The following is a 576716-nucleotide window of genomic DNA, read 5'->3' as shown; positions in this document are numbered from 1 at the left end:
GTTGTTGGTTGCTCTGGCTGGGACTGGGACTTTAGTACTGTGTTTAGATCTGACACCTGATGTGAGCACATTAGAAACACAGATTAAGTGTTTTCCAGCACTCAAACCTTCCAGTCAGCAACAAGGTGTTTCTACTGTTCAAACAGCATGTGGAGACAAGGGCAGGAGGTCAGTTATATGAACATGAAGGGCAGAATCACAGCAAAAAAACAAGGCTGAAAAAATAAGTGTCATATCCTTACTGTACGTTCTGCAATCTTGATCATTTCCCCCTCAAGATCTCATCTTCCACACATTCAGAAACTTCTTCAAACCACTTCATTTATATTCAGAAAAAGTGAAGTCGTTTCAAAAATCTCCCGGATTTCTTCAGATGTTTGATGAAATGGAACATTTTAACAGTTTGAGACTCCAGATCAGATTAACATTTAAGACTCTACGCTAAATTAAAAGACTAAGATGCATATTTTTTTTGGCTCTCTGAGCCCTTGAACACACCAGCACTTGTATCCGGGGCCGTGTGCGGTAGATGCGGGGGCCTTGAAGGTCAGTCCCACATGAAGCGCTTTGTTCTGCGCTCTTCATTACCCTTGTTCGTGGCAGTCGCTGTTCGCGGTCCTGAAATGCAGGGACGTGGACTCAGTGAGCCACGGCTGACTGATGCGTCATTTATGACTCACGGCAAAGTCCCTTCATTCAGTAGCTACCCCATCGAAACCACCGTGCAAGGCGAAATCAAGTGAGCAGCTATATAGACAATATATTGTTCAATGTGGGGATCTGGATCAGGATCTTTAGTCCTGGGGGGACTTCAGAGATATGGCCTCATTGGAACCTGTAAGAATCGGTTCTGGTCACACTCAGGGTTTCTTTACCAAACAGCCAATTATCCCTCAAATGACTGATGGGTGATTTAGGCTGCAGTTGCCCCCCAGCTCGTACACAAACAACTGCTACACTCCTGCAACCTCTCCAGGTCCAGTAGAGTCCACGGTGATGGAGGCTCTGTGTGGAGCCTGTGAGGACTGCTGGGCACGATCCCCCCCGTCTGCACAGTGGAGGAGCTGTGACGCGTTTAGATCACCAATGCAAATGAGACTGACGAGCCCTCCTCCCCATCACCCCCCCCCCCCCCCCCCCCGGTCTCACCAACACACACACACTCACACACTGCCTGTGCTTTATATCGCCGTGCCAGCCTTTCAGAGCAACGGAGAGCAGCACTGGCTGGCTGAGAAAGAGAGAGAGAGAGAGAGAGAGAAAAGGGGGGAGAGAGAGCTTATATAACACCAGCTCTGGGAAATGCCGGAGAGCCGGGGGAGCGTTTACTGGACAATAAGCCGGGAAAACAGCGATCACATCGGTCATAAACTGTTGTGTGATCGCACGACAGAAGGTGGCCGTGCGTCCCGCTCCACCGCTGAAGGTAAGCCTCCCGCTCACACATCCTCTACTGTAAATGGTGGGGGCACAGCGAGGGGCTTTTTAAAATGGAAGACCTCGGCTTCTTAAATAGGTGATGCGTGTTTACTCTCGCTGTTCATTCATTCATCTCTCAGCCTCCCATCCATCCCACTAAACCAAATCAGACCGCTGTGGGTATTTTAGGATAAGACGTGTGTGGTGAGTTTTTGGGGGCGTTAAAAAATTGGAGTTGAACAGAACTTGGGCACTCGGACTTGATCAGAGACTGTTCATTGTGCAAACTGTTGCTTCAATCCTCGAGAGCACTACCGCACCCCTACTTCTTTTTTGGGGGGGGGGTGTATAGACTACAGTGTGTGGGGTCCGCTCCACAATATATAATCCGAGAGGCCTGAGATGAAAAGTGGAGCTGAAGGGCATGACGGTGTGTGACGGCCACCGTGACAACGAGGCATTAATGGATATCATCGGATGCAGAGGAGAGTGTGTGTGGCATCTGTTGAGAGGCTCCCGGCTCCTGGTACATGCCAACTTCTACTGGGCTGCAAGTACAATCAGCTGAGTCTGAGAGGGGAGACCAACATGACAGGAGCGGTCAAAAACACAAACACGAGCGGGTCAGGGCTGCACTTCACTGCCCCTCTCTCCACTCATCATGTGAATACCAGGCTGCTTCAACGTCTCATCTTTGCGTGTTTTACTCACCACTCATCCATCTCCACAGATGAGGCCAGAGATGGTCTGCACACTGCTATGATAATCCCCGTTTCATAATGCGCTCTCCAGACAGTTTTTTCATCACATGATGTCATTTCACTGTGATAACAGACTTAAATCGTGAAGCTGGGAGATATTGCCAGTGTTAAATTGAATATAATCTGACAGTGCAGGAATTAAATGAAATCTCTGCACTCAAAGAGAATCCATTTTAAAAGTCCTTTTAGTAAAGGTTAATGTTATCCTCTAATTTAAAAAAAAAAATACTGATTACTGTGACAGGAGAGCAGGATCCCAGCTCACAGATGAAACGGGAATTAGAGGAATTGCTGAAAACAACTTCAGGCAGGGTTTTGAATTAAAGCACAAGTGAAAGCAACCAAGCAGCAGACACCAAGGGATGCATTGCAAGATGCTGCAAGACAGAAACACAAGTCCATATGTCAACATGAGCTGTGTGTCTAATCCGCCAGACATATACTTCCCCTTCCCTTTGGTAGCGCTCACGTACAGAGAGATACAGTTGTGCTTTAAATCCATCTGCTTGTGTTTTTTCTGCCTCAGCTTTTCCCCAAGGATCATCCTGGAGTCAGTGACCACAGCCTTGGATATTACATCCCTCTCTGTCCCAACACACTCATTGTTCCCCTGCTGCTACTGGAACATTGTGGCAATGAAGGAGCAAGACACAATGTCTCCACCGTTGCCAGATGCTGCCGGACTTTCCAAGATTATGAAGTTGTAAGTAGGTTACAGATCCATCTTCTTCTTCCTAATCCATGAAATGACCTTCCAGTGAGGTGAGAGACAGTAAACACTGTGGGAATGGTGGCGCCTCTCTACAAGCTGCACTGCCTCTTGAGGCGGGCTCAGATGCTGCTGCTGTGCCTGGGCATCGCCTACCTGATGGCAGGCAGCATCCTGCTCCTGCAGCGCTCCAGCGTCAGAGTCGCCCAGCCAAACCTCGCCAGCCTGCCGCCCATGCTGTCCCTCACAGCGCCTCCCACCGCCCTCAGGACTGCAGGCCTGGGCATGAGGGCACGCTCCAGATGGGCCGCCATTCAGTCCGTGTCCGGAGGGGGAGCCAAGGCAGGGCGACACTGGCCCACTTCCCGGAGCCTTGGGGTCCAGCACTTGCATCGCCGCTGGTTTCACAGTCTGCTGCCAGAGAGCCCGGAGCAGAGAGTCTCTCTCCACAGGAGCAGCAGACACAAAGGTAAATAACTGTGCAGACCAGCTATAGCTGTCTCTGTGAATACATTCGATGAATAAATCTCAACAGTCGATCTGAGGAGTTGGATTTGGCTGCACATTGAGTCGACACTGTTCTATGTTTAGTCCAGGTCTCTACTCTTCATCACTGCAGCTTTCCTTGTAGCAAACTAGCCGGCAGGCAAACATAACAGTAACACTGGTTGCTTTGCTAACACGTAACCACTGGGCCCTGCTTGTCCTAATTACATTAATTAGTGCGCAAGTTAGGTGTGAACAGCATGGAAGTGATAGTTAACTGGATACCACAGTATTCTCAACAAGCTGGTCTGTATTATGTGAATATAAAATAAATACTGCTCAACACAATTCATTCTCTAGAGACTGTAAAGATCTGATTTAACTCATCTGATCAGCTACTTTTTTGTCTCCTTTTCCAAAACTCACGAACCCCCGATAATGACTGCCACATGATGTGTTACCTGACAGGCTGCTTTACATCCTAATTATTCTGTAACGTTCATCTTCTCATCCTTGCACGTTTTACTCCCCAGTTCTCCAGGCTTGTGGTTGTGTGGCCGCCTCACAAAAGCCAATGTTGTTTTGCCAGTAATTAGCTGCCCTTGTGCTGTGTATCTGCAGCCAAGGTTGTGCACCTGTGTTGCCATGAAAGTGAAGCAGATATTGGGAAACCAGCGGAAGAGCTCTCAGCTGTCTCTTACGATCACGCTATCTGAGATAGAGCAGTGGAAGAGGGAATGTGAGGCTGGAATATCCGGATGAAGATGTGTTGACTGGTTATCCTGGTAAATAATATATGAAGGAGCAAATATACAAGTTTATATTCTATTCTGTGATTTACTTTTTCAGCACAGATGGCCTTGGGGCGAAGTAATACACACTGCACGGGCCCTCTGTAGCGCACACTCACATCAGGTTTCATTCTACATTCATGAACAGATAATCATGACCTGAGAACATTTAGAGGAACTTCATTATACATTTATATGACATTTTACGTGTGGGTGCTTCAGATCTTGTAGATGAGGGGTAGTGCTCACCGATCCCCTCAAAATCAGAGAGGGTAAAGGCAGGCAAACACAAAGTAGCTTCTAGAAAATAAATTAGTAATTATGAAGATAAAAATCATATAATTCCCTACTTGTGCTCTCTGTTAAGGAGCCTTCAGCATGACTTCAGCACTTTCAGATACCCCTGGAGATTTACTCTATTGTTTAATGGTGCCTGTCAGTGCCTTTGCCATTTTGTTGAAATGATAAATACAATGGAATTACTTCCAATGGAACATTTGTTCCTCCAGCCCATTCTTGAAAAGCATCCTACAAGAGCTCTTAATCCTTTTTTTAAACTGACACTACATAACCACTCAGTCACTAAGCAGGGTAATGCAGATGAAAAACGGCATTGGGGGGGGATCAGTTTCAGTAACAGCCATCTGGCAAAGGTTCCTTTTAAAAAGTGTATTACCCAGGACACAGAATTTAATTACCCAGGTCTGTTGTGTCACATGTCCTGGAGCTGAAGTATCACAGAAAAAGTACAGGCCCACTTTTTGTGATATGATTGACAAACCTCTGCAGTGAGCATGTGCATTAGCACGTCTCAGTTATGCTGGAGTAATTCCATTAATTGGTTAGTTGAGAGAAAATTGTCAACTATTCTGATAATAAATTCAGTAGGCTTTTTTAGAAATGCACTGGCTCTCTTGCTGTGAGTCAGATGATAAGATCGACACCACTCCCACATCTGTCCAGTAAACATGAAGCTTCATCCAGCTGTCAGTTAGCTTAGCTTAGCATAAAGACTGAAAACGGGGAGGCTGCTAGCCTGGCCCTTACTGAAGTTCAAAACTCCACCTCTAAAGATCACCAATTAAAATGTTACAACCCATTTATTCAATATATAAGTCTGAGCCTTGTCATTGTTGTGAGGTTATCAGGCAACCAGTGGAGACTTCAGGAAGTCACTGCTCCCAGCCAAGAAATAGTCCTTAAACTTTCCTTAACACCACTACATTTTTATGCTTTGGTTTTTTTATACAGATCAAACAAACAAGATATAGCATGTTAACTTAGCTAATGCTAATGACGCTGTATTCAACACAGCCAGGCTAGCTGTTTGTCCTCTCTGAGAAACTCTGAAGCATTTTCCCCTTTTGACTAAATAACCAAAAACAAACAGAACAGAACTTAATAAATTGAATTAAAAAAAATAATCACTAATGTCACGTTTCACTTCTGCCTTTCTAAAATGTTTAACAAAGCACTTTCTTAGTAAAAACAAAGGCAGGGGAATGGAGAGGACAGCTACTGGTGAAATGTTTCTACTCAAAGTGAGTCAAGTACAAATGATGAAGTGCTAAATCAGGACTATCATGATGTGCAGCCACTAAACAGCTCTCATCAATCACAGCCACGGACTCTGGACTGGAGTCCAACGGAGACCAGATGTTTGCAGCAGATACTGACATGAAGTTTGAATTTAAAAAAAATGTAAAATCCCGCATTTTACAGCGTAAAAATAAACTTGTCAGTGCTCTCTGGTGGATAAACTATGTCATGGCTGAAGAGTTTATTCATTAAAATTTACTTATTTTTGGTATTTCTACAATTACTCATTATTTCTTGGCTGGTACATGTCAGTACCTACAGTTTTTGTCCTATGCCAGTGTATCTGTCAACTCTGCACAAGCAAACGATAGAAAAATAAAGAATATAAGAAAAGGATGAAAAAATACAGTGAGTCTACTCCCTTCTCTGTGCTTGTTATATAATTTCTTTAGGTCTATAACTTTTCTATTAAATCTTTATTTTTCTCAGTTTTATTTTCTTTACTGACTAATCTCACACACAGCTCACAGCAGTAATAACATTTCACAGCCAAGCGCAAAAGTTTGCACATGCATTCCCAGTCTCAGATATTCATAGACTCAGGAGCCTGCCCACCTATTCAAACATTTTAGAACAAAAGTGGGAGACGCATAATACTTTGTGTCTGCTGCTGGAAACTTTTTACCTTGCAGGGATGAGTCACAAATTCCTTGATATGTAAAGTGTATATCAGATGTATGTGCAAAGGGATCAGGAGCGATAAGTATTACAGGGGCTGCACAGTAGGAGCTATGCTGTGTGTGTGTGTTGATCATTCATGACATTTGGTTGTGATGATGCGGTTTGTGTTGATTCCCCTGTGAAGTCGTCAGGAAGCTGGGTTTATTGGTTGCACATCTTCTGATGGGTTTTTCAGTATCCGACATCCTGTTGAGATGATCCTGTTTGACCCCACCTTTGGTCAGCCAACCATATGTTAAGACCCTCTCTGCTGTGGTTTTGATGACTCTCCTCCCGTGTGTGAGGACATTATAGACCCAGCAGAGAGACTGTGAACCTTCTTCAGCCCGCTCTAATGAACACACACAGTGCACATCTTCCCCGTGGCAGTGGCACACACTCGGCCATTCTGTCATTAGCCTCCTCCGTCCAATCCTGTGGGGAAGAATCAGCTCCGGCGCAGCCATCTGTCTTGGTGTTTAAGAAAGCGCCACAGTGTCAGACCTAAGTGCGGCCATTTCTGTCATGTCTGGGAATTCAAGCTGCTTCCTTCCATTAACCCTCAGCTGCTGCTGCCTGGGGCTTCTCCTTCACTTTGATTAAAGCAATGACCTGCCCTGCTCGGTGAAGGGGGTAGGGGGCGGGGGGCCTTTAGGTGATGCCTCTTGAGATGCTTCCTGCCACAGGGCTTTGGCAGCACCAACCTCCTCGAGCCTTCAAGCAGCAGCTGCTGGTCTTCTCCAGCATTTGTCTCCTGAGGTCAGGCGACTGGTGACTCAGCCTCTGCCCAGCACAACAGGCTGGACGGGCTTCAGAGGACATAGCAGACTCACTGAATCACGAATTCGATATGGTGATGCTTGGCCTGCCAGATATTTCACGGTCCATTGCTTGCTTCCATCTTGTCTGTGAACCTTGCTGCCACATCTCTCCAGTCCTAGTAGCATGTGTCATATCTCTCCTCTAACACTTTTCAATCCTCTACTTGACCGGTTAGCATCAGTCTATTTTCATGTTTTAAGTAAACATATTAAAAAAAAAAGCTGTATCCTTGCTGTCCTTGAAACCTTAAAAACATCTATGAATACAAATTCATACCCGGGTTTGTGGAATAAACCTAAAAGCCAACACTGGGGAATTATCTCAGACTTTAACCTGTTCACAGCAGAATGAGTAAAAACATCCAGTGTATAACCCAAAAATACGCCAGTCTCAGACCCAAGGGGCAAGATGTAAATGAAGTCAGCCCACAAAAGAAATGCATATGCGCCCTCCACACAGAGACTGGTATTTCTACAGAAGACTTTCATGTGTCAGCTGAGTTTGATGCAGCACTGTGGCAAAGACAAGGATAACATCAAAGGCTGAATTTGGGTGACATTTTATATGGAGCCTTAATCTTGTCAGCACATCATAATATTCTGCTGTAGCCTATTATACGTTACATTCTTCTCCCTGCAGAGGTGATTTTTATTCTACTGCAAGCACGTCGGTTCAGAGCAATGTAGGAGTAAGAAGAATCTATATCAGATGATAAATTAGGCCTAGTCATGTTTATATTATGGCTCACAATACATGCATGTATAATTAGTGCGAGTGAGTGATGATACGAAGGCTACTTTGGCACGGAGGAAGTCTGGTTTATCAAGTTAAAGGTGGAGTGTGTCAACATTCATACACAGCTGATTAAGGTTGTGTGCATTACTCTCCAGCACGTGCATGCAAAGGGGATTCAGAATAGTAATTTTAATTAGAGTGATTTATTCTAACTTTTTAGAATCAAAAATATGAAATATGAAAAATTATTCAAACTTTCTTTTGTGAAAATATGAACAGAATCAAAGTTAGAGACCTGAAACCTGAAAAACACTTTATATTTGGTGTAATTCATGTAACTAGGGCTGCAACCAATGATTATTTTAGTCATTAAAATGTCATTTGGTCAATAAAATCTTACCTTAAAATCACTTTACGTCATCCAAGTAACAATCCAAAAAAACAGGAATATTTGTTTCCAAACATATATGAGAAGAAGCAGCCCCTCCCATTTCAGACGCTGGGAAGAAAGATGGTTTAGTGTTTTTGCTTATTCATTCAACTTATTAAATGACTTCTGACTGATCATTTCAGCACAAAATACACACACACAACCACATCTGTTTTGTGAGGGTACTTGCTAAATGCCTCTAAGGGGGATTTTTCGGACTGAAGGGTTTCTTTGTTTGTGTGTTTTTTTTTTTTTTCTGGACACATGCAGGAACCTACATCGGCTGCTTTCTGCACAATGCCACTGAGCGAGCACTGGGAGGAACCATGCTTTATGACCTGCGCAAAATGACCAGTTCTCTGTGTCAGGACACCTGCTCGGAAAGGTAATGTGTTCACGGCATGCCCCTGTGAAGGGACCACAGAAGGCCTGCTGTTTGAGTAAATGCTTTGGATCTCAGTCTCCTCCATGAATGCCTCCTGTGTGTGGAGAGCCAGGTGGCTGGATGACAGTAAAAGATGAGGGGGGTGGGGGGTGGAGGGAGAGGGGAGAGTGAAGAGCAGGCCAGGGCAGAAGGCTTGATCTGTTGCAGAAGAAGGAAGGAGGGAGGTGTGTATGTGTTAGAAAGCCTAATGAGCTGACTACAGCAGTTGGTGAATAAGTCAGTGGTTAGATATCAGCTTTCAAGTGGCCGCGGTGTGAAAATCTCGGGGTCAGTGTGAGCTGAGTTAGCAGTGCTGAAGTGACTCTCCAAACCTGTAAGACAATGTGGACAGACAGGTGGATTTTTCAAAGCAAAATTCAAAAGACTGACATGCCTGAATTATTCCCTTTAATATCTTAGCAGCAAGGAAGCAAGGGTAGCCCTGCTGAAGCAGAACAGCAGAGGACAGATGGATGCAGTCAGACTGAGAGATGGTGCTCACATCTCAAGCCCACAGAGCACTCTCCCCCCTAGCCCGCCCTCCAACCTCCCACCCCCAACTCCCCCATCCACATGGAAAGCAGTCCTGCTCGTTACCTGAGCGAGCCAATTACTGCAATGAGAAAAAGTAAAAAGTCAAAGCAATTTATGAGGAAGCTTCAAAGGACATATATGAAAAGGTCAACTTTGATGAGGTCTCTCTCTTTCCCAAGGAGACAGGATAAAGAAAGAGGAAGAGGGATGAGTCACAACAGCCTTGATATGTAAAGTACAGATCAGAGGTGACCGCAGTTCAGCCAGAAAAAGGCATTACACAGTCAGATGAGTGCAGAGGGAAGAGCACTGACAAACATCACAGGGGATGGGCCATACTGTGGATTTAATGCAGGGAAGTTTGGGTTAAATGATAAGTTTGAAATGTTAACTAATGTCCTGGGGGACGTCTTAGCCAGAGGGCAATAGCTCGAGGTTATGGATTGCCCTCTGCTGGAGCAATGACAGTGAGTCTATCTGTGTGTGTGTGTGTGTGTGTGTGATTAGTGGGTACCAGTTTGCAGGTCTGGAGTATGGAGCCGAATGCCACTGCGGCAACCGGATCAGTAGCCCACGGGCTCCTGAGGAGGACTGCAGTCTGGTGTGTCGGGGTGAGAGAGGGTCTCTGTGTGGCGGTGTTGGCCGACTCTCCATTTACAAGGTGGAGGAGCAGCTGCCAGGGCACAGAAAATGTAAGTCAGCTTCCCTCGGGGAAGGAACACGACCGTTTGCTATTTATTCTCTGCACAAGCTGCACTGTGGGCGACTTCACAGACGAGTGGAGAAACAACCAAACTTTTTAAACTTCAAAAAAAAAAAAACAACAGGAAAGATTGCAGACTGTCACACCTGCATGTATAACAATCAAAACCAGACTAGAACCAAAATTGAATTAATCCTCCTAACAAATATCCCCTGTGTATTTCTCATCCCTCTGAGCTGTGCTGCTCCCAAAAACAAACAAAATATCAGAAACCACATCACTGAGTCACACTGTTGCACTGAGTGATATTTTCTTTCATTACAAAGACCCTGGGCATTGCAGCTTATTTTGACACAATCCACACATACACTGACCTGAGGCCAGAAATACTCACCAGGACAGAGGTTAACATTTTTAAACATGTCTTTACTGCATTTATCCCTGTTTTATGATTTATTGTAAACTTTGTGTGCTAGTTGTGATCTAGTTGTTTCCCCCTGTGGTGATATTCCCAAATATGGCAGATTTGCAGTTACCTACCAAACAATGAATAGAAGCTAAGTATGCTATTTTGTTAAAAGCATTTTATTCTGTTGAGGGACAGCTACAGTAACTTGCCAAAAAGCTAGAAGCCAAACAGTTTTCACCACACAGTCTAGTTTGACTTCTTTTGGTCGTCTCAGTGAGTTGAGGCTGCGACGTGTCAGCATTTCTTCGACCTGCACGCACCAACAAATCACTGCTGACAGTCGTCACAGCTCCTGCAGGAAGGCAGGTTGCATAACTATGACAAATGATGAGTGTGCTGTCGTCAGCAGTCTTACAGCAGCTGTGGAGTAATTTAACAGGGTTTTGCAAATGTAATATGAAAATGTAATTAGTGTAAATGTGGCCTAATTTTAAAACATGATGAAAGGTGAAAAATGTGCAGTGAAGATATGGAAACCTGTCCTGTGACACCTTTGGCCTGTCCTCAAAGCACCCCACGCTGTCCACTGTGGGAACGACTGGAGCACTAACTGTGTATCAATCTGAGACTGAAAATAGTCCCAAACAAATGCACTATTTCCTCCTGTTTGAGTCACCTTCACTAAAACCACAGCGCTCCCCTTTAATGGGAAATGACAGAGCCTTTTTTTTTTAAAGGATTTTTTCTTCAGTAGAAATTAATGGACCTTCCACAGACCTGAATAACCTGCACGTAAAATCATTTGGGCAAAGAGGACGAGTCGAGTTGTCTAACTGTTTACTGCAGTCCCGCTTCAAGATTCAGGCTGATTAAACAGGTGTAGTTTTGCATAAAATCACACTGAATGTAGCCTTGAACCTGATGACTAATGACATTTGTTGAAAAATGTTCCGTGAAGAATATTCTCTGAGGCGGCAACTGTGGAGTGTATCCACTGTGTGTGTCAGAGGACAGGCAACGTCTGCCTCTTTATTCTGCACAGAGAAAACAGACTATGACACAGATGCACCGTGATTTAAGAGAACCTTTCCTTTCATTTCAACCACGTTATTAACTCGTTTTATTTTAGTGTTTTAATTGTTTAATTTTAGTGTTAAGGTCTTTTATTTTAGTTCACATAAATTTGTTAAGTAAATGATAAATATTATTATTATTGAAGGATGATTATTATGATTTCAAAACAGCTACATGCTAATTCAACAACACTGATTATCCATGTGCACTTCTCTGTAAAACAGTTTTCTGCTCTTTAGATATATGCATCTCCTTCTTGTTGCTGGCAAGGTCACATCTATTATATAAGGACTTTATATCATATACAGTATTAATATTCATGATTGGATGGTTCAGTGTCTCGGGAGGCTTCAGTGTCTCTGGAGGTTTGCAGCTGAATTGTAAATGTATTATATACCAGAATCCAGTCAAGTATAGGAATATAATAAGGGCTGAAATACTTAAAAGGGTGGGTAATTTAAATTTAACACTGAGCATCTTTTCTTTTATAAATCTAACCATTTATTTCTTGGTAAACCCTTTATTTTCTCTCATTAGTGGATAAATAAAAATACTTCCTCATGCTGGTCCATGCAAGTGAATCCTACCAAATCAATTTGTGTTGTCCTGCGACTGTGTGCAACTCTTTCCTCATGTATTTTTCTCTTTCCAGTCAGAAACGTTCACTACCGCGGCTGCTTCAGGTTGCCGAAGAGCACAATCAGCACCTTCCCTGTCTACTCCTTTCAGCCCAACCTAACAACACAGTCCTGCATCGAGACCTGCACTGATAAGGTTTGAATTAGTCCTGTGAAATTACAGACGTGATGATCAGTTTCTTGCATACAGCTCTCTGTAGTGTAGCAGTGGTTCTCCACTCTCAGGAGAGGAGGCTCTCGAGCTCAGAGAGCTGTCTCCACTCCCAGGAGATCACATGTGGGAGCACAGAGCTCCTTGAATTTTGCTGAATATTTAAGGTTTAATGTGCCTCTAATGATAAGTAGTCTGGATCCTGCTCTGAGATCTTACTGGATGCAGCTGTGCCTCCTCTGAAAACAGAAATGGCTGGTGGAAACATTGCACTTCATCAGGTGGTGACTGCAATGCGATTAATTCTCACTGTGTAGTGTGAGTGCATGTATGTCCGTTTGTGTGTGTGTGTGTGTGTGTACTTGTACTTGCTAGATAGTAAGGACCAAAAAAAGTATTTTACTAACAGAGTGAGGACATTTTGGGAAAGTGAGGACATTTTGGTCGGTCCTCACTTTTTGAGACACCTTCAAATCACATTTTGAGGGTTAAGACTTGGTTTTAGAGTTATGGTTAGAATTAGGTTTAGGTTAAGGTTAGGGTCAGGGTTAGGGTTAGGCACTCAGTTGTGATGGTTAAGGTTAGGGTAAGGGGCTAGGGAATGCATTATGTCAATGAGTGTCCTCACAAAGATAGAAATACAAGTGTGTGTGTGTGTGTGTGATTATGCATACGTTTTCTAAAATTTCCGCTGCAGCGTCTGTCCTTGTGCTTTGACTTTGACCTTTCTGACCTTCTGTAGCCAGAAAAAATAAACAGAAACAGTGCGAGGAGTCGGGATGTGATGCAGATTTTCCCACTGAACTGATCTGACACGTCAGCATTGAATAGAACATAAAGAAAAATAAATATGGTGAGTCATAGAAAAACACGGAGATCATTTGTGTTTTTGGTTTGTAGGAGCTGCCGCTGGCTGTGTACAAGACGCTGCACTGTTTCTGTACATGGACGTCGTCTCTCTTCAGCCTCAACCAGCAGTCTGACCAGCAGCAGTGTGTGGGGGACCCCGCTCTGAACCGCACCAGCAACTCCACACCCACAGCACCCACCGAGCATGACCACTACCAGGTGTATCATACACCTGTGCTTGGTGAGACATTTGTCAGACAGATGCAACCCTGTGTCAGTCATCTGCATGTGACGGGGTTATGTTTAAAATTCCAACCACGTGACGCCTCGTTCTGATCACTTTTACAGAGGCAGAATGGACGATGTACTGTAATAATTAGTAGGCCGTGTCTGTGTTTTAATCCATTCTGATCTGTCAGTCATTTTACAGTCTCTCTTTGCTCCTGTAAAATAACCAAGTCTAAACCTTTCATTTCCTGGACACTGTCTGTGAAAAGTGATGTTTTCTTGATGCAGTTCTTAGCTCTTGCAGCTCTGCTGCAATTTGTGTCACACATGACTTGTCCTGTCTTACATGTGTCCTGATAACAGGTCCATCCTGGGTTCTATGAATCCAGACTCTCTGACTATTCTGATCTTGTGCAGTTCACCGACAATAAAAGCTCTGTCCCTCCAGACTCCAGGTGCAAAGAGAGGATGTTTCTGCCTCAGAGATCCAGCTCCCTCGTGGCTCTGTCTAGTTTCCCTGGTGCAGGCAACACCTGGGTACGGCACCTGATTGAGCTCATGACGGGCTACTACACTGGCAGCTTCTATTTTGATGGCACACTATACAACAGAGGTGGGGAGGGCACGGCGCCACTCTTCAAATGAGCGTCTGAGTGAGTGCTCTGTGAAATATTGCAGCTGACCATTATTCATTCATTTATTCATTGGTACCAGGTTTCAAAGGAGAGAAGGACTACTGGAAGAGTGGCCGCAGCATCTGCGTGAAGACCCACGAGAGCGGTCAGAAAGAGATTGAGATGTTCGACTCTGCCATCCTGCTGGTTCGAAACCCTTACCGCTCCCTCATGGCCGAATTCAACCGCAAGTGTGCTGGACATTTAGGACACGCCACAGATACACAGTGGAAGAGTAAAGGTAAGACAATCCAGTCCACACAGACATGACGGTCGAGTATTTTCTGGCTCTCCTGAAGGATACTGTACTTACTGCTGTAGATGTTACAGCAACAGTGGACCTGAGGGCACTGTGTGAGTGTGAGTGTGAGTGCAGAGAGAGGCTGTTCAAACCTCATATATACAGTGAAGACTGCACTCTTGGGTATATAAGAGTCATTTAAACATGAAAGTCAGCATCTGTAACAAAGGTTACAGGTAACAGCATGTAAAAAAACAAAACAAAAACAAACTCACTTATTGTTCCTCTGCTGGTCCAGTATCACCGGAGTCTTGGTTTTATTTGTCTGCATATTGACATTTCTGCCTCCAGAACAATACAGTGAAGGTGAAGGATTGCCGATGCTTACAGTAAGAAATGTATAAATATATACATTTTTTTAAAAACAGGAAGTAGAAACAGTGTCACATTTACACTGGATACAGTCACTGTAAACAGCTTTCTACCAAAGAAATAGTTCCTATGAAAACCTCTGGGGTGCAGACTGCGTGTTGACAGTGTGTTTTGTAGATTATCCAAAGTATTGTTTAGAAATGTGTCTTTATTATTCTTCTGTTTATTTGGTTGCAGTTTGAGTTAACTGACCCTTTTCCGTGGATCCCTTCAGACCTGGCATCATTTCTGTACCTTAATTAGTTTTCTGTGCTGCGAAGCTCAACAAATGTAAAACACTTTTATTTTGTTCCAAAATGAACCTCGTAAACACTGAGCTGCTGTGAAGGAAATTCTGAATGTGAACTTATTTATCTCCCATAAATGCCATATACATGTATCAGAAGGAATACTGACTCCGTGTTCAACAATTAACGGTTCAACACTTACATCATCCCCGGATGAAACTGTTGTCTGTCTGAATAACTCTCGGCTGTGCTCTCTGTCACCTGCAGAATGGCCTGAGTTTGTCTCCAGCTACGCCCCCTGGTGGGCGTCCCACGCTCTGAGCTGGCTGAAGTTCGGACGCCGCCTGCTGGTGGTGCATTACGAGGAGCTGCAGAGAGCTCTCCTCCCTCAGCTCCGTCTCATCACTGCCTTCCTCAATGTCACAATGACTGAGGAGAGGCTGCTTTGTGCCCAGAGCAACCAGGATGGGCATTTCAAACGCTCGGTGGCCCAGCAGCCTTCCTTTGACCCGTTCACCCCCGACATGAAGCAGATGATTGACTCCTTCATTCACACTGTCGATCAAGCGCTGCAGAGCAGGAACTTTAGCAGACTTCCACAGGAATACCTCCCCAGATGATGATCTGAAAAGGTCACAAATGCCTGGTCCGGCAGGGGTTTGTGAGAGGGAAGTTCTTCATCGAGTGCTCTGTGGGGAACAGACACACACTGGCTGATGCAAGTGGACCACCTGACTCTTTAATAAGCCAGACGCGCTGTGAATGGCTTAGAGTCATGGAAACACAGTGGAGGTCACTGGAGAAAACATGACAGTTCTTGTGAAATCCAATGGTGAACCGTGATGAAAGCCTCGGGGTCGGGGACTGCCTCTCTGAGAGCAGCAAACATGACGAATGCTCAGAGGATTTGACATGATTTGTTGGCCTGCAGCGTTGGGATTATCCAGCAAACTGCACAAACATGAGCGTGTAAATCCAGGATGGACTCATTTTGGTTAAAGAGGGTTTTTCTGCGATTCACTTCAGTGCATATATTGTGTTTCTAGCATACACCAATGTCAATAAAAATGTCATACTAACACAGATGAAGCATTACCCAGATTATATGGTGTTTCTGTGGGAATCCACTGGTTGCTACATGTCACGATCATGATGGATAAAAGCCTTACAGCTGCTTGATGTGGGTGGACAAGCTCCTCTGACTGTACATGAACAAAGACGTGTTGATGACAGTGAAACTGCTTTAAACCGTAAATGAAACCCAGCTGTTCCATGCATCAGCATTTTATTTTATTAAACGCCTTCAGTTTGAACGGAGTGAAGTCAGTTTGTTTACACTCGCACCACTCGAGATCATTTTCACTTTAATGGACCGAGGTGAGGCGCACGGTACTGTCTCAACAGGTTTGTGTGTTTAGCTGTCAGCTGTTTGTCTCAACACCTCCAGTTTGAAAGGATGATGTTCAGATGGTGTGTGTAACTAGTGTTCAGCCTGTAGCCACAAACAAGATAAAAGAGAATAAATAGTGTCTGTGCAAACCTGAACTGGCCCCAGTTCAGATTCTTCCACCACTTTAATTATCCCTCACACTGACAGGAAGAACAGTGCCACCTGTTGGTCAAAGCGCTCACACTGCTGTAAAACAAGCTTTAACATTTTACACTGAGACTCTGCTTTCATTAATTTTACTTTATAGAAAAAAATGTGACAAAATGATCCATAAAGCTGTGACCAGACTTTAGTGCTGATATTTGAATGATGTTTAATCTGCAACAACAAAGAGAACAGAGACGCTGCAATAAGAGATGTGTCACTGTACAAAGAGACACAATGTCAAGGACACAAAACAATGCAATTCAGTGCTGTAGTCTGCAACAACTGTCTGCATTTTTTTAAGCTGTTGTTCAGACCGTTTTATTGCATCAGATTTTATTAAACAAAATATCAAGACTGCTTGAATATAATAAATTCCAGAAGAACATCATAAACTCTGGTCTCAAAATTTACCACATAGTTAAATCAACGTCTCAGAGTGTCAACGAACAGTGAACATTAAAGTTTCACAGAGGCAGGATTGATTGCAGGACTGTTCAGGTTCTCACAGTCGCAGAGACACAACAAACCACTGATCCCACCTACAAGCCACAAGGTGGTCCTGAGGTACAGGTGTCAGAACTGAACGCCAGAAGCCGCCTTAAGTCCTGCATTGATGAGCCAGTTCTCTCCCCTGCTGCATTCTCATAACACACATCTTTCGTCTGCATGCAGGTCTGTGCTGGACCCCGTCTTTGCACCTGTCTGAAACCACTGAGACAGAGCACTGACTCCTGACTCCCACTGTAGTCCAGAAACCTTTCCTCGTGGAGATGATTTTGCAAAAGCAAAAAGCCAAGCATCCAGACAACAATCCGGCTGGAAGAGAGCGTTTGGACACAGTGCTGCCAGCTCCTCTGGCTGACAGGGTAACGTTGCTGGGATCATATCACGAGCAGTTTCATGAAGAGGGCAACATCATCCTGAAGTGTTTCTGCTCCTCAAGTACTGTGCTCACACAGCAACACCACAGAGCACAGACTCAGACACCACCATGGAGTCAACCCACGTCCTCCTCACAGCAAAAACTGAGTTTGTACATTAGCTGATTAACACATGGTCATCCCTGACATGACAGGACCTCAAACAAAGCTACATACAAGGGATTTAATTAGCTTTAATTAGCTACTTGGTCTGCAGCAGTAACACTGAGGAACTGTGATCATACATCAAATACAGTTCAATGTACAATATGTAATAAGGATTACACTGAACTACTTCATTACAGGAAACACACTGACTAGATTCACTATAATGTGGTGTGGTTGAGTATCTGATGGAAATCTGACTCTGGTGACTCCTGGTGGTCGTATCGCTCCCTCCTCCTCACGGATCCAATATGACAGAAATTAAAAGGCCGAAAGGAACTGAGCTTTTCTGTTTTTTCTACAAATATAAGATGAAGCAAATCAGAATAATCTGACAGATTTAAAGTGGTGAGATATTTGTTAAAAGACTGCAACAGCTGAATAGTGGCTACATCAGAAATAACATAATTAGAGAAATCAGAAATGTGACATGTGTAGAGACTATCGGGACATTTAAGCAGCTATTATCAATATATTTATGATGACTATGCAACAAGTTAAAGGGGGTGCTCATAGAGTTGCATCCACAAAAACTGATCACCTGACACTGCCGTTCCCCTCAGCTCTGCAGAGTGTGTGTCACTGTCACTGGTTCCAGCAGCAGCTGTCAGCCTGTGTGCGCTACCTGCCCATCACCTGAGGACGGACAGAGTTAGCAGCTAGATGGTGAGCTTAATGGATCATGTAACAGATAAAGTCATTATTGGACAGAAACATGACTGCAAATGAACGAGAGCACTGCTCTGTTTCTGCTGCGTGTGTAAACAGACAACTGCTTGCTAACAAGTTCACCACATTAACACCACATTAACAAGATGAGATGTCAGAGTTGTGTTTAAAGCAGGTGTAAGTATTTGAGTTACTGCAGAGGAGAAGGAGAAAGTTAACACAAACTGTCTCTGGAGCATATCTCTCACAACTGACTTAAATGTCTTTCACAGAGAAACAACAAACAGTGAGGTATGATCATTAAACACAGGATGTAAGTCTGCCAGTGAACGCTGCTAAAGTGGTTCACTGCAGGCTGGTTGACAGGCACGTAGACTCGTCGTGGTGATTGTTTTTAACAGTTGTGTCATTCCCAGAGGACTGAATGAGTTTGAGAGTAAGCTTAATTAGTGAAGCAGTGCCATAAGGCCTCACAGTCAGGTGTCGCTCTTAAATACTGAATAGACTGACAGCTAGTCCGGTTATATTGAGACACCCGTCACCATCTGCTTCAGCAGTACGTGATGTCAGGAGTGATGTCTTTACTTTTTAAATGCAGCCTTTAACATTTCAGTGTGATATGTCTATGTTGTGTTTTTACTTGAGAGGATGTGAGTATTCCTCCCATCACCGCCTCCGTTCATTAATCCCACTAATGCATGATTTGGCACTGCATTCTTGCCAGGTGTCTGGTCTCTTAGTTGTTTTTATTTTATTTATTTTTTTATTTTTATTTTTTTAGAAAATCACTTATTGAGATATGACCATCACTAGATTTTCACCATGCAAACCTGAAATCCCAGACCTAAAATAATTTGTCTTATAATATAAATTACTATTTGAAATTATTTTTTAAAAATGTATCCAGCCTGTTGAATGTAGTGGTTTATGGTTTATGGTTTTATCTATGGCTAATGTTAAGTTATTGTAAGTACAAAATCTGTAGTTTTATATATAGAATGTGTTAAAAGTCTGAATGGCCTGATCAACATTATAAACCATATTATCATGAAAAACTGTTCGTCTAGTGCTTTTATTGTATTTACGGTGCCACACTCCTCTACCTGTGGGTGGTGGGGGCTGTGGTCATGGCTGGTATTTGTGTTACTAAAACTTCATATTGACCTGAGTCCTTAAAAAGCACACACACTTCAGACAGACACGTTTTCCTCATTTGCAGCCTCTCTGCTCTCAGTGTGTCATTAAACACTGAGCACGCTGCGAGAGAAGCTTCATAGTCAGTCAATTCCCTGATGGAAACACACTGCACATAATAGGTTACACTCATTTAAGACTTGTCATGGCATCAACATGTTTCCATTTCAGTCTCTGTTTGATGAGGAAAGAACTGGGGTTAAATACGGACAAGTGTTTCATTTCAACCAGGCTAAATTATTTCATTACATATTTTATTTTACTGTTAGAAGAGTTTATTTTATTTCAAACAGTTGGTTTTGTGTTTTTTTTGTTTCTTTTTTGTTTTGTTTTTAAAACAAACAGATGCCAGAAATGAAAACTGTCATAGTTCATTAGTTTGATGAAATCCATTCACTTCAGCCCGGTCTGCTCTGCTCTGACTGCAGGTTTGTATTAATGCACCAAAATGAGAATCTGAGCGATGAGTAGATTTCACACGGCTCCTCTGCAGTGAGCCACGAGTCCTCTGCTCTCAGAAAATCACACTCAGTGCATGCTGGGAGAAAACAGATAACAGCTGCTGATGCCTTGAATGAGAACTAGAGTCCGACTGGACTAACGTTAGTCAGTCTCACTCTTCCTCACTTGATAGAGGTTCATATTTCTTTCTGTTTTTACAGTCATATAATAACAGATTACAAAGCCCTTAATGGAAATAACTGTCGTTCAGATTCTATTATTGTTTGTCATTTGGTTGATTTGAAACAGTTTGTAATCATGGAAAATGACTGAGGGGAAAAGTCTGGCAGCTGCCACTGACTATTAATTCCCATAGCAGTTAACATCAGAGGATGCCTGCAATGACTAAATAAGTCTGAGGAATGTGTGTAATAATTAACATTATGAAAATAAAATATAGATTTTGGCTTTGTTTGCAGACCAGACGGTGATTTGAGAACCAGAGTGTGGCTGGGAACAGATTTAACCCTCATCAGGGTTTAGTCTCTATGAACCACAGTGACATGGTACCTTATCAGCAGGATGGTGTTTTTTATATATATAAATATATATATATATATATATATATATATATATATATATATATACATATATATATACACACATACACACATATACACACACATACACACATATACATTTTTTTTTTTTTTTTACATGTATTACATTATATGAGTATGCAGTTTGTGAGGACCACAACAAAAATAGGAAAATATTGAGATTGAGAAAATCTGCACACAACAATGATAAAAACTTTCTCCCAGCAGCCATAAAAAACAAGAAAATGCACTTTCAAAACAAAAATCATATCAGAACCAACTTCTCTCAGCTACTGCTTCTGTGGTAACACTTTCAGCACATTCTTAAAACAGCCACAATCAATGTTTTTAATATTAACAGGGAATCACACTCAATCTTTTGTTTTTCCAGGCTGCAACCTTTACTATAGCGTCACTTTCACTTGCAGCTGGCAGATGTTTCAGTGAAAAAACTCCCCGACTGTGTGCGACCTGTTCCCAGCTCCCAACAGCAGACAGACATAGTTAGCGTCTGGCTGGTGAACATAAATGTAGGTGTTAGTAACTGACAGCTTCATATGTCTGTGACAACACGTCCTGTTCTGCTTTCGGTGTCCGAGTCTGAAATGTCCTGTCTTTGTGACTGGATTTTAGGTAATTCAGTGGCATAAACATGATGCATGTTGCAATTGTGCAAAAGTGTTAACTCGTCACGAGCTGTGTCAGCCATGCATTGCTTGCAGTAGGCTTGTGTCTTGCAGCATTATTAGGAAGAGTTAGCACTTCTGATTTCAGTGGTTTGACTCCAGATATTAATTCACATATTTTTGTGAAGGATTCAGCCTCGCCAGCGTTTTGATCCCCCCCACACAAAGGAAAGATTAGTCATTTTGTCAGAAGTGAAGGTGACATTTTTCCATCAAACTGACGGCACTTAAAAAGTCTGTAATCAATGCAGGTCTCCAGGTCAACACAGGGCTTTGATATGACTGAGTCTGTGCCTCCTCAGTTGACTCCAGGATTAAGCAGCACTGACTGCTCCAACAGAGACTACACAGCTGCAGTGAATCCCTCTTCACAGTATAAATCCTCTGAGCTCTGCCTCACTGTGCACATGCTGCTGCGAGTTGAGTCGACAGCAGAAGACCAGACGTATGAAAGTGGAAAAGGTGCTGCTTCCTGATCTGTGCTGTTTGTATAAAGTCACTGTTAAATTTTAAGGACGACCTGCAGTATATTCGCTGTGTATTACTCTGTCTATATTGTTAGAATTAAGAATTAGTGTCATGCATAAACATTTCTATGTGTATTTTTGCACATGTTTTGCAAATGTTCACTGAAGTTGATAAAAGACAAAGTCTGTTCTGGTTGCTTATACAACATGAGAAAGTTCCCATCAATCATCAAATGTTCACTTGCTGCTGTGATTCTTCTACATCTGATCTATACATATACATATCTATACAAATGGGCAGCAGCATGCTAACATGCTCACATTGACAATGCTAACGAGATATTAGCTGAGGCTGATGTGAAAGTCATTGGTTGGATTCATCCCCCTCAAAACTAAAAATGTCACCCTGATGATGGCACTAGTGAGGAGTGTCCGGAGATGACAGAGGTCAGAAGGTGATCCATCTAATATCTGTCAGTCTGGACCAAACTCTTCTGTATGTCCCTCTTTGGCATTTCATATTTTATGAGAAATATTCCAAACAGCCTATTTCAATACTGTCAACATGGCTACAGCAGGAAATACAGACATGTCTTCATGCTTCGCTATATTGGAGTGCTTGAGTGAGGGTGTGGAGGGGGAGAATCACACTTAGACTCCACTAAAATTTACTTTTAGCTTCTTCAGAGTTCAGGCTCATTCTCATGTTAGTTTCTCATACAGAACATACTGGCAATGTTAGATCAACAGTTTGGTTTAGACATATAATGTCAACACAATACACTGATTCCTCTGATCTGCTTCTCTAAGCTGCTTAAAGATTATTCAATATTATCAGTGTTTGGTGGGAACAAAAACCCGCAGCGTGACATGGAGCTAACTCTGAAGGAGGCTGTGCAGGTTGTACCTGTGGTCTGGTGAAGGCAGCACACTGCAGCCATCTCCTCTGGTTCTCACTGATCACTCTCTCTCTTCTTCTCATCAGTGGGAGCCTCAGTTGTTATTTTCCATCTGCTCCTGCTCTGTGGACACATGTAGTTCACACATACCTTGATGAAAATGAAAACACTGCTCTTCAAACAGACATAAAACAGGACTGACGTGTGTATGTTACAGTGTCTGTCTTGGCCGGCTGTTTCTCAGATATATGAGCCTCGTTGTAAAATGCATGATAACCCACAGCGGAGTCGGGCTTTGGGGCAAACAGAGCCAGAGGCTACTGAGAGATGATGTTGCTTTGTTTGTTGCCACTCTGCCCCAGCTCTCCAGCCTTTCTTTTTATTGTTTCTTTTACGCCGTGAAGATAAATCAGCAGGTGCTACAGGACGGATAAGCCACAAAAAAGAAAGAAAGAAAAAAAAAGCCTCAGTCATAAATCCTTCAGATGCTGACTAGATCCTAGCTGTTTCAGCTTCAAGTATCATCTCCCAGCTGAGCTGGTAATATAATACTTTACAATAACATGTCTGGATGGGCACTGAGCGAGAATCCTCTACCTGTGAGCTGAATATCAGTGCTGTCGTGGTCAGTTTGATTTCTCATTTCACTCGATAATAAAAAATTTTTAAAAAGAGAGAGAGAGACACAAGCCCTCCTATTCAAAGGCCAAATCCCTTGGCCTTTTCCTGTCAATTCCCTTCAGTCCTAAACATCTACCAGCATCAGTAAAAGGTTTGGAGGTCAGTGTGGACAAAATGTACCTGCCTACACATTTAGCATGAATGGAAAAATGTTACATAAAAACAGAAATGAACAGAATTTCGCTATGACTGAAAGGTGTAATTTCTCATTAATGTAAAAAGTAACTTCACCTCGTAAATCGTCTGACTTTTTAAAGGTTGTTAGAAGTGACCTCTCTCCTGGAGCAGTTACTGAAAGGTCCTGAACAAAGTGCTGCTCCACAGATGTTGTTGGTAAGAGCTGGCATGTTACCCATGAAAGTAAGAATAATTACTCACTTTAATAATAATGACAGTGATGTATTGCTCAAATTCATCAAACCTGGCACATACTCCCGTTGCTGCGTAATGAACTGCGAAGAGATAGATGTCCTATGTTGTTTGTTTTCTGTTTTTTTTTTAATCAAAAATGAATAAAATAAATAAAAATGAAGTAGTAAAGTAGAAAACACAAACTGTCAGCACTGTGTATGATGCTGAGTGTCATCACTGCGGGACAGCACTGTAGGTCAACAAGACCAGCAGCTCTGTGAGGCTCCACTTAACTACAGCTATGCTTTCAGCTAAATGCTAAATTAGCATCACAATATACTCACGGTGACAATGCTAACAGGCTAATATTAGGCAGGTACAATGTTTACCTTGTAACCCGGACTATTTGGTCGGCACGGTTCTCTCGGCTCTGTGGGCTCAGCCGTCTTCTATAATCACCACCAACATGGCAGGAAAGTTGACAACTTTATTTTACAAGTGCATCTCACAGACTGTCACATTCACACCTGTCCCCCTGCAAACAATGGCAGGTAGGAACCACAGGTGATATAATAGTAATTAAAAACTCAAATAATATTGCACCACCTAATAAACAACATAAATTAATATGATTAAAATAACCCACATGTGTTCAATAACTAAGGTTACACTAGTTTAGCTGAACTATGCTGCAAAGTAGCTGAAGTTAATGGGAGTGTCGTTGTCACTGATCTTGATAGTGACTTTAAACTACGGAAAAATGCAAACCATTGATCTAGAAAATACATTTTTACAAAAAATCTATCTAATCTTACATTAGTTTTATGAGTATTTAGTCATAAACCAAAACTTTGATCTGATGGCACCAGAGAAAAGGGATCAAATCGTTGCAGTTCAACCTGAGGAGAGCATGAATGTGTCTGCCAGTTACCATTTCATGCCAATCTATCCAAAAGTTGTTGAGACATTTCCCTAAAAAGGTCCCATATTGTACATAAGTAGATGTCCATGACTAATTTGATTATGCAGCAGGTCTAGTTTCTATATTAATACTGTGAAAGTATCAAAGCCTCAGTCCACAGAGAAATGCACACAGCCTGTGTTCAGAAACTGAGCCTTAAAACCAGTCGTCAGGACTTCTGTAACTTTGTGATGTCACAACAAAGCAGTCACCACCCTCAGCTATAACCCAAGCCCCACCCACCATGGCGCACCATCCAACCTTGCAGGGTTTGGGCTACTGTCAAAAAGTCAAAATAATCTCCTTTTCTAACCACTTTTCCTTGACCCTGGTTTAAAATGTGAGGAGGTCGAGGAAAGATGTTCAGGAGACTTAAAAGACAACAACCATGCTGTGGAATGAATCCGATGGCACTTTCACAAGGATTTGTTTTTAAACCAACTTTATTGATAACACATGGAGGACCAAGACAAAACAAAAAGGATTGAAATGTTGAGATAAAATAACATGAAAGGAATATACAAGTAGAAAGAGTTGAGCCATTAAAATAATAATTCAATATAATAAGCAACTGAATAGGGGCCAGAATTAATCATATTCAGACATAAGTATCTGTATAGTTTTTATGTTTTTATGTATTTGTTAAGAAGAAAAATGTATTCTTTAGTGCAGTGAGTGGGGTTTTGAAACAACATTCATGTATAGATTATTATGATTACGATAAAGATGCTTTTTCTTCATGAAGACTCCTAAAATGATTGGAGAATAATTTTATTTTTATTATGGATTTGGAGTTTGGTCAGATCAGACAAGGATTTCCATTAGCTATGGATCATGTCACAAGCATAAGACAGGTGCGTTATTGTTTCTACATTTAAATGGGTCTGCCATCGTTTTAAATGTTGCTGCAGCTGGGATGGCATTTTCTCCTTTCCTTTCATAAAGGGAGGTCTAGTGTTTCCTGCTAAAGGAGATAAGATAGGAAGCATTGAAGCTCCTTTCCTTATCATTTAGAGTATTCAACCTGCTCTTATCATGGCTGCCACTGAGATACTTCCAGGTCATTCCACTCAGTTTGGAACCTTTCTTGGAAGAAAAAAATCTAGGAGATATATTTTTTATTGGATTACTGAGAAAAGTCAGCCAATCAGAAGAGAAGCTCAGATCCTCTCTTCTGATTGGCTGACTGACCTGTCGTTACTTGAGCTGCAGAGAGAAGCCTGAGAGAGGAGATGTAAAACTTCTTATGGACATCAATGCTTCACATAAAAACAACAGAAAGGGTAACATATGGGACCTTTAAAGCACTTTGATCAACCTCATGGTGGCACTAGAGGGCATCACCACAGTCAGTGGGACGCTGGTTACCATGAATTACTGGACAAACCTTTGAGTCAATCCAATCAGTTGATGTTAAAACTTTAACAAAGAGAAAATGCCAGGGGATCATCAGAGCCTTTCTTTAATTAATCCACCTATGATATAAATAAATTTGGTTGCAATCAATCCAATAGTCTCTCAGATATTTCAGATGATTCTCTGGAGCCACGTTGTGAGTGGCTGAAAAACTGTCAGGAAAAGTCAGTTTTTCTACCCACAGTACGTACTGAAGTTGTGTGTTTGATCCAGCTTAGAACAGCTCTTTGTCTTACTCCTGTGAGTAAATACTCAGTAATCAGTGAAGTGATAGTTCACACATTATTCTCTCTTTCTACAATGGGGCTGTGTTGATTGCGTGCTGATTCCCAGTGAATCCTGGTGCCGACTGCTCTTGGAAGAGATGAACCACCAAGTTAATGGGATACGTCTTCATGAGAGTATACACTCGCCATCGGGCTGAACATGGGCTCTTCGGGGGGTATTTGCATAAAGCAGCGTACTAAACGCAGCTGCAGTGACAAAAAAACAAAAACGCTGCAGTCTGTGAAGACACAGGAAGGTGCAGTACTGTCACCTGCTGAGTAAGAGCTTATTCTTCTTCTGAACATACTGCCACATTTACTACAGTGACGTGTTGCATATTTTCTGGAAGCCAGTGACAAAACTTCAGCAGGAGCTTCACAATAACATAAGGAGCTGTTTGCTGTGTGATAATGTGGCTTGATTCGTTTGAGAGAAAACACAGACAATCTGTCAGCGCTGCGGTGTGAGCTGATATTATGGAAGGAGGAGCAGGGCCGACACTATTCACAGAAAAACACTCTCACCTCGAGTGGTTTGTAGCCACACAGATAGTACTGGTTATATTTGTGCGGTTTCTGAGACATCTGCCATTTCTGCCTGCACCACAAAACACTGCAGCACAACATCAGACAATTTACATTTAAAACCCCCACAGGTGTTTTCACTTACGCTGTGCCTGGTTAGAGCTCCTGCTCCACCAGCTGCAACAGTAAAACCCAGCTTACATACTGATGCATCAGTATTAACAATCAAATAAAGTCATTTATAATGATACATTAGTCCCTGGAGGCTTTGTTCCTGGATCTGAATACTTGTTGTACCACTGTTGTCAGGACTGTGTGGGTGTGCAGAGACTGGGCTTGATTGACACATTTACTCTCTGTTAGTTTTGTAGCATCTGTTAAGAGTGTGTGTAGCTGCATTATATTCATAACTTTTAGTTTTTCACTCACCTGCCTTTTGTTTTGTCGTTCTGTGTTATTTGTTTGTACGTCTCATTGCCTGACAAAATGTTTCAAACTTGATGAACCCTGTGAAGCTCCTGGTAACTTTGTTTAGGAAGATGTTTCATAATTAACCATGTGGTCACATTGTTACTTCATTCATGTTATTTTTTGGTGATTGCAGGAACAGAGGATCGAACTGGGAGGAATGAAAACACCTGTGTGAGGGCGATGCTTACAAAAACCATTCAACAGCAACATCAGTCCTTGATCAGCTTTGAAAAAGCCTCAGTAAGTAAAACACTGAATGACGGCTGAATTCCATTTAGCGGCTTCAGTTTCAGGCTCACTGTCATGACTTACTGAGCCTTAATGTTAGTAGTGACACCTGCATTTTATCTGCCATGACAAGTTAAACTATCTGCAGTGTTAATCACAGCTGCTTTCTACATAATAAATAGTCCCAATGAAGACTAGTGAAAGGGTAAAGGAAATTCTTAAAACCTCATTTTGGTCATTTATAGAGATAATTATTTTGGCCTCTTGAAAAAAAAAATCAGCTGCATCAGCTTTCTTTTAAATGTTAGATTAAATTGTATTTTCTGTGTTAATGGCACAGTTCAACCTACACAGGAAATATTCTTTGGCTTCTTTCTGAGAGTTAGATGATACCACTGTCACATTTGAGCACTAAGTGTCTGTGTATTCACATATAAGTAGTTCTGTGTAGTTCTGTGGAATAACTGCAGGATGGGTCTGTTTTATAAGCAGGGAAGCAGAGAAGTAAAGGCCTGTAATGGTGGTTTATCAGTCATGATGTGGCATTTAACTGTTAATTTCTACCACAAGAGGGCACCAGAGCACTCTCTGGTTATCAGACAACATGCAGGTCCCTCATCCAATCAGCAGGCAGTGTGGTCTGCTGGAGCACCAGACCTGAGGAGGATGGACCAGGGAGATAAAACATCACTGACTCATTGTTACAGATATTTCTTATCAGATACAGCTGAGGAACATCTGGACAGGACACTGAATGTGGTCAACTGTCTTATTCAAAATCTATTGTAGAGGTTTAATAACTGCACAGTGACTGTCAGTCACTTTCCCAACCTAAAATATTTCCATCCCCACTCTGGGACTATCTCCTCACAGACGATAAACTGGCTCCTTAACACACTGACAACACAGCAGCTCTGTCCTCTCTGCTCTAGCAGTCTGTCCTCTCCAGTCATTTACATCACTGAGACGGAGCCGCAGTGAAGACGCCTGTATCCTCTGCACTGATGGATGTGTGTCTGACAGGCCTGAGCAGCGGCGGCGGCAGCGGTGCTGTATGTTTGCTGTCTCGTGTGCAGGCACCAGTGAGCCTGTGAGGGACGGAGACATCTGTATATTCAGGTTTTCTCCTCCTGCAATGCGCTGCTCACTGTGCATGGCAGAACACGAGGAGGTACACGCTCGCCTGGCTGCGTGGTGAGCCATGGCTGCCATCATTGGTGTGTAAGACTGTCTATAAATATATATATATATATATATATATAGCCAACTGTATGTGTGTATGTGTGTGTGTTCAGTGCAGAGGCCTATAGGCAGTTTAATGTATTTTTTTTGTAACATTGAGCAAATTTCATTATTTCATGTTGATGTTCAGAAAAATGATGCATTTTAAGATTTCATTCAAGGTGAATGGTCTAGGAAGGGACAAATGTATATGTAAAACCCACCAAGAAAACAACTACTGGACATAAGCACTTCAATAAAAGCTAGCAGAGTCATAGGTAAGACTAAATTCATAGATGTACATCAATTAAATGCCTCCATGCCTGTGTCTGCCCTGTGTCAGACTATGCTGCTAAAGCTCACGAAGGAGCTCGTTCACACAATAAAGAGTACTGAGATACTTTTATGGGAATAAATAAATATACTGCAACAATAGCTGTGTGATGGGAACCCTGTGAGTACCCTGGGCTGTTTGTGTATGAGTGGGACAGACTGGTATGAGTGGCCAACAGTGTAATCTGTAAGAAAGTCCCCATCTGGTGCTGCAGGATATGCTCACTTCATTTCATTAATTATGGTGTGAGGATGTACACTTTGAAAGAAAGTTTACACAGGTTTGAGTTAAGATTTAGAGGAAAATGGCTGCTGAGATCTGGAAGAAGCCAAATCACAGGAGATATAGTTTAATGACAAGGTCTCTGTTTGCTCAGCTGTGTTGTGGTATCTCAGCATCTGGAAACAGTATGTTATGTTAGTACTGATGAAAAAGATAAAAGCGTGTGAGGTAACTGACCCAAAAAATAACCTATTTTATTTTATGTTGCCATTTATCTCACAATATAAGAATGAGGTTACTAAAGTTGGTTTGTTTTTTTCAAATTGGTAAGAATCAAGACAAAGGGTCGATTTATGGTGCTAACATTACCACGCTAACATGCTCACAATGATAAAGCTAAGATGCTGATGCTAAGCATAATGACTACCCCATGATCATTATCTGCTTTAGCATATTAGCATGTAAACATTAGCTAATTAGCACTAATAACAAGGTACAGCTGAGGCTGATGGGAATGTCATTCGCTCTATAAACCAAATGTTGGAGAAATTGAAATGACAGGACATGAGTGTGTGTTCTACATGCCATGACAATCCCTTCAATAGTTGTTGAGACATTTAGCTCAAAACAACACCTGTCAAACCTCATGGAGGCGCCAGGGGAAAAGTCAGGGGATCACCAGCTTCATTATGATTCATCCTCTGGGTACCATGAGTGAATTCACAGCCTGGACAAAGTGACGGATCAACAAGCACAGAGCCATGCTGCTAGCTTGTGTGGCTACATGAGCTGAGGCTTTTGTATTTTCTAAGAGATGTTTTACCTTAGTTAACATGGTGCTAGTGTGTGTCCCATTTTGGTTTGAAATGAAAATTCAACAATGACAACTGTAATTCATTTTAAGATGAGTAGACTAGAACAAATGATATGAGAAAGATATGCATATAATTTGGTTTTGCATGTGAATATAAAACAAAGTGCTGATAAGTTTACTGCTGAAACCACACACACACTTGCATGGATTTGTGGGCTGTAAACAAACACACACACACTTTCAGCCATAGTGGCAGCTGAGTTTATGTGTTTTCAAGCCTCATTTGCAACATTTGAGAGGCTTTTCTTTTTTTTTGGTTTTGTTTTTGCAGTGTGAGATTCCCGGAGGCCACTTACCAGAGACGCAGTCAGCAGATTCTGATAACATGTACAAGCATGATGTTTATTTTACTCATCAGAAATCAAAGTCGTCTTTGTGCCGAGCAGGGGTTGGATTCCCAGGCTTCAGAGAGGTCTCTTTGAGCTCAGCGCAGCGTTTCCAAGCTGTGGCTGAATCACAGGCGCAGGGATTTCATCAAGGAGCAGTAGTATTTCAGTCCTGACATGTTGGTATTTGGTTTTGGACTGCACTTCACTTATTAGCTGCTGTTTGCAATTGATATTTTTGAATTTTCTGAAAAAGGCAAAAACACACGCACTGAACCACATTGATAATTGTTGTGATTATTTGTCTCTTTGACGTGTTGGCATGAAGACACCAACTCATCCTCAATTATTCCTGTGTGATAAAGCTCACAAACAAAATGGTCACGCTGCGTTCATGTCACGTGGGAATAATTGAAGAAATTACTTCTCAGTTAAAGGCAAACAAGTGGAAGTGTTCATTTTTGATGCACTTTGAAGCCATAATGACACAGTGATTGCTGCTGTCTGTAGATTTCAGTTTCTCCACATAAGCTCTTTCACATGTGCACTTGGTTATGGGGCTCATGTTTTACAGCAAGCCAAACATAGAAGCGTAAACCACAAATGACAAACCCAGTGAGTTGTATGCTCGTGTGATATTTTTACATGTCAGCAAAAAAAAAAAAAAAACGGCTGAGGTCATGCAGTTCGTTTGGTTTATTTAAAGGTGAATGTATCATCTTGTGCTTTTCTGTTTGGTGCCACCAGGAATCAAGAAGAGACTGAAACTCATTTCTCACGACTCGAAAGCTGCTGAATGGTGATTTCAGCAACTGCAGGAGGCTTTGATTTACCGTTTAACCCTTATGTCATGAATGTATCATTGCTGAGAAGGATTTTCACTGCAGGGGAGACTGGGGATGGTTGCAACACTTTTTGATTTTGCTCAGTTATTCAGAGACTATTTGGACAAGACCAACCAAACTTTTATATATTAAACTTACATCTGTTTGCTAACTGCCCATACGATTTAAAGATGATTACATATTACATATCCTTCACAATATTTATTTTAAGGAAGAAGAAACTGACCCCAACCCTGGGGACATGGATTAGGGATGGTTGCAACATATTAAAAATACATTAAATTTCACTAATTAACTTTAAAGATTTTTGTCTCAATAAGCATATTATTCAGAAAATCTGTGTTATTTTACATTATTATTATAGTATTATTTATTTCTGTAATAATATTTATCAAAGAACAATCATTAAGTTTTGTTTTGCATAGAACATGGGCCCTCCTTGAGTCAAAAAGTATTATTATTAAATTCTGAGGCATAATTTATTTATTTTATTTATTATGATAAACAGAACAGGCAAATATATTCTTAGTTCATGAGAGGTTAACAAAATAACTTAAAATTAAATTAATTAAGTTAAAATTAACAATTATTGTTGCACCTGTTTTGCTTTGGGACCAAAATAGCTGCATATTTTATTTACTGTTAAAATGTTGAAACATACTGTTGTGTGGTGTGTTTTGATTTGGCTGCTTAGCTTTGGGACAGTTACAACAATTTGTCTAAACCGCCCCCACCCCGTCAGCCATGACAGAACATCATGTGCCAGCCAGACACGCCGACCTTGACACATGCTAACCGTGCCACTTAGAAGTCAGCAAAACAATGATTCAAACTAAATGTTGGGACAGTTTCACATAAATACAGCTCATTAAAAAAATTTCTTTCATACCTCCAAAACAACTTTTTTTCAAACAGCAGCTGATGCTGAATATGTCTTGTGACTTCCAGGTTGGAGGAGGGTCTAACTGAGAATGTGCAGAATGAATGTCATCACTCCAATGTGTTTCTGATTAAAGAAATAAGACTTGTTGCAACTGTCCTGTCTCCCCTACTGTTTTTAACCAATGAACCTCAGAACATTAGATATTTTGTTCAACAAACACTTTTATTTTACATTTATATATTAACAATTAATGACCTGTCTATAAGGCATTATGATATAATAAGATATAAGGACACTCTTGTCTACTGTAACTAGTGCATAAACAGTTAATGAATGATAGATAACATACTATAAATATGGTTTATGGTCAGTTCCACTCCACCCCTCACTTTAGTACTTTGCCACAAAATTAAAAGCCTTTTCAGTATTTTCTCCAATAAACTGAAAATCCCACTGGAGCCAGATCTTAAGGAGATTACACTGGGAACATCAGAGGCTGTTACTAAACTGTCTGCTTCACAGCAACACACCTACGGGAAAATAGCAGCTAAAAAAACGTCTGGAAAAAATCTGGAAAAAGCTGGAGGTGCTTCAGTGAAGCGAGAGAGAGAATTAGGTTTAATCTTAAAGGATAAACTGAGACGTTTCTTAAAAATATTGTAACCATTTATTTTTCTTAAACAACAAATAAATTGAACACAGACTCAATAAATACAAGTTGCCCTGGGTGTGCAGGTGAACGGGTGGTTGGTTGGTTTTTCCCTTTTCGTCTTCCTTTCCCTTTCGTTTTTTACATTTTATGTCATGTTTGTGAAACAGTGTAAAAATGGAATCTGATCTGTATTCATGTCAAACTCTTTTGCACAGATGCTTCCAATGAAAATATTGGAAAGACCGACTGAATAATGATTTCACACTATTGCAATATAAACATTATGGACACGTGCACAAATCATCCACAGGCAAGTTTGAAACAGTTTATAAATGGGTTCAAAACTCATGAGGACATGATGAGCTTGAACGTTCAGTTCTGGCAAAGAAAAGGAACACTTACTAGATTTCCCCTGGAGCTTTCAGCTGCATCTGGTGGCCTTCATCAGCAGATGGAGTTTGTCAGATGTTATACATTATAGTGAGTTATATTCTGCTTATAAATTCTAAATGGTGGGGCTAAAATAAAGTGCTACCATTGAGGTCACCACTTCTATGATGACATGATAACATGTAGGAGTGAAGTCAGTGACTGAAACAGACTCTGTTGCGTCACACTTCATCCGTACACATTCATTATTAAAGGCAGTGTGTGTTCATGTTGTCCAGTGGATTGTTGTTTTTGCTTTAATGTTAACATTAGTATGCAGAAGAGTGTAGTTCTTCTGTGCAGTGTACAGTGGGTTTGATCCCACCGGTGTGTTATACTGATTTGTTAACAATGCTCAAAGATCTGAAGCAGGCCTTGTCCACACAGCTTTGATCATAGATTCATGGGTTTTAAAGCCCTGACAGCAGTTGTTCTCACATCAGCCCTAATCTGGGACAAAATGAAAGCCTCCACTCTAACGACAGCCTGAACGAAGAGTGTTCACATGGTCTGTTACCATCCTGATGTCCTCTGTCATTATATTCTTTTATATTAAAGCAGGTGAACATTATTCATGACAATAGACAATCTTTATCGTCCAATGTGCTTTATTCAGAGGATGCTAACTCTGTCTGCTAGGAGGACATGAGCCACACAACTTCATCACTATCTGCTTTTATAGTCCACAAAATGTGGAGAAGCAAACACAAATTGACTTCTGTGTTCGTAATAGCTCTATTGCCATTTTCTGAGAGGAAAATCAATTCATCCTTTGATTCATTATGTTGCCTGAGTCTTTGGTGGACTATTTCCAACAATCATGTTCCTCACAAAGAGCAAATGTTTGAATTTCTGAATTTGGGAGCAGGATTCCAGTGCAGTTATCTGACAGAGTCAAGTGTCAGCTCCAGTTTTTAAACAGAGGAATTTCATTTCCTGATTCTTTAAGGTCAATGAGAAATCTCAAACAGATGACACTGATATAAAAAAGCTTCATTCATCATAAATATGTCCAGGCAGATCTCAAACCTGTGAAGGGTGTCAATGTTTTTCTGTATGCATTTATGTTACAATTAGTCCATTAACTGATTAATTGATACGCCAAAAATTGATGGGCAATTATTTTGATAATTGATCAACAAAATACTGTTTTTTTTGTTTGTTGTGTTCACAATATAATAAAATGAATCTTTGGCCTATAGACTGTTGGTCAGACAAAACCATATATTTTGATGACAGGACAACCATGTAAAGCTTATTATTATTATCATTATTATGTTTTTACTGTTTTCTGACTGAGAAAATAATCAGCAGATTCATTGAGAATAAAAAAAAATAATTGTTAGTTGCAGTCAGTCAATCTCTGCAATCTGTTAAAAATGTAAGGATGTTCCTAATACATATATATTTGATTATATATTATATAACCTCTACTTGGAAATTGTTATTCACACATATATCCATAATGATTTATTTAGGATATTTCTCCACTATCATATATTGTGTTAGGCTGTAATAAACAACCTGAAATTTGTACATTTTTTGATTTCATGTCTGTGAGAACTGCACAGCTTAAGTTTTTCCATTCTTTATTTTAGTCAAACTACAAAACCTACAGAACTTAGTTGTAATAACCTGGTTTATAGCACTCTAAAAGTCTGTAAGAACTTTGTTACAGCTACACAACAGACGTTGATGAGTACTAATTTGATCCAGGATAAATCCAAAATTTATCTGAGGCCTGCAACTAGAGGTGATAAATAAAAACACTTGAGGAGATGGGAAATCAGAAGCGTCTGTGTATATAACAAAAGCTGTAGAATGTCTGACAACAGCTTTATAACACAATTAGTCACGGCTAACCAGACAGCATGTAATCCACTTACTGCAGCTATTGAAGGAAGGACTTTTTTTTTTTTTAAAGATGGTTTACGAATGAAATCACTGCAATGTCATCAAGACCAAATATGACCTTCTAATTAGATCAGATTTAAGAAATGATCTCATTTTGCAGAGTTCCTCAATGTGTCCACTTTCCCTCTGCAGTCTGCGAGGTGTCATGAATGTTTTATCAAGTGCAGTTCATGCAGAGTGTTGCTGCTCAGAGTTACGGCTGGTGGATGACGGGAGCTGATATGACTCGCAGCCAGTGGTGGCCCGGGCTGAGCTCCGTGCTTTGTTCCCAGATCGCAGGGTTAATGGTTTTCCGTACTGGGTGGTGAGGGAGGAGCAGCGCAGCTTTTTCAAGCGTTCTGTGTCGGAAAATTAGGATGCAGCCTCTGTTGTCAGAGCCGGGGAGCTGTCTGCCACTTTCCCAGCAGCCCCTGGGCCGGTGACAGGGAGATGGATGATATCTGCAGCCTGGCCGCGCTGCTCCCCCATAGCACACAAGCACACACACACACATACACACACACATACACACAGTGCCTCTAGTTCTCACACATACACAAATGCAGCAAACAAAACACACCTACACACAGTCTCTCTTTCCTCCCTTTCCCTCTCCTTGTATTTTCTTTTTTCCTCCAAAACACACACACACACACACACACACACACACACACACTCGCTTACAGAGAGTATGAGTATTTGTCTAATACACCTCTCTCTTTGTTGCCTTTGGCAACAAAACCAATATCCTACATATCAAGGGGAATGAAAACCTCACAAGTGAAAACAATGAAAATGTTTTGAGGGGAAACTGCAGGATTCCTTCATTGTTTGCTTACATGGAATAAAACATTATACTTTGAAATAACCAAACACACAGAGCATATTCAACACAGACATTTATTGGAACCATTATTTACATTATGAAAAGTAGAAACTGGAACAATGTAAATTTTTATATTTTCTATTAACACACAGAATGCAGGGAAAAATGAAATCAGTGCATTCTGGAGAAAAACACAGAACATTTTATTAACAGATAAAACTGCACCAGCCAAGTTATTAATGACGGCACTAACTCAACTGGCACGTCTCAGCTCACAGGGGTAGCTATCGTAATTAAAGAAACACATACGTGCACTGTCCTTAACTGTACGGCTTTGGGACAGAGGCTGGACTTGAACCTGAACATGTGTGTGTGTGTGTATTGCAGCAGTGTAAAGTGTGTAAGTATGTGTATGTGCTTCTCTTGTCCTCCCCCATACCCGTCTCCATATCTCTCCCCTCCTCTCCTCCCTCTCATTGTCCTTACCTGCTATCCTGCTCTCCGCCATGCTGCTGATGTTCCTGCAGTCGGGACTGAATCCAGCGGCCATGTCACCTGAGCAACAGCCACTGCATACTAATGAGGAGCTGCGGGGAGGGAGCGGGGGGTGGGGGTGGGGGGTAGCCTCACTCTGCTCTGCACTGGCAGGAAACGCCTCCTCCACTTCACTTCAACCCCCCCCTGCCCCCCGCCTTTCTCCTTCCTCTTCCTCCCCATCACTCTGAAAAAGGATGGTAGAAAAACAAGGAGAGGAGGAGAGGGGACAAATAAGACGAGAGTGGTGTTGGAGCGGTGCAGAGGAGAGGAAGGGAGGGGAAAAATGGAGAGATGAGAGATAGAGGGAGGGCGAAGGGAAAAGGAGAACGAGGGCTGGTAGGGAGCAGGGTGTTAAGGGAAACATCCATCACTGTTTTAAGTGACTGCAGTGGGATGGAGCTGAGTAAAAGGTCATCTGGTCTCTTTCTGTGCACAGTGGGCACCTGGGCAGAGCTGAGCTGCTTCCAAATGACTCCAGGCTAATTATCTTGCACAGGCCGTCTGTTACGGCAGTCTGACACTTTTACTGACTCACTCGTCTAGTGCAAGTGCACAAGCAAAACAAGGTGGTCATACACCCAAACAATATCCCCCCTCTCTTGTCTGCTCACAAAATGGAACACACTGAAAATGAGTTTGGCACTGTATTGCAAATACAGGTTGAATTGTCTTACCTCTGAGCGCGGGGAACGACGGACAACGGCCAGGGCTCCTAGACAAAAAGAGATAATGACAGCAATTTAGCTTAAATGTGGAAAAATAAAAAACAGAGAAAGGTTGAGAATTTTCACTGACCCCCAGGAATACGTAAAGCAAAATGCAGCAGAATTTATGAGACATCAACTCTTCTGTGGCAAAATATCAGAGGTGAAATCACTGAAATTGCTTGTGATTATCCCAGTGTCCACCTGCGCAGGAGTGTGTGCGTAGGCTCACATGTGTGTGTCACATGTGGGAAGCTGAACTCAACTCATTTGAATCTTTAGTTTACAGCATAATTGTCTGTGGCACTAATGCAGCGTCGGCGTATAAAGGCAGAGTCACACAGGGGCTCAAAGTGTGAACTGTGATTGGACATCGCTGCTGAAGTTGTAATAGTGTAACTGTCTGGTGGCCAATGGGTTAAAAGCTTTTGCTTGTGGCGACAATGTTCGGCCAGTTATAGGTCACAATCAAGTCCCAGCCACTGGATAGCCAACCTGCAAGACAGAGCATAATTATCCCAGCCAGTTACAGTTCAATAACTCCATCAAGCTGCTCGCCAGATACCAGGTTTCCCTGGCAACGCCTCCGAAGTGAATCACAGATCAGAAAGAGAAGGGGAGATAACACGGGACCGGGGAGGGAGCGGGGCCAGGAAGACCGAGGGGGGATACACCCTCAAATACTGTGGACCATTAGACAGTACACACACACACACACACACACACACACACACACACACACACACACACACACACACACACACACACACACACAACAAACCAGGTCTGGAGCATTCCAGTTGGCTGTGCTGAGACCTCTGGCCTGCCAGGCCGTCAATCTGCTCCCCTTGAGCTTTGTTGTTTGGTTTTCAATCATCTGCCTCACTTTCCAGACTCCTGCTCTGTGCCCACCGGCCCACCGTGAAAATCCTCCAGTCTCAGCGCAGCTCTGCTGTCCTTTCAATTGACACCCCCACCTCCCACAGCACTTACTGTAATCTGAAAAAGTTAATGGAGTTTATCTCTCATCCCTGTCGCCCTGAGAATAATGGAGAAACTTTTGTGCTTTCGATGCACAGGGATAATTACATTACAAGTGGCAACACGATTTATACCCTTGATTGAATTAAAAACAAAATTGATTTGGCTTTAGTGCAGAATTTAAGGTGGTGGTGGTGGGGCTTGTATAAAATGTGTGTCTGCGCACATGTGTGTGTGTTGTGGTCGGCACACTTTTACTTGAGCGTGTGTGTGTTCAGGTGACTGTCTGGCCTCCTGCCGCAGTGTCTGGAAACTCAGACGCCCCCCGCCCCCCTCCATTGCAAGCTGCTCCACTATCAGCCTTACCTGACGCCCCCCACCACCACCACCCCCCCCACACACAAACACACACACCCTGCTGCGATAAGAGATCCACTGAACACTGAGCTGCTTCAGCAGACAACACAACCTGACAATCAATGCAAAAAAAAAAGAAAAAACACGAGCTCTCTAATTCACTAAATCTATCTGATTTCCGTGTCAGCTCCAGCCCAAATCCAAATGTGGAGGATAAATGTTAATCTGTTCTTATTACTTTTATCGGGGAGCGATGTGGCGGCGCAGTGTGTTACATGACCACCTCTGAACAATGGAGAGTAATCTCTCGCACACACTCGGGTCCATCAGCTGGAGCCTTTGGTTTATCTACACCTATTCAAGGTCTGAATCAATCTCTGCCGCAGGAACTCGAGGACCAGCTGAGGCTAGAAATATACAGCAGACTGAGTGCTGTCTATTTAGCAGAAGCGCTACACCGTGCATGTGTGTGGCATTTTGCTGAAGCACTGCGTTACGTACTTGTGTGCAATATGAAGCAAATTTCTGCTTTTCGATGAATTCAGTCTTTAAGCAGATCACTGTCTAAATTGTCGCTGATAATTCTTAGTTTCATAAAACAGTGTGATTGACTGTGTGATGTGTAAACACAGCACATAAATGCTTTCACTGAGAAACAAAAAAGCTAATATGGCACCCAGCTGTTAACTATCTTGACCTTGACTTACTCTGATTGCATTTCTATGTCAGAATTGAAAAATAAAATGAAGTGCTCTTACTTTATATGAACTCATTCTTATGTTCTTATTCATATTTCATACACTTCACTAACTCATGGCCAACTGACATTAAGAAAATGAAGCAGCTTTCTCATTCTGCATTTCCTCAGAAATTTTTAATTATCAGCTCAGCAGGAAAGCCACAACATGTTTCATAAACATTATATTCAAAGGTCAGAGACGCAGAAGTCAATTAATCTGCCTTTTTTTCCCCAAGTAAAAAGCAGCTTTTACAGAAAAGAAAAAATAAACTTCTGCAGAACTTCCCTGAAGGAGTGTTTCTCTTTCTGTCAGTGTTATGTTTAGATGGCACAAAGGAGATCAATTTAGCAGTTGCTCATTGAGAAGTAGTTTGACTTTGAACAAAGTTTGTATTCCCCATTCGGTGGAGTTACAAACTAGCCGGGAGCTGATTTTTACGGGGTGATATTTATTGGATCCTTGGCGGATTGCTGAGAGCATGCTGCTTTGTTACTGTTGGGGGAGCGGTGAGGATTTCATCAGTGGGCTTGGGTGCTGCCAGACTTTGCTGCGTGTCAGACAGACCCTAATAAAACTGTCTGGCTGTTTTGTGGGCACCAGCTCTGCTCTGGCTGTGCTGCGTCTGACTGTTCAGCACTTGTCGCACTGTGCCTGGCTGTTTGGTATTCATGGGGCATGGCACTCCTTCAGCTGTTGCTGGGGGCTCTGTGGCATAGGCACAGACTGATTAGTTGGCATCGGCATTGTTCACTATGAAACCAAATGGGGAGACGAGAAGAAAAAAAAAAAACATAATTAGGGAGAGAGGGAGACTGGAGACTGGGAGAAAGATGGAGAGGAGGGTATTAGAGAGAAAATCAATTGTTTTGAACTGCATTCCTAATATGGGTAATTTAGCAGAAATTAGGTTTTCAGAAAAGCATGCTGCCTTAGGTGAAACTGAAAGTTTAAAAACCAGGTCAAGCTGTAATGGTGAATGAATTCATACCTTTCAATAGCATAAAAGAAAAGAACAATTCTTTTAGAGGGCCTAATTTATTATAATTGCACCTCTATTGTCGTGGTTTTAACAGACCAGTCCAATGTTTTCATTTTCTATTCAATGTTGAGTCTCGTCTTTTCACCACGCCGTCCTGCTGAATCACAATGTCTGCCTGACTTGTCCTACGCCTCCACTTTAAATATTGATTTAGACCATTAACCAATTTGGTTGTGACATCTCATGACAATGGCAGATTTTGACAGAAATGATCAAATTAAGGCAGAAACTAAATTCCTGTGGAACTGATTAAGTATTTGAAAAGTGTGTTGATTGATTTTTCTTCAACATGCTTTAAAATCTTTGCTCTGCTCTGACCTGAACACTGTCAGCAACTTTTTAACCACTGTCATTCACTGACAGGTTTGATGCATTTTTAATCATAGACATTATGCATGTGGAATTATTTGAACCATTCCAGTTAGTATGAAAAATGTACATGTTTAGAAATCAAACAATTGCTCTGTAATTGTGATAATAAATTAAAATTTGCCTTTTGTACCTGGGGTATGGATTTATTTATAAATTAGCAAGTAAAACCTATGAAACTTGCTTTTTTTATCTGATGTTATATTCTGTTGTAATCAATATTATGAGGGTAAAATATTTGAACTCTTTCTGATAGTTGATAGAAATTTAAGAAGCTGTATAACTGAAATTACAGATCATTTATGTGTGTAAAAAATAAATAAAGAGTAAATAAATGAGTTAGCTGTTGGAAAGCGCTTAAGTTAGCGAACTGCTAGAAACAAAACTATAACTGGGGTGTTAATAAAATCAGAAAGCAGCAGCGGCAGATGTGGCATTAGTCTCAGACTGCTGCCGTGGCGTCTAAATGAAGCTGGGGTGATCACATCAGAGCAACTGTCTTGGTAATGGTGGATCAAACATATTGGCTGGGTCTCTGCGATGCTGTGCTGTGATGGTGACAGGGGTTAATCAACACGAGTCTGGGGTGTGGTGGTTGGTGTTCTGTCATTTCTAATCAGATCATGTGTTACTTGAATGGTATTCGAACAAAGAAGAGACATTATAATGTTGCAGCGTCAACGAGTATTTCGGTTTTATGCCAGTGACACTGCTGCGATCACGAAACCGCTCGATTCATTTTTAAAAACAAAAAATCCTGGCTCCCGAACACGCACAACAGCTCAGTTCACATTTTATAAATGATGTGATGGAGCAGCTGACTGAACAAAACATTTGCTCTTTATTGTACTCAACTTCCCTCTCATGTCTTCCTCTGTCTACGTCGTCACTACCATGTATGTGCACATATTGAACAGTAAATCAGTTGCTGCTTCTCTCCGACTGCACCCTGGGAACGTTCGGCAGAAAGTCGATTGTGCCCTCCGCCCGCGTCCCAAGAGCCTAACCCGTGATTTTTTATCAAGAGAGCTCACAAGTTAGGGTCTCAGGGAGCAGGTGAAGTACGATAGAGTCTACTGAGGAGCCGCAGTCAGCTGCAGGGCACTGAGTGGCACTGACACCTTCCCTCTCTCTCCCTCACACACACTCACACACACACACACACACACACACACACACACACACACACACACACACTCTACCCCTCAATCACTGCCACTTGAAAGTACCCAATTTCTGCCCAAAGGCACCCACAGCCACAGAGTGTCTATCTTTTGTGAGGCACGGCAGCAATAATAAAAAAAATAAAAATAAAAAAGCTGTGTGGTCTGAACAGAGAAAACGGTTCCCATGTCCCTCCTTTCCTCCACTGCAGTAACTTACTTTGTTCAGAAGGCTCAGCTTGATTCCTGTGCACACAAAGACATGCAAAGCTCGAAACATTTTCAGCACTAAATACCACAAGACACTAAACAACAACAGCAGCATCGAAAGAGAACAGAGGTAACAAAGGAAGACAAAGAGGTAAATTAGTCGGACATAGCGGTGAATTCGTTGGAGGCGGCCAGACTTAAATGATCTTCATCGCAGCACCCAGACAGAAGCAGAGGCTCAGACAAACAGACAAGCCTGCACTGCCTGCTCTGTGCTAACTAGCCTTTGTGCTGGAAAAGGAAAAGCCCCCCAGCCAAGCAGCCAGGCTCGCCTCTTTGTCCTAAAGAGCGTCGGCTGATCATCAGTCTACATTTCTCTCATCCGGGATGGCAGGACCCGGATCCGTCTGTGAGACCATCCGTCCGTTTGCACCGACTGATGGAGGCAGAGAGCCACCTCGCATCCTCAGCCTCTGGCTCTCCAGCACAGGAGCAAGCACTGACAGTATTCGGCCAGATATTAATAAATTAATACAAAACCACAGAGCTTTGTGGCTCTGCTCTGTGATGAGAGCGCAGGTAAAATTCCACGTGAAAAGAAGCTTTTTACAAAGCAGAGCAGGCTGGTCTCCAGCACAGGTACAGGTTTGCAAGACGCCTCCAAAACTCCTGACCCCCACCAACTTTCCACCACTGACTGCAATACCCTCGACGCCAGATCCTACCACCCACCTGCCGAACTCTGCCGCCATGGCGGCATGCTTGGCACGCAATAAGTTGTCAGTGTCAAAGGCAACAAGCTTCAGTCAGACATGAAACGGCCTCTGTTGAACTAAAGCTGCAGGCACAGCTGGAGCCATAAAATGCTGAACGGCAGTAAAGATTAACCAAGTAATATTGAAAACATTCCCATGTCATTTTTGCCTGTCATGTACCCAAACACACCACTGACTGCCCCCACCCCCTCCACCCCATCCTCCCATCCCAACACCCACCTCACAACTCCTCCCCCTCAGACTAAAAAAAAAAAAAAAAAAAAAAAAAAAAATGGATAGATGTCTCTGACTGTCTCCTTCCCTCTGGGGAACGCCAGGCAAAGTGGAGGCTTCCGGAAATGAATGCTCCGCGCCACCCGACGCATTGCCTCACACGCTCACTCTTCTGTCTGCCACCGACTGCGCCTTTTGTTATCCGCCTCTGAGCTGAGGATGAGGAAGAACAGAGGGAAAAAAGGGCAGCAGCAGAAGAAGGGGAAAAAAGGGGGTGAAAGAAAGAGAATGGAGGGGGGTACGAAGCCGAGGTGTCCGAGGGAAGCTGCAGCCAGACGCAGGTCAGTGAGGTGGGACGCCCCCCCCCCCCGGCATCACCCCCCCCCCCCCACCCCACCCCCATTACCCCACCCTCCTTCCCCCACCACGCCTCAGCACAGACCATCACTCCATCCCAGCGCTTGCGTTGTCAGCTCCATCTCAGCATCTTAACCCCCCACCACCACCACCAGTAGCCCTCCTCCTCCCCCTCGCTCCAGACACTGGGACATCAGCCTTGTCGTGACACTGTCATCTACACCCTCTACTTTTATTTTTCCACCTCTCCCTCTTTCCTCGATCGTCACAGGTCCAACACGTAGGCTGCCATTGCCAAAAAACAAAACAAAAAAACAACAACATTTGCTTCCTCCAGCTGCCACCGCCACCGCAAGGCGCTATCTTGCACACAACAACCCCCCCTCCCCCGTTTGACCCTTCCACCCCCTTAGCCCTGACTCTCCAGCATCTACTGCCCTCTACCTACACACCGCCAACCCCTACCCATCCCCTCCCATCACACCAGGTCTGTACCTGTCTGCTTGTCTCGCTTGTCTGTTACTCCCTGTCTGCAGCTGCTTGCCCAAAGTGAGATACTGCAGCAGGAGTCTGCAGCGACAGCCTTCGCTCTTTCTCTCCCTCCCTCTCTCTCTCTCACACCCTCCATCCAGCCTTTGCTGGTGAACACGTTCCTCCCTGTGCTGATCAATTTCTTCTTTTTTCCAGTGGCGCACGGACACAGACACACACAAAAACACACGCACACACACACACACACACACACACACACACACACACACACACACACACACACACTGCAGTGAACTGGTTGGCCGTGGAGGAAGATGCACTGTAGCAATCCCACTGTCTTGTAACATGGACTGTAACATGGATGCAGCTTGCACTCCTTCGTGCAAACACAAACACAAAGAGCACTAATCGACAGATTCCGTCGCTGATACAAAATTGAGCGCAAACAGTCATCTTACGCAGACGACACACAAACAGGGACCCCCAACACAGACAGAGCTAGCAGCTCATGCACAGGCGACAGCAAACAAACTAACAAGACCCCCACCCCCACTTAAAAAAAAAAAAAAGACAGTGATACCCAACACGGCTTGAACTGAGAGACAAGATACAGGACACAGAGTGACACTACAGCGGCTTGGCTGAGCTGACACACACTCAAACTGTCACACAAACAGCGATGTGGTCAGCGCAAGCAAGAACACAAACTGTCACTGTCACAATATTGAAAGCGGCAGCGTGAGGCACACGACTGCCTGAGACAGCGGGGAAAGCAATGTCTAACAGCGTGTCCAAGAATTCCTCCTTCACTGGAAACTGCTCTGATCATTCCTTTTTTTAAATGATGGTTTCACGTTTGCAGACGCGCACATGCACAAAGTATCTTTCTCTAAACTACGCACATGTAAACTGATCCATTCCCCATGTGTCTCCGTGTCAGCTTAGCACCACAGAAACACACACAGTGGCCTTCACGTATACAACATGACACCAAGCTGCGGCCTGCCAGCTCAATATTTATCATATATACTTCTACACAAATATACAGCTTTTAAATATGGTATGCATTTGAACTCTGCAATCACATTTAAAGTCAAACTATTGAAAATTGTGTCTGAAGAGGGTCAGTGAAATATGCTCATTTTGAAGTTCATGTACATTTCAGAGGGACTTTTCCTTTCCTTGTAAATCAATCGTGTCTTAGACAAACACAGTATGGTGAAAATCAGTACAGTCAGTTTTAATGTGTAACAACTGCGTCACTATCAGATACAGCAACAATTATTTCCACTTTATTATTATTTCCAGATATTGTGAAGGCTGCAGATGTTATTATTTTGTAGTACGGGATATTTTATATGATGAATGCTATGAAATTGTGGGTCAAGATGTTAGGAAAAAAAAATATGAAGGAGCCATTTTTCTCATTCTCCTTCTGTCTGAATAAGATCTGCCCTTGACAGCTTGCTCTAATCTCAGAGCTTAATCACCTTCAACACCCTGGATAGATTAGGGTTATGACCCTGTGTGACAGAGGGGGCAGGGGAAAAAAGGTCTGCAAATGTTATCATTGATTGATTATACCCTTTAATTCAAATGGAAAACAGCAGCTTTTTAACTCCGCTGCAATAAGGAAAAGGCTGAATAGGAAAATGTCACTTCATCAAAGATGGCAAATGTGCTGCTGCTTTTCTGTCCGAGGGAAACATGCAGGAGCGGGGCGAGCCAAGATCCTGAGAGGTGTAGAAGTAAATCCTGCAGCCAATGTCAAAACCGTGGCCAGGTTGAAGTCTATGGGGGATGGTTGGTCTTCTCAGATTGGCTTAGTGATGGCGGTGGTGACGCAGAGACGGGGGGTTGGGAAAGTGCTGTATGTTAAAGCCAGCGGGGCCAGCAGGCGGCCATATAGGTGATCAATCAGCTCCATTACAGCCATGTCACTGCAGAGTCTGGAGCTGTCGCCGCATCCCGCCCATCACCCCTCCTCGTACACACACGCACACACACAAACGTTGCTTGCTTCGTTTCTTGTCTAGACTGGAAATAGAAACCACTGGCGAGGTGAAATTGGTCCACAAGAGCAAGCTGCATGCCAGATATACAGTCGGCTCGCTCTTATGCACCAATGACATGTTTTCAGACAAGTGGTGGGAATCGGGGCACATAGGTATCGTATTATGGTGGGATAAGCCACTGATCAGAGAAAACAGAACCAAGTTGTTGTGACAGAGTTGAAGCAGATTCTAATTCACTCTCTTTGAATTGTGCCAAGAAAAAACGCTTTTCAAAGCACCCAAAAATAGGACCGGCTCCATTGTGATTGTTAAGTAGCACGCAGACTGAGCTAAGAGACATTGTGCAGCAGACACTTGTAATGACACCGTTCGTTTTTCTACAATGAGCTCAAAATATCTCCACGCCGCCTGGAGATGCATATCTGTGCCACAGATGCCAGGCGAGCATCAGACAGGTATCCAAACAATGGACTTATCTCAGTCAATGCAAGCAGCACAGAATGGGAACATGGAGCAGCAGAGGTAGGAGGGGTGAAGGAGGAGAGCAGAGGAGGAGGAGGAGGTATGTGGGGGGGGGGCAGGACGCAGGGAATATGTGATGCACAGCGCCTCGCCAGCTAGCGAGCCAGCCAGCCAGCCAGCCAGCCAGCCAGCGGGACATTAATGACGATCATGTCTTGTCACACTAGCTGCCGGGCCAGTCAGCAGATCCTGCCCTTGTCCCTGCCCTTCTCCAATCAATGGCATTGATCTGTCCCAGGGGTCAAGGGGCAAGAGCGTATCAATAGGAGGAGAGTGGCTGATGCAGCAGGCGGAGAGGGGCTGACTCCAGACAGATCAATGACACCCCCCGTCTGCCATTGGTGTGTTATGATTATTCATTTGCCATTAACCCGACCACATTAAGGGAATATGTTTCCTGGGGAAGAAATAGTGCTCGAGGCGGCTCGCTTTTATAGGGAAGTGAGATTTTATGAGTTGGGGAGCTAAAGTACTGGTCTGGCCAGAACTGACAGTGTTCTGGTCTCAGACAATTTGTTACTAAGGTCTCCACCCGTCGCTGACGTCAAGAACAAGAAGCCAATCGCTGCTCTCAGAGTGGTTACAGATGCAGTTGGCTGATTTCACCAGTATTTGTGCCTGGGCGTCACTCCCTGTGATAGATTAGGGTGGCTCTTGAAAACTTGGGTAGAGAAAGTATCAGAGTGAATTATCCCTGTGCACTGGGTCAGATCTTGTGGATATACTGTTTCCTAGATCTCTAAACAAAAATGTGTAATCTGCAACGTGATCACAATGTATATACTGGATCCACTGACAATGGGGGCTTTGTACTTTTGCTTTTCACACTCAGTCAGATTTTTCTGCAGCTGGAAATATAAAGCAGCATTTTCTGTCTCAGTTCAGCTGCACACATGATAGGAAACAATCAGCTTTTTTGGCTCTGGTGGTACAAGACAGCAGTCAATAAATTTCAAGGCTGACTAATGCAAACTGAACTGGCCAAGGATGAAGAAAATAGATTTGAAATGATTGATTCAAGGCTTGGTATTATTAAGATTTTTTTTTTTTTTAAGAAAACAAGAAAGAATTGAAATGAGGCAGATATGATATGAGCTTTGTGCAACAGATACTGTCACTGCTTGCCTAAAATACACACAGTTTACGTATATAACTGACAGTTTTCGTTGTTTCTCACAGAGAGAATTTGGTGTAAAGGTGACACTGAATCTCTGTCTGGCTACATGGCATTGCCAGCACTTTCTGCTCCACATAATTTGGACTGCAGCATACCAAATTCAATAAAGTGAATCCTTATTTTATTAATTCTTAAAGTCAGCTGAAGAACCTTGAGGCTCCTGGCCAACTGACTTCTCAAAGAGGCTGTTATAGCAGTGGGGACCCCCCCCCCCAAAAAAAAGGAAAAATCAGTGGCCTGAACCGCCCCTATCTAATCCCATAATTTATTTGTTCAACCATCCCATAAATGAAGGCCCAGCTGGAACCAATGACTTTTAGCTGCGCTGCTGGGGCAGCTGGACAGGGGAGTGCTGAGGCAGCAGGATTCTCAGCAGCGACGTTTCCCTCAACACATCTGGAGGAACGATCAGGGGTTCAGAGGTGAGGAAAGATGAGAAAATCTCAGCTCTTAAAATAAACTCTAGCAAGGCGCATCTTGACTCTCCATGCTCTGTTTAATTTGTGAAAGCTGAGGAAGAGGAAAGACCTCTTTTTAGCTAAACTGTAAAATAAAGCGTATACTTCTGGTTAAATAAAGCAGCTGGATTTCATCCTGCTGAAAGTGATTCTTCACTTCAAGCCGACGGCCATGACATCTCCTCTGTGTCGCTCTGTGCACTGTCCCCTTTTCAGCAGTTGTTCTGTGAGAGGGTCAGAGCAGCAGTGGTGTGAACCCTGGTGATGGTCGAAGGAGGAAGAAGGAGATGTGATCTTACTGTCACTGCTGTTGCAAAGCAGGAGATAAAAGGAGTCCTTGGGTTTCTGGGGATTTACCAGGATCACATTCCTTCACAGAAACCTGTTTGATGACAGTGACTCTGTTGCCAGTGCAAAGCTGAGCAGGATCTCTGGCCTTCAATGGAGTCTTAGCATCACTCCAGATTTAATTACTGATGATTTAGAAGTAGCTGTTTCCAATTAATCCCATTCAATATCTGCATGGACAGGAACCATTTAAGGGCTTTTCCATGTCTGTCTACACGTTCAAGACTACTCTATTAAGCCGATCCTTTTGTAAAGATCTGGTGCTGTGGTTTAACTTTCTAAATACTTCTGTAAAATGAATTATAGATTGACTAATATAAACCTAATGTATACACAATCCTGAAGCCAAAGGGAATCTAAAGAACAAATAGAGCCTTTCAAAGTATAACAACACATCTGGTTTTGCATTAGTCCAGTTCAGTGGAAACTCTGAGCATCAAACACAGCAAAAAAGATGCATTCTAAACCACTTGAAACCAAAGAGCTAATTGGATAAATGACAAAGGTTGGAGAGAGGTGGTCCACTCAGCCCAGGCCCTAACACAGCAGAGGAAGTGTCATTCATCAAACCGATAAAAAAACACTGTCACCATGATAAAGAACTACAGCAGAAATTACAACAACGCTCCCTACTCAAGCTGCATTTCAAATCAAGTCGTCTTGGTGAGTAAGAAGCTGTGGTAAATCTCGAGCTGATCTGCCAGGTCATTTTTCTCGTGTGTGGTGCTTTGGAGTCATTTTATAAGCCGTGGCTTAGTGCCAGACAGAGATGAAGTCAGATGCATTGAGCCTAGTGGACAAGTCTACAGTAAGCAGAGACTTCAGTCCCGCCGAGGCAAGCTTCAACCTGAAACTAGACCTCATATCACAAATGCTCATTGTACGAAACTGCGGACAATATATCATGAGGCTCAGAAACAACGTATAAATATCCAGCTTTTCCCATGCTGGGAAACCTGGAGTATTACTGAGGACCACTGAGGCAGCTTGAAGCAAACAGCTTTAAGTCATCGTCGATGTGATAATCAAACCTCCACATGAGATGAGAAATGTACCTAACAAGAGTCAGCTGCTGAAAAATATTCAAATGTAAAGTGCAAATGGCGGTGCTGTAAAACCACGGGGCATGACAGTCATCAGGAAGAATCTGTTAAACAGAACAAGTAAGATTTATTATGATTACAATATTTTATACTTTGTGTTTATGTCGAACCATCTGTGCATCATAACGTTTGGCACACAGCTCAATGCGACTGACTCGCAAGACGCCATGGGCCCCATGCTGACTAAACAGGCTGAGGTGTAATAACAGGCCGCAAAGATGGAGCAACTGTTTAGACAGCGAAGCCATCACTGTGTGAAATAGGTTCCACCACACAATTACACCTTAGTGAGACAATGGCAATCCCAAATAAGACAATAAATAAGGCAGTTACAACATTTTAATTATCAAAATGCCACAGTGTTGTTTCAACAACTTTAACAAATCACTGGGCCCATTTGAACTGCACTTATTCCAAAGATCTGTCATTAACAGGACTGCATGTATCAGAACTTAGGCACTGACAACAGTGGACTGCTCATTTGTTTGCTCTGTGTGTTTTGTAGTTTAAGCGACACCATAATGCAATCGATGCAGCACGGTTACTGCGACTAACCACAACGCATTATGTCTAAAAATACAGCGTACGTCGAGCTAATGCTAATTAGAGGTTTGGCGCTGCAGCAGGCTGGCTGACCATGGCTAAAGGTCAGCTATGAAATGAAGTAAGAATTACATTAATATGAAGATCATTAACGCTGTGTGGAGCCAATATGAAATGGGAAAACTTACACACTGTATGCTGCACTATGAGCAAAACAATTTCCTGGACAAACTGATGTCATACGTGTACTCCAAGGAAAGCTAGAAGGTTGTACAGTTAACTCCCAGGGTGTAATTCTAAACCATACAACCTACTACCTCAACCCGGATGCACACATTTTCAACTAGGGTTTATTCTTCTCTATTTATCTTCCTCTAGCCCACACTACTCTTTGTCCTCCTTGTCTAACACAAAGCTTCATCATCATCATCATATTTCAGGTTTAAGCTAACAGAAGGTTTTTGTAACTAACAGAGAGGTTGTGAATTGCTGAGCCATCAGAGTACTGTCAGAACACTGCCATAGGATTATTATTTCTGTTTTTAAAACAAAAAGGAAAAAATTTAAAAAACGATGTTCACACCACAGTGACAAAGACCCACAGAGGCGAGCTTGTGCTGTCAGATTTGCCACAAGATCGGATCTACGGGTTTGTGCCAAATGGTTATGGCCAAAGTACCAAAATAACTGAATAAAGGGCTAAAAATGTTGCATAAAATCTGAGCCACAAAGAGCTACACAGGTGTGTGTAACGTGTATCAGATGATGTCATTTAAAGAGAGAAGCCAATCAAAAAACACAAGACTTGACCTCAACACTTCCCCTGTGTTCCTAACGTCAGCTGACAGTGCAGCGTTCATACAGAGACACAGCAGCAAGAGCCTCTGTTGAGATTCACCCCAAAAAATAAAAGTTCATCTCACAGATGGGGAGAGCATCGTGATGACTTACCCTTCGTGGATGTGTCTTGCTCATGGGGGTTTTGCTGCCTGGGGTCACTTTTTAGCTCGTCCCTCTAAAAACAGGAAAAAGGAGAGTTGTTCTTAAACACCACACAATGGTTAAGGGCTGATTTTTAAGGCCTGTTACTGGATGAATAGCTACAGTGCTTCATAAAATACTAGCAACACTATCACTATACTGCAGAGGAAACCAGTGATGGTAATAAAAGAAAAAGAGGAGCATTACTCTGCGAAACATGCCAGTAACTGTTCTGACAACATCAGCTCCACACGGGGAAAAATATTTAAACACAAATTACTGTACATTCTTAAGTTGCTGTGCCTCGGTCTGAGAGCACCACATGCCTCAGCAGTTCTTAAATATGAAATTAAGTCCATAATAATAACAATCAAAAGTCTGTGGACTGCTGCCCCAACGAGCCCGCAGAATTGCCATAGCAGTCCTCTCCCTGGCCAGCAGCAATGTGGCTGTGGTGAGAGGTTAGCTCAACTTAGCCAAGACCGCAGATAGCAGAGAGCAGAGTCTGAGAGGGATGCCAGTGTAATCAAGCATGCCACGGTCAGCTACCATTAACTGTGCTGGTGCCAGAGAGCCACAAAGAGCGGAATATTCCTGTGGCTGCAGTGCGACAAAGTCTGAATTGAGAGGAGAGTGAAAATGCCACTTACCCAGGTCTCTACAATCCTGTCTGATTCATCATCTCTATTTCTCTCTCACCACACTTCTTACCTGGGTGTGAGCAATGAGCTGCAAGCATTTTTTTTTGTTTTGCTTTTTGTAATGAGAGGACGAATGATTAAAAACACCGAGGGGCACTTCTAAACTGAGCTCACCGACAAAACGGGTTCAATTCAGCGATGCGCTGTCCGCCATTTTCTATGAAACAAACAAGAACAGGGGAAGAAAAAACTGGATAAAAAACGATTTGCTTTATTCAAAGTTTCCCCTCTCTTCTCCCTCTGTGTGTGTCTCTCTCTCTCTCTCTCTCTCTCTCTCTCTCTCTGTCTCGCCTTGCACCATAACAAAATCTTGGTTGGATAGATCACATGATTTCCTACCAGTAAGCCACAGCATTCCCAGTAAGTATTCTGCTGACATCGTGACATCTGCTGACATCTTTTGTCGAAATCAAAATGTTAGCCTGGCTTGCCCCCTCCCAAAATCTGACACCTTCTAGGGGAGGGGTGGTGGGGGCAGTGCAAAGGGTGGTGTTAGGAGTCATGGCAACCTCTACCTGGCAGGCTGCCCAGCACCCCGAGGTGGGGAGAAGTAGGGGCTAATGTGGTGTTGAGCAGGAATGCTTAGTGCTTTCCAAAGTCAACTCTATGGGCGGGGTGGTTGCTTAAGATTTCAGCTCAGATGCCAGAATTTTTTTGACAGAGTAAATACAAAAGACTGGATACATGACAAGCCAATGACAAACTCACACTGTACCCCCTGAAATAAAGTTTATAAGCTTCTTTTTTAAAGTGCGATTCATCCAAACCATGTGAACCCATTCAGTTAACACAAACAACAGACCAGATGTATTGTCAAGTAATGTGGCTGAAGAGTCCTGGAAAATGGCGTACTGAGGAAATGGGGAAATGAGGAAAAGGACCTTCATGTGATAGACTGCTTTTAAATTGAATCCCTGTTTCTTCAGTGACTGAATTAATACAACAGGGAGACTATTATGGTTTGGTAGACAGCTCTGACTTCCATATTAGAATTTGAATATGAATTTCTCATGCATTTACAGCACACAAACTTGTCTTCCCATGCTGCAAACCTCTGCAGTTTAGCCAGAACAGTAGCCAAACACAGTCAGGTGGTGTGTTACAGTAACACAAGAACCCGTGACTCATCAAAGAGCAGAGGATCCACCAGAGACGAGATTAAAGTTCTATCCCGAGAGCGTCTCACACACCGGCACTCTCACTCAATTTAACACCAAACTGTGGAGCATCTGCTGAACTCGCTCAGCTCTTTTGCTCAGTTTGTGACCGGAGCAGGAAGCTATGGTGAAGGCTGTTTTGTGTTACATTACATTTGTGTCTATGCGGCATGTGTAGAAATGCTTTTTGATAGCTGACAGTTAAATCATAATTTTTTTGTTTCCACAGTTTTTAATGTGCTATAATAATAACATAAAGTTATATATATTCATTACTTCCATCACATACATAATAAATTATAACTGTGTATGTGAATGCACAACAAGCACCAGGGACACAAAGGATGCTGCATTGCCAGGGAGCAGAACCTCATTTGACATAAAACATATTTTGGAAAAATACACTGTAAGTAAGTAAGCGAGTAACATGCAGCGATATTCATGTGTATATGTGAACAGCTCCATTCCATTTGTTGCTATGTAGTGTTTATCATGTGATTTCAGTGATGTCACAAAAAGTCAGTTTAGACTTAGTAGCTACTGCTCGAAGTGCCAAAAACAGATGTGTGTGTATATATTGGCAATATGATTCACTTCAGAAGAGCTGAGAGAGTGAATTATACTGGTCAGAGAAGACCATAAAATATAACCATTCAAATGCAACCATAGAATATTTATCCAGAATCAATTGTGGCCAGTCTGGCCTGTGGCAAACACTGCTGACCACAGACTGGTGTGGTGGCCAGGACAGGCAGAGTAAGATCTCTTTTTCATGGTGGTGCAAACAGCATCACATCTTGGCAGTTAAATTGTTTGGACATATATGCAAATCATCAAAATACCAAACGATGATTTAATGGTTTGGAATTCAGTGTCACTCATTTGATAATCTGCTTATCCCACAGGCGAATGGAACCAAGACAGAAATGCACAGCATTTACACAATAATACTAACTAATGTAAATAAACACATTGTCCAATCAGTAGACAGATTTAGATCGCCATCAAAGATACATGCGTAATGTGATTATACCTCCAGTAAAGCACCCTACACTGAGCTCAGGATTAATGGCTGATTCTTACTATTATCTATCAGCAACAGCTGCTCGTAGCAAAACTTTCACCTTCGGCTGATTAAATCCCTGCAGTCGTCTGAAGGCAGCGGGACAGACGTGTGTGTTACACCTGCAACTCTAACTCGATACGTGCTACCATCACACTGGAGAATCCATTGTGGTTGCACTGATTAAATCATGTGCATTCATTATTGCTGCAACACAGCCACACAGACTGTCTGTGCTTTCCTTCACATCTACTTGGTTGGTTATGACTTGTATTTCTATTTACAGTGACATCCCGGGTAGAAACTACCACCCTGCTCCTCACTAACAGTAAAATACTTTTCACTTGGAGAAATTGCTCTGTAATCTCCACTGATGAGCAATTTCTATCATTCTCCGTGTCTGGCACATCTGCTTATTAAATATGAGATGAGTGCTGTTACTAGGTGAGAAGATTAACCACCACATCCACTTCATATGCCCTGTCATGCAACCCTTTTGCACATAGCACACTATATATAAGACAAGGGCTGCACAACTCATCGAAATATAATCAAAATCACAGTATGACCAAGTGCAAAATCCAAATTGAAGGAGCTGTAATTTCTTTGATAAAGGTAAAATGTGTCATAACATCACTGTGCATTGTTAGAACCATAAGTGTTATGATGCTACAGAGACGCCCTGGCCTACAAATCATATTCTCCAGACATAAGAGAACATGCTTGTTTGCTACAGGGGTCACATGATCATCATTTAAAATTTTTTTTTCAGTTTAAATGAAATACAAAATCGATCAGTCCAACTGAAACCATGACTCATATCACAATCTAAATTTCTGTAACAATAACTGCAATATGATGATTTTTTGCATAATGTTCAGCCCTATATAAGACAATAAAGTACAATTACATGCATCCTCATTCTCAACACACAAGCACACAGTCATCGACTCTGTGCTAGTCATTATGACTGCATAGATAAAATAAAGCCACCTCTAAACAAAATGGCCATGAATCCCACTGTGCTCCTCATCTGCTCCAGCCCACATTAAACAGACTCAGCTAAAACACTTCCAAAACATTCCCCCACTGAGAGGGTCATTTCATATCCTGAGAGGCAGGAGGCCAGGGTCAAAGTTCAAATTGGAGGGTGGGGGTGGTGGGGTAGAGGACTTCCCTTGGGTATGGGATGTGCCATTGTGAGCCAGACAGGGGTGGAAAAATCAGACAGACTTCTCAACCTGGTAATGCACAGGACACGATAAATATTTATAATCAATGGGGGAGGGTAGGATAGAGGTGGAAACAATAACAATGTGCACCGGACACACTCCTTTACAAAAAAATTAAAATAAGTGCTGCATTAATCAGGAGTTGTTCATTTGACAATTGGCACTTTTAAAAGTCTCACGTGTTTTTGTTATCTTTACCGAAACTCTGCGCACTGGCAGCCAAAAGTCTGAAGATCATTTGTGCTATTTTATTCTCCACAGGCACACCAGAGACAGGGTGTTATTTTTGGCTCAGAGCTCTTATCTCCATTAATTTAATGTTGCCTCAAGCCGTGACAGAAAAACAGTCAACAGGTTAATCCAGACATAATTTTATACAGTTCAGTCTAATGAGAGACATACCCAACCAGCCATTCCGTAGTGGTTGAGTATGTGACTTGACTTGCCAAGGATAGAATAACACAATAAAAAACCCTAAATGCTGAAATTTGACAGTCTGCACAGAATATTTTGGATAAGTCTGTTTCCTGAGTTATTGTGCAAACTGGAAAGAAAGTGCAGAGTACGACTGGCAATGACAGAGAGAGCTGAGGCTGCACACAGGATTTATTCTGCTTCCCCTGCAGAGAGGCCTGGTCTTACTGTGCCCTGGTCTGGCCCCTCTTTCTTAGTGTTCGGCCTCTTGCAAAAAAGGATTCACTAGGAAATAATATCACTTCAGTATAAGAACAAATTTAATTTCTTGAGTGCAAAAACTAAAAACAATAGAGCCATGAGCACATACAGACATTACATGAAATAAACTCTGATGACATCCTGTTGACATTCATTTTGGAAATTCTACTTCTGAGCCATGTGATGCACAGAGAGCAGGGCCAGAGGCATAAAATCTTGTATGTGTAAATGGTAGAATAACATACAGCTCAATTGGGTGCAAAAGCCAACATGAAAACTCAGTCATGAGAGAGCATTTCTGTTGAGCATTTGACAAAATTACAGCTATGCTTCTCAGTATTCTGGCTTTAGAAGAGAGCTGTAGATGCTCACAAATATTGACTAAAGTGTTTAAGATGACAGACATAATGTTTTGTGACTGCTAACCCAGGGTGTAATGTTGCTTTAAAAGCTAACAGAGCTTTGCCGTGCAGCCAACCGGGGCGATGACTTTGCCTGATCCACCTGTCTGTTGATCCTGCTGCCTAGCACCAGACTAAACACTGAGATTTTCAACAAGACTTATTGGCTGCAGCTGACTAGCTGGCAGCCAATCGGCTCGCAGAGAGGGATGGACGGAGGGCAAGAATCAGATTGTGAGAGTGGAAGGGAGAGAAAGAGGCTGTGCAGAGACAACCTAAACTCATACAGACCACGAACATGAAAGGACACCGAGGCAAAACCTGCACAAATTAGACACGACGAGTTCGACTATCGATGATTTTTTTTTTCCAACAGAAAAATCGAATCATTTTCTATCAGTGAACACAAAGAGACAAAAACACCGTATCTTAATTCAAAGTCACTTGGCGATAGAGATATAAGTGTTTTTTGCTGGGATATCAAGTGTTGATGCATAACAATAACAAAGTAAAAGGGCATCTGTTCCTGAATGGCACTGAATTGATTACCTGGCTTCAGACAAGGCTGCTATCAGACCGTGCTTTTACCGTTGCTGAGAGGGATCAATACCTAATGAATTCCAAACGGCGGAGTTTCAGAAACATAAATGTATCCTACACATGAGTGCATAAAGTAACCTCTGTGGATCGATGAATATGACATTACACACAGACAGAGGAATGCATCTTCTTAATTGACCTGAGCATTTTCAAATTAATTCAAACGACAATTAAAATGGATTGGACTCTGTGGCACCTTTCGTCCTGGAATCTCGGGAAGCATTTTATTGTGTGTTTGGCTCACCTCCTGACCTGGCCTTGTGTTTTAATTACCACTGTCTCCTATCAGGCCGCCCAGACAATACCATGAAAACAATGGAGAAATGAAAGGCTTGTTTCAGCATTTACATAGTGATAGAATTAACACCAAACAAAAGATAAGGTTAGCACTGTCATCAAATCAAAATGTAATTAAAGTGCATGGCTGCTTTACAGAAATGTGAACCAAAGATTCTACACAAACCAGGGATGAATCTTTGCTGACATTAAAAACCTTTTGTGTGTTCGAGAAACAAATGTTGATGTATTGTCATGGCTGAAAATAAAAAGTCAGTTTTAAAAATATGGATGCCAGAACCCTGCCTTTAGGAAGCGCCTGCATGATAACATTCTTTGAAGTATTTAACTGCTTTAAGGTGCTTTAATATTATAATTTGCCATGTTAGCACCTAACCAGCTAAAATAAGATTCTAAAAACACAGAGCAGCTTTGAAAATATCCCTGTGATATTTTAGCTAAATTCTCTGATCATTATATGCTCATTAGAAGTCATGTGAGTAGGTAGATGCACGGTTTTGGTTTTAACATTTGCTGATGCTTGTGGAGAGAACTGACAAATGCTCTTGACATTAAAAAGCAAAACAATATTTAATCTGGAAGCTGTTACGGAGCGGTGCATTACTGTTATTAGGTCATTTTAAATATACAACACAGTAATGAATCAGGAGAGGAGGAAACAGCACAGTGGTGCAGGTGAGCTAAAGCTCAAGGTGCTCATGAATTCAACTCCATTACAAAACACTCAACACTGAGAGACACACAAAAGGTTATGTCATTATTCTGCATAAAATTCTGATTTATTATTATTTAAAGAATAAACAGATCTACTCTTTATCCTCCAGTCTTAGTTCAACCCACATTCAACTCTGTGCTCTAGTGATACCCAACATGAGTAATGAAGCCTAAATAACAGCCAGTCTCTGCCTCTGTCGAAGATCTTAACGGCAGGTGTGTAAATTTCAGAGAAACTTAAGAAACATTATATGGCACAAATAATTTTCCGCAGGCTATCTCCGGAGGAGCGTAGCATAATTGACAACATTAAGGATGACTTCTCATTCAGGAGGCAGAGAAGGCAGTTATCATAATGATACCTTTTCTCAGCGTGTCCTTACCAAATGCTTTCCCAAAGATAATGCCGCTGCGCAACCTCTCATTATCAAAGCAATCGCCTGACAATGGGAAGAAGAACACTTGAAATTACATGAATTAGTGTAGGGCTATGGAAAAATGACTGCCGATTCAAGGCTTTAATTAGGCTCTTGCCAAACAATCAGACACAATTAGGAGGTACCAGTCAATAAGCTAAAACTCATAAGCAAGTGGAGATGAATTAATATTTGATGATTTTTAAATGGCTGTTGGAGCTCAGATGCCTTTTGCTCACAGTTGGGTGCTAGATAGTGGAAAGTCTCTGCATCTCATATTGTGGCTAATAGAGCAGGTGACTTGCAGGACAGCAGGTGAATCAGCACTGCCTTCAAATGAAAACGACCATTAGCTTGTAATTGACTTCCTGAGCACCGTCTGAGTGGGTCCAGAAACATGAACTGAATCCTTAAGACGTCCACGGTGCGGCGAACAGACATCAGCGAGGTCAAACAACAACTTTTAACAAAACTTTTGAGTTATCCCGAAACCTGGTGAGCTGTCAGACGTAATGAAAACCCTGCCATCCATTCATGTTGATGTCAGGAATAATTCTAAAATGAGACACCATTACAATTTGGATAGTTTTTATAATTATTATGCATTTTTCCTACTTTAAATTCACAGCTGTGCACAGAAGAGGAAACAAATTCTGGCCTTTTTAAACTCAGAAATCAGACATACTGCTCCAAATTGTGTTTTATTGTCTTTTTACATCCAGAAAAGATGATGATCATGAAGAACCACAGAAATGTTTTAGCAAAGGTTTGGCTCTTTGAGCACTGGTTTAAGTGTAAAATAAACCTGCTAAATATGAAGCTACAACCCTGTAGCACTGTTTCTACCTCTGCATCCATTGTGATGAAAAAGAGGGCATGTGCATTTATGGTGATGATTTATGGTACAACTGAATGATATGCAATGATTATTTTGGCTGATATTATGATATGAGTCAAGGTATCAGTTGGACTGGTCATTTTTACATTTCTTTTTCAGTAGAAAAATATAAAAACGACAGTGATGTTTTTTTTTGTTTTTTTTTTGCGGCTGATACCAAACAAACATGTTTCTCTCTCATTCTGGAGAATATGATTTGTAGGCCGGGGGCATCTCTGCTTCATTCTTGGTTTGTTATGACACATTTTACCTTTATAAAAAAAATGATTGCACTTGGCCATGTTGCCATTCTGACAATATTTTGATTAACTGTTTGGCCCTACTCTATGGTAATGGATCATTTAGATTAATCACTTTGTTGTGTTGTTGAAAAATATTATCAGATTAGTTTTGTTAATTCTTGATATGTAAAAACTTCTATCTAGAAAGAACCTTTTACTTCAAAACACAACAGTGATGGGGATCGAAGTAGAAGATTTTTTCACTGAGCTTTGTCTGTCCATGCTGATGTTAAAGCAGCATTCAGTTATACTTTTACACTATACTCAAAAAGCAAAAGCTCTCACTACATCTTCAGAGTAGTGCAATTTAAATCGTGTTACTGACCTAAACATTCTCAGTCTCTCATAAAGAAATATATATAATATATAATAAAAAATAATGGTCAAACATGGCAGACTTTTGAATACCTAAAGTCAAGTAACATAAAAATATTTTATTAGCTTGGATACAGCTTTGAACCTAAATCACTGTATGAAAATAAAAATATTTTTACTGACATAAAAAAAGGAGTTCTAACTCTGACGAAAGAAAATAAAACTACTTCGATTTATCTCTTTAAAACAATGTAACTGCTCATTCAGAGAATATGACTATGACATTACATAAAACAAAATGGCAAGCAAGATTGTGACCGGCCAAGTACAACACAGATAAGACGCCAGTGGAACGGACAACTGTGCAACACTGTGTTATGGACTGGATTTATTCTGCTAGATCTCCAGCATACACCCAGATCCATATGACACGTTGACCTTCAGTTTACTGTACGATACTTTTAAATGTACATGATAGAGCAGGACGTGCAGCATGAAATCACATGCAGCTGGTCATGACTATAAAGTCAGGCTTCTGTCCAAAGTTCATGTCCGTCCATTCGAAATTAAACCATTTGTCTTAGATTATCATTTCTCCAGCCAGCTTGTTCAAAAGCGTGAAATATCCTCACATGGCCTGGAGGGTGTGTGTACGTGTGTGTGTGTATGAGGTCTTGGAGGGAATTCTACAGAGATGCGCTCCACTTTAAAACATGTGGCTCCTCTCACCCCAAAGTCATATAGCCTTACAGAGCACGTCAGTCAGCCGTGATTGCAGGCAGAGTGAGCAGGATGGGACAGAGCAGGGATTATAAGGCAGCCTGGTGTTTCCACTGGGGTCTCCCCTGCTGGGCTACATGGTCCCAGCTCCCTTTGTCTGCTGTTAACCCGTTAAATCCCACGGAAGAGCCCATTCAGAAATGTGTCACACACCCCGGGGGTGCATTTTGTGTGGAATAATCATCTTAAAGAGGTTACACAGCATTGCCAATGATTCCACCCCCCCCCACACACACACACACATTTATTTGTTTCCTGGGGTGTTTGCAGTTTCAATTATTGTCAACTCTTGTCTTAAGTTCTTGCAAACACCTTGAAACAACTTTCCTTGAGAGGATGTCCCAGTGTAGTCGATCAACACCGGCTCACTCCAGTTAAACGACTCTTTCAGCCGTTCCTCACACATGTGGTTAAGAAGAATATTGACTTTTGCATTTCATTTGAGGATATTATTCCTCTTATTACCCTCTGGAAACACACTGGTGTGTAGTGTTTCAGTGTTACAGACCAGGCACTTCAGCTCTCTCATGTGCTGTTGTGTTGTTGAGCGTACGTTGAAGCTGACTCCGTCCCTACTGTGTGTGTTTTTTTTGTGCTATAGGCAGAGATAGAGAGTGCACACGCGGGAAATGTTGTGGGTTCACCGAGAGAAAAGTGTAATTACACTGCAGTAATGCCCTCCATGATTAATGATGTGGGCCTCTGAAACCAAACCATCGGGCCAATAGCAAATTACCACTATAAAAATAAACCATGATGTGAACAGGTCAGTGAGGCCAGAGCACAAAATGTCTCTTAGTGTGTATTTATATACAGTGTATGAGCAAATGGGGAACGAGCTCTAGTAACCCAATTAGTGTTGGTCCACTGTCAGAGACCAGCTCCATCTACATCGGTGCTACACAGTTCTGCAGTCATACAGAAAGTGTGTTTTTGTGAAGGGATAAAGTCAACTCAGACACACAATTAAAAGACAAGAAAGAGACAAAGTTGGAACATCGTGTGTCTATGAATGAAGTGCTTAGCTAGTCTGAGTAATTTTTTTAGAGCTGAAAGAGAAAGAAAAAGACGGGAAAAAAAGACATTTGTACCAGTGTCACTGCTCTGGTGGAGAATGTGGGGTAAATAAATACCAAGTGTACGACTGTATGAGCTAATCCTCGAATCATTCCCAGAAATAAGGCAGTGTTGGCTAAATCTGAAGAGCACAACACACCTACGACTAAACTGCTCCACACAAAATTTCTGAATGGTCTCTTAAGCACTGCAGAGTCAAGTTCACATTTCTTGTCAAACACTGACTACACTGCTCCACACCTCATTTGATTAGTTCTCCACACTCTTCCACACAACAACACACACACACACACACACACACACACACACACACACACACACACACACACACACACACACACACACACACACACACACACACACACACACACACACACACACACACACACACACACACACACACACACACACACACACACACACCCTTCTCGGATGGAGAGCACTTGACTTGCACCCAAATTGAACTCTTATGCTCTCTACTTGGATGAAAGATAATGCCTTTTTGTAGTCAAACTGCAATGGAGTATTTCATTGAGAGCATGGCACTCAAAGTGGCAGCAATCAGGGATTCTTGTGGTTATGAATCAACATTTCGGGGACGCCTGAGCTGGGGTCATAAACATGACAATTATGTGATTTTTTTTTTTTTGTCCGTGCACAAAGATATTTGGCAAATTTATATTGTGTATTTTCTGCCAGAGTTATACCAGAAAGAATAATTGAAAAAAAAGGGCAAAGATAATTTGTTTTTATTTCCTTAATGTGCAACAGATCAAAAAAGTGAGTGACAATAAAACATAGAAGCACACATACCATCCTCATCCTGGAGTGCTGAATAAAGAGCTACCTGTCTGGACTTCATGCTACACTGATCATCATTCCAGTCAGTTATGACAGTGATTTTTGTTTTTGTTTCTGATAATTCATTTGTACGGTTTGAAATGTGAGTTTCACACTTGTCAGCCCCTCTTTAAGTGGCATCTTCATAACTTCCCACATCCAGAAATGAGCAAAACATTTCAGTGCAACTAATCCATCTAACTTTATAGCAGATTCTGATAATTAATGAGCCATTAAATGCACGGCCTGTGGTTTCTTATGAGTATGAATTTGAAGTGTGCATGTATCTTAGCATCAATCAGATGAAAGCCTGACAAACAGCCCCATTCTTTTTTAATAACAATAAATCAAAGCGTGCACATGGCCATCTCTCTGAGACAGAGATAATCAAAAGCAGAGAGTGAGATGGCCAAACATCATGTCTAATGTCCCAACAAACTGAGGATCAACTGTTTCCAATTAGGATTACAAAGACATGCAGAAAATAGCATGAACCCATCCACCCCGTCTCCCTCTGCACACACACACACAGAAAAAATAATATTTCACATGTTTGCTGTTCAGAAAAAAATATCAAACTCAAATAGTAAATCTTTTTTATGGGTCTCGCTTTGTCCCATTTTTCTCTCTTAAACAAGATATGAGAAAATGCTTGCACTTGCACGAAGCCTTGTGCACCGCGGTCCACGTTAGTTTTCATTTCTCACTTCTTTCATTGCCGTTTAATCCAGTCACATCAGCTCCCTGAGCAGGTGAAGTCAGCCAAAGACTTTCCCACGGTCTGAGAGCAAATCCAACGCCCCGAGCCCTTCCTGAGGGCCGGCCATCTGTCCGTTCTGTTTGGAGTGTGTTAGGGGGTAAAGCGTCAGCTGCATGACCAAATTCAACGTTCCAACACACCCCTCCTTCGTGAAGAAAAGCCCAAAGCATCCATTCATCTCAGCACACACACAGCTTGTGCCCAAACACAAACAAATCAACAAACAAACAGACAGATGTGACTCCTCACATTCGACAGATTTTCAATTCAAAACCCTCACACACACAACCTCTGTTATTGTAACAATTATGCACATTTTGCTGATCTGTCAACACCTGCCTATAAATACTGACATTTTTATCAGGTTGCACTTTTCTGCTTAATAAAAGTAATAAATACTAAAGAATAAAATTCCTGTAAAAAAGTGTTCAGTGCACAGTTTCCATTCCTTCCTTCCTCTTTTTATGCTTAAAACATGAAAGTTGCTGGTTGGGGAGAACCCTCATTAAGATGATATCTCTGCCTCTCAACAAAGGAGTTCACCACATAAACCTTGACCTTTGCTCCCTCCGAGAATAAATCATCTGAGCCACTGACTTCCACACAACAATACAATTTCACACAAGAGAATCCCAAAATGTAGAGACCAAGCAAATTTCAGAACATCATTGCGGCTCGTTGAAAAAAAAAAAATCATCTTACTTTGAATTAGGATTTGCCGAGATCATGTGACGCATTTCTTTCTTTCTCAAGCACATGCTGCCACCCCCATCCCAAAGCGTTCCCCCTACTCTTTTTTCCCTCCTCAAACTGACGTGCTATCATTTTATTTCCCCTCTCAAAGAGCAACTCTGCCGCTGGTGGATATGGTCCTCGCCCTGGCCTGACGCATTTTTAAAATGCGTGACATTGCCTCTGTGGGAGCATGAGAACGGAGCTTCCTCAATAGTAGGGTCCCCATACCCGGCCCGTAACCATGGAAGCAGATGCCTGCCCTCCCGGCCCTCCTTACCTCCTGTCGATCGCGGGCTGTGAGCTGCTTCGGCAGTGAAAAGAGGCTATGCCTGCCTTTCTCCTCGCTCTGACCGAACTTGCCCCACTCCTCAAAAGGAGCCATTGAACAGGTCACTGGTCTAGACTTGTTTGCACGGTCCAGGGAGCAGCCTTGATGTAACCCTTGCTCTCCTCTCTCTCTCTTTCTCTCTCTGCCTGCCACACCAGCCGCCCAGCGACTGCAGACTGTGGAGGGGTGGCGGGGGGGACATTGGAGACGTGGATTTGAAAAGGAGCCCGTCCGATTTTGCCATTGTGCCTTTTCATTCATCGATCGAATGAATATCGAACCTTCTGTCCCTGTGTGTGTGAAACGGATAGCTTAGCAAGCATTTTTCCCCCCTTCTCTTCTCAGGTCAGTGTTGTGGGCCCAGAGCTGTGATTCCTTTTCTCACTATTTTTATAAATGTCAGTTCTGTTAAAAACTATTTTTTTCCTCTTTAATAATTCCTGCTAAGTTGAATTTTAATGTGGTTTGATATCTTGATAAGTGATGAATGTAGAAATTAGATAGATATCGTGACTCTTCACTGAAATAATCTAATGGGTTTGACTTTATTGCACTTTTTTTTTGTTTTATCTATTGATTAAACTAATTTCTACATGTGTGCAAAAAAAAATATGATCATGTAAGAGCGGAATAAAATCAACAACAAAATCTTTGAGAGTGATAATGAACGAAGAAATGAGCAATTTGCATTAGGTGCAATCAGAGGTGTGAAGCAATTAAGCAATTGAAGCAATTATATTTAGATTTTAATGAATTTGCTACACTCCTAAAATAAATCTAAACCCTCATTAAATACTGAAATCATTTTGGGGATATAAAAAAAGGCAAATTAGAAAAAAAACCTTAAAGTGAAACTTCACTTCTAGAAGCTGCTGCTTGTGCTTCATGATTCAACATATTATCATTTTATAAATAGAGAGTTAAGATTAATACAGAAATTATTGGGTTATCTGATCCAAACTAATATTTTTTTTTTCAGTTTGGACAATATGTCAGATAATCATTTTAAATGAAAACACACTTCATTTTTTAAGTCATAGCAATCAACAATTACTGAGATATAATCATTACATCAGGGCAGCTAGAATTATATACACACTTTGTATTAACATAAATGTGTGTGTTTACATTGACCTCTTGCAGTAAATGGTTATGGGTCAGTATAGGTGCATTTGACAGGGTGATAGTAACAGAGAGGGGGTGTTGGGGGGCGGGGGGCTTCAGCGACAGTTTTAGTAAAAGGTGAAAGGATCAATGTCAACATATCAATATTGTTCAATCAGAGACGAGGACACAGATACGCTGACTATTTGTGTTCAATATGATTCATAGAGCAAAAATGATTTTATGACTTGTTTTTGTCAAAGCATCATTTTAAAATTGGTTTAAAAATAAAACAGGAAAATTCATCCCTGATATATTTTTCATCATTTATCTTATACATTACATTTTGTAAATGTGCAGAGTCTAATTTATAAATACTCACAAATCAGTGACTGACTTCTATGTTATCTTGATAACATTTTTAATATTTTGACAATGTTTTGACAAATAACTTTGAGTAAATCTGATGCAGTCTAATACATAATTATATTTCAAATGTGTTTAGTTGTGATATAAACAAAGCATACAATAAAAATAAATTGTTATGATTGTAAACATGTTAATACAATAAAATTTAGAAAACAAAGTCTGCAAGGAAGAGCAGTTATAGCCTCCATGCTCCATGTGACATGTTGCTATGCAGGGGCCAATCAAAGGGGGTAGGAGGGGAACAAAACAGGGCAGAAAATGAGCAAACTCAAAGGCAGAGGAAGGAAAGCAAAGGAACCAGTGAAGTAAGAAGGCAAAGGCATTGTGTTCGCACAACAATCAAGGCTGCTCCCACAGTGAGTACCAGGCCTGCCTCCGAACATATTGCCACCACCACAACCCACATCCATACAGCTCAAAACCAAAGGGCTCCGGCAGGAGGTCTGCTAACGGTTTTTCGAAAATGTGGCTTTACGTGAAAATAAACAATGTAATTCAACAGAAGGAAACACAATGTCACCAACAACCAGTAAAAACAATTGAGTGTTTGTATTAATGTGGGTTCATGAGATTAAAACATCTTCACAAAAATAATAATTCTGACAAATGTTTATCTAAATAATATTAATGGCTGCTGAATATTTCTGTCGGTATCACTGTGTAATACACAGTGTTATAAAACCAGAAAATTCATGAAATTTCAATTTCAATTTCACATGCCAATTTAAAACCAAAAAGATAAAAACATTAATAAAAAATGAGTGATCACTTAAAAGAGTAAAAAAAAACAACAACTATTCAATAAGGAGATTATTTCACATGAATATACTTTAAATGCAATCTCCGCTACTTAAAAAGGGAAATACTTAAAAATAAAGATAGAGATAAAATAAAAATGCAGAACATTATTCATCCTATTGGTAATGAAAAAAAATACACACCTGTGATATGATGAAAACAGTAGCATGTTGAAAATAGAGCTGGCTTATTTGAGCAGGAACAATGGTGGAGATGGGGGGTCTGGGGTGGGTGGGGGGGGGGTCTCAACTGAACCAACATACAACACACTGACAGGGACAGGGCTGGCCAAATCTGCCACAAAGACACGCTCAACCTTCCCGTCTCATATTACACACCAGCACGAGCCAATATTTTACAGAGATACAATATACAAAATAAAATTATATAACATCATGTTTGTGCTCAGCAGGAAATCTTCAAGCTCAAATCATTTTTAAACTCCTTAAACTAATTTCAAATTGTGCTTATTTGTTGAATGTGAAATACCACATGGTAAAATAAATACAGATATAAAATGTATAAATAAAACTTTTGATGAATTGCTGTAGAGAAGTGGAACAGAAAGGCAGACCTGGTATTGTTCATATTAACACAACCACATTTTGGTTGTAACTAGATGACAAGGAAAAGCAAAAATCTAAAAAAAAAAATAACAAAGAACAGTGTTGGATTTCATTGCACCACTCACTGTCTCTGCACCTCTCACACACACACACACACACACACACACACACACACACACACACACACCTCGAACAACAGCTCTGGCAGATGTTCCCTGGGACATACAAGTAAACCAGCGTCCCATCATCACCGTCACCCTGCCTGGAAACAGTGGCAGCCAAATGCCAAGTGCAGCTCCACAAACGTCTGCTCTCCCCGCCGCAACAGACACGACCCAGTGTCAGCCGCGCACACGCATCATTACAAGGCAGCGAAGCTCACCAAATACAAGGGAGAGTTTGCAAGGGATGAGAAGTTCCAGCAGCTCCCACTCTCTGATTTCTGATTTCCCCCCTTGTCTCTGAACTGATCCTGTCCCAGTTTCCTGAATGCATATTGAGCAGCCAGCAAACCGTGTGACTACAGCTTACATGTGACACATCTGAGCAGCTACCATTCATTTTAATGGTAGAGGAGACAAAGACAACACTGAAGTCACACTAAAGTCAGGGGTTACATCTCTGGAAATATTCAATGTCACTTCAGTTAAAAAAATAAACAAATAACACACACAGACTCTATCTATCTATCTATCTATCTATCTATCTAAATTCTTTTGGGGTTGTCAGGGTGACAGACTTCACCAGTTCAAAGGTGTGAAATCCTTGGAGATATTACACTTTTAAATAAATAATTTATCTACAAAATAAATTATTAAACAAAATAAGGCAATGTGAGAAGAAAATAAAAATTTCACTCCAGTCTTCACAAATTTCTCTAACTTAGTTGTCGCAAAGGAGAAACCTCTGGACACAATGACAGGCTAGAATACAATTTTTTAATAAAAGGCAAATATCTTCCCAGGATATCACCAACACACCAGCCTAACCCTGCTACTGACCTCCTTGACACACACACACACACACACACACACACACACACACACACAAACTCTGAGCTGAACTAACTAGACACCATTACTCATGATCTGTTGTCCTTTCTCAGGGCCACAAAGGCATGTGTCTCCATCCCTCAGGTCAAGCCCATAGGTTGCTGCACAAAGCACAGAGAGCATCATAATCTCCTGAACCCCCCGGAGTCGGCCCTGCTCAAAGTCCACAAAGCTAAGCAGATCCCAAACATCTTCACTATATTATCTACCTCATACTGTTCGACTACATTTGGCTTCTGTGTAAAAAAAACCAAAAAAACTCACATTTTAATTATGATTACTTATTAAAATGTTGCTCTGGAATATGAAAGAATAATTAAATGGGTCAGTTTTGATAATGATTGTGGACATGAGTGATCATCTTGAGAAGACTCTCTCCATGTGAAAACTTGCAGTCATTTGTGAGATGAAATACGACATCGAACGCCTCTGTAGATCACAAACAGTGTGAAGAGCTATGATCACTGTGTATGAAAGGCGGCTCCTGGATTTGTCACAGTAAAGCTGGGTTTCAGGCGTGCACCATCACTGTCACCAAAGTCAAACTTTAAGCTTTCGAAGGTGCTTTAAAAGGTGAATTGGAACAAAGGGCCTCTCACCATAACTGCTACTCAAAGCACTGTTTAATTAGGTGTAGGGCAACAAATCCTCCCTATTCAGTGGCTGGACACTTGTGGTGTTGGAGGGGAGTGTATCGTTGGTGAAAGACTCCCGTCATAACACTAGAGGAGTGTCCCCTCCCTCACAAAGACACACACTGATTCACTAATGCCTGTGTGTTAACAAGCCCATCGTCTGCTTCTCTAACTCATTGTCTCTTGAATGGGTGCTAATGGAGAGACAAAACAGCACACACACACTGAGGCCCTCCTGCAACACACTGCTCTTTTTATAGACTGAGGCTGGACACTTGTGTTTGTAAGTCGACCGACGACACACCTTGCTTCAGCTTGTTACATATGAAACTGCAACTGAATGTGACCATGAACAATGAAAATGTAAAAAAAAAAACAAAACAAAAAAAAAACATATATCACATAAATGTTCAAATAAAATGAGAATAATATCAAAAATAATTCTAGGAAGGCAAATTTGCCAGAAAAACAGTGCTGAGTTCAATAATTAATGTTATAAAATATATTCAATTGTAAATAAAAATGTGAAATACTATTAAAAGAAATGTTACTGTTGTACAAAGTGAGTCCCGCAAACCTTTTTTTAAATACTATAAATACTCTCATTTTTATGCAGCAAATGGTATTTAATTAAATTCAATATAAAAAAATCATTTATGCATTTTTCATTTTCATTATTTATTATGTATTTATTTTTCATCATTTTTTGTATTTTCAAAATGTAAAATAAAAAATGTTTGTATCACTGAGATAAGCACAATTACAGTGATAATTGTGAAATGCTTGGAAACAAACAAAAAGGGCAGATTTTTTACTAAATTAATTAAAACTCTACAGGCACACTTTTTGGTAACTGTCTAGTTGTATAAAAGAAAGTAACTCAGACCCGGGCTGAATATGGGTGGTGGGCTCTAATCCTGAAGGACAAAACCAGAATATCCACCGAGACAAATCTTGTTTGATGGATCCCTGCTGCTAGATCCAACCGCAGCAGTCCGGTCTGGGAAGCCCATTGTATCAGAGGCGCTCGAGAAGGAAACACACTAAAATGTATTAGAAAGGAAGCTACAATATTAATTCACAGACAGCATAGCAAAAGCAAATTATCTTAATCCAGCTGAGGCCTGTGCAGTCTCTCAGTGGGAATGCATCATTTTATTCTTGTTGTTCGCACACAAAACCACAAAAAAGCTTAAATCTTAGTAAATCATTTTTTTATTTTGTGTTTTTCTCATAATATTAAACATTATTTATTTTACACTAAAATATAGATTTCTATTTATATTGCAGTCACTCTAATAAAATATTTAAATTCTTTCAAGAGTGTAAATTTTTCTCTTTTTAACCCAAATGCAAATAAACAAATAAAAGTCAAATTTAATTGTTAAATGTAATGAAATAATGAAACTCTACCATTAAGTGCTCTTTAAAATTTTAAGTACTTAATTATTTGGGGATTACATAATGTCTTGGCGAGTTCAACAATGCATTAAAAAAAACAAAACAACATGCATTAAACCTAAAAGTCAGAATTCATCCTTCCTGGTTATGGAGCACCATCACTGGGCTATTGGAGGGCAAAAGAGGGAAGTGAGGGTTAACAAAAATACAGAAAAGATTTGAGAGAAAAAAAAGGAGAGCATGTTGCAATCCTGGCGGCTCCCTGGGATTTAGCATGGCTGTCTGTGTATGTGTAAAGCTGGAGAAGGCGACAGAGAGTGAGACGGCGCTCAGTGTTCCCAGGTGCTCAAGTGTATATAATTGTGTGAGTACAATTATGAGCATCTGCTTTTTTCATCTTCAGTGTAAGCACATGTATGTGAGGACAGAGACGTGCGTGCTGCAGCTGAAAATGTTCTCGATTCTCAGCTCCGTGGTCTGAGGGCAGAGGCTGGGCAGTGCCTTTAAGCCAGCTCCGGGTCAGTCCAAACACTGGCAGCTATTCATGACCAGATCAAGTTGATGTGAGATTCTGTCCCTCCTCTGCCCCCCATTTCCATATGAATGTGGAATATGCTAAAGGAAAAAAAACAAGCAAGATCCTTGTCCCAGGCAGCCACCGCAGGGTGAGAAAACACACATTTGCAAGGAGGACTCGACATCCTCCCCCATGGCAAATAACAGGAATATTGGCATCATGAGCACATTTAGATAGAATAATAACGGAGAAAGAAAAAACACAGCTTGCACAGACACATGTGCACGCACGCACACACACACACACACACACACACACACACACACACATGTATCTTCTCTCCACACACATTCAAACCCAGCCAAGGACAATGTTGCTATTGGCCTAGCAGCTTATGAATCAAAACACAATTACATACATGTATGTAGAGATGCTTTATCATAAGTGGACACAGACACACACACACACACACACACACACACACACACACACACACACACACACACACACTCCCATATACACAAGAACAGCTCTGTGCAGGCAACATCCCAGCCACTCTGCATAAAGGTTTTAGCCAGACAAAGGGTTCGTCCTGAAAGACAAACAGCAGGAAGCATGGAGACGGCAATGACCATGATGCACAGACATACGCTTTAAGCAACCTTCAGACGCACGCAGCCATGTTGGAGATGACGTGAGAGGAAAAATGAACAAATAGCACAGATCTGCATACCCTGGATGTATCCTCTCTGCTACCTGGGAGGCCTAGGCTGATGCCGGCCGCATCAACACCACGATGCCATCACATGCTTATACATGTGTTTCAGACAGACACAATGTCACACGCTCCTATTGTTCCACTCCACTCCAGAGACAAACCCCAGTCCCGTCTGACTGTTTAAAGGTGGACTCAAACACAGAGCAATGAGGCCATCTATTACCAGGAAGGATGAGGGGAGGGGAGACAGGGACCCCTACATGGGGGAAAAGCTCAGTCAGCTAGGTTTGTAACTGCCGGTGAGCACCAGGAGCCCAAAGCCTGCCGCCGCTTTCTGAGGACCAGGGGGTCTACAGCAACACAGAGATGAATGAACAGCAAAACAACTTTTCAGAGATAGGGCCTGAAATAAAAAATATTTTCACTTTCATTTAGCTGTACAGTCAGAGATGTGGTGGAACATTAGCTTTAGTATTATCAGAATTGATTTCACCCCTTTTAAAATAAAGTACATGTGGAGAAACACGAATCAAACTAATATACATCATGTTAAAGATGATAACTGAGCAGATATTACACAGATTAAACATAATCATTTGTGTTTTTGTTGGTTCTTTGCCTTCTGGTTATTATATTAGCAAAGTCTTAATAAAACCAATATAATAAAAACCCGACAGTATTACATTTTAAAAACATTTCAAAGCATATGTGGATTTTTTTGTATCCAATGTGGATGCAATCATGCACCAGTTAAAGGAGTAACTGCTATGTTATAAAACAAAAAGACAAAACTGCAGAGGGACCCACACTTATGTGAAAAGCAGTTTCCTCTGAGGGAAATGTGTTTCAGCCCATATTTATTACCAGTAATGTGCATGTAAAATGACTATTATGTAGGCTCTGTAAAACAAATAGCCCAAATCAGTTTCACTAATGTCACTGCTGGCTGCAGTGCAGTAATCATAAACAAAGGACCACAAACAAACTCTAACCCCAACTCTTTGACACAGGGGAAGGCAAACAGCTGCGATTTTGCAACAACACACACACAGTAATTTAATTATAACCATCCCATGTGCAAGTTAACTGCATTAATGTAAATTCAGTCAGTGACAGTCAGTCAGTCCAAAGTCTCTGGCAGAACGATGATTCTCACTCCAGCTTTCCGTCACTGCTCATTTTCTTTTCCTTTTCCCTGATTTCATCCTCTTTTGGGGACTAACGCTTGGCCCAAGTACACAACTGCTGGGGTCTCTGGTGTAGTGAATGTGTCACAGCTAATCACCAGGGTAAAGCAAGATGTGTATGCACATGTTTTTATTTAGAGAGACCCAATCAGAGCCTCGTTGCCCCTTGAAAGACACAGGTGATATTTGGCAGGTCCAGTCAGTGTGAGACCTCCTTCGGTTTACAACCTGATGATATATAACAAAGTTTGACTATGCTGCTACATTGGAGTTGACTCATTGTTTTGTACTGTGATATCTACAGTGAAAAACTTTGGTTGTATGATCCAGTGACCCTAACATAGTTTTAAAATAGTCATTCTTTCTGTGATATTATAGCAGTGATTTATTTTCTGCGTGCAGACATCAGCCTGGTCTGGTTACCATCAGCCCAGCACCAGCCACCTGTGCACAGGCCCTCCTGTGATAATCACAAAGGAGGATCTCCACCAGATTGAATGTCTTTATCTACAAAGAGTGCTCACTCCTGTCCAGATCAAAAAGTTGGTACAAGATTTCAAATTGTCATGTCAAAACAAAATCAAGGAGAAAACCAGAAACTCTCACAAAACCAAACAAACAAAAAAAAAAAGATTATGGGTTTCTGTGGCAGCAGGGTTCAATAAAGGAGACTCGATTTTATCCTAGTTTTTGGACATTGTCCCACTGGGCTGTTCTGGTCCTGGCTGAGTAATAGTGAGCGACCCTCTCCAGCAGCATGCCGACCTCTGCCAGCTACACAAACAGTGAGAGAGAACATGACATCACCCCTCTATCATCCACGAGATACACTCGAGGCTCACAGTTCAGCAGGTTCAAATGCTTGATGCAGATGGAGGCTAATGTTAACTCACTGAAGCAAGAGATCCTTCGTATTATACCCACCTTTTTAAGACTTTCCCTGAAGCGCTGGCCTGCTTAACAGACGCTGGAAGTCATTACAAGGGGATTGTGTTACGGTTTGGTCTGAAGCAGACTTTTTCTGTCCCTACACGTCTCTCTCTCTCTGGTGACAGAGAGACAACAGCCTGACCATGCTGGATGCTGGCATAGAGGGAATACAGTCTGTAGGACAGCCCACTAGTAGTAGACCAAAGGTTAGTCAATGAGAAGAGTCTTAGTCAGCCACGTTTTGATTGGTCAGTTGGTCATAGGAAAAAAAAAAATCTAACTCCACAGGAAGTGGCAACACTCAGTCATTTACACAGCCGGCCTCTGCAGTTATTAGATAGAAATGTAGTAACAAATGGGACATGGAGATGTGGTACGATGAACAGCAGCAAAAACTTCATTCGCATCACTTTCACTTTCCACACGTCACAAGTAGGACTCTTTCTCAACTCTTAGGGGACACACTACTTCAATTACTAAAACATAGAACGGCATGTCAGGCAGGAAATCCTCAGTATGGAATTATTTCGAGAGGCTGAAGGATGACCCCAATTAAGATGAAATGCAAACTGTCCAGTCAAGCATTCACCCATTCGTCGACCTCAAAGATGACTTATTGAAACATATAAGTAGCCTAACATTAGCTGCTTAGCATGGCTGTCTGCACTAACGTTGCTGGGTTTTTCTGACACGTTCATTTTTTGCCAGTGTCATTAACAGATGGCTTGCTTTGTGCATGTGTTCTTTAAATTCATATTTTATTTTTAATTTTGATTCTCAGCCTTGGACACAGACCATTTTCTGATGCCTTTGAAAAACATATATTTAAATAATTACATTAATGTCACACACGTGCGACGGCTGGTCGACTAGGAAAATCTTTGGTCGGGGGCCCTAACAGCCTCTGCAGGCATGTGGAGGATGTTCCCTCCTGACTGTGCCCACTGTAATAACTACGGCCGCCCTCGACAGGAGTAAACAGAGACACAAATCTCTCTTCCCTCTGGGTGTCCCAGGCAGGAGACATCAATTCCCGCCTGCAATCACCACGTCTACATTCAAAGAGATTTCATTACACCCTCGCGACATCACACCCTTCAACAGCTAACATGCGGAAATGATTTTGGATTTTGTCTCTGTTTAATAAACAGACCCCAACAAACACTCTGGATTTGACAGTTGGCAAAGGGCAAATAAGTGTATGGCTTTGTTAATGGGTCAGTCTGAAAATGGGGTATCATTATCATGACATAAAACTGTCATGACCCTGTGCTGCATTTTTCAATTTACCTTTAACACGAAAAACAACAGTTTCCGGCAGGAAAAATACAACCTTGTCTAGTTGAAGAAGAGTGAAGGCCGGTGGAGGAAGGAGAAAGGAAAAGAGAAAAAAAAAAATAGAAGTCCACCATGTGGCCCACAATCTATTCATTGCTCCCGTTTAATTTCTTTTGGGTGCATAATCCTTTCAGTTTCAATAGCAAATTTAACAGTCCCTAAGGTCTCAGCACCAGACTGGTCAATACAAAACCAGACAACTAATTACTGAGCGCACCACGCTCTGCTCTACCCCCTCCTCCCTTCTTCCTCCCTTTTTCTCTCCCTCGTCCCCCTCTCTCTCTCTCTCTCTCTCTCTCTCCAGCAGCTGTGGGGTTCATGTACATAAGAGCAGCAGTCAGGCAGTATTAGGTTTCCACTTCCCAGATCTCCCTTAAAAGCCTGTCCCATAATGGCCCTTCAGTCACACAAACACGCATAGGATTTCATACAAAAAAAGCACACACAGTTGGACAACCACATGTGAATATACAGACATTCACTTGAGCCGTTTTGAAGATTCCTAAAATAGAGTTTGTTTGCCCACCTACATTTGCTTTCTAGTTTCTCTCTTTATTGGTTTCTCAAGTGATCATCCCTTTTTTGATGCAGCATGGATAATTGTTTTGATTGTGCTGTTTAAAATAAATTGCATGTTTACTAAGAGACAACAACATAAATGTTTATAATGTCTCGCAGTTAGGCAGCAGCTTTAAGAGGGTGTAATTACCATGTAATTGACGCCTTGTTTTCAAGTAATAAATTTGAGAACAACTTGACAGGCTGTTTAGCTAATAAAAGATGCTAAAAGCTAACCTGCATCTGAGCTGTGAAGTGGTTTGCAGAGCTAAAACAAGCAGTCAGTTAACAGATTATTCGATCGACAGAAAATTAATCTGCAAATGCTTTGATAAATAATTGATCATTTTAAAGTCATTTTAAAACAAACATACAAGAAATTCTGTTTCCTGCTTATGTGATGGTAAAGCTGCTTCTCTGTTTTATTTCACTGCAAACTGAACATGTCTAGATTTTTGACTTTCATCGATCAAGAAAAAAAAGGCATATTGAAGAAATCAAATAGGAAACTGTGATGATATTTTACACTATTTTCTGGCATTTTTTGCTCCAAATGATTTGTCACTGTGCTGAGAAAATAACTGGCAGATTAATTGATGATAAAAAAACAATGTTAGCTGCAGCCCTGGTTGTTAGAACTCTTCTGTTTTGTTGCCTGATGCCTGATAGTTAAAACCTAATATTGTTTGATGAAAACACAATTACATTTATATTACAATTACAATTAATTTCTCCCAAGGGAACCAAAATGTAAGTTGGTTTTTCATTTGAAATGATTGCAGGATATTACTGTGCAGGAGAAAGACGATAATGCCTTCCTCCAAAACTAAGCCTTCACTGTGATCCTGAACACAGAGAGACCATGATTGTGTTTTAGCTAATGTGAAAACAGAAGTGGATGCATATGGTGCAGGAACCCTCAGCTGACCCTTTGACATATGGCGCTTGCGGTGTTTTTAATGTAGATGAGAAAGAAGTTATCCTCTGCTTCCCATGAGTAAATTCCCTGGCTGTGACAATGATAACATGGTCATGATAGCATGCTCAGTGCTAACCCAGCCCCATGTTGTGTCGTGTTGTGACTGCTGTCCTATACTTTACAGCCTTCCTCTGTAAACAGACGCACTCTCAAGGCTTTGATCATGACCCAATGCACACCGGCAACTCAGCACAGCCCCTAATTTGCTGATGGGTTTAAAAAGTCCCTCAGTTAAGAACACTTCCCTCAGATAATGGGAAAAGTTGCCCCCCCGTGACCTGAGTAGAGTGTCCTTTGTCTCACTCCTAATGTTTGCCTTAGCCCATTGTGTCTGCATTATCCAGCACCTCCACCCCTCCTTGCAGCACAGCTTTGAAGCGACAGCCCCACTGCACCACACTGGACTGCCCTCAAAGAGGAAACACTAAATGTATGGAAGCCATTTCCCAGTGTGCCCCTGCGATCTGTATGGACTCCCCTCCCCCATGCCCCCCAACCCACCCCACCAGTACATCTGTGTGACCACCGAGACGCTGGGATGGTTAAAGAAGCCAAGCTGTTTAAAATGGTATAGGGAGTCATGTGGCTACAAACACTGGGTCTGACACACATGCGAGCATACAGCTGATTGCACAAAGACACCCTGCACCCTCTTTGCCTGCAAACAAGGAGGATGAGCTCCCGTCAGCTCAAAGACAAGCAGACAAATTGCCAATGATCTCTTGACCTGCGAAACTGGCGACTTTCCAAAACAGACTGCTCTAAAACTGATGAAACACAAAACAAGATAATAACTTCTATGCAGTAAAATGGAAATTGGATGCATTAAAGTACAAACACAGATCAGCACTTTTTGAAATAAGGTTTAAATGGCCACAATTCAGAAGCAATTTTGGCCTCAGTACCTTCAACTAATGACAGGGAAATTTTTTATAGCAGATATAAAGTTGACAGGAGGTGGGTGGGGTACGGGATTAAAAAAAAAAACCCACTTGGGTACTTCCTTTCTTTCTGTCTTTTTGTTCATTCTTTCTTTTTTTCCTTTCTTTCTCTCTGCTTTGTATCAGTAAGGACAGCTGAATATGAAATGGATCACTGGTAAAGGGACACACAGTCTCCATCACAGACATGACATCACCCCCTTTATAACCAACCCATCAGGGGCCATTTGTGCTAGAATTCAATGCTGCATGTGTGAGTGTTTGAGTGTGAGTGTGTGGGTACATGCATGCAGGCTGTAACTTGTCTATGCAATATCTTTTTCGCTTTGAGTTGAAAGACCAACATGTTATTCTAGTTTTCTTATTCATATGATGACAATAGGTTAAACCAAAAATACAGCAATGACTATCACCTCATTACAGAAACAATGAACACTGAACATCTGCGTTATTTTCCACCAGCGAGGCCCAAGTCTTGGCTCAAGCCATTAATAATTCAAGAATGAAAGATTCTGACTTACGATGCATATCATCTGTCATCATTATCTCAGTGTTGAATGACACCTTGCATCCATCTGGCCTTGATACTATTCATCGAAATAAGTCATGCTAATGGTCCATGAAGTCAAGACTTTCTTTCACCATATGAATAAAACTGAAGCTGTTTCCATTTCCTCCACCTGGTCCCATGGTTCAAAGCTCTACACCACACACTTACGATGTTACTCCACGTTTCACCACGTTTCTGCCTCACGATAATCACTGCCCACAGGATGATGAATGAAAAATTAAGTCTCTTCAGATGATCACTTAAAGACAAACTGCAGCAGCTCAGCGGCAGTGCCACAATGACCATGTCGAAATGGTAAAGGGCCACAAGTGATTTATTCAGAGGTTGTATGTATTTGCAGCTATGGAGAATCTCTCAGTACACAAAGAGGCCTCCAAACCGGTGGAGTGAGCCACAGCAGCGCTCAGAGGCTTGTAAAAGTGTTAATATGTCAGTGGGAAAGAATTTGAGTTTCTTATCAGCATGGCACACAAAACCTAAGTGGGAGTGCATCTCAGAGTTCAGGAGCATGTCGGAAAACTGAGTTCTGACCGGCCACAAGGCGAACAAAGATATTCTCAAAATCAGTATTTCAGGAAAAACAATACAACTGTTTCAGTCTTCATTAGCCACAGAGAACATATGTGGTTGGTCCATGTACTTGACACAGCTCCTGAGGAGGACAACCATCTCAAGGAACATGATGAAGTGAACTGAACTTCCATGGAGCTACTGTCAACGACCAAAACCAGACAACATTATTCAAGCTTTGAGCAGGACAAACCTAGGCTGAAATGGTACATGTTGTTAATAAACTGTGACACTAACGGTTGCATGCACGGCATGACAGCTTCTCCGCCCTCATGACAAACAAAGTTGGTCATCCATTTTAGGGCTGAACCACCCAAACTGGAGCTGGGCCTCCAGCTTGAGGTTACCTGCACACTCAGTTTAGGGCTGAATATTGCCAGGATAATGAGGGAGCCATCATCTGAGGTTGATCAACAACCTGAAGAGGTCTTAGTAAGAAAGCAATGATTGTGCCACTCATATCTGTCTAAGCACTGAAGAGAGACAAGAGTGCTGAGACGAGATGAAGTCAGTCAGGCTGCTGTTTTCTTGGCCTCCAGGGTTATGAACTACTTAGGCTGTAAGAACAGCTGCATTGTTGGAGCAGTTATTCTGATAACAACCCACATCATATTTCTTCCAGGAAAAGCACAGATACACAGTCATTCAGTCTGCCCACATTAGTCAGCAAAACTCAACTAAAGGCATATTCCTTTGTCCAGTCCAGTGGAACCTGTGTTTGTCATTGGCTGACAACAAGAAAGGAGCTGAGGTGTATCTTTATGGATACCTCACATTTTCTCCACTTTTGCAGAAGAAACAGCCTCTGAGACGAACCTGAGAGCTGAAGGTCTGAGGTTTGTTCCTTCAAAATATAAAACTGGGGCTCCACTTATGTGAGCGAACAGCAGAGGAGAGGCTAACAGGGCTGTTACTCATTCAGTTTACATACACTCTGGTAATTTGATCAAAACCCAAGTAAGGCAATACTCAGATTATTGTGACTGTCATACAAACATCGTAACAAAGTTATCTTACTTACATCAAGCTCGTAATCGAAGTAAGCTCAACTCAATTTACAGAGATGGATTATACTTGATCTTTCAAATGATTTGGCGTGTATACACCATATAGCCTGCTGTTTTTGCTGTGTTGATTTTCCATAAAAATCTGAGTGAACCAGGCCTGGACCTGCTGTATGCTAATGTTGAAGGGGCCTGGCCAGTCTACCTCACACAGTTCTTTTTACACATTTGCATTTGCACGTTCTTCTATTCACTTACAGTTTATTTATTCAGCTTCTGCTTCTGGTTGTGAGATGTGTTTGAATAAAAAGCCACCAGTCGAGCAGATGTGGAAAAATGAAGAAAATTGTATTTCTGTAATTAGTGGTCATCTGAACGATGAAAAATAAATGCTAAGCGGTAAATCATGCAATTCCTCTCTGGGCTGAGTGGCAGAAAGAGAAACCACCTCCTGTTTCCTGCGGCAGTCCGGTCCTGCTAGCTTTCTGTTTTCATCCTGACTGGCACCTCTGTCAGTCACATGGCAGCATCAGGCTAACAACTAATAAATCACTGCTACTAAGTGAGCCTTTCCTTTCACTGCTTGGAAATAACAAGCGGGCTAATTTATAACCAGAGGAGGCATGAGGGAGAGGCTAAAATTGGCCGTGGAGGTCAGGCAGGTTATCCGGCGACATGTCTTCACCTGGCATAAAGAACAACAAACAACTTGGATCCTCTATAGACAAACACCAGATGAGCACTATTAATAAAAACATGAAATACCTCCCAGATTTAAATAATCCAGAGTCCTCGATGAGAGGATGAACTGTTCCATACCAGCTGACTTAATAGTGGCCCACAAAACACTGCAGCCCTTTGTTTAGGAACCTGTGCTACGATGAATTCTGAATGTTTTTAACTCACTTAAAATGTGTTTGTATTTATTCAGGCTCACAATTTACTTCATTTAACATTTAACAATAATGCTCTACAGTGTGATATATAGAAATGTAAAAAATCACAGCATCTTAAATATAAAAATAGTCAACACAACAGCAAATTGTGGTGTTCAAAATGACTGTACACACAAAAAAATCTTTAGATTATTCCTATTTGTTTAAATTCTGAGACTATGGGAGAAAAGATTTGAAAGAGCTGTTGAAGCTTGTTCCCACGAGGAAGTAATCCACAAATTCATCCTGTACGTCCCAGTGCTGAGAAGGCAATTTATCTTTCTATGAGCAGTCATACTGAACTGTGGACGGTGAAACAGACGCCACCTTTACCAAAGACACAACTTTTTGACAGTAACTTTACAAGTCCTCATTAAGGTGTGCAGTTGTGCTGCTTCATTAGAGTGTGACCCACATGCCTTAAATAGAGAACTAGATTCTGCAGCAGACACAGTTTGTGTGTATTTATAAAGAAGTAGTAGTAGTGACTGAAATTCAGCAAAGCTTCCCCACATACAATCAGTAGAACAGACATTATGCTGCACTGAGGGCAGACCAAAAATACATTTCATCCCTTTAAAATCTTGCTTTAAAACCACCTTTCACCGGAGAAATAAGTCCATTAAAGCCGGTCGAGACACTTCATTCCCATGTCACTGAGATGTGTAATGAACGGAGGGAGCGAGGGAGGCACAGAATGAGTCAGTCAGAGAGACGGGTTCTGATTTCCTCAAAGAGACGAGGGAGTGAGGTCAAAACCCCAAACTGCCAATGAACCATCAAGGTGAGACGCATAAATCACAGCTCTGAAGTTCAAGAGCTTCCTAAAGGAGTTCACTCACTCACTTAACTCAGCTCGCTTCCCACACCTACACACACAAGTTGGTTCTGGGTGCAAATATGTTTAAGTGAAAAATCTATTCAGAGTTGGTACCACTAACTTGTAAAGAATTTTTGTGCCTCTGAAAAGTGTGGTTTATAGAAAAGATATAGTAATGTATATAAATTAAAGAGTTTGATGTCGAGCTTGTTCAGTGATTAGAGTGGTTGGTAACTTGAACACATTTATTTTGTCTAAATTTATCTCCAATACACACAGATAGAATATACAATAATCTGCCTTTATAGACACAATAAATATAAAAAAAATAGGTAAAAATATTATTATTATAATTATAATTAGTTATTATCTGATGGATACCATAGCTATACCAACAGAAACAAAAAAAAAAAGTATACTCATCAATATGCAGCTCAAGTGCTCAAGAAGTAACAACATTTATCACATAATGAAGTTATTTAGTGAGCCTGCAGCAATGCATGAGTTTGCACTGGCAGCAACATCTACCATGAACTGTTTAAAAAAAAATCTACGGGGATGAGCCAAGGGCCAATAACCTGCATCAAGCACTTTCAACAACACAGTTTGAATTCATGGGGAAAAGCATACTGGGCCGATGAAATCTGGATCAAGGTTTAGTTTACTAAACTGCAATGTGAACTTGGAGTCTTAAACATCTGTCAGATTTCTTTATGAAACCTAGGTTATCAACACATTTCTCATCTTGTTACTCTGCTTCTGTGTTATTTCTCTAAAAGACGGTACAGTTTAAAATAAATAATGAGACTGTTACAGCAGTCAAACAGTTTAGTCAGATGGTGAGGGAGATGCTTAGTAAAACTTCGATGTTCAGTGTCTCAAAACTGCAATCCACCCACACTTTAAAAAATCCAGGCTCATAAAAAAGAGAAACCACTGATCAGTTTTATCAGCTAAACAAAATAGGACAGCTGAAACATGCAGCCGTTTCTAGGATTTCAAACAGGCACAAGTTTCACAGTGACAATGTCATACTAAAAAGTTTTCAGAGACATTGTGCTGCCTGGGCCAAGTGCCATTCTCTTTGACCCCTCCAAATTCCCTTCCCCCAGTCGGCCTCCACTCCACCTCCCTTCTCGCTCTACCTTGACCCTCAAAACTTACAAATTCAAAAGCACAAAAGCCTGCTTATCCCTACAGCTGGTAAATTAATTTTAACACTGAACCATGAACTTGAACCTTTTGAAGAGGAGCAGAAGAAGAAACAGAACCATGTGTCCAACAATAAAAAACTCAAAATAGGTAACAGTTGGGAACATATGAATCAAAAGCAAAGAAGAATCAAACACACTGAAAATTCAGGCATATGGTGATTCTTAGGGAGCACACAACTTCCAAAAAGTGCTGAGAGAGAAAGAGAGAAGCACTTACCACACAGATCCCGACATCCGAGCCCAAGAATGAAAGATTCCTCTCTTGTCTATCTCCGATCCACTTCCATTTTTCTGAGCTCCCATATGGCACCCCCACCCCTCCGAGAGGCAGAAGCAAAGAGTGCGACAGAGGGAGAGTCAAACACACAGGGAGGGAGAGAGAGAGAGAGGGAGAGGGGGGCATTAGTCCTGGTGTGGAGATGGAGGGGACTGTTGCAGCTGTGCACCCCCGTCAGTATCTCCTCAAATCCAGTCCTCCCCTCAATGTGTGTCTGCAGCACCGCGGAAAAAGGCAACGGAAACAAAGTGATCCTCTTACACACAGCCCAGAGAAAGAGAGAGAGAGACGAACAGGGAGAGGGCGAGGGAGGGAGAGAGTGAGAGAGAGAGAGAGACAGAGAGACAGAGAGAGAGAAAGAAACATGCACAGGGACCAGCAGGGAAAGAAAACAAGCAAGAGGGCCGAGGCAGCTGGAGAAAAGCAGGTTCAAGTTTTCAGCGTTTCCTTTACTTTGTTGAAGAACTCTGCCGGCCGAATGGGAGGGAACAAGTGGGAGCTTCAAGGAAGGCAAGGAAATAGTGCATAATACCTTCCAGCTTCTTCCTACCCCCACTTCTCCCTCCCTCCCACCCTCTCTCTCTTTCTTTTCTCTCACTCTCTCTCACTCTCTCTCTCTCTGGTAATAAGCCTGGCTAAAACAACCCCCTCCTTTGGGCGCTGGAATGCAAGGCAAGAGTTTCAAGAGGCCCAGTTAGACAACCCTCAGAGTCACTGCACCTTGACCCCCCAGGTCAGACACTGTGTGTGTGTGTGTGTGTGTGTGTGCATGAGAGGCGGGGAGCTTTAGTTGTGTCTGTGTATACTAAAATTTGTGGGGCCAGCTTTACCTCATGAGATCATATAACCATACCCGGACAGCCACTTGACAGAGTTAATACTGTCGGACACTTACACCGCTGTAGTAAGTCACAATCAATCTAATCCTGATTGCTCATACATGCACACACTGGCTGCCTTCGCTCCATGAGATGATTAAACTGATCTGGTTGTAGACTGACCCTTATTCATCACTTTGAAGATTTATTTATGTTTTATGTTATGTTAGTGTTGCTCAGTGTAAATGTGGCACAACGCTGGAGACTGCAGTGTTTGTAACATTACAGGAAGATGCCCAATCATACTCCTTTACAACAACTCTGTGCCACCTTGTTGAGGCATATAGTTCATTTTCTTTACATCACTTTCATGGTTTTTTATTCTCTGCAGGAAATGAGGTCCACAATAAAAACACTATAAAAAAATACAATTATATTGTAATAGAGCAACAGAAGGAAGACATCACTGAAGACAGAGTTGATAAACACTTCCAATACTATTAAAACAATTGCACTGAGGTCCAATTTAGCATTTCAGATAGCTGACATTACCAAGATTACCAAGCAAACCTTTATCCCTGTTTTTTTTTCAGATTTCAGATTAGTGGCAGTTACACCAATGCAACTGGACTTGGTTTTTGTTTGGACACTCTGCTGAAACAAGTGTTTAAAGCCCTCCAATCAGGCAGGTGTGCGTCATTCGAATGAGAGAAGCTGGTACTATGTGCCAGTCAGGGCTCAGTATTGTAACTGCTCTGCATGTAAAAACCTATTCTTCAAATTCATTCAAGTGTCTCGGCTAATACGGGTCCCTCCTGCCCTCTCTTTCTGTCTGTCTGTCTCCCTCTCTTTCTCCCTCCCGCTCTCTAAAACAAACACACACACACACGTGCACACACAGACAGACACACACATACACACAAACACACTCCCTTTCAGTACATACCTTTCAGAAAAGTGAAACCTTTACCTCCAATTATACTGTACAATCTTCAACTGACTTAACATGTGTCACTTTCTTTTCCAAGGTTCTTTCTTTTCTAAGTTTGAAATTCCCCTATGTTGTTAACATTTAGGTATTTTAAATGAATCAAATACTTACATATCTACATTTAATACCTGAGCATACTGTAATAAAAAATAAAAACCCCCCTTCACATACACTTCAACACCTCTGTGATATGATATGATGAGTAAAAGTAAACCAGTAGATCTGATCACTTACCAGTTGGAAAGTCATGTTTCTGCCTCAGTCAGTCTCCAGCCAGCAGGAAGACCCTGTTAAAGGAGTTATATACATTATGCATCCACCTCCAGGACCCAGCTGTGCTTATAGCATGATGCCAGATATAATGAGGTGATAGACCCCACATTAACGAAGATTCCTTGGACAAATGAATGTTAAATGTGTTTTTTTTGCCCAAGAATACATCAAATCAAATTTTGTATTTTGTGATTGGATACAGTTGTTGAAGATTTATTTTAAAGATTGCAAAACTATACATTACGAATGTATTTGTAAATATAGGCATTAATGAATACTTAAAGATAAAAGAAATATTTATAAAATGTAACTAGCCACTCAGGGAAGAATGCTGCTTCCCTGGTGATTATTAATAACTGTTTAGTTATTTTACTAAAATTTAGAAATTTAATTTTAAGGAGTTTACGTTTCATTTTTATTATCTCATATCAAGCTTGCCCCCTCCTATTACCACTCCTAAGTCTACAAATATAAGTAGTTATCTGATGGTGTTTATTACAGAGAATAAACACAATGAAAGATTTCAAATACATATATGTCATAAATATTCTGTATGTGTGTGTGTGTGTGTGTAGAAATGTATGCTTTTTTATTTGAATTTCCATTCAGATCAAATCTCTGATGTTTAACAGTAGTTCATACATTATTGACCAATAAAGATTAACTGGCATATTTTTGGACTACATGTCCAGTTTGGTTATTCTCCCTGACCACCTTTAAAAAGACCCCACAGTGGTCAGTGAAGTGTAGGGTGGAATTCCTCAGATCTCCATCTTAGGCCTCCTTCTGTCCTGACTTTAGCTGCTTCCTCTAAGTTATTTTGTTCATAGAAAGCATGAGTTTTTCCAGTATTGTTCTGCCGACAGTCACTTCTATTCACCTATAAACCAAACTGACAGCCATGAACCCTGGACACTGAATGAATGGTCTGATTCTCATACCTATATTACACAAGAACAAAGCTCTCCATTCTTTTCTGGTAAAAGGCTTTGGAATGCACCATGTTTGTTACAGATGGAAACTTCTTTGGGTTGTTACAGTGCAAATAACAATACCTCTTACTGGAAAACTAATGTGGAAAAAAACCTTAAAATCGTATTGTTAATGAAACCTACCAGCTCACTGTCTGGTTTATTAATGAAGTCATTCACAACACCCTCTGTAGCTCTTTAGCTGCTGAATTTCATTTCACAGCTTGGCTCACAAACAACCCTCTGTCCTGCTGCAGCCACTGTCCACAACAGAACAGTTCAAGCTATATTTCTTGTCACCACATCACCATCACAAATAAACCCTGCCATATTAATATACAATATCAGGCCTACTTCACTGTAACTGCATTGCTTGGAAGAAGCTCAGTTCCAACCTTTCCTCCTGTCAGCTGCAGGTCTTCTTTACAGCCAAAAGTTAACATGTCCTAGCAGGAAAGCAGAGATTACTAATAACATTGACTAAGGCTAAAATCCATTTAGCTGCTCCTCAGGTCTTTAGCTTTTTCCTAACCCCATGATACCTTGTATGAAATATGAGCATGACTTCTGCTCATTCATTTGACTAAACTAGCATCTGGGGAAACTGGCAGTATGCTGCAGATGTCTTTGCTTTTTGGAAAATAAATTATGTGGGAACACAACCTGTTACATGTTAGCGGTGGTCACTATTACACATTGTTGACTTTTCAATTGGAAGATGTCACAGTGAATTTTCATCTTGGTCACAATTCTTAATCTAAAGGATCCATATCAAGACGGATGTTTATCTTATATGTATATATGTTATACTATTGGTCTATTCTTGTAAACTACCGAATGTGGTCTCAAAGTCCTGTATTTGTCAGCCCATAGATCATACATCCACCCTCTACTGAGGAGTGTCCCAGTAAGTCATGACAGTGTGACAGCCAGGATGCACAATAACAGTACCATGAAATTAAAGCAGCTAAATGGAATTCAGACATCATTAATTTTGTTATTTACACCTGAGCTTTTCCTCCTGTGACAAGTCAAAATCCTCTGTGGCAAAATGGGCATATTTGCTTACTGGCATGGCTTACTACATAAAACAGGAACAGGATTCATTTCATTAGTTACACCTGTGCTTGTTTATTTATATTTATTATGCTTTAAATTGTAAAATGAGTCTAATTTAAAATGTATTCTTATTTGTCCAGTGGCTACTAGGATAGAATGAGTAGGCTGAGTTTAGCTCAGCCTAAGGGTAACAGATTAGACACTGGGAACCATTAAAATTCAGTATTTCCACACACTGATATAATGATTAAAAAACAAAAATAGTCTACAATATCATAACTGTAGCAAGTGTTTCTCATCAAACTCTGTACAAATAAGTCTTTGTCACAGTACCTACAGTATACAGCATCAGAGATAATCTAAACTTGATGCCAGTGAAAGACAGTGACGTTTTTACAGAAGCATCAGACTTTAATGTGACCATGATTCAGTTCCTTCATACTTCAACCAAAGATTACTTTTAATTTTGTGTCCTCATACGATTCACACTGTTTCTTATGGAATGCCGCTCCTCAGAATGTGTTTACCTTTCTGCCGCTCCTTGTGAACTTCATTTAGATCAAGACATTTGTGAGTCAGCTTAAAATAAATCCACTTCAGCTCTGTAATTTGAAAACAGGTGAGTATGACTTTAAAAGGCCTGGTCAGTGAGGGCTGAGCTTGAGGTGCAGTCGATGTGCAGAGAGGATTTCAGTTTTGCTCTGTTGCTGCTGGCTGGTGTGTTGTTGCTCTCCTTCCTATTCTTATTCTTCTTTTAACACCACAGGCCGCCTAGATGCATCCCAAGCCTGCTGCTGCCCTCCACAGGTAATAAACAGACATACCTCTTCAGTTACTCTTCAATGAGGCCAAATTGTAAAAAGTCAAAGCATTTCCGAAGCACTCTATTTTCTCTGCAAGCCTGGGAACAGCAGCTAGCAGCTTCAGTCCTATTTACGTGCTTCTAAGATTTGTGTTTTGATAAGAATTAAAGTTTGGGGCATCAATGGACATAAAGTATGTGATTTTAAATACAAAACAAGCTCCCTTTATGCTTGATGTGTCACTGTTTCACGTGACTTTATGGGGATTCAGCACATTAGAAGATAAATTATGTACTTATTTTAAGGAGAAATGAAGACTGTTTTTTTTAAAAATCATTTTCTTTTTATGTGAAACTTATTTCTCGTATTAAAATGAACAGGAGAGCTCTGACAGGATCTGTTTATTTGATTCTGTTTGATTTCACAGCAGATTACAGAACTGAAAACCTTTGACAGCTCCGCTCCTCTTTATGGGGAAATTCTGTTTCAATATTACACACAAAGAAGCAAGGCTAGACTCATAAACAGTCAGAGGAGAGAGTAGAAAGTGACAAAAAATGAGGACCATGGGGTCTAGATCCCCTCAGAGACTGTCCCTTGCTTTCTCCTCCTCTTTTTCTCACAAACACACACGTACTGTATGCACACTGTTATATCAATGTCCTGAAGTTCTGCGATTCCACCAGAAATTCAAAACATGCTTGTTAATGTCATTAGGGACTACACTGCACTTACCAGCACTACTCTCCCTCTCTGCCTCATCTAGAGAAATAGAGAACACAGAGAGAGAAGAAAAAAGGGAGATTAAAAAAAAATGTCTGTAGCTCCTGAGTTTATTTCATTTAATAGCGATGCCAACGGTTACCTTGCTTACTGACATGTCAGTTTCATATTTCACATCTTATGATATGTCACAGTATCATGTCAAGAGTTTTAATACAGCACTTCTGAACATATTAAATTTGACTGAGGGAAACACAAACAGCCACAGTCAGATTCAGTAGGCATTCCCAGCAAATTGAGGTTAGGTCAACCACTCTAATTTAATAACTGGGGGTCACTCCCAATAAATAGGGTATGACAGTGACTACTGTAAACAAAGGTTTTATTCTCATCATCCTTTGTCAAAAAGTGTAAAGGTGTATTTACATAATTTAAATATTGCCAAATGCCACATTTCTGTGACCCAAGAAGGATAGTCAATATGACATGGAAATGACAGAGAATACCCGAGGCACAACACAAACACACACATCTCTCTGGAGAAACCTCTAAGTGTGTTTAGACTTCTGTTAATGGTAAAAACCACAGGGGAACCAAACTTAGAAACAATCTACACAAACCAACAGTTAAAACAAGCAGTCAGTGTTTGCTTAACTCCAGAATAAGAGCACTGACTAAAGAAAACGCTTAAAGGAAAACAAACAAATTAGAGATTATTTTCCAGGGTAACTTGGGGCTAGAAAGATGCGGGTTATTCCAAAACAGAACATTTAGATGACAAACCTCATCTGCAAGAGAGAGGGAGCCCCTGTATTTCTCCTGTCTGATTGGCCTTAGACATAAATACTTCTTTCAGTGAGGAGAAATCCACTGAAAGACTCGATATAAAGCAGTGAGTGCCAGAAATATAAAACCTGCCGTCAAACCTGGTGTCGCTCGCGTCTCTGTGGTCAAACCAGCCGCCTGTAAATTTGGCGTGCGCCTGTTTCAGGACCTTTATGGTAAATGAATTCACGGCCGAGGGCGACATGCAGAGTTAGCGACTTCAGTCTGTAAGTGCTAGAGCCTTGAGATTTTACTCTGGAGTTTCTCTGCATTGACACAGTAAAAATACTTGATTTTTGGTGATGTGTTTAATAGTCAGAGCTGTCCTGGGTTATGTTTTCTTGTCAGAAAGTATGGGGTAATGTGTCTTTTGAGCACCTCAAGTTTCAGAGAGGAAGCCATTTAAAAGTACTTTTAGCTTTAAAAATTGATACACTAAAATGCTTGATTTTTTTTTTTATCTGTATGTAGTCACTTACCCTGAACTCAAACGACTTTTTCCAACGACTCAAAGAATAAAGAAACTTCTCACACATTTTAGTGGGGTATTTTATTTTAATAAGGGACACAGGTGACATGTTTTAAACCTGAGTATAATCCAATTGATCTCATTTCATAGCTGTTTGATATGTACAATATGTGAAACACCTTATATTGAAAACCGGATGTAGTCACCTGTGTATCCTCGCTCTAACTTCGCCGTCGCCATTTGATGAATTGTATTGCCCGGGGTCACACAGACTTCAGAGCCTCTCTTCAGGTTTGATAGCTTCTGTGCGACTCTGTGAAAACGAGAAACAGGTCAGAATAAAGCCGGTGTCCGCGCGCGTCGGCCCGCTCCGAGCTGTGGCAGTGTAATGACCGTAAAGGCCGGAGCACGGGCGCACCCTGAAGTGCGCGTCCTGCCAGAGCCGAGTAACGACCGGTTCATGTGCTGAGGCGGCTGGACCCGCTCACCCAGGACCCCACACTTTGATGCGTTGGCTTAGACAGTTGCTCTGTACAAAATATGTTTCAACCCTGCAGCGACAAAAATGTGGACAACTTAAAAGTAATTAGTTTGCACCTGATGCAAATTATACCGTCACTGACACTTTTTTTTTTAAAACACGGTTTTATACAAAGTCCATTTTAGTGTGATGTGATTTTAGCCAAATGAAAGTGGGAGAAAACAGTGAGTGTCTGTTAATTATCCTGGATAACGCGCCGGCTAATGATAACTAGCTAGCTGAATAGCTAAAATAACTATGCTAACGTTAGTTAATTAGAACCAAATGAGGCGAAATAATAACAGATGTATTTTGATATACGTGAATTCTAGTTAAAGTCACTATAAATAAAACTAATCCATGACACATCCACTACTGACAGACCTGTCTTAGTAGAAGGCTGAAAGAAAATGAAGGAGAAAGCGGCTAAAATCTTCTTCGTGCTTTTTCCATGTTGTAATCGATTGAAGTGCCAAGCGACACGAGGCCGTCCAGGTGCCACGAGCTGTAACTGCAGGTGAACGCAATGGATTATGGGAGAGTTTGAGGGGAAACTGCTCAAGTCACATCTGTCCTGTGACCCTTGTAGTTACTCTTCTGTTAACATAAACAAAACCATGTGATTCCCACCAAATACTCTGACCTGCTGCATGTAACTACACTTACAAGGTTAAAGCAACGTTTGCTTTTTTTATCCCACGGCTTTAGTGAGTGTTCTGCTATTTTTCATTTTTCTTCTATTTTTCGTGGCTCCATCTCTCATCCCATTATCTCAGGGCACAGACTTCAGTATGGGAATGTTTAGGATTAGGTTTTAACAGCCGCAGCAGTTTTCATAATGATACAGAGCTCCATGCAGGCAGGTATGATTACACTGGGCACTGTTAGCGTGGGGTGTTTCCAACTTTTGATTGTTTGCATGAAATGTGGTATGCATGCATTAAATTGGCTTTTGGCGTGCTGAAGCTGTCAAGTCCCAGCTTCAGTTTTGAGTAGGAGATTTGTGTCATGTCATCACTGACTATAGGTGGTTGGAAATGTATAAATAAAATAAGTGAAATTTCCACAGTGGTTTTAATTATAAAATTGATGCCTGTCGCCTTTATTCTTATATATTTTCTATTAACACAAGTATTGAGGGAACTAACTACAACAGGGTTTAAAGGCAGAGAGCCCTATTGTGTTTTAACTTGATGAAATATTTAGATGTTGCTATGTATTTTTACAATATGCATTAAGAAAAAAGCAATCCAACAAAAATGCACTAATTCAATGATACAGCTTAAATGTATTACATACTCTATGGAAGATGGAACAACATGCAACAACGACCACCTACAGATTCAAACTAGGGACAATTCAGGAATGTGGTATGTTTCCAAGAGTGCTGCTTCTACAGCACACTCCTCCAGATTATAGTCCTGCTCTCATTTCAGACTTGTTTTAATGAATTGCGTGCTACTGATGCATTTTAACTATTAAAATTGTATTTTTATTTAAGTACAACATTTTGGGTAACTGTAATCATTAAAAGCTGGGTCATTTAGGTAGTTCCCAAACATTGTCTGTCATGGAAATCAGTCTGTTTAAAAACTACTGTAATTAATACATCTTGGCTTGGCGGCTTTCACAACCAGCATCAGTCATAGAGACAACTTCTTCATAGCTGCTGCCAACATCAGGTTTACTGTCACATACATTAGTCAAACTGTTGATATAAAGAAAGGTTCTCTGAGGACAACCTCATAAATACCTTTAACACCACTTATTCCCTCCTCCTGCCAAACAGCCAGAGGGTTCTAAATAAAACTAGATATGCCAAGTGAGCTGGCAGGAGGAACAATGCTCTTAGTGAGCTCCTCAGTGATCTGGGCCACGAGGTGGGGGAGGGAGGGCAAATGAAAGAAGAAAACTGTGGACTGAAAGGGCTTAAGGTAATGATTTATGGCCCTGGGTTTCAGTAAATGTTTCTTCATATATTAAATGCACCAGTCCTCCTCTTCATTGACAGGAAGCCAAGACACTCTTTTTGCTGATTGTGTCTTTGCCTAAATGGGAAACTAAATGCTGAGCGTCTGAGGTGCTCACTGCTCCTGCTTCGGTGCCTTCACTCCGTGTTACTGACTTCATTTCTTATTGGCTGCTTCTGAAAGAAAAGTGTTCAGTGGTACTTAAGAGTTGCCTCATCAAGACCATAATTAAGAGCTTATTGCTAAGGATTAACCAGAGGCAGTAATGCACTTCACTGCAAACACAAAAAGTGAAGAATTACCATCATTATAAAAACATGTAAAAGCTATTTAAAGTAGCTTCAAAGATGCTTTTCCTCAATATCACTGATAATTATTTCATACTGCTTTTATAAATATATAATCTCTAGCCAACCTTCATGTCTCACTATTGGTTTTAGCAGCATATCACAAGTGACTCTGCCACTCTCATCAAACACCTCATCTGCACAGCTATTTTTAAACAGACCTCTTGTGGCTGGTGGACAAAGTGTTCAGTGCTTTGTCAGAGTCAGGGCTGTCTTTCTCTTTTAGGCTCGTATTAGATCATGTCCGTGTATTTAGATGTAATTCAACTGTGAAATAATGTACATAAATGATTCATCGAAAACATCACTATATGGGCGTCACTGATCAAGTGAAGAGCCACAGCAGGGCAGGTTCTTGTTCTACTACAATCTCATATTCTCCTGAGACCGTCTTGTGATGTCAGTGCTTCATCCTGTTGCAGTCTTATCAGGGCAAACACATGTTGGTTCCTTTCCACATGTGCTGATTGAATGCAGATCATGAACACAGTGCCACACTGTGTGTTTGGAGAGGAGACTAGTGGCACTTTATACTTTTTCAGCCAATGCTGTGAGAGTCCCTGGGCCTATGATTAGAGAGATCAGCCAGAGAACAAGGCGTGTTGAGAGGGATGATCAACTATGAAGTGACTTCACTGCCTTTTTTCAACTTGTCTTCAAACTAGCCAAGAGAGGGAGTGCTGAAAACAGAGCTCTCTGACAATACTGAGCTGACAAGCCGTATGAAAGTCATCAAGGCAAGAAAATGAGTTTAAACAAAACAAGAGCAAGCTGATGGAACGCATGCCCAGTTTCCAATTTGACATTAACTCAGAAAGATTTGAGGAAAAGAGCGCACAGACTCACAGCCTGCTGCATACAACAAGATGCTTATTTCCACGGCAACCAAGCCAACAGCAACAACACGGCCAATCACATGAGAAACGATTTATACTCAACATCACTCATTACCAAAAGACGTTGATTAGCGGTGCCCTCACTGCCAGGCCGGAGAAGCAGATCTCAGCAGTTTGGTGGCTGCTGCTGGGCGCCCACTAATGAGGCAGTCAGACAGCCACTTCACCTTTTGTTTGTCCACTGATGGAAGTCTTGTTTGACTCAGCTGCGTCTCCATGGAAGTGCCACCTTGAGAGCCCGCCCCCCCCCCCCTCACCTCAGGACCCCTCTCCCACCAAGTTTCTCATCACATCCTGGTGTGAGGCAGTGGCTGCTGTGAAACACCAGCCCCTGGCACAGAGCCCAGATGGCATTTTTCTTCCTGCACAACTTTTATCTGACCATAAAACACAGCCCAACAAGGGAGGACTCTCAGAAAGCACCATTAAGTGTTAAGTGAACGGGCACCAATTTGAAATCCCTTTTTTACTATCAGCTATTCTCAAACCTGACTATAAAGAGGTGCTTGTTAATTGATATTCAGTTCAAGGGGGATTAACGACCAACACGAACAAAGATGTTAAATATGTGTTCAGAATGGCTATGTGAAGAATGCCCTCCGCTGCTCTCTATTCATGCAACGGCTGCCAATTGCCAGCAGAGTGAACTTGAAACGCTTTGTGCTGAGAGGCTTTTGCCTGAATCAGCCGCTGCAGCTGCGGAGGGCTGTGCTCCCACCACAAATTTATTTTTTTATTTTTTCACATTTCTAAAGTACGAATTCTTTCACAAACACAAAATGCTGACTCAACTGAAAAGTGAATCAATTAACCTTGGAGGGGAAGAGAGGATTGTGTAACATTTACTGGCTGCAAAGTTGAAACTGTGTGCTGCCATCTATCGGCTTCGAATGTTCCACTGACTGTCACTGCACAGCTCACTGCAGTAGGGGACACACAGCGGGGGGACGGGGGGTGTTGTAGACGATGATTCCTGTATAATGTGGGAAACAAAGCGGTTAGTTACAGCTGTGTGGACATTTAACAACAACACTGCACAATCAGCAGACTAAACTAAAATATAATGTCAAAGGCAAGTGTCAAACTAACACTGAAACTCAGATGGGAAGATATTCCATATCTTCGCCCTGAAAAGCTCTTTGGTTGCTTTGCCTGTATATTTAGGATCATTCTCCTGTTCAATGATGAAATATTGTCCTATGAATTTTGACGCATTTGTCTGAATCTGAGCACAGACTGCTGCTGTGTACCTCTGCGTTGCTTCTGTCAGCAGTGAAATCATCAGTAAATGCCAGTTCCATTGGCAGCCATACATGCCCCAGCCGTGACAGAGCCAGTATCGTGTTTGGCAGATGAGGTGGTGGCTTTGGGTCTTGAGCTGTTCCTTTATTTCTCCACACTTTCCTCTTTCCATTATTTTCATGGGCGTTTTTTTTGGTTTGTTTGTTTCATCAGTCCATAGAACTCTAGTGGGGGTTTTTTTGTGTGTGTGTGTGTGTTTTTGTGACCTGCAGTCTGGGCTTTCTGTTTTTGAGTCTTACCAGGGGGTTTGAGTCTTGTGATGAATCCTCGGAGGTTTTGCTCATGACTTCTTCTCTTGATCATGGGCGAGGAAACATGTCCGCCTACATCCTGGAGAACAGGTGGATGGAAACAGTTATTTTGTCACAGTCCAGGTAATCACACAGTCTACAAAGCGAGAACCACAGCATGTCAAAATCACAGCCGCTGCAGTAGCTATCAGTGTAGAGAACAAGCTAGTTAGGGCTGACTTACCAAACATAACATATTCTTAGCCACCAAGTCTGTCAAACAATGGAAGACTATTATTAACCATAATTTGCCTCAACCTAATATTAATGATAGGATCATAAAACTAATGCTGCCACAGTTTTTACACTTCTGTAGGCCGACTGCTTCACTCAGTGGACCTATTATTCTAGAGGAGTTTTCAACTAGAGCGTCAAGGTGCTGCTCAACAAGCATCAACTAGTCTTTCTGCCCACAGTGTCTTTTAAGCAGGGTGTGGATGGCATCCATAATGATTGGCCTGCTCTCATACACCAAGACAAACACCCTCACACCAGTCCCCACTGGTCCAGTGCTGGAGCTGGTTGCTGAGGACAGAAGGAGCAGAGGCAATGGACACGTGGTTTCTACAGTAACAAAAGACAAAGTACATTAAGTAATCTACACCGGATGAGGGAAAAAAACAAGTCACTTGCTCATATGGGAGAAGAACCACCTTCCACCTAAGGAGACGTGTCACTACAGCACAACTCTGACGCCGCTCTGCTCCAAAGCTTCAGTAAAATTCTGGTTTCCTGGATTAGAAAAAAATGAATCGTCACGTAAAAATAACCTGATTGAACACCAGCATTCCCATACTGTCATATCTATGAGAAATGGATGATTAAACGCATTTATTAAACTATTTATAATTGATTTATTATGACTTGGCTAGTTACATTGACAGGTCTTTGAGACATGGGTGCAATGAGGGAGCTATAAATCTTCGATCCTCTGTCTTCAATACTGAACCACAGCGGTTCCAACAGCCTGAAAAGTGAAAGCAGCTTTCAACATTTCAGTTCTCAGACCTTCAGGTAATTTCATTCATCCATTTCGCCTGATGAGGGTCTTCATAAAATGAGTTAGGGTGATGGACAGTGTGAAAGACTCTTTGGTTTTCTTTTCAAGTCAGGAGTGTTCGATCCTAAACACCTCTCAGTGAGACTTAAGGAGCAAAAACTCAAAATTATGATCATGTTTCAGGCAAAATTAACTTGGAAAAAGAGTAAATAGATTAATCGTATACATGGATGTAGTATATTCATTCACAGTTTATCTTGAAGTTTGTGTTTATGCATAATGTCTAAATATTCTACTGTTAAGCTCTCAGTAGGAAACAACTGTTGTTAGTGGCAACGAGTTACTCAGAGGATACATTCCTGCTGATTTGGTGATGAACCAGCAGCTCCTGGTGACAAAATGTAACGCCATGAAATAAAGACACAAAAAACACAAGTTCAACACAAATCAATCCATACAGAGCTGAAGTGAAACTGAAATTTCTTGGTTCTGTCCCAGACGTAAGAAAACATCACTCAAACACACACTGACGTGTAATAAAGCTTTGGAGAGAGAGAGAGTGAGAGAGAGAGAGAGAGAATTGAACTATAGATGTTAGTATGACGTATGCGGTGTTTGTCTTAACCATTAGGACACCAGATACTTCCAAGTATGGGTGTTCTGATGCCAGAACTTACTAGTACCATTGAAAATCCACAATTTAATAGGAAAAGGATCTTGTGAGGAGAAGGTGAGCAATTTCTTGTCATGGAGGCACCAGCTGCCGTACAGTATGAGCCTATTTTTCCTTCAATATAGAAAGTAAACTCCAAAAACAAGCTTCATGTTTTCAAAGAGATAGATGAAGGAGATGCTGAATGAAGCTAGAGCAGAAGAAGGCGAGACAGTGGTCAGCTAGTGGAACAAAGATTAGTCTTAATGTGACGTCATACCGCTCTCTCTTGTCTATCCCTGTTGTTTGTTGCTGCTGTTTTTCACAGGAGCTGTTGAGTTGAAACAACTCTCCCACCAAGGAATGAGAGCCATGGTCATACGATGCTTAAGCAGACCAAACACATCTACTAAACCACGCATCTTGAATGGTCCTGCCGTGGCCTACATACATACAGACTGCGCCCAACAGTCTTAGCTGTCCAGGTCTGCTGTGGGATTTTATGACAATCATACATTATTATTGCAATACACAAAGTGAATTTTACTTTACTATATCAGCGCTTTGTAGGCATTCATTCCCCCATGTAGAGGCAAATTCTACACTAAAACAACCTTCTGTCAAAGGGAACCCTGGTGCATTTGTGCAGTTGCTGGATGGTGGAAATTATCAGAGCGTGACCCATCAAAGGCCCTGACTATCAGCCTGGGGGATTTAAAAAAAATGGAGCTTTCTTGTGTTGAGCAAACCACAACCACCAGTGCAGATGACCCACTACCTAAAGAAAAGAGAGCATCATACAAAGCTACCTGTCTTATGGCTTCAGCTGGAACGGGGATGTAATCAGCCCTCGGCCCAAGTGTGTCATCTGTCGGGAGAAGGAGGCTAATGCTAACATGCTGCCAAGCAAGCAGAAGAGGCATTCACAAACCAAACATCCCTTCCATGTTGAGAAAAACCTGGCCTAGCAAGACCATTTGTCATTTGATTGCATTTAAGTGTCTCATGTGGCCGTGGAGGCAAGATATATGCTAACTGAGCTTATTGCAAAGTGTAAGAAACCTCACACAACAGCAGAGACACTCATCCTCCCCACTTCCAAAAAAATTGCAGGTGTCATGTTAAGTCCAGATGCTGCAAACGTGCCATCGTCTGACACACAGATGAATTGACAACATGTCGGGGGACAAAGAGCAACATCTGATGGGGAAACTGCAGGTGAGCAGCAAAATTCTCTACAAACAGACAAGTCCACAAATAAAAGTGGGGCTTCCCAACTTCTGGCAAATGTCAGATATGTTGAGTAATTTCTCCTCGGAAAAAAGAAATGGAAAGCCATACAATAGGAGAAGAAATGTTCACGGTAAATGAAAACAATAAAAAAGAGAGAAGTCCGACCTGGGATATGTGTATCAGTCTCTGCACAGATGGTGCAGCATGCATGACGGGGAAAATGAGAGGATTTATTGCCAAGACAAAAGCATGAAACCCACATATTGTGACAAACCACTGTATTTTGCATTGAGATGCATTAGTTGCCAGAAGCATGTCTCCAGAGTTGGCAGAGGCGCTGGGTCAGCCTGTGCAGATGGTGAATGCATTAAATCAAGGCCCCTTCAAGTCTCACCCTTCCTGGTCAGACCGGAGATGATCACAAAGCCTCATCCTCCACACAGGGGTACGTTGGCTGTAACGGGGTAAAGTCCTGCTCTGTCTTTATGAGCTTCGAGGGGAGCTTTTGCTCTCCCACACAAGGACAAGCTTGCATGATGTAGTTAGGTGAGGTGGTGCGCCAAGCTGGCTTATTTGGCCATCTCGACGAGTTAAACGCCAAACTTCAGGGCAGGAATGAAAACATTCTGTCATCCACAGAAAAGATTTGGGGGTTTATGGGTGAGCTGACCCTGTGGTACGAGGCCTTGGAGCATGGACAGGGCTCCATGGACATGTTCCCACTGGCATCAGCCGCTGGAATCACCCACGCCACAGGCAGCCAGAGAGTGTGCTGTATTTACCGAACACCTTTCGACATGAAAAGAAAGGCTTGAACTAAATTTGCCTCATGTGGTTGACATTGAAGACTGCAACTGGATCCAAAAAGAAAAGCTTAATCTGAGTGAGAGAGAGAGAGAGGAATGCGCAGAGCTCCACATGGACCGCACAATGAAACTCAGTACCACCACATTAGTTTTGGTTGGCTTCTTCACCTAACCATGTCCACGCTATTGAGCAACTTCTTCTTTCCCCCACTACCTGCATGAGTTGGCATTCTCAGCTTTCCACGAAGACCAACAGGAGGTCAGACCTCTCTGTTGAACAGGACCTGTGAGTGGCCCTCTCTTCAGTACCACCAAGGATTAAAGAATTGCAAACACTGACAGAAACGTGTTTCACTAGCTTGTAAGCAGAAAAAATATATTAAAAATATTTACAATGGCAAACGTTTTGATGTTGAGTATAAGTTATATTCACAGTTTCCTACATCATGTTTTCTTTTCAACCCAATGTCGCTATATGAAAGTGAACTAGTTAGTGTTAACCTGTGTGAACTGAACCTTGAGCTCTTGTGACGTCTGAACTTCTCTGGAAACAGAAGCAGACTGGCAGAGACAAACCTTAGATTGTAGCTTTTCTGTTGACAATGTTATTTATTTTGAGATTTGAAGGATTTTGTTAGCGCTCATGGTCTCAATATGTCTGCTGGACAAAGTGATATTAAAGTGTTTTAGTATTTAGTCTCACTGAGTCAGACTGCTCAGACTTTTATTGATGTCTGTGACAATGCATCCTGCAAACAACCTACATCAGTGGTTTGTCAAAATCCAAGATCAGAGTATTTGTGAGAGTCAAAGGCTGTATGAACCTGTACATTTCACTCACTCACTGCATTAAAATAAAATATTTAACGTGAAAGGTGTTAAAAATACAAACTCACCTATCGGTAGGCATCTTGGCGACTACTGTTGCGAGTAAAATCGGTGTCAGGCAGTCACTAAAAACAAGATCTTACTTAACAACAGGATAAAGTTCCACTGCAGTCTAAAATCAAAGATGGCGCTGGATATCTTCTTCTCTCCACCTAACTGGGGCGCACAGCAGCAGTGCTGCGACTGGCGGCCGGAGACTGCATTGCAGCCACAACTGCTTAAAACAGGAAATGTCTTATAGAGCTAAAACTGGGACAAGGAGCCCCCACCCCCTCAACAACTGCAGGTCATGACTTGGGTCTGTGGATGCTGTTGGAAAACCAGTTCAAACCACTAATTAAGCCTGTCTATCAGTATCATGGACTGTATAGACTCCTCTATAATCATCACAGAACTTGGCTTCATGCCCCACTTCAAGTCAATGGAAATAAGGAGCTAAATTAGAGGATACCGCTGCCAGTAATGATAGAGAATACGCCATAAACATTTGCAACCCAACAAGGTTTGCTTAGGCAGGTCTATCAAAACGCCAACGCAAAGGTGGTTACACACACACACACACACACACACAGAAACACACAACAATGCAGATGATCATTTCTGCCCTGTAAAGTGAGGGTCGAACAAGGACAACATACAGTCTCACGTACCTCAGAACTCCAAGTCATATTACTTCATAGGCTGAGAGGCTGATTATTGATCTTGAGCTGGACCTGAGCAGTCAGAGCAGTGGGACAGTGTATCAGGTGTCACCGAGTCTGGATGCTCAGACAGTGATGTGTCTGTCTGGAGAGGACTTACAGAGTCCGTCTGCAAGCCTGAGCGAGTTAACCAATTAAGTCCGGCCTTTGAAAACCACCTCATTTCTGAGAGAGCCCTACAGAGGGATTAAAGGGCAATAATGTTAATAGAGAGACTTGGATTAAAGAAAACAACACTGGCATTTTTTTGTTACGGCATTACCACACTGAGTGGACAAGACACCAACCACCTGCTGTCTCGATAATAAAAAGATGAGCTGGAGTGAAAGCTTCCTTACTTGCTTTTGTTTGATGAACGTGCCTCAGTCTGATTGCCCGAAAGGACTGTGGGATCTGTTCACAGGGTCAGTGGGGAGGTATGTAAATGTGGATTAGGGCTACTCTCCAAATATTAATATATATAATAACTGTTGGAGGAAAATGTACCTCAGCTCTCAGCGATTTTCTTACTAAAGGAAACCAAAGAGATGAGTCAGCAGAGCAGTGAGATCTGCTTCGCTGCTCTTACAGTATTTCAGTCTAGCATTTCTCTCTGCTGCTGAGTGTGGGTGTAGAGAGTAGACTTTGGGATAGCAGGAAGAATCAGCTGCCTGTCTTTTATGTGACTGAGACACTTTGAGATTCCTGCTGCTAAGATGCAGTGGTGAAAAGTAACATTTACTGAAGTACTTAAGTACAGTTCTGAGGTACTATGTGCTACTTTTTGCTTATTCTCCACTAACTACGACTCAGAGGGAGATATTGTATGTTTTACTCCTGCCATAGTTCTTTTACTTCTCAGAATAATTTTACATTAAGCTCATAAAACACTGTTGATGATTAAACCAGTGGTTTCCACTGTTTTTGGCTCACGGCCTCTCACAAAAGAGCAGTGTGGAGTTGGGTCCGTTAACAGTTCCTCCAGATAGAAATTTCCTCTTAAACTTCTCACATGCTTTCATTTAAACACCTGAATAACTCAATTATCAATGCCTGAAGAGGTACAATTATCCAACATTTCAGAGCAAAAATATTAAAAGCCCTAAATTTGGCAACAGACGTGCATCAAAACTCCCTTTAATCATCTCACTACCATCAGATTTATCTGGTGGCCCTTTGGCCCCAACTCAACTTAATGACCCATCTGTATATAAAGTATTTAAAACTAGCTCCACCCTGAACAGATGCAACAGTATTTATGCTACTTACACATTGATGCATGAGTATGAACAGTCTCAAGATGTCACCAGCCACTTTGTCAGGTACACCTGTTCAACTGCTCATTCACGCAAATATCTAATCAGCCAATCAAATGACAGCAACTCAATGCATTTAGGCATGTAGACATGGTCAAGACGACCTGCTGAAGTTCAAACTGAGCATCAGAATGGGGAAGAAAGGTGATTTAAGTGACTTTGAACGCGGCATGGTTGTTGGTCTGGTCTGGGTTGATCAGAGTATTTCAGAAACTGCTGATCTAACTGGGGTTTTCCCACACAGCTATCTCTAGGGTTTACAGAGAAGGGTCTGAAAAAGAGAAAGTATCCAGTGAGCAGCAGCTCTCGCGGCGAAAATGCCTTGTTGATGTCAGAGGTCAGAGGAGAACGGCCAGACTGCTTCAAGCTGATAGGAAGACAACAGAAACTCAAATAACCTCTCGTTACAACCAAGGTATGCAGAAGAGCATCTCTGAACGCACAACACGTCAAACCTTGATGCAGATGAGCTGCAGCAGCAGAAGACCACACCTGTCAGCTAAGAACAGGAAACTGAGGCTACAGTTCACACAGACTCACCAAAATTGGACAACAGAAGAGAACGTTGCCTGGTCTGACGAGTCTTGATTTTTGCTGCAACATTCGGATGGTAGGGTCAGAATTTGGCACTACCACCATGAAAGCATGGATCCGTCCTGCCTTGTATCAATGGTATAGGCTGCTGCTGGTGGTGTAATGGTGTGGGGGATATTTTCTTGGCACACTTTGGGCCCCTTAGTACCAACTGAGCATTGTTAAAACACCACGGCCTACCTGAGTATTGTTGCTGACCATGTCCATCCCTTTATGACCACAGTGTACCCATCTTCTGATGCTGCTTCCAGCAGGATAATGCGCCATGTCACAAAGCTCAGATCATCTCAAACTGGTTTCTTGAACATGGCCAGTGAGTTCACTGTACTCAAATGGCCTTAACAGTCACCAGATCTCAATACAATAGAAGACTTTTGGGATGTGGTGGAACGGGAGATTGGCATCATGGATGCTACATGATGCGATCATCTCAATATGGACCAAAATCTCTGAGGAAGAAGAAGAATTAAAGCAGTTCTAAAGGCAAAAGGGGTCCAACCCCTTACAAGCAAGGCGTACCTAATAAAGTGGCTGGTGAGGGTATAGAATAAGTCACTGGGACCAAGCTTTAAAATTACATGGATACTTAAGTACATTTTGCTGACAGATTTTTCTTACTTGTAATGGAGTATTTTTTACATTGCTGTGCTGGTACTTTTACTTAAGTAACTTCCACCTCTCTCAAGATGCAAACAGTTTAACATAAAAAAGCTTGAGCTCATATACAGGAACAAATCGAACATGCCAGGGATGACAGCACAAGTGTTTCCAAAACTGTTTCCACTACCTGATATTTCATGCTGAACCGTGTGTGTGGCCTGTGAATACTGCGTGACACAGCCTGTGGCTGAAAATGTGTCTCACTGATAAACTAGAGTTACTGATGCGTGGTTTTATGTCTCTGCCAACCAGTCAGGCTGCAGGAAATATGCTCACAATTACAACATTAAATAATGGCCAGAGAAGTGTCACAGTGAAGTTGACCTTTGATCATTTTGATATAAAATGTCATCACATCACAAACTGTCATAATTAGCATCAAGATGCAGTTTACGTCCATGTCTGTCTAGACTCATAATATATCTCGTGAAGACTTAAGTCTAAGTGTAAAATTGAGTATTTTGTCATAATCAGGGCATGAATTTATGAGTTGTGGCCAAAAATGTGTTTTGTGAAGTCACAATGACCTTTGACCACCAAAATGTAATCTGTTCATCCCCGAGTCCAAGCATGGCTGGGATACCACGTTCATGAGAATAGGACAAATGGACAATCTGAAAACATGATTCCTGCAGCCACATCTGTCACTGTCACAGGCATAAAAAGACAAGATCACATTCTTCTGAGGTAAAGCTAAGAGTAAAATTCAAAACACAGCACTGTCATTTATTATATATTCAATTTTGAAAGATGATTTCATCTTATGGTCTGCACAATGCGGGTGGCAATGTTTTGACTTGTCAAAGTGTCTCCCGTTTGTTTTATAGGGGTTGTTTGTAGTGATCCATGTTCCCGGAAATTAGTATTAGAGCAGGAAATTAGCTTAAAGTTTATTGATAAGAAAAAGCTATTTCAAAGCAGCTAGAACTGAATCTTGTTTTTTAGTTTTATTATTTTGTCCACATGCTGCGTGTGTTTGAGTTTGTATTGTTAATGAAAGTCTGATTCTAATTATCTGCCTAATACCATCCGGATGATCACAGCAGGATGTCAGAGGTCTGAGATCAGCAGTACGCAATGTCAGTGTGGCTTTAAGCACCTCTACTTACACTGCTAACTGCCAGCTGCTCTGTCCGTCTCCTTAATGTCTCAAAAGAAACTTTAAACAGTGAAGTGCAATGTAAATGAGAATGTCAGTGTAAGTCATTATTGTGCAAGTGAAGTAAAAATCAACATCAGGCAAAGCATTGGTTAATTTGGCCTAAAAGGGCCATAAATAAAATTTTATTCTCTCGATTTATTAACAAGCCACAGGAAGTCCATGGCCGTCTACCACAGCACTTAAAACATCTCATTCTGGCGCAGTCCACAAAGACATGTGACCCATTTGAGATACTCTGAGCCGCTGATAAATCTGAAGGCTCTCTTCCTTACTTCCTTACTTCCTTAGAAAAATAAAACAAAACATGGTAATACTGTACCAAACTGGAGGCAGAGCAGCAGGGTGATCCTTTTCACGCAGAGAAGGGTGCTTTAGAAAGGGCTATGAGCGTGGTTGGAGAAGCTTGAATCAAACAGCAACAACAACAATAATAAACTATGAAAAACCCTCAAACTCTGTTTTTTTGCAAAACTGAAGCAGGATGTGCTTGGCTTTCAACCACTGCAGGATTGCCACTGTTTTTTCCATCATCTTCTCCTCTCACATTTCTTTATTCCCTCCCAACAGTCTGTCCTCTCTTCCTCCTTTCCTCCATTGCATTTTGCTTAAAATAAAAGTGAAATAATATTTATAATGATAAAACCTATAGCAGCAAAAGAGTAACAGAGGAATAACAGCTAGAAGCGAGTGACCCCTGGATTTATAAGGAAGGCATGGGTTAAGAGAGGTCCATGGATTTCTGCCCCGGGTCGGGCCTGTGAAAAGGGAGGTGTCTGGTTCCCTCTGAGCTCATCTCCCCTCGGTGGGCACCCTGCTGATGGCGGCCATGATGCGGCTGAAGCGTTCACACAGCTCCAGTGTGGAGTAGGAGGGCAGCTTGGGAGGGTCATGGAAGTTTTTGATCTCCGTCGAGCAGTCCAGTAACTTGGGGAGGAAGTCGGTTAGCTTTTCCTGGAGGTTGGCTGCCAGCAGGAGGAGGTCAGACAGACAGAGAGACAGTAAATGACTAACTATGAACCTCGCAACACAATGTAGTAAAAATCTGATTCCTAAACTCAGAAAGCACAGGGTAAATATTTTCACTGTGATATCACAAGTAGTTTGAAAGCATGTTCCACAACAGAGACAGATTGTAAAACTCTAGTGAATTGGGATCTGGGTGATAACACTCTGCTTTTCCTGAACAAAGGCCAGGACTCAGAGAACACACTCTCTCTGGACTGATACTGAAGTGCACTGATAAAAGCTGGATCCTCTTCAGTCCAATTTCTCTACCAAGAAATTTATCTCAACATGTCTTAGTGCCATTTGACAGACAACCGCATTCAATGAATTGTTTTGTTTTCAAAATATCAGTATGTGCCCTTCTCAATTATCCAGGGCCCCAGGTGATGTATCCAAAATGTCTTGTTTTGTTTTGAAGAAGCTCTGCAATCACCTCATTTTTAAAACTTAGATTAAACAGCTAACCTTCAAAATTTCAGGTTTCCCAGCACAAGTGGAAATGCTGCACAGCCTGGAAGCGTTTCAAATGTGTGAACTGAGCAGTGGCCTGATTTTCATGATCTTTGGCAGGGGTACTGAGGAATGTACTAGTAACCTAAGACTTCAACTCTCCAGAAATATCTAACAGGCCAAGTCTGTTCCTGCTCCCTCAGGGACTCACATTCCATCTCTTGGCCCAGGTAAGAGCACCAGCGGTTCCTCATGTCCTCCACTGCCAGAAGGTCCCTCTCCGTGTCGTGGATCAGCAACAGGGGGATGCAGGGCACCACCAGCTCATTCATGATGCCAAGGCCCGTGGTCACCTCCGGTTCTTCTCCTGACTCAAACATGGCGGCTGCTTGCTCGTTTAATTTCTATGGGAAGGAAGGCACTGGTGAGTCTTTCATATGTCAAAGTTTAACACACAGTCACTTCCCACAATTTGAGGGCTAAACAGGAAGTATAATGTTGCCATGGAGTCAGTCAGTCAGGCGTGGGCTCCAGCATGAGCCTTGTTTTTAGCCTGTATTTGTTCACATTTTGATAAGATGGCACCAGCAGACATGTGCTGAATGAGTGCTTAGCAGTTCTGAGTGTGAATTTTGAAGGAAAATACCCCACTCGGCCTCTGAGGCTTTTAAAGCACCTTAATTGGCTCCATGAGTTGTGTGTCATAGCAACTGCTGCTGCACCAACTGCTGACTGTGTTAATAAGCGGGCTAAATTAACGGGGCCAACAAGAATAACTAAGTTACTGTTGTGTCCAGGACACTGGCGTGCACCTGTCCCTATCACCTCATGCAGCATCGCTGCCTCACATCCCGCCCCCATAAACTCGGAGGAGGCATGCCTCACAGTTTGAAAGTCATTTTGAAGTCATGTTCCTTCGCGACTTTTAGACAGAAGAATATTTTTTCGAAAGAGCTTTGGCCAAGAAAACACTTTGCTTTTCTTATGTAATTGTTTTTACTCTTTCCTGTTAAATGTTACTGTGTCATTTATTTCACTGTTCTTGTTTTGTTCTTTCTGGTCAAGTTTTCCATTTGTCCTGATAAGACAAATACGTGACAGCTTAAGCACTAACAGTAATCTAATAGGCATCATTAATAAGACACAGTATCCTACAGCCACTGGAACTTAAGTGGGTCCTGACGTCCTCGCATGCATGTGGATACAAGCTTTTCTTCCTGCTCTTGGACAGAACCACCTTGCTGTCACAGACAAACTCCCTGACCTCCTCTCTCTGAGGAAACGACCCGTTTTTTGAAAGCCAGTTTGGAAATGGGAACTGCGAGGCTGGATTTGCAAAACATCCAAGTACATTAACTGTGTCAATGTTAGCAGTGTTTTCAATTAAAACAAGAGCTGAAGGTAAACAGCTGAGCGGACGGAGCCAGAGGTTCTGGCCAGAGATCTAAGATGACCGATCAGGCTGCGCAGAGCTGAGGTTTGAGGTTAGCTGAGGACATGCTTGTGTCTCATGGTAATGTGTTTACACTCGCGGGCCCTCCTGCTTCCTATTCCCACTCCAGTGATTACATTATGAGCACAATGCTGGTGTAAGGTTACTGAGTGCAGCAGCGAGAGGGCTGCTGAAGATCAGTGCGAGGCTGATCAGACCAAAATACCCTCAGCCCTCACCAATAATACCAGAGCACAGCCTGGAGTTTGGTGGGAGTGAAATGAAAAGGGGCTCACATCACAACGCTGAAAAGATTTTCATCTGTCAGTATCAGATGAAAAATCTTCAGTGGAATCTTTTGTGGGCTGCAACCAAGCCAAAGCAATATCTCAGAAAAAGCAATTTGATTATAGTAGCACAGCTCAGTATTGAGGGGGAAACGTCTGGCTGTGTTAGTTTTGCTGAGTCACTTTAGCAGAGGAAGTTTGATACAGAGGAAAGGGAGTGACAAAGAAGAGACAGGGATCACAGGGAAGGTTTCTGGACACAAAGGCTTCCGTTCCAAAACAGACCCTCTTTGTAACCACTTTGTATTATTGAAGAAATATGACATATAGGAAGAAACATATCCACTCATTTAAACGGCTATTTGACACGTTGTTTGAAATAAATCACTGTGTTGTGCATGAATGAGCTCACCAGCAAACACTCTCGACGGTAATGACCGAGGAGCTCCTCATCGTGTCCTCTATACAGCCCTTTGGACAGAAGCTCCTTGTTGTACTGATACGAGTAAATCAGATACATCAGAGCCTCCACGTAACTGGAAAGAATGCAATGAACAGATGTTACATTCAGATAAAATAGCCTGCAATGACTATCCGAGCTGCACTGAAAACTTACAGAGTAAACCATTTAAGCAGAAGAAATAAACTTGATGAACCCACTGTACAACTACTGAGGTTGGAGGTGCACAGACAGTTAACTGCTGCCCTCTGCAGGAGACAAATCAGCACTTACTGGCTGTTACAGATGGCCAGTGAACTGAAAACACAGGTGGCGTGCAACAATGAACTTGCAGAGGTTAAACCTCTAAGATGATGGTTGGACACTGTGGTAAGGTGTCACCATACCTTGTCTTCTGAAAGAGCTCCAAGCCAGTCATCATGAAGACGGTTGTCTCACGGAAATTCCTGTAGTCCTGATGCCACATCTGATAAAGGCACACAGAAGTTACCAAAGGCGAGCTCCCCGAAACCAGCATTTCAAAGTATCAACTATGTCACAGCAAAAGCTTTAAAGACAATGTGTAATACTACCTTGAAGGCAGTCTACTATTTTAGATAAATAAAGCCCAGAAGAGACCACTGCTGACCTCATATTCATCCATGTTGACCTCCTCAGGCTTAATTAGGTCCAGTTTGGCACGTGCCACATTCATAATGCTCTTACATCTGTGGGGGGAGGTGGGGAGACAGGAAGAAGAACCGGCATTAGCGATGAAATGGTGAGTCATTGTGAGGTACTCCAGGAGATGAAACGGTCCACCCTGCCCCTAGGCCTTAACATGGCCTAATGAATCACTCTTTAGTGCTGAGAGGAGAAGTGAAACACTCCTCCGGAGGCTCCTATTGAGGCCACATGCACACATAAATCTAATTATCTTGCTGAAAATAGAGGAGAAGGGAGAAATCAATTTTTCACTCATGAATATGGATTGAGGCCAACAAGCGTAGTTGAAAAGTTTTAAGAGGTAGTAAGGAGTATTACACAGCCTAATGACATGAGCATCACTATCTTACTAGTGAGGGAACCTTATTTGGCAGGAGTATTAAAGAGATCATTACTGGACATGTGTCTCTTAACATCTGTGTTTCAGAAAGGGTCTGCAGCTTGAAAGCAATTGTCCAGATGACACACACACAGTCTGCGCTGGCAGTGAACCAGGAGGGCTGCTGGAGATGCTGTTATGTCAGAGTCAAGGTCTCTGCTACCCTCTGCTGGTCATTTTGAGAAGTTGATTTTATATAAATTATCAAACGTAACGTAATTATCTGGTAAGTGATGACGATTAAGACAACCAGAGGGAGAGTTCAGAATGGTACATGAGTTTTAAAAAACACCAGGTTTGTGGCAGAGTGTAACATCTAAACTACCTCTCATCAAAGGCCAGGTTCCTGTCTGCAAACTGTGTGAGCAAGGTCCTCTCCATGATCTTCTTGGGTGCCTGGTTTTGGATGAAGTAGACGATGATGTGCTGAAGTCGGTAGTCATTCTCTGGTGTCGTGTCCTCTTGGGCAAATCTCAGAAGACGAGCATACTCCAGCTTTATGGCCTGAGCAGAGACAAAGTTGTAACAAGTCGTGGTTAAAGCACTGACTGAAGCTGAAGTGGTATGGACATGTGGATGCTACTTATTCAGCTGCTCTTGAGTCAAGATCTTAAGATTAACCTGCAGTGAATTTCCCTTCTAGACACTGATTATTGTTTAACTTTTGGACAGAGCTTTGAGCTACTTTGTAAAGGTACAATACATTTGCCATTTTAGATTCATATCTCTGCAAAACATCTGTATATTTCAGGAGCTCAGACATTCTAAATAAAATCTATTTCAATAGACTCCTTGATAAGAGTTTCTTGATAAGAAATTAGCAGGGCTAAAAACCATCTGAAGGATTCTCTAAATACTGGGCTAAACTACTGCTAACAATAACTTTTTGTAAAAAGTCAGTTTCAATGGGTATTCAGAGTGTGGGCCCATGTGTGTCCACATAAGTATCAAATATGTCAATTGTTGTAGGTTAACACACATTCACTTCTCTCTGCACTGGAAACCTGATACATATACAACTGAGCAAGATTATTATGAAGATAATTGTTTCTCAATACATTCAATACATGGCTACTATTAGATGTTTATCTGAATCTTGACTTTTTTATAATATAATTTATTCTTTCATTGTCCCTACAGAGAGGTGATGTATAGAACTGCTTGTTTTCTCTGTATTTACTTTCTGCATTACTTGACGTCTGATATTTAAGAGGCAACTGCCTGTTTGTTTGCACAGTTGAGCAAAAGTGCAGCACAGGAACAAATAGATAACCTTCCAGTCATAACTCCTGACTCAAGATCTGAACAACAATATGATTAGAAAGGTTTGCGCATTGCTGCTAAATACTGTAACACTGCTGTGCTGTTAAGTGTTTTGTGTCTACTGCACTGTAAGAAAGTACAAAAGAGACATAAAAGGGAAGGTGGATGGAGGGGGAGATGGAATGAGGAACAGTAAAGGAGAGATAGTGTGTACCTTAAAAAAGGCTGCCTCAGGCCCATTCTTTTCATATACGCTGCTGGATTTGCCAATGGCCATTATTATACCCTGCATGTTGGGGGTCATCATCGCCTGCCCAGGAAGCAGGAACCACGTTAAACAAAACAATAGGTCCTTGGGACGAACCAAGCAAGGTCAACCTCTATGTTACGTGCTCCGAGGCACTATAATAAAGCATACCACAGTCAGGGCATGCCGGACATCACTCAGCAACCCATGCATTGGTTAGAGTGACACAATTGTGAGAGACAAAGCCAGTCGGTTCAATGGCATGATGCACAATCCTCACAAGGGTAATGTGAGAGAACCAAGGCAGCCATATGACAGCTGTGGGTGACAGATAGCCAAAAGTGCAGGGAAGTGAGGGAACAGGCTGGAGTACTCACTAACAACAACTGTCCACGCAGAACATACTGATCTACTACTTCTGATATGAAGCCAATCCAAAAGAAAAATAAAACTACGATTCCATGGTAACAGCATGAAATCTGTGTATACTCTAATAAAGATCCCCTGTAGGTGCATTTGATTTTGAATACAGGTCAAGGTTTGGTGTCAAATGGAAGTCATACAACAGCTTATTCATTTCACATCATGACACGATGGTCTTGGCTTTTTTTCAGTTAACAGTGACTCATGTAGGATTTCAGCAAAAGGTCGACCTGCCTTTGTGCCAAGATGCAGACTGGCTCAAGAGGAGACTTTTCACACAAGGGTAATACAGAAAGGCCAAGAAAGAGGTCGGTCTTATTGCACAGCGTTTTCAGCCTCAAGCCAGTCCAATCAGTCAGTATAAAGTGTCTGATTTTCTCAGGTGTGAAAAATCTTATGTAGAGCCACATGAATGGGCAATGATGCTCTCACTCCATGTATCAAATAAGCTCAGACTCGTCAGCACAGAAAGGGAGAGAAGATTTATCTGGACGAGAGCTACCTCATCATCATACCCCCCCTCTTCTGACTCAATGACAAAGGTCCCAACATTAGGAATGGCCACCTCCACCGTGCGCTGGCCAGGAGAGTCATCCTCCATGACCAGGTCAGGAGGAGGGGTGGAGGGGACACTCTCCTGGACCTCAGGCTGAGGGGAAGTGGGAGGGGGGACAGACTGCAGAGAGAATGGGACAGATGAAACAGGAAGGAGAGACATCTGATGGAAAGGAAGGGAACATTAAATATTGAGGGAAGAAAAGTGAAATATTAACTAAGTGGACTGAAATATTATTATTATAAGTAATACTCTGATTTAACATCTGAACACTACAAGATTTAATGTGGTTTTCCTAAAAGACTGACCCACTCTGCTGACATTGCCTTTTCAATACATCAGATGACTTAATCCTTGTTCAGACTCACTGGGAACAATTCTGGAAATGGTGGTGGAAACTTGAATAAGCATGACATATGGATTTAAGGATAGATTCTCTTTTATTCAAGTTTGTCTTAAAACAACATTCAAATCAGTGTTTCCCACACACAGACTTTATCTAGGTGGGCCACACAGGTGCCATGGCCTCCAAAGTATATTTGGCAACTAATTTTAGCATTTTTATCTTTATTTTATTACCCATCTGAGAGAACAATGCCATCTGCGATCAAATAAATAGTTGACAATCTCCCCTTGCTCTACCCCTCCTGTACTTGTTTGTTCGCCTGCCTAAGTCTAATCTGCTTGTGAAAATGAACCGAAAATATTTTCACACTTCTCATAATAACATAAACGATCTGACTTAGTGTTTCGCACCATTGCTTCATTGTAGAGCTGAGCTCAGAGCACTGATTCGCTCAGCCCCTCCATGTCCCACTCTTTCACTCTCTCTCACACAAACACATTGACAATAGCCTGTTTGTCACAGTCCGACTTGCTATTGAGAACACTCGGAGAAATCCCTTTGCATCAGTGGGCTGGTGACTGGGTGAACTTTAGCAAACAGTTTACACACATGCTGGAGTTACAGAGAACCACTATAGTTAATTTAGCATCATGTGTCTGACCAGCTGGTGAATCCAAGTCCAATACTCTCTTCCTTTTAGCTCTGGTTCGGTCTCCACCAACTCCTCAGAAAGTGAGTTCACTGGCTATCTCTGAATTTGTCTGTCTGCTGTTTAGTCTGGGGCTTTTAGACACTGCTGTGACTCTTCAGTGACAGTGAAGCCAAACAGGGAAGTTACTGGTCAGAACAATGGGCTGAAAGACTATGAAGCTCAATAGCACTGAGGAGAACTGCAGAGTCTTCTGTGATCACTATGATCACATCATTACGACACCTTTCACTTACGGTCATATAAATATTGATTTTAGAAGCCCTCGAGCACTCTTGTATTGACACTTATATTCAACAAATAAAACTGGATCCTGAACAAATAATTCCTCCTTCAGGTGTTCTCTAAGGTGATTTAGTCAAGAGGGAAAACATGAAAGTGGATGAAATAAAATCAAATAAATAAAAACACAGATGAATGCACGGTTTCAGTGTATTAATCCATCATCATCCATCCATTGTGTACATGATGGATTATGGGTGACAATGACATGGTGCGAGAGTGGCTGTGTGACTGTGTGTCTTTGTATATTTTACATACAGCATCTAACAATGCTTCAGGGTTTCTCTCCTCATGTTCGGCGGCAGCCCTCGAGATGGCTCTCTCTGTGTCCTCCTGCAGGTGCTTGGAGTCATTCGTGGGCGACGGCTGCTCCATGTACTCTGGGTCCTGCTGGGGTACTGCAGGAGGGCAACAGCACCATCAGAGGGATGCAGATCTGCACCGTCCTTTACATTTCAATCGTTTCACAAAATCATTTTCAAATGAGTTTCTGCATTTGTCATCCACACAACAGCCATAACGACAGTATGAAAGGTTACATTCATCCACATTAGTGTGAGTGTGATCGACCATGGCATTAACCAGTATTCAGGATAACATGTGGAAACTTGTATTTTGAACTAGTGTTTTGATTAAAATGTAGTTTAGGTAATAACAGTTTGTCCACATTTAAGTTGAAGTTAAATTGAGTTCCATCACGTTTGGTTGAGGTGCAACCTACTTTCATTTAGCAAATCATCATACTGTGTATCCACCATAACTCAATAGAAACACATTTGAGTGTGTGGGCTGAATGGTGAGTCAAACCTTCACTGTGGTATACGGTACATATTGTATACAACACAGCGAGTTAAGAGTTGTAAGGCTGCATGCCAATATTTCAAGGTCATTTGCTCATCTTTTAATAACTCTCTAGGGAACAAGAGTTTTTTGTACTTATCTTAAAACCAAGTATTGATTCTCAATTAAGTATTCTACTGTGAACTCAGAGGGTCATGATCCTGACCTGCGTTGTCTGGAGGGCTGGAATCGATACTCATGGGCTGAGGAGAAGAGGAAGAAGTGGAGGTGCTGGATGCTGCTGAGGCCGCGGCGGCTGCTGTGGCCAGCGCCAGCTTCTCCTGCTGGGCCTTGCAGGCCTGCAGGGTGTCCCACTCATCAATCTCCTTGTCAAACAGCTCATTGTCCTCCTTCACATACTGCTTCAGGTCTGGAGGCAGTTTGTCCATGCCGCTGAGTATCTGTCCCGTTTCCTTATCAAACTCCTCTGCAAAGACAACAGAGAGGAACAATGAATATATTTGCTCTTAAAAACATGAAAGCGCATTCATAAACATGTCTTTGTAGTGTCACTTTCAACCGTTAAAAGAAAATATTGTTTCCTCTTAGTGATATAATATTTAAAACACTAGAAATTTAAAATGCTTCATGCTAAATTGTGTCATAATTAGTGTAGGAATTTTTGGGTTATGGCTAAAGATGTGTTTTATGAGATCACAGTGATCTTCACTTCTGACCACCAAATTCTAATCAGGTCATCCTCCAGTCCAAGTGAACGTTCATGTCAGATGTAATGAGATTCCCTCCAAACATTCCTGATATATCTCGTTCACAAGAAGGGCATGGACATGAGGAGGCAGTGACCTTGAGCATTGACCACCAAAATGTAATTAGTTTGTCTTTTGAGTGCAAGTGAATGTTTCTACCAAATGTGAAGAAGTTTTCCTAGAAGCTCAGAGGTAAGGCCATGTAGTGACCTCCATTTTTGAAGGTATGAAAATATAGTGAGGGAATGATACAGAGGTAACAGAACAAACAGTAGAAAAGCTAATACTTAATTCATAGCTACTTAATTCAAATCAGAGAATAAAAAGTTAATTAAGAAATATTTTTAACCAACTCTAAGCCACATTGCTGAGTTTTCACTGTCTTTATTTACAGGTCTTTATGGAATGCCATATATTGTTATTTTCAGAACAAATTGAGCCATCTGTGATTATATAAGCTCTGCCGTACATGTTCTAGGACAGTTTTAATTTAAAAAAAAAGTTTTGCGCTCAATACTTTCAAAAAAACCAAATGACAGTGCAAAACAAAGAACAATTATAGAAATGGATTTTGTCAGTCCTATATGTATTCCTTCTCTCTACAATCATGATCTAAGTTTTGGAACTACAATCCCTACAATGCAGAGACACAAGCAGGAAGTAGAAATGTTACCATGAAGCTGTAGGACACACCATGAGCACCACTTTTGTGGCCTATGCATTTACATTTGGGCAAATTTAGACCATGAAAAGTTTGATGAATTAGCTCTTAACAGTTCGTGTTTGCCTTTTTACCTTGGTTATAAAGATTAAACCACTGAATTACTTTTAACACCGAGTACATATTTCAAATCTGATGATTATCAGACAAGCTCTGTAGTTACAAAGAATGTCTTCTTTCTAGCATTTCTGAGAGGATTTATGGTTAAATATCTGAGATGGACATTGGAAAGTTTAAGTCACGCTGAATCTAATATGGGCATCATGTGGGTTCAGATTTGACTGAGGAATGACTCTGAAAAGAAGGACTGTGATTTTTGTCGCACTGTGTAAATCAGGCGCTAAGGTTTAATATGATGATTGTAAACATGATGTTTCCCATGACTGAAAGATTTATCTTATGGCCTCTTATCGAAGCCAAGTCCAAGAAGGGTGTTTGAGAAAAGTGGACAAACTGACAAACAAAGACAAAATGTCAATACTTTATTGGCATTAGTACATATGTGAGTGTTGTATTGTTTTCCCAATAACAAAGTGGCAATGCTCACACCTACAGATATGTAACACTACTACTGACTTGTCTTAAGTCCACACGTACCTTCTATGAGAAAGGGCTTCTTGTCGTTGATATACATGAGACAGTAGGCACTGGCGTTGCGGTAGCCTCCGAATGAGTCTCTGACCAGCTCCTCCCACGACGACTTGGTGACTGCGATATCATTGTACTTCATCCAGCAGCGCTGATGTGGGTCGTAGATGTAAGCCCAGTAGTGGCCTGCGTTGGCCTGGCCTTCGTGGACCAGCACTGCATGGAGCCGATATGGCACCTGAACAACATAAAGAAGATTTAAAATGCTGATTAACGAATGGATGTTACCGTATTTTCCGGACTATAAGGCGCACTTAAAAGCCTTTAATTTTCTCAAAAAACGACAGTGCGCCTTATAATCCGGAGCGCCTTTTATATGGATTAATTCTGGTTGTGCTTACTGACCTCGAAGCGATTTTGTGTGGTACACGGCGCTCACGGCGCTGTCAAAATGTTTTAGTACGACTTTGGTAAACTACAAAGCCGCACCGCTTGCAGCATTACGGCTATCGTAGTCAGGAGCGTCGCGGAGTAATACCATAATATTACAGTGTGTGTATAAGGACCTATTAGGAGTTATTGTGAATACGCTTACGTTTGATTTAGCGGTATCAGACTGTGTTTTTTTTACGTGTTACAACTGAACAATGTTGAGAGTTATTGTGAACGCGTTTAATAAAGTTTGACTTATCTGACTGTTTTGTTTCGCTTAATGCGCCTTATAGTCCGGTGCACTTTATATATGAAAAAAGTTCGAAAATAGACCATTCATTGACAGTGCGCCTTATAATCCAGTGCGCCCTATAGTGCGGAAAACACAGTAATCAGATGATGTGGCTTTTGTACTGTAAATAAGACTGATTTCAGAAAAGTGCTGCTCACCTGCATCATAGATTTGTCAGAGTACATTAGCTCAATGGTTCTGTGGATTCTGGTTATACTGCCCTGCAGATCTGATGGAAAGAACATATATACAATCTGTTAGTAAGTGCCTGTCTAATGTTTATTTTGGCAGTATCACACAGAAAGTGATGGAGAAGTAAATCATGCTGACGAATCCACAACACCTACCACGGGTGTCATTTTCCACTTCACTCCTCCAACGATGCAAGCAGCCCTCGAGCACCCTCAGCTCTTCTTCAGTGATGTGTCGTGGGGCAGGGTGCATGGGAAGGTCGGGAGGAAGCCGGGACTGGGTAAAGGGTTTATGAATGGGTACTCTCTGCTGCTGGGCCACAGTGGGAGCTGTAGTGGGACCTGAGGCAGGGCCTGAGCTCTCTAGTGGAGGCAAGGAGTCCTGCTCGGCTGTGCTGCAGAGTGAGTGACAAAGTAAAATAAAATAAAATAAAATGAAAACAAAAGACATAAAGGTCTGGTCCAGTGTTACAATAAGGACAGTCTAAATCCTCATAATGGTTGAGGTCAAAGCAGAAACAACCTCAAGAAGTTTTGACAAGGTGAACTGAGGGCAGTGTGGCTGCAGCGTGAGCTCTGACCAAGAGCTCACAGCACCTCAGCACTGTTAGAAAGGCATGTAGCTGTGTGGTTTATAGGCATTAGACAGAATAGTTCTGCTCTTTAGGTTAAGGTATGGTAAAAATTTGAATGAAGTCAAACAGTTGTAATACATTTTTTTCAATTAATAACAAACATGTACTGCAAAGGGGCTTCACTGGTTGTTCCACAATAATTATTAAGAAATTAATCACAAACCTTTTCATGGACATGTGGCTTTCATCAACTTAAAACAAGCTATTCATGACAGGTTTGTGGATTTAAGAGTGTTTACTGAATCCGACTTGCAGTTTCCCTTTGGGATTAATAAAGTATTCTGTCACTCTATTAGAACATTGGTATGAGCCAGCAAAAAAGTAAAGGAGGAGAAAATGTTCTTGCAGGAGGCCCTATTTTACCTGTTTCTCAGTCCCTGCTCTTGAAACTAATGATGGGAAAAGAAAAATCAGTGAAATTAAACTTCATGCTGTCTGTTATGAAACTTACCTTGGTGGGGGCAGCTGTTGTCCTGTTGTGCCACCAGGGGGCGCTGACGAGTCAATGTCCTCCACTGGAGAGGTGCACACTGGCTTACTGGAGGCAAATTCCATGGCATACTGGAGGACATCTGCCAGAGGAAACCTCTTGGGGCCTGAGCCATAACTCAGATACCTGAGAGGGAGAAGAGATGGAGGTGAGCAGAGGGGGAGAGAAATAAGAGAGGGGGACAAAACGAGAGAGAAAGAAAGCACATTCAGAATGAGAATTACTCATCATGGTGGTTGTTGACTGTAACTGAATATACTAGTAATCGTGGACAAGTAATACCTCTCCAGTCGCTGCTGGAGCAGCGTCAGATGCTCCTTCAGCCTCCTGATCTCCTCCCTCTTGATCCTTGTTATTTCCCTGTTCCTGTCCATGTATCTATCAACACAAAGATCAGAGCAGAGGCTTCAGTCTTAAAGAGACTCTGGATTAACTGTCATTTACAGCAACGACAAATTGATTCTATTATAACAACCAGTGTTAATATTTCTATCACCTGTCCATGTAGAGCATAGAGGGGAACTCAAGCTTGTTGTGGATCTTCTCAGGACGTCCTAGTGCTTGGTTGAACTCAAATCTTGACAGTTCAAAGGTCAACACAGGAGGGAGTTCTGTGAACCAGTGCTGGAAGAAAATTGGATCTTGAGATTAATTCTCTTATTCTGTTAGAAAAAAGAGTTTGGTGAAAATATTTTGCCTTTATAGTGGCGTTACTTAAACATTTAACTGTCACAAATTGTCATCACAAATTTTGATTTGCAAGATCCCTTTTTGAGAAGATTTTGGCAACCGATTTGTGCACAGTCAGACCAAAATCCCCCTGGTGAAATCTACTTGTGTGGTGTGGCCAAAGGATGTGGGCAGGATTGTAAATGTAACCCTCTGGAGCTAGCAGCCCAAAAGGTTGTTAGTTAAACATGTGTTTTATTAAACATTTTACTGGCACTGTCCTTACACTCACTGCAACCAAACAAGTCTCTCCCTCCTCTGCTGCTTGTATTATTTTGCTGTTCAGTTACAAGGCAAGAATATAAACAATTCTTGAAGGAGAGGTCAGCCCTGCGCCTCTCAAACTGGCTGGATACAGGAGAGCCTTGAGATTTCACAGGTAAAAGTTCAATTAGACTGAACTCTAAGCAAAGGAGACCGGTCAATTTGAATGGGATGTGAATTTAGTTTTTGACTGCACCATTAGATTTGAACTGCTTGTCTGATTGGTATGGACATGATAATTCCCTTAACCACTTTCCTGGGGGACACCCTTTATGTCTATATGATGGGAATGGAGCATCACTCCTGCTCCCTCCCTCCCTCTCATGGCTGGTGCTTTTCCAGAGGGCTGGGTGCCATACCCATCTGTGTGCTTGCCTGGTAATTATCTACTCCCAGCTGCTGTGGGACACCGTAGGCAAGGCTACAGAGAACCAGAGGTCAAACCCAGAATAGCACAGGTGTCACATAAGGGCAAGGAGGTGAACCCTTTGGAGAGGATCCACCACATAATCCCATATTATTTAACCTGATTGTCTTCTTTTTAGTGTTAATGATAGGTGGTGAATAACAACAGTGGCTTTCTGACTTGGTGTTGGGCAAGAATAAAATTAATCTGACTTGCCACAGTGCTGTTAGCAATTAAAGCTCCTACATGAGAAAACCCTTATTAATGACCCTGGTGGCCATTAAGCGAACCGCAGTCAGCATCCTATTGGTCACGTTCGTGCTCACACTCCATAGTGCTGGAGTCCATATTGTGCTGGGAGCAGGTCATTTGTTTATGTGAATTTGGCCTGAGTTCCTTACACAGAAATGAGTCCACAAGCTGTTATCGGCAACTGAGGAAGTCAGGTAAAGGTCTCATTTGTTAAAATATGGTACTATCCGTTCATACATTGACAAAAAAAATGCAATCAATACATGCAATTTGCTTCACATTCTTGCATATAGTACCTTTAATAGCTTAAAATATTAGTAACTAATAGTTAACAAATGTTTCATGTTAAAGTCTTGTAATTTTGTAACGATGCAATTACATCAATTGAATGTTAATAGAAGAAAGACTGCACATGCACTTGTGGTGAGACAGATATTTGCATGAAGTCTTATGATTGATGCCAGTAATGTTTGCAGGCGTAGACTCAAAACTCTCCATCACAGCCTCCAGAAATGTTATAAACAACAATATTTAACTCTTCATCATGCTTATATGGCCATTAGTTATTGCTAGGGCACCTCCTGTTTTTCATCTTTATTTATTTTTTATAACCTCTCAAAATGTCCATTAACATTTTCTCATCAGTTCAATGGACACAACTATTGTTACTGACCTCTTGTCCAGACCTGGCGGAGTTCTCTGCCGAGTGAAGAGACTCGATCTCACCCTCGATCATCGCAGCCTCCAGACACTCATGGAGATCCTTGAAGCCGTTCACCTGCAGGGGGTACTGCCCAAACATCTCTGTGTTTTCAAATTTTTTACCTGTTGAATTACAAACATACAACAGAGATGAACAGATGAGCATTGATAATCACAATTGCTGAGCTAACTAAAAGACCATTTGAGAACAAGTATGTGCGGTAACTGCAATCAATTATTTAAAACTGTGTTTTCATCATGTGAGAGAAAGGTGGTGGTCTCAGACTTTTGGACCCCACTGGGGTGAAAGGTTTGTCAGTTATGACAGAAGAGATGGAAAAGGCAAAGAGGCTGAAGAAAAAGGCAATAACAGGAGGCACTTCACACTCATTTACATCCAAGGTGATTTTCACTTGCTCAGCAGTCACACAATCACAACTACTTAAATGGCTGTACAGAGTTCCCTGCACCAACTACTGATGAGAAAGGACCCCCCCCCCCCGACAAAAAGAAAAAAAGAAACAGAGGAGGAGAAGAGTTGCTAGCGGACATGCAGATGAGGCATTAAGGTCATTTTATGAGCAGCAGAGTCCACTGGCTCAGCTTTTGGTGGCTCTGGGCCAGTATTGTCATGCATAATAAGCCCAATGTCAATCAGCCGTCAAGGTCTTCTACGATCAATGCAACTGCTCTCCTCTTTTACATGGACCACATCTCATTAAGACAAGGTCACCTTTCATTACTGGGGGCAAGAACTTGCTTGCTTTCTGGCTGCTGTAATCAGACCATCCTAACGTTTAATCTCTCTGTGATTCTCTGGCTACCCCTCACTTTTCCTCTTGATTGGTTTTAATTTAACACTGCTTCTCACCTTCCAGGACACCCACAGCAAGGAAACGACCATAGAAAAGCTCCACCATGGGGTTCTTTGGCTTCTCGCCCTCCCTGAAAACAAAAAAAAAGTGGTGTTTTTTTTTTATTTTTAATTTTTATTTACATGAGACATCTCTGTTTCAGTCCAGTGTAACAAATGTCCATTCTTTCCACAGTGACCTCCGTATAGACAGCACTGTGAGCTGTGGTTACCTGTCTTCTTCAGCCTTCATCTGGAAGGCATCCTCCAGCCAGTCCAGCAGCTTGTGGGTGAACTCGCTCACATCCTGCTGTTGAGCAAAGCACAGACAAACATACAACATGACCAATTACAGGATAGCCCTTGGGACATGGAGGTTTCAGAGTCAAACTGCAGGATTTAACTGCACCTACAAGCAAGAAAGCCCAATCAGTCAAATCAATGCCATGTCTATCATCTGCTGATATTCACTAAGCTCTGGATATGAGATGACTGCTCTTAGTGGAGGAGTTCACAGACTGCTGAACTTCAAAGGGAACCTGAATGCCTCAAGGCCACTCTCACATAGACATCAATGCCATGTGGTAATTCAGGTCAATGCCGATCCAACCTGACTAACACTCAGAGGAATGACATGACTGATGAACACAGAGGCCAGAAGAGTGGCCTCAGTTAACCTCTGCACAGACACTGGCTAAGTGCAAATGCTTATGTAAGGGGAAGAACAGAACAGTTTTGTACATTTGACATGTGTGTGTCACATTATAGGATATGTGCACAGAAAAGCTAATTCCAGGTCAATATGATTTTTTCCAAAGTTCAGTGGGGATGATGTGGGTTTGAGGATTAATAATTCTAGATAAGACAGGTCAAGTGTCTGGGATTCAGTAGAGCTGAGTCAGCAGAATGACAATGAAATTGAACAGTCAGGCCTGAGGCTGAGCGGTCAAAGGGCATCAAATATTTCTGATTTGTGTGAACAGCAGGAGGAGCTTATTTTCTAGCAGTATTACATTGTACAGTATATGTAATCAGTATATAATCCATAAGTCTCTGCAAATACAATAATAAATAAGACATGACTATACAAAACCTAACTGACAGACAAAGTGATAAGAAATCACTACAACTATGTAACTGGTAAATAAAACACCTACATATATTTGGAACAACAAATTGAGTGTGGCAGAAAGAGGCTTACCTGCTGTGACTCACTGGACTTGAAGGCATCTTTGAGGATTTCCACAGCTCGTGAGGGATCCACATACTTCCTCTTGGACCCCACCATGAGGGAGAACAGGTTCCTTAGCTCCTGCATGAAGGGCAGGTTCCTGTGCTCCTGGTCAGAGCAACACGATCGACAAACCTCTGTTAAATGAGTGCTCCTCATCTCAGAAGGCGACAGCAGGTACGTTCAGATGTTTTATTGAAAACCATGTCAGTAGTAGTGTTTTTGTAAAGGTCTTAGACAGAAAGTTTGTGAAGCTTTTCAAATGCACTGATACACATTTAGAACTATAACATTTTCTCTACTATGATTATTGTTGGAAGTAATGCTTCATTAGTAAACAAAGACTTGCTGGAAAGTGTCCGCCCGTAAGTCACCATCATCTGTGTGTATAAGTGTACAGCACTTAGTTCCTGACAGGAATGGTAATGTGGATGCAAATGGGAAGCTCCCATGAAGATGAACAATCTAGCAACATGTAAAAGAGGTCGTCTTTTATATTTTAAATGTTTAGTATCCCCACTTTTTCAGTGAGATTTGTGTTGTTTAATAATCACTGAACTAGAGGCTGTTTTAGGAGCTATTATACCAGCACTGATACCTTCCCGCAATACACCTGTCTCAACTGCACACCTAATATGATATCACCTAAATGCAACACCAGTAACACCACCTGCCTGACCAACAGCCCACCAGTTTGCTTTGACATCACATGACCATGAAGAAAGCTGTTCAGTGGTTATCAGTGATTTATGTGGAAACATCCCATTGCTGCCGTGGAAAGTGTAAAAGTATAGAGGATTGTTTTTTTTTTCATAACTTTCCCTTTTTAAATGGACTTGTAAATTTCAAGTTTTTCTATAGTCTTCATCTCTAGGTTGCACAGTGTCATCATAGTGACATTATGACAGTGAGATGCAGAGCTAACATGACTTAGCAGTGCATAATAACAACACTAGTGATCCAGGGATGTTGATGTGAAGATTACGATCTAAGCTCTAGCAGTCTCGTACTGCTAAATTAAAAGGTCAGTGATGAGGACAGAGGGAACTTAGATGAAGAGATGACTGCCCCAAACCACACTTCCACATCAGAGGCTTAGCCCAGATTAGCGGCAGGCTGCTAACCCTATGGTGAGCACCCTGTAGGGAAAATATGGACAGACAAAAACATGCTGACCACTATTCTGCATCTCAAATCTGGAAAACCCCAGGCTTAATCAAAACAGGCTCTGTTTGCATGTTCATTTCTATCTTAATGGAGAAATAGGAAGGCTTCAAACATTTCACACCAGTTGGCACTTTGTGTAGCTTAGAAGCAGTGAATTAAGTGAACTATCAGGGACACAACACTAAGCTCATGTGACCTTAGGGCAAGATCGCACAGCTGATGAATGGTGGCTCCCAGCTCTAAGAGGGTCATACCCTCAGAGCTAAAGCACAGCTAGCTGTGATAGGCTACAAAGGGGTAGCTATGATATAAACAGTGAGAGGTTGCCTACACAGGTGACTGAACTAAAAGGGATTAAAAGACACCACACTGACTGTGTTATTGCTTGTTCATTTTCCTCTGCTGGGAACCTGTGAGGACAGGTGGGGGTCTCACCTTCTGGTTGCGAGGCAGGTCATGGACTCTGGCTGGAGGAGAGTAGTTGAGCACCAGCCTCTGGAACTCCAGCAGGTTGAACAGAGACTTGAGGTTGAAGATGGATAAAGACATGTTAGTAACACCCAATGATAAGACATACACCTTGTCATGTCACAGAACAACCATGAAAACAATTGCAGTGTAAATTTTAGTGTCTCAGTGCAGACTGGCCTTGCTCAGACTACATTGCAGTTGCAATAAATGTCACAAGAATTGGTACACTTGGTACACTTGGTACACTTAACAAGCATGTCTAGGTGCAAGATACGGCTTCTCACTCACTCTGTGTCTGTTTTCTAACTTTTCCTTATTAAAAACATGTCTTTATGAAACATTTATTGTTATTACATTAAGACGCCCCTTCTTGCTAGATTATACAACGATAAAATATACACCTGACCTCTTTTCTCATTACTTATAATTATATGTAGACAGTGCTTGTTGCATCATGTGATGAAAGTACTGAAAACAACCTAAGGTGATGTGGGGAAGTAATAACTGCTAGCTCTCTCACAAGCGAGAATCCATCTTGCCAGGCTCCAACGCCAAGCCGTTTGCTTATGGCCTAACCACAGTGGTTTGGACCAATCAGAGTCCTATAAGGGAGGAATTACTGAAGGCTATGGAGAAGCGACTTTGTATTCACAGAGAAGAATCATCCCCCAACATACTAACTATCTTTCAAAGCTCTAGAGACTGCAGTTTGTTGTTATGTTGTCTTTCCTCTTCGGTGCTCTATTATATTATATGATAGACAAATGGTTCATCCAATCACCTGCCAAGTATTTTTTGACAGCGCCTGCCCTTTTCCAAACAGTTTTTTCCCAGATGGTTCTGTGTAACAAACCATCTGGCGTGTCAGGTTAGCAAAGTAAGGAAATGAGCAAAGACTCTGTCGTGCTTTATAGAATGTTTTTCACATAACAAGCAAAATCACATTTAATTGCAAACTCAGTGTGGTGTGACAAAAATGCACAAAATGTTCAACTATTAACAGCAATGACAACAATAACAAAAGTCACTTCGTTCTCTGCTTTCCCCTTAAGGTCATGACATTTAATTTCTGTTCTAGTCAAAACGGAACAGAAAACCTGTGAAGATTTGTATATCTTATTAGGAAAAGAGAAAGTTGTTTACTCCTGTTCTTGTAAGTGCAGCAGGTTCAAGCAGTGCCTTCTTCTCAAGGTTGGGGGTTACATTACACACAGGAGCCAGGCACCATGTGATGGTGTATCCAGTGTTCATCTGGCATATTTCAGCTCAGGTCACATTCTGCCACTGACTTCACCAGTCTTTACTGCAGCATTTCCAGTACTTTCCAGTATATAAACATCTAGATGACTCTATATCCACTATTACTCAGGATAACTGCAGCAGATTAAAGCACTGATTTCTGCATAATAACAATAACATGCAGCCAACTAGTAAACCATTAAGGATTGCAAACGTCTCCAGAGCCTTCATATGTTTCCCATCACAATAGAAAGTAGATGTGAGAGCAAATTACTAAAAGAAATGCCAAGAGCCAAAGTGACAAACAAAATGGATTTTAGGGCAAAAACAACTCTATAGAAAATGTCTAAAGAAAAGGGTTTCATTTAAATTTGAGGTACTGTCTTTCCCTTGGTTTGGGACTGCCAATAAGTGTGTGTGTGTGTATGTGTGTGCCCACCTGTATAACAGCACTGAACCAGCAGGTATTGCCAACATTTTTCAAGCCCACAGGGCAGTTATCTATCCTCTTCCTGTCATGCGGGTTGGGTGAATCACTCCACACTTCTGTGTGGGTTCGCTTCAGACTCGCCTTGTTCTCTGCTATACTGGCCTCCAAAACTCTAAGATGACAGAAGAAGGCGGAATATAAACAAATTCAATAAGGGCAACTAACACATTTTTTTTTACATTGTTTCAGGATTACCTACTTTATGCACAACTGAACTTAAGTATTCGTTATTTTCATTTCACAGTAGAGGTGCAGATTGGTTTTCCTAAAACCCTGGTCACTTGTTGATTGCACCACTGCAGTTTACTGGAACTATTCCCTAAAAAGTTGAATGCTATACTTTCATCTCCTCCTTCATCTTGTGCCTACAAACAAAGCTGTGTCACAGTGTTCCCCACCCGACTGTTGAAACGCCCTGTGTTCAAAGACCTTTCTCCAAAGTGTCTCTGTATAAATGTCGACATAGTCAGCCATTGGAGGGGTTTATTTCAACAGTGAACATGAGTTCAGTCAGACTAGGGCTTAATTAAACTGCCAGAATGAGCCTCCTTAATGCTTCAGTCAGGTCATTATGTACTTGATATCCAAATGTTCATGAGGATTTTTTTACTCCCATACTCCCATAATTTATCACACTTATTACAACATAGGTGACCATTAGCAATGCCTTGGGAGGTGGATGAAAGGAAAAAAGGGGACTGAAGAGGTGACTTGTCCAAATACTCATTCCACCATTACTCCTCTGAAAGGTGCCATTGTTCAGGTAATATCAAACCTCTTTCACCCTACTTCAAAGCTGCTTTCTTTCTAGACTTTTAGGCTGTTTAACACAGGTTACTTTACTGTGTGACAGAAATGATTTGCTGTTAGGTAAGACAATTATGTGGCTATTATTTGATTTGACCTTGTTACAATAGGGCTTTTTTTTTTACTACAGATCATCAATTCAGCATTGCACAACACAAGTGCATGTAGGAGATATTTTCATCCCACCCTGGGCAAAGACGAAGATAATGTAGGCGGTTAGTTTGGATATTCATCCAAGGTTACAGGGTTTGGAAAAACGTTGAGTCCAGAGTTTCTTGGTACATTTCCTTCTAGTCAGAAATGCTATTGAGCCCACCTGCTGATGGCCTGCTCCTCATCAGTGATGCCCGTCTCTCTAAATGCCCGACTGGACTCCTCCAGGCTGAGGGCAATAGCCCTCTGCAGGTCATCTTTATCGTCCCCAGTCAGGTCAATGACATCTGCAAGAAAATGCACGCACACACACAGACTCTTAGAAAGCCGAATGAAGTATTATAAACATTTTCTTCATATTTTAAGATTTACTGTTTCATATGTATGATGGTTTGTGCAGTTATGTTTCATATATATATTATTAATATATATTATTATATTCGTACAATACACCAGAATGACAAAGGCAAGATGGTTGTAGAACTGCTTTTATGTGCATTAAAGTTTAAATACAGACTTTTAGTACAGATTGAGACACTCTGTTATGAAAGTTTAAACTCAACTAAATGTACTTTACTTGTATACTTTAACTTGTATGTTTCTTATAATCAGTGTGAAGTCTCTAGAACTTCTGTGCCAAATGTTTAAGCAAGCTGCTCACTTGTGTCTGCCTGGCTGCCCACGCTGATATATCTGTCGCTGGCCACCTGAGATGTCTGGTAGTAGGTTGTCTCATCTTGCTGTGGAACCTTAGCATTCTTCTCCGTGAGAAAAGCTACAGCCTCGGCCAAGTCTCCATTGCTCACCTGCAGCAACAATGTGTTTATTCAGGCAAATGTTAGTTAGGTATGAAAACACAGGAAAATTAACACCAACGCTCAAATACAATTTCAACTGCATTTTGTTTCAGGTTCAAGTGTATACAGTGTACAAGTGCCAGCTCTGATGTTAGAGTTTGCACTGCAAGTGTTTCATAATGTACCTGCAGAGCCTGCTGAAGCAGCTGAACGTCTGTGGTGCCCGTGATCTCCCTCAACTGGTTTAGTAGTGTCTGCTGATGCTGTTGAAGGCAGAAGAAGAGAGAAGAATAAAAGCTGTTTAGAGCAGAGCAAGAGGGAAGAGAAGGAGTACATAGTTTACAACAGGTTCCGTTTAGTAAATACAGAAAAACAAGCAAAACTTTAAGGCTGAAAAAAGCTAATCTTTAATAAATGTACTTATTATAAACTTACAGTAATTTTACAAAAGGCACAGCAAGGTCACTATCTCTAGCTAAGTCTACAGGAGAAGGCTAAATATTTTATTATAATGGATCTTTTAATTTAGGAACTTTTTATGATTATTTTGTATAAAAACTGGTGAGAATTTGCAGAGCGATGTGCTGCATCACAGGCTCTGATCATAGTTACTCTTAGTGCAGTTAACCAATATATGGAAGTTCAGCTGCTCCAAATAGCTTTACACATGAAACCAATGTAATGGCGACTGGAGCAGCAACAATCAGTTAATTAATCAGTTAACTGAACTGTTTTGGCAAATCGATTAATTGTTGTAGTCATTTTTTCCAAAAAAAAAAAAAAGTTGCGGATTTTCTGTTTACTACAAAATAATCAGCAGATTGATTTGATGATGAAAATAATCATTGGTTGCAGCCCTGGTGGGGATGCACTGATAATGTTGCACCAACTTCACGCATAGTCAATTTAAATATTCTTGATTGATTAAAATTCTCAATAGTGGTTAACTGGGCATTGATTAACCATTAATATCCTTAGTCATGGCAGAGTCACGTTCAGTAGAACCAACATTTTACTGCATCTGGCTCAAAACCAGCCGAAGGTCACAGCTCAGATGGAAAAAATACAGAAACTTGCTACTTTACCCTCCAAATAGACTCCGGTCAGTATCAAGAATCAGTTTCAAGTGCATTAAAAGTGATGGTTCATCACAAAATAACCCTAATGTCAAGACACAATGTTGGAAATTATACAGAATCTGACCGGAACCTCCCTGTCAAACCCCGTCCCTATTAATGAGCTCACTTAAGTGTTATGACCTAATGATGCCAAACCCAGCTGGTCTGCATGGCTTCAACCACACACACTTAACCTGCATTGCACAGCTTGAATAAATGCACTATAAATAAAGGGGGAGTGCACTTAGTGTCAGCATCCAAGGCAGAAGTCTTAAGTCTTGAGTGAGAGGAGCACAGACTGTACAGCAGCTTTCACAGGTGCAGCAGGCAACAGAGTGTCACATCACATGAGTTTTAATTGGTTTAGGACTCATAAGTGTAAGTTCATTTCATACACCATAGACTAATTGCACAACACAAACACATGACAATGCTTTACACCGCCTACGTCACAGACAGTTTTGTGTGCTTCAGCAACAAAAGGCTATGAAAACCACTCATGCCTTGGAGCATGTCATGTCATAAAGCAGCACCATCACCAAACAAATAACACCAACTTTCATGCAACATGAGTGTTGCACTCTGCTCTTGTGCAGTGTGCACACAAATGTGAAATGATAAAAGTGAACAAATCTGAAGTGCATCTTGTGAATCATCAGACTTAGCAATTCACAAGAAAAACTCAAGTCTCAAAGAAAACAGACTTAGATATGGAAAAGAGCTAATAGGCACAAGTGTGAACTTGGCCTGATAAGACATTGCCACATACATCGGATTTTGTTTACACTGATGCATAAGGAACGTGGTTTTCCAGGATCACAAGAGTTGTTGTCTTCGTTGTTTAACAAGTCAATGTCAATTTATTTTTAGGTTATGATTCCTTCAATGTTTATTGTTCAGGTATTTACTGGGAGTCAAATTATCCACAGAGGTCTCCACCTCTCTAAAATAAACAGACCAGGTGATGACAACTGGTAAAAACTCTAAACAAACTATTTCAGGTTAAAAATGAGCACTTCTCCGGGCAAACACAGGGCGTCATGAGGGGCTGTGACAGGGGCTGTTTGCTCAGCTTATTTCTCTGATAAATAAAGATCCAAATGTCCAATGACTAAAACCCTTCAGCAACTTTAAGGTTATTATATAAGATTATAAAAAAGATATGTTGGCATGACTTGAAACATAAAGAAAGTAGTTGTCTGGAAATATCTTAATGTCTGGCCATCTGACCAACAGCCCGCGCTTATGGAAAACTCTGAATGAATCTCCTTCATTAGCTCCAGCCACATTCTGCAGGGGTCCAGCACATCACTTTCTGTCAGAGTTGCAAAATAACAGTATAGTGATTTGGTAATTACACCCTTTATTCAACCACTAAAATGCCAGCTGGCTGTCCAAGCAGAGAAAGTAAGCAGTCACAGCTGGTGCACATAGTTATGATGCCAATACAATTTTGATGTAAGAACAGTAGTCACAACCCAGTGCATAGTTTCAACATATGAGCTGACTAAAAGTAAACTGAATTTCATTTAAGGCAGGCAACAATCTAACTTTTTTCTAACAGATAAAGTGTTAATCACATAAGAGGTTTGTGTCTGACACACTCAGATCAACATATTCTGCACAACTGACAGGGTTAAATAAACTCAAATTATAAAGAGCCATTAGTCATCCAGAACCTTGCGTCCTGCAAGTATTTGCAGATTGTTATGTGCCTTAGAAATAGGAGCGTCTAATTTTAATGTGAGTACAATTTAATGGAAAGTGTCACAATATCAAACATATTGATCACTACATTAGCAATTCATTGGTCACACACTGGGCAGATTACAAATTATTTCCCAAGAATTAGCTGAAGATTCTTGAATCACTACCAAACTGACCGTAACCCTGACCCATGATGTGAATAATAAAAAAAAAAAAACAGACTGAATCATCATCACTATAATATTACCATCACAAAAACCTAATTGGAAAAACTTGCATTTTACAACTGAGCACTGTCTGCTCAAAGACAAAGACATCAGCGCAGCATGACCTCTGCTGTAGTATCCTGATGTGAGACACTCAATTCTTCCAGCCCTGGGGTTGCTGCTGTGTGCGTGCTTTGAGGCTTGACTCCAATCCTACCATCAGTGACATGATTATCTTCTCTTCGAAAGCAAAAGTGCTCTCTTTAACCCCAGAGGGAAAACGTTTTCATAAAGTCAGTGGAGAGAATGAAAAGAAGGTTCACGCCTTTCTTAAAGTAACAGCACACTAATTTGTCCGCAGTTACACAGCTCAGCAGTGATCACATATGTAACAAGTTAGGTCACAACAAGAGACTGATGAATATAACACTTTTCTTTACCATGCTTATAGAGAGAGTACTACTATGACATGTCACTGTATTCAATAGAAAGCATTTCTGTAGAAACCTGGCAATCACGGCCTATTTAAATGAAACACAATGTCTAAACTAAAACCAGAAGAGGTGTTACTATAGGGCCTCATTTACACTTTTCTTTCATTTCTTCAAACATTTATGAACAATATTTACAACAGCACGTTACCTCTGAAGAAAACAAGCATTTTCCAAAGGCTCCAATTAGAGCAAATATAGTTATGACAGTTGCTGATGCTTGCAGTGTGGAGATCCAGTGCTACAAATGCAATTAAAAGCATTATAACTCACACAGTTGCCATATTTCAACCACTTTTGGTGGATTTTGGTCAGAGGCAAAGACTGGTGGATATAGGTTTGTTGGCATGAAAGATGGTTCGGTCAGTGAAATGTGAGGGAAGTTACACCTGTGACAGATCTGGGCCAAGTTAACCACAAGAGCAGTCACTCAGACTCACTCAGACTCAGACTCAGACTCTCTCTCTCTCTCTCTCTCTCTCTCTCTCTCTCTCTCACACTCACTCACTCACTCACACACACACACACACACTCACACTTTACTTCTCATCTCCATGTGACATGTCTGGCATGGCTGTTTGTCACACTGGTCATCAGCCAGTAAGTGACAGCTTGTGAACTACACCACAGAATTCTCTGCATGGCACAGGGAACAACTTTGAGACTGTACAGCAGGCCACAGACGGGGGCATTCCCAGTGACTCCGCTCTCAGGTTCTCACGGCTGTTTTGAATGTGCATGTGAAGGGGTTGCAAACAAAAACAAATTGCTCTGCCTGGATTAGGAGTCCATCAATATGACCTCATCGCACTATCAACAGGTCATTACATGAAAACCTGCACCACACCCTGCACTCACGAGGCACTTTAATGATGGACCGCAACTGCAAGGATTGACTATATGCTATGACCAAATCCCACAACACACTCCTATTATCAAAACAAATCAGACCTGAGCAGCTTTGCATGCTGACACTTAATATCAGTATCAACTCTAATAAAACTCATTTATAAATGTTAAGTCAAGTATGAAACAAAATTGCAGTCAACCATTCTTAGCCCATCTTCACTGTCAGTGTTGTTAGCTGTGGTTTGATTTCAGCTCTGGAAAGGTCAGACTGCATAATAGGGTTTGTGTTACACTGCTACTTTTAAGCTTGAGTCATCAATGGAAGGCTAGGAATTTATTATAGCCTTCGCTCCAGACTTTTAACTGCCCTCAGCCCCTCAGATTTTCACTTCACACTGCTAGCTTCTGTTTTATAGGTAAATGAGGTCTGTCAGATTTGGTTTAACAGAGTACCTATACCGCAGAAACTTAATTGAATACAGTGTAGTAAAACATGCCTGTATAAGTCTTACACAAAAAAAAAGTATTATTCTTTTCATTAGGACTAAGAGAGCAAACATATTACCCACGTTTTAGTAACATCAGTCAAGTGGTTACATAACTAACCAGAGCTGTGCAATGCTAGGCATGGTGGTCACAGAGTAAATCTCATAACCAGCAGCTGAAGCAACGGGATGGACCCTTAATGCACTTTCGTAAATTGAGACTTATGATCAAATTTATCCTAACAATCTGCCTTCTCGGTTATGAACCATTACACGCTTGGATTACTAAAAGGCTACTCAAGCCCCGCCAAGAGTCAAGGCTGGGCTATGTTTCTGCCTTCGCCGCTGGCCATACTTTGTAAACAAAGATATCAGATATGTGATGAGTAACCTAGGGAACATCTGAACACACAAACACGGATATCTACCCCGTCAAGCTAAACATTGTCGTTAGCGGTAACCTACATCATGAAATATCTTCAGTAAAGTGCCCCGGTAAACAAAGATTTACTTAGTCAATACTACGAAGTTGATGACACAAACGTTAAATCTGTCACTGTCACTTGGCCTTGTTTATTTCAGTTGACGACACAGTTCGTCCAGTATGCTAAAGCTACCGAGCGAGGTATCGTTATTGTCCATACCGATGGTATGAATTGGCAGCTATCGTTAACGTCACACAACTTGAACGAGCAACGCTCTGATTTAACTTAACTCGATGTGGTGCCGTTAGCTAACACTGGCTAACAGCTAGCAAAATATTGGATAACGCTTTGAGCTAGGATAACGTCAGGCCTAGCTTAAACATATTTCCTTGTGATTTACTAGCGGTTCCTTAACGTAGCCAACGCGTGTCCTGTAACCCTAACACAACAATAATTAATGGATAACCCGACGAGCCATGAGGCTGGTTAGTCGGCTCTGCCCATACTTTGAGCCTTAAAACTATGTACCTATACAGTTAGGCTAAAGTTAGCTAGCCACCAAGTTAGCTTCTGTGAGCTTACCTTCTGAGAATGCTGCTGGAGGACATTCTGCTCCACGGTCATGGCCGGTTCAGATATAAATTTAATTAAATTCAAACCAGAGTAGCAAAACGCACTGGATAATTTCCACAAAAGCGAATTAAAACACGATGCTATGATGTCCCCTCCTCAGTCAGCGTCATTGCGGGCGCCATGGCAGAGTGACTACCGCAGGTTGTCAGCAGGCATGAAAACATTGCTCTTCCCCGCCTGAGAACTGGGATCGATTACTCACGCCTGTCTAAACTGCAATTACGTCACAGTTTTATTTATTTATTATTATTTTTTGGAAACCACTGATAAACAAATAACAACACAGTTTGGGCCAGATGTGTGTTCTGTTATTACTGACCACATCCTACCTCGGTTTGCTTTATGTCGTGAACGTGTGTCTTCATCGGAGCACCACCTTACCTGGGAATGTTCTTCCTTAACATTAACTTAGCGTTAATATTAATATTAATATTCATTTTAGCCCCTTTTCAACATTTTTCAAAATGGAAACCACTGAATATATACAAACAATTTAATTTAGGTCAATGCTTTAGTGATATTGCAAAAATATGCCCCGTGTGGTGCCATCAATAAGCGTGTGGAGATATTTGTTCATTATTTTATATTTCACTCTGTTATCCCTTGGTGGTTCTGTTCTGAACGTGTACATGGTGTTATATATGTTGCAGCATCCATTTGTGCTGTATCAGTTTTCTTCATAGGAATGGAATGAAACAATAAGCATATTGCACTACCAACTACAGATGACACTCAGCTGGTTTTGATCACCCACCCAATCCTGTCACATAAAACCAGTCCTAACCAGTAATATCTTCATTTTACATATTGTTTTCATTAAATGCACCATAAATTGCTGTTGAAATTGTTCTGTTAGAAAGATAAAAGCACGCAAGATAAATATCCTTTACATTCTGCAGACAGAGTTGTGAAAATTGTATTTCCTTTCATTGCATCATTTGCTAAGTTTTTAGGCTCTGCAGGTGTTAGCTATTGTTTGTTCTTCTTATGCACCAAATTCTCAAGGTGCACTTGATATTTTGTTTGTGGTATTTCAGTTTCCTGTGAACTGACGTTCAGGGAAAAGGACTTCTGCAACAGGTCCTTACAAACTGGTTATGATGCACTATGTTCCCAACACAGACAAAACAAAGTAATCAGTAAGTCAACATTTTCATCAAGTTTAACCTCTAAAGTCTAAAGTCTGACTGATCCATCCAATGAAATATGACAATATATTATATTAAATAAAAACAAGTAGGCTCACTGCCTGATTTCTGAGATGTTGATAAGTCAATAACTCATCATGTTATTAGAAATATGAACAGAAAAATCAAAGAGATTTGACCCACTGAGTTATCATGATAAACAACTGTTGTATGATATTTTTTTTTACACAAAATCCCTTTAATGAATGAGTAGTTGAACATTTCAGTTCTTAAATATTGATCTTACAAAAGATTCATTTTACCCTCCTGTCATTCTCTTTCATTCTCCTACAACCCTATAGTATTTGCCCCTCAGTATAACTACACTGAAATATTCTGTTGTTACGTACTGCTCTTCATCCCCAGCCCCACCTTTTTGTTTTTGAGAGCTATCCTCTGGCCTCCAGGAGGTGCTGTAACAGCAGCACAAACTTGTAGAACCTGCATGCAATTGTTATTGAACAGACTCACAATTTCAATACACTTGGTTTCATATGGAAATGTGGACTTTGTAGGCAGATTCAGATGTAGATCACCTCCATGGCTACCACAAAACCACAGATGATCATGTTGGTGGAAAGTCACTAAGTACATTCCCTCAAGCACGGTACTTAAGTATTTGAGTATTTCCATTTTCTGCTACTTAATACTTGTACTCCTCTACATTTCAGGGGGAATATTTTACTACCTTTATCTAACTGCTTGAGTTACCATAACATTAAGACTAATATCTTCATTTTACCAAGACATTTGTGTCTGTTATTCAGTCCTAAAAGTCTTATCCTTTTAAAACAAGTAAAAAAAAAAAAAAACATGCCAATGTGGTAAGATCATTTCAAACAGTTTAAATAGTAATAAAATAGCTCTATGAATTATCTAGAATAAGACGATATTACTGTCACCTTCAGTAATCAGCCGTCCCTTTTTCTGTCCTCTTTCAAGATTCTCCCAGTAATTTCTGAGAGGATATTTAAACTAGCTGATTTGTGTACATTCCTGTGATGAAAGCACAGGAGTCTCATTGGTTGAACAACACAGGTTTTGTAATTTGTGGAAAAAGACACTAAATTCAGTTGTCTAATTTCTGGCCTAATTATTCAGACAGATAAAATAACACCGACATCCAGACACTGGGCACTGAAATCTGTCAGCTGTTATTAATTCAGTGCAAGATGAGAGAGAACAGTCCTCTTCCACAGAACTGGGTCATCCTTTAGATGTTCAGGAATAGCATTGTTGTAATAGTTATGACTGAAGTAGTCAGCATGCTTTGTTAACATGAACTGTGTCATCTAAGTAGTACATATAAATATTAATGGGAATAGTCCGAACTTTATGGAGTTATGTGGAAGGATTAAGCAACAACAAGAGGAATGCAAGAAGGAGGATTTCTTCAGTTTGCATTTTGCGATTTTATTACAAAAAGGATTGCACATTGAAAAAATCATGTCTATTTAGACTCTATTTTACATGCACAAATATATGTATACTCCATATCAATATATGCTGTTGTCATGGCCGCAGTGCTTCATTCAGCATAAACATTAGCTATTCCTTGTGTGTCATTCAGCTTTTGTCCAGCAGAGGGCAACATCCTCCTTTGGAGCTCCAGCTTGTGTAATGACAGATCAACACAGTCACAGCAGGGACGTGGAAAAGGAAATGAATCATGAAAATGATTCCATTTGGTAAATCAAGTCGTATTATAAGTCACAAAGTCTCCGTCCAATTTCCAGCAATTTCTCTGTGCGGCATAATAAAAACTGACTGAAAACCAGAGTGTGTGAAGGTTACCTTTAACACCAGAAAGCCTCCTAAAACAGCCCTGTTGTCTGCGCAGACACATCACACAGTTTGACCTCGGGGCAGGAGGTAGAGCTATCAGTCAGAGAATCTGGGAAGCTGTCAGGAAACTAATCAGAAAATAAGTTGATGAATCAATTGGCAAAGTCAAACAGTAGCCGCTGCAGTCTGAATAGATCCTTGGCTGACAAGCTGATATATATAAAGAGCTCAGACTTGTTTGTTGAAGATCAAAACGGATCCTGAAAGCGAGCCTGAGGGCTGTATGATAATAGCTTCACTCTTCTCACCAGGATATTTAAAATCCCCCTGCTCGCTGTCTGATTCAGTAATCCACCACAAATAACATGGACTGTATATCACAGCAGCACATTAATATAGATCTAGAAAATCAATGATAATAAAAATCACAAAATAAAGCATATTTAAAATGTGCATTTCATGCAAAGTGAGTAAAAATAACTGATACATTTAATTTCCAAACTTTTCAGGTCCTGTATGTCTCTTGAAATTGGGGCCCTTTAAGGAGACATACTGTGATTCAAATCTAATGTCAAATTTCAAATTTGTAGCAGCTCTTTGACTTCTTGATGCTCTAGTGAATATCTACTTGTCCTGCCATGTCTTTAGCCTTTGGCCTGCACAAATATTATACCAACATTAATCACTATATTTATCTTTCATTAATGGGGATTTAAGTGCTTTAGCTATAAGTTCTAGTTTGATTATGACTTTATTTCACCCAGTGCGTGCTTTGCATTAGCGTCCACATCCTCGGGATCCTGAAAGAGAGTAAGCAGGTGTAGAAAATGAATGGATGAAAATATTTTGAGAAGCAGTCCTTTTCCCAGGAGTCTCATTTTTTAGCAAATGTCACCAAGCGTGGCATCTAGTCTGACGCTAAAATAAGACCCTTTGCAAACAGACCAGATTGAATTGGCAGACACTCTGTATACACATTATATTGCGACAGTGTTTTGGAAACAAAATGTTGAATTTCGTCCATAGCGGTCTCCTCTGTGCTGCCCTCTTGAGTCTGTTTGTGCACTTGCCAGGTTTTACTCACAGTCCATGTTTTACTGTGGGGGGTTTAAAGACAGGCCAGGCCTTAAGGCTGCAGATGGACGCTGTGGACTTATTTTTTTTATTAACTTAGGGCTTGAAGCAATTACATGTCTGTGGTTTTGGCTGAAAAAAAAAATCATCATCCAACTTCATTCACTCACTCCAGAACAGACCATGGTACTGGTCACTGTACTGTATGAAACTGAGTTGTGATAATTTCATGAGTATAGTTTATCACATAATGGCTTTAAGTCTAAATGAGTTGGCACAGTCGCTCTGAAATTTGATAGAAGTGTGACAGACTAAAACTTCACTATTTTTAAAGGCACAAAGTGTACAGCTTCTTAAATGGCAAATCTTGATTCTGGTTTCCAATTACACATAATTTGACACACTTTCTAATAAAATGTGAGTTAGCACACCAGAAAAGAAATGTAGCCACACGTGGATCCTAGCCATTGCATCTATAGAGATAGTGGCCAGTCAATCAGTATATCAATCAAATTCAATCTCTCTAGGATCAACACTCCCAACTTATAATTTCCCAGCAGGATATTTATCTGTCATAAAACATGAAACCATGAACAGTGATGTGTCGTCTGAAGGCATCTTTTCCTCGTACTAAACCATGGGACCATATATGAAGTCTTGGTCTTCATATAAACAAGATAAGCCTCAGTGTGTTTTTGCGGTCAGGGGAAATTACAGTGTCACACAGAGATTTTAGTTGCTGATCCTCGTATTTAATATCACACACAGACACAAACATCAATCATAGATGTTAATATGTGATACAGAAAATATGAACCTAACTTACCTGAGCGGCACAGCGAGGATTATGTATTTTGTTGGAAACAGTCATGGCAGCAATAATACATAGTTCACTTCCTTATAAACAACACTGATTGTGTCCTTTGCCTTCGCTGTTTTTTCCCCAGAGTGCAATATGAGCATTGATTTTATGACAGTGTAAAGAATGAAGTAGTTAAATGCTGTCGTGGCTGGATGTTGGGCATCCTGACAAGATCTTTGTTTGTGAGGATTTCAGCCATTTTCTAGCTTTTAATTCTTATAGACATTGAACACTTCCCCCAGTCAGCCCCCATCAACAACAAGCTGCATTACATATTTATTATGATTGTTTTAAAGCTAAGTTTTAATGGCCAAAACCAGAAAAGTATTTTACCTTATCTTGAAGAGAAAATGAGAAAAATGCTCCACGGTGGCAGAGACTGCATGTGGAAGATACTTTATCTGTTCATTTGTTACATGTACACGCCTGTTCTCAGTGCTAATGAGGCTGAAAGCATGTCTAATATACGATACATAGCCACTCAAAATGTAGCTCCTGTGAAGGGGTTTAAAAATCACAAATAAAATTATTTCAGGCATAAAATATTGAATATAATAATGCCATGCTGGCAGCTGTGTGAGGCTGTATTTAGGCTCAGTGGTGCTTTAAGCTCAATATGCTAACAAAAGCATGGCAACATGTCCTCAATATCGCAATGCTAACATGCAGATATTTAGCAGGTATAATGTTTAGCATGTTAATGATCTTATCTTATCCTATCTTATCTTACTGTAGTTAAGTGTGTTAACATGCTAACTCTTGCTTATTAGCACTAAACAAGCGACAGCTGAGGCTGATGGGGTTGCTGGTAGTTGTTCAGGTATTTGGTTTCCAACTAACAAAATTTTGACCTGGTAGTGGTGCTAAATCAAAGTCAGGGACTCACTAGAGGAAACATCCTCTGATAAACATGAATGTCTGCACACAAATGTTTGTTATTCAATCCAGAACTTATTGTATTTCACTGGATAATTTAAATCTTCACCCTGCTGGTGTTGCTAAGAAAGACTGGTTCATCCTGTGAGGACCATGAATGTCTGCACAAACTTTCCTGGTAATCCATCCCATAGTTGTTGTTGAACAACAGCAAAGAAACATATTTATGCCCCTTCTTCATTTCCTACAATTTAACTAAATATACAGACTAAATACTGTGAAATTTGACTTTGCTTTTGAAATGTAAGGAAATGCTTTCTAAACACCAGATGCAGCTGTATTATTTTTTTAGCTGTATGACTGAACTCTGAGTTGAACATCAGCGCACAAACTCAAGAGTTAAATCTGGCATGCTTCATTTTAAATGGCCCTTAACCCCCACAGCACAAAGTTCACGTTGAAACTGGTCTCAGCCAGACTGGTTGACACTGAACTGCCCTTTTTCATTCAACAGGGGATTTTGACAGATGTTTACTTGAAAAGTTCACAACCCTGCAGATCAACCACAGTGTTATCGTTTGTGATGAAACGTACAGGAAATTAGTGGTAAATACATTTCCTTTTCACATGAAAGTGTTAGAAATTGGTGAGATGACTGTTAATTGTTTGCTCTCAAGGTTCAAACTGAGAAGAAGTTTAGGGGTTAAGAGTGAAATGAATCACCTCTGAAAATATAGACCGCAGAGGAGGATTTGCTGCTATCCATGTGAATCAAAACCACCAGAAATGCTCTGCAGAGGTAGAAGACACTGGCAGACAGGAGAGTGACATTGCTAGTTCTCCCCAGCCAGTTTGTAAAACATTTACTCTTGTGCTTATCGGACATGGCAACTACCATCCATGTTCTTTCAATGTCAGCCAAGATCCCTCAAGCTGACAGGCTGCTCTGTGGACTACAGGGACTCTCACTCATCATGAATATTACATTGGGACTGTTTGCATGCTTGCACATGGCCATCAGTAAGGACACTTTACAAAATAGCTATTATTGACTTTAGCAACTATATAAATACATAATACATTGCCATTGTTTCTGTGTACATTAGGCTTATTAGTTATTTATGACTAATTACTGCTTTGTGCATGTAGATAGGAGGTCATGGGAAGCAGAAGTTTAAGAGGCTGTCAGACATGAGAGAAAAGAAAGGACTAAGCCACTCTGCCACTTGTCATATTTACATGAAGTGTTAGAAGAATGGCCTGAGTGTAACACTGGGGAGGGGAGGGGAGGAGAGGGTGGAGGAGGAAGGTGCTGGGGTGGTGTGTTATGTGGTTTGTGTGTGTATGTGTGTAGAGAGGGGCTGGGAGGGCAGTTGCCACAGCTGCAGGCCAACAGTTGATCCTGTCCCGGGAAACAGGATCAGCCAGGTCAGGGCAAGAAAGAGGCCAAAAGGTCATGACCCCGGAGGTTAAGGAACAGACTTCACAAAGAGGTACATCTTCAAAAGCTAAGGCCCCACTGGGGGAACCAGTATAAGGTTGGGAAAATAAACCTCTTTGACATCCTTTCTCAGTGCAGGAGTTTCCCCAGGTGTTTGCTTTAACCTCTTTTTTTCTTGTTGTTGTCTAACTTGAGGCGCTGCTCTCATGTGTTTTACACTCACCCAGGCACAGCAGTAACACTGGCTTCAGGCAAAGTACAGAAGGATTTTTACTGGTGTCTGTTAGGAAGAGTCTGGCGTTTTAGCATTTTATATTTATTCATTCTTTATTATTCCCCAAAAGGGGTCATGTGACCCATAAAAATGCTAATTACATTATCTCTCTCTCTATTTCTCTGTGTATTTACATAACATATGAGGTCAAACCGTGGGCTCAGAGTTCAAACAATGTATGAGGAGCCGGTGATCGAACATCTGTGAGCATATTTATCACACCAATCACCAGGACAGCTAGTCACAAGTGTTAGCTCGGTATGGCCTCCATGTGAATAAACAAAGCACCTAACAAGTAGGTAACTCATTAACACTAAAATCGAAGCACAAGTGAAGTTGGTGTTTTAAAAACAGTTTGTTTGTTCCCATGTAAATAAACCCTTGACTGAGCACATTAAGTGCAGTCATTAAAGTTGTTTGTCAGAGAATAAGCATCTGTAATGCCAGGAAATAGTTTTTGGAGGTCTCATAACTATGAAATGCCTGTTGTGGGACTTCCGAGTCCTTGGCCTGTGGTTGAGTCACTGGTGGCCTGGTGTGCCGTGTTCACATCCTTTTGGCCTCATGCTGAGGTCAGGAAATTAAAGGGAGAAGCCACAGACAAACAACCGATTGTCAAGTTTTACACCTTGACCTCAGCTTAAACTTGTAGCTCCCTCCTTTATGTTTGCCGCTGCTTCAGCAATCACAGGAAATCAAGAGGTTACTGGTGGTTCAGCCTTGATAAGAATCTTGAAATGGAGAAGTTCACAGAGGGGAAAGGTTACGTGGAGTTTAAAGAGAGTGCACTCAGTCATGGGGAGGATTAAATAAAAGGGAAGTCAGGGCTGAGGAACTGCGCTGTGCTTTCAGAAGTGCACTGCAGACAAAAAGCCGTCTGTTCACTCACTGAACTTCATATTCAAACCAAGTGCAAGGGAGGTTTAGCTTGAACTCGTCTTCACCTTCAGGAAGTCTCACGCTACAGGCTGTTTTCCTCAAGTCAAGAAAATGATCACAAAATGGACAAGTTTCAGGACCCAAAACACAAATTAAGGTTTTGCTTTGACGGTACAATGAGATCTATTTCTGGCTCTAAACAGAAGATGTGTTCCATTTTGTGAGGCACATCCTTGGGTATTCAGCGTACATCTGGTGACCTCTCTGTGTCCTCCCTCCTCTCAGTGTCTTTCCTGCCTTTGTTAAGACTCAGCACTGTAGTGACCAGCAGCCAACTACAGAAGCAGAAGATCTGGGGCAAATACAGGACATCCTCTCACTCTACTTTAGTCTTTGATTCACAAAAATGAATTTGACTTTGATGTTCATCTTTAGTTATACAATACTTTAATGTAACGCCCAAGTATGATTGTGGGATGCGTATGATAACTTTCCCTCTCGGCTGCTTAATGTTAATATGTTCTGTAATACTTACCACTCATATGGAATAAAACTAGGCTGCGCATGACTCTTGAACAAGACAGTATGTTTAAACACATGTATTAATATAATTTAAAGAAATACAAATGTGTTAGACTAGAGCCTCCCCCAGATCAACACCTTATAGTGTAAAATATTCTGAATGGTAGACTAGAAAAAGAGGAACACATTCATACTAGGTCATGCATTTTAGTACTTTATTTCTGAGATATCAGTGCAAATGAACACCAAAAATGAAAACATAAAAAATGAAATAATGTTTCAGGTCTTCACATGAAAAAATGAAACATCTTTTTTTTTTTTTTTAATATTTGCTGCTACAAATGTATTTCTTAGATGCACAATGCAGATCTATGATTGTACGTCAATCCCCCACTATAGCCCCGAGCTCTTTCACAGAGCTTTGTTAACCAGTAACAGAAAAGAAAAAAAAAAAAATCACAAAAATATTCAATGCACGTTTATTTTTCACACATTTTTATCAACTTGCTCAACAGTCTGTGGTTATTTAGAGACTGTTCATATTCTAAACGAACTTCTCTCTGTGATAAAAAAGACCTATTTTAAGACTTGACATTTTCCCCCATCACCAGTAGGGATACACAGGTAGTTCCCATGCGTCTGCATGCAACAGGCAGCAGTGAGGAGAGTCAGACATTATTACACAACACAGGGCAGGATAGATTATCATTTACCACATAGAGACACATGCAAAGAACAAACCAACCAAAAAAAAAAAAAAAAAAAAAAAAAAAAAAAAAGAAGAAAAAAAAGATGGGCATAGCATCCTCTGCCTTTGTATGTACACTTGTACGCATATAATTCATATTTACATATCAGGGCATTAAAAACTAGGGTAATATCTTTTCTTAAACATTACAAAATAGTCATCTTTCATACTGAAAGTACTATTTACACAAATATATTTAACCGTTGTGAAAATGTATTAATAATCGAAGAGACGTACTTCATCATAGGTATATGTATTAAAAAGATCACAAGACTAAATGGATAAAGCAGTGTGTGAAAATAACTGAAAAGAATACAGTACAATCAAAATAAGGAGCTAGATACCAGATATCCCTCAAGACACCAACATGTCTTGGTGATTATTGGGGGGCAGGTACACATATCCAGCTGCTTTGAAAACAAAGATGTACCTGTGGTCTTCTCTTTATTATCATGCAATTCTTTTGACTTTTTATGAGTTAAGAGACTGCCACAAAAATAAAAAGATGTCCATAAACCACAACAGTTAAGAAATGATGAAAAAATTAAATCACAAACTGTTAAATTCTCAACAGATAACAATACTGACATTTTTTTTTAATTACATGCCATTAAATTATTCTGGAAAGGACACAGAGAACTCAGCTTCGATAGTGCAAACTCTGGGTGCTCCTTTATATGAAATGAAAAGAAAAAGCCATGTGCTTCACACTCAAACGTTTTGTCTGCATGAAAAAAAAAGTGGTGTGGGTTTACCCAGGATGGTAAGATAAGTCTCTCAGACACTGCAGCCTTTAACTGTTGCTCTAGAAACCTGTTTACACACAGTTGCTCAACTGTAAGCACCACAAATGCTCTGTTGACCCATCTGCTCAAAACTGCACAATCTGCAAACACATTACCCTGAATTTGCACCGTCGAATGTTGGCCTTAAAAGTTCAGTTCAAATAAAAGCAAAACGAAATGAGTTGTGACCATTCAAACCCCTGTTGATATATTCCCGCTCCATTGGTAATTACACCATGGAAAAAACAAGACAAAGCGTTCACATGGTAGGATCTTTACTGAAGCTATTGCAGTGTGAATATTGTTGTCGACCACCTCCTCTGAATGACCATATCATGTACGTCGTTGTAATAGACTGCTGTGCCTGCTCTAAAACAACGTTATTTGGAATCTTATCTAAAATTGATGGGACTCTGTCTGAAAATGTTCTGATGCAGAAAAATAAATAAATGCCCTCTGAACTGAGCACTAACATTTTTGGAGTCATTAATAATAAATGTTGCTTGAAATGTTCTCTCTGAATGTTTTAAAGCAGGCAACAAAGAGGACATGGAATAGTGATATGTGTGCAATTAAGATATAAATAATAAGTGTAAAGCAAGACCAAATTGTACAAATAATAAGAGTAAAACAAGACCGAATTGTAAAGGGGGGCTTTATAGCTGACAAAATGCAGTGCATGATAATCACTGATGGGAAAGACTACATTTGAGAGTTGTGTAGTATTTTTTGTACCAATCGGACATTTTGCCAAGATAGACCTGTTTTGTACCATTCCATGACCTCACTATTTAAAAATAGAGAAAGCAATGCAAATGTGCATTTGAATTTGAACTTGCTCTATTCCACTAATAAAAAAAATGGACAATCATTTTTGCATTCTTTGTTTTTGTCTCATCAAACCAATTTGGCAAGTCATTAAAAAAAGAAAAAAAATAGAGTCAATGAATTTGATTTCCGCTTGTTGTTTCTCTGTAGTTGATACAACTTCTACTCAGATGATTGGCTCAGCCCCTGGCTCTCGTGGCTGTGCTTGTCATTGTGGGTTGGTGATTGTGGGGTGGAGCGCAGACTGTGTTCATAGGCATGCATGTCACTGATTGGCTCTTCTTTCACTCTGACCACAGACTGGGTCCCCTCGGCCTGGTCCCTCACCTCCTTCCTCATTTGAATGCTGCCCTTCTGCAACATGTAATACAGGATAGGGTTGGAGCGTGAGAGCCGGGGAGAGTCCGGGTTTGAGTCACAACCCTCGTCCTCCTCATTCTCCTGACTACTCCATCGCACAGGGCTCTCAGGCTCCTGTTTGACTAGAGTAGGGGGGTCCCGTTTTTGAGTGACAGGCCATGGAGCTGGGTGGCGGCTCCATGGGGAGCGGATAGGGCTGTCACCTGCAGGGGGGGTGGGCAGTGGTCTGAGATTACTCTGTAGCCCTGAGTTGAGGGAACTGTGAGGGTGCCAGCCGGGCAGGTGGAGGAAGCTGTGATTATGGGCAGGCTGACTGAGAATGCTGCCGTTGGCTTTGCCATTGGCCTGTAGGACGGAAGGACTGGGCGCCCCCCGGGGCTGCTGGGAAAGCTCCTTCAGGCAGTTGTCAGAGAGCAGCAGCTGTTTGAGCACATTGAAGCCCCGGCTCTCTCTGGTGAGGGTTTCACTTGGTGGGCTCCTGGATGGAGCCTCCTCTTCCTTCAGACTCCTCTGCTGGTCAGGCTCTTCCTGAACAACAGAAGAGGCAAAAATGTTTGTGTCACCAGTGTCCACTGCTCTTGCAGAGCTGGTATTATTAAAACTGTCAGTCCGATCAGAGCAGAGGCGTCTCTTCTTAGGACTGGGGCTTGGATACTCCCTCTGTTCCTCTTTAACCTGTCTGGGCTGTGACTCAGTCTGCATAGCAGCACTGGTATAGTAGGTAGCAGTCTGTTGTTTAAGCAGCTGGCTCAGGAGGCCATATTTTGCTATGACCTCTGCAGGCCGTGGTTCTGTTTTTAAGTCCTGCTGTGTATCTGAGAGGGGGCTACTCTTCTCATAGCCACTTGGCCTCTTTCTGCCACACAAGTCCTCAGACATGGCAGAGGATGGCCCCACGCCCTCCATGATCTCCGTTTTGACCTTTACATCCAAAGGCGGCCCATTGGAGGTGTCACAGATGATGGAGGCACTGGGGCTCCTCTCATAGCACGCCCCTGCCACCTCCACACTCCTCCTCCCACTGGGCCTGTCCTTGCGACTGACTGTAGCAGCAGCAGCTGAGCCTGTTCCTAGAAGGAGCTGCAGCACGGTGCGCCTCTCTAGAAGGTTCTCAATCTGTGATGAAGGAGGAGAAGCTTCCTTCCGACTGAAAGGTGTGCCACTGCCTGAGGGTCTGTCAGAGAGTGGAGTGGTGGTGGTCCTGTGAATTGGAGCATTGAGCCTTTCCAACAGGGCAATGGGCCTGCTGGCCTCAAGCTCCTGGCCCGGCCCTTTGCTGGAGGGGATGGGTGGGGAGGAAGAAGCTGTGCCACACTGTGCCAAATTCTGCAACAGTTTACTGGCACTGAAGGCAGGCTCTGAAGCCTTCTCAGCAGGGAAGGTTTTAGATTTACACAAGTCCAATGGGCTGGACTGGACGTGGGGGGATGGGTAGGAGTACGGGGACAGGGCACCACTAGGGTCATGGTTAAGTGAGTAGAGGGGCTGGGCTGGGGCTACAGGCCTGTCTGTGGGGCTTTTTGTCCTGGTCTCCTCCCAGGGCACCAGCCCCTTTGGTTGGCTTCGAGACATAGTGGCCATAGTTATATCAAGTGGCAAATCCTGGTTACCTACACTCTTATTAACCATCTCATTGTTTCTACGATCAAGAAGAAGCTGCATAAGTGTGACCTTAGGGTGGGATTTTAGGTCTGGGCTCATTTCAGACTCCTTGCTCTTGGACAACTTTGATCCTGATGGCTCTGGCTTCCACTTATTTATTAAAGATTCAGTTAGTTTGTCAAGGGAGGAGGTAGAGATAGAGGAAGAGGAAGATGAAGAAATAGCACTGGAAACAGTAGAGACAACAGTAGAGGATGGTGAAAAGGTTGTGGTGGAGGGTTGAGCTGAGGCGTGAGGAGAGAATGCAACTGGGGTGGAGGAAAACACTGTGGTGGAAGAAGAGAGGGTAGAGGTGGAAGAGGAGAGGGAGGAGAAGGAGGAAGAGGGGGTGGTTGCTTTGGGCCCTGTTTCTTGTGTGTTGGCCCGGTTTCTCATGGAGAGGTCAATAGGAGAGCAACTCGAGTAGGAACTCTCTGCATCACTGCTGTCCTTGGTCAGGCTCCTCTCCTGGGTGGAGCACTCACTGTCCGATGTGACTGAGGAGGAGCCGCTTGGTGGCAGAATGCCACAGCTGTCCTCCAGGTGTCCATTCTTGGTCAGCTGCTTCTGGTTGTTGTGGTTGTTGAGTAGCAGGAGCAGCAAGCTGCTGCATGTCTGGGGGGGACGGGTTGGACGGGAGTCAAAGCCTCGCTTCTCCCTCGGTGGTTGGCTGTGAGAGTGGCTTGGAGCATGAGGGGGAGTGGCTGGGGAGCTTTGGCTGTGGCCACGCAGCAAAGAGGGGCTCTGTGGACTCGACAGGGCTGTTCGAGAGAGTGTTGTTGTTATCGTGTTTGTTGTCGTCATTCCATTTTGGGTTGTTAAGGAGCTTAAGGTGTCTGGGGCTCCAGGCAGAGTCCCTCCCACACTAGGTGGCCTTTTGTCCTGGGTATGTTGCTGGTTTGCCATGGCAGCTAGTCTCTCACTGGCAGATCTTCCGGAGAGCTGGGCTTTGAGTGCATGCTCTCTGGAGTACTGCTGGAGATGGGCTTCACTGGACAACAGCAGTGCCAGTTGACTGCAGGCCACACTGGGCTTGGGTGAAGGTGCTGGACTAGAACGGATTTTCACCATGTTGGCCACCGCTTTCAGACGCTCTGCACAGGACACTGACTCAGCAGCTGCTGGAGCAGAGGGGGGCGTGGCACTATGTGCTGACCGAGGTGATTCTGGGGGTCTGTCCTGATTGTGTCCCCGTCGGCTATAAGGTGTGTTGCTGTGATTTTGAAGTTTGCTCTTCCTCATAAGGCCCTTCAAGCGGCTTGAGGCTGTCCCATACACAGGAAGTGGGTCTTTGTCTGCAGGTGGTGCCTTGGCAGGAGAGGAGCACTCACTGGGGGGCTTATTAGAGTGCTGAGACATTGCCACACTCTGAAGCCGTGAGCTGAATGACTGAAGCAGTGAAGCCAACAGGGTGCTCTCCCCAGCATGGGGAGATCCCTCTAGTGCTCCATTTTGCAGGCCTCCCCCCTGACCATTCAGTTCCATTGGGGGTGAACTCATCCGCTGGTTCCCTGGATCATTCCAGGCTCCAGAGCGGAGTAGGCGGGCCTTCTTCAGGTGCTGTGAAGAACCTAGTGTGGGCCCATTGGTTCCAGCCTTGGGAGCTGTGGGGCCATGGTTGGGCAGTTGGTAGGGCCCGCCCACCTTGTCACCCTGCTCCTGGTTACTATGGGCGGCCTCAGACCTCCCGCTTGCCGTGGCCCCAGGCCCGGCCACCACTGGATGCATCAGTAAACCTTCCAGATAAGTTAGAACAGCTGAATCCTTGTGTGTCTCAGGGCCAGGCTCCTCCCCATGAGTCATGTTCAATACTAGGATCCCCTCGTATGGTTCAGCACGGCTACTGGGAAACAAATGTCCACTAGGTCATCTGGTTGACAGTGGCATGTACTTCCTAAATAACAAAAAGAGGGCAGGGAATTGCAGAGAGTGAGTCTGCTGGAGGCTGAAGGATGCACTGGCCGGATGTGATCCCTCTGTATCGTGGGCACAGTCAGCAGTGTGATAAAAAAGCAGCCATATTTGGAGGCAATCTGGGGCAGGTGGGCCTCCCAGGCATTGTTGTATGCCTTTAAACACCGTAGGATCCCAGAAGGCCCAGCTCCAGGCTTATGTGAGTAGCAAGCGAGGAGTCAGCGGGATTTCACCACAAAGATGTTGACACATTCCGTGGCTGTGGATGTTTGGGATGTCTGTCCTAAGGCCTGGCTGCGGCTCTGTCAGTGGCGCCTTTCAGCTTTGCAGATCTCACATGGGGGACCTAGGGAAGAGAATGAGAGCGAGAACAGAGGGAAGGGACGGTTGGGTGGAGGAAAAGAGGAGAAAAAGGAGAAACTGTGTGAGAAGCAGGGATTTGCAAGGCACTATATCACATTCATTTCACCACCTTGTCTGCCATCTCTGTTACTTAGCAACATTTCAGATTGACTGCACACGGCTCCCTCTCCTCTCTGCACTCTCTCTTCACAGCCACCGCACAGACGACAAATGTAGATTAGGCCTGATTGGATCCAAATTGAAAATTCAAGACCACTACCTTGAAAACATTCAGGTCTTGAGCTGTAAGCCCCTCACAGCGATGTCTTTCAAAAGTGAAGGGCCTTGTGAGAGCTGTGAATAATTTCTTATGCAGCTTGTCATTTCAGTGGATTATCCCCCCTACCGCCTTCTGCTCCTTATGCACTTGAGCAGCATCTCACACCAAGCAAACCTCCAGTCTACACAGAGCAGGAGCCGCCTGCCCACTCACCCACAGGCGCAAATTTGTGCATGAAGATGCATACTCTTACACATACACAGAGTTAGTGAAAACCATTGTTGTAGCTACTCAGTGCGAATTTTCAACACACCTGGCCAGCTATGCAAGCGTGGATCTTTTGAGGCTGAATTGTTTTCAAATCAGAAGTGAAGAGCAAAAACATGAACTGATATGATGGGATGTGAACTGTGTTTATGAGTACAGTGCAAAGGCAGTGGAGAATCACAGCAAGGATATAGCTAACAGACAAGCTGTACTTGACAGCCGTGTGTGTATTTTGTGTGTGTGTGTGTGTGTGTGTATTGAGGGGTAGGGCTGGTTTAAGGATCAGGTGCACCTGTCACACCACACCACTGTCAGGAGGGCAGCGCCAGTGACACCAGGGTGAGCATTGTGCCAGTTGCCATGACAGTGTCAGCAGTGCTGCCCTGGGAGACCTCTGCTCTGAACCCTGTCAGCGTGGTTTCCGTGGATACAGGACACCTCCGACAGTCCTGGCCACATCCCATAAAGGTTAATTAATACAGAGTTTCCACCTCGCCTCAGCTGCTGTCCGTGTCCTTTCCCGATGCTGTCCTCACCTTTGGTGTCCGCTGAGTGGACCAACATAGAGGTCACACAACAGGACAGCAGCCCTTGATTATGACGAAAGGCCACAGCAACCCACGCAGCCACCGGTCTAAATACTTCACAGAGAGCAATAGCAAGGGCCAAAAACAACAAGGCAGCGGGCTCCTAATCAGGCTGAAATCCACCCCCGTGGCCAAGGTCCACAGGTTGTCATGACAGTAAGGGCAACAAAGTGGCACTTTTAATGCCACCTTGAAAATGAGCTGGGATTAGAAAATGGATTTAAGTTCATCAGTGCGCCATTAAGTCTGAGGGGCAGTTGGAAAACAATCAGGTTGTTCCACAGTTTGATGAGACTCCTCAGACTGTGTTGTATTGTATAGAATAGAAAAACCTAACTGAGATGGGCCCATCAGCATCAATTACAGTTCAAGGCCATCTTTAAGCCGCTGACCTAAATCTGACAACAACAAAAGCCAACCTGGTCACACTGGGCCATCTGACGTCTGCTGTCATGCTAATCTTAGATGCTCAGGATTAGGGCTATTTTCCCGTCAGTGAGCTTATCGCAATTATAATAGAATGCCCCTGTAACACCACATTAGTAACACCACAGTAAACATGTTTACCTTCAGCATAACTTGGCAAACTAACTAAAATGCCATGGTTTGGTTAGTGAGAGAAAAGATGTAAATGGAGAAGAAACACTGACACGGTTTCAACATAGGAAATTCTGTTAATCTCTCTGCTGCCAGCAGCGAACCTTTGGAATTACAGATGACCTTGTCTATGTTTTTGCCCATAGAAGCTTCGATACAGAGCAGACACGGCAGCACAGGGACACTATGACACTGCGCTATATTAGTTTATATACAACACAGCTACTGCATTCACTGTCTCACATAGAGTGTGAATTACTCTGTTAAAAAAAAAAAAAAAAAGTGGGGACCTTCAGGCTCTTGAGAGACGTGTAATGACAGAAGCAGTGTCAAAAAGTCCTGCTACAGCAAGGGCAAGAAAAAATATGTTCTGCTCCGTGACAGAGCTCCGTTAACAAATAAATGACCTTAATATAGGGAGAGCTGTCCTCTGCACTGAGCCCCTAAAGCACACAGCCCTCCTCCTTTCCCCTCTCAGAGTGCGTGATGTGTGCATTACTATTACATTATCTCCCCTGGTGTATACATTGAAAATGACCTTATACATCTGTTAACATGTCATCTCATTGGTGGTGGCACCCAAAAAGCCTGACCTCTACCCGCCTCAACCCCCTCCCCCACCGTGGGACACCACAGCACCAATGAGCTGCTCTTCGGTTTCTGTGGTGATTATCCATTATCCTTGACAATGTCAGCCAATGACAGAGCAGGCACCACTCTAAAGTGATTTTTGCCCCTATAGTCAGCCACGTACATGTGAGAGGGAGGGCAAGTGATGTGGAGGGGTGAGAGCTTCATCATCCTCTGGCCGGTGGACTCTTCATCTATTTCTCTCGGTTTTGTGCCTCTTGTGCTTAAAAAGACACAACGGGAGCAGGAAAGGTCATTACAACCTCAGCTGATTCCTAAGATACACAAGTTTACCAGAAGGTTGACATGAAAATGTGACAATTAGATCTTAAAATGAGACCTTCACCCCCCCCCCCCCCAAACACCACACGGCGACACTGCTGGTAATACAGCCTTTTTTTTTATCTTAAAAAAAAGTGAGTTCTCAAATGACCTTCATTGTCAGGAATGGTAATCCATTTAAGCCATTTAAAATGTATGAGACCAAACAAAAGAATTAAAAAGGGGAAGAGCCAAAGGAGCGGCAGTTAAAGTCAAGGTCATTCATACCGCTAAGGCTTTTCCACTTGATGCAACAGCTGGTGTCCATGCAAAGCTCTGGGCGTTAATAAAAAGTGACAATGCTGCCCGAGTGGTGTGTATTACTAATGTCTGACACCAGCCTGGCAGATGTGTTCTCCCTGCATTTAAGGGGAGTCAAGGTTAAAGGAATTTAAAAGGAGAGGCGATGCCTAAACACTATTATATCATGTAATCTGCAGCCCAGCCCTGCTGCACATACTCAACGGGGTAGCTCACTTACACATGCCGTGTGACCGCTATTTGTAAATTCAATATGCCCTGACATGATTAAATAAGACAAAACATAAGCTACCTGACCAAATGCAGTTGTTCCAGGCCTTCCACCAGTGAACGAGTGCACCGGAGGAAAGTTGAATTAAAAGCTCTTGTTCACCTTGAGAGGGGTAAACAAGAGAATAACGTGCTACCAAACAGCAGGAGAGCCGGAGCAAGAAAATGTTTTTGCAGATAAGTCAATCAGGACAGAATAACACTGAAATGCAATACACAGGCACATGCACACCCACACAATGAGAACTAGGGCACTCTGACCCACTTCTTAGGATGCATTGACCAAACAAGTCATGCATAGCACACACACACGCCCCCATGTGCGCACACAGAAACCCATGGATGCACCACACATAAAGGAAACGTGATATGTGATGAATGCTGAAAAGTCAGAGCTCTTGTGTTAAGTAGCACAGGCGAGCCATTGAATGAGAGGAACAGTGTGCGATGACTGAAATGCTAGCATTTCAGACTCCAACAAAAAGGGGGCTGGAGTGCTTAAGTTCTTGGCCTGCATCTGGCCTTGGACGAGGAGTGCGGGGGCGGATTTTAACTTCATCTGTACTCATCAGTACAAAGAGTTCTTGGGGTTGAGAGAGAGCATAGAGGAATTCATGCACACTGATGAGTCATCTAAGCCCAGCTGACTGGAAGAGGACCCAGCCAAACTAGCCAGTGTGATGATATCACTGCACTGTATCACAGTCTCTCCCCTTCACCTTTCATGCCCAGGCTCGCATGGATGTGCTTACAAAAATGTTTGTGTCCATAGTAAATATTTGTGTGCCATTTGGAAGACCCACCCAAGGGCCATTTCCTGAGTGGCTGAGAATTAGTGCATCAATTAAACACACACACACATTCCTTCTTAATGAGCCGTGGCTGCCATCAATCTATACCTGATTCATTTCTATTGGGCTCCGAGGTAATCTTCTGCTTACATCGTCTGTCCAAAATGGTCCTCATTTCCCTCCCGAAAACAACACACATTTTCCATTTGTAAACACTGCTGCTGGAAATAGGAACAGCTGATTGCCCCATGGCCAGCACGCCAAAAGGCAGAGCTCGGCTCTTGAAACAGACTGCAGTGGTGATGTCTGAGGGAAATGGGCCACTTTGCAATTGAGATCAAATGTCCCACTGTCAGGCTGCCCTGAAAGCTGGATAAAACCAGCTAAAAAACCTTGTCCTTTAATGAATCATTCCCATAATATCCTTGGCACCAGCCCTAAGAAGGCCATTGCCATGAGTCAGCAAGATGTCTGCCTTTATTGGGTTAAAAGAGTATTGCTTTTTTTTTTCTTTTTACTTTGAGTAATTTGGGATGGTTTGGAGTAAGATGGTGTGTGACAGAGGTCTAAGTGACAGAACAAGGAAGGACATATCTCTGTTATCATTTTGCCTTTCATAATGCTTCCAATGACCTACTTTCTAGTTTTTAAATCATTCTAATGCTTGCTCTGAGAGAGGTTGGAGAATGATATTACAGGGTACAATGGGTTGTGAAGGGACATTCCATTAGAAACATCAGAATCAGAATTTGGATTTGCTTTCTCCTTTTTACCTAAGTAGGAATTACAGTCTTAGTCAAAGTCAAAGTTCAAAGTTACAAAATTAAAGGAATCTCTAAAATCAATTAGATACATTTAACCCAATAAAGTATAAAACAATTATGTGCAACCTTTTCTGAGAAAATCTCTCAGGCAGCACCAATCCAGCTGGCAGGGCAGAGCTGAGTACATGCCAATGAACAGGAGACTTCAATAAGATTAGTCCTACACCTGGCTCTGGTGTCTGACCCAGTGCTCACAGAGCAATCGCTGGTGCAACCGACAAAAACAGCTTCGCTCTAAATATTCCTGACAGTCTCCGACTCTGAATTAGCATCCAGGTTAATAATCAAAACCCCCTTTAAATCCAAGTAGTCAGGTGACGGTGGCACAAACACATCCATACATCTGTAAGATTAATTGATAATCTAGTTTAGTATCCAACTACACTTAGATATATTAGGGGATATGCTGCTGCAAGAAGCTGCAGATGGCACAAACATCAAGACAGACAGACGTGCACTGACACTGTGAACTGTAACTGTGGGAGGATTGAGCACATACCCCATTAAGAGCAGCACTAGAAAGACATGAGTAACTGCTGCAAACAAAACTTCCACATAATCTTAAAGGCTTGACGTCCCGGTAACCCAAAGGACCTTGTACCACCTCGCACCCTGTTGTTACACAACCTGGAGAAGACCAAAGTGTAAGCTTCAGACAGGCAAAGCCAGCTATTTAAGTTAGTGCTACAAGCCTCTTATGATTCCTTTTCAAGCAAGACACAGACAAAACAAATTTTAACCATGGAGCAGGTACAACCCTGGTCATTTACACTGGAGATTATAATGGCTATGGCTGCTTTTCAAACCAGCTGTCCTCAATAACTTTAAAATAAGACTAATTTAGTGCTGATTATACATTGTTATTAGCTGATCAAATATGCTGGTATAGACCATAGACTGTATAGAAAAATGGAGACAAGGACTTGGTATGGAGACAGGGACTTTATAATCCATATCTGTATTATTTGAGTGAGACACTTATTTATTACCACTTGTTAACAGAAGTTTATATACACAGCCATGGCCATGGCAACAAGGGTGAAAGTGGCGGCCCATGTTACACTAAAGTTAAGACGCTACTTTGGACCTCAGTGCAAAACATGAACCAACCCTTGACTGAAGCAGTGCGTGTAGTAAACCACTCATCATACAGATTGTAACGTGCAGAGGAAGGAGAAAGGAGAGGACCTGTGAAGTTATTGCAAACAGACTCTGGAAACACGTCTATCTGCTCGGATTTACCAGAAATATAAAGCTTTACATCCACCATAAACAGTTTAAGACACATTCCCTCTCTTTTGAAACATTTTACTGCACATCAGTGAGAGTCCCAGTTGACTCTAGTGCTGACTACTGCAGAGTTCCAATGTAACCAGAAGTCCCAGAACACTGTGATATAGTATAACAGAATTAGACATTTTAAAAACCTGAATTTCAAAGTGGCATCACAAAAATGTCCCTGGTTAATTCCTGATCTACAAGATAATGGGATAACTGATCCCAGAGACGACTGGTGGTGGTAAGGGGAACCTCAGAGTGTATTATCTTTATCATATTGTTGAGTTATACATTAAATATGTAGGCCTAAGTAATAAGAATGTATCAATGTATGCAAATACACATAATGAGATAATAAACAGTTTTCTACAGGAAGTAAATGTGAGACTCTTCATGTGCTAAAAGTCCTTTTCTTGCTGGTGACCACCATCACCATGATCCCCAACTGAACCACAGAACATCCACATCCTGCAGACACCAAGGCCAAGCACACTTTATTCAGCTTGACCTCCAGTTTATAATTCAGCCTTCCCTTTACCAGTAAGTCTGACACACAGTTATCACACAGCACTACTTGCTAACTGCAGCAGGGTCACTTGATAACTACAGCAGAAAAGAAGTGAGGTCCTGTCTGAGCTGCCCTGGTTAATGCCCTGACCTAATTTGGCAGTGTTTGAAAAAAAAATTGTTAATGAGCCAAGTAAACTACTTCAAAGGATACTATAAATGGACTTTGGCGATGGTGCATGTGACAGTGGTCAGGTGTGTGGTTCAGGGGGAAATATTTATCTCGATATCTCTCCGTGCATCGAGTCAGGTGCGTGTTAGCAGGTCTCACCGATGCATTTGGATCAGTGGTGATAACTGTTGAAATAACAACCCTACTTCTGCATTTAGAGTGGATCCTCTATAAAACTGGTGGATTAGATAAGACTGTGCTTAATCAGCTGTCAGTGGTCACATTCTGTCAGTGAGCGGAGGGCTCGTGATTTGGGCCAGGCCGGTGACAAGCAGTGAATATTAAAAAAATGCTTGCAGTAGCCACTGACTATTGACAACACAGTGCATGGAGCTGACAAGCTGAACTGATCAGTGTAATTGGCTTTGAATTAAAATTTCACAGTGGATGAGAAAGGATTGGTCTGTACTGAAAAAAATTTAAATGGGGTAAAACTGTTTCTTTCTTTACGTATTTGCTTCAGTCACTGGTGACAAAGCAGTCTAAACTACTGCTGGTTTTCAACAGAGGTTAATTGCAACTAATTACCTTGGCAGCCCAGGTGTAATCAGTCCATGACTGAGTAGCTAGAATGAAAAGCAAGCAATGAAGACCAGAAGTGAAGCCATCAGTTTAAACAGAATGATGTTTTTTTGTTGTTGTTGCTTTGGAATTGATTGGGTTGATGGAGTTGCCTTTACTGTAAGAGAAACAAGCTAATTGTCAGCGTAGATGCAGACAAGCACAGGGCCAAGGCTTGCAGGAAATGAGTCTGTCTCCTCTCAGTCAGCCATTGACTATTAAGTCAGGGAGAGAGAGGCAGACAAGGCCAGCACCCAACTGCAACTAGCCTATTATTTCTCTGTAATGAAGGACGGAGAAAAATCCAGTGTAGTAAAATGTAGTAAAAAGTGCTCAACAGAAATCCACACTAAGCCAAATACTAACACACCTATTGTGCTGTGGTTGGGAGGTGAACGCAGACACACATCATGCTCCCGTACCTTGTCATCCTTAGCTGTGGAGGCTGATACAGGTAAAGTGCAGTAATCAATTTGCTCTACTGGCAGGAGTGCTCCCTTTGAATACTAATCAGGCTTCCGCCCTCCCCTCTTCCTTTGCTCCCGCCATCCATCCACCACTGCCCCCACTCTGCTTTTCTCCTTCCTCGTTCACCTTTCTCATGACTTGACACCCCCCCCAGTGCCCCAGACCTGACCAAATGCTAAAGGAGGGCGGGCTGTCTTCTGCACAGATAACTGCTGCCACTAATCAAGCCTACGTGCACCGGGGCGTGGGATTAAAAGAGCTTGCACAGCTTGACTCAGGCACTGAATGGTGTTAGCACACACACATACACACACATACACACACATGCATGCACGAGGTCAAAATAAAAACCTATAGGGAAGCCAACAGTGTCTCGTCCTAGAAACACACACATATACACAAGACTCAGACGAGCATACAACACAACAAGGTCAACTTAAAAGCTGATATGTTAGGTGAACATTCTCGGGCTATAAAAGAACACACACAAGAAGATTAGATCTAAATTTACTCCGCCAGTCAAAACGGGACTCGGTGGTGAGCCACCCATCTCTATCTCTCAGAACACATGTCACGCAGGGAACCGCAGTGTTGTGTGCATCTAAAGCGAAAAAAAAAGAGGAACAAACTCGACTGAGAATTGACAGGGCCTTAATTCCCATTCGTTTTTCATTTGGAGAGATGGCTTACAAGGGAGGGGCGGGGGGGTCTCTACACCATATCAAACACATGCCGGAGTTGCCTGGAGGCTGTAACAAAGTGTCCTCAATGTTACACTGCGCACACACACACATACACAAACAGGCAGTAGGAGTGTGTGTGTGACAGAAGGGGAGAGAGAGACAACACCACCCTATGCATCAGCAGGGATATTTCATTATGTACATAACGAGTGCCATTAATCGCTCTTAACAAGAGGACACAACCTCACCTTGGCAGTCTCACACGCACAGCAGGAAGGTGGGGGGGGGGGGTAGGGGGCGGGGGCATGGAAATATCTATAGTGCGCACAGAAATTAAAATTCACCACACTCAAGGATCCGCCGCCTCCTTTTGACCGTCCACATCGTGGCCTGGGGGTGTGTGGCGGCGAGCCAGCAGCCATATAGAAGCTGCTTGTCTGATAGACACATAAAAACACTCACCAAAAAAAGAGGAGAAGAAGAGGAAGGGAAGTGTGGAAATAAATATATAAATAAAAGTGGGGGGAAAATGCCGCAGTGGCGGTTGCCAGCGGGGGCTCGTGCCCTTGACATACTGACACGGGTGGAGGAGGGAGGGGGGCACTGTCATGTGACACTCTTGTCATTTGCCTGATCACCCGCCTGTCCACCCGCCTGTCTGCCCAGCCACCTGGCAAACATCCCCCCCCCCCACCCCCCAAACAACCCACACACACATCGCAATATCTTGCCCACCTTCATGCGACCTCATCCTCCGCTGACCTGACGCTGCCCCCCCCCACCTATGCCCACCGCCGCCTACACCCTCCCCAACCCGCCCCTCTGCAGTCCTGCACCCTATCCGCCCCACCCCTAGCACTCTGTCTCCCCTCCCTCCCCTCTCCCTCCCCTCTCCCTCCCCCGCGGCTGTGCAGCAAGGTCAGGCGGGTCACCGTGTCCTCATCTGTAATCCGCTGCCATTCGTCAGCAGCCCCGGCCCAGGCTGGAGGAGAGAGAGGAGAGGCAGGCGCTCCGACGAGGGGAGAATGCCCAATTAGGCAGCTGTCACACACACACACACACACACACACACACACACACACACACACACACACACACACACACACACACACACACACACACACACACAGCTCAGCACAGCAGAGCAGGAGAGAGCAAGAGAGAAAGGGAGGGAGGCTGCAGAATCAGCCTACTGTCCACAGACAGGGGGTGGTGGGGGGGTGGGGGTGGGTGGTGGGGGGGTGGGGGGGTGTACATGAATCCTTTCAGCTGTGAGTGTCTGCGTTGTATTGTTTTGGTGTGTGTGTGTGTGTGTGTATGTGTGTGGAGCAGTTGGGGGTCAACTACAGTTTAGACATGTATGACTACTATCTGAGGCATGTCAACAGGAGGGGCAGCAGGGTGTGCAGACTTTTGAGGATACGGTAGTTCAATGAAATTTTATGACAAGGCGACTCTTCTTATCTCATGATGGAACGAGTGCCGAGGATTCTGTCGAGTACCTGTCTTATCTGTAACCACTAGATTGATGAGATGATCAGGGAGAAATGGCTGGGCACTACTGGGGACAGAAAAACCCCATGGGGTGAAGCCCCGTCTCATGGCCAGTTGGCCATTTAAACAAATCCAAAGTCTCCAGCCAGAGTGGACTGTGGACTGGAGGGGCAGCACCACGCTGAAATTCTTTACTGTCCCAGACTTGCAGCAGATATGAAATGGGTGACAAATATCCCATAATTGGACCATTCATCACTAGCGAACACATCTGTTTTGAGTAATGGGAAAACTAATCAGCAAAAATGATACAGGGACGACTCCAGCCCAGGCACCAGGAAGATTTATGCTGGAGCGATTCAGGACTTGAGTCTGTACCTATTGATTGTTTAGTCTAAATGCTTTTTCGTTTAATCAAAAGAAAGAGTCAAAATGGTACCATGCCAGCTGGGTGATGGAACAGGTGTGATCCAACATCCCAGGGGCCAGGGGGCCGGGGCCCGGGTGGGGGTGGGTATTTTAGCCGCTCAGAGGAGACTCTTTCCACAGCCTTCTCCCTCAGTTCTGCCTTAAATGTCAAAGTTCATCAGGGTTCAGTGGAGCTTCAAATCCAGCTTTGAGTGGTTAGTGTTCAAAAGGATTGCATCACAAGTGCGAGGGACACTTATCCGGTAAATCCTGTCTGAGTAGAAAGTACAGTTCATAGGGACTTAGGCTGGATGTCATACAGGCTGGATACACATGTTCCTCTACCCTCGGGAAGGCTTTTCACTGGGCCACAGGTGTCTGGGGTAAAACCCACCCTCCCGTTAGACAGTCAGTTTACGCAGGTATGAAACAGAGGGGAGGACCATGCAGGTAGAGGAAGAATGTTCTGTCACATTGGAGCATGCAAAGGGGATAAACACTGAAATCCCCCGTGCAACACTCCACAGAAAGGACTTTCTCTGCTGCACTTTAAATGTCAATTTATTATTCATCACTCTGAGTTACTTTTTCCAACACTCCCATTTTCTATCTGTAAGCCTAAACATTAAGCATCAACCATAAACCTGTTTACTAGCAGTGCTGGGCAGTAACACATTCCTTAATGACATGTTAGTCATTTTTTTCAGCAGCAAACAGCATAAGGGATTCAACTTTAAAACTTTGTAATTGCACAGCAGTTTCCAACCCCAGTAACACGGCGTTACTCTGACATTTGTGTTTGTCTGGTGGGAGTTAGATGGTGGATGTGTATTCTCTCCGAGTTCAGTCAGAATGGACCAGTCTGTCTGGGATGTGCTCGCTTGGTTGCAGGGGCTTCAGGTGGATTGACAGAATTAATCTATTACACAAGAGGAGAAATGTGAGTTCAGGTGGTTCTGAAGTTGATTTATTTGCATGTTGTGTGTCCTTTGCTCTAAATCCCTATTTATGATGAATGTTAAATGTCTAAATGTGTTTAAAACATACAATGACACGGGACATGTGACATGTGGGTGTGGAGGAGTTGTTTGTTATTCTCTGATGCCGTTAGGCTGAGTAATTTATTAGTTTTCAAGTAACTTGTCCAAAACTGTTTATTAGTATTAACATATATGTAATAAATAGTGTAAAGACATGGTGCAAATTGGTTATTTCTATTTGTTTTAAGAGCCTATTTTTTAATTAATAAAAAGACCACACACTGACTGTCACGTTGATGTGAGAGAATGTAAATGACGTTCACTCTAGAAATAAATATGACTTTGGTTTAAAAACAAAACAATAATCTACTGTAATCCAGTCTTGCTCCCAAGCTTTAACAATGAATACAATGAATACTGTGACACTGTACGAGATACTATCAAGTTCATTAAGGTCACTGTAAAATCCCCATCAAGTCCCACAGACACACAAGTCTCTATGGGAATACTCCTGTAATATATGTCAGGCTGTGTCACTGCGCGACTCCACCCATCTCCCTGATTGTTATTATAATGACTCAGTGTTTTGTCGGCCAGTTCTTGCTCCGTTCTTCCAGCACTGAAAGTACCTAAAGTGCTCCCAAAGTCTAAAGATTGTAATCTGTGATGTCATATTGATGCATAGCCTGAAGCAGCTCCATTAGCAGCCTGGGAGACAGACCTAGTGGACTCATACAATGTCTGCCTGTACTTTTACATCTACAAGGAAGTTTAGATGATAGTAGGGCTATTAGTTCTGTTCCAGAAAACATCGCCTTATCTCCATCCTAAAATCATCCTCCATTACATTCACCCTGTACTTCTTTTACAATTCACTGTATATTGGTCTAAAATCATAGATGAGGAACTGACCTGAACTAGTGCAGGGGAATAACACTCTATCACGTCAAAATTCATCTGTATACAATTATTAATTCATAATTTCATACTCTATTGTAAGAAATTTTTCCCTGTCACAGGGAGGTTGAAGGTCAGAGGTCGGCTACATGGCAGACTGGAGCTGGTACTGATCCAGTTCAGTGTAGCACAGTCTGCTGCCAAACACAAGCACTCAAGCTAAAGGGTGGTGTCTTAACTCGTCACACCTCCCTGCTACCCTGAGTGCAACCCTGACATGTATGGCTGTGAGCAGACAATGTTCTCAGTGTAATGTGGCACCGCAAGCCGATACCTGATTGACCAGTGAACACATGACGACAATGTAAACAAAAAGAGGAAAAGCGAGCCAGCCCATGGATACTAAATACAACACGCTATTATCTGTACTGTCAGTTTACCTGGATGATGCTCAGTGATGGGCTCAGGTTTGCTCTTATGATGTCAAACGCACTGCACACTTAACATATCAGCTATTTCATAACAATTTTCCAGTTGACTCTGTCAACAGATGAGAAACAACCTAACTCTGGCACAAGAACAGCGATGGTAATTAATGTGCACTTTCCCTGATAAATAAACCATTAAATTAATGAATAAAATACAGAGGTTATCACAACCAACTCACCTGTTGTATAATCAATAAGAAAACCTATGCTTTTAAAACTCATGCTTTCAGCTTAAAAGATTAAATATACACAACAGAGCAGATATTTAGACTTTAGACAGTATAGACTACGTTATACTCTCCAAACTAGCAAACTTAATCATTATTCATTATTAATGTGTCATCAATCCATTATAGTATAAACACAACCAGACTACACAAATCTCCGTGTAGATATTTTCACTTGCCACAGTAGGAGAATCACAGGTGGAGCTGATAACAGTAACAATGGCTCTGTTCTGTTAAAGCTGTGAGAGTGTGACCGCGAGCCAGCATGAACAACACCAGGACCCCTCACCACGAGCACACTGTGTGTCTGACTTGTGGGAAACACAGGTGTTATATTGAGCACTTCAGGAACCCAGTGGGTGTGTAGGATAACAAAGACCGTTACAATGGTGAGTAAATGTGCCCAAACTGTTCATATTTACACGGCAGCCATTTAGCTGCTGCTGCTGCTGCTGATCAGTGTGGCTGACAAGAGTTACAGACATCAAATGTCTGAGGCCACAACCTTCCATGTGAAACCACCTGCAGACGCACTAGAGTTGCTCCTTGCAGAGATGGGATAGGTCAGAAAAGGTGGAATTCATTTAAGCTAAAACTCACTTCAGCCCAAACCCTCAGCTGGAGAACATTTGCCATTGGTTCCCTGTCCCTTTAAATAACTTTAAGACCTTTTTTTTCTCTTCTCTACCTCCCTCCCCTGAGGTTTATCACTGTGACTCTTCTCTCTTCCATCTTTCTCTCTCTCTCTCCTTCACACACACACAAATGCTGCCTGTATGTGTGGCTGGCAACTACAAAGCAGTTAGCCAAGCATCTCTTGGCTCTGTGCAGAGAGAATAAGACACTCTCATTACTGCCCTTAAAAAGCTCTTGCCCTTACAAAATCCACTGTAGACCCAGACACCGGTGCACAAAGTCACAGGAAAGATTTAGGGAGTTGAAGGCTACTTTTTTTCTTCTTCCTTACAGCTCAGTTCTGTGTTTGTGTGCATGTCTGTGGTTGATGGCTTTCTGCCCCCCCCCCTCCCTGTTCCCCTTTCCTGTTCCTCTTTAATGTCACAGGGCTGGCTCATATGACCTTGAGCAGCAGCGTTGGCACGGCAAGAGCGAGAGCTGCCTCGCCTGCGGGCGCCCTTGAACTGGATCTGCAAGACAAAAAAGAAAAAAAAAAAAAAAAACCTTGCAGCCTGATAGACATCTCAGCCCTCCTCCTGCCCCCCCAACTATCCCCCCCCTTTCTCCTCAGCTCTTTTATTCAATCTACGCCACTCCTTATCTGTTCCCTCTGGTGGGAAGAGATTTATCAGGATGCTGTATCTTTAACCTCTCTATCAGACTGAGATAGAAACAGAATTTCAAAATGTCTGACCGGCCTGCGTGGATTTATTTTTAAACTGCCACCTCCTCCTCCCTCATGCACAAACCCTGTGCCATTTCAGGACTGGGAGGTCGGTGGGTTGGGGGAGAGAGGTGGGTGGGGGGGGCGCAGTTGCTTTACAGAGTACACCTGTGTGATGAGACAGCCGTCCACTCCAGAGGTGTTGTTTACGTACAAGGAAATTCCAGACTGTTTTTACTCCCTGCTCTGCTCTGAGCCGCTGGCACACAGTGACCTGTAGCTTCAAAACAAATATCCCTGCCTCTGTTCCAAGGATGAGCGTCAGCCTACCGCCCAATCAAGATCCTCTGACTTAGAGAGGGGGTGGCGCCTCAGAGCCAGTGTTTTGACAGGTTGATGGTGACCTACTGGGTCCCAGAGAAGACCTCTGATTTTCCAAAGTAAACACTGTGGACCATAGTCCAAAGTCTGGCTCTGCACTGTCAAACTGTGCTCCTGCAAGAGCGCCGAGCATAGTCTACTGTAAAAGCACAAAGGAGGGTTTTATCAGCATGCAAATATTGCGGCACCCTCCTCGCGTCTGCAACTTGGGCCACCAAGGTTCAAGTACTACAGTAAATATTTGCATTGCCCTGTTGGGAGCGATGTGTTCAATGGTAGGTGTTTGAAAATTCATAAAAGGCCTTTTCTTTTGAACGTAACATAAATACGCCGCACAACAGTGTGTGTGCAGAGGACTGTGGTGGAGGCTTGGACACTGGGAGACTGTCCTCGCCCTCCTGCTGGTTCTCTTCATGCCTGACCTTTCAAAACTGTAATGTTATCACATGTCATACGCAGGCCTGCTGGAAACCATCTGCTAAAGGCGCTGTGGTGGCTCCCTGTCACCACAAAAAAATATATAAATAAAAATAAAAAACACTGGCTGGAGTGGCCAGGTACTGGTTCTGACTGGTTTCCTGCTCAGCATGCCTCACCTTCACACACACACACACACACACACACACACACACACACACACACACACACACACACACACACACTGTGACACGTATACGCCCCTTCAGAGGCTGTTGTTGAGCGACATGAGCCATGAGCAGCCTCCTCAATTAGTGTTAAGGGGCTTTCACACCGAGACATGAAGTTCTGGGGCTAAGAATAACATGAGACAGGTCTGCTGCCCGACAGTGGCAGGGCTCGGGAGCTGTGGCAATAAGGAGAGCCTCGGTGTGTGTGTTTGTGTGTGCTAACCAGCCTTGCTGCTAATCCGATCCCCCGCCATGTTTAGCCCCACCTCGGGATATTATGTTATGTTTGTTAGCGTGACACCTTGGCTAATAAGGCTGTTTTTACACAGAGCGAAACCAATATGATTAACATTAGCCAAGACTGATATAGGAAAAGGGAAAAGACAAACTCTAATGAGCCTTGTTTTTATTTGCTATAAAATCCCTGCCATCAAAAATTAAAAGAAAAAAAAAAATGTAGTTTTCATATCAGGAAGATGGATGTGTTAAAATATTAAAAAGACCCACTATAGACCCCCCAACCCCCACATTAGAGCCAAAAAGCAGACTCGGTTGTAGAGGCACCACAGTGTCCTGGGAGATTCATTACAGGCAGATTTGTTCCACATAGTGAAATATGAGTGAGCTCTACTGCCTGAAAATTGCATTGCTCCATAAGCAGACCCCCAATGCAAGAATAAGCTCTGATTTTCAGTCTTTAAGGTCTTAGCTCAGTGCAGCAGCCGCAGCAATTATTTGTGAGGGGACGATCAAACCCGGTGTTTATCCCGTTTTGTCTTGCAGGAAGACACAAAGAATACAAAACAACGAGCGACGGCACAGGCCCACGTGAAATCAATACCAAAAAATATACGGTGAGTGTGGACGAGGGTCTGGTCCTAACACAGCATCAATCATCGCTCTGCCCCGACATCCCTTGGATTCCTTTGAAAAGTTTGCCAGAATGAGATAAATAATAACATCTCATGTAAGCAAATGATCTATTCTCATGTCTGGCTCTGGCACAGATGATATGCAAATAGGTCATTTCATCTGAATACGCATCTGTATTGATCATTTCTAAACCACAGCTGAACTTGGTACAGTAAATAACCTGACCTGAATAAAGTCGAGCAAATCTGGCAGAAAGCGGGCTATATTTAGAAAACAGCACCCGTGTGTGTGTCAGAGAAAGGGAAATGTGAAAAGATCCTTTACTTAAAAGCATGTGTGGCTCAGACTTTGAGCTTGTCAGGTCTGACTGCAGTAATCAAACGCTATTACTGGAGTCTGAGAGGGGAAGAGGGGGAACTTATAGGAGGTGGCAGTGCTTCAGAGACTCCTGCACTACTGTAAGGCTTATATGTGCGTATGTTTTTTGAAGTGTGGGGCTGGGGAGTGAGGAGAGACCTCAGTGCTCAGCTTGGGGCGTATAATCTATGGTTCATTTGCAGCTTTTCTCCCCAGTATGACAAGCCGTTTACAAGACGTAGCCTCTGCTGCTGACCCAGTTCTGAGTGGCTGCGTCTCGCGACAAGGCCCTGCCTCCCCATCAGGCCCTGCTCCTCGTCTAACTGACGATAACACCGCCACCCTCTGCCTCCGTGAACTGTGGGAAAAAAAATAGGTCGCCCTGACCCACTTTTCTTCTTTTTTTTTTTCTCCCCTCCCTAAGATCGTGCGAGGAGTTCTGCAGAGTATGATCGAGGGAGACAGTAAAAGGGAAAGAGAAAGAGAGGGAAACAAAGGAAGAAGGGAAGTTAAAAAAGACAGAGCCAGAGACTTCTCTGTGATGAGGCCCCGCGCTCTGGCGATGTGTTCCTGTGGCCTTTGGAATAGAAGCGACCCTTATCAGCTGGCCTGCTGTATGTAAAAAAAAAACCAAACAAAAAAACAAAAAAAACCTCCCACGCCTTGATACAACAACTGCTCCTGAGGTTAAACACCATCTACAGGCCTCACCAGTCCACCCCACCTCCCAATTTCTATATCACCTCTTCTGGGCGGCCATTACCTCATGTCTTACTCAGAATGCTAAATGGGACCCTCTGCCTTATTTAAACACAGACGTACACACTGCTTTTTGCAGTCATTTAACACCCGTGGAGGTATGACATGTCATCCAGCCAGAAAAATGATGAGCCTTTCCTGGCTGGGGGGTGGGGGGGTATTACAGGGTGAGCTGAGCCGGGAGCTGCCCTAATGCCTGGTAGCATGACACTGGCCCCTTTGAGTGCCTCTGTGTGGGTTCGGACTACTCATGATATATCTCCGATCACGCACGGCGCTCTCATGCAAACCCTTCCCTCATTAAGCTGCGCTCACTCATGCATTGCTTTTGTAATCCCTCCGCACATTAACCACGGCTCTCCTCTCCTCGGCAGGCATGTTCCTCCGACAACAGCTGAGAGTTTCATTCATTTAGGAAAGCGACGGTTTATTCTGCGACGCCTCTTTGTATCAGTGTTGTAGTCCTGTTTGAACTCACTGAGAAATACCTCATCAACGCACACCTTTGACTGCTAATTTAAATATTAATGTGCAGGCCAAAAATCACCACTCATCACTCACTGGTGCCTCGGTGTCACTTAGCAACCTTTGTTTAGCTTCTGTTGGAGAGCTATTTTTGTAGGATTGAGAGTGACATTTAATTATTACCTTTTAAAAACCTTTTACCTTTAAAGAGACTTACTGAACTGAACAATTCTACTTCAGCTTTAGTGTGCAACTTTTTTATAGCACTAGTAAGTCACTCGCTCACTGTGCATTACAATGATTTTACACATCCTAGCCTTTCTAAAACCCCAGCAGGACCTGTGTAGGTACATTTTTACTCTTTGGTTACGCACACCTCTTACAAATAGACTGTCAAACACCTCCCTGAATGTACGCATGCCCTCTGTTAGCACCCCAGTGCCACACAGTTTGTACTGGAGCATTAGTCCCACCAGATGCTGGCTACTACATGTGTTTGTGTGCGATGCTCATTTGCATCAGCCACAGTTTGACACTTCTACTTTAAAAACCAGAGGAGGGTTTTACCTGCCGCTAAACTCTCACCAGCACGGTGCTAAGCCCCTGCGTGCTAATGGTGACCTAGTGCACACAGACATGTTGGTGCCTCAGAGACGAGTCATGAAGCCTGCTGCTCCACTTTCCTCCGCTGCCAGACAATCTGCAAAAAAATACGGCAGAGCTACGCTGTATCGTACTTTTTAGGTGTGAAGTGCAGCAAATATGACCAGAAACAGAGAGAAAATGGCTGTTGGGAAAAAGTAGAACAGGATGTCAGGTCTCTTTATTCGGCCGATGGCTGGTGGAGGTTCTAGTTCCAGTTACGGGGGTGGATGTAGGTCAAGCCCTGCCTCCTCATAAGCACCAAGGTCAACGCTGAATGGAAGGGAAGGTGGCTTAGAGAGAAAGAGGCCCCGGATAAAACACGTTCGTCTGGCTCTTGTGCCAGCACCAGCCCCAGACGTGTAAACACAGTTACACAAGCACACAGCTCGTCTGTACTATCCCTAGCTGTGTGTGTGTGTCTGTGTGTGTGTGTGTGTCTGTGTGTGTGGGCGTGTGTTTAAAAAAAAAATAAAAAAGATCTTACATGTACATGTTACAGGCTACAAGCTTAGCTGTAGCTCCTGTTAGCTTTTATAACCCAAACAAGGCTTAGCTTAAAGAGTTAGCAACAGTTGTGTTGTGCTACACACAGGTGCACCTCTGATCCACTGTGGGCTGAAATGATACAACTTACACACTCATGTCTTGTGTGTGTGAGCCTCAGGTGTATCACCTGGCAGGTGAACACCTCTATTCAAGATCTGTCCAACAAGACGACTGCACATAATCCAAAAAGCAAAATAGTCTAAAATTAATAAAGTCTAATAGACAAAAAAGTCCTACATTAAAACTTCAATATTTGTCAAATTCAACTAATTTATACAAAAGTAAAGATTACAAAAGTGTGAAAATTACAATGAGCTCAACTTGCTCTTTGTGTGCAACAGATACAAGGAAACATATGCTCATCCGGCTTGTTCTTCTCCCTCTCTAAAGCCTAACTTATCCATCCAGACAAATTGTGGCCTGTGGCAACTAATGCTTCAGTCTTATGTAATTCCTCACTCCCTCCAGCAGCACATGATAAGTTCATTTTATTAAAGCTGAAGAATTGGTCTGTGTTCTAATAACGCCGCAGCGAGATGAGAGGCACAGTATTTGAGAATTGGTGACACTCGGCTCCGTGCAGAATATTTCTGTGAAAACAAAGCTGGAGATTAAGTTGCTTCTTCATATAGTTGCCTGAATTCCTGTGTGCAGCCTCGAAGTCTTTCCTGTCAGATACAGTATTATATTCATACCAGTGGGTAGAATGGCTCAACAGCATCATCAGATCAAGTTTCTTCTTCTTATCTCTATTATAATTTACAGTAGATGACATTTGGGGTCATTTGTCATCATTTGACAAAGTACTTTTTTTCTTCTGCTGAAGTTAATTTAATTTAACTTAACTTGATCCAATTTAGTATTTTGATTTAGATAAAAATTTAACATTCACCAGCTTGTCCCTGCTCTCATGGGCTGATCAGATTAGAGGTATAGGATGCCACTAGAAAAATAAATAAATAATAATTTTAAAAAAATTAAGTTGTTAAACAGGAGCAAAGTTGAAATTATACTTCAGAAATGAAGGTAACATTAAAAATAAAGTTGCTAATAATACAAAGCCAGTCTGGAATTTAAGGAAGAGATAAAAACCACCCTCATTTTGTGTCACCACACACACTGTATGGAAATGTACCATAGAAGAGCCCGAGGGAAACAGTGCCTCCCTCTGATTGTCAACTTGTCCAAATCTGCTGAAAGCAAAGCTCAATATTCGGAAACAGTGAGAAGTGATCGACTCGTGTGGAGCAACACTGATGTTTGGCTACTAATGCAGTTTTAACAAAGTGAGCTGGGATCCTAAATTTGCCATGCCATATGGTAAACATGTCCAGGGGGCAGAAATGTTAACGTACTAACACAGAAAGACTCTGAAGCAGGGAGCCAGTGTGGGTTTTAAACAGCGAGGCAGCTGTAGGGAGTGAGTGAAGGCAACTGCAATAACACAAATCCTAGCAGCCAGCTCACCCTGGACATGAATCACTCTGGACATGAGAGGACCTTTCCATGACATATGCTGGTATCAGTGATTGAGAATTGAGAAGATGACTAAACCTGCTCAGTTTGTCACCGCAGTCACACAGGGCTGGAAACGTGTGGCCACCCGTTCCCAAAATTCAGATGGGGGCAGGGATCACTGGAGCTGCGCTGCTGTCTGACGTGACCTCAACCCCTTTTTGACCTTGGAGCGACTACCCAATTGAATGACGGCCCCTGCAGCTGCACGCAGGCCTGTGGCAAGTGTCTCCGCCCCCTCATCCTCGTAGACATACAAGGTCGGGAGAGAGGATAGGGGGTGAGGCTGGGTGAAGGGTGTCACATGATTGGATCTCCTTCTGGAGAGTTACTTAAAAAGCCTCCTCAGCAATCAGGTCAAGGTCGTGCTCTCGCCTTAATGCCAAAGGAAAAGAGAGAAGTCTGTGAATGTGTGTGTGCGGGAGGAAGAGTGCACAAAGACAAATGAGAGGGAGGAGGAGTGACTGAGTTCTCCTCTACATGTTGGCTCCTCGATAACTTGAAAACACAAGCTATGATTCTATTAGCTGTATTAATCTTCCTGCTTAGTGGACACTTTTATTCAAAGTCACTTCCACGATTATCACTCTTGCACATCTCTTCCCATTTCTTCAGCTGGATATTTACTGGAGAAATCCAGGTTAATTGCCTTTGCTCAAGGGCAGAGGCTGAGCAGAGTATGAGCCAGCAATCTTCTGGTCACCAGTCCATTCTCCCTAAGTAATAGGTCATACAGCTGCCTCAAGTCATCAGCCCAGTGCTCTCCATCTTCTCTCAAATGGCCTCTCTACTACTGGGAGCCTTCTAACACAGTTATGAGAAAGCTGCTCTTCTGAACCACAGTCTTTCAGTCTGTTTAGTCTGCTCTAGTGAGGATGGACTGAATAACGCCACCTCACTAATGGATTTACAAGTGGGCTGGAGGTTCACAAAAGGACGGCATGTTTCAGAAATTCAAGAGACCACTTTGGGTGAAAGAGGGGGACTGGGTTTATGCCAAATGTCCTCGGTCCTTCCTTTGTGGCGTAGGAGTGCATTCATTTCTTTAATTTAGAGATGTGCCACTTATTTAACCATGTTCTGTTGCAGGATATTTATTGAAAGAGCAATGACTCATTTATGCATTCATTGACAAATTTAAAATGGAGCGATGAGAATTTGAAATGTCAGAGCCATTACAAGGCTGGTATTTATGCATCTCAGAAGACACACTGATGAAATATTATTCTGGACAAACAACAAACTGTCTACCTTGGAATAAGATGCAAAACATGAGCTATTTCAGTGTGGGATTCAGTAACATTCCCTCTATTGGAAACCCGGGTAATGTGCTGCAGATCTATCTGAACTCACACAGCTCCGACTCTCCACGGCCACCCGCACAGGTCCCTTGTTGCCCAGCAACAATTCAGCTCATCACTAGAAGCCAAAAAGTTACACAATTACAGTTCAAGCCAAAAGAGGATTTGGGGTGTGCAGCACGTAGCATCATTCAGCAAGTTATATCCAACTTCTTTAAGATGTGGGTCTGAATGGATGAGGAAGTGGGAAACCCCGACTCGTGCATTTTCCACACTTCCTGCTAAGCCAAGCAATGTGAAAGCATGTGAGTGTTCACGGGGTTACACTGACAAAAAAACCAAATATTGACAGCAGCACGGTGTACTCTGAACTATGAGGTGTTGTTGAGCTGGTGGCACACAAGAGCAGCTCTCAGGTACAAAGTTTAATGACGCCTGAATTTCCCTGAACTTCAGCCTTTTTGCACTGGAAATAAATCTCAGGGACACAACCTCGAAGCATATACTGCATATGCATCCCCCGCTCCCTCCCTGCCTCCCTCCCTCCCAGCCTCCCTCTCTCCCCCTGTCGTCCTGTGCAATATATCCATCATTCATTCATAAATTCTGAAAACTCCTCTTTAGTTAATTGACTGACAAAATTTAATTTCAAACGAAAGCTTTTAAAAGAGAAAGATATAATTAAGTTGCAGGGATCTCTCTGCCCCCTCCTTGTCCAGGGGGGCCGAGGGGACATGTGCTGTGAGCTGTGCAGCTCTGCACCGCACTGCTCCGTGTCAGGGAAGTCATACACCCATGTTTAAAGCAGAACGTTACGTAAAGCCTCCCCCTCTGCACAGGCTTACTGCACCAGACGCTGTGTCCTTGCCTGGGCTGCTCAAGGTTCCCAAAAGGACAGGCTGCTAAGAAGTTGGGAAGGACGGGGCCCTGTGATAGCCTGCAAAGGGAAGGGGTGGGGTGGGGGGGGGTGGGGGCGCTTGGACTTTGAATTCAGCGCCAGACAGGCTCATGCATCAATCCCTCAACTTACAAAGACAAGCCACTAACCTTGACGAGGCCAGGGACTCTTCAGGAATGAGTGGCATTTTCACTTAGCCCCAGCTTCTCCCCTGCACTCCTGCCACATAACCTGGTTAAAATAAGACACAGTTGAATAACAGCTGACCTCAGTCTGTGGACTTTGTGATCCATTGTTCTAGCCTTCAACCCATAGGCTTCTTAGACCACACTAGGGACGTATGTAATAATACATTGGGAGACAACACAAATAGCATTTAATGCAGTAGCTGCAGCAGCCTTGTCTGATGCCTGTCGGAGGCTGGTTTGTCTGAGGAAAGATCATGTGAATCCATGCTTGCTATGATCCCTGGGATCACAACAACTGTATTACCACAGACTCTATTACAAATATCCTCTGACTGTTGCAGCTAAACAATCCCAACAAAAGCAACCAACATGCAGAGAAGTATCTGCTGTCTTTATCCTATGTATTCCTTTGTAAGAAAACAAGGCAGACGCTCTCTATCACACAGGTTGCGTATGCCTCCTATCTATGAGTGTCTGTCCTCTCATTCCCCTTGCAGCCTGCCCACTCTGTCAGGCATGTGACATTGGCCCGCTTGTGGCAAAGCAGAGACCTTCCCCTCGTCTGACTGCAGCATCCTGGCAGCACGCTCACCACAATGGGTAGAGAAACCTTCCTACTGCACCTCTACAGCCCGGGGCAGCAGCTCTGCTACAGGAGCAAGGGAGGGAGGGAGGGAAGGAGGGAGTCAGTTCCACTCCACTCCTCTGCTGTGACCACACCAGCCTGGCCAGGAAGAGTCGGCTCCTCTCACATCACCCAGGAGGTCTGCTGCTCCACGCTACATCTCCTCAGCCTTTCCTGAATATACCAGGGGAGAGGGACAGTAGAGATTCAGAGTGAAAGCTTGATGGCACTACCCCCGCACTGCTCATTGATCGTCACAGTTAGGCTTCCACAGCTGTTGTTTTTGAAACAAGCCGATGCTTCACATGGGCAATGTGTAATTTATTTGACCCGCAACATCTCTCTCTTTCAGGCTCCTTCCCATTCCGTGAGCAGTTTTCAGCAAAGTCTAAATAATTCACAGCAATTGCAATCAGCAGCGATCAATCGGTGGTGATAATTGAGGGGCCTGTCATTGCGCCAAGGCCAAGGTGAAGCGTGAAGGCAGAGGGGTGGAGAGTTGGAGGTGAGGGTGAAGAAGGAGGAGGAGGTGGGGGAGGAGGAGGGAGGGGGGGCAGTCATTCAACAGATGAGCTCTGGCTAGTATAGCTCTCAGGGGTTGCAGCGGAGGCGTCCATCTTTCTTCCTCGCATTTCGTCATTCCAGCCCGCATCCAGGAGCGATGGCTGTAAAGACGCATTTAGCAGTTCCTGCCTTGTCATCAAAATGAGTCCCATTGACTTTGGTTGCCTTCTGTTCATGACAGAAGCACCAACAGGAGCCGGAGTGATTGCCTCTGAATGAGATAGTGCTGCTATAACGGAGAGCCCTCACTAAAACCCTTTCTCCTCAGCAGCACAGTGAGAATAATCTTAAACTGTCCACACAATCTTATTCCAGAAAGCAAAAATCAACCTCAGTGGTTGTGTGTTGTGTTTCCTGATGTGGTCTCATTCAGTGGGTATTCTAGTGGCAGACTCTTCTGAGAAAATGCACTAATAATTCATTCTGATTAGTACATAGTACACGTTTCCACATGCCTCTTTATGTATTTGCCTGACTAATTTATGATCTGCTTGGACGAGCGGAGCTTCAGTGTTGATTTTAAAGTCTGTATTGGATATTTTGTTGGCTTCAGTGGTCATCAGCCGCTACATCAATCTGTGTATGTTTACACTGACATCACTCAAGCCTTGACATTTCAGCTTTGTCGTTGTCATTTTTAAATTCACTCTTTATGCAATCTGGTCCTGTTGCAGTATGAAGAGGTGATACTGTAGTCTGTGTGATACGTTTGTGTGTCCGTGAAATCATTCACAGATTAGAGGTGTGGAGGAAGAGGCACAGAGTCAAGACACTTAGAGTGCTAATATCATCTTAGAAGGTCCCATATTTCACACTTTTCTGGTATTTTATTTGAAGTATTGATATCCACAAGAAGATATGTTTTTGGTTTTAAGTACCAAAAACCATCTCGGTGTATTTTTACATCTCCTCTTTTGGGCTTCTCCTTGGAGTTTTAGCAACAACAGGTCAGTGAGTCAATCAGAAGAGGGGCTCAGACTCTCTCTTTTGATTGGATGACCGTTTTCTGATTGATCAAATAAAAATATAGCAGATTTCAGGTAACCACTTGGAGAAATTAAATCCTGCATGATTGGACGCTGGATCCAGGTGGGCCGTGCTGGGAGTATAGCTGAGGGTGGTGATTGTTTTGTTGTGACATCACAAAGTTACAGAAGTCCTGACAGCTCATTTTAAGGCTCAGTTTCTGAATACAGGCTGTGTGCATTTCTCTGTGGACTGAGGCTTTGATACTTTCATAGTATTAATATAGACCCAAGACCAGTTTATAATCAGAAAAGACATGGAGGTCTCACTTTATACAATATGGGACCTTTAATAGACAGACACTAAAGAGAGATTATTTCAAACACTTAAATCAAATATAACACTGACTTGTATTGTGCTTTTGTCTCATCAATTTGTGATAAACATTTCCGACCCTGAAATTTATGGCACAATTGTTGTGGTGTTAATCTCTGCAGTATTGTATTCAGCATTGTTATTATCACAAAGTGTCTACTGAATAAACAATAAAGAGAACAATAAAATGATTTGGCTTAATGCATGCTCCACACTGATATTACAGAGCCCAAACAATTAGAGGAATGAGCTTGTGGCCAGAAGGTCTCTGGTTTGATTCCTCAGTGAGCTGACATAGTCCAGGCCTGTAAGTGGATGAGAAATGCACTCTTCCTCAACATCTACTGTCAAAGTGCCCTTGAACAATGTTCGGTGGCCAACAACACAAGTGCTGGGCAGCTCCCAGGTCTATTATAAATCAAAAACTCTGCAGTAAATGCATGACACTTGTTCGTGTAGATTGCACATTAGTTTGTTTATTCCCGGAGTATCTCAGCGATCAAAAAGCAGGATGCCACCCTCAGTTTCGTCTGCCCTGTGTCTCTTGCTGTTATGACTGACAGATTTACAAACAGCAGGCTTAGAGCTGGCACAGTGGTAGTAGTTAGAGAGGCTGTTAGTGGAGATAAGTGCCTGGGCATGTGCGCCTGTATCTGTGGCATCATCCTGTACAAAAACTTACTATTGCATCAAATTATTTAAAGGAGGAAGGAAAGTCACTCACTAGCAACAAGCTGCGTGATTCTGAAATGACTTAATGTAAATGTAAACCTCAACTTTAAATACACATCTGAAAAAAGAGACATGCAGAGCACAAGAGCACACCTGCACAAACACAATCTCACACACTCACACACACACACACACACACATGTTAAAACATGCCACTTTTACACAGCAGCAGTGGTGTTTTGATGGCTGATAAGATTTGGTGTCATGAAAGGCAGCCAGTGGATAAGAGCGAAGAGTGCAGAGTCCAGTCTTGTGACTGTTCAGCAGCCTCAACATAATTTGCATTTGGCCATTTGAATGTCCTCTGGTTCTGTTGCAGACTACTGCACATCACTCAACAGCAGCTCCCTGGACAATAGCAGATGGCCCAGTCACATCGAGCTGCATCCCATACAGACAACTCTTTGAGGTATGGCGCGTCTGGTCAGACCACGCAAACAAAAGTACTTTTTCAGTGCAACTTTAACGTTTGGCTATAAATGTAGAGGTTTTAGTTATCTATGGCAACAGAGGACAAGCTGAACTACCCTGAACATCTTGTGTAAGTTCAGGTCAAATAATTAAGCAGCTTAAATGCTCAACAAAAAAAGGCTAAAAGGCAGACCCCCAGACACAGACAGTATTTAGACGGCTTTAAAAAAAGTTGAACTTTTCTTCACATTACTTTTTTTGTGAGTCTAAGTTACAGTGGTTTTCTGCAAGGTAGTACATTAACAGAGCAAACCTTTTTTTTTTAATCCACATATCACGACACCCAAACAGACTGCTGCTGGGAAGCTTTGCAAATTGCCCTTTTAGAACCTGAACTGAAGATGTACTCTGCCCTCTCTCCTGTAACTTGCAGCAAACTTCAGCCCCTGACCTTTTGCCTCCACTCTGATCCAAAGTCCAGTGAAGCAATAGGACATTTCAGGAAATGGAGCACCTACGCAAAGGCCATTGACAAAGCTTCCCTGGCAGTGAATAAAAAAACATCTCTGAGTCTTTGATCTCTATCAAAACATATCTGACATGATGACACAGTGATGTGACAGGCTGTAACTGACCAACTTTAACCGGCTGCATTTTGGTATGCACACTGAACAAACATCCTTCTACAAACTTGAAGGGACCAGTCGGTGCTGTAAGACAAGTTGGGGGTTTTTTTAGGATGTGGTGTAGGCAAAAACAAAATGCCCATTAATGGGGATAATTACTTAAGCCATGAATCCGGACCATGGCAGGAAGAGGCCAAATGTTACCCTGATACTGGTTATGTTATAGGCTTGTTGCAGCAACAATGTTTTGTAACATTTCTCAACATCTCTGCCTACACTGTATTTACTGTACATGCTCAGGGTTTGGTGCCACTGTCACTGCCTCCCCCTGAGTGGTTATGCAATGTAAAACACAGAAGAAGACACTACAGGGAATATACAAGCATATGCGAGGCAGATTTAAGACTCCTTCAGACATTAATCCAATTTAAAATCAATGTCAACCCAAAACTAGAATTAAAGTGTTGTGGTTCTCTGCCTCCTCCAACCAGTCAAGTTGCAGTTTACAACTGGCAAGTGAATTGTTGAGATACGGCCAAAAATGTGTTTTGTAAGCGCACAGTCACCTTGACCTTTGGCCTTTGACTGCCAAATTCTAATCAGTTCATCCTTGAGTCCAACTGAACATTTGTGCCAGATGTGGGCCTGATGAAATTCCCTCAGGCGCTCCTGATATATCACGTTCACACAAATGGGATGCATGTGACATCATAGTGACCTAGACCTTTGACCTTTAACCACCAAAATCTAATCAGTTCATTCTGGAGTCCAAGTCAAAGCTTGTGCCAAATTTGAAGAAATCCCCTCCAGGCCTTCCTGAGATATTGCGTTCATGAGAATGAGAGAGACGTGAGGTCACAGCGACCTAGACCTTTGACCTTTGACCACCAGAATCGAATTAGTTCATATCTGAGTCTGAGTGAACGTTTGTGCCAAATTGTAAGAAATCCCCTCAAGGCCTTCCCGAGATATTGCGTTCACGAGAACTGGACGGGCGGACACCCATGAAAACCTCACAGTGAAGTATGTGTCTGGGCAGCCATGGAGATTTCTCATTAAGTGGCCTAATGCATCCAGGACACAGCTATATTTTAACACCTCTGAAACCCTATTTATGACTCACGCTCAACACACACCTAACAGCACTCAGGTCCTCTTCAAGGCCTTGAGGTTCACTTACAACCCTTCCAGGTCTTTTAAAGGAGCAGGACTTGCCAATAGTCATAGTGCAACTGTGAAGTGTTTCCCATTGGTGGTGCAACCACTACTTCAGAATAAGAGGCTGCTAGTGTTATGGCTCAATGTGATGAAGTACATTAACTGTGCTAACGTTACATTACAACTCCTATGACTTGGACAGCCCTATAGTGTGTAGTGTTATCAAATCAGACTGTGGGCTGTCAGTACCCAGTCAGTGGGCTGAGGAGGCATATAAGACACTTTGGACGGTTCCATTTGATTCAGCTGCGGTCGCCCCGTGAGGATAAATGAACATTGGCAAATTAGCCACATTTCCACAGAAAATACCTCTGTTCCAGGCCAATGTGCTGGTTCCGAAGGAAGCCAGGGGACACAGACACAGGCTGTTATTACTAAACCATTTTGTGGGCTAAACGAGAAGCCACCAGCCCCGCACACACACGCAGGTTTATTCTCCACTTCTTCTTTATGCAGCGTTTTCAGCGCTAAATCCATATGCGCCTCTGCTCGCCTTACGACACACAAACTGCCTTCCCTCTCCTCGGAAAAATACACCATATTATGCAGTACAATCATCGACACCGCGTCCCGGATATAACACCCACCGTGTATTTTCTTACCCCCCGATAGTAAGAATAATTCTCCACATATGACAGTGCGTTTATCTATAGCACACAGATCTCCTACCTGCGTTGTCCACCCCACAGTCAGCCGGAGAGGCGCATCGTTATTATTCGACAGGAGGAGGCAAATCCAATGAAAACGGTCGCATCTGCCTTGACACTCTGGGCAGGAAACAGAAAAAAAAAAAAATTGGAGGCAGGCTTTAAAAATCAAAATGTTAGTCCAAAAAAAATTGCCTCGGATTTTTATTTATTTTTTTGGTGCTACGACTGCGAGCGAGCCGAGGCGTGGAGCGTCCAGCCTGTGTGAATTGTTTATTCTCGGAGTCTCCTCGCTGTGGAGAAGTGAGCGGAGACAGCCACACTCCTCCTCCTCTGCTGCCGCTGACACCACCCTTAAAGGAACAAGCCTCACTCTGCTGCTGCCCACACACTCCCACTGCTCCCAGTGCAAAACAACAGCAAATGCATGGGCTGCAGTCATAATAGTAATAATAATAATAATAATAAGTTTGGTTTTATTTTTAACAACAACATTTTGTTGTTATTACCTATTATTACATTTTAGTTGTAATTTCATTGTTTTATATAGTTAATGGAACTATTTGTAAGTTTTTCTATTTCTATAGCTTCAGCCATTGTTATGTTTATACTACAAGAGGTTATAATAAGTCCTCTGAGCAGCTACTCCAGGATGGCCTGGACGCTTCAGTGACTCGGTATCAGAAAGTGACGAGACAGTCCAACCGGGCCTGGGCTAGCTGGTTAGCATGTTAACTTCAGTACAAATAAAAAGATGTGATAGGAACAGAAGCAAAAAGGGTTGCTTTTTACCTCTGGGGACAGCTCTTGATGAGTAAAAGACAACACAACCTTTCTTCTAGACTATTGAGTAAACACTTGTTAATACTAATCTTGCCTATGTAGCAAAAGCAAAATTTATAAATAGTTCCTTTAATGTAAGCAGAGCTTGTTATAGTGGTAACAGAAGCTATCAGCAGGGACAGTCCCACAGTCTTCAAACAGCACTTGCCAGTAATGACAAAACTACCAGTAACAGTAAGATATTAATAGGTATACAGTAGTATCAGTGACTGTATCACCAGCTGCTGTATTTCAGCACTTAGGTAAAACACAACTCATAACTTATTACTCTTTACTCATACAGTTTGTGAGGAGCACCATTCAGCTTGTGAAAGCAGTTGTGTAATGTCTGGTGTGAAGTCTAAAAAAAAAAAAATCCTGATGATGTCATCAGGGTTATCTCAGTTTGAGTTTGAGTGATTAAAAACTTTTAACAGGAAGCTTTGAAAGTGGAGTTTGAAAGACATTTACATTTTCCCGTTTCCCAGGTGGGCAAAGTCTGATGGAAATACTGTTAGGTTGCATCATGGGAAATGTAAGACCCAGTGTTTTTGTAGTTTCATCCATAGAAAGCAGTAAAAAGCTGATTATCCTGGCCTCAGAAACATGTATTATGACCTAATGTGTGACCCTAACAAGTCAACTAGCTTTGTGCAAGTGCAGTTATAAATCACTGGAGCTCCCCTTTAAGGCTGTACATTTTTAAGGTCTGCTTAAATATAATATTTATTGTACCCTGAATATTAATGTCATAAACATGAATGTAATGGAGGTTAATCCTAAATTCTCTGGAATAAAGATTCTTCCTTGTTGTTTGACCAACACAGAACTTAATGGTGACAAATAGAAATTACATTGTTTATTATACCACAGTACATCACCTCCACATGTTGTGTTTTATAATGAACAGTGAAATACCAACTGATGGGAGCACTGAATTCAAAAATCCTAATGGAAACTACACAATAATTCTTTAACCTGTCTCCCTTATAACAAAAGCGGGTTAATCGAATGGCCTTTCAGTTAAATGCAGAATTAAGTAAGAAGTGCCCCCACCAACCTTTTAGTCAGCATCTCTAAACAAATCATTAGGCCTCTCCTTGGATGAGGTCCAAAATATGAGAGTTAAAAGAATATATCTGCCACAGTAGTGGAGATTTACTACCTGCCTCAGCACACAGAGACCAAGTGGGGAAAATGAACAACATAAATGACATCGAGGTGCCCTTGAACAAGGCAGCGAGGCAGCTCCCAGGTGTGAATGTGTGTCGCTAAAGTGTGAAGCAGGGTGTCATTCACAAATAGCAGATGTACTGATGGAAACTTCTTAAACGACTTAAACTATCACCTCATGCTTTTTGAAGAAGTAGTTTTCACGGCCGGCCATTAGAGGTGTAACTCCGAACTCTTCTGATTGTGCTCCAAATTATTTCTAATGCCTTTTTTTTTCTTTTTTCTTTTCTTCTCTGACATCTTGTGCTAATCTGTGCTATCAGGTCCAGTGGCCTGCAGCCTGTCATCTCAACATGGCCTTGAACAAAATGTCTCTAAGGACCTGGGGAACATCAGCGTTCTCATGAATAAGAACACAACAACATAACCTACTTCTACCCATCCCTGTCTGTGTTTCCCTTTTCAAATGCAGAATGGGGCGTAGTATGTGTGTGTGTGTGTGTGTGTGTGTGTGTGTGTGTGTGTGTGGAGGGGTGGGGGGGGTGGGGGGGGCTCCTCCCTCTGCTCTGCTATCACATCCCACTGTGTTATTGGCCACTTGTATTCAACCAGTTGGATACCGTGCCTCCTAACCTGCTGTAACCCCACCGTGGTGTTTAAACAGCAATTCAGTTCATTGCCAGTAGTATAAACAGAGGTGGCACTCAAAATGTCATTCAGGTAAATTGGATAGTTTTCTTTTACAAGGCTGTTGTTCGCAATAGGTGTTACCTGCAATTTGCATTTTGAGTACAACAGCAGTTAAAAGTCTGATCAAAGTCCTCGCCAAAGTGCTATTCATAAAAAGTTGATGTTGCTGTGTTTATAGTTGTTGTCTGATTGCGCCACAAGTGCTGCTGGGGACATTATTTTTGTGTTCAGCCTCTACGTCAGATGAGCTGACTGGCCCAGTAATTTGGATGGTATCTCACCTTGTAACCTCTGAACTGGAGTGACCTTTCATCTTTGAACTCTGACCTTGAATGCCACATAAATGGAGATACAATATCCCTCCTTTCATTCCTTCCCCCAGCCAGAACACGATGAACTTTGCCCTTGAAGCTTTTCACTGAAATGTGGTTCGGGAAACTCTGTCCTTTGACCTGAAGGAACAGATTGTGGCTGACAAAACCCCCCCCCAAAAAAACTCTGAGGCCTTTTTGAAAACATTTTGTCATGATTTTATTTATGTATGTGATTTAACACATTCTAAGGAAAAGAAGGTTGGACGCAGATGTTAACGGACTGGTAGATCCAGCTGTGGCCCGGCACAAAAGAAGAGAAGAAAATGGAAAAGTGTGGCGCGTTATAAACGGGAAGGTTAACAAGTGTTAAAACATCATCAGTAAATGGACTTTGATGTTTTACAAGAGTGACTTTTCACAATCGTGTTAACACAGTATCGTATTAAGTGTGTAAAACAGTGCTGGACTGAGATTTTGTAACACAATTTTAGCAAAACAATCAAATCCAGTGAAAGTGCAGGGGAAATGAGAAGCTCATCATTTAGCAACACACAAAGGGTGACAAGTGAAAAATATAATTCAAGACTTTACAAAACAAACAAATTATGTAGAATATTGTTTCTCTAATCAAATTACTGTAGATTTTATCTAATTAAAATAGATTAAAGCAGTGTTTTGTGAAGCCACACTGAAAAAACTAAGAGCAGAAATATTTGCAGCAGACAAACACAAACGGTTTTCCATCAGCATAATACTGTAATAAAGCCAGTTCATCTGTGATTCACCTTTCGCGTCAGTGTGAGTTCACTGAGTGGTTACTGGGGCAGATAATCATTCAAATCTTTGGATGGGATATGCAGATTTGATTTGTTCCTCCATCCAGGAATAAAGTAATCTGACCCCCAGCCCTCTTTAAATCACTTCAGTACTGTACTCCACTGAATATTTCAAGGTAAAGAGAAAAAAAATAGATGGAAAACATATGAATGCATGGGCAAAGGTCAGCTCTGCAGTAGTGTTCTCTGGGCCCAGCAGTGCAAACACAGGAGAGTTTAGATTCAGACGCCTGATTGTCTCAGAGGGAGGGAGCCAGAGTGTCAGGAGACATTAACCCTTCACCTTTGACCCCCTGCTCCCCAGTGTCAGCCACATTGTCTCCCAAGGTTCGCAGTGAAGGAAGGCCCTCTTGGGGAGGAGGCAGGTGCGAGCTGCAGTGGGAGGGCCCGCTGGAAGTCACACCATACTGTAACCTTTGAACTGGAATGAGTGTGGGGTGGTTGTGACATTCCCCACGTATACAGCTGCAGGGAAGGTTCTACTAAAAACCATATGACACAGCAAAAACCTGCCCCACAGAGAGACAGATGAGGTGTGTTTGGATTCTTCCTCTGTTTTGCTTGAATAAAACCCTGCAGAGGCCACATGTTTAATTCAAAAGCAAATAAATAAATAAGCAGGTAAATCTACCGTAACAGCTCATAATACAGACTGCGATTTACATTGTAATTTCATTGTATGACTCAGGCACTAATAAAATACTGACCAGTTCCAGCTGATACTTAAATATCAACAGAGTTCTTGTTCCCCATGGTCATGTTTTCTTTCACTGCAGCTACATTTAAACATCAGTTGGAAGTGTTCCATACTTTATTGGTACCTGCTTCATACACTGTAAATTGTAAAGCGTTACCAAATCTACGTTTGCTTGTTAAAATAATTTTGACAAGGTCAATGCATGAACTTGCTGAACAATGAACAGCGTCATGAAAGTGACATCCTCACCACAGCCACAACGCCGGCCTTATGATGAGCGGATCACTCATTAACCAGAGAAACTGTCTTTATTGGTGCAACAAACTATGGATGGAGAAGAAAATCCATGACCTCTGTTCAAAATAAACAGACAAGAGTGATTATGACTGGATTATGGCAGACATGCTAAACAGCCATCTCAGCCGTCTCAGTAAATATTCCACTTTTGTCCTTGAAGTGTGTTGGGGAGATGAAACTGTGTCTGATAGACAAGATAGATAATTCCAGTACGACGCAGCACTGCGCTACGAGGGGAGATACATGAAAGTCACAGCTGCCACTGTCAGGAAAGGTGTGCCAAAGTCCTGAATACGATGACCCCACCTCTCCCTTCTCACATTATTTTCTCATCAGACATCAGACTCACAATAAACACATTCTGAGGGATTTGAATTTGCACTATTGGGAAAAGTGCTCCAGGTAAGCAACCTTATATCTGACTGAGGTCATCATGGGACGTTGACAAATGTCTTCAGGGGTATTGATGCTCAGACAGTTGATACTACAGTCACTGTCCAGGTATGTCAGTGTTATTTAGTGCAGCAGCTCCAGTGTTGAGTTTCTCTGGAGAGCCAGTGAGCTGACTGAAAGGATCCGCACACAACACAGAGCCCTCCGAAGGGATATCATGATGGTGGCCGCACAATAGGGGCGGTGTCTGCTTTCCCATTCAACAGTTTCTTCAGTCTGCTACCAGCACAGAGAAAAATAGGCTTCATAAACACCTATGGTTTCAAAAAAAAAGAAAAAGAGGAAAAAAAATCTCCAAGGCCATCCTGCCCGGAGCTGTTTTCTTAAGGTGTGACTGTGAACCTGCAGAAATTTTATTCAATAGTCTACATGACCTGAACTCACATGGGGAATGTAAAGTTTAGAGATGAGACAGCAAGTTTGCTCCAAAGAGGACATCCTCACTTATTAAAATCACTGCTCATTTCATCATTTTGCTTTTACGCGGCAAAGCAAATGTTCTGCCAGGGAATCAATTGTAAGGCTGCTGACAGCAGTGGGAATGTTTACATCTCCCTACGCCTGTCCTCATATCGGATGCTTAACCCATACTCGCTTGCTGTGAAATAGAAAAATCAAGAGGAATTTTGGAGTTGTTTTTGGATAACTGTCAAAGTATGGGAAAACAGGTCACTGCGTAAGTGTGGCTGCCTCTGTGTGAGAGCACAGCGTTCGTGTGTGTGTGTGTGTGCGTGTGTGTGTGTGAGAGACAAAGAGAGAGACAGTTCACGCGTGTGAATAGGAGAGCGCAGAGGCAAGACTAGGCCGGCTCCTGTGTGGGTGAGTTGCCTCACGTCCCCCTGTACATGCACTGGCCCTGCATCTTGTTGACCTAGTTGGTGCTCTTTGACTAATCCCTGACGGTTCTGCGGGTGGTCTGGGAGGAGCTCTCCTCCAGTTTCCTCTGCATTTGAATATCAGATGGCAAAGGCGGGGCCTTGTGGAGGAGAAAAAAAAAGCATCTCTGGACTGCCAAGGGATTTGACTGGAGCGCCTGCCAACACAACACGCAATGTTTTTTCAGTGCTCCCTGCACCTCCCCTTTCTCTCTCTCTCCCTCTCTCTTTCTCTCTCTCTCTCTTTCTCATGTGCTATCATGGGTCTGCTTCTCTCATCCACTTGTCAGATATTTTTGCCTTATTGACCCACTAGTTCAAAGTGACACTGATACTTTCATTGTGTGCAAGGGAGTGTGTGTATGTGTATGTGTGTGTGTGTGTGTGTGTATACTTGTACTTGCTACATATTAAGTATCAAAAAAAGTATTTTACTAACAGAGTGAGGACATTTTGGGAAAGTGGGGACATTTTGGTCGGTCCTCACTTTTTGAGACACCTTCAAATCACATTTTGAGGGTTAAGACTTGGTTTTAGAGTTATGGTTAGAATTAGGTTTAGGTTAAGGTCAGGGTCAGGGTAAGGGTCAGGCACTCAGTTGTGATGGTTAAGGTTAGGGTAAGGGGCTAGGGAATGCATTATGTCAATGAGTGTCTTCACAAAGATAGAAGTACAAGTATGTGTGTGTGTCTGTGTGTGTGTGTGTGAGTGTGTGTGTGTGTGTGCGCGTGTGTGTGTTTTCTTGTATCAGTTGTAGTCCTGATCATGTAGCCATCCCCACTATTCAGCTATCTATGTCTGTCAGCTTACACATGTAACAGCAGTTTTCCCACTGACACACAGCTGACATGATGTCTCCTTGTATGAGGCTTTATTACTTATGTTTGGATGATCCAGTTACTCTTTCACCTTGTGGTTTATGGCTCATCTGACACACTCAAGAATAATCAGTCACATGTCACATATGCTGTGAATACTTCATATAGCACCAGTTTTGTGAGTGAAAGTGTAAAAACAAACCTCAGTTTCAAGGCAGTGCCAAGTTTCTCCTGTTGTTTTTCTGACATGCTTGTGGACATATGATGTGCATAATTGTTTAATATGTGTGCGTGACGAACATAGCAGCAGCAGCAGCAGCAGAGTAACGACTAATCCGCAGTCAAAGCTGCTGTGTTGATGTTGGTTTTACACTGGTCGAGCTGCTTTGTTTGACTGAGGCTTTACTGGGAGGACACAGCAGGGGCTGAGCTAGAGAGTCAAATATCAGGGACAGAGGCACCTTACTGTCCCTGCTGCACTCTCACACACCCACACACACATGATGGTGAGCGGGGACAGTGAAAACACAGCTCAGTGTCCCTGGGCCCTCGTCCTTCCTCCACCCATCCACTCCACCACCAGCCATTCCCACAGGGCCGTTAACATCCTATTGACCCTGCTCACTCATTATCAGATCAGCATGGAACACACTGGGGTGGTTTAACCCACCCTGTATACACATACACATACACACACTCTCACACTCCACACACACACGCACACACACACACTGGCTGCAGATTACTCTGCTTTCAGAGCAGTATTTTGGCCCGCTGCTACATAGCAACCCAACCCTCAAACCCACAGTAGGCCACTGAGCTAGTTCGAGCCATCACTCCTCAGTGTTATTGCGTTTCAACAGAGTACTCCACCAGGAGCTCAGCGCCCAGCGCTACGTCTCCTCCACAGATGCTGGCGGGTCCCGGGGGAGGGCCACAGCTTCCCAGCATCGCTGATTGTCACTAAATGCGTTGACATAAATGTAGTGTGGCTACTAATGAGCTGCCAACCAACAACCACTGTCAGCTCATTAAGTCCTGTCAATATAAGACAGGGGCTGATTTTAGCTCATTACACTATGTCTAACAATAGATCAAAGCATAACGCTCGCACTATTTTATTCATTCAAAGGCAGAATTGTCAGCCAGGAAAATATCTCGCAGACATTAGGATGCAGCGTGGACATGTGTAGTCTGTGACGGCCCCTCTCCCACCGATTGAAATTCATGACAGGTGCAAGGTAGTGTGATACCCATGTAGGCACAAAGCCTGCACATCTAATGTTTATTGATAGCAAAGCCTACATAGGCTGTTATTATTTCAAGGCAGTATGGGAAGGCTTAGTTTCAGTGTCTGCATGTGTGTGCGTGTGTGCCGCCTGTGTGTACGTGTACACGGCCTCAGTGTTTGTTTGTGTCACACAAAAAACAGATTAGTGAAAACACTGAGGTAAAATAAGCAGCCTGACCTTGCTCTGAAACTGAAAGGCAATCCTCTGAATGATCCGCGGGTCAGTAGCTTTGTCCTTCAGACAGTTAAAGTCTATCCTTCTCATCCCCTCCCTCCCTCCCTCCCTCCCTCCCTCGCCCCCTCCCTCCCCCCCGCCTGTCTCACTGTTTCCTCCTCTGTCCCTCTCCCTCTCTGCCTTTCTTCTACAGTAGTTGTGTTCACATTAAATCCCCAAATTTCCTGCACCTTAGGTAAAACTTATTCTCCTTTATTCTCTGTCGCTGAAAAACTGTCTGTCTTAATGTGGTGCATACACACACACACACACACACACACACACACACACACACACACACACACACACACACACACACAAATTGTATTCAGAACTCTTGATATGCATGTCATCTTTTCATGTCTGGTCTTTGAACACGGCTGTTTGTGTTATTTCAAGATGTGATTGTTCCTCATGACAAGCAGTGATGGCACTGATGTGTCTGATCTGCCGCTACGCCTCAAAGGCAGACGAGCAAAGACGCACAGGCGGCAGCAGACTCTACCAGCCATATTAAAGACTTCCCCCGCAAAATCTTTGAGCTGTGAAATGTTTGACGCTCTAACAGTGTAGCCCTAACGCGGGTTGCCAGGTGAGCGCTGGTATCCCCCCCCCCCCCCCCCCCCCCACCACCACCACCACCACCCCACCAACCCCTCCAACCCCTCCAACCCCACCAACCCCAACACTTCCAACCCATCCCTTCACGTATAGGATGCCTCAAGAGTTGCTGCATTCACTGGAAACTGCAAGTGTGTCAGCAAGTTCCAGATGTCAGTTATGCAATGTATAATTACAGCAAGGAGTGTGGCTTGTTGTGTTACTTAGAAAGTGTGTGTGTGTGTGTGTTTCTGTGTGTGCCTGCTCATTGGTATTTATGATTAAAATAAAAGGCTTGTATTTATGTTAAGTACTGACTGAATGCTGTTGGTTTCGAGCGTATCTTTGGTTTTCAAACAACTGTTGAAACATTTTTAGTGTGTTTGAATATGTTTGGATGTGTGTGTTTGTTCACTGTTAAACCTTCATATGTCACTGGACTAAGGCAACAACCACATAAACAGATTCTTCACTTAATTCTTAAGTGGCTCATAAAAGTGATTCAAGAGAATTTGTTGCATTCACCAATTTCCTCGTACTTCCACGAGTGAAAATCCACGAGTGATCCAGATCTGTCGTGCGAGGCATGAAAAGATAAACTGAACCTCTTCACCTTTGGGAAAAATGCCCACACTTTACATTCTGTTCACCATATCATCACTGTTATTATGGCTTACCAATTTTCTGAGATATTTTTTTATTCTAGTATTTTTATTGGCATATTTCGTCACAGCAGTAGCTGCCTCAGGGTCTTCACACAGGTCTGTGTCTAGTATCATCCTCTGTTATAACACAGACAGTGTAACATCAACTACTGTTGGCTCTAATATTCTGTACTCTAATATCTAGTGATGGTCATCCCCCTGACTGTCTCAGATATTAGCCATGGGCAGCTCTGCTTTGCAAAAACCTCTTTAAACATACTTGGCAATAAAACTGATTCTGATTCTGATTCTGATTCTGATTCTGATTAACCTCATGTAACCTAAACCTCTTTGTTTCTGTCTCATCATCAACAGATGTATCATTAACATTTAGTAATTATTTTGGGTCCTCTGCTACGACTGCTGATGTTTTTGTTTGCTGACCCTTTCTTACAAATGAAGTGGAACAGGCAGCGTAATATAGCAATGTTAGGGGTGGTGATTATGCTAATGAGCAAACCTCAAACATGTGAACCTATCTACTGCTCATTTACACTATTGTATGTTGTACATGTATGTTTTTAATGGTGTGCTGTGTTATGTGGATTGTATATATTTTTACTGTTCTTGGGAGAAGCCAAAGACAAATTTCCACTGAGGTGGACAATAAAGTCACTCAATCAATCCTTCAAACAATCAATCATCAATGCACCTCCTCACAATCAGGTGGTATTTGTCAGTCTGAATGGAGCAATTCATGACAAGTTTGTGCAGTTAAGAGAGTCTGGTGAATCACAGTTGGAGCGCTCATATCCCATACAGAAATGTGATATATGACATATGTGCCCCTATATCAAAAGGGATGTTGCCATATATGTCAATTAGATTATTATCGCATTTATACATCCACTGGATAAATGAAGATATACCCATAGTTGAAGCTGCTTATGTACATATATCAAAATATATATATATATGATGAATTTTAATGTAGTATAACATGTTGTGACCATATATGTTAATGATACATTTATTTATATATGCAAGTTTATTACATTAATATATGTCTCATGAATTTTCATTGGTGTCAGACATTTGGAAGCCACTGTATTTAATATCAACATATATTGACAGAAATTGTGATGGATATATATTTATGTTACATATGTCTACAATATAAGCATACATACTTAAACATACATATTTGTATGGGGAAGACATATATATTCATATATAAAATTGTTCTCCAACAAGTTTCATATGTACTTTTTACATATGTGCTTTTATTTTATATGTATGTGTCATATATGGAAATCCAATATATATACATATATTACATTTGCATGTGGGATGAACAAACCATCCATCCATCCATTTTCTTCTGCTTATCCAAGATCAAACAAACTGCACATGAAAAAGTCAATGAATTTCAGGACAAGAATACAAAAATGTTTTGGCATGAGGTGCATGTCTCAGCCCACAGATTCTTTCACTTTATGAGCAAAAAGAACATTTTAAAGATTATATTCAGTAACCAACAAGGCGTTCCCGTCATTGAGTTTGTTGTCCTGTAATTTGACACCCCTGAGTAGCACTGCCACCCTCAGTTCTTTAATCTATTATTGTAGGTGTTGTGAAACTAACAGAAAGATTTCAAACCAATAAACAACTGCATGAGTGTTTTTTTTTTTTTTTTTTTTTTTTGCTGAAAAACTAGATTGGAGCCAAAGCCACAGGATATACAGTACAAGCAGATTTACCACAGCATGTGGGGTTAACCGGGGTGAGTGAATCATTGAGAGGTTAATCTCCACATCATGAAGGAACATTAGCATATCTAACTTCAGCTTATCTGTGTCGTGTGATAAAACTTGTTGCAGATGGACAGATGGATGGACATCACTGCCACCCAGCATTTTATGTAAGATAATCTGTGGATGTGCCAGTGGTACAGTATATGCTGATGACCGTCTCCTGTGTATGTATGAACAATGGCTCATAATTGCCCTTTATATATTTATTGGTTAAGGACAGTGCACATTAATTAACATTAGTGTGATGTAAATGTAGCAGATCTTTTTTTAAACCAGGATGTCCACTGATATTCAGAAAGTATTCAAGATACAGATTCAATCTTTTTGGCTTGGAACATGAAGATAACAGTAAAACAAAAAGATTGAAACAGAATATGCTTCTGTCATTGGGTCATAACTTCAGTTTATTGCAAAGCTGCATTTAATACCACATTATGCCATATTGCTGTCATTCACTAACTGGGTTTTTGCATATTTTTTCGACAGCTTTTAGATTGACGGTGCAATAAGGATGAATCCTCCTGAGTCTGATGGTCCTCTGACTTTCTCTTTACTGTCCTCAGCAGGTCAATAAGTCATCTCTTAACATCCACTAGATGGGTTGACACAAAACAGACATTCTTGGTTCCCACACAGTGAATTTGATTGAGTCATGTGGGAAAACAGATTATAGTTTAGTACCCTGACCTTTTCCTCTAGGGCTAATATGAGGTTGTGGTTTTTAGTAAAATGTCTTGACAACTATTGGATGGAAAAACACAGAGTTTGGTTCATTTTTCCATCAGGATGAAATACAGTAACTTCAGTGATCCCCAGACCTTTGATCTAGTGCCTCTATGATGTCAATTTTAATTTGCCCTCTTTGCTTTATGACCAAATACCTGCATTAGTATTAAGAAATTCCCATCAGCCTCATCAGCTGTACTTTGTCTGTTTATAGTGCTAATTAACACTTGCATGCAAACATGCTAAACTATGATGGTTAACACAGTAAATAGTATTGCTAAACATCAGCATGTTAGCATTGTCAGCATGTTACCATGCTAACATTAGCATCAAACTCAAAGCACCACTGTGCCTAAGTACGTGTCACAGAGCTGTTAGCATGACTGTAGCCTGTTGAGCTGTATCTATGGTCAATATGGTCAATAAAGGTCTTAGAGAGAGCCTCACCACAGGTACCTATGGTGTAGGCTTGTTGATTTACACATTTCACCTGTTGACATCACCTCTGTAAAAGCTAGACACGCGTTGTACATGCCCAGGCTTCTCCGCATTAACTGTTTACATCTTTTCATTTACTGTGTGGGTCAGAGCAACAGAGAGTGAGGCTGATATAGAACTGCAGTTACAAGAAGTTACAGCCGGTAACTTATACTGTTATGTCTCTGTCTCATTACTGAACAGGAGACTACTGCTGTGTTGATGTTCATTCATTCATATAGACCCTTACTAAAAACACGCCCATGATCCTGCTCAACGCCCACTGCTGCAGTTGTTATTATCATCATTACTGCTCTCATTATTATACTCTCTCTCTCTCTCTCTCTCTAACCCAACAGGCCGAGGCAGATGACCTGAGTCTGGTTCTATTCGATGTTTCTGCCTCTTAAAAGGAACTTTTCTTTTGCTACTGTCTCCAAGTGCTGCTCATGGTGGGAACTGTTGGGTCTCTGTAATCAGCATTGTAAAGAGTGTGGTTTAGATCTGCTCTATATGAATGATTATGATTTGGCACTGTATAAAAGATGACTGGGTTTTTGACAACTTTAACTTCTTTAACTTTAATCTCAATCAGAGTTGCTGCTGTCCCCATGTGGTATCTCTGTTGACACCATAGCCCTAATGTGTGGTTACATTTCTGAGGAGGCGCTCATCAGCTATGGTGTAACCTTGGAACCTATGTACTATAAGTACAGCGTAGTCCCTTAACAAGAAGTATAAATCCAACTATAATCTTTAAGAGTTAAGGTTGACCAGTTACTGCTTGTTCAGATTTAATTTAATTTGTTTTCCAGTGCGCTTTCCCTTGTACACTGGTATACTCAGAGGACACAAAAATATTCTAAAGCAAGTCCATTTGCGCTTATTAAGAATATGAATATAACACTAAATAAGACTTAATGATTTGTAGAGATTTGTTCTTTGCTATAAAAACACCAGATATTGTATTTACAGAGCCTGTGTGGCCCGTTAAAGCATATTTCCAGTAATTGGGAACTGACACCGATGACTGTATCACAGATTAAATTAGCGACACCTTCCCTCTTGTCCCAGCCTGGCAATGATGCAGAGACAGACGTTTCTTTTTCTAACCGTGACCTTTAGTTCTGACGGCTCTGCCTCCAGCCCACAAGAATAGACTATCACAAACAGAAGACATCCATCATTTTGAAATGCATATAACAAAAACTGACACAATACAGAGCAGGCATGTGCTACTGCATGAAATGATACTCAATAGAGGTACAAAGCAGTTTTCCTTATAGATTATTTCAGCATAGTTAAAGTGATGGGTTGATCAACTACAGGTTGTCATTGTGGTTATGAATAGAGCTGTGTGTGCTGTTATGTTAAAAAAGGCTATTGTGTTATTAGAGAACACTGACCCCCGCCCACTGCCACTGAATGACGGATCGATTGAAGAGTGACAGCAGTGAGGAAATAGAGCAAGATTCAGGATTTACATCGTCCTCTGACACACTCATATAAACGCCCCCCAATGATAAAGAGACTACACACTGGCAAGGACAGCAGTCCTCGTTTAGCTGCTTACAAGTTAAAAGATTTGCTATCTCTCCTTTCTGTTTCACTTCTTTCTCTCTGTCTCTCTCTGTTTTAGCAGATTTCATTGCAAAGCATATAACCTTTGTGAATTATTTAGTTTATTGACCTCTGCAGGGATTTAATATGAAGGTCGTTTCCTGCTGGCAGAGCGAGCGCCGGCAGGGTCCTCAGGTGACACGGCCAAGGTCGCCCGTCTCCCTTCAGTTAATAATATATTTGTCACACGCAGTGTGTTAGCCCCCGACACAGTGCTACTGCCTTCCACTTGATTAGTGCAACCAATAAGGACTGCCAAAGATAATAAAGTAGACATTGGCTTAAGGAGATGTGTCAAATGTCCACAGCATCTCTCTCTATCTCCCCCCACACAGATACTCTAAGCACACACACACACACACAAATTCACACCCTGTCTTTCCCTCCTCCTCCTTCTCCTCCTCTCTGTTCTTGTTTTATTGTTTCCTAGATGAAGGTTAAAGGGAGATGCTGAACAGACAGAACAGCCTCAGGGCCGCGGAGGGCCTGGCTGCCTGGCTGCGGCAGGCACTGCTGTGGGTACCAGCAGCAGCCAACCTCTGCACCCCCCTCCGTCCCTCCACAAGTTCATGCAGCGCACTGGTGTGTCAGAGGGGCAAGAGGGTGAGTCAGCCAGAGCCGTGGGGGCAAGTGGGTTATAGCAGAAGATGTACATGGGGGGCAGTAGAGAGCTGCTGGTCTCTGACCGCGCCTGTCACTGATAATAATCACAGAGAGCTATGGAGCCCTATTAGCACTGGTGTTTGGCTAAGACAAAATGGCGCCCAATAGGTGAAACTGAGGTGAATTACAGCGTGGGGAAGGAAAGCGTCAGAGCAGGAGTGGCACTCTGGCATGGTGCTGTAATGAAGTTGGTGGAGTCTGTGAAGATATAGAGCAGAGGTTTAATTTTTAAGCAGTGAACAAGACTTAAGTGCAACGTTATTGATTTGATTGTATGAGTGCTGGTGATAATGGAGAACGCAGGTGGCCCCGCGATGACAAGGCAGAGCTGCAGTCTGTCTCCTGTTTGTCCTTTTTCCTGGAATAGTTTGCAGTGGGAGGTCACTGCAAGGTGAGTCTGACAAACATGTAGGGCTGACACCTGTGAGACACTGGAGATAACAGCTGACAGTGTCATTGATCAGATTCTGCAGATACTGCACATATGGTGTACATACAGTACATACAGTAACATAAAGAGGTTGGAAAAAATAACAAAATCATTGCACAATATAATGCAACGACCCCAAAAACTACAGCCTTGCAAATAACTATAAAGTCACTGAACAATACAGCAACAGTAAATGTATTATGAATACATGCTTTAATAGGTAATTAATTGCATCATATCTTTTTGTGTCTATACCTTGCACGTGTTTTAAAGTTGAATTGATAATTGACTTGAATTCATGGAAACATAGTGCTGCAGCTACTGTGCATAATTTTCAATTTTTCAAAAGAGGATAAAACTGGTTTTAGACAAACGGTGTACACTTCAGGCCCATTGGTCAATTACACTTAACAGTGTTTGATCGGGAGATGCATTGTTAATTCCCATGGTGGACTACCAAGTAGAGCACAACATCCTCCTTAAATACAGCCCGTGGTCATAACCCTAAGTTATCTATGAGCGTTGATACAAGATGGTCTTCCCTCTTTATTACAGAAGTCTACATAGTGCTAGTTATGTTGTATTAGTGATTTAAGACATTTGTCCCTTTACAACATTAAACATTTTGGAGGACACACTTTGCTAATAAGTCTGTATTTCTCTCAGAAACTGGATGCAAGTTAGCTTAGCTTAGCTTGCTAACGTTAGCTCTGATTCCAATTGTTACTTCTGGGTCATGTCATCTCAACGCCACATGCTGCATTAAAAGAGAGGGTGTCGGCTTGCGATAGTTGTCTCTGTTTCATGTGGTTATGGCAAATAATCAGACAGAAAGCTTGTATTAATTAACCTCAACCCTCCGCATGTTACTCTGTGATTAGAGCTGATGCACTTGTGGTTCAATGCTTTTGACTTCAAAAGTCACAAAGCATTGCATAATTTTTTGCCACGCATCATTTTTTTGTGTGCCTTGGAAACCCTTCCTTTGTCGTCTGTGCTACTGCCAACATGTTTCTGAATTTGCTTGTGTTTTGTCTGCTTGTATGTGTTTTCTTAAGTTGCAGTGTGTTGAACTCTCAGGGCCACCGTATGTCTGTTGGAACTGTAGTGATATTAAATATTCTATTTTTAGGGCCCAAACAGATACTTGATCAATCAAACCAAATTACAGCACTAGCTTCATCAGTAGAAACCAAAAACCATTATCTGTAGGAAAACACTAATGTAGCGGCAGAACATATTATTCCTTATTTTTGGTCATTACAGTTTTTGTTTTTTTGTGTGTTTTTTTTTTTTACCACATTGGTACACAAATCAAACTAAACACCAAGAATAGGTGCTGGTTTCTTCAAAATGAAACACTAACACTGACAAAATTAATGATATTCCTCAGGTAAACGCCGAAAAACAAACAGCCACCACTTCCTCTGCTTTATTGGAGCTTCCTGAAAATCAAAAGACAAAAACAAAGCCCTTTGAAATCAGCACATGTGAGAGTGTGTCAGTATAGAAGTCGATGAAGCTGATATGAACCCGAATTAAACAGTGGAAAGCAAGTCAAGACGGGAGGTGAAATCTGCCAGAGCATTAGCATGATGTATGATTCGACTGGTGGAAGGACACAGTACATTTTCTCTGAATGAATAGATTTGTTGAGTCTATTAATGACCTTCTATTCTAGACCTTCTTCTCTAACTGCCTGGTGCCATCCATAACTCGGCTGATTCCTATCTTATAAATCATTGTTCCAATCCCCATCTTTGCTCTATCATGACAATTAGGCTCAATGCTGGGATTCGTGTTTGCTAAATCCAGATTAACTCATCCCACCTCTGTATCTATAGAACATATGAGGAGGATTAATGGATACAATTGCTCCATTATATTTGAGACTGTCTGGTGTCAAAAGGAATTAACATTAGAGACCTTAATCGCTGCAGTTAGTCCTAATGCTAGAAGGTGACGCTGTTTTCCACCCTGACAGTATAAAAAGATAACGTCCCATTGCAAGTATCAGTCCAGCTGTGTCCTGCAGCTGCTAAACACTTCACTAACAGACTGATATACTAGAGAAAATGGTCAGTTTGAGGATGTTGCATGACCGTGTGTATCAGAATCAGAATCAGAATCAGTTTTATTGCCAAGTATGTTTTCACATACAAGGAATTTTTTCTGGTGATTGGTGCAATTGATCAGCAACAGTGGGGCTCTCTAGCCTTGTTGATGAGGCTAATAGCAGATGGGAAGAAGCTATTTTTGTGGCGAGAGGTTTTGGTCCTGAAGGACCGCAGATGATGTGCAAAGGTATATACACCCACCTTTGGGGATTTCTCCTTCACGGCTCCCCCAGGCATATGACTGATGAGGTCACCAGTTCAGCCACTTATTGGCCTATTCATTAGGGTGAACTGGGGCAGAAGTCTCGGTAAAGGTCTCTACTTCCGAAGTAACTCTGCAGCTCAGACCTCATTTGCAACCAGACAAGCCTATTGTAACAGCAAATAAAACAATATTGATTTTGCAAGTGGCAACGGGTCTGTGCATCTTATTGATCAGGATCAAGCACTTATCACTCTCCAGACCCAGAGTGTGCCAATGTTAAGCGCAGGTCTCAGGTCTTAATTACGACGGTGGCCTTTACATGGTTCCTCTCCTAATGATGCTCCAATAACACCGCCATGTTTGACCTTCCCCATCAGCTGGGTGGACAGAGGTACTGCTCTTCTTACACAGGATAAAATTTTACTGTTCAATAATTATAGACGGTGAACCGACTGTTGTTTGACGGTAAGTACAGTTTGACTTACTGTACTGTATGTGCTGCATATCCTTTATGTGTCTCTTGGTATCCCACCTACCTATGCTGCTGAGCTGCTGAGGCCGATCACTCTGAGTATAGATTAATAGATATCCATAGGCAGGCGAGGTGTCATGATGACCCTGCACATAAAGTGACTGCTCTGTTAATGAAAGGTTACAGTTCATATGTCACATGTTTAACCCCAGCTGCAGCTGCATGCTGTGCTGAAGTGCTGCTGGGCAAGGCACTCAAGGGTGGAGAGTAACAAAGTACAATTTTGAGTACAAGCACAATTTGATGCTATTAAATCCTTCTATTGTTACTGTCCTACAATCATCAGACAGCTATAGCCACTAGTTAATTTGCGCATAAAGATTTTACATACAAAACCCATATTAAGCTAAAGCATCAATGTAAATTACACTACCAAACAGTTTATAAAATAGATAAAATCAGATCCGCTCTGACTAGCTACCATATTAAAATGCTAATTGTTTATGCATCAGTATTGACATATAAATAATATATTTATCTATATTGCTAATAAGAATTTTGTACTTTACTTAAGTAAAATGTAGGACTGAATGAATGTAGGACCTTTTAATTTTACTTAGTAGAAGTTATGACTTTTCAATTCACCATTGTTTAACACTTAGCTACTTGCTTGTTCATGGTTAAAGACTAATTCTGATTTTTTACAACATGAGTCTTATAATTGTTGTTCTTATCAGTAATGATGACATTTAGTCCCCATGTTAATTGCTAAGCTGTGGGAACACAAGCGTCAGTTGTCAGATGACAAGAGGTCAGATGGAGCAAGAAACACAATCAGTTGTATCAGAGAACTGAGAATTACGGACTATTCTAGTTCAACTTTGACCTACTATACTCAATAATTATAATAATAATAATAATAGTTAATAGTTAGGGGGATACTCACAATAGTGGTTTTATAATCTGACAGCTTGTTTACAACATGTCTGATCACCTGAGCACCTTTCTTGCCCCTTTGGGCTTCATTGTAAAAATGTAGCCTTGTTTTGATAAGGCTACAAATTTGATACAACAACAACTTACAACCGACACCTCCTTTGATTTGGACGACTGATTTTTTACTGAAGACAGAAATCAATTTCAAACATTTACATCTGTTTAAAAAAGGCTAAATACAGCTGGGTGCTGTAGTCTTTAGCCAACATTACTCAAACAGGAGTAAACAGTGCATTCGTTGAGGATTATTTCCAGCTGTGGATTAATACACATTTTGTGCATGAGTGTTACTGCAGTGGGCTGTCAGGCTTTGGCTACACTGTACTTTGTTGGTAAGATCAATGGACAGTAACAATAATATAGAATACTAGCAGTTATCATTTCAAACATTAAGATAACATGAAGAAAATGGTGTTTGATAGTGTCAGACAGGCCCTGGGGACCGACTGCAGACACTCTCTCTGACTATGTTTTGCCTCCATTAAGAGCTTCAAAGTCACTGCTGTACCAACTTATCGGTGAGTATTCATGCATTTCTAAAACAAATCAAGTTGTTTGCATGCTGTGGCTATCAACTGATGGTGTTAGAGGCTCTTATGAGGTGGCGTTGGGAAGCTCTGTGACTCATCTCACTTAAGTTCAGCTCCACCTCTGAGTCCGCAGTGGCTGGAGCCTTGGCTGATGATTGCCCCCAGACTGAGCTAAAAGTAATAAAGAAAAAAATAAAATGCAATTATCCTATAATAGACACTTAGCCATTACACATACAAACTCATGGTAGCTTATGGTAATGACATGCACCTTTAGCATCTGCCTTGGAGGTAAAGAAGTATGGTTTAGATTCGTGGAGATGTCATGCTGTCTGAAGGATGCACTGCTGTATGAAAATAAAATAAACCATTCAAAAACTCATGAATATATTTACTCAGCCCTGCCAGGTCAACAAACCTTGATAGGACCATGAAAGAAACAAACATATTGCATGCAAAGCCAAACATAATGTGCAGTGAGCAGAATATACTCCTAATCAGGCTATTTATTAGACACGGTTAAGATGTTCCTAACGGCGTATTCAATGTGACAGCGACAGATTTTCACAAGCGGAGCTCCATTTTTTTTTTTTTTTCAGAATATCTCAACATGTTTTGATAGGAAAAGATTTGGCCTCTATCTGTAAGGATTTATAAAACAGTACACCCTGAATGTACCGGGGATCTCAGTCATAGATTAGTGGGCTAAGAGGGAGCACTGCCACTCAAGGTTCTGCTGTCAATCGTTGAATCTCGGTACTAGGTCAATCAATGGCTCCTCTCCCCTCTCTCCCTCTCTCTCCCTCTCTCTCTCTTTTCAGTGATCTTCTCAGATCAGTGGAGGAGGGAGAAAAATCAATGGAGTAAAGTAATCACTTGGCGGAAGATACAGTGAAGGCCCAAGGCCCACCCAGCTACCTGAGTTCCATTTCACGCATCAGCAGCTGCAACACAAACACACACAGCTCGCCTGTGCTCCCATCTTAAACAACATGAGCAGCCCGGCGCTCCGTTCCCCTTGTGACCTATTCCTCCCCAGAGGAAACTCCCAGATTGCACTGCAGCACACCGCTACTATCTACCCAAGAGCTGGCTATTGATCTGCAGTCCTACACAATCAGGCTCTGACAACGCTGGCCATACCACATTTCCAAAATGCCAAGTGGCAAAAATATGCCTCCCTGCCTCTGACATCATCGGCTAATGTGCACAGCAACGGTGTCATGTCGGGCTCCTGTTCAATAAAGCAATAGTTTTACAGCTTCATGTCTACAAAATGGTGCAGTGAGCCATTTAATAGATGAAACAATATGGCTCCATTTGAATTGAGTCATTCGCCATCAAGCTGAGCATGTTGATGATGCTGCGAAGATAAAGTTTTATCCCTTCTATTGAGAAATTCTTCCCCTCACTCATACGAATGATTCAACCTCTGACCCCCACACTCTCTGGCTAACATTTGGAGCAGCCCTCCCTCCTCTCAGCACCATGCTATTACCTTTGGCCGGCTTGAGAGGAGAGTGGGTGGAGGGTCACAGTGGGTGGCAGGGAGAAGGAGCCACGGGTGGGTATTTGTTTAACAATTCTAAAATGCAAATGACAGCATACTCTGAAGAGCTGCTGTACTAACAAAGGACCTAAGGGAGAGGTCAGCGGGGTTTCAGAGGGGTCAGGCTAAGGAGCGATGGCCGCTGCATTAAATCGTAACCAGACAGATTTCAGCATGTCCCCAGGTCTCAGCACCCATGTTGTTTATGTATGGGGTCAATATGGGCCAATTATTTCTGGTGGGGTTATTCATTTTAAGCTGCTATTGTTCAGCCTTAGTAGCTTTATTAGTTTGCATAGGAGCAGAGTGGACGGCGCTGCAGCAGTGAACTATGAAGAATATGAGGTTATGTTTTGTGTTTTTTTTATTACACTTATCAGAAATGGTCAAATATTGCTTTGAGGAAGAGAATAAATGTGAACTAGTTATTTCAAGAAGAGGGATGAAAAGGGCATTTATAATAATCAGATGCACGTACAAATACTGTTTTTAAATTAAATGTTAAAAAACAATCCAAGAAAAAGGACTACTTGTTCTATTGTTGTCACTTTACTGATCGTGATCATACATCCATTCATCCATTAGCCATACCTCCTACCCTTATACTGGGGTGGAGAAGGTCATCAGTGTATCACGGGGCTGACATATAGAGACAAACAACCAGTCACGCTCACATTCACACCACTTTAGAATTGCCAATTAACCTAATGAGTACGTCTGTGGACTGTGGGAGGAAGCTGGAGTACCTGGAGGGAACCCACACAGACACAGAGAGAACATGTCAACTTTACACAGAAAGGCCCCAGGCCGAACCCAGAACCTCCTCGCTGCAGGGCAGAGTGCTAACCACTGCCGACCATGCTCATACAGATGCACATTCATTTAAAGGGTAAAGCTGGTGATAATCTATATCATCAGACTACGTGGTCCTCAATACCACAGACCGCAGCTCTGGCTCCTGCAGTCTACATTTTGAAGTGTCCTTGGGCAAGGTACTGAACCCTATCAGTGTGGGAATCTGCGTGTATGAAAGAAAAGTGCTGTACGTGTAGGGGAAAGTGCTGTGTGAATGTGGCCTCCATTGTAAAGTGCTTTGAATGGTCGATGAGACTAGAAAAGCACAATGTAAGTGCACTTCATTTATTATCAACACAGCCCATTAAAAAACACCAAAACCAACAATAAATTGATCCCATTAACAAGTATTATGTACCCAGAGGCTGATGGGTCTTATTCCTCTGTGTCACGGAGCTCTATTGTTTCCAAAAGCCATTAAAAACTCATCAATGAGACACACTCTTATACTGAGTAACATGTTCCTTCATTACACCGAACATGGGCATTGTAGTATTTTATAAGTTGATCCCACACACACAGTCTTGTTCCTCGCACAAAGATGCACTGTTTCCTCCTCTTCAGGTGACGTCGGGGTCTCACAGGTTTCTCTTTGTTAGATGTTGCCCTCTTGCTCCCAGAGATGTTTCAGTCGCTGTTATCTGCCTGTTGTTCCATCCCGCTGAGGTTTTATTGTTTGTTGAAGTGTTACTCTGAACGTATGGTCAAGCTGAACTGCTGCCTAATTGTTAACATTTTTTAAGTCCCCGTGGCCACAGACAGCTCCGTCCTTCTCACTCATTTTAAGTGAGGACTTTGTTTTGCTTTGATGGTACGCAGGCTCCATTAAACCTGATATATATCAGAGCAAGACGCCATATCCCTCACTCTCCCCCCACTTTGGCACCCAAATGGAAAATAATTCCCCCTCCATGAAGTTAGTTTTGAGAATTCCTCAGTCTGTTATGTCTCTAATAAGCTCTTACTGTATGAGTGTTAAGAGCAGGTGTACATTTATTATCTGCTGTTGGCTCAGAGAGACTTTGCTAAACATTTTGTCAAAACATACTTCAGCCATGTCAGGCTGTGTTTTGTGAGCAGGGTGGCCCTGTGCTGCTGGGACATGATCACTGTCAAGGCCGAGTCCCTGTGACGTTGACTGACCAGAGATTACTCAGCGGCAAACTTTAGGCTTCTCCTTTAGCTTATAGGCAGAGCGTGTTCCTGAGTGGCGCAGGGTCACCCTGATCTCTGATGACTCTCCTCCTCCTCCTGCTCTCTCCCTCGTTCTCCTTGTCTGTTTTTTTCTGATGTTATCTTTTCACTCTCCTCCCACTCACTGCTGTACCCTGAAGCTGTCTCGGGGATGAACGCCTCATTGTTTTTGTCCTTGCACTGCTTTCCAGAAGTGCGTTACTGGATGTGGATGTCGAGCAGCTTCGCACTATGTTTGACCTTTTTGTTTCCAAAGGAGGGCAGGTCATGTCTAGGCCAATTACACTTCATGAAATGATACATTTCACTTTCAAAAACATACAAACAGTTTAATGCATGAGGTTTATTACAAGAGACTTTCTGTTCCCAATTCATAAACGGTTTCTCTTCCTTTTTCTCTTTGGGAAATGAAGACATTACTGTGTTTACAGCTCTGACAGCTGAACTTGTTGCTCTCTCAGGGAGTGTTTTTCAGGAAAAAGCAAGTTTTAGCATAAACTTGTGTAGTTATCTGGGGCTTTAAAAATGCTACTTTATGGAAATGCACTGAAAGTATGACTCACAGGGCACCATATTGCTTTTGACAACTGCTAAGTTACTAATCAGTTGCCTTCCAGTTGTTACATGTTCTCTGAAGCTGTCTAGCTGAGGTGCCATCCATCTGTTTACCCAGGTTGTGTCTGTTTATTTTTTATTCCGATCATGCATGGTACCGGGTTTCACACAAATCAAGTGCACCTTCAGATGTCGTTTCTCCACAGGGGGCTGAGTGATCGAGGAGGAGACGCAGTGCCTCCTCATGAGAGCTCTAAAATTGATGTGCCCTTTTGGCTCTAGTGAGGGTGACCTTAAAAAATCAGAAACACTCAGCGAGCGGCACAGCCACTGTCTCACCACTGATCAATCTCAATCCTGCGCTCGGTTCTCTTCCATGCTATTCAGACTCCGGAGCAGTCAAATACCAAGTGCTCATGTGCTTAAATTCTTGTTAGCTGTGTGCGGGCAAGTTGAGAGAATGCCACACAGCCGTGAAGTCAGATAGTGTGCGCTTTGTTGAATGTTGAGTGAATGTCTTGTGCATAACTGCATTATGTCAGATAGTGAGACAGCCTTGATGGAAAAAGAAAGCTATTAGGGAGGATGTATGAAGTAGCATATGGTCCCAGAATTTAAATGTGGCAGGCTGACTACGACTGACAGGCTACCAGCACCTGTCATGTCTGTCTCAGAGTCTGTGAATAAGAATTTTTTCAGGAGAAAAATCAGTTTTAATCCAAACTAAAGGAGGCAGTCGAACCTTTTAATAGCGACAGGCCCCCAGAATAATTATTGCTCTTTGGCTGGCTTTGAATTTCGTTATTTGATAATTACTGTTGTCCCTAGAGATTTCTCATTAGGGTGTTGACCTTGGAGAGGTGCACACACCATTGACATCTTAACTAAAGAGTGGAACATGCTTGCACAATGCACATGCAGGGACACTCGGATCGCATTGTCCACTGAGAGCCAACTGGAGCGGAAAAGGCAGTGGAGGTTCAGGAAGCGTGGATAAAAAACTGAATGTGATGAAGTGCTGCAAGGGCAAGACGTCTTCAACGACCCCCCCCCCCCCCCCCCCCCCACTTACTTGCTACTCCTTCGCCTTCCTACCATCCACACCACACACACACACACACACACACACACACACACACACACACACACACAAAGAATTTCAAATGGCAGGACACACATATACACTCCCTATAGCCCATTACCTCAACCTGCCTCTCCACCTCCCCCTGACCCTGTCATCCCGTCCTCCCCCCTCCAACTCATTACTCCCTCACCACCTATCTGCCGCCGCTCTCCAGCCCTCCACCTGTTCTCTCCCCTCGTCTCATTCTCGCTTGCTCCCTGCAGGTCGGCTCGCTTGTTGATGTCAAGGTAGGCAGCGTGGTGAGTAATTCTCCCAGTGATACCGGGCTCCTGACCTTTCATTGCACCTTAAGGAAAGAGGGATTTTTCTCCGTCCTCACCGGCGTCACTCCTCATCGGCTTTGACGGCTCTTGGTGCATTCTGGGACGGGGGGAGGAGGGGTGGGCTTGTGCTGTCATGGCGCAGAGTGTCAGGCCTGACCCCCCAGGTGGCCTACAGGCTGACAGCAGACAGACCTGCTATTTGTTGCCTGAAACACCTCTGAGGAAGATGTCAGGCGGCATCACAGCAGCACATCGCCAGTCCCCGAGGCCTCTCCGTGCACTCGGCCTTCACTTTTATGAACAAGCTCCATCCAGACACTGTACAAGCAACAAACATCACATCCATTGCATGCATGCAATCGAAAACCTTTTCCTCCCTTAACTTCAGCATCTTCACCGTAAAGATGAAGTGTCTTTGAAACGCTGAACAGTGAAACCACCCTCCACTCCGCACAATCCTATGTTTCATCTGAGCTCCCCCGACAGTCAGCGCTGTGGTTCAGAGCAGGGGAGGTGTCCCCTTGCTTCTGTGGCTCTGCCATGAGAGAAAGGTGTTTGATTTCCTCCCCGCCTGCAGCACAACCACTTTATACAACATAAAGCCGGCAAACACATTTGATCACACTCCATCACATTGAATGATGGGATGAGAAGAGGAACCCCAAGCCGAACCACGGAGGGTCTGCGGTACAGTTCACACAGGGGTTAGGAGATGTGAGAGATCTGAAGTGTAAGTCACAGTAATAAAAAAAAAAAAGAACCACACCTTAATTTGAGATCCTGTCTACCCCCCCCCCAGCCCACCCCCTCCTTCTTCTCCGGGCCCTCAAAGCCTCTTTTCTGCAGCTTTTCCTAATTTACACCGAGCCAGAAGAAAGGCTAATTGCTCACCAGAAAACAGGTTTATTATGCTATCCTATTAAAAGCACATGGTGACAATGTCCTTCCTGTGCTGCTGTGCGATCAGAGAGGCAGCACTAATGCTCTCGGCTTTACACACTTCAATGCACACATAGGGGTGGGAATCGCAAAATTACAAGTGGGATCACACCGGTGGTATAACAAGCGACAGTTCCTCTCTGTCTCTTTTTTATTTTTTTGAGGAGGGTGTTGGTTATTGTACAAGCCTTTTGCTTATAATTTCTTTATGGTCCCACATTGACAAACCCTTTGTCAGCGACGAGGGCTTTGTAGATATTTATGTGCCTTGGGAAGAGAATTTTTTTATTATTATTATTCCAAACAATTGAGCTCACACGGGGACAGAAATGGGTCACAAATGGATTATCTATTTTGTGTTTGTTTGTTTTTTGACACCACTTTCATTGCATTCTATATTTAGATGTTGTAAGGAAGAATTTCATTATTGTGTCTTTGATAAAGTGGTGGCTGAGTTGTGCAGCTGCTGTGTGAAAAAAAAAAAAAAAGCACCACTTTAAGTCACGAAATGAAAACACAGAAACTCTTCTGATCTGCAGCTGACTTTTACAGTGAAAGGTAAACTCCCTCAATTCATGTCACTCTGCTGAGGGAGAGATACTGACTGAAGAAAACACAACTATCTGTGCTGATGATTTAGGAAACAGTCAATGTTTACTGCCATTCTGTGGTAAAGAGCGCCGAGGTAATCTCCTCATGAAGCAGCTTCAATGATGAAGATGCATTTCTACAATGGATGTTTAGGAAGCTGTGAACATGTGGACCCATGGGCCACACACACACACACACACACACACACACACATACTTGTGCTTCTGTCTTTGTGAGGACATTCATTGACATAATGCATTCCCTAGCCCCTTACCCTAACCTTAACCATCACAACTGAGTGCCTAACCCTAACCCTGACTCTAACCTTAACCTAAACCTAATTCTAACCATAACTCTAAAACCAAGTCTTAACCTTCAAAAAGTGAGGACAGGCCAAAATGTCCTCACTTTCCCAAAATGTCCTCACTCTGTTAGTAAAATACTTTTTTTGGTCCTTACTATGTAGCAAGTACAAGTACACACACACACACATACACACACACACACACACACACACACACACACACACACATACACACACTAACTTTAATGTCACATTTTGTTCCAGTCTACATCACGTACGGAATACATGAATACAGATTTTGTAGCTTTTGTCATTTAGCACCATAGAAACTGACCAGCTGTAAATATATTCTTAAAACACTTCCTCATCTAAACCTTGACTGAACACAGATGCTGTCAGTTAGCCAATCAGAAGCCTCTAAAGCCATGACATCATTTGCTGGGATTTTCCAGGCAGTTTCAAGACACGTCAAATTTAAACTTCTGTAATTGTGATATAGTAAATTAAAAGTGAAACAATCTGTAAACAGTTGTTGGAAAAATCACTTTAGTCATGCACAAAACAGATGCCCTGACCGACTCACCAAAACTACAGTTTCCTCACATGAAATCTGAGTAGTGGTTTAAAAATGAGTTTTAATGACTTCAACCTAAGTGTATGTAAAGGTCTGACTTCAGCTGTATGTTCTTCATGACTGTACATGATGGGTTGAATTAAAATGGGTATTTATTACATAAAATACTCCCCTGTATCGTGGAAGATCAGTTAAACCTTCAATAACAATAATATTTTTGGCGACTTAGAGGCAGGAGAAACAATCTCCTCCTGCCCCTTTGGCCTTCTCTGATTGGTCAGAAGTGTAAGGCTCTCTGCACTGCTGCCAAGCTTTTCAATGAATCTTGTCACAGAAGCCTTTGTCTCCACAATAAGATTAAGATGTTGTGGAGCATATTTCAACTCAATAATGTTAAAAAAAGAGTTAGCTACACTGTGGCTTTAATTTGCTCATTGGTGAGTGACAGAAATGCTGCTGTATGATGTTCATTGATAACATGTTTGTTTTCCACCAAACGATCCAGTCCTGCAGTACAATATCCACTTGTATTGTATTAAATTTTTTTTTATGGTTGAGTTTAGACTCACAGCTTAGTCAAGGTCAGTGAGTGCTCAGGGTCTGGTTTGTTTCAGTCCAGAGTGACTTGAAACACAGTGTGCTTATTTACATTTAGTCAAATCCAGGATCTTTCCCTAAATGTTCATAAATGTAGCGCAGTCATTAAAAAAAAAACTTTGCCTCCAAACATAATCCAGCCAGAGACCATGTTTGCCACCACGGCATTACTGGCAAAATAATTTGATAAATTTAAACCCAACTATACATTTTATTCAAACCCAAGCAGCAATACTCTTTTTAGTTCTGCTTTTGGTCTCCACAAACTCCTGAGGGAAGTGTCTGGCTCTTTAGCTGTTAAATGCTCCACTATGTTCACTAACTGTCTGTCTGCTGTGTGACACTGGGCAGTTGGTGCACAGTGGGTTTTAGGAGGGTTAGGAGGGTTTTCGCTGAAAACAGCTGCCTGCTGTGGTTGAAAACAACGTTATAGGGCAGTGACAGTTCACAAAAACAGTAACGTTGCCAGTAAACAAAAAAACAACAAGCTTAAAGTTGTGAGGCTGTGCAGAGCTGAGGAAAACAGACAAGTGTGTCTGATGCAATTGTTCTCTTTGCTTTGCATGGAAATCAACATTTAATTTGAAAGAGACACTTACAAATAGTTAGAAAGAAACACAATAATTTATTACTTTGACAGGTTAAATCCATTTTACCAGAAGACTGCAAATGAATAAACCAATTCACCAATAAATCATGTGGTCATTCATAATTCATATGTTACGAGGAATACAATATGAATTGAATTAAAGATTTTACAAATAAAAAACCAGTCCAACCTTTAATTGAATTTAATTGAGGAGGAATATATTAAAAAACAATCCACCACATGGACAAGTAGTATCTGCACACAGCGACGCCTGAACACGCCTGGTGGTGTGTACACGTGTGTGTCCTTGAAACAGATAGACTGAAATGGAAAAGTAAATGTGTAAAATCAACAGTTTGACTAAAATGAAACTGATTAAAAAAATTCCAAAAAACCCAGCTGCTTTATTTTCTCTTTAGAAATAATACTTTCATGTGCATTGGTGAATCTATTTTTTATTCTTAATGCTACCTAATTTATTTTGACGTCATCTGCTCACTCTTGCCTTTATTCATCTCCACATCCATTTTAAAGACCCTTCCAATAAAAGTCAAGTTTTCAACCTTGTTAACATGCGTAAATGGTGTTTTTATATAATACAAAACATATCATGAGCTAGATTATCAGTCGACACCATGACTGAGTGTTTCCATCTTGAACTGCAGTGAACCAATGACAGTCTCATAAAAACAGATCCAGACAGTCAGGGATTCATATGTCATATAACTAAAGAAGCAATCCTGTTAACTTGCGGGGGCGGGGCAAAATACACTTGAAACCTTGTCAGTGCAGAGAGTCAGAATTTGCATTAACACAACCACTAACACTGTGTCAGCCACTGCCAGTTACAAGGTAACGAACAACATAAACATATAAAAGATGCTAACTGTGCTAACCATCCTGATATGTCACGACAGACTCTTCATCTGAGTCTGGGTCTGACTGAGGCTCAAACATGTAGCCGAATGTCTGATGTTTCCTCTAACACTAACCATCTTCATACTCACTGCTATTTCAGCGGGAACCCTAATGCAAGCAGCGGTGGTGGGTGGGGCCCGATCCAGATTCCTCGGTGAGGAAGTAAGTGTGAATGTGCTTCCAACTCTAACAAATGTTAAACAAAATATTAATCATAGCAGAATATTTCTACATAGTTTAAAACATGTGAGGAACTTTACTGGATGTGATCTGTTTATTGATGAGGTAAATAATTCATGTGTAAAGTGTGTAAGTGTGTAAATCCCTTGCTGTTCAGAGGCTGTGTAGTTTTCTAAATGAGTGACCTCTTTATGTTCAAAATTCTGTTTGCTACACTTTTATTTCCACAATGTTAACAGTTGGCTTCTTCCTTTATGACATGTTGGTCAACTCCCACTGCTGCCCTCACCTTACTCACTAATGAATGTTGAGGACAACAGCAGCAGTGCGTACAAGCATTACGCTACTTTGTCATCCTGCAGCCATAACTCCTTTTATGGCTCTCCCAGAGAGACAGTGTTGGTAATTAGCCCGACTGTCACCACACCAGTGGGAATGAAAGGGCCCCTTGTGACCTAAGATTCATGCGAGATCAAAGGTCACTTCAGGGCCAGCAGTGAGACCGGTGAACACACATCAAGTGTGCATGTAAACTCACATAATGCAGCTCTCACAGGTCAGCTGAGCCTCATTATACTTTTTAGTGTATCTTTGAGTTTAACGTCCGACAGTGACACAATAGATTATGTAAAAGAGGAATAAACAGAGAGGCGGAGACGAGGTCTGGCTGCCCTCTCCTCTTCCCTAGATTACTGTAAGGTTGAAGGATGAACGTGGCCCCGGGGACACGAGCCAGTAGATGGCAATGGGCTTACTCAGAGTGACATTTAAGATAGAAATGACATCAAGTGTGGCACTGCTGTGCCCCGTGGCAAACCACCACATGGAGACAATGTCAGCATGATCTGACTTCGCCCCAAAATGCTGTGGATCTCCCCCTCCCCTCTGACATCGCACGCACACCCACACACATGCACACATATCCCTTACACATGTCAACTGCATCTCATGTCAAGTGACAGTTAACACGATCTGCCACCTTCCAGATGTGGATGTGCTGTTCTCACCTTGGGGCAGATTTAGCTGCAGATTTATATGAAACACACAATAAATGTTCTTCTATTTTGAGGCTGTTTTGGGGGGATATTCTTTTTTTTTTTTTAGCATAGGGAGCATAAAGGCTAAATCCTCATTGCTACATTTAAAATCATGTCTATCTGACTGAGGTATTCAGCTATGTCTGAGCTAAATGTGCTTAGGATGAGCCGAGGTGTCTTACCGTACCAGCAGTGTTCAAGAAAATAGATTTCATATCACATGAGAGCTAAACAGGGGGAAAAAATAAGAATTACAGCTGTTGGGGCGAGTAGCGGCATTGCCCAGTAAGCTCTCAGTATCAGTAAGCCACAAAATCCAATTATCTTATTCATACATGGCACAATGACCTTTGACTTAACATTCAAATGGTCAATTTCAGCAGAACTCACAGAGCCACAGGAGGCATGAGAAATTGTTTTTCCTTTTGCTGAAAGCTTATCTTGAACTGGGGCTATATTTTATAAGAGATCTGTTTTGTCTCCTACATAAGTCATCAGAACTACAACTCCCAAGGTGAATGGAGATCAGATAGGGAGGTCTGGCATCAAGGACAGGGAAGCCATTTAAAGGTGACATTTCAGTCAACGCAGCAGATGCTGCCAATCTATCTTTCCTCGGCTCTATCTCCTGCCCTCGTTTACATCCCTATCTCTCTCTCTCTCTCTCTGCCTCTCCCTGCCTCTCTATCTTTCTCTTTTGGCTTTCTTTTGCTTTCCTTCTCTTTTTCATTTTGCTCCCACCACCACCCCTCACCTCTCCCTCCCTCCCTCCACCATCCCCCGCTCTGTGACGTGCTGACGAGGCAGCAGGGAGGAAGCGGTGTAATAAAAGGAAGCGCTAATGAAAGGTTGAGCGGGGTCAACGTGCTCACATACCTTTGGCAGACAAGGGGACGAGAGGTCATTTATTCCAAGGGGACAAACTGTTTCACTTTTTGACTGGGGGGTGTCAAAAGTTCAAAAGGTTGCAATAAAGGGCATCAGGTCATAGCCTCTGGGCTGAGATTGTATGCGTCCTGGGGTCAGAGGTCAGCGCAGGAATGCTGGGTAAATGGGAGGTTGGGAGAAGGGTCAAAGGTGTAGTCTCCATCCCCCGTTTGGATGAACATGTCTGAATGAGTGAGAATTGCACTTTTGCCTGAGAGTGGAGGTCAAACTTTACCTACAGCAGCAGCAGCAGCAGGTTCAGGCTGAAGGTGTGACTGTGATTTGATGTTGTAATTACACAGAGTGGAAGGAATATAATGGATCATATTATATTCAGACTGCCACGGGAAGAATTGCAGCATTTAATTAAACTTTTCAGGAATAACTGTTGCTGCACTGGATAAAATTTATGCAAGTAATATCAGATCCCATGACAGCCATTCCTCCAAGACTCAAAATGTAGTGTGTTGTCTACTGTAACTTATCACGAGACTGAAGGATGTTTAATAATCTATTAAACACATGTAGAGATTTCAACATTATGGAGGATGCATATAAAAATGTCCATACATTTCTCAGACACCCTCTTATGTTTATATTAATAATGAGAAGTATTATTATTAACAGCACAGGACCCAGCTGTAATAACAGATGAAATGAGCTCTGAGCCACTTTGAAATCAGCAGGTGTGACACTGCCACCTACAGGAGCCATGCGAAACAGCCAGAGTTATGTCAGCATTGCTGTTCACACAGGACCTGTGAGGACCACAGCTCCAGGAGAGGATGTAGTTTAATGTAAGGCTGAAGATCAAAGCAGAAAGACTGGCGTTTCCTCACATTATGGAGACGCTGTGTTAAAGGTGAGTGTGTGTGGAACAAAGGGACTGACGTTAGTTTAAAGTGCAGGTTTAATCAGAGGACGCTGTAAACCGACCGCCGCCTGGTGATTGTTCTCTGTGTATTAAAGGTCACAGGCTTGGATGCTGTGTCAACATGTAAAGTTAAAAACAGTAACAACAGCTCGTGATATTGTGATGTTTCACTGTGAAGCTCATCCCATTTACAGAATGGGCTTAAATCTCAGCTGGGAGCCAAAGACAACAGAGACTAGTTTCCTCATTGCTGACTATTAGTGTGGAACAGTGAAGGATTAAACTGAGGCCTGCTGAGCCTGTGAATTTATAATTCTGTATTCCTGACAGGTCCCAGTAGAGGGCAGCACACCGGCTCTGAATACCAACAGTCCAGCTCTACAGTGTCATGTGGAGAAGGACATCCCAGACGTCCCACCCAGAAAAAGCAATGGGCAAATATTTTTATTCTGTCTTTTTGGCAACAACAGTTGAACTGTCCATTTGAAGTCAAAGTGGACGTCCATCTATAGACATACCTACATCTATCTCTATGTAAGTTTTAAAAAAATATTTTTATGGGCAAGAGCTCAAGAGATAAAAATATTTTACATGAACATGAAACATAAATAATGAAAGAATTAGTGGTCCTATAAAATGCAGCCCTGTCTTTGTACAGATAAATGACACTTGGTGCAACAGCTCCATAGTGTTGTTATTTGGGTGATGGAGTCTCTCTTTGTTTCCTATGACCCACTGCTGACTTGTACTCACTCAGTCTTATTGTGTTCATTTCCTATTCACTTTAATCTGGACTCAACGTTTGGGCAGAGATGTCGTCAGCCCTAGTGATCAGATTGGTGAGGTAAATTTGGCTTCAGTTTTATATTTAGTATATGTAAAACTAAATTATATAAACTCTCTATATATTTTTATATATTTAGTTTAATAGTTTTTAATGTTTAGTTTTATTAGTTTCTTTATTTTCATTCAAACTCCTAAATAATAAGTTAGACATACACTATTAATGCACATCTCAAGCATCAGACTTTTGTCTTGGTATTTCTTTACATCTTACTGTTCAGTCAATCCTCTAAAACTAAATCAACAAAATAAGATCACCTCTGAAAACCACACTGAACTCACCCTAAGCCAAGACTGACTCTCATGCAATTAACTTTTGGGAAAGAATCCGCCTGTAAAGATCTGGTTCTGCAAATCACAGTGCACCCTGGGAATATTTTGCAGCTTGACATACTTCTGATGGCTCGTCATGTTGAGTTATGTACTTATTTTCCAACCAGATATCACAACTCAAAATATGGTAATGCACCAAAAGTCTGAACTGGTTTCATCATTCCAGACTGTGTTGTCACGCAGCACCCCTGACCGTGGCAGATGTGCTGTAGCAGGGGTCAGAATCCAGCAGCAGACATTACATATTAAATATGCAGCCATAACAGTTTAATATGCTACAGCACTAATAGCTATTTAGAGGATTATGAAGGCAGCTGAGCTACAATGAGCGTGGTTAGACGAAGAGCCAAAACCATGTCCGAGGCGCCCTTCAGCAAGACACCTAATCCCCAACTGTGCAGGGGCCAAGAGATCAGGGTGCGGTTCAACTGGGCAGCTTCCAGTGGTGAATGTGTGTAACTGGGTGAGTATGAACCAACACGTTCCAGAAAATGTCTGTCGCCAAGTGCTTGCTCATGGTGGTAATTGTTGGGTCTGTAATAAATATATTAAATAACTTATACAGAGTCTGGTCTGGACCTGCTCTATTTGAAAAGTGCCTTGGGATAAGTTGTGATTTGCTGCTGTATAAATAAAAATGGACTTGATCTGACTTGAAAATTAGCTTTCATGCTCAGTGAACCAACCAAAAGCTTGAACCAGTGTTCATCATTTGCTTTATTATTTGCAATAATCAACTTTGACACAAGTTTGAGTGTTATTTGACTGTAATCTCAGTATACAAAATTATTATTATAACGTACAATTTAGTACACTACAGATTTTAAATGTATTCTACTATAAGTGTATTGGTCATGCAGCTCTAATAGGATTCACTTCTCCTGAGATTCACCAATTTTACATGTGAAGTTCAGTCATGTGGTGAAAACTGTGAAAACTGTTGAATGAAGTCTTGGTCTCTGAGAGAAGAGCTCTAGAGTCTGAACTGTTAAAAATAACAGATGCTGTTGAGTTGAATTATGGGAATAGTAGTATCTGACTGTCTTTAATTGTGACCCAAACAGGGACTAAAAGTCTGGGTAACCCTGTTTCTGCTGCTTCAATTCCTTTTTTTTTTAAACTGTCCCCTGTGAGTCCCCAGACTTTATATCACCAGAGTCTCTATGTAAATCTTTGCTGCAGTAATGACCAAGATGCTACACAGGATATTTTGGCTGGATAAACAGTAAGACTTGATTTTTCTCTCTGACAGAGTAAAATACAAGTAAAGCATCTTTGTTTCTTATTACCAGAGAAAAATCGTCCTCATTTTCTGACCTAATTCTGCGGCAGCGCCCTGATCACAACAAGATGACAGGTCGTCTTTATCTCTGGATGAGAGACTAAAGGCAGCAGGGCAGGAGAAGGTGTACACAACTGTACTAGGAGGAATGGGGGGAGGGGGTTTTCAAGAGGAGATTATCATTGAGCTTGACATCAGTAATAATTGTAATGATGTTATGATGAGGGAACGAGAGCTGGAACCTAAAGATTTAAACTCATGTTTATCCCCAGAGGAGATAAAAAGAAGTGGCTGAAATAAGAGGTTTGTGTTTAGAGATTTATGGGATTTGTCAGAGTGAAACATGGATATGTCCTCAAGTATGTCTAATTTGAGAACAGGTAAACGTCTCTGCAGGAACACCCACTGTTTGAAACGGGCTCAATCACTGTAATACTCCATCCAATATATCCACGATACTGCTTATCCTGGAGCCACCGGGCAAGGGTAGGTACACCCAGAACAGATCACAGGGCTCATACAGAGACCAACAACCATTCATGCTCACATTCACACCTACAGGCAATTTACCTGCAGGTCTTTGGACAGTGAGAGGGAGCACCAGGAGGAAACCCACGCAGACACAAACATCTATCTCTCTGTAGTACTCCTAGATGAAAATGGTGCAGTCATGCTTTTGGTACAGTTTATTAACTCTGTCATTATAGAAATTATTTAATAGCTTTAAACTGATTTCCCTACACATGTTTAGAAACAATGGCAGACTCAGGATTGAAGTTTTTCCCTGCACTGATCACAAACCAAACCTCAGCTTCAACATGTGTCCAGACATGAAACACATTAGATAACATGTGACAAAACCTAATGGGATCTGTGTATTCTGCATGAATAATAACAAAGAAATATTAATTAATAAATTAGCCTTTGTCTCGGTAAACACAGTCTCTGGACGTTGAACCTCACTCAGTGATTACTTCTTCTCTATCAGGTCATTATCATAATCATCAGGCCGAACAAAGGCAGCCTGTTTTGTTTATTGTCTTGTTGTTACGGGTGGCCCGGCCCTCTCTGAGGCCAGTGTTGGACAGTGATGGCTCACTGCATCTATTGGATTATGTGAGAGAGGGATTTGAAACTAGGATTAGGCCATTGGGCTGTGGAGAGCATTGGGGCTGCATGAGCCTTTACATCACAGGGGTGTGTTACGGTGCGTGTGTATGTGTTTGAGTGTGGGGCTGGCGTGTGATCCCAGAGGCTTGTATCCACTTGGCTCCATTGTCTTTGGTACGGACCTTCAAACATGAACCTGTTCTGCTTCACTCTGGTAAGAGACACCATCTTCTGAACTGTTGTGGGTTCATCTGTCAGGAGCACTTGTTTAGTCCCTGCAGCCTCAGAGGCAGAGGAGACTCGGTGTGCCACTGTGGGAGACACTGGTGATCTTATTGTTGTTGACAAGGATCTGAAATGGGCTCTCTGGGGAACGAGACAAAACTGCAAACAACTTTCCTTCTTTCTAAGACTCGTGAGGTTCCTTAGCTGCAGACCTCTTTTGCTGTGCTGGTGTTTGCTGGATTGTGCTGGTCATGTATCACTGTAAATATAGTATCTATCTGGCATAGATGGTAGAATAATAATAATCCTGTTAACATTACACATTTTACAACAATCTACAATACAGTGTTAAAATTTGCAACAATCTTAACACTGTATAATGTTATGAGTCACATCTCCTGCATAGACACAGTTTCTTGAACATGTCTGAATGGGGATGAATGAGCATCTAATGTGATAATTGATTATAATGAGAAAAGAAAACATGAGCTCAATGATAAGTGATGATGATGAATGCAAACTTTGTCATGTAACTAGTGGCTAGAATTTATTCCAGTGACAATGGTTTTTAGTTATTTATTTCTACAGTTACACCATGTCTTGCATACATTGAACTGGATGATTAGTAACAATTTATAGCTGAAGATGTTAATAGCATGCTGGCTCTTGTACTTGGTGCCAGATTTGAGGCTTTACTCTCAGGTAAAAGCCTAAATTTAGCAACAGACCACAGGACAAAGCAAACAAAGCTTTATTTACATTTAATCCCAGGTGGAGGCACAATGTGCTGCACAAAGTGTGAGCCACAGAAACTATGTGCATGGTGTAAAGATAAAACATTAGATATAAATAAACACAAATGAAAACAACACATAAATGATATGTGTGAATTAAAAACCATTAAGAAATTTAAATAATTAAGACCAAACAACTGAGCAGTAAAAATTAACAGGGCATGCAAATTAATCCAGTTAAAATGTGACTAAAATAAGATTAAATAAAATAATAATTAGACCAATAAAATAAAAAAAAGACAGTACAAGATGTCATCAGCCTCATGAACTCAAAACCACAATAACAAGATTTTCTGCTCACCTGAACAGACCAAATTTATGTCAGTGGTTACACAACTGCTTCTTTTACTTCACATTGAAAAATTATGAAGATGTGTGTTATTTAATGTATTGTTGGGTTAAGGCTAAAAAAATTAACAAAATGTTTAGATGCTGTAAATTCAAAACATGAAAACTCAAAAGAAATATCAAAGATTACATCTTACACACACACAGATCGTGTGTCAGGACTGGGCAGCTTACAGCATCTGTGTCACAGTCTTAAGTAGAGATGAGTGGGGTCCTGTTCTGTACACAGACACACACTGGCTGCTGTGATGTGATGTGTGCGGGACCAATTCACAGCAGTTTGTAACATAAACATGAGTTAAAGCCTGTGCACAGGACTGTAACCTGGATTTTAGAAATACTGAGGCCATGAGTCCAGATTGACCCCATCCCCTCAACCGAAGGACTTTTTGCATGTCGTTTATAGTATTTCTCACACAGAACAGTGTCTTTTCAGACATATTGACTAAATCACTATGTTCATGACAGACTGCTGACTGGCCCGATCCAAAAACTGAGAAAATTAAGCACAAAGAAATATACAGCAAAGATGCCACGAAGATGGTGGGTATTAAACATACATGTCTGAGTGCCACACTGGACATGCTGAGTAATTACACCAGTGTAGATGCCAAAACTGTAGGTTAGAAGACATGCTCACCTGATTTTCATTGATTTTATGTTGTGAAGTCCAACTGATGATGGATTCTAGACAATTCCTCTTTGATGAACCTCATTGTCACTATTCAAACTGTCGTTTTTCCAGGAGGGCTCCACAGAAAGTATATATGAACCAGCCTACAGCCAAACACTCAAGGAAGCCCTGCCCAAGTACCAGTGCAGCCCTGGCCTCCTGAGGTGTAAGCCTGAGTGGGGCGGCTCAGATCCATCCATCAGCTCTGTAAGTTTACTGTCCCTCAGACCACACCTGGTGGTCGGGCAGAGTGGGTAACGACCAAACATTCAAACCAGTTTGAAAATGGATTGGCGACTGGTCTCTTCGCAACCAAAGGTTGACCTCTGGAAACCAGAAAGAGGTGTAGCAGTGTTGTTGATGAGGCATATTCACTGTTATCCCCTTTGTGCAACAGTGTAATTACCAGGACTGAAAGTTTACAGTCATGTTAGCAGCTCTGGGAGACTGTGCTTAGGCACAGAGGTAATCAGCATGCTCTATGCTATGCAATGCTAACATGCTAATGCTAACATTACATCACATCTGTAACCAGAGGTATGTTGGCTAAAGGCCACTGTATCCTATCTGCTTTTTCTTTCTCTTCTTTTTTTACTCCATACTGCCTAATGTTGCTGACAGTTATCTCTGACTTTGTTTCCCTCAGGTCCAACCTCAGAATATAATGAAATTAAAAACGAACAGTAAAGGGTGAGTGAGTTTTCTTGGCTCATTTGGCTCAGTAATATCTTCTTTAACTGAGCACACACTGCATCGCTTAATGATGATTTCAATTGATTTTCTGTAGTTGTGTTTTTCTTTGCTTTTCCTTCACTCATTAGAATCAGCTTGGTTTGCATTAGGAAATTGAAGTATTTGCCACTTCCATTTATCATTTTAGGTCACGTGTAGCAACATCATCCTTGGAAAATGAAACACTAGGTTGGTACAAAATGTTTTTTTTTGCTTTTCTTACAGATAGTTAGGACTTAATGCAAAAGTAGCATCAGGGTCATTCTTCTCATCTTGATGTTATGTTACATTTTAAACCTTTCTGCACACAGCTACAGTGTGGCAGCTTCTCACCAGCTTCCTCTTCCCTCCCTCCTTGTCTGTTTCAGAAATAGACATTAATCATTCCTGCTGGATGTCATCTAGTGACAAGAAGGACTCATCCCATCAAAACAAAGTCCAGAACAGAGGTAAAGAAATATCAGAGTTAGATATTCCTGTGAACAAACAGTTGATGTGGAGTTCTCAGAGTGAGGGTATGGTGGTTTCGGCAGGTGGAAAATAACTAAGGAAGTTGGTGTTATTTACCTGATGTTGCAATATTGATTTGTATGTTTGACAATATGTGCATTAAAAAGGGATAATGCATTATCTGACATGTGTGGACTGATCCTGCAGAGACTCCCTGTCAGAGCAGCGCACTGACGAGAGATGACAGAGCGAAGGAGCTGAGCTCTGACAGGACACACACACATCTGTGTGCTCAGGTAAAACCACATTACTGGCACCTGACAGCAGGATTCACAGACATTATGATGACCATAGCACAGTAACAGTGTCCATGTTCAAAGTAAACCTGACCCTGTTCTCTAAATACATCACATTTTGATATGGGCGCACAGAGCAACATGGTGGATAATGCTGACATTTTTCCCACCTCAAATGAAGCTCAGGATCCTGTCATTCACACGTGGACACAATCACTTTAGTGGCACAATAATAATTATTTGCAAAGCTGTGCAGATGGCAGAGGTTAGTCTTTTGTAATCCTGTGCCCACATGACTGTGTGTGTGTGCACGTAGATACCTGGCCTACCTGGACGTTTGTGCACATGTTAGTGCACGTGTAGGAAGTGACAGTGGTTGTTTATCTTTGCTTGTTCTCTACAGTCTGTTATTATAACAGAAAAAACAAAAGCACTGAATTGATTATATCACAGTAAAGTATTGGTTGGGTGCTAACAATAATACCACACTAGGAGCTTTTACAGTTGAAAATACATTTTATCAGCTGGTGTTCAAATCTGGCTGATGCTTCAAATGAACTTCTTCTGTGGTTTGTCGGGAGGTTACAGGGGTAAAAAGTGAATGTGAAGTAAACGTAAGAGAGGTCAGTTGTATGTCAGCCAAATCAGATCCACTGTTCACTTTAATCTTTTATCCTTAATCTTTAATCTCCTTCATAAGGCCCTTTATATCTGCCCTGGGTTCTCTGGGACACCTGGATTTTGTACAGTTTGATGCTTTTCATGCCAGCAGCTGATAGTTGAGATGGGAACATCAAGGGCAGAAGGGAACAAGTGATAGGGTATGAAAAATGGCTTTTTAAGTGGGGTCATGTGGGGTCATGCTTTAACTTTAATGTAGACAGTGTATTCAGATCCTTTACCACACTGAGATAACACTGCTTTACAAAAACAAGCCCTGCGTTCAAAATCTTCCTGAAGAAAAGTACAGAAATGCTATCAGCTAAATGAACAATGGAAAAAATTTTTAAAAAAGTAAAGTAGACCTTCTGCAGAAAATGTGACTGATGTATTACTATGTGACATTATGTTAATAATGATAAATCATTGTACAAGTAGAATGTTACTGGTCGAGATGGAGCTAGTTTAACTACTCTTTATACAGTTGAGTCTCATGGTTCCTAATCTAGGGGTCAGGGAACCTCCTGTGGGTCACAAGTTAAATCTGAGTGGTCATAAGATGACTATCAGGATGGAAAAGAAGAAAAAACAACAGTGAATGAATTTATTTTTGGACTTTTGTCTCATAGACATATAAACACTGTCAAAACCCCTGGTTTAACCTGGCACAGCAGACTGTACTTCATATGGTTATCATATTGGAGTTAAGTAAAATCTTAATCTGAAAAGTAACAATAGCTGTCAAATAAATGTAGTGTTTTAAAAAGTACAATATTAGCCTCTGAAATGAAGTGGAGACAGAAGCAGTGGCAGAAAGTAACTCAGCACATTTACTATTTATTGTACATAAAGTAGTAAATAGTAAATAGCTTCTACATGACCAGTTCTATCATTAAGATGCTGCTAGAGACAACAGTCTGATGATGTCATTTATAATAACATCAGTCACAGGTAGTATTTTACTGTACTTTCACTTTTGATACAAAGCTTATAATACTTCTGCAGTAGGGTTTTACTGAACTTTTACTGGTTGTACTGGCACTTTCATTCAAAGGAAAGATCTGAATACTGCGTCCACCACAGTAGTATAAAGTGGAAATCTGATCGGTCAAAAGCCACATAGTGTATCTGCTGTCAGACTGAGATGTAAAGGAAAGTTCAGCTCCAGCATCTTTGAATAATTTGCAGTGGGAAATAAATTAAAGAAGTTGGTATCCCAGTCTGAACTGAAGTCTGTCATAGGCTCAATGGTAAATGATTTTTACTAATTGTCTCTGTTTTTATCTCATTTTAACTTCTTGAAACTGACATTTGTTTTATAATTTTCTAAGGTTTCTAAGGTTAATTGAACTTTCATCCATTGTCACCTGGTTTTTAGTCCTGTTTTATTTGTGTGCTTGACATTGTGTTGTCCTGTCTGAAGCACGTAATGCTGCCTTCCTGGGCAGGTCTCCCCTTGAAGCTTGCTAAACTCAATGTGATTGGCCTGGTTAAATAAAGTTAAGTACAAATATATAACGATAAGTTTGGAGGTAGGGGATTGGCACATTTAAAATAAACTATAATAATATAGCAACAACAACACACACTAAAGGTTGTGGGTGATGGAAGATCACTCACAAACAAAAGTCACCACAGTGAGGTGTAAAATGAGTCTTTGTGGTGCAGTATTTGATGTGGTTGACGCTGGATGTGTGCAGACTGCTTGTTGCCTCATTGCAGGGCAGTGAAACTGCAGCTGGAACAGCACCATCAGCACACACCAAGAGAAGACTCAAGAAGTTACAGAGTCTGGTGCAGGCGAAGAAGGGACAGCAGAGCGGAGCTGGGAGAGGGAGGAACACATCTGAGAGTAATGGTGAGTTATTGTGGGTGTTGTTCTTCAAACTGTTGGAGAAGCTGCATTATAGCACGATTATGAAAAATAATTTCTCCTCATCTTCAGATCATTCGGCAGAGGTGTTGACTAACAACAATCCAGTGCTGACCTGCATCGGCCTGGGGAGGAGAACAGAGAAGTCACCTACAACCACTCCATCACCACAGCGACAGCAGACCAAAGACCATGGGGATCCTCTGTGGAGCCCGTTTCAGTGTCCACAGCCCTGGACTCCCTTCTACCACACCTGCCACGAACCTCGACGTGAGCTGTGGGTCTGCGGGGGCACACTGTCGCTGCCTCGGACCACAGAGTGGGATCGCTTTGAGAGTTTGATCCAGGAACTGGACAACAAACAGCCGAATCTGTCTCCCCCACAGATGATCCGCTCCATCACAGATCTGCACCTCTCACAGAGCACAGTAAGATACACCGCATACAACTTCTTACTAATACCAATTTATATTTGGGTGCTCGTATGAATACTGAAAGCAGTTTTGCTTTGCTTGCTTAAAAAATTGTGAATGTTTTGAGTGGCTTTTTGGCTTATTAAGTGAGAAATTATTGCTCCACCAGCCTTTCACTGCTTCTGCCAACCATTTTTGGTGTAAAACTTTACTAAAAATTTCCATTTCAGCTGTAGGAGTGGAGGTTAAAATGTGACACATCCTTATATTTATCAAGCATTTGTTTTGGTGCCAAAGTACAGTAGAAACCAGCATTAAGGCCACAGTCTCTGATGTCTAACCCTTTGTGTTGATGCTGTCTGTATGCAGCCTGCTCCCAGACCTGCACAGTGTCATTGTGCTTTGCAGAGCCTGACTTTCTAATTGCACCTCAGAGCTCTTAAGGGAACATTTAGACTAACTGAACAGTAACTGAAATCTGAAATATCTCTGCTTTTTTTTTTTCTTAAATTGCTTTTATGGTTTTCTGAACCAAAGGTTTTATAGCTTCATTTCATTTTCAGCCTCAGTTAGCTGCCTCACAAACTGCTGTTTAATAATATCATGACCATAATCGTATGGAAACAAAACAAATGTGAGGATATTATATCATTATATACTGTGTTGGAAGTGTTTAGACCACCCTGCTAAAACCCTCACAGTTTACATATGAAAACTGGTTGATAACATTACACATAAGTAACCAGGAAACAGTTCATTCCTTTGTCATTTAGAGCATTTACAGTGTTTTCTGTGGCTCTGGAGGAGCTTTCCCATACAGAACTGTAATATATGACATATATGTTCCTATATCAAGAGTGATGTTGCCATATATGTCTATACGGGGCTATATTAGTATCACATATGAAGATATATGTTTATTACATAAGATTTGTATAAAAACATATATTTTAAAAAAATTGTCTATGGTATAACATGTTGCAACCAAATATGTTAAGGATATATATTCGATTTATATATAGGTTTATGAAAACAACTACAATTGCTCATTAATTTTAAACATGTCTATCTTCCCATTCTGGGAACATGTATATTAACATGTACTGAAAGGCTTTGGGATGGATATATATTTGTATAACGTATGTCTACAATGTAATACATACATAAACATACATATTTGTATAGGCTGGACATATATGTCAATATATGAAATTGTTCCAATTTCTAATAAGTTTCATATATAATTTTTACATATATGTTTTAATTTTGTATGTACATATATTTCCTATAAATTCAGTGTATGTACATGTATTACATTTGCATATGGGCTATTATTTCTGAGGAAATAACTTCAGAGACATCACTGAGTATCACAGCTTGGACTTGAAGGCTACAAATGTATCTACCTGTACCTAAGTTGCATTATGGGAAGTATAGTATCCAGAGGGATATACAGTGGCCCTCAGAGCTTAATGCACTGCAACTTCAGACAGAAATTCAGAAAACATCATCAATTTAACAAAACACATGCGTTGCTAATACTCACAAAACAACGAAGTACACAAACGCTGCTTTGTTCTTGACAGTTATGTCCCATCCCAGCATTATGGAAATAAACTGCTGGAGTGTTCCTTTAATAAACAGCTAACATTATGTGAAAAATTAATGATTTATGTTAAACTCCATACATGAGTTTCCAGGGTGAGTGCAAAGAAGAGCTGATTTCAGACAGATTTTAGGCTACTATACATCCCTGTGGACTGCTGCAGTATTCACCTGTTCATCATCTACCTGTTGACAAATCTCAACCAGTGATCCTTCAGCTCAGCACGCAGCCAGACTGACTCTTCTCCTACCTCTGCCACATGTAGTGGTGAATTCATGAACAAAATAGATTTCATATTTCTACAAACGACTGGGTCTTTGACCTGCCATACTGTTTCATTTCAAAAACATCTGCCTCAGAATTAGCATCAGCGTGGCTGTCACTATAAGTAGGAAACAATGCACTACAAACAGTAAATTTATCCATGGTTGTAATCTGTTTCTAGTACAAAGGATAACTGTAATAGTTGCTTATCCAACCACTCGGTGTATGACAGTGTGGCCTCACTTCAGTAACGGTCAATGTTGGGAAACGATCCAAGAGTCAGTAACAGATGTTCTGAGAGCAGCGCTGAATGACCGCTAAACTGGAGCTAATGGCCGACCAGTGAGGACGGACTCACTCATTTCTCCCTGTCTCTCCTTTAATGACATAAGACTACAGATTAGCAGGTCGTAAAAATTCAGCAGGATGGAATAAACTGTAAAAAATATATTGGCAAAAATAACATCAGTGCTGATTGGTGCAGCAATTTACGCAATATTTTGACTCAGGATATGAAAAAAAACACCACATCTAGCTGTATTGCTTCCAGGAGGATAACCTAATTTCAGAACACAAACCATAAACAGGGATAAACACAGACTGTTTGTGTTGTGGGGTCACACACACACACACACACACACACACACACACACACACACACACACACACACACACACACACTCACACAGATAGTATACCCATCTGTCACTAGAAAACACTCAGTTTAATCTCTCTTTTACCCAAACAGTTGACCAGATTTGGCAGATTTGATGCCTTCAGACAGCACTCGCCTTTAATGAACCCACAGGATAATGGAAGCTGTTTGGTAAGAGAACCAAGCTCCTCAGTCTGCCAGCCTGTCCATCGAGGAATTCAGCTTCCTCAAACACTCTCCACACCAAATCCAACATTTAGACAGAACATTTACGCTGTGTTTATTTGGCAGCTGTGGGGGAGCCCTCTGTTTACTGTGTGTTTTGTTTTTAAAGCAAAAGCAGGAGCAGAGTGCGGATCCAAGCAAGTCAAGGCTGCAGGGGAAGCAAATGGAGGCTTCATCACGGAGTGACAGGAAGCACATCAAGGCCTCGCCGGAGATAGCTCTGACAGCCATCATCGTATGTCATGCACCCTCCGAAGCTTATGTTAATACAACCAGTTTGAAGTTCATGGCACCCTGCATTTGCTGTGGTTCACACCTAATGAAATAACATCTGTTGGCAACCAGACACAGCTGTCAGCCCCACACCTGCTCTGCCGAGCTGCAAACTATCAATCAAACTATCATTTACCATTTCACAGAACGGGCTTAACGCTGTTGAATTAGCTCTGAGAGTACAGCAGGGACGGACAGGCCCAGCCCACAATGTCTGGTTAATCTGGTTTAAGAATCCCTTCGGCTAAGTTAAGTTCAACCAACAATGTGACGATGGCACATAAAAGGCGTCATCACTGTATCTATCATATAGATATAGATATTTTCAAAAGTCTTATCACAATTCATTATTACAACATGGCTTTTATGTATTTTAGCTTCAAACATGTCGTTCCATCATCCAGCTGCTTTATCAAATCAGCTCGACCAGGTTCACATTACTGACATTTGCAGTGACTTAATTAGCATTAATTAGCATTTTATAATAATGATACAGAGCATTTGTTTAACTAATGCGTAACTAATGCATGACTCATAATGAATTCGTGCAGGATGTATTTTTAATTCCTCTTGCTCATTCATGAGAAATATAAACATGTCACCTGCATTTTTCTAAAAACAGCCTAAACGGGGCATCTGGTGGCCTGATGGGGCAAACCACATAACTGCAACGCCCACGGCTGGATTCCAGCCCAGGGACCTTTGTGGCATGCCACACCCCTCTCTCTGTGACCTTGTTCCTCTTTCTCTCTCTTTCTCTCTCTCTCTCTCTAGAGTGTCAACTGTCACACAGAAGCACAATGCCAAGAAAATAACAAAAAAAAAATTCAAACTGCCTTAACACGCAAGAGGAACTGGTTACAATCACAGCCTGATACAGAATGTGGATATGTGGATCAGTATGAGTCATTGAGGTGTCATGTTATGACAACAGTTTAAACATCTAATAACTGATGAGATTCAGGATCTGAATTTGGTAACACTTTGTAATAATGGTACAAAATAAATACTTAACAAATACACAACTAATGCATAATTCATGATGATTTAATGCATGAATGAATGCAGGATGTATCGCGATCTGCTCACCATTAAAAAAATCTCCAAACCACTATACTGTAAATTTTAGTTAACACTCAACAGATAATCTGTTAATGACTGTTAACTCAAAATTACGCCACACATGAAATTATATGCAACCAAATTGTCCAGTTATGTAGAAAATGACATTTCAGATGCATTTGATCTATATCCATTTATATATATAAACTATGTACTCTGAATCCCATCATATAAGGTGATAAAACTGTTGCCATAATATGACACCTTCCTGGGACTGGTCCACTGTGTTACATATATGTAGGATCACTATGGCATTAAGGTTATTTTTAGAAAAATACTGGTGACATACAGAATTGAACTGTGTGCAGTGTCACAGTAAAACAGAATCATCCAAACCCGTTCAATTATTTGCTTTGGTGAAGAGGGACAATTTTAATTTTTCAACTTTGAGCTCTTATAATAAAGCCTCATTATTTTCAGGCATCCCTCGCTTTTGAAGAGTCTGACTATTTCACAACTCAGTCAAATCATATCACATTTTATACAAGCTGCATGCCAATACAGTTTGTTGCATGCCATCCAAACTCATACATTCATACACAGACTCTGCACTTCAGTAGACAGATGCAAAATGTAGTCCATGGTGTGAAAATCCCTGTACAGGAACAGGAAGTTCAAAGCTGAACACAGGTAGTTGGGGATTATGCTCCACCTCCTACACCTCCCTGGTCTCAGCTATAAAAAGCGAGGGAACTCTTGCAGGATTAAGTGTTTTTCTTGCCAGAGGAGCTGCGTGTCCCGGCATCAGCTGGGATACTGAGCTGTTCCGTCACATGAGGAATCAAACACAGCAGCTTAGGGCTCTGACTCAGCTCTCTGGCTGGTTAGCTTTCTCTTTTGTTTGCCTGTAGCGGGAGATAATGAATGACAGAGAACAAAAAGCATATGAGAGAATAAAAATGTGACTTGGTGTTTTCACTGTGCAGAATGGAGACACACACAGAAATGGAGCAGTGAGGAGGGAGACTGGTGCTGGACAGCGACTTAGTAAAGCACACAGGCAGTCCACTAACTCTCTGGAAAGTCTCTACAGTGGCCAAAGCTCCTCAAGTAAGCACCTTCAGGCACAGAACCAAGTGTAGTCCTCACAACACAACCTGATGAATTATGCACCCTTGTTTGTACACTGCTCCACCTACACCCCTGCTACTCCACCTTAGATGCACTAATTTGTGGAGCCATGCTAACCTTTGACAAACCGAATTCTCCGCTCAGACTATCTTGTTACTGACATGTAGACAATTAAAAAGCAGTAGAATTCAACGTAGTAGTAATTAGCTCACCCCTTATTGAACCCTATTCTTTGTGTGCTGTTCCACAGGTGGAGTCACCAGTGGGTCAGACTGCTCCAGTAACAGAGGCAGTCTAAGGCTGGAGGACGATCTATTGTGCGGCCGACACTTCTGTGGCAGAGCTAGAGTCCATACAGACTATGTGCCAAGTCCGTATGACACAGAATCATTTAAACTCAAGGTAAACACGTCTGGAAAGTGATTTGAAATGAAATAAACTACCTGTATTACTGTATTACTGGCTGTATCACACTGGTTCTGGACTGCTATAAGTTTTAGGATCACAGTCGTTGGCCAGTATCCCCAGGATTTTTTTTTTGTCACCCCGGTGATGTTGCTCTAAGGATGGCAGTGTTGGATCATTTGGTTTGGTTGATCCATCACTTTGCTGCCGAATGAAATATCTGAACAACTATTGGATGGATTGCCATGAAATTTTGCACAGACTTTCATGGCCCTGACAGATTAAATCCTAATGTGATCTCCTAGCTTCTCCTCTCGTGCCACCGTTGACCTTTGTGGTTTGAAGTGAAAAGACAGTGGTGATCCCCTGACCTTTTGGTTTTGAGGAAAAAGTCTCAACAATTACTTGATATGTTGTTATGAAACGTAAATTATAAAAACTTTGGCGATGCTTTAACTTTCCATGTAGCACCATCCTCAGGTTAAAATGTCAATAATCTATACAATATGACATTCCCATCAGCCCCAGCTTCACTTTGCCTTTGGTGACAATTAGTACAATTTGTGTTATGTTAGCAGGCTAATACGCTGAATTAAGTTGGTGACCATTTATCCCTGCAAAACATCTGCATTTTAACATTGTTGTGAGCAAATTAGCATACAGACGTTAGCATTTAGCTCAAACCACTGATGAGTGTATAATTAAGTGCAGCCTTCCAGGGCTGCTAGCTAAGTCTTGTTAATGACCACTTTTCCTCAATGTCTGTCTTAATATATTTTGCCTCAGTATCTGCTAATTGAAATCTAAAAGCTGCAAATCATTTTATTTTTACTGTATTTTGTATGTTAGTTCTGCTACACAGTATCTTTGTATGCTGTTTTTGTAAATGGTCCCCAATAAATAAATGTAATTAAAATGAAACTAAACTTTCATTTAGGTGGGAGATGTGATTGACATAATTGCGAAGCCACCAATGGGAATATGGACGGGCATGCTGAATGGCAGAATTGGAAATTTCAAGTTCATTTATGTGGATGTGCTCACGGAGGAGAGTCCAGAAACACACAAAGAAACACAAATCCACAAAGTGAGACACAAATCAGCTGTCCAGGAAGTGTTGAAACGCCTCAGTTTGGAGGTATTTTGTTTTTATTTGTGTTTTGCACTGATCTGATGTAGCAACAATTATCTTCCATACAGGAGGAGGTTCCTTCAGCTTCTGAACGATGTTGTTTCCACTTGGTTTTTCAGGAGTATTCCTCGTCTCTGCAGCTGAATGGTTACCAAACAGTGGATGACTTGATGAGGCTGAGGGAGCATCACCTGATGGAGCTGAATGTGACTGATCCAGAGCACAGGCATCGCCTGCTCGCCGCGCTCCACTCCCTGCAGCAACTGCACTGTGAGTAATGGAAAACACAGAAAAGGTCATCCAAGGACAGTGTCATCATGCACATTTTGTGGCATGATAAAACTGAAGAAAGATATGCTGAGACATTTGGATTCAGAAAGGAAAAGGGACGAGTGACATTACAGCTCAAGTAAAGAAGAGTGGGAGGGTATCCAGGCCACTTAAGAGGTGAGCTAAATAGGTTAAGGATAACAGGATAACCCCAAAGAGTGTTTCTGAGAATAGAGCGGGACACACAAGGACAGTAGCTGCAGACAGATAGGCTGTTTAGCCTTAATGCACAGGAACAATAGCTGTAAAGGATTACTTACTGCTCATCTATTTAACTCTCTGACAGTACATCCAACCAGCCTGTCTTCTCTGATTTACAGCTGATAGTCAGCTGGAGGATGAGGCCAATCAGGAGGCCGAGACCCCTGGGAAGAACAAGAAGGCAGATATGAACAACTGGTCGCGAGACTCCGGCTGCCCTGACAACAGCACAGAGGACACAGACCTTCACTTTCTCTCTGAGCAGCCTCCACCAGCTGAGATGACAGCTTCATAAGAATAATCCTTTCTCTTTAAGGCCTGTTTTATTCCTTGTTGTGCCGCTTGTGAATCAAAAGCTGTTTTTTTATTTCTTGCAACAGCAGTATTTCTACTGATGTGCAATAAAATGCCCACTGCTAATTCTCCAACTCCACTGGATGTGTGTCTGTGAGTTGTAAAATATTTGTTCATTTGTTTCCAGAAAATGAACAGTTTATGTTTTAGCATAATAACATATTTAATGTGTTTTATAAGAGTCAGCAGAGAGAATCGCCCCATCAAATGTATAAATGTTCTTCTGTATGCAGGACGGTTGAGTATGTGTACTTTGAAAGTAATGTATGATCCAGTGAAAATTGTACTTTTCACAATTGTACAAATATCTGAAATTAACTAGTATTCAGTAAGTCAATGTGCCAATTCATTTCTTAATTCATTGATTATTTGTTTGGTCAATAACATGTGAGAAATTAGTAAAAACATTTCCCAGAGTCCAGGATGATACCTTCACTGATAATGATGATTTATCAAAACAACAGTTATTAAACTTGTTGCAGATTAATTTGCATTGATCAGCTGATCAACTGACAAATCATTGCATCTCTCGAGACATCATTTGGATACCACTCCTGAGATGATGGAGTGTTTTTATTGATGGATACTGTTTCTGTGTTCATATAGTCTGCAATGTTTTAAATGCTCCTTAAGGTAACATATTTATTGCAAATTATTTGGGCAGCTAACATGAATGTAATGACATTAACAAAGAGTTGTGCATCCAAACTTCCTGTTGCAGCCAGCGCTTCTCTAATACAACACAGACAGCTACATGTGAATTTCCCTTCTCTACAGGAAGAAACTAATTGTGATGAGAGTGATTCTCAGTTCAGATACACCTCAAGGTGCAAACTCCTTGTTGTTTTTTTAATGAGCAAATAAAGTATATACTGCTTGGAAATGTCTTAACAAGCATTGTAATGTTTACTTGTACAATGATCAACACCTTCAGCATGCAAGCGTGCAAAAACACAAAAAGTGAGCTCCAGCTGAGGCTGGTGGGAACGTCATTAGTTTTGCAGGCAGTTGGTCATAAACCGAAGTATTGTAGAAATGATCATTTTGACCTGATGATGGCGCTACAAGAAAAGTCAGAGATCACAGCAGGATTCATCCTGTGGAGACCACGACCGTCTGAACTAAATATCAAACCATCAGTTTCTGCTCAAATGGCTTCTTGCTAGTGTCATGGAACCACATGAATATATTTAACATACAACTCTTTAGGTAGCACAGTTTTCTGACCTGCTGTTGGTGAATTCAAGATTTTTTGTCATTTTTTTTTGTGAAAACAAAAATCCGCAACAAAGAGGAAACATCACTTTTATTGAACAGTCTGCAGCTAAATGTGTAGATGTAATCTGACATTTTTACCACTATTATTAAACTGAAAGACAAAAAATATTCTACAATAATTCACTCAGTCATTTAACAAAAAGGCAGCCATGTGAAAGTTGACTATAAAGAAAATCAATCATGGCATGACAGAAAAGGCAGAAAAAAAATAGACCACTCCATGAAACTGCAGGAAAAGCTCTGCCCTAATCCGTCACACTTCAAAGAGGACGTCAGTCGTAATAGTGATAAGAGCAAACATGATACTTGCTGTTCATTTGTCCAAACCTCTCAGAGAGAAAAAATAAAAACATGTAAAACAACTCATATTTACATCAGTGTATAATACAGAACACTACACAGCTCATTTCCTCTGTTATAAAACAACAGTGAAGTAAATGACATGGAAAAATGCAACGGTACAACTTTAACAGCTCAAATAAAACTTTTGAGAAGGTCACTGAAGCTGAAACACTGAAACAGAACGAACAGAGATTCTTCTTCATGGTCAGATGGATTTTTGGCCCAATAACCACACAGATCACTAAATGAAGCTCCTCCTGTCAAACGAGTGCATATTCTACTGACAAACAAAATGTGTTTCATCCATTTTCTCTTCCAAGAAAACTACGTTTCTACAATAAAATGTGTGTTGAAGCTGTTCTAAAATTATTACAGAGAAAAACAAAGTCCAGTGCCACCTGGCTAGTGACTCTGACTCTACTTGGTTTTGAGTTATTTGCCCATTCGTCAGCCTCCAAGTGATGATTTTAAATTTTGAGTTGAAAGTGACAAAGTGACTTCTTACAACAACCTTAAAAGTAAACTATTTTGGAGGATTGTGGCTTAGACTGGCAGACAATACAGAATTATGGAAAAAAATACACACATAGTATATTCAGAATAATATAGCAGAAACACTCATTGTCTGTACTTCAGACAAGACGCTGTCACCACTTCCTGGGTAAGTTGCCTAATAGATCAGTTTGTGTGCGTCTTTTTCTTCTCATAAGAAAATTATCTTTAATCATTTTCAGAGCTCTGAAGTGAAACTAACATCCAGGATCTTCCATCTGTGGCGTTTTGTTCAGCGGCTGAGGCCTCCGTGAGAGTATCTGGCGTAACCGTTCTCAGGATACAGAGAAAGCTCCTCTGTGCTGCTGAGCCCGTTGTTCAGTTCTGGAAAAGATGACAGAGAAAGTATGAATGAGGCTGTAACTCTCTTCGCTGAGCAGAAGTCACATATTTTGACATGAGTGATTCAGCTGGGTTACACTAACAGCTGGTTTTCACTGTATGTAGCACAACATTACATCTGCCTTGACAGACCGCAGGACAAAGCTCATCTTTTTAACTTAAACTGTTCATGTGGATATTTACCAGGTCTAGTGCAAATTACAGGTGTGCAACATCTGCGTCATTATCATTTTTTGGTTTAGCGGAGTTTGTACCAAGACAACAGATGTAAATGAACCCAGTACAGGTCTCATGATGGTCTGTTACAACATGTGTTGTGAGTATGTGTGGACAGTGGAGACAATGGAGCTGAAAACAAAGTGTTTTTGCTGCTGAGTTTGAATATTGTTGAAGAACAGGGAAAATATATTCATCCTCCAAGAGGAAGTCTGAGGAAATATTAGTTAAACAGCCTGATGTTACAGATCAGTAAACTGAATGAGTTTTGAAAAATCAATGTGGGAGACTTGGGGTAAATTAATAAATCATTATTATTACATGAATAAATTATTGTTATTATATAAAGAGAGAATGATATAACAGGCCTAACTAAGTATCACTGGACTGGAGCTGTTGAGGAGGTGCACACATTCAAGCAGAGGAGGAGGTGAAAAGTAACAGGCTGTTGCACTGTTGGCTGTTTGTCTCCTGTTGTGGTGCTGAGAGGAGAGATACTGTGAAGTAACATTATAAAGCATCTATACATTTTTAACTTTTCACTGCTTCCATTATGGCTCTAAAAAGGAAAAGAAAAGTCTTAAAGCTCATGATGCATGGACCAGTGTGAAATTGACCTGTGTGAAATCTCCTTCAGTAAATAAGGATAACATTGTTTCACTGGTTAGCACCTATAGATGCAGCTCTGTGTTGAATCTGAATTGTTTTTATATTAGCACCACCTTGTGTTGGTTTCAAAAAACTGCACTCAGGCCTTCTCCCACTGCTCTGGTCTGCTTGAAAAACCTTGTTTTCCAGTTGTGACATTGTATTTCCCATTAAAAACTTGCTATGTGCTATAATAATAGCTAAATGTTTGTGTTGTTTTTCATGTGTAAATGTTGTCAGAGCCTAACCTGAGAATATGAGCTTCTCCTTCATGATGTTGACATCCCGACTGGACCGTCGTGCCACAGCGCTCAGCATGATCTGCTCTGGGTTGTAGTTCTGCATCCCGCTCATCCTCCACCTGTTACAGCATTACAAGCACATGATTCCACATGACCCAGTGATTCCAGCTGTGTCATTACACCCTTGAATGCAGTGGTAGTGATACACTTAATATTATATACATCTAATGGATGCACAGTGAAAAACAAGAAGTAAACAAGAGCAGTGACAGAGAGGAGGGAATTGGCCTTTGGGTGTTGGGCAGGAAAAGCACAAGGAGGACAGACAAGGAGGCAGAAACAAAGGCCAGGCAGTGGCAGCAGTTACCTGATCATATGATAGCTGACAGATGCCAGGGGGCAGTGGAGGAAGGTTGCATGCAGATCAGGCAGAGCAGAGTAAGAATGTCAGAGGAGAAAGAGAGGACAGGGAGACAGTGAGAGGTTACAGCACAGAGAGCAAACATGGAAACATCCAGAAGACAAAAGACAGGTAGGAAGAGACAAAAACACAGACAAAGAAAAGAAAGAGAAGAGCAGAATGAACAGTCAGTGTAGAAGCAGCAGACAGTATAAGGCCAAAGCTCAGCTCAGGTCCAATCAGACTCAGAGGCTGGTGTCTGCAACTTCAGCTTTTTTACATTTGAAATTTTGTTAATACTGAATATGTGTATATTTATGTCTAAGCACAGTGCCAGCCAACATTTAGATAACAACATTTAGATGATATTTGATTGAACATATGACCTGTATTATTGATTTTTTTACTGAGCTAAAGAAAACACATATGTAGTATTTCTACAGGACAATAACACAAACTGTGTTCACTAAAGAACATCAGTAACGATGTTCAGTCATGACAAAAAAGAAAAAAATCTCACTGCATGGTGAAATAAAGAGCTCCTAACCAAAGAAACTGTTCCGATGACAACAGCTACCAGTGTATTCTCCAGAAATACACAAGTAGTTGAATGAAAACACTAACTTTTAAATGCTGTGAGCACCATGAGAGACAGGGCATACACCTGCATATCAGGTGCATATCTGAAAATCTGAACAAATAAAAGCAAAACTATCTGCATGCAGTTTGGGCAAAAGGCCCCATTAAGGAAGTCACCCTGTTTGTGAATAATAATAATAATAATAATAATAATAATATGCATTTTCCTTTGTTTTATTCTGATCCATTTAAAGGCCTGAGGAGGTGAAGTTATTGTGTAATTTACAATAAAAAAAACAAAGCATTAAGATGCTCACTTGCAATAACCAGAGCAAATAAATAATAATAATAACAAATATGGTGACTATCAAACATTTCTGTATTGTTTTTTCTGGTGCATTAACTGTTCTGCAGTTGTGTCCTCAGTGTGATCACAGTCCAAACTCAACTTACTTCTGAAAACAGAAAATCCCTATGACTAAGACGAGGGAGACCAGATCTGAAGAGATCCAGATGAAGCTGTAAGCGTTCTGGCTCTGCAAGACAGGGAGAAACAGAAAAGTAGTTTCCAGTCAGCACCACTGGAGGTCACCAACAACATGCATGTATCCTGACGCTAACACAAGGCACTGACTAAGGCAAAAGCCTGCTGGACAGCTGCTTTTGAGCTCAGATCTGTGCCCTTGTCTCAACCTGTCTCGGACTGTTTCCCAGGGTCCCGTTGTTGTCTAACGCCACGCTGAGCTCCCTCACATCTCTCTGCGTCCTTGCCCTTGGGTCTTGCTGGGCCCTCGTCAGTCTCTGTCCTCTCTCCTGCTGTCCTCTTGTCTCGCTGTGTGACCTTGTATATCTTTGTGTGTGTGTGTGTGTGTGTGTACTTGTACTTGCTACATAGTAAGGACCAAAAAAAGTATTTTACTAACAGAGTGAGGACATTTTGGGAAAGTGGGGACATTTTGGCCGGTCCTCACTTTTTGAGACACCTTCAAATCACATTTTGAGGGTTAAGACTTGGTTTTAGAGTTATGGTTAGAATTAGGTTTAGGTTAAGGTCAGGGTCAGGGTAAGGGTCAGGCACTCAGTTGTGATGGTTAAGGTTAGGGTAAGGGGCTAGGGAATGCATTATGTCAATGAGTGTCCTCACAAAGATAGAAGTACAAGTATGTGTGTGTGTCTGTGTGAGTTTGTGTGTGTGTGTGTGTGTGTGTTTATGATGAGAGAGAGAGAGAGAGGAGAGCTGTTTACCATGAGCCAGATGGGGTAAGGCACCTTTCGGAGGACTTGAGGGGCATCAGAGGACACAGAAGGCACCCCGCTACACCACAGAATGGAGTAGAGCCAGGGCTCATTCACTGGGTAGACGGTCACACTCACATTATTGGCCAGATACTCCCTGGGGGAAGGAAAAATATGTGTCAGCACTGAAAATACAGGTCCTGTCCCTTCCACTCCTTGGATCATTTTACTGTTGTCACAACGCTCTGCTCCTTTGTGATCATTTACAGGAAAATACTGCCACTTTAAATCCTCTCAGAAATACATGCACTGTGAAACCACTGTTTCCCATACACACAATATCAGCCTTGACAACCACATCATTTATTTCTCACAAAGTACTTTGCAATTAAAATATTTGCAGTGGAGCAACCAAAACCACCACAAACAGAATCTAAATCTGTAAACCAATAATATTCAATGTTAAGATATTAGATATTTTTCATATCTTTGTTTTCTCTGTGCTCCTCTCACCAGTTTGAAGTGGGCAAGGTTCCAGTGGTAGTTGATCAATGATCAGACCACAGTCCTACAGTCCTGACAATGTAACTCTTAAGAAATATTAACTTGAGATCCATCCATCCACCCGTTAGCTATACCGCTTATAAGTATATGGTGGCCACAGGGCTGACATACAGAGGCACAACCAGGCACACTGACATTCACACCTACAGGCAATGTAGAATCACCAGTTAACCTAATGTGAATGTCTCTGTGGGAGGAAGCTGGAGTACATGGGGGGAACCCACGCATGCACAGGGGGAACATGCAAACTCCACACAGAAAGGCGCCAGGTCCTGGGTTCAAACCCAGAACCCTGCTGTGAGGCAAGAAGGTTTTTTTTTCTTCTAAATATAAATAGTGACTTTTGCTCAGCCAGTGCTGAATATTCAATGGTATAACTGGAGAACTAAGATAAAAGTTTTAGGTGCTTAAACTGATTTCACTCCTGTAACATTGTCAAACTCACAATGAAAAATTCTGTGAAAGGATCTGAACTGATGCAGCAGAACCAGAGATATCCTTTGTTTTATTACACACATTCTTCATCTTTAATCAAAACCTGGCATCTACATTACCCACAATGCAACTCAATTGCCAATAGCTTGGATGGAGATTTCGGTGTGTTATAACAGTAGCAGCTATTGTAGCCTGGAGCCTGCCACCGCAAGCACAGATGAGGAGCTTTAGAGGTCTGGTAAGTCTTCCTAACTCCACACCCCTTTATTTTGTTTTTTACATTTTCAAACTTGTAGCCTTCAAACCCACTCAACACTGACTCAAATGACATCACTTGAGGACATTGATCAGACTTCACACAGCTCCCTTTGGAGGAGATTTGGCTTGACATTGTTGCCATGTTTGTTTACTGCCTCACCTTTTCCACCAACTCAATGGTTTAAAGCCAAAAAAACACATTATTTGGAGCAGGGAAGACATTTGATATCAGTCTGTAAATAATAATGGGTTGTAGTAAAGTTGTACTTAAATTTGCTAAAAAGTAAATATATAATTTTCATGAGAGAGAAGTCAAAATTAAATTACATCAGAGTGGTCCTTTTTCAGATCATGCTTGAAACGACAAACAAAGCTCTCTGTCGTCTCCTTCCTCATTTTTCACTCCTTCCTTGTTGCCTAGCAACAAACGCTTACTGTATGTCTTTATGGCTGGCCTTGCCGTAGTGGAGGGTCAGGCTTGTAATTCCCCTCTGCCTTATCTCCTCCATTGACAACTTCTCATGTGTGGTCTGCTGAAGCCCTCGCACCTTCCCCCTGTCGGTGTCGGGGGTCCACGTCACCTGGCAGAAACACACATCACATGGGAAGACCCTGATCAGACAGAATGCAGCATGTGCTTCGGATTCAGAGCATGTAACAATGATATGGTGAGAAGGTGCTCCTTGCAGGATTTTTATTGGGACTTTCAATCCTTGCAGTAATTTGCAACAGTTTTGGGCCACAATTCAGTCTAGTTTATCCAACACAGTGGCTCACTGTGTAACTTCAGTATTCTATAGGACAATACCAGTAGGAAGTCTGCTCAGTGACAGTTGTTGACTCGTGATTTACTGGGTTGGATAACTACAAGCAGCACCTTCAAGTGATCAAAGAATAATTATGGAGGAACCTACAGTCCTCACCCGCTTCTGGGAAATGCCTGCTTTCTGCACAGCCCACAGCGTATCCATGAACCAGCTGCGGTGGCGCGGGTGCTCTGGTGGAGGTTTGCGGATGTTAAGCAGTGCGGAGCTGTTGGACCTGGCTGCCAGACGCAGCATCTCCACCAGGCTGCAGACCGTCTGGTTGCCTATCCTGCTCCGCTCCCTCGCTGTCAGGGTGTTTACTGTCCAGTAGGGGTCGCTCTGGATGCAGAGGAGAGCAACAGAGAGCCAGACACTGAGCTGTAATGGCTTTACATACACTAGGCTCTGTGGAATCATTACTGCAAACATCAGAAACTTTTTGGACATTTTGTTTTAAATATGTACAGCTAATTTGTGCATTGCTTTCTCATTCATCTTTTCATGTTTTTATGTGTTTACAAAGACAGCACATGGCCTACCTGTTCCTCATACTGTGAATGACTTTTACATATTGGATTTTTATGTTGTGCTTTTTATGTCTCTGCTGTCAAACCCGGTTTCTTGCCAGGAGTGGGTGGTGTTGATTGTTTCTTGAGAAGAGTATCAGCCGTGGTTGTGTTTACAAGACAAGAGGCTATAATACGCCCTCTGAGCTATGCTAAGTTTTCAGGGCACATTGGAGGCTACAGTGCATGGCTACTGGAAAGCGACAAGGGCTAGTTGGTTAGCATGCTCTAAGCTGTTGGTGAGTAAAGGAATGAAGTTTGATGCTGAACTCACAACGTTTCTTCTAGACTGGTAAGTAAACAGCTGTTAATGCTAACGTTAGCTATGTAACGAGAGCAAAACTTTCAGGTAGTTCATTTAAAGACATTGAGCTTTAAAATAACAAACTTTCTTTCTGCAATTATGTTACATAACTGCAAAATATTGTCAGTTTTATTCATTAGAAAATCATATTCATTTATATAGTACCTATTTCTATTTATTATGTGTTACTGGAAAAACTTTCAGTTTCACTACATTTCATAGTTACTATTTCTCTAAATATTCTTTACATTGTATTTTAAATGTACAGTTTCACCACCACATCAGAGTATGCTGAATGATGTGGCGCCACTCAAGGGAAAAATCCATTTTATAGCTCAGATGGATTTTCCATGAACAAAATGGGGGTGAGGTGAAGTGGATTTCAGTACCTCCAAAAACCAGTGGCCTGCGTTTAGAGATCGAATCTCTGTCCAGTTGAAGAAAGAGGCGTCATCAAACTGTCTTGCTGGAAAGACCTTACTGACGTCTGTGGTTCGCCTCAGCGTGTGGTCTCGCATGAGGAAAGGAACCCCATCCACACTGGGAGAGACAATCACATATTTTGTTGCATCTGTCTCATTAGATTTAATCGTTTCCACTAAACAACCTCAGGGACCTATATGTGGAACTTCAGAGCAGAATTCATTAAATATGAATAAGTCAGGATTAAAATGTTATTAATGTGTGATTAATAACCTGATCGTGACGTCGGCCTCCAGGGAGCTGGCTCCATGCTGCAGGGCTCTGTTAAAGGACACCATGGTGTTTTCTGGAGCCAGCTGCAGCAGAGAGGAGACAGACAGGTGAACTGTCAGTCACAGCGCGTAGGAAACACACGTCAATAGAGAGTGATGGGATTATAAACAACACATAAATGATTTACTGACATCACTTTTGTGAGAAATGAGTAAGAGCAAAAGCAAAAAAGATCATCATCATGCACGTCTACACATGACTTTATTAGTTTAAATTCTTTAAAGTAAAATTGTTTATTTGTTTCATAATTTCTTCAGTGAGGATTGAATTTAGTTCTCAGCGTTTTCCAAACCATGGCCCACTGGAAAATCTCAAAAATGTTGGTAGTCAACATCCAACCCCATAACAAGACGGAGGCCAAAAAATATGTTCTCACAGCACTTTTCATTTAAAAGCTAATGAGAGAACATTCAGGACTGAACTGGACTGAACTCAATTTTTCTTTTTTGTTTGACCAAGTGATAATTATCACAATTACCAATGGACAGCACACAGCCAAAAAACAGTATACCTTTATATAACAATATAAAAATGTATTTCAACATAGAAATGTATCATATATCACGAGGCAATTCTTGCAGATGCAGCAAATACATCAACAGGCAAAAAAAAAAGAAAAACAAAATGTATCTCCATATTTGTGATAGTACATGGTCCTGTTGCTCTTTTAGCTTCATTCAATAATCTGTGACTAAAAATACGCAACATATTCATTTATCCAATACCTTTTGGTCTGTGATTTATTCAGAGCCTGAGGCGAGCAAAGAGGTGGAAGCTATGTGATTGTGAGACTGTGTGTGTGTGTGTGTGTGTGTGTGTGCGTGTGTGTGCGTCTTCAGATGGCAGGAAAAACAGCTCCGAACATTTGTTCAGTATTTGCTTGGCCAGCTGTGAAATGACAGTTCAGTGTGTTGTTGACAGTCACTGTCACTGAGCTTGACAACAACGCACTCATGTACTGATGCTGTACACAATCCTGCTGTTAGAAATACACATTCATAATTCATTCATTCATAAAGGAAAAACTCACAATAAAACATTTTTTTTCACTTTTATCAGGAAATGAACACCTGACAGGTCTCGGCCGTGTCATGCTCAGCCCACAGAGCTGCACGTCATCCATTGGAACAGTTAACTGGATCAGACAGTGAGGTCTGGCAAAGCACCAACTCACCATAGGAGCTCCCCGCCGCCCAATGATGTCTGGTCGGGGTTTGAGGCTGTGGCGGTCCATGATGCAGGGGCAGGTGAACGTGAGTGGTGCTACGTAGACAGCCAGGAGGATGACGACGTAGATCAGCAACACCATCATCTGGAAAGCTAAGAGTCAGACAGTGCTCTCAGAGTCACTTTATTCATCTTCTGCTCATGTCATCTACTCATTATGACAAACAAGTGGTAGCTTTGAAAAATTCTGACAATTACTGGAAAGCACTGAAAAACCATGTTAGCTTCCATACACACAGTGTGTATCTGAAATATCGGTCACATGATAGCACCTTGTCCTGGAAACAGTGTTAATATCTTTCACAAAATTGTGCGTATTCGTCAATGACCTTTTTTGAAGAGAAGATGTCGATGAGACAGAAATGATAACAATTACTGTGACTAAATCTGAATATTATATTGTTGAAGAGCAAAGAGGTGACTCAAAGGAGTCTAAAAATAAAAACTTTAATGAAAGCTCTCTATAGTTTCAAAAAATAAGAGACAAAATGACAGAGACTGTTTTTTCAAACAATGACCTAATCCAAATGTCCTTCTACCATTGGATGGTTGTGCTGCACATTTCTCTTCCTGTATGGCCAAATCTTTTTCCTGTTGACATGCACACCAGCAGCACACCAGTGAATGCACCGCCAACAGTACCAGCCTGGACCAAGATACTGTTCGCACCTAAACGCTAAGACTGCAGCAGCTCGGGAAAAAGACAGTGACAGGAATAGAACATGCTAACATGGGCTTAGCTGCGTTGACATGTGGACATTCGGCCCTGCTTCAGATATAATACCATCAGAGAAGCCACAAACCTGAAAAGTCAGCAGCCCAGCCAGCTATGTTGGCTAAGCTTTTGCTTAAGAAAAGCTTGTTTATTTATAAGTGACAGTGCTAACCATGCTAAAGCATGCACAACATTTGATAACATCTACTGGTTTTTTAGATGTACAGCATGTTATGTAGAGTTTTGGGTGTGAATGAATCTTAGTCAGCCAATCAGAAGAGAGGCTCAGAACAAAGCAGCCTGTTCTTGTTAGAGCTTCAGAGAGAGGAGATGTAAAACTATACTGAGATGGTTTTTATAGGTATAGACTATATGGATAGTTTTATAGGCTACTTTAAACCACAAATATATGTTCCTATGGGTCTTTATCAGTTCTTATTTATAAACCAAAGACATGGAAAGCAGTCACTGGGGATCTTTACTTGAAATACAAGTCACCACTTACTGGATCTCTCTCTGCGGACCACATATCCAGCTACCAACCAGCTGATAGCTGTGACCGTTGCCAGGGCTCCAATGTGCAGGAATGGAGCTGTGGACTGGTAACACAAGTATGGAGGAGTGGTGTTAATGGTTCTACCCATTAGAGAGAGAACTACAGAGTGTAACTCTTAGACAATGAGATAATAAATATTTGTCAGCTATAAATAAACAGAGTTCATTTGAAGTGTGTCATAAAAACTAACATATGAATTATTTAAGGAGTTAGACAGTGGTTTGACATTTCAGGAAATGAGCTGATTTGCTTTCTTCTAAGAGTTAGATAAGAAGACTAATGCCACTCTCACATCTGTCTGTTTAACAGCCAGCAGCTGGTTAGCTTAGCTTAGCATAAAGACTGAAAACAGGGGGAAACAGCTAGCCAGGCTCTGTCTGAAAGTAACAAAGTCCACCCCCCAACACTTTTTTAAAAAAGCTGTGGTTTTACAGTTGGTTATGTGTGAGACTTTTTCTTGCCTAGAGGCAATGACTGTTCCTATTTATGCTAAGCTAAGCTAACTAGTGGACCCTTTGCCAAGAAAGGGAATGAACATATTTCCCCAAATATCCATTTATTCTTTTAAGTCTGTCAAAACATAAACAATATTGGGCAGGTATTAACAATGGTGACAAAGACTGAAATTCTCATGAAACTACACTCATTTAAATTATTACATGAAGCTTGAACAAACACACCCCATCACCCCACTTTAAATCCCTCATTTAGAATTATTGCCCCATTATGGAAACTTCCACAATGTTTGGTCTGTCCAGTTGTAATTTATTGCCCCTATCTTTAACTGTCACTATTATATTCTGTATGTTACTTTAGTCAAAAAGTGGAAACTTAAATAAGTAAAAAAAATGCATGTTTTCTCAACAAAAAGAAAACATGCAGAGAGCTTATGTCCAACCTGCAGTGATACCAGCAGGATGTCCCACTCGTCTCCCCATATGTCATCAACAGAGACGACACCGGAGACAGTGGTGAGCAGTGTAGCCAACACTCCAATCTGTGGAGAGGAGACAAACAATGATGAAGTCACGTCTTAGTTCAAAAGTGTGTCTGTGGAGCAAATTAATGGCAACAATTTCAGATGTGAATCACAGCACCTTGTGAACCCAGTAGAGGTTCAGCTGCTGTCCCAGGGATATGTGGAAGAGAGCTAAAATCTGAAAAACAGGCAGGATTCAGTGAGTTACAGCTGCACTGATCAATGAGTCAGCTAACACTTAGGGGTCAGAAAACACAGACGAATAAAGCACGTAACACGCATGGTAATATAATGGCAACTGAAATTGACAGTACCAGCACATTTAGAAATAAAAATATACATATGACAGGTAGAGTGTATTTAATTTTTTTTACCATTTTCATTTTGTATATTTTGTGTATTTTTCAGAAACTTGAGCTTTAGATACAAATATTTTACATAACAGAATAATTGGGTTTACTGTCTGGGGACAGTTTTCATCCAGGACCCTCAACTAAAGGTGTAAAATGATTGTTATGAGACCTCAGCCAATCTTAAATATTGATGCACAAACCTGCAGCATGTGGACCATAGAGAAACAAATCCAACTGGTCCTCCACTTCCTTATTACAGAATCAACATAAGGACCACTATTCAATGTGAAACATGTAAATTAGTTTTTTTAGCAGCAACTGTCCTGAAAATTTTTTTCCCAACATATTAAAATATTCAACGTATCTTCCCAAAAGTATGTTCCCAATATGTGTGAAAGCAGTGAAAGCAGTGAAGCCTCTGCTGCTCTGCCTCTTTACTTTGGATGGCACAGAACCTCTGTCTGTATCCTGTTTCCAGTTAGATGAAACTAAAAACATTGCATATTTGACCATACATACTTCAAAATGGATAGTATGAAAGGAAAAGCAGAAGACTGTTACCAGTAAGAACGTGATGTAGCTGAATCCCACGGTGGTGGATGCGAGGATGGGGATCGTCTCATCCCTCCATTCTCCAGAGCGGTTGTACACTGACCTGCAGTGTGAAGAGATAAAGGCTGACTGATCTGTGCTGATCCCATCCTCATCAAACAAGCTGGTCGTAAAGAAGCTTTAAGCACAAAGAGAAAACTGACTCACCAGTTGAACTCGTTGAAATCATTTTGAGCCACCAACCAGAAGTAGGCCCAAAAGAGAAGCAGAAGGAAAGAACTGCACAAGATGACGAACCATGTACACTCCCACTGTGAAATAAAGCACAAACAACAGTTTGCCCTTTTCAGATTTTACACTCTTTCAGGTTTCACTTTATTCCTCAATTCCTCACCAGGAATGGAAGAACAAGCTCTGAGAACAAGTTTACTGCTACGATCAATATTTTTATGTCAACAATGGATCAAGTTCTTATGTGTAATATGGAAAGTGTTGAAATCACACATAATTACCACCTGACTCTCAAGCTTTCCTCAGCTCAATGGAGCTTCACAGCAGCTTTCATCTTATTGGTTTGGTTTTATGTTTTGGTTGACTCTAACCACTCCCGTATTGTTGTTTCCAGATGCAGCTGTTCTCTCTAAGCTCTTAGATCCTTCTGTAAACTAGATGCTCGAGGTTAGTGTCTAGCTGGTGAACATAGTGGAACATTTAGTAGCAGATACACTGAGCTAAAGCCCCAAGAATCCAGAGGTATCCTTTTTAGTTTCCTGTAAGAATCCATCCCAAGCATATCTGGAGATTTTTTGATATGACATCTTACAATGTGGTGATCGGAGCGTCTCCAGTCTAGTCCAGGTTCTGGGGTATTTTCATCAGTGATATTTACTCTTGGTATTTTTCATACTAGACCTAAAAGTAAAGTAGGCAAGAAACATGACTCAGAATGAATGATAATGATTCTCCGTGTCTACTGAATGTGTAAATATTCATCTGTTTGTGAACAGGTTCACCATCTCTACTTTGTATAAGGTGACAGGGAATGAATGCTGTGTAGTTTGTGTACAAAAACATCTGTTAGTGCTATATTTTTTTTCTTAACAAATATTAATTATTAATTAATAAGATTTTAATTAATCCTATTCAAAATGCATACTCAGTAATGTAAGGACCATTGGAAACTTCAGTAGTTTTAACCAATTCAAGCCAAATATTTGACTATATTTTGGTGCTATGTGGTCATTACTATGGTGTCTTGGCACTACACTTCCCAGAGATCACTTTTCAGACAAATCCTTCCTTGGATTTTCTCCCGGTTTGAGTTTCTGTAAGTGGAGCTTCTTGTTGTCAGTTCGGTCACGGTGACCATTGCTCCTCAGGCTACTACCCACTTCCTCTTTTATTTTCTCATAACAATCTGCTGTTGGTGACTTCCTTGTATTAGACAGACCCGGTCAAGAGCAAGTGTTTAGAACACAAAAGGTGTATTAATCCTTAGAGGAACATGGGTTTAGTAAGTATTATTTTATGTCAGCAGGTGAAGATGTTTCCATGTCCGTACTGAAATGTGTTTTCCCATTACCAGGTGTTTACTGTACAGGCTTCTGGCTTCACATGTGGGGCAAAGGTATAGAGGAGAGTTTGTGCAGCACTCAAGAACTCTTCCCTTCAGTAGTTAACAGGATTAGCAGCTAATACCATGTGAGGGGAGATGTAGAGTATGATAGGCCAGCCAACAGACCCTGGTGAGGACGGATCAGCGGTGCACCCAGCGTGCATGGACTCACCATTTCCAGCAGCTTATATAAGAGGCTGGGAGACAATTAGATGTGTGTGCAGGTGAAGAGCAAATGGCTGCACTGATGAAGCTGTGGAGTCGACACAGAGAAGACTCTCCCTATTAGTCAGCAGAGGAGAAACACATCTGGGAATATCTTCTAACCTGATGCAGCCAGTAGCAATATGACAGTGTAGGTTGGGATATGACAAGTGCCAGGGGGTGTTTTTAATTGTCTTAGCAGCTACCTGGAGGTCAAGTGACTGTATATGGCTATGAGGCACTGAGCCAGAGTCACGTTGTCAATTTAACTCATGCAACCAAACAACAGTTTCCTTTTTTTATGGTCCCCATAGATACTGATAGAGATGTTGGCCTTTATAAACACGTCCATGTTTCTCTGACTAAATCAGACCACTTCCACTTGAAAATATGATTCCTCCCTGGTTAATATTCATTTTTGGAAGGTTCTGGTATCAACTCCAGCTCTGGGGGCTTGTATTGGAGGAAAAACAACTGAAAGACACAATGTGATGCTGTGAGTATGTGAAAGAAGCTATAAAATAAATTCTAGCACATTTCTGAAAATGTCATCAGATTATTAAATTCCCTGATCTACCCCAATTTTCCCAGAGAAATCAACTAAACACCATTCTTTTATCTCTTGTCTGTCTTTATGCCTCCTCAGGGTCCTGTTGGTTGGTAGATTAGGATTCCAGTTTCAGGTGGAGGGTCACTGGTGGGGTCAGAGGAAGGTTGTGACTACAGTAATCCCTGACTGAGAAAATCTCCTTGGTAAAGAAAAAGGTGAAGAAGAGAAGCTTGTTCCCTCTGGTAAGACAGTGAGATCATTACTCGACTGCTCCAGTGGGAGCATCCACCTGAAGATATAGACAGAAAATTTTGACAAAATAACCAGCCAGTGAATATATGTGTGTGTTTAATCCAGGCAGTTGACTGACTGATGTAAAAATTCCTGTGTGGCATAAAAACAGGAGATATTAAAGTAATAATTTCTTGAGCTTCAGTATACCTGAACTACATATAACACCAGAAAAAACATTTAAGGGTTTGTCACACTGTATTTCATCCATTCATCCAGAGTGTGGTAGTTACCTCCAGGCAACTCTCACACCTCATTTTCAGTGGAGCTGTGTGATATCTGACACTTTCTCCTGAGTGCTGCAAGGTCCCTCCATCTCTCCAATTAGAACTGCTGGTAACCAGCTTCTGACAGTGCTCATAAATCCTGATCTATGTGCTGACTTCACCATATGATGAACCTCTCCCTCCTTCTTCCCTCTGCTGATAAATAGTGTATAGATCAGACAAGGTCAGTGTCAGCTGAACATGGACACTGATAAAGCAGACACATGGCTATACTCAGGACTGGAGAGGGAAATTACACAAATTAGAAATAAGGCAGTATATAGGTATGCAAATATATTCTGTGGCTATATTACATTACTGTTTTTTTAATAGAAGCTGACGTTTGCAATGGTAGCACAAAGTGAAACTTAATATTATAACCCAAACACTGATAAATTGGTGGTTCACTAGATCAAGGCAATTACCTGAATCCTCTGCAGAGTCATGCTGTGTATCACATGTTGCATCATCATTATGTTTAATAGATAAATAGTTTCTGTTTGCTGGGACTTAAAGAAACCAATTTTGAAAAACAGTTTCAAAAGTAAAATATATGTAGATAAAACCTTTTTAAAAGCTGCATTAAAGGATTGTTTGAGAACTTTGGGGCCGTGCAACAAGCTGTAAACACACTGACATTTTATCACCTTTTATATAGATGTTAGCAAACATGTGGCTTATACATTTAGCAGGCATAGAGCAACATTAGCATTCATTTGGAGCCTGGTCACTTGGTTAATGGTTATGTATATGAAATATTCAATCTTGCTCAGAAAAATATCTGTCTCTTTAGCTGTTAGATGCTCCACTGTGTTCACCAGCCAGTCGCTAACTTTGTCTGCTGTGTGTGAAGCTGTGGGTTGTAGAGCCACAACACTTCACTGAAAGACACAGTGACGCTCTGCAGAGCCGAGTGTGGGTTTATCACTACGGCTGACTCATCACATTAAAGGTTTGCATCTCATCCATTGCTGACACTAAAATATTGATTACTTTAAATGGCCATGCACACAAACTGTATACACCCTCCCTTCTCTTGGAGTAACATCATGTTGCTGTGGGCCATGAGGCCACAGTGCACAGTTGTCCCGACACACACATACACACACACACACACAGGCAGAGGTTCATTACTGATGATTTCTAAAAGAACATAGAAGCATTGAGGCTGAAATCCACTGCAGAGTAAAACACTGACTGTGTGTAATAATAAAATCAGCCACACATCCCTGTGCTGCAGCGTAAATAGACATCATTTCTGAGCATGAATGCTGGCCTCTCTTATGTCTCTGTCTCTGTTTCATACACTGAGTGTGTGACCACATGAGGCTTTGTAAAAAGAGAGGGAGGGAGGGCAGAGATGTGGCTGCGTGCTTGTGCTTTTTCCTCTTGGTCAGCACATCATCAGTGGCTGATTCACACATTCAGTAAATGAACTAATTTATGACCGAGCCACTGGCTCTTTGTGATAAGACATCCAGCAGCAGCAGCAGCAGTGTCTGCCCAGTGGACATCCAACACAGCTGGGTGTCTGACCCTGCTTTACACATTCAAACACTGCACTGATTCTGTTACTGTAGGGATTTGTTTTCTCTAGTTACCAGGGCCTGGTCAAGAAGTGCCTTAGGAATTTAAGAAAGAAAATAGGATGACATTAACTTCTAATGGATTTGTTCTACAAACAATCTTTCTGATTTAAAAAGATTCCTAAAAGAATGTGTAAAGTAAACCTTAAATGAATGAAGCTAGAAATCCATTAACTAGCTCACTAACACCTTAGAAAGCTAAAACAAATGTTAAGGTAAGATTTCATTAGTTTCTTGTTAGGTATCAAAATTAGTTTTGATTTTGGTGTTTAACCCAAACAGTGTTCTTTAACTCCATCTTTCCAAACTCATATGATGGTGCCAAACTATATTTGAATTGAGAGGAATCTATTTTCAAAAAGTTTTTAAAGGGTTCATTTTCCGAAGTGTCTCAGTGGAGAGACGTACAATACAAGGCATCTACAATATTTCCATTTTGTGTGTTAACAGTTGCCTATAGGGTCCACAACATGTACCATGTAGACAGCAACATCTCTGGTTTGAAGACTATATACTGTTCATTAAGTCCAAAAATGCCCAAATATATCTAAGAAAAAAAAAAAAGAAGAAGAAAGAAAAAAATAATACAGTGAAGAGATGAGGCTTTTCTCCTTAAAAATAAATGGTCCCTGAAGAACAGTGGGAAACACGAGGTATAGAAGGAGCCTGTGATGCCACAATCAAAATGACAGCATGTATGTCGGGTTCTCTGTTGCGTAGTTTTGTGTTGCCTTTGACCATGACCTATTTTCTTTCTTTTTTTAAATTTTTTTTTTTATTTTTTGGGCCTTCAGAACCACAAAATGGAAAACAGTTCATTTATTCCTGAGGTATGGTCAGGTTTCAGTGCAGCCTCAGCAGGACTCTGTAGTCTCGGTGTCGGTCTCTGTTTTGTTCTGCTGTACAGTGACCCAGTGGACACACACACTCTACTCACACTTTCTTAAGTGAAAACTTATCTGAGGATCTCTGTACAGAAGCTAGAGTTAACATGGAAATACAAAATAAAAGCCTTTATTGTTTCACCTAAAGTGATTAGATAAACATACAGTAAATGTTTACACACGTCTCTCTTAGCACATCAATCCTGCCACTTGTTCTTATCCTTAAAAACGATATTGTGGTAAGACTCAGCTTTCATTTTATTCATGCAGTGGTTTAAATGTTTGCTGAGTGAGTTGTAGGTCGGGTTACTATAACAACCATAACCAGATTAGCATATATTAAATACAGTTATACTGTACTTACTAGTGCAGAAGTGTGATAAGCAGTAGGAAGATGATGCTCAGGTTGTTTTTTTTTTCTTAATGTAAGAAGCCTTTGTCTACCCTCTGTTATTCTGTGTCATGACTGAGCTACTTTAGTGTTATAATAAAGGCTTGTTTCAGTCTATTGAAACAAGAAAAATTAAGCATGTCTGATATAACACTGACTGATATACATGTATTAAAGGGAAAACGATCAAATACAGGGCTAGGTATCAAACCTCTGATGGAAACGTGTCCACAGCACCAGGTATAGTAAACAGCTCCAAGCTGGTATTGCTGGCATCTTATCATATTATTCTCAGATACTTGAAGATTTAAGACTATTTTGGCTCCTTTTGTTTCTTATAAAAAGGGGAGAAAAAATGTGTTGACATGGTGCTAAAAGTTTGTACTGTGTTGGCTCTATTACTTAAAGATTCCAAACAATAACCAGCTTTAATCAAAGGTTGGTGATTTGATCCGTCTGCAGCAGCTTACCACCTTATCATGACAACAGTGCAGTTATACAACAAGGTTGTACAAGGCTGTAAGTGATATTAGGGTTTTTCCTGATTGTTATTATGAAATTCATTCTCAATGATCAGAGGTATTGTCTTACCCTGGAGCTGTCGTCTTGGGAACGCTGGTAGCGTTTCCAGCGGCAACCATAGATCCCAGTGACGAAGGACACAAAGACCTGCTTCTCATAGACCTGTAAGGGTTGGTGTTTCACCATGCTCCTTCAGCCTCAACGCACCACCAGTCCGTTAACATCCCACACAGGACTGTGAATCCTGCAGGAGAACAAAGTGTTACTGCAAAGGACAAGCTTTCAGAAAATAAGCTCAGTCACTGTACGTACAATTACATACAGGTATATTTTCACAAAACAGAGTGAATATGTTCATAGCCCTGGGCCTTGTTTAGAGTAACAACACCTGTAGGAGGATGTCAACACACTATTGAATAGTGAGTCATGTCTGGGACAGACATAATAATACACTGTGTGCTTTACAGTCACTAGGTCAGCCTTTACTCATCTAACAATTTATGACTGTGGAAAAGTGGCAAATAGACAACAGTGGGTAGTTAGTGCCTATCTATGGATATGACTTAATCCTTTAACAAGGAGAACATCAATAAAAAAAAGTGTCAGATGGAGACAGCATGTTGCCCTCAAACTCACTTCTGCCTCAGAGAAAAGCTTGTTGCCTTGGTGGCAGGTAAAAATGTCTTGGCACAGAAGGCGTTGTTTTTCATGGCTCTCTGGAAGAGCTGCTGCTGAGCCTCGTCTCCTTTTGAGGCTCCTTTACTGCACAGTTTTGGTTCATGTAACCTACAGTAACATATGTGTTATTTATGTAATGTCTAAAAATGGAGCTGGCCTAGTGAGTCCAGTATAATAACCCTACAAGCATCCTACCCTGAAGAAGGCAGGTGAACAATAACAACACATGGGATGGCAGCTATAGGGCTGCTGTGACTTGTAGAGAGAAACACATCAAGACTGGTGTGCGGAGATACAAGCTGCCGTCATTACTGCTCAGTATGTCAAAATATAACAATGCTTTTTCAGTGAATATTTTCACACTCTTGTCTGTCACCTTGTTAGTCATTGTCAACTGTTTGTACAGTGGCTGTGTGGAGGTGTGTGCATGTGTGTGTGTATGTTAGCACACTGTGTGTGCAGAAGCCTGTTGTCTTCTGTTTTTTGCTGTGCGATCAAATTTAGTATTGAGGATTTTCATTGGTATTGGTACCAACCAAAACATTTCTGGTATCGTGACATCCCTACACTGAAATATGTCTCATATATTCAAGGACATGCGGGGATAGATTCTCATGACCCTGGTGATGTCCTGACTTTTAATCTAGAACCATTATCAAATGTACAATATGTAATTTTCTGCCAGTTTGGTGATGTCATTAAGTAGAATGGGATCATAGGAGTTGTTGTCTTCACCACCACTGCTGTCAGCTTCTCCCAGTTAGGATTCCTTCAGTGTCAAATGTATAAGAGGTCTCCTGCTCTCCAGAACAAACAGGCCCAGTGATTAAAACTCAATAAAGCAGTTAGGTAAGGCTGTTCAGTGGAGACAGGACATCTCAGAGGTGCTGGGAGCCGAGCTGCTGTTAACATTTGCTCAGCTTGTATCTCTGATAACTTAAGATCCAGACGTCTGATGACTAAAATCCTTCATCAAATTCATAGTTAAAAACAACCGATAACGTACAACTAAGTACATCATAAACATGTAACTTAAAACTGAATAAAAAGTCAGTTTGCTGGCAGAAAACCTCAATGCTGATATATGCACAAAGGGGATATGATGCCCATGACAAATGACACCAAATGACCATTACCTTGATTAAAATGACAGATTTCTCCAGGTTTGGAAACATTATACCATAAAGCAGGCACCTCTTCTGTTATCTGAACCAAAAGTGGACCTGGACAGAGAGCATGAGGCCACTCACACTGCTGGCTGATGTTAAGACAAACAGTCGCACTGTCTTCACACATGTCACCAGAGTGATTGTGTCGATGACTGAAAGGCTTCAGAGAGAGTGGCTCTGTGGGGCAGCTGCAAGTGTCACTGGTCACACTCACGTGACCCCCTGCAGGCAGCGTTTTACCCACATGACAAGAGAAGATGGATGAAGCGTACACTTTGATGCTGCAGTTACAGGGACAATAACACTGTGTCAGAAAAACAAGGCCTCCTCATTCATTTCAATGAGACCACTGTGTTGGTACAGCAGGGGTGGAGCTGCAGAGGGGTTGGTGGGGTAATTTAAAAAGCCCACCCTGATCCTCACACCACTCATTAAAACGGAGCCATTTGGTGCTGTTGACTCCACAGTAACCCCCACCGTGATCCATTCAAAGGCATGAGGTTTTCTAGATACAAAAACACTCAGCCCCCAAACTAAAAACAAAACCCAGCAGAAATAAAATGTGCACCCTTTTCTTGTTTATCTTTTTTGGATAAAAGGCAGCAATGAAAAGCCATTTCCCCGACAGATAAAGGTAGATAAAGGCATGTTTCCTAGTCAACAGTCCATAACAAAACAAACCATGAATCTCCTTTGTCCTTATCTCTGAGCAGAGAGATTACAACATGGCAATGGGACCAGACAACATCTGTGTCTGGCTCTATCTGTGTGCTGCTCACTCTCTGTTTCCATGGTACTTCAAGATTTTCGGAAATTCAAAAGGTGAAACACTGAAACAAACCTTAGCTTTAATCAGTGAAATCTTTGACATGCTGGTGCTGCCATAGGATTACAGGATCCTGGAAATCTGCACCAAATGTCATGGAAATCCACCCTACAGTTGTCATGGTTACAATAATAACATGGTTAACTTTGATGAACGGTCATGGATAACAGAGGCAACATAAACTGCTACTTTCACATGGGAATCCACCCCAACCTCCTCCTGACATGGACCTTGTCGCTCTATAATCTGCATCACCGCACTTCTCCCTATGCTCCTCTTATAATTACTACGACCACTAGATGTCGCCTCACAACAAAACCTAACGATGGTATCATGATAACCTGCTGCACAAACGACCTGTGGGCTGGTTTTTTACAGGACAGTCTTGGTAGAGGAGAGGTCAGAGGATCACTGCAGTGACCCTGAATGTCTGTACAAAATTTACTAACTAGTATATGGTAATCCATCCAATAGTCACTGAGATATTTCTGGACCAAATTGGTGGACTGACCACCTGAACTGCCAGACCACAGATAAGTGCAGTCTCTGCCTTTTCTTTCATAATCAAAAGGAAGTGTATTTCATTAAGGATACCAGGTTAAATTCCCCGGTGGGTATTGAAGACTTATTTAAAACCTGTAAATAGAATCCAACAGCTAGCTAGTTTTTTGGAAACTGTCTTTTGTTGTTGTACCACCACTGAAACTGAGGGAAAACAATTTGTGATGACGACATGTGCCCTGACCATTATTAATATAATATCTCCAGTTGTTGAGTGTTGACACGTTTGGCAGCAAAGATCGCTTTGTGATCAAACTGGGCTACAGCTGGATGTCAATGTAACAAAACCCCAAGTCAGTGTTGTTGGGTTTTAAGAGTCACATGTGTTATAATACTTGTATCATGCATTGTATTATGCTCTGTGTGTCCTATTCAGGTTTTCTCAGGGGATAAGCGTGAGTGCTTGTTTAGGATTCAGTGCTAACCTTAATCTATACAACAGTCTTCAAAAGGAGGAAACTGTTGTGCATACACCTTGCAGATCTTCATCCTTTCACTGTTGACTGTCGGTTATTATATGGGAACTCCCAGGCCTGAGCCAGCATTCCCCTGTATTCAGAGGAGTTGGCGGATTCCCAGCATTCATATCCTGACCCCATCCTCAAACAAGGGCCAACTGGAGCTGAAATCACAGGGGCCTTATTCCAGCCATGTTGGCCTATTGTCTCTACAGCTTTCTACCATGGTGCCGTCGTCGCAGAGCCGAGGCTGTCATGAGGTAAAATAGAGCCCGTCAAGGCTGAGACACTTCACTCCTTCTTCTGCTTGGTGATTCAAAGCCTCTTGAAAATAACTCCATATAAATGATGTCCGGTATGTTTTCATACAAATGATGTAAATAGGAAAAGTGTGTCCTCCCATATCTTCTTTTGTTGTCCAGTAAACATAAACTGGACGAGAGGAAATGAAAGTGATTCAGCCGGAGGTCGTTTACTAATGTGGATAAAATGGAAATGTTGTCTCAAGAGGCACAGGTAAGTTTTTCTGTCTGACACCAGGGATAATGCTCTGGTCGTCAGATGTTTTTAATGAAGCGAGGCTGTGCATGGAACTAAGGCAATGCTTGTTGCAAGTCAAAAATACTTAAGAGATCCAAGGAAGCATCCCCGTCTCTTGTTACTGGAAAGTGATCAGCAAAGTTTTTTATATTCTTGACACTTGATACTTGGCACAAAAAATGAATCTGCCATTGTAAATTACTATTGCTTTGAAGGAGGGTCTTCAACACAAACTGTATTTACAGTATAACCACTGTCAGCAAATGCACACACACACACACACACACACACACACACACACACACACAGTTCAGAGAGCACTGGGCACAAAAGCTTTTGACCTCAGTAAATGTCATTTTTGATGAACCTGCATTTACCTGGTGTAAATCCACTTCAGCAGTCTTATACTGAAACCTGAAAATGAGTGGAGAAACAGGATGACAAAGCCCCCATCCACTAGGCACGAGGGGTCATTGGATGATTCGGGTATGGTTATGAAAATGATTTGAATAATATGCTACAGCCTTCACAGTCTCCACATCTCAACCCAACAGACAGAGCTCTCCACCACCATCACCAAAACACCACATGAGGAAAAATCTTTTGGAAGACAGATTCATCTGCCAGTAGAGTTCAGAGACTTGTAAAATCAAAGCCAAGGACCACTGAGGTTGTGGTGGACCATTCCTTTCTGAGAGACTTTATATTGGTTTTTCCCTTCATTTGCAATTCATTTCATTGTTGAATGTTTATTTTGCCACAGTACATGTGGTGTAATGAGTCAGCAGTGTTGGCTGATTTGCTGCTGTACCTACAATAGCAGGAACTGTACTCAGCTCTAATGTCCGTATTAATTTTTAATGTAAAGTCTATTGTTTCTTTCAGCTTCTGTTATGTACTGTATACAGTATAGTCACTCTACAGAACACTCCTGAGAACTGCAGGTTTTTAATCTGTTTTCTGCTGTATTTACAATATTTGGCAGGCCCTTTGCAACGTTGTAAAAAAGAAAGTGCTCCAATTATTACTTATATTCACCCAGGTTCACCTGTGCTCAGCCTACATGTATAACAAAGTCTCTCTTTCAGCTGGCTTCAGGCCAGTTTCCTCTCACGAACCTGACATTTACCTGAGAGGATTTTACTACTCAACTCCTTGACAGCTTCCAGAAGTAACCTGGTTAGTGTCACCGTGCTCCTGAGGCTGCAGGCACCTCGCTGTGCCAAAGTGGTCAGTGGAGTTAGAATTATGTGCTCATCGAATAATAGTACAATAATCCACTAAGTCTCATCCAACCAACTGCCACAGAGCCTCTGCCATATCTGTCTATTATTAGCCTTTTATCTCGGTCACTGTCGCCTCTTTTCAGGCTTCCATTGTTCACTCCTTCATGAAATTTATATATGCATGCATTAATAATATCCTTAATCTTTCAGTGGATTTAGCCAAAAATAGAGTTTCCATTCGTGCCATGTGCTCATTATCCACAGAGGGAGGAGGTATGAGAGAACGGACCAGAAACAAAGCTGCTGTCTGCTGCTGTGTTTATGCTCAGCTTCTGTTATCAACCTGTGTGCATCAGGTGGTCAGAGGAGGTGGGTCTCTGCTGGTGAGACAGTGAGACCTGTTGTCCGGTCCTGCACATCATCAGCCAAGCAACACCTGTCAGTTGTGAGGCAGTCTCTGATTCACTACAGATGATTTAAGTCTGACTGATAATGTAAGAGACGCTGCAGATGAAAGAAAGCTGGTAGATATGTCGTCTACTAATCAGATCTGGGAGGACAAAAGGACAAACCAATACAATTAAAGCTTGATTCATTTTACTTGCAAAGATGATGATGTCACCACTCAGTTGTCGAATATGTTTACCTTTGTTTTGATCAAAGGACCCACAAGAAGTCTATAAATCAGCTTTAAATACAAGCACTACATATAAACATTCAGTGAAGAAACTATATGGAAACAACTGAATTATATGTGGAACACAAGGACAACATTTAGCCAAAGAGCATCTATCTACCGCCCAGTTCAATTTACCATGTCAGAAAAATGGTCCCCATTACCCAAATGTTGAATGCATGATGGGAAATGGAGTCATATCAAAATAATTCAGTTCAGTGTGTGTGTGTGTGTGTGTGTGTGTGTGTGTGTGTGTGTGTTAATGTAAATATTTCTTATTTTTGTGTACTTTCAAACACTGACATTGGTTTTCTGTGTCTGCATCAAAGTTATCTACAGTAAAACTACAGTGTTGTGTTAGTGAAGCTGCTCAGTAAACAAGCAGCTTCTCTTATTTCACAACATGCATAAGAACACACGCACTAATGGAGAACTCATCTACTGTCCTTTCAGCCATAATGTATATTCACTTATGGAGAGTATAGTAACATCTATATAATATAATGCTGCTGCTGCTGATACTCTGCTGCTGAAATGATCAATAATAGAATTGATATGACTGAACAAGTCGTCAGGAGTGCATGGATGCGTTCTTAGAAAAACACAGACAGTTTAGATCAATGAAAAATTCCACCAAACTGATCGCTAAAGTGCCGAGTGACAGTTACATGGATTAGGTTGTATGAAGATAATCCGATAAAGTGCGCACAAACACTTACCTCACCTCCACGACAGTCTTTCTATCCCTCAGTGTAGAAACCGTCTGAAGCTCTTGGTTAATCGCTTATTTCCATGGATGTTGCCATAATGTCGTTTCTTCACTGCTGGACTTTACGGATTCATATGACAAGTCTGTGAAGTTACTTTTAGCGACAGTAGGAGAGAAACCGATGGCGCACATCAGCCGACTGCGCACCTGAAGAGAAAACTCAGTTTAAACGCAGCGTGTATGGAAACAATAACTGTTTGTATAATGAGAGGAAAGTGTCTCCCTGGATAAAACGCACCATCAGTGTCCACACAGAAGAGTTAAAAACTGTAATCCGCCCGGCACGGTGTGGGCGGAGCTGGGACACACACTGCAAGAAGTGTCCCGTCCGAGCTGCTTGTAAACGTCACACAGCGCTGACCGCTGTGTTCAAAACAGGGAATTCTTACAGTGCGCCCGGTGACTGTGCTTCAGGTAAATGAACCTGGGCAGCACCACTGCACAGTGTTACTACAGGGGAACATGGAGGGAATAATGTTGGTTGTTGATATGATGATGTGTGATGATGATGTGCCATGTCAGACATGTTATTTCACACTAAACAGTTTTGGTATCACCTTCTAAAGGGTTAGTAATTTGTTACTTTATTAATGGATAATAAATAATTTACTGAGGCTGTACAGGCTGAAAATATCCCTTTGACTGATGACCACTTAACTTCTGGAATAAAATCCATTATTAACGACTTATTATGTTTTTGCTTTATTATGTTAATATTATGAAAACTGTAGCTGCACCTTTAATAGGTCACTAACATAAATAACTGCATTGTTTCCAAACAGATGCTGTTAGTTGTTAGGGCTTTAACCTGGCAATACAAAATGCATTCTTATCAATACTTATAACTGACCTGTAAAAATTAAGTAAGTTATTGTTAATCATTATTAAAAACCTTTAGTTACAGCTCATACACTCATTATAAAGGCTACATTAAAGTGCTTTAATTTGAAAATCACAACTAAACTGCTGTTGTGTTCAAGCTGAAGTTGCAAAATAAGACTTCTTTTCAACTTCAACTTGTTTCAGGAACTGTCACGAAACAAGGCACTGGGCTGTTTTCTGCTTGTATAAAAATAGTGCAGATATGTGAAATGATCTGACCCCCCGATGATATTTATTTTATTTTTTTCAGACGTTTTTAAGAGCCACTTCTGGGTAATATGTATGACTAATGTTTGCAGTGTGAGGAAACATCCTTGCAAACATATGGGGGCATCAAAATCCAGTCTCACACCTCTCAGTAGATATGAATCTTATGGCAAAAATTTGAAATGATGGATATTAAAATTTCAGTGAGGTAAGAGGTGAAACAGAGGAGAGAGATGTCGAGAGGAAGAGAGACGACAGACACAAGGAGAAGTTATCTGGAGACTGGTTGCACTTCCTGTTCACTGTCTCCAGACTTGTTTGTTTCATTAAAAAAAAAAACAAAAGAAAAACTGTGTTGATGGAAATGTCATGGTGCTCAGTGAGCAGTGAGGTGTTTTGAGCAGGCTAAGTCAAATATGTTGCAGGTCTTCAGTGTGGGTGGAAATGTCAGGAAGGACAGATCAAAGGGGGATAAAAAGAGAAATAGTTTAATTAAACTTCTCAGTGGGGGGCTGAAGTCGCCAAGGACGGTGGGTTGGCATCGGCCCCATCTCCAGGAAATGTTGGTGTTTCCTGGAATTTGCCAAGCAGATGTACAGGGGAGGCGGCAAGGAGGGTTGTTTCCATGGAGCAGACATGAGCTCGAAGGCTCAACATGCAGATGAAGGTGCAGAGATAGAGGAGGCATCACAGATTATATTATCCATGTTATTTTCATGGATCCCTACTATTTTACTGTGGGAGCTCCAAGAATATTTACTTCTTACATTGACCGTAAATCCAGCTCCCTGAAAAGATTAATTTCATTTGTTCAACTATTTTTTTCAGCCTTTCTGTCTCCTCATACAAAATAAAAATTTACATTTACCGCTCTGACATAACATTTCTGACATTATTTTGAAAAAGTTTCGTGAGCTTAAGCAGTCAGACAATGTTGTCAGCAAATAGAGGAGCATGAAATCTTCTCTTCCAGCAGAGAAGACTCACCGTACTGTGCTCTACTCTACTATTGTCTTCATTTTAGAGCCACTAAACTATTCCAGCAATTAACCTCACTGTTGTATTGATTATGTAACACTCAGTTCACTGCTCAAAATCCAGCACTGCCAACACCTGGCAAAGAGGTAGGCTGTAGCAGATGAGTAACGTTTTCTAAGAGATCTATTCCAGGCCCAGTGGTCAGAGATTAACCCTTGGCTTGGGATAATTACGTCAGATCCCTTTAATCCCAAACAATTTAGCAGTGGCAGAGACGGTCTTGCAGCCACAAGTTCTCTCACAGTTGGACCTGTGATGGTGGTCGCTGATGAAAAGTTCAGAAATATTTCAGAGAGAAACAAGGAGAGAGGAGCACTTTAGTAAAACCTAATTTGTAGGAGCCTAGTTCCAAATCTAAAATACTAGTTTCATTTCATTTTGCTATAGTGATTCAGTTCATCACAGTGTAATTGAATTGGTTTCGTTTCATTGTTTCAGCCACATATGATGATTATGATCATAGCATTTGTTGCACTGTTGTAACAGTGGCACTAGTACTGACCGTAATGAAGGTTGTTACTTCGCCTCCTGTATTTCTAACTGGCTCTTTGTCGGCCTCTAGTGATCATGGGAATTACCTCCACTGCTCAAATGAAGGTTAGTATTTGTGCCACCAGAGGGCACAAATGCTAACTGTACCCACAGCACTGCTGCCTGGCATGGAGATAATGTTAGATTAATCTCTGAGGTTTTGAGAGAATTGCACAGAAAGGGCCTGATGGATATGAGGGCTTAGATGCCACCAAAAATGAATACAGTGAACAATTACAGTGAATACACAAATGAATCAAAAACACTGATAAACACTGTGGGGGTTAAACTGGACCTTAAGTGCAGTTAATCTAGAGATATACCAAAAACAGGTATTTGTAGTGAAATAAAGAATACACTGTCATTACACAGCATCTGTATTAAATGTAAAAGTGTTTCACCACTCTACAATCATCTACACACAGCAAGCTATGGTTCAAACCATACAAGAAAACATGCATTTACAATGGCTTCTCTGCTTACCCCATCTATCATAGATAAAGCATCACAAGAAAACTAAAAATAAAATACAGTGCCCCGTATGAACCAGCACTCTGTGGTCTGAGAACATAATCCTCATGATTTCATCAGGGATTGTGGGAAAACCTTCATTACAAACTGGGGCATGGTTTGAAAGACATGGGGATTTTCCAGGCTGTGGAGGTCCAGTGAAAGATGATATTGGTTGCATTATGGGAAATGTAGGATCTAGAGTTTTGGGAGATTGGATTTTTTCTTTTAAGTGTCTCTTACAAGCCTCCTAACTTTGTTGAAGTGCAGTACTAAATACATGTAGTTCTCCTTTAAAGAAAGCTCGAAGCACAATTTAACAGTAGCATAACATCTGATTTCATGGGCCTGACACACTTAGCTTCAATAGTAACAGCTGGGGAACAAACTTGGGAACTGAAGCAAAAGCAAACTTCATTTCATTGAAAATAAAGTAACAAAGCTGAAGATGCATGTCCCTCTGACCTGTTGCACCTTGTAATGTCTGCATCAGGGGTGTTATTAAAATACAACTGGACCAGCACAGAAATGGGTGTAATGATAGCCGAGTGCATAGCTATAAATATTCCAACACTGAATTAAAATAACTGGTGACACATTTGTAATTGACATGTCATAGTGCACAGAGGATTTGACTTTTTTAAATAAACATAAACAAATAAAGCTGGAGACAGCTGACAGGAAGTGCTACAGATCTCAGATGTTGGGCATTTTTAAATGATGTCTTTTTTAGCTGTGTATTTACATCAGTGTTATCAGTACTTTGGCAAATATACAGTGTAGAAACCAGTATGTCTGCTTTTACATTACTTCACTGCTGCACTGATCAGGGATCTGTGAACAGGGGATTAGCAAACAATTTTGTTCTAACAACATTAACACTTTCAGTTGAATGAATCAGATTTTTGACTGCATAGATATGAAGTCTGTTTTGCATCAGCAAGTTAAAAAGTCAAAAAGTAAAAAGAGACGACAGCATGCTACACCACTGCTGCCTTAACGACAGACTCATAATTCTGTTGTGTGTACAATATGTTTTTTCCATCAACAGCTGCAGAGAAACAGGAGAACAGGAGCAATGGTACACCGGACATACATCCGCTCCTTCTCTAACTTCCTGCTGCCTCACAGAGCCACTCTCAAGCAGGGGCAGGACCCACATGACACCAGGACGAAGAGAGAGAAGCATTCATGGGAAAAAATGAAAAAAAGAGCATTCAGTTCCCATACTCCAACGCTCCCACGCACACATCCCATTCATACATACAAACCTGAATTATTATTGTATTACTGTTGTATTATTGTCACCATATACACTTCAGAGCTGAAGTCAAGCTCAGACAGACAAAGATTAGATTAGATAAGATTATAAAGCCACTGATACAGTTACCAGGGGGAATCAGGCAGAAGCTCCATCTGATCTTGTCTCTCAAATGTCTCTACACTGTTTATCGAACTGGTCACAAAAGTCACACAACATCACTGTATAAATGACCCAAGACTCACAATATCACACAGCATGCTGCTGCCATGTTCACCACATTTGTGTCAGTACAGTGTTGAATCCAGTCAACCCACAGCCCTGAGAAATCAGTCCTGTTTGTTCTGTAACACTGAGCTATCAGACATGTTGAGTCTATGTCTTGCTCACGTTGTTAGATGGAATGGGTTTCATGTTGTCTCCTGCAGCTTACTGTGCGTCCCACTTGTGATAGGGCTGTGCAGCTAACAGTGTGGCCTGAATTCCCTACTTTTTTTTTCTTTTGGCTTGAATTTCAGTTATTTGACTTGTTATAAACTGGGTTATAAACTGAGGGCTGAAATTTGAAAAATGAGGCTGTGAAACAGTGGACATCTGATAAAAGACACTTTTGAGTTGCATTATGTGGGATCAAAAATATCTCAGTCTTTGCTGCTTTGATACTGATCTTTAATTAATATCTGTCTACCCAAAAGGAAAAAGGAAAACCCTCTGCTTTCTATTGGGTTAGAGTTAGTGTAAGTCTGATTTTAATATGATCTCTGAATAATTTCAGAGTAATAAGTACATTTTCAGGTGAATATATACTTTGCTTCTCTTTGGCTGATTATTAGAGCATAAAGGCACCAAAACCCCATCCTGCTGTAAACAGTGACATTTTTTGTTTTTGATGTTTGAACTAAACACAAGAAAAACAGGATATGTGGAACTACTGTTGAAACAACAAATAAAAAGCCGCCCTGCACACACATGTCACATTACTGAACTCTTTGAATACTGAGTGGTAAGTGAGGCTGCAGCGAAAACCTCAACCTGTATACTGCTAAAAGTAAAAAAAACTAATACAGCAAAGGTTCCTGAGGAGCACATCTTTAAAATGTTATATCTTGGGTTAACTTTAACTTTAAACTGAAGCTAAACTTAAGCTGAACCCCCCTCTTCAGTGTCTTGGAGGAGCAGGAGTTTAATTACTGAGGGAGGGGGGGTGCAATCACTCACTAGACAACAATAAAGATCATTAATTAACACTGTCAGCCCCCAAATACCAGAAAGTCCAGGAGAAAGACGATGCATTTTTTGTCAAGTTGCTTTGCAGCGCAGATCAGTGCAGCACTGAAGCAATATAAAAGCAAAGACACTGGTTTCTACATTAAGAGGTAATATTGATACATTTAATGTCCATACAAACAAAGCCCATCTAAAAAAGACGTCATTTAAAACAGTATTTCCACCTTTACTTATATGTATCACAAATAAGTTCATTTCATTGGCGTAGCTGAGAAAATCGTGATGAAACTGTCTTGGAAACTGAAGGGAAATCTATGAGTAAGTAAAGAGGGTTAACTTTATTATGGGTCACTGGGTTTTGAGTGTGTGAGGCTCCAACTGAGCTCTAATTTCAGGCTTTAGGACCTGGAGGGGGAGGATTCCCCTGCCACTAAATACCATGGGCGGGACCGGCCTGGAAATAAGATTCCAGGGCAGAGATTTTCATGCTCTGAAAATCAGGCATGACAATTCCTGCAGCTGTGTCCTTAACTTCTGTCCTCGACCGTCAGCTACATTAACTTCATACAGAGCACATCAGTGCTGCGGGATCTATTTGTGAGCAGCTTGAGGACAACCTGCTGAATTACTGAAAGAACCTAATAAGGTAAGACAAAAGTGGTGGGAGTCGGGGGGAGGGAGTGTATCCTGAGCAGTGTTCAAATGGGGGAAATGTCCAGGCATGTGAAAAGAGGCCACAAAGTCAGATCTGTGATATGCAGTTAAAGCTTCCATTGTAGACTGGAGCAGTGTGAGTCACCAAAGTTGTTGGAGAGATTTGAAAAGTGAGAAAAAAAGTAGAGGAAAATGTCAAAGCATGCTGCACAAAATTAGAAATGCATGAGACTTCAAACATTCAATTAAACTTCAGTTCATTTTAGCTGAAAAGACTTTATTTGTGCCCCAAGAGGTCATTTAAAGCATGTGAGCTTGCACACAACAGCACACAGATAATTCATCTACACACACACACACACACACACACACACACACACACACACACACACACTCAAAAATCACACGAAACTTTAGGGAGTTGGCTGCAACGTTTGACCTGATTTCATCCGTGACAAAGGATGTCTCTCATCTCCTCTGTCTACATACCACAGTGCCAGCTCTCCAAAATCAATTAACATTATTAATAATTTATACGAACACAAACTGTCTTATACATTAAGACTAAACAAAAGAATTTCTTATCACTCATTCAAACATAACTCTCATGTCCCATGAGATGAACTAGTCGTATCACTTATAGAAGGAAAGGTTCTGAGGAACATGGATGAAAGTACTGAAAAACATTTCAACACTTCATTGCGTTCTTTCTACAACACACTAAAGAGCACTATTAAAGATCCTCTAAAGAAAAATGTAGACACATATAAAATCCAGCTGCATGTCCAATGAAGTCAGATATCGCTCCATCTCTCTTCTGGCTTTGTGGCTTAGTGAGCCTGTACAAACATGTCTAGGAAGCTGCTGGAAAGAGATTTTTGATGTATATAATGTTAAGTAGACTGTTTCCTTTGTGCATTTATGTTAAGAGGCCGTTGCTCAGCCAGACAGATCATTTATCAGTAACCTAGCAGTTTTTTATTGTACAAAACATCCTAACTATAACAGTAACTGACCATATGCACATTAGCCTGTCTTCTCAAAGCACAATACGTCTTTATATACGTGGCCTGTGGGTGTCTGCGTGTCAGCATGTGGTCGCTTCTTCCACACCACAAGGAACCACTCAGCATCAACCAGACTCTATTAGAGAATTAATGAAATCTCAGATCTTGTGTTGTCAAGACAAGAATAACTCAGACCTACTTGGCTAATGCATTGGCTTGGATACATCTTGTGGCTGCCTACGTGGCTGTTATGTAAGTCTTGCCTTGAGGTTTACTGGGAGAAATGTACTTTGAATGGCTAACCCAGCTCCCCCTGCTATTATACTTAAAAACTGCAGATACTGAAAAAACCACAAAATGGGTATAAATATATTTCAGTAAGACAACTGAAACAGAACAAATATCAACCAAAAGAATATGTCACCTCTCTCCTTAGCTCAGTAACAGTACATCAATGGCAGCAGGTCACATTTGTCTTCATGTCTTCTCCTGTGTTTTCTCTGATTAGCATCATGTGGGTGACAGACCTGGTAGCCCTGGTCCTCCTGGCCTCTTCAGCCTCAGCTGCCACCTCTGCATCAGCAGACAAGGTCCTCAGCAACCATGCTACCCTCCTGGCTGACAACAGTGCCAACCTGGCTTTCACGCTCTACCAAAACATGGCAAAGGAGCAGAACATAGAGAACATCCTCATTTCCCCTGTCGTAGTGGCCTCGTCTCTGGGTCTGGTAGCTCTTGGGGGAAAGGCCTCCACAGCCTCTCAGGTGAAAACCATTCTGAATGCTGCTAAAGTTAAAGATGAGCAGCTGCACTCTGGTCTGGCGGAGCTCCTGACTGAGGTGAGCGACCCGAAGACCCGAAACGTCACCTGGAAGATTAGCAACCGTCTGTATGGACCCAACTCTGTCAAATTCGTGGATGATTTTGTCAAGAGCAGCAAAAAACACTACAACTGTGACCAGTCCAAGTTAAACTTCAAAGATAAGAAGAGCGCTGTGAACTCCATCAATGAGTGGGCAGCCAAGTCTACTGATGGCAAACTGCCTGAGGTCACCAAGGACGTGGCAAAGACTGATGGGGCGATGATCGTCAATGCCATGTTCTTCAAACGTGAGTCTGCATGAAATCCGTATATTTCCTGTATATTGTTGCTTATAATGATCTTAAAGTTAATTTAATCTTTTTTTCTCACAGCTCACTGGGATGAGCAGTTCCATCATCAGATGGTGGACAACCGTGGATTCCTGGTGTCCCGCGGCTACACAGTCTCAGTACAGATGATGCACCGTACAGGTAGGTGGAGACAATCCTGTCAATATGTTCAGAAAGACGTTAACACTTAAAGGAGTAGTTCAACATTTGGGGAAATACGCTTATTCACTTTCTGCCCGAGTTAGATGCAGCTGATTACCTTAGTTTAACGCCTAGACTGGGATCAGGGGAAAACAGCTTTCCAAAGGTAACACAATCAGCATCTTTGAAGTTCCCCAATTAACGGCCTGTGTCCAAAACCATTTCCTGAAACTATATAGTGAGCTGTACTTACGCTTTGCTAATGTTTTTCTTTTTAGTGTTCAAATGGTATAGAGAGCCAAAGGAGAACTGGAACTTCAAGGTCCTGTTCCAGAAAACAACATTAACAAATCCAGGGAATCCTAAAATGACCTCACTTGACATTATTTTGTGGGGTTCACTTCACATGTCTGAATGAGGATTGTGATTGTTTTTTTTAATCATATAATATTACACCTTAGCCCACTGTGGGTCACAAAAAAATCACAGCTCCACAAAATACTGAGGTACCCTCAAATATTCCCACAGTAGAATGACGTGTCAGTGACTTGTACACTGTTTCCTGAGGCGTGTGATCAGCAGTGACACAAAATGACAATTTAATGCTCAGAGGAGAAACCACTCCCTCTGGTCTCTGTGATCAGCTGTAATACATTTCATTTGTTTCCTCAGGTCTCTATGGCTTCTATGATGACAGCACCAATAAGCTGACCATCTTGAGCATGCCCCTGGCTCATAAGAAGTCCAGTGTGGTGTTCATCATGCCCTACCACGTGGAACCTCTGGAGAGACTGGAGAAGATGCTGACCAAGAAGCAGCTGGATACATGGATGAGCAAGCTGCAGCAGACAGCAGTGGCTGTGTCTCTGCCCAAAGTCAGCATGGAAGTCAGTCACGACCTGCAGGTAAAACATGCAAGAAATCAAGAGCCCGTTAGTGGATAGAAATGACTACACCTCAGTCTTTCCTTCTCACAACCTATTTTTCTGCCTCTCTGTAGAAACACCTCGGGGAGCTGGGCCTGACGGAGGCTGTGGACAGATCCAAAGCTGACTTCTCCAAAATTTCGGGGAAGAAGGACCTCTACCTGTCCAGTGTGTTCCACGCCTCTGCCATGGAGTGGGACACTGCTGGAAATGACATTGATACCAGCATCTTTGGCACAGACAAGCTGAAAAGCCCTAAACTGTTCTATGCTGATCACCCTTTCATCTTCCTCGTGAAGGACCAGAAGACGAACTCCATCCTGTTTATTGGCAGGATGGTCAGGCCGAAGGGAGAAAAGATGAGAGATGAATTGTGACCATGTGTTGACTAGAGTTTCTTAGATAGATGTCTGACTGTGTGTGTGAGTGTAGATTTTCTCCGGCAATATGCTGAGAGAAGTTTGATATTGCAAGTGCATTCCTACGACCCATGCTGGCAGCATTCCCCAACACATAGCAAAAGCACCGTCATTTTTATCTTGGAGAATATTTCTCATCACTACATGGCTTTTTTGTTATGAATTGTAGATCGCATCATGGACTGAAGACTTACATTAAGTATTATTTCCCGGATTAATGCCTAACATGTAAATGCAATTTGAAACTTAATCAACACAAAAACTCTGTTTGATCAGGTCTTAACAATTGTTGTAAAAGATGTACAACAATCTTACTTTTGAAGAGATTTTATGGTGCTTACTATTTAATTTAACAAAATATTTTTTACTTTTTCGAGCATTGCTACTTTCAATTTTAAACTTCATTGGTCTTCACTAATATTTTGCCCATTCTTTGCACTGCTTTCACGACAAATATGTTTTACTTTGCTGTTCTGCACTGCAGTGCTGCACATATCTACACTGGCAAACAATCCAAATGATGGCAGATTTACAACAGTGTCTGTACAACAATGTGTACGCACATGGTTTTTAGGCTGTAACAAATTTCCTGTTTTTGCAATAAAAATGTGAAACACGTGTCATCTTAATTTTAGACATTTGGTGCTGGAATTTCCCTTGCATTTCTAAGGACACTGACTTCCCCACCCCGTTTGCCTCTGTCTGAATGTCTGTTCACAATAGAAGTTTAGCCCTCGGCAGCTCTTTTGAAGTGAGGCCTCCAGTGGGATATTCAAGCTGAATAACATGAGAGAATACCAGTGAGGATGATGTGGGACCTCCTGGGCAGCTCTGCTTTTGCAAGGAGTTTGCAATGGTATAAACTATATGGTAAAGATAGCCACTTAATAACAAACTCTAAATATTTAAACCTCATCAAAATATTTGGGCACATCCAGATGTTTGCTGCAGCTGCTCTAATGAGCACAGCACTTGTTAAACGCCACGTCATCAACCTTCACCTGAGTGCTTGCATTAAGTTCATGACACTTGTACAAAAACTGTGAGTATTTAATAGAAAAAGGTTTAATAACAGAACAGAGTAACAAAAGAGGAAAAGAGAGGAAAAAATTAAATAGCAGATTGGTGCATCAGTAAACATGAGTGTATTTTGTGTTGTCATTGTAACATCCACCAAGCAGGCTATGTTTTCACCCATGTCTGTTTATCTGTCAGCAGGATTAAACAAAGAGCACTGAACTGGGTGGGGGAAGGGTCATGGGCCATGGAAGAACTCATTTTGGGGCAGATCCAGATCTGCTGCATGTTGTTTGACACCGGTCTTGGTGGAGGTCTGCACCCTCTGAGTGTCCTTCTAGTTTTTTCTTTTTTTTTTTTTTTTTTTTTGAGTGTATCACACCACCTAGAGGACATCTGGACTTATGGCAGAAAAAATAAGTGGTTTTGCTGTAGTAAAGAACAATGGAATTTTTTACCAGGTGCATTTGTTGGGAATGTCTTAATTACTAATAATTCAGGATAATTGTAATGTAAGTAATTAATAGCATTCAAGTGGGAGCTTTGGATAAGATATATTTAGTTGTTAACCACTTCCCACTGTAAGTGGGAAGTTCCTGTGTGTAATACAGTAGGAGTTTTCCTTGAAATTATGCTGTTAATATCACAGCATCACCATCTTAAACTATTTCAGTGCATTTACTAAAACTGCATTTCAATTTACTTGAACAAAGACTAGAAGTCTAGTTATGTGGTGTGATGTTTAATGAAATAATCAGTTCATCAATCATCTGCCATGGAGTCAGATGCAGGATCATGAAATGCAGGATCGCTTCAGAGATAACACACACAGTTCAATCTGAAAGTCTTCTGACCCCTTCACTGTTTAAACATTTTGTTACGTTGCAGCATCAGCAATTTAAAATCATTTAAATTCATTTTCCCTCATCGATATACTCAATAGCCCATAATGAAAAAGTGAAAATTTTTGCAAATTATTAAAAAGGAAAAACTGAAATATCACATTGACATTGGTATCCAGACCCTTTGCCATGACACTGTAAATTTAGCTCAGGGGCCTCCTATTCCTCTGGATCATCTTTGAGATGCTTCTGCACCTTGACACACACACACACACACACACCTGTCTATATAAGGTTTGACAGCTGACAAATACTCAATACTTTCTGAATGCACTGTGAAGCCATCTGGCATTTTAAAATTCTGAATTAACTGTATCTCCTGATCTTTTCTTCCCCCTAGACTGTGTTTAACTGTATTGTTTATCCGGGTTGTCCTTTGATGTCATTAGGGTTAGAGTTAGTTGTGGTTGGTTATTGTGTTCCTCTTTTGTCTGAGCTGCATGACAATTTTCTGTCAAATTATTGCTGATGTGCAAAACAAATGACTGAACTGAAAACATTTTATTTATTGGTTGCTAAGACTTGTTTTACACTCTAATGTAAACAGGAAGAGAGCTGTTGAGGTTTTCTAGGAAGGGGGAGGGGGGAATAACATTGTAATATGATTCACATCAGATAAATCCTAATCCTGATAGAGATAATACTTTGTGCAGTGTGCATGTGCCCAGGTGTGTCTTCAACTCCAGTCATGTTATCAGTGCCTTACTGGCTTTAACAAAGACATTAATATATTTTAATACTGTACGTACATACACAAATGTTACTATGGGTATTTCATATATGTTATAAACGTATATCTTCATATATCTAGAGGATATACATATGTGATAATAATATCACCTTATAAGTTACATTTATGGCAACGTCACTCTTGACATATATATCAGATTTCCGTCTGGAGGACAGTCATGATAATAACACCTGCTCCTCACTGTAGAAATGACAGAGGTCTGTGATGAGGAGGCGTCACATACACACATGAACAGTAACTTGATAGTATTAAAACCATACAGGGATATAACTAACGAGGGTATGTTCTATATTATACCCTGGACATGATTAAAACCAGGATGAACGTAACAGGGGCGTGTGCATGTGAAGGCACTGACTGACAGACAGGCTAATGTTGATGCCGTGCCACAGACTGAAGCTGAATGACTTGAAATTTGAAATAATAAAGTATTCTGACATTATTATAAGTGGCATAAAATATTAGCCCTAATGAAAATATCCCAAAAAGTAATGGCGCGATTTAACTCTGGTTGTTACATAATTGTGTTTTGCAATTTGTGCTCCACAATCGCAGGTCAGTGGCTGTGTCCCTGGCCCGTGGTACCTGCCTCTCCCGGGCGTCAGGAGGAGGGCTCTGGGGCTGCTCCCGCCGTGATGACTGCAGATCCGTTAGCGGCCGCAAACCTCCTCCTCTTCCATCATGGCTCCCTCGACGGACAGGCAGGGATACTGGGGGCGGCCGACCTCAACGCTGGACTGGTGTGAAGAAAATTATGTCGTCTCTTTTTACATCGCGGAGTTTTGTAAGTGATGTAAAATGGCACCATTTAGGCTTAAGAAATGTTGAATTCGGGGGTTGGTTTGAGGGAGGGCGGCCATGCTGTGTACGTGCAGCCGCCCCTAAACAACGTAAACATGAAGTGTGAGCAGCGGCTGTAATCATGATGTAGTGGCTGTATGTTGTCGAGCCTGAGGCTAATTCCCGGTCACTTATTTTCAGCAAAACGTTGCTTCGCACAGTGTTGAGCTGTCTATCGTTAGAGCCGCGACAAGGAAAAAGAAAGGCTTCCGTTACTAAGTCAACCTGTTTTGCATATAGCTTTCCCGTAGGTTAGTTTTCCGCACGGTGCAGTGTTAGCTAACGTTGTCATAGACATATAATTTTACATCCCTCCACACTGTCACTAATTTGTCTTTCAAATCGCCCCCGGCACCTGGTCTCCAGTGTTTACCCTTGAACAAGGTGCCCTGGTGTCTCAAAGCCTCCACTGGAAACTTGATAAAACATTTCCTTCATACTTAGGGCGCCTCACGGTTTTCTCTAACGACAAATAAACTGGTTCTTCAGGAACCATTATCTTAGATTTTAACTCAGTTGGAGTCACAAGATGCTGCCATGTCAGCAGGACTTAGAGAAATGGCATGTGTGTGTTTCGCTCTCATGTAGTGACAGAAGCTGTTCGCAAAGCCCCACTGGACAGAAATTCCCACTGACAGTTATACTTTAAAGCTAATCGTTATTGTAATGTAACTCATTATTATTAAGCTCTTAGAACTGAACCAGACTAATTTAAGATCATTGTACTCCAGTCCTTTTTACAGAACATTCATTAATTGGTAATACAGTACAACCCTGTATTATCATCTAGTGTGTGGAAATTATTGACCTCATAAATTCATTGCAGATTGACTGTTTAATCTATTGGGAGTGTCACTGCATCTACCCTCCATTTGCTGTTATCATGTCGTCTATGGTTCTCTTTGTACTAGTGATGCAACAGTTTGTCAAAGGTGAACTTGAGTCCAGTGGGCCAGAGTTTAGTTAGATTACTGCTTTTTTATCTTATTTGTATTATGTTCATGCTAAGAGGCCTTTGCAGTGTCCTACACTTCATTGTCTTGTCCTAAAATGTGGAAGTTCCTTCTCTAAGCCTCTAGTGGTGGAGTCCATATTGTAGGGCTGCTGTATTCCTTCATTTCACTGAAATGTGAATAAACTTTGGCGTCGGTGTGATTACAGCGTATCTAGGATAGTGACAGTTGAAGCTTTTGTTAGACACACGCTGGTCTAGCTAGACTGTTGTTTCCAGCCACAGAAGAATTGTTTGGTGTTTAAACGGTGATTCAGGTTACAATGGTGGGAATGTGGCATTGTCCACGTGAAAAAGGGCCAGCGCCATGACTTTAATCCTTACTTGATGTGTGCTATCTCCCTTTTTAAAACATCAGCACACGGTGACGGTGTAGGCAGACACAAAGTGTGTGTCACACTGGGGACAGGCGTCTCATCGACATTGTTTGCAGTTGTTATTGAAATGTGAAAGCAAAACATTCACATGCTGTCTACGCATTTTCAAAAAGCCACTCCAAGGACTTTGGCTTTTATCAGACATCTGCAGAGAAAGGGAAAGTGTGGTGTTATTTACAGTAATGCCAGTTAGCAGTATTAGTTTTCAAACTACTTAACATCCTGGTAAGGCTGATTGTTTTCCACGCCTGACCACACCCAGAATGAGCACAAATTGGATCAGTATTTTATCAGGTTCCCTGTGGGCCTGATGATGTACCAACAATGAGAACATACAGTAGCAATGGCCTGGGGGTAGAAGGTTTACAAACACTGACACCAGTTCAACCTTTGGCTGCTTTGGCAAATGAGGCTTAAATGCTTCAAGGCGAACTTCAAGATAGTTGTTGAAGCTTTATTCATCTCCACCCCTCAGGGACCTTTTTTTAGCTGTGAAACCAGTGATCCTGACAACATGACAACAGTACAAACAGTGCGACAACATGTGGCAAACCAACCAACAGTCCAGAACCCGCAGATATTCAGTTTACTAGAATACAAGACCAAAAAAAAAAAAACAAAACAGCTAATTTACACATCTGGGTATCTGGAACTGAAGCATTTTTGGTTGAAAAATGACTTATTCATTAGTCTTTTTAAAGGATTTGCTGATTCATTTTCTGTCAGCAGTGTAAATGTTTAATACACTAATCACTGCAGCCCAAATCCTACTTTATTACCAGTATCGCATAGTTCAAATGGCAGATGCGCATTAATTCAAGTAGTGCAGTGCTGTGATTTCAGTTTAAGTAACACCATAGCAGATGTGTGTTCGTGAACTCCGAGTGCAGTGATCAGGTTTCTGTAAAAAGATACCATTCATGTAGTTGTTATACATGTAACCCAGGCTGTCTCACTGAACTCGCACTGCCATCATGTCACCCAATCACAGGAACATTCGAGCTCCTCAGATCCCACACAGCTCATGTCGTCTGGCTCTAATTCATCTCTGGTGTCTTTTGAAATAGGGAATACCGTCAGCAACCTGATTATGATTCTTCCGCCCATTTGTGGGGCCATGCAGACGTTTCGTGACGGCCTTGAGTTTCGCTACATCTGCTCCTTCCTCGGACTAGCAGGTTAGTCTGTTGAAACTGCAAATGACCTGGATCTGCATTTGTGACAATACTAAAGTAAACACTGCTCTTGTTTACATACTATAATTCCTGTCAACAGCCTTTGCAGTTGTATTGTGTTTACTTCTGGTGCCATCACATAATAATGCATACCTTCACTTTCACTTTTAATGTTTTATGGGGTTGTTGTTGTGTCTCTCAGCTGTTGGCATTGGTTCCTGGTGCTTCCACATGACACTGCTATATGAGATGCAGGTGAGCTACAGTGAAATCTGAATATGTGAACACTGGGAATTCTGTATTTTTCTTGCTGAAACAGCATGACTCAGACTCCTTGGAAATATGAGCTGAGACATCTGCTGCCTAATGTAATGCTGAATTATGTCAAAAAAACATCCTATAGTGACGTATCTCTATTCTCATTTGCAGCTTCTGGATGAGTTGCCAATGATTTACAGTACATGCGTCTTTGTCTACTGTCTGTAAGTGGCTCAATCTTTTGTATTCATTGGTGCTGAAACACTCTCAAGCCTCATAGTTGCTGAGAACAGATTTAGTGTGATTGTGCCTGTAAACTGAACCAGGGAATCCCCTACTGATCACTTGATCCATTGAGTAGATTGTATGTAATGGAACTATTGATTCTGAATTGGACTTGTGTATCTTTTTCCACTTTATCTTAACCTGATGTTTGCTCTGTGTTCTTTATGTTTTTCCAAACTGAACATGTAACATAAACACGTTTGTTTCTTTTCTCAGATACGAGTGCTTCAAACAAGAGAAGAGCATAAGCTTATTTCCTATTGCAATTTTATTAATCTTCAGCATCTCAGTCACTGTGGTGAGTATTCATTTTCGCTACAATGTGACCATTTACTTTGATTCATATTGTAAATGAAAAATACCATCCATCATATCCTCTTGAGTATTTGCTGTATGTATATTTTGTAGGTATACTTGCAGTGGAAGGAGCCAGTGTTTCACCAGGTAAGGTAGTGCTCTGTGTTGTGTCACCTTGCTCAAATTGCTCATTGTTTGCTATTAGGGCTCAGTGTGCCTGAAGTCATTTTTACCTTATGTAAACATTTGGCTTTCCAACATATTATGCAACACTTAAGTTTGGTGCACGCTGGTTGTTAAATGTCCAGTAAAGTAGCAGTTCATGTCAAAGCAGGTATGCAAAGTGCAGCATTTAGTAACATTTTGTCTGAATCAGTTAAGTATTTGTTAAGATGTAGTATTAAAAAAAACAACTTTTTTAAGTGAAAAAACAAACTATGATCTGGGACCAGATGAAAGAACTTATTTATGTGTTTAAAAGCTTAAATGATGCGAAACAGAGCACAGTGGTGTGTAATACTCAGGCAGGACTTTACAATTCTGAAAAGTTATCACAGCGTCAACTGTGTTATCTTTCGTCGCAAAGAGCAGCAGCAGAAATACAGCCTTCACGTTAAAAAGTAATGCACCAGGAATGTATGCCTGCATGTATGTGATTGGCTAGCACAGGGTTAATTATGTCATGTTGCGTTGTTTAGCACCTGAACTATGAGATGAAGACAGAGTTAATATTTCCTGCCAAGAAATAATCTGATAAAACCTTGAAAGAGAAGTAAAAAAAAAAAAAAAAAGCTTCTGTTTGTCCGTACCTGCTCAGGGTCTCACATTGTGTGTGTTGCTTTACAACAGTAAGAACAATGTTACGAAGCTGCCTTTGTTTACCCTTTGGACTTTCTTTACTAATCACACTGCTCAATTCATAACAAGATACTGTTCCTGCTGCTGAGCGAAACAAGTGAAAGGCGTTGTTGACTCATTAAAAATCACAGTGAGCGGTGGTGAAGTTTGATTCTCACTGATACTGTTCCTGTTGGAGTACAGTGAGCCAACAAGTACACAGAGTTTGATTCCACTGGCGACTTTCTGTATGAGTAGTTTATGGCCTTGTGTGGATATGAGTTGTGTGCACTTCAACCAAAGAGTGGATGTTCCTTTATATATTGTTTCCTAATTTCCCCAAATCAAAGAAATAATGAAGTGAAAATGAAATGGCAGTTCAGTCTGATGAACAGGCAATCTGTAAGACAAGAAAAAACAGAGCTGAAGAAGAGTCAGAAATATGAAATCATAATTTTATGTGACAGAATGATTATTTTTTTTTTGTCTTATCTGGTGACTGGTCAGATCCATCTTAGGACCCTTTGGTGCCCTCAGTCGTCAGGTTGGAAAACAGTAGCAGGTTGAATTTATAGATTTAATTTAGATAAGAGTTAATCAGTTTGCAGATGAGTCAGCCCACTGACAGAAGAAAACTGTCGACAGTTCTGACTGTAGATTTAGTTAAACTCATTTATCCTGTAAAAAGGCTGAAAATCTACAGCTCTAATAAAGAGCTCTCACTCTAGTAGTTGTCTCTAAGCAAAAGTTACATTCAAGGAAACAACATTTTCAGTTGGAGGAAAATTTTAGAGACAACTTTGCTTCTGTTGGAGAAGCTGAAGGCTGCCTGGCTCACTGTGACCTCTGGTGACTTGATGGAAATTTGTGAATATTAGTGAAATGTTTTATCTGTATTGTTCCACAAGTTCTTGTTGTGCTTCAAAGCCAAATCATTGCCTCTTCTTTTAGGTCATGTATGGTGCTTTAGTAGCTTGCCTTGTGATGCGATCCATCTTCATTGTTACATGGTAGGTTTTCCAAAAGGACCATTAAAATTTAAGTCATTACTGTAACAAAGGAACTGTTGTTCATTAACATTCAATGAAGCAACCACTTGCTAAATGATTCTCTTTATTGTTTGTTTCATTTTCAGGGTGTACCCATGGCTCAGACCTCTGTGTTACACCTCCTTAGGTATCTTCATGTTAGGGTTCCTGCTGTGGAACATTGACAACATCTTCTGTGACTCGTTAAGGTGAGGATCTGTGGAGGCAAAATAATTAACGTCATGCATTTCTCTCATTGCAAGGACAAGTCAGACAAACAAATAATGTCAATGTCTGGAAATGTAGCAGCTCATTTAATGTGGAATGAGAAACTTAAAGTTGATGCGTGTTCGGCAGTCATTTATTTAATTTGTCGGGTCAATGCTTTCTTTGTATGTCAGAGCCAGTAGACAAACTCTGCCCCCTGGTGTTGGAGTAGTGACACAGTTCCATGCCTGGTGGCACATCTTCACAGGCCTGGGGTCGTACCTGCACATACTTCTCAGGTAAGCTTCTGTTTCAGTAGCAGGAGATCAGAGCTGCAGGGAGTTGTGGTGACATATGTTCATGCACATTGAAGACAAATGTTTGTTTCTTTTAGCCTGCAGATCAGGTCAACCTACCTCAAGTACAGACCAAAAGTAAAGGTATGTCCAGCTATTAGCATTTGAATATGTTGTGGCTGTTATTTATTGTGTTTGATTATTTTATTCAACCATTCATTTATTTAATTGTCCTGTTCTGTCCTGGCTTTGTTCAGTTTCTGTGTGGGGTCTGGCCCACATTGCACATTGAACCACAGAAGACAAGCTGAAGTGAAGGGATTGAGACCAGCTGAAGGATGGTGACTGCCATATCCAAACACCATCGGCACAGGGACCCACTGCTGGGACATCAGCCCACAGGCAGGTGGCAGGTGGACCCCAAGACACCACTGCAGGGAGCCTTTGGCTCTGCACTGTGGGGATTTACTAAGTACAGAATAGCACTGATTCCAGTTTTAAGAAATTGGAGATATTTCTCATCAATCATAATTTATTAGAATAGCTTTTTGTAACTTTATTGAAGTGTATCAATTTTATTTTCTCCTCCAATTTCAATGCAAATATGGTGTATAGTCCACTGCAGTGCTAACTGTTGAAGGGATTATGGATGTAAACTGATGATTAGGGTTTGGGAAAAGGGAAAACAGTGTCATTAATTCAGAATTCACATTAGCATATTTATCCTTGTATGTTCAATTCTGTGAAGGTTTGAATATCCTAAGCCTAAAGATATTTAATAGATCCCAAAATTCAAGTATAACTAAGACTATTGCTTATGTGTAGTTTTACAAGTAGCTGCGGGAGCTGTACTTACAACTCAGTGCTGTCATGTCCCTTTTCAAGGAGTATTATGTTGTTTTTATGGGATAGTAACTACCAGCTAGAAAGTGAAAGTAGTCCTGTGTTATTGTAGCTCAGCTGTCTTGACTAGAAGATCCTAATTCATTTGTTTGGTCACAGGCTTCATTTTTTTTTTCAAAATATGGCAAGACTGGAATTATTAATTTCTTTTTGTTGTTGCTGTTGTTGCCAAAGTCGCGCTGGGATTGAAAACAGGCACGTAATGTGTTGAGAAATGTTTTACCTCACTCTAAGCAAACAACAAATCCAGCACCTGCATATAGTTTTGTTACAAAACATCATTACACTGACTTACAGTTGTGTAAAGAATCGGGTTAAACTTTTCCCAGCTCCATAGAGCAAGTTGGACCACTTTTTACACCTGGGGTTGCTGTGGACATGTATAGTGCTGTCACAGTCATTAAAGTGACAGTCCACACAGAGTTGTGATCTGTGAAGGACTAAGACTTTAAAGCCAACTTTCAAGCCCCACGGGGTTTTGTATCGGGTTTTGTGTTGGGTTTGTATCAGAATCACAATGAGCCTCCTTTAAGGTGTGTTAGGTTTAGAGACCACTTTGTTGGGATTTGACCAGCTTTTTGAGGGTGTGATCAGGTATAAATAATGCAAACATGCAGAAGCATCACTGAAATGCACCAGGTCAGTGTGACTGAAGTATTTCTCAAGCCATTATCACTGGTTGGATTAATGCAGCTGCTGTGACGGCAGTAAGAGTTGAAACCAAGCTAACTAAGCCAGCTGACAAAGATCACCTGTTCAAGAAATAACATTTCCTAAATGTCATTGTTAATATTCAGTGAAAGGATCAAGTGAATGAATGGAACATATCTGAATAATTGCATCTTCATAAGCTGCAGGGAATGAGGTACGAGACACTACCAGGACTGGACTGCCTTTTGTCTACTGCTTCCTTAACATCTATCACACTTGATTTATGTCAATCATTTTGAACTAAGGTACTTAAGACTTCAAAATATCCCCACACACTACTGCATTGTATTTATTACTCTATTATTTATTAGTCCTCTTTCTTTTATTTATTCACATCACAGCAAGATGAAGAGTCAAATGGCACATGCACAATTCTTATTGTGAAGTTAATGATACAACCACTAGGTGGCAGGAATTTCCAGCTTATTTCAGACATTGCCAAGCGTGCCATCGTGCATTGACAAACTACCTACCTACTGTAAAACGCTTAGAGGATCCTTGCCTCAGTTTTCATGTACTGGATCTGTGGTATTAAATGAAGGGCTTTTTATTTACAATATTTATTTTGCTACTGTGAAATTGTGGATATTTGATGGAGTAACTGGTAAACTGGAAGATGCACAACACTATTGTCGTATGGAGATATCTGTATTTGCGTGGCCTCCTAAACTGCTTTGTGCTGTATTATCTCCTGAGACAACACACTCATTTTCATTATACACACATGCTGTGGCATTAACTCTGATATGCTTGGGTATGACAACTGTTTAAACCCAGTGTTACAAACGTTCATAAGCACATCAGTATAAAGTATGAAAGATATGTATTTACATTGTTCAAATGTCTGTGTGGAACCTTCGATGTATGTTGTCGCTGCTCATCAGTAGAGGTGAGCAGTTGTCAAAGAGGGTGCCTTATTGTCCTTATCCTTGCAGTGTAATCCCAAGTTGCCTTGATGTTCGTGATAAACCATTCAAGTTGTCCCATGAGTTTTTGCATTGAGCCCTTCCCCCGATTATTAGCAGTTAAGGCATCAGGAGGACGAACAATAACAGCTTCTAATGCAAAGTCTGTGCCTGATTCTTTGGCCTTCCATTCATTTCATGTGTCCAACAACGTAGTTACAGGTTGTTCTAATGATGCTAACTGTAGCTCAAAGTGATAATTATTCCCTGTTGAGGCCAGAAGAGCAAATGTTTTGTTGAACTTTGGTCATGTGCCAGTCTTTAACGATGCCCTGCATTGTCAAATAAAAGAAAATGTTTCAGTCAGATTTTCTGTTCCCTCTGTGTTTCACTTTGTGTTTATAACAAAAGTTCTTTCTGCTCAGAGCAGCAACTTGCAACAGATGAATGTAATTAGAGTTTGACACAGAAAACTGCAGTGTCAACGACTGCTGAAATAGTAAATAACGCATGACTCATGAAGTGTTTATCTGCAGTTTTGTATATCTCATAATAGACGATGTTATGTTGTTAGGGGTTTGATTTGACTCACACATCTTGAAGGTGTGGCAATCAGTTACTGGCAGTGGCACAAACACAGCTCACTGTAGACACTGGCATGGATCCATTACGCTCCTGATTCTTCATGGATAGTCTTCCTGAGCAAACGTCACCGGCATTATTGTGCAACTCACTCACCAAACGCAGTGCAGAGGTTGAGGAAACGGCAGCACTTAGACGAAGTGTTGTTTTAATCCTTCTGCTGTAACGTCTTTTCCAAATCTTGCTCTCTTATTAGTTTTTCAGCTGTTTTTTTCTGTCTGAATGAAGGGGCTAAATTGTAAGTGCCAACATATTTACACTTTTTACTAAATAAGGCTTGTGGTGCACCTGTGGTAAGTGCTTAATCGGTGACACACAGCCACAGTTTGCTCTTTGTGAGTCCACATCCTGTCTATTGGTTTCCAGTTATGAGCAGGGAACAGGCATGTGACAGGGTAGGGCCTGTTTTGACCATAATTTAAACCTGTTGCTGTGAGGTGGTTAGGATTTTGATATTTAGTGCCAAACCTGTTTAGCAAAAATGCTTTTTCATGAGATAGATTAAAAGCATATCCTCATCTTGCTTTCAGAAGCTCTCAAACTACACATTTTTCTTACATTTATTCAACAAATGCGGTGTTTAAAAGTCCAAGCTGCATGGATACATGTGTATAAGTGCCTTCTTAACAGTGCTAACATGTTACAGCACATGGAAAAGCACATTTAAAACAAACTGCTATAAAGCAGGTGAACATTTAAAATGCAAATGACAAGAGACAAAGCTATCTCTGTGTGTTACAGACACTCTTCTGAGGAAATACTGTACATTGTGTGCGAACTTGTTCACTGTAGAAGTCTGATCAGATAAAACAGGACAGGGCTGTGTTAACATAAGGTAGACTGTTGACTTTAAACACGTAGTTTAAAGTACATAAGCATGTACACAAAAGCAAGGATCAATTCCATATTTCATTCAGCCAACAATGTTGACATATGAAATAATACAACTCTGACACAACATAAAAATATGAATCTTACCAACAGGACATTTGGGAATCGAAATCAAAAGATAAAATGTCCTCATTTTATCTTCCTAGAGATGTTTTTACTTACTTGGTAAGATTGGAAATTGTCCAGGGGACAAGTTTCAAGCTGCACCAAAACAAAAAGTTTATCATTATTTTGTTGAACACTGGCACATCGAGCTCAGGCTGTCAGTGGCTCGCTGGTGTGTGTGAAGAGGAGCAGATACATCTTGTCTGTGCTAGTTTTTCAAGTAAACGCATTTCGACTGGACCAGACTCAGTAGCTTTTAAAGTCGTGCATTTCCAATAATAAGCTACTGCAAACTGGTGTTTCTTTGCAAATGATACTGTCCAATTCTTGAAGTTCTTTACATAATTTGAAAAATTAGAATTCAAATCTGCTCCAAATCTCATGTGAATGAGATGAACATCAAGATTTTTAAATGCACCTCAAATTATGGACAATGAATTTAATTCTTTGATGGGCACAGTTCTCGGAAGAGTCAGTGATGTTCAATAATTGGGTGTTTAAATATAAACCGGGCATCGCTTGTTCTGCAACAAAGAAGTTAAAATGGCCATCGCCTTGAGTGATGATCTGCCTGAAGGGGCTTCTTTCCCGCCTGTGTGAGACCTCATTTGTCTTGCTCTCTGTTTCCTTCCACTTTAACCTATAATAAAAGCAACATGTGTACTGTCACTGTGACCAAAGAGATTCTGAAAGATGTGTTACTTAATGCATGGCATGTTTGATATTTATGCATAAACATGTTCATATATCGTGTTAGCCTGACTTCAGTATCCAGCTCAACCGACACTAAGGTTAGTGTCTCTGCCATTTAGTTGAAAATAGTCTCTTCAACACTGGAGACAAAGTCTCTGGGCTGTTATCTCAACTGGAGGAAAATTAACGAAGTGTTGTGTATGCCCAACAGTTCAATACATCTGCTTAGTAATGTGCAAACAACACGTTAACAATACGTTGTTAATTTCTTTTTATCACATGAAAAATCAACTTGTTATCAACACCTTAAAGTTTTGTTTAGTGTTGTTTGCTCCTCTTATTTGAAGTGTTTGGTATTCCATATGCTCTGATTCAGGTTCTGTATCAGGTCTGTTACTGACCTAGCCTTGCAGTGTCTACAACGGGAAACAACGCATGTTATGTAAATGTGCTGACAGAACTAGAAACACTGTAAGCTAGCATTGACATCAAGTTATTTTCAGTGTGTTCAACAAGTCAGGAACAGAAGTTAACTTCAGCTGCTGTCTGACTGATAATCCCTCACAGTGTAACTTGTAGTTTGAGAAGTAAAAGAGGACTTTTACCTGCCTCGTGAAAAAGTTCAAGCACAGCCAGGTGTGGCTGACAATAAGGATGAATCAACACCAGGTGTCGTGTTGAATCAGCTCCTTAACACCCAGTGAATGAACACCTAAATATTACTCCAAAAATCAACACAAGCTGTGTATAGTATAAATCAGAAAATACGCTTCAGAAACTCTTTCACACTTTTTTTTTGTCTAAATCTAGTTTATTTCACTCCAGAAATTTGGTGTGTATTTTTGCCTGCAACTGTTCTTAACAGTCAGGGTCTTTTGACATCCTTCAGTGTAAGTTTTGACAGCGTACATAGGCCACAACAGATTCCTCTCTGGGTATCATACATAAACACTGTTATGTAAGAGAAGTCGACGCAGAGTGTTACACAAGTGCTGTTATGTTCTTGTCAGGTATGAAAACACAAACACATCCTTTCACTGTCAAGTCATTTTCAATAGGATTTTGATATTTGGTATGCAATAAAAACACAACTGTCATTCATTGGTCCTGATAATGTCATTTTGCTTCAGACACATCAATCAGGCTTTGCATAAATAGCATAACCCACACTGACACACACACACACACACACACACACTGACACACACACACTGTTGTTGAGAGTGTGCAGCAGAGGGACGTATCCTGGACTGTCATTACCCAAAACACAGAGCTCTGGCTTCAACCTGCCAGAGTTTTTGCAAAAAACACACATTCATCTCGCCACTGGCACACAACACAATAGTGTATTTAGAAAAGGAAGAAAACGCCACTGACATGTTTTGACGCATCTGCAAAAATCCCCGTCCTTCCTCAGCTGGCTGGCACATTAAACGTCTGTTTTCAGAACAGCTAGGATTTCAGTATAGCCGTTTCTCAGTGTAGTTTTAAATAATTTAGTATTTCCTCCTTATGTTGACAAAGGGAGGAAATTATAAATGATTAACGTGTTCACATCTTTGCAAAAGGATTTTCATTTGAAGATCAGGTAGAGCAGTATCCAGTGTAATATGAGCCATGATGTACGCACGCTGAAAAAAACCCATCACACACTATCTGGAAGAGAGAACTATAAATCATCACCCAGGCATTGCAAAACAGCAGCACTTCATTCGTATAAAGTTACAGGTTGTGATGGAAACAGTTTTAGCCTTCAGTGCCAGCAAAATGACTGAGTCAGTTTCAAGATGAGTGTAATATTGTCTTAATGAGCGTCATTAGCAGGGTTTTCCCAGTGTGCCCACTTCCTTTGACTCAGGATGTGTCTACTTGAAGAAGTGATTAGATTGTATTCAGTCATAGTGGTTTTGGTCCTGGTTCAGGTGTGTGTCCCAGCTGTAAAACTGAAAGATTTTTTCTGAGATGACTCATGCTGGGTATACCCAAATTGCCGAAGAGGCTGATGAGCTGAAATGTTTACCATGTTCACCATCTTGGTTTATCATGTTAGCATGCTAACATTTGGTAAATGGCACACACACAGTGTACAGCAGAAGCTGATGGGAATACCATTAGTTTTGACCATGCACCATCACGTTCTGTCATCATGATGAACACCTCTAATAGTGTCACAGTAAGCAGCCTTTCATATCACTACAGCATGTAACCTACCTCTTTTTGGATCCAAGTCATCAGTTACACTTTAAATACTTAAACAGTTCAAACCGCACACATGCTGTTGTTGATTTATTGCCTTTAGCCTCAGGTATCATCATTATTACATTTGAGAATTTCCTCATTTGGCAGGATCACTAACTGCAAAAAAAAAAAAAAGAAAGGATGCAACACAATGAATCAGCTATTTCTACACCTTGCAGTGAATTTCAGTAAAGGTAAAGACTATAATTAATCTGCACCTGTGGGCTATAGCCCAGAGTCTGTATGTTTTATAATTTAATATTTATGTAATGTTTCATAAGGGTTCAAATATGCAAATCCAGTGTATCATGGATCCATCTATACCAATATGCTGCTGTACTACATGATACAGAACAAATATTATTATTATCTATTCATTCTATTCAATGGCCTGCTCTGTCTATCATGGAAATCAAACATTGTTCAGAAGGTTCATCCTAACACTGCTGCAGAAGCTCCCACTAATGTTTTGCATTTGCAGGTTGCTTTGCTTTCACCTCCTGTGCAATTCATCCCAAACCTCTTTTCTTCTAATGCTTTGGGTCATTATCTTGCAGTAGGAACAACAGATGGGAAAGACCTGAGAAATGAGTGGAGAAACAGGTTGATGTTGTCCCCATCCATAGAGCACGAGGGGTTGCTGAATGGTTTGATGAGTGTGAAGATGGTGTGAATCATTTGCTATGGCCTTCACAGTCACCAAATCTCAACGCAGTTAAACACCTACGGGAGATTTTGGGCCAACATTTTAGACAACGCTCCTCCACCACCATCATCAAAAAAACATCTGAGGAAAAATGTTTTGTGGTGCTCATCTCTCCATAGTTTGTCCCAACATAGTGTTTGTAAGTAATCTAAAATCTGTAGGAAATGTTTGCATTGACTTTCAAGGCTTCATTTACTTCCTTGCTGCAAGTTGTTAACCCATTTCATTATTTTTCAGTTTTAGGTTACTTTAGGTTTTTTCTTTTTTCAGGTTAATCACTGGACTCTGCTGCTGAAATTACAATAAAAACTAGAAAAAAATGTGTGTGTTAAGTCTCACTATAAGCTCATGTATAGAAATTCAGAATATATCCTTTGTATTACCCTTGTTGTTATTTCAATTCTCCCTTTGTGTATACTGTATATCGCCATGGTTCACTTGCAGGGTAGGGCAGCTCTGCGGTTCTGCTGAACCCAGGAGGAGATAGGGCCAATAGGTAGGGAATGCTTAAATCTGATCAAAAATGTTACTTAGAATTTTGGGCAGGTCAAGACTGATTTCCTACTCTGAGAAGCTTTATAAACAAGGGGCCGATGTCATGTGGAAGCTACATTAAAAAAAGACCCGTTTATGAGCTGAGCCCCCATTGCTATTCTTGTTGGGGCAGGAGCAGCCACACATAATTAACAGGTGGTCCTCACTGCAGCTTTGCATACAGCCCTGTGTATCAGCAGCTGCACAGCTCAAAGACAGACTGACTGGCTGGGACTCCAGCCTGAAAACATGAAGATGCTCTGGCTAATTTGTCTGACTCTCCTGCTGCTGGGCCAGACTCTTGTGATGGGCTTGCCTCTCCAAACCCAAGACCTGCATATACAAACCCATGCTGGTCCATCTGAAGCAGACCAGGACTTTGCAGAGGTATTTATCAATTTATACATGGCATATGATGTAAAAAAGTGTGAAAGACAACCTGCTAGATTTACAGGTCTCTGTGCTGGGATAGTATTGTTTTATTTATGGGAGATTCACTCTGGACAGTTTTATAGCCCTAATACCTTGGCCTGAGTGGAGCTCCGCTCAAGTATAGTAGTGATTTGTTAGGCTTCCCTAAAAGCTTCTTTAATGACCTTGTTGTTGACCAACTGATTGGAGTTTCCAGAAAAGTACTGTATGTGGCTCCAGGAATCCTTTTCCACAGGTCCACAAATTTATGACAACAGGAAATTGCTTGCAGAATTGTTTATGTGGGGATATATATGAGAATATTGAAGGATAATTCCATGTAAACTTTCCATGTAAACTACTATATTTATGGTCTGTTGCACAGACAAACTGATTTCTCTGATTTGCTTTTATTGGCATTTTTTCCCCATGATGGTGATTGATGAAAGTCATGGCATTGGTATTAATTTTTCCACCATTACATTACAAAAGTTATGTTTAAGTTAAATGACCTGGATTTAGTGAGAGCTGCTTATACTGTAACACACCGTATTTTTCAGTGCACAGATTCAAATTAGTTACCTGCTTGACATTTCTGCCCTGAAGTAAAATGTGGTACATTCATGATGATTTATGAGCTCTCATTGTGGATGTCTGCCACTATCAGTCTGACTAGATTCACTTCTGATCCACAATCCCAGGTCAAACATTCTGGTCACTGAGTCTGAGTCCTTTATAAGCCTCTGTATTGAAACTCAATACATTATGAATACTGACTGAATATGTCTGTAGCATCAAGTACCAAAAACTGTGCTGAAGTTTTGAAAGTTGGTATTAAATCTTGGTATCTTGGTCCTTTTTATGTATTGTTTGATCAAAAAGTTCCTAATTTGAATAGAAAACTTCTCCAACTTAAGAGTGAATTTTATTAATGTAAAGCCTTTTTAAAATATAATCCTTATTATATACTTTTGTTAAATGGAAAAGGTAAAATGTGTTTATATTTCAAACATATATTAAATATACTATATCAAATATATCATATAGACTGATAGCTCTTTAATTTATTTTTTGTAAGCCCAAAAGTAGTCAAAACATATTTCATACATTTTGTGCTCACATACCGGAACCAGCCTTAAATGGACTATTAATGATAATACTCATGAAAATATAATCAGAAAACGTATCTGTAAACTTTGTTTGCTCTCTAATTGCTGACATTGCTGTGCTGTGTTTTATTGTATTTCTTTCACTTTGGTTCATGTACAAATTCAGTGTCAAACAATCAGTGCGCACATTACAGAGGTTTTGGAGTAAAGATAGCAAAGAACATCTGGCCGTGAAGATTATTGTACAAATGTTTGCAGAGCTGCAGGCTACGGAGTCTTTAGACCTTGTGTGACTGTTGACACCAACAATTACATAGTTATCTCCTGCAGCGTACTGTTATTAAAGGTTTGAGAAAATGTTTGGAATGTTTACTGTAAAGACTGTAGTCATTTCATGAATGGCTGCACATGACTTTTTTCTCCAGATCTCAACATACACTTGTTACCTTTACTGTAGTAATGCACCATTTTGCACACTGACTGAATTATCATCTTCAGGAATATCTACATCACTTCTATGGCTACCAGCCCAGGTCAGGGAGACAGAAGAGGACTGCAGACACAGCTGAAGACGCTGACTGGAAGACTGGACTCTGTGATAAACTGCAAGGCATGCAGCGCTTCTTTGGTTTACCTCCAAGTGGCGAGTTGACCAAAGAGACGCTGGCTGTTATGAAGAGGCCTCGGTGTGGTCTCTCTGATGTGGAACAATTTGGAAACACATTTCGCTGGAAGAAGACCACCCTCAGCTACAGGTTAGACATGATCAGAAATCAGTGCAATTAAATGACGCTGGTGTGATTTTCTGATGAACAGCAAACACATCCCATCACCACTGTGAGCCTGTACTCAGGCACAGCTGTGCTTTGAGGCAAATGCTAACATTAGCATAGTAACATTCTACAATAACATTCTGATATGTAGCTGTTATGCTAACCATTTTAGTTTAGTGTGTTAGCCCGCTAAAATGTGCTAATTAAGACGTTATAAAAAGTATGGCTGAGGCTGAGGGAAATGTCATTATTTTTTCAGGTATTTGGTGCAGACATTTGTGTCCCCCTCAGGTAGAAGGCTCAGTTTGTCCAAAATTTGGTTTATGACCAAAATTCATGGCAAATGTCAACATGATCATGTTGACCAAAATCTTAAAGATTCATTCCCTGGAACCATGAATCCAATCTATCAAGTAGACTTTGACCTTCTGGTGGCACAGTATGAAAAGAAAATCACCATAGTCATTCGAATTCATCCTCAGGGTAGCTGAAATCTTTGTACAAACTTTCATGGCAATCCATCTAATGAATAATATAAAAAAAATAAACTGATGATATATTTTAGTTTGCACTAAAGGGGTTGACCTCTCCACCATAGTTGGACTGGCCATTGCGACCACTGGGATAAAATCAGGTGTCAAGTGCGCTGCCACATCAGTCAGCCGGTGTACCATCAAAATCCACATCCACAAAGTTTGAACTGGTCCCTTCAGTCTCTGTCCTGGCCTGCCTGGCCATGCCTGGGTGCAGTGCATAAGTCCAGGTCTGAATTTCTTTCCCAGTCTGACCATGTGGTCTCTACTGCTGGAAAGTGTTACTAATGTTATTGTGGCCTCATAGCACTACTTTTTCAATTTTTGTTCTTGTGACCTTCACCTCTTTGGCTTTTCCTCTGCTACCTCTCCACCTTGAAAATTCAATTATGTTGTGGAGTACATTCCACTGTCACACCGCCACCAGTAGAAATTTCTTCCTTCTTTTCTACATGTAATTAGTACAGTTTTATATTTGTTCCTCAGAATCGCTGGCTCCAACTTCCCCAACTCAGCCTCGAAGGTTCACAAAGTCATCAGGGCAGCATGGAAACTCTGGTCCAGTGTTGCGGCGATGAAATTTCGCAAGCGGAGGAGGAAAGAAGCTGACATTGTCATCTCCTTCCACAATGGCGGTGAGATCTCCTCAGTCAAAGAACATTGCACAGAAATCCTGACACATGGCCTAAAGGATTTATTGAATGTAATGGTTAACTGCACTGTTTGTTGCAGATCATAAGGATGGCGCACCTTTTGATGGCAAAGGAGGAATCTTGGCTCATGCCTTTATGCCTGGGTCTGGTATTGGTGGCGACGTGCACTTTGATGCTGATGAAGACTGGAGCTTTAATACGACTGGTACTAAAATTTTAATCTCTTCCACTTACTAAAGGATTTTGTTGAGCTGAATGAATAATTCAACATTTTCAGAAATTCTGAGGTCACAGTAACGTAACTATTGCTCAGCACATGGTAAAATCTCTTCAGGTCTTCAGGTTGTACTCAAGCATGTAGGATCTATGGTAGGTGTAAGTAAAAGGAAGCAGGGATAGTGTTGTCATGTTTAATCTGCTGGAAATAGCTTGGCTGACTCTATCTAACAACAAAAATATGCCTTCTAGCACCTTGAAAGCTCACTAATAAACATGCTTTACGTACATATCTTTTTTTATTCAACTCATACAAATACTGATGTGTAAAAATGACCAGTAGCGATTTTACAAGGGGTTTTATGGGTGACATGGTTCTCTGTATCTTGTCAGGTGGCTGTGGCCTCATATTTGATGGACCAACTTAATGGCCTCTGTCTTCTCATCTGGCAAGACGTTTTGCAACTTAACTTAACTTGATGTTCCAAACCATGAGTCTGAGCCATGAGTAGTCTGTGGTCATTACTACATTATTTAAAGGAACACTCAGTACTCAAGTGTCAGACCACATCTATCTTTGAAGTCATTTCAAAGATAGATGTGGCCTTCATTTTGGTCCACACACCTCTAATACCTGCACAATCATGACACGAGTCAAACACTGGCCATAGTACTCAAAACTTTATATGTAAGCACAGATTCTTCCAGCACATTTATTTTTACGTCCATGTCAGCTTAACCTCCCATGTCTTGTGTTCCTGCTCAAGGTTTCAACCTGTTTGCTGTGGCAGCCCATGAATTCGGCCATGCACTTGGCCTGCCCCACTCATCTGACCCAGGAGCCATCATGTACCCAGTATATAACTTTGCCCCCACTTATGAGCTGCAGCTCTCCTTCCGCGATGTCAAAGACATCCAACACTTGTATGGTGAGTTGAGCTGGATTCAAGAGATGGAGCATTATTTCACTGCTCAGAATCAGAAAGGTTGCTGATACTTTTCCAAAGCAGACAAATAGGCATAACAGCACTGTGGAACTTACTGCATAAGCTGCTTGCTTCAAAATAACCTCAGCCTTGATCTCCAACAAAAGTTTATTCACTTTTTTATTTTAATGAATGCACAAATGTATATTGGATAGTGTTTGCATGTATTATATCGAAACCTAAGTTTAGCAAGATGACACTGATCATACTTACGTAATAGCACAGTAATTTGTTGAGGATAACAATAATGTGTGTTTAATACTGCTGAAATAGTTCACTGTTATTGAAGTTATTGAGATTTATTTTGAAACCTAAATTCTCACAGGCAACATGAGCATGTCAGATTTGAACTTATTTTTGTTTTGTTTTGTTTTTTTGTTTTTTTGCATTTCAAATGATGCCAGGTGGAAAGTTTTTGAATGTCCCATTACATACAGGCCAATAAAACAGCTGATGAAAGCTGCTTATTAAGAAGAATGAAATCTGTTGATATCACTGGTTTCTTTCAAAGTTTTGCAATAATTCATGTTTGATGGAGAGTATAACACAAACAACACACACATGTCCAGTAATTATCACGTTTTTATACGTTCATTAAAATATCTTCATAAACACATAAAGGAATTTTTGCAAATGACAGTGCACTTTGTTAGGCAGCTTTTATTTGAATTTACTTGAAAAGAAAATGCTTCAGGGACATTTCAAAGGACAAGGTCTGGCTGTTTCTCTCCAAGGGCACCTTTCCTTCTTGAATTGCCTGCAGGTATCAGTCCCAGTTTTTCTTCACTACTCTCAAAAAAGCCTCCACCAAGAACACCTGACAAATGTGATCCAGAACTGTCGTTTGATGCTGTAACAGAATTACAACAAGAGGTCCTGTTTTTCAAAGACAGGTACGTAAACTGTCCCGGTATGCCTACACAATGAAGGGGTACAGACAGACTTGATTCTTATCTGGTGTCTCTTTGGCCCAGTCATAATGGAACAAACAATAATTGAAATTGAGATTTGAGATAACTTTCTGCCTTTTCAGGTTTATGTGGCGTAGACATCCTCAGTTTGATGAAACTCAAATCACTCTGATTAGCAGTCTGTGGCCAGAGACTGTGCCCCCCTTCCTGGATGCTGTCTATGAGAATGTGGAGAGGAATGTTATTGTGTTTTTCAAAGGTAAAATGAAGTAATGTCCCAAAAGACAACCATGAGTTGTCCATTATTTGCACTTAAATTGAATTTCTAATGAAAAAGCAGATATACCTGAATGTGGAGTGGATATGAAATAAATAAATGTGTGACAGTAATGTTTTTGTTTCAGGTGAGCAGTACTGGATGCTGAGGCAGCTAAAAGTCGAAGAAGGTTTTCCTAGAAACATCTCAGACTTGGGCTTCCCCTCCAGAATAAAATCTGTAGATGCTGCTCTTCATTTCAGAGCTGCCCGCTACACTGTGTTCTTCACTGGCCATGAGTGTTGGAAGTATGTAAGATCCTACTGTTTTCTACAGCTGTTTTCTCCTTGCTTCCAGTTGTTATTTTAAGCTAAGCTAACCACCAATGGGTGTAGGTTTCATTTGAATACTGGATGGGTGGTTGGGTGTGGGGTGTGGGGGGGTGTGTGTGGGGTGTGGGGGGGGGGGGGGGGGGGGGGGGGGGGTTTGCAAAACAAAACACAAAATTAAGGCACCAAGTGACATTTATAACCCATTCGCGGGTTCTTTAGAATAAATTACATTTTCCCTTCAGGACATATTTAAGATTAAAGAGATGTCTGAAGAACGTTAAGGCAGACTGTAGACAGGGCTTCTTTTGGAGAAGATTGTATCATATACATAGAAAATTTGATATGTATCTTTGGCATTCAGTGATTTAGATAGGTGCTGGCACAGATAGGTAAGTGGAGCCAAACAACCAACTACACCCTATTTTGAAGTCTTTCTCCTGAATCTCACTGCACCCTGTCTGGACATCTTCACTTTGCTGTACTTCTTCCTGGCTGAAGAAGTACTAGAATTACTCCTTTGAACTGACAGTAAACATATCTAATGTGGAGATATTGTTTCCACCATATCATTGTAATTGATGTCTATTTTTTGCTTTAACTGGGAAAACACTGCTTGGCTTGCTTGCCCTTAATGGCACACTATATTAATGGATACATAGTTCTGTATTGGAGTGTTACTACTGCTTATATAGATAGGAAATAATAAAATACCAAGAACAGAACCCTGTGGTACCCCCAATAACTGTTACTTGGTAGGATGGTCTGACCGATGATCAAAAATGACATAATCAAGACAGTGCCTTTTGTTAGGTCAAGTGGAATGAACCACTGGATTTAGCAGCATTGCTTTCTGGCTGTGTGGCAGCTATACGCTAGGTGAATTTTCTGAGGTATAAACCTTTAAACTTTTAAATGACTGTACATTCCCATGTTTATTGACATATTTGTATACATAACATTTAATATTTAAGTATTAGTTAATAGTCAAAAATAAACAGTTTATCATCAGATGAAGATATTCTCATAAAGTCCATGTAGTGTTGCATTAACTATAACCATATTGCCACAGTTATTTAATGCTCTTGAAAGATTCTCATATTGCCATGCATTAGCTCTATAACCATGTTGGTGTGTATAAAGTAAGAGACCAGACCAGGCAAGACTACTTCCTTATTAGGTTTTCATATAATGACAACTTGTAACTTCCCTTTTGAGTTAAACAGGATCATTTGCTGTCACTGAGTTGGCTGTGTCTCATCCAATGTTGGTTTAAAGTTATTGAATGATGATACCTCTGCTGATGTCATAAGACACAGAAGAAACAGTGGTTTACAGTGCTTTCAAAAAACAGCCACCTGTCTGGGGAGTATTGTAACCTACCGTCAGAAAAACAAAGAGACAAAGTTGTCCCCTGTTTTCTTTGTGTGCTGTACCTACAGGTACAATGAGCAGCAGAAGATGATGGAGGGACCACCGACACTCATAGAGCAGCTGTGGCCGGGGATTCCAGCTCCCATAGATGCAGCAGTCTTCTTTGAGGGTAGTTACATCACCTTCCCTTTCTGCCTTCAGTTTCATAAATTAAATGTGATGAAATAAATAAATATATATATATATATATATATATATATATATGTGTGTGTGTGTGTGTGTGTATTTCTGGTTGATACTGGGTGGTTTATGCAACTTTGCTTTTTGACACAAAAAAGTAGAGGAATATCGAAATTAAATATTTGATTCATATATCACAGTAATGGATCTTGATTCCCACAGGATTTGTGCACTTCTTCAAAGGAAATATCCACTACAAATATGACTCCAACTCCAAGCACGTGGTCTCCACCAGTCCTGCTAATGACCTGCTGGAATGCAAGAAGGATGACAATGAAATACTGACAGAGAGGAGATAATTGAAGGAAGGCAGTTTATGTAGCTTGGTTATAATGGTGCTATGTGTGTGCATAAAGTACATAAAGTGTTACAAAACCATATATTCACAAAAACCACAATGTAACTAATACTGATGAATAATGTGGAAGTGTCTTACCTCAGTGTGTTATACAATGTTGGAATAATGGCATTTGTACCTTGTATCAAAGTACAGTTTTTGTGTCATGTTTGATTTAAAATATGAATCTAAAATATAAATGTTGAAATATATGTGCTTTGCTCAAATATTGCTGCTAGATGTTTTATTTAATGATGCCAACAATTCTTCTAAGGAAACTCTTTTGTATCATTAAAAAAGTATTTTTTATTTTTTTTTTACTACAACACACTTTTAAGAATGGCACAAAGTAAGAAGAAAAAGTTGTTCATGGAGGTTCATGCAATTTTGCTTTTTGACACAAAAAGTAGAGAAATATTGAGATTAAATATGGTGAGTTTCTGTCCAGTTAAGTAAAAGCATTACTTTGAACAATGATGTTCTAAAAAATACTACACATAGCAAAAAGAGGTAAAAGACTCCCTCGCTCCCATCGATGGCTCACGTCCTCAAGTCTCTGCTCCCATGCTTCGTGACATAAAGTGTTACAAAACTACTTATTCACAATAACCACAATCTACCTAATACTGGTGAGTAATGTAAGGAAGTGGTAGAAAGTGTTACCTCAGTGTGTAACACTGAATGTGTAATAAAGGCATGTGTACCTTGTATCAAAGTAGTTTTTTGTGTAGTGTTTGATTTAAAACATAAACTGAAAATAGAAATGTTTCTAAATACGTGCACTTTGTTCAAATATTGCTGCTCGATGTTTTCTTAATAACACAAACACTTCTTCTAAAGATGCAAAATGCAACATAAACACTACACTTCTATCTTTGCATTATATCTATGACACTGTGATGTCTTGGTCACCAATTTGGAGGAAAAAATTGTTTAGGTTTATATTTCACATCATTCAGAAAATGTTATCTTGCTTTCTTATTACAACACATTCATTCTTTCTGAGTGTCTGCTCAGTGTTTGCCGAGTGTCTGCATTCATGGGTGTTGCTTAATTTACCTGAGACAATACATAACATAACAACACCATTACTGTTCCTCTCAGTGTCCGATATTAGGCAACAGTTACCAAAATGAGCTTTCCGTTAACATTAATGCATCAAAGGAGATGGAATATTACAGACACATAACCACCTGCAGTTGACTCACAAACAGGTGATAGAGTTAACTGATCTAATTTTTTCACAAAAACCACAGTGTAACTAATACTGATGAATAATGTGGAAGTGTCTTACCTCAGTGTGTTATACAATGTTGGAATAATGGCATTTGTATCTTGTATCAAAGTACAATTTTTGTTTTGTGTTTGATTTAAAATATGAATCTAAAATATAAATGTTGAAATATATGTGCTTTGCTCAAATATTGCTGCTGGATGTTTTATTTAATGATGCCAACAATTCTTCTAAGGAAACTCTTTTGTATCATTAAAAACGTAATTTTTTTTTACTACAACACACTTTTAAGAATGACACAAAGGAAGAGGAAAAAGTTGTTGGAACCACAGTTGTCAATCCTTTTACATCATGTTCCAGGATATAAGTGCCTAATATTTAATGTAGCAAACAAACAACATTTTCAGCTGTTACTGCTGCCAGTATTTCGGGTTATTATGTTTTTATCTAATATTTATTTCTAATAACTACTTAACCTGTTTAACTGAATGAGTTCATATTAAGTTGTCAGAAATGAACAAATCTGTTGCAAAAACCGACATTTTTTAAAGGTTAATAAAAACAACATTACATGGTCCATTTACTAGTGGTTCTGGAGTTGTGGAATGTATCATACAATCTTGCTCAACAGATGTAATGTGGGTCTTTTTAAAGGATTTCTTTACATTGCATGGTAGAGCACATTTCTGACATATTTTAGCATGAAGAACTGCAGTCTCTTGAATGGAAATATCTATCTATACATATCTATCACTGTTTTCTGTATTTTGATGCACATCTGGATGTGCAAATGCAAATTTCAGAATTCAAAATGTGTATTTTATGTCGTTAAATATGGATTTCTTTATTTATTTATGTCTTTGTTAAGCATTTTACTTTCATTGATAAGTGGCAATTGAGCCGAGCATCACCAGTTAAGTCACAGACAAGTGTCTTGTCATCATGATTACAGTATTTCTTTTGGGTAACTTTTTCGTTGGAATCAAAGCTTTACTTCCTCTATTATCCGTGATAACATTTCCTGAGTCACTGAATCAGGATTCAAGTTGCTCAACATGGCCAGTCCACAGCTTATATAGCAGCTGCCTCAGCACAGACGAGTTACATTCAACAAGGAAACATGACGACTTTCAACCTGAGCATTCTACTAAGCCTGGCAGTCGCAGTTTACTGCATGCCAGTATCAAAGGTTACTGAACAAGATGAGAAATTTGCAGAGGTATGTATGCTTGCTTTGCTTTTTAATGCATGTTCATGTGTATTTTACATCAAAGTTGTGCATGTGGAAATTTTAAAGTTCTCTGAATTCTTAATATTATGCTGTTAAGGACACATCATTGCGTTAGCTGCTTAATCTGTTTGTTAACCAACAAATCCTTTCTTCCAAGTACAAATGATGCATATATAAGTGTCTAACTCTTGTTTTCTCTTGCAGAGCTACCTGAAGAAATTCTTCAACCTAACAGAGGAGAGTGGACCAACTGTCAGACGTGGGTTCAGCCCGGTGGTCAAGAATCTGAGGGAGATGCAGAGATACTATGGTCTCCAGATCACTGGGACGCTGGATGCTGACACCATAGCTATGATGAAGAAGCCGCGCTGTGGCGTTCCAGACGTCAGTGTTGCCCATTTCTCCACATTTGGAAACAACCTCAAGTGGCAGACCAACAGCCTTACCTACAGGTGAATGATCTGAAGAATGTGTTAGAGAGACTAACTGCAGGCAATTCATGCGATTATCTAAGTATGCTCTGTTTTTCTGTGCAACAGGATCGAGAACTACACACCTGATATGTCCGTGGCAGAGGTGGATGACTCCATACAGAAAGCTCTGCAGGTCTGGGCCAAAGTCACTCCCCTGAGGTTCACAAGGATCTACAGTGGCACCGCTGACATCATGATCTCCTTTGGCAGCAGATGTGAGTACAAAATTAAACAGATGTTTCCCAGTTGTGAACTCTCACTCAGTCCATTTTGATGTCCCATGAAGCATCGTAGCTTTAACTGTGTTTTCTGAGTCTTTAGTCACATTGGACAGCTGATCAATCCAAGCAGGAGAACGCATTTGAAAAACCCAGTGCTCATTTGCTTTTTACCTTGATTCAGCTAATTCTTTGTATCTCTGATATAAAAAGCCTGACATGAATCTGCCTTTTCTCAACAGATCATGGAGATTATTACCCCTTTGATGGTCCTGATGGCACTCTTGCTCATGCATTTGCTCCATCTCCTGGTATAGGAGGAGATGCTCATTTTGATGAGGATGAGACCTTCACCTTCCGCTCAAACGCAGGTAAGTTTGTTATATATACATTATATATACAGAGCATAGTGTCTTGTTGTATTTACTTACTACTCTCTCAGTGTATGTGACTTGATTTGATTTATTTGCCTGAGAGGAGATGTGACTTACATGTGAATCTGTCTTTTCTGCTGTAGGCTACGTCCTCTTCCTGGTCGCTGCTCATGAGTTTGGCCACTCCCTGGGCTTGTCTCACTCTAATGATCCTGGTGCTCTCATGTACCCTGTGTACTCTTACCAAAACCCTGACACCTTTGTTCTGCCCCGGGATGATGTCAACGGCATCCAGTCTCTCTATGGTTAGTATTAACTGGCTGGATCATCATTGTCTGTTTGCACAAACAGCACTTGGTCAAAATATCTGATGGAGACTTCAGTGAGTCCACATGACTTCGATGCCATGTGACATTGGTTTTATTTAACCTACAGGTCCAAACCCTTCAGTGGATCCTCTTGAGCCTGTACCCACAGCCCCCACCACCCCTGATGCCTGTGATTCAACTATGGTCTTGGATGCTGTCGCCAGCCTCAGAGGAGAGATGCTCTTCTTCAAGGACAGGTATTGCAAACAATGAATGCTCAAATATGAAAATGCCAAATTCTACTAAGATAAGTTTTTTTTTACACAAGATCTGGCCTCTGGACTGATTTATGATCTGTTGTGTCTGTTTTCAGCTTCTTCTGGCGTAGCTACCCTCAGAGCAGAACACCTCAGCAAACTCTCATCACAAACTTCTGGCCCGATGCCCCTGTCGACATCGATGCTGCTTATGAGAGCCGACAGCTAGACAGTGTCTTACTATTTAAAGGCATGTGTTCTCTTCACCCAAAACTAATGTCACACTAGGTTCAGGTCTGGATTATTTCCTGTTCGTATATTCACTAAAAAGTTTTTTCTTTTAACTTCTGCAGATCGTAGAGTGTGGGCTTTCAGTGGCTATGATCTCGTATCTGGCTATCCTAAGTCAATTTCCAGCTTTGGTCTGCCTGAGACCGTGAACAAGGTCGATGCTGCTCTCTATGACATGGACACTGGCAAGACTCTGTTCTTTGTAGGCAGCAATTACTACAGGTGTGTTCAAATCACATGAACTGCAATTCATTTTGGTTACTGATTTAGGTATGATGTTGATGAAGATCTTCAGGTGGTGAATGGTCTAATTATTATCTAATTACTCTCTGTGCTTCTTCAGTTATGATGAGGCCAAGAAGGCCATGGACCAGGGATTCCCCAAACAGGTGGATGAGACTTTCTCTGGACTGACCAGCAAGGTGACAGCAGCTTTCCAGTACGGAAGTGAGTAGCATTCAAATTTGTTCAGTTTTCCATGTCAAGACTTACATGAGGAAATATTTTGTGTTCTTCTGAATCCTTCCAGCCTTAACCCAACACAGGAACTAACATCTAACATCTGTGTTCTGCAGCTTATACTTACATCTACAGTGGACCCTACATGTTTGAGTACAGCCTGAGGAGTGGGAGGTTGTTCCGTGTGCTGAGGAACAGCTACTTCTTGCAGTGCTCCAGAGTCTAGACTAAGTCATTGACTAGGCTGTTTATGTAGCTCCTCTGAATGACAATGAAGGCACTTAAGTTGCATAATATATAATTTCACAGTTAACAATATATAATTGTATTGCTACACACATAAAGGTTTGGATTTATGCCTTTCCTGAGTACGGCACCTTCTATACATAATGTCAGCTACTTTAAGTTAATTTCATTGAAATAATTTCCATTATTGAAGTATTGTTGCTGCTTTAATTTTGTACTTAATGAAGTTGAACTGTGGAACATAACTTAATTTTAACATATGAATGTATGTATGCAAATTGTTTACAAAAATGTGACACACACCAGATAGATAGATAGATTGATAGGATACTTTATTTACTTTATTAATCCCTTCAGATTGTCCTTGTTTTCTGTTAATATTTAAGTCTGTGTCATGATTAACCTCCAGATAAATGGACACATGAATTGGCAAATAAAAGTTGGTTAAATGAATTTTAATGATGTTTTGTCATTATTTTGTACTGAGTACTGTGGATAAAAGAGACAGTCTAGTCTTTGCCAGGATATTGCTTTATGGTTGACATTTGTTTTTACCTCATATAAGAACAAAGTTACACCTGGTCAGTCAAATATTTTGGCTATTCAAAATTTAATGGGCTTGTTTTTCATCAATAGAAATATGAAAATGTACAGTCATATATGGAATCTGTTATACATAACAAAACCAACAAAGGAAGGAGGAATAAAGAACATATAAACACATACAGGTGGTAATACTATACAGATGTCAAGAACCACTGCACCTTAATACCTAATTTATGTTTACATTTATCCATAGTATTTACCATGTTCACCATCTCAGTTTAGCATGTTAGTATGTTATAAGTTGTTAATCAGAATATAACACAAAGTACAGTTGAGGCAGATGATAATGTCATTTTTTTGTAGTTATTTGGTCATGAAGTGAAGTACTGAACAAATTACATTTGCTGACCTGAGGATGTCTCTTGGTGAAATGTCAGCTGAAACACAGTGGATCACGTCACAAAACATTTCACAAAACAAAATAACAATTCAGAAATCAAAACAACATTTCAGAAAACATGTTTTGTTCTGTTTTCTGACATGTTGTAAAAATACTGTTTTGTTTTCTGAATTGTTGTTTCATTTTCTGAAATGTTATTTTGTTTTGTGAAATATTGTTTTGTTTTCTGAACTGTTGTTTCGTTTTGTGAAATGTTATTTTGTTTTCCTGAATTGTTACTTTGTTTTGAGAAATGTTGTTTCGTTTTGTGAAATGTTATTTTGTTTTCCTGAATTGTTACTTTGTTTTGAGAAATGTTGTTTTGTTTTGTGAAATGTTGTGTTTTGACCTTCAGGACCACCGTAGGTCAGGGAGTCTGATCTGATTAAGTCTATGACTTCATATCCCACTTTTTCCACAAGATCAGATGGTATATAAACTTTCAACTCCAAACATGTATTTAAGTCGAGGTGCGGTTTCACAATATAGTCTACAACTACTTTGCCCCTGATGGAAATCAAAGTAAAATGTTCAGATTCTGGATTCAACCTCCTGTTAAGCACACAACATCTGGAATCTTGCAGAAATTCAATAAAGCTCTGCCTGTGTTTGTTCACGCCCATGTTCAAAACCACTCTGGAAAAAATGTCATCTGCTTCAATGTAATCTTTGAAATCAGTAATACGACTAAGCTTGTGTTCCTGACTCCAGGTGCTAAAAGGAAGCATCATCAAAGGTTTGATTCAACTACAGACCTAGGCCACAAGTCTATAACTTGCTGACTGAGTAAACAAACTCTTTGCATTCATCAAATACATTACAAAATGTATGTCCAATAATCCATAATTAACAGCACTGAGATTTTAACTTTCTTTGAAGATTTATATTGCAAAGTAAGAATGACGTCTTGAGATTTGCCAAGCCCTTACACAGTTGTGGTTTGTGAAGTGCATCAGTGTGAACCAGTGGTTGGTAGCTTACTTTTTGGATAGCAATTTTAAGAAGCTATTTGATTCCTAGATTCTCAGTCACTCACACAGGTGCTAAACCCGCTGAGTCACCCCATTAACATCCAAATAGGATAAGTTGCAGCAGAGTAGTCAACATAACTGTTACAGTCTGAAGTGTTAGCTTGTAAGCCACAGGCTGGAGCTCTACCTATGCATCTGCCTCAGCAGCATAAGAGCTTCCCTTAAGTTATTAAACCACTTGGTGTCAGCTTTGCTAAAAGAGCAACATTAGCGGGCAATAACCCCATGTAACCTGAGTTATAGCCTCCCAGGAGACAGACCACCCAGACCTGCAGGGTGCCTTCACTGGCCACATTAACCTTTCTTCAAATGGCCTAAATAACCTTGCATATTTGTAAAAAGAGCTTAGTTAGTTGTACCATCCTTCACTGTTCACCCCATAAGTATTTATATCCTCTATTTATTGACACTTATAGGTGAACTCCTATTTGAAACTGTATCCACACTGGCCCCTGGTAACAGGGTGGTAAATGAATCGTATTAATAATTGTACAATGTATGTGCACAACAGTGCACATACATTGCTACATTCACAGCTATACCGCCATTTTCTTCTTCTTACCTACTCTCTGCTCTGGTTGGCAGCCTCACAGCTTTCTCTCTCTCCCTCTGTATCTCTCTCTCTTTCTTGACTGCTACACACACAATCTGCATACTGAGCTATTCCTGAAAGGAGCTGTGCTACTTGTGCAACAACATTGTAGCGTTTTGGGGATAGGTGAAGTTTCCCAGCATTCTCTGGGGAGATGTCTTTGCGGAAATGGGTTGTACAGATGTGTTCTGAATGTTTATTGTTACTGTTTTTGACAGATACTATGCATTGTTTCTGATAGTTTTAAGCCCCTTTGTGAAGAAGGCATATTGCACCATGAGTGAAGTGAGCAGGGCAGTCGTTGATTTCCCTGATGGAGTGGTAATTGCTGTCCTTGTGCTTTTTCTTCTACTAAGCAGTACCCCAAGTGGTCATTGAGTGTAAATAGTGTGGGTGGTTGTTACAAACCAGATATTGTTTGCCAGCCTAATTTCTTCCCACAGCACTTTCCTTGCTGCAATATGCTCCCTCAAACTGCTCAAGCTTACTGCAGATCTTGCCCAGAGATGATAAAGAAAAATAGAAATGATAGATACAGCTGGTTGTCAAGCTAGTGTCCAGAGACAACTGCCTACTGTGAATGAATGCACACAAAAAAAATCAGATCCTTTATGGAACAGAGCACTTTTCTAATGTAGGGAGAGATTTGACTTCCACTTCAGTATTGTTCTAAGTGGTGTCTATTTTTAACTTTAACTGGGAAAACACTGCTTTCCTTATTTGCACACAACTATAGGTCTGTGTTGGAGTAGTACACCTGCTTCTATAGATAGGAAATAATGAAGGACCCAGAACAGAGTCCTGTGGAACCCCCACAGGACTTTACTACATGGTATGATGATCTGAGACCATCAGACAAATATGACAGAATCAAGACAGCGCCTTATGTTGAGTCAAGTGGAATGGACCACTGGATACAGCTGCATTGTTTTGTGGCTCTGTCACAGCTTTATACTAGGTGTATTTTCCGAAGCATAAAATAAACTTTTAAATTAATATACTATGACATAAATTTAATACTTAATCATTAGCTCATAGTTAGTTGGTTAGTGCAGCAAAGTATTTTTTTGTTTGTTGTTTTCAGTAATCAAAACCAATGAAGTATAGATACAAAGTGTCTGATTAAATGAGTGCCAAAGGACAGAGGATAACAGTTCAGATTGTCTTTTCCATCTGATTGTTTTATGCTTAAACCAGCAAAAACATTGAATATTTCAGAACTGGTGATGGACCTGAGAAGAAAAAGCTGCTTGGCTGCATAGCAAAGGACAGAGGAGGAAAGACAGAGGAGGGGTGTAAACTGGTGTGGTGATATACTTTACATTTAGTATCCTTATGAAAATGCATTTACTTTTAAACTATCACAAATATGTCCAATTGTGATAAAATGGTAATTAAAAGCTTCAGCTATATCAAGTTTCATGTTCAAAGAGGACTGGTAGTACCATACTGATTCAGCACGCCTAACTGCATAAAGTACCAGGTTTCCACCTTACCAGTTCATCTCAATACTAGCAGATCTACTGTGTAAACCACACTTTATCTCTGCATGGATGGTTTTTAATTAGTCTGGGAGTCTTCAGTGGAACATACTATAGCTATCAGCATTCTATGGGTGAATCTTGTAGATAAACAGACTGACTAACAACACTTTTCCAGGAGCGCACCTGTAAAATTAAGTCAAAAATAAACAGTTTATCATCAGATGAAGATATTCTCATAAAGTCCATGTAGTGTTGCATTAACTATAACCATATTGCCACAGTTATTTAATGCTCTTGAAAGATTCTCATATTGCCATGCATTAGCTCTATAACCATGTTGGTGTGTATAAAGTAAGAGACCAGACCAGGCAAGACTACTTCCTTATTAGGTTTTCATATAATGACAACTTGTAACTTCCCTTTTGAGTTAAACAGGATCATTTGCTGTCACTGAGTTGGCTGTGTCTCATCCAATGTTGGTTTAAAGTTATTGAATGATGATACCTCTGCTGATGTCATAAGACACAGAAGAAACAGTGGTTTACAGTGCTTTCAAAAAACAGCCACCTGTCTGGGGAGTATTGTAACCTACCGTCAGAAAAACAAAGAGACAAAGTTGTCCCCTGTTTTCTTTGTGTGCTGTACCTACAGGTACAATGAGCAGCAGAAGATGATGGAGGGACCACCGACACTCATAGAGCAGCTGTGGCCGGGGATTCCAGCTCCCATAGATGCAGCAGTCTTCTTTGAGGGTAGTTACATCACCTTCCCTTTCTGCCTTCAGTTTCATAAATTAAATGTGATGAAATAAATATACAGTGTATTTCTGGTTGATACTGGGTGGTTTATGCAACTTTGCTTTTTGACACAAAAAAGTAGAGGAATATCAAGATTAAGTATAGTGAGTTTCTGTCCAGTTAAGTAAAAGCATTACTTTGAACAATGATGTTCTAAAAAATATAACACATAGCATCAGATTTCAAATTACAGGGGGCACTGGCCAGCTCTGACACCCCTGATAAAGACTTGGACCCCCCCCCCCCCCCAAAAAAAAGAGGTAAAAGATTTACCAGACTCCCTCACTCCCATCGATGGCTCACGTCCTCAAGTCTCTGCTCCCATGCTTCGTGACATAAAGTGTTACAAAACTACATATTCACAATAACCACAATCTACCTAATACTGGTGAGTAATGTAAGGAAGTGGTAGAAAGTGTTACCTCAGTGTGTAACACTGAATGTGTAATAAAGGCATGTGTACCTTGTATCAAAGTAGTTTTTTGTGTAGTGTTTGATTTAAAACATAAACTGAAAATAGAAATGTTTCTAAATACGTGCACTTTGTTCAAATATTGCTGCTCGATGTTTTCTTAATAACACAAACACTTCTTCTAAAGATGCAAAATGCAACATAAACACTACACTTCTATCTTTGCATTATATCTATGACACTGTGATGTCTTGGTCACCAATTTGGAGGAAAAAATTGTTTAGGTTTATATTTCACATCATTCAGAAAATGTTATCTTGCTTTCTTATTACAACACATTCATTCTTTCTGAGTGTCTGCTCAGTGTTTGCCGAGTGTCTGCATTCATGGGTGTTGCTTAATTTACCTGAGACAATACATAACATAACAACACCATTACTGTTCCTCTCAGTGTCCGATATTAGGCAACAGTTACCAAAATGAGCTTTCCGTTAACATTAATGCATCAAAGGAGATGGAATATTACAGACACATAACCACCTGCAGTTGACTCACAAACAGGTGATAGAGTTAACTGATCTAATTTTTTCACAAAAACCACAGTGTAACTAATACTGATGAATAATGTGGAAGTGTCTTACCTCAGTGTGTTATACAATGTTGGAATAATGGCATTTGTATCTTGTATCAAAGTACAATTTTTGTTTTGTGTTTGATTTAAAATATGAATCTAAAATATAAATGTTGAAATATATGTGCTTTGCTCAAATATTGCTGCTGGATGTTTTATTTAATGATGCCAACAATTCTTCTAAGGAAACTCTTTTGTATCATTAAAAACGTAATTTTTTTTTACTACAACACACTTTTAAGAATGACACAAAGGAAGAGGAAAAAGTTGTTGGAACCACAGTTGTCAATCCTTTTACATCATGTTCCAGGATATAAGTGCCTAATATTTAATGTAGCAAACAAACAACATTTTCAGCTGTTACTGCTGCCAGTATTTCGGGTTATTATGTTTTTATCTAATATTTATTTCTAATAACTACTTAACCTGTTTAACTGAATGAGTTCATATTAAGTTGTCAGAAATGAACAAATCTGTTGCAAAAACCGACATTTTTTAAAGGTTAATAAAAACAACATTACATGGTCCATTTACTAGTGGTTCTGGAGTTGTGGAATGTATCATACAATCTTGCTCAACAGATGTAATGTGGGTCTTTTTAAAGGATTTCTTTACATTGCATGGTAGAGCACATTTCTGACATATTTTAGCATGAAGAACTGCAGTCTCTTGAATGGAAATATCTATCTATACATATCTATCACTGTTTTCTGTATTTTGATGCACATCTGGATGTGCAAATGCAAATTTCAGAATTCAAAATGTGTATTTTATGTCGTTAAATATGGATTTCTTTATTTATTTATGTCTTTGTTAAGCATTTTACTTTCATTGATAAGTGGCAATTGAGCCGAGCATCACCAGTTAAGTCACAGACAAGTGTCTTGTCATCATGATTACAGTATTTCTTTTGGGTAACTTTTTCGTTGGAATCAAAGCTTTACTTCCTCTATTATCCGTGATAACATTTCCTGAGTCACTGAATCAGGATTCAAGTTGCTCAACATGGCCAGTCCACAGCTTATATAGCAGCTGCCTCAGCACAGACGAGTTACATTCAACAAGGAAACATGACGACTTTCAACCTGAGCATTCTACTAAGCCTGGCAGTCGCAGTTTACTGCATGCCAGTATCAAAGGTTACTGAACAAGATGAGAAATTTGCAGAGGTATGTATGCTTGCTTTGCTTTTTAATGCATGTTCATGTGTATTTTACATCAAAGTTGTGCATGTGGAAATTTTAAAGTTCTCTGAATTCTTAATATTATGCTGTTAAGGACACATCATTGCGTTAGCTGCTTAATCTGTTTGTTAACCAACAAATCCTTTCTTCCAAGTACAAATGATGCATATATAAGTGTCTAACTCTTGTTTTCTCTTGCAGAGCTACCTGAAGAAATTCTTCAACCTAACAGAGGAGAGTGGACCAACTGTCAGACGTGGGTTCAGCCCGGTGGTCAAGAATCTGAGGGAGATGCAGAGATACTATGGTCTCCAGATCACTGGGACGCTGGATGCTGACACCATAGCTATGATGAAGAAGCCGCGCTGTGGCGTTCCAGACGTCAGTGTTGCCCATTTCTCCACATTTGGAAACAACCTCAAGTGGCAGACCAACAGCCTTACCTACAGGTGAATGATCTGAAGAATGTGTTAGAGAGACTAACTGCAGGCAATTCATGCGATTATCTAAGTATGCTCTGTTTTTCTGTGCAACAGGATCGAGAACTACACACCTGATATGTCCGTGGCAGAGGTGGATGACTCCATACAGAAAGCTCTGCAGGTCTGGGCCAAAGTCACTCCCCTGAGGTTCACAAGGATCTACAGTGGCACCGCTGACATCATGATCTCCTTTGGCAGCAGATGTGAGTACAAAATTAAACAGATGTTTCCCAGTTGTGAACTCTCACTCAGTCCATTTTGATGTCCCATGAAGCATCGTAGCTTTAACTGTGTTTTCTGAGTCTTTAGTCACATTGGACAGCTGATCAATCCAAGCAGGAGAACGCATTTGAAAAACCCAGTGCTCATTTGCTTTTTACCTTGATTCAGCTAATTCTTTGTATCTCTGATATAAAAAGCCTGACATGAATCTGCCTTTTCTCAACAGATCATGGAGATTATTACCCCTTTGATGGTCCTGATGGCACTCTTGCTCATGCATTTGCTCCATCTCCTGGTATAGGAGGAGATGCTCATTTTGATGAGGATGAGACCTTCACCTTCCGCTCAAACGCAGGTAAGTTTGTTATATATACATTATATATACAGAGCATAGTGTCTTGTTGTATTTACTTACTACTCTCTCAGTGTATGTGACTTGATTTGATTTATTTGCCTGAGAGGAGATGTGACTTACATGTGAATCTGTCTTTTCTGCTGTAGGCTACGTCCTCTTCCTGGTCGCTGCTCATGAGTTTGGCCACTCCCTGGGCTTGTCTCACTCTAATGATCCTGGTGCTCTCATGTACCCTGTGTACTCTTACCAAAACCCTGACACCTTTGTTCTGCCCCGGGATGATGTCAACGGCATCCAGTCTCTCTATGGTTAGTATTAACTGGCTGGATCATCATTGTCTGTTTGCACAAACAGCACTTGGTCAAAATATCTGATGGAGACTTCAGTGAGTCCACATGACTTCGATGCCATGTGACATTGGTTTTATTTAACCTACAGGTCCAAACCCTTCAGTGGATCCTCTTGAGCCTGTACCCACAGCCCCCACCACCCCTGATGCCTGTGATTCAACTATGGTCTTGGATGCTGTCGCCAGCCTCAGAGGAGAGATGCTCTTCTTCAAGGACAGGTATTGCAAACAATGAATGCTCAAATATGAAAATGCCAAATTCTACTAAGATAAGTTTTTTTTTACACAAGATCTGGCCTCTGGACTGATTTATGATCTGTTGTGTCTGTTTTCAGCTTCTTCTGGCGTAGCTACCCTCAGAGCAGAACACCTCAGCAAACTCTCATCACAAACTTCTGGCCCGATGCCCCTGTCGACATCGATGCTGCTTATGAGAGCCGACAGCTAGACAGTGTCTTACTATTTAAAGGCATGTGTTCTCTTCACCCAAAACTAATGTCACACTAGGTTCAGGTCTGGATTATTTCCTGTTCGTATATTCACTAAAAAGTTTTTTCTTTTAACTTCTGCAGATCGTAGAGTGTGGGCTTTCAGTGGCTATGATCTCGTATCTGGCTATCCTAAGTCAATTTCCAGCTTTGGTCTGCCTGAGACCGTGAACAAGGTCGATGCTGCTCTCTATGACATGGACACTGGCAAGACTCTGTTCTTTGTAGGCAGCAATTACTACAGGTGTGTTCAAATCACATGAACTGCAATTCATTTTGGTTACTGATTTAGGTATGATGTTGATGAAGATCTTCAGGTGGTGAATGGTCTAATTATTATCTAATTACTCTCTGTGCTTCTTCAGTTATGATGAGGCCAAGAAGGCCATGGACCAGGGATTCCCCAAACAGGTGGATGAGACTTTCTCTGGACTGACCAGCAAGGTGACAGCAGCTTTCCAGTACGGAAGTGAGTAGCATTCAAATTTGTTCAGTTTTCCATGTCAAGACTTACATGAGGAAATATTTTGTGTTCTTCTGAATCCTTCCAGCCTTAACCCAACACAGGAACTAACATCTAACATCTGTGTTCTGCAGCTTATACTTACATCTACAGTGGACCCTACATGTTTGAGTACAGCCTGAGGAGTGGGAGGTTGTTCCGTGTGCTGAGGAACAGCTACTTCTTGCAGTGCTCCAGAGTCTAGACTAAGTCATTGACTAGGCTGTTTATGTAGCTCCTCTGAATGACAATGAAGGCACTTAAGTTGCATAATATATAATTTCACAGTTAACAATATATAATTGTATTGCTACACACATAAAGGTTTGGATTTATGCCTTTCCTGAGTACGGCACCTTCTATACATAATGTCAGCTACTTTAAGTTAATTTCATTGAAATAATTTCCATTATTGAAGTATTGTTGCTGCTTTAATTTTGTACTTAATGAAGTTGAACTGTGGAACATAACTTAATTTTAACATATGAATGTATGTATGCAAATTGTTTACAAAAATGTGACACACACCAGATAGATAGATAGATTGATAGGATACTTTATTTACTTTATTAATCCCTTCAGATTGTCCTTGTTTTCTGTTAATATTTAAGTCTGTGTCATGATTAACCTCCAGATAAATGGACACATGAATTGGCAAATAAAAGTTGGTTAAATGAATTTTAATGATGTTTTGTCATTATTTTGTACTGAGTACTGTGGATAAAAGAGACAGTCTAGTCTTTGCCAGGATATTGCTTTATGGTTGACATTTGTTTTTACCTCATATAAGAACAAAGTTACACCTGGTCAGTCAAATATTTTGGCTATTCAAAATTTAATGGGCTTGTTTTTCATCAATAGAAATATGAAAATGTACAGTCATATATGGAATCTGTTATACATAACAAAACCAACAAAGGAAGGAGGAATAAAGAACATATAAACACATACAGGTGGTAATACTATACAGATGTCAAGAACCACTGCACCTTAATACCTAATTTATGTTTACATTTATCCATAGTATTTACCATGTTCACCATCTCAGTTTAGCATGTTAGTATGTTATAAGTTGTTAATCAGAATATAACACAAAGTACAGTTGAGGCAGATGATAATGTCATTTTTTTGTAGTTATTTGGTCATGAAGTGAAGTACTGAACAAATTACATTTGCTGACCTGAGGATGTCTCTTGGTGAAATGTCAGCTGAAACACAGTGGATCACGTCACAAAACATTTCACAAAACAAAATAACAATTCAGAAATCAAAACAACATTTCAGAAAACATGTTTTGTTCTGTTTTCTGACATGTTGTAAAAATACTGTTTTGTTTTCTGAATTGTTGTTTCATTTTCTGAAATGTTATTTTGTTTTGTGAAATATTGTTTTGTTTTCTGAACTGTTGTTTCGTTTTGTGAAATGTTATTTTGTTTTCCTGAATTGTTACTTTGTTTTGAGAAATGTTGTTTCGTTTTGTGAAATGTTATTTTGTTTTCCTGAATTGTTACTTTGTTTTGAGAAATGTTGTTTCGTTTTGTGAAATGTTATTTTGTTTTCCTGAATTGTTACTTTGTTTTGAGAAATGTTGTTTTGTTTTGTGAAATGTTGTGTTTTGACCTTCAGGACCACCGTAGGTCAGGGAGTCTGATCTGATTAAGTCTATGACTTCATATCCCACTTTTTCCACAAGATCAGATGGTATATAAACTTTCAACTCCAAACATGTATTTAAGTCGAGGTGCGGTTTCACAATATAGTCTACAACTACTTTGCCCCTGATGGAAATCAAAGTAAAATGTTCAGATTCTGGATTCAACCTCCTGTTAAGCACACAACATCTGGAATCTTGCAGAAATTCAATAAAGCTCTGCCTGTGTTTGTTCACGCCCATGTTCAAAACCACTCTGGAAAAAATGTCATCTGCTTCAATGTAATCTTTGAAATCAGTAATACGACTAAGCTTGTGTTCCTGACTCCAGGTGCTAAAAGGAAGCATCATCAAAGGTTTGATTCAACTACAGACCTAGGCCACAAGTCTATAACTTGCTGACTGAGTAAACAAACTCTTTGCATTCATCAAATACATTACAAAATGTATGTCCAATAATCCATAATTAACAGCACTGAGATTTTAACTTTCTTTGAAGATTTATATTGCAAAGTAAGAATGACGTCTTGAGATTTGCCAAGCCCTTACACAGTTGTGGTTTGTGAAGTGCATCAGTGTGAACCAGTGGTTGGTAGCTTACTTTTTGGATAGCAATTTTAAGAAGCTATTTGATTCCTAGATTCTCAGTCACTCACACAGGTGCTAAACCCGCTGAGTCACCCCATTAACATCCAAATAGGATAAGTTGCAGCAGAGTAGTCAACATAACTGTTACAGTCTGAAGTGTTAGCTTGTAAGCCACAGGCTGGAGCTCTACCTATGCATCTGCCTCAGCAGCATAAGAGCTTCCCTTAAGTTATTAAACCACTTGGTGTCAGCTTTGCTAAAAGAGCAACATTAGCGGGCAATAACCCCATGTAACCTGAGTTATAGCCTCCCAGGAGACAGACCACCCAGACCTGCAGGGTGCCTTCACTGGCCACATTAACCTTTCTTCAAATGGCCTAAATAACCTTGCATATTTGTAAAAAGAGCTTAGTTAGTTGTACCATCCTTCACTGTTCACCCCATAAGTATTTATATCCTCTATTTATTGACACTTATAGGTGAACTCCTATTTGAAACTGTATCCACACTGGCCCCTGGTAACAGGGTGGTAAATGAATCGTATTAATAATTGTACAATGTATGTGCACAACAGTGCACATACATTGCTACATTCACAGCTATACCGCCATTTTCTTCTTCTTACCTACTCTCTGCTCTGGTTGGCAGCCTCACAGCTTTCTCTCTCTCCCTCTGTATCTCTCTCTCTTTCTTGACTGCTACACACACAATCTGCATACTGAGCTATTCCTGAAAGGAGCTGTGCTACTTGTGCAACAACATTGTAGCGTTTTGGGGATAGGTGAAGTTTCCCAGCATTCTCTGGGGAGATGTCTTTGCGGAAATGGGTTGTACAGATGTGTTCTGAATGTTTATTGTTACTGTTTTTGACAGATACTATGCATTGTTTCTGATAGTTTTAAGCCCCTTTGTGAAGAAGGCATATTGCACCATGAGTGAAGTGAGCAGGGCAGTCGTTGATTTCCCTGATGGAGTGGTAATTGCTGTCCTTGTGCTTTTTCTTCTACTAAGCAGTACCCCAAGTGGTCATTGAGTGTAAATAGTGTGGGTGGTTGTTACAAACCAGATATTGTTTGCCAGCCTAATTTCTTCCCACAGCACTTTCCTTGCTGCAATATGCTCCCTCAAACTGCTCAAGCTTACTGCAGATCTTGCCCAGAGATGATAAAGAAAAATAGAAATGATAGATACAGCTGGTTGTCAAGCTAGTGTCCAGAGACAACTGCCTACTGTGAATGAATGCACACAAAAAAAATCAGATCCTTTATGGAACAGAGCACTTTTCTAATGTAGGGAGAGATTTGACTTCCACTTCAGTATTGTTCTAAGTGGTGTCTATTTTTAACTTTAACTGGGAAAACACTGCTTTCCTTATTTGCACACAACTATAGGTCTGTGTTGGAGTAGTACACCTGCTTCTATAGATAGGAAATAATGAAGGACCCAGAACAGAGTCCTGTGGAACCCCCACAGGACTTTACTACATGGTATGATGATCTGAGACCATCAGACAAATATGACAGAATCAAGACAGCGCCTTATGTTGAGTCAAGTGGAATGGACCACTGGATACAGCTGCATTGTTTTGTGGCTCTGTCACAGCTTTATACTAGGTGTATTTTCCGAAGCATAAAATAAACTTTTAAATTAATATACTATGACATAAATTTAATACTTAATCATTAGCTCATAGTTAGTTGGTTAGTGCAGCAAAGTATTTTTTTGTTTGTTGTTTTCAGTAATCAAAACCAATGAAGTATAGATACAAAGTGTCTGATTAAATGAGTGCCAAAGGACAGAGGATAACAGTTCAGATTGTCTTTTCCATCTGATTGTTTTATGCTTAAACCAGCAAAAACATTGAATATTTCAGAACTGGTGATGGACCTGAGAAGAAAAAGCTGCTTGGCTGCATAGCAAAGGACAGAGGAGGAAAGACAGAGGAGGGGTGTAAACTGGTGTGGTGATATACTTTACATTTAGTATCCTTATGAAAATGCATTTACTTTTAAACTATCACAAATATGTCCAATTGTGATAAAATGGTAATTAAAAGCTTCAGCTATATCAAGTTTCATGTTCAAAGAGGACTGGTAGTACCATACTGATTCAGCACGCCTAACTGCATAAAGTACCAGGTTTCCACCTTACCAGTTCATCTCAATACTAGCAGATCTACTGTGTAAACCACACTTTATCTCTGCATGGATGGTTTTTAATTAGTCTGGGAGTCTTCAGTGGAACATACTATAGCTATCAGCATTCTATGGGTGAATCTTGTAGATAAACAGACTGACTAACAACACTTTTCCAGGAGCGCACCTGTAAAATTAAGTCAAAAATAAACAGTTTATCATCAGATGAAGATATTCTCATAAAGTCCATGTAGTGTTGCATTAACTATAACCATATTGCCACAGTTATTTAATGCTCTTGAAAGATTCTCATATTGCCATGCATTAGCTCTATAACCATGTTGGTGTGTATAAAGTAAGAGACCAGACCAGGCAAGACTACTTCCTTATTAGGTTTTCATATAATGACAACTTGTAACTTCCCTTTTGAGTTAAACAGGATCATTTGCTGTCACTGAGTTGGCTGTGTCTCATCCAATGTTGGTTTAAAGTTATTGAATGATGATACCTCTGCTGATGTCATAAGACACAGAAGAAACAGTGGTTTACAGTGCTTTCAAAAAACAGCCACCTGTCTGGGGAGTATTGTAACCTACCGTCAGAAAAACAAAGAGACAAAGTTGTCCCCTGTTTTCTTTGTGTGCTGTACCTACAGGTACAATGAGCAGCAGAAGATGATGGAGGGACCACCGACACTCATAGAGCAGCTGTGGCCGGGGATTCCAGCTCCCATAGATGCAGCAGTCTTCTTTGAGGGTAGTTACATCACCTTCCCTTTCTGCCTTCAGTTTCATAAATTAAATGTGATGAAATAAATATACAGTGTATTTCTGGTTGATACTGGGTGGTTTATGCAACTTTGCTTTTTGACACAAAAAAGTAGAGGAATATCAAGATTAAGTATAGTGAGTTTCTGTCCAGTTAAGTAAAAGCATTACTTTGAACAATGATGTTCTAAAAAATATAACACATAGCATCAGATTTCAAATTACAGGGGGCACTGGCCAGCTCTGACACCCCTGATAAAGACTTGGACCCCCCCCCCCCCCCCCCCCCCCCAAAAAAAAAGAGGTAAAAGATTTGCCAGACTCCCTCACTCCCATCGATGGCTCACGTCCTCAAGTCTCTGCTCCCATGCTTCGTGACATAAAGTGTTACAAAACTACATATTCACAATAACCACAATCTACCTAATACTGGTGAGTAATGTAAGGAAGTGGTAGAAAGTGTTACCTCAGTGTGTAACACTGAATGTGTAATAAAGGCATGTGTACCTTGTATCAAAGTAGTTTTTTGTGTAGTGTTTGATTTAAAACATAAACTGAAAATAGAAATGTTTCTAAATACGTGCACTTTGTTCAAATATTGCTGCTCGATGTTTTCTTAATAACACAAACACTTCTTCTAAAGATGCAAAATGCAACATAAACACTACACTTCTATCTTTGCATTATATCTATGACACTGTGATGTCTTGGCCACCAATTTGGAGGAAAAAATTGTTTAGGTTTATATTTCACATCATTCAGAAAATGTTATCTTGCTTTCTTATTACAACACATTCATTCTTTCTGAGTGTCTGCTCAGTGTTTGCTGAGTGTCTGCATTCATGGGTGTTGCTTAATTTACCTGAGACAATACATAACATAACAACACCATTACTGTTCCTCTCAGTGTCCGATATTAGGCAACAGTTACCAAAATGAGCTTTCCGTTAACATTAATGCATCAAAGGAGATGGAATATTACAGACACATAACCACCTGCAGTTGACTCACAAACAGGTGATAGAGTTAACTGATCTAATTTTTTCACTATATATATATATCATTGGAAGTTGTAGCAGCAAAGACAACAAAGCTGAAATTATTTATATTATACAGATGTCAAGAACCACTGCACCTTAATACCTAATTTATGTTTACATTTATCCATAGTATTTACCATGTTCACCATCTCAGTTTAGCATGTTAGAATAAGTTGTTGATTAGGACTTAACACAAAGTATAGTTGAGGCAGATGATAATGTCAGTTGACAAATGATAATATTTTGTTTGCAGTTATTTAGTCATGAAGTATCGTACTGAACAAATTACATTTACTGACCTGATAATGTCACAAGTAGAAATGACAGATGAAATGTCAAAAAGGTAATTACAATTCATCCTGAAGGGAACATGACTCTCTGCAGTCCATCCAAATGGTGACCAAACCAAGGACCTCAACCCCATTTGTGTTTGTTTCCACCTGATGAATGTCCAAGGCCAGTATTCACTCTCCTTTCAGCTGTTTTTGGTCTAGACCTAATTTCCATTCTATATCGCATTATAGCAAAAATGCTAATTTGCATCCATTGTCCCTAGGCAGATAACAGAAAACAGAAAACATTACAAGTCACAATATACAAATACAAATATCAAGATGTGTCTTAAAGGTGGAATATGCAGGACACTCCCTTATTGCAAATGGTAAGCCCTTCCAATATTTACTTCCCTGATAGCACAGTTTGTCCACATGTGGTGTGCCTATGAGGCACTTGAGAGTCACCTCTAGTGGTTGCCCTAATGCCAATGCAACTTCAGGGAAATATCTGGCTTTTTAGCTGCTAAATGCTCCACTATGTTCCCCAGTGAGTCTCTGACTGTGGCTCTGTTGTTTGGTGATGAGCAGAGGGAACCCATTTCGTAATCAGTTCAGGTTTCAAGATGGTTACTGTATCTAACCAAATTCACACATTCAGTATTTATAAGACAGAATAACAGATATAATCAAATGTATGGATGACAGTGAGATGTTAGATTTAATATCAGGTTTTTTTTAGAATAAAACTCATAAAATCTAGGATTACAAAGATGTCTAAAGAATGTTAAGGTAGACTGCAGACAGGACATCTTTTGGGAGGCCCAAATGTATACAAGACTGTATCATCTGCATAGAAATAGTGATTATAAAACAGTGGCGTTTGGTGACATCTTCACTTTTCTGCACTTCTTCCTATCTGAGGTGTTGGTATTATCAAATGAGAAATATAGAGGAGAAATATTTTTTTTTTTTTTTTTTTTTATCAAATCAGAGTCTGACAGCCCTGATTAAGATTTGAACCTCCTCCCAGGAGAGGTAAAAGAATTACAAAAATTTTGAAATATGATATCAGACACCCCTAAAGTAGACCATACATTTCTTAACCTTGGGATTATAGTTGAATGTCTTGTCTGCCTGCCTCACTCCCGTGGCTCACGTCCTCAAGTCTCTGCTCCCATGCTTCGTGACATAAAGTGTTACAAAACTACATATTCACAATAACCACAATCTACCTAATACTGGTGAGTAATGTAAGGAAGTGGTAGAAAGTGTTACCTCAGTGTGTTAAACAGTGGTGTAATAATGTAATGTGTACCTTGTATCAAAATACAGTTTTTTGTGTAGTATTTGATTTAAAACATATGTTGAAAGTATAAATGTTTCTAAATACATGTGCTTTGTTTAAATATTGCACTCCACTACACTTCTATCTTTGCATCATTATGACACCGTGATGTCTTAGTCACCTATTTTGAGGAAAATTGTTAAGGTTTATATTTTTCATCATTCAAAAAATGTTTTCTTGCTTTTTTATTACAACACATTCATTCTGTCTGAGTGTCTGCATTCATGGGTGTTGTGTGATTTATCTGAGACGATACATAACATACAGTAACAACATCATTACTGTTCCTCTCAGTGTCCGATATTAGGCAACAATTACCAAAATGTTGCTTTACATGAATATTAATGTATAAAAGGAGATGGAATATTACATAATGACACATAACCACCTGCAGTTGACTCACAAACAGGTGACTGAACTGGTTTAGTTTTTTTCATCAAATCATTGGAAGTTATAGCAGACAAGATGACAAAGATGAAATTATTCACATTATCCCCCAAGTGACTCACATTAATAAACATAATTACTGAGGCTGCTTGACTTTGGAGATGTGGTTTGTGAATAAAACTGTGCAGCTTGATGACTAATCACTGGCATTGATAAGACACTCCCTTACATGGCAGAACTTTTATTCTGAAATGTAGCATAACAGGGCTTTTGTTAGTGATGACAGGACACATCATGTCTGTGTTTGTTCGCAAAGCATATCACTGTCTTAGCAGAGACTACAACAACATGAAGGCTGGAGAAGAGAGTTTGTCAGTCAAAGGTCACGCTGTTGAAGGCAGACTGACTTCGACAAAGGAATATCATTCATAAAAGCAAAAAAAAAAAACAATAAAATAAATAAAGTGCCAAATTGATCAACAAAAGCAAATACTATTGTAAAGAAGATACTGAGAAAAAAGGTTGTTTGAGAATGACACAAAGGAAGAAGAAAAGGTTAATGGAGCCACAGTCATCAATTGTTTTACATCATGTTCCAGGATATAAGTGCCTAATATTTAATGTAGCAAACAAACAACATTTTCAGCTGTTACTGCTGCCAGTATTTCAGGTTATTATGTGTTTATCTATTATTTCTTTCTAATAACTACTTAACTTGTTTAACTGAATGAGTTCATATTAAGTCGTCAGAAAATGAACAAATCTGTTGCAAAAACCAACATTTTTTAAAGGTTAATAAAAACAACATTACATGGTCCATTTACTAGTGGTTCTGGAGTTGTGGAATGTATCATACAATCTTGCTCAACAGATGTAATGTGGGTCTTTTTAAACATTGCATGGTAGAGCACATTTCTGACATATTTTAGCATGAAGAACTGCAGTCTCTTGAATGGAAATATCTATCTATACATATCTATCACTGTTTTCTGTATTTTGATGCACATCTGGATATGCAAATGCAAATTTTAGATGACCAAATGTTTATTTTATGTGTTTAAAAGTGGATTTATGTAGGTTTTCTTCTGTAAAATATTTTGTAATCATTGATAAGTGGCTATTTTCCCACATCCATTACAAATGGGGCAATCTAAAGCATCATCTGTTACAAGTCACAGACAAGTGTCTTGTCATCATGATTACAGTGTCTGTTTTGGGAAACTTTTTTGTTGGATGAGCAATCAAAGCTTTACTTCCTCTATTGTCCTTAAAAGGAATATTTCCTGAGTCACTGACTCAAGAGCCAAGTTGCTCAACATGGCCAGTCCACAGCTTATATAGCAGCTGCCTCAGCACAGACGAGTTACATTCAACAAGGAAACATGACGACTTTCAACCTGAGCATTCTACTAAGCCTGGCAGTCGCAGTTTACTGCATGCCAGTATCAAAGGTTACTGAACAAGATGAGAAATTTGCAGAGGTATGTATGCTTGCTTTGCTTTTTAATGCATGTTCATGTGTATTTTACATCAAAGTTGTGCATGTGGAAATTTTAAAGTTCTCTGAATTCTTAATATTATGCTGTTAAGGACACATCATTGCGTTAGCTGCTTAATCTGTTTGTTAACCAACAAATCCTTTCTTCCAAGTACAAATGATGCATATATAAGTGTCTAACTCTTGTTTTCTCTTGCAGAGCTACCTGAAGAAATTCTTCAACCTAACAGAGGAGAGTGGACCAACTGTCAGACGTGGGTTCAGCCCGGTGGTCAAGAATCTGAGGGAGATGCAGAGATACTATGGTCTCCAGATCACTGGGACGCTGGATGCTGACACCATAGCTATGATGAAGAAGCCGCGCTGTGGCGTTCCAGACGTCAGCGTTGCCCATTTCTCCACATTTGGAAACAACCTCAAGTGGCAGACCAACAGCCTTACCTACAGGTGAATGATCTGAAGAATGTGTTAGAGAGACTAACTGCAGGCAATTCATGCGATTATCTAAGTATGCTCTGTTTTTCTGTGCAACAGGATCGAGAACTACACACCTGATATGTCCGTGGCAGAGGTGGATGACTCCATACAGAAAGCTCTGCAGGTCTGGGCCAAAGTCACTCCCCTGAGGTTCACAAGGATCTACAGTGGCACCGCTGACATCATGATCTCCTTTGGCAGCAGATGTGAGTACAAAATTAAACAGATGTTTCCCAGTTGTGAACTCTCACTCAGTCCATTTTGATGTCCCATGAAGCATCGTAGCTTTAACTGTGTTTTCTGAGTCTTTAGTCACATTGGACAGCTGATCAATCCAAGCAGGAGAACGCATTTGAAAAACCCAGTGCTCATTTGCTTTTTACCTTGATTCAGCTAATTCTTTGTATCTCTGATATAAAAAGCCTGACATGAATCTGCCTTTTCTCAACAGATCATGGAGATGCTTACCCCTTTGATGGTCCTGATGGCACTCTTGCTCATGCATTTGCTCCATCTCCTGGTATAGGAGGAGATGCTCATTTTGATGAGGATGAGACCTTCACCTTCCGCTCAAACGCAGGTAAGTTTGTTATATATACATTATATATACAGAGCATAGTGTCTTGTTGTATTTACTTACTACTCTCTCAGTGTATGTGACTTGATTTGATTTATTTGCCTGAGAGGAGATGTGACTTACATGTGAATCTGTCTTTTCTGCTGTAGGCTACGTCCTCTTCCTGGTCGCTGCTCATGAGTTTGGCCACTCCCTGGGCTTGTCTCACTCTAATGATCCTGGTGCTCTCATGTACCCTGTGTACTCTTACCAAAACCCTGACACCTTTGTTCTGCCCCGGGATGATGTCAACGGCATCCAGTCTCTCTATGGTTAGTATTAACTGGCTGGATCATCATTGTCTGTTTGCACAAACAGCACTTGGTCAAAATATCTGATGGAGACTTCAGTGAGTCCACATGACTTCGATGCCATGTGACATTGGTTTTATTTAACCTACAGGTCCAAACCCTTCAGTGGATCCTCTTGAGCCTGTACCCACAGCCCCCACCACCCCTGATGCCTGTGATTCAACTATGGTCTTGGATGCTGTCGCCAGCCTCAGAGGAGAGATGCTCTTCTTCAAGGACAGGTATTGCAAACAATGAATGCTCAAATATGAAAATGCCAAATTCTACTAAGATAAGTTTTTTTTTACACAAGATCTGGCCTCTGGACTGATTTATGATCTGTTGTGTCTGTTTTCAGCTTCTTCTGGCGTAGCTACCCTCAGAGCAGAACACCTCAGCAAACTCTCATCACAAACTTCTGGCCCGATGCCCCTGTCGACATCGATGCTGCTTATGAGAGCCGACAGCTAGACAGTGTCTTACTATTTAAAGGCATGTGTTCTCTTCACCCAAAGCTAATGTCACACTAGGTTCAGGTCTGGATTATTTCCTGTTTGTATATTCACTAAAAAGTTTTTTCTTTTAACTTCTGCAGATCGTAGAGTGTGGGCTTTCAGTGGCTATGATCTCGTATCTGGCTATCCTAAGTCAATTTCCAGCTTTGGTCTGCCTGAGACCGTGAACAAGGTCGATGCTGCTCTCTATGACATGGACACTGGCAAGACTCTGTTCTTTGTAGGCAGCAATTACTACAGGTGTGTTCAAATCACATGAACTGCAATTCATTTTGGTTACTGATTTAGGTATGATGTTGATGAAGATCTTCAGGTGGTGAATGGTCTAATTATTATCTAATTACTCTCTGTGCTTCTTCAGTTATGATGAGGCCAAGAAGGCCATGGACCAGGGATTCCCCAAACGGGTGGATGAGACTTTCTCTGGACTGACCAGCAAGGTGACAGCAGCTTTCCAGTACAGAAGTGAGTAGCATTCAAGTTTGTTCACAGTTTTCCATGTCAAGACTTACATGAGGAAATATTTTGTGTTCTTCTGAATCCTTCCAGCCTTAACCCAACACAGGAACTAACATCTAACATCTGTGTTCTGCAGCTTATACTTACATCTACAGTGGACCCTACATGTTTGAGTACAGCCTGAGGAGTGGGAGGTTGTTCCGTGTGCTGAGGAACAGCTACTTCTTGCAGTGCTCCAGAGTCTAGACTAAGTCATTGTCTAGGCTGTTTATGTAGCTCCTATGAAGGCAACAAAGTTGAAGTGTCCTTACTATGTACTTTTGTATTTTCTAATATATTGTTACACACTTACGGGTATATACTGGATTGATGCCTTTCCAGGGTACAGCACCTTATATGTTTTTTTAAACTTTTTGAGAATAATGTTTTCAGGCTGCCATTGCTAATTTAAATGAACTTAAGTCTATATTATTTTATTTTATTTACATAATAAGTATTGATATTATTATTTTTGTTGCTGCTTTAACTTTGTGTTTAATGAAGTTGAACTGTGGAACTTTTAACTGATGAATGTATGTGTGCACATTGTTTTCAAAAATGTGAAACAGTCAAAATATTGGTACATGAATTAACAAATAAAAGTTGTTTGAGTGCATTTTAATCATGTTTTGTCATTAATTTGTATAAGTCTATGGATAAAAAGACAATGTTCTCTTTTCCAGAATATTGCTTTATTACTTACTTATTAGTGATTACTTTGTTTTTAGCTTATATAAGAACAAAGCTACAACTGGTCAGTCAAATATGTTGGTTATATAAAATTGAATAGACAAATTTTTCATCAATAGAAATCTGAAAATGTATAGTCATATATGGAATCTGTTATGCATAACTAAAACGATGAAGGAAGGAAGAAAAAAAAGAACATATAATTACATACAACTCATAATACTATATAGGTGTCAAGAGCTATTACACCAATACCAACACATTGGACTGAGTCTTTAGCCAGCATATTATTTACCATGTCCACTATGTCAGTTGAGCATGTTAGCCTGCTATAAGATTTTTATTAGAACTATAAGACAACAGCTTGGGCTGATGATTGTGTCAGTTTTTTTTTTTTGTTTGTTTTGTTTTTTTTTAAGGTATTAAGTCATGAACCAAAGTATTGAACAAATTTCATTTTCTGACCTGAAGATGGCGCTAGGTGAAAAGTCAGAGGCTCATCAAAGTTATTATAATTCCTCCTGAGGAAAACATGAAGATCTGAACTTCATGGCAAAGCATCCAAATACTGAACAAATATTTTACTTACCTTATATTTTAACCAAAAATTTCTACTTCATAGTAGGACTACAGGTCAGGGGATTGCTAAAATCAGAAGGTTTTATCCTCTGGGAACAATGATGTGTGTGTAAAATTTCACGGCAATCCATCCAGTAGTTATAAACACAAACACACACACACACACATAGCTAGATACACTCACCAGCCACTTTGTCAGGTGCACCTGTTCAACTGCTCATTCACGCAAATATCTAATCAGCCAATCAAATGACAGCAACTCAATGCATTTAGGCATGTAGACATGGTCAAGACGACCTGCTGAAGTTCAAACTGAGCATCAGAATGGGGAAGAAAGGTGATTTAAGTGACTTTGAACGCGGCATGGTTGTTGGTCTGGTCTGGGTTGATCAGAGTATTTCAGAAACTGCTGATCTAACTGGGGTTTTCCCACACAGCTATCTCTAGGGTTTACAGAGAAGGGTCTGAAAAAGAGAAAGTATCCAGTGAGCAGCAGCTCGCGGCGAAAATGCCTTGTTGATGTCAGAGGTCAGAGGAGAACGGCCAGACTGCTTCAAGCTGATAGGAAGACAACAGAAACTCAAATAACCTCTCGTTACAACCAAGGTATGCAGAAGAGCATCTCTGAACGCACAACACGTCAAACCTTGATGCAGATGAGCTGCAGCAGCAGAAGACCACACCTGTCAGCTAAGAACAGGAAACTGAGGCTACAGTTCACACAGACTCACCAAAATTGGACAACAGAAGAGAACGTTGCCTGGTCTGACGAGTCTTGATTTTTGCTGCAACATTCGGATGGTAGGGTCAGAATTTGGCACTACCACCATGAAAGCATGGATCCGTCCTGCCTTGTATCAATGGTATAGGCTGCTGCTGGTGGTGTAATGGTGTGGGGGATATTTTCTTGGCACACTTTGGGCCCCTTAGTACCAACTGAGCATTGTTAAAACACCACGGCCTACCTGAGTATTGTTGCTGACCATGTCCATCCCTTTATGACCACAGTGTACCCATCTTCTGATGCTGCTTCCAGCAGGATAATGCGCCATGTCACAAAGCTCAGATCATCTCAAACTGGTTTCTTGAACATGGCCAGTGAGTGTGTGTGTGTGTGTGTGTGTGTGTGTGTGTGTGTGCGTGTGTGCGTGTGTATATATATATATATATACATATATATATACAACTCACTTATCTCCTGACTTATTGTCAACTTCTTTTTGTTGGAATTCTTTTCTCAGGAAAACACACTGTTATGTCCAGATGCTATGCAACTGGCTTCTGTTGTCAAGTCCACACCTGTGTGACAAGCAGCTTGGTGATGTGATCTTTAACTGAAAACCTCAGGTGAAGAAAAATGCTCAAGATTGACAAATGCTTTACATCTTAAGTGAAACTGTAAAGTAAAACAATGAAAATCAAAACACAAACATTAATGTCAAACATAACATTAATCCATTTTTAACCACTTGGGGGCAGAACAACATCATTATCACATCATATTCATGTTGTAAAGTATAATGGTTTTTTCCATGTATTTATTCATACACAACAGAATGGAGCACATTACCATTCATTTGGAGTGTTGTCTGTGTTCACCTGATGAATGTTCAAGGCCAATATTTACTCTCCTTTTAGATGATTTTGGTCTAGACCAACTCTTATCTGGCTCATTAGTGGCTAAATGCTCCTCTATTTTCACCAGCGAGTCTCTCACTGTGTCAGTCTGCTGATTGCTGATGAGCAGGTAGTAGACAGTACTATCAGAGCTTTTTTTGAAAACAGCCGCCTACTCTGGCTGAATCTATAACGGTAACGTTGTGGCCTGGACGCCAAAACAATAAGCTGAAAGATGCTAAAATGCTCTTTAATGCTAAAGGGAGCTGCAGGGTCAGGTGATAACTGTCTGTAGGCTTGTCCTGACTTAGTCCTTTGATCTCTTGTTCATATAATTCAAATCAAATATTGATTAGAGCAGCTTTAAAAAACTTAAAGCTACCTTTATAATTAAAAACAGATCCAAGAGGAAGGAATTCTTAGAGTTGTGGGGGGATTTCCAACATTGTTAGCTCAGTATCGTGTGGGAGAAGCTCCTCCTGCCACCTTCTGTGTGTGTGTGTGTGTGTGTGTTTTTGCATGTGTTTTGTTTGTGTATGTGTGTGTCTGTGTGTTATTGAAGCAGCATAAACCCATAAACCACAACATTGTGATGAATAAGCAGGTGACTGATTGACTGGTGAATAATGCAGGGGGTGTAAAAGTATTAACATCAGCATTTCATACAGTGTGTAATACAATGTTGTAATAATCACCTCAAATAATGTCTTCTAGAATATATATTTATTATTGCCATTGAGCCACAATACAAATGATGTGTGTGTGTGTGTGTGTGTGTGTGTGTGTGTGTGTATTAAATTGGAGCTTTTTGTATTTTCTGTCATTTTGATGTTACAATCATGTGACAAATGAATCTTTCTTAAATGTTGGTAGAAGTTTTTTATTTGTTAATACGTTTATTCATTCATTTAGTTGACAATGTTTGAAAGATTTTCCCCCTGTTTAAAGAAAAAGTAGACTTATTTTAATCTGCAGCACCAACCTCCTGCTCAGCTGGTCGCAGATTTAAATGCTAAGAGTTATATTTTCCTGTAATATAACAAGATATTTGAAATCGACTGTCTGTGTTTAGTGTTGGTCAATCAACCTGAGACATAAGTTGCATAATGAAGACAGTACTCCTCATTCCATCGTCCATTGTTAGGAAACGGCAGGAAACAGCAGCCACAGTGTAGTTTTACACTCACAATAACATATAAATGTGACTTAAATAGATACATAAATACATAAATAGATTATTATACATAAGGATGTAAGGATGGAAAATAACTGCCCATAGCTGTCTCAAAGAAACAAACATACACAACTTCTCTATGCCATGGAAAGCAATCAGATGTTGCAGCAGAAATATATTGAAGCCTAGTTATTACACAATGAGTCAAGTGGTACGGCATGATGTGTAATCATGGCATCTACTAATACTCCATAACCTGTCAGAAGGAGTTTGTTATGGCTGTGACCTCTGGTGTAAGGCAAGAAGTAACAGGGCCTTTGTTCATGACATGATCCAGCTTGTCTGCATTTCCTCACAAAGCACATTGCTGTCAGTAGCCTGAGGGCTAGAGAGCACCACCTTCCGTAAAGTAAAGACCTTTAAATCATCTTTAAGAATCAGGGTAGAACATCAGCTCATAATATAACTTTAAGCAACAGATTAAAAAGAAAAATCAGCACACACGTTCAACATAAAAGAAAAAATATTCAGGGTATCTTTGCCAACTCTAATGGCTCAGAGACAAAACTGTATGTAGCAGTATGAAGCAAAAGTATCAGCATTCTCACCTACACCACACTAACAACATCTGTATAACAGTTACATTTGTCACATCATAAGATTATATTATTTATTATTATTATTATGATTATTATATTATCTAAACTTTTATATCGCTTATTTCATTTGTCCAGTTAGTACCTAAAATATCAATTTGATGTTTCAGTGAGGAAATGACATGTCATATGTCATGCCATCATCATCATCTTGTTTTGGGAAGTTTTTTGTTGGCTGAGTTATCAAAGCAAATCTTCTGCCCCTGTCATCCATAAATGGACAACTTCTTGAGTCATTGACTCAAAACATGTCTAGGCCAATACGCCCACTCACTCCTCAACAGATCCGCACCTCAGCCTATATATATATAACAGCTAAGTCCTGTGCAGACACACAAGTGGCATTCAACAAGGAAGCATGAGGTCTTTAAATCTGTGCATTCTACTAAGCCTGGCAGGTACAGTGTACTGTGGGCCACTATCAGAAGTCACTGTGGAAGATGAAAGCTTTGCAGAGGTTCGTGTGTTTACTTTGCCTTGTCTTCATGTATTCTTAGGATTTCACATTTAAAATGTGTTCAAGCTGTGCATTTTGGGAACTGTCATTGTTCAAAAGGCCATCAGGGACCACTAGTTATTAAAGTCTCACCTTTTTTCAGAGCTACCTGAAGAAATTCTTCAACCTAACAGAGGAGAGGGGCCCAGCAAGCAGACGGTTTTTCAACCCGGTGAGCGAGAAGCTGAGGGAGATGCAGACATTCTATGGTCTCCAGATCACTGGGACGCTGGATGCTGAAACCATGGCTATGATGAAGAAGCCGCGCTGTGGCGTTCCAGACACCAACATTGCCCGTTTCTCCACATTTGGAAACAACCTCAAGTGGCAGAAAAACACCCTTACCTACAGGTGAATGATCTGAACACAGATTGTGTGAGCAAGAGCAGTCCTTCTAAAGTCTATCTAATAACATTGTTGACCACTTTTCAGGATCGAGAACTACACACCTGATATGTCCGTGGCAGAGGTGGATGACTCCATACAGAAAGCTCTGCAGGTCTGGGCCAAAGTCACTCCCCTGAGGTTCACAAGGATCTACAGTGGCACCGCTGACATCATGATCTCCTTTGGCAGCAGATGTGAGTACAAAGGATAATTTCAGTGTGAAAAGTATTCAGATCCTTTACTTATGTAAAGTAGAAACATAGTCTGAAAATACTCCATTACAAAAAAGCTACAAGTCCTACACTCTTTGTGTTACTGAAGCTAGAGGAGTATTATCAACAAAATATACTTCAATTATCAAAAGTAAAAGTACTCATAATGTAGAATGTCTCCTTTCAGATTGTTTTATTATTGTAGCATATTATAATCATAATATTAACTAATATTACTCATTAATACATGTGAGCATAATCTTAATGTTGTAGTTCTTTCACATAGAGCCAATTTTTGGTACTTTACACCCTCTTGGGTATGATAAGATAGCACGGCATCATCTTTCATCACTTATCATACGAGCTACATTGTATGTAAACTCTCAATCTGAACAGTAGGTAGTAACTGAACCTGCCACATAAATGAAATGTAGCACAAAAAAAACAAAAAAACATCATATTTCCCTCAGAAATGTTGTGGAGTAGAAGTATTAAGTCAAATAAAAGGAAAGTACCTGAAAAGAACAGTACATTTCACCACTGATAACTTTTGTTTTTTTCTTTTTTTGGAATTATTTGCTTCTCACCCAAGTGAAACTCTTAACTTCTTTATTGGTAACAAATGTTATGTTATTTATTGAACTTTGTTAGAAAAAAGTTACATATATTAGTGTAGTGTGAAATATCAATTTTCCAGTGTATTTTCGATTTTTACTTTAATAGGAGTCAATATCCTAGAGCCCTTGTAGATGCCACTGCTACAGGACATACCATCTTGTATATCTGAGTGACATGTATCTGTTGATGACTGGCAATGGATCATACAGTATAGTTACATGTTGTATATCACTCAACACAACAAAAAGACAACAATCATTCTGTGGTGGCATGCCTGTGCTTGCTTAGGAAGGTGTTGAGTTTTCCTTGGCTCAGAGTTGTGGATTAAAATTCAAAGCGTTTCACCTTCACATAAGATTATAATATATTCTGTAAAGTATAATATTATTGTGTTGTGAAGTACATGAGAGTGTAGATGATGCATTTGTGACATACTTTATAATTTGCTAGATTTTACAGAAATAAAATAACACAGAAGTACAACAATAATTTTTTTTTCGTGTTTCCAAACCTGACATGAATCTGCCTTTTCTCAACAGATCATGGAGATTATTACCCCTTTGATGGCCCTGATGGCACTCTTGCTCATGCCTTCGCTCCATCTCCTGGTATTGGCGGAGATGCTCATTTTGATGATGATGAGACCTTCACCTTCCGCTCAAGAGCAGGTAAATTTGTTATTTATGCTCTGTGTAGTGAGATATTTTACAGAATTACTATACTCTCAGGATGTATTTTTACATTACATGTTCAAAAAAGGCTGTAAATCTGTCTTTTCTGCTGTAGGCTACGTCCTCTTCCTGGTCGCTGCTCATGAGTTTGGCCACTCCCTGGGCTTGTCTCACTCTAATGATCCTGGTGCTCTCATGTACCCTGTGTACTCTTACCAAAACCCTGACACCTTTGTTCTGCCCCGGGATGATGTCAACGGCATCCAGTCTCTCTATGGTTAGTATTAACTGGCTCATCATTGTTTGTTTGCACAAACAGCACTTGGTCAAAATCTCTCGCACAATCTTGGGTGATGCTACTCAACTGTTTGGGCTAAATATATGGTGACTCATTTTATTTGACTTCCAGGTTCAAATCCAGAGAAGGATCCCTCTATATCTGAACCTCAGCCCCCCACCACCCCTGATGCCTGTGATTCAACCATGGTATTGGATGCTGTCACCACCCTGCGAGGAGAGATGCTCTTCTTCAAGGACAGGTATCAGATAAACTGTACAGTACAGATGCTAAAACATCTGAATCCAAACTCTGTTAGGATTGTTTCTCACCATAAGTACCTGGATTATGTTCTCAGCTTCTTCTGGCGTAGCTACTCTCAGAGCAGAACACCTCAGCAGAGTCTCATCACAAACTTCTGGCCCAATGCCCCTGTCAATATCGATGCTGCTTATGAGAGTCGACAGTCAGACAGAATTTTTCTCTTTAAAGGTATGTGTGCTCTTTATCTCCCTGAAGCACAAATCTGACACTATTTCAAAGTTTGCCTAAGTTGTGGGTTTTTTTAAATTTTCTCATCCCTACAGATCGTAAAGTGTGGGCCTTCACTGCCTATAATCTAGTACAGGGCTATCCTAAAAGAATTACCAGCTTTGGTCTGCCAAGGAGTGTGAGGAAAATCGATGCTGCCCTCTATGACGCACAATCTGGCAAAACTCTGTTCTTTGTGGGCAACTATTACTTCAGGTGTGTTTGGTGTATATATTAATTTCTGACTTCAGAATGATCAATTATTTACCATTTACCCTTATTGAATATATCTAATTACTGTGTGCATTTCTCCAGTTACGATGAGGCCAGAAGGACTATGGACCGGGGATTCCCCAAACGTCTTGATCAGATCTTCTCTGGACTGAACAAAAGGGTGACTGCTGCTTTCCAGTACAAAGGTGAGTACTGAAATGACAATATGTTCCCAGTTCTTCAGAGAAATTAATTGGTCCTCATTTAGTCTTTTCTGCTTTTAAAAGAAAAGCTCAACAGTTTGAGGAATACCCTTACTAGAGTTAGATGAGAAGATCAATACGACTCTCATGTCTGTACATGAAACATCAAGCAACTTGATCTGCCTTAATCTCTCCCAGCACCTCCAAAACTCACTAGGAAAGATGTTATATCTTGTTTATTTAGTCTGTACAAAAATAAAAGTGTAAAAAAGACAAGTTGTGATGGACTGTTTTGACTGCTTGCAATGATTTCCTGGGGTCTCCATCAAACAAGACGCAAGGAAATCACCTCAGCCAAGAAACAGTCCAACACATAACCTCCAGAAGAGATCTTCTCATCTAACTCCGGACAGACAGCGAATACCTAAAACTATTCCTTTAACAATTACAGTTTCTGACACTGAGCCTCTGTTCTGCAGGTTTTACCTACATCTACAGTGGACCCTACATGTTGGAGTATGACCTGAGGACTGGGAGGCTGTACCGTGTGTTGAGGAACAGCTACTTCTTACGCTGCACAAACTTCTAGACCAGTTTAGCAACTAAACTGCTTATAGCCACTCATGAAATGTGTTAAAACATATATATTTTAAATATACCTACCACTATAAATATTATATTGTCAATATTTAATTCTATCAAATTCATTTAGAGCTGTAAACATATGGTATTCAAATGGTATATAAATAAAGTTTATTATAAAGATTATTTTTATACTTGTCTACATTTTTGTTTAACTCATAACTCATGGTTGTTTCTTTTCATGATAATGAAAACAATGCTGACCAGGATGAAGGTTAGTGGTAAATTCCGTCCCTACCCCACAGACCTAAAACATGGTTTCAATAGCTGCAACTGTAAATTCAGGAAATGAAGAACTGAGTCTTTGAGATGAGTGAATTTAAATTGAAAGAACAATTTGTCTGTTGCTTCAGCTTAATATCTCATATTGACTGAACTCGTTTTCTCAGGTTCATTTAACTTAACTAAGCTTTACATTTTGGAAATTAAGATGACTTTGAATTATTCAGGCTAAGCTCAATTGACTCACCTTTTCAAAGCAGCATATTTTTAAATTGAACAATTAAAAATTATTTACAGTGAGAGACGTGAGATATCTGCTAAAATAATACCCTGAGAGGCCTCCTCTGTCAGGAGCTCCTCTGATGAGCTGTGAAACATCTTGAAGATGCAAATCCACTTACCTGACAGTACTGCTACTGTCTGTAATCTAATGCTATTATAGAAAACCTGGGAAGTATTGGAGGTTAGTATAAAGCACTTATTAATTACTTACACAGACACTGATTTATACAATAAATGAGTTAATTACTCCATCAATAAATAAAGTAGAATAATAACAATTTATCAATGATACCATATATTTGCTGACTGTGACATTTATCTAATGCACTGGAGGCAAAGAATCATAAAGGTTCTTTCAGGCCCTCAGGTCCTCCATAACTTGTTATAATTTTGTGTATGCAGGTGTGTCAAAAAATTATTTAGCATACAGCTGTTTTTTCATTGAGCAGTTTTGGGTTGATATTCAGTGATAAATAATACAGATAAGGTTTATCAGCTATCAGTGAAGTGTATATTTTCAGAATTGGGATCTAAAAAACATGTGGCGACACCTTGCCATAACTGTTATGTACAGTTCCCTGGATAAAACACAGAATTTCCTCCAAATCCAGAAACGCTGCAAATGTCAACACAAGTACAAGCACAGAAAAGTAAGCTCCAAATCAAAAAACTGTCAGTGTTTCCACCTGTTTCCTGTAGCACATTTTCCTGAATGTTTGTGTTTCACTCTTGTGGGTCACTGCAGTACATGAAGGAAATCCTTTATGCTTTAAAGAAAATAAATACACAGTATCTATAAGCATCCAGCATATAATAGTTCAGCATCTTGCAATTTTAAATATTTGTGTGGACAAAGAATTGCTGTTGTAAAGATTTCATTTTGTGTCTGTAAAAATGTTTCAGAGTGATTCCAGTGAATTTTGATGCCAAAGTAACAAAAGAGGAAGAGAAACCAGTGACTTGGATGACACAGTAGCACTGTTTGTCAGCCAGTCAGCCCTGGGTAGTGACTCTTGGAAACCTTAACTTTGTCCTCTCTTAGCTCCCTCTCTTGGCTTCTTTGTTTATTACACCCACTGATACCAATCACCCCAAAATGAGCATTCTGTTGGTGACTTGTGTTCATATGAATAAATGACTTTTAATCCCACTCTGCCTTCTCACTGTACAAAATAGAAATTATTTTTTTTATTCAGTTCAATTCAATTCAGTGGTTCTTTACTGTCATGGCAGTTTGAGAAAAACACTATTGCCAAAGCATCAAAATACAATTTCCAACTATTTATACACTTCCTACAACTGTGTGTGTCTAGGTCACACAATCAGGTCTTTTTAATTTTGAGACAACATTTCGTTCATTTGGGATCACATAACTGAATTGGTTAAAGCAAATTAATGTAAAGTTAAAGTTTCATTGAATGATTCACAGTTCAGGAGGAACAGCATCATTACACTTACACACATTATCACTGATACATTCTCAGAATTTGCAGACACACAGTGCAGCAGGATGCACTGACAGCTTGCTTTTGGCATCTGCGCCAGATTTCTTTGAAGTCATCACAAAGTGTTTGCAGGTCTTTCATAATTTCACAAAAGATAGTAAATAAGCTCAACATCTTAGATTGTCATCTCTGATGAGCATCCATGACAGAAAGGCGCTTCCAAACAGGCTCAGGGTCAAACAAGCTTTGCAGAGAATGTCAATCACAATGACAATCAAAGCTGATAATCACACAGTGGTGGTTGTTGGTGTCTAGACTTTGCCCCAACCCCCCCCAGCAAAACTGGGAAAAAAAAAAGAAAAAGAGAGATGGTGCCAGCACATTTGGTTTTGCAAGTTGAGAGAGCAAAAAGTAACAGCAGAAATCAATACAGTTACTTCACCAACACCTTTACAAAACTCGGGAAAACACAGAAACACTGCATTCCTGTTGATGGTTCGTACAGTACAATTTCAGATCAGCATCATGTTCGTACAGGTGCGAGCTTCTTCAGCTTGACTTTATCTTAAATCTCCTACCCTCCGACTCCCCCCTTCACCGCTGCAGTTATCTAACTCCTGCTCTTCTAATGGGCCTGTTCAGACACTTACAGGAATGTTTTGTTGCCTAGTCATGTGTCTTTGTCGGCTCTTGCATCCAAAACACTGAAATTGAGTGTTTCAGGATATAACCAACTATTGTATTCCAACTCAGCGGCTGAGTGGAGTCTGAGAGGGACAATAGATAAAGTACCTGGAGTTATTGCTTCTCTACCGTAGAAGAAGGAATAATGGAAGGTGCACTGGCTGTTAAAACAGTGTTGGTGGTGGTGACTGTAGCACTGTGTGGAGCTGTGCCCACCACTTCACCCAGCCAAGAAGAGCTCTCTAAAGCCCAGGTAAACATGAGGCGTTCTCAACGTTGAAGTATTGCAGTGTTTGTTGGTGTTAAACCTGGTGACATCGGGGAGGGAAGAGCATTCAGGGTTTTTTAAAAATCTCTTTTAACTCTGAATATATCATTTAAAAAAATTAAAATATTTTTTTTCAATTTTGTAACATTAAAAGGAAAATATTGTCCAAAATATTAATTAAATATTTATTTCCTACTAAAGCCTCTACAGGCTTTTAAAGTCAGCTTTACAGTATTAAAACTGGTTTGAACAATTCAAAGTTGGGGTTCAAAGATGATAACATATGTACCATAGTTTTCTCTGGAGAGGAAAAATATCTCAGTCAGTATCACTTGAGAACTGTCACCTGTGTGCCTCTAAATATGAGAAACAAAGTCTGCACATGAGCCAATCTGTGTCACACATTATATCAGCCACTTTGGCTCAGCTGTGTTATTGCAGAAACTTTTTAATGATTAATGTACATTTGTTTGTGGAGGCTTAATGGAAACATTTTACATGGTGAACAATTTGAACCATCAAACAAGCATTACAGGCAACATGGCATTTTCAATATGGTGCTTTTTTCTTTAAGCACATGCTCAAGGTATAGTTTCAAATATGCTGGAAATATGTTAGTGTGAATGAGTATACTGTACATCTGTAATGCCAACTAATGGTCTCAAGTAGAAAGTACCAGCACTTCAAGGAGTAAGTTTGAAAAACGATATTATTATTAAAGGGAAAGTAAACTTGACTTAAGTTACAATACTATCCTCAGGATTTCAGGGTGGATCTGTTCACACCCATGGTCACTGGCAGTAAAAGCGAATGTGGTTTTATACTGAAGGATCCAGAATCCTGAGGACAGATAACTCAGTTATTGGCCTTTTACCATCATGCATCTGATTTCATGCTGAGCGCAGCACAAGAAGTTTAGCACACAACAGCAGGGCACAGGAAGGAGAGTTGGTTATCACGCTGAGGAGTTGGAACTGCAGTCTCTACAAGCATAAACCTGTAACAATCCCTGCATCATTTATATGGTTCTGCTGAGAATGACAGTGCTGTTTTGTGACAGCATTTTAAATGAATGGTCAGTGTTAGCACTAACCCTGGAGACAAAATAATAATAGGTAGTTTGAATACTTTGAAGCGGCAGTGGGAGGTAGGAAATGCTGGGCTGGTGTTAGTACTGATACTGTACTGAGGATGAACAGTAAACACGAGATGATATACATGCAGCCTCTGAATCCAGTCTAGGAACAGCAGACTCCACCACTAACTGTGAAAAGGACTATAGAGAGAGATCATAACTGAATGTATATGCATTGAATGGCTATTGCAGAAAAAAAAATTAAGACCAAAATTGCATCAAATATGTTTGGTTGATTTGCATGAACTCCAACTTAACTGACAGGAAAGGGGGTAGAGAGAGAGGGGAATGACATGCAGGAAAGAGTTGACATGCAGGAAAGAGTTGCCTGCATCTTGCGCTCAACATGGTACGCGCCCTAACCACTCGACTACCGGGCCGTCCCATATGAGATTTTTTTATGTCTGTTTTCTTCATCCAGGACTATCTATCTCAGTTTTACTCTGGTGTGGGCACTAGTTCTCCTGGGAGTGTCTTGCGCAGCTCTCTATACTCCTTTGAAGACAGACTCAGAAAAATGCAGGAGTTTTTTGGCCTGGAGGTGACAGGGCAGTTGGACTCCAACATCCTGGAAGTGATGGCTCGACCCCGCTGTGGTTTCACAGACGTGACCAGATATGGCCACTTTGACGGTCAGCCAAAGTGGGACAAGCCTGTGGTTACATACAGGTACTACACAAGGGCAACAAGTCTGTGCATGCACTTCATCCAGGGATAAATTACAATCAAGCCCCTGTTAAAAGACTCTTAAAGCATTTTCACTCTGACTCTACTGTAGGATAACTCACTACACACCAGACTTGAGTCAAAGACAAGTGGATGCCACCATAGCCAAGGCTCTAAAAGTCTACAGTGACGTCATTCCTCTGGATTTCATGCAGATTGACAGCGGCACCGCTAACATTATGATCACGTTCCAGAGTCAGGGTAAGGCAGCACCTTCAGCACCTTCAAAAAAATGTTAGAGCTGGTGATAACTTTAATCCTCTTCTCTCAAAACCAGACCATGGAGATTTTGCTCCATTTGATGGACAGGGTGGGGTCTTGGCCCATGCGTTCTCCCCTGGAGAAGGCAATGGAGGCGATGCCCACTTTGATGAAGATGAAAGCTGGACTCTGACCTCAGCAGGTGCCGTTAAGGAAACATTGTTATTGCGATGATATGATTGCACAGCTGATTGTGAACCTACACTAACTTGATCAGTATATGTGCAGGAACCAACCTGTTCTTGGTGGCAGCCCATGAGTTCGGCCATGCACTGGGACTGGCCCACTCTCAGGTCCAGACAGCTCTGATGTATCCCACCTACCAATATGTGAACACAGAGGGGTACAAGCTGCCGGATGACGACAGACAGGGAGTACAGGCTATCTACGGTGAGAGCCAAAATAATTCACAGACTGGTTTTTGCAGCTTATCGGGTTATTATTATACAGAAACTGCACTGTTCATGAAAGCACTGACAAACTCTCCTCAAGGGTTTTGTCATTATTTATTTTTTTATTTTTTTACTACTTAAAGGAGTCAGAGCAACATTAGCTGAACCAACTGAACCTGACCCAAAACCACAATCTAGGCCTAAACCAGATCCTAGACCGAGACCAAACAGGTGCAGCAGGCACCTGACTTTTGATGCTGCAACCACTGTTCGAAGAAATCTTTACTTCTTTAAAGATGAGTGAGACATTTATTTACTAGTCTTTGATTTAATCGTTTAGGTTTCATGTTATCTCCAAAGATGAACTATTATTTTCAAAGTTAAATCATATACTATTTGAGTTAAATGCTTAAGGTAGGATTTATTTTTTTCTCTGTCAGCTTATCAAGGATTTTTTGTTCCCTTGTCAGATATTTCTGGACAAGTGGCCGCTCCTGGGACGGCATCACTATGAGAAGAATTCAATCTTTCTGGTCTGGAATCAACAAAGTTGATGCTGCTTATGAGTATAAGAAAAGCAATACTGTCATTCTCTTCGAAGGTACAAAATAAGATTTTTTGATAGATAAAAAAGCACAACTTTAGAACAGACAATAGAAATTCTCTACCTTTTCATGTCATAGAGGACCATTACTGGAAGATCAGAGGAAACACTCTCCTACCTGGTTATCCGAAGCCTCTCAGTGAGTTTGGCTTCCCACCATCTGTCACCAAGGTAGATGCTGCTGTCCACGTGTCATTTACAGGCAAAACCCTCCTCTTTGTGAACAACAAATACTGGGGGTGAGTAATGAGAATAGCCATAAACATAGGCTGGATGTATATATAGACAGATATTGATGAACACTCCTCCTCACATTACTTATAGCTACAATGAAAGGAGGGGCAGAATGGATCCTGGGTACCCAAAGTTCATACACAGAGAGTTTCCTGGGATTGGCTCCCGAGTGGATGCTGCTTTTGAGAGTAAAGGTGGGTAACAGTGAAAGGATGGTCCCTCTGCTGTATCATAATGTCCCTGTTTGGCCTGATATCAATAATACATCCCCTTTTCAGGTTACCTGTACTTCTCCTATGGATTCACACAGAGAGAGTATGACTACACACGAAGAAGAACCATTCGCACTCTGTTAAACTATAAATGGATGGATTGCAACTAAAGAATAACCCAGTTACACACAAATACGCACGCAAAAACACACACACACACACACACACACACACACACACACACACACACATGCACAGCTATAAGCATTCAACAAAGTCATCCGGACTAGCTTATTGTAGCTTTTAACTAGATATCGCCAAGATAAATAAATAGCTTGAAGAAGAAATACAATATAAAATTGTATAATAATGCTGTGGGCAACAACTGCTTATCATGTAGCTAATGGTTTCTCTTTGACATGCAACATGATTTAATCAAGCATTAAAAGGGAAAAAATAACAAAAAGAAATGTGTGATAATGTGCCTTTGTCATGACTGAGTATGTAATGTAGAAATGTAGTAGTGTGTGTGTGTGTGTGTGTGTGTGTGTGTACTTGTACTTGCTACATAGTAAGGACCAAAAAAAGTATTTTACTAACAGAGTGAGGACATTTTGGGAAAGTGAGGACATTTTGGACTTTTAGAGACACCTTCAAATCACATTTTGAGGGTTAAGACTTGGTTTTAGAGTTATGGTTAGAATTAGGTTTAGGTTAAGGTTAGGGTCAGGGTTAGGGTTAGGCACTCAGTTGTGATGGTTAAGGTTAGGGTAAGGGGCTAGGGAATGCATTATGTCAATGAGTGTCCTCACAAAGATAGAAATACAAGTATGTGTGTGTGTGTGTGTGTGTGTGTATCAAACCAGGATTGTGTGTGTGTGCGCGTGTGTGTGCGTGTGAGAGAGTGTGCGTGTGTGAGAGTGTGTGAGAGTGTGTGTGTGTGTGTGTGTGTGTGTGTGGATTTAACTCAGGGTGTTGATTAGGAGACCATTCATCTCTACAGCAGGACCTGCATGACCTCAAGCTGTTGCAAAAGAAAAAACAATCACATATAGTCACAAAAAGGCAAGACAAGGTTAGTTTATTTATATAGCACCATTCAGACACAAGGCAGTTCAAAATGCTTTACAGAGACATGGAAATACATAAAAATAGACATTTAAAAGACCGGCAAGAAAGGCTTCTATGGTAAAACTACAACGACCATAATGCCCAGCCGACCGTGACGTCAGGGCTACACACCTCTCCTGTGATTGGCTGATGTATTTATCCCTCCGCTGCGTGTCTGAAGGTGAAGTGGGTCTAAGTGTGATTCACAGTCCTCGTCTCTCAGTCCAAAATGTCATCCAGTGGACTTTTAACCATGCATGCTCAAATCTGTAAGCGCCTGGTAAGTGTGGGTGTGTAAAAATCTCCTTTTCTGTTATATTGCATGGGTTAGCTAGTTGTAGCAGCAGTCTTCCTGCGTGTAAACACAAGGCCTTGGTCAAGTTGAAGCAGCTCAGCTAAGCTTTTTGTGTCTGCCTGTCCTTGACTGTAGCAATTATCAAAGAGCCTGAAAACACCTGGTAACTGCGGCAGGTGGCTCAGTGGTTTGGTGAAGCTAAATCATGTCACTGGCCCCGTTTTTGTACACGATGTAACAGCATCGTCCTTCTCTCAACAGGATAAAGAGAAGCTAACAATTACAACAACAACAACAACAACAACAACAGTATAGTTAGCTAACTGAGAATATGAAACGCTATGGTACAAAAGTCTTGTCACCTAGCTAAAATAGCTAACATTCCCTGCCTCTGCCTGCTCTTATTCTTAGCATGGCTAACATATTTCTTATTAGCTTTAGCTAACGTGGTCAAAAAGTGATTCATTTGACCCCAAAATGATATTAAATTTGAACAACAATTCTGTAAATACTGTAGTAGATGTTAGCAGTCCATCATGTATGAAAGATGACTTAATCAGGTCGTTATCATGCTGTTGCAGGCTCACAAGTACCTGTCCAGAACCTACACATCTCGCCCCTCGCTCAATGTAAGTACACTGACAGGAATTTCAAACTGCCATCACAGTGACATGTTTGGACTGAACATGTTAATGCTGACTTGTTATGGATGTTTCCAGGAAGTCGTCATTGTCAGTGCAGTCCGCACTCCAATGGGCTCCTTCAAAGGAAGCCTGGCAGCAGTACCAGCCACCAAACTGGGCTCCATAGCCATTAAAGGAGCCATAGACAAAGCAGGTAGGTTCAGATGGTTAACATGAAATTGGAGAGAAGTATTTTCCTCATTCATTTGTTAGTGCCCTCGCACATTTTTAACCAGACTTCCTTGTATACTGGGCTCATTCTGAAACTGGCCATGATAATAATGTTTAGAAGGGCAAGATATAGCGTAAGCTGATCATCATCATGATCATCAACAAATGTGTGCAAGCATGGCTAAGCTAAAAATCAGATGAACAATATAAAAATTATAAATAAGTGTTGTCATGTTCTCAGTTTCACATGAGTGGGTGGATTGTTGCATCAGTTGATGGTGGTTGTGTATATTTAGTGAGTTGACTCATTGCTTCTTGTGTTTAGGAATCACTCCTGAAGAGGTGAAGGAGGTCTACATGGGCAATGTGCTTCAGGCAGGAGAAGGACAGGCCCCCACAAGACAAGCCTTGCTTGGTGCAGGTGTGGTCACACTATTATATATTTTTGATAACTAACCACATTCATATTACTGGCATTGCACCAAAAACACTGACATCCAGGAACCAGCTACACATGTGCACAAAACAAGGACTGCCATCTCTCTAACTCCACTAAAAGGCTGACTGTAAGCAGCTCATTGATCCTGTTTATGTATACATTTCTAATCAGATCCTTCAGGTATGTCCAAGGCTTCAAAACTTTATCTCCAGCAGATCGGTGAGGGCTTTTCTAGGATTTGTTAAATATTCCCAGCTTCTCAAGTTGAACACTGGTGTCATTATTGATATTAATAGTCACAGGAAGGTTGGAAGACTGTTAGGAACATGATTGACAGTTCTGTTTTTAGCACACTTATCACTGTCTAACGGTATAGCACCAGTGTCACATATATAGCTGTGTCCAACTGATGCACACAAAAGCGTGACTGAGGGTTGGTTGAGAAACTTTTATTTCATTTATTTATTTTTTCTGATGTTAGTATGTCTCTGATTGTCTCTCCAGGCTTGACCCTCGGCACTCCAGCAACAACCATCAACAAAGTCTGTGCCTCTGGGATGAAGTCCATCATGATGGCAGCCCAGAGTCTAATGTGTGGACACCAGGTAACATTGGCATTAAATACATTGGAACTCTGCAGCTTGATAAAAGCTGCTTACAGTCAATGCAAAGTGCATAGTGTATACAGTCGTAACCATTGTTTCGGGGGGACGACAAAAAGACCAAGAAAATATAGACTGCGGATTCCTCTCACACATAGCATCTGCCATGAAATTGGTCTTTAGTCATGTATTTTAAAAACATAAATCTTATTCCATATAAGATAATGAAGGGCTTTATCGTGACCAAAAACAAGCTTTGTTTACCATAAACTCTAACAATATGATAGGTCACCACAGACTTTGGCTCGCTGGGTTACACCACTGTGGGAATTAGTGACGTTGTAAGAGACACAACTGTATGAACAGGAGACTGTGGTTGTCAGATGCACAAAAATACACTCATATGATTATGTGAGTTTAGATGAAGAGTCGTGTGTGGGCATGTGCAGTCGCAGGACACACACACACACACAGGTGTATGTACACGTGTGTCACATGTGAGTATGCACATATGTTTGCATAGCAGAGTTGTACTAATCACACGTGGGACTGTACGTAAATAGTCACAGGAGCGTATGTGCACGCGTCCTGTCTGGTGTGCGTTTTCTTTTTCCCAGACTTTGTCATTGTGTCTCACAGTGTGATCCAGGGCCACCATTTCTGAATGACAGATTTGACCATGTTTCTCTCACAACTGTCAGTTTAGGTCTCAGACAGCCCAGCATCATGCAGAATAAAGGGGCCTTTAAACTGTGACTTTGACTGTGCAATTTCAGGATGTGATGGTGGCAGGAGGTATGGAGAGCATGTCCAACGTACCTTATGTGATGGCCAGAGAGACACCAGCCTACGGAGGCGTGAGGATGGAAGACCTCATTGTTAAGGATGGACTCACTGATGTCTACAACAAATTCCACATGGTAACCATAAACTTTATGTTAAATGTTGCCCTGCTGGAAATATTTAGAGCTTAATTTGTTTTACAGCATCAATTCAAGTTTCAGAATTACTTTTAAAATATATTAAATATTTACCTATAGGAAATCCAGATTTAAATTCCATCTACCCATTAAGTAAAAATAATTGTGTATATCATGACATGTCCCACTCGTTTGTCATAAGACATAAGATGAATTTATAATTTAATTAGATTCATATTTCACCTGTTTGCCATTTCTTTTGTCTTGCTTTTTGTAATAGGGAAACTGTGCAGAGAACACAGCCAAGAACTGCAGCATCACCAGAGAGGAACAGGACGCCTTCGCCATCGGCTCTTACAGCCGCAGCAAAGCAGCATATGAGTCTGGGGTGCTGGCCAAGGAGATTGTACCTGTCAGCATTCCTCAGAGAGGTACAGCAAGTTCGCAAATATGTTTCTCGGGGGGGCATGCGTCTGACATTATTCATTTCCACAGCAACGCACGAGATATGATAAAACTTTATCATCCATTAGATTTGCATAAAATGGAAAGTTGTCTTCAGCAATCTGTGTAGAGACATTTATAACTGCATAACATATGTAAATTAAACAAAATTCATAGATAAATTAAACAGCATTGCTCATGGGTTGTTTTTTTTGTGGGCCTTTCTGACCCACCTGGGTCAGCTTGGTGCTGTACCTAACTGAGAGATTCCCATACCAGGACACGATGGTAAAGGAGACAACACTCACTCTGTTGATGTGATGTTGTAGGCAAACCTGACGTGGTCGTGTGTGAGGATGAGGAGTGGAGGAGGGTCGACTTCAGCAAAGTCCCTAAACTGAAGGCAGTGTTCCAGAAGGAGAATGGTAAATATGCAGTTGTGATTACACTTTCTTTCTTTCTGTCTTTCGTTCGTTCATTCATTCATTCATTCATTCATTAAGCCACTTGTGGGTGATTGGTTTACTTCTACTTGCTCTTTAGGCACGGTAACAGCAGCCAACGCCAGCACGCTGAACGATGGAGCTGCTGCTCTCGTTTTAATGACAGCAGATGCTGCAAAGAGACTCAATGTCACTCCACTAGCAAGGATTATCTGTAAGCTTTACACACACACACACACATATGGTAGGTCTTCAGGAAAACACTAGACTGTTTGGTTGTATTTATTCTACAGGTTAATAGAAGTAGTTTAAAGCAATATTCTGTTTGTTGGATTGTTAGATATGTTTATGCAATTGAAAAATGAAGCATACGTCTGCACCTTGAGTAATTCTTAAGGAAGAATGCAGTGTTTATGCTTATATTTAGGAAATTTAGGATTTAGGATTATCAGAATACCTGCCTGTATTTGTCAGAAAAACTGGTACATAAAGAATGTTAATTTTTTTTCCCCATGTAGCTTTTGCTGATGCCGCAGTTGCACCTATTGACTTCCCAATTGCCCCTGCATATGCTGTACCAAAGGTGAGTACGAGGCTGTACGCAGTGTTTTATTTATTTATTTTCTTTTGTTTGTCTGTTTTTTGAGCTGCAGTCATAAATTCAATTTTTTTTTAATTTTTTAAATTTGGTCAAACTTTGCGCGTATGGAGCTAGTGGCAGGGCAGTGAACCTGGAAGTGCCCTATGCTGCTAAAACAGTGATGTAGTATATTACAATTTTAGAATGTTGAAATCCAAAAGATGAGACTTATTTTACCAAAATGATAAAAGATGTGCTGTGTCTGCCCTACACAACTTTCTTCATTGATGCAGTTTTATAAGAACATCCTAACTTGTGAATGTGTGTCAGGTGCTGGAGGCAGCGGGGTTGAAGAAGGATGATATCTCCATGTGGGAGATCAATGAGGCCTTCAGCGTGGTCGTCCTGGCCAACATCAAGATGTTGGACATTGACCCAGCAAAAGTCAACGTCAACGGGGGGGCTGTGTCCCTGGGACATCCCATTGGGTAAGCAACTCGACTGGTCGTTTCTTTTGAATCAGGGATGTGACCTAGAGTGAAGAGGAAACAACAAAGATAAATCTGTTAAATGATTCCCAGGAATATTTGAGTTATGAACAAGGTGTGTCCTGTTTTCTAAAATTATCTCTCCTCCTCTATTTTTTTTCTCTGCTTCTTCCTTGATGTGGACATTGACTTCTGATATTTTTTAAGTGTGCTCCAGTAAAGTAGGAGACAAAAGGATCACGTGTAACTTATGAAGCAGTTCAAAATTAAATTATAAAAATATACAGAAAAAGTGTCATTTTCAGGAAGTATATTTACAATTTAGGCCCATATTCAAACTTGGCCCATAAATCATGGACATAGAATGACTTTCAAGACACTGTCAAATATTAAACTGTCACTTGTTTTAACCTTTGAACTAAGTACTTTTATTGGTATTGTAAAACATCTGTTTGCATTTATTTGCAGATACATGTTTGTTGTTGTATAATCAGGTCATGATCATCACAACCCCTGTCTGCTACTTCTACTGAAGAAGTAGCCCTAATTATACTATACTTTGCTCTTACACATAGTAAACGGACCTCTCCTATCTTCAACACTGGACTAGCACCCACTTGATATCTATGAAAATCAACACCATGAAAGCACAATAGGAAAACTTTGTTGATTATTAGTGATGCTTTATTTTGTCTTTGTCAGGATGTCTGGGGCGAGAATTGTGGGTCACATGGTGCACAACTTGAAGTCAGGTCAGTACGGGCTGGCAGGCATCTGCAACGGAGGTGGTGGAGCTTCATCTATTCTGATTCAGAAGTTGTAGGAATTGTCATGTCTCCTGTCATACACTCCTTAATACACCCGTTGAAGTGTGTGTTGACTGCCTTTTGGTTCCAGAAGTCTGTAAGCTCCCATTTACTATGAAGAATGCATCTGTTACAACTTCTACGCCTGTTGCCTTAATCAAAGAGCAAAGTAGGACTCCTCTCACATGACATCATGACTCCAGGTTGAAAGCACTCCTCTGTTTGACTAAACATCTTGTGCAAAAAATGGATTAATATTTAACTCTGTATTGAAATGGTTGAATAAATACTGTAGTTTTTATGAAACCACTGTTGTGTTATTGATCTTTATCGACTGAGCATGAGGTTGGTGTTTGCTAAAGGTCTGACAGCCGATGAATCACGTTTCACAGCTGGTACATTGCTTTGGTCTTAAAATTTGTCTAAAATTTTGATTACAGTAATGTAGAGTTGCCACTTGATGTCGCCATTTTCCTTGTAAAGTGTTTGCCATGTTGCGGTGGACTCTGTAACATGTCACACACACACACACACACACACACACACACACACACACACACACACACACACACACACACACACACACACACACACACACACATATATATATATATATATATATATATATATATATATATATATATATATATATATATATATATATATATATATATATAATTAATTTTTTTATTTATTTATTTTTTTTAACTTTATTAACAGCTAGTTAAAGGATCAGCTCACCCAAAACCTTTATTTTCCATTTACCCCTCTTGGCATCCAGCCATGCAGATACTGGACACTGAAGTTACACTGAGGGAATTTCAGCTGTAGTGTTTAAAGCAAAAAAAAAAGTGTCTTATCAGGAAGAATGGGGTTTCTGAGGTGAACTTATCAAAATCTGGGCACCTAGTCCAACTGTTCAAAATATGCTTGGACAAGCAATGCCAGGGCTAAGGAAAGGTGATGAAGATAAATCTCAGTTACCAGTTTTTAGCTACACATACCTTTACTTAATATCTGATAAATAATCTAACAGACCTGCATGAAAGTTTTAAGGGCCAGTTTTTGTTTGCTCCCATGTCTGAGAGGTGTTGACTGGTCATTTTGAAGGTGGTTTGTGGTGCTGTTGAATTGTAATGCATTACAGTGATGGGTGTTTCTACAATTTTGTCCACCCCGCTTTTATCAATACAGTTACACTAAATAAGAGAAACAAGACAAGTCACTTTTATTAATATAGTGCCAAATCACAACAACAATCACCCATGTACTTTAAATGCAAGATGTTTAAAAGTAAGGTTGGACTGTTAAGTCAGTATAACATTAGGTTCCTCAAAGTCTTTTACTGGATGACTCTTGTCTTTCATTTTTTCCTTTCCCAGCCAGTTAACCCAGTGAAATGCTAAGTTGAATATTAACGGGGTCTGAAACTCGTTTGGCCATCAGTATTTGTTCGCCCACTTGCCCATTTGTTACTGATTAAACACAGTCAGGAGTCAGGTGATGCTTGTCTTCAGGAAGATGGAAAATAAAATGGGTAATGTAAGAACTAAATCTATTACACCTTTTCATTCGATATAATCTTTGTTTTTCCTCTAAGCCTCTGTCTGAATGTTGGCTCTGAGTCAAACAAGCAGTTAACAACCTGTTGACTCCTCTCGCTCATCCTTAGTCACATCGTTTACATTGGTGTCACAACTCCGGTTACTGGAAGTCATTATGCTGAACTTGTTGAATTAGCCATTATTAAGAAAGTCCCACTCACTTAATATATAAATATACATACATATATATATATATATATATATATATATATATATATATAATGTTTTAGGCAAACATTTTAGCAACAGCAGACTGTTACAGCAGAAACTAGTGCATGTTGTTCTTGAATGTCTGCAGTTTGAAGAGGAGGGCTGTGAGGTTTCATGCAGTAAAATGAGAGTTGAAAACACTGCACATGTGTAGATATTTGCTGCTCAGGAATGTAGCAGCAAATACTCTATTAAATGAATATGACAGAGCTGATGGCTGATATGGCTGAATGTCACTGCTGCACAAAGTTACACCCTAAACCTACAGAATACGATGCACGGGACTATAATGCATGTAAATCACAATATACGTAAACGTATACGAAATCTGAACTGAGTTTCTAAATTAGAAATTAGATGAAATAACAAATCAATGCCTGGCCACTGATGGATGAACACCTCATTGTTTTCACTTCATTCACCTTATCCTAAAACCTGGCTGTGAACGCATGATAATGAGTGTCAGGGCTGACCTCCACCAATACCTGCTCTCTTTCTTTTTGAAGTGTTAAATAAATAAAGTGGCATACAACAGGCTGGCTTGTGCACACAGACGGAAAAGGTGTGGTCGTGGCTGTTGATTACATGGAAGAATGGAGAGAGCATGAGACAGAGAGGGAAACAGGGAGTGGAGGAGCAGAGAGAATCAGAGCGCTGAAGGATTTTGTGGGAATTTTAAGGTGGGTAGAAATCTAATCAATAATGTGGATGCATGTCTACTTTACTTTTACATGTACTTTACTTTTTAATTTAAGAGTAGTACTTCATTCATCTTTAACTTAAAACACTGTTTAAACTGTTCCAGGTGTGACAGTCTCCCACGTCAGGCAGTATGACCAGTTTCAGTGTGAGTAACAATCAGGTACGTTCAGTTTCACTGTTAAAGGCAACCTTCCTAAATGTCTTCAAACATATTGCTGTCACGTTTTTCTCTCTCTTTTTTTTTTGTATCAGTTTCACACCACATGAAATTAATGATTTTTCTGAATAACATCACATCACATATTTACCTCCTTCTCTGTCAATGTTACACCAAGTTTCTCTTTACCTGTAGGCAAATGGTCCCACCTACGACAACATAGGGTTCCGGCATGATGAAGGAAGATCCCCGTCATACAGCCCACAGCAGGGGATATACCCCTCCTTCCCACAACAGGCCCCTAGCTACGTTCCAATGACTCCCAGGACCATCAACACACACCACACTGTAACACCTGGAAAACCACATAATACAGCACAAAAGAAAGGTATGGTAATTTTGACTTTCTGTCAGTTACAAGTGAAATATACACTCACATGCATCCACTGCAGCTTCACAGAATTATTAACTCATTTTTATTTTCACTTTAAACTGACAGTTTAGTTTTACTTAAAGCAAGAATGTGGACGCTTCTTCAGAGGAAAAACATGATTCCTTTTATAAATGAGAGCAGTAAAACACACAGTCTTAATATAGTCTTACTTGCTCTGATATGACTAAGCAGCTTATGGTGCTAAATTAGTTAACTGTTGTGCCACTGTTATACTGTACCTCTATGTTACCAGTGTATCATTTCCAGTGCTATTAACCCATAATTATCACCTGTGGTCACCGTAGCCATTGTTACATAGTCTCACTAATAGATTTACTTAACAAAGACTTATATTTCAGTATAAAAGGAAAGTAAACTGATTTACAGTTGGAAAGCAAACTGTCTGCCCTCTGCTTCCTTCCTCATTATGGCCATGTAAATACTTCATCACTGCACTGGTGAAATAATACATAGAATCTCATATGGGGCTGTATGAACATGGTGAGGACAGGGGAGGCTGCTGGCCCTCATGCTACTTTTAGAAAATCAAGGTCCTCCCCAGCTTCATTCAAAATTTCAATGCACCCCTCCCTCATATGTCAGAATAATATAATGCTGTCGAATTGGTCCAACTCACAGGTTCAAAGCAAAAAATTATGGAAAATTCTTGGACAACATAGCAGTAATTTAAAACAACACAAAATTAGCATCACGGTGTGTATCATGTGTCTCTGGATCCTAACTCTGTCAAAATGCTAAACTCTCCTCTCACTTGTTATAGAAGGTAGTGATTCCACTAGGTTAGACCTCGTGTCTGCAGTGCAATATCTTCTCAGCCTGTTATTTGCTTGTCTAATTCTATGCAAATCTTATAGGACGTGCAGTCACTGGCATGTAAAACTCAGCCATTTTGATGGCCTTTTATCTTTCCTTGCAGGAATAAAGAAATGTCACTGGAAATACATCCTGTCAGCAGCTCTGTGTGTGCTTCTTGTCCTGGCAGTGGTTGGCCTCTTGCTCTGGTACTTCTGTAAGTTCAGCTGAAGATCTTAGCAGCTGCCTGAAATGGTGTTTGTCATCACAGGGATTTTGTGTGAGGCTCCTGTGTGCTCTATACTGTATGTGCCTGTGTGTGTTTTTGCAGTATACTACCAGTGTTTACTGGGGAAGTTGTGCAAAAGTGGTGGGAAGTGTCTGAGCTCCTCACAGTGGTGTGATGGTGTCACAGACTGTTCGGGTCGAGAGGATGAATCTCAGTGCTGTAAGATGTTCAAAATCAACACCCTAATTTCTTACACACACACACACACACACACACACACACACACACACACACACACACACACACACACACGTACCGTAACTGTGAATGAACCGCACTGTCCTCTCTGCTTCACAGTTCGCCTTCACGGGACCAGCTTCATGCTGGAGAGTTACTCGTCGGGCAGCCAAAGGTGGATGCCTGTGTGCCCTGAGAACTGGGACAACAACTTTGGCAGAGCTGTGTGTGAGCAGATAGGCTACAGGAGGTGCTGACTGTCTTCTCCACCACTGTTCACACTGTCCCACCTCTGTTCTTACTGCTGCATACAAATTTGACCTTTTTTCCACACAATGGATTCTTGTCAGAAAGGAAAAGCTTCTGAAACAATACATAGACTGTCCCATAGTGCTGAAGTTCACACTGAAAAGACAGCAGCTATGTTAAGTAATGTAAGAAGGCACAAATGGTCAGATTACTTCATTAAAATTGTAGAATTAAATAGAATTTCCTTAAACAAACAAAAATAGAAAAGAGATATTGTTCATATTGTGCAGATTTACCTACAGATTCTTTCTTCTTTCTTCACAACTGTAATCAGGGGGAACCTCCCTGATTACATTATGTTTGTCTTACCTCACTGATCACATGACTTCATCCTTGTGTCTGCCCCACAGCCAGGATTATGTGACCTACAGCCAAACCAGTTCAGGTTCTTTGGCCTCCAAAGGATACCTGAAGCTGAAGCCTGGGAGTGACCATGAGTCTCAAATACAGTCACAGCTCGCTTACAGGTATAGTTTGATAACCAGTACCACAATGATGAAATTAATTTCCACAGTGAGTGAGTCTTATTTCTCTCTATGTGATGTGGAAATCCTTCTGATTTCCTTCCTTAAATATCAGTTTTTGTCCTTTTCTTTGCAGCCAAAGTTGTTCAGCCAGAGCTGTCACACTTCAATGCATTGGTAAGCTACTGTTTTAACTCAGACATAAATGCAACGCTGAAATATGTACAAAATCATGTGATATGTGCAAAGGTGCTTGCACAGCTACATTTAGCTAGACAGTGGGACTTCCTGTGGATTAGGGGACCAATTATCCAAGAGAACCGAACTTTAACTTTACCTGAATTCAAGTTTTCCTTCTTTGTCCCTCTGTCCCAGAACTCCATGTCTTTCTGATTATAAAGCAGGTCTGGGTTCTATATTAATACTATGAAAGTATCAAAGCCTCAGTCCACAGAGAAATGCACACAGCCTGTATTCAGGAACTGGGCCTTAAAACCAGCCGTTAGGACTTCTATAACTTTGTGATGTCACAACAAAGCAGTCCCAAGCTCCGCCCAACTGGACCTGAGTGTTTGCCTGAAATCTGCTACAATTTTATTCAATCATTCAGAAAACAGTCAGCCAATCACAGACTTCTCGTTACCAGAGCTCCAGAGAGAAGCCTGACTGATGAGACGTAAAACTACATTGAGATGGGTTTTGGTTCTTAAAACTACAACTATATCTTCTTGTGGATATCAACACTTCAAAAGAAAATGCCGGAAACATGTAAAATATGGGACCTTTAAACTCTTTTCCTCCATCTTCAGAATGTGGACAGAGTTCAGCAGCCCCAAGTACTCGTATCGTAGGTGGTACGGAGGCTGTAAATGGAGCGTGGCCGTGGCAGGTCAGTCTCCAGATTTCTGGTCAACACATTTGTGGAGGCTCGATTATCAGCCCTTACTGGATCCTATCTGCTGCACACTGCTTCCAAGAGTGAGCATCTATTCTTTATACCAATAACCATCCTTCACGCCATTTGATTTTTTAAAATCTAATTTTGACAGACATTCAGGAGGAGAATCTATTGCCTAGTGCACATCTTTCTGTTTTCCATTGCAGGTACTCCCGTCCTGATATATGGAAAGTATACTCTGGTGACGTGAGCTTGCTCAAAATGAGGTTTGGCACTGGCAAAGCTGTTCACAAAATCATTAATCATGCCGAATATGACTCAGAAACTAATGACAATGACATTGCTCTACTAAAGCTCTCCACACCTCTGACATTTTCAAGTAAGTGCTTATGAGTAAAATTCATTTTTCATTACATGGAATGATGATGTGACCTGTAAGTTGATTTCAGTATTGATAATGACAACACTACTCATTGTTGTTGGTCCCTCAGGAACAGTGAAGCCAGTGTGTCTCCCCAACTTTGGCGTAAACCTCTCTGCTCAACGTCAAGCCTGGATCACAGGATGGGGAGCCTTGCGCTCATCTGGTGAGTTCAGCACTAAGGGAATATGTCCAACTCCCCATGTGTAGTGAAACGGAGAATGTGAACCATGTTGACTGAGAGCCCGGCAAACAAAAGTCGCTTTTCTCTTCTTCCTGTAAATTATTTGTTCAAGTCTTCCAGAGGTCGCCTGCTTTTTAAGGCTTAAAGCACATCTAAGGGGACAGTACTTTTTAATGCTTGGCTGAGCTAACTGTGGGTGTACTATTATTAATTTTTCTCAGGACCAGCGCCTGACAAACTTAATCAGGCCCAGGTGACCATTTACAGCAGAGAGACCTGTAACAGCCCTGCAGTGTTAGGCGGACAGGTCACTCAGACCATGATCTGTGCAGGCAAACTGGAGGGAGGAGTCGACACATGTCAGGTTAGTCTCTGTCACACACACACACACTCACACACACACACACGCACAAACACAAACACAGTGTGACCTGGCTTGAGACATACATTGCTCTTGTATGCTGCAGGGTGACAGTGGAGGGCCCCTGGTAGTCAAGGAGGGAGGTGTATGGTGGCTGGCAGGGGACACTAGCTGGGGGATTGGATGTGCTTGGAAGAACAGACCAGGAGTTTACGGCAATGTGACCTACTTCATTGACTGGATATATAGACAAATGCAGGTACAGTATATTAATGCTGTAGAGATGTATCCCCCTTATTTTATCACAGATATTTTAGGTCTTCTGTTGTCAGATGCTTGAAAGTGTGTTTTTAAAAGCAGAGCAACGTAACGCTGGAGTCCTCATGCTGGTTGAAGTTCAATGTTTTCTTATCTTTTGGCTCCGCTTTGGTAAATCAGGGTAATGGTTTAGGAAAGAATAAGTCGGGGCATGTGACATTATCTGAATCTAATAGGCATCAGTGACATGTAGTTTAGGTTTCATTATTCCAGCTTCATTAGAAGTGAAATGATATCCTTACACGGGGCATCTTGTTCTAACATTGTTTTTTATCCTAACAGAATGAGTGATGGAAACATCGACCAACATGAAGACAAACCTCTTTCATTAATCAGTTACTTTATCACATACTTTGCACTTTGAATCTGAAGCTCTGATGGAACTGATGAAGAAAGATTTATTTAAACAAACAAAACAACTATTGTCCAAATAAAACTGATGTATCGTTTCATTATTTCTCTACACTCGTTATTACCACAGATTGAACGGTTGTATTTGAACAAAATCAAGCTATTTTGTTGTAATAAAACAATTTTTTGCACAAAGAGCTGAGTGTCACTTTGACATTGTGTTACAAATGTTGTGTAGTAGTTTGCCTGCTTCTGTCAAGTGTCAGGCTAATGGAAAACACCCTGGCTGTCAGTGCAGGCGGTTCATTTGAATCCTACTGAAGCACTCATGACGCACTCTACTCAACACTACTGCAACACACACCCAAAGCTCCCTTTACAAGGTCAGATCAGAGCGTAGACATATTATACACTCACCAAGCACTGTATGAGGAAAGCCTGTGCACCTGCTGTGTTTTAATGCAGTTGAGCAGCAGTACAATACTTACAAACATGCAGCTGCACGTCAGGAGCTTCGGTCAATCTTCACATCAAACATCAGAGTGAGGACAAATGTGATTTTGACAGTGGCTAATTGTTGGGACCACACTTTAAAGACCTTTACGGTGGATTTTCAGCAGTAAAATACCGCATTTAATAATAATTGTAAAATGCTGTTAAATATTCATCCCTCATATGTAAATGAACAGCTACCAGTAACAGTACACATAAAAGTATTTTTCAAGCTTCGAAAATAATAATCATCCCTTTGTCACTGCAGTCACTCCGTCATGGCCGTCCTGGTTATTGGAGACATGTGTTTCTGTTTCGACGATACCTTTTTTTAAATGAATCTTCCCTACAAGTCGTTTTTGAGTGGAAAGATGCGTGTGGCGGTTTCTGGGCTTGACTTCAGGGAGCACGGCTCCAGTGCAGCCCACACGGACCTCAACCAAGAAGGTAGCACTAGCTTATCCTGTCAAACTGTCGCTGTCCTGTTTTATCTGCGTGGTTACTGAACTGTTGACATGTCAGGTAATGTGTCATTAGCTCTGTTTCATTAGGTCAGGTTGTTAAAATTGGCAAACAAAGCTCTGCAGCCCGAGCATCGTTAGCTAGCTCACAGTAAACGGGGCGTTGTTTTTAGCCGTGTCATGAAACAGCTCCGTAAATGAGGTGCAGTGTCCTGAGATACTGAGCTGGAGCCAGCCAACAGCCAGGGAAGTTAACTTCATTAAAGTTACTCCCCCACTGCAGGGCGAGTCGGGATTTTCACACACAACAGTCTGTAGAGTTTTTTTTATAGAGAATTGGAGCCAGACACAAAAACCATCCAGAGAGCAGCAGCTCAGTGGATGGAAACACCTTCTGATGAGAGAGGTCAGAGGAGAAAGCCTGACAGAGAGGCTGCAGTCACTCAGATAACCACTCTTTACACCTGCAGTGACAGAAAAGCATCAGATTAAATAACACATTGAACCTTGAGCCACAACAGCAGAGACCACGTCCAGTTCAGGTTTGAGGCTTTACAGGGGTTTGAATGTGCTTTTACTCTAAGTAGAATGTAGTGTTCCTCACACTGTGTATGCTTCTGTGCATGTGTGGATATGTGTTCATATTCAGGTGCTGGTCATATAATTAGAATATCATGAAAAAGTTGATTTATTTCAGTAATTCCATTCAAAAAGTGAAACTTGGATAATGAATACATTCATTCCACACAGACGGATATATTTCAAGTGTTTATTTCTTTTAATTTTGATGATTATAACTGACAACTAATGAAAATCCCAAATTCAGTATCTCAGAAAATTAGAATATTGTGAAAAGGTTCAATATTGAAGACACCTGGTGCCACACTCTAATCAGCTAATTCACTCAAGACACCTGCAAAGGCCTTTAAATGGTCTCTCAGTCTAGTTCTGTAGCTACACAATCATGGAGAAGACTGCTGACTGCTGACCATCGACACCTTGCACAAGGAGGGCAAGACACAAAAGGTCACTGCTAAAGAGGCTGGCTGTTCACAGGGCTCTGTGTCCAAGCACATTAATAGAGAGGCGAAGGGAAGGAAAAGATGTGGTAGAAAAAAGTGTACAAGCAATAGGGAAAACCGCACCCTGGAGAGGATTGTGAAACAAAACCCATTTAAAAATGTGGGGGAGATTCACAAAGAGTGGACTGCAGCTGGAGTCAGCGCTTCAAGAACCACGCACAGACGAATGCAAGACATGGGTTTCAGCTGTCGCATTCCTTGTGTCAAGCCACTCTTGAACAAGAGACAGCGTCAGAAGTGTCTCGCCTGGGCTAAAGACAAAAAGGACTGGACTGCTGCTGAGTGGTCCAAAGTTATGTTCTCTGATGAAGGTTTGCATTTCCTTTGGAAATCAAGGTCCCAGATTCTGGAGGAAGAGAGGAGAGGCACAGAATCCATGTTGCTTGAGGTCCAGTGTAAAGTTTCCACAGTCAGTGATGGTTGGGGTGCCATGTCATCTGCTGGTGTTGGTACACTGAGGTCCAAGGTCAACGCAGCCGTCTACCAAGAAGTTTTAGAGCACTTCATGCTTCCTGCTGCTGACCAACTTTATGGAGATGCAGATTTCATTTTCCAACCGGACTTGGCACCTGCACACAGTGCCAAAGCTACCAGTACCTGGTTTAAGGACCATGGTATCCCTGTTCTTAATTGGCCAGCAAACTCGCCTGACCTTAACCCCATAGAAAATCTATGGGGTATTGTGAAGAGGAAGATGAAGATACGCCAGACCCAACAATGCAGAAGAGCTGAAGGCCACTATCAGAGCAACCTGGGCTCTCATAACACCTGAGCAGTGCCACAGACTGATCGACTCCATGCCACGCCGCATTGCTGCAGTAATTCAGGCAAAAGGAGCCCCAACCAAGTATTGAGTGCTGTACATGCTCATACTTTTCATGTTCATACTTTTCAGTTGGCCAACATTTCTAAAAATCCTTTTTTTTGTATTGGTCTTAGGTAATATTCTAATATTCTGAGATACTGAATTTGGGATTTTCATTAGTTGTCAGTTATAATCATCAAAATTAAAAGAAATAACCATTTGAAATATATCAGTCTGTGTGTAATGAAGGAATATAATATACAAGTTTCACTTTTTGAATGGAATTACTGAAATAAATCAACTTTTTCGTGACATTCTAATTATATGACCAGCACCTGTAATGTCACATGTGGTTTTCTCAGCTGGGTACAGTGGAGAGAGCATAGAGAGCAGCTATAGGGACTTTAACTGCAAACTACAGCTTTTTTTTTTTCTTCTTGTGGCATGAATAGGCTAAAGACTGGTGCGGTTTGATTGATGACTTCTGCCCAGTCGGATGCGCTAACAAGTGGGTGTATGGATTAAAAACTGTGAGTGCATTTCACCAGACCTTTCTGGATGATTTGCATGTGTTATGAAAATTTTGCGTCAGCTTACAGGCTCCACAGTTCGAGACATTTTTCTATAGACAGGTGTTTTCATGTTGACACCTTCCAGCCTATTACGAGCCACTGCATCCTTTTGAGGGAATTTTATTCTTTATTTCAAATTCCTTTTTGGCTGTGTTTTAATGTATCTGATCATTGCTACACTGCCTCCTGAATGAGCAATGTGCTATTTTTGCACTGTGAAACTCTCTGATACTGTTTTAAAGGTTCTGTACAAATAAAAGTTTTGTTGTAATTATTGCTTTTCATTGTTCAATCACAATCATTACCAATTACTTAATAACTCTTAAGAAATATACACGTATAACTACTACTGTATAATATTACAGTGAAAAAGCACACAGAATGGGACAATAAGGAGGGAAGACCGAGAAAAGGCCCTCTCTCTGCTCTGCTCTGCTCGGTCTAACATTGCCACCCTGTGGCAGCCACCACCTCAAACATCACCTCAACACAACAGCTGTGAACAGACACCCTACAAATTTGATTCTATTAACCTCGTTGGTGGTTTGAGAAAAGGTGTGATGTGTTCTGACAGACAACATTTTGGGTGATTGAAGCCCTCACCTCACCATGCCTGGAGGACCAGCTGAAATGGGGAACATTAACGAATAAAAAAGATCTGTTCTAGTTTGTTTTACAAATGTATTAATTAATTAATGTACGTCACAGTGAAATTAAAACAGGATTTCCACAATTAACAGGTGAACTGGCAACAGTATTGTGTCTGCTGTGTGAGAAACAGGTTCGCTTCTTTGCTTTTTCTGCTTTGTAAGTATGACTTTTTTCAAGCTATCAAATCATCAAGGAAAGTCCCACAGCTGCTGGAAACGACTTCATTATCTGAACTTAAAATTTAAAGTGTTGTACTGAGTAAGTATCTCTCTCTACATTATCCTCAAATGAGTGTTGGATGACTTGTATTTATTTGTCTGAATGTTTTTAAGGCTTTGCACAACCACACAGGTGTTTAAATCTGGCAACCTCTGCTCAGGGCAAAGTTGGGTTTGGCGATGGAGGAAATGATGTGATGTCACCTATGTCAACATACTGTAGCAGACCCTTTTCGCAGCAGACATTTTGACTCGTCACAGTTGTACAGTTGCAGAAGCACAGATGCAGCTGACAGCATTAGTTATGGCTCTCTTCCATGTAGGTGCTTCAAGGCCCAGGTATTGTCCATGCTGACTCACTACTTTGGCTTACTGGGACACCGAAATAGAACAGGCCTCTGTTGTCCTGAGAAGATGATTAATCAAGCAAGTGAGAAGACCTTTGTGATTGGACCATGGATCTTAGGTGTGTATGAAATTGACACAGAAAATGCAATGAAAACTATCATACTAAAATGTGATTCTCACATTTTGCAGGACAATTGCACCAAAAAGATTTTGGTGAGCTGGCCAGCCAGGACAAAGAGTCCAGCAGTTGTCCATCCAGAGGAGATCAGCATGACTGACAGAAGCGACTCTTGGAGCAGTTACATGATGGAATAAGGACTGAGCAAGGTACCTGTATTTTATGTATAATTGTAGTAGGTAATGTTTTTTGTCTTGTCCTGACACAAGCAAGATCAGGCCTAAGTAGTTAATAAACAAAGGATGAAGACATTTTATGTCAAGCACTAGTTAACCAACATCAGCAACAAAGTGCTTTAAACCAATAAAAAATGTTTTTTCAGAAGCTGAAACACACTCATGAACACTGAGTCAAGGCTGGCAGGGAATGAGTAATGATCCTATTGATATAATGTTATTAATAATGATATTATCTGCTCAGTTTAGCCTGATCTACCCTTTGTGTGTGATTGCCTTAAGGTTCCTCTGCAGACATGTCTTAAACTATGTAAAAATAAATATTTTGTCTAACACAGTTTTCCCACATAAAAAGCGAAAAAAAGGAAAACTCAAGTTGAAAGCACATCTACACTTCCTTCCTCATTGAGAAATTCTGGATCAGGCCTTGTGCCCTGCCCCATAACTGCAGTGGCTGACGCAGTGTCAGTGGTTGTGCTAATGCAGTTTTTCTCTCTGTACTGGCAAGGTTTCCGTGACAGAAGAAAGAGCAGTGTGTACTGAGTGGGTTTCAGGTTTATTTTGGCTGCCCCCTGTACCTGCACGTTGTTGGTATTGGTCCTGAGGTTATATGACCTATGTAACCCTGGCTGTCTGCATCTGTATGAGGGAGACTGTCATTGGTTCTCTGCAGTTTACAAGGTGGAAATACACAGTCATGTCATTGACATTTTGTTCATGACATGTCTTATATTGTTAAACAAAAACATATGGGCATGTTAACAACTGATTTTCATTGAAGGGGTCTTCATCAGGAATAGAGGTAGATATTATGAATCAGTTTGCTTATTCAAATTGTGTTATTTGGTTTAGTTTAAAAATTCATGATTATAGACTTTGTAATTTGTTCACTTTTAGTTATGAGGGCAGCATGGCTCGAGGGAGGGCGTCATTCTGTCTGTCTGTTGGTCAGTCACCACAGTGGTCCAAACTGAAATAACTTTCAACTTTTAATTAACTCTGACTATTGGATGGCAGTTCATCCAAGACCATCCAAGGTTTCCATGAGGAAACCTACTAACTTTTGCATCTATTGGGCCATATTTTCTTTCTTGCTCTCAGAAGTCTTAGAGTGTCTCATTTTTCAGCAATGATGACTTCCCAGTCTCTAACTTATGTGTATGTGTGGTGCAATACTCACATACTTAATGTTGTGCTAGCTGACACTACTCAGACTGTAAGAATGTCTGAGTGACATAGCTGTGTTCATTAAGGAGGGTCAGAGGGTAAATCTGTGGGAGAAACAAACATTGAGACAAAGGCAGAGATGCCTCTCTCCAATTGGAGAGACACGGTGGTAAAGCGAAAGACGGCCTCTTCATCGATGCAGTCACTGGCAACCATGGAACAGCAGGCAAAAGAAAAGCCAACCAAACTTGCTATAGCACAAGACTTTATTGAGGGCCTCCTGAGATATGTGATGTGTTAACAGTACAGATATTCCTGAGAATAATTTACCAAACCACTCCAGTGTCCAAGCACCTCCAGATAGAAGGGATGGACATTCTCTCTGTCCATCAGATGGCGATTGCCACACAAGAGAGCCTCAAAAGCATCACCAGGGACAGAAGGAACAAACAGTGGAGGAACAGACATCTAAGTGGAGGCTGCATTGCCTCAGAAAAAAAGCAAAGAAGGAAAAAAGCAGGACTGGAGAGATGGCTCAAGATGAGGCATTAAGCGATGCTGAGAGAGCTTAAGAGGTTAATGTACACAGAGCAATTCTGGACACAGCTATTGAAACCATCCACAGAAGATTAATGACACATGGCATTCTGATTGCTGATTTGGCGTGGCTGGACCCCAGGAACTTTCATCAGACGAGGACCACTTTTCCTCCAGATAATGCTCTGCAAAACCTCAGTAAATGTCATGTCCATGTGCTCTTAGCCATTGCAGTAAACTTAGTGCAAAGGTAATTGTTCTGTTTAAGGCGACTGCAAAAAGCAACAGTTTTATTGTTAACATGTATGCCCCAAATCAAGGAACAGAAAGAGAAGGTTCCTTCACCCTGCTAAAGTATGAGCAAATAAGGATTAAATCATCAATGGTGGGGATTTCAACTGCACTGTAGACTTAACTGTGAGGAACCTTACCCACAGTTAGAGCCTGAACAGTATCATCACACAACTGGATCTGTTACACAAATGGAAGGTCAAACACCTCCAATCCAGACAAAACACAGAGCACAGGGTGAGTGCAGGAAGACAAGTATAGGGGGAAGACGCAAACTCCACGGAGAAAGGCTCCAGACCTGAACTCACAACCTTCTTGCTGTGAGGCGACAGTGCTAACCACTGCACTGCCATGCTGCCCAAAGGCAACATGGACAATGTTAATATTTTTGTCTCCAGTTAGGGGGATGTTCAGTGATTGAAAGATAATGTCCCTGTATTAAAAAGCCTCATCTGCACAGGTGAACTGGGTTAAGAGGTGAGCTTATTTCTGGGCACTGAGGCTTTTCAAACAAAGAATTGCCTGTGAGTTAAGGAGAAAGCGTGCACTCAGTTGTTTAAATGGAAATGGTTGTACAGTTTTTCATGTAGAGGAAGGATTGTGATTACCAATAACTGGGTCACCTTGACTCTTTGTCACCAAGAGGCCTGATAGAGAACATCCAGACTTTAGAGTTTGGACTGCACAAAGACTGCTGTAGAACTCCGGCCCAAGCTGGTACGACACACCTCGACTCCTGCCGAGGAAAGCTGGGTGATTGGTTGTTGTTGGCATGTGGTTCTCTGAGGTACATTTGTATAGTTACAACCTTATAAAGACTGAAACACTGCAGTCTGCCAGTCTTCAAGTCAATATCAGAGAGGGTGCACCAACCTGAGTCATCTGATGAGGGTGGTGGCAACACCTTCAGAGAGAACAGTAACATCACATCTAAGGCTGATTAACAGAGTGGAGAAGGATGTCTCCTACCACGATCCCTGAGAGCATTTGCTGAAAACTGTTCTCTGTGTGACCAGTGGAGTGAAAGGTGTTAGTGCAGTGTCACTCCAGCTGTGGGGGAGTGGCAGGAAGAAGAAGGTGAGCTGCTGTGTTCCATGACCCCACCTGTACAAGTTTCAAGCTGTAGGGGAAAAAAGCAGTCTTAACATTCAGAACCTGCGCTCTTTGGTAGGGATGAAGATTTTGCGGTCAACTGAGTTTTTTTGGGTCTCTGGGAGGGGTTTTCTTTTGGTGTGTTTATTATTGGCCCAAAATACGGTGCTAAAAAAGAGAATTGAAGGCACATTGATGAACTTTTTATCTGGCTCTGCCAAGTTGGCCGTCTGACTGACACGCATGAACAGGGCTCAGTGTACTGGCAGAGTGGAGCTGATTGTAAATTTCTGATCAGAGAAACATTTTTGTGTTTGGTTAACAGGGTTTGTTCTAATGGTTTCATAATGCGATTTTCTCTCCTCTCTTTTCCTTGTTTCCTCTCCTCTTCTCTCCTCCTCTTTGATCTCCCTCCATCAGCTTGGCTGTGTAATGGAGGTTGGCTCACTAATTGGCAGATGCTCAATCCCAGAGCCTGCATCTGCTACCTGTTTGTACCAATTAACAGACCCATGATACTGCACTGAAACCTCTTCAATGGGTTAACAGATGCCACAATTAGCCACTCATTTGAATAGCTGAATGCTTAGCGTGAGGACCCTTGTTGCATCATCTCCCACTGTGGGGACCGCCTTTCATCTATTTGCCTTTTTTCTTGATGCCTCTCAAATGAGGCATGGGAAGACCAGGGAACCCCGGAGTGTTGAGCAAACAGTCTTTTCACTAGATCCCTAAATCAGCTCTCAGACTCGCTGTTGCAGCTGAGGGGAGGCTGAAGAGTTGTGTGGCAAAGTGCACTGCATACATGAGAGATGAGGGGGCATGCTGGCATGTGCTCATATTTAGGTTGTTTCTGTCGTGATGTGGCTCTGTATGTTGTTTGAGCCTAGCTAACTGTTTGCCACCGTGCCAGCGACAGACAGGGCTGGACCCATTACGTTTGTGCACAGACATTCACCTTGTTTCAAGGATGAATTGATGAGATCTTGGCGGGCAAAAGTCAAAGGTCACGGTCAGTGTGACCTCTAACAATATGTTTTTGACCGTACCTCATGAATTCATACACTACTAATGATATATTTCATTGTGATAGTGACATCATTTCATATCCAAATGGTCAAAGGTCAACTTCACTGTGACATCATAATGTTATGTATAAAAAACACTTCTGGTCATTATTCAATGCTGTAACTCATATGGGGAAGATTTGACCATATTTCCTGCCACTTGGTTGGTTGGCAGAGGCATACAACCACAGGGAGGTAATTCTAGTTGGTTCTGGTTATACGGTGGATAAGGGAAAAAAAAGAAACTCATAACCAACAGTCCTTGATGGTTTAAGATATACTGCAGAAGGCCAGTGACAAAATCACTGGTGAAAAGCTAAAGAAGGTCTCATGCCTGCCATACTTGTAGCACCTGTTTAGAACCATAGGTCTCCCTTATAGATCCTTAAACCTGGAAACAATGAAACTAAAACATGTGAAGGCCAAATCAAGAACATTAAAGCAGTTCTCACTGTAGGCACTGACTTTATTTTTTTGTATGTGAGGAACTTAGAGATCAGTCATGGTCAAGAATGTGGACAAAACTTGTCTGGCACATAAAAACAGTAGTATGTACAGAACAAAATATAATCACGGCTGTAACAGTGCCGTATGGCTATCGATATACATTTGATATGTCTTTGATATATTGTATTGTATTGTATTGATTTTTGATGTATACTGAAATGGTCTCGTATATGCTTTTATAATTTTTAAATTGCTTAATAGTATTAGAAGCATTATTGGGGCATTATATAGCTTCACTAAGTGAGTAAAATTAATGCAAAGTCTTTGGTGTCTGATGTGGACAAAAAACATTGCACTGATCTAAAAATCATTTGGTATAAAATGATATGAATTAAACATTTTTAGTAAATATGGTCCGATAACAAACATTTTGCTTAAAAAAATAAAAATAAAAATAAATCTGATTTTGGAATTAAGCTATTTTTTGAAATTGTCCCACTTCTCATGGCTCAGTCTGTATCATTAAAAAATATCTTATTTTAAAGTCAAATTGACTGGAAATATAAATGTTTTGTCTTTTGTCGCGTTCTCATTTAAAGGCATGAACTAGGTGTTGTTGTGAAAAGCAGCGAATCATTGAAACAGAGGAAAGGAAACAGTGTTGACACAAAGTATGAACCATGGTGAGTGATGTACAACAACACAATGACAGCGCTGTTACTAGGGGCTAAGTGCTAATCTTGGGTGGGGAAAAACTGAATTCTCAGAGGATATTTAAGGAAAAAAGAGGCTTACTGGTGTGATTCTGCCCCAGTTCTCAGCAACACTTTGTCAGTGTGTGAATATGAGATGTGTATGTGTGTGTAATTTTCTGCGTGTGTGTCAGGGTGATAGAGAGTGCGTGTGTTTGTGCATGTCTAAGCCTCAGAGTGTGCATGTGCACACACAAGCTGCTGTGAGTGTGAGCATGTTACTGTAATCCTGCCTGTGTGTGCGTGGATCAAAACCATGTGTCACTTTGCACAAAGAGTATGATCAATGCAACATTCTTCTGCAGCCAATGAGAAGAGAGCCCTTGTTACTGGGCAGCTATGTGTTTACCCCCCCAACACACACACACATTCTTTCGTGAGGTCGATGTCATACGTCAAGCCTCATAGACTCTCAGATCAGCATGAGTCTTTACGACACACCAGGGTCCTGCGGTTGTGATGAACATCAGCACTCTCACTGGTTTTGTAGGTCAACCAGTGCTGTGCTACGGGTGCAGGCCAGCTCACAACATGCACTTTTGTGCTCTGCTTTTATACACAGAGCAAAGGTCATATAGGAAATTGTATTTACAAAAATCCATATTGTCTTCAATACTCATTGCCAGTGAGGAAAAAGTATTGAAATCGTTTGCTTCAGTAAAAGTAAATACTAACAGCAGCATTGACTCATATACTACACAGATTCATAGATGTATAAGCAGAATTTTAATGTCATGGCTGAATGAACCAAAACTATATATACTGCTGGGTAATTTGATAAGTAACAGTGTTATTTTATAAGATAATCATAGAGTTTGTTGAGCTGAAACAATTACTTGATCAGTTTCCTATTGATCAAGTAATCTTTTTTCAAATTCAAAATTATTTACCAATTATTTGGACAATGGTTTTATCATTAAAATAATTTGTCAGTATGTTCGTTCTTTGGACTGTTGGGTAGACAGAAAATGCTATTTTTTTGAGGATGAAAATTTAAGAATCACTGAAAAATTGGAGAAATATGAAAACTGCCAGTCTTGAAAAACCTAGCGTGTATTACTTGTCATTGTACAACACAAACTCACCTTGTCATAAATCGTCCAAATCCCCCCCCCAAAATTCCCCAAAATATTACTCAGGATATGAGCCCAGCCTCCCCAATAGTAGCTACATCCCTGGCTCTGGAAACTGGTGATGGCCATTTTCTGACACTTTATAGTCTCCACAATTAACTGATTCATGGAATAAATGAAAATGATTATTAACTTTACAGGCTTAAGGCTTTGTATTGTATAAAGGCATTAAATGGAAGTACTCCCCTAATCTACACGTTCTTCAAAACTGTATTAAAGCACAGAACCTTAATTCCTCCTGCATGTTCCAGTCTTTATAGCTGCTAACATACCATCCCAAATAGTCAAATAAAATAATTAACCAGCAGTGACAAACTATAGAAGCTAAACATACCCTGACACTTACTGTTTGCATCATTCCTTGGATCAGCAGTCCTATATTCTTCTATAAACTGATTTAAAACAGCACAAAATATACCAAAGATTGTTTTTATTTAGTGATTTAGTGTATTTCATAAGAAAAGCCCAACACATTTTAGAGAATACTTTCACAGTATTCTTGACAGTCAACAGGAACTCCTACAACAATAGTGCAGTCAGATAGAGTAATTTATTAACTAGTGCCTCAGACCATAGAGTTGAATTAATACCTCCAACACAGTCTCAACAATAATTTTACATGAACAGCATTGCAAAGGTAACATTGATTACTGGGCTGTTCTATTGTACTGTATTACACTGTGCAGTGTTCTGGTTATTTTGTCCACACCTGTACTCTCCCTGTGTATTTTAATATTGAAATACACACATTCATATTTTCAGTTTGACTGTAATTATAGCACCATGCTGTATAACCTTGGAAAGTTTATGTCAGCTTAAGATGATGAGTAAACACCATGTCCTGCCAAATGAACGTAAATCGTCTAAACCACAGCTTGTTGCAGTATGAAGGCATATCATCTTCACTTATCAGTGGAAAGCAAGTTGTCGTTCTTAGGATAAGCTTTCCAAAGATTATCCACTGTAAAGAATAGAAAAAAAAAGTTACTAACAACAGAAATACAGCTTGATCTCCTCAATCTTGACATTGCAGGATTTACTTTGGACTCCAGCAGCAACACCACTCCTGACCACATGGTGGCATCAGTCCTCAGTGACTCAGCCCATGAATACAGCACCACTGATGAGCTGACTGTAGAGAAATCCTCTTTACTGGAAGGGTTCAACTTTAATCTTGACAATCTCTTTTCACTGTTGATGTAAAAAACATAGGGAAATAAACAATAAGGCTAAAACATCAGTCTAAAACCTTCAGTGAAGCAAACAGTAGGAATAACAAAGGGATTTAGAGCACAAGTGAGCCAGCTAGTTACTTGTAGCCTGAACTTCTTCACTAACAACATGGCCATCTTATTGAATGGGGATGAAGGTGTATGTTTTTCATACAGAAAGGATCAACTTTGTGGTCCTTCACCACAGTCGTGACTTTGGCCTATGAAACACTAAAAGAGCCTTTGGAGATATGGATTCCTGGTTGAGGTATTTTAACTGAGACGGTCTGTGCAAGGCTAAATGTTTGCTTCCCCGGTGTCTCTTTTGGTCGGTCAGTGTAGGATTTCTGTTGACAATTTTGTATTTAGGTCAGTGTGGCCCCCTCAGGGTCTGACAAACCACTTTCTCTCAGAGTCCCCATGATTGACACTTTTTCTTATAGCAAATGAAGTCCTGCTCCTCCGGTTTTAAATTCTTGATGAGTAACATGTTATAAAATACAACACTAAATGCTGCTGTTGGCACACTCTCATTTAGATATCCCTGAATACCATTTAGTTATCCCCTGGATAGCACTGATAATATTACTAAATACACTAATGACAATGATATTTTATTTATCTAACTGTGTGTGTGTGTGTGTGTGTGTGTGTGTGTGTGTGTGTGTGTGTGTGTGTGTTGTATCTATCTGTTTATTCTGAGAATGTTAATCCCATCACTTTGTCATATACTACAAACAGACATATGTCCCCTCTGGGTCTTGAAGCTCTTGTTTTGCATAGACTGCAGCACCACGTGACACAGCCAGCAGATATGGCTACCTGTTGTCCTCTGCTGCCTCTGATCCTCACCATTTCTAAACAACATGGTAATAATCAGCAGCCTGGCAAAAAGCTGAATTACCAGGACATCCTCTAAGAACATAATGCCTGTCTTAGACACTGGGCATCTGTTGGCATTTCCTCGTGATATGCTGGATACAGGGAAGAGGGGTGAGGTGATGAGGAGGAGGAGGGAGGAAGGGAGACGGAAGGGAGGGAGGGAGCTTCAGGCTGGGATTAAGGGGGAGCTGTGAAGAAGGGGAGGAGAGAAGGAGAAGAGATGACCTGACCACATGCTCCATCCGTAAAGCGCTTTTCTTCTGTGCTGGCTCTCTGCCCTGGACAGCCAGTCCAGGTCAGGCCCAGAGCCCCCACTGGGCGCTGCCCCATGCTGCTGCAGTCAACAGTCATTGTGCTCTGTCTGTCTGCTCAGTCAGACTCTCCAGGCTGATGCTTCATTTTGGAGGTCTGCAGCTTGAGTCTTGACTCAGCGCTAAAACATCATCTGGACTCTCAAAGACACAGAACTACTTTACTAACTACTGCCCCCAGTAACAACAATAATATCAACTTTAAACCGTAGCAATTTCACGACTCAGCTCTAATTCAGTTTCTTTCTCTTCTTGGAACATGTTTATATATTTTCCTCATGACGTTGACTTTTCTGTTGAGGTTTTGTCTGCTTGGCCTTCTCTAGTAGCTCAGAAAAACATGCTTACTATTGGCTTATCAGGTTTATACATCATGACTTTTAATCATTTTGTGATGTTTTGGAAGAGATGACATGTTTCAGAAGTTCACTACAGAAAATGGCACATTACAATGGTTCATTTCAGCTGTAAAACAGTTAAATTCAGTGTATTGTCGTATGCTCTCTAACTTTGATTGATGTTTTTTACACAGCTTTGCCCGTTATAATAATTTGTTGATAAGAGGTTTAACAGGGAGTCAGTTAGCATAGCTGAATACCGTACATATTTTGTCTTTCTGACAAACAAAATGAATGATTTCACCAATATTGCTAATATTTTTATACATAGAACTACGGCCTCAGCTAATGAAAATCAAAAACATTTATTTAGAAAAAATGATTCATCAATTATGAAGAGTTCATTTTTTCTTGATCGACTAATGGATTAATTAACTAGGTGCTGCAGCTCTGCATACATCATTGTGATCTTTGGGCCCTACCCACAGATCCAAAGAGCAGAGTAACTAAAGCCAATGTCAACAAAACACAAGTGTGGAAAATGTCACGTCTAAATTAATAACTTAAAGGAGATGGATAACTACATCAAAACTACTGCTACTGATATGAATCAAGCTGTAACTTACTGCAGTAACATCTGGTAATGTCCACATTATTTCTCCCTGGATTGGGCTTTAGAATAATGATTTGAACAAAAACATTACCAAAAACATTGCACCGTGCAACTCAAGTGCCACAAAACTATGTTTGTTTTCTGCCTGTTTGTTGAACTGAACAGATTCAGTTTTATTCCCTCTTTGTGAACCTTGTGCACACTATGAAGTTTTCACCAATTTAGAGTAAAAAAGAGACTACAGGAGAAACATAGAAGAGAGAATCATCACTCCTTTTTACATCCTACACTTTTTGTCTTTTTACATTTATACAGTTAACAAATGCCACTTTCACTGACTAAATATATCTTTAATTGCTCCTTTACAATGGTTTTCTACACCTGATATGACCACATTTCCATTTGTATTCTTCTACTATACTTCTAGTATTTGACAAAGCTTATTGGATTAAAACCTCATGGTTGTTGTGAGATTGCAACATATAACTTGACTATAATCAGGCTAAAAAGCTGGGCGAGCCATCGCCTTGGGATTAATTAGTTAGTAAACTGTCTATTCCTTCCACTGTCTGTTGAAATTAGCACAGACTGCAGTGTTTGATTTTCACCCCCCCCCCCCAACCTTTGCCACTCTCCTCAACTCCAGTGAAACCGCGCAGAGAGTACAATGTTTTGCACAAGGTGACTTCCAGCTCCTGACAGGCTTTCTGTCGAGTAAACGCTGAAGATGCCCCAGGGCAAAGTGCCAGCACCGAGGCCAGATGGGAGCCCCACTCTCTACCTGCAACCCGCTCCACCCTGTGCCAGTCCCCCGACACCCCTTCCTGCCATCTGTGCCGACCTGCCCCGAGCTGTCAACAGTTCAAGAGCTGGTGGTTGCGTTCCTGCCTGTGCGTGGCGGCCGACAACACAGCTGTGCAGATGTTGTCAGGGCGAAAAGATGGTGACGGCAGCGACAGCAAGGCTAACATCTGTGCTCCCTGTGGAAACAACACAGCAGCGCTTTGCAAGAAAGCCAGTCTCTGTGATACTGTGTCAATGAGCTGACAGACTCAGGGCTTAATGTCCTCAGTGGGATCATCAGTGCTGCTCCTGGCTTGTAAAGGCCTTGGAAAACCCCACACTGTCGTACACGGTGCCACCACTGCATGATACCTTGTCAGTTCCATAAATATGTTGTGTTGGGGATTAAACCCAGATTATGACACTGTAAACTAGACAGATTTACATCAACTAAGTAGATCACAGTGATGTGATACTGAAAGCACCCAGATTATAGGTTACACAACACATAATCCAAATATCATACTTCTTGAATCTGCATCCCTCGCATGTTTTTACCTTCAGGGGCATGATAGAAATATTTCAGTGAGTGTGAACCTGCGCTCACACTGGCATCCTCTGCAGTTTCCCTGTGTGGATTGTGACTGCTGATTTTCCTGTCACTGGATGCTCTCCCCCACTTCACCCTCTTCATGCTTCTTGATGTAGTCTGTGGCATGTGTCAGGTGTAGCCCTTCATTACCTCCCTGCTGCTCTCTTTCTCTCTCTCTCTCTCACACACAAACACACAAGAACAATGCATTCGGGATGTGTTCATCTGAGCTGTGTGTGGATCTGCATGTGTGTGTTTGAGAGAGAGGGGAGGGGGGTGGGGGGCACAGCGGAGAAGGGAAAATGAATAAAAGGACTTCATACATTTTTATGACCGCACCGATAAGGTCAGTCATGTGCTGTGGTTACTAAGCAACGCTGCCACCCCATGTTGGACAGTTACGGACCAGAAGAGTCAAACTCAAAGATGTTTACTATTGCTCTGTGAATGACAGTCAACCAGCCTCTCTTGCTTCCCAGATGTGTGGTCAGTGCGATTTCACTGTCACAATAAGATGAACATAAACCGTGCAGACAAACACAGACTCATCCCTGTGCTGTGCTGCACCAAATTATGGAAGAGCTTCAGAAGAATCATTGAGTTTATATCTGTATAATTAATTGTAAATGAGAAGTTGATCAACCTGAATAAGTATTATAACATACATACATACATGGTACAACATTAGGTTAGACTGGGAAAATATGCACCTTTTAATTAAAAGCAGTTATAGTTAGTGAAATGTATGGAAATAACATTTCCAAACATATTTAGTTTAATAATTCCATCAGTGTCAATATTTCTGAGCTTTTACCAAATATAATGGATCTTTTTTTAATGCCCACTATTAATATTCACATCTTTTTTCTTATAAAGCAAGTTGTTGCTGGTGAAGAAATACAACTATATAATCTACAGTTTTTCTTGGAAAGATGTCCCTGGATGTACAGTACAGGTGAGAATATCACTTTAAGCAAGCTGAAGTCAAATCTTCTGAAAATGTATTGAGATTTTTAACCTTTAAAATGCACTGAATTAGAAATGTACCATTAACTAAATTGCTTGTACTGGGCCAAAGCTAAAAAAGGATCTAAATCATCAAAAACCTAAGGTTGTTATATAATTACACTTGTGGTAGTTCTGAGCCATAAGGTGGACCAAACTATCTCAGTGATGTCTATAGTGCCAAACTGTGTGGAAAGACACTTGACATTGCCCTGGATGTACAATATAACATTTCTCAATAATCATGTCTCAATAATTAACTTAGTTAGAAATTGTGCAACTGAAGTCCAAAAACCACAAAATTACCTTTGGATGACCCTGCTGTCCACTCAGCCAGGACTGGACAGGAGTGCATTGAGCCATGAGATGCAAAGTAGTCAATGAGTGGAATCAATGTATAGATCTGCTAAGGTGGGCCATCAAGGAACTCTGCCCTGTCCACTCAATTGGTCACTACCTTATGAGGCGAGGTGATTATGGAAACCAATAAGGGAAAACCAGTGTTTTTCAGCCTTGTTAACTAGGCTTCTACCAGACAGTAAATTCATTTTCACTTCCTCAAAAGAGCTATTGTGCATATAGTACAATAACCCTAAACCCTGACCTAGCGGGAGAAGTTTGTTATAAGTCATTGTATCTGTAGCGCAGTGGAGTCATTTTTGAATGCCTCTCTAGAGCTGATTGGTACTGCATTAATCAGTAAACCTGCAGCACATTTCTACCCTCTGTTTTCCACCTGTCATGTCTCATATGTGTTCACTTGAATGGATGGATGTTAAAGTGAATGTTAATTCTCTATTATTTGTACAGATGTGCTTGGTTCTTAGAAGATGAATCCTGGTGAGTTTTCTGATCCTCTCACTTTTCATCTACCATCAGGTCAAATTTATAAATTGTTCACTACTTTGGTTTATGACCAAATCCCTGCAGAACTAATGACATTCCCATCAGCCCCAGCTGTACTTTTTGTGTAGCGCTAATTAGCAAACATTAATATGCTAAAACACAAAACAAAAGCTGGCGAACATGGATAACATTATCATGTTATCATTGTCACTGTGAGCATGTTAGCATTTAGCTTAAAGGAGATGTGCCAAATTACCGCCTCGCAGAGCAATAGCGGTAGACTCTTTGTTTTGTTTCAAATCAGTTGATATACTTAGCAATCTTTTTACATACCCCCTGGCTGCTGCAGAGAATCCCTCCTGGGATACAAGTGGGAAACACTTGTAAAATAGCAATAGATTTTTTGTTTGGTGTTGAACTCTGGAATGAAAGAGCAAGAGCTTCTCTGTGGAGTTACTGTTTTTCATCAATTTAGCTGTGACAAATCCATCATACATAAAAGATGCAGAAATAACAAGATGTCCATCAACATTAACCTCAGTAGAAGATAACACCACCAAAGATGTTTAGGTAAACACTGCAGATGTGATAGCAGAGTCCTGACAGTACAGTTACTATACCGTTTATGAAGAGCTTCTGAGAATTTAAGGGTGGATTTGTCCTTTAAATTCTCTGTCGCTCCAGCTTTGAAGGCAGAGTATCATTTCTTGCGTCACCTGCAGTGGAAAGCTTATGGCACAGCTTATTTTCAAGCAGACACAGCACTTTCCAACCTCTAATGGCAGGGAATTACTTTCAAAGGGAACATGATTTCTCCATTTCTTTATTCTGCAGACATGTTGACTCATTAAACTTGAATTGTGACTTTGTCTCACGTTCCGTTCAGAATTTATGGTCGGAGAGAAGGATTCAAAGATGATCTAATAAAACGAGGGTCTCAGGATGTATGTTAGCCCACTGTTCTTCTATTTCTACCTCATAACGTGGTTTGAATTATTCAGCAGCCCAACCCAGGCAGCAAAGCCCTCCTAATCATTATGAGTCGCAGATTGGCATGAACCTGCCATCATTGGTCATCTTTAAGACATTATTAAATATCTATTTTATTGGGTTGTTTGAATATAATCAAAATACTTGAGAGTATTTTGTTAATAAGAGCCATAAAATGTTCCCTTGAGGAAACCAACCCTTTGTCGTTAGGGATAATGGATATCATTATTCCTCACTGCACACTTGCTTCTAGTCAAACTCATTTATATACATTATATTGTAAATGAGCGGCTTTAAACATCAACCACATAGAGAAGTGAAAGTAAACAGGACAACACTGATATACAAATAGCTTAACTGAATGTACTTTTGAAAATCTATCATACAAAGCTTAAATAAAACTGCTTCCCAACTGTTTCTGCCCTCGACTCATCACAGCTGTAGTTACTAGTGGATATTAGATGTATTTTTGATCGAGCTTGGATACTCATAACCTGACAGGTGTATGTCACAATATACTGTACCTTTTTTGGCAATAAATGCAGCTGCATTGTAGTGGCTCATTGTGTATAAAATGCTCTTGAGCAATGTAGGGTGGGATTTGTGACATCCACTGATAATAGTCTTTTGTCGCAGTGTTCAATGAGCTGGAGACAACACGTTTTTTTTTAGATACACTTGTGGTGTGGCTCTGTAAATGACAGTGTTAGACGATCAGTCATTCTGTCCACCACTTTGGTCCACACTGAAATATCTCAATCTATAGTTGTTATGCATTTCAACAACAAGGATGTTTTCCAGATCAGATTTTTTGTCCTTAAATTTCTTGACTGCGCAGGAAAGGGGGATTTGCCTCATTGTGTAGATTGACTTCTGTTACTTGTGATCACTTTGCACCTGCATTTTAGCAAATGTCTGATCTGTTTTGTAACATAACTTACACAGTTAATGCCTGCCATAGCTGGAGGGAAATGATGGCATTGCAGATACGTTAGAGAGCGCAGCGTAAACAGCGACCTCGCCACTCCGCGGAGAGCGCACGCTTTTAATGTTACACAGGATGTACTAAACCAACAGCTGATCAAGTAATCAGTGCATGTCACCACCCCCAACCAAAATTTGTGAGGTGCAGAACCACCAACTCTCAGAAAAAGAAAACAATTGGTTATTGGTCAGAAAATAGTAATACTTGTCTATGAGGTATCATCAAACCTAGAGATGCCACTGGAGTGAAATTCTACCCCCACCTAAAAAAAATCCTGTTTGGGCGGTTATAACAAATAAAGTGTAGGGAAGTGGAACAAGTCAAATAGAGATGGCAAGACATCAAAAGGCAAACACAAGAAAGTGTTGTTTTCAACAGGTCACAAGTTAGCAAAACCAGTGGAGCTCCACAATAAAGACAATTAACACCTTTGAAACAAAATGTGAAGCAAACACTGGTTAATGAGTAGGTGGAAAGCGTGTAGGGCGTAGACATGACTGAGCCCTCTCTACAATTAAGAGAAGTCATTGTGAAATTGCTTCTGGGCTTCGTAAGCTTCATTATGCCTCAGCGTCAGCAACAGCCAGAGCCAGTTTTCAGGTTGTCCATCCGTCCATCTGTCCCATTCTTATAAACACAATATCCCAGTAAAGCCTTGATAGAACTTTTGGCACAAACATTCATTAGGACTGAAGGATGACTTAGATTTTGGTGGTCAAAGGTCCAGGTCACTGGGACCTCACAAAACACATTTCTGGCCGTAACTCACGCATTTACATACCAATTATGACACAATTTAATTTAAGGCAGTAATTCTAGTTTTTCAGTTGACTTTGAAAGATGTGCAACACCTAAGCACATCACAAAGGGCTGTGGGGCATGACAGTCAGCAGCAACAACTTGTGAGTGACACGAGTGCTCACTAAGTTATGTCTCCAGTAGCAGGAAACAAACAATTGCCTGAAGACCATCATTGCAGGCATCACTCCAGGGGTGTCCAAGAAGACCAGGGATCTCCAAGGGACATCTGAGACCATGTGACCTCATCATCTCTGTCAATATGCGTCCTTAGAAAAAGAAAAGTTAATTCTGACCAAAACCAGTCAGATGGGCATACAAGAAGGTTACAGTCATTCAACTTAGTTTCAATACAGCATTCACTGAGGCTGAGATACACCAACGGTGGCTATGGAGGCTAATTGCTGTATCTTAAGTAAAGCATCCAATGACCTCTTGTTGCAGTAGTCTGTCTTCAGTAATTCCGGGTCCTTGGTGGGGTAGGGCATTGATCGTATTTTCTGGTGGGCCTCTGTCTTCTGGAACTTCTAGGGGCATCTCATAGCGACTGGCTATGTCCTGTCTAATGCAGCAACCACTTTTCTGGTGTGTTCACAAGCACTCCACCTGTACAGTCCAGGCAGCGCATTCAACTTTTTAATCAGCCCTCCAGTCAGGATGTGTGTAGTGGTCTTACTGAGTTGCAGTCATTGGGTTGTTGACTGGAGTCATCACAGCTGTTTGGCATATCCACCATCACCTTAAGTATACACATATAACTTTTGGAAAAAGTGTGTTTCCTCTTTCTGTAAATGTGCTCATGGATTGAGGGGGAGATGGTTGGTACATGGGTACAACAGTAGCTCCTATAATGTTTGGAAAGTTTGCAGTGACAAAGAAATCTTTGACCTGTGACTTGTGTGCTGTAGGAGTGCATTAAGCACCACGGTTAGGACACTGCTAAATGCAGACTGAGGCTGTAACTGTTTGAAATGATTTAGATGCCAAGAATGGTGATGTGGCAAGGAGGACAACTGCTGTATTGCAGGTTTGTTATCATATATAATTTCTTCAAGTAACTGTAGTATTGCATGACTGCTCAATCTCTAACCCTTAACAACTTTTTGTTCACTCAATTGAAAGAGCAAAGCTTGTGAAGAAAGTCCTCTCAGTGCACCTCTTGGCCTGTGTCTTTGTCTTGCTTGGATGACTGCTGTCATTCTTTATGGAAATTTCCCCAGTGAAACCACACCCGTTTTTTAGAGGCAGATAAATTTTACCACAGCAAATGTGCGCTTGCCTTGGCAGTTTTCGTACATACGACGGACTATGTGATCAGTCTCTCTGTTTTTTGTCTGAAACTCCCACTTTTCCTTCAACCCTTCCACTAATGGATATACATGAGTAGTAAATTTGCAACATGTCATTCTAGGCTCCTGTGGCAGGCACAATATGATCTATCCTTTTGTTGTACATACTGTGGCATGTTTTTAGGAAGGCACTGCAACAGAATTGTATGTATTGCATTGTATTTTTTTGTGCTATTTAGTTGGCTGTTGATGTTTTGATTGTCTGTCTTGATTATATTTTTCTAGACGATGTACAGCACTTTGGTCACCTGTTTGTTTTTAAACGTGCTTTATATATCAATTTGATTTGATTTCAGAATTAGGCCTAAAACTGGTCCTAACATTGGTGCATCTACCTTTTAGCCTGTTGCATCATTTCCAATCTAAAAATGAAGCAGAAGCACCAGAAAACAAAACAAGGGTTTTTCATGCTCGACTGGATTATAAAATACGACCTGTATCCTTTATAAACACATAATGTGTCAATACATTGAAATTAACTTCATACTATATGTATATTGTAATATAAAACTGTGTGTATACCATATGAAACTGCGTTTACAGAAGTTTAACAAAACAACCAATTTTTCATTTTTCTGCAGCAGTTTAAAATGTTTTGTGACAGATTTACAACAAAGTACATCCCATTATCAATGTTAAAAAAATAAAAAGGCCTAGAAATGTCTGTGAAGATTTGATATTTAAATAATAGAAGGGTTTAAAGAGGATAATACCTCTGATTTCCATCATAACCTCACAACATATCATGGAGTTAAAGCTGGGATTAGAGAAAAAAGAGATTGATCTCTTTATGACCATACAGTCAGATTTTAATCCATTCTCTGTACCCAGCAGTCCACTGGGACGACACCATATGGCTGAATGATTGGACATAAACAGATAAAGAAAAAGAAAAAAAGGCAATGGGACCATTGAAGAAATGGGCCGGTGCCAAGTTAGTCTATTTTGTCAACAACACAAATATAATCATAGGCTATATATGAAATCTAAGCCTTGATGTCAATACCCTTGAATTACATTCTTTGACTAAAAATGATGGTAAAATGTGTCAATCCAAGAGTATGGCTCACACATTACTAATGGAAATATCAGGAGGTTTTGATATGTAGGCCAGTTTATCTGATGAGTTGTCACATATTTGCAGGCAGACTAAATAGGTAGCTGCTTGCAACTGGATGGTTTCCAGTAATCATCCATTGGAAAAGGGTAGCAAAGTGCCAGTCTGCAGACCAGCGCTGTACAGAGGCAGGTAGAGGAAGAAGAGATGTGCACATTACAATGAACACAGCACTAGAAAGGGATGAACAGAACCCCCCTGCCTCCACCTTCCCTCACTGCTGGGAGCAAAGGAGACTGACGTGGAAGGGGATTAGGCAAATTCAACACAAATAAACACATACTTTGTACACAATGTGTGAGGAATAGCACGTTCTTGGTTCGGTTGGCTGGAGTGATAATGATCTGTTGTATTTTGGGGATGCCTGGCTGGAAGCGCAGACAGGCAGTGACAGGTCCTGTATTCCTGGTGCAGAGCATGTTCATGTGTCGGTCTGATGTGGATGCTAAGTCTAAGAGACACTGTATCTGGGAGGAGAGCTAAAGCCTGGCTCGCCTGCTATTTGAACATAAATGGGCCACGCTAAATTCAAACAGTCACATGGCAGCGGATGTCACTGCAGTTACTATTGTGCCAGTGCCTGTAAAATCATGTCAAGCTCAACCTATAATGCAAATGTGGCTTTCTTATAACACTATGCCTGAAAAACATAACATGGATGTTTGCTCGCTAAAAGATAAAAGGAAGCATTTACCATGTGCATGTTCCCTTCATCTGTTCAGATTGCCAAAATAATCATTAAAAAAGTTCACATTTTCAGGTATACTTGTATACAAATTGTTACAATGTAAAATCTTAATATGGAGGTCAGGCCTTTAATCGTTTTAGATCAATTATTACACCACCAAACTATCTTATTCCCTCAACAGTGGGATGTTTAGTTTTCATATATTAATCCTAAACCTCCTCTTTGGTTTGATTGGAGGTGAACACATGCAGGGGGCTGTGGATGTCTGACATGGCGGCTGTTTGATGCCCCCTGGTGCATTGGGAGAGGGGGAGTGGGAGGGGGGTCGCTGCTTATATTTGTCAAGGTCAATTAATGAATGCAGGGGAAAGGCTGGCAGGATCCCCAAAACGCCCCCAGGGCTCATAAATTATCCAGAAAACACATTAAAAGACAGGATTTGATCTCCTTCAATTAAGATAATTTACTATTTTTCTCCACCAAATGCCTACATAGCATCCAGTCAGGTGTAGCCTACATCACTCCCTCTCCCTGCGTCCCTCCCTCCCTCCCTCCCTCCCTCAGCATCCATCCTCCAGCCTGCTACACCACAGCAGTGCCAGAAAACCACAAGGATGTCCTGCATGGGCTAAGTCTCTCTTGCTTATGTTAATGCACAGTTCTCCCTCTCAGAGTGGGACACCTTGATCCGTCTTCTCAGTGATAAAACAAAAGAAAGAGGGTTTTTTTTAAAAAAAAAAAAAAAAAAAACGCTCCCTCAGAGGCTCAGCTGTGCGCCCCCCCCCATCTCCCCACCCCTGCACCTTTAAGGCAATGGAGAGGGAGAAAAGCCGCTGCGGAGAAGGAGGCGAGGGTTTATTCCACAGCGCTCTGAGGCACGGCAGGTTATAAGCGCAGGGACCAGTGTGCGCAGTTTGTGTGTGCGGCTGCGGGGGGAAGATGCGTGTGCTTGTTGCTCGCCGGACGGAGAGAGGCGGCGAAGAGAGAATGAGTTTTCAGCGCAGCTAACAATCAACTCCATGCGCTTTTTAATCCTCGAAAAAAAAATCCAACTTTTACGCATTTTGTCCTTGTACCTGAGATGACATGTTTGGCTCTTTAACGTGCTTAGACTTCTAATTTATTTATTTATTATTTATTGGTTCTTTTCTTTAATCGGATTTTGGAGCCTTTTTGTTTTTTATTTTGTTGTTTTAATTGTTGAACCGTGGAGTTGGGTGTGCGCATTGGCAGTTTGTCCTATGCGTCTCCAGCCTCTGACTCAGCAGCAGCAGCAGCAGCAGCAGCGGCACAGCTCACCTGGACCGGAGCGCACCGAGCCGAGCTCCCTCATGTTCCACGCAGAGCAGCGCTCCGACACGGGGGGACGGCTGCACTGAGGCCCGGCGCGGTGCGGTGCGGTGCGGTCAGTCCGACAAAGGGGAGACGCACAGTTGTGGATCATATACTATCCTCCCGCTGTACCAGGAGACAATCAGCAGCAGCAGAAGAAGCTCAAACCTCCTCTTCATCTTCCTCCAAACGTGAAGGATTGAGAGAGAGAAAGAGAGAGAGAGGAAGAGAAAGAGAGAGAGAGGGAGAGAAAGAGAGAGATTTGCAAGCTCCCTTTTCTTTCATTGCAATTGACTTGTTGGAAAAAATAAAAGGCAGAAATAACAAGAAGAAAGAGTGCGGGGAGAAAAGAAGAAAAAGCATAAGCTTGGATATTGAACGGAGCGGGGCATGTGGATATTGGCTCTTATCTTTTCCCAGTGCATCTTGAATGGTAGGTGATGCATTTGTGCACGTTAAACTTGAAGTTTATGTTAATTAACCCAGAGGACTGAGTGTACAAATACTATCTGAAATAGTCTGCAAGCATTTCCACGCTGAAGCTATTGATTCTTTTTTTCCTGGAGAATTGAGCGGAGGATCAGGCTGTTGCTATGTCCTGACACAGGCAGTGCATGGGCTTTTTGGGGTTTGATAGAGCCACATGAACATTTATAGGCATCAAGTGTAAGAAGGTTTAACCACTCATGCATTTTCAAGATTTAGGATGTAGCTTTTCTGAAGTATATTCATATATATATATATATATATATATATATATATATATATATATATATATATATATATATATATATATATATAGAGAGAGAGAGAGAGAGAGAGAGAGAGAGAGAGAGGAGAAATGTAGGTTGAGTGATAGGTGCAGCCTGTACTGCACTAGGAACAAGGCATTTTATCTATTTTTTTTTTAGTTTAGTTTTTGTAAAATTAATTTTTAAAGATTTCAAGGCCTAAAATAAAAATCTCACAATTATTTCCCCTCATTCTCAGTTGGTCCCATCAATGCTTATTTATTCTCTCTCATCAAACTGCACTGGGCCTCAGTCTAGGTGCATTCTCCTACATCATTTCTATATAATTTGATGTGCATATTAACAGTTTTCAGTCACATTTTCATGTTTGTGGCTTATGAGAAAAATTATCTGTAATTTTTCAGTAAATAATTTAATTGTAACACATTTGCATGTGTACCTGCTGTGTTTGTTTAAATATCCAACCTGCATATCAATTGCTTTCAACAGAACAGAACAATTATTTACATAATGAAACTGAAATTTTTTTTTAATTGACATGAAGTTAATTTTTCATTCAGAAATCTTCTTAAGCAAGAACTATACTGATGAAAAATGTACCATATTTACTTGCATGCCATAATATAAGTATTTTAAAAAAAGATTAAGTATTAAATTAAACAACATTCATACATGATTGTATATTTGTATGCATTCTGTTAGATCTGTTGAGGGTCCTCTGAAAAAAGGATTAAATAGGTTGGCTGTGCTTTTTTCTGGCATTGCACCCGCCATATTAGAAGCACAGACATGGAGTCATTTTGGATTGGAAAAAAAATGAGACAAGCCCTATCACCCTTGCCCAAGTGCACATCTTGCAAAATGCGTTTTGTGCACAGTGAATTCCTTAGAAGACAGGTTTGATAAGTGACAGCTGTGTTTAGTTTATTTTTTAAAATCTTTTTTCTTTTTGTGTTTTTTTTTTTTTTTTTTTGGGACTGAGGTTGACTGATTTTTACAGCGAATACAACAAGGGTGTGTGTAAGGAGGGGGGGTATGAGGAGGACAAGGGGCTGAGGGTAGGGGGTGGGATGTGCGCATGTTGGGGGGCAGAAATCAGCTCGAGAGAAAATCGGGGTATTTAGAAGATCTTTTGAAAGGTACGCGGAGGGAAAGGGGTTTAAAAAAAATCTAAAGTGGACACAATGTGAACTGAGAGTAGAGGGTGATGCGTCAAGCGAAGATGACAGGAAAACCATTTTGTGGCCATGCTGAAGGGTTCAATGAAGGCAGTGGTTATTTATAGGATGGAATGGAGTAAAAGCAGTGACGGCGGTGCAGCAAACACTCCTTTCTGTAATTGAGGCAAGACAATTTCAGGAGACAGAGAGGACACTGATGTCCATTTCAGAGCTCCCTCAGTGCTGTGCTGAAATGTCTGTTTGCTGAGCACGATCTATCGCTTTGCTTGTGAATGGCTTTTTCAGTCTCTTTGGTCCAGGCAACAGCGCTGCAAAATGGCTGCTGCTAGAGACATCTACATGGAAACTTTGAATGGCAGCAACGGCACTTGTAATTGTGATGAATACTACGTTTGTGCTTGCTGCAGATGCAGAGCCATTGGTTTGGACAGACTCGGTTCATTTGACACTGACCTTTTCCATTGATTCAAAGATATTTAAATGTTGGTTTTGTGTACCCAGAGTGCATTATGACAATCCTCTCTTTGTGTTTTGCTTGTGTCTGTACCATGCTAAATTGACTGTGGGCAGAATAAAAGGGCCGTGCTGTTGATCTTAGACCGAATTCTTTCTGCTGCCTATTTGCTCTCCCTGGACAGACCAGCAAAGATTAGTCGTAATGAAAAGCCTCCATCAGAGTCGCACATTTTGCACCTCTTCTGGAAAGAGAGATGTAGCTTCCTGAAATAAAGGCTTTTAGGGCTCTGGTCCAGTACAGGCTGCTGAGGTTGTCTCTATGGAGACCTGGGTAATGAGTGTTGTTGCAGTGTGGGCTTTGGGCTTGAGCAACACTGCGCTCTGTTCAGGTGACCCTAGCAATGCTTCCTGATGGATTTCAGCCTGCCACCTTTTTCCTGATAATACTGTAGATGAGAGTAACATTTTATTTCAACACCTGATTTAAATTTTGTTTATTCAAATGCTTTAACAGATTGTTTTCTGTTCATGTTGTCCTTTATGTCTTTATGCAGATATTGGTATTTGCATTTCCTTAAAAATATTACAACCTCTACCCACCTATTTGCACTGCAGCTCCGGTTTTAGTCAGTAGTGGTCATATATGAATAGTACCTACTGTTCCAACTCCATTTTGCTCTGAATTGCCGTTTGCCAATTTGAGGACACATTTTCAAGCTCATCTACAGTAGATATAAACAATCCACCGCTGCAGAGAGTAAAATATGCTGAAGAGTTCACTTCAGTGATGCTTGAGCTTTTAAAGTGCTCTTGCAAAAGTATCTATTAAAACCTAAATGGAACAGGAACAACATATTCTAGTTATGAAGAGATAAAATTGGGCAAATGGCATAATGTTGTTTTTGCTCAACTATGCCGGGGGGGGGGGGGTCTGACACATGCTCAATTGGACACTAATAAGCTGTGTAAATATACAGCAAAGCTCCTCAATTGGTTCTTAGCATCACTGCGCACGTGTATTTTTAGCTTTCAGCTTAGGATGGCGAGGGGCTGCTGGAGAAATGGTACCTCCGCTTATTAAAACACTAGCATTTTCAGTATGGCTTAATCCAAACATCAAACATGATTAATGATTAAGCGGAATTTAGTTTCCCTCAACGTGTCTTCTTCCCGGGTCAGATCATCATAACAGACTGAACACAGGAAACTGTCTCAGAGCTGCTTCATGCTGAACAACGATTCAGGAGGATTAAACATACAAAACACCCCAGCATCTGAGCACCTGTCATCAGCAGTTAGACTGCTCATTTTGAGTAGGGATAACGTGTGCTTGATATTAACCCCAAGGGGTTTGCAGTGAAACTGTCAAATATATGGACACAATTCAGTTGTGTGCATAGATATTATTTTACCACTTACAGTCAGATCAACAGATTTATTTTAATATCTCGGTTTAGTTTACTGACTCATTGAGATGGTCAATTTCAAGACATGGGTTACATGATCCTGTGCCTTTGAAATGACAAGTAATTTATGATTTTTATCAGTGTAATGAGAAAAGTTTTTCATGAATGTATCTCCCAAGTTGTTGCTCTGAAAGTATCTGTAAAACCTTCAGATGCTGAACATAATCCAGGCAGCAGTTATGTTTCCCTCAAAATGCATTTAGCCAAACAGATCAGCGGTACACAGTATAATGGTCACTTCTAGGAGACAGGGTTAGGCTTACACTGTCTCGAGAGCCTATTTTGTCTCAAATTTCCATAGAGATTTCATCAAGATACAGCAGTACATTTCTGTCCACAAACTAGTGTCCTTTTCATCTTTCATGGTGCTAAAAGTGAAACATTGGTCTCGTCATCAAAAGGAGCTTTTGGATTTCATGATTGTAAACCAAGTTTGTGCCACCACACCGTGTTGACCAATAATCCCCAGTCAAAACAGCGTTGCTTAGAGGTCACATTAGGGCCAGTGGGAAACTAGGCCTGTGCAGACTAGTGTCTTTTGGTATACATCTGTCACTTCACATCGAGCCACGACGGGTTGACAGAGTCACAGCAACACACATCAGCCAACAACAATTGGAGTTCAGCTCTTCAGTCGCACAGTAATATCAACACAATGTAGGCCAGTGGGAATGTGTTTACTCTGTGATTACTGTCTGTATTATCTTCACCGTGATGTGTTGTAATGCTGAACAGAGCTACTGGTTATAATGGTGTATTCATCACAATATGATTTTTGAGGTAGAATATTCATCCAGTCATTGAACCTACATTTTTATTATTATGTCTTATGTTAATTATGCCTTTGACATAATCAAGTGTAGTAAAACCAGGCTTTTCCCCTTTTAAGACAGGAAATGCAAAATAAAACTTGAAATGTTCTATTTTTTTTAATTTCACATGACTATATACTCATGCCACTAAATATTAGTAACACCATCTCAATTTAGGTCATTGCTTTAGTTCTTCGCTGACCTTGCACTGATTTTTGGCCATTTAAAGGCCCACAATTCAGGTTCGGGAAGATTTTTTTCATTATTTAGTTTTAATTATGCATAAAGCTTAATATCAGGAGGCTTTAGTGACATGCTGTTTTCGTGGACTCACTAATCACTCCAGGATTTGTCGGGTCAAGATTTTTGTGTCGCTCCACTGTGTGTGCTCGTGCCCGAGCTTGGCTGTTCAGACAAGAGTAGACTCAAGCATATGTTAATGGATGCACATTGAACTGTTAAAGGTTTCATTTAACCCAGACCAGAATGCTTAAGGAGATGATAGTGTGTAGTGAGGCAGAAAAAGAGGAGGAAGAGAGGGGGAAGAGGAGAGTCTGACACAGAGTCAGATTGTGTTATGTGGTACCTAAAGCTCAAAGAGTCATATCAAATCAGCCTGGTTTTCCATGCAGAAACAAGGCTACTTTCCCTTATATCAGACTGTTATACTGTTGGACACTGATGGAGACACAACAATCTTTATTATATATCCAACAGGAAATAGACAAAGCTTTTACTTTATCATTTTGTCCATTATGGTTTGTAGTTTTCTGTATCAAGTGTCAGACTCCACTTTTACTGGTATAAGTAATAGAAGGTTTAGCCCTTTGTACTTGTACAGCATGGTTAAATAATGTTAAAGCTGTGCTTTTTCTGGTGATAATCAGTGATGCAACTGACATGAGAACAGTGTGATGATTTATTAAATGTCAGCAAAATCTGAAGTAGAATTAATAAGGTCAAAGCAACTGGGGTAGAAACACACAGCAGTTATTAGAAAGACTGATATTACAACATATGGCAAGAGGTTCCCAAGCTTGTGAGTGTTTTATAGATGAAAATTGATACAGATGCTCATCAACATCTGGCATTTATATACATCTGCCACAATCATAGCTTATCAGTTGTTACAGTATTTGGATCTAAAACTAGAACGCATTGGTTTATTTCACATTTTCTGTTTGTGTGAGACAGTGAAGTTTGGTAGATGATAAAACTTATTACTACAATACTTTTGGGATTTTTGTGACATGTATTTCCAGTATGGCTTTCTATGAATGTATAATAGTGTAATAAGCCTGATATTTGAGTGTTGGTGGACCATTGTTTTTGGCATCTGTTGACTGGACCAGTGACTTAACAAGATGACAATTAATTGTGTTGTTTGTGTCTACAGGCTTTCATTATAAAATAGGGCAGTAGGTTAATGCTGTGGCCACGCAGGTACAGGAAGACATAAGCCAAGTGGAGCTCAGGCTATTTTTTAAATGAAGGACCTGATCAGTGCTCTTTGCTCGTTGTCCAGGGTTTCCTACGTTAACCTGAAGGATTTTATAGAAAGTTAAAAGTTATGAGATAACAGTCGATGTCTAAAATGAGAGATAAAGATGTATCAGAAGACTGTTTTTGATTTAGAGAAAGTAACTTGTTGTTCTTCATTTCAGTGACAGTTGGGGCTGGTTGGCAGGTGCAGCTCAGCTGAGTTGACCCACTGCAAGAGGAACCTGTTGCACTCATGGTCTCTGAGATCATAAACGCAGTCGAAATAAAGACAGACATGGGAATAGCTTTATTGTTTTCACACAAGTTAGAACAGAGGTTTGCTCAGCTGCCAATATCAGGTATAAAGATATGAAAAAATGTAGGAAGAATGATGAGACTTTCTGTAATGCCACCCACACATTACACATTATATTCATACACAAACAGTTTGCAACAACAATTTATGTTTACTGGCAGATGCATGGTGATGTTCATAAAGTGTGGTGAAATGGGCAAACAGTCCTTCCTCCAGAGATCAGGGTTTGTGTTCATTATTACACTGGGAGCATTGACATTGAAATATTTAACCAAATTTTTTCCCAAATCTTACCAAGTGATTTGAATGTTGGTGTGTTTGCAGATGTTGCAAAATACGTCCCTAGTACCCATTTTGCACATTTTCAGTGTGTATAATTAGGCTCATTTGTTGATGAGGAGGCATGAAGTTGTTTTTTGAAAGTAAAATACTGTTGCATTATGTACCTTATGTTACTCCTGGGAGAAGAGGTTACTGAGGAGATGGAGCTGTTGTCAAACATCCCCCCACAGTCTGGTGGGGTTTCTTCATGTTCTTGTTGGAGGTAGACATCTGTCTGCATGCACAGAGACACTGGCTTCATTTATGCCAAATTTAAAGCTATTTATGTACAGTACATCACTGAGAAGAAGAGACTGAGTAAAGTTTACATCACAGAGACGCCCTCCTCTTTCTTTATTCTTTATCCTCAGTCAAGTACATTCAAATCAACTGCACACTGTACAATGTACAGTAATAAGGAGCTGGAGAAATATCTATGTGAGCTGTGCTATTTCACTACACACACACACACACACACACACACACACATATAAATGTATATAAAGTAAAAGCTGTCTTGAACTGCTATGATTGGTAAACAGCATTTAGTATCTGAAATTCTTCAGAGATTGAAAATTCAAGAAGTATACAAAAAGCGTTAGGGGCTCAAACAGCAGACAGTTCATTTCAGTGATATTACATCTTGTAAATGACTTGTAAATTATGCACTGTATTCCCCACTCATAACAGATTAACATTACTTAAGTTATAGGCTGTACAGTGTTATTTGTTACATGCCAGATGTGACTGTCCTGTCAGAATGCTGTCCACCTCCAATGAAAAAGTTTTTAACCTTGTTAACAAGGTTAACAAGGTTAACATGTCCATATGGTGTTTTTTTTATACGACACAAGACATATTGTGAGCAAAATAAGCAGCCAACAGAGTATTTCCACCTTGTCACTGCAGTGACAGTCTCAACAAACACAGATTCAGACAGCCAGGGTTTCATAACGTCAAAAACCTAAGGAACCAATCCTGTCAACATGGCTGTGGACGGGGGGCAAAAAAAATCTGACACCCTATCAGTACAGAGAGCGAGAGTTTGCATTAGCACAAACACTAACACTGTGTCAACCACTGCCAGTTACAAGCTAACAAACGACATAAACAAATAAAAGATGCTAACCAAACTAACTGTTCTGATACATCAACACTCAAACATGAGTCTGAGTCTCTCTGATGTTTCCTCCTCTAACCATCTTGATACTTACTGCTCTTTCACCTGGAGGCCTAGTGCAAGCAGCGGTGGTGGGTGGGGCACAAGGCCTGATCCAGTTTTATCAATGAGGAAGTAAACAAGGATGTGCTTCCAGCCCCTTTTTCAGAGTTTAACAAATGCTAAACAAAATATTAATCATGGCATCATATTTAAAATGTGCCTGGAGAGGAAGTCTGCAGCTGCTTTGTTATCCATGTCAGCTGTCAACAAAGCTGGAGACTGGTAAACGATTTATAATATTATTGTATCAACAAAAACTTGAATTCTGTGGATAGTAAACAAGGACAAAGGGCCTCAGGTGAGGCCCTGACAGTGCAGTTAATGAATGCACAGAGCATTTTGAACAGGAGACTCTCAGGTGGTCACGTCCCTGTGCTACAGTCTACAACACAGATAGAGCATATTTCAAACACAGGTTGAAATGTCTTTAATGTGATGCTCTACAGGAGCAGGGTGTGGCTTCACCAGGTTGAATAGAAATAATGGGAATTAAAAGAAAATAAATCAATAAAAAATAAGAAAAAATAGCATTAACATTAAATGAAAAAACAAACAACATAATAATATTGAAACCTGCTATTTTTTCAGAAATTAAATGATGTTGCCATTTTTGTTGAACTGTAGTGAGGAAAAACTGAATAGTAAGTCGCACAAGACGTTATCAAGAAAAAATCAAATCAGGACCTCACTGGCAATTTCTTCCCCTGTGGCTGCCGACTGGACGTATTCATTAGGCATAACCAAACCGCGCTGATTAGCATTCAAAATCCAGCTCTGTTCCTGTAGCTCGAAATGTGTAACATTTTCAAACATTCTGGCAAATGTTCCATTAAAGTGTTGCTAGCCCCCAGCTCCATTCTGCTCCACTCTCCACTCTATCAGGCCTTTCCCAGAAGTGATTATGCTAATTGCTGTTTGATCAGATGATTAAATTATAATTTGATTAATCCCAGGCAGTAAACGCTCTGAATACATTGATGTGTATTTTGCTGCCTGGCTGTGTTTGCAGAGCCCCCTTGTCACCAGGCAGGCGATCTGAAATACACAATCCAGGCATCGGACAGGGAGAGATGTATGTAAGGCTGCATTAGGAGGTGGTTATGAACATAAATGAAACACTGCTTGTGATGTACTGTAGTCTGGTAATCACAGAAAACATGATGATTAATAAAGGATGACTCTTGTCTGTGTGCAGATTGAGTGCAGCTCGAATACAGATAGCTGCCATTTTCTCAGTCATTGCCTGTGTCTGTTACTCTCAATTGGCTGTGTATCCATCAGGGTGATTTATAATTTGCTGTATAGACAGTCTCCTGTAGGACTGGATGAGTAGGTCCTGTGTTGTGGGCCCACTGTGGGATTCCTCACTGCTCTGGTATCACATGGTGTACTTTTAGCATGACGTTCTGTGTTTTCAGTCTTAATATGTTTCCTGATTAAAAGTAAACTGAAGAGCTGAACTAATGTTGGATGCACAAAAACTTGAAGATGTGCAGACACACACTGATCTGCATAGACTGGTTCGCTGTATGTGTTTGTATCTCAGCAGTAAGAGAGGACTCTCTCCTGCAGTGGGGTTACTGAAGATGAAATACTCTCGCCTTTGAGGCAAGTGGAGGGTTGTTGAGGGGAGGGGAGGCAGGGATGGAGGGAGAGAGCGTTTGGGAGGGGTGTGGGGGGGTGGGGGGGTGGGGGGGGATATTTTTCTGAGGCTGAGGATGGCTGTGAGCGGAAAGGCAACGATGTCTAGTCATCTGACCCACAATCCCATTTAACCCCAGGACTTTGATTTGCCCTCCATTGTCAACTGCCAGCTCATTTCGCCTCTTTGTTTCTCTGCTGCAAATGGCTTTCGTTTTAACCACCTCCAGAAAATACAAAAACAACATGGCATTGAAGAAAAAGCCCTTCCTGTTGTAGGTTATTAAAGCATCTTTCTTTATTGTAATAAGTGATTCAGACAGTACTACTGTATATTCTGCTTATCTATTTTAATGCCAGTAAACCATTGGGATTTCTTTGTAATTACTTGCTAATAGACTACAGATTAAACACTACGATGACGTTGTAAGAAAATATATTTTACAGTCTTCTTTATAAGGCTATGAAATAAATGCAACTATTAAGGGCAACACCTGCACTCAGGCATACAGAAATGTACTATCCAAAATTTGTACCTCACTGTTTAGATTAGCATGAACATTGCATGCTTCAGGTTTTGGTGCTGAATGCAGAATACTGCAAAAGTACAAATGATGAAGATGTTTTCTGCTTGAGAATAATATTTTGCATCTTGCATTTCTGCACCACTGAAAGGATTTAGTCTATCTTTTTTCTCTTTTTGTAGTGATTAAGAGTGTTTTCTTAAAAAAAACATTTTCATCCAAATGAGCCTTTTATATACCAGTGCAGCATTTCACTGTGGATTACTGGATCATAACCTTGAATGAGGCCCAAGGAAGCATTTTTGTTATATAAGCAGAGCCTCCATATCCCACACACCTGTTTTAGTGGAGATGTGTTTGCATATTTGGCAGGCCTAACGGTGCAGACGCACAACTCGGACATGTTGTCTCTTTTCCTTGATGCAAAGAAAATGATCCAAAATCTTCTGTCTGACAAATGGTCACGTGGCAGGAATGGACGCGTCACCCATGTGTTAAATGGAAAACAAGTCAAACCAAACAGCAGCAGACAGGCTGAATGCATCAGTGCTGCCTGAACTTCAGTAAACACTTCCCAGTCATATTTTTGGCCTGTGGTTTACTCACCACCCATGTTGCATTTCAGCTCTCAGTCATTCCTGTCAACATGTTTAGTCACCACTTGCCCTTGGTCATATGTCAAAATAAATCAAATTTAATCATGAAAAAAAATAAATAAATAAGTTAAGTGCATTACAGAGTTTCCTCTTTCTTTCTTCTCTATGCCACAGAAGAAATTAAGTAAAACTCCATTATATATTCAGCTAGATATGATATGTAAATGTTGGCTATAGGCTCCCGTGCTGCGCTGTATAGTAGTACAGTGCTGTATGAAGATGATCTTCAAGCTGTTAGCCTTCCTCCTTCAGCTAATCTCCCCGTTCATCCTTCCCTGCTGGGTTTAATGTGCTCCCTCTCAGCTCACCTGAGATCCACCTCCTCTCTCTCTCTGTCTGTCAGCTCAGTCACAGTTGCACTTGACAGTACAGCAAGCAGAGGTGGGTGGAAATAGAAATATTGCCACTCTTCCCCTCTCTAAAAGCATGCACAGTGTATATTGTGCTGCAATATATTACATGCAAATTTGAGTCAAGTACTCTGGAAATGTTCAGACATGAAAGTCAATAACTAACGGCTCTAACTAAAAATGATCTCACTACAAATGTATTCCAGCACTTTGTTGAATGAAGACAAAAACTAAAATGTTACATCACCAACTTTCAGCACCACCAGGGAAGACTACGTTAACATTGTTGTCATGTGAGAGACAGTTAATCCATCAATAGCTGTGAGCGACTAATGCCAATAGAAAAATGTCCAGCACATAACACACATAAAACACAACTTGTCTCATTTTCACTTTTTATTTTTGTATGGATTACACAAAGATTTAACATGTTTATAAATGAGCTTTAGAGGTGCTGGTAGGTGGATTTTGTTATCTCTGAACAGAACCGGGCTAGCTGTTTCCCCCTGTTTCCAATATTTACGCTAAGCTAAGCTAAGATAAATTGCTGCTGGCTCTAGCTTCATATTTTCATATTTATTGTACAGATAGAAGAGTGGTATCATTCTCCTCATCTGATTTGCGGCAAGAAAATAATTGAGCCTAGGTCTTTCCCACAATGTTTGTTCCTTTAAGATGCAGACTTGTAGAAACAATCATCGTTACTTGTGGAGACAAACTTTCAAAGCTGGAAATGTCAATCACATGATGGCACTAGAGGAAACTCTGGGACAAGTAATTTTTACTGACTGGGAACCATGAATGTCTGTATGAAATTTGTGCCAATCCTTCCAGCAGATGTTGAGATAGTTCACGGGATAAGTGAAAACTTGTTGACTGTGCTAGTCGGGAGTCGGGAGAGCACCAAAGTCAGTTTGAACTCTCTGGGGACCATGGACAACTGCACAGATTCATGGCGATGCTGTTGAGATATATCAGTCTGAGCCAACGTGGCTAAAAACCTGCTCCAGGAAACCACAGTGATTATTTACAATTAATTGAGAGTAATTTAATAATATTTTGATTCCACGGACTAAAAATCTCACCCAGTGTAACGTGTCACTCATACATGGCTGCTGTATGTAATAGGTTTTAATTTGGCTCTGTATAAAGCAGTATGTGAGCTACTGTCTGTGCCTCTAGAGCTCTGAAGTAACCAGCATCTACATCAAGCTCTAATTCACACTTTGATATTCATGTGAAATAATATTAGAAGCTGCTACGTCGGGTTCATGCTGTCATTTCAGTGCTGTGTCACTTAGGAAGGGTAATGGAGCATTATGAATGTCTCATATGGTTGTTTTTACCTCTTTCTCTTCTTTCTCTTGATGTGCTTTTGCATCTTAGCTTCAGTGCCAGCAGCTAGAGCTTGTTTACTTACTCACAGGGGTTTCTCCTCCTTTAGCCATCACTCTCTTTTTTTCTCTCTCTCTCTCTCTCTTCCTCTCTCTCCCGCTGCCTCAGTTGATTTAGAGTATTTGTCCATTTCCACCTTGGTGATGTAACTGATTAAGGTTTTCAAAGTACCCAGTAGGTGGGAACTCCCTCCTCTCCTGTTGGTGCTCATGTAAATGAGCGTTCATATGCATCAGCTAACCCACTCCACAGTGACTCACCTCTTGCCCTCCAGAGAGTTGACATCAGAGGAGGGTATCATTGGTTTTACATAGCGGCTGTATGGCACTGAGCACACCGCTCAACATTATTCATGAGGGCAAATTGGTAGCCGATGATTTGGGAGAGTGAGAGGACCCTGTCCTCCGATCTGTGCATCTCGGCTCAGTGCAGCACTTCCCTTTACCGCTTATTGTGTAAGCCCCTAGGGCAGGAGAGGATGGGGGGGAGGTTGTGGGGGTTGGGGTGGCAGTGGGGGGGGGGGGTGTTGGATGCTTACTCACTGTCATCATGAGGCCATCCCCCTTTTCCACTCCCCCAGCCCCCACTCTCCCCTCCCTAGGCGGTCTCTGCAGAGCTCTGCCTTAATTACCTGCATCGCCTGCCATGAGCTGTCAGTGTGGCTCAGTGCTTGTTTGCCCCAGTGGAGCTGCCCTAATGTCTTGGTGCCCCGGTGCCCACTGTAGCACCACAGAGATCTCTGACCTGGTGAGGGCCACACTGTGGCTGAGAGCCAATCGGTCTCTGATGTTTAAATACATTAGTGGCCCTGGGCAGGGCAGACATGTTGTTGCTAATAGCTAATTCAGTGTGATAAAATCATAAAAGAAAGGGTGGATATTAGGCTACTGTTGCAGAGAGCCAAGCAGTCAATGAAATAAAATAAAGCATCAATGACTTTTTTGTCATTTGAACAAGAAAACATGAACAAGACCCCCCCCCCCCCCCTTCACCCAAGCACATTCAGCCACGGTTGATTAATGGTGTTTGGTTGAGGTAAACACAGGCAGAGGAAAAAGCCCCTGACACATCAGTGGGCTAATGCACAGGCTAATGCACAGGCCTGCTTATGTTGTGTGTTAGTGGGACCTGTATTGATCAGACATTTACTTAAATAAATTGCTTGGGTGATTTGGAGGCAACCCCTGATGGGCATTGTCAGAGCAGAGGTTGATGGATCTGACTGAAGACACATTACAGGGAAGATAAAACTCTTGTTTACTCTTTTCTAAGAGAAATGTCATTGAGGATCTTTTCAACTGGTGTGTTTTTATATTTGCTGACTTCCTTCAAAACCAGTGTCTTAATGTCCAGTTTCAACATATTGGAAACATAATATTCTGAACTAGCAACATCACCGGCTGCATTGACTCCCCTCTGTCTCTGTCCTGCCTGTCAGCCGAGCCTCTATGTTTGTGGGCTACCAGACATTAACACTCATCCCCCACATCCCTGTGACACGCCCGCGTGCACTCTCCTTGACCGAAGTGTGTCTGGTGCCCTTGAGCTCCAATCACAGAGGCAGAGGCTCCACAATAGGAGGATTGCATCAGGAGTCACCTGCAATCCACGATTAGAGGCTTCAGCAGGGCCTGCCACCCCCCCCCCCCCCCCCCCCCCAAACACACACACACACACACACACACACACACACTTCCTGCCCCTCCTCTGAGCTTTTCAAAGACAGAAAACACAGAAAAGATCGAGCGTCCATCTATTATAGATGAGTGAGATTCATAATTGAACAATATCACTTTTTCCTCTTTGTGGTTTTGGCTCATGGAAAACTGATGTCGATTAAGACAGGCTCTGGCTCAGGCTGGCATATGGTGACTGTTAGTGAGAGCATTTGTGTGTGTGGGCATGACAGACAGGAGAGTGGGTGGGTCTTCCTTCAGCATAATATTGTGTTTGTGATGTCAAAGGAAACTGAGAGAGAAAGACTTTAAGCATTTGTACAACTGAGAAATTGCTTATAAAAATAAAAATGCACCACATTTTATTATCGAGACTTCCTTTTCCTGGCTCTGTGTGCACAACCTAATCAGAGTTTTCAGGTCTTTTCAATAAGCAGTTTTAAAATCTAAAGAAGATTATTCATTTTAAAGTAAAATTCAGAAAACCAGACCCATCAGCCAAGACAGAAGTCTTCTGAGATGTGGACCAAAGTGTTGCAGACTGAAGCCCTAATCGGCCAACCAGGCTGACTGACTATCGATAGGGTCCACATAAATCTTTTAGCTTATCTTTCAAGATTCAGTCTGCTTTTGTTTTGATCTCACTCCCGTGTTCCCAGTTTTATCAATAGATCCTCAAAAGTGCACCCTGTCCCTCTGCAAACCAGTGTGCTGCACGTCTTTGAGATGATTTGTATGTGTTACATCTTACTATTTCATGACAGCTGTTAATGAGATTATTATTTACCGGTGCTGTACACAAAAACTTGACAGCCAACACCCACCCACATACTGTCTCCTTTGCTTGCAAGCAAGCGTTATGATAGATTGGGCCAGTTTGTCTTGGGCTATTATTTTACAACTGAATATTCTAATAAAGTCCCCTAAAATACAAAATATGTTCATGTCATTTCTGTTTTATTAGATAACTGTCACAGGGAAGTAACAGTAAGGGCTGTCTAATATCAACCTGATGCATCGTTGGTTCAAGCAGGGTAAAGTGATGAAGGAGGATTTTTTAAATCAATACCCTGACCTAACAGTCCCTCTACACTGTGGCCAGGACACAGCAGAGGGTGGAATGCAGTTTTCTATATGTTTCTTACAGCACTTTGATTTTAGGCTTCAATGCTTTCAGTTTTTTGAAGGTCCAGTGGATGATAAATACAGATTAGGAGAGTTAGTGGACAGCTGGGTTCAGGGCGATACACAAGGCTTCCTCTTTGGCTCTTTCCCTGCACATTTACTGTGTGGTTTTTTGTTTTTTTTTTTGCACCTGTATCCCAGTGTAAAGGTGCAGCAAGTCTGAATGTGAGAGACAGGGTCAGAGAAGCGTGAAGGAGAGATGAAGGCTAGAGAGGAATACAAACAGACAAAGCAGAGCGTAGAAATGAAGAGAGAGTGAGGAGAAAGAGAAAAGAATACATTTGAAGAAGGTTGTAAACACAATTGAGAGGGAGCGTACCTTTGACCTCTGTCATGGCGTCTTTCTATCCTTCTCCCTTTACTTTACATTCTCGTTATGTCTCTCTCTGTTAATAGCGGCCTGTGTGTCACTGTCTGAGTGCTTTCCAGCTCTCCTGCCTCCCCACTCAACCCCCGCCCTCACTGTTTTCCCTGGCTCTACACTGAAAAATAAATGCACTCCCACTGTATCTATCTGAACTACTGGGATCTGCTAGGGTTTTGTGTCCATCAGGCTTTCTCAGCTTAAGAAATCAGCCAGCCAGAAATAGGTGGTGGTGATGGTGGAGGTGGTGGAGGTGTCAATTTTTTATGAGTTGGCGCAAAGCGGATTGAGACAAAAGCATTTATAAAGCAGCCTCTTGTCTTTGCACAGTCGCCTTTCAGATGCACTCAGACCACAGGCTGCATGATGCTGTTTGTTCTCATTTAGACCGTGTCAGCCGCTGCAGCAGCCATCACACTGCCTGCTCCGTCCCCATGTGGCACCTTCTTATACAAAATGATTGCTCCCAATTTTTTATGAAACACTTGGTTCTGTACTAGGGTATGAAACAAATATAAACACATTATTTTGGTATGAACTGATAATCTCTGCACAATTTGCCACAAATGTTACACAATTTCTTCTCAGAGTCATATCTCAGTCCATCATACACAGAGGATAAATCAGTTTATAAATTATATGAAAAAAAGTTTTCCTTATAATTTCATATCCTGGCTCATAATCATCCGATCTGACTTTTTCTCAGTTCTCAAAGTGATCCCGGTGATTGTTCTCTGTACAGTGTGAACAGGAACTTTGACCCTTTTAGACAAAATCTGAACAAAAAGCACAAAGGTGTAGATAGTTTGCACATTCAGCAGGTTCATCCTAGATAATGTCTCATCACTTTTCACCAGATTAGCTGTGCAGTGCAGGATAAAGTTGGACTGATGTTGCACAGCTGTTAATTTTACCTCATGATGTGATATTGAAGTCTGAGACCTTGGGAAACCCAGACAGAAACCGACCTAAGTTAGGGATCGTCTCAAAACTGCCAAAATCACCAAGACCTGTTTATGAAACAACACTGACAAAGATGTTTTAAAATGAACATTTTCATCACTGCAATGTGAGATTAATGTGAAATACCCGAACACTAACCGGTGCACAGGCATGTATGTCAAACCCCATATTTAAGTTTGCATCTAAACTGTGTGAAATGTGTATTTGCATTATGTGCATATTGTAAATGTTAAATTATGCAGCCTGTGACAGAGGTGATATCATTTAATAATTCTCCTTTTCTCAGATGATAATAATATGGATAATTGAGTGCACTGTAAACAACCTGAAATTACAAGGAATCTAACACTAACAGAAATGTGTGTGCGACTCTCTGGTATGTGGGAGTTCATCATTCAGATGATGAGAGCCAATATTTCTGTTAAGGAGGCAAATTAACTAAATTGTGGTGAAATATTTACTCCACTGATAATTCACAGTCACAGTAGCTCCCCGCCAGTCATAACAGATGCTGAGATTTTATGACCATCTTGATGGCAGATTTTCCTACTTGAGAAAACCACTGACAAGCTGTTACTCAGTGTGATTACATGGCTGTAAATTAACCCCTGAGAAGTTCTCTGTGTATCATTATGGCTAGAGAGCGACTCTGAGTTGATTATCTTGATGCTTTTTGGATATTTTCTGTAGTAATGCAGCTTTATTTTTTGAGGGAATAAGATAAGGTAAATAATAAATCATCTGTCTCCCTGAGCGCTAATGCTTAGCATGGACCCACGCTTAATCTTTGAGTCATGTGATGAACGAACTCATCAACAGTAAAGCTGAAGGTTAGCTGTCTGTATGTCAACAGCCAAACATGGCAGACATGTGGTTGTTTATCTGCAAACCTGTTTTTGAGGTCGTCACTGTCGACAGGCTTTTCCTACACTGGTAATGTGACACCTCAGTGTTTGACTCGCCACCTAAACTCCCCAACACTCAGTGTTTTGAAGGTAATTAATGTTCAGGTTTCAGGCCCAGAACTGGCCCGTGTCATGGCTCCTCTGGCTCCTCTTGCCAGCTCTTAGATAAGAAACTACAGTCTTGTAGCTGTCGACAACTACAGCCCTTTGCTTTTCAACACCTCCAGGCCTGGTCCTCTGAGTGCTGCATGTGTGAAGTGACTGCCGCTAGTAATGTGCGGAAACATGTGTACGCCATGATGTTTGTTTGTCCTAACAGGTTGAACGACCAGTGGGTGGAAGTGGCCGGTGATTTGAGCATGCTCATTAGGAATTTATGGAGCGCTAAAATGTTTGGTCTCTGGGGAGGAGGGATTGGCAGCTGTCGCACAGGCAGGCAGGCTGGCGACAGGAGGGGAGAGCACAGACTGTAGAGATACAGCACAGGCCACTTAGCTTTGAAGGCCCATAGTGTACATCTTTTTCATCACCCTCTTTGTTTGTTATTGTTGAATTATCATTAGCAAATTAGCTCTTTTTATGTGCTTTGCCCTGCAGATGTGACTGATTTAAATAGAACAAACATACTGTACATCTACTTATCTATTTTATTATATTTAACAGTTTGTTTATCACTTTGTTTATCCAGGACACACACTGCAGGCACACAAAGGTGAAGTTGTTCAGCTCAGCCACCTATAATTTAGTATTTCACCAGACGTCTAACAAAAATCTACCTTTTAAACAGCATTCTTCCAACTTGCCACATCACATTGGCGCCTGTTAGTATGGTGGCCCTGAGAGGTCATTGCACTGCAACTCCAGAAAACACACGCAAATAGGCAAGACACAAGCAAATGAAGAAAACATCTTCAATAACAAAATAATGAAAAAATGCTGCAAAGGGAAATAAAACATTAGCTATCATAGCCCATGTCAAGCCAAGTCATGGAGTAAATAATGCCCTGCAGCACAAACCATAACAAGTCCAGCTTGTCCATCAGGTTGCTGTTTGTTGTTTTGTAAATCAGCTCTTTTTTCTTTTGTGAAACTTGCAGCATTTCTGTGTTTGCTTGTGTTTTCTCAGCTTGTTTTGTTGTGCAGAAGGTGAAGATGGTTTCTTCATTTGATTGTGTTTTGTCTATTTGCATGTCTTCTTTAGTGCACTACATTAATGCACCTGCAAACTGCAATGCTGTGCATTAAGCTCTCAGGGTCATTGTAGGTTAGGACAAGTGGTTTGTCTAAACTGTGGAGACAGGTGACAAAACAAAAAAAAAAAAACAAAAAAAAAAGTGAGAGACCAGAAAATTTCCTTCTTCAACTTCAACCCACTGTAGCAAACTGTACCGTTTTCACATGTTCACCTTTGTATTCACGACCATATCATTAGTTTTGACTTGAACCAGTCATTTGATTGTAATGTGTCTTTGCTCACCCATCTGGCATCCTCAGACCTCCCAGTGAAGCTGTTAATTGTTACAGTGTTAAAACACAGGTTGTAAAACAGTGTTAACATCAGCAGTTTGTGCAGCCAGAATTCTAAATGAATGAGTCTTTTTCAATGCCACAGTGTTGATTGACAGTGATGTGCAGCTCAGCATATAACATGTAGATGTGGTGTTGTAATGAAAATGCACAGGTGACATTAACAAGCAGCAGTAAGCAGTTCTGCCGTGGATTTGTTCAGTCTTATCTTAGCAATAGACACAATACAGTTGTTGGATGCACTCACACCTATCAGCGTAATGATTAATAAATATATTCATTTACTTCTTTGATTGATAAATGATAATGAACTGTCAATCAGAAAAGAAGCAGGTTTGGCATCATGCATCTGTTCGGTCTGAAGGTTCTTGTTGTCTCATCTATGAGTGCAGAGATCATCACAGACCTGTAGGAAGATGCTACAAACAGGCGCCTGCAGTTATCCCACATTATGACTGTTTATTTTCTCCAACAACTGAAATCTGTAAAATATTCCAGAGGCACTGGATGTATTAGACAAGTCATCCGCTCCTGCTTGGGATCCAGCCAGTATACATATGCTGGCTTCATGCCAACAGTGTAGGTTGCCCATTACAGCAAAGAGTTGCATTGTCAGTTTTTATCCAGCACAGTAAGTCACTACAGTGGAAGTGCATCACATTACACAGACTTGCTTCATTTGCTAAGATAACATGGAAACACACAGACATGACAAATCGACTGCATACCAGCATTTTTTTTTTTTTGCCAATATCCAAATTGTAATTTTAGAAACTGATTCTCAATAAGTAATGGAAGCTGTTTTGATTTTAATTCTGCTGAAAGCATAGATGCAAATTAGTTTGTCAAGGGAGATTGCAGGGTGTGTGGCTGTGTGAGAATAACTAAAAAAACAAACAAACAAACAAAAAAGAAGCTAAAAACAAAACCTTGAAAACACCAATGTGATCTTCACCATCCTTCCACACACAATATGATGTGCCCACTTCTATTATACATGTCCTGTTTGAGCTCAGGACGATTACTTAAGCTTTTCTTTCATACGTTTACCAAGAAATGCTTCTATTATTGGAAAATTAGCCCTGAAGACACTGTCATCAACAACTCACTGCATTTCTGAGAACTCTGCTGGGCTGTGTTTGCCTTAAGAGCTGTTCCAGTGGTGCAGAAAAAGGAGTGTGTATTTCTGGGTATACGTGTGCACATGTTACATACACAGATGTGCATGTTTTAGAGGCAGGGTGTGGCCACAGACATGCATGTTGTGTAGGCATGCTTGGTCTGGTGCTGCCTGTTATTTCACACCCACTGCTGAGCTCCCAGAGCTTTGCTGCAATGTCTCTTCACAGACAACAAGAGATGCACTCCTGCAGCCGTCCTCCACTGCAGTGAGCACAGACACAATGGTCAACCAGGGAAAAACACATGCTGCCGAAAGTCAGGGGAAAAACACAGATGCAGGATTGCGCAGTTCTGTCAAATAGAGCCATTACTCTGTTATGTGGTGGGGTTTAACAGTGGCAGTTAAATCATTAAAAAAAATCTGACATACAATGTTTAAATTTTGTAAAGTAAGCAAAAAAAAAAAAAATACAGTTGCTTGTCTAACAGTTGTGTTTGTAAATCTTTTCTCTCCTGGCAGTTTTCTGTGAAGATCTACGTTCCAGCTTATATTTTGTCAATGCATCTGTGCAAGAGGTAGTGTTTGCCAGCACCACAGGGACATCGGTGCCCTGTCCCGCCGCAGGCGTGCCCCCTGTCTCACTGCGCTGGTACCTGGCCACAGGCGAGGAGATCTATGATGTGCCAGGGATCCGCCATGTGCACCCCAATGGCACCCTTCAGATCTTCCACATCCCCCCTTCCAGCTTCAGCAAACTCATCCACGACAGCACCTACTATTGCACAGCGGAGAACCCCTCAGGGAGAATCAGGAGCCAAGATGTCCACATTAAGGCTGGTCAGTTTCTCTGCTCATCAATGTCTACACTTAACAAAATGGTCCACGATGGTTATGAGGAGTAGCTTGTCTTAGCTTAGTATTAGCAGTTTTCCGTCTTTTACACAACACACCTCTCTGTCCCCTCCTCCCAGTCCTACGAGAGCCCTACACTGTCCGGGTGGAGGACCAGAAAGCCATGAGAGGCAATGTGGCGGTCTTCAAGTGCATTATCCCCGCCTCAGTGGAGGCCTACATCACTGTTGTGTCCTGGGAGAAAGACACAATGTCAATCAACGCTGAAAGTAAGTCATGGCATCTCCTTTTTACTACAGTAACGTCTGCATAATGTTACAGTTCAAAGTCCAAGACGACTTGTTGGTAGCTTGATATTTGGCATCAGTATTTAGGTAGTAATGAGGATCTTGTTTACCTCTTTACTGAGTTGTTCCTGTAAGATTCTCACTGATGTCACAGTGTTATAAGAGATTATAATAATAATCACAATCTGGATGATTGATTTGAATTTATATATTTATATCACTTATAGATACAGGTGAACTTATCACTAACAAATCGGTCTGTTCCATCTGGTCAGATGTGGTTGGAAATCTGCTGAGTTGTTTTACTGGTATTAAATGATCCACTGTATTAAGCTTTTTTTGCCATGATTCCAATAGAATTAGTGAAAAGTTCCTGTAACAAAGTGAAAATACATCAGGCAGTCGTAGAGAGAGAGTGATGAGACACAGCTATGTCTTCTTAAGCTTAAGGAAAACATGGCTGGAGTAAGTTAAAGGTTTACAAATGTATTCATTATAATTGTGATGATTGATGAAAGTTAAAGTTATAATGTTGTTCTACAAAAATGCCACTAGTAACACCTACACCGACAATTACAAGTGTTGTTAGTCATGTGATGAGCGTTGTGACACCAGAGGTGTGTGTGGTCTGACTTCAATGTACAAATCCTCTGACATGAACCTACGAAAAGGCCTAGCTACTTATACCAGCTAGGTCTGTTCGGTCTGTGTGTGTGTGTGTCTGTGTATCCACGTCTGTCTGACCCAATGACAGTGAGGTCCCGCTCCTCTTCCTCTGCCCCGTCTTCCATGAGAGCGCAGGCTGCCAGCCGTGTCACTTAGTCTCAGTGTATTGACCCATTTCTGTGGCTGATAGGAAACTCTGCAGCGCCCCGATCATTCAAATCACTTAAATGGAACGCTCGCCTGCGTGATTGTTTCCCAGCCCTGGGGGGCAAATTCACTTTATGTGGGGCATTTAGCGAACTCAATAGACAAGAGCTAATGTCATTTTGCTTTTGGATGGAGGGCAAATGCTGGCCAGCAACTGCTTTTTTTGTTGACGTTTCACATTTGTCCACTGAGGTGAAATCAGCCATGTTGAAATCTATAGCAATCTCTTAATTGTCCACAAATAGGTTTGCCCCAGGCTTAGTATATGGGGGTTAACAGTGGTTATGTTGTTGATTGAATCTATACAGTAGCTTTTCTAATCTTGAATTCATTTACTTGTCTGGACTTTTTGAATTTATCATCAAATTGTTAAATAGTTTTATAGTTTGGCTGCAGGAAGGTGAATATTTTGAAATGCTGCATTTTTGAAAAGCTGCAGCTTTTCCACTGGTTAACTGTATACAAAAAGTTTCTGCACTGACAAAGCAGAGTGTTTGTCTCGAGCCGTAAAATCATCACATTTGTAGCCGTCAGCCATGTAAACGCTGTCCGGAAAATCATCCAGCCACCAATCCACTGCTCTTCTCCATGCTAAATAATGGATGACGGAAGCCTATGAATCCATGAGCAAATGGTCTTTATTCACGTCTCAGTGCACGCATCTTACTGACGCACCGTCCATTCCCCTCATCCTCTAGTACACACATTTTAAGTGCACTTTGTGTGTGTGTGCACCCATGTCTACACACACTAACTGACAGCTCAACGCAGGATGGCTCAACCCCTCATCTCGATGACCAAGTTTCAACATCTTAATTTTTAATGAATAAAAATAATATCAACACTTGGGCTTCAAACAAAAAACTTTGTGAAATATAGCTTTTCTGTTACGTATGAATAATTGAACTGGCTTTTCAGTTTGGAAGGTGTAGCTTGATGTGGAGCTCCTGTCAGATGGGCCCTCTGCAGGTCTCACTGGACGTAGACCCTTTTGAGTTGCTGCAGGGTAGACTAACAAAGCACCACTTAAAGAACCCTGGTGTCCATTGGAATAGAATGGAAAATAATGATGAAAAATGCATTTAGTCAGGGCATCCCATAAAAGTAACAGGTCAGTATAACTGTCTGATGCAGTGGTTTTATAGTGGACTGGGTTCTTAACAGAAGCACTGCAGAAAACATCCACTTCATGTTATTGACTCTTAAACTTGTCTCTTTATTTTACAGTTTAATGTTTCTAATGTATTTTCCCTTGCATTTGAATCAAGAACCTTTTCTGACATGTTGATCTGCTCTGGAAATAAGTTTAATTATTTCACTGAGCAGGATACATTCTTCTCATCTGTACCCACTTAAAAAAAACACAGTACTAAACTCAATTACTAGTTAATGAAGATGGATTATGTTGTGTATTCTATTCTGTGCAGTAACTCAACCATGTGTGGAGACAAGGACTGGGCTAACCTCTTGTTAGACATGTCAGCACAGCAAAACCAACTCTTAGACTCATGAATGAATGAAATTACTTCAAATTAGTGATTGGGAATCAAGATACAGAGCTCGCAAATGTTTGGGTTTAAACAGTGACTAGTGTCTGTTAGTTTATCTGTGGCTAATAACTGGATAGAAGCAGCTGTTTGTCATTTTTTCAACAATATAAAATGCTTGCAAACATTCATTTGTGCATCAAAGGAAGAGGAATTCATCATCTCAAAGGGGGCAAACTGTCCCGAGTCTGACTGAGAGGATTTCATTCATTGTTTAGAATCAGAGCCGATCAGGACCAAGTCTGATTGTGATGGGTTTACTGCTTTACTATGATTCATGGACACAATAGAGGGAAATCTGTCACTGTATAATAAGGCTCTTAAAGAAGGCCCATTGTCATTGGACAGGCCCATTGGATGGAAATGGTGTAGTTTACCTCATCTCAAAGTCCTGCTGTAGCCCGAGTGGTCAGTGGTCAGCACCACCTCTACATATACTGTACATTTTGTTATTGGTTTATTTCACTGACAGAACAATATCTATATTTGCATTCTATAAATTTATTGTCTTTATAACCTCCACTATCATAAATGTACTGTTTCTGCTTCTTGGTATAAACCTGGTTCACCACGTACACAAGTGGCCAATTAAAAGCCGAGAACACGAGCACCACCAACACACTCCTTTCATGACAGTAACTACACTGTGCATCCGACCGCTGGCTCCTGCTCCACCTGCAGGGTCGCTTCCTGTCAAGAGGCCAAACAGTCGTCAGACGTCAGCCCCAAACAAGAGAGCTGAAGAGGTCAGGCAGAAAAAGAAATGAAAGAAACAGAGGGGAAGTGTTGTGATGAGGCTGTGTTTTTCTTAGTGGACAGTGGACAGTTGTTTTATGTATTTTTCATAGTAGTGGAAGACTCTAATATTTAAGACTGCAGACGCTGAATGAGGGATTAATTGTTGGAAAATCAAATCTGTCAAACAAACAATGACAAAACACTGATGTCAGGATTCACATGAGTTAAATTTGGAAGCTACTTGCTTTAGAAACAGCACCGTTTTTTTTTCCTTCTTGTTTTAGGTCAGAGAGAAAAATCATAGCCAGGAATTAACCTGAGATGAGAGCTAATGTATTAGGCTTTTGTGGTAATTCACTTTTACTGCATTTTGATCATATAGAAGATGTATAAGCAGAGAATTGTGTTGATTTGTAAACACTGGATTTATGTAAAAGCAGTGCTGAGAAATTTTGTCCTGTACAGTGTGTGTGTAAAACACTGGAGCTGTTTTGAAGAGGCTGGTGTTGTTGATGGAGCAGAGTGTGTGCAGGTGTTGGTGAAGGTCGGTGTGTGGTGGATTACTCATGTCCTTACTTACTAAAGGCTGGATCGCCTTTAAAATAGGGCCGGACTGATTTATCATTGAAGATATTTATCAATATCAGCGTAAATGTCAACCAATAAATGACAAGTAACTGATGTCCAGAAATGCTAAAGATATGTTTTTTAAATAATAATGTTACCTACAAGTTTATCTTTCTGCTGTAAATTATCATTCCCAATAGATTTATTGGTTGTGAGGTGTCAAAAATTATATTTTTATATTGGCAGAAATATCATTATGATTTTTTAAACCCTCAAATATAAATATCTCTGTATCAGTTGGGCCATAATTAAAAATTTTACTTTGTATCTCAGGAGATGGAAATAAAAAGGCCCAGATGATCACTGTGATGAGATATTGAACAATTATCATCAACATCACAGCTCACCAAGAAAACATTAAAAACATGAAACAAACCTTGTGCTTTCATGTTGGACCATACCTGCTGGACACGTGTGCACCTCCTGCAGGGTTGCTCTCAGGGTTGCATTGTGATGGACTGTGTGTAGCTGCGGCTGTGTTGCTGTGCAGGCCCATTCCCCAGGTGCAGGCTGTGCTGCAGTCACTGAGGAGGCCTTGTAGTCATTTGCCTTGGCCTGATGCTGCCTGCTCTGCATTCAGCAGCAGTAGGGCCGAGAGGGGGCCGACCCCCCAGCACTACTGCAGACACTCAAACACACACACACAAACACACAAACACACACACACACATACATACACACGGGGGCTTCTTTTCATTCAGCACACGAGCTAAGGGCCGTCGGCCATCACACCACAGATTCTCTTTGCTCTGCCCAGCCCTCCCTCACCTCCTCTGCTTCAGTCTTTCCCTCTTTTCTCACTCTCCTTCTTTGCACTGCCTCATCCACACACATATGAACTATTACATCAGTAAACATACCTTTAATATCTACTTATTTCTCCCACAATATCACAGCCTGAACACAAACAATGGTTAATATCTCTTATTAACCATCACTCAGTGCTGCTGGGTCCAGTGGCATGAGGGGATAGTTGAGCCAGGATACTACAGATTAACACTTTCAGTCTGGCCAAATTGTTTCACAGATTGTTTCATGTTTGTTGACATTTAAGATGTGTGTTGGAGTTATTTCTGCAGCCAGCCTCAATCCCTGCAGCCACTGCCGAGAGGAAGACGAGCCAGCCGCACTATGTCGGTTTAATTGGCTGCGTATAATGGGCCTTTGAAGTAAATATCAAGAGCTACTATCAAAAGACTGTTGGACGTTATCATGTGTTTTCACAGTGCCCACTGTTTCTCCTCCACGCCTCCTCCTCCATTTCAAGGCAGCTACAAAAAGCCCCGCTGGTACGGAGCCATGCAAATGTCTGAGTTTGGGGTCGCACAGTCGATGTGAGAGGAACTAAGCTGACCTCTGCATTTTCAGCTCATCCTCGCCACTGTGGACACACTCAGTCAACCCTGAGAGGTCCTTGGAGGCAGGTGTGTTTGGACACAGAGTGTTAACAGTTGAAAACGTAGCATGTAACAACAGCATTGATGAAAATAAGAGGAAGGTTATGTACATAGATTTTTTTCCCCCTCTTGCATCAATGCTGAAGTATATTTTCAGAGGGATTGTGACTTTCCTGTGTCATTGTTGTCTGGAGGGTGGAATGGGAGCTAATCATCTGCCATATACTGTGTGATGTAGCCTACAGGTAGTAAACAATACAATAATGAACATCTTTTGTTGGGAGCAGCCTTGCAGCTTGCTCGCTGTCGGCTTTGCCCTTTTCTCAGAATGCTCTGTGGGAAGCGCAGCCATTGGCGCAGCACAACCTTGAGCTGGGGGCTGGGGTGGGTGGGTAATGGTTTTACTGGTCCCTGTGTGGTGGAGATGTAGAAGGAGAAGGAGGGGAAGGAAGGCGGGGGTGAGAGAGAGGAGAGGATAACTAACTCTCTCTCTTTTTTTTCCCCCTCTCCATCCCTGCCTCGCTCTGTCGACAGGCAGGGTTGGGACTCTGACGTGTGACAGGCTGGATGTAGAGTCTTTTTCCAGCATTCGTTATTCTGTCTGCCCATGATTGGCTGGAGTATTGTTATTCACACAGAAAAATGGGTCAGGTGGCCTGTGGAGAATGGAGTGTTTGTATGGACGGATGGACGGACATTGCAAACACACACACACACACACACACGCGCGTGTACACATGCATATCTACACATGCATCCCACACAGAGCAGGATTATACTCTGCAGCAGAGTAGCGCTGGCAGATAAATAACAGATAAATGAAAATAAATCCAGGTTATGTGGTAAGCGTCTCTCATGTTGAATTCACTGTGTCCTCTCACAAGCTGCGAGCTGGTTCTCTCCTCACACCCTGTGGCAGGAGCTTAGCAAGATAAATAAAGGGTTGCGCTGAAGGAAAAAAAAAACTGGGAAGAAAATCAATACCTGTGTGCATGAATCTGGCTGCAGCTGCCACAAAGAATTATGGGAACATGACGGGTAGATGCACTTGGGCTGGGCAGCATGAAGGCAGCATGATAAGCTATAAGGGTAAAAGAAAATCTTCTAAAATCACTAAGCACCATGAAAACAAAATTATGTTACTTAAAAATGTGATAGATAGATAGATAGATAGATAGATAGATAGATAGATAGATAGATAGATAGATAGATAGATAGATAGAAAGATAGAAATCCAAACTGTAGACATTTCAGACATGTCAGACAAGTTGTATTTGATGTGATATGATGTTGTCATGATGATGTCTTACAATGTAGTGTTATGAATGCTTCATTACATCATTACAGGTAGACAACATGACTGTATATACGCACGTATGTTGCAGATATGCCACACGTGTCCGGTGCTGCTGTAAAACATCACCACTGGATTACACCATGTGCTCTAACTACATCCCTCCTCACAGCCTGCTCCAGTCGTAGCCTGAGATTGACAGAGATATTAATTAAATTGGGTGATGCCCTTTCTCTCTCTTTACCGCGCTGCCGCTGCAATGATCACACTCCCACCTCCGTACTGTGCTGTTTGCTCACCAATAACCGCAATTTGTTCTTTATTAAACTCTTGGGGCTGGGAACAATTAGGGTGCGAGCTGGAAGTGTATGTGCATGTGTGTATGTGTGTGTGTGTATTTAAGCACAGGCAGGCAGGAGCAGGAGGAGGAGGAGGAGGGCTGGGGGAGAGATACTAAACACTGCTTAATCTTTGATAAACAGTGAGGTCTCCTTTGTGCCGCTGCAGTTTGGCACATCTTCTCCAGGCTGCTCAGTGCTGTGCTGGGCTAGCTCATGGCTGCTGCCTTCATGGCTCCCAGACCTGGATAGAAGCCAGGTCATGCGTGGCTCCCTGCCAAGATACAGATTAGCTATAAGCGCAACATGAGCTAATCATAGAAGGAGCCACCAATTAATTGGCACTTAGACGTTCTGTGGACTGTATAGATTTGAGTCTGGATGTTATCAGTGGATCAGAGTGATTGGCACAGATGTCACTCACAGGCTGATATACTCACATGTCACATATTGGGGGAAAAAAAAAAAGAATTGTGAAGGTGCGTTTATGTTTAATGCATCTTTCTTATGATAAAGAAGAAGCACAAGCCGTTATTAATCTGCAGAGAGGACTGGACAAGTGTGTGTTTGTTTGGAGGGATATTTCTACACAGAGATGCTCTTCCTGTAGGTGGGAGGAGACAGCATGACATGGATGATACATTCAGGCCTAAACATCCTTTGAACACAAGATGATATAATGCAAGTTGATGATGAACATCATCCCCACTTCTACAGCTCATCATATGAAGATGACAGGACCTTGTGTACGGCACAGTGACAGTGATTTGTCATTAAGGGACAGTGATTTTCAGGCATTTAACCAATCCTCAGGTGGTATGTGAGATTATCAGAGAGAGCCAGATGAAGAAATGTGGAGTCAGACTGAGCGTTGGATGTGGTGGACAGCTAGATGAGCGTCACTCATGGTGCTGTAGTAAAGCCCGCGTTGCTGCCTGCTGAGCGCTATGTGATTACTCTCTGTCAGCGTTTAAAAAAAGAAAGGTGATCTCCCCCCCACCTCTCCATCTCATCCACGTTTAACCCCGCTGTACTTTGACGTCAGAGAAAATTTTTACCAAAAAAACCGAAACAAAAAAAAACCAAAAAACAGAACAAAACAAAATGATTTGCTGGGAAGACCTTTGACAGGCGACAAAGGCTGCTTGAAATCGCAGCATCTGTGGAAGAACCTGCAGAGAGGGTGATGTGCAAATAAATGTCAGTACATTTGTGTGTGTGTGTGGTGGAGACAGAGAGGGAGAGGAGAAGAGTGTATTAGTGTGTGTGTTGGTGTGTAGGAGGAGGAAAAGGGGGAGCTGGCTGTGAATGGTTGCTCTTATCGCGTGCATGCAGCTGCTGCAGTGTCTTTGAGAGACAGAGGGGCTGTCCATGCATGCCACTCACAGCCTCCCTCCCTCTCTGGATCCCTCTCTCTCTATCGCTTTCTGTCCCCGTCTGTTTGGAATTTTTTTACAGCAAGGAAGTGAGAAAAAGAAAGAAAGACAGAAAGAAAATCATGACTTGAGCTTTAATGCAGACTCATGATGAAGCACAGGCCCTCAGTTTTACATCCTCCTGATGATTCTTATAATAAGGGACGGGCAAGAAATTAAATGTCACTGGACATCACCATGTCACGTCATGTGTGATTGTTTCCAGTGTCTCCTTTTGTTGACACAGACATTAAGCTCAACAGGCCTGACTTGTGGCGTGAGCTATTATCATCTTATTCAGAGGTTAATAATAAATAAATAGTTTCTTTCTTTGTTTCTGATTGTTTGGAATCAAGAAGGAAAAAAATGTATTTCAGAGGAATGACTAAAAGCATAAAGAAACAGAGATGTAAAGAAAGAGGTACCAACCTTGTCCGACAAGTCAGTTAGGAGTCCTCCCCCGCCTCCACCATGCTAATCAAAACTACGAATAATGAAGTGAATTAATTCAGTTGGGAGCCGGTGCCAGTGTAAAGGTGACCCATGGAAAGGTATTTCCAAGACCGGCCGCCATGGGAAATCACCTTGATAGATGGACGTCTCAGGCAGCTAGGGAAGAGATATCCCCAAGTACTGAACCGCATGTTGCATGCAGAGTGTATTCTGGGATTTGTAGCCCCCCCTCCTCCCCTCCCACCTCACCCATTTTTGCCCAGGTGCGCTGTCATGTATCGCTACACTCCCACAGCAGTTTTTTTTTTCAAGCTGTGATGTGTAACCTTGACTCTGATAGAAGAGCGGAGCAGCAGATGGTGAGAAAGGATGATTAAGAACCAGTTTGGTCTGAGGAACTGGGAAGACTTCATGTGTTTATTCAAGGTGATTTTTTTTAACATTATACTATTAATTTAAACTACATTGGCTGAACTTATGAACAACAAATGGATGTTTTTTTATCTTTACATTCACTTAGTTATAATAAACTGACAGATTAATTACTATTAAATGGGAAACAAATACGATTTTCAATCCAAATAAAAATGTTAATGTTTTTCTCTCTAGTAAAGAATTTGTTACATCAAATATAAACAGCAAAGTCTTGCATTTTCAAGGGCAAAATGAAATTTCACAGCTGCATTATTTCAAATTTTCTAAGATGGAGGATTAATCTAATTTATTTACTCTAAAAAAATACATGACAGTATTTTTCATTTATTAAAATGAAATCTAAAGCAGGTAGATTTATATTTATTGTGATCATAAATAAGACTTTCCTGTTCTTTAAATGTAAGATTTAAAATAATTATGTTGTATTTCGTTCAAGATTTATTCATATGTTTGAACTGAACGATTTGAAAGGATTTTAATCTGCATACAAACTCCCTGTCGTGAAAACACAGAGAACCAAACCGACCAACCCCTTTACATTCTGTCTAAGGTGAGGAAATCTTTTTTTTTTTTTTTTGGAAACGCTTGCATAATCCTTTAGTTCCACTTGGCAACTATAGAGAGAGATACAATACCGAGGGAGTCTGTGTAAAAATAATTCAGAGAACAAAGAAATTGAACTGATAAATGAACGAATGAAGGGTCCTTTGCATAATCCGAGTTAATCCATAAAGCAGAATACAGAATGAACTGTCTAAAAATATCTGCCTGCCTTCAGAGAGCACAGGAAACACGCTCAATTAGCATGTTAGGTGCTGCTGCTCCTGCAGCCCTCGATGATACGGACATTACAGGTTTAATTTTTACATTGCACTGTCCCAAACGTATTGATAGTAAAGCGCAGAAAAATATGATGCTAAAATCAAACAAATCTATTATATTCATGTGTAGAGACATGGATCTGATGTTTTTGTGTGTGAGTTCTGTCGGACGAGCTGTGATGAACCCCAAATAGATTCTTCTCTTGCATACAGTAAATAGTCATGTTGTTGCTGAGGGCCTGAGTTTACGCTGTCAGCTCCGTCTGATTGGCTGGAGCTCGCTGTGACGAGTCATGCCTTTGGCCAATCCGGTTAGCTCGGGCCCCGTTCCTTTTTTTTTTTTTTTCCCCACCCTAAATAAATTGCCTGGAGAAATTGAACAAAAAATTAGAGAAAGGGAGAGAGAGCCTTTCATCTAATTGAGAAGCTCATATTAGCTGTGGTGGGAAGATAAGCTCCTCTCTCTCAGCAGCTATTAAGCTCACTGTATGTTAGCCAGTTTCCTCCTTTTTCACTTCGGCTTGATTTTTTTCTTTTTTTCTTTTTTGAGCCGTCACCTCCGTGCACTCAGCGTCAGAGAGGTGCACGTTTAAAGTTGTTCGTGTAGTGTGTTTGTCTTTGTGTGTCCCAGGTGTGTCTGACGAGCTGCTGTACCTGCTCACATGCACATCACTCCAACATGGAGACCACGTCATGTGACCTTGTGCAGCTATTTAGTCACAGGGAAAGACACACACACACACACACACACACACACACACACACACACACACACACACACATGTCCTCGCACAGATTTATTGTAAGAAACTGCCTTTGACACTTTCTTCACTATATTCATGCAACAAATGTTTAAAAAAGATTTTAGTGAAGAAAAGAATTATTGGAGAGGACTGAAAATTAAAAAGAAGTATCAAAGTGAGTAGAAAATGCAGTAAATTTAAAAGTGTATGTGTGTTGTGTTCAGTGTGCGTGAGAGGCCATCACCCAGTAAGTGTGTCATATGTCAATTAACGTGTCCCAACATATGTTCTAATTGACATTGTGGATAAATCTCTGGCTGGATTTATCTTGCAGTCTGATTCTTGGGGTGTAGACGTTCCTCCTGATTACATTGTGTCTTCTAGTGCCTTGATCCCTTCAGCCCCCCAAACCAGGATTACATTTCCACAGTGTAATCCTGGTTTGGCGGCCTGGGGGTCACACTGCAACCCCCAAATGTCTTGGTGCAATGGTGATATTGTGGAAGTCTTAGGGGGGGGGGGAAGCAATCAAGTGGTAGTTTGCTGGTGATTTGTTAATCTTTTCTCAATAAGAGTGAGGAAAGAGAGAGACAGAGAGAGAGAGAGAGAGAGAGAGAGAGAGAGAGAGAGAGAGAGAGAGAGAGAGAGAGAGAGAGAGAGAGAGAGAGAGAGAGAGAGAGACACCAGTAAAAGATTTGCTCTGTCTCGGCTGCTGCTGCTGCTGCTGCTCTGGCTTGCTGCCTCTTTCAGTCCAAGGCAGCCATTTTGTGTCAGCCACTCTGTGTTGCTAGAACAGTGCAGGTTCTCAGTTCACATTGAAAAGCTGAGCTGACCTGGTAAAAACATAGGACAGTTGTTTTCTGATTCCTAACCAAGGCCTTTCTCAGCCTGGAGAGAGAACAGTTTAGTGAAGCGATGTGTTATTATGTGGTGAGGCCCTTTAGACACTGCATGGTAACAAGACCCAGTGATGCTGAGGCTGAAGCTGTGACAGTCACTGTTTGTTTGGGGAAAACTTAAGATCAATTGAAACAGTTGTGATCAAAGTAATTATGCCCAGAGTACCTAAAAAGTAAATCATGATAACAATAATAATGATGATGATGATGAGGATGATGATGATGATGATGATAGGATCTTGTGATTACTTTAAAGGTTCAAGCCACAATTTATCTCATGCTACAATATCAAGCCTGGTCTGGATGAGTGGGTCCATCTCAGTAAGCCTTTCCCTCTGCACACACATACACCCACACATACACACACACACACACACACACACACACACACTCTTATTCTCCCCACAGGCAGGTGCATCAGCGTCATTCTCCTGCAGCTCAAATAGTTCCCTGTATGTGTGAAAGTAGCAGCGCTGTAGCAGCAGTATTGTGTGTCTGTGTGGGGCCTGAGCAAACACACTGTCTACGTAAGTGATCAGTCGGGCCCATTCAAACGGGCCCCATAATGGCCACCTTCTTCCAGCCTTGTTTGCTCTGTGAGTGTTTTGTGGCTTTGGTGTCTGGCAGATGGGCCATCAGGGATTATACCTGCTAATGAAGAGAGGTGGAAGAGTATAGAGGGTGGGGGGAGTGAGGGGGAGTAAGGGTTTATTACAAGTTATGATGTGACCATGTGGAGGACGATGCTACAGGTCCTCTGTGGGGCTGGGTGTGTGTTATAGCTTACTGAGTTTATCTGACTTTATTGTTTACATGCTGTAGGTCAAAGCTTTTGTGATGCAGATTTGTGAAATTCTTATTCACTTGCATTTGCAGCATTTCAACAAATCTTTTCCACCTTTCCTCCAACACAGCTTGGAAACAAATGTAAAATAATTCTGACTTTATGACACATAAGAAGGAGCTTTAGAGCTTATTGTCTTGTATTTTACAATATTCTTACTCAGTTTGACCTTTTCTTGACCTGCTTGGTATTTTAGGGTACTAACAGGTTGGTGCTCACAGCAGCAGCAGCAGCTGTAGTCAGAGTCAGTGTGCAGGTGGGTGCAGGGCAGAATTCTTATTTTCTTTTATTTTATTTTGGTGGTCATTGAGGTCATGACAGTGTATCCTGGGGCCCACAGACCCATACCGGACAGAGATGCACAATGACCAGCCCTTCCAGCGTGATTACACAAGGCATATGTCCAGACAGGATGGCCTAATCCCTGACACCCCCGTCCCTCCACCCCTGCCCATACACACACTGGCCCACACGCACCCCCCCCCCCCCCAGCCCTTAACATATGGAGAAGGGGGGAATTAGCGCAGTGGAAGAAAATAAATGAGTTAAAGCGGCCAGCAGCTTAGAGCCCACTATATTCTTGGGTGACCCGTCTGTGAGTTTCCTAGAAGTGAGGCGGTGGTGGAGAGAAGCCTCGCCTCCTTCATTTTGATTTATTATTATTATTTATGATATGTATCAACAAAACACCATGCACCCTACCGAATTCACACTTTCATGTGATTAAATCACTTAACATGCATTCATATTTCCAATCAGGGAGGGACACAGGCAGGGAATCATGGTGTACATTGTTTTTAAGATACACAATGCTCAGGACCACACCACCCACAACGCCACAGCCTGACCCCAACGGACTCCTCGTGTGACCCCACCAACACGCCCCACCCCAGATTCAGCCCAGATCTTGTTAAATAGGATTACGCTGGCTACCTGCCATTCAGTGGCTTGGACAGGACCTCTTATCTCCTGTCTTCAGATGGCTGCCAGGAACAACATAATGCACAACGACCTACATTAAACAATGCCACATGCAGGTTCTGTCCTGGGCTTATATCTGATGAGCAGACTAGGTATTGTCTTATTCTGATTTCCATGGCTAAGTGTAGGTTACTAGGCCACTTACATGCCTAATTGGGACCTAATGACTCGCCTCATGCTAAAAGCCATTCATGCTTAAGCCAATTAAATGTTTTGATGCCAGCCATGTCCAGTCCTGTGCGTGTAAGTTTGCTTGTGTTGACACTGGTCTGTCTTGTGTAGGTTCTTGTCTTTGCAGGCAGAGCTGTATGCATATATGCTTTGTCTTAATTCCCCACCCTTGCACTCCACCCTTTACCCTAATACACTAATACAAGTTTATCTATGTATTTAGCAGGATGGGGTCCTGAGAGAATGGGGTCTAGCAGTGGAGTCCATGTCCTCCAAAGCATGTGACATGTCTCGAGCACCCTCCCGCACTCTCCCTCGAAGCAGGGACACCAATTCAGTGGCGTAAGAGGCTTTGTGGTCAAATCCCCAGTTGATCTTCATAAAGTTTGTGTCTTACAATTAAGTACAGATGGTTTGCAGCTGGTTGTAAGGCTAGTAAATAACTTGGGCCTCTATTTTCGCCGGGGATTTGGTGGGGTAATCCCTCTCTCTGACAGTTTACCAGATTCGAATCAGTCCGGGCTTTGCTTTCCTTCCTCCACTTCTTCAAACGTTTCTTTTCCTCTCTCTCTCTCCTCCTATCCCCCTTATTCCATCAAAAGCTCCTTATCCCCATTTGAATATGCGATCATGTAGGGGGGAGCAGGCACATGACATGACTGTATCTAAGAACAGGGACGTGGGTGATGGAAGGATCTCGCTCAATTACCCCTTAGGGCCCCTTTTCAATCTGTCCGTAGTGTAGGTTGGAGTCGGTGTTTATGAGACTGACTGTTAACTCTATTAATTCTCTAGAAGCCGAGTGTTTAGAATAATAAACGTAAATAGCTTCTGTTTATTACAACACAGGTTTTATATACATTATAATAACCAGTTTTAAATTGCCTGTCTTGTAGTACCATGCCCTCATATTTCCCCATATCACCTGAAAACAATCACAGTATAAAAGGACATGATGACATTATCGGTATAGCTTAGCAACCCACCATATCTTCATAGCTCAAATAATGCATGTCAGCGTGCATAGAGTACCCCTGTTAGGCAGATCTCTCTCCTGGGACAACGCCGGGGCCCAGAGGAAGGCAAAGCCTAATGAGGACATAGTTAAGGCACTCACACATCCTGAAGGAGCTGTGATCATCGGATGGTAAAAAGCAAACGGTCCCTAGGAAACAGCTTGACCCTGCTGCTTCTTGTTTCCCCATCCAACCATTCATATTATTCAAATATATTTGAATAATATATCCTCCGTAAGTGGAAGGAGCCAGCACAGCAACACCTCATCTGCATAAGACTGTAGCTAACTGCCCTAGCAGAGCCTCGGGACACGAACAGATGGGAGTGTTTAGCAACCTTACCCACCTACCCCTCTCACCCAAAACACACACACATATCAAAACCCACACACAACTCCTCCACCTCTTCTTTCCCACCTCCTCTCTACTCTTTTTCTCCCTCTGCTCCCCCACCACTCAACTAAACCCCCAACACCCCCGCCAAATGTTCTGTTAACCTGTCAGATCTCATTGCCCAAAATTCAAGATGCCATATGCCTCGCTCTGACTTCTTACCCTCCTCCGCCGCTCCTCCCTGTCTCCTTCATGGTGACATGAAAGTCCCTCTTGAAACTCGAGGATGTCACTCCTCTGCTGTTTGATTCACAGCGCCTGGCTGAGATCACACCGATTGCAGGCGTAGCTCGTCTCGTGTAATAAAAGCAGTCACTTAGCGTTACGCCACACAGTAAGTGAGACTTTTGATGATCTACCTGGGTAAACACAACAAACAACGCACAGTGAAAGTAAATGCTCAGTTTGTTACATGCTGTGTCGTGAAGGTCGGAAATGACTGATCATTTGAGAGCACAGGTGGATGAATTTAAATGTTTTTTTTTTAATTTACTGGTAAAAGCAGTGTACAATAAACCCCGGCAGCCTAAGAGCATGTCCTATGTTATAACATCTAATAAGTGTCTCTTCTGCGAGCGCTCACAGTCCTGTCTAGTGAATTCCAGGCCATTTGCCCTTGCACAGAGGGCAGATCCCAGCAGGCCTGGCCATAGTGACAGTTTGTTGTTGTTTATAAGGTCATCCCCACCATAGGGGGCAGCATATTCATTACACCCACCCCATGGCTCTGTTTGTCTCTGGCAGTCTGTTTCTCTGTGGGCTTCTGTCATAAGGTCAGAGGGTATTCACCACCACCCTCCTCTTGTCTTCACCACAGGCCAGCAAAGTCATAAGATTTAATAGGTTAATTGGCCTCATTTGAGCAAAAATGCAAAGTGGATATTGATTTATATTGAGTAATGGGAAACCTCGGTAATTATCATTTCATTATCACAGATACGGAAAATTCTGATATATCATTGAAAATAAAGCTGTGTAAATCATCCAACCTGACATTATGTAACTGAAATAAAAATAAGTTTCTTTCTTCAAAAAGACTAGTTGAATTCACAAGTATTAAAATGCACTGTTGTTTAGTTCAGCATACTAGGCATTAGGCTGCTACAGTCCTGCTTGGTCTGGTCTGACAAATTAGCTAATGTTAGCCATTGTTACATAAATGTTTGTGTGTATTTACCTTTGAACAGCTACTGAGAAGACATTATGAGTCTTCTGTACTTGTGCCACACTGTTTTAATATTTACCATTATCCCTCATCTGGTAATTGTGGCTAACCTGGTAGCTGTTCAGCAAACGTTACACAGCCTAATTTAAAAGATAATAATGTAGATTTTCCTGAACTGCAGCCACTGAGGTCATAATAATAATAATAACTGTTCTAACATAGTGTTAAAGAAACATGAGGAATAGTCATCAAACCAGTTAATTATACAACAAGCTAACTTTACCTAACGTTAGCCACTATAGTCATGCCGGACTATATGAGGCAGCAAATCCTTTGAATATACTGAATTGAAAATGGTGCATTTCATTGCTTGTAAGTTCAACTTTTCATTTTTAAGATGAAGAATGCGCTATGTCTTTTTACAGAAGCTCCATAGTCACTCTAAGTCATTTATCAAGCAAACATGCTGAAGATTTGATGCTTCTTTACTGCTTCTCCCTGTTTTAGGATTATAGTCATATGAATATCTTTTGGTTTTGGACTGTTGGCTGGATAAAACAGGACATTTTGATGACTCCACCTTGGGCTCTGGGAAAATGTGAAAGGCATTTTAATGCTGAAATCCAGCAGTTGAACCCCAGCGTTTATCAGTGGTAAATTTCAATCTGAGAAGCACCTGCAACAGGCTCAAACATGTAGTGCTCTGAAGGAGAAACCAGAGAGAGAGACACAGAGTAAGGAAGTGTCTGGGAGTGGGAGCAGCAAGCTAAGTGAGGTTGTTAGGAGGAAGCGCTGACAGTCCAATCCAGCACAGCGACCATTCAAAAGACAGCTCCTTTTGTTTCTGCCTCCCTTTCTTCTGCCAGGGTAGAAATAGAGGGTGAATCTCTCTGTGCGCAGTAACCCACTGACACCTCCCTCTGATCTGCCTCCTGCACTCTACCTCCTCCACCCACCTCACCACCACCACCACCACCACCACCACTCTCCACTCTCCCCTCCCTCCATTGCATCCCTTCATCAGCGCTCTCCACCTTCTCCCCCTCTGCGGCTCTCTCTCCCCCTCTCTCTCTCTCTCTCTCTCTCTCTCTCTCTCTCTCTCTCTCTCTCTCTATCTCTCTCTCTCTGTCTCTCCCTCCCTATGCATATGCCATTGCCTAAGAGTCACTCTCCTGGTTGCCACAGTAACCAGCTCACCTCTCTCTCCGTCTTTCTCTCCCTCACAATGCACCTAAACAGGAGAATCGGTCTCAGTCTGAATGAGACAGAGGGAAGGGGGGATTGGAGGGAGGCATATTTCAAATTGCTGTTGCACAGTTGTCTTCCTTTTTACAATTCTTGTTGACGCCGGCACCACAGAGGAAGAGAAGGAGGGGGGAAAAAAACCAAACTGGGGGGAATAAAGACATAAAGAAATCTTTTATATATTGAATACTAGAGACCACATGTTCAAAGCAAGCAATCCCAGAATGACAACCTTTTTTTTTTTTTTACCAGCGGCACCACTGCTAACCAGCACTCCCAACCTGCTCCAGCCAAATTTCCCCATCCCCCTCCCCCATATCAATCCTCCCACCTCCTTCCTTCCCCTCTCCTCTGCCTTGTCGTCTGTGAGTGGTAGTCAGGTGGTGGTGGTGGTGGTGGTGGAGGAAAGTCTTCCCAGTCATCCCTTTGACGAGTCCTTCAGCACCTGAGCGCTCTCCTTGTGTGTGCCCACTACCCAGTGACACTCTCATTACCTCCTAATTACCCTGGACACGGCAGCAACTGGTCGCACAATCACAAAGAGAGCACAATGTAAATCAGTTGCAATCGCTCTGACATTATTTGTGAGACTTTTTTTCCTCTGGGTTGTGGCACGTTAAATGCTCCCCCAGTGATTGTGGTAATTTAGAGCAATATGGTAATAGGGGTGCTGATGGCTATTTCTCTCCTCACCAGCCCTTGTTTTTGTCCTTTCATGAGCTGTTGTCGGCTAAATTACATTGAAGGTTTAATTGGATATTTTAGATCACTGGCTGATGAATGATAAAAATCAACCCAGTGATCATTGATTATCACTTTTTAGAGCATGCATCATAAATTAGGCCGTCATTGGCTCATGCTGATTTATTCATATAAGCTAAATAAGAAAAGCAGGCTGCGCTCGCTCTTAAAGACACAATCTGTGATCTGGGAGCTGTCACTGTTAGGCTGACTGATTCTGTTGATGGTTTGTTTACAGCAGTGATGGTTATACACACAGGCATTAGCCAGGCCTGTATTTTAAGTATAATCTTTGTTGATCAGTTATTACCTCTGCAGAGGAGGTTGAGTTTTCACCTCTGTTTGTTTGTTTGTCAGCAGGATTACACAAAAATTACTGAACCGATTTACACCACATGTGGTAGAGAGTTGGTCCAGGGAAGAACCCATAAAATTTTGGTGCGGATCCAGGATTTTTTTTGTCTTTTTTTTTATCCCTTTCCTTAAGATTGTGATATTTTCATCAGTTTCTCAGGAAATAATGTCTGAATTTGTGATGTAAAAAAAAAATAAAAAATCAGACATGTTTACAATGTTGAGATCTATGAGTCTGCACAGTTTGGTGCAGATTATCAGACTACTTCCTTTTTCCTTTTATTTTTCTAGCTAGACAGACATGTGTGGATTGTTTGGCCTTGGCAGAGGTATGCGCTCTACTGAGCGCCATTCTAATTATTTCGAAAGAGTTTTCAATTAGAAATCAGACATGTTAATTGCAGTGTGAATACACTGTGGGTGTCATTTATTTGGTCAAAAAATGACTCAGACTTCCTCTGATCCTTGAGACCAATGTGTTTTCAAAATACTGGATCTAAAAATCTGAATAGCAACATGAATATATGACAGTAATTCTGATATATACAACCAGACATGCCAATCATACATTACTGTATGTATATGTGAAACAGTTCACAAATGTCCTTAATTCTTAATTTGAATATTGGTATCAGCCAAAAAAAGCCCCAGCAGTGACCAGTCTCTTATTCTATTAAGTCTTTTCTTACTCTCAAATAAGAGCCTGTTACTTTTTGTGATCTTCACTGGTACTAATGATGAACAGCACAGCCATGACTGTGCACTGCAGTGATGATAAACAGGATAGCCACACTTTGCCAGTCTTAACTGATGCCCATTAGAGTAGTGACCTGCCTGCAGTAAACTGCTGTACCTGTCTGAAAGGCTTTCTCTGTGTTTTATTTAAAAAGCTTATTATTAAGATTATTGGTCACAGTGTCGGTAGTAGAGGTAGAGTGTCATTTTCATTTTCCCCCGAAATAGAAAAAGTAGTTTCTGTGAGTTCATAGTAAGAATTCTAAACTGCACAAACATACAGTGTCATTGAAAGTGATGATCCAGTTAGTGTGACAGCTGCACCTCAGTCTCTGTGTCTTTCTTTGACTGTTGTCTCCTGCCTGATCTGTTCTCGTTTCGGTCTGAGCTCACCTGAAAGGTTTTCACTAAACAAAGTGCAGCCACTCAGCTCAGACATCAACACTTTAATTGCACAGTTAATATTTAGCCACACACCACTCTTCCAAATACATGGTAGAGTCACTTGCTGCTGGATTCACTTACCCTTTATCTCCTGTTGATTTCAGCTTTTGTTTGTCATGGATAAGGAACACAGGTCTCTACATTGTGTTGAGAAACCAAATACAGACACCAACTGTTCAGTTACATGACAAATGTTTCTGTTGTGCTTCATAAACAACCAGTGTTATGGTCAGCCATTGTTCTCGTGGCCCTCAGTGACATCTTCATGTTATTTAAGTAGCTAATAGGACACATCTGCCAAGTCGTCCAGCTGTTGTTTCAGAGTCAGCTCCTCATCGAGGTTTGAAGCCTCATTTTTGCTCTATTGGATTTGCCACAACTAAACTTTTCAGACCTTTTACTTTAGGTTGAGGTTCTGTTTTTTCCAGCTTTAAAATAATGTCAGAAGTCTCTAGACATAATAGATTTTTTAGCAGGACGACTGAAGAGACGGTAATGTCAGCATTCAGTCATTCTGTCATCCACCAGACTAAAATGTCTCAGCACCTGTTGGACTGACTGTCTAATTTAGTACAGACCTTCAATGTTAAGTTGACTTTTCTTCTAGTCATCATGCCACCATGAGGTTCATTGTTTGGTTTTTAGTAAATGTCACAAGAACTATTAGATGAATTGCATTGAAATTTGGTTTGAACGTCCATGGTGCCCAGATAGTGTATCCTGATCACTTTGATGATCGCCTGACGTTTTCTGTTGCCCCATCATCAGGTCAAACTGTCAGTTTTATACCAGCTAAACTAATGGCATTCCCACCAGCATCACCTTCACATTATCACTGTGAGCATGTTGGTGTTTAGCTCAATGCACCACTGTGTCTAAGTGCAGACTCACAGAGCTATAACATGGCCGTAAAACTTAATCTCGTTTAATTGTTAGCGGTGGAACATCAGCGTGATCAGTGTACAGTGATCAAATGGTTTATTTTGAATTTTCTGGGCCAAGAAGTAAATTTCTTTAAAACAATGATCCTTCTCTTGAGTGTCCATCCATCCACCCATCCATCCATCTGTCCCTCCTTCCTCCACCCACGCAGGCTAGTGCCTGGTGTTTATGGGCCTCCTCAGCGGGCGGAGTTGTTTAACGAGGGCAGAGGGACAGTGTGGCACTAATTGCTGCGTGTGATTTATACCAGGCTGGGACCAGGCAGGAGCACAGGCAGACGATGGTACTCCGAGAGCAGATGCTTCGCCCAATATTTACTTAACCCTCCACTGGCGGGCCTGGCACTAGTGCCACTGACGATGTGCCTGTGGGGAGTCATTTCACTGCTTACTGTTGTGCATAGCAGCAGGGCTGGGCCATGTTTGGGGATTCGCTCAAAGTGGGAGAGTGGGAAGGTAGATTGGAGCAATTAGAGGGAGGAATGTGATTGGTCTCCTGATAATTTGGCCTTCCAGGAGGAATTGTTGCTAGGTGATATAATCATAACATAATTTGAAAATAGTAGGACCTATTTGTCTGGTAGGTTTTATTTATGTATTTTGGTAACTGGGGTCCCTCAAGGAACCTAATGCTAAATATATATGAAAAATATATAACAGAAGTATGGATGAACAGAGGGTCCTTAATGGTGATTAGTAGCACATTGAGTGTGGTTCTATATCGGGCAGCATGATTTGTACAGTGCTCAGTCTTCTGTCATGTGTTAGCCGTGATAGACACGTCCATCCCACGCCTGTCTGCCCGGCTCATGTGGAGTGATAGTCTGAGACGTCTCGGGGTTTGCATCCGCAACTCAATTAATCACACCTCAAAGAAATTAGCAGCAGAAGGTGTCAAAGTCCGCTCCTGAAATAGATCAGTTCAAGAAGTTAAACATCTGCATCTTAACACTTTGAATGAGCTAAAATGATCATTTACACCTCAGAGAAACAAACAAACAGCCACATGCCAGGCCAACATGATGGAAGGAGAAGAGGGGTAGAAAATAAAGGAAGAGAGCCTGACTCTGTCTCCACAGCAACATTGATTGATATTCTTCAGGTGGAGCAGCTGTCAAGCGGCCTGACCACTGCAAGCTAATGCTCTGCAGGGAGATGGGGGGAGGGAGGAAGGAGGAGGAGGAGGAGGAGGAGGGAAGGGAAACACCAAGGAAAAGGCAAGAGATGAAAAGAAAGGAGACAGAGGGGACAGCGACAAAGGAAGAGAATGGGGAGGGAAGGGAGATGAAATTGGAAGGCGATGATATAGAGGAAAGAAAAGGTTTTTTTATTGTGATTTTGAGCTATTGTAGGAAAGGAGGAGGCTGCTGTGAGAATTTGATTACATGGTAGTCGAGTCATCTTGTAAACGAGGGGTGTGTCTCCATCCCGTCCACTGGAGATGTAAAGGGGATAAACGGTGTGTGTGTAGTCAGGTTGTTAAAGACTTCTCTCTGAAATCAGCTCAGCTCTGGTTTCTTATTAAAAATGTGATATGTACCTTCTTGGTTACTGTGGTGACGTTTATTTAATTGCACATTTTTTTTATGTTCTTGTGCCAGTCCTCATTCTGGTTTCATGCAGCCCTTCACCTAAATTGACTGTAAGGTGACAGTCTTTAATCAGATGCAGCATAATAACAGTGCCTTTGGTCATGAACATGATCTACTCACAGCTTCCCGAACCTGTTGGTCTCTGAATCATCCTTAAAAAAATCATATTATTCAAACACAAATCTGTATCACATTGTAGTGATCGTGTGTAAATGCACAAGTGTGTCAGTGTGCAGGTTCCTCTTGGCTCTGAAGATCCAGCTGGACTAATAAATGAATGTAGGTCTTAGTGAAACGACCTTGTAATCTAATTATTGCTACGGCACATTGTGAAACCTTTACGAGGAAGTTGGTGAAAAGCCAGTCCTGCTGAGAGACCAACATCTACCCGCAGGCCTCAGTCTTTCTCTTTGTCCTCATGGAGAAACACGTTTGTTCAGTCAAGTTAAAAGAAGATTCAGATCAAGCACTTTGTCATCTTACATCAGCTCCCATAATTAATCCAACATGTACACAGAATTATAATGCTCCTTATAAATACTGGGTGTTTTTATCTTCAAGTTTTATCTTCATTAGCAGGAAAATCATGCATCAGTTTGTATAAACAGCCTTAATCACCTCGATAATCAGTTGTGAAGTGGTGAAGAGATGCCGATTTATTCTCCCTCCCGCTGTGACAGTGCATAAACATTCTGTTTTTCTGAAATGAAATGAACATTTACACCGTGAAGTACTAAATCACATCCTAAATCTTTATTGCTTTGCACTGAAGACACCAATATGTGATATTTTTGAAGTTTTCAGAATTCAGAAAGGATTAGTGGGAAAAAAAGATGTGATATATTATTCTTATTATTTTAAGGTTGTTGGTGAAATCAAATGTAAATTGGATTTTGAGTGTGTGTGTGTCAGTTACAGGGGTTTGTATTTATCAAGATTCACCAGTGCTGGAATGAAACTAAGTACATTTACTTAAGTACTGTACTGTTACTGTTCTGAGGTACTTGTATTTTGCTTTAGTATTTCAATTTTCTGCTACATTATACAGTACTCCGACTCCACTAAATTAAACCACCCAACCATATATAACAGCTAGAATCAGCTCCACTTGGGCTGGCTGCAATATTAAACTGCTGCTTTCACTTTAATGTATCAGTAATAACAATAAATCATTAGTACAATATATAATAGTGTAACTCTGACAAAGACATTTAAATTTTACTTTATTTATTTTTGTATTAAATCTTTACTTATTCAGACAGTTGCATTGAGAATAAAATCTCTTTTCCAAGAGAGACCTGAGAACAAGACACAATCACAAAAACACAATCAACAAAACAAAAACAGAACACCTACACAATACTAGAGACAAGGTATTCAGAAAAACTCATACAAGAGTCATAAAAAACATCAGATGTGTTATGAAGTGTGGTATGAAGTACAGTTACACAAGGACTGTACTTATACTTTGCTACCATTTCATGTTACTTTAAACTTCAAAGCTTTTACAATTCAGAGGGAAATGTTGTAGTTTTTACTGCACCATATTTATTTAACAGCTATAAAGTAACTTTAATTTAACTTACAGAATATATGATCACCTCATAACATATGATGTATTATTAAGAGATTAAAGCCCACACACACACACACACACACACACACACACACACACACACACACAGACATTATGTTAGACATTATAGTGGCTGATGAGGCCTGCTCAGGTAGGAGTTACATTGAGGTTTACATGAGGATATAAAGCTCCATGAAGGATGAAGTTGTAGCTTCTCCCACAACAAAACAAAGAGGAGAGTGAGAGAGCTCTCTGAGAGAGACGGATACATTATGATGCAGATTACATTTGAACGCATCACTGATAATAATGATCTATTAACGTAATATATTTAACAAATAGCCATGTTGCATTATGAAAACTTTTACTTTTAATTCTTCTTCTCATTTTTGCTTACAATACTAATGTACTTTTACTCAAATAGAATTTTAATGCAGGATTTTTTTGTTTTTTACTTTTATACTTTTTGTATAACATTTTATTTATTACATTTTATTATTGCTACCTGTACTTCAACCACTACTGATAAATACCCAGAAATAAAAAATAAAATAAGATTATTATTATTATTATCATCATTATTATTATTACAGTTGTTTCCAAAATATTTTCATGTGGCTTTAATAAATAAGACAATAGTAAGACAATAGAAATAAAGCACAGCATTAGGAGATCAGGCTAATGTGACTTGATTCAAGAAAACCTTTAAAGCAGTCTGATTCGCACTGGAGATTAGAAGAATTATTTCGCTCCATTGGCAGAGTCCGACCATCTTTTTATGGAAAATGTGGCTTTACTGACTGAATATTGGAGTAAATGTCATGTCAAGATGTAGTTTGTGCCGTGTTGTAGATGCAGGCTGTAGCTGGGGGCCATGATCAGACAGGGTGACTCATTAGAGAGCAGCACTCTGTCTCCTCACTCCCCTCAACATAATCACTGTAATGTGGTGTGCAGTCTTTTCATTTATAGACATTCATACCCGCAGCATGTCACAGTAGTTTTAACCTGTCAGGATTTCTTTGTTGAATTTTAGACTAGTTCCATTACTAAGAAAGAGAACAGTTTGCTCCATTAATAGATCAGTTCTCTCAGTCTGATGCAGAGGAAGACATGTCTTTCAATTCTTTAAACAACTTTAATTTTATCAGTCTGTATTTCTGTCTTTACACATAGCCCTGATTTCCATTGATACATTTGTTTTACGGTGTAAATGTACTGAAACCAGTTGTTGTGGTTTTTCTTCTGTGTCTCAGTTGTGTAGTTCAGCACCATGGAGAGCTCCGCTCAGACTCTACATCATCCTGAAACCAGAACATTTGTTTTACAGCCAGTTTTCTTCCTTTTCTTTACTTAGCAACCTGCATAGTTCTCTTTTATATTAAAACATTTTGCTGCTTTTCTATGTGTTGATCCAAACAGAGATCACATTTAGCACTTTAAAGTGACAAAAAGTCAAAAGTAGAAGAACATTTCACCAGTTACAGAGAAATAGCCTTGCAAAGTATTAAAAGTCAACAGCAAACAAAGAGCATGGCCAGAACTCTTCCTTTCTCCCTTTTTTAAAAATTTATTCATCCAATAGAATTCCCCCTAACTATTTTACAATCGAACTATAAAAAAAACTATATATTAACTATATATTAACAAATGTGTGCATTAACATGTTCAGAGACAATCCAGGAAGTTATCTAAATTTCAAGACAGAAAAAAAAGGAAAAGACAAGAAATTAATATATATACAAACACATATCCACATACACAAATACATGCACAACCAACAGACAAACTTTTGTATTTCTAACTGGTAATTTGGGATTTAATTGCAATGTTTTTTTGTTTTGGTAGAATGTGCGGCACGGCTGTAGATTTAGTTTTACTACTGGTAGGCATCTGTTTATGTGAGTGCTTACATGAGTGCAAGTCTCATATGGGCGAGTGATGGCGTTGGTTTAATAAACATTATGGCTACACATGTTCCTGATGTGCGTTACATGAGTCACGAGAGTTGTTTTCCCACATCTGGCTTTTATAGTCTTTATTAAAGTGGCAAACACAAAAACCTGGCAACTCTGCAGATCTTACCAGTTAGAGTCAAAATGACAAAATCATTTGAGATCGTCACAATATTCATGGGGACAATTCAGTAGAGGCCTGACATTGGTAGGAACATGTCCCTGTTGTCTACGCCTGTGATGCGGGGACCTCGAATCATCACCTGCTAAACTTTGAGGTGGTTTTCTCCACAGCGGGGATCAAAGTTTATTTCTCTTCCAGGCTTTATCGAGCAGTGACCACGTATACGTCATCCTTCTTCCTCCCACTCTCTTTCTCTCCCTCCTCTCTATCCCTCCATCTTTCTCCTGTCACTCCATCTCTCCCTCCCCTCCCCAGCGTGGCTCCTGAATATTTAATAAGCCTGAATTACCGAGGCCCTCAACAGTAATGACAAGAAAATCAGACAATTAAAGCAGAGGGGCTCCAGCTTTAAGTCTCACCTCCCCCAGAGGAGGCAGAGATTATTTAAAGTGGCACACTGTTTGATTATCTAATCCTCCTCTTGCCCCCTCTGCTTCACTCACAGAGCAGCATCGCCTGCTCCACTTGCCACTGCAAATTACCATGAAACACCAATGAGCGCTGTGTTTAAGTCCTTTTCCATAAGCGGGAATGTGGTGCCATGAAGTCTCAGGGGAAGGGCACTGTGGGAGTAACTCTTTTACACTCTTTTACACACAGTTTAACGAGGGTCCAAGGCTGCTCCTGTTCTCACTTAAGAAATGTAATTAATGATGTGCCCATTCACATGAAAACCACATTACTTTGCATTGAAAACTGCCTTTGTGAAGAGGATGTTGTTGTTTTTTTTCTCTATCCAGAGCTTTTATCAAGCGTGAGTGAAAGAGGAAACAAAATAGGGAGAGAACATTGTGAGGGACCCACCAAGATAACCCTGAGTCTGTGCTTTGCTCGCTGGAGTGAAAAGCTGCAGGACTGGAAACGGGCTCAACTCTTTCTTGCTCTCAAAACAAAGCCTGTTTTGTTGTGGGTTTGGCGATAAGTAGAATTGTTGTCAGCCTGACTTATTATCCAGACAAAGTGACGGATTGTGATTGAGTAGATAGTAATAGCTTCCTTAATGCCTGCCAGTGCAACACACAGACACACACACACACAGAGGTTCTCACAGACAGAGATGAATATTCATGATTATACAGCTGAGGCTCAACACTGGCTCATTTAGTGTTGGCCAGAGAGAGGCCAATGATAGCATTGTAAACACACAACCATCAGGGGTTTAATAGCTCAACTCCAGTGCTGGCTAATTACACCACACATGCAGCCACACACTCACACACACTGCAGATAGAAGCACACAGGCACAGATTTGAAAGCTATTGTGATGAGATTTCCCCTCCTCGGTTTTGACTTCGGCAGACAAAGATTTGTCTGATAGAAAAAAGTGCTCACACAGCTGCCTCAAAACAGTCTGGAGGAGAATAGAGACGTCCCCGTCATAGTATGTCAGTGTCTGCCAAATGAATTCTGTACAAATAAAGTCCATTCTTACTCTGTCCATTGTTTGATTCTGTTTATATTTGATGAGATAGAGTTTCTGTGGTTTGTCTGCGCAGCCAGTTGTGCCTGCAGTGTGAAGAACAGAAGAGCAGCGCTTTATACTGGAGAAAGCTGCTGACAATGGCCTCCACTGTTGCTCTCATGTTGGTTTGGCATGACAGGTGTTCAAATATGTTATGTCCCAGTTAGATAAAGTCCAAAGAAACTGAACACTTACATTCAATATATTCAACTAAATAATTTGCCAGGAACTTATAAGTACTGTTCTAGATGATTACAGATTGAACAGATATCATCCCAACTGTGATAACACTGTGTTTCACAGAGACCTCAGATTCTTGTGGAACATCACTCTGAACACAGACAGGATCTAAAATCTCTCTTCCCTCTAACACGACAGAGGAATGTGGGGCAACCGTGAGGCCAAGCGCCTCAGGGTTGAAGCTTCTCTGTTGCCTCCTGATTTGAATATCGTTCAACGTCCATTTGCATCTAGTTTTAATAGCGGTTTATTCAGTCAAGCATAAGATGACATCTTTATCTGGGGTTGACATATGAGGCTGTTAGCCTCAGGCTAGCATGTGTCTAGTTAATGAGCAGAGGGATGCTGCAGCTGATTAGGAGCAGCAATAAAAACGCACAGCCTCCGACTCTGAGTCAACTCTGTAGCGAGCAGATACTGTAGGTTGGCCAGACAGGCTGCTTCAGGTCTGTGGTCCAGGTGTGATGAAAAATTAGGACGGGGGATGGTTTGTGTGAGTTTTTCTGCACCCCTGTATTTCTGAACTTATGAGCCGAATGTGCTTCAAACTCTTCATGGAGAAGAGAGTTCATCTTTTTCCTAACTGGCTCAAACACATACATGATATAAACAATACCTTCATCATGTGACTGTGTGCAGTTTTATGGTGCATCATGTTACACTATGTTTATTGTAGTCTTTCTTGGCTCGTCTCTCTGATTAGAACAGTAATAGCTTGTCTGAAAAGTAGAGACATAAACCTTTACACCTGCGAGTCATTGTGATTTTGTGTGGAAAAGAAACACCTTTCCTAAAGCCCAACCTAACATCGTCATCATCACACATTCAGTTTACTTTAACATAAGAGAAAAGAAAGCAGCGATTCCTTCGATCTGAAAAGCTGGAACTAGAGGAGGTTTGGCATCTTTCCTGAACAAATGACTAAAATGATTAATTCATCATCAAAATTGGTGCTGAATAGCTTTCTGTGAGTCAACAAATAGATTCATTAATGAATTAATTGTTTCTGTTTTAAACTTCAAGTCTGTGTCCTGTTTCTGTGCACACACACTATGGAGGATGGTTTTCAGTGTGTGTGTCATAATGAAGCTGTGATACTTTTAAATATTTGTTGTTCAGGGTAACTCAGTGTTAGAGAAGGTAGGTGAGATGCTACCATGCATGCATAGACAGATAAGATACTCATCAGTTTAATTATTTTATTTATATAGCCCAATATTTACCTAAAAATGGCTTTACAGCCTGTGCAGCATATGAAGCTCTTTGAAAGGGAAAAGAACAACAGTAAAATTATTAATATAGAAAAACATATTAGGCAGGTAGGTTGTAAATATACACAAAGAGTAAACAGGAGTACAACAGTAGTAAAATTTCCATAAATCAAAATATCATCATACAGTGACCAGGACTGAGATATTCTTGCACAGCATTTAACTGGACAGTATACGTGTGTGTGTGTTTCTACCTCTCCACCATTTACAGTACTGGGAATATTGCTTGCTAAGTGAATGTTGGCCAGTATGTTGCCATGGCAACACAGCAGCTGTCAGCGTGGCTCCTGTGAGAATGACAAATGATTTTTATTAGAGGGGCTCTAAATTGGTGGGATCCCCCTCTCCATAGAGATGCTTATCCCAGCCTGATCAAACTGGAGTCACTCTGCCAATAACTCTGACCAGGCCTAATTACAACACCGGCCCTCCTGGGCTCATCATACACTCATTATTACTCACAGACTACACCGGCAATTCTGGCGCCAGACAGCGTGTGACATTCTCATGGTGGGAAACAGTGTGGCGTCGCGTATGGCAATATGATGGTTGCAGTTTTGGATTATTAAAAAGGCGGGGCTCGCTAAATTTTCATCTCACTAAACAGGAATTAAAGTGACTGTTTTTCATAACAGGAGAGATGCAATATTTCATTTTGTACATTAGTAACATAAATAAATTATCTTAAACCATCATCCACCAGTCAGCTGTGTTTGTATTTATGTGCTATATTTGTGTTTTCACAATAACAGAGATAATCTGTATGTAAATTGTAGCTTTGAATGTTGTTTTGTTGAATAATGTGTGCATGCTGTAAATCCACTAGTTTTGTTGTATAAAATGCAACTGTGCAACACCTTTGCCAAAATCTACCCTCACCTGATCACCTCTGTCTCATGGTTTATTGATTAATTACAATCCTTCAGCACACGGCCGACGAACCTTTTAAAATCAGTTCTAGATGCACATGCTGATGGTTTGTTAATGTTAAGCTTCAGCACGGATTATCTTTTTTCTTTTTTTTTTGTCACACTGTGTGACTTTCAGTGGTCAAGGTTACGGTGACACTGTGGGCCCCAGCTGTCTCCAGGGACCACACTCTACTCACTAATACACTCCACAAGACAGTTGCACAGTGGGGACACTGCCAGCAGAGTGATGAGGAAGCAATTTTTATCTGCATTGTTTAGCTGACGGCATGGGTTTCCCGGTAGTGGCATCCAGACTGTTGGTGTTGATAGGTGAGACAAAGTTCTCCGGTCAGAAGAGAGCAGGTCTGGACGTTCAAGGTCAGAGTGTAAAATAACCAGTCTCTCTGTTTTTTGGTTGGTGGAACTATAGCAACATTTTCTATTGTTAAAATAATGTACTCAGGATTTTGTTGCATGCAAATCTGCAAAGGGAATACACAGTGTTTATGCTCTTGTTTTTCATTGTCACAGTGTTTTTACATCGTGTTATATACAGTATAACTGAAGTGTATTAGGTTTGATTTTGATTTGAGGACAGACAGACAGACAGACAGACAGATAGAGGTACAGGGCTCCTGTTCAGATCCGTCAGACAGACAGGGCTGACATTTTTTTTGATAATTGCTCCGCCTAACCATGATCTGAATTAGCATATGAAAGTTGTCTTTTTTTTCTCCTTCACTGGGAGCGTATAGCTGTAAGCTAATTTGTAAGTCATTTTAGATGACAGAGAGTGGTTGTATCCCAGAGGTGCTTTTTCCCTCTTGATCTTTTATTTTTTTTTCTCTCTCTCTCTCTCTCTGTCTCTCTCTCTCTCTCTCCTGCTTTCTCCCTCTTCTCTCCCTCCTCCAATTTCATCTTTCCTCCACTCATGTTTCAATTATCAAATATTGAAATGACTCAGGGAACTGAGGTAGCTCTTCCAGCTAAAGCACAGGCGTTGGTGCAGATGGTCGCCCAGCAAGCATCAGGTCAAAGTGCTCAGCTATGTCACCATGTGTCATTGTGTTCCACCTCATCGGAAATCCTTCTGCCTTAGTCCTTGTCACATGTTAACCTGTGTGTCCAGTGATGACACATCCACACCAGTGCAAACTGTTCTCAGTGAAAAGTGTTGCAGCAGCATAATATGGACACAAGTCAGCCTTTTCTTACAGTGTCTATTATGTCTCACTAGCAATTTAGGTTTCAGTGGAAAAACTGCAAAGCCTCCCAATTTGAATGAACAAAGAGTCTACTTGCAGGCTCAGTGTAGCTTATATGGGGATTAATTGAAGCTATTGAGTGTGGATCCACAGAAAGGGACTTGTGTTTGTGGCACCGTTGATGCCAGAGCAGCTGGCTGAGAAAGGGGAGAGCAGACGACTGATGGTCCAGCAAGCCACCTGGGGTGAAGTGAAGCCATAGTTTCAGAAATATATACTAATACACCCAGGTGTGGACACAAACACATGTTCATATGTATAGTATACTCTCACTCACACACACACACACACACACATACACACTCACTGGCAGAACAGTGCAGGCTGTCTCTCAGGCGGTGTTAGTATGCAGTAGGTGGAGCAGGGAAACGCATAGCGGAGCGCCTTCGATCGTTATTATTGACCATTCCTCCATGCAGCTGTATGCAGCATAAACACATTCACACTCACTTGCATGCACACATGTTTAGAAGCACATACAGTATGTTCAAACAAACAAGCCTATGGGGTTTGAGATGCACACACAGAAATGCCCTCAGTGTAAAGGACACGCACATACAGTACAGTACAGTACTGTAGGCCTGCAGCTCTGTGGGACACAATCACTTTGTTGGTAGTGAGACTGTTTTAAATGAAAACCAACCACAAGCACCTGCAGTTGACATTGCAGTGGTTAAATATGCACCATCTGAAAAAAGGTAAAACACATTCATTTACCTCCTGCTGTGTTTGCAGACTGTAGGCTGCAGAATCTACAGATATCAGGAGTCTCACTACTGAAAACATTTCAAATTTTACAGCAGTTTCCCTGGAAGCTGCACAAGTTTTCTTGAGGTCATGAAGGATCAGGAGTGGAGACGTTTAGGTTCAGACACTCAATGATGATGCACAGTATCTGCACAGAGGAGGCAGGATCATAAAGAGCACCAAGATGCTACTTAGTAATAGTTATTTGACAGGATAGATACCAAAAGTGTGAGGTGTCAAACTCCACTGTAAGGAGTCAAGTAGGGTCTGATGTTTGACACTGTTGCAAACACCACATCACATCAGTGTATGTGGTCAATGGAAGACTGTTTTAACCTCTTTGTAATGTCTTCATAGATCAAACACATACATAAGAGCCTGTAAGTGTTCAGTAATAATCCAGAGTCAGTTTGATTCACTGGTAGACACGAGACAACCACGCGCTCACACATGTAAACACGTGTGAGTGTGTGTCTGTTAGTGAACATTTAAAACACAGGCGTACTCCCCTCTCCCAACCCTGGCCCTTTGTTACAGTGACAGGCAGTCTGTTCTAATGAAAGCTCCTCTCATTCATAAGCCTGCCTTGTCAACTTTTGATGCCAGGCAACTTTCAGAGGGAAAGAAGGGGAAGAAGACAGAAAGAGGAGAAAGGAAAGACAGGAGAGACATCCTGCATCTCTCTTATCTGCTTTCGCTGAATCGTTCCCTTCAGTGCAACCAGCAAATTTGATAATATTTTGTGTCTTGTCTCTTTGTTGAGTGATTAAGGACTACAGACACGCACGTATGGATGTGTGTTACCTCCCCTGGTTGTCTGTCACACATGAGAGCATCTCGACCACAAGCTGAAAAAACCCCTTCAGGATATCAAATCCATGGTCTCTCATTTCTAACTAGGTCAACACTTGCTCACAATAGCATCCTCAATAACCTCCTCTGTGTATTCCTCCATCTTCTTCTCTGTTTTCTCCCCCCGTTTTCTCTCTATTCGCTCACTCATTCCTTTCTTATTGCACCATGACTGTAATCTGTAAATATGTTGGAAGTCTATCCACTGTCTGCCACTGTTTGTCTCTAAAGTGGCCAATCAGATTTCTTGGGATGTTTAAAACATAAATGTAGATGTGAGATGTGGACAAATGTGAAGATCACAGGCTGCATGTTAAGCCTCTTTCTATTATTTCAGTATGCGCTGTGCACAGACCTGTGCAAACAGTATTAATCTGTGTTAAACTGTCATGGCAGGACTAAATGAGCGTAATGCAACAGCCCATAAAGTCTGCATTATGATATCTCTCCCAATATTGCCAGAATCCCCCACTGCACCATGTCCCCATTTGATCCCCATCTCAGATAGGCTTCTCCAACACCAGTGACATGAAATACCCGAGCAGCCACCAGCTACAGCGCACATCACTCCTCATAAACACTGACTGCCTCTCTCTACTTCTGTGTGTTCACACAAATTAGCATGACATTAGCATGATATTAGCACAGCCGACCTGCGCAGCCATGCCTTATCAAAGTGCTCTGTGATCCCTGGCTCCCTGCGCTTTAGTCTGGAGTGGAGAAGGAGAGAGAAACTGAAACAGAGAAAGAGAGAGAGAGAGTTCCCCCGAGAGAGAAAGAGAGAGAGAGAGGAGAGCGATGAGCTACATGATAACGAGCTGTGTTACACTGCTACACAACACACAGCCTTGTCACAGCGCCTCAGAGCTGTGCTGAGCTAAATGGGCTGCAGCAGATGTTTGGTGACTACAATCACACAGCACTGCGTACCTCACTTGACTTGCAAATATTTGCTAAGAGACTTCAATATTGGATTTGCTGTATTTTCTTCTTTTTGAATGTGTAAGGTAGAGATTCTGGTGCATAAAGATGAACACACACATACACACACACACACACAGACACACACACAGACACATACACATACACTACGTTTTCTTCTCCACAGCTTCTAACTGTAGGATATTATTTGATATAAAACGCTTGCCATCTCCTGTGATGAAATCCAGAGAATATTTATCCTTTGTTTGTTCCTTTCAGGTGTCACACACAGTGTTTCAGACAGTGTTTTTTTGTCTTCAGAATGTGTATAGTTGTGATAATTCTGCTTTACAAAAGTGAAAATTCACACTACACTTTCTGTTTGTAAAACAGATCGCTGATCTGAGTGGGGATCAGTGAATGAGGAGGAAATGAAGGTTTCAGCACTGAGAGGGTTTTCTGCAGGCAGCAGACGCTCTGAGGAGACGTGTGTTTTGTGTTCACAAAATACAAATAGCTTTTCCAACATGTTCAACATTATACTGACTGACCAGAGGCAATATCCAGTACTTACAGGTCACATAAAGGTGACATATCTGGTGCTAATTGGTCCTCAAGCCATTAGAGAGAGCCGTCATTTTTATAATGTTGGTTTTATTGTTTCATTAAGGCATGTACTGGAACATACATCAGTAATGTGCAGTAACTTAATATGTTTTATTTATCTGTTTGTTTCCAGTGTCTCGGTTTCTCATCACATCCACGGGAGCCCTGTATATCCTGGATGTGCAAATGGAAGACGGGCTGTACAACTACAGGTGTATGACACGCCATCGGTACACAGGAGAGACCCGGCAAAGCAATAGTGCCCGCCTCATTGTTTCAGGTGAGAGGTTTAGGAGGGTTATTTGCTATTTGCTTTGCTTCCTTTGTGTTTCATTCAGTTTTTTTTGTTGGACTGTTGATTTTAGTTAGTTTCAAAACTGTTGTGTGCAAAGTGACAGAGAACCATAAGGAAATAAATTCAAGCTGGTAAAAAAGATCAAGACAATGTGGATAGAACAGAGTGACAAGAAAAACACATGAATTAAAGAGAGGCTGACATGTGATAAAGGTCATCAGAACCCCCCCCCCCCAACCTTTAACCATTTAAAGGGACACTCCACCAATTTTCCTCATGAAGCTCGGTTTCCTTGTCATTAGGAGTTTTTCTCAACCTCTGAAAACATTTGGTTACTGTCTTTTGTGGTTCTGAACTTAGACTGAGCGTTTGGAAAGGAATTTACAAGGCGGTGAGTGTTTCACAAAAGAGGCTAAGGAGTTGCATTATGGGAGATGTAGGATCCAGTGTCTCTCAAACTTTCTGGATCTGGACATGAAATTTCTGGAGTGTTCCTTAAAATGAAGCATCTGTGTATGTTGTTTATGCAACACATTTCTTTGGGATAACCCACCCAGTAAAGATTTTGTTCAAAATAACAATTTTAAATCTTTTGAAAAGGATGTATCACTGATAACCATGAAACATTGGACACACAGAATAAATTCTGTAAACATATCAGCCTTGAGCCAGAAAGGAGAGACATTCAAACATTCATTTCTACACAATCAGCCCAGTTTAAACTCCCTGTTTTTACATGATCAGACAACAAAAATAACTTAAACCTCTGTAAAATATTCCCGAATCCTCCCCCTCCTGCAGACCCCACCAACTCAGCGCCCCACATCCTGGACAGCTTCGAGCGTCGTGAGGTGATGGCATCTCATCGAGTGGAGTTGCCCTGTAAGGCCTCCGGTCACCCTGCACCCAAATACCGCTGGCTGAAGGACAACCGGCCGCTGGAGCCCGACACACGCTTCAGACAGAGTGTGACAGGCCTGCTGATAGAGAGAGCCCAGCCCAGCGACACAGGAACGTATGTGTGTGAGGTGTGGAATGGCTATGGCAACGCTGAGGTGGTTGGCAGGCTGCAGGTAAAAGGTCAGTACCCATGGGTCATTGGGGTTGATTTGTATCAGTGGTGTGAAGCCTCAAAACGAGGAAGCTATAGATGCTGCCTCAGATTTTTGAGGTGCTACAGGTTTTACTGGCAATAAAATTACGATGGTTCTACTACTTAAGCAAATAAGACCAAACACTTTGATCTTCTGTTAAAAGCAGCCACTGATCTCTCCTACAGAGCCCCTGAAGGTCGTAGTGAGTCCACGGAAGGTGAAGGGCAGCGTGGGAAGCCAGGTGTCACTGTCCTGCAGCGTAACCGGCTCCGAGGAGTATCAGCTGTCCTGGTACCGCAACGGAGAGCTCATCTACCCCAGTAACAGCGTCCGCATGACAGGCCAGAACAGGGAGAACCTGGTCATGGCTGGTATGGCCAAGAGCGATGGAGGAGCCTATCAGTGTTTTGCCAGACATGGCAAGATGTCGGCCCAGGACTTCGTTCAAGTCATACTGGAAGGTCAGAATTCAGAGTGTGCAAAGAGGAGATACATGGGTGTTGGAATGATAAAGCATTTTTATATGGATTGGCATGTATCCTCTCTTTGGTGTGTGTGTGCACATGTGAAAAACTGCATGTGTGTATGTTCATGCTCTCTTCCAGGCTGTACGTGTGGTATTGAGTGCTGCAGTACAGCCGAGGCCCAGCCCATTTTATTAGATTTTCTGAAAGAGGCATGCATGCTGTTACATGGGCTGAGGTTGCTGCAGTGTCTGCCTCCCATGACCACACTGATATAAGGAGAATATTGATAATCAATGATGTTGTGGAGCCAGAAAAAGGAGCTGTATTAATCTTCTTTATACTCTGATTCTGCTTTTCATACCACAGACGAGCATGTATTGCAGTGAAAAGGCAAATCAATCTGGATTATTAAAGGATTTTTCTTTATAAAAAGGCTTCAGATATGTTTTTGTAATTATCTATAATGAGAGCAAAGAGGGTAGAATAATAAAATGTACATTACCATGTAAATCTGCTTCCCCTGTCCAGATGGCACCCCCAAGATTCTGGCTTCGTTCAGCGAGAAGGTCTACAACATCAACGAGTTTGTGTCGCTGTCATGCACGGTGAAGGGCACTCCGGAGCCACGGGTAACATGGACTCTGGATGACGAGCCTGTGGTACGAGACAGCCGCCACCGCATCTCCCATTACACCAACGCTGAAGGCCACGTGGTCAGCCATCTGAACATCAGCCAGACCCAGGTGCCCGACGGAGGGGTGTACCGCTGCATCTGCAACAACTCAGCCGGGACAGTTTCCTACCAGGCGCGAATAAACGTAAGAGGTGCTTGTCAGATCAACTCTTCCAGCACACCATCACATATACACATCAACATGTCTTGATTTATTCTGCTTTGGTACGTTTTTAATTGGCTGTGTGGATGTGCAGATGTCGAAAGAACGCCTGACTAAGTTTGTCAAGACATTTGAATTTGTAAACATCAGATGTGTTGTTAATTTCTCTCTTTCACATTTAGAAACTCGGTGATGCAGCTCTTGTCTGTTTCCTCTTGCTCAGAATAGGGCAGGGTCCTCTGCAGCCTCCTGTAGTGGCTCCTCCCTCCATTAGTCACTGGTGTCAGCATTAACTTTTCTCATGCCCCGCTTCCTACCCAACACCTGCTGATAGCTTTATATTGGGACACCATCAGGGTGACTTACTGTTAGCTCCAGCGTATGACTGTAGTGCGATCTGCTCTCCGCAGAGACACGGTTGGCTGGATTGCTGTTGTCGTGTAGCAGTAATACTGGGGCACTCAAGCTTTCTGTGCATGCTGCACGGCCATTAGTATTGCTCTGTTGCAGAGAGGGAGGGCTACTTTCTGTACACTGATTGGTTTAATTTGATTGTGTTCATTCTTGCATGTTGTGAGGCTAAATAGGGCGATCCTCTAGCCCTTAAGCGAGGGTCCATGAATGCCGAATGCAGCCAAGCAATGAAGATAAATCTCCACAGGTGCCATTGCAGAGAAAGTGTAATGACTGTTTCTCACATCGTTGGCTCCTTAATCGTGCTAAAGAGAGTAGCAACCCAGGATATGCTTGTGCTCAAAGTACACTACAGAGCCTAGTTAAACTGTCTTCTGCAATGCTTTAAAGAGAAGCCTAATAGTCCATTTCCCTGATAGACACTGAGCTATGGAAGCCTATTGGTTATTCTGTTGGTTTTTCCACAAGTGTAGCGAAAGCCAGCAGCATAAGTAATGGTTTTGATAATAGCTTCATGAGTGGAGAAAAGGAATGGTCCACTATAATGCTGGTCAGAGGCAATCACAGCCTGCACCGAGGAGGTGGGAGCAGACAGGAGGGCACGCGAGTCCCTGATTCTGACAATGCAAAGAGCACATTTGATATGAAGGAAAACAAAACGCAGACGGGCTGAGTGGTCTGATTTCCTTTTTTTGAGTTGCCTAGACAGTTTGACAAGTGATTACAAGGACACTTAATCAGGCAGTCTGACACTCCTAAATAAACCCTGGTAATGTTTCTGTTTGTTACTATCAGAATGAATTAAGGCATGTAAACTCTGTGGTGTCTTAAAAACACACGCAACACAGCACAGCTGTCTTTTATACCACCCCCCTGCCTCAAAATCATTTTAAGAGAGTTGTCTCTCCAATGTGTCCTTCAAGGGCCTGCCAGCATCAGACCAATGAAAAACCTCACTGCCATCGCTGGGCGGGACATGTACATCCACTGCCGTGTCATTGGCTACCCATACTACTCCATCAAGTGGTACAAGGATTCCAATTTGCTGCCGTACAACCACCGGCAGCGGGCCTTCGAGAACAACGGCACCCTAAAGCTGTTTGACGTGCAGAAGGACGTGGATGAAGGAGAGTACACGTGCAATGTGCTGGTGCAGCCTCAGCTCTCCACACACCAGAGCGTCTACGTTACTGTGAAAGGTACGAACCTCAGTCTGATCTGTCTTCAGTTACAGTAACCGGCTGATAATAAGCCTGGGCCTCACATTCAGAAAAATAGCGAGATTTAGTTGCTGTAGTTGCTGTAGCTGTGTGTAATCTCGGGTGCTCCATCATGATTATTACCAATCTCAAGTGTCAACTAAGCAGCTTAGGCCATTTATTAGAGATAGGGTATGACACACTATATTATACCCAAGTATTTGTTGAGTACATTCAGGGTAGTCCATCATGACTCCCTGTGTCTGTGCTTACTAAGACAGAATCACTTCATCAGTCTGCGTGCTGACCCTGGTGTGTCTTTTCCGTTTGGTGTACATGCTGCACATCACATTGAAAAGACACATTAAAACATCACCTTTTCCTTGTAGCAGAAAACACTGATATGCAAGGGGATATTTGTATATCACTACACAATACTGATAGCAGAGCACCATCTCCATCATCCTGGCCTGCTTATCTGGAGCTCATCTGAATATGCAGTGGCACCGAGCTGAGCCAGATGATGATAACCTCAGATGGCTCTCTTTCTTCAATGACGCTGCATAATTTGAAATGTCGGTTGGGCAACCCCCCCCCACCCAACACCACCACCTCTCTCTCGCTCTCTCTGGCGGGTCTTGACGTGCTAACGAGTGTGCAAGAGGGAAATCACACAGCGTAGACAAAGCTATGCCGCCATTCCGCCTCAGCTAATTTGCCTCTCAGCTGCTTAGCATTCCACCGCTGCCGAGAGGGAATCCCCAGGAGCCTATTATCCCTATTTTGTTGTGAATTAAATAAGCGCTGAAGTGCAGCTTATTCCAATGTTATTTTAAATCATTAATTTTCCAAAGCATCTGGTTCTCACGATGGCTACAGTATCCCCAGAGAGCAGGGGAGAGTGAGGGAGAATGTTATATGCATGTTGTTTGAGAGAGAATTCAGCTGCTCTACATGGGGAGAAGTGATAAAATATTTCTCTCATTCCTGCAAAATCACAGCATAATGAGGAGAAGGTGATAAAGAGAGAAATGTGACTAATGCATCGCCCTGGGATTGCTTTATAAAGTACGTCAGCCATGACAGATTCATGGCTGAGGTGTCTCTGGGGCTGAGGTCATAAACCTGTTGTTTGGAGAAACAACAGCTTACATTATAGGTATGTAACCCATTAATTTGCATGTCTCCTCCACAGTCCCACCTACCATCCACCCATTTGAGTTCCCTCGGTTTTCCATCGGTCAGCGAGTCTTCATCCCCTGCGTGGTCATGTCCGGCGACCAGCCTGTCTTCATCACCTGGCAGAAGGATGGTCGGCCAATCCCAGCCAGCCTCGGTGTCACCATAGACAACATAGACTTTACCAGCTCCCTTCGCATCTCCAATCTCACCCTGATGCACAACGGCAACTACACCTGCATCGCACGCAACCAGGCTGCGGCCGTGGAGCACCAGAGCCAGCTCATCGTCCGAGGTGAGGAGGGGGAGGCGAATGAGGGAGGTGGGATGGAGGTGATGAGGAGATGTAACAGTTTTACAGAGACAAAAGTTCAAATTCTGATGACAGATCAAATATTGGTCATTATAAGTATTAGATTGACAAATGACCAGAAGTAGTTCACCCAGTTATTATCTTTAAGGGAATATCCTTGATTTTGACTTGATTTTTAACCCAGGTGACAGTAATGTGACCCATGACTTTAATGGCTACTTGTCTTGCAGTTCCTCCCAAATTTGTGGTGCAGCCCAAGGACCAGGATGGCATCTATGGAAAGGCAGTGATACTAAACTGCTCAGCAGAGGGCTATCCTGTCCCCACCATCCAGTGGGAGTACTCTAAAGGTAAACACACTGCGTCACACACACACACACACACACACGGTCACACAAGATGCTATTCAATAATGAGACTGGGCTTGATAATCGAACCAGAGTTAATCTCATTATTATAGCCACACATTGTTAGACACATGTTAGATACTGTGGTAACACACAGCTGTTCCTCCCAGGTTGAGTGAAGGTGTTTCAGAGACTTTTAACTGGATAACTTTCCTCTCCTCTCTTTCAACAATCATGCTGAATTGTATGTTAAGATTTTTTTGTCCTACAGCAAACTTATTCTCTGCGGTAGATGAGGTTGTTTTTTTTCTGAATGCCAACACAACAAACACAGTGTCCACAGCCTTGAGGTCGCATGCATAAAAAATCCAAACAAGCTCTGTGAGATGAGAAACAGCAGTGGTTCAAGGAAGAGCTTTTTATTCTACTTTATTTATCTCACTCTGGCTGAACACAGTCGCAAAATAGTCGCAAAATAGTCGCAAAAAAGTCGGAAAATAAAGGATTGTTGTTGACACAAGTGTCCATCGCTCTCAGTCTTGTCAGTTATGATATTGCTTATTCTTTCTGAGGTGTAACTGAGGTTCATATGCTGACCAGGTTTTTCATTATAACATTTTTCTTAGGACAGGGCATCTCATCACATTCAATGGTATGAGAAGATTCATGCAGCCTTTGAACAATTAGTTTACAAAGACTAAAGTTAAACTGAAATTCAAACAAGTTCAGCGGCAAACAATACAAAATGAATTAATACATTTATTCATTCATTTCAAAATGTATGTGGTGACTACATTTAACCTAAATAAATGAAACCAAGATGGTATATGCATAATTTTAGTAGGTACATCTGTACGAACTAATGTAACCCAGTACAAATGTTCTGCCATAAAGTCGACCTTTATGATGATTTTTCTACAGTCAAAGAAGTGTCAATTCAGTTATATGCTTTAGTATTGAGGTCATACTTAGTGGTGGTGTTGTACTCCACTACATTATCCTAAGAGGTGTCTCTAATATCCTCCCCTTGTGTATGTGAATAGAAAAACCAATCAATATAATGAAATCCATTAAAACACCACTTATTACTATGACCCCAGTAATAAACATAACTGCATTTACACATTTTCAAAGCTCAACATTGTTAAACTTCATGAAGGTAGAACTTATGTCAAAGCTGTTGTATTAAATTGCCAAGACAAGTCACATTCTGTTGTTGATGCAGTCCAACAGTGAGCTCCATGTGTGCAGAAACAGGTCCTGGCATCCTGAACACGGCTCGTCCGTACAGTAACTGGAGCTCCAGCATATGAAGTTGTTATATTGTTCACAACGACTCTGTTCCTGTTAGCACAGCCAGCCACACCACAGGCTGTTGTAGCCACTCATCTGTAGATTGCACAGAGACACATTAAACCATCATTTTTCCCCAATAATCTTTAACCTTGTCACAGTCACACACCATGGGTTCCCTTGCTCCAACCTCTTTATAAGACCACCAACATAAAGTGTTATCTCCTTGTTTAACCCCCCCATTCTGCTTAGAGTCCAGTAGCGCTGATTGAGGATCTTATAATTGCTAAATTGCTTGTGGACTCCTTGAGCAGAGGTATGCCAACATGATATGGCCTTCTATTGCTTCTATTGCTGTTGCTATGTCTTCTAACATAGCTTATAGCTTTAAGAGCTGATTTGTTTCAGGTGCATCTGCATGTCTCATGAGGTCATAGAAAAGTGGTACACCAGCAGGGTTTGACTTTCAGTGATTGGATTAGAGCTAACTTAGCTCTAAGTATTTCTATGAGAATGAAAAATGAATGAGTCATTGTATGTGTCTCTGTATATTAGTCTTAGACTTTATAAACACTCACTCTCTGCTCTGTGACAGGTGCCGGGGTCCCTCAATTCAAACCCATCGCCCTCAACTCAGGCTTTCGGATCGAGGTGCTGGTCAATGGCTCTCTGCTCATTAAGCATGTGCTGGAAGAAGACAGTGGCTTCTACCTGTGTAGAGTCAGCAACGACGTGGGAGCTGATGTCAGCAAGTCCATGTATCTTAATGTCAAAAGTAAGTCTGATGGGAGAACAGCACCTTTCTAAACCAAAGAAGGTAAATTTAAAACATGCATCTGAGTATTGTCATCTTCAGATTTTCTCTGTATTTGGGGTTATGCTCAGTGCTGCTGGTGACATTAAAGTGAAACATTAACACTAAAGCACAGGGGTTAAGTGAGTTGAACTGGAGTTGGCTTTGTCTGTGACAGTCAGGAAAGAAGCAAGATGCCGTCATGGTGCTCGCTCTGTGCTTTCTGCCTGAGTGGATCCCACGAAAGCAACGGGCACAGCCATCGCCACCGTATCTCTTGGAGAAAGTACAGCATTTATCCGCTGTGTGGCCAAGGACTTAGCTCCCCTCCATTAAGTCCTGAATTCTGCATGCAGGCAGGAGCTGCCATGTGGAAAAGAGGGCTGAGGGATGGAGGAAAAGGGGATTGAAAGAGGAATGGGTTATCCATGTCTGTTCCCCTCCTCCCTGTGCCTGTCTTTCTGTTTTCTTTAGTCCTCTCTTTCCTATACTGCAGGGTTTCTCTAAGACAGCGGACAGCTTATCTTAGCTTTATGTTTGCAAGAGATGCAGCCATTTTTATATGTCATAAAACCCTCTCTCACTGTATTCACATCCCTTCATGCCTGTCCAATGTAAACTGTATATGTTGAGCTGTATGCAGCACGTCACAACATCAAAGCAATGGAGCTAGTCAACATGCACAACAGCTATAGATTCACTTTTTTCAGCTTTAACTGATGAGATATCATAACCTACAGATGACTCGTAATATTATTGAGATATATCCATACAAACAAGATAATTACATATGGGAGAACAGAAATGAAACACTTTCTTCTGTTGAGACTTTTAAATTCATGTAGTATTTGGGCATTTCAGTGATGATAATATTTCACTTTTTTCAACAGGAACACTGCCCTCTTCAGGTTGAAAGAGCACTTAACAAACCATGAGAGTCTAATACATGATTTAATTCACCATAGCTTCTCAAAAAGAGAGCTGCTAAAAGCAGGGAGGAGGTCCACATACTTCTTCTATAGCACAAACAACCATGTCACAAATAATGTATGTCCGAATTCCTCAAAGACACACTTCTGTTGTGGATCAGTGTGTGTGTGTGTGTGTGTGTGTGTGTGTGATCTCTACTGTGGCTGGGTGCTCATTTTGATCAGTTGCTGCTAGATGAGGCTTTTGCCCTTGTGGCTCTTATCAAGCCAGAGCAGAGTGCTCCCTGCCGAGCGTCTCACTGTCTGCCAGCCACAGCCAAACAGGCTACATGACCCCTCCTGTCTGACTCCAGCCTACCATGGTCCCTCATAGACAAACATGCGCACAGACACAGACGCACCAACTCTCAGTACAGTCCCCTATTTAATTCAAGTGTGAGTCACAATTAAATATCTTTGAAAATATCCCCTTGAAATATTTTTGTATATTCGCTTTAGGATGCTACCACTGAACTTTTCCATGATTTAATAGTTGCTAAAAATATGCGCCATGAACTAAAACAACATGTTTTTTACGAACGCCGAGGAAGGCCACACTCACAAACATTTTTTTATCCCATTATCTCGAGATAATGACATATTATGAGGAGAAAACAAATTTTTGTTAAGTTTGTTATCTCGAGAAAACAGGAGAAGACGATTTTTTGTCATCTCGAGATATTATCCTGTTACCTCAAGAAAACAAAAAATAAAAAAATCTTTATAATATCTTGTTACCTTGAGATAACGTGATAAAAAAATATTTTTATCTTGGCGTCTGTAGTTTTCACTTCTTGATGACATTTTGTCCATTTATTTACATAAAAATGTAAATCCTCCATTCTTTATGTTGTTTTTCCCCTTTTTGAGTCAATATCATATACACTATAAATATCATATGATCTGCAGGATTTCAGATTTCTCATAAAATTATAGGAGCGCTGCAGTGTATAGACAGTATTACAGGCGAGTGAAGCCTCAGAAACAGTATTTCATTGTTGAATTACAAGTCCCATTGACGGCTGCAGTGATACATCAGAGAACAAGTAGAGAAGCAGTTATTGATTATGAAAATAATTATTAGTTTCATCCTTACTGCATGTTTTATGATATATCATGTCAGTGTGGTTTGTGCACCTTTTTGAGAGACACCATAAAGAATTATTTACAATGACCCACAGCTTTTTTGTCATACACTACATGGAAATAAAGACGCACAGTCTCCTCCCTCAGTGGAGTCACTGAGTGGAGCCAACTGCATCTGAACTGTAATTTTGAGACACACTGGTGTCACAGACTTTATGTTATTAATCATTGATAACGTGACACACTGCAAGGTCTGATTATTGATCATCTTTTTATGTGTGTCAGGCTAGTGTGTGTGTGTGTGTGTGTGTGTGTGTGTGTGTGTCCCTCAGGGACATGCTCTGCTCCTGAAGTGTCAGGCTGTTGTTGTGATAGTTGTGCTGTCCTGATTTGTGTCCCTTCTCTGTAGTAACCCCAATTTCCCTGGGCGCCAGGGGAACCATACCTCATCTTATCTCCCCTGTGTGCATGCTTGTGTGTGTCTGTGAGTGTGTGTCAGCGTGCAGACAATGAGCTCATTAACCCCTTAAGTCTCTCCTTGTGCTTAATGGGTACAGCATTGAGCCTGTGCAGTCCGCTATAACGTTCGAGGCTGTAATACTCAGTAATGTCGGACACTGTGATGTTCTGTACACTCTGTGCCGTTTTTATGTTGTTTATCCAGGCCAGCCTACACCACTTGTACAGTGGCAGCTACTTAAGAGGCTTAGGAGCCAATTAGGGGGCACACAAGCTGACGCATGCTGAAGCACTCACGTGATGGATAGCATGATCTTCGCTGTGTATTATTGGCTGTCCAAGTGAAGCTTGATGCATCAATAAACAAAAATCTATAGATTCAAACAGAGACTCTGTACAGTGTATAAGCACATGTGTGGTGATGATGCTGTCAGGTCATATATGTGATACAGGTGATGAAACAAGTTCATGAGCACACACAGGGACAGACATCTGCACACAAAGGGCTGCAGGCATAATGCAAAGACATAATGTAAAGGCACAGATGTAGTGCAGCACAGTGCAGCCATTACAAAAGACTAATGGGCCGGGCTGCTAATGCAGTGGTTTAGATAGAACCCACTCTGCCAGGCTATTGTGGTGGACTCCCCGGAAAATGAATTGCAGCTACTGTGATGTCCTAGCTTGGCACTTTCATTGTTATGAGTGTCTGTGCATAGGCTAATGTCTCGTCATAATACACCATGTATCATCCTGCATGAACACTGCACACTGCACACTGCACCGTAAAAATCACCTGCACTGACTGCACCAGGATTAAGTTGTTGTACATAGCTGCATGTGTGCATCTATGCATTTATTATTTTTTCATAAAAGCTTGTTTATAAGAGGAGTAGTAGTTTCTGTGTTGTCTTGACACCAGCTGCAGGAGGCAGCTTAAACAAATGATTTTTATACAATTTCCAGTCAAGCATGCCTACCTCCAAAACAGATACTATTCAGTCAATTCATTACCAGTCCACAGAGGATGCTATCAGAGTCAGTCAACAGCCACTCAATGTTTATCAGGTCCAATTAAGACCAATCAAGCCTATTAGACATCATAATGTCAGCAGACACAGTGATGAGGGCAGAGCACATAATGATGCTTCACTGAAGAGAAGTGGTAAATGGTCTTGTGGTCACTGAGCAGGCAACCATAAGAAAGTCCCCTCTTCCTCTGATCTCTATTTCTTTTATCTTATTTACTCATCTGCAATCCAACCCTCCCCTCCCTCCCACCGCTGCACCACCCAGTCTGCAGGCATTCATTTGGTATCATGCTCCATGTCCAAGCCAATTGTGCAGCTAAGGGAATTATTTCAGTACATTGCAGGCAGCCAGTGAACCAGTCATCTTTGTGTGATTACCACACAGCGCTCTTCCCTCCCCCCATCCAGACCGTCTCTTCCACAGCGCCCATTTACAGTGCGCCTCCGGGGCAGGGAGCTATGCACATCTCAGCTCGTCTTCTATTGTCTGGCCCTCGTGGCCCCGTTGAGCCGGGGCGCCCTATGGCTTGCACTGGCCTGCCAGGCATCCAGTGACAGTGAGGGGTGAAATGTAGACTAGTGTCTCAGTGTTCTCAACACTGAAGCTACTTAATCTTTAGAGGGGACGATAGCACGCTGGAAAAGTTACATTACAGATTTTCAACATTTAATAAAAATGTATTGTATTTAATGAGCAACAACAACCTCAGCTAAGATACAGACCCTGACAGTTGGACAGTTGCTTTGACTAATCAGTCAATCAAGAAAATAGTGCCCTCTAGAGAAATCAAAAATGTCACCACCAACTCAATGAATCAAATCTAAGACAACCTAAAAGCAGGAACTTGCATCTTTTAGTAGATTGAATGATAATATAATTTTCCTTTTGCAAAAGATGCAAAACATAGAACTTGATGTTTCAGCCTTTTTTTTTTTACTAATAACAATTAATCCGGCTCAAATGACACTGAAATGAATGGGATGCGTTTTCATCACCTGTCACGTTTCATTGAACGTGTGAGATGCTGCGTTCTGTCTGTGATCACAGGTGAACAGCCCCACACTGAGGTAACCACTCTGCTGAAATGATGTGTTGATATTATTCTCCTGACTCGTCCATTTGGCTAATTCTGTTTTCCATGTCACTTACTAACACCATACATTAGAAATATTTTCTTTTTTTTTTTTTGGCCCTGCATTGCGACATTCAGGGTGTGATTGTGTAATCATCATCATACTCCTGTGAAAATCAATGGCAGGTCCATGTTCTATTCCTGGCTACTAGAAATGGCCCTTTTTCTAAGAGTAGAGCCTGAAGAGAGAGAGGAAGGAGGAGAGAGAGGGGGGAGGTGAGGTGGGGAGAGGAGAGGAGAGACTGTCCGATGCTGGTTGGCATGGTAACCTGGCCAGGTGAAAGGGAGCCTGGGAGAAGGAGGGTGGGATGGGGGGGGGGGGGGGGGCTTTTGTCTCACGGGAGTAGCCTATCAGCAGCCAGCCTATCCCCCACAATCCCCTGCAGGCTTAAACGTATCATCACTGCCCTCTGGGTTGCTGTGGAGGAACAGGGCTCTCCTCACCTCCACATATAAAACACACTGTACTGTGCAGAAAAACACACTCTACTATTATTCCCTGGTTCTACAAAAGCTGCAGTGTTGACATTTTATTTTCTCGTTACTCTGATGTAAGCTACAGACACAGCTCTAGGTCTCTAAGAATAATCTTAGGATGAAAAACAGACATGTTTGGGACTGCAACACACTGGCATCTGCACAGTTCCCCATCATCATCATCATCATCCCCTCTTCCTCATGAACACATCACATCTCATTGGTTCCTAAAGAGAAGCAGTGGACGAGTGTTTTTCTTGTACGTGTTTGAAGGACAGTGAGCTCTGTTTAGTCATCTATTTACGCTTCACTGGAGCACATCATTGTGTCTAATGTCCCTCCCAGTCTTTGCAGATATTTACATGTGCATACAGCAGGGTATTAATAAAACAGTGAGATCCAACTGGACAAATAAACAAAGAGATGCTTGTAAGTGACAAAGTGACTCAACGTAGGACTAGATTTAAGATTAAACTGTGTGTGTCTGCTCTGGTTTGTTGTGTTTAAGGTTCCTTTCTTTTTCTTCTTACCCTTTTTTATTCTCTCTCTCTCTTTACTCCTCCCTGTTGTCTTGTTCCCATAATTCCACTCAATATTAAAGAAATACATCAATACAACAATTACGGGGCCACAAAGTTCGCCTCAGGGCTGGCTCAGCTGGGCTGCACGCACACACACACAAACACAAACACACACACACACACACACTTGTACACACATGCATATACACAGGCACAAGCTGATGCATGTACAAACACACTCAGACACACACACACACATACAAATTGCATGCGCCTCAGCTCTGAGCCTGCCTCATGCTGCATAGACACTCCCACTACTGGGTATTTGTTTGCTTTTGTGTCTCTGCCTTCGTAGACATAAACCTCATATCAAGATGTTTGTTGTAAAGATACATTCATTTTCCTGTTTGCAATATGTTAACAGCAGAGCTACTTTTATTAAAATAAAAGTAAAATAATCTGAAAATCGATTTCCCATGTAACATTTTTGGATTCAGGAAAAGAAACAAACAGCATTAAAGCAGTGAATTAATATTTCCTGCAGCAGCCTGCTGGAAAACCTGCTTCATCAAAACAGTGTCAGACAATTTCTGAAAATGTTGCTTGTGACTGTTTTTGGAGCTTCAGATTATTTTTTATATGCATCACTCTGGCCTCAAAAACATTAACATTTATCAACACTGCTTCTCTTGTCTGATTTTTTTGTGACCTTCAGTGTATTGTTGTTCTCAAATCTGGATGTCTTTTCTAATATATATTTTATATCTTAAGCCTAGAAACATCAAATGGTTATTTTGTGTTTCAATCAATAAATGAAGATTTTTTTTTTCTGTAGTTCTCCCAACTAAAGAGCTGGTTTTGGGTGTAGCAGCACAGTCAGGAAGAGCCACTGCTCTGATTGGCTGTGAGATAAAAAGAACCCCCTTCAATCTCCCACCTCACTCACACACACAGACACACACAGACACACAGACACACACACCCCGAACCTCAGATGATTGGTCAATTCCAGTTAGTTCACATTTCTACCGCAGCAGCTGCTCAGACTTATTCTTTTGAGGTGTCATTTTTTTTCAAAACAAAACATCATGAACATTAATTTTATTTTCTTGGAGCAAATATTTTCCTCTTAAAAACTTTATCACCAACCATAATTGCTAATAATATTTTTGAGATTATTGCAGCAGATCATGATCAGACCATTGTATCAGCTTATCAAAAAACAGTATCTGAGCTGTGATATATTAAACACATGGCAACTCTAAAAAAAAGCTATTCCTGTAGCTTTAATGTGTCTCCCCTCCACATCCTGGATGTTGAAATGTCTTTAATGTTTACAGTACAGACAGCCTCTACACACCTCATGGGTGGAGCTGTCTCAATCTTCTCACCATCCTCGCTTTTTGTCACCTAGCGCAGTATCCCACTCTGCCAGTGTGTCAACAACATCGTCCTGTGCCACCTCTGAGCCACTTACATGGCAAAATGAAAGTAGCTGTGCTCTAAAACGATAACGTTTACATAAAGTCTGAGCAGGTATTTTTTCCCCTCACTTATCCAAATGTGTCTCACAAAAAATTCATACTTGTCATGCAAAATAAATCAGCGTTCTTTTCCACAGCCGAGCCCCAAATGGCTGCAGAGTGAATAAGAGATGAGGCTTAAATGTTTGCAACCTCTTGCCTGACACTTCCCATCACATCACTGGAGTCACGCTTTGTGTGCCTGTGTGTGCCTGTGTGTGCCTGTGTGTGTGTGTGTGTGTGTGTGTGTGTGTGTGTGTGTGTGTGTGTGTGCAAAAGACAGAAAACAAGAGCAAGCACAGATTCGTGTACATGGGCGAGCGTGTGTGTATGTGGGTCTGAGTGTATGAGAGCATCTGGGAGCAGAGGGTTGTTGTACACTCTGCTGTGGGTGTAATGAGGCATGTATATAGTTAGTGTGTGTTTAGTGTGGTGTCTTCAGAGTGTTGTTAGAGCATAACTGTACCACTTAGGACACTCAGATACAAGATACACACCGAAGCTGCTTTTTGCTCTCAACACAACTTTAAAGGGAAGCACAACAGTCAGTGACACTTTATTGACAATGCTCATAATACTAATTGTGTCTAATTTAAGCAGGTTTTACTCCTTTTTATTCCCATTAAACATGTGAAAATATTTACATATAAATTTTACAAGTGACACATAATAAGTGTTTTTGGATTATGGTTCGGTAAACTGCTTCTCCTTAGCAGGAAACTTGGTGCACTGTTAAATGACACATCATGTGATTAAAATGCCTCAAACCACCACTGATTTTTGATTGTTCACGAAACAATAAAACAACACTGCTGGAGCCCCAAAGTGTTCAATGTTTAATAAATAAATATGACATTATGATTATTATAAACATAAAAAACATAAAAACGTATTACTTCTGACTTACTACCTATTATTTTCATGTCAGAGGAGTTGTCATCACTCATTGCCCCTGACCTTTCAATCAGTCATATGCCCTCTGCCTTTCTCAGCAGTGTCAACAATTAACTAGCTAGCTAACTAGCTAGCTGCTGTTAGCAGTAATAATGTCTTTTGAATTAAACACGCCATGGTAAGTATCCCTGATTAACCAGCTGACGTTAGCTGCTGCCGATAACACTATGTGTACTTACAGCCTGTAGCTGGTTGAGTCAGAATTACTGAGGTGTTGTTGTTGCTGTAGCTGGTGGGAGCGTAGCATTTGTTGGGCTTGCTAAAAGAGGTTGAAGACACATGATTGGCTGAAAGGTGAGGGGGCAGTGACTGGTGAAAACTCCACTATGATGACAAATGACATTAAGGACAGTGTCCCAGTGAAAATGTCATTATTAAAATAAATACTAAGATACTAAATATTCAAATAATAGTTTTCAAATACCTTTAGAAAAAAAGGATCATTTTGAAAAAAAAAAAAATATGATGGAATAAAATAAAAACTGTCTTCATTGAAGGCAGAATGATGAAATAACATTTCATTATAATGAGTTTTTGCAATTCATGGGTTTATTTATATGTTGCCTATTTATTCCTATGATTGTGTTTTAATATTGTTTATGTATTTATATATGTATTTATTTGTATTGAACACTATCTTGAACAGACATTGTTGACTTGGTCCTTTGGTTGTGCTGTTTCTTTGAACAACACAGCTGTGAAATAAATCTAAAAAGACATCCTCTTCTCTTTCTCCTCACCTCATTTTTAAACCAGTCCCAGCCATGATCACGTCCTACCCCAACACCACGCTGGCCACGCAGGGTGAGGAGAAGAAGATGAGCTGCACGGCACACGGTGAGAAGCCCATCATGGTGCGATGGGAGAAGGAGGAACGCATCATCAACCCTGAGACCAGCCGCTACGTGGTTTCTGTCAAGGAGGTGGGCGATGAAGTCATCTCCACCCTGCAGGTAGGAGCTTGTGAAACTCAGAGGGGTAGAATTTGAGTTGGCGCCACAGATTGGATTGCTGGGTTTTTTAATATATGTGAGACAAAGAATTTCCTGTTAGTCTAAATCAGTGTTTCCCAACCTAGTGGTCAGGATTTCTCCCCAGTGGGAGTCAAGCTGAATCAGATAATAAAAGATATTTAAGAAAGAGCTTTTCTGAAATATTTTCACTTCTTTGGTCCTCTAAAAATCAGCCTAATGAAATCATCTGAAAAAAAAACCTCTTCCTCTTTAGATGAACCGCTCGCATCGTCTGTCTACAGTAAGGTCATAACCTGAAATGCGGGTCACTGCTACATTCAAGCCAAAAAAAAGGCAGTGAATCAGTCGTCTAATGGATGTTTCAGGAAAATCCCAAAAATAAAGATATCAAATATTAACAATATTAACATTTTCTTTCATCAATATCACTAATGGACCAGAGGACAGTTACCTGAATATTACCATCATCTCCTCTCATCCCTCTACTTCCATCAGATCATGCCCACAGTGAGGGAGGACTCCGGCTTCTTCTCCTGCCATGCCATCAACTCCTTTGGTGAAGACAGAGGAATCATACAGCTCACAGTACAAGGTACAGATGCACCTTCACAAACTGCTCCAAGAAGAGAGAAACAGAACTTACTCAGTTTGTAGATAATGGCGGTTTGAGTGAAGTGCTAATATGCTTTTCAACTTTGTGCCTTAAAGAGCCCCCGGACCCCCCAGAGGTGGAGATCAGAGAAGTGAAGGACAGGACCATTGCCTTGCGTTGGACTATGGGTTTTGATGGCAACAGCCCGATCACTGGCTTCGATATTGAGAGCAAGAACAAATCAGGTACAGGAAAACACTTTCTCTATCATTATCAGATGCTTATTTCACATAGCACAGGTTAAAATCTCAAAGCTTATCAAGAATCGTGTGTTTTAGTCAGTGAATTTATCTCTGCATTCCCTTTGTCTCAGCACTAAAATGTCATATAGCCTGTCCTAATGCACTTAACTGGATTTGACCTCAGCAACCCCAATAAACCTTGGCCTCTCCCCTCCACAGCCTCCTGGGACACCGCTCAGAAGACCAAAGATGTCTCACCTCAGCTCAACCAGGCCACCATCATCGACCTGCACCCCTCCTCCACCTACAACATCCGCATGTTTGCCAAGAACCTGATCGGCAAGAGCGAGGCCAGCAACGAGCTCACCATCACCACTGACGAAGCAGGTGGGGACAATTCTTTTCTTCCTGCAGCCACCCTCATACAGAGTTACAGTCACAGATGTTACAGACACTCAATTTCTGCTCTTATTTTGAAATACACAAATAATAAGAAGTTACAGTAATTTAATTATGATCCAACAAATCATAGTAACAGAAACACAGTGAGAGAGATCAGAGTGAAAGACAAGAGGTGAAAAGAGGTAAAGGGCCAACTGAGTCAATTCATTAACAGCCTGGTGACATCAGCTCCATCAGCTCTGTTGCATTATTGAACACACGCTGACCCCGCACTAAAAGCAGAACTTTTCAATTAGCGGCCTCAGTAGTAAATGTCACACTACAGTCAATAGACTGAGGCTGACCCCCTCCATGCCTTCATCTCCCCCCTCCACAACCCCCCCCCACAGAGCACTTCTTCAGCAGCCACCTATAAATACAACCTTCATGTTTGTTAAAATAGCCAGAGCTCACTCTATTCTTTGAGACAGCTGTTGATGTGTACAGTTTCATGAGGTGCATGTGTTGGTGATGTGATCTCAGCTCCTGATGGACCACCTCAGGACGTGCAGCTGGAAGCCCTCTCCTCTCAGAGCATCCGAGTCACTTGGAGGGTAAGTTAATGTGTATGTGAGTGTGAAGCTGTGTCCAGACAAGTCCAATCAGTCGACAGCACTGAGGTTCGATTTGTGGCTAAAATAACTAATCTGCAAAGTAAATCAAATTGTGTTCTCTCTTCGACATCAACTCTGAACTAAACGTTTAACCTGCTGCTGCTCCAGACGAGCTGCTTAGATTGAAGTGGTACTGGTCGGCTCCCAGCTGTGACTTTGTTTCACTTTATGAATTTCAAGCAGGATATTGGAGGCAAACAGCATCATGCTGAGGTAGAGAACTGTGTGTGTTACCAGTCTTCTTCTCTTGTCTGGTCGTTTAAGTGAGGTAACACATTTTCTGCAGGTTATGATTCACTTTCCATTGTGTGCATTTTGGCCCTGTTTAAACCTAGGTTATTCAGAGTTATTTGGATTGTGTGTGGAATACTGCACCAGAATGAATCTCAATAAACTTCACAAATGAGACTCTCATTTTACAACCACGAGTGCTGTTTAAGAAAAATATGTCCTCTCATTCATGCAGCTGGGGGGGGGGGGGGGGGGGGGGGGGGGACAAAGAAAGAAAACAGTGTTTGGAAGCATTATAATGCTATTCACATACTGTACCTTACTATGTCTCGAATGTATTTATATTCATGCTACACTACACAAAGTGTGTGGTGCCATAACTGATGATTGACCAATCAGATCTGAATACATCCTTAATGCATTTTGGGTGTAATCAGGTGTGTAGAGCTCTTGGCATGTGATTGGATAGCCCAAGATACATTTAACTCCCAGGTGTGAACAGGAACTGTCAGGAGCACAGGTGAAAAACAGGGAGTGACCTCCCTGGATTTTGAAGGTCATGGGACGACACAAACACCATACAGACGTCTTATTGGAAAATTTGTGTCATTTAAAACACTCCTCATCTTATTTAGTCAGGTGAATTCAAAGTCAGTTAACGTGTCTAAAAAATACAGGGATGTTTATCTCCACTGTCTCAAATAATCTCTGCCATTCCTCTCTCAGGCTCCCAAGAAGCACCTGCAGAATGGGGCCATCCGAGGCTACCAAGTGGGCTACAGAGAGTACAGCTCAGGCGGAAACTACCAGTTCAGTGTGATCAGCGTTGAAACAACAGGGGACAATGCAGAAAGCCTGGTGCTGGACAACCTGAAGAAGTTCACCCAGTATGGAGTCGTGGTGCAAGCCAGCAACAGCGCTGGGACGGGGCCCTCCTCCACAGAGGTGGCGGCCACCACGCTGGAGGACGGTAAGACAGGAGGGAATATTTTCTCAAGCTCGGTGAAGTGATAGTGTCAGCAATAAAAGTAGAATATTCTGTATGAAACAATAGTGAGAAAATTTTTTTGATTTTTAAAAAAATGTCTTACAGTAATACAAGTCTGAATTTAATTAAAAACACATGATATTTAAAGTGTTAATTACACCTAACACTTTATAATTGTATTTTTATTTATTATTAAGTCTTTATTTGATGTTCTCTTTACCCCTGTGTGTTCTCCATCACAACTCAGCTGTGAACATGCTGAGCTCCGTGAGGCAGTGGTTTAATTTTGGAGAGATTTGTGAGGATATATCACAGCCTAGTGGAGATCAGAGGGAGCTGCCACATGTTGTCAGTCCACTGTTCTCACAGTCTGTCTGTCCCTGGTTTTCCCTCCTCAGTACCCAGTCGTCCTCCAGAGAACGTCCAGGCCACAGCCACGTCTCCAGAGGTCATCTCTCTGTCCTGGCTGACCCCTCCCAAAGACGCTCTGAACGGCAACCTGCTGGGCTTCAGGGTCATCTACTGGGCTAACCTGCCTGATGGAGGTACACACTAACATCTGGACACTACTAAAAGACATAAGTGTTAGTTTCATCATGTCTGAGACATAAAAAAATGCAGTGAGTATGCATTAGTGTTCACATAAACATTAACATTAGACTTTTACCTAAAAAGATACAACAGCCACAGTCTGAAGGAATCTACAACTGTCATCAAAATATTGAGGAAAAAATAAAAACATTTTCAGCAGGAACTGAAGTGTTCTTAAAATATAACTGTCATGACTCTGTGATTGCAGGTTCTCTGACCACACAGTTCAGACAAAAGCTCTGCACACTGTACTAATGTCCTCAGTAAATATAACTCAACAGAGAAACGTTGCAGTGTAAAAGAAAACTTCATTAGGCATCATCAACATCACAGAGCAGGACAAGCAACATATACAGACACAAGCACATTCAACATCAAGGAAAATATCAAATTCTACTGCATCACATAAATTCAGTGAAATCGACTAAATCAGTCACATAAATTACCAAACAATGGAAACAGTGGGGACAGTCATAGAAACTACTACATAAAAAAGTTGAGGGAAACAATGGAAAGATAGAAAATATTAAATAATATATCACTTTCCCTAAAGGGCTTAAAGGACTTTGGTGACTGACCAACATTCCAGTCTTCATTTTATTACTAGCTAATGTAGAAAACATTCACTAGATTCACTAGAGAAAGAGAGAGACCCACCCTGGTGGATCTGGTGGGTGAAACTGAGACAATAATTACTTAAATTACCTTCCATCAAATGTGTTCCTGTTTGTCGACGTCCTGGCTGAGGTCCTTGCTTTACGTGAGTCAGTTTTTATTTATCTATTAATCTCAAAACAAAATGCTTAAAGCTATGAGCTAAAAACTGGATCATGCTGTGTTTCAGTAATAAAGCGATAAGCTCATGAGCGCTGCTGTTGATGCTGATGAGTAAACTGTAGTTTATACTTTATTACAGTGGATTCTGGGTATTTAGGTAACCTCTGCTGTCTGAGTGGTCCTGTAGAAGTGAGACAGCACGGCATGCCATTGTCACATGCCGGGTTTGTGTCAGTAGGATCGGTTGTGACAGCACGATTACCTTTGACCCCTGCACTGTCACATCATGTTGGCACGCTTATAGAGCATGAACACTCAGGACTTGACAGCCAGGATTACTTTGCATGGTAACAGTCTGTGGCTCAGAGGGTGAATGCTCAAACCTGAACTTAGAGTCTGTATTTGTAAATGATTTGGCTTATATTGTATGCAAATATATACACATATAATGCACTTCACATACACATTCACATTTTGTTATTTAACGTTTTCTATACCACGTCATGACAGATAAGTACAGTTCATGAGTATGAGAGAAAATAATCTCATTGGCCAGCAGAGGGGGATACAAGCCCGTTCTAACTGCAGGTTGTATCAGTTTACCAGTGATGTTGAAATCAGTTTGGTTTCAAACACTGGTACTGCTTAGACAATAAGAGTTCAGGGTTATATTAAGGTTTCATTGATTAATACACAAACACTAAATTCATGTAAGTGAAGTAAATGTAACACAACCATAAAATATCAATTTTTTGTCTCAATAAAACAACTACTCATTTCCATCACTGAGTAATCTGCTCTTCCAGTTCAAATAATTATTTTCTGATTATTTGATTTCTTTTTTATTTATTTATTTGTCTTTAACATGTCCACAAAACAGTTAGAAATTCCTTTGACAGTTTCCCACAGAAGCTGCAGATGCAGAAAATGCAGAATTTATTGTTCATTAACTGATTCATTGTTTAATTCTTTCAGATGTAGAAGTGTTACTATTTTCCTGTCTGGCTGATATAACAAGAGAATAGACAAACACACAACTATGTGTAAAAAGCATTTACTGTGTGGTAAAATGTCAGTGTGGTGGGTATTCCAGGTGTTTTAATTGCTCATTAACAGCCAGAGAAGAAGAAATGCAGCTGGTCTCATAGATCTCTGGAGAGAAGTGAAAAGCACAGGGAGGAGTGAACGGTATGAAGGAGGATATGGACAGAGAGCAGTGACATCAATAATTCAAACCCTAACAGCTGAGGTAGCAGGTTGCCAGTCAAGGATGCAGGGTTGTTTTAACTTGGTGATTGAATATGCCATTATATCCAAGGCTGTACTATGACACCCAAGGGCCTAACAACTACTTTTATGTATGTGATCCACTATATAATATATGAGTCACATGTATGAACCTGTGTCAGCTTGTCTCATCACTGAGTTATTTACAATAAGAGAGTTGCATTGGATAAGGTCTTTGACCTGAGGTGTCCTCACATATTTTACTTCATCCCTCCGCTCTCCTCTGTCCATCAGAGCTCGGAGAGATCAGGAACGTGACGACCTCGAAGCCCTCTCTGGAGCTGGATGGACTGGAGAAGTACACCAACTACAGCATCCAGGTGCTGGCCTTCACCAGAGCTGGAGATGGTGTTCGCAGCGAACAGATTTACACTCGCACCAAGGAGGACGGTAATGTGAACTTGTGTCTCTCCAAAGCAGTTTAACAGATATCCTCAGACTTGGGCTGAAGTAAAGGGTCCCTGTTTACATGAAATGTAGAAATGTCATGTTTTTGCTAAATTGAGAATGTTTTAGTCTAATAAATGAACCCCTGTGGTAAAAATGAGGCAACTAGATCTAATATAAGTCTAGCATGAAGCAGAAAGTCCTGTAGAGATTTGTCCATATGCTGTCTTGTCTTAAAATCAGTGTAAAAACGTAGTAATATTGTCTTAATGTGGGAAATATATCAACTAGATCATCTTTTCCTTTTAGTTCCTGGTCCTCCGGCAGGTGTGAAGGCAGCAGCTGCATCCAACTCCGTGGTGTTTGTGTCCTGGCTTCCTCCTCTCAAAGTGAACGGCATCATCAGGAAATACACAGTTTTCTGCTCCAACCCACACCCCACGGTAACATGTTCAGTGTTTTCAAATAAAATTAAATAATAAATGAGAATTTTATTTAGTTTGTGCATTAAATGTATAAACAATTCATAATGAAGGCTGCTGTGATGATTATATTAGTTGTAAGATTTGCATCATAGAGCCATACAGTAAATATAACTTAACAAACATAACATTAACATAACATAACATAACATTAGGCATTACTCTCTTTTCTAATTAACAGAGGATCTCATGAAAAGACCAAAATCATCAGTGTTCATCTGTCTCTTGATAATTTCTCACTTCCTAAAAATGTTGGTGGATATTTGCTGCTACAGTATTTTCCTACAACAGCTGGACACTGTAGTTTTTAGCAAACATTGTTAAAACATAAAGCAGCAATATTCAATGTATGATATAAATGGATTAATAGACTGTATGTAATGAGAAGGGACTCACTGGTAAGGACAAACCACAGAGAATAATAACCCAACTCTGCAGTTTACTGTAACTCCATGGAGTTTTATGTGTCTTTCAGCTCATTGTTTTGATTTTCTAGCCCGCAGCTTTACTGTTTTCATTCACTCTCGCTGCTCGTTTTCATTCAAAAAACCTTTCAGCTGAAAAGCTTTAAATATCCACTGTAACTGCCCAGAACTAAAATCTGGTGAATGTAGTGGAGCATTTAGCAGCTAATGAGATAGACATTTCCCTCAGGAGCTGGTGGAGACCAAACACAGGGAATATTGGACTTAGATTCAATAGATAGCCAGACACATGACTCCAAATGAATGCTAATGTGAAGCCCACGGTATCAGTTTTAAAGCAGTAATGTCAGTGGTGTTTTAACACCGCCCCCAGAAATAATTGTCACAGGTCGAACACCAGATAAAAATCTTGTGTTTGCTTACATCCTGTTATTTACCGTCTCACCTTGCTGCAGTGACATAGAAACATATTTCAGACATCACTGCTGGGTGTGCTCAAAGGTGCAACACAGCTGAAAGCAGAGAGGGTGGTACAATACTGACTTTTATGCTGGTTTCTATTCAACCAACAATAAACCACATAACACTGATGTGTTTTAGTAGTTTGTGTTAGTTTGCTCTATGGCACAGAGGAATAAGATATATCAGGTTTTGGATATACAGACAGTACTGTACCTGTTAGTAAGGTGCATTTGTTATTGTTAGGATTTGTCGAAAATAAGAAAAACATAGAATATCACCAGACTCATCTTTAAAATGAAGTGAAGATAGAAAACCATGGGTTGATCTGCAGCAGCACATGACACAGTTGTGAATTTTTTCCGTCACTCAGGTGAGCAGTGAGTTTGAGGCAGCCCCAGATGTGTTCTTCTACCGCATCCCCAACCTGAGCAGGAACCGGCAGTACAGTATCTGGGTGGTGGCCGTCACCGCCGCAGGCCGTGGAAATGCCAGTGAAATCATCACCGTCAAGCCCATGGCTGAGGGTAGGTGAAGTTTGACAGTTCAGTCAGCCAGGTTTGTCTGAAAGATTTCAGATTTTAAGGCCTTACGTTTACTAGTGTGAGTTCAAACGCTAACACAATCTCTTGATAAGGATGGCCCTCCTTCACCCGTTTTCCACAACACACTTCACCCATGTGGGCGGCTGAAAAAGTCTCCATTCACTCCGAATATCTCTCTATTAGAAGACAGGCAGGGGAGCATCAGCTGAATGTAAATAACCCCGTGTTTGGCCCTGTCAGCATTAACATGCTTGGTGTGAGCTGATAAGCTGATTGCATATGCTGATAACCCCCCTGGTGTCTGGAGTCAGGACCCACAGCCCCTAGCAGGACATGCACATCTTGTCTGAGGTCTAGGTGATGGATGTCCTCTCCTTTCTGCTGCTCAGATGGAGAGAGAAACCACATCAGACTCTGCCTCCTGAGCCCGTAGCTCTGACTCAGTGAGGTTAGAGGTTAGAGAGGACAACACAGTCTGAAAAACACAGTCTGAAATCTTTAAAAAAAAACAACAAGACATTTATTTGTATATTTATATCTCCTGTGTGGGCTGATGAAGCTTGTGTGTACTTTTGTAGCTCCAGCTCGGATTCTGACCTTCAACAGGACAGTAACCACCCCCTGGATGAGGGACATTGTGCTGCCTTGTAAAGCAGTGGGTGATCCATCCCCAACCATTAAGTGGCTGAAGGAGATGTGAGTACCCATCAGCCTCAAAGCTGCAAACTGTTTCAGACAGTGGCTTTGATATTAATTGAATTATTTCTATTTGTTACCACTGACACTGAAAACATGAAGCTGATTCTAAACTCATCTGTGTTTCAGCAATGGTACCCCAGCACCTGTTGTGATTGACAGCCGGCGCAGCGTCCACGGTAACGGCAGTCTCGTTATCCGCACAGTGAAAGCAGAGGATTCTGGGAACTACACTTGTGTGGCCAGTAACAGCTTTGGGTCTGACAAGATTGTCCTCAACCTGCAGGTTCAAGGTAAGAAATACAACATGTGGGCAAACAGCACATCTGTACACACCTGAAACACCTGCACCCAGGTAACATGTTGAGGATGCTGCACCTGTGGATGGATGTTAATGTATTTACAGAACTTTTTGATAATCATAATCGAAATCTATTGAGAGTTGTGTTTGTTTTCTTTCTCGTAGTTCCACCTGACCAGCCTCGTCTCACAGTGACCAAGACCACCACAACCTCTATAACCCTCTCCTGGATCCCAGGAGACAACGGAGGCAGCTCAATAAGAGGTCAGACACTCCCCACACTGTGTTTTCTGCATTGCTTTGTTTCTTTCTCTCTTTTCCTCCCATGTTAATCCACATTCATCTCCCCACCTTCGTCCTCCCCAGGCTACATCCTGCAGTACTCAGAGGACAACAGTGAGCAGTGGGGGAACTTCGCCATCAGTCCCAGTGAGCGCTCCTATCGGCTGGAGAACCTCAAGTGTGGCACCTGGTACAAGTTCACCCTCACTGCCCAGAATGCAGTGGGGCCGGGACGCATCAGTGAGATCATTGAAGCAAAGACTCATGGGAAAGGTATTAGTATTACAGTTAGTTAATTATGTTTATAAGTGGAGTACTCACATGTCTGAAGTTTGACAGCACAGTGAAAAACACTTGCACATTTATTTCTGTTTGGAAAATTTTTTACTTAAAATACTCCTTAGCTCAGTTTTTGCTTGTTTATTCTCATGTTGGAACTGATAATGTGATAAACACAGTATACATGCAGTTTAATAATAGTTTAAAATATTATATAGTGTAAACAAAGTTTTGTTCTTTTCTGATAATGTGATTAATTATCAGATTAACCGGTTCATGATGCAATATAAAGGCCCTGACACACATTATCAGTCAGTGTCACTCCTTAGATTTACTAAAACACACTTCCAGCTTATTGTAAGTGATGTTTTATACTGAACCTTTGTCCATGATTTGCAGTTTTTTACTTTTCTCAAAGTTTCGTTCTCACTGACGTAACACTTCCTCCCCCTCCCTCTGCAGAACCACAGTACTCTAAAGAGCAGGAGCTCTTTACTAGCATCAACGCCACTCGGGTCAAGATAAACCTGAACGGCTGGAATAACGGTGGGTGCCCCATCACCTCGTTCACCCTGGAGTATCGGCCTGTGGACTCGCCCACGTGGACCACAGCGCAGCGCACCTCCCTCACCAAGAGCTACATCCTGTATGACCTGCAGGAGGCCACCTGGTACGAGCTGCAGATGAAGGTCTACAACAGCGCTGGCTACGCTGAGAAGAGAGTCAAGTTTGCGACTCTCAGCTACGATGGCAGTGAGTTAACACGATGGCATGGGACGATACAGACGAGTTACTCAGAACACAGTCTCTGAAATATCTGTCATGACCTGCTGAAACTGTGAATGTATGATTCACCAGCTGCTCCAGAGGAAGTATAAAGTGAACACTGACACTGACGGTTGAACAAGTAGAGAATCTGTGCTAAAAGTTTTACTAACTGTTACTGAGTCTGGCTAACAGTGGTATTTTAAGGCAAAGAGGATAAATCACTTTTCCTGTTAATGGCAGCGCTTGAGGCTTGAGGAGATTGAGGTTCCCTTGATGAATTGGGCAATAAAAAACACATTTCATGCTGACTACAGCAGCTGCAGCCAGTGTGTGTGTTGCTGGTTATGACACCTCCATCACAGGCTCACTTAATGCCACCACCAGAGTTAAAGAATTTCATGATCTCCTTTGAGATAAAGGGATCTGAGTGCTGCCAGCTCATATTGCACCCTGGGAGATCAGTGGTTTTCTGCCCCCACCATTTCTAAAAACCAACCACCTTCACTTATATCCCACAGCAGCTGAGGAGAGAGATCAGCCTGAACATGTGATGTTGTGAGTTCACTCTTGTTTAAGCACAGTTTGGCAGAATGGGAACCAGGTTTTACTGTTAGTTCAGCAAAAGGTCAAGTGCAGCAGCTTGTGGTGGAACAATGTACACGATGAACTCCTAAGCTTTAAGCTCCTGATAGTCTTGATCAGGATTTAAACAATATGATACCTGTCATTCAGAAGCACCAGTATCTGTGATAACACGTAACATGTGACCTCTGCACAGGCACCATTGCACCTCTGGTGAAGGCACCCAATGTGAGTGAGGACAACTCAGGGGGCGGCGAAGGTTTGAAAATGATGGTGACCATTTCCTGTGTGTTGGTGGGTATCGTCGTAATCTTCATCGGGCTGCTGGTGCTGAGGAGGAGGAGGCGGGAGCAGAGGCTGAAGAGGCTCCGAGGTGAGATGAGGGCAACTTTTGGACAGATGTTTGCCTCTGTTCTCTCACTGTGTTGAAGAAGTGAAATGATGTTTTCTGGTTTTTTTTCCAGATGCGAAAAGTTTGGCTGAGATGCTCATGAGGTAAGACGACATCGCTGCTCTGCTATTACCAAGACAAGTATCTCATTGTGAACAGAATAATGTCTGAACGGAGTTAATTACTGCAAGAATTTCTCATAACTTATCAGCTTTTGTTTTGTGCTTTTCAGTAAGAACACACGTCCAGCAGAGCCAATTAACAAACAGCAGCAGACGCTCCGCATGCACATCGACATCCCCAGAGCCCAGCTCCTGATAGAGGAGAGAGACACCATGGAGACTGTTGGTAAGGACACTGCTGGTTGTGTACTTCTGCAGTACATCTTGCAGCTTGTTGTTTTTAAAATTCAGACAGGAAATAAAGCTGGTTATGTTTTGGTTGCTGTCCCACAGACGACAGGTCCACTGTGTTACTGACTGATAATGACTTCGGGGAGACCCAGAAACAGAAGTCGTCCACAGTCACCCACACTGTCCACTACCAGTCCCTGTCCCAGGCCACCGGTCCACTGGTAGATGTGTCCGATGCCAGACCAGGAACCAGTAAGTCCAGTACGGACTCCTTTTTTTAACTTCATAACACATAAAATGCACATGTGATTGTATTTTTTTTTCTATTGTCGCAGCCATGTTCATTTTCCCAGCAGCTTTTACTTTTGTTTATTGTTGCTACTTTTCCTTTTACTGCTGGTGAATGCTGCATGTTTTGGTGATTGTACAGAACAAAGTGAAGTCCACTCGACTGGTCACTACACTCAGGACATATTCCTGTCACTGCAACATGGAGGTGATGGAGGTGTTCTTCAGCTGCTCACTCTTTAGCTGCATGCCTGTTGCCTCATTGCTCACCCCTACAGCTTTTCATTAGCCCCACCTTCACCCTGCATCCACCTGTAGACCCTGAGTCTATGTTCCACTTCAGGGAAGAAATAATCCTCACTTCCTGCTATATTAGTGTCTCCTTGTTGTGAGTGACGAGGTCAGAGAATTAAAAGTCCTACATTTACATAATAATTATGTTATGTTTGGTTAACATTCTACAAAGTATGAGGGTTTTTCAGTTTTTATTTACGTATTTTTATCCAAAGCATATCTGTTTATATTACTGTAGTTATCATCAAAGTGTTAGACTCTCATGTTAAAACATGTTTACAGCCTGGTAAAAAAAAAAAATTGGTATCTATAATTTCCTCCTTCATGACAACTGTATGGAGGTAAATTTTTATATAACTCACCTGTTTAAATTTTATTAAACCCTAACATTCTGCATCATTGAGGGCATGGCCTCTTTGAGTATATGCTTGCCACAAAGCAGCATGAACCGAAGTCTCCACACACGCTCCACCTCTTTGCTGGGAGCTTGGCAGAGTCAATTCCTGCCAAGATAGCAACAGTGGAGCAGCTCACTCTGAGCTTCAAAACCGCTCTACAGAAACATGTGGTTGTCGTTGCAGAGGCTACATCCATCTTTATTTACAGTCTATGGTTATTATTTGGTTAGTTCAGGCAAAATCAGCTTTTATGTCCAGAAGTGAAGTTGCAGGTTTTGGAAAAGTTGGTGGCAACTGATACCAGGTGTAGCAGCTGTTACCATTACCGTTGTGACCGTGACCACTTCATTATCTTCCTGTGACTTCCATAAACACAGTGTGTTCTCCTCCTTACTCTCAGACCCCACAGCCCGCCGCACAGCCAAAGCCGGCCCGGCTGCTCGCAACCGCTATGCCAGCCAGTGGACCCTGAACCGGCCACACCCCCCTGTCTCCTCTCACACTCTCAGCACTGACTGGAGGCTGCCCACACCCAGAGTCGCAGGCTCAGTTGACAAGGAGAGTGACAGCTACAGCGTCAGCCCATCTCAGGACACAGGTGAGCAGCTGATCTGGATGCAGTTTCTTTAAAACGATGTAACACTTCTCATCATCTATAACAACAAACGTGTATCAGCTGTCTAACAAAGTCACATTACAATAATTCTGCCGCTAACTCTTGTCACTAATCCCTCCACTAACTCCGGCCCTCGTTCAGACCGAGCGAGGAGCAGCATGGTGTCAACGGAAAGCGCCTCCTCCACCTACGAGGAGCTTGCCAGAGCTTACGAGCACGCCAAGATGGAGGAGCAGCTGCGCCACGCCAAGTTCACCATCACAGAATGCTTCATCTCTGACACTTCCTCGGAGCAGATGACGGCAGGCACCAATGACTACACCGACAGCCTGACCTCCAGCACACCGTCCGAATCAGGCATCTGCCGCTTCACTGCTTCCCCGCCCAAGCCTCAGGACGTCAGCCGGGTCATGAACATGGCCGTGCCCAAGGCCCACAGACCGGGTGAGGCCATGCTGCTCTTCCTGCCTGACACCTAGAGGCCTCATTATAATACTGTTAACACTAATCACTAAACTTTGTGTCTAATGTTGACATCCAACCGTTAACTGTGACTCTTACACTGACACTGAATCCTAATGAAGTGTTAAAAATTAATTCAAGTTGATGATTGTTTCAGCTTTAAGTCTTTTAGAGAGAAAATGAGGAGCCATTAAATCTATTATTTCAAACCACTGGCAAAAAATTCATGAGAGCTCATTACAAATCTTGGTAAGTAAGAGTCCAGGGAAGAAAACTAAACTGCTCTGTTGAGACAGTAAATGTATTTCTCCTGTCCTGTCTTGTGTATGACAGCTCTAAATGAGATGCTGCTTCCATTCAGAAAATGACCTTAAATACATCATCTAATAATGTCCACTGTCAGTGTGGCAGATCCAACATCTTCTTTTCAGGATATTAAAACCTCGGCCATCCTTTTTTTTCAGAGAGAAGTTCAACAAACCATCATGAAACAAACATCATTTATATTACTGTAATGGAGATATACTGTTCATTCAGACACACCACTGATTGCTGAAGAGACAAAGTGACAAATATGCTAAGTCTACATTATACAATGATACAGTTGAAAATCAGACTTGATTGGATTAACACAGACTTCCTGCTCTGCTGCGACATTACTTACTAATTTTTAGGAAGATATTGTGCATGTAATTATTATTAAGAGAGGGGGTGGAGGGTGAGGGTCTTAAAATTAGATTAGATGAGCTCAGCAAAGACACAAGAAGTCAGTTTCTGTGTGATGATACTGAATAAACTCTATTGGTTTGTTACTTTGATCACAAAGGTGAATTTTCAACAGCAATCAAAAATAGTAGAGATAAGAGACAAAAAATGTACAAGGTGACGAGACGAGGTGATGCTGGTCAGGCACGTCTCTATGTGTGGTCTCTCATATTTAACTCTGATGGTCTGTGTCGTCCTGCAGGGGGCGAGTTGGTTCACCTTCCTCCATACCTGCGCATGGACTTCCTGTTGAACCGAGGCATGTCCTGCTCAGGGTCATCCAGGGGGACAGCTAGTGGGGAGAGAGCTGCCATGGGTCAGGCCTGTCTGGAGCCCCAGAAGAGTCGCTCACTGAAGCGGCCTTCTCGCATGGCGCCCCCAACGCCCACAGAGGCCCCTCAGGCCAGCAGGGACCCAGTGGCCCAGTGGCAGCCAGGTTCTGCAGCCACGCTCCCCCACAGAGAGGGCTCCGAGCTGGCCCAGGCCGCCAAGCTCAGCACCTCCCAGGAGTCCCTGCTGGACTCGCGAGGACATCTCAAACAGAGCAGCAACCCCTACGCAAAGTCCTACACGCTGGTATAACAGCAGGGGCCCCTAGGGCGAGACTAGAACTCACTCTAACACTGGACTTAACACTCAAGTGCAGTAAACTGACTTTCACCACGCAGTTCTGTATATATGTCCCCTCCCTCCCAGGGCGGGGTCACTTTTACTAATCTCCTTTTATTTATTTTAGAACTTTCTTTTATCTCTTGTTTGTATTTCTTTTTTTTTCTTTTTTTGTTTCACTTGAGAAAAAATTCACTCATCGGAAATGACTCCAGTCAGAGCTTTGCCAAACTAATTGAGTAACGAGGGAGCATTATTTATTCTTGATTCTTGTTAATTCTTTATAATTAATCAGTGATTATTAATTGTTAGTTGTCAGCTATTAATGATCATTAATTATTGATTACCAAATTATCTATTATCACCATTACTACAATGTTTTCATAAGAACCCGGACATGTTTTTTTTCTGGAGTGGAAGATGACAATTTGGAGTCATTTTTTTCCTATGGAATATCCTTCTGAAAAAACATTGAATGAAACTTGGGAGAAATCTTGGAATGAAAGCAATTGACACCAGTCCAAACTTTTCAGCTGCTCTCCAATTGTTACTTTTTTTGAAGAAAAAAAAAATCTATTTCCTATGGATGCATGGGGACTGACCAATTAAAAGACAATGAGGATAACGATCGAGGCTGGACAGCCCAGTCAAGCATTTTGTCACACTATGAAATGATCCAATGTGAAGATTTATTATTCTTATTACTATAAATATATATATAAAAAGAGAAATCACTTTTATTTGTGGATATTACAGGGAAGAATTGATTTGGTTAATAAAGTCCTTAGTCATGTTTGCACATATCTCGTTTTAATTAGGAAATGGAGTCTCTGTTGATCTTTCTCTGTGTCCCATTCTCTGATGGTGCAATATGAAAAAAAGATATGAAAAGTATATGAAAACTATTGCTCTATACTGTACTGTAATGATGAAAAATAACTATGTTGTGAGTATACTTACAGGGCCGGACACACTCCAGCTATGTATTCAGGTGTAGTTTACCACTGCTTGTTTGCCAGGGTGGTAAATGATGTTAGCTAGAACAGGGAGGGTTTAGAGAACTAATGGTTTGCACTTCACAACACCCCAACTCAAGTGTGTCCAGATAGATCCCCCTACTCTCAGTGCACTAGGTAGAGTCTTCAAGGCTCTCACTGTCCTCGGTAGATTTACTGTTGCTGCATTGCAGTGATTCTTCTCTACAGGGAAAAAAAAACGTGAGACAATCCAGCAGAATCCCCCCCTCAAACCAAACCTATAATGTCTATGGGAAATATCTAAAAAAAAAATGTGGATATACGTAAGAAGCTGTTTTTGTTCCTGTCTGCCCTGGCCCATTTCTGTTCTTTCTGTTTCTTTGAGTTAGCCTGGAGGGAGAAGAGTTTGATCCAAAATGCTGTGAGGTCATTATGTCAGTTTCTATGATTAGTTTCTATGATTAACTGTCTTCATTATGATTATACATTTTAACAAGAAAAAAAAATGTCACTTTTTATTTTTAACATGAGTGTTCACCATGGTGGCACTGGAATAAAGAGAAACTAACACAAAGTTCAAATTTGATTAATAAACTGGCTGTTCCCCAAAGTGTCCTCCGCGGGTTTGACATGAGTGACTGATGGTGGTGTGGAGATGAGAGCAGCTCCAGGCTCTGCTCTCTGGCTGCTCGCTGGGTCGTAAATGTCGGCAGGAGACCCAGAGTCCTCGCCCCAGTTTCGTCATGACAGCAGTGAGACGTCCTGAAGGTTGTCGACAGTGTCTCAGCGATGATGGTTTTCTGATGTTGGATCTGACGGATCGTTGTGTGTTCATCCTCTGTGGTTCTGGAGCTGTCCTCCCTGCAGGTGGCAGTGTTGTAAAGAGTTGTGTCGCTCTCTAATCCATCCTCCTCCCTTTAACTTCCATCTCAATCCTTTGCAGCCAGCACCAGCCTGCTGTTCGAGTGCAACCTGACGTCTTTATTGGACATGAGCAGGCTGAAGTCTAAAATTAAGTTTACACAGAAACCTTCAATAGTGGGCTTTTTCTTTTATATGGTGGTGTTTTTTCTTCCCACCATTAATTCCTTCCCTGTGCATGTTGGGATAAATTTCAATAAACAGGTTTGGAAAACAAATGAATAACTGAGTTTAGACACCATTTTACCCATGAAAAAATATTTTACAGGGGTAGAAGACACCTGGAGTGAGGAAGAGCACATGTTTTAGATCCTCAAACATGAAGAAATTTCATGTTTCGAGATCTACAGCAAAAGAAGAAGCTGAGAACTTTGTTTCACCACCAACAAAACCTCAAAAGAGCAACATGTCGTATTATATGTTGTGTTATATTGGGCTTTATTATGAAGTGAAGCTGTGTGTCAAATCCTTACTACACACTAACTGCAGTGTGTTTACTCTGGAACAGTGTCAAAATAAAGTACCATCAAAACAGTCACTAAAACAAACTGAAAAACAAACAGATGAGACATGAGTGTGCTGTTGATGGATATGCAGTGCAAACAGGAAATGGGGCTTCTCCTGGCTGTGAAAAATGAAAACTAATTGTGAATGGTGGTGAATCAGAACACCTCAGGAAACAAAAAATAATGATAACATTCTTGAAAACCCCTTTTGTTAAGTTGTAGTGGCAGAAGCATTGTAAAATCTCTTCTTTTGCATGGCACAAATATCCCATCATGTCCTGTCAGTATCAAATGGTTTGTTACACTGTAGCTACAAACAGTATCCTGTAAAGATGAATATATAGTACAGCATGTGCACCTACAAAGTCAAACACCTCCATTAAGTGACAGGACTTTGTCACTTACCTTTATTCTGTAGCTCTCAAAAGGCATTCTGGGAAATGTAGGTAATCACAGAGCAGGACTGAGTGGAAGTGGATGTTGTATCTCACGGAGAAGATGTCTGCACTTGAGCTGCACCGCACATACACTGAGCCCAGAACACCTCAGCACCCCCTTTAGGTGATAACAGAGCACAACAAAACAGCACAGGTGATGTAAGAAGACATTCTTCTCTAATTAATTTTAACATACTTGTCTTTTATACTCCACAGTGGGTTCAAGTGAATTACAGCCATGATTTACAAAATGTGCTGAACATCCCAGGTTGATTAAATCCTTCAGTTTAAGACTGTCTGAGGGTGAATCTCTTCTTTAATGAAGCCGGTGAGAATTTCAAATGTCACCTCGTCTATAAATGACACCAGCAGCTTATGAAGACTCATTCTAAATCTTACCACAGGTGTAAAGTGAAGAACTTCCCTCCTGAACTGGTTTATTAATTGAAGACCTTCCAACCTGCCATTCTGAGGCTCCTGCCTGAGCCTCACATGTCCTGCCTGCTAAATTGCTTCCATGGTTTTATATCACTAGACGGGGGTTTAGCAGGAGGCCATATTACTCAGCATGACAACTACATCAGCCGTCTTCCTCTGAAGTCCACAACAAATTAAGCATGGTGACAGAGATTTACTGGCGCCACACTTGGCAGTTTAATAACTGCTGTCATAAATAAGGTCCAGGCCGAGCTGAATTCTTCCCTCTGATCATCCGGAGAAATGTGACGCTGTCCCCGGCTCCACTGGGGAACTGATTGTGAAAATGTACAGCAATAAACATGGATCCTAATGCAGAGCTGGAGCAATGAGCACGGTGCCTTCCTGAGCAATTTGCAGCTGACAGCTGGCATTGTTCATGCTTTCATTTATTTATTTTCATTTACTGATTGATTCCCCACAGCTGACAGGGAGCAGAGACTGGTGTGTGTGTGTGTGTGTGTGTGTGTGTGTGTGTATGTGGCTGGATCCACAAAGATGTTTTAGACTGGTCTGTTGTGATAGGCCACTCTTAAATTTGCTCTTACATTAGTTTAATGCAAGTTAGAGAGTTTTAACAAAGATGAAAACAGACTTATTTTAAGCCTACAAATTTAGCCACCCTCTGAGCTGAGAGCCATGTTTCCATGGTAACAATCACTGACACCAAAGGACAAAAAAGAGGAAAACATGGCTCCTAATCTGTGGCTTGCCAACAGTGTTGTGGAGTAAGTAATGAGAAGGGGAAGAGCAGTATCCTGCTGGAAATAAACAGCAGCGAGGACACTGTCAGTTTCTTCTGTCTGATCTGACTGAGAGGTTCTGCATCCTGCCACATGAAGAAGCCACAGCAGCTCAGCTCTGCACTGCACTGACATTTTCTGGAAGTGTTTTGTATTGTTACACTTACAGTAAAATGTTCTTTTAAGCTGCATGGTGTTGTTGCTGGGCCGGCCATGTTCTATAGATTAAAAAAAGTTTAGATTTCATAGCAAATTAGCCATCCTGAAGATAGACAGGTCTGTGTAACAGGTTCATTAAGACGTCTATCTGAAGGCTAACTGCAGTCAAAGTGTATCTTTGTGAAACTGGTCCCAGCTTTGTGTGGGATTTTCTGAAGCCTGAGACAAAACAGTCATTTGAAGTCATTTGATTTTCTTTCAATGGAGCAAAGTGTAAGACAGACTAAGATACACAGTACGTATAAGAGTCAGAGCTGGTTTGTGTTAAATTATCACCACAACCTTTTCCTAACTTCATTGCTGTAATAATATAAACTGAACCACAGGTCTCACTGCTATGAGGCGGATATAAGAACCTGTTACTGCACTTCCTGCAGGGATTGTAATGCACTAAGAGAGAAATGTGCTCAGCTTGCTCAGGTAACTGCACTGATTACAGTATATGGTGATCTAGAGCATCACAGTGATTAAGGTCGTTGTGAGGTCATTGCCCAGAAAAGCTAAAATATCATTTGAATAATCCTAATATTCACCATATTCAGCCTCTTGTTTGACCTATGTTTTCTAATAGTTGTAATAGATACTTGTACAAACACTGAATCTGAAGCTTTGGTGAAACAAGAAAGATCTTTCCTCATATTCTGCCTTTTCCCTCTGTCGGTCAATGTTGGCAATGATTTTTCTGCCTGCCTTCCTTGAGCCAATCAATTACAGGTTGTTGTTTTTTTTTTGTTTGTTTTTTTGCAAATCTATTTGTCTGTCAGATCTACTGTTGCACAGCCTCATCCTCCCCATCACCACCATAACCTCCATGATGTCCAGGGACACTTTCCATCAACCACCTGCTGGATCTACTCCACCACCAGGATCCAGACTCAGAGTGATCCTGTCCTATCTCCTGTCTCCGTGTGGGTTTATGGAGACTCTACATGGATGGAGTCTAATCACCAAAACTCCTCAACCTCAATAAATGTTATTCACTTTCATTTGATCTCTCCTTCGTGAACCACATGGTGGATACCAGGACTCACTGCAGCCTGAACACTGTGAAACAATAGAAAGTCAATCAACAGCACTCTTTTACAACTCTTTATTCATTTTTTCTGTATGAGTGTATAAGTGTGTGTGTGTGTGTGTGTGTGTGTGCGCACGCGCATCTGTGCAAGTTTGCATGCATAAGTGTGTGTTTGTACAGGATACACATGTGAGCCAATTGAACAGTGATACTGATTAAATCACATTGGAACATGAACAAGGACAGAAACACAACTGGGATCGAACCACAAGCACAACATCTAGAGTCTCTACAAAGACACACAACTCAGTAAGGTTCATGTCACATCAGGTGAAAAGATTGATTGATTTTTTTTTCTTTAAAACATCAGTCGTACAGTGTGAAACTGGCAGCTGTATGGGATCATTCACATTAACGGAGCTCCAGCAGAGTTCAGAGATCTGTTGATTCTGGCGTCTCTCGAAGGACACCGCTGATCCAAGTATCAATCACAGAGATGCATGTGGCTTTAAATTGCCCCTGAATTCAAGAAAATAATTGTTTGACACTTTATGAGAAGACTTGCTTTAGTGTGTTGTCATCCAAGTAAAAAACTGAAATAGTAGAATTATAGGAAAGATTTAAATACATACACCCAGATTTTCATAATGTACCATTTTTGTACGTAAGTCATTATAAGTTAAAAATTATACATAGACTCTAACACAGATACTGTTTATCCCCCAGACCACCCAAGCTCCACCCTCAGCAGTCCCACCCCCACCCTTCCTCAGTTCATGATGGTGCAGTTTGATTGACATGCAAGACCAGGCCCACATCAGGTGAGGACGCAGCAGACGGCGCTTGATCTACGACTTCACATCCTGCTTCTTCTTCTGGAATTTCCTGAACTGCGACTGGATGGCGACAGCGGCCTTCTCCGTCTCAGGATCCTTCATGTCGATGTCGAAGTCCTGCGGGAGGTTGTTCTTTTTTTCATCTGCAGAGAGGAGAGGGAGAGAGGTGAGAAAATCTCCAGGAGTGAGACCCATACACTTCTGGTTTGCAATTTTTTGCTATTTATGATTAGAATATTTCAAGCTGCACTGCTGACGTCCCTCAAGCTGTGACCTTCCTTTTGTGTGAATGTCTGATCTCTTAGTCCACCATTTTAGTCCAGACTGAAATATCTACTGGATGCTTTACCTTAAAGATCCTGTAAAGCAAATTCACAGATTTGTTTATAAAATCAATATATATGTTGGAGAACTATTCCTGAAAACGTGTGAATCATGTGAAACTTGTGTGGTACTGCATTGGGCAGTTATACATTAAACTGTGTTTCATCACTTTTGCGTTGATCGTTTTTCGGGCAGGGCCTAAACGGGGTACTGGTGACGCACTTGGTCCCCCACTCAGCATACCCCGCCCCTAAAGCTGTAGCGGTATAAAAGTCTGGAGAGTACCAGCATCAGTGGTTCTCCCGCTCAGTGTTATTGCTGTTTCCTGAGCCTTCCCGCCCAAAATGTGTCTTTCCTACAGGCTGCAATACCAACAGTGTGGTGTTATTAGTAATTAGAGAATAATGTATGAATAGATAATCAGTTATTCACTCATGACATTTCCCTTCTTTTCATGACCAGAAGGATGGTTCCGCTTCATCCTCTCATGAAATAGCGGGTAAACCCGCCATTAAAAGCAACACACACAGAAGCAGTGGAGGAAGAGTGAGCTGCTAGCCGCCCTGCAAATTGGTGAAAGTCTGTCAAAGTGTCGGAGCCTCCGTATGAGAGGGTCGATCTGTGATTGTGTGTTTTTAAAACTTTCAGAGCTGCAGCTCTCTCTGTCATCCCCACCACCAGTGTAGCCATGCTGGACAGGTGACAGGTATCTGTGTCCTCTGAGAGATGTTACAGCAGGAAAATTTGCGGGTTCATCCGGGTTTTGTGTTTACATCAGAGCAGGAGCCAATAGATATCCGTGTCTACTGCAAATTCATTTAACCTGGTTGTGAATGCCGATTAAATCCTTCATCACTGCCGACAAAAGCCCGATGTTAGCGGGTCTTAGCTGGTTTTTTGACCAGTGGAAAATGGGCTCCGTTAGCTCCGTGTGTATCTTACCGATGCCGGCATTGAAATAGAAACGTCCGGGTCATTGGACAATTTAGAGCAATTTGTAATGTGAAAATATGTACAACACGTGTGTGTGTGTGTGTGTGTGTGTGTGTGTGTCTGTGTACAGTCAGTGCAGCTGTTGGACGCAGTCATGTTTCCTTTCATCATAAATTTGGGCGTGGCTTCAGTGCCTCCAGCGGACACGCCCCCAGCGTTCCAGAGTTGATAATACTGCTTATTCTTTCACAAGTTTGAAACCTAATTTTATATATTTGGCAATATTTTTATTCATTCAAATTTGGCAGGCGGTTTGATATGCAATTTTTCTGTTGTGTGGCAAACCCAGAACTCAGCTGTTTTTCTGCTTTACAGAATCTTTAAAATTTGGTACAGACTTTTAAGATCCTAAATTATAATAATGTTGGTGGTCCCCTGTCTTTTCATTTTTAATTTTAAGACCATCATTAAGTAGACGTTTCAATGCAATCAGTTCATGACTAATACGTGTAAAACTAATGACAATTCCCATCATCCTCACCCGTGTGAAGTGCTAATTAGCAAATATTAGCATGCTAACATGCGAAACTAAGATGGTTAGCACCAAAACAATATGACTGCTAAACAACAGCAACAGTGTTAGCATTGTCACTCAAAGCACCACTGCACGTTCACATGATGTAGGAGGTAGAGATGGGACTCCCATGTTGATGAGTTGTGTGTGTTCATACCATCGAGACAGTTGTATAATACAGTGTTGGTCATGTGAGGATTAAAATACTGTGCACTGACAATAAAACACCATCTGTTGAAGTCTGGTGTAATTACATTCAGCGATGGTCTTTGGTGGATTTCAGGAGGCATATTTGTTGGTTTTCAGGTACTTCAGTGTTGGTAACTGCCATGTTAACATGCCACAGTTACAAAAACATCTAATTCATGGTAAATGATCTGTATCTACCCCAAGTTGTATTGTGTTTAGGGCTGTCAGCATTAACACTTTAATCGCGATGAGACTAAGGACCGAGCATAATGGGTTATTTTTTAAAATCATGTTAATCACGTGACGCCAAAGATTCTTTATTTTACACCGTCACTGCTGCTGTTACCAAAGATTCTAGAGAGCTACGTTCTAGAAGCTTTGGCTGCTACTATTTTGACCCTTTGAAGCACCCTTACTTATTGTCAAGCTGCAAAGATTTTACATCGCGGATACTTCCTGGCAAGTCATATCTATGGGAACAAAAGGGGGACAGTTCTGGTCTGCATAAAGGGGGGTGTCAGGAGACCTAAAGTGTTTAAATCCAATGCCTGAATTGTCATTGGTGAAGATCAAATGAGTTGGAAAATAAAAATATAATTTACCCAGAGCTTGTTTTTTACGGATAAATAAATTATCAGACTTCATAATTACATGTCAGACATGCTAACGTTAGCTTCTAGCTCAGACAGACTGTTGTCAAGCAAGAGAAAACAGTTCTGAATTGCAAACTAATAGAATTTTAATCATGTGATAAAACGTGCGATTAATTGCAATTAACTATTGAAATTCAGTGATTAATCGTGATTAAGAAAAAATCAATAGTTTGACAGCCCTCATTGTGTTATTTCCTGCACATGACCCATCACCTCACCGGAGTTCAGAGTAAATTGGTTTAGTACTTTTTGCATAATCATACTGACAAATAAACAGACACAGGTGAAAACATAACCTCCTTTGGAGGGTGGACATGGTAGCTTAGTCTAAGTCTCACTTTAATATTAAAGGCTACTGATGGTTAGTATTTTATGCTGATTTTCCATTTTCATTCCAATAAGTTACAAATCTTATGTTTTTTACATATCTTATATTTTCTCCTTAATTTTTGTTGAGCCTTGAGTTTATCTGACACTGAAGCTCAGGATGTCCTCTGCAGCACATATTCAAAGAGAGAGCAAACTCTGGGGAGGGAGGCCTATAAACCAACAATTATTTTATTATTATTAAAATAACTAAACAAATAAACAGAGACATAAAATGTGCAAAGACAATAAAATTTCATTGTAGTGTTTACAGGCAGTTTATTATGTTGCAGTGTTAAAGGGGTGAGTTAATTCAGGGCAGTACTGAAGCCCACAATGCTAATGATTTAACTGCTCTCTACAGAGAAGATGTTGGTCTTTTATGACAGACAAACTGCTCTAACCCTCCATTTATAAATACACTGCAGCAGACTTTTGTGAAACTACTTTTAATATTACGTGCACTGTAAATTCTGCTAATATCAAAGACATTATCATATATAGCCATTCTCAGTGCTGAAGCCAGGACAGTGAGTATACGGTGAAGACTGAGTGAAGTCAGTGCTGGCTGCTCACACACACAGAAAGCAGATGTAGTGTGTGTCTGAAAAGGTTCAGTTTTATGAGATGTGGCTTCAACTCTTACTGTAGGTCTCAAAGAAAAGGAGATGCAACGAGACACATTGCTACTCATTCACTCACTAATACCCACAGGTCAGTTGTTTATTCAAGCAACACAGTTGTCGTGCAGTACAGTGCTCCGTGCAGGATTGTGCTGACCTGCTGTCCAAAGTGTGCGCTCCAGAAAAGACAGTGATTTTTCCAAACAACGTACTTACGTTTCACTGGAACCTTTGGTTGACCTTGAAGCCCTACACATGTGACAATAAAAACACATTCATATTTCATGATCGCAGAGGCCACACAAACCTCTCTGTCTCTCATACACACAGACACATGCACAGCGTCTTTCTCTAGTCACACCTGCTCCACAGGGTCGATGCCCTTAACACCTCAGAGGGCAGAAGACTTTATGAGCCAGGAACATCACACATTCACTAATGTGTGTTCTGCTGCATGAATGAATCAGATTTGCCACAATGGATGATGGGATTATTTCCATAAGAGGTTTGTGAAAGGTCATGTTTAAATTGGTTCCTGAGAGATTTAAGGCAACGTACGAGTGTGTGGACAGTGATTGATGAAGGCCCGTCTAGAAAACACTGAGCAACGAAACCACAAACACAGCTGACCTGTGCAGCCAAGCAGCGACTGTAAAAACTGAACCACAAGTCTGACTCAGTGTAAAAAAAAGGACACGTTTTGTCCCTCCAGCTGTGAGCGAGTGTGCATTTATTGGTTTTCAGGTAACACCAACATGTCATGACACCTGTATTCAGTATCTTAAGTCTGCAGACTGGTGGCAGACAGCTCAAAACTATCTTTTATAATATTTATGATGACAACGTATTCAGTCCATTCATTTAAATTTTTACCTACTGTAAAGTAATTATTTATTATTTTAATTATTAAGAAAGTCACCATTAAATGTTGATTGACAGCTGGAACATGTATTACTTTTGATTATTATTGGTTTGGTTTCAGACAAAAAACCTACACAGAGACAAATACATAACTACAAGGGAAGAAGATGCTATATTAGAGAATAAGGAGGAACTACCAACTTTGTGTTTAAGTGGGACTTTTAAATGTAAGTATATCTTAAATCACAAAGTGAAATGATTACAGACTAATAGTGTCGGTATTATAATGAGATTAGGTAATTTACTGTACTGTGCTTGAGTTACAAATATTTTTTTTTACATTCAGAATAGAGTACTCATTCCATAGTTCACATTATTATTGCTTCTCTGGAACAAAACATCAGGCTTGTTCCATGTAATAAAAAAGTAGGGTCTACAAACAGTCTGATGTATTTCAAACTCCCTGCTGAATGCAGAGGTGTTACCTCCTTTTTCCCTGCACCTCTTACTCAGTAAGTATTTAATTGGTTCCCAATGTTTACAAAATATTTACAAAATAATGTGCAGGCTATAATCTGAAGTGTTACTGTGCAATTTGAAGCAACACATTTGTGAAGATCTGGGCCAGTTTTTACTGAAGCTGTGATCAAAAGAGGAAAACTTGGACTCATTTAGCTGCAGGACAAACTTCTCCTCTCAAGAAAATGAGAACTGTTAACCTCGATCTATGAAAAACCTACAATACTGTAACAAAATGGTACAGAGACACTGGAAAGACTCATTACCAAAATACAAGGAAATGACAGTAGCTTTATGTATCAGTGGCTGCCTCTGATAGTGTGACCTCCTGCGAAGGGTTAACGGCACCGGACCCACGGGTTCCTGACATTTCTATGTAATATATATAACAAGTTGATTTTTCTTTGTGCAACAGTAATTGAGGGACAGTGTGCAGATGTGTGTAAATGTGTCCTTTTTAATGTCTTTAAAGTATATGTGATCATCACTCACTTTTCTCTTTTCTTTATTTCCCCTCTCTCTTAGGTAAAATGTTTGATATTTTGATCATGTGTTGAGCAATATTATTGTATGATGCAATAAAAATATGATTATTTTACACAATGTTCCTTTAATGTACATTACCTAGAGTGAGTTAAAGTTCCTAAAACAATGGAAAGCGGAAAACAAATGGAAAGAGACTGAACAAAAGAGCTTGAAAATAGACAAATGTCAAGCGAATGCAATTCACGCCTCCATCAAATTCAATTAAGCTGCCTATAATCCCTCCCCATCACTGCCGGGGTGTTTCCCTCCAGACCAAATCTGAGCTGCAACACACTTCATCATCCCGGAAGTTTGGACAGAAATCCATTTCAGCCTGGGTCTTAACAGTGTTATCAGCAGCCCCAGAGAGAGAGGAGAAGTGACACGTGGTCCCCAGGTACAGGAGCTGCTTTATGCTCTGAATGGGGCTGTGGAGCAGTGAAAGCGCTCCGATTAACCTGCTGCGTCCGCTGTGTGAGGAGGAGGTTGACTCTAAGGAGTGGAGGTTATATTGAGTGATTCCTCTGTGTATTGTTTTGTATGCTGCCATGAAAGCTAATTCAGTGAATATGCAGACTGCAGAAGGCACTTTAAGGATTTATAGTATCTGCCTGTGGTAGCACAACACAACCAGCTTCATGTATATTCATGACAAAATATCAACTTTTCTCAAAGCTTCATGAGCATTGTTAAATCCAGATGATTCACACCCGTCTCACTGGAGCTGACGTCATGAAAACAAAGTGATTCACTGCTCTGAGGTTCATTAGAAACAGACCTTTGTTCTTGTTTATTCTAATTTTAACAGGATGACAGTTCTGCACCTATTATCACCATTTATGAATTTCACTGCATCCTGCTGAGAACTGTGAGATCAGTTTTGCTGTTTATAACTCAAGGGATTTGAATTACATTATTATGCCAACAATACCATGACCTAGTTACCAAAGTAAGTGTTCCAGTAAATTGTTACCATAGATTTTTTTTTACTTTTTACATTGATTTTTAACTATTAGTGTATGATTATGCTAAAATGAGATAATAGTCAAGTCATACAGTTAATACTGGGTTTGGTTTAATGAGAAGAAATCAGCGTTGGACAGTGGTTCACAGTATCTAACACTTCTGCTCCTTTGCTTAAAGAAGGAAAGCACACTGCAACACTAGGAATTGAACCAGCAGGTCACATTTCCAGTCGAACACTGAGCTCTGAAACAGGACCACTGTCACCTCCACTTACATTTACTGTAAATTAACTGTTTATTTACATCTCTCTCTTCAGTAGTAGGCTTTATACAACTAGACAATGCAATTTCTGGAGAAATTGCAGCCCGATTGCCAAAGCTACACTGCGTTGCTGGCTGCCAAGAAATGTCTGAAGCGGTGCTTCATTGTTTGAGATGCAACTGCAGAAACTGTTTAAGATAGAGCTGCAACTAACTCTGTCTGCCTGTCTGTCTGTCTGTCTGTCTGTCTCTCATCAGAGAAGTTGTCTAATCAAGTGATCTGAAGCTGTTGTTTGTCCTGACCTGCACTCAGAGGTAACAATTTTAATTGCTTAGTTTCTGCTGAGTGAGAAATGGATTCAGCTAAACTGCTTTGTTTTCTGCTAAGAAAAGGCTGAAGCTGAGCTTTATTGTTCAAAATGTCAGCAGAATTGTATTTCTGTCATCTGCCTGTGTCCCTGGCTGTCTGCCTGTCTGTCTTTCTGCTTGTCTCTGTCTCTGTGTGTTTTTCTGTTAGAATGACAAACTGAACAATACCTGGAAACTGATAAATACAGTCTTTAATTCCCTGCAATACACATTAGAAACATAAAATTGTTAGAGAAAAAGTCTTGGGATCCATCCGAAGTTTCTAGCTGAAAGTATGTCAAAGCAGTTGAGGTTCAAAGAGGAGGAAGTTTACAAAGATTTGAACATCCCCTCCATTGAGTTACACTGAAAATTATTTTTGAAAAAACGCTTAATATTTCTGAAATTATTAGGCGTATCGCTAAGGAAAAGTAAGACTATGCATGTCCCAGTTGAGACACACGTTTTTCTGTTTGAACGGAGTTTCTACGACAAAAAGTGCAGGACTAGTTAGGTGCCGAAAAAGTGAGCGTAAGAAACCTGGCAACAATATTGCTTCGTCAGCAATGCCACCAATAAACCATGTAATTAAATACATGTACTCAGGTTCTCTACTGAAGTGTAAGTCTTCATTCACTTGAGAGAGCAGTATTTTACTGGAGTATATATTTTATGCTACTTTAAATGTTTACTACATTTCACTGGGAGATGCTGAACTTTCTATTCTGTTTATTTTGCAGCTGTAGTTACAAGTTACTTTGTAGATGAAGATCTGTGATATATTTCAGTGAACTGTTATCCAACTGTGGATGTCAAACTCATAAAACTGAAAATTAACATTTAAAATACGGTGATGTTGAAGATTTTGAATGGAGGACTTTTACTTACAATAGAGTATTCTTTACTTTTCATTTTTAGTATTGCTAGTAAAACATCTTAATTATTTCTTAATACTTCTTCCAGCACCACCATAAACTATAACGATAAACTCAAATTACAATCAAAACAGGTGTAGAATTAGAGCTTTCATATATAGGTTTAATACTAATATCACATTTAAACACCTCATGCTACAGTTCGCTGCTTTCACTCAGGGGGTTTGAGAGGTTTTCACTCTCTGTTACTAGATTTGTGCCACATGTTATTATCTAACATCAGTATTGCTGAGCTGTGAAATCAACTCATCAGTAGAAATACTTCAGTGACAACAATCATGATGATGACTGAAAACCGTGTTGCCCATTTTAACAAAAGCAGTAAAATTAGTTGGAGCTTTGTTCTATATCAATATGTAGCCTACATGCTGAAAACATCACGTTGGTAATGTTTCTGCATTGGTTTGACTTTTCAGTCTGAGCATGATGGGTAGAAAATACCTTGGCCAACAGATGGTTTGCTGTTTCCAGTTGTTGCTCCAGATGCTTGTCTCTGCAAAGACAACAGAAAAAAAAATCAGATCATCATGTTTCTGAAGATGAAGGAGGAACAGCACATATGAATAGGGTAATAATTCATTTAAAGTTACAGTGATCACAAAACAAGTTTAAACCTACTATATGTCTCATATTCCTGCCAGAGAAAGCATCATGGGAAGTCATGCACACACTAAACCCAGTGAACATGCCACAGGACAGTCTCCGCTCTGAATGAGGGGAGTCAGGACGAGATGCGCTGATCTATAATCCATGTTTCTGCAGCAGAGCCACGCTCTCTCTCTGCTGTAACAGCTCCCAACTGTTCTCCCCTGACAGGCTCCTGCTGCTCTGCAACATCACCAGCTGCACTCAGCAGCCAAAATGAGACACTGCACACCACGGTGTGTTTGTGAGAGAAGTTTTGATTCAGCTGCATCACTCACATCAAACATGTTTGCTTGCAAAAGGATAGTTTGCATCACACTGAGCTTTAGTGCATAGATCATATTTTTCGTACTTGACATTCAGAATCAATGTGTCCCCAATACAAGAACACAATTCAAACAGCTGAGCCATGTGGGTGGACACATTGTATTTCACAGCAGGGACCTTCTCTCCATCAGAGCTCGTATTGAATTGTTAATCCCAATGAATTTCAAATGCCAAAGCAGTTTTGATTTATTTGTGTCAAGCAAGAATGAAGCAAAAATAAAACTGGCTGAAGAAACATCATCCTCATGTCCCACGTCATGAGAACCAGTGGAAGAGACACTTGTTCGGCCATCTGTTTTTCTGTTTACACGCAGAGTCAAAGTGAATAAATGCCACTGAGATTCGCAGCACCACGCTGACTCTCATCTGCTTGACTGTGCTCTGGTGTTGAACGGGGCAGCAGCAGTGCCACACAGTGATGGTGCCATATATCACACCTCCACCCACCGGCTCACAAGTGAGCAGTCGGTGGCAGGCAGAGCGAGACGGACAGTAATGTCTGAGTGATTGTCTCAGTGCAGTTGGAAGATGCAATGCAATATCGAGAAATCAAGACGAATGTGCTAAGCTGAAATCAATACCCAGCAGCCGCAGCATCTGACTCTGTTTCCCTCACATTTGTTCTGTTATCTTCTCCTCCATCCTTTTTGTCTCTCTTGCTTTAGCCTTTAGCTTCGACCAGCTCTCACATAATCAAAGACTTTTTTTTTCGCCACAACAACAGATATGAGAAAAGCTAATCCAAGTTCAAAGACTCATTCTTCTTCCATATCAGATCTGATTTCAGCTATAAAATATTTGTAGGACTCATGAGGGACTAAAAAAATCTCCCAGATCACACCAGGAGGAGGTGTGGGTGCTATTTGTGTGTGTAGTGAGGGACTGTGTTGTGATAAAAGTATCCTGAATGAGATCGTTTTTGTCTCCAGCTGTGATGGGAAGTCCAGCGGCAGAGATGGAGCTTGTGGTTTGTATTGATCCAGAATTAATGCAATAACAAAATCCAATAACAAAATAGATGTGTTTGGACATGGGGCATCAGATTTGTGAGTTTTTTCATCTTCATCACATGACATTAACACCGAGGTGTATGATAAATAATACAATCAACAACATAAGTAGAGGAGATATGAACCATGCTGATGCAGTAAAATACTTGGGTGTGTGGAAATTTAATGGCTCTGAGTTTCAGATTTTAGAGAGGTCAAAGGTCAGAAGTCACTGGCAGAAGTTCAACATGTTGGTCATGGACAGTCTATGTGTATGTTACTGTTTAATAGTGTTTTATACCCACTCTTATGCAGAAGTCGTCAGATATGATGGAGAGAAAGAAGCTCTGAGTGAAAATCAACAATGATGTGACTGTGTTCCTTTGTAAACACTAAGATAAATGACTATGAATCCTCTGCTGCTCTTCTTCCCTTCCTCCGCAGTTTCTTCTTTGCTGCTGTGGAGGTTTCATCTCACTAATTTCAGCATTTTTTTAAATGTGCCTAATAAATATGGAAGGAAACAGCAAGAAGAAGAGAGCATTTACATAAAAATCCACGCGAGGATTTCCAGAGGCAACGAGTGAATTTGAAATCAGATGTTTGTGATGGCCCATCTCGGTCTTTGCTCAAGCTTGGCACTGATTCCCATCACCTGCTCACTTCTAGCAGCTGAGGAGATATTGTCTCTCTGTTTGCCAGCAGCATCATTAGGAGGAATATTGGAATTTATTTATAATAAGAAGCAGCTGAGCAGGTGTAGTTGTGCTGTATAAATACACTCTTTCAGAGCTGAATGATGTTTCCTCATATCAAGCATTAAACAGCCTCTTGCATCACTGTCCTAGTACAGCCAGGAGCTTATGGTGCTTGATTTAAAGTCAACTATATTTCAAAAAGGTCTTTTTATCTAGTGTTTTTTAGTTATTTTTTATTAGAGTTTGTATTAGAGGTGCTTAGTACATGTACAACATTACACAACATACAACATTATTTTCTCATAAAGCCACATTGATATTCATTTTGTTGTGAATTTCATAAATTCTGTTGCCATGGCGCCGCGGATGGCTGCCTCGGTGTTTTGGTGCGCATTTTTTTGCCTTATTTTCTTTATAAATCCAGTTTTCTGCTTTGGTTTCCGGAGCTCTTTCACCAGAGAAGAGCTCATTAACATCAGAGAAACAACTCCAGTGGATTTTTTTCCTACTTTTCTCGACTCATCTGTGGGATTATTGGACATTTTGGTCAGAGGTCACTGACCGCTGCTCTCGCAGTGAAACGCCAGAGGAGAGGAAGACGTGCTGGTGCGCTTGCGCGTCTCCGCCGGCGCGCACTCCGCACACCGCTCCCAGGTATCTTTCTCTCCAAGGTGCGTTCACTGCCCAACAAACTGGATGAACTTCAGCTACTGGTGCAGAAGAACAGAGACTTTTCCTCATCTTCCGTCCTGTGCTTCACGGAGACGTGGCTGTGTGGATCGATTCCGGACTCTGCGCTGGAGCTGGCCGGCTTCCAACTCTTCAGAGCGGATCGCGACACAGAGCTGTCCGGCAAAACCAAAGGTGGAGGAATCTGCTTTTATGCAAACAGTGGCTGGTGCAGAGACGTGACAGTGATCCTGCAGCACTGTTCTCCTGACCTGGAGACTTTCATCATAAACTGCAGGCCCTTCTACTCCCCCCGTGAGTTCACCTCAATCATCCTGGTCGGTGTTTACATCCCACCACAGGCCAACGTGCAGGAGGCACAGCGGGCGCTCGCAGACCAGATACTGTGTGTGGAGCGGACCAACCCGGACTCCGTAGTTATTGTCCTTGGTGACTTTAACAAAGGTGACCTCAGTCATGAACTGCCCAAATACAGACAGTTTGTTAATTGCCCGACCAGAGAGGGGAACACTCTGGACCACTGTTACACCACAATCAGTGGTGCTTATCCCGCCGTCCCCCGGGCTGCACTGGGCCACTCTGACCGTGTCATGGTCCACCTGATTCCCACATACAGGCAGAAACTAAAACTGTGTAAACCTGTTGTGAAGACATCGAAGCAGTGGAGCAGTGAAGCCACAGAGGATCTGCGGGCATGTTTGGACTGCACTAACTGGGAGGTGTTCAGGACTGCTTCCAACAGTCTGGATGAGTTCACAGAGGCTGTGACGTCATACATCAGCTTCTGTGAGGACTGCTGTATCCCATCATGCACCAGGGTGAGTTATAACAATGACAAACCCTGGTTCACAGCTAAGCTCAGTCAGCTCAGGAGGCAAAAGGAGGAAGCTTTCAGGAATGGGGACAGGGACAAGTTTAAAGAGTCCAAGTACAGGTTTAGCAAAGCGGTGAGAGAAGCTAAACGACTGTACTCTGAGAAACTTCAGCTCCAGTTCTCAGCCAATGACTCTGCTTCTGTCTGGAAAGGGCTCAGACAGATCACAAACTACAAACCTAAACCCCCCCACTCCATTAACGACTTCCGTCTGGCCAACGATCTGAATGAGTTCTACTGCCGCTTTGAAAGACAGTGGGACAAGCCTGACACTAACCTCCACATCAGAGCCACATCAGAACCCCCCTCCTCCCCTACCAAAGGAACGTCTCTCTCTATCCTGGAGAGAGATGTCAACAGGCTTTTTAAGAAGCAGAACCCCCGCAAAGCAGCCGGTCCTGACTCTGTCTCTCCATCATCCCTGAAGCACTGTGCTGATCAGCTGTCTCCAGTGTTCACAGACATCTTCAACACCTCACTGGAGACCTGCCACGTGCCAGCCTGCTTCAAATCCTCCACCATCATCCCTGTCCCCAAAAAACCAAGGCCCACAGGACTAAATGACTACAGACCCATTGCCCTGACCTCTGTGGTCATGAAATCATTTGAGCGCCTTATCCTGTCCCATCTCAAATCCATCACTGACCCACTCCTGGACCCCCTGCAGTTCGCCTACAGAGCCAACAGGTCTGTAGACGACGCCGTCAACATGGCTCTCCACTTCATCCTCCAGCACCTGGACTCCTCAGGGACCTATGCCAGGATCCTGTTTGTGGACTTCAGCTCTGCCTTCAACACCATCATCCCGGCTCTGCTGCAGGACAAGCTCTCCCAGCTGAGCGTGCCTGACTCCACCTGCAGGTGGATCACCGACTTCCTGTCTGACAGGAGGCAGCACGTGAAGCTAGGAAAGCACGTGTCTGACTCCCAGACCATCAGCACTGGATCCCCGCAAGGCTGCGTTCTTTCTCCTCTGCTCTTCTCCCTGTACACCAACACCTGCACCTCCAGCCATCAGTCTGTCAAGCTCCTGAAGTTTGCAGACGACACCACTCTCATTGGACTCATCTCTGATGGCGATGAGTCTGCCTACAGGTGGGAGACTGAGCGTCTGGTGACCTGGTGCAGGCAGAACAACCTAGAGCTAAACGCTCTGAAGACAGTGGAAATGATAGTGGACTTCAGGAAGAGCCCAGCCCCACCCACCCCCATCACCCTGTGTGACTCCCCCGTGGCTACCGTGGAGCATTTTCGCTTCTTGGGAACCACCATCACACAGGATCTCAAATGGGAGCTAAACATCAGCTCCCTCATCAAAAAAGCTCAGCAGAGGATGTATTTCCTGAGGCAATTGAAGAAGTTCAACCTGCCAAGGACTATGATGGTGAACTTCTACACCTCCATCATTGAGTCCATCCTCACCTCCTCCATCACCATCTGGTACGCTGCTGCCACGGAGAGGGACAATAACAGACTGCAGCGTATCATCCACTCTGCGGAGAAGGTGATTGGCTGCAATCTTCCGTCCCTCCAGGACCTGTACGCCTCAAGGGCTCTGAGGCGTGCAGGGAAGATTGTAGCTGACTCCTCCCACCCTGGACACAAACTCTTTGAGACACTCCCCTCTGGCAGGAGGCTGCGGTCCTTCAGGACCAAAACCTCTCGCCACAAAAACAGCTTCTTCCCATCTCCTATTAGCCTCATCAACAAGGCTAGAGAGCCCCACCGTTGCTGATCAATTGCACCAATCACCAGAAAAAATTCCTTGTATGTGAAAACATACTTGGCAATAAAACTGATTCTGATTCTGATTCTGATTCTGATTTATGGTGATATGAACAATGAAGTTTTCATTTATTGATGCCAACAGTGATGTAAGAGCATTGTTGTTCACAGTAGTGAACTGAAAAAAAACATTTACACAAACATATATCAGAATGTGAATTGAGCCAACTAGCATCATTTACAACCACACTTGAGCCATGATACTTATGGCAGGTTTGTGTTTGGTCATTTGTCTCTTGGCAAAAACTTTATCTCCAAACAATGTGACTGAAATCTAATTTGTTCATTCTAACCTGTCTCCCATCTCCTGATCTAATGAGGGTGACGGAGGTGTGGGTGCAGGGCAATAGTCCATTTGCTAAAACACCTTTAAACAATCAAATCTGATGGATTTGATCAAATCTTCCCTCCACATATTCAGTTTGACTTATGTCACATCATGGGAGTTAAAGATGCTCTCACTGCGTTTAATTGGGACTTTAAAGAGGTGGGCTACACACACTGGAAAAACTTGATTCCCAGAAAGCACAACACAATAGAAAGCTCAACTAAAAGGTGTGTAAAACAAACTCAACATGTCACCAGCCCAAGTGGCAACTCACTGTGACGTCACCCATTGGTTTGTGAACTGCCATTTTGGAGCCTCGAGTTTGTAATTTGGCCGTTGCCATCTTTGTTTTCTGAAACCAGAAGTAACCACATTTGGACATAAGGAGTGGATCTGACCCGCTCTGTACTCTATCCTGATTATCAGGCAGGTCATTGCGTGTGGTGCGGTCTGCCAATCACACAGTCGCTCTGCCCTAATGCATATCCTGCTTTATCCTCTATTTTCCTCTAAATGGACCATGATTCAAAAATGAATATCATGTTATATTGAAGAAGACTTGAAACTAGAGACTGAGACCATAAACTTGTTAGGAAAATGTTTACTGAGGTAATAAATCAACTGAGAAGCAGGGCCATTTTTCCATAGACCTCCATACAATCTGACTTCTTTTTACAACCAGTAGAGTCGCCCTCCAATGGTCATTAGATATGCAGGTTTGAATGCAGGTTTAAGACTCTCCTGCATGGGCTTCACTTCTCAGACCTGGAGTCTACGTCCATTTTTATATACATTCTATGCACCAACCTAAAGTCTCCCCCCTGCTGCTTGCGAAGATCCAATACAAATGATGCAGATCTTTGCATGAGCAAGAACAGGTCACATGATTCAGACTGATGCAACAAACATCAGCTGTCACTGTAGAACATCTGAACTCCTTGCTCAGTCTGTGGCCGTCCACTTTTCATTAACCCTCACACCTGTCAGCTGTGACCTTGACTTCAACCCATCTCTGTCTCATTTAAAGCATCATGCAAGACCCAGAAGCTGGACAACAAGCTGTGAAGCTGCTCTCATCAGGATTAACACTGGCAAAGGAGCAGATGCCACACGAGCTTTATAAAAGACAGAATACATTTTAGAAATACTACAATTATAAAAGCTTCCTAAAATGCTTAACAAAAGATTTAAGGAACCAGAATAAAATCAGCAGTAAGAGGCTGAAGAATCATGAAAGTAAGTGATTACGTAAAACTGAGTTTTGATGTGTGATTTGAAAGACAAGATTTGGCTAAACCTCTCAGGCAGGCTGCTCTGTTTAAGAGCAGCCAACTGAGACTAAATACTTTTATCTAGTCTTCAGATGAACCAGAGGGAACCTGCTGGGCTCCTACAAGGTTAAAATATGTGTGATGTGATGACATGTCAGAGCTATGCAATAAAACTACACTAAGCAGCATTTTATGTAGAAGTACCAGCACTGTATCAGAGTGGGACCACAACAGAGAACTGTGTCCCATCATTGGAAAAATGAATATTTGAGTACACTGTCTGGCAGTAAATCATCTGAGTGCCACAGATGTAACGAATTACAACACAAAACAGATGGAAGTAAAAGAGCTGGTATTTGTCAGAGACACTTCAGGTGGGTACAACACTATCACATCACACATCACTGACGTTTTGATTGACTGTCTTCAGTTCAGTGTTTGGTTCAGTCTGTTGTCATTTCATTCAGTTCAGTACAAAATAACTAATAAATTCACGGGTGATAGCTCAGCAGCCTGTTGTTTATAATCAAATGATCAGATTGTGATTGTGTCTGTGGTGATCTCTGTCATTTAATCTGTTTTTAATGAGGAAGTAATTCATTGGTGGTGATTAGTGGTGATTAGCTGTACTCAGTTAATTTGTACAGGTACTGAACATCTCTAATATCCACTGTGTTAACTGGACATTTGGGTGCGTGCCACATCCAGAGTAACCTGATCACACCTCCACCTCCTCCTACACCTGCCATTCAGAATAACATATTCCATATACTGACAGTGGCTCACATGATTTCTGAGTATTGACTTGATCCTCAGATTTCAAACAGTTACCTCTTGCTGTCTGGTGATATGGTGTCTAACCAACCTGTGGCACCGGCATTAATGTCAATTATTACAACAGCATTAATCCTATTATATCCAGCTCTCAATCTTTCCCTGAGCTCACTGAGCAGATCCAGTCCACAGTTTAATATCTGCTTTTACTGTAATAGTGATTATACTCATTGTATAGTCCAGACGGACACACAAACACACAAACATCAACACAGATCCAAGGCAGCAGACACCCCTCTAGTCCTGCCAAACAGGACAGCTCCTCATTAGGAAGCTGGATGAGAGGAGCTCATGAGCCTCCCAGGCCTTCAGTGCCAATAACATGTTGAGCTAAACTGAACCCAACACAGAGCCGCTGGCTGCTGTTTGAGTGTGGCTTGCTCTCAGCCGTGCTGTCACAGTCCCTGTGGTGTCTGCCTGCTCCCGCTCCCATATGCTGCAGACAGAGGGAGTTTGACAAATGGATGGCAGTGATGATAATTACATTGCTAATGATGATGTCCTTCTGTATATAGTGTATGTACCACACGGTTCTGTCTGCCATGGCTGACTAACAATGTACAAAGCTTGATAAAAACTTGAAAATATTTTGTTCACCCTTGAGCTTCTGGATCAGACTCCAGTGTCACGTAGGAATGTTTTTATAAAACATTTAAGTGTCGTGCTCAGATATATGACACAGAACAGTCGTCGCAAACAGACAGTTGTCTAAAATATCAGTCCTTAAAGTCCATGTGGCAACCAACAAGTCCTCCAACCTGATCAACCATGCAGGTAATTTTTTTCAACCCTCTGATACGACTCATAGGAAGGTCTTCTCAAATAGCGCCCCTACGGCTGGAGGCATACTGGACGTTGGTTGTCATGTTGGTTGTACTGGTAGTGGCATACTTACTTTCGTCGCTTTGGTTACTATAACAACCCTCATGGCTTGGTTAGGTTTAGGAAAAGACTGTGATTTGGGTTAATATAAGTGCTTCCTCAACATTGGACAATCTTTGTTGTCATGGTTACAGTAATAATAACGTGGTTAACTTTGTAGAACGGTCATGGATAATAGAAACAACATAAACTGCTACTTTCACATGGGAATCGAACACCATGTCATGTTCCTGTGTTTTATTGACCCATCCACCCACCCCAGCCTCCTCCTGATGTGAACTTTGTCGCTCTATAAACTACATCACAGCACTTTTACCTTTGCTCCTGTTATAATTACTGCGACCACTAGATGTCGCCTCACAACATAATGTAACTATGGGTCATAATAACCTGCTGAACAGCGAACTATGGGCTCGTTTTTTACAGGACAGTCTCAGTATGACACTACTTCAGAGCACAAGAAAAACATACTTGAAATGCTGTTCTGTTGTTTTGTTACATTTGAACCAGAGGTTAATGACTAATGCAGAGGTGAAAGGTCCTAGTGAGCAATATCAAAATCAATGATCTTGACTAAATTCAATTACCGGTAGTTGTGTTCATTTCAATACATTTCTATCTTTTCTTTTTCTGATTTATCACAGTAGAAGTGATACTTGGACACAGTGCATCCATACAGATGAATTATATACAACGTCAGAAAAGGCTCAAATTAACATCCACAGACAGTTGAACTGGTACAGTTTGTACAGATCTTTTTTCTCTTTGACTCAGTTTATAAAACACAGCCCTGGCATGAAGGGTTGGACATGGAGGGATTTGGCAAAATAAATAAATTACCTTCCCAGTGTGTGGGGGCTATTTTTGGTTCTTATGGCAGCTCGGGCTCCCCAGAGAGGCTCCATGCTGCACTCAGGATCTATTAACAATTTAACGAAGAGACAGCAAAACTAGGTCACAGACAGCTCATCCAGCACCATTACAACTCCTTAGCAGCTTCCCCAGCACCAGACTGGAAACTGGGATGACAGCAGGGAGGAGTGACACCGCTGAGGGATGAACAAGCTGTGTAATGCCACGCTGATGGTGATCATGGTGGACCGTACTGTACACTGTAATTAAAATGACTTTCCTTCTCTGTGGTTAATTTAAAAGCAGGTGAACAGCTTTTCAGTATGTTTCTTTGATGATGTAACATGCTGTCGAGGACACTGAGATATTTACAGCTCAGATACAACCAAGTTTAAAATAGAATTTTTTTCAATAATTGATCTAAAACATTTGTTTAAACTAAAAACTAAGGCTGTGTTAAGACTGACTTTAGCTCTGCCCTCTCGTTTATTTGAATCGAGCCAGTCAGACAGCACAGGGAGGGGTGGGGGGCGCCACTTATTAGCAACAACATATCATGACATCATATGGGAAGTTGCTGAAATTACATACATGTATGTGCACCTCCCTGGTAGATTACTTTGTAACATGAACATTTTATTTCTGCTGTTTATTACTCAGTGTAATTTTTCATCAGGCTGTAAAGTTTGCCAATAATAACTTTCAAGGCTGTAAACTTTATGGGCAGAGTCTTGTCTTAAAATGAAGATGACAACCTCAGTTAGAGGTGTCAGCTCCTGGACTCTGAAAGCTGGCTCCAAAAGTGAATCAGTGAAAATACATAAAAAAAGATCTGCGCCATCATCACGTACGCCCTGCCAGTCATCAGATACCCGCTGGTATAATAAGCTAGCCAAAGGAGGAGAAAGAGGCCACCGACATCAAGGCAAGGAAGCTCCTCACAATGTGTGGAGGGTTTCATCCCAAGTCCAGCAGCCTGAGACTGTACACTAAGCAGACTAAGCAACAAACGATGCCCCTGAGACAGTTCAGCACATAACAGCAGGGTGTAAGATGCAGGCAGGAACAGTGTACATGGAACATCATAACCAAGTGGCTGGCATACATCTGCACTGAGTATGGACTGGAAGTCCCAAGGTCAAAATAGAAGACACCTCCTAAGGTGGTTGAGAATGACCAAGCTAAGATCCTGTGGGGCTTCCAGATCCAGACTGACAAACTGGTGATGGCTAACCAACCAGACATCGTGTTGGTCGACAAACTACAGAAGAAGGCAGTGGTGATAGATGAAGCAATCCCAAGCGACAGCAACATCAAGAAGGGACACGAGAAGCTTGAGAAATACCAAGGGCTGAAAGAGGAGCTAGAAAAGATGTGGATAGTAAAGGCAACAGTGGTACCAGTGGTAACTGGAGCACTGGGGGCTGTGACCCCCAAACTGGCAGACTGGCTCCAGCAGATTCCAGTTACAGCGTCTGAGGTCTCTGTCCAGAAGAGTGCAGCTCTAGGAACAGCTAAGATACTGAGCAGAACCCTCAAACTCCCAGACCTCTGGTAAAGGACCGGAGCTTGAGGAAGACACAGCAGCCCAGGAGGGGCGAGAGGGAGATTTCTTTTTATGTATGTATAAAGCTTAGTGTTTACTCTTAGGACAGAGCAGTAGCAAAAGTGCTGTCTCAACGTTTAACAGAACAGCATGAGCTGTCAAAGACTATGAGCATACTGTACCACCTCACTGGACCTGTGCTGATTAATTAGTTCAAGTGAAGACTTTCAGTTTAGCTTCTGTTCATTGTTCTACAGTACGTTTGTAGCCTCTTCAGTTTCCAACTCATTAGTTTTCCACGGAATAGAGGGTAATCTTTTCATCTACTTCTTATGCCAATAACATAGAAATAATAAGAACAGATTCAAATTAATCACCTGTTCTTCAGGGACATACTTTAACTGCAGGTAGGTGTAACAATATGAAAAAAGCCAATGATAGAAGACATGTTGATGTGGAATAATGAACCTGTCCTCTTCTCAGGCACTAAGACTGTTGTCTTAGGCAGAAAAGTTAGAGTACGAAAGCTGGCTGACTTCCTTATTCTCTCTAATGCTGACGTGTTCGCTAATTAAAGTGAGTCTGTTATTCCCCCGACTTCAGTTTAATTGGAGGATTGTTACTTGTGTGATTCTCATTATAGTTTCTAATGGTCTTTGTGCTTTAGCAGCCACATATAAGTTTGGCCGGACATTCACCAGATGGTGAATGGTATATTGGTATACTATAACTAAAGTGTACTTATTTAGATAGAGATAACAGACTGGACCAAGTACAGAGGCTCAGTGTAGAAATCATTTCTGTTCGATCACATCTCACTAACTTCTGTTGTTGGTTTTATTGGTCCAGGTTTTTATCTATGTCTGAGGTATTGCTTCATTCACTACAGGTGAATGAAATTTTTGTTTGTGGTTAACGCAGCACTGAAAAATTATAAAATCTAACATGTGTGTCTGTTTCTGTGGATAATCCAACACTGTCCTCCCGAGGTACGCACTAAAAGGACATATGTTTACGCTGTAGTGCTCTAGTGGGCAAAGGAAGTATGACTCTTGTCCACTGTGAACAAAGGAGGCGGGTGACGAAATGTGGGCCTTTAGCTGGGGGACTTGCTGTATTTTTTCTGATACTTCCAGTCAGCGTTGTCTTTTTTTAACAATGATTGTTCCCTAACCTTAAAGAAGTGCTTATCATTGTTACCATGACGATAAAGCTCCCCTAATTTTACCGCAGTAGATATTTAAACCACAAAACACACTCTTCTGCAGTTTGCATTGGGCCTATTTTATACCAAAGAAATAGTCCCTGTGAAAACTGTACCACTGAGGTCCATGCATGATCCAGAGTTTACAGACACACTGTCTCTGATGTTGTTGGGGTGGAGGTGGAAATCTAAGACCAAAACCATCAGGTACCACTGAGTGAAATTTGTTGTTGTTTTGTTGTTGGTGCTGTTGTCGTTTTTGCAATTTAAGTTAGATATTCTTTCAAATCTCAACAGCTTTGCTATGCCCAGCAGCGACTGGCTGTTGAACAGCATCGTCATAGTATTAGGAAGGTACAGTTTGCCTTCCAGCTAGTACGAGGATGCATCAGGCAGAGTGTGGGCCACCCAGCAGCAAACATTAAACTGTGCAGTATATTCCCTCTCTCTCTTTCAGAAAGCAACTGTAAACACACTCAATGAATAATTAAAAGGAGGAATAAGCAGCATTTTACTGCTCTGTTGACTATCAGCAGAACTTGATAGGGATCAGATCCAGCTCATGTTCCAACACAAAATACATCGTATCTCAAGCCAAAAACAGCTAATCATAAGGAGGTATTTTCTTCATCGTGTGATGTTTCTGTTGGATCTCTGCTGTAATTAGCTGGCTCACTGTACCCACAGCGTGAGGAAACAGGCGGGATGGTGACAGTTTTTACTATTCTACTGGTAGATTTTACTTTAAACAGTTGGTTTTAAAATCCTGCTTTCGGATTATTGTTTTAATCCTCCCTGTAAACTAGAGAATGTGAAAGTGTATCATCTACACTGGATGAGGCAGTGTATGACTCTATCACCTGAGAGGTAAATTACCTGATTTTTCTTGTAGTCATTTAAGGTGAATGTGTAATATTGCAGACTGGCTCCAGCAGATGAGACCAGGTGCTGGTCTCAAGTGTATAATGAAACGCAGCTTTCCCTCTGCGAGATCATACACAATGATGAGAAATGTTGTGCGACATTTTAAGAGCCTTGGGATAAACCTCTCTGTGAGGTCCTATGAAAAAGCTGATAATGCTACTATAGCACTGATCCCGTCTTGGCAGTTCAAATGTAATCTGCTCTATTTCTCTTATGTTGACCGTTCGCATCACTCCTCACTCACTGATGTCTGTCATCTTTTCTCTGCAAAGCCCGGCAGAAGCCCGGATTACCCAGGAGGCCGGGTTACAGCGAGTGGAGGCACCACCAAAGCCTGACAGTTTAGATGGATTACAGATTATTTCAATGTAATCTGTGTTCATTGTTTAAAGCAGGATTAGGGTCAGACAACATGCCTCGCAACAAATTACTGGAGTCGCAGATTAAAATGTGTTTATATTTCAGGTCAATAAGAAAGGGGGGGAAAAACATACTAAGTCAACATGCTTCAAATGATCTTTGAACATTTCCTCCAGAGTTGCAGGAGCTTTTTCTTAATCACCACTTTAGTTTGGATCTCAATCACTTTATCAGCGTTAAGTCAGCAAATGGGAGTTTTAAGGAAAATCCATCCCCCGACCACTTTTGTCCATCTTAGCTTGCTGTCCTTTTTACATTGATCAGCAACTTTTAACACTCTTATCCCATTAATTTAATAAAAAGGACTCTGGTCCACTTTGGATGATGAAACAAATGGCTTTGCCAAGTAGCCCCCAGTAGCCACCACTCTCACTGTAATTAAAGTATGAGCTAGGTGAACACAGCAAGAGACCACTTCAGTGTTGATACATTGATTGAAGGACAGGTCGTCTGTAACTCTGCTTCAATAATTACTTTTTCAAACACATTTTATACTGATGACTAAGGAAGTGCCGCTTAATTATTCATATGCTGCCCTCCCACCAGCATACAGGCGGCAATTCATCACCATGTAAATGACTTTATATCCTGAAGGCCAGTCAAATCCTACAAAATCTAATGTCAAGCAGCACTTAAGCGCACTGTGCTGCAATTAACCAGCAGCAGAATTACAGGGATATTACAAGAAATTCACATTTCCATTTCGCTTATTCTGAGCCTTATTTGCATCAGCTTTTAGCAACTGGAGTCGTCCACTAAAAGCCTTCATGTGCAACAGAATCTGGCACCTATTACTCATACTCATACTGATGGAGTGGGAAATTCTACAGTGTCTGGAAATTAAGGGATAATTTCAGTTTATTACATCTCAGTGTTATTTTTTTGTCGTTTTGGACATCTTCCTGTTGATTATGACTACACATCACAACACTGTCCATCACCAAGTTAACTGCTGACATCTGGAAATGTGGGGATTTTGCTACAATGAAACCAGAAAGAGCAAGAAATAGGATCAGTCAGAGAACTGTCAACTGTGTTTCCTAAACATCCGTCACTGTCTACTGACAAACTCTCTGGCTCTTACTGTAGTTGTGCACACATTCCTGTACAATGAGGAATTATTAGTGACAATTTCAACTCCCTCCCTTTTGTTTTTACCTCCTGGTTGAAATAATCTGGTTAAACTGTTGGCTTGCTTACAACCTGTCAGATGGTCAGATGGTTCACGTGTGTGGATTTTATTGTAGAAATGTTGTTGTGAAATACCATAAATGATATAAGTGATGGTCAAATTTACGAAACTAAAACCCAAACAGTGATAATCCATATAATATTAATTATGTTGTTCATATTCTTAGATTAAAAAACTTCTCCTCAATTAATAGCTGCTATTGAAGCTCTGGGTTCCTGTAAACTCGCCGCTGAACTCTTGAATCAGTCAGAAGAGAGACTTTTTAAAAGTCTTCTTCAGTCTAAATAAGAGTCTAAAGTCCTGCCAGTGGCCCCTGCAGGCTGCACTGCTTCTGCTCTCGCTCCATGTGATCACAGTGATTTGAGTACGACTGACCGACAGCGACTTCCTCACAGCACAGCGTGCTCACTGATGGTGAAGGAAGGACAGAGCAAAGATTACAGCTTTAACTAAGTGAATTCAGAAATCATGGGCTGAATATTTTGCAGGATGTGATTCCAGGTGATTGAGGCAGATTTGATTCCTGCTGGGGCCACAAACATTATTTTTCCTCCATCTGTCTGCCTCCTTGTAACAGTCAACTGTACAAACTGTACCACCAACTCACAGCATCCTCACCTGATGAGCACCAGGGTGCTGTGTAGATGCATCTCCTGGTGAGAAACTAACTGGTAACGAGGAACTGAGGAAATCATTATCATTTGCTGAAAATGTGATAGGTGGAACTGACAGATCTTGGCAAGTGCACACGGTTGGCTGAAGCCTCTCCACTGAGTTCCATCTAATTAAAGTTTTGTTGAACAACCTAAGGCTTAAACAGAGGGGGAATATGCCTCCAGATCATCCTGTGATGCAGACAAAATAACAGCAGCAGCTAATGACAGTGAGTTACACTCAAATTTTCATTACAGGGGTTTTTGATATGTCAAAGTCAAAAAAGTCGAAACAAACTGAAGCCTCCACTGGTGGATTACGTTACATTTGGATTGATTGGGCACAAAACAAGTAGGCGCCACTACGCTGGAAAGCATCTTAATTCAGACAGGAGGAGATAGGGCTGATGGTTGAGTTTCAGAAATATCTGCATAATAATAATAATTCAGTATTATTCTAAATATTGAGCATAAATGGACTGAAATGCAGCATGCATGTCTAAAAATGTTGTTACTGTAATTTCAAAGTCAATGATTGGCTGGGTTGAGCAGTCTGGAAATACTGAATTGTTCATTACTATGGTGACAGGCTCCACATTTAAGCTGCTCTCACCACAGGAGCCTCAAACTGCCTGATGTTTATGGACACGGCCAGTGATGAATCAGCTGCAGCAGAGTTATGGCCTCATTTTTTCACATAAATCATAGCACAGTGTAATAATCTTTTTTATAATATTATAATATACTGTCTGCACTTGCCTGTCATTGTACTATCAATGTTCAATAGAAGAATAAGACTCTATATTTTATATGACAAAGACACTTCACATCGAGTGGTAATTAAGCCAGATTTCTCTCTTTTGTATAGAAAATGGTTCAAACTAGGCTGAAGTGCCATTTATTCTGATGAGCATTAAAACTTTGTGTGAGTCTGACCAGAATAAAGGTGAGGAAGAGCAGTGAAGAATGGAGTAAGATTGATTTTTATTTAATTATTCATTCAGAGCAACAACCTTTTGTCTTGGCCTTAGCTCTTCAGAGGCTCATGAATCCATCACTGACATGAGATGCAAGTGAATTTCCCGAGTAATGTCTTATTTATGAGACTCCAGCTTCACTGTATAAGCAGTACACAAGAGGGTAGAGAAGAAGTCAGCATCGTGTGTGACACTGTTATAAAAAGACATGGCATGTGTGCAATAAAAGATTCATAATGACAGAGGAGGCAGCGGGCGTTCATGGCAGTTAAGATGTTGCGTGATCAAGCGGTAATATCTCCACCTCCAACCAACAATTATCACAGCAATTTGTGTCATTTTATTTCTATATTAGATTTATTTCATAAAAGAACATCTCCTGCAGCTGGACTCCTCCTGGACTACTTGCTGCATCTGTGGTGGATGGTGTGTAGCTGCCAGCAGCAGACACCATCCACCACAGGCAGCTCCACATGTAGAGTTACAGTATAAATTACACGATTTTAGTCCGTCCAGCTCCTTGTCGTGGACGAACTCATGATGAGGTCTTCCTGGAGCCTCTGCTGTGCTTTATTTCTGTGGGTTAGCAGCAAGCCTTGAATAATTCAGTGACTATAGGATGTGCTCTTTGCCACTGAATCGTCTCTCTGAGGCGATTCTTGCTGGGGTCCTTTCTAATCTCCACTCTGACATTAGAGACTCATCACCTCTCTGTGGTCCACAATGGCTCAGCCTCATCAAGTGATGCATAGACTAATCATGTAGGTCAATACTGCCTCTGCTTCTGCCTCATCCAGCATGTGTTCATGCTGGATTGAGCTTTAGTTTAAAATGTCAAAGTCAAGCCATGTTAAGATTTACACATTAACTAGCACAGATGTCTTCAATAGTCTCAAGGGATGGTTCTCACATCCTGACTGTTATTGACACTGCAAGTTTGGGAGATTTGATATTCAGATCTGGTGCCCTAATCACCCTCTCTCAAAAATATCATGTAGCCTCCAGTCAGTCAAGGGAAAACAGGAGGAATCATTGACTGGGAAACAGTGGGGAACAGGCAGGTTTGATTTTGTGGTCTTACATAATATTATTATTAGTATCATCATCATCATCACTATTATTATTGTTATTATTATTATTATTATTATTATTATCAAACTTAGGCAGACGATCTTAAATCGCAGATGCTAGGTTGTTATGTGAAACACGGAGATGTGGAGAACCTACTAATCTCCAGAGCAATTTTCTCAATTAACCACAATTCATTCTTAGCTCTGATCGTTTGGTCAAACTTTACTGGCTTTCACAGTCATATACAAGCATGAAAAACTGAGATGTTAAGAGTTAAGTGCATGTTGTCGCACATCAAACTGATATTGTACTGGTGCGTCGCCAAATGTCTCCAGTTCCCGCTGCTGCTCCTGCTCTGAGAACTTTTGGCTTTAAGCAGCTGCCGCGATGCTGAGGGATAACTCACAGCAGAAAAGCCTTTCACAGCCTGAAGAAGCACCTACCTCACTCATGGCTCCGCTGTGCGTGTCAGTGTGTGGACCCCAGGTGTCAGTGATGCGCCCCGGTCAGCTGCCTGAAGGTACAGTCCTCTCCAAGACGCTGCGCTCACCCACAGGCTGCTTTTATAGCACGGACAGCCCCGCTCTCTCCCCACCACCACGTTTCCGTGAGTCCAATAGGCGCGTCTCTGACCGTCCCAGCTCTGCACTGGATACCCGCCTTTTTTACTTCCAATAATCCGCCTCGAGTCTGGCTTGCGCTCTGTCTTTGTTGTCAGTGGGGTATATTGGGGTGATGAAATTGAAAGCAAAATAATGAAACACATCCTCCCTTTGAATAAGGAAGCAGTTAATCTGAACGAATTGACCAATGAGTGTGAAATATTCTGAGCACACTCTGCACCACAAACACACGGATCTGTTGAACACCACCGCAGCCTGGGTACATCTCATGGAAAGCAGTCACCTCATACAGCTATTGTACAAATTAGTGGTCGTTGGCTGTTTCTACACTAACAGTGTCTATACACAGTATTCACTCTCTTGCATATTGTATTGTTGTATTCCACTGACTCAGAGTGGATATATTTAGGATTTTGTAGCACTCTTGTTGAATACAAGACATTGATGTAAATTAAGCAGGCTAAAGATATGAAACACACACTAACTGATTGGATTCACCCTCTTTACTATTCCTTAAACCACCTCTGTCGGTGTTATAGACTAAATGAATGAGTTGTAAATCATTTCCTGTGGATTCTGTATGATAAAGACAAAACGACATTTCAAATAAATCTTTACTGAAAATACCAATCAAGACGTGAGATAGACAGTGGATGAAGTGGTATACAGATTGTTTACTGAAGTCAAAGTAACAATTTAAAGTGTAAACATTCGCCCTTACAGGTGAAAGTCCTGCCTTCAAAATAGTTAATAAAAATTCATCAATTTAAAGTTAATATAATTGAGCAGTAGGTTGATGCATTTAATTTTAAGCAGCATTTCAAAGTGGCTCAGGTCGAGCACATTTTAACCACTTATTGCAATGTTTGTTAGGCTGATCAACATAAATGTATCATATTTTATAAAGTGATCATATATTTTGTCTATGAAATCTCAGCTTCTGCACACTCCTCTTCTTAGGACACATTAAACTACAGGTCTAATCCAGATCAGTAGAAAACACCTGCATTGGTGTTCAGAGCCTTTAATTTTCAAAGTAACAAGTAACTACAGCTGAAAAATGAATGAGGGTTGAGTAGATGTACTTACTTACATTCCACTGATGAGCACATAAAATGTCTGAGGCACTGGATATTCTATGATGAACAGTAAGGCAAAAAAATCTTCCCAGTGCAGGCTGTCCACAGTGTGCATGAGAGATGAACTCTACTGAGGCCTGTACAGAGGACAGTGATCCCTCTGTAGAAGCTGCAGTGTTACATGACTGCAAGTATGGGAGATGTGCATAACAACTGTTGCCTTAGTGCTTGAAGTGTTGTACCTTTATGGCTGTTTCTATAAGTCACATGACATCCAGGCAGATGTTTGACAGAAGGCTCCACATCAGCACATCAGCAAGCTTACGCCATCCCCAGCATGAAGCCTTTCCCCGTCAGTGTTTCTGTTGTATATGGCCCACTGCACCAGGCCCTGGAACGCTCCTGTGGGCAGAGGGGAAATTAACACTGCAGTGAGCTGCGACTTTGGAGCAGATTTATTTTCCAGTGTAACCATGACCTCAAATAAAAGGCAAGGAAGGTTTAAAAGCCTTTGTTGCTTTGTTGTACATAGAAGAACTTGGAAAACTGCAGTTAAACAATGTGCAGCACCGATTCAGACCCTGCAGAGACTGGCTGTGACTTACCTTTAAACACTAGTGACTTGAGGGGAATGAACAGGCTTCCTATTCAATCAGTTATTTCACATTTTAAAACTGCACTTAATTTGGATACATGCTATCTATGCTGTCTATTTTTATCATTATCAGTAAATCCAATAGAAATACCGCTCCAGGACTCTCTGCTCTTTAGACAATGAAAATGCTGAGCTGTTTCAAAATAAACCACATAGGTGGTATGTATTGTAAAGAAAGCATTCATCACCCAGTGCAACAATATGACTCTTTTATATGCATTTGATATCTTTTACTCCACTGTGGAGCTCTATAGCACAGGGGGATAAGCAATGCTGGGTGCTCCTCCCTAACTGACTGGACACAACAACTGGTAACGTAAGCTATGAATGTAACTATGGATCTGTGAGACCAAAGGATGACTGTCACTATAGTCTAAATAGAATGATAACCTTTGTTCCTCCTACTTTCAAGACCTTATACAAACAAAGTCATGCCCATGATCCTGGAAGTGGATAAACTATAAAAGTGGGGATAACCTCTGGCTCATCCTCTTTCCTTATATGCCTCATAGTGTTCCGAACAACCAGGATAGTGACGTCATCCTTCAGTCTCACAGATCCACAGATCGACCTCACTCTGACAGTCACCACAGTCTAAATAGGGTGACTCATACCAAAAAGGTCGTGATGAACAGGAGAACCAAATTCTCTGATCCTCGCTGGGCAACAGACATCAGAACAGCAGTGTTTACTGATGCTGAACAAGTCGCATTAACGCTGTTGAATTTTGCAAATGTGCATGGTGTTGCCCATAATGATGCAGCACAGATGTCGCCCGAAGGAACGTCATTCAGTGTGGCCCATGAAGCAGCTACACTTCTGGTTGAGTGCGCTCTTAAACTTGTGGGAACTGGAAAGCCCTGTTCTGCAGAAGCATGCGAAATGACATCAACCAACCAATGTAACAAACACTGCTTAGAAAGCAGCAAACTTTGTTTTGTCTTTTTGTAGCAGACAAGAAGCTGAGAATGAGAACATGCAAAAACCTGTTTGGACACAGGGTGAGCAACGACTCCTGTTCTGCCTGCAAGGAGGAACAGGGTTGAGACCAACCCACCCCTAGTACCTGGTTCATGGACAGGGGATTAAGCACTTTTGGCAAGTAGGCAGGATTGCCTACTTGCCTACTTGTACTGCCTGCCCTCGACCGCAAACAATCATCACTAAGGGAAAGTGTACACAGCTCTCCAAACCATTTTGCAGAGTGAAGATACAACAGAAAAGCTCATGAGAGACTTCAATACAAGATGAAAGTCCCAGCTTGGTGATCACAGGCTTCGGCCTGGACACAAGCACTGAGCACACTAGATTTGCCAACCCAATGGTGGGTCATTAATCCCCCCTTGAAATGCCAAAATGGCCTGAGCATGAACCTTGATGTACTGGCTGCCTTGTCTTTGTCCAACTGAGACTGCAGAAAGCAAAGGACATGCGTCACAGGACAAGCTTCAGGGTCAACATCCATGCCCAAACACCAGTCTGAAGAGATTCTCCAGCTCAGGGTATAACTAGCTTGTGTAGATGGGGCCTGTCATTTCTCAATGTCTCATGGACAATTGTTAAGAAACCGACTTCCCAGAGGACAGACCCACAGCCACAGGGTGGTTGGATTTGGATGCCAAATCTGCCCGTCTACCTGTGATAGAAGGTCTGCTTGGGATGGCAGTTGCCATGGGTAATTCTGTATTAGCTGAATCAGGTCTGGAAACCAAGGCTGCTCTGGCCAGCATAGAGCAACCAGCAGAACTGTATAATAACCTTCCCTCTCCTTCGGAGAACTTAGGGAATGAGAGGGAGATAAAGTGAAGTGCTGTGAATACTTTCTGGATGCACTGTATGTTTCCACTGGGTAACAGGCATTAGCCAACTGCCTACAGCCTGCATTAAATTGAGGCTTTTGAGGTCATTTCTTCCATCCTGTTCTCAGCATTGAAGCCTAATCATCTGCCATTGGAATGCTGGGTGGGGGACTGGCCTGCATGGAGAGCGTTTCTTCTCCCTACCACAATTAGCTGCAGAGCAGCAGCCTATGGTAGCCTGGCAAAGTCACAATCTGAACTGCATGGAATACCCACATCCACAATAAGATTAGCAATGCCCAAACATGAGGGGCATTCCCAATGCCGATCATGGGGGTCCATTGCTGACTGACAAAACCGGCAACAATGTGAAGAGATAATGGCCCCAGCAAAGCAGGATAAGGCCACAACACAACCCCACTGACTGGTAAAAGCTGTAGGGGGGAAATCAAGCCCACACAAAGAAATAGGCTGCCCTTGTACGGCAACATACCTAGCAGACCCACATTAACCCCACCAACTGCGAACAATGATATATGACACCTCACTCAATATGAAACCATAGCTAACATGCCATCAACTAGTGTCTGGCTAATAAGACAACAAATGCATTAATAGCTTAACACTACTATGCAATTTAATGTGGGGAAATCACCACAATGAGGAGGATGAGCCGGAAGTTAGCCCTGTTTTTATAGCACAGGAATTTCCGCTCTGCACTTCCTCAAATGGCCACTTGAGACTGGCTCCAAAAGTGAATCAATCACCATAGACTCCCATGTTAAAATGCCCAACTTTACAGAAATAAACATGTTTACAGCCTGCTACAAAAAAGGTTTTTGGTCTCTATAGTTAATTACCCCCTTCATTACAATTGTACGAGGATGAATTTTTATATAACTCATCCATTTAAATCCATTTAAATTTCATTAAGGCTTAAAATTCTGCATAATTGATTGTGTGCTGCTTTGAGTGACAGCTGAGTGGGCAGTGCTTGCCACAAAGCAACATGCATCTTTGCCCATTTTCAGATTAGCTGGGACTACAGTGCAGTCAGGCGCTGGCAAGATGGTGACAGTGGAGCTGCCCACTCTGAGCTTCAAAATAAACCTATTGTGACGTCACGGAGGCTACGTCCATCTTTATTTACAGTGAATGTCATTGTCACTATAGGTATTTAATGCTGAGGGCACAAATCATCAATGTGAGGTAATGAGTTAAATAATTTGGTGGTTATTAATTCAAATGTATGACATATTAATTTATACACATAAATTATCAAAATGTAGAAAACACCTGCTTTCTACATTGATGTAATTTTGCATGCTCTGCAGAACAAGGGTTTCCAGTTCCCACAACTTTAAGAGCCCAATCAACCAGAAGTGTACCTACTTTATAGGCCGCACTGAAGGACGTTTCTTTGGGCAACATCTGTGCTGCATCATCATGGGCAACACCATGCACGTTTGCAGAGCAGCAGATTTTCTGCAGGCATCGTTCCTTCAGGTCCGAACACAGTTAGGAGTGCAGCTCTCTTTAAATGCTTTTATTGATTTAGCAGAGGACACCCGTATCTTTCCACATGTGCATGTGTGTTTGTGAGCAGTCATTAATCAGGCTGAGTTTGGCATACTCTAAATCAGTCACATTTTAAGCAGTGCTCAGCTGCTCAGAGATCCAGCAGAGCGAGGGTCCCTCAGGAGCCACGTTTTGGGACTAATTGATCACCAGCCAGTCTGAAAATTGATTTATTTGGATTGTCCATAGACACAGAATCTCATCAACTACTTAAATAAAGGCTTAACTCTTGAGCAATGCACAGGGAAGCGTACATGGGCGCTCACATCATTATTATAGAACTGAATATAAGTTATGCCCATTTATCATATTGTTATGTTTTTCACATTATAAATGTTGTTACAGCCCCTCAGATTATTCTATGATTAGTTTTCCATTCACACATTTAACAAGGGTCATATTCTCTGTAATAGCTTTCAACTCTTTAGCCAATGTAAACTTCATTAATGTCTCAGTTTGCTGTGTGAGTTGTGGGGCTGCAGCACAGTGCTATGAGGAAGAAATGTAGGTAGTGCATTCAGAGCATCCTGCACACTCAGTTCCCACTGCTAAAAAATAAGTTTAAGATTATTTTTGGCTTATTTTGGTTGTAAGTCTTTGAGCCCATTGCTTGTCAAAAGTATAAAAGGCTGTTATTTTGCATATTTTCCAGTAGAAGAGCATTATTCTATTTACAGCTGCTCTGGGTCTTTTTGTTAAAGAGGAGAAAGGCTCCAGAATTGACAGGCCACATTATCATAAAATGCCATTTTGTAATGTTTCCATATGTATAACAGGTTACAGACTTTATTGCGCTACAAAAATACATATACTGAAAATATCTTAACGTCACAAAGGATTAGACTGTTTATGTTTTCCTTAATCCACCATTGGTCTACAGAGGGATAATGGAAGTCCTGATTTGTTTGTGACTCACATTTTATCACTTAGAAGTGTTATCTTGATATTTAAAGCAGCTATAATCCAAATTTTTATATTAACAATGGATCAAATTAATACTATGTGAATGTTTCGTTCACATAGTATTCACACAGAGAATACATTCTCTGTGCATGTAGTAACACAGAGAGAATAATCACCTCTAAGTCTCTAGTTCTCCTCAGCTGTAGTTCTTTAGTGTCTTTCAGCCCATTGTTTTGGTTTTCCCACCTGCAACTTTACGAAGACTTTTGGTTCAAAGCTGTAAAAACCCACTGTACGCTACCAAGCAAACACCAAATAGAGAGGGAAATACATGATATCATGTCCGGGCTAGCCTGTGTTCCACTAGCTTATGTAAGTCAATACAATCCATTATTCAGCATTTCTTTCATCGGTCTGTCTAAAAGCATAAAGTCTGTTTACTTTCCATATTCTAAGACAAAACACATCTACGTGATTTTAACAAACTTACATCAGGATTTGTGGGCACAGAAAAACACTTTAGCTGACATCATTAACATGGCTTCATTCATATCCATAAAACTCAAGCAATGCTCTCTTCTAAAGTCATTTTTTTCATCTGTAATCTAAAAACTCAGTCCTCTCTGTCCTGCTATCAGGCAATGCCACAGCTTCAGTAAAAAGCTGAAACGGAAAAAGGACATTGCTGTGACCAATCAAATACATCAAGCACACAATCAAAGCAGATTATTTTGTTGTGTCCAAAGCATATTTCTTCTATTTCTGTCATCATAACTTTTCACATTTGTAAAGTCTTGTCTGATCTGTCTGTTTTGCTGCATTTTGACATCTGATACGTTTTCAAAGTCATGAAACTTTGAATTGAAAACAAAATCGGACGTGTGGGCAGCAATTCAGAGGCTGATATCTATTTTTTGCTGCATCGTGAACTCAATTATGATAAACACACATACACATCTGTGCACATGATGAGTCATTATTGCATTTGGCAAGAATCAAAGTTAATCACAGGACTACTTTACACTGCTCAGACATGTTTTCATTTCATTAAAAGAGCTGGGACAGATAAAAATACAAAATGCGTAGGGACACTGAGGGGCTGATCAGGATCTGCTGTATTGAGTCAGGTCTACGGCCTGTAGACTCACTGCTTTCTTTAATAAGGGAGCTTTAATTAGTGCCATGTTTTAACACCAACATTTTTGTATCACATTGATTTTAGACATTGCAATTACAAGTTATCTTCTTGACAGTAAATGACAAAGAATACCTTTTCATCATAACCTCCTTCATAGGATCCATCATAAGCTCCTTTTTGGGAAATGTGGCTACCACTTACAGCATATTGGATTTTCACAGACATGTATCTACAGAGAGAGCATAGGGTGTGAGTGAGAATGAATCCAGTGCTTGGCAGTTGGTGAACATATTGGCTTTTGCAGGGATCAAAACTGCAAACTCTTTCTAAACTCCAAATCTTCTCTGGCTCCTGAAGACGTATCGACAATCTGACGAAGTGAGCACTCAGCTGTGTTCTCTCTTTGCAAGCTAAATTGCAGGAGTATCCATTACTAGATTCATGGCAGTGCCCCCTCTTCTCCTTCCCTCTCCCTTTCTTCCTCAGTCTGACACTCATCCAGCTTCATTCTGAATCTTATAATATTACCAAGGCATTTATAGCACAATAGCTGCTACCTCAAGACCTGCTATTTTTAGTATTGCTCCTCTGAGGAATCATCTTTCAAAGAAGCTTTGATCAGTGCATCATGCTGTCTGAGGTAAATCAGTCCTATTTGCATTGGAACTGTGATATGTCATGATGTAACATGATGTAGTAAAAACAATTTAAAATAGTTCTCTTTCATCATTGCTGACCTCAGGCAATCCTGATTATATAACAAATAAAATAATTCTGCACACTTCATCCCTGCACGAGCTATGTGTAGTATGTAGTGTTACATGTTGTCAGTGCTGCACTGCAAATTTTCTCCCTGAGATACCATAAATCCTCTGCACAGCCTAAGAAACTCCAACTTAAATCAACCAACCTTGATTTGTGTTGCACAATGACATTTCCTAGAAATTAGTGTAGCACAGTGAGATTTATGACGAGGACTATGAAGAAAAAAAATCTATGATGGAGGAAAAGAAGAAGTCTTACTCAGAGAAATAACTGAAAGCTGGGTCACTCATTTTTGAGGTGATGTTGTTGTTTTTACTTAGTTGCTATCAGTAGCAACCAATATTTCACAAATTAAATGTGTCTGGTCAACATACAGCACTTTAGTTTCCATTACGTCCTGCCAGCCTGTGGCTTATGCCAGCGGGAGGCATGTGTGCCATCCCAGCTCCCTGCACAGAGCCAATTTGATGATTGAGGTCTGCTTTGGGGGATTAATTTGCTAGACATTCCTTATGTAATGGTAAAACTGCTTAGGTAAGGGCCCTAAAAGCCAGCATGACAAGCTACACTATATATGGCTTATTGATAGTAATTACCACAGCTCTATTCATTAATTTTATTGGCTCTATTCATTAACTCTTTCAGCCACTGTCAGTCTGCTGCTTCAGTTATTATCTATATTTAGGAAAGCCATGAGTTTCTTGCTCAAAACATGATCAAATTACAATGCTGTAAATTGCAGGCATTACATAAACAGGCCAACATAAGCTACAGAGGAAAACCTGAATACCCAACTAAAGTAACATCAAACAGTCTCACATAGAGAAAATAAAATGTGAGACAGAAAGGATCTTCTTTCATATTTATGCAATTTATCCCCCGTAAAAGAAGCTAATGGAGAACATCACTGGCACTAATGTAATTTCCAATATGGCAACATAAACAGAGCAGGTAATCGGATTTAGTGTTGGGTTTCCCAGACCTGAAGGGTTCTTACAGTACAGCCTCACTCCCCGTCAAGACACAGGACAAACATCCTCAGCATGTCAGGCTGACACAGCACTCGACTGTGCATCAGTCCTGTGCATCACTCCTGTCATTTGTCCAAACACAGAGTTACAGTTCCCCTCAGTTCTACAGAGCTTCATGGAGTTTTTCAGGTCATTGTTTCAGTCCCCACCACTCTCATCAGTGTCGTCTCCAGATGCAGCGGGCAGCTGTTTTTAGCAAAAGCGCTCAGGCTGCTGCTAAAGAGCTCATGGGTGTAATTTCCATTGGGAGGGAAGGGACAAGACAGTACACCTCTGTGTGTGACAGGGACTGGAGGTTGCATCCATAGTCCTATTTGTAGTGCTGGCAAAAAAAGAATGACTGCCAACTTTCTGCTGGTATTTTTGTAAGTTTGATACAAATGTAGTCAACACTGGTACAAACTGCCTCTCGGAAGTAGCCGTATATACCCTCTCATGTCTACTCGGCTTTTATATGTTACCAAACTGCCAACCATGAATTATGTTACAAACTCAGTGTGTACTGCCTGATTAGTAACAACGTTTAACTTCAAGCAGTGCAGGTGGTGAATCAGGTGTTCCCCTCATGGCTCATGGCTTACTGTAGCTGTATGCACTGTTGAGAGCATTATACAAAACTTTTAACAATGCAGTTTGGTAGAAAGTCACACAACTTCTGGTGCCTGTTAGTTTTAATCATTGTTATTTCATGATACACCATAATGATCACCCTTATCAACATTATCAAGTAATATAGCGATCTTGTGTTTACAGTTTGTTTGGCTGTATGTGGCAACATGGGGGCATCTTAATGCAATGTTATAGTCATATCAAAAACAAATCTGTGGTCTGTATTGAAAAACATTTCACAAGACCGTCAAGCTGATGGGTTCCTGTTGGTTTATCTCTATAGTAATTCTTATACACAGTCTACTTTAGATAACTTCTCATAAATAAAATTGAATGTATTTCATTGATTTCATTTCACTAGGGATCTTTCAGGATCTGTTCAGTGAACACTGTTGGATTCAACAAAAGATATGTCCATGTCTCTGAGTCAGCCTTGGGCAATGGATGGCCAGACATGGTGCTTTTTCACTGTAGGAACCTTCCCAGGAACCCTCATGAATCTGCTGATTGGTCAAACAAAAGTCTCAAGGCTTCTACAACTTTTGTAGGCTGACAAACTTATAACCAAGAGGCAGACCCTCTAAACCTCATCTCAGATGTGCAATGGCCATTAGAAAAAAGGTCACATTAAATCCAATCACGAATTAAATTAAATCACTAATTAGCTAAAGGTGGTAATGAGGAACACTGCCACAGCACAGTGAACATCAGGTTATCACCTAATTGATCCATGCTGAGTGAAGCCATCGCTGGCTTATATCTGATAAGCTAAACCAGGATGAGCTTGCTCCCTGTTGGCGCAACTTGGCTGACAAGTTCAGTTTAATTTGTTTCCCTGCCAAGTGCAGGTCATCCGAATTCAGCTGGCTCAGCAGCATAAAAACCATGCTGCTGAGCCTAAACCTGAACTACTGTGGTACATTACAGAGAGCAGAATGTATTTCTATAGTAGATATGGTTGCAGCGTGCTACAGCAGTGATTCAGTCTGGCTTGTGACCACTGAAATTGAAGTAATGTCATCATGTGATTCTGTATCACAAGTCTTCCTGTTCTGACAAGTTTTTCTTGTATTATGTATCACAAAGAAAAAAATAATCCAGTGATTCAGAAGAAAATCATCAAGATCAGAGGAAAGATAAAAGATTTAAGTCAGAACTCATGCTGGAAATCTGCTGAGTTAACTCTCAGAAATTGTTCTTCATTTACCAAAAATCTGTGAGTAAACATTAACCCTCATGCAATATTATTCTGATCTGACTTTGAGAGTTTCATTGTGATTAGGAAAACAGCAAACTGGTGCATTAGTGCCACCATCAGGTCAGCAGCATGGTTCCTCCCCTTGGTCTCAGCCATAGACTGTATATGAAGGTCTCAGCAAGTTAAGACTCAGTTATGTCTCCATAGGCTCAGACAAAGATTACAGGGAGGTCTGAAAAATATGTTTTTTCTGCTTTCCACTCCTGTTAATCATCTCGTGTCCCCTTGTGGGAATCCCAACCCCCAGGTTGGAAACCACTGTGCTAAAGTACATCTTTAGCTTGTATCGATGTCATGGAGAAGGTGTACAGTAGCTCCTTCTTATCAAACAACTGAATAAATGTGTTTTTTGTCTTGAGGAAAAAAAATAATATTTGACTGAACTCACTTACATAGGTATTTAATAAATGTAGCTACATTACCTTTGTGAAAATGATTTTTTCCTGGTGTGAAGCAATGTATGAACAGTTCATCTCACTGGATACGATGGCAACATTTAGTATCTAGTCCGTCTGAGTTGGGTTGTAAAGGTCTTACTTGAAATGTCAGGAGAGCAGATGATTGACCAGAATAGAAATCAAAAAATTAGATTTCTTTTTAATTTCATGTTCCTGACAGTAAAATGTGTTATCCATCTATCCTTCCTTCCATCATCCATCCATCCATTCCCATTTCCCACATGCTCTGCAGTGAATTAACTATTACATTTAATGTCTATGACATTTGAAGACATTTACAGATGTAAGAGAACAAAGGAGGTCTGATGTAGTCGGTTTTGAATAATTTAATTCAGATTACATAACTCCTCAATAAAAATGCTGTATATAGTTTAGTTTAAACTAGATAAACAGGAGTTCAAAAATATAATAGCCTCTGTCCTGTTAATCCACCATGAGAACAAACAAAGGAGTCAAATGTTGCTCCAGCTATTTGCCATTAATTTGTTCATTGTGCTCATTTGTCTTGTCATGATGCTGCTGCTGAGAATATACGTCTTAAGTGGAGCACTTTCAGAGGACTGCAACGCCATCTATTCAGAACTAATGTGCACCTCTTTTTCATTATAAATGCATGTTCAATATATTTTGCGTAGTTTCTAAAGTTCTGCTGATACAGCTTTATACAACCAGACAATAATATGAATGTTGGTGGTCTCCTCTGTCTCCAGCCTCGACATTACTCCAGCACATCAGTCTTTGGTCTGGGCAGATTCAGCCCTCCTTCCCACCTTTCTCCAATCTTCAGAGCCCAAGACATTCAGGCTTCAGGGGGCCATGCAAGTTTCTTATTTGTGGTCTGTCTGTCCTTACACAATGGTAACGTGTCTGTGTTTCTTGAAGCCTGAGTCATCCACAGTGTTGTAGGCATTTCCTGTCTGGTTACTTTTCACAACATCAGGAATCTAAAAATCAAAAACAAAAAAGTCACATTAATAATGTATCTAATGAGCTTCTCAGAATAGATCTGCAGTAAAACAGTGTATTCTCCCTATCTCAAAACAGTTTATGTAACGCATAAAATATGTAACTACTGTATATTGCTCAAGTGAAAAGGCAATCATGTTGGGATTACCAGGCTGTAAGTGTAGCCTTGAATAGCATATTTGTTTATGAGCTACCTCATTCATTACTTAAATGAATTAGTTGAATGAATTATATGTATGGACTATGCCTGATAAACAACATGTTCAGCGATAAGTATCTCCATAGCTAAATATGATAAATTCACATGGCTGCTAATGTTTTAATTTCATTTGCAGGAGCTATGCAAAGTGATCAATATAAAGCACCACCTCTCAGGATTTCTAGAGACACGTAGAAACATCCAGCATGAGCTTAGAGGAACAATAACATTTTGATTTAAGTGTGTGTAAGTGTGACTAAGTTAGGGTGAACACTGTATGTCAACTGTGGGGAAGCGTTCTTTAAAAGCTCTGTTTACTGAGGATTGTGTATGGAGTGTGGCAGTATGAGTGCAGAGTGAGGGAGTGCAGCTGTAACATCATCACATGAAAGCCAATGTGCTCATTTCAAATAACAACTCAGACCGTCTGCAGCAATACTAATGAATGACTCAATGGATGGTCATTTTAAGATTATAGCTAAATGTCTGGATGACTATTGGATGGATTACCATGAAATTTTGTCAAAAATTTATAGTCAAACAAATTACGGAACCACACTGACTGTGGTGATCCCCTGTTTGTACCTCTGGTGCCACCGTGAGGTTGAGGTGAAGTGTCTATTAGATAACTACTTGATGCTTTTGTGGTTCCCTTAGGATGAATTCAGAAAACTTTACATCTAGTGCCATCATCAAGTCAGAATGTTTATTCATCCAACACTTTGATTTATGACCATAACCTGCTGTATTAAAGCCACTCTTTGTGTTCAGAGCTAACTGGTAAACATAAACCCTACACCTGCATGCTATACCTGCTAAACATTAGCATGTTAGCATTATTGTTGTCAACATGTTAGCATATTGACTTCAGCTCAAAGCACAGCTGTGTCTAAGCACAGCCTCACAGAGCTGCTAGCATGGCTGTAGACTCTGACTCACTGCTGTCATATCATGATTTAACTAAAGAGAGAAAATACAAAATGATTCCAATTTAACTGTATGAAATAATTTAATTAATTTTATTCTATGAACCTCTGCAGTATTATTAATATTTCAATATTTTATTTGGGTTCTACCTTTGACTTTTAACCCCTTAATATCTCAAAATGTATTTGGTGCAACTTGTTGCAAAGTTAGTAACCAAGATAAAAGGTAAATAATTGAAGCTGTGACAGATCTATGCTCTTCGTTTCCACTAAATCTATCTTTATCAGAGAGCTACTTTTTTATTTCTGCTTTGATGATGGTCTGATGATGGTACACTACTGCATGCCAACATTTTCTAGTACTTGTCACTGTGTATAACAGAACAACACCTACCTTGTAACCACTGTCGCCATTGTCAGTGAGTTCACTGGGAGTGACACCTGTGGACAGAAAAGAGAGACAAGAGAGAAGAGTTTAGACTTTATTGTGTCACAGTAAGGTAGAACCATAATGTGCCAGTTTGTCAAAGATTTTCATTGAAAGCTTGTGTGCATTTGTGTACTTGTACTTATCCAACTTGTTCGACCCTCTGGCACGTATCCGCGGTTCACTTGACCCTGGCTCTGTCCAGCTGTATTGGCACCACTTATCTGGCTCTGTGTCCTCACTCTCCTGCTACACACAAATATGAACGACAACACAACATTTTACTGTAAGTAGAAACACACACAGGCAGATTATTTACAAAATATTTATCATTTTTGTGGCTTCTCACCTCATTTCATCTTGGTAGCTGGGCTCTGGAGGGGATTAGGAAATAACAAATTACTTAATAAATTAGCAAACACATAAAGCTGTTATATAATGTAAACAAGACATTCATAACTGCTTGCTGAGGGCTATTAGTCAGTGGCTTGATTTTAGTAGTAATAACTAATGTCAGGATAAATTATAAATGAATCTTAAAAAGCCATTACTGCAATAATTATTGAACAGCAACTATGACTCAGTCTGATATTGAAAGTTTGCAAAGATTTATCATTTTTAAGAGAGAACCAGTGATTTTCCTGTGCTTTCTGCCATCAGACAAAGGTTACTACCATGACACCTGTGATTCCTAACATACTGTGTGAGCTGATATAATGAGGGCCTTACGTTTTTCCTTCCTGCGTTTGTAGCAGAAGATGATTCCAATAATGAGTAAAACCAGCAGAGCAAAAGCTCCAAAAGACACGACCACAGCTATCAGCACAGTCCAGTCAGGAGGCTTGGGGACTGTTGCAGAAGGAAAGACAAGAATTAAGACCTAAAAGCTTGTTATTGCCAAAATTAAAACACTAAATGTCCAACAAGTAGGTGTCCAACAAGAGGAGAGAAGCACAATATTCACATTAAAACACACTGCACATATGAAAAGCCTGTGATGTTCTGTTTCTATTTTCCCCAGAGTTTTTTTCTATGTGATATTTTTGAATACAGATCATAACATCATCATTACTGCCTGAACAGATGATGTTAATGACAGTTGAGTGTCATATGCTGAGACATATTGGGGTTTCAGTCACACAACTGATCCAGCAGCATCTCTGACCCACTATAACCCCTTATGTTAACGTACTACATGTCTCACATCCAGAGACAAAACTTGTCTCTCATACACATTAAACTGGTTTTGCTGCAGGACTCTGAGTGTTACAGTATGATCCATGCAATCTGTGATCACATCCTGGCTGAAACCTTACACTCTGGGTTATTCCTGGTAATGACATTGCTATACATCATATGTTGAATGGGTTTTTCATTCAATTAAAACTGGATTTTATCAGATTATTCTCCAGTTTCCCCGGTCATATGTTAATGTAAGTGGTGTAGAGAATATCTGTCTGTGGATTCTCAAGACATTCACAAGACATGAATTTAAAAAGGGAAATTAATGCAGTAGAAAGATATCAAAGGAATCGCATTGTCCTTGATAAGTCAAGCAGTAATGTGTCTAACTTTCACCCAGTTTTTTCATATTAAGACATTCATATTTGCTTGTTAGGCAAAGCCACTATATGTACAGTATATGATGGGTGGTGTCCTACTATTCGCAGGAATGTCTCTTTGTCCATCCCTTTTTAGAAAGGTGTGTCTGACCAGCCCTCGCTTTGTTTGAGCCTGTGTGTTTGGTGTGGCCTCTTGAGACAAGTAAAGTCTAATTATAAAAAGATCTAATTATAAAAAAGGCACATATACACACACACACACACACACACACACACACACACACACACACACACAGTGCTTTCTATTTACACAGTGCATCTCTGTCACACACTCATACGCCGATGGTACATCAGAGACAGTTTGGGGTTCAGTATCTTGCCCAAAGACACTTTGACATGCAGACTGGAGGAGCTGGGGATCGAACCACCAATCTACTGATTAGTTGATGACCCGCTGTACCTATTGAGTCACAGTCATTTGTGTGAGCTGCTCCCTGCAGTATCTGGATCAGTTTTATTCTAATTGAAAGGTTAGAGGTATCTCCAGTTTGAGCCTTAAAACTGTTACTGAAATTCATCAGTGTAATCTTTAGGTGTGTAACTGCATGGAGTCTATGCTGTTGATTTAGCCAGTCAGTATAATCACCAAAACAACTGAGTGTATTCAGTGTAAATTTAAATTTGCAGTGGTATAGGTTATTGAGCATGTGTATCCCTAGTGGGACTGAGCACAGTATCTCCCCACAGCAAGCTATTGGGATGGGCCCTTTGATTTGTTTTTGCTTGCTCTGTTTTCTTCTGTTGGTTTAAAGTGTAGATAGCTTTTTAACCTCGAGTGTAATAAAGATGTTTGATTTAATAGATTGGTTTGTTCATATTTTGGTATTGATTATTCAGTCAAAAAAAAATCCTTGTGAATTATGTTTGAAGCTGCATGGATTTCCATTGTATTCAAGTACCATATATTGTTTGTGTTATTTTTGATATTATCATACAACACAATCAAGAAAAGACTCAAATGACAAAACCTTTAGTTTATGTCTTCTTTTTCAACCAGGACCGAGGCAGTAAGGGTGGGAAGATGCTGTTTGCTAGGTACCATAGATGAAAAGTTAAAGAGTTTCTTACCAACCACCAAGAAGACAGAGCTGGATTGTGGGTCTAGCAGTGCTGTCACAGTTGCCTGACACTCCACTGTTGTGTTGCTGACTGCCTGGAACTTGAGGACACTGGTGGAGTTGAAGGAATCCCCATCCATCATGATGGTGGTGTTGTACAAGCTGCTGTTTACTACTTGACCATTTCGCTTCCAGCTTACAGTAGGTGCGGGGAACCAAGTAGTTGTTACACACTCGAACTCCACCTGCTGGTCCTGTGTCACAGTCACGTCCCCTCCCATGATGCTGACTGTACCGTTCTCTGAGAAAAGAGACAGGGACAGTGGAGAGGTTAAGTCATCGAGTGATGAAAGTACTGTATGTAGAGGACCTATTAGGTTCTTGGCCTTTAGTGCTCCACATTCCTGGTTGGCTGGAGCTAAAGGACATCAAAGAATTAGGGGCCATGTGTCACTGTCTCCAGGTTATATAAGACCTGCCTTATCATGGTAGTTTGGAGGCTCCCCATCCCCTGACATCACCTTGTGTTACATCTATTTTTTTTTTTTTTTACATTTTCTGAGTTATGTTCTTTGTTTTCCCCACCGGTGCCATTTGATGGAATTCACCTTCCTTTTAGTTAAATGCACAATAAGTAATTTTCTGCCAGTAGGGGTCTCTCAATCAAACAATAACAAAAGACACAATTTGGTGACATCATTAAGTAGCGTTGGATCATGGGAGTTGTTGTCTTCACCACTATTGCCGTCCCTGCAGTCAGTTTCTCCCACACTGAATAAAGCAGTTTCACTTTGAAAATCCTTTTTAAGCCTTTTCAGTGCAGGACGTCTCAGATTGGCTGGAAGCTGAGCTGCTCCTAATGTTTGCTCAGCTTGTTACTCTGATAATTTAAGAAGTCTGGTGAATAAAAATGACCAATATCTAAAAAGTGTATCACAAAAATGTGGCTTAAAACTGGGTAAAAAGTCAAGACATCCAGATCCATTACCTTGAGTAAATTACAGATTGCTCTTGATTACAAAAATTGCACATTTGGGATAATGTAAGCACAAACAACTGACTTTACACATTTTAATGCAGAAATGTTAGATAGCGTTAATCCTTCATGTATGCTTCCCTTTTTTGCTATGCTCTCAGAGCTGAAGCAGATCATATTTAGGGATGTTTTTGGTCTTTGGTTTTGGTCTTTTCATGGGATTGTTGACAGCCACAGACATTTATGTCAAGATATTTGGTAACTATAGCAAATGATAGAACAGTTACATTTGGCAAAAATGGCAGAGCAGCAACAGGAATTCTACTCAGAGAATGAATCCCCCTTTTATACACACACATACACAATAAAAAGTACATTGGACCTTAAAGTTAAAAGTACTATAGATGGGGTGGAGGGAGCTGTAGTCCCGAAAGGTGTTGGCATAAAGGTACTACTTGAGTTGTTCAGTGAGAAATGAGGTGATAAAGGTCATCACTTACACCTGTGTGACTATGATTGGATGATTCTCTTCAGCTGACAGCCACAGGGCTGATGAAGGAAGCAATGATGGTGAAGCATGAATAAAGCAGCTGATGACAATCAGCTCATGTAGGTGCAACCTCAGGGCCCTGCCTGAACTAACACAATACTCCAAAGCTAAATGTAACTGTTCGGCATTGTATAAATCTATAGGCCGTATGACATATACCAGTGTTTTATTACGTACTGCATGCTTCTTCTTGTTTTAGATAAAGCTATTCATTTTGTATGCTGCAGTGTTAGTATGGATATGAAGGGGCTGCACGGATCATTTAATGTCAACTTTCCTGACCTCAGATGAACCAATGGAACAATCTCACAAACCTGTATTCCTCTAATATGAGACTTTCTTTAGTTTGTTGTTAAACTGTGTTTGCTATTGAACTGTCTGTGTTCCTCATTAATACCCCGCCTTGCAGAACAGGAATCAGTGTGCTCCACTGGCAGGTCTATTAAGTGGATTTAATAGCTTTAGCTGCAGGCTTTGCTACATGCGATGAGAATATGTCTGTAATAATGCAGGTCCTAATCAGCAGCATGGGCTCCAGCATCTTCACAATCAATATCCATTCACAGTCAGGGACCAGAGCCCAGATGTTTCACAGCGAGATTACCTTCAGATTACTCTCAGGTTTAGCTGTTTGCACGTGGAGGGAAGCAGGCAGTGATTCACTGGATTTACTTTACACTGATGGGTAAGTGCAATGGTTTTAGGCCAGTGGATAAAACTGCCTTACAGAGATGACTGTTTATTGGGTAATGGGAATTCATTATTCCCCCTCTGTCTGAAATCTAATCCAGAGATCAAGGCCAAAGCTACTGATGAATGGAGGTCAGAGCAGAGCTGTCGTGGGGAAACCAGTTTTGTTTTGAGGGGTAGTAACTGCAATCAAAACATCTGTGTCAAAGATTTTCTCTCAGGCCCCACATCTCCATTTCTGAGCATCTCATGTCAAAACATGCCCCATGTCATGTCAAAACCTTTATGAGACGGTGTTTGCAAAACAATAAGCGTCCCTGCAGTCATAATTTACATAATTACATAATTATTACATAATTTTCATACACTACAACATGTTGGTAGGTACTACAAAACATTTATGGTCTGTTTTTAAAAAATAGATTAATCTCAGAAGGTGGTTATGATATAACACCTACAGATACTGACATATATTTGGTTCATACATACATACACTGGAAAGTAGTAGTGGATTAACTACTGTTTTCTTTGGCTTTGCTTTCCCTAAATAATTCCTTTGGTAGCCTTTATAAAAATGAAAAAGGTGCTTCAAAGATTTTTGTCAGATGTAGTATTTGTTTTATTTTGTTTATGCCCACATCTGTGTGAATACCAGTTCTCTCATACACACACTGAAGAGACTGTCATCCCGTAAAAAAACAACATCTTGTGACCTTCGTAATTATGACAGGAGCCAATGGAAAAGTGCAGTGACGTAGTTTACAGAGTGACAAAGTCCATGTGACACAGGGGAGCGGTGTTCATTTGAAAGTAGCAGTTTATGTTGTTTCTATTATCTATGACTGTTCAACAAAGTTAATCATGTGGTTATTACTGTAACCATGACAACAAAGATCGTCTAATGTTGAGGAAATAATTATATCAATCAAAATCACCATCTTTTCCTAAGCCTAACCAAGGCCATGGCCGTGGTTATATTAACTATTGTGACGAATGTAGGTAAGCCACTCTTGGTACAGTCCATGTGTTTATTAGTGTAACCATGACAACCAAGGTCTGGTGTGTCTGCAACTGTAGGGCCACTATTTCAGGAGACACTCCTCTGGATCATATCAGGCTCAGGTTATGGGACTTGTTGACTCTGAAAGTTGTGTTCGTTCTCCTACAAAGATGATGGGAAGATAATGAGCCCAATAGGGGCCATCTAGCATCAATTCTTTTTCTCATTGTTTCCTCCCCATTACGGCAAGTAGGACATGGGCACAGTGTCCAGACCACAGAGAGCCCCGGCCGAATGTCTGTTCCTATTCTGTGTATTGCTGCTATTGTGATAAGAGGCTGTGCAGACAGATAAAAGGAGCACACTGCTGCCCTCCACAGCACATCCCACTCCTTACACCTTCCTTGTAGCTACACTGAGAAATGTTTAATAGTATTAATGAAATATTGAACTCATTTTTTTAATAGTGCAATGTTTGGGTGAGAGAAGTGCACATCCTGCTCAGCATCAGTGACTTCTAAGAGGATCCTCATTTTTGCATGCTTCAAAACTGCAGCTGCCTCTCAAAACAGTATACGATTTTAGCCTTACCTTGAACATAAAGATGTGCAGTCTTTGATCCATACTCCCCCAGCACATAGCAGATGACTGGCCCGGACTGACTGCGGCTGACGTTATGGATGATGAACTCCACACAGCTGGTGTCACCTCTGGAGCAGAATCTGGAGGAATACTGTCCTTTGGTTTCATTAACAGTTGTATGTGTAACAACATAAACTAGATTCTGTCCGACGGTCCAGGTTATGGCCGACCAGTTTCCATCCACAGTGGCTCTGAATAGCGCATCAGTGCCCTGCAGCACTGTTGAATTCAACGGCTCCAGCTGGAACTGTTTAGGCACCACTGAACATACAGAGATGATATGTAAGGAATGAGATATAAGCAATACACTTTATCACAGATAAAGTCATTGTTTGGGTCTTGTTATTTCAGCACACTGCTGCATCTGGCTTATTTGTTCTCGTCTTGTACAATTGTAAAACATCATAGAGACCTGATTTGGGTTTGAATGCACATTTTCCTTTTTGAACATATTGAGCTGTTGTCATCAGTGCTGTGATGTCTGAATATGATTGGTTATTGCTTTTTAAACTGACTAAACCTCCTGAAATTAATTTTCAGTTTGAGGGTTGCAGCAAAATATAAATGCAAAAGGATAAAAAAAAATTAATGCTATTATTCTACTGTTACTATGGTAATAACATGGTAATAGTGGGGTAATCGTTTGATAATAATGAGGTAATAATTAATTAATACCATGTGATTTCCAAGGTAATAACCAGGTAATAGCTTGGTATTAACAATGGGTATATCTCATTAAAGTTAGACTGAATTTTATGTAACAAGGTGATAAGGGGCCATAAGGGGTAATAATGGGGAAACATGTTTAAAGATAGCAATGAGGCAAAGATATTTAAACATAGCATAGTAATATTTTGGTTGCAATATGGTGACATGATGAGGAGATGAAATGGTTCTATCGGTGTAATATTTGGGTTATAAATGATAATATGGAGACATTAATGATAATGAGTTAATAAAGGTTGATGTTTTCACAATTTTAGTGCAGCCCAAATCTGTTTATGACAGATTTGGCTGCTTAGTGTCCTGTCACAGATGTTTTTGTGATAGGCAGCACATTGCAGGTGTTTGCGTCATTGCTGAAGTGAAACAATAAAATAGTATAATAGTAAATAGTAAATCATGCCCTGGAATACAGTCAGAGAAAAAAAAGTGTCAGTAACTTGATTCAGGGCACTGGTTGGGCCTGTATGTGATGGAAGCATTTAAGACTCTGTGCTTGAGACATGTTTGAGTTTGCTCAAGGTACGTAAATATTACCAAGGGCATTGGCTTTGTTTTGTTGGCTTTTGACAAGAGTGAAACTCAAACACAACATTAATCTGGACCGATCCTTCACAGCTTTAAAGCTGAGGCAGAGTTTGTGAATGTTTCCGTGGTTGTTTTCTTTTGTTTGTTTGAGTGAGCAGAAAAAAAAGTCACTTGTGTCTGGAATGAGTAAGATGGAGAATAACTGGTTGTACAGTTTGGTTAGGTTTAGCTTTTTTTTCTTTCCTTCAAGACAGCACCATGGAATGATTAATAATAATAAAAACACAAAATAAACCTGTCTGACCAGATGTGCTGTACAGAAGGTGTTACAGTAATCGCCCTGATGATGCTGACACACATGTCTGAGTTCATTTGCAAATAAATCTTACATCTTAAAATCACGCCACATGTCAGATTAGTATTAGTTGACACAAAAGTCAGATTAAAGTTACATTACAGTCTGATTTAACCCTCATTGTGTCCTGTCACACAATTTACCTCACAGGTCTTTTGAAGCTGCTGTTCCTAATCAGTCTGCAAATGTAGTATTAGACATAAACATTTAATTGTCATAAACAGTGTAGGACAGAGGACATTCCTCAGTACATGTTGCCCTTCTTCACAGTTAACCTCATCAAACAGACTGTTTGTCTTTCCACTTCAGCAGGTTTACACAGACTTTATTATTATTTGAGTATAAATTAATATAAATTATAAATATGAAATTTATATAAATTCTGACCTCCATTTGCACACAGTAATATACAGATATGGAAGAGGGTGGGCCATGATATCCAGGAAACGGTCATGTTAGTATTGTTATCCTGAAAGATGAGAGAGAGAGAGGCAGAGAGACAGAGAAACAGCTGAAAGAATATACAACAAATCCACTGTCCTCTAAAATGCATTTGGTCTGTTAGGTGAAAATAACTCCAAAAACAAACATCACACACACTGTTTGTATAATTGGTTTGAATGAGCTCAAATGAAAAGCAGGAGAGAGGACATTCAGTGGCCATTTCAGGCACAACACCTGCTGATGACGTCCTCAGTTAGATACTGACCTGATGTTATTTGAATTTTAATCTTCTGATGATTTCCTGAGCAGTTGCACTTATTAGTTGTGATGTATCGTTCGAAAATTAGCTGATACCTGACTGTGCCACATTTAGCACTGGGTTGACGTATGTTTGGCCCCAAAAAATCCAGAGCTTTTCACTGTGTCTTAATTCCTTCCAGGAAATTAGCGACAGAAAGATCATTCTTGCTCTGTGACGAGTATATGTAATCATATCTTTTTAATACGCTTTACATCCACACAGCTTACTGCACAGAAACTAAACTAAACTCTGGATCTGTTGAAATTAATACCATTAATAATGAATTATTTTTGGACATGTTTCATACAGTGACACATCAGATAAATCTACAATGGTACTTCGGCTGGTTTTTGTTGTTAGTGCCCAGAGGAAATAAGAAACATTTTTAACATTGAAAGGGTTCATAGATTCACAAGGTTGTCTCATATTTCTGAACGATAACAACAGAAGTGTAGCTGATTCTGAAGCTCATTCACACAAAATGAATGTATCACAGAATTATGAAAGTTATGTCATCCAGTTTTATACCCTCTAACGTACTATATGACTAACCTATTGTTACTTCCTCACTCTAAACCAGACAGTTAATGAGGTAGCCTACATGCTGGTTTTCCAGACTTATCAAAACACATAACTCTTTTAAATCATATCAGTTGTTGTTCTCTGCATTCACAACAAAATAATCCTAATCTTCAGTTAAACACACTTACTGCGTTACAGCTCCTGCCGCGGTGTGTGACATGGATCAAAGCTTCATTTCCTGAAACAGCAGGTGAGCAGCAGGACTCCACCTGTGGCTGTGAAACTCTCACAGGGAGCAAGGTTCAGGTCTGGCCACTGAAACCAAGCCATTATCTCCTCAGTATATAGCTGTCAGTGAGTGATCGCGTCCCAAACAGCTGTGAGTCAGCCAGCTTAAGTCTGTCTTTATTGCTCAATCCTTTTCATAAAATGATTATTCTTGTCTCATATCATTTATTTCTCATTTTTTCATTCTCCGCTGGTTCTTCATTTTACTCTTCTACAAACAACATCTGAATTTATCCTGTCACAAAGTAAAACAGAGGGAAAAACAACAACTGAAATGTGAAACTTTTCTTAAAGCCCCTTAAAAGTTATTGTCTCAAGGAGCTTCTTATTATGAAGGATGGAGTTCCATGTTAACACCATATTTTCTGCCAAAGTTGGAGCAGTTTTTGGTTTTTCACATCAGAGATTTACGTATTTCTTTTTTTTTCTCTATGCTCTTCTCACTGGTTTGAAGTGGGCGGGGCTTAGTTGGAAAAAGGTGACGATATTTACGTCAGTGCACCAATCAGACTTCAACAATATTTGAATCAGAGTGTGATGACAGTTGGTGGGTTGTTTGGTTTTTCAGCATTACTAGCACTTTACCACTTGCCCTTCACTTTTCTAACAACTTAATCAACTCAAAATTTCAGTTCATAAAACACTTTGGTTTTTGACCAAATACCTGCAAACCAATGAACAGACCCATCAACCTCAGCTGCATTTTGTGTTTAGTCCTAATTAACATGCTAACATTGGTTTTAAGATAAGATGGTTTAGTTTTGATGAGTGTTAAACTATGAATGTTTTCTCTCTCTCTTTTCAGTACTTTGTTTAGTTATAATTGTTAAAGTACTTAAAGGAACCCTGTGGAACTGTTTACGTTACTTGTGGTGGTATGGAGCAACATTTTTATAATTGGGCCTTGTTTTGCATGAAAACCACACATGGACACATGAAGGAGCTCATTCACAATGACAATGCAAGAGACGCTCTTCCTGATTCTTTCACAACATCCTGCTGACTGACACTTACAACAATGCAGGATTTCACATATTTTTAAAAGTTGGCTTTACTCTTTTTTTTTAAATGAGGAACTACATTCAACATATTTGTTAGATCTAGTGCATACACACGTATTTTGGTAAGAAACACTGAATGTAAACATGACAAACATGTTTGTTCACAAGAAAACTCAACAAGAGCTCCTACAACAACTAAATACAACTGATCTGCTGCTCAGATATTAATGCAACAATGATGATTAATAAAATAAGTTATTAATAAAACACAACAGAGGGCATTTTTGGGTAATAAGTTTTATCTGTACTTTTGATGCTCATTTAGTTGATTATACTTTTATTGTACTTTTATTGAAGTAAGAGTTTGAAAACAGGACTTTCATCTGTATTTTCAGTATTTCACTCTGCTGTATTGCTGCTACTACATGAGTAAAAGATAAGAATGTTTCTTCCTGACAATCACTGTGATAAACTCATACATCATCACTTCTCTCTCTAAAAGCCTGTGAGCAGTTCTCCATAACAGCCTTATTTCAGTGTGATGACACAGTAACTTTTAGACATTATCACACAATTCACCCAACCAGTCCACTGTTGCAGTCTGTGGTGAATTAACACTGACTTAAGCTCCTCAGACTACAGAAAAAGTAGTTAAGCTCCTGGCCTATGAGATATCCTGACTCAAACCAGGTTTATTTATAGTGTCAGTGTAAACAGGCTCATAAAGGTCACCTTTTTAAGACAGAGTCACTAAGAGCATCTTGCTTATTGAAGTGAGTCTTGACCTTTGACCTCCCTGTGGAGAGAAAAAAGGGAAGCTGATGCCTCTCATTTACCCACACACCACTGCTCAAAGCAGCGATCACAAACACACTGTGTGTTCTTCACTGCCACAGTTGGTCTGCAGCAGGTTAATGAAGGAAGGGGGAAGTTTACATGTGAGCAAGACCTCACACTCCCACTGTGAGGCGGCCTGTGAACCTGTGATAAGTCTTGATGACTGTCAGTGGGATGTCTGCAACAAGATCATCACCACCAAGGTCAATGTTTGATGAAACACAAGCAGCTGTATGAAGAACGTTGTCACGCTCCTCTGCACTGAGTTGAAATAGCTCTTTGAAAAAAAAAACTAATAACTGGGTGATGTTTAACACGTTGACCACTAGAGGTCACTGCAGGATCATGTTGATCGAGCTGTGCTTGTAAAAATTGCTACGTTTTATTCATTAAGAATTGCACATTTTGTATTTTAGTGAATTTTAAATACACTTACATTTTATTACATTTATTTGTTTCTATGTCAACACATGAACTCTGAAGTTTTCTATGTGATAGTTTGTATCATTTATAGCTGAAGCATATGGACAATATGATATCCAAGTCTTGCATAAACTACAGTGAAGCGACAGCTGCAGATATCAATGTGTTTTGGAGATTTTACAGTTAGAAAATACATTTTACAAATTTATTTAGCATGATAACCCTAACCCCATGATGGAGTTCCTGCAAAGTAATAAGAATAATACATTTTAAGTGCTATGACCTGGATGACTGAGGACAGAAAAGAATGATATATCTTTACAGATTATCAGGTCATAATATTTCATGTTTATGAAAACACACATTATAAAGCTGCCTATAGTGTACATCTGTGCATTTAGACCAATTATATACATATATAGTCATGGAAGAAATATTGATATCATTTGATTAAAAAAAAAAACGAAATAATTCTTTGTAAGTAAAAGTCCTGAATTCTTTACTACAAGTATTAGCAAACCAAATTAAATTAAACAAAATCTTACCTATTCTTTTGCATGTTACATTAGACATGGACAAGGACAAGGGTCCATCGTCAGATCTGGGAATTCCCTCAGGTTTAGACGACAAAACTCTACCATTCAATGAGAAATCTCTCATCAACCTGTAGAAATGTCGAGGAAGTCAGTCAGACCCTGTTCCACATCAGAATGACTTTGGGTCCATCTGAAATCAGTAGGGTGCACCAGTGTGGACATTTAAAAGTGATTGTCATGCACTAAAAACTGATAATCGTCCAGTTCATAGAGGTCTACAGCTGCTTTTATCTGGATTAAACAGTCATAATGTAAACATACACATAACTCTCTGTCCGTCTGTGGTTCTACCAAAGTAATGTCTATGTGAAACTTAAATCTTGCAGCAAAACAATCAAAGCCAAAGAACCATTTGCAGTTTATCAGACATGACATTTACATGATTATAGGCAACACCGTATAGACGGGTATTGGGTATTTATTTAGACACCTGCACAGCTTCCTCTTTACCGAGGTCATCTGGAAGTTGTGGATCAGGGGGTGGGGGTGAGTCAGGCGGCAGGAGGGAGCAGGTGGTAGTAGACTTGAGACAGTTTGGCTAACTTTGGCTGCAGTCTTTATCAACACTTGGTGCTGGTAACGTTACCGTTGTCTCTGTGATCTGACTTCGATCACCACGACCATTTTTCAATATCCATTTAACAATGTGTGGACAATGTCTATCAGGGGTTAGAGGCACACAAACACACCAGTTGTTGTTAGTAACATAATAAAGAAACATTTTTATTCTCTCTGATTGAGTGTACTGCTTCATAGCACCAAAGCCAAGGATGACAGTGTTCGCTCTGATCTATTAACATGACAGTATTTGAACTGCTGTGACACAAGCCTGGTGAGCAGGTAGTTTGACTTTCAACTTCAACTTTATTAGGAAAATGTTCTAGTTACACAATCACACACAGAAATACTTTGGTACAAAAGTCACTGAGCACTTGATCATTTTAAGAACACACAGTGAACAACAGAAAAAACTGAAACAGAAAGATAATCCCAATTTATCCATCCCAAGGCTCCAGATGTTTAGCATGTATGCTAACAGCTGAATGGGTTCTTGGAGCAGATGAAGTGATAAGCAGAGCCCCACTGGCTGTCACCCCCACCATCTGAAGTTGGATTATAAAGGAGAAAAAAAAACAACATTAACACCAAATCTGAACAAATGATAAACCACGGTATCCATGGCAACAGCATTTATTTTATCTTTTTCTACAGAAAGCTGAATTAATCAGCACTCACGCCATAAAAGAGTGTGACGTGACCTTTTGCTCCCTGCCCCTTAAGTACAAGTCAGTGTCATGTTTACTGTGATCTACGCTCATCAAGACACACAGTATGAGAACAGAAATGTCTCTGACCAAGACAGAGATCCGCATAAACTGCTGACACCTCACGCAGCTGTTTTTACATATGTAAAAGCTGAACTTGTCTTTTGAGAGGATGATAACTTATAATAAATATGTCTGATGTTGCCCTCTTCGGAAAACCAGCCTGTTTTCTCACCAGCCGTGAGAAAACAGGTCAATAAAGTGGAGCTGATGTATCTGTCCAGCCAAAGCAAGCAGGAGTGTGTTGTTTCTGTGCTGGGTGTGCGAAGTGACTGAGGACGTGACTTACTGGTGGCGTGTAAGTACATGCAGGGGTAGCTGCTGGAGGTGGAGGGGGACTACCAGCTGGTATAATAGAAACCTTCAAGGTCAATCCACATGCACTGGACCTGAGAGACAAAGAACATGAGTGTAAGGAAGTCTCGTCTTTGATCCTCATATCCATCCTGTATAAGTCTATTCCTCTTTGGACCAGGTGCAGGGCTTGATCAGGGTCTGGACTGATCTTTTCAATGAAGACCTGCTGGTTGAAGCCTCTCAGCCATGCCATGCTCTGAGCAGCTGACTGTGCGATCTGCCAGAGGAAGCTGTACTCTCTGGGGTTGATGACTGAGGCCAGGTTGGCCCCCAGGTTGCTGCACTGCTCCTGAGGGACAGAAGAAGTACAGAGGGATCTTTGTGGTTGTACAACTAAATAGATCTTGTGTCATTTCACTTCTTCTCTCTCGTCTTTTGCTCAGATGTGAACCTGAAACGCTGTTTCATCCAGATTACAGACTAGTGAGTTAGCATTGCTGACTTACGGGTCGAATAAACTAAGTAGATGATCAACTCCTACACAACTTTTGGTTCATTGTTCGTGATAAATGGTTTTATTACATTGTGTTTTGTGCCTAATTTTTCACATTATATATTAGAAATTGTTCAAATAAAGCTCTGAATAAATTTAAGAGTCGTTACCTTACATCCTCAGAGTCAAAAACATGAAACCTGTCCTGTGCGTAAAATTCTGTGGTAAAATATGCGTCATATGCTGGAAATTGCAGCCACCTTAGAAAATGGCAGCCAGAAATTTCAAGTGGCTATTTGGATGGGCCGGAGGGATAAACATACCACTTTTGGTACATTTGAAAGATTATTACAGTTATCTGCTGCACAATTAGGCCATGCAGAGCGGAGACTATCATTTCTGTTGTCAGCCATGTCTGAGACAGGAGCTCGACAGTAACCTGGCTGAGGGAGTAACACAGTCTGTCAGATGAGAGGAAAAGCTACGACTGCTACCATGTTGTTGACAGTGTGTCTTAATGATTGTCATGGTAACAACAGAGCTGCAGAACCGCAGCGCTGCACCAGGACATGAGGGTCAAACTGAGCCGCAAAGAGACAGAGGGCAGAGGTCACTGTTGACAGCACTATATGGGAAGGACCACACAGTGTGTTTGCGCGTATTCATTAACCTTAACTTCCCTGTTACCAGAATTTGACTGTTTCTTCATATTTGATGTTCGTGCCCCCCCGCAAATAAAACAAAAAACGGCTCTGTTTTTATGTTTTTATAATTTTATGTTTTTATGTTTTTGATTTAATTTTTTATTAAGGTAGAGTCTGTGTTTTTTTATTTTTATAAATGATGCTGGAACGTGTAAAACTTTTTTTTAACACAAACACACACGGGGGGGGGGGGTCATGTGGTTTCTTGTAAGGAAGCTGAGGAGAAACCGAAAGTGTTCAGTGAGCTCGGACTCCATTTTAACTCGATGTGGCCGAGGGAGAGGAGCTGATGGCTGAGGCAGGTGAGTGTCAAGGCAACATTGTTCTTATTTTACTGTCGCAGACCCCGTTCAGACCCGGTATTAGCATCTGTAAGTACAGGCGTGAACCTGCCCAGGGCGCATTCAGGACGCCTTTCAGATCCGATCTCCAGTCTCTCAGACCAGGTGGTCTGGGTCCATGGATGTATTATCAGAATATGTAGAAAGATTATTATTTGACTGTGTGCACAGCTGGAGGTGTCTTGTTAAACGTGTTCAAACCATGCATGTGTCATCAGACCTGGACGCCGCTCAGCCTCGCAGCCATTGTTTCCAGTGGCCACTCGTGGTATTGCAGCGAAAAATCCCCTGTGGCCCAAAAAGCATTTTTCCCATAGAGCGCAATAGTAAAAGAGAGGCCTGTAAAACTTCCAACAGGACACCTCCAGCTGTGCACACAGCCAAATATCAATCTTTCTGTTCTACATTTTTAAGCCATGGGGTTTTAATCTTTGTAAAAGTTTTTGGCTGCAAGGCTGAGCGGCGTCCAGGTCTGATAATACACTGAACAAAAATATAAATGCAACACTTTTGTTTTTGCTCCCATTTTTCATGAGATGAAGACTCGGGCTGGTGTGGTTACACGTGGTCTGCGGTTGTGAGGCCGGTTGGATGTACTGCCAAATTCTCTGAAACGCCTTTGGAGACGGCTTATGGTAGAGAAATGAACATTCAATTCACGGGCAACAGCTCTGGTGGACATTCCTGCTGTCAGCATGCCAAGTGCACGCTCCCTCAAAACTTGTGACATCTGTGGCATTGTGCTGTGTGATAAAACTGCACGTTTCAGAGTGGCCTTTTATTGTGGCCAGCCTAAGGCACACCTGTGCAGTAATCATGCTGTCTACTCAGCATCTGGATGTGCCACACCTGTGAGGTGGGATGGCTCATCTCTGCAAAGGAGAAGTGCTCACTATCACAGATTTAGACAGATTTGTGAACAATATTTGAGAGAAATGGTTATTTTGTGTATATAGAAAACGTTTTAGATCTTTGAGTTCATCTCATGAAAAATGGGAGCAAAAACAAAAGTGTTGCATTTATATTTTTGTTCAGTGTAAAAAGGTCTGAACAGGGCCACAGAGTCATGTGACAAGGAAGCCGAAGGATTAGGCAGGTGAGTACCACAACGTTATTTTTTTGCTGCCAAAGTCTCCGAGTCAGTTTGTCCCTGTGGACTGTAGAGGAAGAGTCTCAGTGAACTTCTGTCCACACAGAAGAGGAGGGAACAACATAAGTTGTGGTACTTCCTGTCTCTCTGTCACAATCAACCGTTTGACTCCACTACTTTATTTTCCTGTACACTTGGTGGTGTCTCTTGAACAGCTTGTTTGTCCTGACTCTTGTTAGTGTGAGCTCACGGTCAGTGTTACTGGTTTCCCTCTCAGACTGACTGAAGTCCTGAAGATGAGTGATCGTGTGGAGGAAGAGGACAGAGCAGAGTCTCCAGGACGCAGCTGTCCCAGCTGCAGGAGTGACTCGTCCAAAGGAAGACTGATAGACTTCAGTAACCCCGGACCATCAGACTCACAGTAAGAGACCTGCTACATACCTGTGAACCTCCAAACTATCTCAGTAACAGTGTTTAGTATGTTGAACTCCTGCAGTGATGTCACTTCCTGTAACAGCTGCTGTAGTGTTGCAGAAAATATCTTCTCTGGTTCTTCTGATTTATCAGTGTATTAATACTGACTGCTGAGGTGGTTTGTTTCTTGTAAAATGATCCCAACATTTAGACTTGTGCATATTTCTGCTGCAGCTGATGAACATGACAGAGATTTAAAGATGTCAGAATTTAAAGGGCTGTGGTGGAGCAGAGGAGCAGCCACAGAAGAAGAGAGCAGTGTGTTGGTGAACCTGGATGAGCTGGGATCTAAGTTTACAACGCTTTGCAAGATCATTTTAAAGCCTGAATGATGAGCTTCACATGTCAGAACTTCACTCTACTCTTCACTCTATTAGTTTGATCAAAATACAGTCAGCAGCTGTTTGAGGAAATTACGGAGCCTTTTAAAAATCAAACTAGATATTTGTTTAGAAAGATTTCAGGCTCTATGTAATAGAGGCACCAATTGTAAAGTGGCTCATACTGAAATTAACATTTGACCACAATTGGTGAACCTTTTTTAAAAATAAAAATAATATGATGTTAATGTTCATTCTAAACCTAAACATCTAAATATTAAATGTAAACATTGCTGAAACTTAATATTTGGCTAATATGCAAATTCACACTGGTGGTTAGAAGAAGTACAGAAATAAAAGCTCAATCCAATGTAATCCGCAGTCAATCTAGGCTCAAAGCTCTTACAATTTTGATCCTAGGACTGTTTTCATATCAATTTACTAAGTTTTCATATTTTTCAGGTGAGAACATAACTGTTTAGGTTTATAATATGTGGTCAGTTTATCCAAATGATACCTTTTTGAATATTTACTCCAACGTTTTCGATGTGAGGACCCACTGGACCGGTGGAGCCGGCTCATCCGTTCAGCTTGTACCTGGTACCTCTGCTGACCGGCAGGTTTGCTGATTAGTTGAATATTTAGTTTCACCAATATTTAGATTTAACATTTAATATTTAGATTCAACATTAAAAGCACAGTATGTAATTTCTGCCTCTTAGGGTCTCTCAATTAAAACAATGGTGACGTCATGATGTAGCATGGGATCATGGGAGTTGTTGCCGTCAGCTTCTCCTGGTTTGGATTCTGTCAAGGTTAGGAAGAAAGCAGGACCCAGATGCAGACAAAAAGACGGGATAAGTGGAAAAGATGTATTTAATGACAGAAAAAAATGTACACAACCCAGGCCAGAAAAAAAAACAACCAGTGAATCAAAAAAAAGTTTTCTCCACAGAGGTCTCCTCCTCGCCACAACAAACAGACCAGCTGATTAGAGGCAGTAAAAACACTGAACAGTTTCACATTTAAAGTCAGTGATTCACCGACGCTGTACGGCAGACACAGGACATCAGGGAAGGGTTGTGAGCTAAGACTGCTAATCTAATTAACTAACTGCTAACTAATGAACCAGGCATTCAGGAGGTTTTTACCAGCAGCTGATCAGCAGAGGCGCCTCCTTTCCATGACAAACAGACCAAGGGATTAAAAGAAACGACGAATGAAGCAGTTTCACTTCAGAAATCAGTGATTCGCTGACGCTCTTTTGTGGGCACTGGACATCTCAGAGTTGATGCATGGACATCCATGAGGGAATGGGACCTGAGCTGCCGTTTGCCTGCTTATTTCTCTGATAACTTAAATCCAGATGTCTGATGACTAAAATCTTCACCTTTTTGAAATATATAGTTAAAAATGACCAAGGTGTAAAAAGTCTTAAAATGTGGCTTAAAACAGGATAAACTGGAAAAACATTCAGGGGAACCACAACACTGACACTTGCCCATAGGGGATATGATGTCATCGACAGGCGACCAATGAAATGGAGCGTTACCACAATTATAATCACAGATTTCTGTTTGAGAATTGAAGGAAACATTTGTGATGGTGTAAGAACACAACTCAACAACATATAGAACAGAGGTCCAGGTGTTTTTAGATATTTTATTGTGGAAGTTACAGATTATAACTTTAATATTTTATACTGGTGTTGATGTTGTGTGTGTTGCTGCTGTCTCAATTGAGCTGTCTTGGCTGTTTGTTTTTTTGTTCAGTACAGCTGCTGATTATCTGCTGTACACTACAACGTGCACTAGTTCTGCTCGATCACTCTCAGCTCCCTCCTTTTTGTAGCGACTTATTCGTTAAACCACAGCTGTTAACACGCTATTCAGATCTGTTAGCTACTTTAGCTTAGCAGTTAGCAATGGCTTCTCTCTCTCCCTCTCCTTCTCCTGTTCTCTCTTGCTCGGTGTGCTTCATGTTTAATTACCCCTCTGCCTCCTTTAGTGGTAATGGTACGTGTAATAAATGTAGTTGTAGTTGTGTTCGCAGTTATGGAGGCAAGGCTCAGTGAATTGGAATCCCGGCTCCGCACTGTGGAAACCACATTGTTAGCTGCTCTAGTTAGCCAGCCCCCAGTAGCTGGTGTGGACCGAACCAGTGTAGCTCCTTCTGTAGCTCCTACTCTCCCCTCAGCAGTTCCTGAGCAGCCGGGAGGCCAGGGCGGCTGGGTGACTGTTCGTAACAAGAAGATGCTTAGTCCTAAGCAAAAGCCCGCGGTTCACCACCAACCTGTTCACGTTTCTAATAGGTTCTCCCCCCTCAGCGACACACCCGCTGGGAAACAAACTCTGCTTATTGGCAGCTCTGTTCTGAAAAACGTGAAGTCAGAGACACCATGGTCAAATGCAGTCTTGGGGTCAGAGCGGGCGACATTGAGTCAACTTTAAAACTGCTTGCTAAGGATAAGTGTAAATATAGTATGACTGACTGCAGTAATGACACCTGATTATGCTAATCAGAGGTCAATAAGATTAATGTGGAGTCGGTGTGTACTTACGCAAAAACAATATCGGGCTCCATAGTGTTCTCTCTAGTGTTCTAAATCAAAAATAAACTAAAGAGGAGTTATACATGAAAACCTAATAAAAATTAACACAACTATTAACACTACTATAACAGAACCAAATAACAGGATAATTAAATGGATTATTAAATATCAGATCACTCTCATCTAAATCCCTATTAGTCAGTGATCTGATAATTGATCATTATGTCGATCTAATCTGTCTGACTGAAACCTGGCTGCAGCAGGAATAATATGTTAGTCTGAATGAATCAGCATCCCCCTCTCATTAATTTTCACATTCTGACGCACAGGCCAAGGAGGCGGGGGGGCAGCCATTTTTCTCTCCAGTTTATTAATTAAACCTAAACTTAATCATAACTCATTTGAAACCCTCATTCTTAGTCTTGCACACTCAAGCTGGGAAACAGCTCTCAGGCATTTTATCTGAGTTAGTTCTCAGCACAGATAAAGTCATTATAGTGGGTGATTTTAACATTCATGTAAATGTTGAAAATGACAGCCTCAGTCATGCATTTAACTCACTATAAGACTCAATTGGCTTTTTTCAACATGTAAATAAACCCACTCACTGCTTTAACCATACCCTCAACACCCTAACCATATCTCCCCAAAACTCTCTTTTATCTGACCATTTTCTTTTAACATTTGAATTCTTAGTTATGGATTATACAGCATTTGGGAAAAAATCCATTGTAGCAGGTGACAATACTGTTAGCAAATTTAAAGAAAGAATCCCATTGGTGTTTAGTCCAGTGCCATGTGTCAATACAGTAAAGGACAGCTAACTTCGAATCCACACAAGTTGATGACCTTGATGAACACTAGATACTGTGGCCACTCTGAGAAAGAAGGTAGTGAGTCAGAGGAGGCTAGCTCCGTGATACAACTCAGAAACACGTGCTCTAAAGCAAAGTTCAAGAAAGCTAGAAAAAAAGTTGCGTTCTACTAATCTGGAAGAATTTCAAAAGGCTTGGACATATTAAAAAAAAGCCTCCATAAAGCCAGAACCTATTATTCATTATTAATAGATGAAAACAAGAACAATCCCAGGTTTCTGTTCAGCACTGTAGCCAGGCTGACAGACAGTCATAGCTCTATTGAGCCATCTATTCCTTTAGCCCTCAGTTGTAATGAGTTTATGGCTTCTTCACAAATAAAATTGCATCTATCTATATATCTATCTAAAAAAATCACCATCTCCTCCCCAACAGCTGACTCAGATGTACTGTCCAGAATTGTCCAGAAATACATGATCTGATAATATACTTACTCTAAATGGCATTACCTTGGCCTCCAGTGCCACAGTCAGAAACCTTGGGGTCTCTCGACAGGACTACTGTAATTCTTAATTAGCAGGATGTCCCAGTAACTCAGTGAAAAGCCTCCAGCTGATCCAAAATGCTGCAGCACGAGTACTGATAGGAACTAGGAAACAAGATCACATCTCTCTTGTGTTAGCCTCTCTGCATTGGCTCCCTGTAAAATCCAGAATAGAATTCAAAGTCCTCCTCCTCACCTACAAAGCCATTAATGGTCACATGTCATCGTATCTTAGAGATACAGTGTTGCTCTCTAAACAGGGTCTACTTGTGGTTCCTAGAGCTTCTAAGAGCAGAATGGGGGGCAAAGTCTTCAGCTGTCAGACTCCTCTCCTGTGGAACCAGCTCCCACTGTGGGTTCGGGAGGCAGACACCCTCTCTAGCTTTAAGATCAGGCTAAAAACTGTCCTCTTTGATAAAGCTTATAGTGAGGGCTGGCTCGGGTATGTCCTGAACCCTTAGTTATGCTGCTATAGAGCTAGACTGCTGGGGGATTCCCATGATGCACTGCATTTTTTCTCTCCCGTAGTTTGTGCTTCTCCTCTCTGTCCCTCTTTGTCCTCATTCTGCAGGTATCTGTTTCTGGTGCAGCAGGATCCAGATCTACCACTACAACAGTTAGCAATGGCTTCTCTCTCTCAACTACCACTGTTGTTGTTGTTGTTGTTGTTGTTGTTGTTGTTATTATTATTATTGATAACACACTTACCTATAGTATATACAGTTGCTCCTGGTCTCTCTATGGCAGTGATCATCAACTGATGGGCCGAATCCGGTATCTTTTTAAAAAACAAAAAATCCCACTATCAAAGAAAAATCCAAAAAACAATTGAGATGGAAATAACTTTAGCTGAAATGATTTACCGTTTGATCTGTTCTAGAATCAATATGTCTGCGCTTATTAGCAAATATTCAAACAGGAGTAGGCTAAGCGCTACAGGTGGGCCTACCTCCCTCATGTGCTACCCGCAGCTTGCTTCTGGTTGTGCGCTGAATAGTAGTAATAATATCTGACACGCCAGATTGTTTTGATAATTTGATAGTCTGATTTTTTTTTTTTTTCTTTTTATAATATTGAACTGACAGTCTCCCATTAAGATGTAGCTAATGAAGATGCTTATTATACTTTTATCCACCTTGAGAGTGAATGATAGACACAACCGTGTCACATCAGGCGCAGCGCGCATCGCCTGGTTCTACAATAGATCTCCATCATAGTGATAACAGTTACCCACAGAATCACTTCCTCTTGAGCAATTTTTTCCACAAAATAAAAGCACAAGAATATTAATTTTTTTTCTGAAATTCTATAGTTAAAACAAGCTTTTAGCTTTTATTATGAAAAAATCTGACAATAAGTTCCAAAGGTTCTGTCGCTTGCTTGATAGACCTCTGAAATAGCGGACATATAATGTGATATGAAAAAAAATATCACCAGTTCAATGAATCAGTCAAATGTATGTAGCCTATGTGACTGTGGCCACACAATAAAGTAAATTTAAGTTTTAAAATTAGCCTTTGATTATGTTCTGGCTGCCATGTAATGGGTTAGGAATAAAACGGCCTGAGGCCAGACTTACTTGTCGACCCCTGCTCTATCGCTTTCATTTCCCTCTCTCCTCCCCCCCACCCCCTCTTTCTCCTCTTAAACCCAACCTTTCAAGGCAGACAGCCGCCCACCCTGAGCCTGGTTCTGTTGGAGGTTTCTTTCTGTTAAAGGGAGTTTTTCTTCCCCCCTGTCACCAAGTTCTTGCTCTTTGTGGGAACTGTTGGGGTTATCTCTATAATAAAGTGAGGTCTCTACCTTACCCTGTAAAGTGCCTTGAGATAATGTATATGATGATTTGGTGCTATACAAATAAAATTGAATTGAATTGAAATTGCCCACGTTGATATCCACACAGTCTGTGTACCTACCACCTTGTGCCTAACATTTATTATTCATTTTCAGCTGAGGCTGTAAAATATTAAACTGAGGGAACAAAAACTTTGGTCTGGGGGAACCGTGTTACTGCGGCCCCCACATCACCTACCCACCACATCCAATGACAAATCGGTACACATAAACACACACACACACACACACACACACACACACACACACACACACACACACACACACACACCTACCCCTCCCCTCATACATACATACACATACAGAGTTCGTCCTCATGATTAATGATTATAGAGCAACTATAAATGTGGATATGGTTAGTTATTGTTAATGTTACTGTGGTTGTTTTGCTGTTATTGTTGTTGTAGTTGTTGTTTTTTTTTGTGTGTGTGTCTCTCCACCCCCTTTTTCTTTTTCCTCATATTCTCTCTGTTTTACTCTTCCTGTCCACTCTCATTCCTGATGCGGTCCGGTTGTCTTAATAAAGTTAAAATATGCCACAGTATCCCATCCTCCTCCTTCGCAGAGTTAATCTGCCCCAACAACACAAGGCATCCAGACAGCTCATACTGCTTGCCTATGGTACAGGACACACACACACACACACACACACACAAAAAGGAGGTAGCAGAGAGTTCTCTGATTGGTTTACTGCATGTAAACCATATGATTGATTACAGCCTTTTTGAACCTTGGGCTTAGTGCTGCAACTGTTTTTCCCACTGTTAAACTAACAAAAGTGGTCTTGCTGGTTAAGATATGCCCTAAGTCTTCAGAAGGAACCAATGAGCTCAGAGGTGAGAGCCAAAGACAGAAGAGGGAATTCACAAAGTGTTGAGAGACAAGCCGACACACTGTTGTTTTCATGGGGTTTGTTGTCAAGAACAAAAATGTAGAATAACACCAGAATGATCCTTTAATTACACACAAGACTGTCTTTACCATCACTGATATGTGTGCAGATGTAACTCTGACAAACTGTGTGTTTGTCCACTGTGTCTGTCAGATAAGTTGTGTCATGGTCAGATGAAGCCTGCAGCAGCATGTGGTGTTTGCTGTTGTCACAATAAAACACAGTCCTGAACCTCAATGAAACTAAACTCAAGAGAAAGAATACATATGGAGAAGAAGAGCAGACACATTCAAGTCTTACAAACTGGATTAAACCTGTGGATTATAGCTTTGTCATCATTTGTAGTCACGATTTAATATGACCCCACTGTTGTGAAGCAGGAAATGCAGCTTTATGTAAGGACTACAGAGCCTGAACATCATCCCACATGTGAGGAATCTAATAAATAAGTCGACTAAATAACTCAATGAAAGTCAGTCTGAGAGTCTGGGAGAACGGCTCTCAGGAGGAGACCTTTACAAGAACCCATCGCTGAGAGCAATCAGGAAATAAATCCAGTGTCTTCACATGGGAGGAGCAGTTCTTCATGTGTCACCAGTCAAGACCTGAGCTTAGCGTTTGCTTTAGTTCATGTAGGTTAACAAATAAACACAGACAGAAACCAGACCTCTTCAGGACCAGGTTTTCATTCAGCTCACTACTCTCCACTCATCCTCCACTACTTTCTCTCTCTCTCTGGTGTCTGCCCTCAGGCCGGCTCCTGTTACAGAAGGCCCACTCTCTTGAGGCAGCCAATCAGAACAGAGATGTGGACCTGTGACTGTGACATGTTAGTGATAAAGAAATGTCTTCACAGAGAGAGGAAGAGGAGTGGTGTCTCTGTGGAGGAGCAGCTGTCCTGCTGTGCTACGTGTCAGGACGTCCTGAAGGATCCAGTCTCTACCAGCTGTGGACACCGGTTCTGCAGACAGTGCTTCTGCGACCAGTCTGGCTCTTCAGGAGACCCCGCCTGTCCCCAGTGTGGAAAAAGACTCAGAACAAGCCCTCGACTGCAGACATCCAGTCAGACCAGCACTGTACAAAGTGAGACTGAACATCTGTCTGCTGATGTCGTCATTTCTGAAACCAAGACCTATTCTTTTCTGTGTCAATTGTTATGTCACACAGCATTGACATTTAAGAGGATTATAAATACCACAACATTAAAAAGTTTTCTTTACTTGTCTTAAAAATAAAATAATAATAATAATAATCAGCAGATTCTTAGATTCTCGTTCTTCAGTCTGATATTGTCTCTTCTCTTTCAGCAGATAGTGGTCTGCAGGAGGTTTTAGATCAACATAAGATCAGCCTGAGGAGCAGATGTGAACGTGTGACTGAAGGAACTGATGGAACAGGAAGTGGGACCCTCTTCAACAGGATCTACACTGAGCTGTACATCACAGAGGGACAGAGTGAAGACGTTAATACCCAACATGAGGTGAGGCAGCTGGAGACAGCTTCCAAGATGAAGACCCTCCATGACGCTCCAATCAAGTGCCACGACATCTTTAAAGCCTTACCAGACCAACAGAGACCCATCAGAGTTGTTCTGACCAATGGTGTTGCTGGCATTGGAAAAACCTTCTCAGTGCAGAAGTTCACTCTGGACTGGGCAGAGGGCTTGGAGAACCAAGATGTCAGTCTGCTGGTTCTGCTTTCGTTCAGGGAGCTGAACCTGATCAGAGAGGAGCAGTACAGTCTTCTCAGGCTGCTCCATGTTTTCCATCCAACATTACAGAAGGTCACAGCAGAGCAGCTGGCTGTCTGTAAAGTTCTGTTCATCTTGGACGGCCTGGATGAAAGCAGACTTTCACTGGATTTCACCAACAGGGAGGTTGTGTCTGATGTCACTAAGACATCATCAGTCAACCTGTTGCTGACAAACCTCATCCAGGGGAATCTGCTTCCCTTGGCTCTCATCTGGATAACCTCCAGACCTGCAGCAGCCAATCAGATCCCTCCTACATGTGTTGACAGGGTAACAGAAGTACGAGGCTTTACTGATGCCCAGAAGGACGAGTACTTCAGGAGGAGATCCAGTGATGAAGACCTGTCCAGCAGAATCATCTCACACATCAAGAAGTCCAGGAGCCTCAACATCATGTGTCAAGTCCCAGTCTTCTGCTGGGTCACTGCTACAGTTCTGGAGCACATGTTGACTACAGAGCAGAGAGGAGAGCTACCCCAGACCCTGACTGACCTGTTCTCACACTTCCTGCTGGTTCAGACAAAGAGGAGGAAGCTCAAGTATGATGAGGGACATGAGACGAGTCCACAGGAGCTGATGGAGGCTGACAGGGAAGTTCTTTTGAAGCTGGGGAGGCTGGCGTTTGAACATCTGGAGAAAGGAAACACCATGTTCTACCAAGGAGACCTGAAGCAGTGTGGTCTTGATGTCACAGAGGCCTCTGTGTACTCAGGGCTCTGTACTGAAATCTTCAAAAGAGAGAGCGTGATCCTCCAGAAAACAGTCTACTGCTTTGTTCACCTGAGCATTCAAGAATTTCTGGCTGCAGTCTACATGTTCCACTGTTACACCAACAGGAAGACAAGGGTCCTGGAGGACTTCCTGAGGGCAGCCATGGAGAAATCCCTTGACAGTAAAAATGGTCACCTGGACCTGTTTGTTCGCTTCCTTCATGGCCTCTCTCTTCAGTCCAACCAGAGACTCTTAGGAGGTCTGCTGGGTCAGACAGAGAACAGTCCGGAAACCATCCAGAGAGCCATCAACAACCTGAAAAAGATGAACAGTGATTATCTCTCTCCTGACAGAAGCATCAACATCTTTCACTGTCTGATGGAGATGAATGACCACTCAATTCATCAGGAGATCCAAGAGTGCCTGAGGTCAGAGACCAGATCAGTGAAGAAACTCTCTGTGATCCACTGCTCAGCTCTGGCCTACATGCTGCAGATGTCAGAGGAGGTTCTGGATGAGTTGGACCTGAACAAGTACATGACATCAGAGGAAGGACGAAGGAGACTGATCCCAGCTGTGAGAAACTGCAGAAGGGCTCGGTGAGTCAACCAGTTAATCAATCAGTAGATTAAGAATGAGAATAAATGAATGTTTATCTGAATCTGACTCAACTGCTAATCTAGTTTTACATTGAAAAAAATCAAAGGTTAGTTGTGGGTTTTTTTTGTTGTAAATGCTGTGAGCATCAAAATGTGTCACATGAAGGATTTTAAGAACCCAAAATGCAGAAAAAGAAAAGGAGTTAGATGGGGAAAAATTCTGGTTTTAATAACAGTGGGTTGAGTGAACGCTGGCACCGTCTGGTCAATTAGTTTCTCTACTGTTCTTTTAGTCAAATGGATAGTAGTTTACTTTGTCTACACTTGCCAGAGATTGTTTGTTTGATTTTAATCTAACTAATGATCTGTTGGTTTTGTGGACTGTAAAACTCCTTTTGTCATATCTGGCTGCTAGCTTCCTTGCCTCCATCATCTCATTGTTTCCACCTCTTCACTACTGGTAACGACGCAGATTAACATGCTGCTTCTGTTGATTACGTTACCTTGGAGTACCCTGCTTCTCATATTCCATCCAGTGGCATTGATACTCTAATACGCATCGATTCCACCCCTCCGAACCACCATCAGGACTGTACTCTCACCTGGATATTCTTTGTCATCCTCATCGAAAATATATCCACTGTAGGTCCTGTCCAAACAACTTTGATGACACCAAGTCAATACGATCCTTTTAGTCCTCTGGTTCCTGACTCTCAAGGAAACCTGGACGGAATGTTGTTCACAGGGTGCTAGATAGCCTAGCCAGGTCGGCTAGTGCCGGCAAAAATACTCTTGCCTTTGGACTATTCTACATCCACTCACTTACCAACAAAGGTCCTCCACTGTACGACCTACTATGGGATCATAAGTTTGACTTTCTGTGTTTGACAGAGACCTGGCAACAACTGAACAATTTTTCACAGCTCAAACTATTCCTCCTGGGTTTGTTTACATCTGTCAACCCCGTGCCACTTGTAGGGGCAGTGTTCTTGTGATACTGCACAACGAGAAGTGGAAAGTATATCCTATATCTGTGATGTTGTCAGTTGCATTTGAGTTGCTGGTCATACAAATTAATGGTCCTACTTCCGCTATACCTGTAACTGTTTACTGACTGCCTAAGCCTTCTGTCTTTGCTGCTTCTCTGTGTTCCATGTCTTCTAATATTGTCCTGCTGGGTGATTTTAATATACACATGACAATGTAATAGCTCCCTCACAAGGGATTTTATTTAATTTCATTCGTTTACAGCAATTTACAGATTTTCTTAATCACTCCAAATGTAATATTCTTGATCTTATCTGTTGCTGTCCAAACCCACCACGTACAATCTCTTTTCGTAACATTAAGAATATCAATTTATGTGCTTTCTCTGCTGGAATTGACGTTCTCCTTAAAAAAGGCAACTTATCTACCCCAGGTGCACTGGTCTTCCACTACAATGATTGACTATAGGCTTCCTAGATGCCGTTGCTCCCTTAAGAACCCAGACTGTTTTCTTTACCTACTCTGCTCCCTGGTATACCCCTGAATTACGCCAACCTAAGAGCAAAGGCCGCTGCCTGGAATGCCTCCATGCAAAAACTGGTTTTGTTGTTCATAAGAGCATGTATGATGATCACATACATCTCTATAAAGACGCTCCCTCCACTGCAAAAGTGAACAATTATTCTCCACAGTAAATAATATCCTTCGGCCACCTGATACTCTTCCACCTGACATGTACTGCACTGCTCAATGTAACACTTTCATGAACTTCTTTAATGCCAAAATTGAAACCATCCACCAGCAACTGACTTCTTCTGGAAGTATGTTATGAAGTTCACTTTACCCAGTTTCGTGCAACTTCTCCTTTTGCTAGCTTCAAATTTCCAACTGTCACTGAAATCTCTGGTTTTATTCAAAAATCTAAACCCTCTACCTGCCAGTCAGATCCCCTTCCTACTCACCTGGTGAAAACCTGTCTAACCTCCCTCTCCTCTGTAATAACTGATGTTGTACACTCCACTCTCCCCACTGGTCTTGTACCATCATCTCTCAAAACAGCTGCAATAACTCTATTCTGAAAAAGCCTGGTGCAGACCCCATCAATCTGAATAACTATCCTCCCATCTCAAATCTGCCTTTCCTTTCTAAAATACTTGAAAAAATGGTCATTGTTCAGGTTAACTCGCACCTTACAGATAGCTATCATTTCGAAGAATTTCAGTCTTGATTCCACCCATTTCATAGCACAGAAACAACCATGGTCAAATTCACCAATGACCTGCTGATGGCAGCTGATTCCAGGCTGTTAACCATCCTTGTATTACTTGACTTAAGCTTGGACTTCGACACAATTTCTCATAACATTCTCCTAGAGAGGTTATCATCTGTTGACAATACTGGTACTCCTCTTAATTGATTTAAATCCTATCTATTTGGTCACACTCACTTTGTTCAGTTAAAGAATTTCAGATCGCATTCCTCCCCATTCTTAGTCCCCCTTCTATTTCTCATCTACCTTCTCCACCTTGGACAGATTTTTAGGAAATATGGTATACAGTTCCACTGTTTTGCTGATGACATCCAGCTCTGCTTGACCGCGAAGCCTAATTCTACCCTTCCAGCCCCTTCCCCGTCGAAATGCCTGTTGGAAATTAAATCCTGGTTGTCCTATAACTTTCTCAAACTCAACAGCAATAAAACTGAGGTTCTCCTTGTTGGTGCCAAATCCACTCTAACCAAACTTGACAGTTTCTCCTTACTCATCGACAATGTCACATTTCCTCCTTCACCCCAGGTTAAGAGTCTGGGTGTCATTCTTGACAGCACCTTGCACTTCGAAGCACACGACAATAACATCACCTGGGCTGCATTTTTCCATCTACACATTATCAATCATTTAAAACCCACAGCAGTGCTATTCTGGTACATTCCTTTGTCATATCCCTTATCGATTACTGTAACTCTATCCTCTCTGGTCTAACTGGTTCACAATGCAACAGCCCGAAGCGTTTCCAGAACCCCTTCCATTGAGCACATCATTCCTGTCCTCCAGCATCTGCACTGGCATGAAAACTACCTCAACATTTTCAACCAACAGGATCCCACATCCACTCCTGGTCTCTCCCACGGCAGTGCCCAAGTGTTCCTCGAAGAATGAAATCTTCTCGCGACATTTTTAAAAATTCCCTGGTCTTTTGGCTCCACTCATGGTGTCTATCAGGGAAATAATAGAATATATTGGTTCAAATGACACTGCCTGTCCCCAGTCTGATTTGGAACAGCTGATGTGTCAGCCAGGGCATTCAACTCACGAGCAGACGAGACCTCGACCAGGACCCCCAATGCTGGAGTAGGCAATGTGTCAGCCAGGGCGGTCGACGCAGAAACAGATGTAATGTCGAGTGGGACCCCCATTGCTGGAACAGGCATTGTGTCAGCAAGGGAGATCAACTCAGGAACAGGTGAGGGGTGGTTGGCTCTGGAGCAGAGGAGGCTTCGACCAAGATGCCCAATATGAAATACCAACCAGGACCCCTGAAGAAGGAACAGATGAACCAGCAGATGTTCATCACATCACCTTTTCTCATCACATGCAGTCAGTGTATTTTCTTACAAATTGTCTGATTTTATTCTAACACATTTTATTTTCTCTCATCACAGACTTGTTAATTGTGAACTCTCAGAGACTCACTATGAAGTTGTGGCCTCAGCTCTGAAGTCCAACCCCTCCCATCTGAGAGACTTGGACCTGAGTGAAAACTGGGACGTGAAGGATTCGGGAGTGAAACTGCTGTCTGCTGGACTGGAGTGTCCAAACTGTAGACTGGAGACTCTGCGGTCAGTTCATTGACTGGAGCTGTTGTAGTTTTATATTAAGTTCAAACCTTTGAAGTTCCAGTTTTTCATTGGTTGGTACATTTTCAGGCTTTCTGTGTGAGGAAAAAACATCAGTCAGTGAAGAGAAAGAAGGAAGATGAGACCAGTAGCAAAGTGGTAATGGGAAGGGTCGGGAGAATCCCCAGGGGGTCGTTGTCGGGCTAGTGTCGAACTGATTATTGTGTAGAATAACAATACTGCATTTTATACAAGTTGTCTACCTTGCTCTGCACCATCTGGCAGCCTGATCTGTACCCCGCAGCCTCTTGTCTTTCCCAGACACTACCAAGTCTATATTTGCAGTAGGGGTTAAAATGAGCAGCCCCTTCCCAGGTGGTACAACCCTGATGTGCCTTGAACTGTAATTGGTCAGTTAATGGTCAATAACTGCTACGAAGTAGGGCGGGTACAGAGTTATCAGAGAAGTGTTGGTGTTTTCCATGGAACATATGTGTTCACTGTTCACATTGGTTTAAAGCAGCAGCAGCAGAGAAAGGTGGAGCAGAGAAGGCTGGAATTAAAAAGAACAAATACAGGAGGAGGAAGCAGAGAAATGTTCCGCAATAACAGATATTTTCAACATCCAGTAAAGACCGGCAGCTGCAATGCTAAGCAGGGGTGCTAGTTTTTGGACAGCCCTATGCTTGTATTAGCTGCTGCATCTCTTTTTGTGTTATTAACAGCTGGGACTCTTAATCTTCCAGTAAAATTAAGAGTCCCACTCCGCAGTCACAGTGTTTGTGATTCAGAGCAGAAGAGAATTTGCAGAGTTTGATCTTAAAATCAGAAATTTGATGAGAATTGAACTGCAACGATCTCACAGATCTTGTGCTGCTGCTGCTGCTGATTTGAATATGGTCAAAGCTGCAGCTCTCTTTAACCAACACTGCAATATTGCAGCTGTTGTTCTGTGTTCATGTCAGCACTGCAGAATCAAATGAAGCCACAGACCTTCAGACTGCAACACAAACCAGAACAAAGCAGGGCCAGTGGCTGAGGCGGGAACACAAGTTCTTATTTAAAGATGTGGACAGAGATAAATATTTTCCCTCCTCTTGTAAATGTGACATTGTGCAGTTGTTTGGTTGACTTTGGAACACTAGAGCTGCTCCACCATGTTTGTCATTAACAGTGTGACTGAGTTCTCACTGTTTGTTCACGTCATCAGTCTTTTTTTTCTGTGCTGATGTCTGTAGTGTCAGAGAGGGAACAGACTAAACAGACATTAATCCTCTAACTCTCCTCTGATTACAGACTGAACTGAGGTCAGCAGCAGCTGATCAACCTGTGTTCACATCAACAGCTGTATGAATGTTGTACTGACATTTGGATGATGTGTGTAGAATAAAATAAGGACAAAGCCACTCTACTCATTTTAGACAAAGATAATTGATTATGACATATCTGATTGATTATCAATCATTTTATCTACATCATTTATTCTTTATTCAGATTGGGGAGTTGTTGGATGTCAGAGGTGAGCTGTGCTTCTGTGGTCTCAGCACTGAAGTCCAACCCCTCCCATCTGAGACACCTGGACCTGAATGAAAACAACCTGCAGGATTCAGGAGTCAAGAATCTGTGTGGTTTTCTGGAGAGTCCAGACTGTAGACTGGAGACTCTGAGGTCAGACTTCATGCTTTATTTCTGTGCTGAGATGAATGTGATGTGAAAGTTATAAGTCTGCTTTCTTCATCTCTGGTTTTAGTCCAGTGACTGTTCCTCTTCAAGTTTCACCTCATGACTTTTTAAATAACAGTAACACATTTGATCTGTCAGACAATAACATAATAATTATATAATCAATAGTGGATGGTCCCAACACTTGTATAAGGCTGTTTGATGCTTGTACTGACTCAAATATGCAAACTCAAGTTGTCATAGCAACAGGTTCTTTCAACTCTTTAAATACTGTGTTAAATACAATGGCATGCAGTGACTTTTACAGACAGAACTTGTCTCATGATTTTGTGCTGCCAGTCTTTCCTGTGCTGAAAGTCTCTCTCTGCCAACTTGCTGCTCTCTGTCTGGACATCTTCATCTTTCTCCTTCCTGTCTGAACAAGTTTAAGGATTACTCTTCTGAATTGACACTAAACATATCAAATGTGCAGTACTGAGGAAAAATGTCTAAAAATCTCACCTATGGTAATCAACATATTTATCATGAACTGACAATGACACAGTGATAATGTAGAATCCTGTATTTTACAGCCTCAGTGTTGTGTAGTGTAATTTTCCTGGCTCATCGTCTGGACTGTAGTTGAAGCTCAGAGATACAGGAATTTCATTCTTGAGGAGTCGTAGCTTTTATTTACTGACAAACAGCCTAAATCTCTCTCTCTCTCTCTCTCTCTCTCTAACAATATTCTTTCTCAAACTTCTCAAATTTACTGCAGATCTTGCTCAGAGATGATATCAGTGTAATTTGCTCTTTTCATGCTACTGCTGCTTCTTAACGCTTAATTCACAGGTTCAGTTTCCACACAAGTCTGCATGATATGCACATGTTTATGCAATATCACAACTGATCACAGCACACTATAAGCTGAGCCAAAGACAGCTTGCCTATCACACTTTGGCTAATCATCAGTCAAAGAAACCAGAATTATGCATTCACAATCCTCCAAATTAAGCTGCCGCTCTCCGCTCACCAAGCTCCAGCCTTTGTGAACAGGACACGGTCACACCCATGAAAATAGCAGAAAATATAGCTGCAACAGCTGGAAGTCAAACGAGCTGCAGAGACAATACCCTGCTGCCACCACAAGGGGACAGTAAATTACATGATGAATGCAAACATGCATCAGACCCTTTATGGGACAGAAAGCTGTCCTAAGATCTAATGTAAGGAGAGGTGACCCTTCAACTTCAGTGTTGTTCTCATTGATGTCTATTTTTAGTTTTAATTGGGCAAGCACTGCTTGCCTTGCTTTCCCTGGCAGCATGCCACTGGTTAAATATTTGATCTCAGTCACCAGGTGTCTGTGTCTCTGCCATTCCAGAAACTAGTGAATTTAATATATATTTATATACATTTTTCTGATGTCTCCAAACTTGAGCCTGACATGTTTGTTGTCTAGTGGAATCTGCACAACATGAGTTTGTATAGATGGAGCCACAGGTGGAGCTGGCAGAGTTAAAGGAGTGGAGTCACTACGTTTTTATTGAAGCAGCAGCATGTTGTCATTAATATTAATGAGAGATGTTTTTACTTTGTGGTTTCAAGAAGGAACTTTGTCCCCTAAAATCAAATCATTTATTTTTTCAGACTGAGTTGGTGCAGTTTGTCAGAGATCAGCTGTGCTTCTCTGGTCTCAGCTCTGAAGTCCAACCCCTCCCATCTGAGAGAACTGGACCTGAGTGGAAACGACCTGCAGGATTCAGGAGTCAAGAATCTGTGTGGTTTTCTGGAGAGTCCAGACTGTAGACTGGAGACTCTGAGGTCAGTTCACTGTTTTAGATCTCCTGCGACTGTATATGACTGTGAATGAATGAATGACATTGTAAATAGTTGTCTCATGTTTCCAGTTGTTCTTCTCTCAGACTGAGAATGATTCTTCAGTTTCAGCTTGTTTCAGTCACTTGTCATGAATAATGTCTGTTCACTTCAGTTCAACCTTCACAGCTCACACACTCGTATTTCCCTCAGTCAGAGGACTCATGTTTTCTAAATCCACTGGAGAAAATGTCCAGTGTTGGTTGTTAAAGTTGATTCATTTTTATCACAACAACATACAGAAGATCCTCACAACTAATATTTGTACAAAGAAACTGAGGAAACAATCTTCTTTTTTCAGTAGATGTCAGTGAATTGTCAGGACTGAAGTCTGTTTGATAAAATTGTGTGTGTTTTCATATTTAACACAACAGACAAAACTGTTGTGTTGACAGTGTTGTACTGACACTGATGATGATCCACAATAAGAGAAGGACAAAGTCACTCTACTCATTTTAGACAAATATCACTGATCAGGACACATCAGTGTCAACCATTTTGTCTAAATCATTTATTCTTTATTCAGATTGAGTGGGTGCAGTTTGTCAGAGATCAGCTGTGCTTCTCTGATCTCAGCTGTGAAGTCCAACCCCTCCCATCTGAGACACCTGGACCTGAGTGAAAACAACCTGCAGGATTCAGACCTGAAGGATCTCCGTGGTCTCGTGGAGAGTCCAGACTGTAGACTGGAGACTCTGAGGTCAGTAGAGGGCTGGGGTCAGTCCATGCTGCTCTCAGCAGCATTGTACTAAACACATTTAGTATTAGAGCAAAGATCCAGTGTTTCCTGTAAACCTCCAACCTCTTCAGTGAAGCTGTGAGAGGAGAACGGGGACAGGCTTCAGGATTGGACAGACAGAGAGAGAGAGAGACAACAGTCAGCCAATCAGAGCAGCCAGAAGCTTGTTGTGATCACGTGTCTGAGTTGTTGTGAAGACGACTGTTATTGCTGTGTTCATGTGTACAGGAAATAAAGCCCATTACAGCTGACAGCCTCACGGTTGGACAGAGACAGTGTCCTCATTCATCAAACTGTCCAACCATCAGATCTGATCTGAACTTGTCAATCTGTCATTTGTTTCATGCAGAGAGACTCAGTGACAGCCTCCATCTGTGTGTGTGTGTGTGTGTGTGTGTGTGTGTGTGTGTGTGTGTCCTGATGAGCCACAGTCCATGAAGCAGCAGGGAGGTGCTGGGAGGTGGAACAGAGAGGAGAGCTTCATCCAGCAGTGACTGACAGAGGAATCAGAAGAAGTGGAGATGACTCTCAGTGCTGCAGTCTGAACTGATCTGAGAACAGCCCCACTGTCACACACAGAGTCCAGTCCACCATCATCCCTCAGAAATATAGGCGTCAGAAGGCAGGGAAAGGTTGGAAAGCAGCAGTGACTGTATGATATTGAATATAACATAATATAAAATAATTAAAAAATTAAACAATTAAAAATATATAATATATTGTAAATATATATTGTAATATATAAATCAAATTGTATCCAAGGATCATCTGTATAGCTTTGTCTATTTTTCTCCAGTAATTCTTTTTGTTTTGACATTTCCAAAAAACATGGTTTGCAGTTTGGAAACCACATTTCACTTCATACAGGGAGAGATAAAAAAAAAATTTTCCAGCAGAATTCTTTCCATGTATGGGATTTTATGCATTTCTGTAGAGATTCACAAATGTATTGCCATTCTTTGTCATGTGTCTTAAAACATTTCTTTTATTATTCGTAATAACATGTATTCAACATGTAATCTATTATTTTCATGTCAATTGTGTTGTGTATGCATCAAATCACTCATTGGCCTTTGTGCCCTGACATGTGGCCTTTGTGCCCTATACATTTTTATGACACTGAAGGCCAAATGGCCTTGCCCCTAAAATGACGAAATTCCTGGCTTGCTCACCCCTCTGGAAATGACACACTGCTACACCATGAAACGTCTAGAGTGACGAAATAAAGTTTCCTGGTTGTCACTGACGTCACAATATGTACTGTATGTGTAATCTCATCACACCAAAAAGCTGGCAGCTGAAGATTTAAAAAAAAAAAAAAAAAAAAAAAAAAGATTACTGGGACATTTTCACAGTCAATTCCTGTTCCACAATATTAGCCACAGTCGACAACTTCACTTACAATCAAGACATGGATGTGGACTGTGGTCCCCCATCCCAGATGGCCCAGTATTGTTTTTGTTGTCAATTTTATTTAAGGGGATTGTTTAAACTTTATGTCAGCTAATACATCACACACAGTGTAATTCAGTGCAGATTTACAGTTGGTGAGAGGGCGTAGCTTCTCCTCAGTCCAAAGCCAAAATGACCTGGTTTCAGTTTTTAAGCTGTCTGTGATGCTGAACGTGCACATAACCCATAAGGAGAGAGGGAGCCGGTGACTGACACACACACACACACACACACACACACACACACACACACACAGAAAGGGGAGAACAGGAGACCATAAGCAACACAAATAAACTGGACCTTGTTTACTGAGACCCGGTTGGAGGAAGCCCAGGAAAGAAAGCCAACTAAGTATGTTGACCTGGAAGCTGAGAGCCGTGTCCAGGTCGCACCTTGAGGTGTATCATAGAACTGCCTCTTTAACATATTATTGTTGTAATTTATCATATTCTTTTGTCAAATACCTACTGTGTATTTGGAGAGTGTTCAGTGGCTGGGAGCAAAGTCAGAGGAGCATTAACATGCATCAGTTTGATTTAAGGACATTGAGATTCAGCCATTTTGTACTGACTAAATGTCTCCTTTTATAATTATGACCTTATGGATTAGTAGCAAATGTTTCATGGTGTCACATAGATGTACAGCTCTTGTCATACAGGAAAAGTCAATAATCCATAAATGAAAAAACACATTAGAAATCTGCATTTAGCCTTTGTCCCACAGCTGCAGTATCAGTGAGCAGTGATGTTCCCAGGTGTGTGGTTCTGGTCTCCGTTGGTGCTGAAGATCTTAAGATCTCAGTTAAGACTGTGAGGGCTCATTGGGACACAACTGGGAGAAGGACATCTTGTCAAATACTGAACATGAGCAAGTTCAGCTGAGAGGAAGAAATAAACAGGACCACAGTTTCACAGTTTCACATTTACAATGTGACAACAGTAAAAAAAAAACAGTGACTCCTCCAACCTGGACAACAGCAACCCTCTGATACAACCCATAACAGTGTCTCCTGAAATAGAGGCCCCTACGGCAACAGGTGTACCTGACCTTGTCATGGTTACAATACATTAACATTTACATTTACTCTGGCAGACGTTTTTATCCGAAGCAACTTACAAGTGAAGGACATCACTAAAGCTTCAGTGCAGTAGGAGACCTTGTTGTGAGTATTAAGTACTACATCTATTTAATAAGTGCAAGGAGATCATATAGAGAAGTGCATCAAAAGTGCATAGTAAGGGCTAGTTCAACATGTTAGGGAGTGCTCTCTGAAGAGATGAGTCTTCAAGAGATTCTTGAAGATAGAGTGGGACACTCCTGCTCTGATAGACTTCAGGAGCTGGTTCCACCATCAGGGAACCGCAAACCAGAATAGTCTGGACTGAGATTGTCTTGTTTGTGGGGCTTGCAATGCCAGACAACAGTCCATGGAGGAATGCAGTGGTTGAGAAGGAGCGTAAGGCCAAAATGATTGAGTTCCGACCCAGAAGTCACTCTGAAGGCAGCATTAGAGACTGACTCAGATTCAGGGGCCATGGGTAGCCAGTGTAGGTCAATGAACAGTGGAGTGACGTGACCTTTTCAAAGACCAGAGGTCAGAGATGACCATGGCCTGGATCAAGAGCTGGGTGGCATGCTGAGTCAAGTAAGACCTGATTTTTCTGACATATAGATCAAAGCTGCATGACCAAGAGATGGATGCAACATGGTCAGTGAAGGATAATTGGTCATTGAACATGACACCCACTTTTCTTGTGACTTTGGTCGGGGTAAAAGATGAAGACATGATTTTGATATTGATATCAATTCAATTCAATTCAATTCAATTCAATTCTGTAACAAAGTAAGGTCAAGACCTTACTTTGTTACAGAAAAAAACCCAACAGTTCCCACAACGAGCAAGCGCTTGGCAACAGGGGGGAGGAAAAACTCCCTTTTAACAGGAAGAAACCTCCAACAGAACCGGGCTCAGGGTGGGGGGCCGTCTGCCTCGACCGGTTGGGTATATCGTGATGAATAAACTGATTGGCTGGGATGACTAGGAGTTTAGTCTCAGAGAGGTTTAGTGGAAGGTGGCATTCCTTCATCCATGCAGATATGTCGGCTAAGATCCACATAGAAAGTGGGGTCATCAGGTGGGACAGGTATAGCTGGGTTCAGACCAGTAGGCCTGTGAAGCTCCAGTGTGTTGGTGTAGATGCCCCTCTAAGAAAGGGAAGTGGTCAGCACTCAAACATCCTGAGGGTTCAGCCCATCAGCAGCTGGTAGGGCCTCTGTGAGGAGCTGTTGATCACTCCAGGTTAACGTCTTCTGACCAGCTGTGTGTGTTGGTTTCAGGTGAGCAGTATGGAGAAGAGATTGGGAAGATCAGCTTGATAAGAAAAGTGCCTGTTCTGCGAGATGGAGACTTCTGCCTGGCTGAAAGGTGCTCACTGCTCGTCAGTCAGGTGTCCTGTGTAAAGCCGTGTGTCCTGTGTAGTACTCATCAGTTGCCTCTGCAGTGTTGCCATCCTGCTCCATCTGGCAGAGAAGTTCCAGACGCCAGACTTACCCAGCCGACCTCTAGCAGTGCATTCGCGTCAGTGAGTACCTGTTGTGGCAGCGCACGGCCATCCATTTCCATGGATCCAGGATATTCTGGCTCCGAGCATGGTCCCTTCCATTTGTCATGGTCTCCTGCCAGTGTTTCACACATCGTATTTCACTGTCTCACCTGGAGGTAAAGTTCCTGAGATTACAATATGGTGGTTATGTGCAAATACAGAAACAGTGTAAACCTCAAAACAGCATCACAACTGGGACACTAGCGCACAAAGACACACACTCTTTGTTGTCTGTATATTGTTGTAGGACAGTAGATAGTTAGAATGGACTCATTTAACAGTGCACTAAGTCGGAGGTTTCACAAGACAAGAAATGCATTAGGGTGCTGTGATGATAAGGTGCACATACCATATCACCCCCCACCTCCACCTTTCTTGTTGCTCTCTGCGCTGACTGACTGAGCAAAGGTTCAGTGCCAAAAAATAATGTGAACAGAATCAGAATCAGACATATGGTGCTAAGTATGAGTCAGTCTGCAGGAATACTGGAGCCTACATTTCACATGATGCAACTCAGTAGCAGCTCTTATTAGACCCTCCTTGCTTACATGTTTCAAACCTTCACAGCTAACTAACTGTCCATTTAAAATGTGTCATCTTCGGGCTACGCTGAGGTATCACTGTGGCATAATCAGATGACACAGCAGAGCGCAGTCTTGTCTGTTGTGTTATGAAGGTCTCTGAACGCTGTCAGGTCTCCTGAACAAGCTCACTGACAGAGCTGTGTGGTGTGATTTCATCTGCACTTCCTGGAGATTGTGTTTGTGCTGCAGCTTCTGATTCCCACAGTTGTCCCGCAGGACAAGCTGGACACCGCCTCGGAGGACCTGAACGCCTCGCTGAAACACATGGAGGAAATGTTCATCTAGGACCAGCCCTTCATCGCAGGAGAATGCATTTCATTGGCCAACGTGATGCCACCGTGGAGGTCATGCAGGTGTGTTTATGTCACTGCTCCTCAGAGAGGTAGTCCTTTGTTTCTCAGTAGAAATGTCTCTGCTGGTCACGGGATGATTCATAGTAACAATCCTTTTCCAATATCTTCTGTTGAGAAATTTCAACATGTTTTGTTTTCATTGAACAATTTATGTTTTTTATCATAGGTAAAATATTCTGTTAACACAAGCAGCCACTGAAGAGTTTGTCTGAATGAAACAGTTTGGTTTTAAATATGGGTCGACCGATATGGTTATTTTCAGGGCCGATACCAATTATCAGTGATCAAGTAGACCAATAACTGATATTTGGAACGAGAAAACAAAAAGTGCAGGGAGTTTTCAGCAGCATTTCTCCTCAATACTTGATATTATCAGTTGTATGTAGAGGCTGCAAAGTGCCTGACTGTAATTGTTTTATTTTCCTGCTGGTTCTTCTGGTTCTTTTCAGCATTACTAGCACTTTACCACTTGCCCTTCACTTTTCTAACAACTTAATCAACTCAAAATTTCAGTTCATAAAACACTTTGGGTTTTGACCAAATACCTGCAAACCAATGAACAGACCCATCAACCTCAGCTGCATTTTGTGTTTAGTCCTAATTAACATGCTAACATTGGTTTTAAGATAAGATGGTTTAGTTTTGATGAGTGTTAAACTATGAATGTTTTCTCTCTCTCTCTTTTCAGTACTTTGTTTAGTTATAATTGTTAAAGTACTTAAAGGAACCCTGTGGAACTGTTTACGTTACTTGTGGTGGTATGGAGCAACATTTTTATAATTGGGCCTTGTTTTGCATGAAAACCACACATGGACACATGAAGGAGCTCATTCACAATGACAATGCAAGAGACGCTCTTCCTGATTCTTTCACAACATCCTGCTGACTGACACTTACAACAATGCAGGATTTCACATTTTTTTAAAAGTTGGCTTTACTCTTTTTTTTTAAATGAGGAACTACATTCAACATATTTGTTAGATCTAGTGCATACACACGTATTTTGGTAAGAAACACTGAATGTAAACATGACAAACATGTTTGTTCACAAGAAAACTCAACAAGAGCTCCTACAACAACTAAATACAACTGATCTGCTGCTCAGATATTAATGCAACAATGATGATTAATAAAATAAGTTATTAATAAAACAAAACAGAGGGCATTTTTGGGTAATAAGTTTTATCTGTACTTTTGATGCTCATTTAGTTGATTATACTTTTATTGTACTTTTATTGAAGTAAGAGTTTGAAAACAGGACTTTCATCTGTATTTTCAGTATTTCACTCTGCTGTATTGCTGCTACTACATGAGTAAAAGATAAGAATGTTTCTTCCTGACAATCACTGTGATAAACTCATACATCATCACTTCTCTCTCTAAAAGCCTGTGAGCAGTTCTCCATAACAGCCTTATTTCAGTGTGATGACACAGTAACTTTTAGACATTATCACACAATTCACTCAGCCAGTCCACTGTTGCAGTCTGTGGTGAATTAACACTGACTTAAGCTCCTCAGACTACAGAAAAAGTAGTTAAGCTCCTGGCCTATGAGATACCCTGACTCAAACCAGGTTTATTTATAGTGTCAGTGTAAACAGGCTCATAAAGGTCACCTTTTTAAGACAGAGTCACTAAGAGCATCTTGCTTATTGAAGTGAGTCTTGACCTTTGACCTCCCTGTGGAGAGAAAAAAGGGAAGCTGATGCCTCTCATTTACCCACACACCACTGCTCAAAGCAGCGATCACAAACACACTGTGTGTTCTTCACTGCCACAGTTGGTCTGCAGCAGGTTAATGAAGGAAGGGGGAAGTTTACATGTGAGCAAGACCTCACACTCCCACTGTGAGGCGGCCTGTGAACCTGTGATAAGTCTTGATGACTGTCAGTGGGATGTCTGCAACAAGATCATCACCACCAAGGTCAATGTTTGATGAAACACAAGCAGCTGTATGAAGAATGTTGTTACGCTCCTCTGCACTGAGCTGAAATAGCTCTTTGAAAAAAAAAACTAATAACTGGGTGATGTTTAACACGTTGACCACTAGAGGTCACTGCAGGATCATGTTGATCGAGCTGTGCTTGTAAAAATTGCTACGTTTTATTCATTAAGAATTGCACATTTTGTATTTTAGTGAATTTTAAATACACTTACATTTTATTACATTTATTTGTTTCTATGTCAACACATGAACTCTGAAGTTTTCTATGTGATAGTTTGTATCATTTATAGCTGAAGCATATGGACAATATGATATCCAAGTCTTGCATAAACTACAGTGAAGCGACAGCTGCAGATATCAATGTGTTTTGGAGATTTTACAGTTAGAAAATACATTTTACAAATTTATTTAGCATGATAACCCTAACCCCATGATGGAGTTCCTGCAAAGTAATAAGAATAATACATTTTAAGTGCTATGACCTGGATGACTGAGGACAGACAAGAATGATATATCTTTACAGATTATCAGGTCATAATATTTCATGCTCTATATTATAAAGCTGCCTATAGCGGTCATCTGTGTATTAAGACCAATTATATACATATATAGTCATGGAACAAGTACTGATAAATATATATATATTTTTTAAAGTAAATAATCCTTTGTAATTAAAAGACTTGAATTCACTACTTTAGTGAAAATACATATATATTGGCAAAAAAATGTGTAAAAGTAAAGTAAAGTACTCGATGCAGGATGGCTCCAGTCAGTGTTGGATATCTTTATATTATAGAATCATTACCTATGGTGCATTAACATTTCAGCTACACATTAATGTAGTAGCTGGTTAAAGAACAGCAAGTTTTAACAACATTATATACAATAGGGTCCAAACGTCTGAGACCACTTTTCCATTCGCTTGAAAAGGAAAGTAGTCCCACCATTTTGGACCCCACTGTACTTTTGGGGAGCTTCATGTAATATACACAAATACACAAGTACCCCAAAGCTGAGTAAATGGACTTTCTTACTTTTCACATCTGACACGTGTTTCCTTCCAGTTCATTGGCATCTCAACTCACCACATTTATTCATTTACATTTTTTTCTTTGCTTTCTCCAAAATATATTCAACATATCCCATTCCAACAAATCCCATTCCATGCTAATTTTTTATCACCTGGTTTCAAGCTGTTGTGTTTTTACTCGGCTAGTTTGCAGTTACTATTTTCCAGTGTAAAAACTGGCTAAAAATAACAACAGTCTACTGAAGCTGGAGAACTAATTGGCAGATAAAGCATGTCAAAAGGCCTTTAGTGGAACAGCCTCCTGATTAGCAGATCTCATATGATGCAGCGGAGGGGCTGGCACTGTGAGCTGTCTTTCCACTGTTCTGGTTACAAGCTCCTCTGGCCCACAGTCATGGTTTTATGAGGGCAGCAGTATAGTACGAGCTGGAATGTCTCCCGACACAGCTGGTATTGTATAGGCAGAAGCAAGCAGACAACCATGAAAAACAGGAAGTAGATAGTGGGGGAGGGTCAGCAACAGCAGTCCTCTGATCCCCCTGCTCATGGCCTGCAATGGAGGTAATTCAGAGGCCTCCTCCGCCACGAGAGCCACTGTGTCAGGGATCATCAGTCATAAGTCATCAAATGTGCTCATCCTTGCATTGGCTGCTTGACTGTACCAGCCTATTGTTTTATGTCATTGTTTGCAACCACAGATTAGTTCCATTCAATTGCCCCCCTTATGTGAGAGGATAAGATATGACTACACAATGCAACACCTTCCAACAAAAAGGCACGCCTTCAGAGCATGCATTAATCGCCATTGTGGGATTTGTTTTTGTGGTGTCAGCAGTTGGCTAATCAATGGTTAAATCCGACTAAGGTTTATTGTTACTGAGCTTATTAGGACATGTTGCCACTGGGGCAAGCCTCCGCCCCCTCTCACATGTAAATGGCTGTGTTAAAGGTAGGTCATGGGCACGCCCCTCCTGAGACTGCAACACGGTAACTGCTAGTCTCAACATCTTACTTTTAGAAAAGGCATTTAACACTGTCACATTAGTCATCCTACTTTGTGTCTATATCACTCATATTTATCAATAGACTCGTGTACATAAACCTGAAAAAAAAAACATTTTCAGGAGAAGCTATTGTAATTTAGACACAAATTTTGCATCTGTAATCTTTATTAGAAAGCAAGCCAGTCTTTGCAAGTGTAGTTCATTTTTGGTTTCGATGCCAATTGTCTCACTACAAAACACTGATAACATGCTCTACTTTTAATGTAGTGGTTCAACAGGCATGTGCATTTGCTGTGCAGTGCTTAACTATAATACACAAGTCTGTGTGCATTTGTGCTGTACATTCTGGTGGTAGTGCCGGAGCCCCTCGCATACAAACTGGTGTAATCTGGTTTTACCCGCTGCTCCATATGGGAAGGCCGCCATTCGCTGCATGGGAGAAATCCACTTAGTAAGAAAGAGGCAGAGGGAGAGACTCAGCTTTTCCTTACATGCAGTTGATCCATCCACAGTCATCTCTGTTGTATACGGGCCGACAGTGTAGTGAGATAGAAATGTTTTTGTGTGGAACGCAGTTGCTCGGTCTTACCTGTTCCTGGTCTATGACTGGTCTAAGGCTTAACCAGCAGCTACTGACACGTGGGAATTGCGTGCCTATAAAAGAGTGAGTGAAGACGATAGATGAATAAGTTGCCCTCTGTAAAAGAAGCTTTGGATGAGGTCACCTTTACCTTCATCCTGTCACCCTCCTCTGAGGATTATGCCAATGTCTCTGTTCCAGTTACCTCTGAGACAACTCAGTGCTCTATTTATTCTTTCTTCAAAGTCAAATATATGAATGAGATAGATTACTTTACTAACCCAATGAGGGAAGCTGTAATTTGTGCCACAATTGAAATAAAAAACAAAAAGAACTTGAAAGACTTTCTATGAGTTAAAACAATAATTTTTCAGAGAATTAACAGTCCTCTCCTCTCTACCCTCTCATTCTCTCCTCCCAGTTTGCAAACAATTGAAGAGGGAAAACGAGAGGAGGGAAAGGACAGCAACAGGCAGCAGCTGTGATGGAAGGGCTCCTCCATACTCAACACAACAACAGCATTGTTATCTGACACCTTCCTAATGCCTTTTTCCCTCCTCCCGCCTGTCCTTTGTTGTTTTTTTCCCTCCCTCCATCATATATACACAGTATATATACATACATATGTACAGTATCTATGCAGAGGGACTCCTACTGAGAGCTGCAGGACATTCTCCAATGTGCTGATTTTTTTTTTCTTGTGAAGCCAGTTGTACAAACTGCAGCCCTCCACGCTTCCTTCGGAGGTGGAAGAACTTCTGTGGTCATGATCATACAGACGGGTTTTTGATGTTTCTGCCACAGGAACTCAGTAGATCACATACTTATCTCAGCAACCTTGCTGCAGCCTGTCCTTCCATTTTAAAAGTTGCCTGCCACAAAGAAAAAACTGATTGTGCCGTAAACAAACTCCAAAGTTGCTCTGAGCACAAAGTAGATCAATGTGTTTCTACTGTGTTAGAAACCACACACACTGCTGCCCACAGTACTTGTACCTGTGTTGTGACCCAGTTCTCCTCCACATTTCTTCCACTTTCAATCCTTATTTTACTACTTTAAAAAACTTGTTAAAGAATAACAAGTTACAAGTTCCAGTGCTGTATAATCAGTGGTGGAGACATAAATAGGTTTTTTACTTGAATAAAAGTAAATGTACTTTTACTTTCTTTTATGTACTTTTGCATAGTTTAGGTTTAGGGTTAGCCTATTATATAATTTGTACGTAAAAGTAGTAACACTTTTTATAAGCAGTATAGAAAGATGTAAAAAAAAAAACAAACAAACAAACAAAAAAAAAAGTTTATAGCAGACTGTGATGCAGCTGTAAACAGATGAAGAGACATTTTAAAGAGTTTTTTAATGTACAGTATTCTGAACAACCATGACTACTCCTATTAAGACATATTTAGTTTTATTACATCTGTGTTTTACTATTATTCTTATTACTATTATCATTCATCACTTGTTCACATACCAGCCTTCAGATAGTTATAGTTGTGTCTGTGTTCCAGTGTTTTAATACTATGTTTCCCTCTGAAATGTAGTAGAGTATGATTATAATGCAGCATATGTTGGAGCAATTTACAAACACCTCATAACTGTACTTACATACAGTTTGTTCTTAGTTACTTTCCACCACTATATGCAGTATAAGATTGTATTACAACCATACTGTAGCCTGTTTACAACCTTTGCAGTACATAAATTGAAGATGAGGCCTGTCTTTTCATCAGCTGTAAGATATTGTTTATAACAGGTCTTTGTCATAAACCAGCCCTAACAGGCCCTTCATGTTTATTATCAATGTACAGTATCCCAGGGCCACAGTTACCTCTGTGTCACATATCTGCATCACTAACCGGGTCTGTGCCATAGAAGAAAGCTCATGTCTTTTTTCACTAAGTCTGGGATATGTTTCAGACTAGATGATATAAAAATGTGAATGACGGGACTTTCCCCTGAGGCTACCAACTATAAAGAAACCCTGTGTATGTCTACACTGCTCTGAGTGAAGTAGTTAATACAAAGAGAAGAAACTTGTGGAACTGGTTGGTATCGTCACAATTTTACTAGAGACCATGATTCTGCTGATGCTTCCATCAAGCTGATTGTTTGAAGTGGCAACAAGAGATACAGGTATCTAATTTATGCATCACCCGCCCTGCCGTTGTACTGTTAAACGGGACAGTGGGGTGAAGTAAACCTCTCATGTCATTATCATTATAATACAAGCAAGCATCAGCATGTGACTTGGCCTAATTGTTTAAACCTCTCTGCCCACAGGGAGCAGGCAGAAACCTTTTATGTGGACGAACTGGGTGAATCTGCGGGGTGTCAAATGGGGGTGGACTGTTTGTCTCTACTACAAACTTGCAACCAACTTAAATCTTTTCATTGAGCCTTGTCTGTTGTAAATTGTAGTCTGGGTTATGGTTTAATCTGTCTCACTTTTACGAGCATTCTGGTTGACTTATGAAATACATTTGCTGTTGCCACATGTGAAAACTCCAAGTCAGAACTCACCTGTATGTCTCTGTGTAGTTTGGACATGGGCTCCTCACAACCACATTAGCATTTCCAGATCTCATTAAATGAAACTACATCTCATGAGCATGTGTCTCTGGCAATAAAAGAATCAATTGGCGGAGTAATGCACTTTGAACAGGGCCTATGTTCACTGTTTGGACAAATCAACAACAGCAATCATTTTCATACAGGATTTTTTTAAAATGACATGCCAAATTATAATATATAATGAGAATGAGAATTTAGAGAATTGTTGTTTCATAAAGACAGACAGAACTTCATATCAAATCTATGATGACAGTATCTCATATTTTGTAAAACTTTGAACCTGCATCATTTCCTCGGTGGCTTAGAACAAAAGTCAAACGATCTGAGCTGTACCTACTCTAGCATTTGTTAGCAGTAAAATGTCACAGACAGCTGTGACGTGGGTTGGGAGAATACTCCAAACAAAATCAAATTTGGTGTGTTCTCAGGCTGCTGTTGAATGCAACCCTGCAGGAAATGCCAGTTCACTGTGAATTCAGGTCTGTTTGTTTAATGGTGTTCACACCAGATAAAGGACCTTGCAACGTCTACTGGCAGCAGAACGGCTCACAGTCACTTTCAAACAAGAAGCAGGCCTCTTAACAAGGTGATAGACTGCTTGAAAATATCTGCAACTCGTCACATTACAGTGTTGATCAGTCTGAGGTGACAGTGTATTGCGGTGAATCAAAGCCAAATGCAGCATAAATCTGCCATTTCTTTACAGCATTAGCATTAGCATTAGCCTCACACATGATAATTGCTTTCCAAACTGAGAATAAAAACTCAATCCAAGAAAAGAAAGATTTCCTTATGAAAACAATAGTGAATAATCATTCTTCTTTAATAACCGTGGACCAAATGCTGCAGCAACATTTAGCTAAAAATGATCACCTTGCTAGATTTTGAACAAGATTTGTGTTGTTTGCATTGCGGCCATTTAAGAGTGGATGAAATTTTGCTCTGCTTAAGAACATCTTTTTTTTCTCACTTGATTTGCAATGCAAGATTACTGCTGTTGTGTTTCAAGTACTTTCTATTAATTTAAAGAAGCTCATTGTTTAGAGCATATTGCGTCCTTCACTATGTGAATTATATTTCCCACTGAAAGAGGAAGGAGGGCAGAGAGAGCATTTTGTCTCATTATTTAAACTGTGATGTTTTTACAGAACTGAATTTGTTTTATTTATGCCTGAAATGCTTCAAATCATAAATATTGTAATTACATCCTAACATGATAAATAATAATATATAATGGTATATAATAATCAGATGTTGTCCTAAAGGGTTTTTGTCTAGCTTGTTTTTGTAGATTACCCTTTCATTATCGACTTGATATGCAGTCCAAAAGAGCTGAATAATGTTGAAATAGAGCTCATTGTTCCAATTTCATTCGAGCCCAGGTTAAAATAAAAAGCAACCTCATCACTTTAATCTTTGTCCTCTAGGAAAATAAACAATTTATAGAGAAATTATAAATTATTATTACAAAAGTGTGTGCTAAATGCATTTAAATGGGTTTCACCTATACAATGTAATGGGTATTGATGTGTGTGAGTAACACATAGCAGGAAGCTTACATAAGGTTATATTAACCATAGAGTATTCACTTTTTTATCTTTATGCAGGACATACAGCCAGAAATAAACTCGTAAAGATGTAGAATTGATTTATTTATTTTAATCTGGGTTTCCTGGGCAGTTCACCTGCAGAAACCACACACGCTGTGGGCTGCGGTTTCTCGGGCTGTGGAGGGAAATAAGCGGTAACAGTGTCAGGGTTGTGTCTGTGTCATTCACTCAAGGGAAATGAATGAATGTCTCTGAAATGGGTTGAGCGCGGCGCTGGAGCTGCACCGCGGCTGTTTCCACTGAAGTCATGTTTGGACTGCGAGCTCACAATGGGGCAAGCTGACGGTGGCAACACCGGAGGGAGGTTGCACAAGACAGCACACATTGTAAGAGCTGTACCCACACGTACCCTGTCGCCATTTTCCCAAGCTAAAATACAAAAGACTTGGCTGGGGGAGAACACACCCCTCTCCCAATCTTCTGCCAATACTCATGCCACATTTTCCTTTATCAGCCGGGTGAAAGGCGCAAAACAGATTTGCTTTTAACGCGCAGCTGAAGCAGTGATTGGAAATGTCAAGATGTGGCATTTAGTGTGAAAATCAGCGCGTTAGTGAGCGAGGTGAAAGGCTGGTTTGATGACTATTTCGCCTTGTTACAGCAGATGGTTGCACAGAAAGACAAATAACTCGCCATATTTGTTGACTGACGTGTGACGTACCCACACAGGTAGGGGCCCAGATTTGAAATCGTCTTGTTGACCACTGTGTCGTCCAATCAGCGGGCAGCGGGGGCGGGACACAGCCCCGTCAATCACGCAGGAACTTGAACGGTTCGAATAGGGAGGGAGGGGGAGAATCCAATCCGGTTTGAGCTAGTTCTTCTTCCCATGGAACATTAAGTCTCGCAGCGCTGTATCAGACTGTACTGGTACAGCTTCATCCTGAATATACCACTGTATCTTCTCCCGTGCTCAGTAACATTCAGCTCGTTTTTCCTTTTTTTTAAAAAACACCCCACACAAACCAACCATGCCTAAAAGGAGCAAAGTGAGTAGACCGATACCTTTCATGCATTCAGTAATACAGCGTTTATAACCCACAAGTGCACTGTGCGGACGGGGCTGGCTGCAGCCGCTGCTCAGAGTTGCTCCAATGTTGCTACAAATGTCCGGTTTCTGCTCCGAGTGCGTGTCAGCGGCGCAGCCCGGAGCCTGGTCGGTATGTAGCGTCTGTTTTGATTTTCTGAACTGCCTGATTCTTGCGCTTATCTCTTGTGCAGCGATTATCTTTGTGCCAAGTGGTTTTCCGTGTGCCGGTTTTTTTTCCCTCTCTCTCTTCACCGCAGAGTGGTGACATGCACAGTTGCATTTATGTTGAAATACATGTACTTGCAGCGCGGGGTCGTTTTCCCTGTCGATAGGTCGCTTTTCTGCAGAGAAAGTTGGCGGCATATTGATTGTTCGCTACGAGGCTCGTCACGCTGGATGCGAAAGTTTCTCGGAGGGAAAATCGGACCGAAATTGAAAACGTAAATCACAGCTGTAGCATTTTATTCGGCGGGAGCTTGACAGTAGTATTGAGGTTGTTGTTTCTGCGTGGGCGCCAGGTCTTGTTTGTGGCTTTCTCGTGGAACAAAAACACTTTTAATATGATGTCATCAGCGAGTTTGTTTCCTAAACATGACGCGCGTGTGTGCTTTTCTTTCTTAATGCAGCGCTAGCGCATTATTTCGGCCGGTGAAACCGCGCGTCTCGGAAGGCGCTCGTCGTGTCAGCCCGCTGTCTTTATGTGCGCCGCGGACTCGCCACTTGCAGGTTGTGCAATGGCCTCCGTCAGCACAGCGCTGCTCCTGTTGCTGGGGTTCTGGTAGCTTCTGCTGCCAGACCGACACAGTCGCTGAGCATCTCGGAGTGACTCTTTCAAACTGATGGCGGGAACACTCACTACACTGCTCGGTTTTCTCCCTACACTGGCAATCCCATTTATTACCAATGAATGGATGTGTCGTGAGGAGGCGGAGTCCGCCCCCTCCTCCACCGGAGTTTTACAGTAGGCAAATCACTTGCGGGAGCAGGAAAGCACAACCAAGCCACATGATCCCGTCTCAACTCCGCGACGCTAGAGCTGAACTTGTATTCAAATGTCAGATTACACCTTTCGCGTATTTTATTATCCCTGCGCCAAAAACGTGTTCCACAAGGACCGATTTTCGTGTGTTACAAAGTAACCTGATATTTCTAATTGATGTAGCCTAATGATTGTAATCACCCCGACGGATGAGTTGGTCTTATTCACGTACAGCAGCTGTGGTGTTTTTATGTACCGGGCATGGAAATGAGCTCCACGGTCTTAGTCAATCACAGTGATCTGTCTGAACTAAATCATGTATGAAGCTGGATGTGCAGCCATAGGCTAATAGTCTGTCTGGAAACGCCCACTTGTGAATTACATAACTAATACTTAAAGCCCATGCTCCATTCCCCACCACCAATTAAACCCAACACAGGCACATCAGAATACAGACAATCTCCATAACCTGATTTATTTTTGTCTTTTTTCTCTCGCAGGCAGCTGCAGGAGGTGACTCAGCGGTAAGTAATAAACAGAATAACACACTTTGGATTATCTGTTATATTCATCCTCAGAAGTCATGAAACTGTTAGTCTGTGCACCCACCAGGGGTCAGCAACACCCCCTCAGTGAGAGCCATAGGCTGACACTGAATATTATAAGTAATCACACTGTCTATTGCCTCATTCCGCAGCCCAAGAGGAGATCTCTCAGGTTGAAAGATGTAAGTACAGATAAGCACAGATTGTCACAGACAATATGCAGGTTGTTCACAGCATACTTGGTGCTGACATTAATGCTGTTATTCCCCACAGAGACCTGCACCTGCAAAGGCAGAGCCCAAAGCTAAGCCAAAGGTGGGACCTTGCTTCTGATTGGACACATTTATTAGACTCAGGACTGTTAATTGCGAGTGACTAATGGAGTTAATATTTGTGTCTGCAGAAGGCACCTGCTAAGCCTAAGAAAACTAAGGATGTAGAGAAGGCCAAGCCCGAGGAGAAAGCACCAGAAGCCCCTGCTGAGAATGGCGAAGCCAAAGCTGAGGAAGAGGTAAGGATCATGCCATCATATGCAAACATATCAAATAAAGCTTGTACCTTTTGGTGAAGTAACTTTGACACTCCAAATGTTGTCTTACAGGCACCAGCTACAGACGCAGCTGAACAAAAAGATGAGGCAGCAGAATAACATCTCTCAAACCACGTCTTTTACCAGTGCTCCCTGTACCTCTTTTCTTGTACAATTCAGGGGAATATTTTTATCAACTATTTTCTAAATACAGGTTTTTTAGTAGTTTGATTGTAGAGAACACTTTTTTTTAATGAAAGAAAAAAAAGTCAATTTGGAGACGGGAATTTCATCACATCCCACAATTTTGCATCGCCATAAATATTGCGGTCATTGTTGTTACTGTCAGTGGATTTCATTTCAGTTTTAAATGTGAAGGAGGGGAGGGTGGAGGACAGGTTACCGTGTCAACGCGCAAGCACGACGTTCACAGGAGCAGGGGCAACAACTGGAGGAGCTTGCCTTCGTGGATTACATTCCATATGCTTTATAAGGGACAGTGTATGTAATCTGTGCTGGGGCGGGGATGGACAAAGTCACAGGGCAACTCATTGTTTTATTGTTTATAATGAAGAACAGTGTTTTAGAATGTTTGTAAGCTTTGTTCCTATATGTTAACTCTTGTACTCATGCAGTTTTCTTAACGAATCTGATCAATAAACCTAAAATCCCTAGTACTGGAGCTCTCCCTATCAGAACTGTGCATCGCGTGTGTTGGTTGTGTCTCTGTTCTGTGATAGCATCGCAATAAATTTGTATAGCTGCTGTGAAAAGGATTTTCAATCTTTCTATATGCAGTGTGTCATGGTACATTGTAAGGATGGTAAAAATGGAATTTGTTTTCTTAGCCAAGCTAATCAGGTGTGTAACCATAAAAAAAACACTGTTGAGACTGGTTTCTTAAAGGTCAACAGTCAAACTGTACATTTATTTGAGATGTCAAATGCATACCAGCAGTAGCAATATTCATGTGGGTTTTAGGTATCTGTATCAAGTACAAGTGTGCAGTTTCTTTTTATGTTTATAGATGTACCTGTGTAATGATTGTTATCAACAAACCAATAAAACTCAGTTGGTAGTTGTTACGCTGTTTCATTCTGAAAAGTCACTTAATTGGGTGTCTAATACAAAACTAGAAACAACACATGTTGAATAAAAGGTAAGCAGTGGTCCCTCTGATGAGATGAAGTTCAGCTAATGAGGCTTTAAGAAAAAAGAGCATGTCTGACCCATTGGAGGATTCAGTATTCATAGTGATATTAAGGTAGGAATCTCTTATCTGTGGTTCCACAATAGTGGAAGGAGTTACCAAGTTCTATTAGAGCAGGGGCGTCACCCTCTCTATTTTCAAGAATCTCTTATCTCTTCTGAGAGCACCTCCTTTCCTAAAAACATTAATATGTCTAACTAGCATTTACTATACACTTTTGATGCACTACCTTATACAATCTCCCAGAACTTATTAAATAGATGTTCCACCTAATATTTACACAAAGGTCTCCCACTGCACTGATGCTTTGCTATTGTCCTTGAGACTCTCCAAGAGACAATTCACAAGTTAAGACAACAAAGTAAACAGATAAAGGTCTATTTAAATGAAATAAAAAAAAAAGAAATTAGAGGATGAGTGATATATAATATATTCTTTACAATTCACTAGACTGTATAGGTCCAGTGTGCATAATAAATGCAATTCTAGCAAGCATATATACCATGTATATGCTGCAGTCCTAAGTGTAAAAATGAATGATAAATATTGTTAATAATATTTGTTTTAGGGTGCAAATGTACAAAAAAGAAGGTTATTTGGTAAAAGACATAAAATACAAGCCAAAAACATTCAGGAGGATGTTGACTGAAATATACTGTAGGTTAAACCTTTTCTGAAAAATTTGCATTTTGTTCCAGATATTACAGTAAATGTCCCATAAAGTCTGAAAATGACTTGGTTCTCAGACAGGTCAGATTCAGTCTTTAGTAAGTTCAGTCTATTTTACGGGAATCATATAATGAAAGCATGATTCTAAAACCACTCCTGATAAAAAATGATAAAATTCAAATGTGATTCACCTGTAAAACCAGTCTCATAACGATGGGTGTACAAGCTCTGGCCCATGAAAACCAGACGACAAACCGGTTTCAGCACCATGGACAGCTTCACACTGGACCGGCGTTTATCTGCCGCTGTTTGCTCGACATCGTCTGTCACCTTTCCTCAAGTCATGGTCCATTTACATCCGTCCCCACAAAATTATGTGTAGCTTCTTTGTTAGTAAACAAACTGATAATGTGCTGCGTATTTACGCATCTTTGATGTACTTCCGGGAGGACGTTTTCTTCCGCGCCGCTTTGACTACACGTGTTGTGATTGGTCCGGTGAAAAGGCAGAGAGAAAGGTACATGAGAGGTTCACCTGAGAACCTCCTCCTTTTACCAATGAAGCTGTCAAATTGTTTCCCGAGTCCACACTACAAACCCATCCCCGTGTAGCTCATATGGCCTGTCACCGTGTAAACCCCTGGCCTGCGCGTTAAAACTCCACCAGTCAGGGGAGACATGTAGGACCGGTGACTCCCGGTGGCTGAAGTGCGCACCCATCACACTGTGACCTGGTGAAATTAGAGGTGTACAACTCAAATGAGGGAGAATGCCCACGTAATACTAAAGGTCTACATGTTTATGTAATGTATTTGTAGAGGCTTAAAGTATTCACTCATGTGCTTAAGAGCAATTTTCAGGCACTTGTGTTAATATTTCCAGTGCTCTTTACTCCTCCACTATTATTTCACAGCTAAAGATATTTCTTACTATTCAAATGAAGAAAAAAAACATAACAATAACAACAATAAGAGGAAGAAATAAAAGAATAAAATTAAAACACGATTACCTTGTTCAGTACAATGCATTCTTACAGAATAAATCAGTGCTTTGCTGCACTACCACCCTTGTGCCAGCTTAACCTTCCTGCAGCTCTTTGCAGTTATATGGGGGTTTTGCTTTGCAGACTTGCAGTTTTATCTGAAAATGTTCTGTCTTCTCGAGCTGTCATCAGCTGACAGTTCCTAATGACAATTCTTAACCTGCTTAACAAGTCCTAACAAGTCAATTAGAGCCTAATGAAGTTCTGCATGTTTCACAAATAGAATAGTGTCAAAACTTTTACACATGCAACAATTTATATTACTATTTCATTTTTTCCCCAAAATAGTCAAATAAATTCCCTGTCTACTAGTTAAGGGAATTTTGTGGTAAAAAGACTAACTTTGGATACACACTTGATTTGTGTAACTGAGACCACTGCAGCCCCAGGATTAGCTTTGCTGAACTTCAGTATGCATAGAAAAAGGACTGGATTATGTCGCTCAACACTACCAGTACAGTACCAGTACACTGGAAATGGATTTATGAAATCCAGCAGGCTAAAATTGTGCCTACATACACATATGGGCCTGTGAGTGTTATTGTATGACAACACAACAGGACCTGAAGGATTACTATAGGCAGACATGATCCTCCAGGCTCTTGGAGGGTTTTCCATCTTTAGTAAAGGGGAAACAGAATGTCACAGTAAGGGTGTAGATGCTGAGCTGAAGTAATGATAGTCAGAGGTGCACTGTCAGGAAAGCCTTGGGGCTTCCAAGGGGAAAGGGGCCACCAATGGCCCCTCATATTGGCTCACTTTGCACACTAAGAACCCCTTTGAACCCCTTTAAACCTCCCATAAAGACACCATACAGTGCACTGCTGTCTTCATGAAACATCTGTAAATTGTAGCATCTACCAATAGTCTGTATGTGAGGTGTTTAAGGGATATCTGTAAATTGTAGTGTCTGCCAAAGGTCTGCATATGTGTGTGTGTGTCTTCCATGGGCTTCTATGCCTGGGGAGTCTCGGATCACCACTGCTGACAGTTTACAGATAAAACCACCAAAGTAAACTTCACATTTATTAGATTTCCTTGACCTCGTCAAGTCCACAGTACAATTCCAGTAAGATAGAGATTTGCCAATGTGGCAGAGTGTAGATGCCATATTACTAGTGTTGACGAGACTCACAGATTTTAGAGATGAGAGAGTTAACATGGTTGGAACTGCTCTACACAACTACAATGGCAGTGATTAAACACCTCTAGTAAAGGTTTGATGTATATAGATCTTTAAAAACATGTCAGATCACAAAAGCTGACTTGGCCTCAGAATTCTGCATCAGTGTTATTCTGTCTTATTTATCACTGACCTGTGTTTAAAAATAACATGTTCTCCAGTTCCTTCATTTCAGTGAAATTATGAGCCTATTACAATTTTACAAATACTTGAGGTATTAGTAAAATGAGCGATGACCATAATACATGCTACAACATTTGTGCAAATACCTAGACAAATAACAGTCAACTTAAATTTTCAATAAGTTAAATATAACCGACCTCCAATGAAGGCAGGGTATGCAGTGAGCAGCTTTCACTTCATCTGAACAAAATCCATCCAAACCTTTACAGACTTTCATGTCTCTTTAGCGTACGGCTGTCATAAAACAAAATTTCCCTACATGAAAACTGCCTCTAGGAACAAAAATGTAATCGTGTGATGAACAAGTGTGATCTACTGTATCTTTGTGCTGTTGAATGAGGACAAATCTAAGTGTGTGTGACAATAGTACCTGATTGTAAATTTAAAGGGATTTAATGACTCACAAACACCCTGAGTATCTACATCAACCCAATAAATCAGGACAAAATGTCACATTAGTTTGTGTTTGACAGTGGTTTAGTTTGGTCTAATTGGAGCTGTATTCATGTGCAGTATTCTGTATACAGAGCACTAAACAGTGCAAAAACACAGTCTGTCTAGTCACATAAAAGGACACCGACAGTTGGCTCATTACAGGCAGGTACATTAGTCCATTTTCTCTGCGATTCGTCCCATTTTGGTGCGCATGTTGCGTACCAGGAAGAACCCAATGGTTGTGATGCCCATCATCACCTCAGCTACCCAGAAAGCCATGTCCCAGCTGTGTCGTTTGGCAACAGTGCTGAAGGGCAGCCCTGCCATGAAAGCCCCCACTATAACACAAAAAAGATGGATTTCAGGCAACGCTGAATATTACATTAAAAGGTACCATATGAACTTTAGACCAATAGTAGTGCTATGGGGCAATCTTTTTACAAGTGGCCCCCCTGTTGTTTGTATTGTGCATGCACACATGGATGTTTTATGAGGATGGAAACAATGTGATTGTTAGTCCTCAACTTATGTTTGTTTACCACAAACTACACAGTTTAACTAACTTTAAAGGAGCTATTTGTAAGTTTTGCTACTTATCGGCCTTGTCAAGTGCTTCAGCCACTGAGGCATGTACAAAACAAGAGGTTACAATATGCCGACTGAGAAGAGCTACTTCTTCAGGGCGGACTGGATGTTACAGTGACTCGGTATCGGAAAGTGATGAGAGATTCAGCTGAACCAGGGTTAGCTGGGGAGCATACTAATTTCAGTGGAAGAAGAAAACTGATAGAAATGGAAGCAAAACAAGAGGGTTGCTTTCCACCTCTGGACGCAGCTCTTGGTGAGTAAAGGAATTAAGTCTGATGGCGAACTCACAACGTTTCTTCTACACTGGTAAGTAAACTGCTGTTAATGCTAATGTTGGCTATGTAGCAATAGCACAACTTACTAATAGCTCCTCTGAGTAATACTGATGCTTTGTCATGTGGACCTGCAGCTTACCATTAGCCATCAGGGCTACAACAGCATGAGAGGTTCCACAGAAATTAGAAGGAGCACATTCACTTGCTATCACGCCAAACAAGGCAATTGGTCCGTAAGAGGAAAATCCAAACATAGCACCAAGGAAGAGGATCCAGATCTGTGAATGACAAAAACCATTGTGAACCATTGTGTTGTTGAGAGCTTTCCCCATTAACCCCTGAATTTAAGAAGTTTTGAGCATACCTCTTTTTCTGTAACACCAATGAGGACGGAGACAGGATGAATGACTTGGACCCAAAGTGGAGCCTCCTGAGAAATGAAAAACTCTTGTAGTCATATAAATTTCAAATATTTTACTCAGTGTTTATAGGTAATACAGTGGCGGATTACCTTTGGGAGTTCTGGTGTGATGGTGACTCTGAAGAGGTACATGGACACATACATACCAGCCATCATGAAAATGAGCAGGCCATGACGAGGGTTGCCGTGGGTGCCCAGGCCTTGCTGGAGAAAGTCAAAGGGGGACGTTAATAACACAGTCATTTAATCGATAATCCAATTTTTGTCCAATTAATCTGCATCTATTACTCACCCGAGCTACTGCTCTGTCTGAGATGAAGCCTGCGGCGAGGCTGCCCACAAAACCTCCCACCTCCAAGGCACTCATGTAGGTGCTACCTGTTGGCACCACAGCTGAGGTCAGTACCAGCAACCAGTCACATTAAAAAGCTGCAATCAGAAATATTCACCTCAAAAGATATCCATGTGCACTGTTCAACCCCCAACTTCTGTACTTGGTGGAGCATCCTTTGCCTCTATAACCTCTAATAAGTGACTTCAGTAAGTGCTGACAAGTTTCTGACTCTTCTCGAGGAACCTTTGCCCATTTTTCTCAGGCAAAAGCTTCCAGCTCACTGAGGCTTTGCGGCTTCTGTGCTGCAGCTGCTTTCTTTAAATCCAAAGATCTTCTATGGGATTTAAATCTGGAGACTGAGAAGACCACTTCAGGTATTTCTGTGAATCCATGATACCAGTTACAATTTGTTCCTGAAACAGAAAAATATCCCGACAGCATCACTGATCCACCTCCACGCTTGGCTGTGGGGACAGACCAACAGCTGATCTATAAGGCCAAACAGTTTCAGTTTGTTTCGTCACATCACAGACCTTTGTCCCAGAACTCTGGAGGCCGATCCAGATTCCTTCTGGCATATTCCAGTCAACCTTGCTTGTGCTTCTTGATCAAGAGTGGTGTGTGGAGTCCAGCTATGAAGTCCTTGTTTTGTTAAGTGATCTTCTCATGGTTAGCTCTGTCAAATTTGTGCCAGACTTCATCAGGTCGTCCTGTAAGTCTTCTGCAATAACTCAGGTTTGTGTTTGTTGTCCTTATGAAACATCTCAGGCCTCTTGATGAAGTTTTGGAATTTTTTGCACGGCCTGGCAGGTTTGCTGCTGTGCCATAAGTTTTGAACTTCAGTACAATGCTCCCAGTGGTGTCATGGGTTAATCATGTTTCAATTCAACTTAAGGTCATATAGAATAACATAAGGTTTTAAAATCAGCAATGTGATGCTGGGGTTGAATAACTGACATGGCTACATCATTTATTTTCTTTGTTCATTTGCTGAATCATCCAACTGATAAAGACTCGATTTAAAGCAAAATCCAGCTCTTCAGAAAAGTTATTGGGGGGTGGGGGGTGTATTCCCAATTACAACTGTATAAAAAACCAATGAGAAGCAAAGGACAATTAAACACGTACCCATAAGAGCAGTCTGGCCCTTCTCCTGCATGAGGAACAGCTGTCCCCAGTCAGTAGCGGCTGTCTTCACTCCAAACACCACCAAGTAACCCAGAGACAGCACCCACAGGAAAGGAGAGAGGAGGAACTCACGCAGGGTGCTGTCACTGTTGCCTGGTGAGGGGAGCACAGACACAAGCGATACGTTAAACAACTGTGTTAGTTACCTACAAGTCCCATCTGAATCAGTATGTACTGTATCTATGGAGTGTGTCCTGTACACATTAGGTGATGTTGGCATCTGACTGGTTATGCTACACCAGCCCTCAAATATCCAAATCTAAGAGAAGGAGTCACACACATCTGCTAAAAAACTACCAAAACATCTAATAATGTCCGGCCAACCACACTGCCATCGAGATCTGAGGTGAATTCTCCGTAAGCATCATTTCACAGCTATGCCCCTAATTTAGAAGAACAGATCCCTGAAGACTGAGCCTGAGATTAAAAGTTGTAGGACTGGATCTAAGGCCGTAGTTAGAAGCAGAGTTTGTTGTTGGTTACTGAAATTGCTCCACTTGTTACATGGAGTAAGAAGAAAATGATTATGTGAACAACACATCTATGCTATAAAAAAGATGGTATCCTAATGTGTTGTGACTTTGTTGGGGAAAAGAGTTCAAGTTGATAAGCCGTTCAGAGACTTAGAAGAAAGAATAGATTCTAAGAATTCATATAAAACAACTGTGGCCACATATTTGATACGCAGTAATGTGTGACTGCAGTATGTTGTGGCATGTAGTTGCAATATATAAACCTATACAACAGTATTACTTGGGGCAAAAAAGAGTTGACGTGAATGTTAACAATTATGCTCTGCTCTGCCTGCATGTGGGATGCGGGTGGACATGTTTGATGTCGGGATCCGAATCATTATCAGTGACCTGTTCTGCCTGATGTGGATAATTACTTCAACGTGCATGGCGATAACAGATTTCGGGTTACAGTCGTGACTGTGTAGGTAGTTATAAGCTTCCTCACTGAGGTGGTTAACCAGTGATCACAGTCCAATCTACTCTTGTTTAGTTTGCCGTTTCGGGACATGCTGTAAGATCTGAACATTGGTGTCTTATGTGCAGCTGATTCATAACATTCCCATTATAGCACAAAGATTTAACCAAGCCTGAGCTCTAGCAGGTTTTGTAAAGAAATGAAGAGTATCTCATACTGGTGGGATAAAATGATTATCCCACATGCTGTTGCCTGAGTCCAAAACCCAAACATGTTGACTTTATTATCCTGTAATACAATGAAAATGAAACGCTGCAAATACTCAAGTTGGAGAAGCTGGAACCAAAAAGTATTTGGCATTTTTTCTCAACTGCAGCATCTGGGCTCAGTTGAGTCATGTGTGATCTGATAAACCCACACACACCTGCAGTACTAACAGTTACTTTGGCACCGTTGGCCACTCCTGCAAGTGCGGGCACTGAGACAGACCCAATGTTGGGATGCTGTAACCTAAAGGGAGCTGACATGGCATCATGTGACCGATATGTTTTGAGCTACACAGGAAGTGGCCTCTCTACTTGCTGTAATCCTCGCCGACACCACTTTCTTTGCTTACCTCCCTTCGCCCCCTTCTTTGCTGCTGGCTCGATGCTGGGCAGGCCCACATCCTTTGGCTCATTCTTTACAAACACCAGACAAACAAATGAGAAGGCGGCACAGAAAATGCCGGACATGGTCAGGATAGCCCTCCAGTCATAGTACTGCAGAAGCACTGTGACCAGGATTGGACCCAGACTCCCAGCCAGGTTCATACTGCAGGACAGCACAGACCACCATGTTCCAAACTGGGAAGGCTCATACCACTGATGGAAAAGAAACGAGAACAAGCACAGAACAGTCATTATTTCCAAAGTACTACAACACAGGCGGAGTCAAATAAAGCAGACTCATTTCTCCTTCATATGCATGTTTACAACCTTCGTATGATCACAATCTGATTCACAAAATTTAAGAAAAACTGAAGAACCATGACTAAACTTTGACCTGATAATCAACAGATTGTAGCTCTTTATCTTTCTGAAGTGCAACACTGTTCACATTCTTCTCTTATTTTACTGCTTTGAGCGAAACGGCATCAGAACCGCACCCAGGCATGATGTAATACAGCTGAAGGCGACCATAAACATTCCTCACCAAGCAGCACAGTAACCAATAACTTGAGAATCCACTGGGCAAGCACTAAAGGCAGCCCACAGGCTGATTTAACACTGCGTTAATCCACAGTGTGTAGATGTTAACTGAGCTGTGGAGCAGGAGCTGCAGAGCTGAAGCAAACTGGTTAAGACCTGGAGACACTGAAGATGGTTCCTCTCACTGGAGAAGGAAAACACCTTTGGTCAAAGTTGTTTTATTTTGGAAAGATCTGCTGAGGATCTTCTAAAAATACATTCTCCTGTAATCTGATCCCCTTCTGCACACTGAACACATGCCAAAGCCTATTTATTCCCCACCTTTTGAACATGCTTCTTAAGAGCCACTGGGCGTAGGACGGCAGAATGCATTAGGCTTTGCTCAAAGAGTACTTACTTCCAGAGTGCTGCCTATAATGCATACAATTAACTGCACTAAGAGCTTAACAATGCAAAACATTACAATTAAAAATTTAAGATTTACTCCAGCACACAGAGTACATCTGGCAGCAGGTGGCTCCCACTCTGTGGTTACACCCTTTCACTGACTGCCCAGAATAATCACACGTCATGAGAACCCTGCGTGTTGAGAATGGGACTTCCTTTGGCTCTGAACGTTCAAACTAAATAAACTGAAGGAGGAATCTGTGTTTCATGAGGTGGCAGACACAGTGGTAATACCTTGCGCAGCACTTTCCCACACGGGGGCCAGCCGCAGCCCTGTCCCAGGCCGTTGATGAACCAGAGCAGTGAGAACATGGAGACAGAGGAGGTCCAGGAGAAGGCCACGTTGATGCCACCCACCAAGAAGAGGCCGATGGAGAAAAGCCAGCGGGCGCTGATCTGATCCGACAGCACGCCGCTGATAAACTTACTGATGGCGTAGGCCATGGTCTGGCTGCTGGTGATCAGACCTGCAGACACAATGTGCAGAGAGAGCCTATACTAAAGCAGACATGAACTGTATATTTGTCAACATGTGTCAGCAACTAATAATCACATTGTTTCACTGCTAATGATATGAAATCAGTCTTGTCTTCAGTAACAGGACAAGTGGAACAATACTAATAACATAATGACATAAGCTACAAACTTCCCTGTGAGTACAGCCTCGCTGAGGCGGTGACATGGCTGTAGATTCTTTTTACTTGTGCATCCAATTCATCCAATACCACCTTCGACTGTTCCTTATTTCTCTTGAGCTATTAGAAAAGTGTTGCCACTCCACTGAGATCAAGTGAGGTGATGAGACAACACTTCACAGAGCAAAGTGCTAGACATGGATACGCTTCATGTGTAGTCAGAAGGTGGGCGAGGGTGAAGCTGCAGCACTTCAATGAATAATACAGTTTTGGGTGAATATGCTCGAAATGACTGGAAGCAGTCTCATGTCTGTGTCCTGTAGTTTTCAGTTTGCCACAGTACATGTAAATCTTTGCACTGTGTATGTTTGGCAGGTTAAAACAAGCCAAATGTTGCGCAGTTCATGCTGCTGCCTTACCCAGGTCATCTTTGTCCAGTTCAATCTCCTCCATCACAGAGGGCATGACGAAGGAGAAGGTCTTCCTGTTAAAGAAGTACAGCGAGTAGCCGATGAACATGCAGATGAAGATGACTACACGATAGTAGCCGTAGCCCGTGGCCCCCATGATTGGACTTGATCCAACAAAAAACAACAAAATTTAAAGGATGACAAGGAACAACTCTTTTCCTCAGTGGAGTCTTGTATTGGGGTCCTCTGGCATCTAGATTATAACCAATCAAGCGGAGTGGCGTGCTGTTATCAGCGGCTGTTGTTGGACTGTTCTCAGTAGGAAAAAAAAGTTGTGGTTGTTTGCACTGGAACAATGGAGATATGAAGAACTGGTTCGGTGGCACCGATTAAATGTTTTCCATGAGGAGAAACACTCCTGACAGCACTCCTCCTGCAGGCTGGTTGCTCCGTCTATCTGTGAGGCTGCTGTATGGAGAGGACAGGGCAGAGGAAGGAAACCTTACACCAGCCTGAAACGACAAAGACATCACAAATGTATATTAAGGCAGAGGAAATTACAGCTGGTCATTTTAGAATTGCACACATTTGGCTCCTCTTGATATGGACTCTTAGTTGTATTGAATGAGTTACAGGGTCATTCACAGTGTCACATTTAGACAACTTTTAGAGGGACACAGCAATCAAAATGGTTTACTTAAAAAGAGCGTAGAAATATAAATTTAATTTTCGTAGTAACATAGTATCTGCAGCAGGATAAAGTGACCTGCTGGACCTGCGGCTCAGGTTCTGCTTCTGCAGGTCACGGGTCTCTCGGCCTGTCGTATAAATGTCAGAGTTGTTCCTTTAACTGGCTCCGGCATGTGCTGTGGACGTCTCCAGTCAGCAACCCTGAACATATCAGGTGTCGGGAACTTCAACTCAGCAGGCTGACCTAGTTGTAGCCATTTTTTTAAGAAATAAAATTGCAAATTAAACTCGAGAGGAAGTGCAACGACTCCTTATGATGTGTAAGGGCATGTTCCTGTTAGGAGCCAGCAACACTTTGCTCTGTGTTGAAGCCTCGACACTTTGATACCGGCTTCCCTGCGTGCAACCACTCCAACCCGCTGAAGTCACACTGGCAGAGGCCTGTGGCGGACAAAGCTCTTACAACAACAGAGCAAAATGCAATGTGCTGATTTATTCACGAAACGGGTTCACTTCATGCTAAAGCAGAGTGTCCTCAGAGTGACTGCCGGCGAACTCGTCTGAGGGCGGTCCGTGCGTCTGAGAGTCCCATATGGGCCTACATTTCAGCCAATGCCGACACACAGCGAGCCACCTCGGTGCTCGACGCCGCCTGAAACAGCGGTTAGCCGCCTCGCTGCTCGCCTGACCGAGGGAAAGGCTGTAAAGCTGGTTACCTTTCATCCGCGTCCCTCTTGCTGATCCCATCCATGCCGGAGGACGACGCGCGTTCATGAGTCTGCAGCTCTTGAGCGCGTCACCGTCACACAGAGCCACCGTAGCGAAAACATGTACACACACTCTGCTGCAGGGTATAGTTTCCAGTGTTGCACTAGACTACCATCCATGCATGACTGTATCTAAGTGTGGTGTTAGATAGCGCTCGTTTCTCACGCCATCAAACTCTATTTAAATATCTGCGATTTTAAATTTGTAATACATCACAGCAAAGACAGTCCGATAAAATTCATGTTCACATATTGTTTAGGAATCACTTGGGCCTGCAGATTAATTCGGCACAGTAGACGATCTATTTTTGCGATAACATCTTAACATGTAGCCCACACTGCTCAGTGCTGCCCTCCTCTGTCGGTTGAATCAAATGCACTGATTCTGCAAGGTGTGCATGGTTGGTGTAACTCTATACACTTCCCCACAGCAGTCACTGCAGGAAAAGACTAGTAATATTAGAAATAACTGAATAGCATTCAGGTGCTGCAGTTTATGGCATTGTATGTCGGCTCACTGGCATTGCTCGTTGAAAGGCAGGATTAAACAGGAGCCATATTTGACAACATTTATTTCCATGGGTTTTTGCTGCTATGAGAAGTCAGAATGTCTGCTGGAGAAAAGGTCTATTTTCAGTGTAGTAGTATTGTAGTTAACTACATTTTGCAGTAGCTTGCTGGTAGTTTAGCTACATTCATATGTGCATGGTGATTTAAGTTTTTTTTTTGTTGTTGTTTTTATTTATTTACTTTTTGCCATTTTTTCGTTAGTTAACGACTGAAACTACAAACAATTTAGTGACATAAAAAGAAGAAGAATTTCTTACTTAACCAGCCCCATGCCCCTTTTCTGTCGTCCTGACCACTGTGAAGGCAATGCATTTGTCAGGCAGGCCACACCACACTTGACCTTTGTGTAGTGCATGTGCAAAAACCAAGGGCAGGCGTTTGTCAGCGGTCACACAGCTGCAACATCATCATGGATAAACCCTCTAAATCTCAGCCTTAGGAAGAATCACCAACTTAATCAGTTATTTTATACAAAACCAAAGCTGGCATTTATTGCATTTTCCAATAGATGGTGGGGTAATTTATTTTCCAGTTTATGTTATGACTTCTGAACAACATTCCTCAACTGAATTTTTTTTTGCTGGCATGTATCTTTTATGTCTTGTGTTTTGTTATAATTTTATACCACATGTCCATTATCAATTTGATAATTTTTTACAGAGTAGTTTGAACTACTCTTTCAAAGTAGCTTTAGTTAACTAAACTAGATTTTTCCCTTGGTTAGCGTTGCTATGGTTCAGCCTCTTCTGTATATAAAGTAATTGGTAGTTTGCAAAGCTATGTTTTTAAAGTAGTTTCACCAGCGCTGACTATTTCATGTCTGTGGAGCTAACATGAGTGAAGGAACTTAGCTTACAGGACCAAAAGGAAGCAACATGGCTGTGCTAGCTGAGGACTGAGAAACCCTGCTTTCATGTAGGGTTTTCCTATGGTCACACCTGAATAAAATACATTTTTAAACATGTGAATAGATAACAAGCCAAATATGTTTGGGAGAGCGCACCAAAAGAAACAAAGACCAATGTCAGTACATAGAGTCTGGCTGCTGTAATATAATCCTGCTGCTCCAGTATCTGCTCATAATATGATTTTTAACATGCTGAAATGGAAGAAACATTCACGTTTTTAGTTTAAAAGCAACTGCAAACTGTTTGATTGTTTTGAAGTCAGATCAGTATAATACAGCTGGTGAAGAGAAGCAGTGCAACCAAGGTTGTTAGGTTCACCTTATCTACCATTGCCAGCTGGAAGGATGCTTCATAATGTCACCTTCAAAGCTTGTATCACTGAGGGCCAACCCGGTCTCCTATGTGTTTGTAAGGCCTCAGAGTGGGATGTCCTCATAACAACTGGGGCTTGTCTCACAGAGCAGGATTAATGAGGGTAGATGGGTAACAGCACTGAGGACAAACGTAAAACTCCACTAGACCTGGCACTGAAAAACAACATGACTGTGAACAGGAAAGGAACTGTTCATGGTTTTATGAGTGCACTATTACCCAGCTAACTCCATGAAGTTCTTTTAATGATTCTCAGGAGATTTTTGTCTTGGGAGATCTACACTTATCACATCAGTTAAATTAATAGTTTGACATTTTGGGAAACAGACTCAATCACTTTGTTGCCGGAGTTAGATGAGCTTCATCTCTAACAGTCTCATGTCTGTCAAATATGAAGGAGCTGGAGCCAGGAGATGGTTAGCTTAGCTTAGCATAAATACTGGGAGTAGCAGAACAATTTGACATTTTTTTATGCAACAAGTGAATGAACCTCTTTAATGTGCAAATAGATAAGTAGTGGCATTTTTATGCTGCGACTCTTAGACTATAAGTATAAAATAGAAAAGCAGGTTGATTGCCTGCAGTATATTATAAAGTTTAGTATACAGTGTAGTATATTGTATACAGTTAGTATGTAGTATGGAAGATACAGCTTCAGATTTCAGAAACACAGAGGGTAAATGCAGTGCACCATACAATAAATACATCACAGCCCAGGACTGAAACACAGGCAGCTAAGTGGAATTCAGCCATCATTAATGACATTAGCTACACCTGTGTTTCTTCTACTGTGACATGTCAAAATATCTCCTGTGAAAAAAGCCCTGTTGAGTTTCTGTCTTGGTTGACCCCTTGTTTTCTTGTATTACTCTCTTAAGTCAGAGCTGATATCTGTGGTTCATTATAAAGTCTCATTTATGAAGTTTCCTTTTTTCTTTCTGTCTTTTTTTGATGAAGATGAAGATGATGATGATGATGATGATGATGTAATCTGTACACCTGTTAGTAAGTCCAGTAAATGGGTGACTGAAGATTTCATAAAGGAAAAAGATTCACTTTGGCCAGAACATAACACAAAATGTGCCACAGTCCTTACTTATGAAACACGACTCTCATAACTGCTGTCAAACATGTTTAATAATCAATTAATTATTGCCAATCTGAAAGGCTCTGTACGCACCACCCAAACAGATGTTTTCAATTAATGTGACTGATTGGAGCCTGTTTTCCTCCACAGCACATTGAGTTTAGTAATCTTCATCTTCATCTTCATCCAGGGCAGAATGAGCAGCATAACTAAAAACACTTGTTCCTGTGTCAGTTACTGTCAGATGTGTCTCAGATATGGAGAGCTGGATTCTGACCTTGTCTTTGTATTAACTCTGTAGTTAGATACAGGTTATGGCTATTTTACTCTCTTTTCTTTACCATTATTCAGTTGTATGTGAAGACACCTCTTGCCAGCAGATGGAGCTATAGTAATGTGTAACAGGCAGCTGACGAACTACACAGAGACAGAATAACATGCATCACTACATTCATTTTTCATGCGCAATTGAACAGAACAAGCATTTTTTAATCTGCCTCAGAATAACATGGACGTTTACAGATATTTTCATTCTGAGGGATCAGTTTAAATAAAAAAAAAAGAGATGTTTCTCCATGGGCTGTTGGTTTGTGAGTGAGAGAGAGAGAGAGAGAGAGAGAGAGAGAGAGAGATTGTGTGTGTGCGTCCTTTTTTGTGTTTGTTTTGTTTTATTTTGACTTGAGGTTGAAACCTTTGCAGCTGAGAGGGCTGGTGATTTCATTTGTTCATATTCAGAGTCTGACCTGCTGCTGAAGAACACACACACACACACACACACACTGCTGCTGATCAACCGCTGTGTCAGACATTCACAGCTATGTTATCT

The 576716-nt window shown here is 41.3% G+C and overlaps 21 protein-coding genes and 2 long non-coding RNA genes across 46 annotated transcripts; 15 read left to right on the top strand and 8 right to left on the bottom strand.

Moving 5' to 3' along the window:
- Positions 1–1179: 1179 nt before the first annotated feature.
- Positions 1180–16541, top strand: wscd1b (WSC domain containing 1b). The gene is made up of 9 exons (XM_071461117.1): positions 1180–1426; positions 2707–3358; positions 8683–8797; positions 9878–10062; positions 12209–12330; positions 13246–13435; positions 13871–14035; positions 14137–14337; positions 15264–16541. Exons 2-9 carry the CDS (start codon positions 2968–2970, stop codon positions 15614–15616), a joined length of 1722 nt encoding a protein of 573 aa, XP_071317218.1. The 5' UTR covers positions 1180–1426; positions 2707–2967; the 3' UTR covers positions 15617–16541.
- A 193-nt stretch (positions 16542–16734) lies between these two features.
- Positions 16735–24214, bottom strand: LOC139607858 (uncharacterized). Its single transcript, XR_011684906.1, has 4 exons — positions 24055–24214; positions 22642–22756; positions 18220–18314; positions 16735–17976 (listed from the first exon to the last, which is right to left on the bottom strand). It is a non-coding gene; the product is annotated as an uncharacterized lncRNA (long non-coding RNA).
- Positions 24215–104273: 80059 nt separating this feature from the next.
- Positions 104274–133274, bottom strand: usp25 (ubiquitin specific peptidase 25). 3 transcript variants are annotated; one of them, XM_071460656.1, is made up of 26 exons: positions 133049–133274; positions 127371–127448; positions 127050–127194; positions 126552–126675; positions 125378–125540; positions 123664–123750; positions 122032–122169; positions 121064–121140; positions 120849–120922; positions 119949–120100; positions 118121–118248; positions 117907–118002; positions 117586–117750; positions 116656–116894; positions 116467–116537; positions 115594–115822; positions 113735–113995; positions 112987–113126; positions 111338–111511; positions 110380–110475; positions 109228–109406; positions 108447–108525; positions 108205–108284; positions 107771–107894; positions 105851–106043; positions 104274–105146 (listed from the first exon to the last, which is right to left on the bottom strand). In XM_071460656.1, exons 1-26 carry the CDS (start codon positions 133088–133090, stop codon positions 104974–104976), a joined length of 3507 nt encoding a protein of 1168 aa, XP_071316757.1. In that variant the 5' UTR covers positions 133091–133274; the 3' UTR covers positions 104274–104973. The 3 variants fall into 3 exon arrangements, with proteins under 3 accessions (XP_071316757.1, XP_071316758.1, XP_071316759.1); XM_071460657.1 differs by having other exon boundaries at positions 121064–121137; positions 133049–133233; XM_071460658.1 differs by lacking the exons at positions 110380–110475; positions 111338–111511 and having other exon boundaries at positions 133049–133261.
- An 8918-nt stretch (positions 133275–142192) lies between these two features.
- nrip1b (nuclear receptor interacting protein 1b) lies at positions 142193–178085 on the bottom strand. 2 transcript variants are annotated; one of them, XM_071460650.1, is made up of 3 exons: positions 177769–178085; positions 171544–171625; positions 142193–148621 (listed from the first exon to the last, which is right to left on the bottom strand). In XM_071460650.1, exon 3 carries the CDS (start codon positions 148162–148164, stop codon positions 144523–144525), a length of 3642 nt encoding a protein of 1213 aa, XP_071316751.1. In that variant the 5' UTR covers positions 148165–148621; positions 171544–171625; positions 177769–178085; the 3' UTR covers positions 142193–144522. The 2 variants fall into 2 exon arrangements, with proteins under 2 accessions (XP_071316751.1, XP_071316750.1); XM_071460649.1 differs by lacking the exon at positions 171544–171625.
- A 36190-nt stretch (positions 178086–214275) lies between these two features.
- On the top strand, positions 214276–229163 carry samsn1b (SAM domain, SH3 domain and nuclear localisation signals 1b). Its single transcript, XM_071461023.1, has 15 exons — positions 214276–214392; positions 216291–216425; positions 216865–216908; positions 217099–217139; positions 217319–217399; positions 217608–217696; positions 220079–220214; positions 220302–220657; positions 223261–223338; positions 223502–223627; positions 225714–225837; positions 226109–226260; positions 227201–227401; positions 227515–227665; positions 228046–229163. The coding sequence occupies exons 1-15, from the start codon at positions 214369–214371 to the stop codon at positions 228219–228221; spliced, it is 1914 nt and encodes a 637-aa protein (XP_071317124.1). The 5' UTR covers positions 214276–214368; the 3' UTR covers positions 228222–229163.
- A 406-nt stretch (positions 229164–229569) lies between these two features.
- On the bottom strand, positions 229570–255650 carry gdpd5a (glycerophosphodiester phosphodiesterase domain containing 5a). 4 transcript variants are annotated; one of them, XM_071461024.1, is made up of 17 exons: positions 255349–255487; positions 248565–248739; positions 242394–242497; positions 242196–242289; positions 241400–241459; positions 241201–241299; positions 240252–240345; positions 238979–239124; positions 237745–237827; positions 237438–237588; positions 236287–236517; positions 235808–235953; positions 234125–234272; positions 233333–233415; positions 232268–232282; positions 231907–232019; positions 230534–230776 (listed from the first exon to the last, which is right to left on the bottom strand). In XM_071461024.1, exons 2-17 carry the CDS (start codon positions 248679–248681, stop codon positions 230685–230687), a joined length of 1776 nt encoding a protein of 591 aa, XP_071317125.1. In that variant the 5' UTR covers positions 248682–248739; positions 255349–255487; the 3' UTR covers positions 230534–230684. The 4 variants fall into 4 exon arrangements, with proteins under 4 accessions (XP_071317128.1, XP_071317125.1, XP_071317127.1 ...); XM_071461026.1 differs by having other exon boundaries at positions 236296–236517; XM_071461025.1 differs by having other exon boundaries at positions 255354–255484.
- A 5874-nt stretch (positions 255651–261524) lies between these two features.
- Positions 261525–265970, top strand: serpinh1a (serpin peptidase inhibitor, clade H (heat shock protein 47), member 1a). The gene is made up of 5 exons (XM_071460602.1): positions 261525–261700; positions 263224–263825; positions 263910–264008; positions 264681–264913; positions 265009–265970. The coding sequence occupies exons 2-5, from the start codon at positions 263228–263230 to the stop codon at positions 265309–265311; spliced, it is 1233 nt and encodes a 410-aa protein (XP_071316703.1). The 5' UTR covers positions 261525–261700; positions 263224–263227; the 3' UTR covers positions 265312–265970.
- Positions 265971–268624: 2654 nt separating this feature from the next.
- Positions 268625–277522, top strand: acer3 (alkaline ceramidase 3). The gene is made up of 11 exons (XM_071460603.1): positions 268625–268807; positions 271320–271430; positions 271630–271682; positions 271857–271909; positions 272187–272268; positions 272379–272414; positions 274056–274114; positions 274240–274341; positions 274534–274638; positions 274734–274779; positions 274893–277522. Exons 1-11 carry the CDS (start codon positions 268705–268707, stop codon positions 274944–274946), a joined length of 804 nt encoding a protein of 267 aa, XP_071316704.1. The 5' UTR covers positions 268625–268704; the 3' UTR covers positions 274947–277522.
- A 4308-nt stretch (positions 277523–281830) lies between these two features.
- On the top strand, positions 281831–291680 carry LOC139607599 (collagenase 3). Its single transcript, XM_071460593.1, has 10 exons — positions 281831–283350; positions 284982–285238; positions 286276–286424; positions 286522–286647; positions 287426–287587; positions 288408–288537; positions 288678–288814; positions 288960–289119; positions 290583–290683; positions 290917–291680. Exons 1-10 carry the CDS (start codon positions 283213–283215, stop codon positions 291051–291053), a joined length of 1497 nt encoding a protein of 498 aa, XP_071316694.1. The 5' UTR covers positions 281831–283212; the 3' UTR covers positions 291054–291680.
- A 1708-nt stretch (positions 291681–293388) lies between these two features.
- On the top strand, positions 293389–296635 carry LOC139607603 (collagenase 3-like). The gene is made up of 10 exons (XM_071460597.1): positions 293389–293544; positions 293761–294008; positions 294096–294244; positions 294490–294618; positions 294765–294926; positions 295057–295186; positions 295303–295436; positions 295540–295699; positions 295821–295924; positions 296053–296635. The coding sequence occupies exons 1-10, from the start codon at positions 293446–293448 to the stop codon at positions 296160–296162; spliced, it is 1425 nt and encodes a 474-aa protein (XP_071316698.1). The 5' UTR covers positions 293389–293445; the 3' UTR covers positions 296163–296635.
- Positions 296636–303127: 6492 nt separating this feature from the next.
- Positions 303128–306374, top strand: LOC139607602 (collagenase 3-like). The gene is made up of 10 exons (XM_071460596.1): positions 303128–303283; positions 303500–303747; positions 303835–303983; positions 304229–304357; positions 304504–304665; positions 304796–304925; positions 305042–305175; positions 305279–305438; positions 305560–305663; positions 305792–306374. The coding sequence occupies exons 1-10, from the start codon at positions 303185–303187 to the stop codon at positions 305899–305901; spliced, it is 1425 nt and encodes a 474-aa protein (XP_071316697.1). The 5' UTR covers positions 303128–303184; the 3' UTR covers positions 305902–306374.
- An 8835-nt stretch (positions 306375–315209) lies between these two features.
- Positions 315210–318394, top strand: LOC139607601 (collagenase 3-like). The gene is made up of 10 exons (XM_071460595.1): positions 315210–315365; positions 315582–315829; positions 315917–316065; positions 316311–316439; positions 316586–316747; positions 316878–317007; positions 317124–317257; positions 317361–317520; positions 317642–317745; positions 317876–318394. The coding sequence occupies exons 1-10, from the start codon at positions 315267–315269 to the stop codon at positions 317983–317985; spliced, it is 1425 nt and encodes a 474-aa protein (XP_071316696.1). The 5' UTR covers positions 315210–315266; the 3' UTR covers positions 317986–318394.
- A 4408-nt stretch (positions 318395–322802) lies between these two features.
- LOC139607604 (collagenase 3-like) lies at positions 322803–326870 on the top strand. Its single transcript, XM_071460598.1, has 10 exons — positions 322803–322951; positions 323094–323341; positions 323423–323571; positions 324747–324875; positions 324994–325155; positions 325288–325417; positions 325514–325647; positions 325743–325902; positions 326002–326105; positions 326582–326870. The coding sequence occupies exons 1-10, from the start codon at positions 322853–322855 to the stop codon at positions 326689–326691; spliced, it is 1425 nt and encodes a 474-aa protein (XP_071316699.1). The 5' UTR covers positions 322803–322852; the 3' UTR covers positions 326692–326870.
- A 2488-nt stretch (positions 326871–329358) lies between these two features.
- mmp30 (matrix metallopeptidase 30) lies at positions 329359–333690 on the top strand. The gene is made up of 10 exons (XM_071460594.1): positions 329359–329630; positions 331202–331449; positions 331559–331707; positions 331784–331909; positions 331996–332157; positions 332303–332459; positions 332630–332760; positions 332843–333002; positions 333088–333191; positions 333276–333690. Exons 1-10 carry the CDS (start codon positions 329523–329525, stop codon positions 333377–333379), a joined length of 1449 nt encoding a protein of 482 aa, XP_071316695.1. The 5' UTR covers positions 329359–329522; the 3' UTR covers positions 333380–333690.
- Positions 333691–334443: 753 nt separating this feature from the next.
- On the top strand, positions 334444–340496 carry acat1 (acetyl-CoA acetyltransferase 1). Of its 2 annotated transcripts, none has more exons than XM_071460600.1 (12): positions 334444–334599; positions 335196–335243; positions 335334–335451; positions 335794–335889; positions 336412–336512; positions 337286–337429; positions 337710–337860; positions 338203–338298; positions 338417–338530; positions 338835–338899; positions 339227–339384; positions 340087–340496. In XM_071460600.1, the coding sequence occupies exons 1-12, from the start codon at positions 334549–334551 to the stop codon at positions 340205–340207; spliced, it is 1263 nt and encodes a 420-aa protein (XP_071316701.1). In that variant the 5' UTR covers positions 334444–334548; the 3' UTR covers positions 340208–340496. The 2 variants fall into 2 exon arrangements, with proteins under 2 accessions (XP_071316701.1, XP_071316702.1); XM_071460601.1 differs by having other exon boundaries at positions 334487–334588.
- Positions 340497–341632: 1136 nt separating this feature from the next.
- Positions 341633–348078, top strand: tmprss2 (transmembrane serine protease 2). Of its 2 annotated transcripts, none has more exons than XM_071460495.1 (15): positions 341633–341727; positions 342511–342684; positions 342810–342866; positions 343059–343251; positions 344234–344326; positions 344441–344557; positions 344696–344825; positions 345235–345351; positions 345485–345525; positions 346158–346326; positions 346453–346625; positions 346738–346833; positions 347073–347215; positions 347319–347471; positions 347813–348078. In XM_071460495.1, exons 3-15 carry the CDS (start codon positions 342837–342839, stop codon positions 347819–347821), a joined length of 1464 nt encoding a protein of 487 aa, XP_071316596.1. In that variant the 5' UTR covers positions 341633–341727; positions 342511–342684; positions 342810–342836; the 3' UTR covers positions 347822–348078. The 2 variants fall into 2 exon arrangements, with proteins under 2 accessions (XP_071316596.1, XP_071316597.1); XM_071460496.1 differs by having other exon boundaries at positions 341678–341732.
- A 145-nt stretch (positions 348079–348223) lies between these two features.
- dscama (Down syndrome cell adhesion molecule a) lies at positions 348224–462929 on the top strand. Of its 9 annotated transcripts, none has more exons than XM_071460489.1 (37): positions 348224–348820; positions 352486–352588; positions 352700–352837; positions 364957–365035; positions 365896–365925; positions 394027–394344; positions 394479–394628; positions 428972–429118; positions 429935–430213; positions 430413–430688; positions 431223–431519; positions 432868–433143; positions 434339–434617; positions 434866–434985; positions 436871–437050; positions 445977–446173; positions 446690–446786; positions 446903–447031; positions 447248–447415; positions 447953–448023; positions 449041–449284; positions 449701–449847; positions 452192–452347; positions 452654–452787; positions 454084–454237; positions 454834–454951; positions 455081–455244; positions 455418–455516; positions 455619–455807; positions 456276–456566; positions 457360–457536; positions 457628–457658; positions 457787–457902; positions 458010–458168; positions 459288–459485; positions 459645–459947; positions 460933–462929. In XM_071460489.1, the coding sequence occupies exons 5-37, from the start codon at positions 365916–365918 to the stop codon at positions 461310–461312; spliced, it is 6054 nt and encodes a 2017-aa protein (XP_071316590.1). In that variant the 5' UTR covers positions 348224–348820; positions 352486–352588; positions 352700–352837; positions 364957–365035; positions 365896–365915; the 3' UTR covers positions 461313–462929. The 9 variants fall into 9 exon arrangements, with proteins under 9 accessions (XP_071316590.1, XP_071316588.1, XP_071316592.1 ...); XM_071460487.1 differs by having other exon boundaries at positions 352486–352628; XM_071460490.1 differs by lacking the exon at positions 348224–348820 and adding an exon at positions 350610–352202.
- Positions 462930–466695: 3766 nt separating this feature from the next.
- pcp4a (Purkinje cell protein 4a) lies at positions 466696–494475 on the bottom strand. Of its 2 annotated transcripts, XM_071461427.1 has the most exons (4): positions 494152–494292; positions 475988–476039; positions 471349–471381; positions 466696–467613 (listed from the first exon to the last, which is right to left on the bottom strand). In XM_071461427.1, the coding sequence occupies exons 1-4, from the start codon at positions 494158–494160 to the stop codon at positions 467483–467485; spliced, it is 225 nt and encodes a 74-aa protein (XP_071317528.1). In that variant the 5' UTR covers positions 494161–494292; the 3' UTR covers positions 466696–467482. The 2 variants fall into 2 exon arrangements, with proteins under 2 accessions (XP_071317528.1, XP_071317529.1); XM_071461428.1 differs by lacking the exon at positions 471349–471381 and having other exon boundaries at positions 494152–494475.
- Positions 494476–505720: 11245 nt separating this feature from the next.
- LOC139608071 (immunoglobulin superfamily member 5-like) lies at positions 505721–517809 on the bottom strand. Of its 2 annotated transcripts, none has more exons than XM_071461526.1 (9): positions 517722–517809; positions 516654–516735; positions 514610–514921; positions 510813–511103; positions 508852–508971; positions 508472–508496; positions 508259–508368; positions 508090–508136; positions 505721–506548 (listed from the first exon to the last, which is right to left on the bottom strand). In XM_071461526.1, exons 2-9 carry the CDS (start codon positions 516718–516720, stop codon positions 506453–506455), a joined length of 1068 nt encoding a protein of 355 aa, XP_071317627.1. In that variant the 5' UTR covers positions 516721–516735; positions 517722–517809; the 3' UTR covers positions 505721–506452. The 2 variants fall into 2 exon arrangements, with proteins under 2 accessions (XP_071317627.1, XP_071317629.1); XM_071461528.1 differs by having other exon boundaries at positions 508274–508368.
- A 3719-nt stretch (positions 517810–521528) lies between these two features.
- Positions 521529–523666, bottom strand: LOC139607450 (uncharacterized). Its single transcript, XR_011684859.1, has 4 exons — positions 522964–523666; positions 522524–522649; positions 522293–522392; positions 521529–521781 (listed from the first exon to the last, which is right to left on the bottom strand). It is a non-coding gene; the product is annotated as an uncharacterized lncRNA (long non-coding RNA).
- Positions 523667–523683: 17 nt separating this feature from the next.
- Positions 523684–544582, top strand: LOC139607447 (protein NLRC3-like). 4 transcript variants are annotated; one of them, XM_071460302.1, is made up of 9 exons: positions 523684–523799; positions 525206–525349; positions 533235–533461; positions 533686–535438; positions 539087–539263; positions 540755–540928; positions 542573–542746; positions 543327–543500; positions 543889–543937. In XM_071460302.1, the coding sequence occupies exons 2-9, from the start codon at positions 525225–525227 to the stop codon at positions 543899–543901; spliced, it is 2817 nt and encodes a 938-aa protein (XP_071316403.1). In that variant the 5' UTR covers positions 523684–523799; positions 525206–525224; the 3' UTR covers positions 543902–543937. The 4 variants fall into 4 exon arrangements, with proteins under 4 accessions (XP_071316403.1, XP_071316404.1, XP_071316402.1 ...); XM_071460303.1 differs by lacking the exon at positions 543889–543937 and adding an exon at positions 543965–544582 and having other exon boundaries at positions 523685–523799; positions 533689–535438; XM_071460301.1 differs by lacking the exon at positions 543889–543937 and adding an exon at positions 543965–544582 and having other exon boundaries at positions 523685–523799.
- A 13499-nt stretch (positions 544583–558081) lies between these two features.
- On the top strand, positions 558082–561442 carry hmgn1b (high mobility group nucleosome binding domain 1b). Of its 2 annotated transcripts, none has more exons than XM_071460309.1 (6): positions 558082–558263; positions 559784–559807; positions 559981–560010; positions 560102–560143; positions 560232–560339; positions 560430–561442. In XM_071460309.1, the coding sequence occupies exons 1-6, from the start codon at positions 558246–558248 to the stop codon at positions 560475–560477; spliced, it is 270 nt and encodes an 89-aa protein (XP_071316410.1). In that variant the 5' UTR covers positions 558082–558245; the 3' UTR covers positions 560478–561442. The 2 variants fall into 2 exon arrangements, with proteins under 2 accessions (XP_071316410.1, XP_071316409.1); XM_071460308.1 differs by lacking the exon at positions 558082–558263 and adding an exon at positions 558338–558434.
- Positions 561443–564290: 2848 nt separating this feature from the next.
- Positions 564291–573251, bottom strand: LOC139607448 (glucose-6-phosphate exchanger SLC37A4-like). Of its 2 annotated transcripts, none has more exons than XM_071460306.1 (10): positions 572903–573251; positions 571506–572008; positions 570686–570918; positions 569431–569677; positions 567825–567977; positions 566655–566740; positions 566453–566566; positions 566306–566371; positions 566081–566219; positions 564291–565416 (listed from the first exon to the last, which is right to left on the bottom strand). In XM_071460306.1, the coding sequence occupies exons 2-10, from the start codon at positions 571651–571653 to the stop codon at positions 565250–565252; spliced, it is 1353 nt and encodes a 450-aa protein (XP_071316407.1). In that variant the 5' UTR covers positions 571654–572008; positions 572903–573251; the 3' UTR covers positions 564291–565249. The 2 variants fall into 2 exon arrangements, with proteins under 2 accessions (XP_071316407.1, XP_071316408.1); XM_071460307.1 differs by having other exon boundaries at positions 572263–572918.
- Positions 573252–576716: the final 3465 nt, after the last annotated feature.

Source organism: Trachinotus anak, unplaced genomic scaffold (genome assembly GCF_046630095.1).
Source record: "Trachinotus anak isolate AG129_WGS33_773 ecotype Australia unplaced genomic scaffold, CSIRO_AGI_Tana_v1 ptg000024l, whole genome shotgun sequence".
In the NCBI taxonomy this organism is placed as follows: Eukaryota; Metazoa; Chordata; class Actinopteri; order Carangiformes; family Carangidae; genus Trachinotus; species Trachinotus anak.
The sequence above is the reverse complement of the archived record's forward strand: the minus strand, read 5'-3'. Positions and strand labels throughout refer to the sequence as shown.

Excerpts from the sequence above, each read along its gene's own strand:
- LOC139607604 (XM_071460598.1), top strand. The coding sequence starts at position 322,853 with ATGAGGTCTTTAAATCTGTGCATTCTACTAAGCCTGGCAGGTACAGTG. Across the intron at positions 323,572-324,746 it reads GATCTCCTTTGGCAGCAGAT|ATCATGGAGATTATTACCCC; the intron begins GTGAGTACAAAG and ends TTTTCTCAACAG. Across the intron at positions 325,648-325,742 it reads CAGAATTTTTCTCTTTAAAG|ATCGTAAAGTGTGGGCCTTC; the intron begins GTATGTGTGCTC and ends TCATCCCTACAG.
- serpinh1a (XM_071460602.1), top strand. The coding sequence starts at position 263,228 with ATGTGGGTGACAGACCTGGTAGCCCTGGTCCTCCTGGCCTCTTCAGCC. Across the intron at positions 263,826-263,909 it reads CAATGCCATGTTCTTCAAAC|CTCACTGGGATGAGCAGTTC; the intron begins GTGAGTCTGCAT and ends TTTTTCTCACAG. Across the intron at positions 264,009-264,680 it reads ACAGATGATGCACCGTACAG|GTCTCTATGGCTTCTATGAT; the intron begins GTAGGTGGAGAC and ends TTGTTTCCTCAG.
- acat1 (XM_071460600.1), top strand. The coding sequence starts at position 334,549 with ATGTCATCCAGTGGACTTTTAACCATGCATGCTCAAATCTGTAAGCGC. Across the intron at positions 334,600-335,195 it reads CTCAAATCTGTAAGCGCCTG|GCTCACAAGTACCTGTCCAG; the intron begins GTAAGTGTGGGT and ends ATGCTGTTGCAG. Across the intron at positions 338,299-338,416 it reads AGTGTTCCAGAAGGAGAATG|GCACGGTAACAGCAGCCAAC; the intron begins GTAAATATGCAG and ends CTTGCTCTTTAG.
- hmgn1b (XM_071460308.1), top strand. The coding sequence starts at position 558,369 with ATGTTGCTACAAATGTCCGGTTTCTGCTCCGAGTGCGTGTCAGCGGCG. Across the intron at positions 558,435-559,783 it reads CGCAGCCCGGAGCCTGGTCG|GCAGCTGCAGGAGGTGACTC; the intron begins GTATGTAGCGTC and ends TTTCTCTCGCAG. Across the intron at positions 560,340-560,429 it reads AAGCCAAAGCTGAGGAAGAG|GCACCAGCTACAGACGCAGC; the intron begins GTAAGGATCATG and ends GTTGTCTTACAG.
- tmprss2 (XM_071460495.1), top strand. The coding sequence starts at position 342,837 with ATGACCAGTTTCAGTGTGAGTAACAATCAG. Across the intron at positions 342,867-343,058 it reads TCAGTGTGAGTAACAATCAG|GCAAATGGTCCCACCTACGA; the intron begins GTACGTTCAGTT and ends CTTTACCTGTAG. Across the intron at positions 344,327-344,440 it reads CCTCTTGCTCTGGTACTTCT|TATACTACCAGTGTTTACTG; the intron begins GTAAGTTCAGCT and ends GTGTTTTTGCAG.
- nrip1b (XM_071460650.1), bottom strand. The coding sequence starts at position 148,164 with ATGACTCATGGGGAGGAGCCTGGCCCTGAGACACACAAGGATTCAGCT.
- mmp30 (XM_071460594.1), top strand. The coding sequence starts at position 329,523 with ATGGAAGGTGCACTGGCTGTTAAAACAGTGTTGGTGGTGGTGACTGTA. Across the intron at positions 331,708-331,783 it reads GATCACGTTCCAGAGTCAGG|ACCATGGAGATTTTGCTCCA; the intron begins GTAAGGCAGCAC and ends TCTCAAAACCAG. Across the intron at positions 332,460-332,629 it reads CTTTACTTCTTTAAAGATGA|ATATTTCTGGACAAGTGGCC; the intron begins GTGAGACATTTA and ends TTCCCTTGTCAG.
- LOC139607448 (XM_071460306.1), bottom strand. The coding sequence starts at position 571,653 with ATGGGGGCCACGGGCTACGGCTACTATCGTGTAGTCATCTTCATCTGC. Across the intron at positions 567,978-569,430 it reads AAAGAAGGGGGCGAAGGGAG|GCAACAGTGACAGCACCCTG; the intron begins GTAAGCAAAGAA and ends TCCCCTCACCAG. Across the intron at positions 566,741-567,824 it reads GGGCCAGACTGCTCTTATGG|GTAGCACCTACATGAGTGCC; the intron begins GTACGTGTTTAA and ends TGGTGCCAACAG.
- LOC139607602 (XM_071460596.1), top strand. The coding sequence starts at position 303,185 with ATGACGACTTTCAACCTGAGCATTCTACTAAGCCTGGCAGTCGCAGTT. Across the intron at positions 303,748-303,834 it reads ACCAACAGCCTTACCTACAG|GATCGAGAACTACACACCTG; the intron begins GTGAATGATCTG and ends TCTGTGCAACAG. Across the intron at positions 304,926-305,041 it reads ATGCTCTTCTTCAAGGACAG|CTTCTTCTGGCGTAGCTACC; the intron begins GTATTGCAAACA and ends GTCTGTTTTCAG.
- usp25 (XM_071460656.1), bottom strand. The coding sequence starts at position 133,090 with ATGACCGTGGAGCAGAATGTCCTCCAGCAGCATTCTCAGAAG. Across the intron at positions 127,449-133,048 it reads TCCAGCAGCATTCTCAGAAG|CATCAGCAGACACTACTAAA; the intron begins GTAAGCTCACAG and ends TGCCTTCAACAG. Across the intron at positions 115,823-116,466 it reads CTGACAAATCTATGATGCAG|GTGCCATATCGGCTCCATGC; the intron begins GTGAGCAGCACT and ends TATGTTGTTCAG.
- LOC139607601 (XM_071460595.1), top strand. The coding sequence starts at position 315,267 with ATGACGACTTTCAACCTGAGCATTCTACTAAGCCTGGCAGTCGCAGTT. Across the intron at positions 315,830-315,916 it reads ACCAACAGCCTTACCTACAG|GATCGAGAACTACACACCTG; the intron begins GTGAATGATCTG and ends TCTGTGCAACAG. Across the intron at positions 316,748-316,877 it reads CGGCATCCAGTCTCTCTATG|GTCCAAACCCTTCAGTGGAT; the intron begins GTTAGTATTAAC and ends TTTAACCTACAG.
- acer3 (XM_071460603.1), top strand. The coding sequence starts at position 268,705 with ATGGCTCCCTCGACGGACAGGCAGGGATACTGGGGGCGGCCGACCTCA. Across the intron at positions 271,910-272,186 it reads TGCGTCTTTGTCTACTGTCT|ATACGAGTGCTTCAAACAAG; the intron begins GTAAGTGGCTCA and ends TTCTTTTCTCAG. Across the intron at positions 274,639-274,733 it reads TACCTGCACATACTTCTCAG|CCTGCAGATCAGGTCAACCT; the intron begins GTAAGCTTCTGT and ends TGTTTCTTTTAG.
- LOC139607447 (XM_071460301.1), top strand. The coding sequence starts at position 525,225 with ATGAGTGATCGTGTGGAGGAAGAGGACAGAGCAGAGTCTCCAGGACGC. Across the intron at positions 535,439-539,086 it reads AGAAACTGCAGAAGGGCTCG|ACTTGTTAATTGTGAACTCT; the intron begins GTGAGTCAACCA and ends CTCTCATCACAG. Across the intron at positions 539,264-540,754 it reads TGTAGACTGGAGACTCTGCG|ATTGGGGAGTTGTTGGATGT; the intron begins GTCAGTTCATTG and ends TTCTTTATTCAG.
- LOC139607599 (XM_071460593.1), top strand. The coding sequence starts at position 283,213 with ATGAAGATGCTCTGGCTAATTTGTCTGACTCTCCTGCTGCTGGGCCAG. Across the intron at positions 285,239-286,275 it reads AAGACCACCCTCAGCTACAG|AATCGCTGGCTCCAACTTCC; the intron begins GTTAGACATGAT and ends TTTGTTCCTCAG. Across the intron at positions 290,684-290,916 it reads TGCAGCAGTCTTCTTTGAGG|GATTTGTGCACTTCTTCAAA; the intron begins GTAGTTACATCA and ends TGATTCCCACAG.
- wscd1b (XM_071461117.1), top strand. The coding sequence starts at position 2,968 with ATGGTGGCGCCTCTCTACAAGCTGCACTGCCTCTTGAGGCGGGCTCAG. Across the intron at positions 8,798-9,877 it reads CAGGACACCTGCTCGGAAAG|TGGGTACCAGTTTGCAGGTC; the intron begins GTAATGTGTTCA and ends GTGTGTGATTAG. Across the intron at positions 14,036-14,136 it reads TGGCACACTATACAACAGAG|GTTTCAAAGGAGAGAAGGAC; the intron begins GTGGGGAGGGCA and ends CATTGGTACCAG.
- LOC139608071 (XM_071461526.1), bottom strand. The coding sequence starts at position 516,720 with ATGACCGTTTCCTGGATATCATGGCCCACCCTCTTCCATATCTGTATA. Across the intron at positions 511,104-514,609 it reads TGCACATCTTTATGTTCAAG|AGAACGGTACAGTCAGCATC; the intron begins GTAAGGCTAAAA and ends CTCTTTTCTCAG. Across the intron at positions 508,497-508,851 it reads CAAACGCAGGAAGGAAAAAC|AGCCCAGCTACCAAGATGAA; the intron begins GTAAGGCCCTCA and ends AATCCCCTCCAG.
- samsn1b (XM_071461023.1), top strand. The coding sequence starts at position 214,369 with ATGAACCTGTTCTGCTTCACTCTG. Across the intron at positions 217,697-220,078 it reads ACACACATCTGTGTGCTCAG|GGCAGTGAAACTGCAGCTGG; the intron begins GTAAAACCACAT and ends GCCTCATTGCAG. Across the intron at positions 220,658-223,260 it reads TGCACCTCTCACAGAGCACA|TTGACCAGATTTGGCAGATT; the intron begins GTAAGATACACC and ends TTACCCAAACAG.
- dscama (XM_071460485.1), top strand. The coding sequence starts at position 373,581 with ATGTGGATATTGGCTCTTATCTTTTCCCAGTGCATCTTGAATG. Across the intron at positions 449,285-449,700 it reads GGCCACCACGCTGGAGGACG|TACCCAGTCGTCCTCCAGAG; the intron begins GTAAGACAGGAG and ends TTCCCTCCTCAG. Across the intron at positions 457,537-457,627 it reads GAGGCTGAAGAGGCTCCGAG|ATGCGAAAAGTTTGGCTGAG; the intron begins GTGAGATGAGGG and ends TTTTTTTTCCAG.
- gdpd5a (XM_071461024.1), bottom strand. The coding sequence starts at position 248,681 with ATGGTGAAACACCAACCCTTACAGGTCTATGAGAAGCAGGTCTTTGTG. Across the intron at positions 233,416-234,124 it reads CTTACCCCATCTGGCTCATG|AGCCAGAACGCTTACAGCTT; the intron begins GTAAACAGCTCT and ends CCTGTCTTGCAG. Across the intron at positions 230,777-231,906 it reads GGAGAAGCTCATATTCTCAG|AACTGAACAACGGGCTCAGC; the intron begins GTTAGGCTCTGA and ends CATCTTTTCCAG.
- pcp4a (XM_071461427.1), bottom strand. Across the intron at positions 471,382-475,987 it reads CAAACCATCTGTTGGCCAAG|GGCTTCAAGGTCAACCAAAG; the intron begins GTATTTTCTACC and ends TCACATGTGTAG. Across the intron at positions 467,614-471,348 it reads ACCAAAGGTTCCAGTGAAAC|ATGAAAAAAAGAACAACCTC; the intron begins GTAAGTACGTTG and ends TCCTCTCTGCAG.
- LOC139607603 (XM_071460597.1), top strand. The coding sequence starts at position 293,446 with ATGACGACTTTCAACCTGAGCATTCTACTAAGCCTGGCAGTCGCAGTT. Across the intron at positions 293,545-293,760 it reads AAGATGAGAAATTTGCAGAG|AGCTACCTGAAGAAATTCTT; the intron begins GTATGTATGCTT and ends TTTCTCTTGCAG. Across the intron at positions 295,700-295,820 it reads GTAGGCAGCAATTACTACAG|TTATGATGAGGCCAAGAAGG; the intron begins GTGTGTTCAAAT and ends GTGCTTCTTCAG.